At 42.1% G+C, this 576,716-nt stretch overlaps 28 protein-coding genes and 1 long non-coding RNA gene across 34 annotated transcripts; 13 read left to right on the forward strand and 16 right to left on the reverse strand.

Moving 5' to 3' along the window:
* Window positions 1-88,826: 88,826 nt before the first annotated feature.
* Window positions 88,827-106,337, reverse strand: LOC129101727 (transcriptional activator MN1-like). The gene is given in 4 exon segments (XM_054611638.1): window positions 88,827-90,184; window positions 90,187-90,354; window positions 101,668-104,647; window positions 104,649-106,337. Coding segments are annotated over 4 exon segments (3,810 nt in total). The 5' UTR covers window positions 105,231-106,337; the 3' UTR covers window positions 88,827-90,104.
* A 4,886-nt stretch (window positions 106,338-111,223) lies between these two features.
* On the reverse strand, window positions 111,224-127,248 carry LOC129100839 (phosphatidylinositol transfer protein beta isoform-like). The gene is made up of 11 exons (XM_054610356.1): window positions 127,134-127,248; window positions 124,752-124,782; window positions 123,046-123,191; window positions 122,705-122,796; window positions 122,530-122,537; window positions 122,306-122,380; window positions 122,129-122,209; window positions 118,859-118,936; window positions 116,444-116,554; window positions 116,189-116,311; window positions 111,224-113,986 (listed from the first exon to the last, which is right to left on the reverse strand). Exons 1-11 carry the CDS (start codon window positions 127,151-127,153, stop codon window positions 113,939-113,941), a joined length of 813 nt encoding a protein of 270 aa, XP_054466331.1. The 5' UTR covers window positions 127,154-127,248; the 3' UTR covers window positions 111,224-113,938.
* Window positions 127,249-128,118: 870 nt separating this feature from the next.
* On the reverse strand, window positions 128,119-285,951 carry LOC129101240 (tetratricopeptide repeat protein 28-like). Its single transcript, XM_054610964.1, is given in 26 exon segments — window positions 128,119-130,424; window positions 130,585-130,692; window positions 130,812-130,941; window positions 131,792-131,815; window positions 132,498-132,574; window positions 132,774-133,005; window positions 133,099-133,223; window positions 133,325-133,572; window positions 133,857-134,401; window positions 134,581-134,760; window positions 134,881-135,025; window positions 137,744-137,884; window positions 139,770-139,929; window positions 141,901-142,014; window positions 142,017-142,118; window positions 142,222-142,351; window positions 145,300-145,409; window positions 149,779-150,302; window positions 151,593-152,137; window positions 152,289-153,085; window positions 162,198-162,705; window positions 185,168-185,298; window positions 186,199-186,471; window positions 191,448-191,595; window positions 282,546-282,845; window positions 285,515-285,951. Coding segments are annotated over 26 exon segments (7,431 nt in total). The 5' UTR covers window positions 285,545-285,951; the 3' UTR covers window positions 128,119-128,820.
* Window positions 285,952-290,380: 4,429 nt separating this feature from the next.
* Window positions 290,381-292,913, forward strand: LOC129101703 (L-serine dehydratase/L-threonine deaminase-like). Its single transcript, XM_054611607.1, has 7 exons — window positions 290,381-290,533; window positions 290,679-290,718; window positions 290,815-290,954; window positions 291,176-291,267; window positions 292,171-292,398; window positions 292,498-292,622; window positions 292,720-292,913. The coding sequence occupies exons 1-7, from the start codon at window positions 290,381-290,383 to the stop codon at window positions 292,911-292,913; spliced, it is 972 nt and encodes a 323-aa protein (XP_054467582.1).
* A 1,950-nt stretch (window positions 292,914-294,863) lies between these two features.
* Window positions 294,864-331,422, reverse strand: LOC129100759 (probable E3 ubiquitin-protein ligase HECTD4). The gene is given in 77 exon segments (XM_054610219.1): window positions 294,864-296,961; window positions 297,489-297,711; window positions 297,906-298,101; window positions 298,245-298,266; window positions 298,269-298,410; window positions 298,503-298,724; window positions 299,068-299,171; window positions 299,269-299,424; window positions 299,521-299,640; window positions 299,737-299,883; window positions 300,103-300,293; window positions 300,685-300,808; window positions 301,135-301,238; window positions 301,346-301,491; window positions 301,703-301,926; window positions 302,023-302,230; window positions 302,318-303,714; window positions 303,968-304,147; window positions 304,258-304,463; window positions 304,573-304,703; window positions 304,808-305,013; window positions 305,105-305,286; window positions 305,378-305,538; window positions 306,468-306,604; window positions 306,727-306,864; window positions 307,541-307,667; window positions 307,772-307,908; window positions 308,087-308,324; window positions 308,477-308,640; window positions 308,911-308,990; window positions 309,129-309,277; window positions 309,393-309,554; window positions 309,985-310,088; window positions 310,202-310,317; window positions 310,587-310,756; window positions 310,847-311,011; window positions 311,143-311,325; window positions 311,514-311,649; window positions 311,828-312,030; window positions 312,170-312,251; window positions 312,350-312,536; window positions 312,661-312,941; window positions 313,069-313,222; window positions 313,397-313,581; window positions 313,679-313,825; window positions 313,995-314,161; window positions 314,279-314,423; window positions 314,507-314,642; window positions 315,045-315,217; window positions 315,304-315,392; window positions 315,521-315,625; window positions 316,075-316,267; window positions 316,708-316,953; window positions 317,209-317,372; window positions 317,499-317,603; window positions 317,696-317,815; window positions 317,937-318,135; window positions 318,330-318,433; window positions 318,540-318,693; window positions 319,145-319,269; window positions 319,679-319,807; window positions 319,909-320,029; window positions 320,188-320,293; window positions 320,393-320,463; window positions 320,612-320,754; window positions 320,851-321,086; window positions 321,177-321,317; window positions 321,431-321,544; window positions 321,713-321,874; window positions 321,984-322,176; window positions 322,275-322,445; window positions 322,716-322,854; window positions 323,533-323,641; window positions 324,327-324,454; window positions 324,890-324,979; window positions 326,487-327,040; window positions 330,751-331,422. Coding segments are annotated over 77 exon segments (13,353 nt in total). The 5' UTR covers window positions 330,898-331,422; the 3' UTR covers window positions 294,864-296,824.
* A 1,293-nt stretch (window positions 331,423-332,715) lies between these two features.
* On the reverse strand, window positions 332,716-333,640 carry LOC129101830 (uncharacterized). Its single transcript, XR_008531698.1, has 3 exons — window positions 333,500-333,640; window positions 333,067-333,186; window positions 332,716-332,920 (listed from the first exon to the last, which is right to left on the reverse strand). It is a non-coding gene; the product is annotated as an uncharacterized LOC129101830 (long non-coding RNA).
* A 1,053-nt stretch (window positions 333,641-334,693) lies between these two features.
* Window positions 334,694-338,827, reverse strand: LOC129100660 (group 3 secretory phospholipase A2-like). The gene is made up of 5 exons (XM_054610098.1): window positions 338,389-338,827; window positions 337,443-337,575; window positions 336,688-336,822; window positions 336,141-336,385; window positions 334,694-334,827 (listed from the first exon to the last, which is right to left on the reverse strand). Exons 1-5 carry the CDS (start codon window positions 338,825-338,827, stop codon window positions 334,694-334,696), a joined length of 1,086 nt encoding a protein of 361 aa, XP_054466073.1.
* Window positions 338,828-339,703: 876 nt separating this feature from the next.
* Window positions 339,704-358,353, reverse strand: LOC129101075 (rabphilin-3A-like). Of its 3 annotated transcripts, none has more exons than XM_054610696.1 (17): window positions 358,265-358,353; window positions 348,469-348,558; window positions 348,042-348,167; window positions 347,765-347,894; window positions 347,512-347,595; window positions 347,256-347,424; window positions 345,436-345,621; window positions 345,150-345,332; window positions 343,646-343,725; window positions 343,423-343,497; window positions 342,942-343,051; window positions 342,688-342,814; window positions 342,538-342,594; window positions 342,274-342,428; window positions 342,107-342,188; window positions 341,884-341,980; window positions 339,704-341,787 (listed from the first exon to the last, which is right to left on the reverse strand). In XM_054610696.1, exons 2-17 carry the CDS (start codon window positions 348,540-348,542, stop codon window positions 341,657-341,659), a joined length of 1,866 nt encoding a protein of 621 aa, XP_054466671.1. In that variant the 5' UTR covers window positions 348,543-348,558; window positions 358,265-358,353; the 3' UTR covers window positions 339,704-341,656. The 3 variants fall into 3 exon arrangements, with proteins under 3 accessions (XP_054466671.1, XP_054466670.1, XP_054466672.1); XM_054610695.1 differs by lacking the exon at window positions 358,265-358,353 and adding an exon at window positions 357,397-357,669; XM_054610697.1 differs by lacking the exons at window positions 348,469-348,558; window positions 358,265-358,353 and adding an exon at window positions 348,340-348,346.
* Window positions 358,354-358,607: 254 nt separating this feature from the next.
* vps33a (VPS33A core subunit of CORVET and HOPS complexes) lies at window positions 358,608-364,975 on the forward strand. The gene is made up of 13 exons (XM_054611013.1): window positions 358,608-358,831; window positions 359,103-359,168; window positions 359,900-360,027; window positions 360,179-360,365; window positions 360,553-360,669; window positions 360,772-360,946; window positions 361,107-361,300; window positions 361,805-361,931; window positions 362,411-362,478; window positions 362,722-362,859; window positions 363,035-363,172; window positions 363,273-363,441; window positions 364,037-364,975. The coding sequence occupies exons 1-13, from the start codon at window positions 358,730-358,732 to the stop codon at window positions 364,228-364,230; spliced, it is 1,803 nt and encodes a 600-aa protein (XP_054466988.1). The 5' UTR covers window positions 358,608-358,729; the 3' UTR covers window positions 364,231-364,975.
* A 3,659-nt stretch (window positions 364,976-368,634) lies between these two features.
* On the forward strand, window positions 368,635-379,593 carry ppp2r2aa (protein phosphatase 2, regulatory subunit B, alpha a). The gene is made up of 10 exons (XM_054610779.1): window positions 368,635-368,980; window positions 369,345-369,422; window positions 371,257-371,354; window positions 371,635-371,800; window positions 371,975-372,087; window positions 372,760-372,937; window positions 373,839-374,003; window positions 374,596-374,765; window positions 374,956-375,047; window positions 375,485-379,593. Exons 1-10 carry the CDS (start codon window positions 368,974-368,976, stop codon window positions 375,762-375,764), a joined length of 1,347 nt encoding a protein of 448 aa, XP_054466754.1. The 5' UTR covers window positions 368,635-368,973; the 3' UTR covers window positions 375,765-379,593.
* Window positions 379,594-380,397: 804 nt separating this feature from the next.
* bnip3la (BCL2 interacting protein 3 like a) lies at window positions 380,398-384,571 on the forward strand. The gene is made up of 6 exons (XM_054610223.1): window positions 380,398-380,501; window positions 381,562-381,832; window positions 381,929-382,010; window positions 382,098-382,204; window positions 382,305-382,454; window positions 382,905-384,571. The coding sequence occupies exons 1-6, from the start codon at window positions 380,450-380,452 to the stop codon at window positions 382,951-382,953; spliced, it is 711 nt and encodes a 236-aa protein (XP_054466198.1). The 5' UTR covers window positions 380,398-380,449; the 3' UTR covers window positions 382,954-384,571.
* A 591-nt stretch (window positions 384,572-385,162) lies between these two features.
* Window positions 385,163-393,705, forward strand: dpysl2a (dihydropyrimidinase like 2a). The gene is made up of 14 exons (XM_054610224.1): window positions 385,163-385,505; window positions 388,121-388,209; window positions 388,413-388,597; window positions 388,754-388,918; window positions 389,152-389,213; window positions 389,348-389,428; window positions 389,514-389,582; window positions 389,732-389,852; window positions 389,937-390,093; window positions 390,319-390,460; window positions 390,587-390,757; window positions 391,151-391,330; window positions 391,467-391,656; window positions 391,745-393,705. The coding sequence occupies exons 1-14, from the start codon at window positions 385,464-385,466 to the stop codon at window positions 391,834-391,836; spliced, it is 1,746 nt and encodes a 581-aa protein (XP_054466199.1). The 5' UTR covers window positions 385,163-385,463; the 3' UTR covers window positions 391,837-393,705.
* Window positions 393,706-397,014: 3,309 nt separating this feature from the next.
* On the reverse strand, window positions 397,015-402,130 carry adra1aa (adrenoceptor alpha 1Aa). The gene is made up of 2 exons (XM_054611535.1): window positions 401,233-402,130; window positions 397,015-397,568 (listed from the first exon to the last, which is right to left on the reverse strand). Exons 1-2 carry the CDS (start codon window positions 402,128-402,130, stop codon window positions 397,015-397,017), a joined length of 1,452 nt encoding a protein of 483 aa, XP_054467510.1.
* A 9,628-nt stretch (window positions 402,131-411,758) lies between these two features.
* Window positions 411,759-415,218, forward strand: tmem230b (transmembrane protein 230b). The gene is made up of 3 exons (XM_054611060.1): window positions 411,759-412,109; window positions 414,186-414,308; window positions 414,473-415,218. Exons 1-3 carry the CDS (start codon window positions 412,014-412,016, stop codon window positions 414,611-414,613), a joined length of 360 nt encoding a protein of 119 aa, XP_054467035.1. The 5' UTR covers window positions 411,759-412,013; the 3' UTR covers window positions 414,614-415,218.
* Window positions 415,219-423,541: 8,323 nt separating this feature from the next.
* igsf9b (immunoglobulin superfamily, member 9b) lies at window positions 423,542-444,569 on the forward strand. Its single transcript, XM_054610101.1, has 21 exons — window positions 423,542-423,602; window positions 425,392-425,598; window positions 432,402-432,548; window positions 433,933-434,084; window positions 434,270-434,387; window positions 434,787-434,928; window positions 435,366-435,511; window positions 435,641-435,783; window positions 435,879-436,019; window positions 436,121-436,237; window positions 436,332-436,482; window positions 436,600-436,711; window positions 436,801-436,988; window positions 437,065-437,303; window positions 437,510-437,594; window positions 437,698-437,868; window positions 438,031-438,067; window positions 438,633-442,013; window positions 442,171-442,340; window positions 442,534-442,745; window positions 442,962-444,569. The coding sequence occupies exons 1-20, from the start codon at window positions 423,542-423,544 to the stop codon at window positions 442,731-442,733; spliced, it is 6,108 nt and encodes a 2,035-aa protein (XP_054466076.1). The 3' UTR covers window positions 442,734-442,745; window positions 442,962-444,569.
* Window positions 444,570-446,185: 1,616 nt separating this feature from the next.
* On the reverse strand, window positions 446,186-450,282 carry gatd3l (glutamine amidotransferase class 1 domain containing 3, like). The gene is made up of 7 exons (XM_054611589.1): window positions 450,166-450,282; window positions 450,022-450,074; window positions 449,833-449,946; window positions 449,577-449,708; window positions 449,371-449,463; window positions 446,438-446,603; window positions 446,186-446,320 (listed from the first exon to the last, which is right to left on the reverse strand). Exons 1-7 carry the CDS (start codon window positions 450,280-450,282, stop codon window positions 446,186-446,188), a joined length of 810 nt encoding a protein of 269 aa, XP_054467564.1.
* Window positions 450,283-453,181: 2,899 nt separating this feature from the next.
* tmem127 (transmembrane protein 127) lies at window positions 453,182-455,700 on the reverse strand. The gene is made up of 3 exons (XM_054611242.1): window positions 454,982-455,700; window positions 454,724-454,888; window positions 453,182-454,620 (listed from the first exon to the last, which is right to left on the reverse strand). The coding sequence occupies exons 1-3, from the start codon at window positions 455,223-455,225 to the stop codon at window positions 454,310-454,312; spliced, it is 720 nt and encodes a 239-aa protein (XP_054467217.1). The 5' UTR covers window positions 455,226-455,700; the 3' UTR covers window positions 453,182-454,309.
* Window positions 455,701-456,838: 1,138 nt separating this feature from the next.
* On the forward strand, window positions 456,839-459,801 carry ciao1 (cytosolic iron-sulfur assembly component 1). Its single transcript, XM_054610288.1, has 7 exons — window positions 456,839-457,232; window positions 457,849-457,997; window positions 458,083-458,194; window positions 458,313-458,401; window positions 458,490-458,691; window positions 458,913-458,982; window positions 459,318-459,801. The coding sequence occupies exons 1-7, from the start codon at window positions 457,094-457,096 to the stop codon at window positions 459,550-459,552; spliced, it is 996 nt and encodes a 331-aa protein (XP_054466263.1). The 5' UTR covers window positions 456,839-457,093; the 3' UTR covers window positions 459,553-459,801.
* snrnp200 (small nuclear ribonucleoprotein 200 (U5)) lies at window positions 459,802-473,450 on the reverse strand. The gene is made up of 44 exons (XM_054610287.1): window positions 473,211-473,450; window positions 472,803-472,966; window positions 471,815-471,986; window positions 471,516-471,708; window positions 471,351-471,406; window positions 471,138-471,236; window positions 470,883-471,035; window positions 470,692-470,791; window positions 470,467-470,603; window positions 470,306-470,383; window positions 469,955-470,128; window positions 469,688-469,825; window positions 469,445-469,600; window positions 469,184-469,354; window positions 468,883-469,076; window positions 468,605-468,728; window positions 468,309-468,458; window positions 467,944-468,186; window positions 467,652-467,840; window positions 467,351-467,548; window positions 467,074-467,226; window positions 466,896-466,976; window positions 466,605-466,688; window positions 466,250-466,356; window positions 466,041-466,159; window positions 465,800-465,954; window positions 465,530-465,719; window positions 465,260-465,433; window positions 464,964-465,124; window positions 464,633-464,860; window positions 464,338-464,529; window positions 464,034-464,212; window positions 463,766-463,917; window positions 463,565-463,673; window positions 463,356-463,464; window positions 463,059-463,248; window positions 462,770-462,934; window positions 462,507-462,628; window positions 462,242-462,385; window positions 461,963-462,139; window positions 461,692-461,852; window positions 461,455-461,536; window positions 461,265-461,357; window positions 459,802-460,518 (listed from the first exon to the last, which is right to left on the reverse strand). Exons 1-44 carry the CDS (start codon window positions 473,253-473,255, stop codon window positions 460,369-460,371), a joined length of 6,411 nt encoding a protein of 2,136 aa, XP_054466262.1. The 5' UTR covers window positions 473,256-473,450; the 3' UTR covers window positions 459,802-460,368.
* A 3,068-nt stretch (window positions 473,451-476,518) lies between these two features.
* Window positions 476,519-483,686, reverse strand: zfand5a (zinc finger, AN1-type domain 5a). 2 transcript variants are annotated; one of them, XM_054610811.1, is made up of 6 exons: window positions 483,421-483,686; window positions 479,840-479,995; window positions 478,963-479,065; window positions 478,746-478,831; window positions 478,106-478,234; window positions 476,519-477,942 (listed from the first exon to the last, which is right to left on the reverse strand). In XM_054610811.1, exons 2-6 carry the CDS (start codon window positions 479,991-479,993, stop codon window positions 477,794-477,796), a joined length of 621 nt encoding a protein of 206 aa, XP_054466786.1. In that variant the 5' UTR covers window positions 479,994-479,995; window positions 483,421-483,686; the 3' UTR covers window positions 476,519-477,793. The 2 variants fall into 2 exon arrangements, with proteins under 2 accessions (XP_054466786.1, XP_054466784.1); XM_054610809.1 differs by having other exon boundaries at window positions 483,355-483,686.
* Window positions 483,687-491,848: 8,162 nt separating this feature from the next.
* On the forward strand, window positions 491,849-500,018 carry tmc1 (transmembrane channel-like 1). The gene is made up of 20 exons (XM_054610102.1): window positions 491,849-491,885; window positions 492,961-492,984; window positions 493,576-493,889; window positions 494,233-494,408; window positions 494,543-494,633; window positions 494,742-494,823; window positions 495,030-495,136; window positions 495,275-495,373; window positions 495,509-495,651; window positions 495,737-495,881; window positions 495,968-496,162; window positions 496,359-496,538; window positions 496,621-496,773; window positions 497,550-497,678; window positions 497,774-497,841; window positions 497,952-498,191; window positions 498,272-498,397; window positions 498,538-498,616; window positions 499,109-499,244; window positions 499,792-500,018. The coding sequence occupies exons 1-20, from the start codon at window positions 491,849-491,851 to the stop codon at window positions 500,016-500,018; spliced, it is 2,751 nt and encodes a 916-aa protein (XP_054466077.1).
* Window positions 500,019-503,292: 3,274 nt separating this feature from the next.
* tmc2b (transmembrane channel-like 2b) lies at window positions 503,293-514,347 on the forward strand. The gene is made up of 20 exons (XM_054610103.1): window positions 503,293-503,338; window positions 503,539-503,580; window positions 503,866-504,265; window positions 505,988-506,134; window positions 507,064-507,154; window positions 507,265-507,346; window positions 507,453-507,559; window positions 507,665-507,763; window positions 507,983-508,125; window positions 508,212-508,359; window positions 509,494-509,688; window positions 509,807-509,986; window positions 510,470-510,628; window positions 510,861-510,989; window positions 511,487-511,554; window positions 511,734-511,973; window positions 512,887-513,012; window positions 513,698-513,776; window positions 513,898-514,027; window positions 514,121-514,347. The coding sequence occupies exons 1-20, from the start codon at window positions 503,293-503,295 to the stop codon at window positions 514,345-514,347; spliced, it is 2,838 nt and encodes a 945-aa protein (XP_054466078.1).
* A 967-nt stretch (window positions 514,348-515,314) lies between these two features.
* On the reverse strand, window positions 515,315-519,508 carry LOC129100695 (aldehyde dehydrogenase 1A1-like). Of its 2 annotated transcripts, none has more exons than XM_054610134.1 (13): window positions 519,344-519,508; window positions 518,598-518,702; window positions 518,332-518,472; window positions 518,117-518,246; window positions 517,913-517,974; window positions 517,594-517,722; window positions 517,294-517,407; window positions 517,027-517,129; window positions 516,437-516,621; window positions 516,163-516,327; window positions 515,916-516,073; window positions 515,692-515,766; window positions 515,315-515,387 (listed from the first exon to the last, which is right to left on the reverse strand). In XM_054610134.1, exons 1-13 carry the CDS (start codon window positions 519,497-519,499, stop codon window positions 515,315-515,317), a joined length of 1,596 nt encoding a protein of 531 aa, XP_054466109.1. In that variant the 5' UTR covers window positions 519,500-519,508. The 2 variants fall into 2 exon arrangements, with proteins under 2 accessions (XP_054466109.1, XP_054466110.1); XM_054610135.1 differs by having other exon boundaries at window positions 518,332-518,468; window positions 518,594-518,702; window positions 519,344-519,382.
* A 4,070-nt stretch (window positions 519,509-523,578) lies between these two features.
* Window positions 523,579-527,475, forward strand: LOC129101050 (cytochrome P450 1A1). The gene is made up of 7 exons (XM_054610649.1): window positions 523,579-523,848; window positions 523,939-524,559; window positions 525,313-525,436; window positions 525,560-525,649; window positions 526,748-526,871; window positions 526,960-527,046; window positions 527,193-527,475. Exons 1-7 carry the CDS (start codon window positions 523,579-523,581, stop codon window positions 527,473-527,475), a joined length of 1,599 nt encoding a protein of 532 aa, XP_054466624.1.
* Window positions 527,476-531,074: 3,599 nt separating this feature from the next.
* Window positions 531,075-535,380, reverse strand: si:dkey-96l17.6 (uncharacterized). The gene is made up of 12 exons (XM_054611596.1): window positions 535,247-535,380; window positions 534,952-535,064; window positions 534,592-534,698; window positions 534,305-534,404; window positions 534,010-534,202; window positions 533,568-533,748; window positions 533,197-533,434; window positions 531,947-532,107; window positions 531,731-531,835; window positions 531,459-531,556; window positions 531,293-531,371; window positions 531,075-531,160 (listed from the first exon to the last, which is right to left on the reverse strand). The coding sequence occupies exons 1-12, from the start codon at window positions 535,351-535,353 to the stop codon at window positions 531,110-531,112; spliced, it is 1,533 nt and encodes a 510-aa protein (XP_054467571.1). The 5' UTR covers window positions 535,354-535,380; the 3' UTR covers window positions 531,075-531,109.
* Window positions 535,381-535,570: 190 nt separating this feature from the next.
* Window positions 535,571-536,513, reverse strand: LOC129101693 (uncharacterized). Its single transcript, XM_054611597.1, has 4 exons — window positions 536,449-536,513; window positions 536,232-536,292; window positions 535,995-536,137; window positions 535,571-535,740 (listed from the first exon to the last, which is right to left on the reverse strand). The coding sequence occupies exons 2-4, from the start codon at window positions 536,284-536,286 to the stop codon at window positions 535,684-535,686; spliced, it is 255 nt and encodes an 84-aa protein (XP_054467572.1). The 5' UTR covers window positions 536,287-536,292; window positions 536,449-536,513; the 3' UTR covers window positions 535,571-535,683.
* Window positions 536,514-536,877: 364 nt separating this feature from the next.
* LOC129100665 (uncharacterized) lies at window positions 536,878-540,504 on the reverse strand. The gene is made up of 5 exons (XM_054610104.1): window positions 540,402-540,504; window positions 539,485-539,673; window positions 538,402-538,503; window positions 537,448-537,566; window positions 536,878-537,126 (listed from the first exon to the last, which is right to left on the reverse strand). The coding sequence occupies exons 1-5, from the start codon at window positions 540,502-540,504 to the stop codon at window positions 536,983-536,985; spliced, it is 657 nt and encodes a 218-aa protein (XP_054466079.1). The 3' UTR covers window positions 536,878-536,982.
* Window positions 540,505-544,769: 4,265 nt separating this feature from the next.
* Window positions 544,770-549,252, forward strand: anxa1a (annexin A1a). The gene is made up of 12 exons (XM_054610632.1): window positions 544,770-544,856; window positions 545,429-545,509; window positions 546,303-546,393; window positions 546,687-546,781; window positions 546,909-547,022; window positions 547,348-547,438; window positions 547,633-547,712; window positions 547,892-548,036; window positions 548,131-548,226; window positions 548,322-548,380; window positions 548,472-548,594; window positions 548,749-549,252. The coding sequence occupies exons 2-12, from the start codon at window positions 545,450-545,452 to the stop codon at window positions 548,806-548,808; spliced, it is 1,014 nt and encodes a 337-aa protein (XP_054466607.1). The 5' UTR covers window positions 544,770-544,856; window positions 545,429-545,449; the 3' UTR covers window positions 548,809-549,252.
* A 740-nt stretch (window positions 549,253-549,992) lies between these two features.
* mfsd3 (major facilitator superfamily domain containing 3) lies at window positions 549,993-572,677 on the forward strand. 2 transcript variants are annotated; one of them, XM_054611016.1, is made up of 6 exons: window positions 549,993-550,090; window positions 550,571-551,394; window positions 561,641-561,788; window positions 566,016-566,116; window positions 568,506-568,615; window positions 571,050-572,677. In XM_054611016.1, the coding sequence occupies exons 2-6, from the start codon at window positions 550,695-550,697 to the stop codon at window positions 571,254-571,256; spliced, it is 1,266 nt and encodes a 421-aa protein (XP_054466991.1). In that variant the 5' UTR covers window positions 549,993-550,090; window positions 550,571-550,694; the 3' UTR covers window positions 571,257-572,677. The 2 variants fall into 2 exon arrangements, with proteins under 2 accessions (XP_054466991.1, XP_054466990.1); XM_054611015.1 differs by having other exon boundaries at window positions 549,993-550,086.
* Window positions 572,678-576,716: the final 4,039 nt, after the last annotated feature.

Below are 576,716 nucleotides of genomic sequence, written 5' to 3' on the forward strand. Positions count from 1 at the left end.
GCTTCAAACAATTGCACTTCTTTCATTAACAGGATATTTTTCATTGCATGTTTTCATTTTTGTCTCATTTCTTGGTCATTAGCTGCAGATCTGAGACTTTAGCAGAAATGATTGAGGTCGTACTGCGAATTCCTGAAGTGCCCGTAATATCATATTAACAACAAAAGTGTAACTTTTACAACTGTAGGTGGTAGTAAAAAGTATACTGTTTCCAAACATGGATTAATAAAATGCACAAGCCGGGCACAATGACAAAGTGTGAGGGTATTGCTGTTAGTAAACTAAAAGAAAGGAGATACATAGAAATACAATTCATAAGGGTTACGCTGTGATTTGGCTTGTAGTGGGAAAAATTGAGTAGATTACAGAATGCTTTGAGGTCTTTTCTATTGCATTTGTATATATCCCACCAGTGTGTGTTTTGTTCTTCCAGTAAATTCCCGTGATAAAAAGTGCTTAATGCTCATGCTACTGGTAATGAATGTGTCAGTTTTTGGCTCAGATAAGCACAAATTTTTGGGCTCAGGGTCCAATTACTGTTTGTTTAAAGGCCCACTGGCTGGTTCTGTGGTTTGGGTTGTTGTAAACCTAGCTTGAACCCAGAACACACTGAAGAGTAGCTCAGTAGATGAGTAGAACTTGAAGAATATGAGTAGAACTTGAAGAATAATCAATCTGTTACCAAATTGCTGTTTGAGGGGAAAATATCCTTTATACCTTCAAATCAAAAAGTGCATAACAAATTAGAAGGATATGTCTGCATAAACAGTGATTCCTTTTGCATTTTACAGATAGAACAGTCAGAGACATAAAAAATCTGAAAACACCTTCCTAACTTTTTTCTTCTTCTGCTTAGTCTTCACTGTTGTTGTTGTATTATTATTATTATTATTATTATTATTATTATGGATAGTTTCAGCTGCAAATACTAAACTTTGCTGATTAGTTTGCTGTTAGTATATTTATTTAGGAACCTGACCAGGAATTGGCACAAACAACAATACTCTTAAAGTGGTAAATTTAAAATGTGAGTCATATTTGGCCAGAATATATATCAAAATGAATATGATGTCATTTTCTGTTTAACTTATTTGTGAAATGATACAGTATATTCAAAATTCAGTTCAGTGTGCATATGTGTGTGGTTGGCCTTTTACGTGTTCAGTTATGCAAATCTGTGAGTATGTATGCATGTCTTTGCAATGTATTGTCTGTATGTGTCTGTGCCTTAGCCTCTACTATTCATATTGTACATGAATGTGTGTTCATTCACTTTCCATGTGCAAGCCTAGCTGTTTGTGTGTGTGCTTGTGGATGTCTGTGGGTCTTTCTCATCCAGAGCAAGTCGTGAAACCTAATTGCTTACACATGTGGAGGATTTTCAAGTGTTTACAATAAAGTTAGTTTCAAGAAGAAGCAAAAAAATTTAAGATCGGGGAGGGGGGGGGACTGAGCTGTCTGCAGCTCGAGACAGCCAGCCTGAACACCTCCCTCTGCTGAAACCAATTCCTTTCTCTTTGTCCATTCACAGGAGTAAAGGTCAGAGGTCAGCGGGGAAGATTTCTGTGATTGGACACAGGCCTGATGTATCAAAAGTGGAGTACACAGTAAAGCTATAGTGGGTAACGTGACACTCTCCCGCGGCTGATCAAAGTGAAATCATAAATGAAAATACCACTACATCTACCTTGTAGTCACTAAATGTAAAAGTCAATACAAAGCAAAATGAAGTAAAGAAAAGAAAAGTCTGGCATACCACCCAAACCTCGCCTTACCCCTCCTTTCGCCTCTCAGTCCTTCTTATGGGGAGATAAAGTGTTCCAGAGAAATGGAACCAAGAGCAATTTCAAAGATGTATCAAAGGGTAAAGATGGAAAAGTGTTTTTAATCTTGTGTAACCCTATAGGGCTCTAAATGTGAAGGGCTTCAGAGAACGGATCCTTTAAAGAGGACATATAATCCTAATTAAAACACTGAACAGAGCTACCACTTGATCTAAGGGGGGCTCGGCTTTAGCTAAACCATCATCTAGTTAAGAGTCTTTTATTGTTGTTGAACCAACACTAATGAATTAATGATCAGAGTCTAAAGAGGAAATTCAAGCTATCATCATTGCTATCATACACTGCTCTAATGAATACCTTCACTTTATGCAAACTCTATTTGTAGCATGTGCAAGCTTCAAAAGGATACATGAAAACAAATGCGATGGTCATTACTGTATAAATATTCTGAGGATATCTCTTACTGAATGCCTCTAACTTTGCAGAAAAAGAGTTTTAATGCAACCAATGCAAATACTATTAGCATCGCGCTCGTCTTAACCTGTATGGCTCTTTAATGAGGCAATCAAAAGTATGATTATGACACTTCACTTGATCTTTCCGAAAGTTTGTCCCAATCGTAACAATCTGTGTCCGTTATTTCTTCTTCTTTTTTTTTTTTTTTACAGTGGTGCGTGGTCCCCCTGCTCCCTCTAACTCCCCTCCCTCCCCACCCCTCCCTTCCATTGATCAGGGTAATTGAGAACAGCCATGTCCCCCCACTTCTCTGCCGTCCTCTACTGCTGCCCCTCCCCAGCCTCATGAAAGCCCAGACATCTGGTCTGCATACACCCCAAGTCTTCACCCCTCTAGTCACCTCCAAGCCCCTGTCCTTCTCAGGAATAACCAGACAGAGTCCCAAGACATTTGGGAGGTTGAAGAACAAGAAGATGGAGAGAAAACCATGAATATGAAGAGGAAGAAAAAGATGGAGAAGAAATTGAACACTCAACTCAAAAAAGCTCAACAAAGTGAAGCCACAGAAAGCTTTGTGAAACATTTGCCGTCGTATAACATGGAGTATTTTAAATAGATTACTGATTTTCAATAATTGGATATGTTTCTTTAAGTGTTTTGGTAATGGTTAACTCCTTACTTTTTCTATATAGCATTGATTGAGCAAAAACGAACGAAAGCTGGCTGAGCGGCCTTATTCTCTAAGTGTAGGATCATTGGCCTTTATGCATATAATGTGGGTGTAATAGCTATAGTAGTAGGTATTATGTTACTATAAAGAATTGCGATATCACCCATTTGAAAAAAAATATTAAGCCGCCACTCTCTATTACCTTTATGTCAGGAAATGTGTTTTCTTTTCAGTGGGTGACAGAAAGGGAATTCTGGGATTTTCAGTTTTATGTATATGTGCATGTGTTTGAGTGTGCACAAATGTGTGTGTGTGTGTGTGTGCGTGTGTTCATCCAGCAGCAACAGCAGCAGCAAAGGTGTAAGTTACGTGTTACAGATAGAGATCAGGCAGGGAAAGATTTAATTAACAGATATCTCTCCTTAATGTAGATTATTTTGGCTCCCTCAGATACATCCCCTTGTGCTTATCCAACCAGAAATAACTTATCTTGGCTCTGCACTAGTCGTAATGTGTTTCTTACAGCGTTTAAGGGAACAGGGGTTGCGGCAGAGAGACTACACCTTCATGTTTACTCACAGCAAACAGCAGTCGACGAGATTAGCGCTCAGAGAATTGTCGCAAATATCCGCAGTATGTATTACATTCACATACATCCTCTGTCCTGTGCAGCTTTCAACACACCGTCTTTAACAAGTGTGTGTGTGTGTGTGTGTGTGTGTGTGTGTGTGTGTGTGTGTGTGTGTGTGTGTGTGTGTGTGTGTGTGTGTGTGTGTGTGTGTGTGTGTGTGTGTATTAATTTGCTCGCCATAAACTAAAGCTAATAGAGATTTGCCCTTTTAACTATCTCTCAAGGTGACCAGATTACTGACATCAATTAAAGCAGGTCCCGTTGGCTGGATGCCCAAAGCACACGCTCAGCCTGAGAGGAAAAGGAGGGATCATCAGCCAATAAATCAGTCAAGTAAAGGAGAGAAGGGGAGAGAGAAAGGGAGGCGAAAAAGTGGGTGAAACTGGATATAGCAATACAGAGAAGAGGACTTACGTATCATCGATAGAAGCTATTTGCCTTCACAGAGAGGGTTTCCGTGATTCCAGTAAATTAAATAATAACATAGTTTGAATGCTTAAGGATTTTATATATGGATTCTAAGTAAGTACAGTCCTGCTAGTTGCTACAGCTCAATGATCTTGAATAGGTTAACGGGACGGAATAAAGAGAAATTATGATAAATAAATGAGAGTTTGAAAAGAAAATATCAGGGAAGTTTCCTTTTCTGTCCTGAAAATGCAATTATTAACACAAGGTTTTGTTTTAGCATAATACCATAATTTCATACACTGTACTTTTACAATGTGTGTGAGCACAGTGTGTATTTATATGGATAAAGTGTGTGTGTTTTGTGTGCGTGTTTGTGCACTTATCTGAGTGGGCATGATTGCATTAATGTATGTGTATTTGTTTGTGTGTGGCCATACATTTGGTTACAATTCACATCTGTGTTTGTATGCACATTCATAGGTTTGTGTGTTTGTAACCATTTGTATATTTTGAGTGCGCGTGTGTATATTATTTCATGCTTACATGTGCACGTGCACATTGGGTGAGTGTGCGTGCGTTTGTGTTAATGTGTGCACGAGTGTGTCATCCCAACTCATGTAATCGTTCATCCATCTCATTAACAATTTACACTGATAGTTGTAAGCTAAAGTTGCCTTAGTGTGAGTCAGACTGCGGTATCTAAGTCCGCCGGCAGGCAGCCCACTCCACTCATACTTAACCTTGTGGATTCAAAGCATTACACATCATTATAGAGGAATGTGAGGGCCTGTGGCTTGGTGGCTTGTTCGGGAGAAAGATCCACAAGTCGAGCTCCCGTATTTAACCCAAGTCCCTTCTTTTACGGTATTTCCCATTTGGCCTCTAGTGTAGGGTAACTTAAAACCGAATCAGTGGCAAGTTTCTGGTGAATTCATTACGCAGGTGATGCAACGTCAACGTCATTGTGTGGTTGGGATAACAGATAGTAATCACTCCCTAATGGCCTATGTAGAATACTACACGCAGCTACTGCAAACATGGATGCTGTAGGGAGAACACATACTTCATTTCTTAAACATATCAAGGTTAAACGTTGTTGTGAGACGCACGCCGTTTTGTGAAAGACGGCTGGATTCCAGTGGTATTTTGAGCATCAAAGTCTGCATGCTAGCCCTGCGTGTGTGCACCAATTGATGAAATGATATCTGCTCTATGTCAATTCAAAACACACCACGCGTATACACACACAGACAATGAGTCCATCATTAAAATGGCTAAAATACAATCCAATGACACATAGCACTCTCTTTAAAAGCATACTTTGAGCGGGGATGAAGAACTTTAATTAACCTGGGTTGCAGATAGGAGGGAAGGTGCAGTTATCCAGCGGCCCTTGGCATGGTGCCTGTCCAGCCCTGAGAGGTGAAATATATTCTTATGGATCTGAAGTCAGCACCATGCAATATTCTCCTCCCTTCACATACACATTAACCTTGCAGGTGTGAACACAGACAATGATTGGGACAGATGATAGAGAGGAGGGATACAAGAGATAAGGTGGCAGATGGGAGGTAGGGAGAGAGAGAGGGGAAGAGAGAGAAGTTGTCTGACCACTTCGCTGCACACAGTAAGCAATGCAATCAAGGGCCTAACAAACATTCTGTGATTTATTTAATTGAATTGGAGTTTTCAACTACACTCAATATAGTCGTCCCTAATTTAAACCCAAGACAGTTTGGTTATACTCTCTGGACAAAATAATTACTCAAAAAGTATTTTTTTTTTACACTTTAGACGTTTTCCTTGCCTCGTTGAAACTGCACCCCTAAACTTGTCAGTTCATAATGCACCACCTGCCCCTGTGGACTCTTCTGTCTCCGCACCTCCCCCTTCTAAACCCCGCCTGGGTTAGTGTAGACCTCGGGTCCAGCTTTCCCAGACGGTGATTTAAAATAACAATTGCATGCATATCAGGTTTCAGGCCTCTGAAATACATGTGAGATGAGGTAATGTGATCAGTCCAGAGCGCCAACCAAGCCGCTCTTTACTCTCGTCCTTTGTACATGTGCACGCATTTGTGCACGTGTGCCTTAAGTATTTGTCTTCATGTTTAAAGTTAAAGGTAAGCAAGAATTTTTCTATGTTATGTTTGTGAATTGACATGTGCTTTAGTTTTCTAATTATTTTACTCGTAGAATGTGATGTTGTCTGAAGAACAAATAAAACTCAGAGCTTTAGAAACAGCTACTCCCGGTCGTACTGGACACTGTGTCAAGCACGAGAGCTCCTTGCCTGTTTTCAATTAGATCCAAAGTTAAAACAGCATTAAACTCTTATATGGTTTCATTGACTCAAAATTACAACTCAATTAATACCCCATAAAATGGTCACAGAGTTAACGATTGAGCAAAGAGACAGAGCCATAACGTTACCCATAACATTAAAATCAGAAGTCAGGGTTGCAGTGCCTCGCTGCACATGGAGAGACACAGGACCCTTGTCGACCCAGTAAGTGCCAGTGAGTAAACACTAATAATAGCTTCCATAAAGCCACTCATATGGCTCTGTGGGCCAGGCCTACAGGGACCATTAAAAATGCTGCGGCTCAGGGCATCCTTCGCAAGAACCGCGCAGAAGTGATGTGGTTTGCATGACACTGCTGGATGGCAGCACGGTGAGGTGATAAGAGCGACTCATGGAAACAAAGAGCCAGAGGGACAGATACGACAAGCAATTAGAGTGGAGAATAAAAGGAGCCATTATGCTGGAAAAGAAAGTACAGGTGAATGCAATGCAGTGATGGAGCGGCGCTCTGATTAACAGTTATACCAGGAGAATTGTTTCTCTGATTAGTAGGGACCGCTGCTAAGCAAGGCGTTTCTATTATCTGGGTTGATTTGTGGACTTCTCAACCAGCTCTGCATGAAACGCTAACAAACTACCTGAATACAGTACATAAATAAATATTAGAATAGCAAGAAGAGAGCAGGGGGTTATCTATTAAAGTAAAGAAGCATGGGCAGGCTTATTTTCCCCCCTGTCTACTGTACTCAAAGCTTTAGGTTCTTCCATTGCTTACCCCCCCCAGTCCAGCTCTCTGTAATTCTCTCCCCTCATCTCTCCAATCCCCCCTCCTCCCCTCTACATGGCTTTAATAAACATGCACTCCTGGTTTAATCTCACGGCGACACGTTCGTCTCACTGCAGAGACAGGAGTGAAATTACTCACTCCCATCCTCCCCTACATATCCCTCCTATTCTCCTGGCCCCTTCCCTCCCATGATAGGTACCTTTCAATCGGGTAATCACTGGTTAAGTAGCCATTTTTACCATTTCTTCCCCTTATTCATGCTGGCCATGTAGAAAAAGGCAGGGTCTTGTAGGTATGGCTGCTAATGGGGCAACAGACAAGGCCTCCACGTTCTGTCAGGGGGAGCTGAGAAGGAGAGCCTCTTATCAGCAAGCCACAGCCGCCATTCCTCACCAAATTGGCTTCTCCTTACCATATCCCCCTTTCTCCCACTCTACCTTTCTGCTTGCTACCATTCCATCCTTCTTATCCATAACTCCTACCCGCCCTTGTAACTTTTAATATAACTGAAGATCATTGCACTGAATGAGGAATGATAACAGGTTACTTCACAGGTTGCTTAACATGAAATCTTTACTGGAGAAAAGAGTCTAACCTTCATTTTGAGAACCGTAGAAGAACCTCTGTTCTGTAATTTTCCATAGTCCTTTTTCTGTTCTCATTTTAAAATGTTCCTAATTTTTTTCTCTCTCTTTCTCTCTCCGATTCCAATTTCTAAGTGAAAACACTGAACCAGCTTGTGCCATAATATGCAATAGACCATTACACATCGCTCCCTTTTTCTCAGCATTTTTCCAAATATTCCTTCATATTCCCTTTTATCCCTGGATGTGCGTAATTAAAGTGCAATCTCCTCTCCTGCTCCCCCCCCAAAAAAAAATCCCATATGTTGTTGAGTGGTGAAGCTGTTGAGAAAGAGAAGTGCTAACCTCCTCTCCAAACCGCAGGCAGAAGGGCTGCATTCCTCCCTGAGTACTCAACGTGCTGTTTATCTGCATCCATGCACTCTGTTGCCATGGCAACCCCAACCAAATAAACTGGCTTGTTCAACTCTGTTTAATTTTTTCCTCCCTTTTTTTTTTGATTTCATCACTGGGCTCCCATGCTCACTCTCACTAAGATAAACAGAGATGGAGCCCATACTCAGCCAAACCTGCATGAGTTTATTTTGAGTCTCCGCCCGGTTCGGTCCGTGACACTGTTTCGCCATCCCTCTCACTTTTCACAGCTTGAAAACTGGAAAATGCTCAGCGCTTGTGATGCAGAGGAGACTGGAGCTGTGGTTTGACTTGGCTCGGCTCATCTAAGACATAACGCCCCAAATAGTTTGAGAGCAGCGTGTTCATTGCATGGCTTACGACATGTCAAAAACAGAGATGAGACTACTCTCAAAAAGTGTGGCCTCTGGGAGCAGTGAAGATTCATTATTTATCTGTTTACACACTGTCACCACCTCCCGGTATAAACAAATTTTATCACTCTCTTGCATACGCAGCGTACACACGCAATCACACACAACCTTGTCATATTCAGACAAATCAGGGGATGCCAGTGAGATGAGCCCTAAAACTCGCATTAATGAACTAGCCTGTAAGACGACACTTTGTTCTCTTAATTAGCACTTCCTTTCCTCCATTCAGCCGGCGTTCCAATGGTTGACTATTCCTTTATTAGGCAGGATTCCATCTCCAGCTTTCCAATAGGCACTTAACTCCTGCCTAATAGAGGATTTTCCCACACTTCCTCTGACAAGCCATTCAACTGAGAAGAGTTAATTTGTTTCTAATGCTTGGCTAATGGAGGATCCTGATGGCAGGAATTGAGTGCTGGGTTTTTGGGGATTGACTTCCTCGCCACATCCTCGCCTGAAATGAAGTCTATAAGATGAGAATTTTTTCTCCAATAAACCACAGAGTTGCAGCGAGAGTCAGTTTACCTCGAGGTCTTAAGACTGAAAAAAAATGGGGGCAGAATGGAAATGAAAACCTAAGGATATAAGTTACACTCCACCACACATGGAGTTGAATTGAGTGTTGAGCCCTTTAAGTCTAATCAGGGGACACAATTTCCCACCTAGAAAAAAACTCTCTCTTGCAGTGATGCATACATTGTTGCTTTTAATTATTCTTCTTTTGCTCACCGCGGATGTCAGAGGGGGGCTCTTTGGGGCTATCTCAGCCCTGCAGTGGCCGGTCAGTTAGTGCGTGAGTGACAGCCTGTGGCACTATCAGCTGTCCTGCTGCACAGCAGGAGTGTCAGGGAGGGAGAGCCGGGGGTGAGGGTGAGAATGAAAGCAGAGCCGTGCCAGGCGAAGGGGGATGAGGCTCACCAAAGGCTATCTGGAAATAGCACTTTGGCCCAAATATGGCTCCTCTAATCAATCTAATTCCGTCTGCAAGCTCTGGCCTTCTCTCTCAGACGTTTCACTGCGTCAAGATAACCTTATCTTAACCTGCCACATCCTTTACAATTAGCGCTCGCTCTATAGACACAGACACACACACAATAGCGCACACCAAGGCAGTCAAATGTACACACATAGAAAATACATAGTATGTTCTCATGTACGCACATGGCTACATGAAAGCAGGACTCAGTTCTGCTTTAAATTTAGCCCATCTGTATTTGAAATGTGAGATAAAAAAATAAAAAACTCTAAACATCTTTACAAAGTCTGTCCTCAACATGATCTGGGATGTGAAGTGCATTAACTGGGGCATGGCAATAGCATGAGAAGGAGCGTGTTGGATGGACTTTTTCCAGAGAAGACATTTTTACTCGTCACAGTAGGAAAGGTAAGAGTGGAATTGATAACATTAATGATGGCTCGGTGCCATAAAGTATCAAGGTAAGCAATTCCAGTGAACCAGCATGCACAATAAGGCCTCCCCTTAGTGTAATGCTGCTATCATTAATGTTATTAAATACACCTGTGCTTTTCCTAACATGACATGTCAATATGTCTGCCGAGAAAAAAGGTCTATTGTAGAAAAACGTTCAGCTCTGCTCTGCTCATTCTTCACACCTCTGCTCTGGAAGAGCGAGCAAAAAGCAGTGGAGCATCGTATGTGACAGATGATCATCGGAGCATTTTGGCTTGGCTTGTGTGGGGGAGGGAGGGGTGTCTGGGGGTGTTTTAAAGAGCCCTTGGCTCTATCACGTCATCACAGATAGGTGGGGATGGAAGGGTTTGAAGATGTGACTTTAATGAGCTAGCGCTCAACATGGCGACACTCACCACACCTGATCAGCTGCTGATTGCCATGGGAATCATCCACTCCCCAACCTGCGTAGAGGCAAAGCAAACCCTGATGGAAACATGGGAAGATCAAAGAGAATCTGCCAGAAATTAATATGTTTAGGCTTAGGTGCATTACCATAAGCGAAGGGATTTCATACGTGTAATGATCAAGTATTTGACTGGCTGCCTTTCTTTTGTTCCGTTTTAAATTTGCCCGGTGTCACCCTAGTCCAATCTGTGAAAATATCTCTGCAGACGGTAAATCTCAGCAAGGTCAAACTAACAAACTCTTCCCCTCCTCCCTGTTTCCTCTTGCCTCTGATAACTCTTTGGATTTCAAATACCTTTTCTGCTGCCTTCCATGAAGTCAGGGACACAAGCTGGCTATTGATCCGTTGCTTCACTGTTTTATGTCTGTGCATTCAGTGTATGTTTGTGTCTGTGCCAAGAATAATGGTGCGTGTGCTCCTGTGTGCAATTACAGCTTTGTTTGTGTCTGTGAATTCAAGAGGGACACACACACACTCACACGCACACGCACACACACACACACACACACACACACACACACACATACACACACATAAGCCAATGGTGACTTGTCATGATAATTAGGAATAGTAATCAGATGATGGGTGGAGTGCGTTTACCTCACCAATGCTGATGACCAATGCCCTTGAAGTACATGAGGGATTGATACAGACCTGCTCAGCACGCAACCAATCACAGAGAAAACACACCAACAAAACCACCTTACACAAGCATCTTTCTCCAGTAATATAAAAAAAGGAAATGATTCATTACAACTTATTCAGAGCCAACAATAAAATACAGTATTTGCTTAGAGGGCAGATCATTTGGAAGCTCTTTAGAGGAGTGCAGAGAGCAAGAGAAACAAACGTTTAACCCAGAGCAGTTTGTCCCTTATTTGATACCACACCAAAAAAATAAATAAATTAAAATAATTGATCAATTTACTCAGGGGCCAAACTAATCAATGAAATACATTATTAAAAGAAGGCTATCGATCAGGATAGAGGCAAGCCGAGTAAAATGTTTACCGCAGCAGAGAGGCTGGAATCAATTGTGCAGCCAATGTAGTTGAATAGGGCCCCATATGGATCAATGTGTGATGGAGCAATAGGGTTTATGGATCTGCCCACTGTCCACTGTCCCTTTGTAGCAGACAGAGAATGAAAGAGTAAAAGCCTGAGATACAGTGGGGATTAGGACTGAGGTAAAAAGGGGCTCTGCCATCTTTGTTACCATAACAGAGCGTTTCGTCAATCAGCATGGTAAACGCGGGACTCAACCGGCAGCTGGCCCGCTTGTCAATTATTTTCATTGTGTGTGTGGTGAGTATTTTAGCATTATGGACATTTACATCATTCTACATCTAAAAGTCAGTGCTTTTCAATCATGAGTTATATGATGCAGTACAACAATGACTGACTCTTGAGGAACCTTGTTAAAGCAAAAAGCTAACAAATGAAATGATTGAATTAAATGATAAAACATTTTTTTCTTATTGTTTGTTTTTGGTTTGATTCTTCCACAACATAGCTCGTTATTGTAACATTGTTCAGCAGCTAACCGTCACATTATAACTTTTTTCAAATGAGTCTGCACATTCAATTGCATTGCAACATAATGACACTGTTAGGTAACCTAGACAAGAAAAAAATGGTTCATAGTCAAGTTTCAAGTCTGCAAGTTGATCTCCATACCACACAAAGTGAACGGCCTGCCTAAAAGGTGGGAAAATCCCTCGCAAGACTCTACGGCGATTGTATGCAAATTCATGTAAAAAAATGCAGACACACCAGTTTGGTCTTTTAAGGAAAGTTATTTTCAGTAGAATACTGACTTCTTATAATCCTCTACTTAGAAAAATGAAATAATAAACATTTGTGCATTATTCGACAAATATCTGACAAAGCAAAATGTGTGTATGTGTTTCTATACCTGCAAGAAATGCGCACATGCTGTATGCATAAGCTAGTTTAAGAATGCGTGCACGTCCATACGTGGGAAAATATATGTGTGCACACAGTGGGCTGCATGTAGGCTATGTGTGCGTGTGTGAATTTAGGGGCTATTGATTGTGGACAGGAACATTTTAAAAAGTCAACACAGACCAATACTCAGCCATCAGTTCAAGGAGCTATTTTCCACACAAAAGAAAGCTTTGAGGAGAGAAAATAGAAGGGCAGAAAAAAGAAACAGATTTTAAAATGTGCTATAAAGAAAAGCAGACTCTAGGCTCCTCTCTTCCCTCCCTTCTTTTCTGGCTCCTTTCTTTGCAGCTATAGAAAGGAACAGAATGATTGTGGGGTGCAATCGGGGGGAGACGGGGGTTACTGAATAGACCTCAACGCTTTTACAGATTTCCTCTCTCCCCACCATGGAGGACATCTGACCTTTGAGGAGGGAGGATGAGGGAGAGAGGGGGAGACAGAGATAAAGAAGGAGGGGTAGTTGGGAGAGAGGGGAGGGAAATCATAATGAAAAGTGGTAATTCCTTAGAGAGGGAGTGAGAAAGAAATGTCTAAGGGCCAGTAATGAGATCGTCTGACTAGCGGGTTGCTATAGCAACCACCACAGTATTACTATACACTACACTGTATGAATGAGAGAGAGACCATCTATTGTTGCCACAAGTGGATGGGTCAGAGAGAAAAAGACAGACTATGAGTATGAGGTGAGGAGAAGCGTTAAATGGATGATACATTAAATGCTATTAAATGAATTCCATACAGTGTAAAGGGAGAACAATTATTAGAAAATGTAATGATACAATAACTTTTTAGCAAGTAGAGATCACTATAATGTACTGTAAGGTTTCTTCAAATGGTAAGTCACATTTAAGAGGGTGAATGCTGGGAGCTCCACCTCCTGGAGGGTCCAGTCCGAAGACAGTGGGTCCTGCTTCCTCGGCAATCTCTAATTAGCCAGCCAGGGATACAGGTGGGGGGAAGTTAACCCCTGCATGTGCAATTGTTTGATTGGTCTGTAGGTCAGCACCGGACTCCCCCAGCTCTGAGTTTAGCTGCAGATCTGATTACTGTGGTCTCTTTACAAAGCCTGCTTCCACCACCTGCTCCCACTCTACTCCTCCAGCCTCTGATAAACTATCATCACTGCAGATTGAGACAAATGATCTCCTTCTCCCTCATAGTCACACGGTCTAACTGTTTGTGCATGTGTGAGTGTGTATGTGTGCATTCAAGAGAAGAAGACAGAGCCATCAAGAGAGAGGGAGTTTTACTTAGCGATTACAAAATGTTGCTGAAGTGGATAACATTTCATGCCACTCTCTGAGAAACATCATAGTATAATTTGGATTATTTCGTGAGAGTGCAAAGACATCCAGGAAGGGAGCATACAAGATCTGTTTGCAGATTCATTTTTCAGTCGAATTTGGCTTTTTGGGTATTTACAGTGTAGTCGTGTGACACTGGCTTGTGGGTAACGAACGTTTCCTTCCTTGGAGGAAGTACTGGTTCATGTGAGCCCCGGAGACAGGAGGTGGTGTGGGTCAGCGATAATCATATTGAATGGACAATGCCGCAGATAGGTGTGGGCGAGCTAACACACATGCCTGGTTTGACAGGGAGGGCCTGCAGGAACTGGCCGTGAATACACACTCACGCTATGGGGTCAACAACAAAACAAAACAGCCAGATAAGAAGCACAGACATCCCACTTCCAGTTTTTTTTTTCCCATTTGGTCTGTGTGGGTATCATGGAAAAGGCACAAAGACGTGGCATTTAGAAAAAAATCATATTCCTGTGCCTCAAGTGTGTGCATGTGTGTGACTGGGATTATGTGTGTGTGTGTGTGTGTGTGTGTGTGTGCATGTCTGTGACAGAGAGAAAGAGGAGTGAGGGAAAGGGTGAAATGTTTCTCATAATGTTTTTAAGCCTTTGATCTCCTCTCTCTACACAGACAAACTATCTAAACGTGTCATGTTGGGTGGGAGGTCACATTTACCAAATATGGGCTAATATAATAAGCCATTTCCATTTACAGTATTGTGTAAAGATCTATATGCATATTTAATGTTTTTAGTTTCCACATTTTTATCTGAAAGTCAGTTATTAGATGTTTGGATAATCACTGCCAATAAGACAATATTACCACAATAATGTTTTACACTACTGCTTGGGGAAAGAGACGGAGAGAGGTCAGTGGGGAAGGACGGAGGGCAGAGGAGGAGGAAGGGAGGACCGGTCACTGACACATACTTACTTCATCATCTTCATTTTTATACTCGCAGCCAAGATACATTATACAGTGCTGTTCAATGACCCTAAAAAAGTAATTCATAGGTCTTAGGCAGTAGACGAAGAAGTACTCAGATTCTCAATTTAAGTATAAGTAGCTATACCACACCATAGAGATATTCTGTTGCAAGTAAAATTCATGAATTGAAAATTTAAACTATTACATCCAAATATACTTAAAGTACCAAAACTAAAAGTACTACATATGCAGCGCAGACCATTTCAGAATAATGTATAGTATTTTATTCTATTTACCAGCCGCAGCAGTTTGTGGCATTGTCAGGTGTTTATTTGTCTGTGGACAGATTTTGTCAACGCAGTACAGTCACAAAACTTTACAGGTGAGTAGTTGAGATTAAAATGAAGGCTGAGTTTCAAGATAAGTGTGTTCCAAGCAAAGGCGCCGGTATTATTGGAGTAGGAAGTGGGGAAGGGGCCATTGCCCCCCAACTTTAAGCCCCTGGCCCGATTTGGCATCAGGACTGATATTCGACCAGGGCAAGATGGTCTCTAATTATGAATTATTAATGCATTATTGACACTTTAATGTTGCAGCTGGTAAATGTGGCTATATTTAATTATTTGATATTGCACTGGGTAACTTTTGAATCCCCCGCCCCCAATCAATAAACTCTTATCTTATAATAAATGATAACACACAATATATCTTTTTAAATATTTCTATAATTTATGTGTAGATGATTATGTATATGATTGATCCCAATCTACAAAGTAACTTGTAACTTAAGTTATTAAATAAATGTAGTGGAGTAAAAAGTACAATTCTGAACGGTATCACAGTTTAACTATGTATAAATTAGCAGAAAACCACTGTTTTCAGGCAACATTTGAATAGCACTGCATTGTAATTATAGTCACACTATAATTTAGGTCACGTATGGACGATATATCCAATCAGACTTAATCTTTAAAAGTCTCCTTCTGGATATATGTATGGCTCCTGCAAAATTTCACCACACAGTGCTATACTTTTTTTTTTTTTTTTTTAAAGTTACCTCTAATATATTCTATTTGGTAGTTACATTTCGAATATTCTGCGGCAATGTTGAATAACAATGAACTACGTATATTGGTTGACAGCAAATTTTGTACTTGTCAAAGGGTCATGATCATCTTTGCATTTACAGATAGCAGCAGGGAGCCACCTGTACTGTTTGGTAAAAATGTATTTAAAGTACAGCACCCAATGCACAAAGGTAGTATCTGATGCCATTATGTTGGAATGTGGACCGTGCAAAAATACGTCATTAAATAATGTTGATCGGACTACCTAATGTGCTAAACACAGACAAGTGGTTGGAACAAAATGTCTCCCTGTACTTCTACTTATTCAAAGTGCAGTGCATGCAGCATCAAGTTTAAGGAAGTGAATTGTCTCACGCTACTCAAGAAGATGGGAAAACAATCAAAGAACCATCAACCAAAAAGCTGCAAACCTAAAATTAGCGAGTGAAAGGAGCGACAGAAGCAGCAGAAAAAACAGACATACGCCAAGCCAACTCTGTGAAGAAGACCCATATTGGGATGGATTTCATAACATATATCACTTTTCCCACCCAATGAAAATGTTTGTCTTCTGATGTCTCAGAAATGAAGGGGTCATTTGGTGACAAACCGTACTTGGACCCCCAGACATGTGACATAACTTTGGAATGAATGCTTCCACTTGCTATTTGCTCAATAACGTTGAATGAAATGGGTAACCACGGCAACCTCAGGATGTTTTGCTTTCCCAAAGCAGTGCGATGGACATAAATGCCATTTCTATCTATGCTCTTATCAGTTCTGGACCGGAGGACACAGGCTGCCCTTCCTTGTCCCCGACTACAGCCTCTTATAGGAATCTGGGGCCACCGCTTACCATTGTGCTGTCCTACAGGAAGTACGGTTCACTGCTCACTCCCAGCATTCACTGGGTTTCCTGTGTCAGGTTACCACGTCCTGTGTTTATTTTCTTTGCTTTTTGTCTGTATCCACCCTATAGGATATTTCTAACATCCACCAAACCATACAAAAGAGAAGATGGCACTATCTCAACTACTGGGAGGACAAACGCATCTTTATCTCTTCAGAGATAAACTTCTCCCACCATGAAGGACTCTGCCTTGTCTTAAAGTGACCCGTCTTTTGGCGTAGCATCAAATTCCCAAGTGTCTACCAGGTCTGCGGAAAAGAGTTTTTCCCCACCTAAACCAAAAGCAACCTCAATCAATTTCAAATTAAGCAGTCCATTCAATGGACATTGTCTTTGACAGATAAGCTTGTTACACCTTGAGAAAAGGCTAAAGGAAAGACTTTAAAACAATCTCTTTAAAAGTAATTATTGCTCTGCTCAGAGTTTTTTTTTCTTTCTACTCCTCTAAAACAAACAGCTCTCGAAAACTTAGCAGGGTGTGATTGATAGAGAGCATGAATGATGTATAAAGTCTATTTTGCTCGGATCAATACTGAATTTCATTAGGACACACCTCACAAGCGCGCCACACACACACACCCACACAAACACACACACTCCATCTTAACTGAGGACATTGCAGGGTTTTCACTTTTACAAGGCCTCGACTGTATTTCCATTGACGAACATAACAGGATGGCTATGTTGCTGTTATTATTCCTTATCAGTGCCTCTAAAGAAGGTGCCCTGTCTAATGCTGACTCTCAGACTTCACTCTTAGTTGCCTTGATAAGGTTAGGCTTTCCACGTGCTTTCACCTGCATGCTAAACACTGACCTCTCAACCAAAGCAACACAGCCCTTCTTCATTTACCACCAGGGAGATTCCCCCTGAGGATAGCTCACCTCTATTGTCCTTCCTCCCACTCCTCTGTATGCCCGCAGTGATGACAATGCTGCTCCTGCATTCACATCCAACATCCACCCAGGTGACTACCATCCACCTTGACAGGGGGTGTGGAACCTGTATTCATGATCGGATGGATATAAATGCCTGAATCTTCTCTGACCAGATGAGCAGAAAGTGTTAAAAGGGGGGGATAGACTAAACAAGTATGGTGGACGGAGAAAAAAGCGGGGTCTGGAAATCATTTCCTACTTGGTGTTTATATACAGAGCCGGTGCTGGACTTTAGATGGTGTTCAGACACAGACCGGTGTTATGGGACTTCATAGACCCTGGCCAGACGCACTAGGGACAGAACTGGTGACAGATGAGGACATATGAATAGACTCTTTTGACGCACTCAAATATTTTTTGCCTTTTAAAGAAACTGCCTTTCTGTGCAATGGCTCAGTTCCTCTCAGCGTATTACTGCAATATGGATAGAAGGATATTCAATGCAGATCAGTGAGCGCAGCAAGAGAGAAACCAACTCAGCTTACTCTTAAATCTGTCGACACAAAGATATCCATATAAAAAGCAAAAAAGACAAAAAAAAGGAAAAATACATGCTTCACTTTCCCTCCCAGTAATCTCCAGCAATATTTGACACAAATGTGCTGAAGAGTAAATATTGCCATTTGGATGGATTCATGTACCAAAGAATATCAAACAAATTCAGAAACAATCACAGACATGCTCTGCAAAACCCCACATGGCTACACCATACACAGCCAGCCGTGGATCCATGAACTGACAGCGTCTGAGCATGCATCACACTTGGCGTTTTACGACAGAGGTCAATCACTGCGACCTCTGTAGGCTTGTATTTCATGGCAGGACTAGCGCAGTGGACCGTGAAGTGGTGGTGGAGGGGGGTTTGGGATGTTACCGCTCAGGATCTCATCTCCACGACTCCCAGGGGATACCGAGCTCAGGCTTGTAATGAGGGGCTTTAACTTATTTTATTCTGTATGAGTCTGTGTGTATGTGTGTGTGTGTGTGTGTGTGTGTGTGTGTGTGTGTGTGTGTGTGTGTGTGTGTGTGTGTGTGTGTGTGTGTGTGTGTGTGTGTGTGTGTGTGTGTGTGTGTGTGTGTGTGTATAAGGGACTGGTGGGGGTCCTCAGGGCCGGGTGGCCAACACTGTTGATAAATAATGAACCTATGTGTGTCACTTGCCATATTGCACCATAAATCATACCTCTGACTAATAGGAACATTGAAGTCTAGGATCACTGAGAAGGATGCACTTTTACTGTTGGCAATCGGAGTTTCATGCTCCTTAATTCAGCATTCGTTTAGTAGTTCTGGCCATTGAATCATGTTCTCTGTGCAGGTAAAGCAGTGAAATTGTATCATTCACAATTGTATCACAATTGATTTGATTATGCCAAATGTATTTACCCAACATACTTTGTGTTTCCAAGGCTCAGTGTTTTTGTCAGCATAAAGGTTTTTACATATATAACTGATCATAAAAACATTGAATTCACAGGTTTCCATAAAAGCACACACACAGAGGGCAAAAATGCTGTAGGAGTCAGTAGAGAGCAGGCAAATGTATCACTGGAGGAAAGGTGCCACTGCCACAGCAGAACACTCTTCCCGTAAAGCTCATCGTTTTTTGGCCGAGAGCAAAATGTCCAAAACTTCAGTTGTTACTATATCATGTCTGTTAAGTAGATATGCATGGAGGCGTGGGTTTACACACTTATACTCTAAGATCAGCTGCTCCATTTCTGCTTTGCAAACCCACCACCACCACCACCACCACCACCCCCCACCTCCCCATTTTCTGGGAGTTACATTCCACACATAAAATATGCAACCCAAAAGCCTCTGGGCCCCCTAAGAAATAAAGAGGACAGTTACCGTGGCAACCTTGAACAACAGCAGCACACAACATCCCGCTGATGGACAGCACACTCCAGGAGGCCGCAGCACAGGTGCTATTTTCTTTCAAATTATGAAGAAAATAAAAAAAAAGATGCTAAAGTTTTAACATACAAAGAAAATGACTTTACTAAATGCTTTTTCTTTTCAGGAGCCTTTATGACTTTTACAGCTCAGATGTCTTGTGTCCAGTGAACATTTGATCTTGGTCAGAAATATACATTTTTATTTTTCCTTATCACTACATTCCGACATCCAGACAGTTTTTACTTGGCAATGCAATAGTTTTTGAGAAATTCTGAAGGTCGTACTGTAAACTCGCTGCCAACACATAAATTATTAAAAATGCTCAGAAATAAATGATAAATAATTGGTCTCATATATGGGTAGTAAAATCAGATTTCTTGGGAATGCAATACATACAGGCAATAATTCATCACTCAACGGAAACAAAAGCAGTATTAACGTGATATTTCAATTCTTTGCAGGTAAAAACCTCCGTTGGCAGACAGTGAGGGAAAATGTAGCAAGTGTCTCTAATGTGATAATAAAAGGAGATGAAAACCCCAAAGGAAACATGTGAAAGATAAAGGGATGCAGAGGGGTAGTGGGAGTTGTGTTTGAGGATGTGTTAGTGGCATGGAGCGTGGGTCCGGTTCCCACAAAACACTTGATCAGCCTAATTAAAAGAAACCTTGGCATGATACGTTCTGAACAGTGGGGACTCAGGCCCCGTGCCAAGTCTACACTCACCTCCTCTCTCCCACACACATCCAGACACTGCCATCAGCCACCACAACATTAGGATTAAAAGAGCGAAAGCAAATTCTGGGCAGATTCTCAAGACTCTCTGCTTTGTGATCCAGCAAAAACAAGGCAGGAAACGGTATTTTGAAGCACAGCAGAGGCTCACTGTCAAGATGTATCTTCCGTCACTGTACCACTGGCTTTCCTGTTTGTCCTCCTTGGTCTGAAAAGCGCATTCAGAGTCCTTTCGACAAAGTGTACTGAGTGCTAAAGTGAGTCATCTTTGGCAACTCCTGGAAAGAAAACCAGTCTTTTGGAGCACTACTGTACGTATGAATCAAACTTATGTATGTGGATGGACTGCCAGGACTTAATGGGTTGCACATTGCTGGAGCATGCAAACACATATGTACTGTATCCTAGCACGCACACACACGCACGCACACGCACACGCACACACACACACATACATAAATAGAGACACTACACACACTCATACAAACAGCTATGCATGTTTGTTTGAGCATTTGTTCTTTTTCTCCAAAATAGACTCACCAGGGTTGCTACAACAGTAGGACACCATCTACAAAACAACCGAGTTCAGCAGAAGACTATCATGTTACACAGGAAAAAAATTGTATATTTGTATTGGGTAAGAAACTGGAAAATATTAGAGAGTACTCTGAACATCAGCTTTTTTTCTAAATTCAAAGTGAGAATATTGGCTTTATTATTGTAAATAATAAAAAGCAATTATAATTGCATTCCATGAAAGATAGTGTTATATTTAACACTATGAACTTACTCTGGTAAACTCTCGCTAGTAAGTCCAACCTTTGTTCCTACTGCAGACATCATGCACAGTACATGTTGTGTGTAAATACTGAATGAATTCTCAACAAGAATTTGAATGGCCATTGCAGCACCTCTCCATCATTTTGACAAGATTTAAATGGACGTGTTCATTCAATTGTTTTTTTCTCAATCATAAATTCTTGAGCTCTGCAGAAAAGTGTGAACCTCTGATGACAAGTGCATCAATGAAGCATGCTGCGTCCAGTGTTTGACCTCCACTATCTGCACCCTCTACCTTTACTGTGAAATTGAACCACGCTGTTGTAATTTCAATGATAAGACAGCAATGTACATTGTGCCTCTGAATGTCAACTCGCCTACAGCCCCACCTGTCCACTCAAAGACCTGTTCTTCCACCGTGCTACAGTGAGCAGACAGCAGAGGACAAGCAGGTAATGGGAATGCCACACCCTGTTTGGGTTCAAAGCCACAGGAGCTCTCAGCTGTAGGACAGAATGCTGGGATGTGTCTGGGGAGCATCACTGGATGCTGGAACTGCTCAACCTGCACAAGCTCATTGTTTGGTGCTGTCTCAATATATGTAGGAAACAAAACGAGAAAGGACAATGAAAATAAATGTCAAATAATGGTGTATAGATGTATGCGGGCATGTGTTCACCAATGTGCATGCATACATATGCACAGTAGTGTCATGACATGGCTCTTTTTTTCCCTATGTCAACTCTCTGGATCTGCACCTTTGAGATAAAAGAAGCGAGAGGAAGCCTTGTTGCTTTTTCAGCCAGTACTCTAATCCTTCACATTAACTATTACTCCCCTTTCCCTCCTTAGTTTTCTCTATCTATAGAACACAGGTTGTCCACGTTCATTTTTCAGTTTCCGCACAGCGCTGAGGACCCTCAAGGATTACCTTTGCTCTCAGATTAGGAGCCTGTAACTCCTTTTATTGTTGAGGCTATAATGAATATCATAAGATGCTTATTTTGTGAGTATCAAGTCTGTATTTGAATGATGAGCATGTGCACTGGGTGGGTTTTCCTCTTTTCAACCAATGCGTCATTCTCTCCCCTGACACCCACCTTACATATGGAGATACATCCAACAGCTCCATGCTGCATCCAGCCTCGTTCTACCCTACCTCCCACCGTAACTATATAAATAAAAAACTTTTCCATCTTCCAAATCCCTTCATCCATGGCCTACAGGTTATCTCCCCCTACTCTAGACATACTCCTGGCCCCTCTGGCAGAGAAAGAGAGACAGAGAAAGACAGATAGAAAGGACCATATAGAGACAGAATCAGAGAGCCAACGACACAGAGAGACACAGGGGAGGACGCAGAGAGTCAGACAGAGAGAGGAAAAAGTAGTGCAGGTAGGAAGCACAGAAAGAGGTAATGGTACAGAGAAACAAGAAGTATGGAGAGAAACAGCAATGCTGTTCAGACAGAGAAGCAACAAGAAATTGTAAACACGTTCGCTTCCCCAACGGCCTCTACCAGAAGGGGGGGGACCTGTCAGCGATTGTTAACACATGTGTCCAGGCTTCCTCTAGGCCGTTTACTTGGAGACTGAAGGAGGCTCAGCACCAAAGATTTATGGCTCCCGGGGAAGAAAGGGAAGTGTGTTATTGATAAGTTGCAGAGAGAAGGCGAGGGCACCCACTGCAGTAATTAGAGGATGAACTTGCAGCACATTGATTGAATGGAGTCCTGGACACAGACCTGAGCCCACTCATACACTACTCAAGTCACAGTGTGACCTCAGTGCGGACAGGTGACCTCACCTCTGGGCTGTGAATATAGGCTCAAGCTGTGTATCACCATACCGAAGGACTCAGAAACAGTCAAAATATGATTCAACAAATAAGCTCTAGAGCTGGTGTTGCATCAGACCGCAGCAATATAAGCATCAATGATGAGCAGCCAGAAACATGTTGTAGTGTCGATGTGTGTGTCTGTGCATGCACAGTGTGTCACTGTGCACGTGTGGGTGGAGGGGAGGGGGCGCTGCTCCTGTTAAAGCCTAGTATTATCCCAGGATTCACCAGTATTTCCAGTGACCACAGGCTTGGAGGCCGGCCCAGTCCTTCTAGACACTGCTTAGCAATGGGACCCACCATTGTTTGGTTTGGCTGCATATTCCAGTGTTTTCAGCATTGCCTCAAAAAGGAGGGGTCAGTGGAAGCACTGAAGAAGTCTGGGCTGAAAGGAGGAGGAGACGCGAGGCTAGAGTCGGCCTTCTTCCAATTCCCCAACTTTCCTAGAACTTAGGAAAAAAACAACAGATGCAGGGGCTGAGTTCAAGTTCTGTTTCTTTCTCTTTTATTTCCTCCATTTGGTACCAACAGTAATTCTCGGCTTGTTTCAATCAGCTGTTGCAGCAGGTTTACACCATCAAGATGACAAAAGGAAAGATGGTGATAGGTATCTTTAGTCAAGGCAGATAATGTTAAATATGTTCCAGAGTGTCCTTTCTGTCACTGTGTTTGCAATGTGCGCATGAATATGTGTGCGTTGCTGAAAAAGAATATATTGCCGTTACATTTTTTACATTTACTCTGGCTCTCTTTGCTTTGCAACGTTACTACTCCACTGCTCGTTTTAGTTGTTACTGCAAAAGCTCACCTAAGTGAGTTAGCAACTTGCCATAAGTCGGTTAAGTTTATAAGAAAGTTAGCCCGCTTCAACAGACACAATAGCTACAGTACACATAAAAATTGCTGCCACTCTGACCATGCAGCTATGTTCATTTTAATGGCAATGTCTGTTCTACTCCTATTTCATTTCTATGTTTAGAACCTTTTCTTAAGGACAGTTCAGTGTAGCTACCCTCCATAGTAGGTGTTATGCATGAAAGGTAAAGTGTTGCAGTGACTGGAGAGCATTCAGTGCTAGCAGTTCATTGTACATGCTAAAGGACTTCCAAGACACAAACCCGCCGGAATCCTTTTTACCCCTACAGTCAAAATTTTAACAGTGCAGCTTCCAGGGTTCCAGGGTTGGAGATGCCTGAATAATCCTCCCCTGGGTTTTTGTCATTCAAATGTATTCCACCGAATGAGACACCTGTTCTGCAACTTGGGTCTCCATTACTTTGCCATGTGCTTTCCTCCTGTATTTGTTTTTGCTCACCGAGGGACCCATAGACTGGGCACAATGTTCTAGGGACACCTTAACATGCTTATACTGTATGTTAGCAGTACAGACTGTCTCCTCTTCAATCATGCAAGCAGCATTTGTGCAGCAGAACGCCTTCAACGGGATAAAACCCATATGAATCCACTATGACTAAAAATGTATTTCACAAAGAGCAGTAACTAGAGTGTACTCCTCTTCCTCCACACACACCTACCCCCACTCTTTGAAACTCCCTCTTGCATCCGGCCTTACCCTCCTCTTCTGCCCAGGTGAGTGTTGTTCAAGCTGCAGCAGCGGTGGAATTACACAGGCAAGACGAAGAAAGCGGACAATTATCTTCAATATCTGTCAGACACATGACAGCAACAGCCCCCCCAACTCCTTCACTTCCCACCCACCAACACACTACACACACACACACACACACACACACACACACACACACACACACACACACACACACACACACACACACACACACACACACACACACACACACACACACACACACACACACACACACACACACACACACACACACACGCCAAAGGAAAAGTACAAAGAATGGGGGTGTGCTGCTCTTTTGATTGTTCAGAGGCATAGAAATTGTCTTTCTCTGTCTCTCCCTCTGCCTCTCTCTCTCCTGCCCCCTCTTTCTCAATGCCTTTTTCTGCTCATTACCCACCACATTTGCATGCAGTCTGCCAAAGAGCAGGCAACGATGGGGAGGGAAATAAAATAAAAGGATTAGAACAATGGTAATCACTGGTGCTGCATGCTTGTGTGCGTGTGTGTGTGTGTGCGCTTTTGTTTACGTGTCTGTATTCGCACGCATGCATGCAAGAGTGGCAGAAAGTGAAGTACAGAAAAGGCGTTCAATTTAATTCATCTTTGAAAGGATCTACAGAGGATTAGCAAAAAAAGCTTTAAAAAATGCAGGTGTAATTAAAATCTGCGTTGGACCATTCTTTTGCATCAAAACAACTCGAACATGCGTTTTTTTTCTCTCATTCAAAAAAATGAGCAAATGTTCACAGATTGACAATTTCAGTCTGAAACAAAAACAAAAAAAATGGAAAGGGATTTAACACATCGACGGCAAAACAATTAACAAAATCTAACCTTTCAGTCTAAGCAGAAGTGCTAAAAAAGTTTATAGTTTGAACCAAGCATAATAAGGAAAGAACTGCTTCTGAGCTTCCCAGCACTATACTGAGAAAGTGAACCAAGTTATAATATTTTCCAACTTTTCAGTATGTCCTTGGGGTCTTTACCTTCCAGAATTGCCAGCTAATGCCCTCTGGGTAGAGAGGCTCCATAACTGACATGAGCTCAAGCATGCAGACAAGACCTAATAGAGCTGGCCCATATCAGCAGGGCTGGAGGGATGGTAAGGACCGGCCGTATCGCAGCCCTGGGTAAGACCTGCAGGAAAGACTCTTTCAGAGCAGGGAAGGTCGATGAAAGACCCCCATGTGCCACAGAATGGATTATGTCTCCTTCCCTCTCAGCGCACTGATAACCACATCAGCTTCAAGGACCCCCTCAGGGCCGGTGCAGGTGAGGCTAGCTATCTCTCTCACTTATAATCATGAATCCTTGATGCATTAACTGTGTTTCAGATGCATGCGAGTGTGGAGCGGTCCAAGCTAAAGGGAACAGATGGGGATAAAGGATAGAATGTGTTAATGTGGAGGAAGTGGGAACAGGAGACCAATCAGCAGAAGCACAACAAAGCTAGGGAATGCTAACCTTTGAAGGACTAGCAGTTTGAAAGAGGCGGGTGAGTGGGGATCTGTGATAATAGCACACACTTGATCACGCCATTACCTCGAATTAGGGATAATTAGCCTCGGTAAACTGGGCACGAAACACGCCTATGATGTTGGGCCCAGAAGGCATGCTGTGGTACCTTTTACAGCCCGGTGGCTGATTTTGGGCACACACAACTGCTGCTCACAGCATGGCGAGGAAGCGATAAAGAGAGTGGGCCCGGCTGGCTGGTAGCAAACTGGGAATAATTATCAAAGAGAGCTTATAATCAAACATCCGAATCGCAAACACGGACTATAAAACCCCTTTGGCTTACATCCAGGAGTCGTTTTATCCAATTAGGTAAATGGCTGTAATGTGGGGGATTGAGGTGGGGATGAGGGGAGGGGGCTAAGGCAATAAACGAATGGGGCTCTACAATCATACATTGCAGGGGATATCTGTCAATATTTTTGTCTTTCAGTGCTTATCCCATTGTTTACCATTGAAATAGCATCCAGAATCGGACAACTGAAAACCTGTTTGTTTGTTGGGTCCGCATTTTAGTCACATCAAATCTGGCTACTGCGCTGTTGGGAAGCAACAATAGCTTTTGGCAGTGGTTTCCCATTTCAATGAGCATTAACTGTGGCTGTATTCAATTACCAAATGTTGCAATAGGGGGGAAAAGTAAATCAAAAGGTGTAGCTTGTTCTAGAGAACATTTTTGGCTTTACACCTAACAGGATTACGCCTGGTCAAGACCCGCTAACAAGTGAGCAGATGCTGGATGATCCAAGGAGCCACATTAAGTCTCCTTAAAACTGTATGTACATACAAATCACCATCAGCCACAAAACAGCTGAGTAATGACTGAGAGATAAACCAGTGACTTCAGCTCTCATTTTAAAAGGGTCCTGGAGGTTTTGATGTACCACAACCCCTTGTCATTTCCTCTCAAGATCAGTATTTAAACACTGATTGCGACAGCGCTTACTTTAAAGAGCTCTTGCCTCACTTACCTCTGTGTGAGTTAACTGGGAGCAGGATTGTTCAGTGGTGATGAAATCCAGATACAACCCAGTGCATGTGTGTGCAACAACTCCCCACCTCCGCCACACGGTAGAGGAATGTATGAAGCAGGGTAAAGAGGGGAACAAAACTAAACTTGTGGCCTTCAGAGCTCCTAAAACCTGAAAGTTAAATTCCACATCACCTTGACACTTCATAGGCTACTGAACAACCTGAGGTTCCCTTTCTGTGAGTGACAAGCTTTGCACTGTGAGTTGTTGCCATGCACTTGTTAACCCTGCTCCTCTTCCCTTCTGCCATTCAAGGCACGGCTCACACTACCGCAATACTATGTTAAAAGCTATGCAAATAGCAATTTCAGACACCACAAGCATGAGCGGGATATTTATGGGGAAGTCTCAGAGTAGCACAGATAAACATCATGACACCAATCTAAATGGGCAGTTCAGGTGTGGGGAACTCATGTGTTACAGGCACATTTTAATAATATAAAAGAAGCATTCCAAAATTAGATATTCCTCATTAAAAGAATATTCCAAAATGTTTGCTTATTTATTTGCTTATTTATGAGAGCAGATCAATATTGATTTGTTTTCAGCTCTGTGATGTGCTTTTCCTTTATCATAAAGACTGCAAGCAGAAGAGATTATCACTTGAACATCAGCTTAAACTACACTGGAAACTAGAGAGGCACCAATACTGATACTGATATCGGATATTGGTCTGACACTGATGCAAAGAGCTGGATCGAGTATCAGTAACTAAAGGCCGATCTGGTATTGGATTCCATTTTTTCAATAAATAACAATTCAGTATATTCATGTCTGCATATTTTATTTTACTTGGAATTTAGTATTTAAAATAAAAAATAATGAGTTCTGTATTTACCGTACATAAACAGAATATACCCAAAATGCCGGTGTGTCTGTTATTGTATCTATTTTTTTCAGTGCGCAAAAAACACCTGTGCATGTGAGTGTCTATGCATGTTGGTGTGTCAGAATGCTTGTGTGTGCTCTTATCGGAGAGGGATGTACACACCGGCTACTCCAGATGCAAATACCTACGCTGCACTCAGCCTCAAACTCCTCCTCTAATAAACTCCAATATAAGTTACAGCCTCTAATGTCAGGAATGTGGCTCTTTAACTCTTTCCTGCACATACAGGCTGCACTCGACAGCCCTCCCCAGCCCAGGGCCCGCCAGCAGATTCACTCAGGCATGAGATGCTGGCTGTGCGTGCATGTACGGGGCATGTCCTACATGAGCAGACACATACAGGGCTGCTCCAGAGTGAGGTGGCCTCTATCCCCGCGGGGCCTTAACAGCAAAACACAGGAGCAACTGGGATGGTGTTTCCTGTAAACACCTTAGTGTAACAGTGCAGGTGTCATTCAGTAGGGCAGAGCAGCACAGGGTTGAGTGTGTGTGTGTGTGTGTGTGTGTGCGTGTGCGTGTGTGTGTGTGTGTGTGTGTGTGAGAGTGTGAGTGTGAGTGTGCAGGTGCTAGAAGACAATGTGTGCATTCTTGTGTGTGCGCTCCAAGAGAGAGGAGTGGCTTGCTTTCAGGAAAATAAACGTTTGTTGAACATTACAGATCTTTGAATCCGTGTCTGACAACAGACACAAACTCCAACAAAGACGTGAATTCTTTGTCAAAATAATTTTCTCCTGACTCTGCTGAACTGTAAGTCTATTAATATAGAAACACAGCAACAACCGATCGCCTCTGATCTTACATACAGTAGTTTAGTTTGTGGTCATCCAGTTACATCATTTTTCTCCACCCTATATCATTTTGTCAGTTGGTGAAGAGGAGAGACCCAAGTGGTGATTGATGTGATTTACTGTAAACCCTCAGAATATTAAATCATTAGGCTCACTACTGCTTTAAAATTATCCAAATATTGTAGACCAGATAGCAATACTGCTGTCTTAAACAATTACTGGTGGCTGCTTGGCTTTACTGTGGGTACAGATCACAGACGTGCAATCACTCAACGGTTCTTGATGGGAAGGTTTCAAGCTTTGATTTGGGTTTACTGCTGGCCACAATCATTTTGGTGGAACCACGAAGAGGAGGACACCGTGGTGGAACAGAGGTGGGAGGAACAAGTGGCACCAGAGCAGACTGAGACGGGGCATAGACAAAGCAAACACAGTCCAGAACATCATTCTCTTTGAGGCCTAAAATGTCCTTAATGGAACAATTCTAACCACTAAGGCACGTTTTTGTGTGTGTGTGTGTGTGTGTGTGTGTGTGTGTGTGTGTGTGTGTGTGTGTGTGTGTGTGTGTGTGTGTGTGTGTGTGTGTGTGTGTGTGTGTGTGTGTGTGTGTGTGGGGGGGGGGGGGGGCATAAGCATATAGGCATATCAGATGAACTGAAGCGTAATGTACTTTTCACTGCATTACCCACTCAGTCATTGTAGATTATTTTCTCTAGATAGTATACAAGTCTATGCAGTTGTGACATCTGTGACAGTGTGTTTTCCCGTGTTTATTCCCACAGCGTGAGTTTGCTTACACATGCTTATTTATTCACATATACATGTGAGCATGCATGTATATGAACACATGCAAAAAAAACTCATCAGGCCATACAGAACTTTGTGTGTGTGTGTGTGTGTGTGTGTGTGTGTGTGTGTGTGTGTGTGTGTGTGTGTGTGTGTGTGTGTGTGTGTGTGTGTGTGTGTGTGTGTGTGTGTGTGTGTGTGTGTCATGCGTGCAAAACAGCCCCTCACAGGGGCGTTAGCCTCCTTAATGAGTCATTAATCCGCAGACAAGCCACGCAGGCAACAGACGCAGCCGAGGACAACTTCTCTGGGAACTGCACAGGTGGGAGGGAGAGTCAGGGCCTGGGAGGTGGGGGGGATGTTTAGACAATTTAGGAACCAATGGGAGAAATATCATAAGGATTAGTAATTAGATACATTGTATGGTTCTCTATGCGTAAGAAACAGTTGACATTATCTCAAGATGCACAGACAACAGCTGCGCAATGTGGAATTTGATCTGCTAAAGGTCAAACAGAAATTGCATATTACTTTTTTTTTCTTCTGCTTGTATAATGCACATGTTTACATGCATGCATATGTCTCCGTCAAAAGCGTGCAAGCGTATCACTCCTGATTTATAAAAGCATGAAACAAGAGGTACGTGTGCATGTGTGACATGCAATTTCTGGTTGACATTCTCCAAATCAACTAACTCCACCCTCAGGACCAAGCAAAGGAAGGATGCTCTTGGCCCTTTTGCAGCAGAAAGAGTCACTTTATGATTCAGCTCGCACTCCATCAGAGGCGTCAGCCAATCTGTGGGTTGGTGGCAGAGTGAATCAGGACTGTTGCAAACTCCCACTCCAACACTTTGAGACTGACAATGTGTCTTTTGGATCATAAGTAAGTGTGACTAGCGAGGCTTGAGCTCTGAAGGAGAGTTTATTTCATGTGCCCTCAATGTGACAAACAGAAACACATTTTTGAAAAGACTGAATAACACCACTTGTAAATAAACAGTGAAGTGATCAGAAGATGTGATGATGTGTCTTAAGTAACACAGTACACAAAGGGACATTCTTTCAATTAAATTAAGCATTGTTTCTTTTACTTTATTAATAATTAATCTGTATTTACTGTTAAGGTCATATTGAGACTTTCTGTTCTGTAACTGAGCCCAATGCTTTAACCCAGCCAGTAAAGAACCAATGTCCCTCCAGAGATCAATAGAGTTTTGTTATTGTAATATTAAAACTGGAATTGCCGTAATTTAAGTAAACAATCAAATTCAGTTTTTCAGAGCTTGTTCATGCTCTAAGGAGCACACTGTACAATGTATGTGCTGTTAGTGGGGCTATTTAGGTGTCAGGTGGATTAAATGTGTCCCTTGGAGAAGGCTAGCGGTGTTAAACTGCAGGGCTGCAGCAGGGCAAGCTGCAAGAGCATGACTGATCTATTGAGAGGAGCATCAGTGTGAATGCAGCCGTGTCTCCAATCAATATTGCCTTATTTGTTTGTGTGCACACAAGTGTAAAATTGTGTGTTGTCTCTCTTTCAAGTTGTGTAAGTTAAGGCCTCGCATTTAGGGAGCGATGGCAAAAAGGGCTGAGAGCAACGAGGGGTGGAATGGAGAGATAGTTGGCATTTCAATCCCACAGAGAGGCGAGCGAGGAGAGTATTCATAGAATGATCTCGGCCTCATTCACAAACACAAAAGCCACTTGCTCTTTCCTCTGTGACAAAGAGGCCAGCTCATTCTTTTGCATTTACCTGCTTAGCATCAGGATCTTATTACTCTGGTTTTTATTCAGTCGCTGCTATCAAGTGGCCTCTCCTGTGCCTCTTGAAGACTGAATGAGGATGAGCAGTCAGGGTGCTGTAGCTGCTGCCAGGGGAACCTTTAGTTTTACATCTGATGAGAGAGGAACCATAACCACATGATAGGTCCCAACCCATAACAAACTGCATCAAGTAGCCCCAAAGTGACTACGGACAGGCTTAACTAAAGGTTTCTTCAGGCCGCTCTTCAATCATTAATTGGATTAACACAAACACACATTGCTTTGCAAAATGAATTTGAGCTATTACTCAATTTTTCCTCATTTACTGTAACACAAACCCAGGGCTTCAATTAAGTCTTCCTGAATATAGTGAATTTCAAGGAGTTGAATGAATTCTTTGCTTTTGCCTGAGGCCCATGTTTAACAGAGACTCATTCCTTGTGAGCAACAAGAATTCACATGTAAAGATGAGGTCATTTAAAACAATGGCCTTTTCAAGTTTGCAGTACACATTCATAAGGCACTGCGCAATCTGCAAATCAGATTGTTGATCACAGAAATCTGATTTGTTATATTTTGTTTATCAATATTTAGTTTATCAATAAGTGGCATGCAAATATAACAGTATGGGAGTGATGTATGTGTATACAAATGTATAAATGACCAACAACTTGATCCACTCCAAAAGTGTTGCATACCACCAGCTGAACTATAAAATAAATGAATGCCTCTAATACCACCTGCACATATAAGAAAACAAAATAACAAACATAATGAAGGGTTGTTTGCTCCACACACATAAACACCCACACACACATATACACACACACACACACACACACACACACACACACACACACACACACACACACACACACACACACACACACACACACACACACACACACACACACACACACACACACACACACACACACACACACACACACACACACACACACACACTCATTCCAAGCGGACCGCTATTCCAGTAAATGTGCTACCCTGATGACAGCCCCATGATGAGAAGGGCTCAGTGCTGTAGAGCACATGACAGTCAAAGGTAGCGTCCTGTCAGTCAGCCAGTGTTGCAGTTGGATGCCAGCGCTGGGAGATGGCAGTTTTTGAACTCTGGAAAATCATGCTGAAACCTGAACCAGGCCCCCAAGAGAGCAGCCCACAGAAAGAAAAGAAAAACAGGTGCCCTGCACATAACGCGACTGACGGTGGGTTGAGGGGGGGTGACAATCAACCCCGATCCTCCTCACCATGCAATGTCACTGGGCTCATGAGCCCCTCAGGAATAGCTGTGAGCTGTTAGGACACAGTGTTCTGTTCAAATAACACCATTTTTCAGTTCTATGAACTCTAGTCCCAACAGAGAGTTGCAGTGACTAGCCTTTCTAAATGTTAGCATTTGAAGGCCAAGGTTTTCGTGTATTGTCAAAAAAGCAACGAGCATGTGCCGCTACTGTAGCCTATTTTAGCACACAACCTACATTCAAGCAGAAATAACAGAAAACATCAGCCCAGGAGGCCAAGGTAGTGCAACAATGTGCTGTCAGCCCCTCTGCTCTTTTCTGGTCTCTGATGGAGAAGACAGGTCAAAGGTCAGGGCTGGGCACACACAGAGGAGATCTCCCTGACCTGTGCACACATGGCCCCTCACCTCATCCACGTCACGGTAATACAAACAGCACACAACCTTAGTGAAAACATTTAGTGGCTATGAGAGAACTATTTCTGAGAATGATGAGGAGCGTCTATTATTGGCGTAGTGGTTTGACCTTGCACCTGTTTGGTGTGGCATTAATGGAATGGGGGGTAGCTGTTCATGTGAGCGCCTGGTTATGCACCCCTGCGCTTTGCCCTTTCGTATCCCTGTGTATTTCACATCACTGCGTCTTGACATTGGATTTTTGAGTGCACTCCTGCCGGGCAGTTTGTTTTTTTTAACGTATGTGCTGGCTTTCTGTGCCTCCTTAGGTATGCGTGTGTGATCTAGTGAGAGGAATTTGTGTGTGTGTACTGTATGTGTGTGGTGCTCCCCCATCGGTGAAGCCTCACCCCCCCACAGGGACAATGCAATCAGACGTCACCACAGGAACCTGATATAATGATCGCTGTGGAGTGTGCTAATTAACACTGAATAGAGCTCATAAGCTCGGCCCTTTCGCCAACAAATCAGCAGACAGCACAGCGCACAGGCATTTGTCAATGAGCCGAGCAGAGGCAGGGTCACACACTCGGCACAAAATCCAGCTCATTGCAAGGAATGAGACACCTCCATACACATATGCAGCACATTTAGAATACATGCGCCTTTATTATGAGTATAAACAGCATGACAAGGCACAAGACTTTGAGGGAATCGTGTCCTTATTCAAGTGCCCTTAAGCTGTTTTCACTCCCTGCTGCAGTAAACAGCATCATTATTTATATCACCATTGCCTGTGAGGGTGTGTGCATACACTGAGCAAGCACAACATTAGCTGTTGGCGGCACACAAATTCGAACACACACTCGTACACAACCGCTGGTCTCCTTTGAGATGTCAGCGATCTGCTCACGGTTTGGTGGAGCCATTGTTCAGAAGGGCTCATATTCTTCTAACGGGGGGTGGGGGGGCTTTTGTTGTTGTAAACAGCATGAATTTTTAATCCGGCCCAAGATTTTGGTAATGAATGTGGCTCGGCAGCCAGCCTCTCTGGGGAGGGAGGCCCCTGGCTCCTGTTGCTAAGTTTCTGCAATGCCTGAGTTCTGGAGGAATCAGCCTGTTGCGCCCCACCAATCTAGCGCTGACACACAAACACACACACCCACATACAAATGTATATATATGCATGTGGGCACACATATTTACACACGAGTACACTCTTGTACAAACACTAACAATCACTTGGGCACACGACCAGTGACTTAAATATACATGATTAGTCTTTAACGTTATATCCACAACTTGCAAATTTTCGGCCAATACACGTTATAATGTGTATGAATTATTATTAATTATTATACTCATTATATGAAAGATACACAGGGGCACAACTGCAAAATATAGATATTCAAACACCCAGGCATTCACTGAAAGACTGCAACATTTTTCAATTAACTCACTCCCTTTCTATTGAGTCTCTTCCTCTAGCCAAGCTGATTCGAGGAGTAGTTTTACATTTCCCTTTTCCCAGCTTGCTTTTTTTCTCCTTGGAGAATCCATTTCTTCGATTCTGCAGCCCGAGGCTGTCAGTCATTTTATTAGTCTAAAGCTTGCTAGTTCAATAGTGTCAATTCCAAGCCTCGGACATTGACCTAAAGGAGTTCCTCCTCAACAGCCAGCCCCAAATCAACCACTTCCTCCACAGAACATTTTCCTCCATCTAGCACTTTCCCCATCAACACTAAAATGTCCTAACACTCCTTCCAAAGAGCTGACCCCTGACCTCACAGCACCAGCTAGAAGAAAGGATTTATCTGCATCTTTAAGTGAAGTTGCTGACTTCATCCTACCGCACATAATGACTCGAAGCTTTGACAAAAGCATGCACATAGTTAAAAGCTGAAGCTCTACAATGAAATTTCTCACATCTTCCTTACTCTGTTCCTCCTGACACATTAACTGCAACTCATCTAAGACTGTAGAGAGAAACAGCAGTTGTGTGATCGTGAGTCTGAAAATAGATCTGCTCCCATTGGAGCCTCTCCTGTCATAGAGGAAAGCTTCAATAAAACTGAGAGATGTATACTATATGTCAAAGGGTTAAATCAAAGTGTTGCTTTTTTAAGTAAAAAAGCGGTGGAATTCTCCCCTGCCCTTTTTTTTCCGTCTTCCCCTCCCAAAGCGATTAAATTGCTGATTGATTTTTGTATCTCAGCTCGATTCCTTGCCCCTCGCTCTCCGTCTCTTGCCATTGATCCTCACAAGGCTGCTGACTCCAAAGTCAGAGGACCCATCCTCTCTGGCCTCCGGAAATGAACTTGTTAGATGGGCTGTGCGATTTATTGCTCATGAGGCCGGGGTGTCTCTGTGTGAATGTGTGAGTGTCTATAGGGGCTGAGTGTGTGTGTGTGTGTGTGTGTGTGTGTGTGTGTGTGTGTGTGTGTGTGTGTGTGTGTGTGTGTGTGTGTGTGTGTGTGTGTGTGTGTGTGTGTGTGTGTGTGTGTGTGTGTGTGTGTGTGTGTGTGTGTGTGTGTGCGCGTGTGTGTGTGAGAGAGAGAGAGTGCCAACTCTGCTTTCACAGGGCTTGAAATTTATTGCATGTCTGCATTTCTCTGAACACCAGTGTATGTGCGCGTCCGTGTGAGGGAGCTAAGTGTTGAATTTATTCCAGTATGTGTTTGTGTGCATGCATGTGTGTGTGTGTGTATGGATGTTATTCATCTTTGACAATGTTACATATTATACCATACAAGTTTGAGATCTTATCTTCTATGACAAGTTCCTGACCTGCAGTCTTTAACTTTAACTATGCCTGATCTTGGGTAGTAGGTTGTGTTGCAGCTTACCATCCAAAATACAAAATTATTGATCATGTCAAGGTTTCGTTTGTCAGTTTTCTGCTGAGGTAAGATGTTGAGAGTTCACCCTGTTATTCCTAGTTGTGCTGCTCACTGATCTTCCCCCGTCCACCTGTGTGTGGCGTCAGACACGGCCCCGTCCTCTACTGCAGCTCCCTCTGACATATTGATTGGGTTCCATTTAAAAGCCCTGTTCTCCCACCGTTATTTACTCCAATAGTAAATCTTTACAATGCCGTAAAAGACTGTTTTACGCACTCGGATTATACAATCTCCCTGCTGCAGTGGCCAGACAGTCGTGTGTCAGGCAAGAAGAGAGGAGAGGAGAGGAGAGGAGACGAGATGAGAGGAGAGGACACGAGAGGAGACGAGAGGAGACGAGATGAGAGGAGAGGACACGAGAGGAGAGGAGAGGAAACAAGAGGAGAGGAGAGGACACGAGAGGAGTGGAGAGGAGAGGACACAAGAGGAGAGGTGAGGAGACGAGATGAGAGGAGAGGAGAGGAAACAAGAGGAGAGGAGAGGACACGAGAGGAGTGGACAGGAGGAGAGGTGAGAGGAGAGGAGGTGTGGGCTCTGCACCTCATCTCTCCCCAGAAGCAGATGCAGTGCAATGGCACCAGAGCGGGCCTTGGCACTACTTTAAAGCATACTCCAAGAGAATGAGCTGACTTCTCTCCCTCAACCTCACTCTCCTCTCTCCAGTGTGCTTTGGCACTTCTCCATCCTTTTGTTTTAAGCTGGTACTGTGGCATTTAATTTGATAAAAGTGCCAGCTACTGTTATCGGTTTATAGCTCTGAAGAAACTGATCTTGCATAACTGACTAAGACGTCAGATAGAAGCATTGTGTAACATGATACAACTAACTTAAGGCCTTTTGGGTGGTTTCAATCATCAGCGTGATGGGAATATTTTAGTAATGATGATTAATTTGAAGTGTGCGCCTCATCTAAGAGGTATGGAAATAATAAACTCTCGACAAACAAACACCATGGAAGGGCTGAATGATTAGTATCCATTAGGACATGCGTGCCAGGTAGTGAGAAAGACACACACAAGCTTTGACTCTGGAATTCTCAGAGGTCACTGTGCATCACCGTAAATCATTCAGTTTGGATATACCCCAGGTCTTTATTTCATTAGAGGACATATGCTCCGCTTGTTCCTACTGCCTCCCCACACCCCAGGCCTTCAGCCCTGCCCAGGAGCAGTGTAGCTAAGGTTCACATGGCCAAGTCACACGGGGTAATAAGTACTTAATTTAGGAGCGAGGAGGCGGGCCGTGGTTGGCGTTTATTGGTGTTGATGCCGAGCAGACTTCAAAAAGCCACTAGGCCCATAATTTATCCCTCTCCACGGACCCCCGAGTGTTTCAGGAACAGAGCGAGTAAGACATAGAGAGTAAATGAGTGTGAGAGAGGAAAAGAGAGCGAGAGTATCTGTCTGTGCCTGTCTTTCAGTGGGCGTTTAATACTGCCTGGCTGTTGACTTTGGTCAACTTATTCTTTGATGTCAGTAACACGATCATCAAGGATCTTTTCCCCAACCCCCTGCAGTAGTTTTGAACCGGCAGCCGCTCATCCCCCCCCCCTCACAAACTCTTCCAAGTTGAACTTGGCTGTCCAAATCATCTGCCACTGGTAGCGCTCACATGGGATACCCAGGCTGAAAGTGTACACTCGAGAAAAAAAAAAAGATCATTTGGAATAAACAATAAATTATTCATAAGAGCAGTTAAATAAGTAATAGTGTGATATCTATTTCTTTGGTGGCGCTATTGCCTTTCTTTATTTATTAATGGCCTTAATAGACACCATGTCTCGCCATGAAGAGAAGTCTCTTGAACTGTATCCTTAAGGGAAAGAGAAAGTTACGGCTTCGTTTATCTTGCCTCTCTCTCCATAGGCCTTTTTGTCCATCTCTGTGAAGTGGCGAGACGCAGCGCACAGTCTAGACTTTTTATTTTGTGGGGCATACGTGGGGGAACGGGTCAAGGAGTGACATGGGCCAGCTGTGGAATCCTGATCATAGTGGCTCCCCCAAATCTTCCCCTCCTTCCCATCACACACACACACACACACACACACACACACACACACACACACACACACACACACACACACACACACACACACACACACACACACACACACACACACACACACACACACACACACACACACACACACACACACACACACACACCATTTTCCCATTCCCAGGTCTCCTGTAATAGCCATAAGATGCTCCAAAAATACCCTCCCCCACCACATCCAGAGGATGATATCCACCCCTCTCTAGGGAGATAGAATGTCTCTCTCCATATCTGGCAACCATGACCACAAATTAAGCGAGGGCTTCTGTGAAATATTCCCTTTGTGTGGCTCGGGGTTTAAAAGCGCCCAAAAGGATACAGAAACTCCTCAGTCAAGAAACGAACATATGTGTGAACACTTGAACATCGCTTCACAATTAAGTGATACAACAGCTTTCTCAAGCCGTCTCTAACTAGACGGTTTACTGTCTCTGAGCCACCTAGCTTTGACTCACAGAGTTGGGATAAGAACACCTGGATAAATGCAGTTTTTTTTCTCTCTCAAAAGGTACTTACCCTTAAATTACAGTACAATGTGATTAATTAATTAATTAATTTTAATTTTATTATCATAAATAAACCGATTGAAACTCCTTAAAAGTTAACCACAGAAAATCAACTATCACCTAATGGTGGTAACGGTATGCTTCCTGTAATTCTTGAGGTAATAAAAATGGAGGGGTGCAAGTGCCGGTGAACTAAGGTGGGTGGGCTGATGGGCTTTTGTTCCAGTGTTGACACCTTCTAATATGTTGACAAATGTTTGCTTCAGTGGCCAGTCAACAACTTGCTAATATACGGCCACAACACTTTCTGCTGCTAAGGAGGACGGAGGCAGTAGAGGTAGTGCGGAGCAGGGCGGAGGAGCGTAAGCGTTTTAGCAGATGAGTTGAGGAGAACACGCCGTCATCCTGAAACATGGCCGGCTGCGGCCAGAGGTTGTAAATCTAGCAGCGCAAGAATTCCAGCACCGGCTACAGTGTGACCAGGCACCTGCATTTTGCAGTCTGCAATGTAGACGCTGAGGTATTCAGTAGATACACACACTAAAGACTATGACATACAATTATGCACGTTCCTACAGAATTATTATTCATTTACTCAAAGCTTTCACAGCAGTCTGTGGTCACTGTGCAAGATTCAGACATGTTGGTACAGGTACACGCACACATTCAGAGACACACAATACACACATCTGCACACAGTCACATGAGCATCCCTCAAACATCTGAGACAGCCTTGGGTAGAGGGAGGATAAGAAAACATAGCCAGGTCTGCCCCCTCTGGCCTGTGGCTGTTGGGAGGAGATGCCTCTCGCCTCCCATTTCCCCTGGTCCACAGGAGGCCCATCTCCACACAGCCACTGACCCATCTGTCCCGCATGGCTAACTGGGCTCCTGTGTATTCACCACAGCAGAGCGACGCTGAGGGGAAGGAGGGGCGAGGGGGGCCTACAACATCTGGGAACCATCAAGCCAAGAGGGCCTTAGATCCTGAGATTCCAGTCTCCGACCCCTCTCCTCACCTCCCCCCTCTTGCCTCTACTCAACCCCTCCACCGCCACTTTTCCTCTCCATCTGTCTCTCCCTCCCTCTCTCCTGTCCTCCTCCCCCTCTCCTCTTCCTCTCCTTCCCTCGTCCCGGCTGCCCATCATTTCCATGTCTCTTCGGCAGTGGGTCTAATCCAAACAGATTGTCTAACTGTTTCAAAAACATACTCCCTTTCTCAGCCCCCTCGGCTCCCCCCCTCTCTGTCCTGTGTTCATCCCGGGGAACAGACACTCTCTTTCATAGCGGAGGAGGTGCCGGTGTCAGTCTGGCTTGGGTTAGCAGGTTACTGCTGCACAGAACCATTTCAGGAGGAGTGAGCTTTGCTAGGCCCCAAAGCACTTTGGCAGATCCCCATTTAATACTCAATCCTGACACATTACACGCCATGCAACCCGCTCCTCTCCCTCTTCCCTCCACAAATCCGACTAGGTCTGTATAGGAATGGCCACAGCTGGCCACATAGGCTTAATATGTGTGTGGTTCAAAGCCCATTGTCTCAGGCATATTGTCCAGCCCTGCCACCCTATCCCGCAGGCTAGTGCAGGACTGGGATAGCCTTTTGGGGGAGGGGGGGCCCAGTAGGGGGCTCAGGAGCTGGGAGGTATCCCAGGAGACCACCAGGCCTCCCACTGGGTCGCCTGCCTACATCTGAAGCAACCCCTGCCACTGCCTGCTGAACTCCTGCATACTGTGTTTTGTTTAGAAGGAAGCTCTGTCCCTATTTACCATAATTGAATTAAAAGGATTAACATGGTTCCAGTGTTGCTCACATCTGTGTTCTCCATGATTCCACCTCTCTCCCCATGTCTTGGATTCTTGAGGGAGGGAGATTTGGAGCTCCTTAGAAAATTTTCTTTGCAAGATTTTACATAAATAAAAAGTGTCTTACAAAAAGCTAATTATCTTTCATATAAAGTCCATTACATTGTAATCCATTCCAATCTAAAGACATTAACTAAATGTTTGTTAAAGCTTTTAAAAAGTAAATTACAAATATTCCAGTAAAATTCCAGTGGAACGAGAAGGAGGATTCTCTGTGTTGATCTTAGCCCTTTTGTGAGGCTGCTGTCTCAATTGGATTGTGACTGAGGGTCAGGAAAGCTGTGGTCTGCAGATCAGAGGCTGGATTAATTGTTGACACTCTCCCAGTCCAAACAGAACCCTTACCCCCATAACACACACACACACACACACACACACACACACACACACACACACACACACACACACACACACACACACACACACACACACACACACACACACACACACACACACACACACACACACACACACACACACACACACACACACACACACAAACTACATCAAGGTCCTGACAGACAGTTTGATTTATGTCTAGCCACTAACAAAAAAAGAGAACAAAATCAATTGCCTATTACCGCACTTAGCACTGGGCTGTCACCACCTGGGAGCAGGGTGTTGAAAATAAAAGACAGAGTCCATACGACTCTTCCATACCACTACATACACTCATTCCCACTGGGGAGGCACAGATCAGTGCTCAATCTCCATATACACAGCTAGTCTCCAAACTGAGTGTCTGTAACACTCGTGCTCAGGGGGGCGGTGGTAGCCCAGAGGTCAGAGAAGCTGGCTCGTGACCGAAGTGTCGATGGTTGGAAGTTGGAATTGCCAGACTGGCTGGAAAACTGTGGGTGGAGAAAGCAAAAACCACTGCGACAACAAGCAAGGCTCTGATTTCCATCTGGCCGACAGAATAGTACTGTGGTTGTACTGGGTGGCTTACAGGTGTGACTGCATGTATATGAAGCACAGTGTTGATGAACTTATCAGACATTTAACAGTAAATATATGGCATTCCTGAAAAAACTTGGGCTGGTACTCAACTGATTATTGGCTGTGAGTTAACTTAATCAATGATGTTGTGGCAGATTGAATCTGTCTGCAAACTTTGACCCCAGCAACCTCATCTGATGGACTAAGGTGTCGTTTGTCACGCTTTCTTAACTGATTGAGATAATATATTCAATGTCAAAGGCACCAAATGTGCAACAGCTCTTTAGCACACTGTTCCTAATCCCTGATATATTGAAATACGGTTGGCTAAAATAGCGTTTCTGCACTATCATTGTACCCCTTCCCCTCCCCTAACCCCCCTGTCCTCCACTCAAAAATGTTCTGCTGTATTTAGGTCTTTATATTCCCAATGGAAGCTATTCCAGGCATGCATCATGCAAGCAACAAGGAGATATTTTTACGCTCAAGCTTCAGGGGGTGGGGTGTAAGGAGGCAGGGGGTCGCTGAACAGAAAAGGGAACCATGGACTGGGGGCAGAAAAGTTAACTCAGACGCAGTGTTGGAAACAGAGGTAGAGACAAGAAACAGAGAGTTCACATATTACTGTACAACACCTTTTCCCTTCCCCCTATAGGGGCGTGCCAAATGGAGTGCAGTTGTTAGCGATATAATGGGCCATATTGCATCACTCCCCCCCCCGCCCACTCCATGTCATCTTGTCCCTTGCCAGCCCAGGAACCATGTCTGACCCAACAACTGTGTGTCTGCCAACTGGAATGCAGGCCAGGGTCATTGGCGGGGGCCTCATGGCCTCCGAGGGACTATTCTGAGAGCAGGAGCTCATCTCTGTTCTAACCCTACACTGGCGTCTTGTGACTGTGTTAAAAATTGCCCTATGTGCTCACTAACTCTAAAACACAATCACTCGCTCCCTCTCTCTCTCTCTCTCTCTCGTTTACTCACACCCAAGGACTCACTGGGGAGTTGCAAAGTGGAAACTTGGGGATGTGCACCCACATAAGCCTCATGTGGTCCTGTGTTAAGCTTGTTTTACATTTCAGCAGTGTTAGTCACAGGCATCAATCAAAGATTCACTGGGTACTGGACATGATGATAATTTGGGAGAAAAAAGTTCATAATATGCATGCTTGTACAATCAAGTTTAGTAAGCATATGTAAAGTAGTGTTAAGAATGTAATGCATTAGATACATGTGGATTCACCCACATGTGCACATTGTCACAGTCTCAAAAAACATTATGCCCATACGTCTTGTACAGTTACAATCTGCAAATCATCTTCGTGTTCATCTGCAGTTTCATGTTCCAACCCGCTGACCATATGCTGTAATCACTGTGTATTTAGCGTTATCTTTAGAGAGCTGGCCCGCGTGAGACCTTTTTACGACACTGTAAACTTTAACTGCCTGGGTCTTACTGCTTTAACTCCAGTCCAGCAACCCGAGGGAACCAGGGAGATTACGGAGGGGGCTTATGGGATCGAATAGGAGAAAGCCACTGTTGTCCATCTCGGCAGCAGCATTACAGCCCACAGCCAGCTGTTCTGACACTGCCATGTAGCCAGTAAGATGCCGTATTTTGCAAGTTATGTTCAATAGGTATACCTGTCTACATGCAATGGGGTATACACATTTGTCTCACTCATATGTGAAGACATACAGTATGGCCATGTGCAATAGGGTCAAAGCAAGCACTTAGCTTGTACTGCTGTATCTAAACAATCCTTGTGATATCAACTCAATAGCGTTTACTGTACTTCAGACATTTGTATATTCTACTTTATCCATGGTTGGAGTATATGGATAAACCGATTTCAATTCCTTAGATAGCTTACTGCCTTCTCCAGCACGAGTTGGCTTTTATCTCATACTCGGCATGTGATGGAGAGGCTTCTTGCTGTTAAATCATCTATTTCATGAGTTGCTGGCAATCTAAGAGAAAAACCTAAAGGAGCCTACTGGAGTCCGGCTGTGTTAATGCAGCCACCCATTAAAAAATCCCCACAGAGCTAAGGAAAGTGGACTCTTACACTTTAAGTGTCTGAACACACACCAACGGGCTTGCACTAACAGATAAATATGCATTCACACACACACACAAAATGCAATCACAGACACAGACACGTGAACATATGTTATTGGCTTTATAAACACACAGCATCCCAGACATCCACTGCTTCCTAATGTACACTTAAAACAACACATTAAACAACATTGTTAAAAATAAAATACTTCATTAAACATTTTCACAGATGCTTGGGCGTAAACAAAATTCAGAACAATGATACAGTACGTATGCGCAGACGTTGGGCAACACATACCCACAGAGACACCTGTTGTGACACTCAGATTGCCAAAGCCCCAAGATAGTCGGACATCTCTGAATGCGTGTTCACGTGAGCTCCTGGGGGTTGGGACAGAGCTGCCTTCTGGTGCAATACAAACAGGACTTTTATAGGCATGTTTATGAGCGGTCGGTCGTAGTCCCCCGTTTTGGGAAAGGCTGGGCTGAGCTAGGCTGAACCGAGCTGGGCGGGAGGGGGGCCGGCAAGGATTGATGTCAGGCAGGACAGTACAACCCTGTCTAGGCGTCTGGGTCATATACCATGACCTCTGCTCTCTCTGGTTTCAGCTCAGGTTGCTGTTTCATGTGGGCTCTCCTGCAGGGGGACACTAACTGTCAACATAGCTCCTCTGTGAATGGCATAGGTCAGTGCGCACATGTGGTCGTAGGGCGTCTAGTTGGTGCTCACAATGGATCACGTAGAGAAAGCACCCCACTGCGAAAATGAACCCTTTAAATAAGAGCTAAACATGCTGCTATCCCAGTCAAACATGGTTCTATTACTTGGGGTGATGCATTGACGTTTCAACGACTTCAAAGTTTACATTTACAGACAGGATGAACTATTAGCCAAGGCATGGTAGCTTTCTAAGCTTCTATATTGTGTAGTATTACCACAGCTGTGCTAAAGGCCAGATGAGGCCCTGACTCTGTGGGCTGAGGAATCATTATGGGCTCATAAAGCGCCCTGCGCCAAGCCTCCACTCAATAAGCCTGGATCCACATGAAGCCAATGCAGCTGATTAATTAGTCAAGCAATCAATGGGCTGTGCCTTCCATCCACTGATTTCCTCTTGTATTTTACCCAGGTACTGCAGCAATTACTACACACGTCAAATGCATGTACACAAGCACCAGAACACACATTCACACCGTATGCAAGAAACCCTACATACCAACACATAAATTTACACACAAGCCATCACACACTTTTCCCTCCTTTACACTCACATACACTTGTCTACAAAATGATAATGAGATACAAAAACAAAGAAAAACACTTTGAATTGGGGATAAGAGGCGACGGAGGGAGAAAAAAAAAAAAGCTGAGGGAATAAGTAAGAAAGTTCTCACCTTCAAAGCGGTGAGAGCAGACTGGCTGTCAGTCAGGAGAGGGAGGTGCCATTTGAAGGATCAGTCATCCCTGACAGTGCTGTCATGGAGAGCCTTAATTAGCCAGGATTACTTCCTCACTTAATGAAGCATGCGCTTCTTCGTCTCGGCCCGAATACCACTCTCCCCTCTCCCTATTTTCCCTCCCTCAGGTTTTCTCCTCCATCTATCTCCCTCACTCATTCACTCTAGCTCTTTCCTATTCTGTGCGCTTCTCTCGAGGCGGGCTGCTGAAATCGCTCTTCATATTGGAGATTTCTCACATCCCCTATCACTGACGCTCTGTCACTTTCACTAACCCAGGTGGGTGTGTGTTCACTCTTCTCTCTGTTCTCTTTCTTCCCCATGCACCCTCAATTCCTCCTCAATTGCTGCTTAATCTGCAGCAGTTTTACTCTAGCAGTGCTCAAGCACCGTGCTTGGACAAGGCCGACCAAAATACAGTCTGAGTAACAAACTTTGCAAAAAAATTGATTTGATGGTCCTTCCAAAGCCGCATTGCAAGGATGCCCACCTTAAGAGTTCCGAGCAAATGAAAAATAGTTGCTTGTCTAGGATTTTGCAGCAGATGAACGCAATGTTAGCATGACTGAGACTCTCTTTTCAATGTATTTTCACTAATTAACCTAATAAATGCAAATGCATTACAACTTTTTAAAGTATTTTAAACTTGTTCAATGATTGCAGACAAAGATGGAATAGTTAAGTAAGACAGGGAGGATGGGGTGGGAAGGGAGAAGAGAGTGGTGATAGAGAGGGCTGACTAATAAAGTAGTGAAAGGATGGGCAGAGTATGAAGAGAAGAGGAGGAGGAAGAGGAGGAGGAGAGAAGTGAAGGAGAGGTATAGGGCTCGGAGGAGCAAGGAGAGCAATTTGCCGCCACAGCGCACACAATGTCCCCTCTATGCCTGTGGGCCATGTGAAGACTGCTCCTTCAATTACACTTCACACTGGTCAGGGAGAAAGAGATACAGAGAGAGAGAGAGACAGACAGACAGACAGACAGAGTAGGTAAGAGATGTAGAGAGACAGATACAGTAAGATAGAGGCACAAATATCTCAATGTAGATATAGACAGTAAAAGGGTGGAGCGTTAAGTTAATGGGTCATGTGCAATACTGTTGTATGTTAGTTGATTAGTTAGCACCAGGCGACAACCTCTGAAAAGTGAAGCTAATGCGTTAGGGCAGTGGTTCTCAACCTTTTTTCAGTGATGTACCCCCTGTGAAATACTTTTTTAGCCAAGTACCCCCTAACCAGCACAAAGCATTTTTGGTTGAAAAAAAGATGTAATACTAAGCGCTCTGCCATCAGTGTCTGATTTATTAAACTGTCAACACTGACGATTGCATTGTTGCATTAAATTCAGTTTATGAACTTACACTTATATTTTATTGAATAGTTATTAAATAACAATTTTTAAAGGATTTTTGAATGGATGCTCATTTTAAATATATATTTTTAAAATCTCACGTACCCCCTGGAGTGCCTTCACGTACCCCCAGGGGTACACGTACCCCCATTTGAGAACCACTGCGTTAGGGCCTCAAACTTGGTTTCTTTCAAAGAGCCAGCAGGGGGCTACTTCGCTGGTTGCAAAAAGAAGTTCAATTGAATAGATGTCTATGAGAATATAACCCTACTTCTCAGTTTATTTATTACCTGATTAAAATTGTAAACATGATTTTATGGGTTCAATCAATAGTTTCAAGTCTTCGTCAATACAGCATTATGTTCCTTTTGTAAATTAAAGACGATAAGGCAAAGCATGCTTTAGAGCGTGGCTACGTTATGATTTTTCAGGCTGTTACCACAGCATTGTCCTAACTGGGAATAACCCTTTAAATGTGTTTTCAGCTCATGATAGTTTATTGAAACATATTGGTCGCCTCAAAATGTCTTATTTAGCGCTAAATTGTTCCTAGTTTCAAATTGGCGGTGGCAAAAATGCCAAACTCGAGGCTTCAAAACATCAGCCGGCGATGCAATGGGTGACGTTACTATGACTAAAATCTAACAACAGCAGAAAGATCCGAAAACAGTCATATGTGCTCATTGGTTGTTTTAGGGAGTAATGAAAATACCACCCTTCAGGTTTGTTTGTCTACTTTTATTTAGTTTGGGGGATTTATTTCTTCATCAGGCTATATTCCGAGAAAAATCCACTGGCACAAAGCAGCGGCACCATCTAGAGTCATGTAATTCCTGAACTTAAAGGGAAGCTCTGGTGATTTAACATGCACTTCCATAATGTTCAGGGAATCACAACAGAATTGAAAATATGTAGTCTCAAGCTCAATCCTGATGACATCCTCGGGATACATTTTTAACAGACTTGACAAATTTCCTCCAAAGCCCAAGAAGACATTGTTCAACTGTCACGAAGTAAACTGATATCCACAGTGGAATCATTTCAGTGCCCCCTTAAAACAATATCTGTTATATCTGTTATACACATCCTATTACTGCACTGATGAAAAATGGGGCCACACATGGTCGAGTATTTTTCTACAGCAGCATCCACATGAGAGTAAAAAAGGCTGGAGGAGAGTAAGACATCCAGTCCACATTGGACAGGACATCAGGCAGAGAGGGACCTCCAGCAGGCTGCTGTCAGCCGGCCAGATGAAGTGATAGAAGGACCACAGCCTAGTAGCTAACATGGCTAACAGATATGAAGCCAACAGAGTGGCTGATTGAGGGTGACAGGAGGGCATGCTCTAATACAGGCCAGTCAAGATGGAAGCTGGCTCCTCCTTCCACCCCTCCCCCTCCTCCATAGGTCTCTCAAACATGCCCACCAGGCATGCTGCCGAGGAGGGAGGTAGAGGGCTGGAGGGATGGAGGTGGAGGTTTGGGAGTGTCGGGGGCGGAGGCGGAGGGTTGGGGGGTGTCTGTATCAATCCGTCACAAGCTGACAGCTGACTCCTGCGCCCACCGTGGCCACGGGCAACTGACCAGAACCAGGCCAGAGCTGGCCAGCTGTATGTGTATATGTGTATGTGTGTGTGTGTGTGTGTGTGTGTGTGTGTGTGTGTGTGTGTGTGTGTGTGTGTGTGTGCATTTCAGCTGCGCAACCACTCGACAGACGCATATATACGTCTCATCTTCCATCCAACGGTAGCCATATCCTCTTCGCCATCTCTCTGTCTCGCTCGCTCTCGCTGCCTCCCCAGCCTGTCCGTGACATCTTACAAGTCAATCAATCAGTTTCAGCGAGCTGGCATGAGAGCACCGCATTTATCCAGAGCACACCCTGCCTGTCATACTTGGTGAAGTATTTTTATTTAAACTGACCTTCAAACCAATCCACTTTTCTCCTTCTGTAGTGCCTCAGGTATGTGCAACAACATAAGAGAGTCTTCAGAGAGAAAGGAATGGCAGAGGGAAGGCAGAGAGCAACATCTGGTGTCTTTCAGTTCCACCCTCAGCAGCTTTTACCTGGGCTCCTGGTATTTGAAAAACCTCTGTCTCTGGTATGCCCTCAAAAATAAAGCGATTGTTTCATCTGTGTCCATTTGTATGTGTGTCAGCTTCTTGTGTGTGCACTATGGTTCACTCAAATGTTCGGTTGCTGTTTGTAATAGAATTTGTTGAATTAATGCTACTGAAGTTTTTACATGTTCCCAAAATCATGGCGTAAGACTAAAAGGATGTTTCTTTGTTGTTTTTTTGTATTGTATAACACAATATCATATTATGAATACATATTATATATTGTGCAACTACCAGCATAAACAGGGACAGTTTAAGTAATTATAACCATTTCTGCTGTCTACTGCAATTTGTTGAGAGATAACTCCCTTACTCTCACTTCCATTGAGATTATTGTGCTCCATATGTTTCAGTGTTTATTCTACACCCTTTACTCCACACACACACACACACACACACACACACGCACACGCACACGCACACACACACACACACACACACACACACACACTTGCCCCCTTCCCTGCCTCCCCTCAGCTCGACTTTGATTTCGAGAGGACCCTGTGTTCCTCATGTCTGTTTTTTCGGCCTAATTTTACCCCCTCATCTCCATTCTTCAACAAACCTCAACCCCAGCCCCCCCCCCCCCCCCGGCCCCTCCCTATCGGGCCCCCACAAGCCTCCCCTCCACCACCACCACCACCCCCCTCCGGCTTCTGACAGTACCTCAGCGGGAGAGCGCAGCCCTGATGGATGCCACAGATGGGCTTTTCCCTTGGAGCTCCCAGCCATGGCGCAGTGTGTGCTCGGCAGGGTCAGAAGCCAGGCCTTCCCATGAAATGCATGTTGTAACAGGAAACAAAAGAAGGGCCCCCATCCCCACCAGCAGCCAGAGCACCCCCTTTAGCCTCCTCTCCCAGCCTAAAAAACATTGGGGTAGGGGGGTCGTGGAGCTAGCCGGGGAGGGTGAGGGAGAGTGAGGGGTGCTGGAGGGTTAAAAGTCGGAGGGGGTGGTGAGTCACAGAGAAGGGGGAGCAGTACTTAAAGAGGAAAACAAGAAAAGATGTGAAGGGACATTTTCAGCAGGGGTGTCAGATGGACGACTGTGCTCTCTCGCACAGGGCTTTGTCTTTTCCTCTTTGTTCCACGTAACAGAGTCCCGGCCATTACTGCGTGGGTGCACGGCTTTCACGCTAATTCCCACGAGTGTGTTTGTAATTGGGCGGCTCAGAGCGTGTACATGTGCGCTTGTTGTTTGTTGCATTGTGACATACAGTTGTTGTCCTGTTAGGAGTCCACCCACATCCCACCCTGTCCTCAGCAGAACGCACTGCATGTCAGTCTGCTGAATAGATATCTTGAATGACATTGAGAGACAGGCCTTCAAAGTGCAGCTCCTTCAGTCTGAGAGAGAAAAGCCTTTGATGCCACGGGTATCGCTACCAGCATCACTTCACACTCACGGAAGGAAGCTGCTATTAACTTGGACTGTTGGACAATTATATAATAGCTCAATGGAAACTGCTACTGTAGAAACATAAAATGGAATAGATTACAGCAGATAGATAGATAGATAGATAGATAGATAGATAGATAGATAGATAGATAGATAGATAGATAGATAGATAGATAGATAGATAGATAGATAGATAGATAGATAACATTTTCTGTAGTTGCATTTTTTTACGCTGCATATGTGTTGTCAAATTGGTGAATAGGATTTTTCAATTAACTTGTTCAAGATATTTGATGCATTTTTTTCTAAATATGTTGTATGTGTTGTCAAAGTGGTGAACACATTTCCTTGTGTCTCCTGTCAATTGGCACATTTTTTTAAATGCAGTCAGTCGAGTAATCCAGCATCGGTGTCAGATAGATATGCAGACAGATACATACATAGACACAGTACATCAATGGACTTTCCTCCTTCTCTCCATCTCTCACTGGCTGGGTGCAGTGCAGTGCAGTGTGTGTGTGTGTGTGTGTGTGTGTGTGTGTGTGTGTGTGTGTGTGTGTGTGTGTGTGTGTGTGTGTGTGTGTGTGTTGTTTGTGCGTGTGTTTGTGCGTGTCTGCATTAAGTTGAGCTAAGCTGATCCTAGTTAGATTCCAGCCTGTTGGAGCTGAAGAGTCACACCAGGCAGCGTAGCCAGCCTCTGGCTATCCACTAAATTAAAGGCCTAATGCACAATCCTTCGCGCAGGCTGACAAACTAATGAAATGGAGAAGTAGGGGCCCCGGGAGGATTGGGCGGCAGATGAAGACGACTCCAATGAGGGATTCAACCCAGGAGCAACCTCCCCTCCTTGTCTTTTCCATCCACGTCTCCCTATCTCTCTCTCTGTTGCTTTCTTGCTCCTTCTCTCCATTATTCTTTTTCTATCGCTCACTTTCTCTTGCTCTGCACAAAGCCAATAGTGTCAACAGCATGTCTAAGTGCATGGGTAGATGCAATACAGTTCTGCAGTATGTAGCCGTGCGTGTGTGTGTGTGTGTGTGTGTGTGTGTGTGTGTGTGTGTGTGTGTGTGTGTGTGTGTGTGTGTGTGTGTGTGTGTGTGTGTGTGTGTGTGTGTGTGTGTGTGTGTGTGTGTGTGTGTGTGTGTGTGTGTGAGACAATGGATTTCAATGTGTGTATACGGTTGTGAGCGACGGGGAGTTTTTTTGGCAGCGGCCTGTTTGTTGCCACCAAACATGACGGTCCCCACAGAGGACTGAACAGACTTAACCCACTAACCTTGAAAGAGGTGCTTTGTCTATAAATAACTTCCACCAATTAAAGCTGTTTTTCTGAGTCCTCCCCAGTGAGCCTGGCACCTCGCAGTCCCTGACGACTCATCTCTTGAGCAGCGCAGCACAGGAGCCACAACCCTGCTAATTAGAGTTGCTATCATTCACCTGCCCCTGTCTTGCTGTCTGGCCCTACCGTTACACACACAAAAACACAGATAAACACAACTGCTGGCACATATTAATGCAAAATACCTACGTTTCACAAATCGCCAAAAAAAGATACTACTATATTACAATATGTTAAACAGAGGATTAGCCCCGAGGAGATGACCCAGTCATTTAGTAATTTGGCCACTTGTTCGACATGGGTGTTTTATCAGAACTGCCAACAACAGCGTACATGAAGAAATTTATAATAAAAAAAGAGGATGCGTCCCAACCCTCCAGTGCTTTTGGCAATTGGAGGCGAGGGAGAGTGAACGCTATAGAGGGATATGGGCTGAATTACACTTTAATTGCCATCGCTATTAATTAGAAGTCTTGGAAATCTGTTGCGGTTTGGGACTTTTCCCCCCTCCCTCCCTCCGGTTTGTTGTCCTGATGAAGCTATCTATTAACATCTTAATTGCCGCCTGGTCGTCTGTGCTGTTCTGTGGCAGCCACAGTGAGTTAAACACAGCCTCCTTTACATGCAGTTCTGGAAGCAGCCTGACTAGTTAGCTAATTGGCTGGCTGGCTGGCTGGCTGAGGGAACAATTTTGGTTGGATCATTTACACAAACAACCAAATAACCAGTCAGCAGGCAATTGCAATGGGACTTATTTTCGAGAGAGAGAAAAATAAATAATATCTAAAAAGGGGCATTGCTAAAATGCCTCTTGCCTCTTTTATCCCTCCGCTCGTGTGTTTGTCATTGTCATGGGTGTGAAATTGGTCAGTCAGATGCTGATGATGAAGAGGGTAAAATGTAATGAATTCTATCTAGCCCATAAGTGGTTGACCTAGGGTTGATCAGAGGTTAACACCACTTCACCCTGAAGACAGGTCCCATTAGCAATTATATTGTGCATTAACAATCACAATGTGTGGGTTAATGTTAGAGTTTGTGCAGTGTCTTACGTGTGTGTGTGTGTGTGTGTGTGTGTGTGTGTGTGTGTGTGTGTGTGTGTGTGTGTGTGTGTGTGTGTGTGTGTGTGTGTGTGTGTGTGTGTGTGTGTGTGTGTGTGTGTGTGTGTGTGTGTGTCCTTGTGTGCCATTTAGTGGGTTTCGCTGCATAACTATTCCACAAGTAGAAAGCTGGCTCTATGTTTGAGCCTAAGCATGAAGAATGGTTTGTGTGTCATTGACACCCACAGACAGGCCACAGCCGGAGACTGTCAGTCAAATCCTATCTGTCTATCAGCATCTGCTTACCAGCCTGCAGTCGGATGTGCTGTGCTAAATGGCATTTTTACACATTAATGCATTTGATTACACTGAGGGATGGATGGAAGGCTGTGGCAGCTACACAAGACCCCCCCTCCCCCTCCAAACACCATGAACACCCCTGAACACACACACGCTAATAACCCTAGCTTTGACATTTGAAGTAACGTTATTATAGGGCTCATTTGGAGCACAGATGCCCCAGGCAGGAGGCTCTGTTCATCAGGTAGGCCAGGGTGGCTTGAGACTGGAGGGTCAGGTAGGGTAGGGGGCTTAAAGTGGGCGGGTTGGAAGGGCAGTGGGTGTCAGAGCCTCTGGGTTTGACATTCACAGCCCAACAGACAGCAGAGATGGATGCTGGGTAGCATTCCATCTATGCACGCATGAGAGAGCCCCTCCCTGCACACAGCCACATTCAATCCTACATACGACCTTTCAAGAAAACTGGGGTTAACTTCAGTTAGTTTTTTTTCTTTTGCAGCGCTACTGACTCCAAAGGTGAAACAACAATATCAAAACACATTGTTGATTCATGCAGTCTGTTCTCCTTTCAATGGGTCTTTTCTATTTTGGCTCCACCCTTGATACACGTTGAGAGAAGTGAGCAGCAGGCGTGCTGTCTGGATTAGTGCCAAGCTGCACAGTATAACTAGCAAATCTAAAAACTGGCAACAGGTTAGATTGTGCGGATCAGGATCCCGGTAATCTTCTCGCTGTGGCTCCTTGTCTTTTCCCAATCTCTAGCATTTGGGCAGGGGTAGGGTAGCTTTGTGTATGAGAGTGTCTGTGTACACATTCAAAAGCTTGGTGCGGCTTCATACACTGTGCATGTGTTCTCCTTGTCTAAGTGTGTGTGTTCTTGTGCAGGTGCATGTAGTGTATGTGTTTGGGTGTGTGTGTGCAGGTTAGATGGGGCTCACAGGGTCAGGAGATGCTGCAGGGCTCTGCTGACGGCTGCAGGAAACCAATCAACCTTGTCTGTGTATTCCCCGACCTGTCGTTTTCTTAATGACCTGCCCTGACAGGCCTGCTGCAGCCACGGCCAAACCTCCCTGCACCGCTCAATGGATGACCGGCCCCCATCAGCAACATGCTAATGACCCAAAGAGAGGGAGAAGAAGGGAGAGGGGAGGGTTGGGTGTGGAAGAGAAATGGGTGGAGGCATTTGGATAGAGGACGGACCAGTTCCCATTTTACAAAGAATCAGGGCTATCATGGCACACCTAGCGGCCTTAAAAGCATTTTAAATAATTGCAACATATTAAAATAATGAAACAAAATTTCAGGTACAAGCAATATAATGTTGCATACTATCTACGATCTTCATTTTGCCATAAATGTTGTTATTTAACAACACAAATTTCAGGTACAAGCAATATAATGTTGCATACTATCTACGATCTTCATTTTGCCGTAAATGTTGTTATTTAACAACACGACCGCTATGCGTCGCTGCTATCAATTCATAGTGCTAAGGTACACACCTTAAAAAAACTACAACAGCCATAATTCATGTAGGCTACAGGCATAACAATGCCAGTCTTTGGGCCACACCAGAATAATGTTCAACAAAGATCAGTATTTAATGTTTTACGAGGCTATAACTAATCTAAACTCGGGTTTAGTCAAAAATTGGACTTGGCAGGTCTGGTCGCATTAGTGTTGACAGTTTGCAGGCAAATGCATCCTAGTTCAATGGTCAACTTTATGTGATGATATGCTAAACAATAAATGTTATATTTGAGTTAAATCTGGGTTTTCACTACATGTTTTCCACATACTTCCTTCCTTTCCTCCTATCCTTTAAATCTTCATATTTTAATGATCTTCCTCTCAATCAGTGCGGATTACAATCCGTCATCTCCATCACTTAAACCAGGTGTGTTCATCAGTGTCTCGTCAGTCAGAGTGCATTCAAGGGATCATCACGCATATCAAGCCAATGTTTTTAGCAGAAACTTGGTCTGTTTTTTGTTTGTTCAGAGCTTCACTCTGAGCCAAGCTTCACATCTGTACAGTGCACAAGATGGCAGACTTTAAGACATGCCTCAAATGCTTTTTCCCTCCATATCCTGGCATAGTATGTGGCAAAAAAAATGATACATTTATTGAAGTGATTCATTCCCCGTGTAATTTCAGTGAAGTCAGGACACTTCTATCAGTCGTGAAGAAAACATTAAGGCAGGTGTAGCTCTCATTACCCCTCACTGTTAAGGAACCAAGGACACTTTACCACCGATCTTTGTCATCCAGTCCATAATTACCAGAAATTTGCTTTGTTTTAATTTACAGTCATAAATATTGCCATATTGTGTTTTTTTGTTAATCTCACTGTTGCCAGGATGACAGTATTGTACATTAGCATCAACATGCAGAGAATCTTCTCTAGGTTCTTGTTTAATCATTCTGATCAGCACATCTACAAATAGCACAAAGTAGGTGAACCTTGCCACTCTCCTATTGTAGATGTAATTATAGCGGCGACCAGGATGCTTACTGTGACATTGTACGTTGACATCAGGACCTTAAGTATAAGGGTACCACAGCATATGCTTTTTGAAATGTTTAACATTTTCCTTTGTGGCACACAGTTATATGCTTTCAAAAAGTCAACGTGTGCAATAATCTAAATGTCAGGATGTGTTCACTGCAATCTCTGGACTCTGGATTCTCAGAAAGTCCTTACCTGGATGTTTTTTCTTAACCTAATCATATCACTTTCCAAAACTTTTAAATCACACATGCCATAATAGTTACTGCACACAGAAACACACCTTTGTTAAAAAACATCTATTTGGCAAAGAAGCAGTTAAATGAGTAACTAGACACAAATATGCACCCAATCTCACTCCACTCAGCAGAGCACCTTTGGAAAACTTTATTTGTCTAATAACATTATGCATCTCTTCTGACATGATTGAGTCATTTACTAATGGCACACTCATACTATACTTATCTAAAATGTTCTCTCTGATCAGCTGGAAGGTTTAAAAACCTGGGATTTGTCTCTCTCAGCCTTGCATCCTCAAAGTCCATCATGTTCTACCATTAAGTTTTTTTTTTGATTCTCAAGTCAAGTCAGAATACGAGGGAGAGCTTATTTGTGCTGAGCCAAACAGCTGAACAACATGTCAGCAAATGTGTTGCCAAGAGTTCAGGGTTTCAATCAGGGTTTTCACCATCACTGATGACTGGCATTTTAAGCATGTGGAGGTTTGAAGCAATTAGGTCTGTACAAATGCATTCACAAGTGCAATTCAGAAGAAAATTGGTATGTTGCTCTATCACAGAGTGGACACACACAAACTGTGCAACTTACCATGAACTGTCTCCACAGAAAGGATCAATGAACAAGGTAGGTATTCAGATAAATGAAGAGCTGTTGTCTATTTAAACAACGAAGACGATGAGGAAAGAGCAAGATTGGACGTACTCTTGTGTCTTGTAAAACATTCCATTAGTCATTTGGTATTTGATAGCCACAATATAATATTTTCCAACCAATGCCTTTGCAATTAGCATACTCTAAAGCGTACAAAATTCTTGTTATATTGCTCTCACTGTAAGCGTCTCTTAAAGGAAAAAATTGAAGATCTCTACCTAGCCAAGTTAGGAAATAGTGTTAAAATTGCCTCTAGTTGTTACTGATGTTCTCTGTGTCTCTGGGGAAAAGCTGCAAAAGATTTTGTTCGTTATTATATCAGTTTATCACTTAGTATATGGAAGAACTACATAGTGCTACTCCCAGCTTTGGTCGCTGTGGGGCACAATAAAACTCCAAAACTTCCTCGGTCTCGTCACTTGTGTTACATTTCCAACAACGAGGCACCACAGAGAGATACAGCGGGGGAAAAGAGTGCGAGTCAGGTTATTTTCACATCGTACTCTATGAATTAAGGATTTATGTCGACCAAAGCGGAGGTACTGATGGTTGGAACAGATGACAGACTAATAACTAAGACATGTTTGGTGTGTTTTTTATTTTTCTGTCTAGTTTGAAGGAAGTGTGTTTTATGATGTGTTAACAAGGCAATTAAGCCTTTCTTAGTTGGGTGGCAAAGAGAAACTTGAATTCAGAAGGAGTGCAGTTGTATTTTTAGATTTAGGTGTAAGAATATTTACTTCATTGACGTTGTGCAAGTTTATCTTTATTACATATCAGACGTATCGGAATCTCAATTCGCACGCAATGTATTCTGGTTCATGTAGGCACAGCCAGCATGGTTCTCAGCAGGAGAGATCAGCTTTCTTGTTCAATTTAGCAACCCACTGGGGAATTTATTTTGTCAGTGGACTACAATGACCATAAGCCCCAATTGGACATCCACATAAAAGGAGGCAAATTTACCTTTTAATGCTGTTTTTTTTTACTATTTTTCCCCTTTAATTGCCCAACTTTAAGTAGTGTTGCAGTGAAAACTGCCCATATAACCGATAAATATCCCTTCATCTGACCATCCCACATTCACGCATCCATCCAGCCAACCAACAAACACATCATGCTGGTGTTCATTTCTCCATTTTCCATCCCTGCTCTGTGCTGTTGTCTGGTCATTTAGGTCATTGACCTGTAATCTGATAGCAGTCAATAAGTTAACCAAATGAGCTACCTAATATCGGAATCCTGCTGCAAGCACAAGCACTCTCAATAATGCTGTGTACGTTAACAGCATTAACACAGAGAGGAGGAGAAAGGGTGATTGGAGGGAGGGAGGGAGTGTGTTTGGGGGGGTGGGGGGTTGGAGAGGAATGGAAACACTGAGGATGAAAGAAAATAAGAAAACCTTATCTATCATTGAACACTGAGATTTTTTTTCCTGTTGTACGAGACACGGCTGCGTGTGCAATTCATCATCTTTTATTTAGAAGATGTACGGAGACCCATAAAGCCTAGTAAGATGAAATATGTCTCCTGAATAAATTGTGAATATTCTCTGTTTTCTTTCTGTGATGGAACAGTATTTCAATCCCTGTCATTATGATGCTGCCAGAATCCCCTGGCAGGCACAAGGAGGTTTGGGACTTTTAAGCCGTTTGTTTCATCTCAGGTATTAACCCCAATTTTATACCTACGCAGTGAGATAATCATGGTTTCAAGCTGTTAGTATTTTCTTCACTTACCAAATCTGCAGACTTTTAATCCCTGGAAACTAATTAAGATTTATATAATTATAATTTTTGCCAGTTTAGTTCAGTCAGTTTGTGTGTGCCTGAAATGTGTGTGTGAAGATTGAAGTTGTGGGAAAAAGAGACAAACCATAGAAGAAAAAATTGGAGAAAAGCATGCGGAAACCCAAAGTCTCTTAGAGGAAAGTGAATGACGGTAGAGTGTTAAACAAGGCTTCCTTTATGCGTGTGAGGAGGCATCATGCTGCTGCAGTGCTTTGGGTGGGCACTGACTGACCACCCTTCTGAAGCCCCTCAAAACCACACACACACACACACACACACACACACACACACACACACACACACACACACACACACACACACACACACACACACACACACACACACACACACACACACACACACACACACACACACACACACTTGTCAGACTCTCCAAATACCTCAAATTCCTTCCACTTCACTAACTGGTTTACAGCCAAGGAGAGATAACAAAGGAATGGGCAGACATGGAATACCAGCCTGCACTGTGGATTCAGCAACCGGTTTTTTTTCTTCTGCTTATTAAAACCACTGGACACCAAGCCTTATCTCGCCCATCCCGTACATAGATGTCACAGGCTGTTTGCTAATGAGATAGAGTGTACTGGTAAGCTAAGTGAGCCACCGGCCTGGCTCATCGGTTAATCCCATTGAAGTGAAACCTCATCCTACTGTCTGATCAGCGTGTTGGCTCGACCTTGTACCTGGGCACCGACTCGTACCCTGGCCGACTCCGGCTCCATCACTCTCCCCTGGGATGAGGTTTTCTCTTTCTCCTGGGCTCCAGTTGCCGGCTCAGGTGTCCTGGATTCCCTGGGTCCCTCTCCTCCTGTTTCACCTCCTGTAACATGCCTCCTTTCCTTTCGCCATGCTCAGGTCATCTATACTATTTACCCACGTGTGTTCATCAGGATGACAAAGAGGGATGGCTAACAGATGCAGTGCTACTTATTCACTTGTATGTTTTGATCCACTGATGCACAATCAAGATCAAATAGATGATATTGCTTGAACGGGAGACAGCAGATTGATTTCCAGGGCCAGTTCATTATAGTGTAAGGGGAGAGCTTCACAGTCAGGTGATGTTCTGGCTGAAGTCTCTCAAAAACCTCTGCTGTACGTTGGCCAGAAAACAGGACTGACAGTGGAAGAGCGCTTCCCAACGAGGCTGATAGGTGGAAATATACTGTGATTCCACCATCACTACCCAGCTCAAATGTCTCCCATTCTCACTTTACGCTCTTACCTCTCCAAGACATGTGCAGCCTACCTGGTCAACAATGAAACTGAATTACTAACTAACTAATTGCTACTTTGAATCTTTGCTCGTCAGAGGGTATATAGGTATTAGTTTTCAAAATATGGTATTTCTATGGAATAAACATATCAGTAATATACCAATTTTGTGTACAAACTGTAAACTCCTGCAGGATCAGCTGCCCTATCAAGTCTGTTACTGAAAGTGTTACGTGCAACATGTAACCTTTCCCTGGGTGGGGAATCTAAGCTGTTGATCCTTTGTTTAGTATTTCAGGTACCAATATGTGGAGTTCTCTAAAATATAGACTCAATATGTTACAGCTTGATTTGGTAACATGTTGTCTTGGTTCTCTGGCCTCCACTAAATAAAAAACACAACATCTGAACTCACGAAAAGTAGTAAAAAAATATATATATAAAAGATTCTGTAACACTGTATGAAAAATGATATAGCTGGCAAGTGAAAACAGCAAGTGAGCATCATCGCTGCCAATGGTAGATACACATGTGGTTATAATGTAACTGCAACGCACAACACAATGTCAGGTATACCAGAGAGCCCATCTACATCAACCACTGCTTGCTAAGCACCACTATACAAGAACTTTGTGATGCTGGCCCAGAGGTAAGAAAAATCAACGCAGTGACGGGGGATAAATGAGAATTGTCCCTTCAATCTAAGTGTGCCCAAACTACAGCAAGAGAAGATGCTGGAGCAAAACCTTGCTTCTGGCACCATAGAATTAAAACACACCTTTCCAGTATCAAACAGCCCTATGCAGCAAAGAAGAGTGCTAACTACGTTAACAATTGCACAATTAATGGAACATACAGACAAGCATACAGACAGCATGCTTTCCATTGCGTCTGTGTTTTGCTTGGTAAACCTTCTGTTAAATTTCGCCGAAGAACTATATTGCTTGGCTGAAGAATGATTAATTGTTGTGGTTGCAGTGTATTTTTTTTATTAAACATTTCCAGTGGATGTAGTAGGCTAACCATGTTTTTAAGAGCAATAAGCCACTTAAGGCCATGGTTTACACTGATTTGACAACAGCCAAAGGGTGTTATTAGGAACGACATGGAGCATGGCTTATTGCTTAATTTTACACTCAAAGTTTAAGTATTCTTTAGAAAACCAAAATGAGTTCCACTTGACAGAAATCTACCAATTAGATTTTCAAAGATTGTATTCCTACCGCCCCACTTGGAATGGCTCAAAATCCAGATGTCAGGAAGAAGAAGGGATCCACCAGCAGCGATGATGATGATTCGGACTGCAGACTAAGAAGCTCCTTCCCTCATTTAAAAAAACAGCCTGCACAAAAAGTGTAAAACAGTTATCATATAGTCAGAATTTTCAGTTTCATTGTCATTCATATTAGAATTTACATAAACTCTTACAATAACTAGAATGAACATTTTTGTCTTTTAATTTGTCTCCTTCTCTGTTCTGTTATTTCAATTTCAAATAAAGTACATTTCTGGGCGTCTGCATTTGTTGTTCAGTGTATTCACATAAGCTTTAATCACAATTCAAATAAACATACATGTGTCGTGCTTTTCTAGAGCTACAGCTGGCGCTACAGGTACATAAGGTTACATATGTTATTCTAGTTTCTAGACCTCAATTAAGCTGACGGAGGTGGATAAATAAACAGCTCATTACAAACAACCATGTTTACTTTACGTTACACAAACACGTTATCACCTGCTGGATTAGCAACACAATATTGTAATCGTAAAATAACGCACAATTCAACTCTTTTGGAGCGAAATTTCAATGCTCACCAGCTAACTTTAGGGAGCTGACACCACTAATAAAAACTGGACAACTCGACTGCATGTGATTGTGGATAAAACGACTTGACGTGAACGCGTCATCAGCTGCGCATAGCAGGAGGCGTTGTCTGTGACGCGTTGAGTGAACATCAGTAAATTTACTTGCAGAAAATAACCTCAGTAACACCAGCATTTCGATTTTCTTTTTCTTGGTAAAATGAACACATATGTCGATTGTATTTTAAGCGATGTTTGATATTTTGAGAAATATACTTTTTTGCTTTCTGGTGGAGAATTAAATCAGGAGATGTATACCACTCTCATGTATCTACAGTAAATATGAAGTTAAACAGAAGCAAATTGTCAATTTTTGACACCTTTTTTTTTAAACGATGAAATAAACAAGATAAAACATGTTACTTCGTGATTTTTAGTGGTCAGTAGAGATAGTCATGTTGTTGATGTTGTTTCTATTATACAACAGAGATTCCCAACTTAGGGGTCAGGGCCGTTTGGAGGGTTGTGGGGTAATAGAAATGATTGATTCAGAGCATGAAAGATATCTATTCTACACAAAATATTTTTTTATAAATAACTGGATAATTTTAATCCTTCAGGTCTCTAAAATGTTTTTGCATAAAACACTGGAAAAGTCACTCTTTGGTCAACATTGTCATACCTGATAGATAGATAGATAGATAGATAGATAGATAGATAGATAGATAGATAGATAGATAGATAGATAGATAGATAGATAGATAGATAGATAGATAGATAGAACCAATGATGAGGGGTCGCAAGTATTGCTTTATTCTAAGGCTTCACATAAAAGGACAAGAGCCACTGCTCTACGACATACTGTAGCTACAATGGTATCCAATCTATAAAATGCCCAGGAAATAAAATATGAACAAATGACACACTGTACAATAACTACAATAGTATCTGGCAATAAATATCACAAACAATGTCTTTGTGTGCATGAAAATGTCAATTCTCAGGGTTATTCGTGACCTTAGAAGATTTGAGGAAACAGACACAAAGGAGTCACTTAGATTTGGGTGAATTTTGGAAGCGTATGAAGAAATTGGGAGGTGGGTTAGCGAATCGGGGCTGAGCTGTGAGCACAGCAGGAGGCCATGTCCCCTCAGGGAGGGGTGTCCGAGCATGGCACCCCCCAGGGGCGTAACAGACAGACAGAGCCACATAAGGTTAACATGATGGTAACAGCGGTGGGCATCAGCCTCGCTCCTCTGATTGCCATGCCTTGTAGAAATGCCCGGCCCTTAGGTGGGGTGGGAGGGTTTTTTTGGAAGACAGTGGGTGGGTAGTGTGGTGCTAACGGGGTCCAGTGTTAATCCCACATGGCACAGGCAAAGCCCCAGGAAGTGTTTTAGGAGAACAGTGGCAGCTCTGTGTCATAGCTAGCCGAGGCTAGTATGTCAGCTGGGTGTTTCCCCAAATCAGCCTCGTCCTATACCAGGACAGCCCTCAACCACAATGGGCTGCTGAATATGACATATGCTGAAGGCAGAGACTGACTCTGTGTGTGTGTAATGTGTAATTTGTGTCCCCTCACGCACACACACATGCACGCCTGTATGACTTTCTTTCTCATAAACATACGCATGTATTCATGGAGGTGTGTGTCTGTGTTTAAACGTCTGCCTGCCCGCCTGTCAGTACATGTTTAAGTGTATACAGTGCACATGTATGACTGAGCCTGTGTGTGTGTGTGTGTGTGTGTGTGTGTGTGTGTGTGTGTGTGTGTGTGTGTGTGTGTGTGTGTGTGTGTGTGTGTGTGTGTGTGTGCGTGCGTGCGTGCGTGCGTGCGTGGACTCAGACCGATTGTGGTGGGGGTCTTATTGATGTTGATGCAGTCCAGACATCTTTATTTAAAGCTGATGTGGTTAAAGTAGCCTCTTAAGCCGCCCTCTCCACGCCTCTGTGGTCTAAGCCAGTGTGAAGAGGTGTGCTAATCGCTCTGCCATGTCTAGGTGCAAGACGAGAGGGAAAGTTCCCCGGAGCTCCGACAATTTGATCACAGCTGATTAGAGACTCGCCCATTGCACACATGGCGAACAGGTATGAGGGCAGATTAGTGCTGAAAAGTATATGAGAATAGAGCGTAACTTGTTCGCTCAAGGGCGACAAACTATCTCAAAAGATACCACAGTGTGAAGTGGCAATCTGAGCAACCACAGAGCTGCAGTTGGATCCACGAGTACAGCGTGAAGACATCCAACGGGAAATCTGTGGAAGGTTGAGTCAGAATAGCAGCAGCAGCAGATCCTTTCCGTGCTCCTCTCCTGACAGAGCTGCTGCTGATCTCGCCGCCTCAGGCCTGTTGTGACTGGATGCTGCCGTCCAAGCCTGCATGTCAGTGTGAGACAGGCTCTCCCTGACCTCTCTAGCGCTAGGGGCCTCCCAGCCCCAAGGAGGGGCCCCCCGCTCCATCACATCCCTTCCAATTACTGACATCCTGCCGCCTTTGAACACACAGGAATCATAGTGAAGAATAGCAGAGGTCAGACTGCAGATGGAGAGGGGTGGAAACGGCAGAGTCTAAGTAAGAGGGAAAGAAAGAGAAAAGGGGGAAGAAGAGTGAAAAGCTATTTGTGTCATTGATGCCTCTGTAGCCCCTCCACCAACCCTCAATCCTTTTCAAGGCTTCTGACTGAACCCTAATCAGGAGCAACTGTTTCAACAACAAAGACTGAGGGGCAGTGAGAGTTAAAAAATGGCCTTCCAATTGTTAAACAGAGAAAAAAAGCCGAAACATTCCATTTTACTTCTGGTCAGTTTAAATCTGTTTAACATCTAAAATAAAAAGAAGGGGTGTATGTAGAGATATGTAGAGCTCCATTTTTTTTCTTTTGATACAATCCAAAACAACATTCTCTAATTCAATCACTGGGCCTCCCAAGGAGAACATCTCCCATTACTTTTAAGACTTGGTTAATATGAGATATTTTACAGAGTAGTAGTGGATCATAGAGTTTTTGAGGAGCAGACGTGTTAGCTGAATGAGCAGTTTGGTTATGGGAAAGAGACACACAAGCTGGGACTGGTTTCAAAGTACAGTGCATTTCTTCGCTGAAGTCACTGATGAATGAATGACTGGGCTCAAGGAAAGGAATTGGGGGTGGGGGGAGGGGGGCATGTTTGCGCATGTGTGCATGCAGGCTGTGGCTGTCCTACAACGAATGGCATATGAAATTGGTTGGAGCGCCTGGCAAGGGCCCAGTGCCCTTAAACCCAAATTAGCCTTTCCAAACCCATATCCCCCTGGCACAATGAAAAATACCACACGTACGTATAAGCCCACACATTCACAAATACAAACACACACATACAGACACACTCACAAAAAAAACCTAACAATGACCTCACTCTCCCAAACTGTGGTTAACTGCCAGGCCAGAAATCCCTCCAAGGCCTCCCTTTCAGACTGTAAGCACTGTACTGCTGAGTAGCCATATCAAGGGTCATTATAAGGTCAGAATGGGCTGATATTAGACTTGAGCAATCCCTGTGGTTCAAGCATATAAAATGTGCCTTACATTGGTGGTAATAGCATTACATCAAACTAGTTTTGACGTGTTTACTGTAGTTTGGAAAGCATAAAAATAGCTTCCCCTAAACTTTACCATTCATGCTTTTTTTGTTTTTTGCCGAAGCAAATGAGTTTTTGCGCTGTCTCCATTTCACTGAAATACACGATGTCTGTGTCTGTGTGTGTCTGTGTGTCTGTCTCTGTGTGTGTGTGTGTGTGTGTGTGTGTGTGTGTGTGTGTGTGTGTGTGTGTGTGTGTGTGTGTGTGTGTGTGTGTGTGTGTGTGTGTGTGTGTGTAAAGTAGAGTTTAAAGGGTGTTGAAAACTATTAGCCTGCTGCGGAGAGGCGCTGTGCAGAGAATGAGTGATGAATTATTGAAGTGGCTCTTTGGTGTGAATGAAGTGTTGAAAATGTCTATAGTCACGGAGCACTCTGACGTTCCTGCACATAGGCTTTCAGTAGCATGTGTTAAAATGCATGTGTTGGCTTAGACAACTACCGTTGCACACCTATTTCTTCGGAACCATTAATAAAATCCGGAAAAGTGGGCTCCTACAATTCTCCTCTTATTTTAATGTGCACTTCCCTCTCTTCCTTACAAAACATTTCACTTCCTTCTGTTACGGTTTCTTCTTTTTTTTTTTCTTTTCTCACTGTCTCTTTTCTACCTTTTTCTCTCTTCCCCTCTTCTCATGCAACAGGGCCCTCAGAATTTCCTCTTGTTACAGCACATCCAGTGATCAGTCACTGTGATTCCACTCTTTCAAGTCTTCCCTGTTTCAAAGAGCCATTGCCGTTGGGGGGAGAGTGAACAGGAATCTGAACCAATGCTTTTCGACAGCAGGGCCCCTCCTGCACGTTACACCTCAACAGCACGGGAGGGGGAGCGAAAGAGAAAGAGATAGAGGAGGAGGAGGGCCCTCAAATACACATCACACATGAAAGTCACCTCACTCCAACTGGGAGAAATCACGGGCCCTGACGGAAAGGTAACAGCCGGCCGCAGGCACCAGGCGAGTTGCTAGGAGACAGGGAAGCACTGTACGGTCGACGGGATGAGCGGATGGCTGGTTGTATCCGCGCAAACGGAGCTCGCTGACACGTACAGACACACTGACAACATAGAGCTAAACATAAACACACTGAGACATGAAGGGAAGAGCCATATAACAGAAATACAGAATATGACATGACTGCATGGAATAAAAAATGGAAAAGGGGCCTTTTGAAGTCAGTTGACAACTGCCTTATGTTCCCAAATTTACACAACCTACTTTTTTTTGCATGATAACATATGCCACAATACCAATCAATTTAGCCTGCTAATATGCATAAGTAATAATCACAGATATATTAAAGGTGGACACAAAGTGCCTTTCCCCGGAGCTGCAGGGATGCACAGTCAGTCCTCTTAGGTGCTTTATGGTAGTGGGTAATAAGATGGCTGCTTGCCTCTCTCCTTGACCCGCTGCTGAACCTGCCATAGTTGACACGACTACACAAGAGGGATGGGAGATGGCAAGAGCCAAGCAACTATACCTGACTGTGTTCAGTCAACAAGAGAGCTACAGCTCCTGACTCATTCAACCTCCTAATTTCAATCCCTCCTCCTGACCCAGAATTCCTTCCCCTCAATCTGACACGTTAGTTCCTGTGAGGAGAGCATCCTGGGGATTAGGCATGACGTGATGTGTTTCCAATGATTTAGCTTCCTCGCTATGTGGTGAGAGATGCCCTGTGGAATGAGCCAGCCTGCCCACAGATAGGGGTTCGGGATGAGAGCAGGGGGAGGCTAACTTGCCTTATCTTAAGTATGTGGAGGGGAGGACATGGACGCCTTCTCTTCCATTATATCATTATGTAAACACAGGGCCGTGCCACAGGTTGACAGGCTGTATTTCATAAATCGGTGGAGAACAAGCCTGTCTTGATTAAGGCGTGCTTACATCATAGTGAGAAATCAATCTGTTTAATTGGTCTGCCTTTGTCAAATATATTAGCTTAAGACCTGTATGAGACCATTATATTGAAGAGTGTAAATGAATGTGCTCTAAGCAGTAAAGATTCTTTGAGCTTGTTGTTATGATTTATTGTGCTTACTAAACATGTTTTCCCTCACTAGACCATGCTGAGGCTGACGGGGGGAGAAAATATGGGAGAAAAAAAAGGTGTAAGGGCCAGCACAACTCATCTTCAAAGTGGTTAATTTCATGATTGCAGTCATAATGATGCAATATCGACTGAGTGTGACAACATTGGATGAACTTCATATAAAGGCAAATTCAATGAGTTTATTGTATAATGCTGCAAGAGACCATCACCTGTGTTTGAAGCATATATCCACTTGACCTGTTTTGCATATGATGGGGTTTTTTTCTTCAACAAAGCATGCAGAGTTTATCTTCCCTTACACTGTTTTTAAGTCACGCCAACCATTTTAGCATTCATGGCGAGCCACAGCGAGGCACAATAACAAGTGGTCTATTCAAATTAAATCAGTAATGGCATTGTCCATATTTCAGGCAGGTCATGCGTTTTTATTTATTCAAAGAATGAAGACAGGTCGGTTCCTCTTACAATTATCTCTTTTCATTTAAAGAATGAATGTGCATGTCAGGGCTTCTTTTACTCTCTTTCTCTCTATTCTAAGTTCCCCCCATCCTTGCTGCCCCCGCCATCACTGGGCGACAGTAGAGGTCGTTAGTGGAAGAGGGATGATGCCAAACTTGACTGGAGTCGAGCCTTATCTCTATTCTTTACACTCTCGCTTTTGTTTCAAGGGCTTTGTTTACACACGCCCCATTAATCACCTTCTGCCTTCCCACAATCCCACAGCATTTAAAGTGGGTGCTCGTCCGGGGGACACTGTGCAGCACAGGTGCCAGTGTAAATCTCTATTTTTTTTTCTCCTCTTCAGAAGGAAATGAAGATTCCCAGACCTCTGGTCACCTTCTCCTCTCAGGTTCCCCTATTATCTCTTCTTTACTCTGCCCTTGGCCCCGATCACTATCTTGACTATCACTCTAACTCGGACCCCAGAGCGGTGTGCTTACCAAACACTCACACGCCGCCTCACCTGAGCACCAGTCTGCCTGGCCAACCAACACCGCACCATGCCGTTTAATCCAGACAGCTGACTGACACTGCCCTCATGTCTTGACAGCCAAGTGTGAGGGTATGCAGACAGGATGCTGTTGAGCAAACATTAATCACACCACAGGAACCCACAAGCAGAAAGGAAGATGGAGGACAAAGGAGAAACCACCCGCCAATGGCTCCAAGGACTGCTGGGTCACCTCTAGCAGGACACCTTTCCGTAAAGTGCCGTAAACCCCAAATGGTATGCAGACAGTCCTCCATCTGCCTCACTGTTGGATGGAAGTCACAACATTGTCATCCATTTTCAAATTTTTCCACACTTTTCCCTTGTTCTGTCAGGTATGGGAATAAGAGATACTCAGCCCCCTGCATTCATTCCTGCTGTGACTTTGACACTCAGCATATCAATGAATGTGTGAAAATAGGTGAAAACAGGTGAAAACAGGAGGCAATGTTATGCCATGAGGACAGAACACGTGAAAATGTGTGAATAAATTGTCTGTGCTTCTCTCGGTCTAAGGGAGAATATGTGCCGTCCATGTACGCAAGCTCACGCGCTTTAATGCATAGCCCTGTTTAATTGCATAGTCAATGCATTCATCATTCAGAATGCAGAGCCTGGCTAAAATGAATTGAATTATCTGGCGGGGAGAACAAAGAGATGTACATTGAGTTTGTGCGTAATTTATTGTTGCAGAGTGAAGCGAGCGGGGAGTGAGAGAGGCTGGGAGAATAAGAAGCAGAGAGGGAAGATAGAGAGACCTGGAGGAGGACAAGAGAGGGGGAAAAAGAGAGAGAGGGGGGATTGAGTGAGGCAGACACAAAAAAGATGAGGGAGGAGAGAGAAGATAGAGAGGTCTGGGGGAGGAGAGAAGAGAGGCAGGGAATGAGAGAGAGTGAGAGAAATGAGTAGGAGAGAGGAGATAGGGAGGCCGACAGAAGTGGAGGGGAGAGAGTGAGAGGAAGACAGGGAGGATGAGGAAGGAGAGAGATAATAGTGAAGCCTGGAGGAGGAAGAAGAGGAGAGATGGAGGGAAAGAGAGAGTCACAGAGAGGGAGGAGAGGGCAGCTTGTACGCAGAGCCAGAGATAGACCAGAGACAGACCTGACACCTTCCTCCAGATTCCTAAGGGGATAAAACACAAGCTGTGTGTGTGTGTGTGTGTGTGTGTGTGTGTGTGTGTGTGTGTGTGTGTGTGTGTGTGTGTGTGTGTGTGTGTGTGTGTGTGTGTGTGTGTGTGTGTGTGTGTGTGTGTGTGTGTCCACATGCCTGCACAAGTATGGAATTTGACAAGAGGGGACGTATACCTGGTCCTGGACGTATACACCTTCACAACCTCCTACATTAAATCACCCCTCGTCCACGGTCCCTCTCACTCAGACACACACACACGCAAAGCCACACATTTACTCTGCCAAGTCTCCATCTCTCTCCGTTGACTGTGAAGTAATTGCAGTGAGTATTGAAGAGAAAGCTTGTGGAGCCCGTGGTGGTGGAGAAAGGGGGGAGGGAGCGGACTGAGGAAAATCTATTTCCCAATACTATCTAACTGCAGCCTTCCTCCAATGGACTTGCATTCCTGGTACTGGCTGTGTCCCATTGATTCCTTCCCAACATCATCTGAAAATCTATGAGCATAAAGGGCAGCTCTGCAAAGTACAAAGCACATAAGTGCACATCATGTTCTGTACGGTCTCTGTAGGTGGAAACTCTCTATCTCACCTTCTCTCATTCTCTTGCTCTGGGTTCTTCCTGCTACTTCTTCCCATTATTCTCACCCCCATCTTCAAACAGCGGGGGGTGGGAAGGATAGATCCAGACAGAAGAGGGGAAGAGAGGTTGAGGTGAATAAGAGGGAGAGGAGCAGAGGAGAGGTGTCGGGGAAAGGCCGTATGGATTATTCTGAGCAGGTTGTGACATCTCCTGACAGTGCATTATAGAGAAGGGAGCTAAGCAATGCATGTCCACATGCTGTTTCTGTGGAATAACTCAAACCAGGAGACCTAGCACAGGCTTTCAACCAGATTTGTGGCTCCAAGACTTGCTGATTATCCTATATTTTACTTAAATAATTCTCTTGTATTTTATTGTCGTCTTTTCTGTCTACACACTTCCTATCGAATGACACCAAACACAACCGGTGTCTCTCAAAGCAGATATATGTGTGCTTCTTTTCTGTTAAGATACAATGTCTAGACCTAAGCCTTTTGAATATATTCATGGCATCGGTACAACATTCCTTGGACGGATCTATACTGTCCTACACACATTCAAGCAGATGGAGTCTGTGCCAAACAGCTCAGTGCTAAGGCTGGAAGTAGGCTTCCCAGTTCCTCCTACTCCAAGCGCTTGCCAAGGATTTAAAATTAGACTGTGAAGAGATACACATTGTACTGTATGGTTTAGAGCTACGGCTGAGCATAACACCACCTTACGATAAAACGGTCTTGAGGCAAATATTCAATATGAAGATAGGGAGAGTGGGGGCGAGAGTGAGGGGGTGCATTCAAAATTCCTGGAAAAATGTCAAAGCTGAAAAAGTGTTTTAAGGGACTTTAAAAATGTTTCAATAAGAGGCAAAGTTATTGATTGCCTATACCATGTACCACCAAATGATGATTATTTCCTGACTGCGGGCTCTCTCTAAGGCGTTATGGGTAAAATATAAGAGAAACTGAATATGTATGAGTTAGGCTGCTAGAGATGGAGTACCTTGGCTATGGTCAGCTAGTCAGCATGTGAAACAGGGGTCACGAACCTTTTTGAGACTGACAGCTACCTGAAAGGGAGTGAGTAATATAGAGGCCTGTATTTTTTACATAATCTTCGGAAAAATTGATTTGCTTGGTTTACCTTTAAATAATGAATATGATGCTTTAATACGCTAAATATATTTGGAGAGAATATATTCTGTCTATGTTGACTGATTACTGTTAACGATTCCTCACAATCATTATTAATGTTTTACAAAGTGATCAAAGGAAACCAGAGAAATTATTCAATCATTAATTTCTAAATATTTAAACATGCGAGTTTAATGATTTCTCTGTTACTCCCAAAAATGAATCCGTTTAGCAATTAAAAGTCTCTAGCATATTTTTCTCATTTTTGCACAAAGTTGTGTGTCCACTAAAGCATTTCTTTCTCAGCTGAAAATGGCCAGCTGGGAGTGCTTGAGAGGCGCAGGGTGTTTTCAGCTGAGAGAGTTGCTATGATATGGACTATCCACTGACATAAAAATGTCAAGCACAAGCACTAGGTAGAGTATACTTGCTCATGACGTGAAGCACGTATGGGAGAGAGGACGGGCTTCCAGGTCTCCGTGTGTTCATTACATTTTGAGGGCGAGGAAATATCTCAATGAGTACCATCGTTGGGTTCAAGAGCTGAAGTTGGAGGGAGCATGGTTCAAGGAGAAGGGTACTTTTGTGGTAATTGTCCCGCCCCTCCTTCACTGTGATTGGATGGCTGGGTCAAAAGTGACAGTGACAAGCACAGCGTTTTACCCAAGGCTGACATTTTTTCAGTTCTCAGCAGCCAGAAAAAAAGAAATGCGCAGTGCAATGCGAAGAATAGATGCTCGGCCCGTCAGCACATGTTTAGAACGTGCCTGCAGGCGACTCGTTGGCTCCCTACAGGTGACCAGGTGCTCATGGGCAACGTGTTGGCAACCCCTGATGTACACCATGCATTTATTTCTAAAGGAAGTGTCATCTACACATGCTCATTGTGTATAAAAAAAGGTAACCGACCTCTGGTAAATGTTCCTCTTCTCTTGGTTCATGAAGAACTAAGAGACAAAGACTGTAATACCCATAAATGAAACTACACAGACAACAAGGTAAGTTGCGAAATGTAACAATTAGTAACTTAAATTTGCAGGTAAAAACTCACAAGCATTGGAATATATGATAAACGAAAATAAGAAAGGCCCTGTAACATGAAAGAGTCTTTAGTGTTGTCAATAGATTGTAAAGTGTGTGTTTTTTGTGATTACTTTCATTATCTGTTTTGTCAATCCACTCTCTGTAGTCCGTCAATGTCTTTGACTGTTCCTGTGACAGCATCTTGTGATAACATGCACTCTTTGAGTGGATGTGTGTAGCAGTCCTGGTGATTGGCAGCACCGTAGCATCATGTGGAATATTCATTGTGTTACATCTCCGTTTCAGGTAGAATCACGCTGTGAGGCTCTCCACCAATAGGGATAGATCGAAATGGAGTGACTGAGGACACTAACATGAGAAAATGTAGGTGACTAAATTTCAAAATTTACTTTAAGGTTCTAATGGGACACATACGCCACTCTCTTGGACAAAAGTCCTGTGTTTGTCCCATTTTTCTATGTTCTGCATATGAATTCAAAAAAAGTTTATGGAGATTAGTTCAAAGGTTACATCTTCTACCAGCACTTCTGCGCCTGGCCCAGAAATAGTCCCACACATAACACCCTGTAAAACAGCTAGTATATTGTTTTACACTTCGTTTTGGGTCAACAGAGCCTTGAAGATCCCTTTTGTTTAAGTATGATCAGCTCTGCTGTATGCTTAAAAGTGTTCACTGCAGTGTTACATCTGCATTATTTAAAATAGAACAAATCATCTTTTTTTATTAAAACATTTGTTTAGGCCAAATCATCTCCATACCGCCATTTTTGTAACACTGCTGATAAGCCCATGGAGATATCATTAATGCAAACAAAGAAGTGAAATGTAAATATCATTCACTGCTTAACACTCACCAAGTTTACCTGACATTCCTGATCTTGCAGCCTATTGCTTTACAATTCTGCCTCATCACAGGAGGAAGGTAATGACTTGTGCCAAAATACCCAGAGGCCAGAGGGTATTTGATGAAGAGCGTGAGATTAACATGCATTAGTGGTGGAAGCCACAGGTCAGAGTTTGTCAGCAAAGCAGGTGTCCATGGGTCAATGAAATTAGGAGCAGCAGTACAGGTGAGATAACAATCCCTTCCAACACATGGGTGAATACATGGGTTGTATTTCAACAAAACTGTGTGTCTTTATACCATGTAGTATTTATGTTCTGCTTGTTTAAACATCAGGGCATGAAATACTTAATGGTACAACCTCAAAAGTGAGAGAGTGATCCATTTTTATAACCCTACACTCAAAAATGTGGGATTTAATGAGTTTTGACACGACCAACATGCCTACAAAATAACTATCATGCCTGATAGAATAGTTACGGCGTGCTTTGCATCACACATAGGCACAAGTAAACAACGTGTGACACAAACAAACTGCCCTGTGGTGAACAAGCAGGCACAGAGACACAGCTGTGTCCCAAACAATCATGTTGACTAGAGGCCTAAAAGACAACATGTCTATGTCAAATAAATGACAAAGCAGTGTCATATATGGCTACAAGCTGGAGTGAGGAGATAGGAGAATCATGAGCGATGTTAAAGTGACTTAAAGCTGGAAGGAAGAGAGTGGAAAAGAGAGATCAAAATGGAGACAAGAGGTCAGTGGGAGACACAACATCCACTGGCCCTGTCGTAAGAGTTTAGTCAGACGACGGAAATCACAGTATGTTCAAGTTAGCTGAATTTGGCTCTCTGCTTGTGCAAATTACAGACAACTATTCTGCAGGTTTTGCTCATGGAAAGCCAGTGTTTTTCAGAGAGGCTTAGATGAGAAGATGAATGGAGAGACAAAGGGGCCAGAGAGGATCTTGGGCCCAGAGGAGGCATACAGAGAAAGGATGAGTCCTTTCTAAGAAGATGGGGGACAGCCAGAGCCCGGCGCAAAAGAAGATCCTGTTTGCTGTCCCTTGATACAGTATACACACTAAATAGTCTTTGCAGCAGATTTCAGAGACAGACCCTTGTCTTTGTTCAGCTAATAGGCAGACCACTCTAAATGGGCTGTTTTTCAACCCTCTGACACAAAGACACTTTTTCATGACTCCTCAGTGCCATCGTTTTCCTGCTCCTCTTCTTCAGATATCTGGAACAGAGCACTCTCTGTGTCTTGATGTGTCGCTCCCACAGCACAGGAGCTCCGAGCAAACTCTCTCACACTGCTCCCCATTGCCAGGCTCAAATACCTAGTAAAAACTACACTGCACAGCAGATACAAGCCAGGAATGAGTAACTACAGGGTCCCATAGAGTGAATATGTGAGCCATTAAATGACCAAAATGGTCAGTCATAATACCCAATGGCTGAAATCAACATTTTACTGCAGCCCATTAAGTTTTTGCTCATAAAGACAGAATCAATAGCAGTGGATGATATCCATATGACAGCTTTATACAGATTTGTACCATTTACAGATCAGTTCCATGACTGACTAACTCAGTACAAACATGATATACATTTTAATGAGGTATGTTGCCCTTTTCTAAGATGGTCTGTACTTGTTGTCAACTGCACTGTATACCCAGGAGTTGTTGTTACTTGACTGCTCTGAACCCTCAGGCTGTTTGGCACCTACTGGAGGTGAACGGAGTTCATTATCTAATAGCAATTTCAACTGGTGGTTCTCAGCCTGTACTCCTGCATGCAAATAAGTAAACAGACAAGCTTCCAACGAATACAGGCCCAGAAAAAACCCCATCTACATCTATATTTTTTATCTCCACTCCAGCTAATGATAGATCACTGCTGTCATGTATAAGAATTGCCAATCCATGTATTATTTTTTTCAATTTCAACTTTGGATTTGAGTGGATTTCGTGTTCCCCAGAGTCATGAAACATGTTGCACGTATAATGAACCGTGTAAATATTCAGTATGGTTCAAATCCATGAAACTCACCAGAAGCCAAGTTTTAAGTTACTTCAGGCTCTTCCTCAAAACATGCTTGATTAACAAATCGATTCATCCATAATTAAGTCTTAATCTTTTTGCCATTAAAAGATTCTTATTTCTGATATTATGAAAACTGGGGTTATCCATTTTATTTTTTTTTAATAATCAAAGTTGGTTTGTAAAGTAAAGTTTGTATCTGACTATTGCAAAAAAAATCAATAATTGCTGTCTAAATGTCTGAATAGATTTATTTTAAGTGCTGCTTTTAACACTTTGCTTTATAAATTCTTTAACCATCAATGCACTGTTTTTCTTGAGAGTGACATCAAATGTCACAACAGCTGTCTGGAGACTTTGATGGATCAATCTCTCTCCCACCGGCCATCCCCAGGGCTTTCATCTGCTTATCTCTGACCACTGTCTGTCTGACCGCCTCACTGCTCATTCACACACACAGTCCTGCAGCTCTCAAAAAAAACCTCCACACATACCATACTCAATGACCACAGCCATTAGTTGAGGCAGGTTTGCAAGTGAAGAATGTCCCTCATTTTCACACTCTTTTTGCGTGCAACCTATGTGGTATGCTGACATATACGTAAGCATTCCCTGCTAACCGACAACAAGATGGTTGTTGGGCCTCCCTCAAGCCCATTCATGTTATGAACTAGAGTCATACATGTTTAAGCAATTTGTCATCCTCCTGCAGAAATTGGGCAGATCCCATGCTCCCGGAGGCCTTCAGGGCACATGGGCACACATCCATTATTTGTGGCATCTTTATGACTTTAATCTCTACTTATAAGTTGTAAGCATGTTTGTTTCATCTCTAATTTGTTTCTCTATGTTTGTTCATGACTTCATCTTGTTCCTGCTCCTTCCATGATCCAGTTACAGGCAACACTCTGTCTCTCTCACTGACACACACACACACACACACACACACACACACACACACACACACACACACACACACACACACACACACACACACACACACACACACACACACACACACACACACACACACACACACACACACACACACACACACACACACACACACAATCTTCCCCTCTTTTATTATAAGTATACAGGCATATTTACATATTCTACAGAGGCATATTCTCAATGTGACTGCTGCTGGAGTCCTTCCCGCCCTCTCCAAAGGGTCTTTTCAGCCCCGGGGCTGCTGTAGTGATGGGATTAGGGGAGGCCTGGAGCGTGTCCACGTCTGGAGCTGAGCAGGACCGTGCCCCGACGACCCACCAACCTCAATGCCATTGTCCTGCTTCCCAGCGACCCACTCCAGGTGCTAGGCAATAGAGAAGATGCTCCAAACTTTCCCAGGAATGAGGCAAACTGACTAAAATAGTTCATTTAGCGGCACAACCTTCGCTGCTCCCCCACCTCCTTCCCTTCCACCACCACCTCACAGAGAACATGAAAAGGAGACTATCATCAAAATAAAGGCAGAGGGGATGTCTTTCTTGTTCTTTCTCTCTCTTCTCTTGCTCTCTCACTCACTCTTTTAAACCTAAATTCCCCTTTTTTTGGTAGGGTGTGGGGGCCAGTGGGAGGACAGTTGTTTTGTCTCCCTCCATTGGCTGATTTACATCTCCACAGCTTCTTTATCAAAGTGGCCATTGTCAGTTCTGACCTATGAAAATTACAGAGGACACTGGGGGCCTTTCTCTTTTGACAGGCTTGCCAGCACACAGACAAGCGAGCACACACACACACGCACACACACACAAACACACACGTGAACACGCATTTCACATTTAACACTAAAAAACACAAACAGTATAAACACACACCCACAAGACACACCCTACACTACTTTATTTATTCAGATTTTACACAGATGCTCATAGTGTGGCCCTCCTCGCCACTGTGCCCCCTCTTTTCTAAACAGACGACAGAAAGGGTGGATGGAGGGAAGGGATGGAGGGAGGGAGGGGACGGAGGGAGGGAGGGAGGGAGGGAGAGGCGGGTCATCTAGGAATAAGGGAGAGGCATCCATTTGCACACCAATTGTTTTTCCTTCTCTCTGAGCCAGGAGAAGAGAAAGACCACCTCTCTCCCTCTGAGACCACCGTCCCTCCTCCTCCTCCTCCTCCTCCCCCCCCCCCATCCCTCCTTCCCTCCCTCCTCTGTGAAAACAGCGTGAATGGAGAGTCACATTCAGTGGGGATGAATGGGATGGGGTGGAAATGGGTAGGGGGTCATTCTGACCACCGCAGCCCTCCAATGCCAGAGCCACATGTGCAGCATATTAACATATGAAGCCCTGTCACTGCTGTGTCCACCCTCCCAACTGACCTCATTCATATTCACCCTCACACACACACAGACACACAAACACACACATACATTCAAACACATAACACCCAAGTCTTCGGGTCAGGTGTGATGCCGTTTTATCACTAGAATTCGCTGAGCAGCTTATAGCTTATAGGGAATGTGCAGTAGGGTGAACTTATGGGCAACAAGGACACAAGAGTTGCAGCGGGTGAGCGGGGCCAGTAGCAGGCAAGTGGGACTGATGCCAAAAAAGTAGATTTAAAAAAAAAAAAAAGGAGAAACAGAATGAGCCCCACAAAGGCAATAAAAGGCAAAGCTCCGACCACCGGAATTAAAAGAGGAACTGTGCAGCAATCTGCAAATCCGAAAACCATTGAACTGTAGTTTAGCAAATTGGAAAAACAAGTGAGGAGAGGGCCAAAGAAAACGTACCTTGGGCCCTAGCTGCACAGGGACCTTTTTTAGACTGCCTTTCCTGTTAGACTTTCCGTCATCGAGACAGTGCGTCACACGCAGGGAGTCTGCAAGCCCAACAGATGTTAACCCTTTGCAAGCTAAACAGCAGCTTTCCCGAGGAGTGCTCCACAGGGCCTGTTCGCACACTGTCTGCTGGGTCTGGTATGTTTGGACTGAGCCTCTTACTACTCCAGCATACTCCACTCTAATCTGTTTTGCAGCACAGAGGATTAATGATCATGTTACAGCTTCTACCTCTCTGGAGTGCTTGTCTACTGTTTAAAAAAAAAAAAAAAAAAAAAAAAGGTTTGGTTTGCGGCCAACAGGCACATGTTAAGTTGTCGCAGCCTTAAACAGTTGCATGGTAATATCATAATAGCACATCTCACCTCTTTGCTTACTGCCTGCATGTTTGTGTGAGTGTGTGTGAGTCTGTGTGTGTGTTCTGGTAGGGGCTAGTTATTAATCACTGCCTGAGAGCTGACATCAGGCAGCCAGTAAACGTTAATTAGGACCACCCAATGGCCAGGCCAGTGTCATTAGCTAATTGAGTTTGTTTATGTGTTTGTGGGGACCGAATGAAAAAAAAAAAAAAAAAGAAGATGGAGTGCGTGGAGAGAGGAAGTTGGGAGGCACGTGGGGGCGGGAGGAGGGAGGGAGAGGTGGAGGCTTGTCTTATCCAGTGCCCTTTTGTGGTGACATGTCCTTCAGCTCAATCCATAGGGAGAAAGAGAGAGGGAGAGAGGGATGAAGCAATGGAGAAGGAGAGTGGATAGGAATACAGCCCCCCCACCACCACCACCACCACCACTGTGTCTCAGGAACCTGAGGCCTCAGCCACGGCCGGAAACATTCTCCACAGGCAAGCCATGGAAAGAAAGACGAGCTTTCCCCCACGTTTCCAATTTTTTTTTTCAGATACATCGTGTTCTATCACTCCAAAAGCCTGCATCTTTTTGTAAAAACATTCACACATGCACACATTCATACAGTTAAAGCACACATTCAAACACACACACACACACACACACACACCCACACACACACACACACACACACACACACACACCCACACACACCCACACACATTAACACGCACATATGTGAGCTCATGCTCCCTCCAGTCTCTCCCCGGTGTGTGTTTCACACGCCACCTCGGCTGCCTCCCTGGGGTGTTTCAAGTGATGCTGTGTGTAGAGAGCAACCATGCCTCAGCACTCCCTGGTCTCAGATGGCCTGGTGTGGCTGGCTGTGGTTATGCCTGTTGAGTCCGCCTGACCACATGATGAATCACATCCCTGCTATGACCCACACAGGCTAAGGCTAACCCACCAGTTTTCAGCACACCCCAGAGCGGTCTAGGCAAGAGAAACAACTGTCCTCTTCCCTCGTCGTGTATAGAGATTATTTTTTTATTTTTAACAAGCCAACAGAGCTCTGAACAGCAGCACAGAGAGCAGGGAAAGCAGAAAATCCACCAAGGAGCAAAAGGGAGGAGGGCGAAAGCTGAGCCGCAGCCCTCTGCTGTCAGGGTCTCTCTTCTTCTCTCTCTGTGATTTGTGCCCTTGGCCAGGTCCGATTCATGCCCCACAGATAGCTCAGCTCATGCCCCAGTAGGCTTGTTAGAGCAGTTGAATGAACGCCTACATGTAAGGATTTTGCCTAAAAGCTAGGACAAAAACAACAACAAGAAAGCAAATCCATGCGGACAGACGACAAAGTGAGACATTGCCCAGTTTGTTTTGTAACTTTCTGCTGCTGTTTTTTATAGGAAACAGCGGTCATTGCTGTCTGCTGGTGAAACACTTCCAAATTCAATTACAGTTTGTGATACAAAAGAGGATGAACTCAATTTGAGTAAAGCATCAAATGTACTCGTCCCATTTTTCCTCTCTGCTTTAAAGGGACATAACCTTTTTGTGTTACATCCAACAGAAAACAACAAAATTGTAATAAAACTGCAAAATGCCTTTGTTTATCACTCATTTGTGCCTGAATACATTTGCTGTTGTCAAAGTGTTTTACAGCAAATATTCCTTAAGCACAAGCTGCTTTTGTTAATCAATATCTCCCAATGCAGCAATTAGATGCATTGACTCCTCTCTTGTTCAGTCTAAATTAATCAGAGATTTTATTTGGCAAATACTATTCTGTTTATTGACAACTGATTGTTCACAATCAGGCTAGAACTTTAATTTCAAAGAAACCCCAGAGCTCCTTTTTCCCAGATGATGAATTCTCCAGAAACACTGAACACAAAATACATTACGGCACAGTAAAACTCTCCCAGTTAGGACAGCTTTAATGCCAGTTCACACCAATTCATGTGTGAATTGTATTCTGAGTTTGTGCTTGTGCAGCTGTGTGTGTCCCATCTCAGTTCATCTGACAAAAAGCTGCCTCTAACTGTGTTCAGCACATTATTTGGTGTACTCTCTAACTGCTAATAGACCACCAGGGACTCTGCTTAGCCAATCACCTGCAAGCTTACACTCCGGAGTGGAGAACAGCACTCTTCCAGTGAATAGGGTGAATTGTGGTGAGGGGGGGGAAAGAACGAAAAACAATAGGAAAAGAATGAAAAAAAATCACCCATCAGAGAGGTAGATTCCTGTTACCATGGCACCTTGGTATGGTTAAAGAGCATGGAGCTCTCAGCTAACCTGCCTCCACCCCAAGCTCCCCGAATGCTCCACCTTCCCTCTCTTCCAGCACACCTTTTACATGCCCTGGAGGAGCATTTGAGCGCTTCGTGGAGCACATCCATAAGAGATGCTCCTCAGCTAAGCAGGGGTGGAGAGACACTTCCAGCTGGATGCTGGGATCCAGGGACGAAGCTCTAAAATTAGCCCCAGCATGGGGTGCAGAAACAGGGGAGCGGGGGTGGGGTTGAGGGAGGGAGGGAGCGTGGAAGACGAGTAAAGAGAATGAGGGTGAGAGACTTGTGGGGGAGAAGGAATGCAGGGAGGCAGAGGGGGGGCGGAGAGGGTGGTGACAGCACACATCTACTGAGACGCCTCTCTGCACATTCACTAGGCTGTGGCAAATTAAATGTCTGAACTAGCACTTCATAAATATACAGGCATACACACACCTCTCCACACACAATTATGCATGTTCATAACACCAGCTCTCACACATCCGCACATTCACTCCCACTCACAAGTGTAAAAACGCACACACACACACACACACACACACACACACACACACACACACACACACACACACACACACACACACACACACACACACACACACACACACACACACACACACACACACACACACACACACACACACACACACACACACGCAAAGCAATACCACATCATTAAATGATTTGTTCATTCTGAGATCACTTGGTGACTATGCTGGAGCTTAAACTCCATGAATGCAGCAGTGTCAATGGGCATCTGTGTCCCCGTGTCCCACTTAGTCCCCTGCCGAGGAGCCCAACCTGCTGCTCAGTGTGAGAGAGCAGAGGGCAGATGGGTAGAGTCCGATTATAGAGTTGTCTGACCTCTCTCACAGGCAGCTCACTGTGCTCTATGCCCAGGGCCAGCACAGAAAGAGTGTTTGTTGTTGGTATTAGGAGCTAAACGGCTTACCGGTTAGCAGACGTGCTCCAAGAGGGTCGAGCACATAGTTTTGACTTGCTGCCAGGCTCTGAGAACCAAGGCCATTCAGGGGCGCTTCACCGGGCTAAAAGGGGAAAAGGAAAAAGAAAGGTGGGTGGAAGAAGGACTTAACTATAATTAAGGGTCACAGGTTTGCACAAATTGGATGCTGTGCTTCAGCAAGGGAGGAGATATACTTTTACAATACTAATCATTCAACTTACTTACCTACACACTACAGTATCTTGCTTCCGACTTTGTTGTGTCCAAGTAAATATCCCTGCTGCGGGACTAATAAAGGATTATCTTATTTTATGTGCCCAGTAACACAACCATTTGTCACTTTTGTCTCACTCCAGCAACATGTGCAAAGTTCTATAAACATGGAGGTGAAATCGAAAACTCAGTGAAAACTTTTCTGCTGGGCCGAGGCACACGTCTAGTCCTGTGTCAATCAATTGACTGACTTCCTGTTCGGGCTCTCCACTTCCTGTCTGGGTTGATGTCTCTACAGAGACAGCACACTGCAAATTAGAACACGCCTCTGAAGTTGACAGAAAGTAGCAAATACATGTCAACATGTCCGTCAGCTGAACTACTCAATCACATGTGTGCTGCGCATGTTTATTAATGGAAAGAGTGTATATGGATAGTACATGCCCGAAGAACACGAAACTGACAGCTTTGTGGATTTTGCTACAATTAAGTCTATGTACAAACCGCGGCTAACATGAGTACACAAACTAAAAAGCAAACCGCTCTCAGATTAAGTTGAAGTACTGCTAACAGACTGTGTCAACTGTGAGCGCAGGCCGAGATGAAAAGGGCTACAGTAATCCCCTCTAGCCTGTCGATTTCCCTAATCTCCTCCTTTTGTTGTTGCTGGAGCCCAGAGGAGGGTGTGACAGGGTCAGGGGTGAAAGCTAAGAGCCTAGATGGATGGAGGAGGAGGGGACAGATGAGGTTTCATGTCCTGAGAAGACTCCGTGCCTTTGGCTGAAACAGCTACTTCCCCTGCAGCCCTCCTTCCCCCAACCATGCAAGAGATAAGAGCAAGAGAGGAGGGATCTTTTGGAAACACAAACAGGTTTCTGACTCACAGGGGTCAAGGGTCAATAATAGAATTCCAGCGGTGAACACCTATCCCTATTGTACATCTCATCACAGTTTATCTCAAACACATACAGGTCCTCTGACTGTAGTGGGCTTTTGTCATTTCTTGCCTGAAAGTGTGGGTCTGAAGAACATCTATGAATTTCTTCACAGCGGAATTCCTTGAATTAGATGTTTTACTCTTCAATTATTTTGTCAAACTAGTTTCAAACTTGTTTTGCAACTGCAAAGACAGCATAGTACCAAGGTAAAGTCCTAGAATGACTGTGACTGCTAATACCTGATAGAAATATCTGCTGAATGCAGACTGACAGGAAAAGTTCAGACAAAAGACAACACAAGGTGAAAGACAGAGAGTGTGACGTCTTAGCTTAAACACCCAAAAGAATGCCCACACTCTTCTAGGCCTCCTCCATTTTTGAGGTGTGAAGGTCCCTCCCTCCGGCCAAATACCTTTGGGATTATTACCGCGCAGTCTGAAACACGCCTGGCCAAAAGACCTACCCACAATCTGGGTAAAAACAACATCCGAGCCGGGGCGCTGGAGAAATCCCCGGCCTTTATGTGAGAGGTGACTGGAGGAGATGAGGTTGCACTAGCATGTCTTCTCCTCTGTGACCCTGGGGGTTGATGGGTTGAGAACAGTGGCTCACATTGTTTGCCTGTAATACCCCCCCACTCCTCCACCCTGCCTTCTCTTCACCCAGTACCCCACCCAGCTGAAGATCGAGTTAACTCTTGCCTGCGGTCACTCCACCTCGCAGGAACTCTATCCTGCACCGCTCTGTATTTTTTTTTTTTTCTGGGCCGACCGGCGAGAGGTTAAAACTTCAGCCCCTTTTCTCACATGATTCATTACCACTAGAGCCTGGCTGAGGATGAATAAAGGCCATAAGAGAGAGCTGCTGCTCCACTGCAGGCAGATATCAATCAGCCAGTGTGCTGATATTGTGCACTTTGAGCTTTCAGACTCCTTTGAGAATGATTGTACAAATGTATTCCTTTGCCTTTAAAATTATCAGTTTGTGTGTCAATGCTTCAGAATTTGTGATAATGTGCACGTTCTTCTACTTGTGTAATGCACAAGCGTGTGTTACAGTATACATGTACAGAAGGCAGAGGTTCCTTTGTCTTGTTCCCAATGCTAAGGGGCAGAGCAGGGGAGCAGGGCTGGGCCAGCAACTCATAAATCACAGGAGAGGATAGAGAGTAACAGCTCAAATTAAGATAAAACCTCCTTAATTATCAGCTAAACAGCCTGGTGTCCCCTCTCTCCCTGGGCTATCTGTCACCCAGCAAGCAGGCCCAGTCACCAGGGGACAGGCTTTACTACTCCTCACACACAGTGTGGAGCTCCTGACACACACACAGAGCACACATACACACACACACACACACACACACACACACACACACACACACACACACACACACACACACACACACACACACACACACACACACACACACACACACACACACACACACTATCTCTCTTCCTCTCTTTCAATTGCATGCACTCTTTCTATATTTCATATAAAACAAACAAAACTTCATTGGTGCATCTTGGTTCACACACACCACCATCCGACATGTGGCTGTCAATCAAATTAACTTGTAACGTATCACCTCTTTGCATCTGTTAACCACCCTCAACACCCACAAGCACACACACACACACACACATGGATATTCTCTCCTCCCCCTTTTCTCTCTGCTTATTCACCATGCCAATTGTCATTACCCTAATGACTTCTCAATGGCCCTCAGTCCTCTCCCTCTTCAAAGGCTATCTTTACCATGTCCTCCTCCTCTCTCTCAATTTGCGGCCCAATGAGATGTCCTGAAATTCTTGTGTGCCAGCAGTGACACACACGCACACACAGACAACCACACGCGCACACACACACACACACATGCAGCTCCTCTTGCCTTCCCTATAGGTGCATTTTGAGGCAGTAAGTGGGGAAGTTTGCAGGTCTGGGTCTACTCAGAGCTGGAGAGTGTAGTTGAAGAACAGTGATACAATGTGTGTGTGTGTGTGTGTGTGTGTGTGTGTGTGTGTGTGTGTGTGTGTGTGTGTGTGTGTGTGTGTGTGTGTGTGTGTGTGTGTGTGTGTGTGTGTGTGTGTGTGTGTGTGTGTGTGTGGCGTGAACATATTTGTGTCAGTGGAAAAAACAGAATGAGAAGGAAAGAGGAGAACTCTATTTTGGCATTCATGGTGTTTGAGTGTCCTTTTTTTTACCAACTCTTCTTTTTTCCCATCTTCAGTTCTCTTGGAGGCAGTGTATTGATTTTATATTAGGCCTGAGCTACCATCTGGCTGCTTTTCATTCCTCTGTTTTTATAAAGCACGGGGAACAGAGAGAGAGAGATCGAAAGAGACCGGACTCAAAATTCATTATGCGTTAAATAAAGACAGTGAGAGAAAGGGGAGCATACAGAGTAGTGTGTGTATGTGTGTGAGACAGAGATAATGTGTGTGTGCGTTTGAGAGAGTGTGTATGAGTGTGCGTGAGTCTGTGTGCCACTGCTTCAGCACATATGTTCATGTTTGTGAGCATTATCTGTGTGTGTTATATGTTGTATTCATGTATGTGTAGAAGGAATGGTGGGCAAACAGACTGCTGAGCTATGAAGTACAAAGAGTTCAATTTGACAGCGGTTCCCTGCATTTTCAGAGAGATCTCTTCATGAACACTCACACATCCCCACCCCCAAGTCCCCTCATCCTTTCCTTCATGGTTGTCCCCCATCTACAAATAAGAGAAAAAAAATCAGATAGTCCTCAAGAGAAAAATGTCTGCCCCTGAGAGTCACAAATCTTCATCTCCCTCCATCCTTCATTCCCCTTTCCCTCCCCGTCCCTTAGTTGCAGGGTAAGCAGGCACACTGCCCTTTGTCATTCAATCCTATCATCTATTGATTTGTTTCATCAATGTGTGATTGTCTGATGTCAAATATTTAACATCCTGGCACAGTATTGATCTGAATACTCTGAGTGAAAAGGGAATTGGGGATGTTTTCCTCAGGTCAAGCTCGTATTTGCCCTCTGTCTGGTGTACAGTCTGCAAAATGCATACATTTTTCCCATGTCTTCACTGTAAAGCATTGTCTAAATGGGATGCATCATAAGCTGTTGAAGTGGTACACTGACTTTCATATCTTTAGGTGTCAAGAAAATTGCTTTTTAATATGCAGAGTTCAATCAGTTTTCGGAAGAAATCCGAGTAAGCATAGGAAACCTTTTAGATGTTGACGGTAGAGTTAATGATTTGAGTTGGAAATTAATTAATGGGTCGTCAAATGTAAGACAATCCAAATTACAATAATACAGATGTTAGCATTAATAGTTGATTAGCGCATCTGGTGTCCCTTCTTGGTAAAATTATTTGTGATATATTTTATGGAAACTCAAAAAAACTAAACATGCTTAGATTTGTATTGCTGTGTTGAATCATATATGGCCACCAACATGCGGATCCTGAGCAAATTGTCAGTGAGTGCGACTATTGGGTACTCACAGCCTGCGCTGAGATCCAGGACTGTTCTGTGATTAATGGTAGGGGACGCGCCCAACTAATTGTGGTTCTTGACACAGGCACACGTCCCCAGACAAAGAGGGACAGGGCTGGAGCAGGGTGCCATGCTCAATCACTTTCCAGCAGAAAGCCTGAGTGCTGCTCTGGGGGTTTCAGGGTAAGAGAGGTCACAGGATATCTGGTGATGAAAGTAGAGGAGAGCTCAGAAGAGAGACACAAGTATCTAACCAACTGTGGGAAGTATAATGTTTGAGGTTTGGGCATATGGCTGTGACGGGGATTTACCAGAGACAAACAGAAAAGACAGAGTAAAAGAAACTGGAAATGTAGACTGTCCGCACATGGAAGGGAGAGATTTACTGGCTCTTACTTTATCCTCACTGGATTATCCTCATTGGTTTTGAATTTTGGCTTCTGGTCTGTGTAACTACATGCACCTGTTGCAGCAATATTGAATCATTAGAACGGCATTATTTAATTGCATACTGATGTGTTTTGAAATTATGCAAAAATATATTTAAGGAATTTATCACAACACACATGAAAAGTATGTATGTAATTCAATTTCCAGATGCAATAAACTCTCAGGAGTCAGTCTTTTTAATATACTTAAACTACAACTTTACAACATAGGTAACCATTTTACTCTACTCATCCATGGACTCTGTTAAGGCAGAATAATTGGACCCATGATGCAAATGCTTTGTGCCTCTCTTCCTCCTGGCGGCATGTTTTGAGAGGACAGATGGAAGTCATGAATTGGCTGCAGCGAGGGACCCCAGACACTCAGCTCTATCAAGAACTCCCTTTATAGGGGGGAGGGAGACAGACTGTTTTCATATTGTGTCTATCTGCAAAGAGTGATCAATGGGATAGTCCTCAGAAAGACAAGTCCACTGCTCTATTGTGGTCTGTCAACATTTACTTCACCAACCTTAGATTGACGAATAGAATCCAATACTTTTGATCACTTTCACATTCGTGCAGGCAAAGTCTGTACTTTAAATTGATATTCATGCTTGTGTTTATTTGTAATTAAGTGTTTGTGTAGATGCATGTATGAACATTTCTTAATTGTACCTTCACAGCCCGTCCTGAGTCCAAGTCATTCAGGCAGAGCCCCCTTTGGCGTCCTAGGCCCCCCAGGCCCCTGTGAGCTTCCCACAAAAAGTCCACAATGCTATTCAAACAATAGGCCAAGGGACAAAGAGCACATTTACACAAGTGGAGCCTTCTTTGAAAGCAAAAAGGCACTGTTTGGAAGATTTCCAAAGCTTTCTGCCCCCCAAAAAAACAGAATCCCTGTTGCCCCTCCACACCCCACCTCTCAATTCCCTGGCTTAAAAAAAGTTCACCATTCCAATGATGGAGACGTGGGAGCCAAATATACTACACCAAGCCCAATCCCACCCGCCGATCCACAAGCACCCCCCAATTTAGCCAAACCCCCTCTTTACAGGACAAAAGCCCTTTAGAGGCAGAGTGTATGTGAGGGCTCTGGTGGATACCATAGTGGCTTAAAGACCATGGAGGCCTTTAAGAGACACTTCTTTTACTCCCAGTCTCCCTTCATTTCTCTCTCCTGCTCTCTCTCTCTTTCTCTTTCTCTCTCACTCAGGCAGTGAAAGGTTCAGCAAGGGGTAGAAAGAGTTTGGAGAGGGGAGGGGGCAGTAAAAGAGGAGGGGGGGGGGGGGTGTAGAGGGTGCTCTTATGTCAACATTGTGGTATTTTCCCAAAGATGCATATCGCCTCTATACAAATAGTAGATGTATTTATAGGAGTACATAGAAAGCTGCATGAGAGGAGAGTGTTTGGCTGAGCTTTCTGGCCACGGCCCCCATGGCTCCATGGATGGTCTTCATGGCTAGTGAAATTGTTATTCTTTAGATGCACGTTGGCTGGGAAACACACAAGTTCTCAGGCGACCACACAGTACTCTCCCTACCAATATGGCTACCACGCAGAGGAGTCCATTGAAGGAAAAGCTCCAGCACCATACATCTTGACCGGAGCCAATATCGCACAGCCTCTTTGTCACTGTTCCTGGCCACATGGACGTGGCTACGCAGCAGGCATGTTTGGGAAAGCAGGGTAACTTTTACACTTCTAGCTCCATGTGACACACACCAGATAAGTAATCTGCTGGTGTCTGATCTAAAAAATTATTTCATTTATATCTATTACAGAAACCAATTATTACTGAGGTAGATAGTGGGACAGCATGACCAAAATTCATTCTGGCATTTCATCTCTGAGTTGGCAAAACTAGTCAAAAGAGCTTTGGGTACATAACATTTACCTGGTGTTTAACAGCTGTCTACAACTGAGTGTTCATCACAAACCTGTGAGCACAAGCCCTTTTCCTGCCATAAAAGAGGTCAGCCAAACCAGACAGGCAGGTAGTATCTCACCACAGGAGTCTCCTGGCATATACAGACCGTGGTGTCTCTTAAAGGAAATTCAAAACCTTGGCATGCGCAAAATACAAAGTACAAAGCTGTTTGACCTTTTGGATGCGTAAGCAGCCACCCGACTCGCCCCTGAAAAAGACATACCTTTTGATCTATTAATGGTATGCAAATCTGTCGTGCGGGCACTATTGCCAAACACTAGTCAAACCTGTGTCATTAATGATTGTGATCGTGTTGTCCCTTTGTACATTGTGTACTCAACTGCACAATAGAAAGGTGACTAAATGATTGGCAGCAAATGCAATACAAGTGTGCTGATATTAAGTGTTTGGAAGCATCTAGTAAAGATATTGACATGCAAACAATTGTGTAAAGAAAATAAAAGTATTCAGATGTTTTTTTAACTGATTCAGTAAATAAATCTAACAGAGAATCTCCAGCTTGAATTTCACAGTGAGCAGTGTAATCAGCGTTTATTCCCCAGCCATTTCCCACTTTCTCCCCCTTCTCCCTCCCTAAACAGGCCCTCCCAGGTGACATGACAGTCTCTAACAAAACCAGTCTCTGCTGTTTGCTAACGCTGCAGCTTTCAGAGCATCACATTCGCAACAGGCTCTGCAATCCCACACAGCAGGCGGCGGGTACAGCAGCAAGCACAAACACACCTGAATAACACCGACAGGGTCCTGCAGGGAGCTCAAGTTTGAGTGTGTACATGTGTGTGTGTGTATGCTAGACAGCAGTGATACAGGTTGATCACTAGCCCTGTTAGGTAGCATTGACGTCTCCACCTCAGAGCTGGCACACAGGGGAGTTATTGATTAGCATTAAGCATCCATGCAGATGGCCAATAAAGAGCAGGTGAGACAAAGAGGGCCTGGGGAGAGGGAAGTGGGGAAAGTGTGTGTATTGTGTGTGTGTGTGTGTGTGTGTGTGTGTGTGTGTGTGTGTGTGTGTGTGTGTGTGTGTGTGTGTGTGTGTGTGTGTGTGTGTGTGTGTGTGTGCAGCTGCAGGGGGAGGAGCGGTTGGTAGGATGGTGTAGGGTCGCCAAAAACAACACAGATGATGAGAAAAACAGGCAAATCAGAGCAGTCCTAGTATCGGTGGTTGGTTGCAATTTTACATTTTCTTTTGGTAACACGTATTGTATTTGGAGTAATATTCTAACGACTATTCTGAAAGTAAATTTGTCATTGCTGTCAGGAAAGACGGAGAAGATAAAATGTGACACAGGTTATGAGCAGGTGTGTATGGTATTAATCGTCTTGGCTTCCAAATCCACCAGGAAGCCACATTTTTAAATGCTCCTTATGTTGCTGCTTCTGGCTTAAATATGGCACAGCATCCTGCAGGCTTTCAGGGTGTTGTGCATCAGTCCATAACTTTCTTGTCACATCTATCTCTTGGGGATATACTGTAGGCAACACTGTTATTCACTCATGACTGTCAGGACACACACACACACACACACACACACACACACACACACACACACACACACACAATATTCTACAGTTTGAATATTCCCTTAACAGAATACTTACTGTGCAATGAATACCAAACTGTTTGAGGTTTGTTGCCGTGACTGATATTTTTTTGGAGACTTCTAATGAACAAAATTAAATGCCAAAGGAAATCCCACCTTTAACGTCATATTTATTGTTATTTAGTTACTCAATAAAACATATACAGATATATACAATATGCAGGAAAACAGACGACTGCACTTTACATATTAATAAAAAAAAGAAAACAAAAAACAAAAATCAGTTCGTAAATTGCTGTCACAGTCCTCCATCTATTTTTTCAGAAATTCAAATTCAACAGAAGCTTTATTTAAAGATTACAAGATTGCCTAACACACAGCAAATTTTCTCTTATTATACATGTGCAATACCAATAGTATTTTTTTCAATTCCCTTATTAAACAATCCCTTGACCTCCATTTTCAGTTCTCATTGGCTAAATTGTATGCAAGCTGAGCTTATAAGGTTGATAAGAGAGGTGAGTAGAAGAAGAGGACAGAATGAAGGAAAGTTATTCTTGCCAATAATAAAAATAGAGAACTACAACAAATCATAAATGATTAAGAGCAGCAAATGATAGAGGTTAACATTTTCTTTGACAAAGAGGGGGAAAGTTGTGTTCACAAAAAAATGGGTTGAGTTACATTCATGCAAAATCGCCTCTCTTTCAATCTTCCTCTAGTTTAACTTCTAGTGTTCAGGTAACTTCTAATTAAACAGTAGGCCTCATTTAAGTGAGTGTGTGTGTGTGTGTGTGTGTGTGTGTGTGTGTGTGTGTGTGTGTGTGTGTGTGTGTGTGTGTGTGTGTGTGTGTGTGTGTGTGTGTGTGTGTGTGTGTGTGTGTTTCGTTCGGGGTTTGTATCATAAGACTCAACTGTTATACAATCAAAGCCAATGACAACTGAATATTTCTTATTATGCTTCTTCTGGTTTTGTATTCTCCTCCTTTTGACATTTCTTTATTTTTCTTCAACAAAAAAAATAAAAAATAAAATAAAATATCGATTTGAGGTTTTCCAGATGTGGACATTTTTGAGTAGAGCCCGTGCTGTATTGTCCAGCAGTATGTGAGAGAGTGTCCTAAAAGGTGAATGCATGTATCAGAAAAAAATATGGTATTCGTGTGTGTGTGTGTGTGCGTGTGTGTGCGTGTGTGTGCGTGTGTTTTTTGTGTAACAGAGCGAGAGATTAGAGAGAGTGAGTGTCTGCGGTGTTGTTTGCATTTATGAGTGTAAATGTCTTTCTGTCCCTGAACAGGCAGGAGCTGTTCGCAGTTGCCTCATCAACACTTTATCATCATCATTATCATCGTTATCAACATTAATTGTCTCTGAAGCTTTTCTTCATCTTAATGTTCTTTCCTTCTCCCTGCTGGGCCTGCTTTTTTCTGTTCAAGTCAGTGCCGCCACAAATGTCCCAAATCGGTTGGAGATATCAGAGTGGAGAGAGCGCCAGGACGAGACAGGCCCCCTCGGCCCTTACTGTCCCCCAGCTCGTCTGTGCAGTGGACGGACAGGCACTGCAGGTGGTTACCTCCACTGCTCCCTCCTCCCCCTCCCCCTCCTCCTCCTCCTCCTCCTCCTCCTCCTCCTCCGGCTCCTGGGGCCCCGGTTCCAGCCTTACTCTGGGACAGCTCTGATTCTGCAGACAAGCACAGAGAGGAAAATGATTAATTAAGACTGTACAAAAAATGAAAAACAACTTCAAGCGAAATTGTCATTTACCGATACAGATGAACCATTTGAAATACACACTTTTAATTAAACCAGTGTCATTTTCACTACCCACTCTAAATCTGCACTGTGAAATTAATTCAACACTTTTCCACCACCCCATCAATACCAACCAAAAAAGGAGGCTGTAAGCAAAGCTTCCTCTGCTCACACTCCTCCTCCTCACGCCTGATATACACAAGTGAAAAAGCACATACACAAACACGCATTAATTTGCTCCCAGTCAGGCGTGCAAATGTGGAGCCCTCCTGCATGACCTCCGGTCAGAGGGTCAAAGGGCACTGAGAATACTAGCCTTTAACCCTGCTTGACCCAATTTAGTGGTATAATGGCCATGCCACGGTATCGACTCTGTGTCACCAAGGTGTGGAGCCTCATATTAAATGGTTGCACCAAGCCTTACGGAAAATCCATACACAGGTTGATTAAGTCATAAAAAAAGTAAATGCCGTCGTCTGAGATGCATGCTTCACATATGGAAGAAAATAATGTGGAGCTGTGTAACGAAAAAATTTGTCATGGGGAAGATTGATGAGGACAGGAAGTGCTTAGCTAAACTACACATAAAAGCGTGGCGTCACTTCAATCTGCTGAGAGACAAACTGCAGCATACTGAGGGAGTAGAGGGCAGAAATTTTAGGGGAAAGAGAAACACAGTATCCTGGAAAGAGGTTATAAGGGAACTATACTAGTGTTGCATCGTGTGCTTTGGGTTTTGCCTCCAAGGAAGCCCAAAGCAGAAAGTGTGTGTGAAGATGTTAGGGATCCTTCACTAAGAACAGTCCGCTTATTCACCCATCTTCTCACCACACAAAATATACAACTGCCTTGCTCCATGTGGAGGGTGAGCAGATCAGTGTGTTGCACAAAGACACAGAGCTTTAAGGTGCAGGGTGTCTGAATGTAGAGACAGGCAGAAAACAGCTCTGACAAGCTGAGTTACATGAGTCAGAGAAGGGAGAGGCTGTGATAGACGACACAGTCTGGGCACAGAGGCTGCAGATCACAACACTCCAGTCAGTCTGCTGCTCACCTGAGAGACAAGAGAAGCGCCGCACAGACCTCCATATCATCCAAAAACCCTGTCTCCTCTTTTTTTTTTTTAGCTCATCGTTCTCTGCTACTGTTTTTTATTTTGTTTTGCATACTGTTTTCATCTCCCTCCCTCCCTCTCTGCTTTCACAAACCCGGAGGCAGCAGTGACACAGTGTTAACAAAACACAGCCAGGGTAGAGAGGGCCAACTCAGGCCAGACAGCTAGGACAACCAAGAGAAGCAGGCAGGCAGACATGCAGGCAGTAAGGCAGGCTTGCCCCCAGCCTGTCTGGGCTGCAACCACTGGAATGGAAAAGTGTGTGTGTGTGTGTGGGGGGGGGATTTGGAAAAAGGTCAGGCAGCCAAGTCTCCTGTTGTTCCCTGTTTCGTTTTCTCTCTCTGACTGCTGGTCTCTGTGAATTTCTCTCCATCTCCATCTCCCTCCCAAGGACTAGAAACATGGTGTAAGTGGGGGCTGAGGGTGCTGGGGTAAGGGAGAAATGAGGATTTAGAGCAGCGTTGGTGGCGGCAGTGACAAGATCTAACATTTGCCAGAGGGTCCAGTCATACACCTCAGCATGGAGGATCCCCACCCCCTGCCAGTATCAACCCCTCCCCCCCATCTCCCCTCCACCTCAACCCCTCCACCCACTCACACTCCCCTCTTCCCCGCGCTGTGCCCTCCAGCACCCGCCAGCAGCTCATGCTAGCTGGGCACAGCAGGGTCCACACCGGCCTGAATAGGCAGCCAAGCGTTCCCCTGGCTCACTGCTGACACACAGCAAACTGACAACACGCTCAGCCAAAAACACACAACACGCCAACCGCTGCCATACCCACACCAGCCCTCAGCTGCTGCTCCATGTACACACATCACAGGACAAAAGTAGAAAATATACTGTAAAAAAAATAAATCCTATTGATCAAATTACAAACATGATAACTCTCTTTTTGCAAACACACACACACTAAAAAAATGGATCATTTGTATAATCCCAGGATTCATGTTCAGGTGAAAACAGGATTTTTTTCTATAAATACAATTTATAAGAAAAGAAATGTAATATATTTTTCAGTTTTTCTATCATCTCTTCAACTTGAAGACTTGCAGTCCTGCTTAATGGACTGAATGCTTTTTGTTACAATACACTTTTCATTTAACAGCATATGCAAAATCCCCCACTTCAAATCAAACACTTGACCACCACAGGATAAAAATATCACCCAGCATTAAATGGTAGCCAAAGGGGATACAAGGGATATGATTTTTATGGAAAAAAAAAATCAAGACACTACCCTTAAATTGTAAGCATTATCCATGGCGGCGCATTCCTTCACAAGTGGAAAAGGCAGTGTGAAATTCTACATCACACAAGTCTAAATACCAAATCACCATGACATTTTACAAGCAGGGAAATCAGTTTTTATATATAATAAGATCTTTCTTGTTACGGCTGTTCATTGACTAACGTAGAATTCATATCCACGGTAATATCTCAATAATAGCCTTTTCATCTTAAGGGAACAAGTGCTTAGCATCAGCAAGCGAGGGGGAAAATACCTAATAAAAAGGGAACAGTAAGAGCGCAGGCAGCTGCGCTGAGCCACAAATACACCTAAATATCCTTAACCGCATTACAGCCAGAAAAGATTACCACTGTGATGTGTTAAATAAATACTGAATTTAATGTGATGCACTTATATCACTATATCTTTCGCCCCAAGTGCAGTACTTTGTTATTTAGTGCCTTGTGATGATGCTTTCTCACACACAAACACAAACACACACACACACACACACACACACACACACACACACACACACACACACACACACACACACACACACACACAGACACACACACTAGTGGGGTTTTGGAGCAGTCTCACAGACACAGCCAGAGACGATTTACAGAGATGAGTAGAGCTTCGAGTGTCATGAAGGCTGGAAGCACAGCGCACAGCTCTGGTTGTCTGGATGACACCAATGTGTCTAGGAGTTGACGGCCTGACACGGGTTTACATGTCATATCACACACACTCAACACACTCCAAGTAACTCAGGGAGGTAAACAATGAATGCTTGGAGACAGCGTTTTAGAACAATTTAATAATAAGTGTGAGCGTGGACAATTCTTTTTTCAATTAATCCTAAAAACAACAGCACAATTTAAATAATGACACATGAAGCTGACACAGATATTCTGGCTATTTGTAAAAAAATAAATAAGTAGGGCATAAATGAAATGCTGAAAATGTAGTGCAAGACCCTCAGAACCGTCAAATTGATTTCCCAGGCCCCAGAATCCCATGCGGCAGGCCTCTGCCCTTTCTCTCCCAAGCTCTACTTCCATGACGACACTTCACCTTTAACCTCGTGCTCCAGAGGGCACGACCCCATCCTCTGTGAACACAAACCAGCCCAATCAGAGTGCTCCGCTCGCTGACAAAAACACCCAGAGGCCTCTGCTCCTATGACAGTGTGTGACATCAGGTCAGATTCCTTTAGCATAACAACTACCACTATGGCCTTGTGAGAGGATTCTGTCTTTGTCAGCACAAAACACCCATCACAATCCACAGAGAAAAAGTCAGATTGCAAAAAAAAGGGGCAGAGAAAAGGTCTGATTTTAACCAAGAGGGCCAGAGAAGCAAAGAGAACGTAGTCTTCTCTTCTGAAAATATAACAACTTATGGTTCTCCCTATAGCATCTCATCACTGTCTCAGAAGTGACAGGACATGTAGGTTGTTGCAGAATAATAAAGCCACACAGAAAATTGAAAAATATCCCTCAAGTACAGTTATGTTTAGGCAAGTCTTAATGATGTATATCGGGGCTAACAGAGATATTATCTCAGGTATCCCCTGCCCCAGGGCGGGTAGGGGGCACGTCAGGCTCCATGCGACCCCAACTCAACTGCAGACGTGTGACCGGTCCCCCAGAGCAGGGAGTTTTTCTAGAGAGATCAGCAGGGACATTTCTCACACAAGGGTTATTTTGTTCTCTGGCCTGCAACATGAAGGGTAAAAAAAAAATTGCCGAACCATTCCCATCCCCTCAAACTCATAACCCCCTCCCCCGACACCTCTGGCCACAAGAAGTGCTTAGGAAACCAGACACAAATCAGAACATGGGAAGTGATTTAGTGCCTGCTTCATAACTCACAACCATGTCCAGGACCTGTCCAGCGTGTCGTCCAAGTCTGTGACATATTGATCTACTACGCTGTCTCTATTTTGTTTCAGCAACACTTTGCTTTCTGTGTTTTCACCTTTTTGGAAAAGGTCAACCACACGTGAAAACAGTGGCGATTTTGGGGTTAGAAGCAGATGCATGATAGAAGCTTTTGTTTTGAATGAAAATAATGAAAATAATGAAAATAATGGGAATAATGAAAATAATGGGTTGCCAATTCTGTTCCAGGAACTGCAAAAGTGGAAACAGATTAGGGATGGGACCATATAAGATTTCATCGAAGATCAAGATAAACAAACTCACAATAGGTGGAGGTGGATTTGCTTTATCTGAATATTCGTGAATAAGAATTACTTGAAAAGCTGTCCTTGTGGAGAAGTAAAAAAAGGGCCTGATATAAAAAAAATACAGGAATTTTCATGTAAAAGAGGGGACAGTCTCACACAATGTTGCTATTTTTTTTATTAATTGATCTTTTACTTATTCAGAAGGGCCTTAGGATTTGTGTGTTTTTCACTAATAAGGATGTCACCTAAAGAAACATGCGTGTCCTATTTGTGATGCAATAAAAAATATTAGTTTCTTACCAAAATATAAGATAAAGAGATTCCAGTAAGTTTTGTGCCATTTTAAGAGTTTTATACATATTTTGAAGATAATTTGTAAAATATTATAAATCCCCAAAATGTTGTGACATGAAATGTTGATATTGTCCAATGCCAAAAAACTAATTATTTGAATCTGAGTAAGTGCATTTTCTTTTTTTAAATGATATTCTCTTTTTTGTTTTTTTGCTGTTGTGTGTTAACTAGCTAGTCATGGAGCATGAAACTGATGGAAAAACCTGTTTAAACTAAATTATTTTCTCTACCATAAATGCGAAGCTATTACCCAGTCACTGGCCTCATGAACGAAACTACAGATGTTCTCTGAAAAAAACCAACACTATCTCTCTTACTTTCTCTTTCACTCTGTCAGCCTCTACTTCTGTCACCCAGGAGAAACAGCACCGGTGTCATAACCCATTAGTCAACTGCTCAATACAAATTAAAGGTGCCTGACGACTACCTGTATGGCTAATAACATAAATGCTGCTGGCAGCATGACAACATTTAAACCTCTGAAAACATACACAAGCACCATTAAAAAGCTGTACTTGTATTACGGGCAACGTATGAACCCAAGCAACCCTTTCAGTAGTTTCTTTTTTTTCCTGTTCTGGCAGTCATTCAACAAGACAGTGGACATTTGGAGGCACGTCACATACATCGACAATCGAAGGTTTGAAACTCCTCGTTCTGTGCATCTCACAGATAAACTCAGCTTTCAATTCCCTGCTGCATCCAGGGAGAATATTTACCACATGCTGAGACAAGTTTTATTTTTTTCTAACACCCTTCCCTGGGGAAAACAAAACACCGGATGAGCTGCTATTTTGAAGAGTTGAAAATCCAGCAAGGCCTGACACCTTTGTTCATCTTTTTCTCTCTTCATCAGTCACAAACACGCTTCTTTAATAGGCTTCCTTTGACTGTCACTAGTGCTCAATGTCTTGCAAAAAGCCCGAGAACATAGAGCACACATGCATGCACGCACGCACAACACACACATAGCATATAAACAAACACGAATACACACACTCACAAAAGCTGTCTTAAATTCCAGATGCTTTAAATGCATGATGGGCGCTTTTCAGTCCTGCAGTATTTACAAGTCAAGTAAATACTCTTAAATATTTTCAACACATTAGTATTAAGTGAGCGTGTTCCACCGAGCGAGACACCTGAGATTGGAGGCTGAAGCCGTGAGCCTGACAAGAGTCTAAATAAATCAAACTTTATGTCTACACCTGACAAATCCACACTATCAAGTTGCAGTGTCTACAAACCTGCCCTTCGCCACACACTCCCGTGCATACCAGCACACACATGCATAAAATCACAAACATACAGCGAGAACAAAAATATAACATAACAGGAAAATAATTTCTGTGTCCACACCAGGGACGGTTTTGTTCAGGAGGACGTTTATTTATTTTGCTGAAATCAGCACTTTTAGACATAGTCTAGCTGTTCTTAGTAGCCCCCATCGACCCGTCAATAACCAAGTCAACTTAGAGGAGTTGCCTGAGGATAAATTATGACTTTTGGAAAAAAATATTACCAAAGCTAATTGCTATGATTATCATAATGATTATCATTACTGCAGTACAGGAGTGTGCGAGTGGGTGTGTGTTGTTGTAAAAAGTCAATATGAAACACCTTGTAATGACAGGTAAAGAACATAGACTGCCCCGAGCTGTTTTCCACATTCAAGCATGTGCCAATCATTTTGTCCTTTTTTTAGAAAAAGGAAATAGAAATTACTGGTGTGATTTGTGGGGTTGTTGTCGTACTGAAATGTCAAAGGCAGGTACTCTCACAGGATTGTTCTCCATGGTGGAATATCAATACGGCTTTCAGTGGATTTAAGTGCTTTCTAGTAGGTGTGATAAGATGCAAGTTCCCTCTTTTCAAACCTGTCAAAGTCACAGTAAAAGAGATTTGATCACGATTAAAGCTGTTTATGGGCTGATTATTGAGAGTGGAGTGTGAAACTATTCTACAGGGTCAACTATGAAAAGTTTTACCAGGGCTGATTAAAAAAAATAAGTAAGTGCGTGTGGCAAAAAGTAAAAAATTAAAATAACTGAATCACTTCCTACGTCTGCTGGTAGCCTGTTATCAAGACTGTACATGAGTTTCTAAATAAACGGCTGGCTTCTGGCTAAGATATACTCAAGAGAAAGGAAGAGGAAGAGCGCAAAAGACATTTAAAAAAAAAAGGGGAAATGGTATTAACTGACACCGTACAAGGAAAAGCTGCCCGAATACGCCTCTACTCCTCGCCTCCTTTGGAGAACAAGAAACGGGCTTGCACACCAGACTCTGCAGGCCATAAGCTTACAACGGCAGGTAGAACTGTGCCTTAGTGAAAATCTTGAGCTACATGCTGTCACAAAGAGAGGAGGCCAAATATGGGGTCCAAAGGGGGTCATTACTGCAGCGCGCATCACTTTAAACAAGCATACAGGGAGCAGAGAGAGGGTGAGTGGGATCCACTGGGTGAACAGACATCAGCTCTGAGAGCAAAGTTCCTCTACAAATGAGCACAGTTTTACTTATATTGTCTACTTGCGTGCACATTCAAACATTCAGAGGAAGGCTAAATGTGAAAATTCTTATTCGAATTATGGTTTGTTGCTCCTGTAGTCTCTCTTGCTTATAGCGCTGACACAAACCCACCTGGCATCAAAATGATCTGGGGTCCTCTGAAGTTTCACACAACGTCACCTTGAGCACCTTTAGTGAAAAAGGCACAGAGCGATGGAAACTTTAACCTCATACTACCAAACTGACCCTTGACCTCCCAGCTTTTTTACTTTAACTGCAATCCACTCATCTGAGGCAAATTCCTCTACATCACCAAAGTACACACAACACCATAATTCACCTGTTTAAATTCTCAAGCAGTAAAAGTTAACTTCCTATACAACAGTGATCTAAAAAAAACAACAACACTAAAACCCAACAAATACGCATCATGTATGAGCTCTCAGGTCAAAATATTAACTCTCATCAGAAACAGATAATCTCATATTTTAGTAACATTATGGGTGGAGTTGAATGAGAAAGCACTCAAAGCTCTGCTCGTAATTACAATTAATTTAATATTACATACATTGATATACATTAATTTCAATAAAATTTCAATTATATTTTCTTTTTGTAATCAGGTATTCAAAATACGTTTTTGTGAATAAATAACATGCTAATTGTTTAAGAATGAAAAAATGTCATAAATAGTTTAACAACACTCCTGAGAGAACAAAAAAAAGGCTGGTGGAAAAGGGAGTTTTTGGAAGTGGACAGCTAGAAAAGCATTTGTCCACAAAGAAAACTTCATATCATATTAACTTTAGAAAAAACTATTTTCCTATATCTCATATCTTAAGGTTATGTCATATTGTGCTGATGACAATTAAATGTTTTTTCAAGTTATTATAAGTGGGAAAAAAATATTTGCACTGTCACTTTATAACATTAATTAATTTTGTCAAAATGAAATAATAATCTTTTAAGAATTTTATTGACCAAGTTACATTTAGTTGATGCTAATGGACTTATGAATTGGCCTGATTTATTTCAAATTTGAGTCACTGACAGTATCTCCCAAAGTGTAGAATTTTGTTCACAACACTGAGGACTAGACCGACCGGTAGAGGTGGATATTCTTTGCAGTGTATAAGCCTGTGGGATGCTGGCTCTTATGGAACTACTCTGTGGGCTATGACTTATCTTAAATTATTATGTTATTTTGCTCCCTTCTGTGTAGCCTAAGCATCAGATTCAATCTCGAAATCCCCCTCCCTTCCCAAATACACCTCCACCCTTTTTTTCATCTTTGCTGTCTGAAGCACTCAAATGAGAAACTGTCAGGAGCCGTGATTTGTGCTAACTAGCTATCGATCGCTCCAGAGCTGCATGCCTCGTGTCCATGCAGGGAGGGCTGAGAGAGGAGAGAGGAGTGGAGGGAAGGAGACAGGAGATAGAAAGAGAGAGGAGGGGAGAGGAAATGAGAGCAGAAATAAGACTATTCTGCCTTTTAATACCTACTGATTTTAATGAAGTTATATTATTAAATTTGCTATCAGCCCAAGATAAATTAAAACAGTGGGAGCAACAGGGTGACTGTGGCTGACTGCTTATCGGTGTTGGGTTTCCAACTCAAAATAATACTCATTAATCAATATCCAAAGTGATTATATTAGGCTACTTATCATCTCCTTGCATCAGTGGGTTTTTGACACCATATATGCTCCGTTTTATTATTTTTGTTTGTTGTTATATATATATATATGTATATATATTTATGAATATAGATAGATAGTATCATAGGAAGAAATAATAGGAATAAAGAATCTAAATTGTTCAATAGGCATGTCATGTGTCTTTTAATTTAGCTGAGGACTGTGAGCACCATTTTTGAGTAAAGCAAATACCTGCCTGAAGTAAAATGTGCTAGTTTTGATCATTTAGGCTCAAATTAAAATATAGCCTAAACTGATTTTTCAGATTTTTCTGTTGATTTATAATTGGGGTGACCGGTGGTATTGGTCACGTCTGTGGAAATGGCCAGTTAACGGGGTCCTCCGAAGTAATGGCATGGATGGGAGTACCCGACTCCCTGTGCTCAGTCTCCTATAAACAATGCGCCTGGACGCGGTGCGCGCCCCCGCCCCTCTCTGCACCCGCAATGATCAGAACAAAGAGGCGCTCGGACGCGCTCGGCGCTATCCACATTCATATACATCTACATTATTGTATATCCATAAATCCACAGGCCTTTCGGTAGTTTAACCCTGACAATAGGCAGTTCTTCCAGATTTCCTTCTGCAGCAACATTAAGCATTTCTGTCTGCTGCTTTGGTTTGAAATGATTTGGAAATAGCCCACGTAAACCAAAAAAGGAGGAAAAATAAAGAAAATAGAAAGAAAGAAAGAAATATGCATAAATAAAAAGATAAAGCCAGCATATTTTAATTAAAACAACTTGCGTAACTTTGCAATTTTAATGCACAATAATGCATATCAATTGTTTTTTATTAAGATTAAAGCATAACAATAATATTCATAAAACACCAATATAATACTAAAGTAGTAATAATATTACTAACAATAACAATATTATTTTTTTATCATTCTTATTATTATTATTAAAAGCAAAATAATGAGAAAACGAGATTAATCCGCACCGGTAAAAACTGTAAAATGATATATCTTATTATCTTATACATTTTGATTCGAGAGCCAACATGAACACCATTAAATAAAACAACATCTAACTATGAACCTACATCTGCGGACTGTTACATCTCCGTCTTGTTAAAAAAAAAAAAAAAACTGCCTCTGTTACTTTAGGCCAGAACATTTACATTTTCCTTGAGAAGCTTTGTATTGTAAAAATGACTGCCAACATATTTGTACACTACATACATAAATGATGATGATGATAAATAATTTGCTAATGACAAAAGAGAGAACTGCTTACCAACAATCAAACTACAATTTCAAACTCGATACTAAAAAGTATTAAACAGGTTTCTAAATTAAATATTTCCCACGGAAAATAAAATGGAAATTGAATGGCTGTATTCATTTCACCATGATATCTAATCCTTGAAATCCTGTCCTGCCAATCTTAAATCAATCCACTTTCACCAGCTCTGTATTATCCCATGGTAATAACAAAAACAAACACGTAACAAGGCGAGGGGAACCCCGCTGCGCAAACGCATATCCTCAAAAAGCTATTAATCTTCTCAATGTAGTTGTTCACCCTGAAAACCGAGATAAAGAACCTCAGGAAATGTTTACTTTACTTGAGCTGTTCTTTTGAAGTGCCTATACAATGAAGACACGTATAAAAATACATTGTCGTTAGGTAAGTAGTTTACTTTGTTCAGTCAGATGGCATTTACAAATGCTCCACGCTGAAAATACATATTTTTTTTAACATTCTTCAAAAACGGACCTAATAATAAGAGAAATACCGCGTAAACCTTTTTTAATTTGCTTTGCAAAGACTTGAATTACGCTACCATTAAATAATTCATTCTATAGGCCAAACCTCTAAAATTCAAAAACCCTATATAATTAAACAGAGACGGCCTGGCGGCACAATATGGACAAAAGATAGATCCGCGATTATCAGCGTTACTAGAGCATTTTATCTATTATGTAGGTGATGTTACACTGCATTTCAGATCAAATAAGCAGCATTTTAAGGGAAGAAAAAGTCAAATGAAAACTAATTTATTAAGCAGAATTGATCAGTTAGTGAAGTATGTGTTGCGTGTGTGAGAGCGAGTCTGAGACACAGAGGGTGAGAGAAAGAAAGAAGGAAAAGTAGGTAAAATATAACAAAAGAGAAAGAGATGTTTTATTTACCTTCTTTGCTGTTGTTTTGGCCCTTATTCTTTTCCCATGGTCCCATGGCCTTGTCATCCTCTGACCCGTCCATCATGGCCTTGTCACTGGGCACGTACCAGGTGGCGTGCTGCTCTGCCATGAGGGTGTCAAGGTCAATAGTGCCCATTGAGCCCTTCCCAGCATCAGGGCTGCAGCTTGCCAGCTCATTGTCTCCGTTCTGTGAGGGACAGTCACCATTCTTTTTGCCATTTTTTATGGCCAGGGGCTGGTCCTCAGAGATACTGAATTGCTGCCGCTGTAGCTGGATCTGGGCCTGCAGGATCTCCAGAGGATGGATTTCTTCCTGGCCAGAGGTGCTGGATGGGGTGCGTACCTGCTCCACCCCAGGAGTCCCGGGGTGGCTCACCCCACCGGCCCCTGTGCCCCCACCAGCATTCAGTCCATAGCTGTCTGGCGTCGAGGTAGTATGATTGTTAATGCCCATGCCTAGTGGCTTTTGTCCATTCATCAACCCATGGTCACTCCTCTGCATTTTGGGCGAGCCGGTGATCATAGGGCTGCGGTTAGGCTTGGTGGCAGAGGCGCCTCCTGCATCTGAGCTGGAGGACACCTCATCCTCGTTGCCGTAGTGGGTGCTGACATCGTCAGGAAAGTCCACTCGTGGTGAGCTACTGTCAGACTTGGCGACACTTTGAATGCCACTGTCCAAGGAAGACATCAAATCGGCCTGGTCCCCCAACATTAGGTCGCCTCCTTTTCCCCAAGAGGGTGATTGGAGGTGTTTCTCATGGGGCGTTCCCCCACCCCTCTCCCCAACACCAGCAGAGGGGGTCTGCTGGCCTGGACTTACAACAGGGTTACCATTGTCAGGAGAAAAAAAAATTCCAGGGCTCACATGTCCACTGTCTCTTTTTCTCCTGCCTCTCCCTCTCCCACTCCCTGTTGTTGCCTTCCCCTCACTGCATGGGGTAGCGTCCATGTTGTAATTTGGGGAGAGGGCACTGGCTTCCCCCTGCACCGTCTGGCTTTGACTTGCAGGCTTAGAGTTGCTATTCCCAGTGCCAGGCATCTGGCTGTTCTGGGAAGTGCCACTCTGAAAATATTCAGGTCCAGCACTGCCAGTCCCATTAGATGTGCTGCTATTAATGTCCTGCTCTGTCTGACTCAGTTTTCGCTTGCCCTCATTTTGGTTCTTCTTGTTGAATGTCACGTTAAGATTGGGGGCCCCAAGGCTAGCGATCATGTTCTGGCAGGCCGTAGAAAGGGCCGCCAGGCAGCTCTGGCCAAAAACACTGTCTTTAGCGCTGGTTTTACTGAAGTTCCCAAGGGACAGGGCTCCAAGCTTACTAACAGACGACCGCTGGCCTGGGGGGAACTCAGACTGAGGAGGGTAGCTCCCTGGTGAGGTGTTCACCCCCTGGGGAGCACTGTGGGCAGGCCCCTGACGGTTGCCCCCCCCATAGGGAAAGGTTGGCTGTGCTCCCATTGGAGGTGCAGGGAAGTCAGCCGGCCGCCTCTCTGCTGGGGCATTCGGATGCCCTGTCCCTGCTCCTGGAGACTGCATTTGTGAGAGGTTGCCCATGTTGCCGCTGAATTGTGAGTGCATGCCCGGGGAATGGAGAGCCTGTACATGGCCATCTCCTGGTATTCTCATAGGCTCCTGCATGCCCATGCCTGGCCTAAAAATCATTCCAGCCCCGTTTTGCTGTAGCCCTATGTCATGGGGCCCCGATTCATTACCCGCTCCACCCATACGCCGTGACATCATCTCCCCTGGTGGGTGTGACCCTTGGAACCAGGAGTTCTCCTGAGTTACATGAGGATTTTGTCCATCAATGTTTGGCATCCTGCCAGCATTCTCCCTGTCAAAGTTGGGTTGGGGCATGTTCCCGACTGGGCCTCCGTGAGTCATTGGGCCAGGAGGTACATCGCCGTGATGACCCAGCTGCTGCAGACTGGGCTGCCTCATCCTCTGCTGCTGGTTGCGCGAGGCCATTTGTTTTATCATCATGGCTGCATTCTGCCGCTGCTGCAGAGACTGCTGCTCAGGCCCGGGATGCTGCAGGGGACCTGGTGGGAAACCTTCAGTCACAGGTGGGGTGAACTCGCCAGGCAGGCCGGCGTAGGCCGAGGGAGAGAGGTGGTTATCCATTCCACCACACCAGCCTTCACCGCCATGTGCATTAGGAAAGTCAAATCTAGGCCTTTTCGCCATGTTCATATAAGGAGAGTCAAAGTGTTGCAGCCTCTGATTTGGCGGCTGTTGGGAGGGAGGAGGAGCTGGCTGTTGCATATTAAACATGGGGTCCCCATAGGGGTTCAGACCCCTATTTTCCAGTCTGTGAATGGGATATTCAAACTGGTTGTGTTGGCCAGGCATCATGACCCCTCCGTCCAGAATGTTAGGGTTAGTAGAGCCGGGCTCAGCCTGAGGGGGTCGGGGGAGGCCAGGGGGGCATGAATTCTGTCTGGCTATCAAGCCAGCCTGTTGTTGCTGCTGCATGAGAGGATGTCTTGCATTGACCCCCGGCTCCATTCCAACAGGCACCTTCCGGCCATTTCCAAAACGCTCATAAAACACTCCATGCTGAGGCTGCTGGGGCTGGGGTGGCGGCTGGTGTCCCTTAGAGATGCCCGGCATACCTTGTGTCCGTGGCATGCCAGGGTTCCCTGGGAAATTACCACTGGGAACAGGCCTTCCTGGCCCAAAATGGGGTAACTGAGATTCTGATTCTGATGGGGAAAATACATGTACATCAAAATGTCCAGATGGAGGCTCACTTGGGAAGTTATACTCTAATCCCTCTACAGCTCCCTGGTTGGGCATCCGCCGAGACTCTAGGCCATGAGACTCAGAGGAGGAGGATGAGGAGGATGGGAGACCATGAAAGGATGCTGCCCTGTTAGGCGACTGGTCCAGGGGTAGACAGGGAGCAGGGACAGCATGGCTGCCACTGGGAGGACCGTGATGTTGAAAGTCAGGCATGTTACCAGGCCTGCTGCTGCTGCTGCTGCGGCGGCGGCGGCGGCTGCTGCTGCTGCTGCTGCTGGGGAAACCCATCCCCTGCCTGTCCCTCAGCGAGAGGATCAAATCCTTCTCCAAAGCCCTGCTGTGGTCCCATGCCATTGTTGTTGTAGCCCATTAGCCTGCCACCATGCAGGCATGATGACCCTGGTTCCGGGCCTCCAAAATTTCCACTGAAATGAGGGTGAGGTTGGTGGGGGTGAGGTTGATGGCCGTGAGGATGTCCTTGATGAGGTTGCTGGTTGTTAAAAAATCCATGCATGGGTCCTTGCTGCGGCTGCGGCTGCTGAAGTCCGCCGCCTGCATGCATGTCCGAGTGGCCCCGCGGGTGAAAGCCCCCGTACTGCTCTCCGTTCATGTTCATATTGAGCCCGAGCATTTGCGGCTCGCTCAGAGGCCCCATGCCGGGTTCCACGGCTCCCGGCGGGCCTCCAGCGTGAAAACCTGGGCTTTTATAATGGGAGCCCATGTTCAGTCTCGGTTGGTTTATGCTTCTCTCTGACTGGCCAGGGTTTCTGCTATTAATCTGAGAACCAAACTGCTCCAGCCCAAACATACTCCCCTGCAATCAATCCCACATGACGGCCAGTTTGCCAGACATCAGCACACTGTCTGTTTGTTTTCCGTCTGTCCCCAAAAGTAAAAAGTAAAAAAAAAAGATATACAAGAAACTGTTCAAATGTTTGTTTACTCTAATGATCAAACTGCTTAATATTCTTTAAATGTTATAACTCACCAAATAAGTTATCAACGTGATGAATCAATTGTTTTTTTTTTAACTTCTCCAGGGACGCGCAGGAGAGAGGGAATAGACTGTGTCCAAATACGCACGTAAACTGTGTCCCTGCTCCCGTATTTATGCGCGCACTTGACTGCTCTTCCTTTTGTCTTTGATTAAGCAAACGCATATAAAACACTGTTGTTTAACTTGCTGCATGAGTGACCTACCATATTCCAAAGTTTTTCTGTGCGCATTTCTTCAGTGCGAACATGACACAAAAAACAAAAATCTCCTTGACAAACTAAAAGAACTGGAGCGATCGAACAGGTAATAATGTCGAAATATGTAAATCTAATTCTTTATTCCACTCCAATGTCAAATGTCCCTGAGCGACTTTTTGTATAAGGTCCCATACTGGAAACAAGGAAAAAGTCCAATTGGAGCCAAATATTTAAAACTACCCCTGTAGCTTAAAGAAAAAGAAAAAAAAATGTATTTAAATAAATACTGCCCACTGATGTCTTTCAAAAACACGCAAACTGCCGAGCAGGCACGTAGCCAAAAGTCCAGTGTGATTGAAAGTCCACAGACACGGATCTCCAACCCAGGCACCGGAGAACCGGAGCGTCCGTAAACGCGACCTGGACCCGGAGCAGCGCGGCATGCACTACCCGCACTCCACAACTACGGAGCGGCTGGACAGCATCCTTCACCCGCTGCCGGTCATGCGCCTTGCAGAGAAGCGCCTTTGCCTTAATTCCTTTCAATGCGTTTCGCTCCTAATGTGTGCGTCCCTTCGTTTACCAAGTCAGGTCTGGTGTGGTCTGAGTGCACTTTGGGAGAGATTCACAGATACACTCTCAATCCGCTCTGCCGCTTGGCGCTGTGTGAGCCAGCAACAAGTTTTGCATTTCTGCAGCCGCTTCCATCAATGAACCCTCAGCCAATCAGAACGAGCGAAGAAAGCTTCCAGGGCGGGACAAACGCTTTTAAGGTGGTCCATGAGATTGCGTGGAAATCTGATTTTAGAAATGGCTTTTTCCACTTGATATGTAATGTTTTCACCATAACATTTTCACATAAAAAAAACAAAACCTACCATCACATTTGAACTGGTCTTGAGGATAATTATATTTTCTCCAAATGGATCTTCTTTGTTCCACAGAATTGTAGTCAACAACAATTGAGGTGAGGAAAGAATGCTGCAACTCTTATGTCCTCCACTGGAGGATGAAGTGAAATTCAGCACAGTGCTGTTAAAGTTATATTGTTGCTCTAGCCCTCCTCAACTATAAATAAACTTTTTTTTAAGCCCCTGCGCCCACTCATCCATGCAGTGACCAGCGCTTCATTGGACCTGGCTGTATCATTTCCATTGCAACAACACAGAGCCTAATGCAATAACTAACACCTATTACAACAAGCTGTTGAAGGAATAGACGGCCAAAGTTGTTTACAGGATTTATAAATTAAAAACAGTCACCCATTAATCTGTGTCAATCACCAATGCTGAGGATGTTAAATTGGTTCTCATGTGTAAACTGTAAATATGTGCCGAATGATGAAATAGTCAACATTTTCCTCAGTAGATTGACTTACAGCACGTACTGAATGAGATATGACGACCTATAAGAAATGTAGTCTAAATGTCAAAGCTCGGATTGATGCTGGGATACAGGTATAAGTATATTGTCGTGTGTGTGTGTGTGTGTGTGTGTGTGTGTGTGTGTGTGTGTGTGTGTGTGTGTGTGTGTGTGTGTGTTTGTGTGTGTGTGTCGATCACACCAGTTTCCTATAAAAGTCGCCCCAGTCAACGGGGGGAAAAATCCTCCTTAAAGACCATCTGAACTAAATCATGTGGATGTGATTGGGCTTAGGTTCCGATAATCAATAGAATTCTCTTAGTATTATAGACTGTAAAAAAAAAAAGAAAAATATCCTAAGGCCAAATTAGGATAAGTTACTTCCTAGGTTAATTAGCTGCAGGCCTACAATGGCCGAGGTTATCTGTGCAAGGTTAAGTGGTGCAATAACAGAGATAAGACATTACATTATTGCAAATAGCCTATTTTCTTATGTGCGTTAGAGGCAGACATACCAATATAAGGGAGTCAGTCATAATAAGACAAATTAATTATATTTATATATATTGTATGCCATAAGTTTGAGTTTTTCCATAGGTATGTTTCGGATGTTTTATTTATTGTTATGTAATTCAGAATGTGTGTTCATGTTGTTTGTAGCTCACACGTCTCTCTCTCTCTCTCTCTCTCTCTCTGTCTCTCTGTCTCTCTCTCTCTTTGTCTTTTAGTCTCGTTTATCTAGTCGGTTGGGAATTTTGGACATACCGTGGATCTTCTTCCTCATGAATTTTGACATGGCCGAGTTCACATTTATTCTCCCTTGTGAAAAACGTAACTGGTTAATAAAACTGTTAGTGATGATTTATTTCAAATATTTCAGATGTATCCTACAACTAAATGGATCGTGTGTATTTTGGAGACTCTTGCCTCCTAAGATTAACAACACTCTGTAAGTATTTGAAATAAAAGGGACACACGTGGGAACACTGAACACAATGGACTTCCATTCACCATCATGGATGTTTTCTTTGGCGAAATAAGAACACCGTATTTTCATTTTCCCGACATTGTGGACAGTGAGCATTTAGAGAATTTGGTGTCAGACATCTCTGTACCTTTGGGGGGGAAATCAAGAGGATTTTTACCAAACGGACACAGTGCCACCTAGCGGCCGCCAACGTTCATGCTGAGGCATTCAGATCCAACTTTTAGATATGAAGCATAGGTCTAAACTGGTGCATGCTTTAAATATATATAATTTTTTTTTGTCTAAATATGAATCTGAAGCAGACAATAGCTACGATTTGGTTCATAAATCGTATAAAATTATATAAAACACATGCAAGTGTCAAGAGGGAAATCATTTACCACTTATCACTTTGTCAAATCCGTTCCATTTGTTTTAAACTGTCATGCGTTAAAACAGTGCAATGTGTAAATATCAAAAATCAATACTGTGTTCAGTCCCACTGAATCCGATATCATACAGGAACCCTAAGAATTTGGTAACAGGGAAAATGATTACTAAGGTCAACATATTTCCTTTTCTTCTAGAACAACTGCCGTTGAGTTAAATAGAAATAAATGTAATGAATGTGTATGATATTTCACAATAAATGTCTTCAATTTGCAAATACAATCACATGTTTTATACAAAACTGCATTTTCTTATTATGTTTTTTAGTACTGTGGATGTGTCAGGTAATTTCAGCTATAATGTGTGTCGAATAATAACCAGCTCTATATGGCATAAGCTGGCTCACATAATCAGGCTATGTGTTCAGCCCTGCACCTGGAGGAGAAGGCGGTTTGTCAGGTCTGAGGCTGGAGACAGGTCAGGACAAGGCATTGTAAGGTGCTGGGAAGACGTTTGTGTGTATATTTGGAATTCTTGGGGGGGTGGGTGTGCACTCATTGCAGCTGAGAGGACAGCAGCTCAGGGCGAGGAGGCAGGAGGAGACGGTGGGTGTGTTGTGAAGGAGACATGGTGTAAAGTACCTGTCTTCTCCAGAAGGAGGGAGCAGCATGTTGAGCTGTTGAGATGTTCTGAAAGCTGCTGTGCTTGTTTCAGTGTGCTGCTCGGAGAAACCCCCCCCCCCATCTTCTCTCAGTTTCACCTTGCTAGAGGATCACTCTCATATCAGAGAACCAGCTGGATGCACCATCATTAGAGTTTTACCAAGACAAGCACAAAAATGTGGGTATATCAAACAGTTTTAGCCGAGGCAACCATCACTGCTCTGTGGAGCCCCTTAGGAATATCAGGATTCATGTTTCATTTCTCAACTGATAAAGGCTTGTTATATCACAAAACCAAATTTACACTAGAAACAAAAAAAAATTAAGATTTGGTTTCATCTGACTGTAATACCAAGACCCCTGTGATACAGTTCCTGCTAGCTCTGCCTACACTCTCCTCAGACGGAGAGACAAGTTAAGTGTGACAAACGGATGGCATGGTCTCTCTCCCCCTCTGTCCCCAGTGATGATAAATGCAGCTCAGAGCTGCTGCAGAGGCGACTTCATGACAATGGACAGTCTACAGGCTTTCAGGGACTGTCACAATACCACTCTTCTCCGTAGTGATTTAGCACTCAATTTGTCTCAATATTTCAGTCAAAAGGACAAGATAGCAGAAGTGGGTGCCCTCCTCTAGCCTTAATTCATTGCGTTTCTTAGATGGACATCTATTACCATGGGGGGTTGCCCAAAGAGACTGTTCCCTTCCCTTGTTGGGGGGGCGGATAGCGTCCTGTGCCGTTTGGCCAATGTGAACCAGAGCCTTGGTCGCCTGTATGGGCCCCGTCACTCAGCTGAGCCATCACGACTGCCTGGGTCAGGGCGGGTTAAGCAGCATCTGTCAACCAGAGAAGAGCTATTGTATTAAGTGGAGGGATGCAACGGAGACCCCACCCCCCACCCCCTCCCTCCCTAACCCTCCTCTCCTCGTCGGTTGGCTCCACACCTTTTCCACTTCTCCCAGAACAACAGGAAAACTCCGGAGAATCTCTGGAGCTAAACTTGACCCGAGCCCGGAGGATGAGGAAACACTCCTGACATCACTGCCAACTTGCCAGAAATAACTTTCCTCTCCAAGAAAAACCTGCAGCCCCTGATCAAATCTGTCTGCATGGGGAAGGTCACATACACAAACGTAGTCGGGCAGACCTGACTTGGAGCTAAATCTTCACCGCTCCCCACACTCTCACCCAGTGTGTCATTTTGGAGCAGATGCAGCCATGTGGTGCAACAAGCAGCGGTACAGCTTTAGTGTCTTGGTTTTGGACACATTTAAGAATATTTTTAATATCTGCTTATGCGTTGAAACCAATAAGCTGGTCGTTCTTGCCATCACAGAGTGTTTTTAGCACTGAACAGCAAGTCTTTCCTCGGCATCATGCCTAGATGTCCTGCTGTGTCAAGTCGTGCGCCTCCCTTTGAGATCCATTCCTTCTCTTCATCTGTTGCCTCGTCTATTTAAACGACAGGGGCTCGCTCATGACATGTCCCTTCATCTCCACTGTGAGGCAGACACATGGATGGATGGATACATGCCTACTGTAGACTACTGTGAGCTGCCACTTAACAGGAGGTGTGTGGGCGAGCCTGCCCATCTCCGTTTTTAGAAACAGCATCATTTGCTTGTTCTCGGGGCAGATATGACTGGTTTCCTTGCAGCAGGCACATGTGACCATTCCCTCCACAAACAATAAAAAGGCGGATATCTCAGGCAGCAGACTGGCAGCTCTTCCTGCTCTTTAGCACGGATTCCGCTGTTATTGTGTGACTCTTCTGACCTGCAGGTCACTGAAAGTCTAGTCCATGCTGAAGTCACCAGGAATGTTTTCTGAAGGGACGTGCATTTTACAGCGTAGAACTAATACTTTTAGTCACGCCTCATCCCTTGTCTAAGATAGGATTTTTTTTTTTACTTAAATAGATAAAGATTAAACTTTTGTTGCCTCTTCAATTTAAAAATGTATTGTGAATTATTAACAAGTGAGTAAACAGTTGTATTAAGGATTTGTATGTTGGGAAGACTTCATTCTAGGCTGATATGCACATCTATGGGTTTGCTATTGTCCATCCAATATGTTTCTGCAAGGGGAGAAACAGATCTCATTGCCCGTTGGTCTGTAGTAAACATGAATGCCAAAGGAAATGAGTCTTACCACTTTAGCCTTCAACCTCCAACAACCACCTGTATGCAATCACACAAACAAAATCTGAAATTCATTTTCCGGACAAAATTTATTTTGATATTAAGATACAATATGTTGATTTAATGGCACACAGGATCTCAGAAAGAAAAAGGCACAACATCGCATACATTCACCACCATGTCCCCTGAATTTCAAAAGCTGATCATAAACATTTAAAAGCAAGCGGTTCAGAAATTAAACAGTTGTACATTTCATAAATTAGAATGAGACTAAACAGTTGCTTTGCAACCCTATCATTATCTTGACAGATGGTAAACCTTTGATTGAGGTTGTTCTCTTTAGCTGCTGCCTTCTCTGTTGAACAGACAGCAGGAATCATTTAGACTTGGAAACATTGATTACATTGAGGATCCATTGTGTCACACTTTTCGGTCTTTGCGACATATGAATACAAACCCAGTACAGTAACAATGACCGACTGGCTGCCTCCTACTGTGGTGAAACCAAAAAGGATATATTACAACAGCTCCCGATCATGTTGACACTATTACCACATTTCCTTTAGAAAAGGATATGGGATGGTGTAAAGAAGTCAATTGTTTTGGGCAACTGATGAGGAACAATATCAAAGTCGTATTGTTCACCTGAGAAGATTTTCTTGTGAAGAAAAATGTTGCCTTCCCAATCTTCCTATATTACCAGCCTTTTTTCATTGCTGAAAGTCATGTAAACATATCAGAAATCCATTCATTCTCTTTGGACGAGCCAATAACCCATTACTGAGAAGTGATCAGACTCCCACATACGATTTACAGACAACAAAAACATTCAGATCTTTGAACCCGGATTATTTCATTATATATGTGCATTGAAAGGAAAATAGATCTCTAAAAACAAATCCCCAATCCCTGTTGCACAATTTAAGACATTGATACATCACAAAAAAAAAAAAAAAAAAAGAACAAGGTTCAATGAGGAAAACACTACTTCTATTTATGTATGTAACACTATTGGTGACCAGCACTGTAGGCCAGTGCACCATGATTGTGAAGCCTTCACTGTGGAGTTGAAGAGTCATTAATATGGCATATCAATCACATGGCTGATCTCCGGCAAAGATGTAAATCTGCAGCTTTTTGCACCAACAGCAGTGTACAAGCTGTTCAGGCTGCTACTTACATATTTTTGCTTGCTGAAGGAATTGCACTGGCTCAGTCGCTGTGACACATATCAGGAAACATAAAGGGAGTCATGCAATTCTAAAAAAACAGAGAGTCATCACAAACAACTTTGCTCAAAAAGCTATGACTGCCATGATTTACTCCTACACAAGTAGCAGGCAAATTGCTCGTTTTAAACCTTAAGGTGTCAAGAAATTTGCCAGTCAAAAAACAAGGGAGGTAGCTAGAGCAAAGGCTGACAGCAGAGGTACAATAGTTATAATAGGTCCGAAGGTCCGGAGATTAAGGCGAGCGGTGTGTGGTGCTGGTGTGGACCGGGCACTGGTAAGGCTGGTATGATTCTGTAAACACACCTAAAAAATGTGGCGGAACAGAAGAGGCCTTTTTGGAAACCGTCTACCTCTGAGAACCAGATGAGGGAGACAGGCCTCTGGGGTGGGCTGGGTGAGGTGGGCTGGGTGAGGTGGGGCGAGCAGTGCGGTGCAGTTTGGCTCGTGACAAGAGGCTCGAAGGGGTGAAGCACCATCTGTGGCTGTTTTTCAGTGTCTTTTTTTTTTTTTTTTCTCTGGGGACTTCTGTTAGGGAGGTGGATGCTGTGTTGTATGTTAAGTGTGAATGTCTTTAGAATAGGGAGTGAGTGTGTGTGTGTGTGTGTGTGTGTGTGTGTGTGTGTGTGTGTGTGTGTGTGTGTGTGTGTGTGTGTGTGTGTGGGGTGGACGGGCTAGAGGGGGGGGCTGTAAGCACTTCCAAAGTAACATCCCCTTAGCTGAACAAGCCTGTACGGATCTGCCCAGCTTGAGATCTTTCAGAGATCAGTCACTGCGAAGGCATCCACACCTGTGAGTGTATGTGTGAGAATGAATTAACATGTTTATCCTCGTGCGAGCCATGTATATGTGTCATGTGTGTGCGTGTGCATGTGCGTATGCGTGTGTGTGAGTTTCTATTAAATCTGTATGAGAGTGAGAGTGAATACCTGTACGGGCATGTGTTAATAGGATGCAGTGCTTTGGGGAAGGTGTGGGGTGATGGGGGGGCCCCCATCACCCGACAATGGGCCAAGGCGCCAAGGGTGTTAGTAATCTCTAAATGGAGGCTGTGGCAGGAAGGAACATGAGTATGACAAACAGACAGACTCATGCCAGGGAATGCAAACCACAATGTGTACAGTTAAGACCAAGGAGGAGACAAAGACAGGTCGGACAGGGCATCATCTTGAGAGGAATATTATGCAGGAAAAGGAAAATCTAAAAATGACAGAAGAAATATTTGGTCCAACACCTGCTACTGTGGAATCAAGTCAATGACTTTGCTTTTGTAAAAATGTATCTCTACTGCAAGAAGCTCCAATAACATGATGCTGATAGCTGGCCTTTCTCTGCCCAGGAGATCAAAATGAACCAGTCTTATCAGCTAGGATCGTGTTGGTTTCTAGAAATCAATTCCTCAGTGTATAGAATGTCTATGATTGGATGCAAGTCAGGGATCTGCTCTATTGATTGCAGGTAGCAGAGCTCCCAAACACCCCTCCACAGCTTAAATCAGTTCTGGTAAAATAGAGGCACCAAAGGAGGCCTCTCAGCTGTAGTCGTGGGCGTTTAAAATTCGTTGCCTTTTCATTTCTCTGCAGCACTGGTTCCTCGTACTTCTCCCCGTCTGCGAAGCTGTGGGCAAACAGAGGAGAATAGACACCACATTAGATTTATGCGAGCTTAACAGGTGAGGGGCGGGTAAAGTGGATGCTCGCATTTCAGTGGAACCCTTCATGAATGGTCGCTAGTTACTTTGCACAAGTTTGTGGACTCATTTCTATTCATGATGAATAACCAAGTTTTACTTCTTGCATCGTGAACCGTAAAAAGATACAACAAATGTTTGCAAACTGAAATCTTTAGCCTTCCTTAGAAATCTGCTCCAACAGCCCTTATCAAGCTCCTTGTTTGTCTTCGAGGTAGATAAAAGCATCACTTTCAAATAATCCCACCCTGAGGCTGATGGCTTTGGAAAGTCAATTAGTGGTAGAATCTGATAGCCGAACACCTTAATGGAACAGTTCAAACTCACAGTGGCTCTAAACAGAGGAATGGACAGATCTGATGAAATGGCACGAGGATTCACCCTCTGACTTCTTCATCCTTTTCCCTATCCTCCCCTCCTTTTTCTTCTCGATCACAGCAAAGACTCCTTCTCAACTGCAAAATTCCATTTGTATGTTAATGAGGAAAGAGGAGCCATCTTGAGCACCCCCCCCTCTTTCTTCCCCCATGCCTCTCCCTTCTATACCAACACAACTCAACCAGTATACACTAAAAAGAGCAGACATGACTGTCGGTGCATCGTCTCCATAGCGAGTTTCTCATTCACCCGGTCCAGTCTTGTGAAGAACCTAAGAGGCGGTGTCTGCATTTGGCCTCGTCGGCCTCCACATCCCTCTTTGATGGCACACGGTTGTTTACTTACTCCAAGGGAAAATGAGAAACACATGCTGAATTGGGCGAGATGGGAGTGGGGGGGGGGGGGTTTGTTGGTAGTCCAGGAATGTTTGAGCCTGGCCCACTTTGGCCAGTCCATTCTCGATTCCTCCCTTTTTCTCCTTGTACGGCCAAAAGCTCCCAGGCTGATATTTAGTTTTTTTATTTGTTTTTTTTTTTACACATAATGTGATTGACAGAAAGAGGACTACTGCTCTTCTCTGCCTTGTTTTCCTCTGTGGGGAGGCTCTAGTTTGCAGGTACTGCTCCTGAGCAGGTCTTTTGTGTATGTTTTTTTAACTGCTGGCCACCCCTTAAAAATAGCACAGCTGATTCTGAGAAAAAGTGTGCCCAGATGTCAAGACACTTGCATCCACAAGCATGTGCACATAAGCAACAAACACTGGTACAAATCATGGTAGGAGATTTTCACTGGGTCAGCAAAACGCCTAACGATGGAGCACATATGTCTTATTTATCTGCAAACTGGTGTTATTGATTAACTTATTCAGAGTGAGCTATTTGCAAGTGAAATACATACACACATGCACATATAGACATAGTGGACAGAAATCCTGATGAAAACACCAAAGACCAGAGAGTGAGAGCAGCATAGGCTGCATCCACACCGAAACCCCCGCAGTGAGCAGAGAAAGCTTCTGAGAGACTGGCCTCCTCACACAGCAACACTCAGACCTACACCCGGCCTGGAAACGCGTCTGCAGCCTTTGTACCTCGCACAAAGCCCTTCTTACGCATCTACACAAAATTGAAATGCAGTAAATTACAGAATTAGGGATTAGGGAGCAGGTGATGGCAGATAGGACTTTCTTTCAGTTGTTAATTATGCATTTCAAGATGTACTGCGGAAATGCAATGGGGGTGTCAAGGAAGTCATATTTGTACTGCAGAGAGAAAAGCATGCAACATTTTTGCCAGTGATACAGTGGTGTCAATTGTGAAATAGGGATTTCATTCTTTTTCTCTTCCAATTCAATATTCTGAGTGCTTTCATCAGGCCAGTACTTGTCAACGGGATATTACACAATAATAAGGGGTTAAGACACAAAATGTTTTAGAAGCAGGCTACCTGATATATCCTGCTCCTTGTCTATTCAACTCATCTGATGTCTACAGTAATTGGAAGACAACGGCTCCACCTGGTTCATTTCAAGCTCAGGCAAGCATCAGGAATTAAGATAAGATAAGATAAGAGAAGATAATCCTTTATTAGTCCCGCAGCGGGGAAATTTACAGGATTTACAGCAGCATAGGGTTAAAAAAAAAAAAAAAAAAAAGAGCGCGAACACTCTTGATATTGGAAACAGTGTTCACAAAACCTCATACACACAAGGTTTCCTCTTAAATGGTGAGTTGTTTTACTTATGCCCTCACCTCTTCCAGCTCCTTCTGTGTCTCCGCTTCCATTCGCCTGATATCTTCCATTGTCAGCTCCACCCACTTATCAATCCAACAAAAGAGCTGGCGGTGGAAGTTAGTGAAGATCCTCTCCTCTTGCTGAGGGAGACAGTGATAGTCTTGGTTAGGGCTGGGTATTATATTATGAATGAAGAGTAAAACAGAGTCACAATATCATCACCCAGCACTGGTCTTTGTCCAAGTTTAAAAGTGTAAACCTTTCACTCTAACCTCATGGATGAAGCTCTCCACTCTGTTCTGCAGGCCCCACCACTTGAATCTGACCGTGACCAGTTTGTAGGCACACATCCTCGGGCAGTCAGGCTTATTAACCAGCTCTTGCTGTTAGGAGAAGAAAAGCAAAAGAAAAACAAGACTTACAACAGTCACTTTTTAAAGCGCCGTATCAGAATAAATAAGTCAAAACTTGACAGAAACTTCGCAATGAGAGACTGATCCTAAAAAACGCAGAAGGCTGAGAGAACATTATTCAAGACTTATCTTGACTGCATTTAAAGCTAAAAATCATTAATATATGATGCTTTGGGTATGGAGCTTGCTGAAATAATTATCAATATGAAGATGTGCTGTGCAGAGATAAAAGTGCCCTAATCTACAACACACTTTCTAAATCCATCCGCTGCTTGCACTCTGTCTCCCTCTGAAGAAAAGAAGAAAAGGAGGATGGGGGGTGGGGGCAGAGCAAAGTGGATAAACTCCAGATGAAGGGACCATTTCTCTGCCTCCGCCCTGACAGCGACACCGTTCCCGACAGGCTTGCCTTTGTGGCCACGGAAGGCAGATAAAACGGTGCTTGCGAAGCGATAAGGGCGTCGCGGTGCAAAGCTGGTTACATTATTAACACCTAGGACCTCCTCACCCCCCAGAACACACACTCTCTGCCTCCGAGAACACCTGTTTAATTAATCACTTCATTCTGGCTCGGCATTCGGAGAGAAAATGCCACAGACCCGTCTCAATCACCATCATCCCACTGTCGTTTGATGCTCCGATCGTGGAGGGGAGCGGGAGAGGGGAAATGAGAAACATTTCTAAATTTGCAGTGGGTTTAGAAAAGTTGTCATCGCTAAAGGAGAACTTCACATGAAACGGATTCTACATCAAAACACTTACGGTGACATTTCTTCTCTCCCTCTCTGTGCCCCACTCAAAGGAGCAGAAGTTTTCAGAAATACAAAGGGTACCGATATGCAAGCATGTGTGCATGCAGAGATAGACAAGAGTTTTATTGCTCTGAGAAGCTGGCAGAAATTGTGCCTCTGTTGTCACATAACTGCTTTTTTTTTCACCTTTTCAAAAACACTCTTTTTCCATGTCCACAGTGGACGGGAAAGTGATCTAATTAAAAACACAAAATAAAAAGTTGTGCTCCTTTATTCATACTTTTTAAAGCTGTTTGGCTGCCTTTGTTCTCGAATTCTTGAAGCCGAGGAAAGTTTCCCATGGTGAACTTTGAGGACTCAACTGCAGAGTAGAAATTCTCAGTGCTTTAACAGTGAGCAGGACCCGTTTGTGAGGCTGCGGGGTATGGCAGGGCATGGAGGGGAAAGCAACAGAACTCCCGACAAAGTTTCTTGGCTCCATCAATCTGTCTACATCTGTCTTAATACAGAACCGCCTCTTGTCAAATTTACAATCAATGTCCACACACAGTACGTTTCCCCCATTTCTGTCTTCATCTTCTGTCACACTAAAAGTCTGGCAGGCAGAGCTACGAGTAAAACCTTTATCTGACTTGGTGACAAGAATGTCCATTACATTCAATTAGGGATGAGAAAGAGCTGGTTTGTCTTCATCAAATTGCAGTTCTTTAGTTCTGACGACCACCATCCAGCTCTGTGCTCTCCTTTGCACAGAGCTATTCTGATTATTACAGGCGATGAACAATGAATGCACCAAATAACTGAACGTGTAAGTATTCGCCCCCTTCATGTCAAATACAGAAGTGATGTCTACAGTAAGGAAATAGGTCTGCATTATCTTTGCACATCTGGACACTGCAATTTCTTTTCATCTCTCTCTCTCTCTCTCTCTCCACAAAGTCCAGCCACAAACTGATTGGATTGAGGTCTGGTTGCTGATTCTGTAACTCCAGGACATGAACATTGTTCTTTTTAGGCATTTTCTTAAGGCTGTATTTTTTGGGTTGTTGTTGTTTTGCTGGATAATAAATTGTCTTCTTCTCTTGCACACTGCAGCAGCTTTCTCTCGAGGGTTTCCCTGTCGTTTGCTGCATTCCTTTTACCCTCTTACCTACATAAGCCTTCCAAGACCTGCTGCAGAGGGGCATCCCAACAGCATGATGCTGCCACTACCAAACACACCACAAAAGGCTCAATCTTTGTTTGGTCTCAAACCACTGAACTCCCTTCCACTGTATTTGAGAGGCTCCCACATACCGTCTGGCAACACTAGCCAAAATGTGTTTTGGTTTCAACAGAGGGTTTTTGTTTTTTGTTTGCATAATGTCACCTATCCCAGCCATCGAAACCCTGTAGCTTCTTCAGAGTTGGCAAAGGCCTCTCTGTGGGGAGGACGGTCTGCTCTAGACTGATTTACAGACGTTCTACATTCTTTTAAATGTTCATCGACAATGTTCATTTCCACAGCTCACGAGAGCATTACCTTCCAGTTGGGCCCAAGGGGTCCTCTGCCAGTCTTAACCGACTTGAACTTGGTAGGGTCCTCCTCTGGCTTGTAGTCCTACAATGAGAGAAATGTATATAATTAATACAAAACATAGCACATTATATTTAGCTGACAAAAACTGTTCAACAAGCTGAAGTAATCTGTACGACTGATAACATTAACACTGCTACACCATGAATTGAGCAATGATTAAGTAGTTTGTTCTTATTTGGCAATAAAAGTGTTAGGAAATCTCTAAGTTGTGTCCAATTTTAAAGTATTTAAGTATGTTAATATATATCCATTATTAGTATCATAATACTCGAAAACAAAGTACCAATAAAAATAAAGTTTTATTTCATGATGGCTTTCAATAGGATACAGAATGTGTGGGGTGTTTGTCCTACACTGCTGTTCAAGCACTGTGCTCTAAACTAAGCAGCACAGCAGTCACTGCCACTGAGAGGCCAAAGAGCACCGCACTCATTCTCCAAAACCTGCAACCCCCCCGGAGATAATGTCATGCAGCAAGACCAGAACACAACTCAGCCTTAAGTGGCTCGGAGATAAAGGACTGGCGATGGGACGTTGATGCCACCAGCAACTGTTTAATTGGGGGGACACCGGTGCCGGTTCATATTCATGAATCTATATGCTTGCATTTAACCGCGTGTGTGCTGATGCGAGTTTGTGTGTGTAGTATTATTTGTGCAAAAAAAAAACAAAAAACTCACAGTTCAGATCTTATCACAGATCGGAGTCACGAATCGGATCAGATCAGCACGAAAGAAAAAAGGGGACTTTTAGAGATCCCTGATGTTTTTTTGCCACCGATACTGATTGCAGATCAATCTGATGATCCATATTAGCAGATACAGATACCTTCATTTTTTGATTATAGCAGCTGGTCTACAAGGCTGCAGACTATTTTTTATTTTCATTCAAACAACTGTATTTATCCATGGTCCTCACCAACTCTACATTTTCCGATTACATTTGAACACATCATGATAACGTTGTCATTTACCTTTCCCCAATACTCATTTTCACTGAACAGAGCCTGAACACATAATGAACTGAACCTTCGTTTGTTTGTTGGCCGTTAGCGTTGCTACCATGGTTACTAGCTCTCATCCTGTAAATTTAAATGCATTGGTAGTTTACAATGTAACATCATCAGAGATTGTCAACTAGAAAAAGCATAAATGCAGACGTCCTGTTCGCTTATTTTACTGAATATAGCCGGAAAACGAGCGCCAGTAGAACTTTATTTCACACTGTGATGATTAACTGAGTAATTACGGTAATCCTCGGTTCACACAGTACAGATGCTTTAACTGCAACAACACACTATAAATAAATATATATTTCCACACACACACACACACACTTAAGTCATGTCCTGCTAAACCCATTTTAGTACACTAACCACTTATTCCCCATATTATTTTAAGCCTATAGAAAAATACTGAGCACATATGCTAAGCACATGAGTACATGACAAAGTTGACTTCATGAAACAGGCAAAAGAAATAGTAATACCAATAAATGAAATAGCTTTCAAATGATCAACAGCTCAAGGGCCCAGCAATTTTAAATAAATCATGATGCGCCTGCAGCTAAAAGCTACTTTTCAGGGCTATCGGCCAACAGGAGGGTGCCAAACGTGTGGCAAGAGATACAAACCCATTCCTAGACACACACACACACACACACACACACACACACACACACACACACACACACACACACACACACACACACACACACACACACACACACACACACACACACACACACACACACACACACACACACACACACACAATAATTTGGCTGTTTTAATGCTTAGAGCTCCATCACTATAACAATACACTCTGCTGCACTAATGAGGTCTGTGAATCGATATGCCGTGGTAGACGAAAAGGAGCTACTCCACAAGTAAAACAGTGTGTGTTAAGAGTGCGAATGTGTTTGTGTCGCGTGTGTATTTGTCTAGTTCCGGGATACGAGGCACCGTGAGCCTTAATTACACTAACAAACTCATCTGTGCTGGCGGTACGCCCCAGGCCCTGCAGCCATGCCTGAGGCTGAGGGCTGATAGGGTCCTCAGACACAACACACTCCTCCAGCGAGGCAAACACCTCCGCTTCGTTAACTACCCACCACAAACAAACAAACATGTACACTCGCAGAAAGCAATGCTTCTCAGCCAAATAGCCTCACACAGACACGCGTACACAGAGCCACAGTGAAATGAGGCAATGTGATGTCAAATAACAGCAATAATGTGTAACATCTTCAAATAAGATTTCAGGTTATCAAAAACTCATGTTTACATTTTTTAAATATTATTGAGGCAACGTTAGGATGCTCAATTGGTGTGTACGGTTTTGAAATGCTTTAAAAAGATTTCAAGGCGATGCTTGAAAATACAATGAAATGATTAAATCAATCTACACCAACCGTCTAATGTCATTTTCTGCTGCCAGTTCAGTGACAGGTATGTGTTTCATGGTATTTCACCTTCTGGTAATACATTTTACAGAAATACATTTCTAGCCTTGGCTCCACTAGTTCCACTAAAACAGTTCCACTAGATACAACAAATATTCCTACACTTTTCAATGAGTGGGACCCAAATATTTGCATTGACATAGCAAGGTAATTTGAGTAGAAAAGTAGTAAGTAGAACAAGGACTCAGTCAAACACCACAATATAATTAAACAACAATTTAAATAAATAAATAAATGCTAACTTTGTGAATTAATCTGTCAAATAAAAATATCAAACATTTGTTGATTCCAGCTCCTCCAATGTGATGATTTAAAGGCCTTTCCATTTTAAAAGACTATAAATAGAATGAGTTTTTAAAATGTTCTCTGGCTCTGGGAATTTGCAAAGGGCTACAGATCAACTTAATATTTATCTGTAGAATGCATACAAATGTCAACGCTACTATAGTGGTGTGTATCAGCAATTCTGTTACTATTCATTTGATTCTCCAAAATTTCTGAAAATAATCAACACAGAAATTAAAAAGTTCCTGTGACACTAAAGAAAATTGCTTTTAAAAATCAAACTTAAATGAAATGACAAAGACTACTGCTCAACAAAAAGAAATCAACTACCACCATTGGAACATTGCTTATGCAAAGTGAATTGGTTTGACAAATAGCATGGTAATGATGGGGCTTGTCCACATGAAGGCACCAAACTGCTTTTTTATCTTACACTGAAAGTGTGCATGAAGAGTTTCTACTTACAGCAGCGGATACTTTACTGTTTGTGATGTCAATGGGCACAACAGTTACATTCTGCCATGTGGACCTGCCGAGCTGGTGCACCTGAAGAATGACACAATTTTTTTTGAAGAAGAGCATTAAAACTCAAATCTGATGTTCAAAATTGATACGTGCTTGATAAGATGCAGAGGCACTTACATTTTCTTGCGTTCCAAGGTCTGGTTTGTGCCACGTTTCAATCTTAATGAAGAAATTGTCTTTCATATACTCATTCTGGAGGGAAAAGTCAGGATATGATAGAATATTACAGAACTGAATGTGCAGAAGTAAATTTTATAGGTGGAAACATGCTAAACATAGTTGAAGTATTATTTTGACAATTTAAAAAAATACATCAAATCAATCCATTTAAGACTTCTTACCGTCACAACTGTATCAAGGTTAGCCGAAAGGAGGGAGAAAAAACACCATTACACATAGCAGAAAACAAACACTATAAATTCACTCCAACTAAACACAGGTAACACAAGTGTATTTAACAGTGGAGAGGGTTTCATGGTATAGCAAAGGTAAAGTGATATGGGGTGGGGGACTCACTGGTTTTGCAGTAGGGGTAGGCATTCCAGGCTTTTTCATGGAATACCAGGGAACCTTCAGGAGCTATCATTTTGACAAAGGCTGGGACTTTACTGTAGGGTAGGTAAAGAGGATGGGAATAGGTGGAGGGAAGGAGAGGGAAGACATTCCAATGAACAACTTGAAATTTTTCACAACAAAATGATACCAGAGGTTAGGCAATGCTGCCACTGCCTGGTAGCACAGTGCCACTACACTTTAAGACGGTAATTATGGAATCAAATAATCTGTTTGGAAAAGGTTTTTATAAAAAAAAAAAAAAAAAAAAAAAAAAAAAAAAAAAAAAAAAAAAAGACACATACCTCTTTATGTGGTAGATTTTGTGTGTGTACTGTCCTTTCTCGCCATCTTCTTCATAGGGCTCATTCTTGAGTACCTCGATACCCTCACCACCACCCGTCTCATTTTTACTTGCTTCGGCCACCGAGAACAGCTGCCCCACTTGATACTTAGACACAAAAATACATCAGTCACTTACAGTACATCCAGAACATAAACTAAAGCTGGCATTAACTAACTTGCTGTTGGTTAAGGTTCAATGACATAAATCTAAACAACAGAAGTGTCTTTGCATTTTAGCTTTTTCTTCAGTGTTTTAGGGCAGCGCAGCCTTTCTTTGCATGTGACCCCTTAAAATGAAGCAATGTCTACCTCGTCACTGACTGTTACTGTGGACATGACATGTGGGCAGTTAAGTCCAAAATGACCTTTCCTTTTCAGTCCGTTTCATTAGCTGATGAAGCAGCGTAGTACAATAGAAAAATTCAAAATGATAGAAAAGTCAGAAAAACATTGTTTTAATTTTGTGCAACAGAAATAGTTTCCTTTTTGTTTTCTTCAATATCTTGGACATCAACAATTTGTTGAGGCCTCTTGCAGGCTCCCCACAGCCAGATTGAGAACCACTGTTAGGTAGAAGCACTATGTAATACGTTTATGTTGTAATTATAGTTTTAAAAATAAATCTCATAAGTCAACACAAACTTAGTAAGATGTGTTACTGTCCTGCTGTCACTGAGGTAGATTGCAGATTTATATATCATGCTAAAAAACTAGCATCAACGTGTGGTATGGGAGCAACGGTCCTTTATTCAATTATACTAGATCTACATCAAATAACAATGAACAGCAGCCGTAATATGGACAGTCTTTTGGATATCAAACTTTAAATCCACTCGACATTCTGCAGGCCAAGTTAACTAGTGCTGCCTGGTATGATGTTTGAAGAACACACTGTAACAGAAGGGTGGGTGTTTGCTTATATTTCAACTACCAGAGCTCTTATTACTGTTTTTCCACTATAAAGAGAACACTTATTTAATGGACTGAGATTTAAAAGGGCATCACTAATTGCCAAGAGGTTTTAATCACCATATAAAGGCAGCAGGGTGAGTCTGGGATTCATGACATTTTAAACGTAAACATAGGGTACAAATTATGATGCGATTCTTTTTTGGATGAGACTGTGTTGTCTTAACCTGCCACCAGAAGCCAAACACCGGAAATGATAAGATTGAAGTACATTCATTATTAACTGAAGAAAAAAAATTTTTTAGGAAAGGTGCATTACTGAGCCTTGTTGTAATGCTATAAACCGCTTCAAGCCCAAATCATGGATAATCAGGTTCTGCTGCATGTGACAGTAATAGATGAATTGCTAGTGTAAAATGTCCGTGTTGTGGAACTGAAATACTGAATGTTTATTATAGATTTATTTTAATCAAAGTAAATGTTAACCAGTTTTAAAGCTTCAAGAGACATGTAGGAGAGAAATAAAGGCTAACATTTTAAATCCTGTGCACTGACTGGCAGTCTGGCATAGATGGCTCCTGTCACTGCACTTGAGCTTAGTTTGTTGTCATTTATAATGTGAAAAGACAGAAGTGAAATGTAGAAGAAATTAAGTAGAACCCACAAATTCTAACATAGAAATTGAAAAACAAAGCTATTTATAACGTTACTAATTTTGTCAATGTAATAATAAGGGAGAATAAAACAGATGACTCACCTCCTCAACACTACAGGGTAAAACCACACGGCTGCAAGAGAGGGAGAGAGAGAGAGAAATGTGGTAACAGTCACACCACACTATTAAGACAGTCCTCAATAAGCACTGTAATGTTACTTTAAAGTGAACAAGTTCAGTATTACCAAAAACAACATAAACACTTAAGGAATGTACAGAAAAACATGATTCTATTCAATGTACTTAATTTGGACTGTGGTCCAAAAAGTATAAAACACTAAATAAACCGTAGTAGAAGGAGCAGTAATGCCATAGCCATGCATATGAAATAAACTCCTCAATGCACAGAAACCTTCTCACTATTAAAGAACAATGATAAAGAGGAGCAAAGGAAAATGTACGCAGTGAGCCCTTTTGGACCAAAACATTGCTAAAAAAACAACAAAAGTGTTGCACAGACCAGTAACAATAGGAACAGCTGTTTTAAAAAGAAAGACATGTATACAAGTCTGTATTAGACACGATACCCAAACGTTAAAGACAGTATTAACTTTGTGCATAGTTGAGTTCACTGCAACTCTACTCTTCAAGTCCCAACAGACTTTTCTGCAGGGTGTAGTATGCCCAAACCAATGCATCATTTGCCCCTATGAATATGAAACTTCAGTGAATGACCACAAACAAAAATGTGGTAGTTTAGCATCAGAATCTGTCCCCATTTAAATAGAAAATAAGTTTTTGTTTCAGTGCATGATAATGCCTATAACACGCTGGAACAGGTGTGTTGCTTTAGCAAAGCTAGTCCTAAAACTTCCAAAATAGAATAAGCTACTTGAAAGAATGCTGGTCTAGGGTTAGCAATGTTGGAACTGGATCACAGAATATCAGCTGAACATACTATGGACCGACAAAACTGGCAAATCATGGTCAAAAAAATCTAACCACTGAGTGACTGGAGAGGGCCCACCACAAAACAAAGCCATACTCGTAATACTCATAACACTTTATACACCTTCTGTGTATAGCCAGAGTTTCTGTGGAACGCAGAAATTAAACTAGCCGTCATTGTCTGTCCATCCATCCATGTGTCCACTCTTAATATCCAAACGAACAACAGGGTGCTAAAACTATGGACCTAAGAAATGCCAATTAAAAAAAAAAAAAAAAGGTATAAACCACAGTGCAAATAAGTTGTTGCAATATGCATAAATCAAAGTAAATTTTTAGGTCCCATGTACAGTACCAGTCAAAAGTTTGGACACACCTTCTCATTCAATGGTTTTGCTTTATTTTTATTTATTTTTATACATTGTAGATTAATATTGAAGACATCCAAACTATGAAGGAACACATATGGAATTATGTGGTAAACAAACAAATGCTCAACAAACCAGAATATGTTTTATATTTTAGATTCTTCAAAGTAGTTGAATGAGAAGGTGTGTCCAAACTTTTGACTGGAACTGTATACAAAAAAAGAAATTATAATAGAGGTAAAAGCAAGAGCAAAAATACAGTATGGACAGGAATAAAGATCTGAATTATCTTTCCAACATTCAATCAATCAAATGGGATTACTCAGACGTGGAAGTTGTTTAGTAGTATAAAGTTTACATTAAATACATTTGTCTATTATATTCTTGTGAAGCCTGCTGTCACGTTCCTGTGCTGTAGGACTTCCTGCCTCCACCTACATACCAACTACTACCACAGATGGAGGCAAAGTTACAAACTAGCACCCCGACAGATCTACATATGTACTATCAAGCAGGCAAGCCACGTGTTGATGTATTGTTCTGTCTGATACCAGCTGTAATGTCAACACCAGCATCTTGTGATCCAACTCCTTAACTCACACGACTCAGGCTAACAGCTAGCCGAAGCCTCCCACGGCTAGCAGGCTAGCGTTAGTGGATGGAGACAGTCTGGAGAGAAACACAGCGAAAACATATCTCTCAACATCTCTAATCTTGGGGTAAGACAGGTTGGTCAATGCTGCAGGGCGACGTGATTTCCAGTCACGTTAGCACCGCACCATGAAGTGACGTTGCGGTGAGCTAGCATTAGCAACACGAGAGCTAAGTCGCAGCTAAAGTTGGTTAAAGTTGTACAGCTTGAACCCGGAAATGCCACGACTGTTCTCTTTAAACACACATGTCACAAAGGGGATTGTTTTGAAGCCGCTACTCAAAGTGAACACGTGAAGAGACCGAGATGAACAGCAGCTGTCACTCAACGCTGTCAACGCCGGTACCGTAAGGCCGGAGCAGCTCGCTAGCAATCCCACCCTTCCCCTCGTGTGTCTGACACAGACACAAGGAGGGAAAAAAATAAAAGTTTTCCATTCGTGTCAAACCACTATGAATCCACCCTGCCTACCCGATTCAGTTGTTTCAACACTTTCTAAAAGATGCTCAGACTTACTACTCCTTGATGAGAGCCATGGCTGCTCGTTCCTCCACACATACACACACACACACATACACACAAACACTGCCTCTATCGCCCAGACTCGACCGCTGATTGCTGATGACGTCACGAGGAGGAGGGGCGGACATGGGAATAGGAATGAACCAATAATATGATCTCTTTCTGGTGGCGTTTAACCCGCCTATTGCTCCTCTGGGTAATTGAAACGGCACCAGTTCCTCATTCAGTAACTCACAATACAAATAGAGAACAAAATCAAGATACTTTTGTGTTAGAAATATGGGTGTTGATTTGAATTATTGTCTTTTAAGCCCGTATGTTTCTGTCGAGCCCCTAAAATAGAACCCCTGTACTATGATATATACAGTGCATCTACATTACAGTCATTTAGCAGACGCTTTTATCCAAAGCGACTAACAATAAGTGTATTCAACATAGGTATTCAAGAGAACTACTAGTCACCAGAAGTCATAAGTGCATCTCCTTTCTTAAACAAGCATCTAAAAGCATAAACCAGAGCAAAAGTATAGTGCAGAAACAAACTAATATGAATACAATAAGTGCAACAAACTAATACGAATACAATAAGTGCTAAGAGGAAGGCTCAGGGTAGTACTATCTATGATACAGTACCAGTCAAAAGTTTGGACACACCTTCTCATTCAATGGTTTTTCTTTATTTTTATTTTTTCTACATTGTAGATTAATATTGAAGACATCCAAACTATGAAGGAACACATATGGAATTATGTGGTAAACAAACAAATGCTCAACAAACCAGAATATGTTTTATATTTTAGATTCTTCAAAGTAGTTGAATGAGAAGGTGTGTCCAAACTTTTGACTGGTACTGTATGTTATCTATCCATCTTATCCATTCATCCATAGCCTGTCAGACAATTGCCATACGACATAACAATGTAAAGTCAGAAACACAAGGAATGAAAACATGATGTGTTTTTTTTTATTGAAACGGTTTACTGATAAATGACAGATGGTTGTCATGAAACGTCATGATTACTCTCAAAAAATCATGGGCTAAAAAGTCATACATGGTACTTAACATTGAATAGCAAGAGAATCCATGCTTCAGAGCAGACACTCAATTCACAAAGAAATCAGGCAAAATGCCCTTTTGATTTCAATAAAAAATATTAAATCTTTTTTTCCCCAGTCCATCTTTACAAGGAACAGGCTTGTTCACTTTTTAATAATATAAAAACGTTTAATACTGATTGTGAAACACTGGAATTAATTTACAAAACAATAATAATTATAATAATATTAATAACAATAACAAACAATAATAACAATAACCATTATATTTAAAAACAAAAAAAAATTGAATGGAGGAAATCAGTCATAGCTGTTGCATCTTGGCCCACACAAACAGCAAAGAAAAATACCAAATGGCATTTACATCTACCTGACACACAGTTACACACAAACACAGTATCAGGTCTTTGAGTATTTCTCATTGCCATTTACAGTGTTATGGGCACAAAGACAAGACTCTGTCTAAAGCATTCATCTGCCTCTTCAGGATAGCACCCACAGACAAATCAAATCCTTCTCATTGTCAGACAAGCTTGGTTGACCAATAGCGGCCCTCAAAAAGTGCCCTACTCGCACAGAATAGTAAATAATAGATAGATAAAAGTATAGGACTGTTTTAAATGTCTCAGCATTTAGAGGAAGGGAAAAATCTTCCAGGCGACAGGAACTTGTATCCATTGCCAGCAGGTAGTCGGATAGAACGAGCACCAGGGCTACTGCTTGTGGAAATAGTAGGTGAGGGGGCTACTTTTCTAGGGTTGGAGCAGTGGTGTCCATTGTTCTTGCTGCCCCTTTCCAGTGATTGCAGCCCCAGCTCCCGCAGCTCCAGGCTGTCTTGGGTATCATTAGGAGAGCAACGGCGTGGAGAGAGGTTCAGAAGGCTCAGTACATCTCTACTGGCAGAAGCAAGGGGTCCAGGACCACCGTGGACGCCTCGGACAGGACGTAGATGTTGCTGTTGCTGGGCTGCAGCGTTAGCCCAAAAGGTCTTCAGATTGTGGATAGCTTGGACTTTTTCATCAATGACTCCTCTTCTTAGCCGGTCCAAGTCTGGGACATCCACCGATGAAGAGCAGGCAGAGCCTGTTGAGGAGTAGGACAGGGCGGGGGATGGAGCACTACCAGACGGGGACTGGTGACCAGAACTGGGAGACACATTACTCGGGGAACGAGAGATGTGGCCGCTGTATGGGGAGCTTGGGTACTTTAATCTGAATGCATGGCTGTCCAGAGTGGGCGAAGGATGGCTGCCCTCCTTTTGGGAAGACTCAGAGATTGCAGGACTATTGTAGCCAGAGCTTATTTTCTGCAGTGAAGAGGAACGGGAGGGAGGTTTGGGCCTTGGGGAAGATTGAGCTCTGCCGCTAGCACTGCTGCTAGGACGGCTGAATGCACTAGTTTCAGAAGAACGGAAGGCGCTGCTCCGTGCCGAAGTTCCTCCAGCTGCCGCACCCTCTGGCCCAGCCCGCTGAAGACTACCTACAGCCCGTAGATGGCTCTGGGTCTCCTCCAGAATCTTCTGGGCCAGCTCTTGAGGATCCAGAGGGATTTTCTCTTCTTGAGACTTGACGGTGCTGTCCGTCTCGGTGCTGGACTGGTCAGATTCACCTGTATCTGAGCTGCTCACCTTACCAACCTTCTGTAATGGTGAGTTCGGGCTGGCCGCCAGGCATGTTTTAACAGGGGATGTGGGGGTGCTGACACTGCCCCTCGACGATACTGATACAGTGTAGCCTCTCCCTGCTCCTGTGCTGGACCCACCAACCACCCCCCTGCCTCCACGGTGGTGGCGCTGGCTGTGGCCTGGTGGCAGGGGCAAAGAGTCACATTGGCTTCCCAGAGGCTCGCTGCTGATAATGGAAAAGCCCTCATATTCCTCATCCTCTCCCCGGGTTCCTGCCGCTGCAGCAGCAGCTGCCCCATGAGGAGAGGAGCGACTACGGGGAACATGAGGGTGTTTGTGGATAGAGTAGTGTGCTGTGACCCCACCGCGCTGCCGATGACCTAGAAAATCACAGTCTGTCTTGGAAACAAAGCTCATGGAGGAGGCTACAGAACTTAGGCTGTAGACAGAGATAGCATCTGATGCCTGATTGTCCAGGCAAGGAGGAGAGAAGGGAAGGCTTGAGTATCCCATTGGAAGGGGGTTGGACACAGACTGGGCTGAAGCTAGAGATTCAAGGGAAGACGAGCTATCCAGGCTCAGACGCTTGGGCAGTTCTGTGGAGTCTGAACAAAGAGAAGAGAAAGGGAGGAAATGTGACACTTGAAGAAAACAACGGGATGTTAGAACGCATGAATGCATATTTTGGATGATTATTATGTACAGTCAAGTGAGTGAAAAAAAAAGAAGAACATAAATGAAACATGAATATATGAGTATACTTACCAAAAAGTGCCAGCAGAGCCTGTAGAGCAAAGTGCAAGGTGCGGCGGTTGGCTAGCTTGCCTGTCTTCAGCGCCACTTCTTCTTGGCCAACCTCGCATAAGTCAAATCCTTCACAAACACAAAAGCACAACAGTTGTAACTTGTAAAATTTGCAATGTGCAGATCACAGGGAGACATGAATGCATGCATGGTGTGATGACAGTTTTCGTCGGTAGCAGTTGACTCACCAAGAGCAGCCAGAAATTCATGGCATCCTGGCAGTCTCCACAGCTGAACGCTGATGGACACCTGAATGGGCAGGAGGGAGAAATCCTGTTCTTTCTCTCCGGTCTGGAGTTGAACTAGCACCTGGTGGAGCTGGAGAAGAAGCAGGAGGAGACAAATAGGGAAAATAGCATTGCAGTGGTTAGGAATGAGTACAAGAATTACATAAACTGGTGAATTCTACTGGAGATGTGATTAATGGGAAAAACTATCATTTGTGTGATCAAACAATTTCTATTCTATTAAGATACAAATCAACCAAGTACTGGGTTTGATAGTTGCATGCTCTCAAAGATAACTTCCTTTTCATTTGTGTAAAATAGTGGCAGCCACATCTTATTGTGGAACTTCTGTAAACATATTTTCTGGTAGGTATGAATCTGTTTCTCCACATGTTTGAATCCTATGCACAACAACTCAGGGAAAAACAACATCTGCAGGGAAGCAGAGCTGAAAGGGTGTCAGCTTAATGAGGGTTTACAAGTGCCCCGAGTTCACACTTGCATTTTTTGTATTGGGATTACTTGGCCTGGGACAGAGCCACCTTTGTCAAAATGACGTAACTGTGAAAGTAGAAACATGCCTCGCCTGCTCACTTCACTCTTCATAATTGTGAGAGGTTTGTTTTTACATCATAGCTTTATCCCTTATACCACCCTGAAACATTCCTCTGACCTGTAATGAACTAGGGTTCTAAATCCTTTAATACCTAAAATCCCTAGGATCAGACTAATGGAACCAGCAATGAAAATGTTATGAACATTGTAAATGATTGCTCTGCTACACTTTATGCATGCATTACGGCATGAAAACAGCAAAACTGATTATTAAATTGTCATGCAGCTTCTACGCAAGAAGGTGTGTTTTAGTTTAGCAGGACAGAAAAGAGAGTTGAGCAGAAGGGAAGAATGGGATGGAGTGCAGGTAGTGAAGCCACACTTACCATTGCCACCATATTTTTAACAGCCTTCAGACAGCACATTAGGAGCAGGGGAGAGAGAATAGGCTTTTAATTGCATGCATAACGGCCATTCACAAAGGGTACAAAGGATCAGGTCAACAAGAAGAATTAGAACAACAAGTAACAGAGGTGTTTAATAGTTGTATGCAATCAGCATACGGTACATAGATTAAGTTGAACATGTCCCATGTGTTGTGCATTGAGACCAGAATTTGCAATATGAGGCAACAAAAACTAATCGCCAACTAACTGGATCTTCTTATGCTTTAGGCATGTGATAGCCACATGCTACACGATAAGAGGGATAAAGGCTTAAGGATAATTCTCTGGTCTCACAAGCTCAGGTGCAAAAGAACAGGACTCAGATTGTAGTTAAGACCTTGTACTTGCAGTACTGCTAGTTAGGCTTTCAGATTAAAGCTGCAGCTTGAGTTGCCAGTGCGTTAGCGTGTATCCAGTCTTCACGTAACTAAGTTACACAATGACGTACCCCTGATATTCTCGTCTATAAAGAACCGCATAGTTAAAAAAGCATGTAAAAGTGTCAGAGAAAGCGAGAGGGACTTATATAGCTCGTAACATTGAATAATAACAAGGGTGTTGGTCGATTGAGCCAAAGAACAAATCTCTATCTAGTGCATTAGATTTAAAAATCCAGTAGCATTTGCTCAGAGCTGCAGGAGCCTACCCGATTGATGAGCTGCTCTCCTGCCTCTGAAGCTGTGATGAGTTTGCACAAAGCCTGGAGAGCTGGCGGCGGCAGACCTGAGGGATGGGATCAAAGGAAATTCCTCATTATTTATACACAAGGCACACTCTTTATACTCCAAACTATAACTTAACAGGTGATCTGTGGGGTGATATGAAATGTTACGAACAGAGAAGCTAGAACGTTTGGGAAAACAATGTTCAAAATAATCACATAAAACACACACAATCACTGGACATATTCTCAGATTCTTACCCAGTAGTGATTGTAAAGTGGTGCTGCACTGCTGAAGTCTGTCTCCTGGATCAGCAGTGGGAAAGAAGACTGCAGAAGGCATACCGGTGCCCACAGAGTCCAGACGGAAGCCCACAGCTGTCAACAGGGCCTGCCATCCGGGGACACCCCCCACCTTGTTCTCCACACTTTGCTGGGATGTATACATGGAGTTACGCTGGCCGTTCTGTATCCTCTGAAGAGACTTCTCCACCTGCAAGTACGAGTGACGTGCAGCATAAGTATTTTATGGGTTGTGATATTTTGTTTAGTAAGTAAGTCATTGTGTGTGAGTGTCATCGCTCACCAGGTGGAGTAAAACTCTCAGGGCGTCACGCGCTCGATCAGGATATTGTAGAATCTCTGCCAAAGCTTGGCCAATGAGGGAAGATGGGCTGTTGAGCTTAACATCATTGCCAATCAGCATGTATCCTGAACAGAAAAAAATGCAATAAAAAAAGCTCCATTACAGGGCCAATCTATTTTTATTACGGGAATGTAGAATCCATACAAACGTGATTAACATCTCTAACCTGCCCAGTTGGAAGGGTGCGAGTACTGCTTGCTGCTCTGGACAGTCTTCATGGCATCTGCCAGTGCCGCACTAGCCTTGGTCCCGTTTAGCAGGGCAGTGTAGAAGGCATGGACAAAAACTTTGGAGGCTGCGACAGGGACAGGCCACAAGGACACGAGAGCACACTGAGCCCCAGCAGCCAGGAAGGCCCTGGTCAATCCCACAACGCCGTCTGCTGTCACTTTGCTGCTAGACTCCTGGTACGACCTGTAGCCAAAATAACACGCAGGCATATAATTGAATTAGAAAGCTATAAAATGTTTAATAGCACAACATTTCAAGCCTTATTTGCTTTTATTATCTATCTAGGCAGTGCTGTCCCATTCTCATCAGTAACATTACAATCTCTGTTTTAGTACTGTACTGTATATTATGCCTTTAATGTCCGTAAATCAAACCTTAATTCACATCTACAGTGTGACTCATTTGATCATAGCTTTGGACATGATTCATTTAAATGTCAGGACATGACCCTTAACCAGCCAACCTACCCTAGCACCACCAGCTTGATAGGCAATCTCAGGTCCAATATATCTGCAGCTGTGAGCAGGAACTCCTGCAGGGGCGGACTGTCACAGATGCTCTCCACGTCACTGCTGTCATCCTGCATGTGGAGAGACTCTGGGATGGTATAGCTGCTTCCAATGGAGCCCTTCCTGCCTCGACCACTACTGCCTCTCCTCCCCCCTGCGCCTCTCCCCACTGTTCCCACTCCCACACTTGCACTTGCCCCACCGGGCACGCTCTCAGGGTTTGGGGTGAGCACCAGAGCCGCCAACTTCCAGGAAATGTGGGTGGCGAAGTGGGCACACTCGGCCTGTGTGAGGGCACTCATCACCCTTTCCTTGGTGGCAGCAGGGCCGGCCAGTGGTTGACAGCCCAACAGCTCAGCCACCATTAGAGCCTCCTCCTCTGCAGAGGGCATGGGTCCCCACAGCCAGCGGTCCATCACAGGTGAGGGCAGTCTAGGGTTCCCCACCACGGCTGCCATTGAGACACCGCCACATGGAGCTGGTCCGGTGCGCCGGGAGTGAGCCTAAGAGCACATAAACAAAGGTTACATTCTAGCTTTTGCAATCTAAGGACAGTAGATCACAGTAAGATGACTTCATAAAGTAGAATTTGAAGCCAAAAAAGTCCTCATCGGTTTTTTATAGGAGTTTTAAATAAAAGTATTGTAACAATATTCATTCATCTGAGAAGAGAAGAGTGAACCTTTGCACTGGATCCAAGTCCATGGATGGAGGGAACAGCAATGAGGCTGAAACGCTCATACAGGTATTCATTAGAAGAGCTTCCTTTTAGCAGAGCGAAGGGAATGAGGTACAGTTCTCCCTCCAGCACCATCACCAGTTGTCTGTGTCTGCCAACTGGCCCACTCGAGTGCATCAAGCCCTGTCAGACAAAAGGATTAGCATGAAAATACTTATATTTCTCATTATTGCATTTTCTCTCTACCATAAAACTACATCAATAGGCAGGCAATGACCCATAGAGGCAGCATGTAGCACTCACCCCCTCCATAGGTGCAATGAGCAAATCATAAAGTGCCCGGAGTGGAGGCTTTCCGAGGTTGCTGGAGCGACGAGGCAGGGAAGAGTTACCATCTTTGGCAGGTGACATGGTGTTGCTAAACAGGCTGGTCATACTCTGGCAACTCCTGCACAAACACAACACAAAGTAATGCTGTTTTCATTTTGTATCACATACTTTCACGTTGCAGACTCAAGGCAGTTTTGGGGAGTTTGCCACGTCATGCATTTACAGTAAGCTCCAAAGCGCACATTTAGTACAGCTTCTGTAAATGTAAGGTCAACAGAAGGTTTGTAGTTGAAAATACTGTGTGATATTTAAAAAAAAACGCACCAAAAAATGTATGGTCTGTGATAAGATGATACAATTTTAAAATCTATGTAAATGCCCATCATGTAGACACGGGTTTCATGTATCAAATCCTTTAACATCAAACCATCATGCTGCAATCATTGAGCTTTGCATACGAGTTGGGAATGGAGCTGACAAGCGCCATGTCTAACTTGCTGCTTATTGTTACATCAGATAGGGCTAAAGCAAGACGCAAACTCAGCCACTGTAGTTTCTGTGAGTTTGAGTGGTAGCACTACAAAGCTGCAGAAGATCCAACACTCTCTATCACAGAGGCTCACTGTCAGATCTAAACCCCACTGAGTAAAAAAATGCAGATAAAGGCAGTCCATACTGGATCTGCATTGTGATCTGCTCCAAACCCTCTGAGAACACAAACATATATTATTTCACATGACATGAAGCAATACTGCTGAGGATGTGATGTTAATATGAAAAGATCCACTAGATGGCAGTATTGCACTGTGGTAGTCTAGAGCTTACAGCGATCAGCTTGCCAGAATCCCCGTCGGAGGAGGTGGAGAGCAGGGCTCATCCCTGCTCTACTTTACATACAATAAAAAATAAATAAGAGTCCAGTTGATATAAGATGAGATTGTGTTCAATGCACTGCCAATGATTATTTTGCCATCAAACAGAAGTAAGGTAACAGCCCTGTGTGTTTGAGGCCTGTCAGCTGTTTGAGAGGGATGGCAGCTCCCTGCTCAGGCAGAGACACACTGAGAAACATACTGAGAACTGTGCTAATGGTGGCCGTGGGGTTAAAAGCCTTTGGTGCTGTAGGCACACTGGGCCGAGCTTTATGGCCACACTTGTCACTACTCTCCATCTGTTCCACCAGCCAGAGTTTCCTCAAGGCCCCGGCCAACAGACATCTATCCTGCCCTTCTGGTAGCCCCTGGCCACTGGCTTCCCTCCAGCCTCCCAACACTCTGTCTCTCTCCCAGTTCTTGGCATGAGCATCCATGGGAAAGCAAACAATCGTTTGTTAACCTGACAGAAAGAATGAGAGAGGAGGCAAGGGATAAGCCAAGAGAAGGTGAGTGTCAAGTGTGGAGGAAAACAACGTAAAGAAAAGACTAAGAGAGGCGAGGAGCTCATTCAGTGACGGCCTATTTTCGGCTGCAGTTTAAAGACATGCCTTCAAGTGTGATCTGAGAGGTGATACAAGGGGGGACAAGTTAGCGTCTATTACACACACATTAAACTCTTTATGCTGAGCTCATTTCTGGATTATTGCAAGTGGCCACTCAGCTCTTTTGATGCAGACATCCTGTTCAATCAGTGCTTACTGCTTCTTTACTGACAACTTCATCAAGATCTTCAACTTCTTTATCCTATCATTGTGCATAAAAACATTATTCAATCACACACTGAGGGGATTAGACACAAGGAGACTTTTATTATCACCTCACATAGTAATCCTTCCCAGCTCCCTGGTGAAGATTAGATCTCCGTGTTAAAATAGGGCAATCAATGATATTACCATGATGATATCACACCGTGAAGCACTGATCTTTTAATGTGAGTATTTTGTTCTTGTATTTTTAAAATAATTGTTATTCAATTAGAGTTCATTATATTTTTCTCCTTTCTCTTAATTATGAGTAATGTGGAAATACTGAGGTATTCATACCAGTAATAGTCTAAATCTCAACATTAGGGAAAATTGTCAGAGGAAGTGAAGCCGGAGAGAGACCTTGAAAAGCACATACATGTACACTATCTGACATCAAACCCCAGGATAGATGACTTGAAATGACAATGAGGTTTTCTTCATTTTCATCTTCTTGGTTTAACATTGTGGTAGACGATAGGCTCCTAAGCATGAGGAGCTTTACAATTTTTGAGGCCCAAAAGAATGAACGGATTATTACCGGCAGCCCATTAAAGGGGCTTAATGAGCACCGAGACTCAATTAAAGCTGGAATTACCCTCTCATCAAAGAGCAAGTCAACTGTGGACGAGGACAGGGAAATATGACCCAGACACATATATGCACTCTATTGATATACATAACCAATCAGCACAAAGTAAATGAATACTTTGCCTCATATCGTTAAATAATTCTCTGGCAGACTCACCGCAATATCCACAGTCACAAATCTGCACAACAAACAAACACAGATAGGGCAAACATCTTAAAACCACATCGGTGTCTGTGTCTAGCAAACGCACACACACACACACACACACACACACAAACACACACACACAAGGTCCCATCAGAGTAGGCAGTTGATAAAGGCTTTAGCAGCTTGGCTCTACTCTGTCTATTTAATAAGGAGGATTCACATGCTGGCTCTGTGCTGGCTAAACAATGGAGAAAAGACTCCTTTCACAGATGAGCCACAATACCCATGAATCTCCTTACCCAGGCAGATATTTTTAATCATTTTTTTGTGGAAAATTGGGTCTAAGTAGCGCTTGTTGATCCAAGCTGTCTCACAGAGGAAGTGTAGGAGCGTCCAGGTGATTCTCAAAAATCTCCTACCTGTTGAACAGGTTGTTTCTGGACACCATGCGAAGGAAGCCTGTTGGATCAGTGACGGAGTTAAGCTTGTTGTTGAGCTCCTCAAATTGTTGGTCCAACAAATCTCCTGCCTCACTCTCCGTCTCGCTGCTCGAACACCCTCTGAAAGAGAGAGAGAGAGAGAGAGAGAGAGAGAGAGAGAGCGATGGATTGAGAGCTGCTGAAATGTTGGCAAGAAAAAGGCACTTCATCAAAGTAGACAATACCCCGACTTACATTGTTTCTCTGCGGATAAGTCAACTACACACACTCCTGATCTGCCAGAAACACACACTGTTCAACCCACACACACACTTGTCCTAATTTCCCAGGCTTGGTCCAACACCCCGATGGTAAGCAGAGTTTAATCCTTTCATTATAATGCTGGTGAGGCTGATCCAGTCAGTGGGGAGTCAACCACCACCACCCCCCACCCCACAATCACCACCTCGCCACCACTCTCCCCCATCTCCCCCTTCATGCCTGAACCTCTCCTCTGATGCACCCACATCATGTACCTCTTATGTCAGCTGAGTGTGAACTTAAACCATGGGACATTTCATCATCTTGTGCTCCCACTAACACCACCATTTTTTTTTTTTTTTTAAAACCTTGCAGCAAGTGTCTCATTTAAGATTCATTCACCTGGGGTGTACATATTGCTAGCCTATGTGGACTGAAGAAATGTTGGATGCAGAATACAAATGCAGTTCTGAAAGATGATAGTACAAAAACGTCCATTTGTTAAAAGAGATTTCTGCTGTCACAAAGGCTGCATCCTCCCCTCCTCTCTATATTATCCTTTCTTTCACACACATATGCTCTCCCCCATTCTTCTCCATCCCCTTCATTTTTTCTCTCCACTCATTTCAGAGTGCTGCCTCCCTTTCTCTCCACTCTGGAGAATGAATGGGCTGGTAAGTGGTGCCATATTGTGCCCATCCAGGCGCAGTGGTGTGTGTGCAGCTTCCCATTGGGGTAGTAAATGAGCTGGTAATGGGGCAGGAGGGCCAGGCTGCTGGGGTGGCGGAGGCTGGCACTGGGCGGACCAGCTGGGCTCAATGGATCAAACACCAACTAGAGAACCAAGCCAGCATCAAATGTGGTGTAGACACACTGATGTCAATGGGTGATTTTAGCTTTCAATACATCTTGCCACATTTTCCATCTTCTCTTGCAGAGTCCCTCGGGCTCGGGCTGCAGACCCTGTTGTCTGTTCTGGTCTTTAACACCAGCCTTTGCTTTTGTGCATTTTACTCAAAGTCTTCCTTTTATTCTCAGGAAACCCCATTCTCTATTGGTTTACTTGTCAGGTTCGATGTTTGTTTGGTAGGTTCAATAGTCTGGCTATAGAGCCATTATTCCGTCTCATTTATCCCCACTGAGTAGAGAGCAGAGTACTTTAGGAAGGTAGTGGAGGCCTGTCATCACAGGGTGCAATGGGGCAGAATAACACTCTTTCACACACACACACACACACACACACACACACACACACACACACACACACACACACACACACACACACACACACACACACACACACACACACACACACACACACCTTCTGAATGATAAAATAACCCTTCATCAGATACCTCTACGGATTGAAGTGTTAATCTTTGTTATTTGTTTCGGCTACACTTTTGATTAAAGCCATGTTGTTTATGCACTTGCTTTTGATGCGCTTTCCAAAGAGAACGTGATAATAAAACATTGTGATCTGTACTGCTTTTTCTTAATTTTTTTGTCACCAATTTTCTCTTGGGTATGTTTTATTCTCTGGTGCTTAGACATAATTGCCATCCCTGGGAAAAAAAACAACAAACAACAGGTTGCGTACAGACTAAAGGGCTACTGGGTTATTTAAATCAGATCAGATACCAGCAACAGTGTTGTGCAAACATTCTAGCAATTACTTCTAAATGAGTGTGTTATCAAATGGATAATGAGCTAACAAACGGACAGAAACATTTTCATTTCATTGCGACAGCTGTGAACATCTCACCTGCTGTAATAAGACTCTACTCCCAGAGCCTCACGGGCACTGGCAATGTGCTGCTCCAACGATGAGCCGCTGGCCACCCCACTGATGCTCCCCTCCTGGAAGTCTGACCCTCCTTCCGATACGCCCTCACCCAGGTACACCTCATGAAACTTCAGGATGCCTGCAGAGAGTGGAGGGAGGGCAAACATGAATGGCTGCTTTCTGGTGTTCACAAAGTTAAAAGTAAAAAAAGAAAAGAAAAGAGGAGCCCCTCTATTTTCTTTACTTATACGTGTGCATTACTCGCTCAAGACAGGAGGGAATATTGGATGGTTTCAACTGAAAGATTTGAGTGGGGCCCCATGCAGTAGTGCATCTGTTGAGCTAAATAAATAAAACAAATAATGTTCAATAAAAGATAAGAGTAGGCTGCCTGTGCCATCTGCTGTCTGCCACGAGAGCTCAGCTGAGTTTCAAGCATCGGAACAGGGCGGAGAAGAGCACACTGAGAGCTGTGTGTGTGTGTGTGTGTGTGTGTGTGTGTGTGTGTGTGTGTGTGTGTGTGTGTGTGTGTGTGTGTGTGTGTGTGTGTGTGTGTGTGTGTGCGTGTGTGTGTGAGTTGTGGGCGTGTCATGCTGTTTTGGTGGATGTGCTCGTATGTATATTTTATATTGGATTCATCAACCCATCAAAGGCATTAAAATGACAGTAAATGTGATTCAGTTCTATAAGATATGACAGAATGCACACTACTGAAGTAATTGGAACCTTAGCAGCCCTTTGAATCGACTGCAGGCTCTTTACAGAAGGCCATGTTTGTGTGCCAGCTGGATGCCAGGGAATGCCAGGAAGTGACAGACAGGCGATTAGTGAGCAATTGGTTCCCTCTTAGCCTGGGGTAATATTCAACACTTTGAAGATCTCCACTGGTCCTGTAGTGTCCCTCCCCTCCGTATGACTACGGCTGCGGGTCAAGTTCATCTGGTTGCCTGGGAGTTGGATATCATCAATTGTTCAGGCCTGGTGGCATGGGACACGGTTCACCACTCTCATTTATGCTCTTTACAGCAGAGAGCAGAAGAGAGCCAAAGAACAACCTACAGTGTGGCGGCTAGATAAGTCGTGTGACATGCACTTTAATTCACCCGCAGCTTTGGCTATTCTCTTTGTAAAACTGGAATTTCACCAGTCATAAAAACAAGCGGCATCTTAATCCCTCTGCCTATTGATACTCAGCAGCAACAAAAGAGATAGAAATTGAGAAGTACACAAAGAAGTGCAAAAGCACAGCAATACCACAAGAAAATCTGAATAAAAGCAGAGTAAGAAACCAAAACAAAGAAGACAGGATGAAAAGAGACAGAGATATTATGTTTTGTCTAGGTGCAAAAGCTGAGTGCTCCCCTGTTGGCATGTGCGAAGATGTTGCCGATGTTGTTTGGCTGTGTCGCTTTCAATAAGCATGGTTCATTGGCAGATGCCTTCTGGGGTGAGAAGCAAAGCAGGGGGCAAATCCTAACAGCAGAGTGGCAGGTGGCCCTGCCACTTGGTGTTTAAGCTGGCCTTTTTACCCCTGCAGCTGAAAACAAGCTACAGCCTTAAGGCCTTTTATCCGCTTTGATGTGAACAAGCAAGTGTGTGTGTTCATTTTTGTGAGCATGCTTTCACCATGCTTTTTTGTGTTACATTATTTTCGTAATATTTTGGTCCATCCATAAAATGACATTGCTTTAGCATCTAGCATTCATCAAAGAACTATCGTGGTAATTTTTGTTTGTTTAAATATGTTAATGCATTTATAACAAGAGTAGAGACTATGCGCAATATTTCACAGGAACAACTTTGGAGAAGAAATAGTGACAAAATGGCTTAAATGTGACTGTGAGAAAAACAAATAGATTATTTGCTAAAATGTAAAGTCGCAGTCATAGTGTCACCATATGGCTAACTTGTACAATTTATTTCACCTGAGTAGAAGGGGGGGGGCATTTTAAACCTATTCATTAAATTTGATTGTTCATATGGTGCCTAACACCATGAGAATAACAGAAAACAAAAACAAAAAGACAGACTGATATGATAGGATTTCAACACCCCAATAAAAACAATTTGTAATGAGAGCAGGAGCTCAAGCAGATAGTCATGTCCTTACCTGCTCCTGGAGCCAGCAGCCAGCTGTACAGATAGCCAGCAGCCATGGAGAAGTAAAGCACCAAGGCCCTCTGGCTGTTGACGGTGTCCAAGATGTGCTCCACCGTTACGGGGTGTAGGGGTCCGAGTCCTGTTGCCCTGTCTGCCGCTCCACCAAGAGGTCAGCAAAGGCACGTGTACGACCCCGCTCTGCCACCGCCAGAGCCTCATCATGGTGGCCTGTGTGTATTCAGAGTTCAATGGTGATTAATAAGTAAATGCTTGAACCTAAACTTCCAACAAATGGAAGTAGTGAGGCTATGAGAAGTGTGTAAGGGCATACCTAGGCTGACAAGGACCCTTTGGAGTGCCTGGTAGCAGGAGGTTTGCAGATCAAACAGGGAGAGTTTGTAGTCAGTGCTGTGCTGGGCTTCATGGCGGATGGTCTCAAACAGTGCAGAAGCCCGGTAGAGCTGAGGACAAACAACAACAAGATGTTTTCAAATATTCTTGACTGGTTCCCTTAAAAAGTATAACTATATTATCACTCTTCGACTCACGTCATTGAGGGGAACATCACTGCCTGTTTTATAGGTTGGATTCCTACTGTGTTGACGCACGCTTAAATTTAAGCAGTCATGCTACACTAAGACACTATGGATAAAAATGCCCCAAAAAAATCATCGACCATTATGCATGTTTGATTGGACTTGAGAGAGAATAATTGTAGCCTCTAGATGGCACCATCCCACCTCAACTTATCCCCACTAATGAGACGTGCTGCATTCCAATTCGGCTTCTCTTTCAACTCAAAGTACTGTAATGTAGCTTGATGAATCACCATTCAACACAAGTAAACCTCTTTTCATCTCTTATTTGTCTGGACATGGGAAAGGGCAATGAGAAGATAAACCACTACCTGGTCAAAGGAAATGAAATCTTTGTGAACTCAGTAGGCCCGTCTGTGTTATTAGACCTTTCCATCCAGTGCCAGACATTGGATTGTGAGACGGAGGAAGACAATGGAGAGGTGGGGCGGCAGCAGTGTTGCACAATGGACACGCGGAGCTAGCCAGGAGTGCTGATTCATGGGAGCCTTTATTGATTTCCTATTTCGGCGCCTATGGCAGCCCTGTAGGGTGACTTGGACTGCTATAGAGCCACTCTCCGGAGTCCTGGTCCAGCAGGGAGGGCAAAGCACTCGGCTCACACTGCTTGATCACAGTTCATACAAGACAAAGAGCTGCAGTGAAGAAAAGGTTGTTTGTGTGGATGAAATGGATTATATCGGCAGTGTGGGTTGGGTAAGATAAAGAAAGAGAGAAAGCGAGTGCGTTTCTTGTGCGTACACATATATGCATACACTGTAGCTCGTTTGGCATATCCCAAGGTCACGCAGGAAAAGTGTGTCAGAGGGAGTGAATGGGGAGAGTGGAGATCAGCATAGAATCTGTGCGCTCTGCTGCATTAGTGCTAGTAGACGGGGCTGCTAGTCTCAGGCTGATTCTGCTGATAGGACTGTGGACGGATTGCTGCAGTGCTAGTTTAATCTGTTAGGCTTGCAGACATCCCCTTAAAGAGTTAAACTCATTTCTCACAGCGCCTTTCCTCTGGCCTGACCCCTCCTGGCACAGATGAAAGGGAAACAATCCCAAATGTGCTGCGTCCGCAGTGACTTGCCTTGGCTGTGGTAGAGGTAAAATCTGCTACATTCTGCAGCTGCTATGCATTCAGAGAGCACTTGCATGTTTCACCGTCACTGACACATACATGGCTTTTATCTGACATGTTAAGTGAATGTCAATGTCACACTGCATAGGTAGCACAAACGGAGCTTGATACAGAAGTACGTCTAATGATCTTTGTTTAACAACCTCTCTGGTAAACTCTGATTCTGTGTGACAGATTATATCAGAGGTAAAAAAAAAAAAATCTATCAGTAGACCACTGATATTTAGGTAAACATGAATTCATTGATTCATTTCTCTATAGATATGAATGTGAGCGTTTCCTGGAGGGAGCACGTGCTGTTGAAATAGCCGAGTAGAATCAGGAAAAGGTCAATTTGCGTGTCAAGGTGAAGAGCACGTCACAGCTATGGTGTTAAACTACAATTGGGCTTAAATATATAGAGGATGATGAACATCAGGTCAAGTACTCGCTTTCCTCAGCTATGGACGCTGTATGAATTTCAATACAAGCCTCCACAAATGAGGTTTGAAGTGGGTCAGGGTATTTACCAAGGTCATGTGTAGCAACAGGCCAGCTCATGAATAACCATTCGATGTATACTCTGAGGACAACAGTGTCCTTTCCCACCACAAATTCACCCTGGGGGCTACAAGCTTACATGGGGGGGGGAGACGACGACGACGACATGTTAACATAGCTGTGGTGTATGTGGGCAAAGCGCTGGATCTCTGTATGTTGCAACAAAGACAACACGTGTTAATAAGCCCCATTAAGGTCTTAAGGTCAAGCATTGAACTGGAAAGCAAACATGCAGTGGAAAATATGTTTCATGGCCTTGCTAGAATAATATTTAGCTTTAATTGAACACAAATTCCTCAATATGACTCATGAGCGTCTGCTCTAGTCACCACCTTGGTCCAGTCTCTCTTTTCCAACTCATGTTGCAGATAATTGCAAACAGACAAAGTTACGTTTTGACAGAAAAAGAAAGCTATCTGGGTCACATAGATGTACGTAGTGTGCGTGTATCATAACAGAAATGTTTTGGACTAGATTTCCAAAATGAAAGCAGCTGAAAAACATCCCTACAGACACACGTGACAGCCACTGCTGTTGGCTGACTGTTCACAGACTTGAAAAAAAAAAATCAAATCTTGAGCTGTGGTGTGTGGACAGACTGCAAAGAGAGATGTTATGGGGATATTCCATGCTTGCCAGGTGGGCAGTGGGCTGAAGAGGAGTGAGTGCGTGCGTTCGTTCGTGATGCGAAGGCTTTGGACTCCTGAGACCATGCACATACATACAAAACAAATCTTCAGTCATCTGTCGCTTGTCTGCTGAGATGACAGCATTTACTAGCTGAACACACTCCCCAGCATATCGCCAACAGCGGTGTTCAAGCTCTGTAGCCACCTCTCCTCTTTCTTCTTTCTTCTGTTGTTCTCTCTCCTCTGGGCTCTTTCTTTCAACACAAGGGCATTACTGAAAACGTATATTTCACCAGGTCTTTAGACATCTACTCCCCCTCTTTCGTTTGAAATCTTTACCGACCAACAGATGTGTGCTTATTAGAGGTCGGTTTTATCTACAAGAGGTGCTGGATTTTCTGGAAGGAGTCCAGATGGAGGAGAGGAGAGGAGAGGAGAGCAGAGGAGAGCAGAGGAGAGGAGAGGATAATTGAGTCAAGGTGAGATTGGGTAAGAAGAGGAAGGGGTAGGAGATGCTTTACCTGATGTTGGGCCTCCTCCAGATTCCCACTGGCCCACAGAGAGAGCCCAAGACGATGGCGGATCTTCGCCTCGTCCTCACGCCGAGCCAGCTGCTCTGCAAGCCGCAGGCCTGTCAGAAGGGGGAGGAAACGGGAGCAGATGAGAGAGAGAGAGAGAGGAGAGTCAAAATTATTCAGAGCAGGAAGACTCTTAGGTATCTTTCAGAGTAACAGATGTAAGCATAGCGTGGTGCTGATGTTCTGACAGCGAACAGGTTTGGGTATTTGGCCTCAGTTGTAAGATACTGCTTACACCGGGACACGTAACACACACTCTGCCACAGAGGAAGGCTGTTAGAGCACTAATCGCACTGCATAGTAATCAATGCTAAGCATCGACTGGCTGAGCAAACACAAACACGCGTTTAATGCTTGCATTAAAAGAAGCCACACAAAATCTTGGGATGTCGGCAAATATTTGCAAACACATTGATGAGCTAATAATAGACTGTGTGCAAACCCACAGTGCAAAGTCTATTTAATTGTGATACTTTGTTTGAGAGACGCTCAGAGTTGTTTGGGAAGCCAGAGGAGAATGTGCATGTGTGTGTGTGTGTGTGTGTGGCTCTAGGTGTGTTTGTTCAGTGAGTGTGCCTGTGTCAGATCACCTGGCGCGCGCCGCAGTTTGTTTTTCACTTCCAATACCTCAAGCAGTGAGGCGTATGTCACATCTTTGCATGTGTCCGCAGTCTACCTGCTGAGTACTTGGTCCTGCCCAATTACTGCGATGAAAATGCCACTCCACGGAGGACAATGATGAAAAAAATGACAGCTGCTGGGCCACATATCACCCACAAGGTGCTAAATGCACAGCAAGCAGTCTGCAGTTTGCAATAGGCAATTTCTCATGCATAGTCTCGCTTAAAACCGCTCTGTATTTGCAATTTATTTATTTTTTTCCCCTCTACTCACTGTTGCGATGGAGGGGTCTAAACATGCTTTTGGTCAAAGAGAGAAGAAAATGGGCCAAGTCACCCTCTTCCGAGTCTGCTTTTCTCGGCATTCCTGGAAAACAGTCTGTGGCTGGACCAGATAAGCCAAGAACAGAGAGCGTGACCTGAAAACAGCGAGCCTATTCCGCAAGACCCAGCACACCAGGCAACCATAGACTTCATGGCTCCTCCATGGCCACGTTAGCCGGCAGTCTTTGAAGCCTGGAACAGTCTCCCCTCTCGCCTTATCTTTCCACACACCCTCGCTCTGCCTGCTCTGCCTGCCTGCCTGCCTGCCCTCATCCCCCATGCATCTACTGTGCTCCTCTCCCCCCTTCTACCTCTCCTATTCATTTTCTCATCTCCGTGCCTGTGTCTCCGGCCCCCCTCGGCTCTCTCTACCTGTTTCATCTTGACTGTGGTGGCAGTGCTTGCGGGAACTCGGCACTGCTTAGGGCTCATTAGGCGCTGGAGCAAGAGAGAGGAAACGGATCTAAATTATCCTTTTCATTCTCTGACAGCCTCACCCCTCATTCATCTCAACTCTATCTCCGATCCTTTCATCTGCACACACACACACACACACACACACACACACACACACACACACACACACACACACACACACACACACACACACACACACACACACACACACACACACACACACACACACACACACACACACACACACAACCTTCTTCCTCCGAGCTACTCTGTGATAGTTCTTTATGATCAAACTTGAATGTCAACCAACTCTATGTTTTCTTTATTCTCCAGTTGACAGTGAAATAATACATGTGAATTATGACTCATGCCGATCTCTGTCTTTCCCCTCCGCCTGCCCTCCATTCTCTCTTTTATTTCTCTGCATCCCTCCTTTCCTCCCTAACTCTCTTATTCCCTCTGTTCTCCCGCCCTGTATCATTCAGTGTCTGTCACTGTCACCGTGCGTGCCTTTGGTGCGCCCCGCAGGCACAGTCACGTAGCAGCGGCTGACACGAGGATGTGGCCGTGGCTGGCTGCACCCTGAAGAGCAACTAGAGAACACTTTAAAGGCTGCTTGACAGCTGGGTGAGAGATTCTCTGCTGCCCCGGAGGCCCACGCACCTCTGGCTTCAGACACAAGCTTTACTTTCAGACGCCACATGCACGTGCGACGGAAGAAGGGCATACAATCTAACTGTAGAACCACAAGTGCGTTGTGCCGGAAACAAGAATACCCCGGCACTTGCGTGCTCATGACACATGACTACCCAGTACTCTTTGATCATGACCACATGGGGAAAGGAACAGTATGTCATATACAGTAAGTGTACCATAAACAATGTTTGTAGAAAAAAAATCCTAGAGATAGTTTCAGGATACTACTGTGACTCCCTCTTCTCCACTCTGTGTTAAAAAAAATATCCAACAGACCTCTGACATGTAGTATAAATACTGAGCATGATAGTGCTACATAAACAAATTTCACATTTGCACTAAGACAGTATTGACATTTGCATTTAAGTTGAGAACTAAATACTAGTATTTGTGAGAGCTTACTTAATAATTTATCAGATAATGGAGAGAAAGGCCAATTCTTTTTTCCCTTTTTCAGATGTTGAAATACACGTTGAGGTGAAAGATTTTGTCCGTTCCGAGCCAAAGAAGTAGGGAAATAAACAAGAGAAATAAAATGGCCGTATAGATCTATAAAAGTTTAACCAATATTTAACACAAAAATTGACAGACGGAAAACTGATAGGGGTTCACATGAACCTACAATGTCAAATTCGTCTTACACAAGACTTGTTCAAATACACAAGATATTAAGTCTCAGTTTTAAACTGATAAGATTCAATTGGATTTTCTTCATGGGGTTATACTCTGCATATTCCATATTTGTTATTTTATTTCCAATCTGCAGTTATCAATATACCACCTAATTTTTACAGCTTCAAATATTAAGAACCAGGTACATTTGGCCTTTGAGTGTAAATTTTGTTATTTCATTAGTTGTGGTTCCATAAATGAAGCGTAGAGAAACTTAAACACCTCCATTAGTCGCTACAATGACGGCATTGATTTAATGACAACGCCACGTTAATCGTTGGAAAGTGCATCTTGGTGTGAAATGCCTCTTTTGTTAAAGATTGAGACAGCGATGTGCAATGTCCTTTAATATAAAATTACAGGAAGATCACTTGTGGAGCAGTGTGAAGAACACTTGAAGTGACAGAAATGATGTCTGCCCATCAGTGAATTAATTGGTATCTTCATGTGTCTTCCACCGTAGCCTAGTCATTCTGTATTACTGTGCAACACAGAATAACCACCAGACACGCACATGCACACACACATAAATACAAGCACTGATTTGGAGGTCACATGTTGTCAACAGTAGCTGCACTAGTTTGGAGCTGCCTCTCTATCCCTCTTTCCAATTAATCTTTTTTGATAAACAAAAACCAAGCAGTGCAGCATGAAGAACAAAACAACGAAAAAAAAAAAATCACACAATTTGCCGTAGGAGTAGAATAAAATAGAAAAACTGAGGGGGGAAAAAAACCTTGCCAACTTTTCGGTCTGGGTAGGTTGGCCAGAAATAATTGGCTGTCAAGGATAGTGAAGGCACTGTTCTTTTTCACAGGCAGACCGAGGAACAATACAAGGACAGTGCAGGGGACAGCAGGAGGACAGGGCGGAGACAGAATGGCCTGTCGCCTTTGTTTCCATTAAAGCTCAACAAGAAGACCTGCAGAGGGCGTACGGGTCACTGCAGGCCTGGCTAACTCAAATAGAGCGGACGGAGGAGCGATAGAGGAGATAGATTCCTGCTTTCTTGCATTCCCTCCCTGCAGGGTGAAATATTCAACTGTCCTCTTATATGAGCTGCAATTTTCCTGGATTCAAACAGGGTTTGGGTCGTAACACGGTGGGTGTTCCTCATAATTGAGGTCTTTCAATGGGCTACGGGTGAGGCTGGCTGTGTTGACTCTCAGCTCACATCCATGGATGCTTCCACTTAACACATCCTCGGTGACAAACCCTACCTGCACTGTCACTGACATAATTAATTTTTGAGAGGCAAAGCTGCAGGGTTTGTTTTTCACCATAATCTGTAGGGGACAATGAAGCTTGCGAAGCAGCAGTCTGTCAGCCAGTGTGTGTAAAGATCCTTTGGCACCTCACTGCAAAGAACCCTCTGAGAAAAGTAGATATAGAGGTGTGAAGAACAGCTAGCAGTAAACATGAAAAACTGGTGTGCACCGTGATAGGTTTGCACAGACATACACACACAAATGCTGGTATACCTATACAGCACGGAAGACAAAACAGATGCATAATATGCACACAAAATCCCCCGTGCACTTATAACACATAAGCACAAACACACACACAGCCTAATAAAATGTGGCAAAGGCTTAGCAACAAATAGGCTCTGAATTTCATATTCATGAATTCACAAACTCTAAGCCTATCAGCTCAGGCAACAAAGGCAACCCTCTCTCCCCGACTCACTCACCTTCCTGCAGGTACATGACAGCTTGTGAGTAGTTTTGCAGTGCGTGGTGTGTTCTCCCCAGGCTGCCATAGGCCAGTGTCTTGGCAGCCAAGTCATTAGTTTGAGCCGCAACGCTTAGGTGCTGCTCCTGGAACACGACTGCCCGCTCGTAGTTTCCAAGCGACTCGTAGGTAAGTCCCAAGTTCCCATAGGCGCGGGCCTGGCGTGTGGCGCTGCCTGCTTCCTCTGCAATCTCCAGGTCACTTTGGTGGCATCGCAGGGCTGTCTCGTACTCTCCCATAGATTGATATACGACGCCCAAACCGCAGCTGGCATCACCCTCCAGAAGTCTGTCCTGGGTGTCACGGGCGATGGCCAGCTGACGCTCCAGACAGGAGATGGCCTGCTCATAATTTCCCAGCTGGCTGTGCAGTGCGCCCAGTTCACCGTAGGCCTGAGCCTTGCCTCCACACTCCCCCAGCTCATGAGCCACTACTAGCCGCTTCTCAAAACACACCAGCGACTGCTGTAGGTTTCCCATGGCCCTGCAGGCAAAGACAGAAAACCAATGAGATTAGGAGGGAGATATGCGAGATAAGAAACCAACACGACAACCTCCAAGAAAATCTGTCATTGGCTTTTTCTTCTACATTGAACAAATACTGAGAGATCGTTAATACCCACAACCCTTAAAAAAAAGATTTATCTCTCTGCTTATTGCACATTTAGGGGAAACTTGATTCAAACAGATGCATATATTCTCCTGGAACGGAGCACCATTAGGACGCAACAGGGAGTGCACTTTGCAGATACAGTCATTTGCATAGCACCAGAAAAAGTCTGTTTTGGTTTAAATGAAATATAGATTTAGATGTCCAACAGACTGCTGATAGCGGTTGAGGTGGAAGCCTATATAAGAAATGTGTGAGCACTGATATGAAATTCAAAATTTAGGCTGTTTGAAGAGTATTATCCTTTCTAATAAGATATGGTATTAGAGATCTGCTCCATCTGGGTATCCAAGCATTCCCGTGTGTATGTGTTGACGGAATGGCATTCATCCCATCTCGGCATTTCGTTTTGCTTTCACAGCTTTTAAAAAGACTTTATTCACATGCTCAGTCACACCAACAATTGTGGGATGTCGGTTCAAATGGAGCATTAAAAAGAATAAAAGCCTTAAGCTTAATTACTGTTGTGTGATAATGTATGTGCTTGACTAAGAGCTGTTAGGAGACGAGAAGGGTTTGAGTGCGATGTCTATTATTCCCCACTGAACTCATGGGTGGCTAGTACTGCCATGTGTGATTGCTGTGGTGTCATGCTGATGCCGCACAATAATAGGAAAATCATCTGCGAAATGAGGATTTCAGCAAGTCTTTCGTGTTTTATTTTGCAGTGTTGTCTCCTAGGATGCTATCAGCTCTTTGACGCATAAGGAAAAATAGAAGGGAGAAGAGACACACGATGTAAGACGTTGCCTCGAAATAACTGCGCTTCACTCAATTTCAGACGTCTGTGTGCCAAAGCCTCTTTGCATACAGATAAGGCCGGGGCCACTAGGCTGCTGCTGAGACAGCGAGCACCAGGCTCACATCCAAGCTCCAAGGTGTCTCTAAACTACGGTGGTCCTTTATAGTGAGCGTAAGGAGAAAAATAAAATGCAAAGTAGGATTACTGTGAATAATAGTAATACCCAGTCAATACAATTATCTGCTACGACTCAGCTCGGGGATATTGATTCTGGTGTGTTATTCAAAGACTGAAAAGTTGTTTTCGAGGCATGTGAAATAGTCAATTTGAAACGTCAAACCTTTCATTTAAAGCAAACTCACCGGTGTCCATTGCCTAACCCTCTGTAGGCCTTCTCCTGGTCCTGCATGCGGTTGAGGCTCTGGGCCACTGACAGATACTGGTCGTAGTACTTGATGGCTTCCTCAAAGTCTCCCAGAGCCTCATAACAGTCTCCCAGGTTCCCGTAGGCCCTGCCCCTGTCCATCATTGCCTCGTTGCCACTCAGCTGCTGTAAAGTGGCTAGCTGCTGCTCCAGGTAGCCAATAGCCTCCTCCATCACGCCTACATTCATTTTAGTGATGCCCATATTTCCGTACACCTGAGCCTCCACGACAGGATCCTTCAGCCTCCGACCGAGCTCCAACTGCTCCTCGTAGCTCTTAAAGGCCATGGCGTACTTCCCCAGGGCCATGTAGACGGCTGCCAGGTGACCATGGGCTTTGCACTCTCCTGACACGTCGCCCAGCTCTTGATACACCTCCAGCTCCTGGGTGTGGTAGCCCAGAGCTTTGTCATATTTCTGCACAAGTCTGTAGGTGGCCCCGAGGGCAGCATAGGCACAGGCCTCCATCCTACGCTCCTTAACCTGAAACAAGATAGAATTTCATAATATCATCATGAGGGACGTGAGTGAGTGATATCAGAATACATTCCACATGACATTTCCTATTTATATGATGAATTGTTCTAGTATATGTTATATTTTATAGTACAACATTCATTGTGTGTGGGTGTACCTGGTGAGCTAAGGCCAGCTGCTGCTCGTAAAACTGAATGGCTCCAGCCACATCTTTTTTACAGACAAAAATGTCCCCGAGGTTCCCCAGTGCCCTGAAGCGAGCCTGTGCATTGTTCAGGGACTGGGCCAGTGACAGCAGGTATTTCTGACACTCCTCTGCCTTGGTGAAGTCTCCCAGGGCCTTGAATGCTAACCCCAGGTTACAGTATGCCTTGGCCTGACTCAGTTTATCATGAAGGTCCTTAGCCAGAGCTAGGTCCTGCTCATAGTATTTGACGGCATCCTGGTAGTTGCCCAGACAGTAGTGGGCATAACCCAGATTGTGACAAACTTTCCCTTCGCTCTCCATGTCTTGGAGGTCCGGGGACAAGCGGAGGTACTGCTCATAGTAGGGCACGGCCTGAGGAAACTCTCCCCGAGAGCAGTGGAAGTTGCCGAGGTTGCCCAGAGCCCGCGCCTCGCTCTGGACATCTCGGAGTTCACGAGCGATGTTGAGGTGGTTCTGGTAATGTTGCAGAGCGCGGTCGTGGGCTCCCAGGGCTTGGTACGCCACAGCCAGGTTTCCATGGGTGGAGGCCTGCGAGGCCCGGTCATTGACTTCCATGGAGATCTGCAGCTCCTGACGGTGGTAGCGAACAGCCTGATCGAAGGCCCCCAGGGCGTTGTAGGCATTACCCATGTTACCATAGGCCCGGCCCTGAGCAGCATAGTCGTTCAGCTCCTGAGCAATGGCCAGGTGTGTTTTGTGTAGTTTCAGTGCAGTCTCATAATCCCCCTTCATCTGGTGGATTATGCCTGTGGAGAAAGGTGTGAGAGACACAGGATGAAGTTAAAGACCCATTCGGGGGCAAATTGTAATTGAGTAAAATTCAAGTGCCTAGTCAGCTATTCTTGTACAAAACAGGTAATTTGGTTGTTAAAAAATGCTCTCTGAGCCATCTGTTCTATGCTTACTCAACACACTCTCCCACAGAGTTATGGTCATTAAAATGTAGTGCAATCAAACAGAGTTATTATAACACCAAAATAGAATATTTTGATTGTCTAACCTATCTTTGATGATTGTGTCTGAGAGGGATTTTTAACAGAATCAACAACACAGGGTTGGAAATGGTTATGAGAGAACAAAAAAGAAAGACAGAGGAAGTAAAAGTGGGAAAAGAGTGTGAAGTGCTGATGGAAATCTCAGCAAACAACTTAAGAAAAATGATTTAAGTGTGGAGAAACAATAAATAATGGAGAACCCGGTGCATTGAGCGTATTATCTCTAACAAAATACCATCCTCTGAAAAATAATAGCTTTACCCAACAGCCAGGCAGCCATCTGGCACACACACACACACACACACACACAACACACACACACACACACACACACACACACACACACACACACACACACACACACAAACACAACAACAAACACAAACACAAACACATAACATCCAAACAAATGTGCACCCACACCCACTCCAACATACACACTGACTAATACAATGCAGAGAGTAAAGAGACATCACAGCATATCTACCGTATCTCTCCTCCTTCCTCCTGAGACTTAATACTAATCTCTGGGTCTTGGTCTCTCTTTTTGCATTGTCACCCAGCTTTCAATGTTAATAATAATATGAGAAAGAAGACAGGATGGCTGCATGCTGGTGGATGGAGACAGAGAAACCGGGTAGCAAGGCAAATAACTTAGTCCTTCATCCACCAGCCTGGCCATCATGGCTTTGCTGCATCAGCATGGAGACTAATGGGCTAGTAGGACGGGGGTTCAGCCGCTGATGGGACACCAGGGATGGAAACGGCCTGAATGGGTGGGAACCAGAGTCGCAGAGGGGCTCTGTGGCTTGTGGTGAGAATGTGATGGTGCCGCCGGGATTAGTTACCGCCATGTGTGTTTTCCCATTTATTTCATCCGAAACGTGCCACAGTTTGGGCCTGAACACAGGCTACATAAACAGAGGGACTAAAGCTAAACAGACGACTCAAATGATTGCAGAAATTATACGATAGATGTGGCTATACATTCAGATGTTGGCTCAATCAAAAAGCAACGCATAAGGCCAATGAGAATGGAAAAAAGCTTTGGTGCCTCCACAGTTTTAGCCACTGGGATGCATATAGGATGGACAAATTACCAGGTATCTATTTACCTACCTACCCACCTACCCACATGCATACTTTTGGAGATTGGTGGTCATGGAAGAAATCCACAAGTGTGAAAGTTGCATAATCAGTATTTCCCTCTAAATGAAGTCTGAATGAGCAGATTAGTTTCAAACTAAACCTGCTTAAATTGGGTCTGAAAATAAATCTGAACGGCTTATTGTGCGGACAGATTGAATTTTGCTGGGACAACATCCTCAAAGATGCCTATTTAATTCAGACCATGATTCTGCATGCAGCACATACCTGCTGACAAATGAACAACCTGACTCGCTGTTTGTTTGCTTTCCTGTATCTTCAGGTTAAAGTGATACAACCTGAACTATGACTGAGGTATTGGTATGCTAGGCGTATCACAGAGTAGAACAAGAAGAGAAGCAGTGCTGCCAAATAATACAGAAGTATTCAGATTACAAATGATACAGTGATTAACATCCATGTGGTTCTTTGGACTATGTACAGTAGAAATACAGTGAAACAGTCTTTTGCTTCAGCCAAAATAAATTAATGAGGCATAAAACCTTTGGGATGTTTAGGTTCTACTGGCAAAGGGATAGCCTACATCTAGGACAAACAACTCAGCTCTGCCTTTCCTGGGAGTCTTTCGTTAGAGTGGAAGCATGTTAAGATTCACAGCAGGCTAGTTGGAAGACCACTGACAGCTCTCGCCACAAAGTCACTCCCAAGGTTATTCTTTCCCCAACGGAGGCTGATCTTATGAGAGTATAATGCCTACTGATGTATTACCAGCAAACATGTTCCATGCTGCAGGCTAAAAATGGATGGGGGCTCGGCGATGGACGGAGGGGTACAACAGAGAGCCGGGACAGAGGCTGGGGTGTATGGCGAGGTTTGAGGTTGGGCTTGGAAGCTGCAGCCAAAATTGCCATAAGCCTTAGGCTATTCCTAGAGCCACACTTGAAGCAAGAAAATATATCTGTCCTCTCCCAATAAGGCAATAGGATTATGAAACCCTCTGGGTATAGTATCCAGCTGGCAAAAGAAATAGCAAATAAAACCACACCAAACATGCCGGTAAATATTTCTGAAACACAAAAATTTGGAATTTGTACAGGTATTCTGGCTGAAGTGGTCACTGTGTTATGTTGTCCAAATCAAAAGCACCCCAATCAGATTCCATTTAGGTTAGTCTTAACATTACAGGTTTGTGGTGCATACTAAATGCACTTGGAAACTGGAAAATATTAAACAATATGGCTTAATTATTTCTCTTCTGTACACAGCTTGAGACGATGAATGCAAATTTCTTTTTATACAGGGCCCAATCCATCCAGAGCCCTCTCCATCCCCCCCATAACCAAAGACATTAAAAGCATGGCAGTGTGTTGTCACTTTTCATTACACAGCTGGCTGTACATAGAGGGATATGCAGCAGTGATGACTTTGAGGGATGGTGTTTGGTTCTGAGTAAATCACTGTGTCATTCTTCCAGGGAGCCATGGAGGTCCAGAGGACTGCTGCCTACAGTCAGCTAAAAGGATTTTACCAGCAATGGTGCTGCTGCCACCGGGCTGCTGTTATACGAGGAATAGAGTAAAAATGAGCAGTCTGAGCCCAAAATAATGAGCTAGGCATACTCCTCATTTGTATTTTAGGTCGACATCATAATTTACAGTCATGTATGAAAAGTAAAGACAACAACAGGATGCTGGAATTTGTGTAGTCTTTACGATGATGCCAATTCAGGTCTCGGCTCAAGGAGATTAGCATGTGTCAAATGCTCAGGCTGAAAACTCACCTCTTCAAGAAGTACTACCCTGAGCCTTCCTCGTAGCACTTATTGCATTCGTATTAGTTTGTTGCACTTATTGTTTTCGTAGTAATTTGCTTCTGCACTATACTTTTGCTCTGGTTTATGCTTTAAGATGCTTGTTTAAGAAAGGAGATGCACTTATGACTTCTGGTGACTAGTAGTTCTCTTGAATACCTATGTTGAATACACTTATTGTTAGTCGCTTTGGATAAAAGCGCCTGCTAAATGACTGTAATGTAATGTAATGTAAGATACCATAACATGGAAGTCCTCTTTGAAGGAAATTCCATTAAGACTGAGTAGTATTTACAAAACATTTCTTTTTTTTTTTTTTTTTTACCATACAGCAGCTAGCATGTTTAGTTTAGTACTTCTGAAAACCTTTTATAATTTCTAAATAATTTTGTCACTGTGACAGTATTTACAAAGCTGCTTACACAACATGTTGTTGGTGCTAATGGATGCAATGTGTAATTGTGAAGTAAGAGAAGAGAGAAAAGATAAGTTAGGTCACCTTTCATAACCTTATTTTTGAGTAGATGCACTGGTTTGGATTTTGTTTTTGCACTAATTTGCACGAGACTAGCAGAATTTTTCGTCAGCATCGAGCAAAAAGAAAGGGAATCAAGGGATATTATATCAATGACTTTATCATAATTTGGAGAATTACCTTAGAGACTTCCAGTCCAATCATGTCTAGGAAAATGAAAGGGTGAATGGAAGTTGAAAGCCTCCATTTTAATATGCTGAGTGTCTTAGTGTATGAGTTGTGAATATACAATATTGTATGATTTGATCTGTGGGGGGGAGTAGTGAGCTGAGGCAGAGCCTAGACCCTGCTGGGATTTGCAGGGAGCAGAGAAGGGGAGGAGCTTGGGGGTCTGGGCTTAAGGTAGCAAATCCTCACTCACAGACGCAGACATCTCCTATCGTCTGACTGACAGAGAGACAGGAAGGAGGAAGATAAAATAGGACAGGGTATGGATGCGTCCTGTCTGGGTGGTCTGCCAAAAGCAACACAGAGCTCTGTACGTGTCCTCCAAACACGAGCCGAGCCGATCTCCCCTCCGCTCCTCCCGACCCTCACCCCTCCTCCAAACCAACTGTCGCTGTACTGTCCACACGCACGACATCTGATTCCTCCAACCATATAATCCAACAATGTTCCTGCTCAAAGTCTCCACTTTCCTTTTTTTGCACTGCACAATCGCCTCTACATTTAGGAACGGATCACATTTCATGCTAAATCTGCAGATGTGCTTAATGCAGGGCACAGTTGCTTGATGCAAAAGAATGCTGCAACTCTTTTGTTTCACTTAATAGCTCTGCAGTGAGTAGGATAAGTCCGCATACAGCGAGCTAAACATCAGTGTAAGCACAAACACTAAGAGAGTGTGTTTCACAGGGCCTCCAGTCCAGTTTCTGGATTGGTCCTCTGTCAGGAGATTGAAGGGGGCCATGCAAGGGGAGCGTCTGCTGCTTATTCAACAAACAGAAATTCGGGGCCAGGCTGCAAAGATCAGTTAGCTAGCAAAGATTTCTCCAGGACAGTAACATAACACTGGCATCCTAAAAATCCCACCACGTCTTCTCCAACCATTGTTGACATCACCTCCTCTCTCCTTTTGAAGGCCTGCAAATATTTACTTAAATATTTACCCGGTCATTAATGGAGTGTTGAAAATGTCACAGATCTCAGATAAATGCCCTTTTTTATGTATTTGTTATTCTCTTTCGCTGTTTATCCTCACAGCGTTCTTTCAATCATCTTGTCTGGGCCATTAGGCTTGGTAAATTCCTCTGTATATTCAGCTCTCTCCTGCTCGCTTTCCTGGTTAGACTAATAATATACAATCAGTGCTGTTTCCAAAGGCTTAGGAGCAAAACTGAATAATCTCTATGCTTCAGTGCCCCAGGCAAGTCTGCTCCCTGTCTGTAGTTGTCCCCTACTGTGGGCAGTCGGAAATCTGTTTTGAAACGGACTGTAAGTACTGGATTTATGTTCATGCAACCATTGTTGTTGTTATAATGATGATGGTAATAATTATGATGATGATGCACTAGTTGTAAAAGCATCATGAGAAAGGATGTTTATCTAACCAACTAATTATTTGATGATTCTGCCTATTTAAATGCCGTTCACTTAAAAGGCCGACTTAATTACTTTCACAATTATGAAGAGCTCCCAGTCTCAGGGTCGGTGTAACTATATTTCAACAACCACAGCCACCAGTATTAGAAATACAAATCTTATTGCTGAATCTACTGGTGTGGCATTGTAACTGTCAGACATGTTGCAAAACCTGGCAATCAGATGTCTGGACAGGGCAGATTTCCACAACTGATTTTCTGGAATGTAGATTCCAGTGCTCAATTCTCACATGACCCCAAAAATAAGTGGAAAAAGCTGTAAGTGCGAAAGGGGTTTAGCATAAAAGGTCTGAAAATAATTACATACAGAAGTTACGTATTGTTGTTTTTTTTAGATACCAGTGATGCGATTTGAATACTGAGCATCGCTGTGCACATTGTCTGATTCTGTGTTGTCTTGTGAACTCTTCTTCCTGTTGTTTACCTCTTTCTGTTGTTTTGTTTTTGTGAACATCAGCAGAAAGCATTCCCTAGGGGATGCTGGATAAAAGGAAAGGAAAAAAGCTTATTAGGACTGCTACCTCTGGCCATTCTCCCAGATGGAGTCGACATTTCAAGTGACTTCTTTGAGACGTATGGTCAAATGAGGAGGTGTGAATCGAGGAAAAGTGAGCACAAGAGAGACCAGGCGAAAACACAAATGCTATCAAACAATCTTATTGAAAGTCTCTTTGAAGTGGAAGGCAAGGGAGAATAATACAATTTAGATTCTCTTTCATGAATACCAGAAAATGTGAGCTACATGGGAACCTACCACTTCAGTTCTCAGATATTAAATATTGCTGACTCGGGGGTACGTTAGCCAATTAATGAATAATAAATGGGGCTGGAATGCAACATTTTCACATCCTTTATAGGTCATAGTGTGCTGAGCCAGGGCTGCTGGTACCGCTGGGCATCATGGTTAGATATTACAGGGTGGCGATCTCTATGCTACTGTACCTCAGAGCCATGTCAGCTTCTGCTCCACCCACACTACACGCAACATTAACGACAAGCTGAGAGGGCATAATAAAAGTTTCTTCTTTCCTGTTTCTGCAACTTCTCCTTCCCATCCCTCGCACAGTGTTCGTTGCTTTTATCGCTGCTCGTTAATCTTCACTCGATCATCTCGCCCCTATTTGTGCGCGGCGTAAAGGCAGCATTTTTTGAAGTCTGAAAACAACATCCTGTTAGTTTTAGCACATATCTTATTGTGCTAAGCATGCTTGCGGGCGTCAATGACGGGGTAACAATGCACACTCCACTGCCGCAACCAAAAAACAACAACAACAACATTGCAGCAATTACCGGCTGACGCTTCACAACCTCTACTTCATTCTCTGTTATCTTCATTATTCAGCTCCTCTTGAATCAGCTATTAAAGGTAATTAAGCGATTCATCAAGTCAGTTTCAATTACTGGGAGCTTGACAGTTGCAGATTACAATCAGTAGGGGTTAGGGGAGAAAGTGAGCCTTCAAAAACTGAAAAAAAGAAGAGAGGAAATACAGAAGAAGTACCAACAGATGAGGAGGCAATGAGATGAGCAGAAAGCCTCTTCGGGTGTCAAGAGGTACTGTATCTACATGAGGTTGCAGCTTGATCAGGCCGTCTCCATGGAGCTACATGCTTCATCGCTGCCACCCTCTCTTTAAGATTCTGCTCTGTCACCAGCTGGAGGTCTTGACAGTGCATCAGCTACACTATCATTACTCTATCGTGGACTGGAAAAAACTGCAATGAACCAACTTATAATGATTAACAGCCATCTTGCCATCATAATGGCAATTACACCACAGAACACAAACCATTTGCTGCTTGACATATAGTTGCTCGTTATAAACCTCACACATACTGTACTGTAGGACCATAAAATGTTCTCAATAGAGCCTCTAATTTATGACAACCAGTTACTAGCTTACTTTTAAAGTCAGGGGCGTGTTGGTGCTAAGAGCACTCAAGTGTGTGCAACCATTAGGCTGGTCAAAGGACAAATTCAATTTATGTTTGGCTGATTAACCCCACTTTCTGCCTGCACACTTTTACACATTAGGTTAAATAATAATTCATCTGGGAAGAACTATTATGCCACTTAGTTGTCCATTACAGTCAGGTTTACTACTATATTGATGGCTATCATAAGTCACCCAGCTAAGGTTGTTACTGCTGGGCTAAATACAGGAGAATGGCCATACCATTTATCTCAAGGGGTTTTGAATATCCAAAAGGTCCATCTTTATCACTAAGGTTCCTTTCTTCATTATATTCGCAGACTCCACAAGGTTACCCAGCTAATAATGTCATTCCAGCAAGATTTGGCTGAAAGATATTGGATTGTAAAGGGTTCAATAATTACATTTTAAGTTTCAATCAAAAAACCTGATGGTATATATTTAATTTCCCCGTTTCATTTTTTATTTACCTTCATACCACTTTTCATTCAAGACATGATTAAGTCCAAGCCAGTGCGAAGGTGAGAGCAGAGCACATTAATGTGAAGAGATTTCTAGTGAAAAATTATACATTTTTTATGAGGTTTATTTATAGTCTGACTGTGTACGTTACATGTTGGCATTCTATCACCATATAACTTCCTGTGCTCACAAATTACTTTTGGCTCTAAGATGCATCATCTTCTGCTCTGGCTCCCAAGAAGGCTTGCACTCCAGCACCTTATGCTCTCATAATCTACTGGGTACCATTCACCGTGGAACATTATGCAACCATTAAAAAGTGTTTCTAAAAACAACTTTACATAAAATAGTGATGAAAATACAGTAACATACTGCCGGCCTATGCCTAAAAGTAACAAAAACACTCGGGTCTCACTCAACATAAATATCATTTAGGACAACAGTGAGCAAACAGCTCATTAAAAATAAGACAAACAAAGAACTGTATCCAGCAGTACAGTGAAAACACCATAGCAGGAAATGGAAGCTCCCATACTCTATCCTCAAAAACAACAACACAGAACCCCAAGAAATACTTTATTCTCGGTTTCTGTTTTTCTTCCCATCCCTCTTTTCGGTTGATTAAGTCAAATGAAGCTAAAATAACTCTAGCGGAACACTTACCTACTTCCATTCTGCAAGATATCTTACTATCAAACTGATTCAGATAAAGATTTATCACAAGCTGCTGGACAATACGCTTTACATTGTCCTCAAAAGGGTCTATAAAGGATCTCAAAGGACATCATACTTCCATTAGATACTGAACATGCTCTGAGTGGATTTCCATTAGAGGGGATGAATAAATACCCAGATCTGTGTAAAATGGGATTGCAATATTTTGGGGGGGGATCCCGCTAATCAATTCTAAGGAGAAATCTTATACCGATTCAGTCATGTCTACCTGGGGGATTCAATCCAGTGATCAATACCCATACATTAGAATAGACAACTGTTGTTGAGGTTGTGTCCAGAGCAACAACAGAGAGCTCCAACCACAAAAAGGCAAGATTGTCTGCAGTTGAAGCTGGCTTTACTTTTGCCACAACACAAAGTATAATCCACTTTGCAGTGTATTGGTGTCTGAAACAAATATTGATGTATTACTCCAAACTGGACTTCCTTGATTTTGTCACCTAAGTGGAAACTGTTTTCGCTCTTGATAATCAAAGTCACCTTATACCAATCCAACCATGTTACTGTTGTTTACACCATATACACATAAAAATAACTTTTTTGAATTAAGGTCTATAATTTAGCTTACTACTCTCAGATATTATTTCCCAAAATGTGAGATAATGATAGTGATTTTTTTTTAATTCTGTATACAATATGTTAGATTAACTCATAAGTCTTTTGTTATTTTGCATTCATACCCAGATTGGAGGAGGCCCTTCCCTCTGCGGCCCTGTCCTTCAAACCCTCCGCTATAGACAGCTGCTGTTCATGGTACTGCTTGGCTCTCTCCAAGTCCTGCATGCAGCGAGCAGCGTGACCCAGTCCTGCGTAGGCTCTCATCTCAATGGACTTTTCTTCCAGCTCCTGGGCGAGCTCCAAAACGTGAGTGTGGTAGGACATGGCCTTGTCAAAGTTACGGTGGTAATGGTAGGCACTGCCTAGGTTACTATAAGCCCGAGCTTCCTCTCGTTTATTTTCCAGGGCCTTGGCAATGCCCAGATGTTGCTCGTGGCACTGGACAGCATTGTCAAAGTCTCCCATGGCAATGTAGACGGCCCCCATGTTTCCCAGCTCGCGAGCCTCAGACAGCTGATCCTTGGACTGCTTGGCCAGCAGGACACACTGCTTGTGGCTGGCCAGGGCATTGGGATAGTCCCCAATGGCTGTATATACATGGCCCAAACTGCTCAGCGCCATGGAAGCAGCCTATGGATAAAGAGACAGAAAAAGAGAGACAGCAGGTAAGAAAAACAGCAAGGTAATAAGCTGTGGGCAAATGAAAAAAATCTTAAACAGACCCATTAATTAAACCCATATTGCATCAATAGTGAGTCATTTTGTTGCCTTTACATCACATATTCCCTACCCACACTTAAACTGTCCCTTCAGCCAGAAATATTGTAGATCAAGTGAAAAAAAAAGAAGGAAATAAAATCTAAATTCCCAAATCTCTTAGGGGGCTTACTGTTCAGAGACCAAACAACAAGCAAAACCTGATTTGATTTTGTATTTGCGAAGCAAGGAGGGGGGTAAAGTGTGATGCAGATCAGCGCAGCAGCAGGCTTGTTTTAAAGCCGTCAGTTTGCCCACTGCAATCACGCTTCATGTCGTGCCACCACCAATGGAACAAAGACACTGCTAATCAGGAGGGAGAGGAGAGAGGTTTTAGCTTCACAGCAGAGCTTTGGGGGGCCAACTGGCTTACTGACTGACTGCTGGCAAGACCTCTCGGGCTAAAAACAGAGAGAACAACATTCTGTTGATTCTCTTCTTCAATTTTCTCAAGTAGTGCCCACCTGTGACAACACAGCTCCACTGAACACTAGCTACAACTGCTAAAAGAGAGGTCTAGCAGTAAAATGGAGAGGTTCCACAAAATGCAGTCTTGACCCCCTATGTGACACATTCACTGCAGGCTTATTGACTGTTTATACAGAGGGTAAACAGCTGGGAATTGGGGTCAGCTGTTTTTGTGTGACCAGATGTTCAATTAATCATGCAGGGCCAGCTAATAAAGTGTCTCCTTCCTGAGGTCCCACTCTGCGTCCTCCAGCCAGGAGTGGGGTTGGATGCAGGCCAGCATAGAGGACAGACCCTGAGAGTGAAGGCCACAGTGCTGCCCATCTTGCCCAGCCTGGAGCATCAGCAACAGCGATGACCCGGGTCATCTTGGGAGCATTCAGAACCAGACAACTTGAAAGACAAAGTTGGCGACAGTAAATGCTCTACTAATTAATGTAGTTACAGCAGTAAGAGGTTTATAAAAGCAGTTTTCAAAGCCATATGTTGCAAAACTGGCCACTGAAGCTTGCAATGGGCTTCAGAGGAGGCATATGCGCCATCAACTTTAATTTGAAATTTACATATGTATTATCCCACATATACATCAGGGAGGGAATTTGAAAAAATGTGCCCACAGAGAGCAGGAGATATTTTCATTTTGCTCCAACGTCTCATAATAAAACTCTGAATAAATGAAAGGCAAAGCATTTAGTTGCTTTCTTTTCGGAAACGCACACATACGTACACACCACCTACCTATCTTTCGTTCATTTCACATAGCTGCTGATGCCTGGAACCAATTACCTGCTGACATAAGGACTTCCATCAGTTTGCTCAAGTTTAAAGACTCGACAAGGCATTATACAGGCCCAGGGAGGCAATTACCCTCCGTCACAACTGTTGCTGTTTCATGTTCCCAGATAGCCTATCTAGGGCTGCTCTATTACATGTGCCTTTTGAAGCTTCGCTCCATCTCTCGGTCTCAAACTTCCACTTTTCTGAGCTGAAAACTGAGAGGATTCTTCTTCTCCGTGTGTCTGCATCCCAGTGCAGTGGGAGACACAGGGAGAGAAAGCGAGGAGGAGGGCGAGCAATCTTTTTCCAGTTGAGATGAGTTGCTCTTGTGATCAGTGTGCCTCTAAAGTGAGACTGCAACGCTGCATTTTCTCCTCAGATGGAAGCCAAGATAATGAGGAGCCAGCCTTGCTAGTCACACGGGATGCACTGCGTTTGGCTCAGGGACAGACACCGGGACCATATCTCTCTCACTTCTGACTGCAGTCCTCTCCCACTACTGCTCATTTTGACTTCCCACCAGTATTGCAAAATAACATTCTGTCTGGGAGAGAAATAATTGCCCAAAATCCATAATTTCTGCCAAATTGACTTCATTCTAATTTGATTCCATTTATTTTCTGCACTTATCTTTCCTCCCTCCCTGTCCACACTCTCTCTCCCCCAAGTCTCTCAATCCGTCCGCAGAGTCAGATCTGATTGTGTTTACAGAGTCCAGCCCTTCTCCGGATGTGTGCTTATTTGATTAATCCTAGCACCATGCTTTATAAACTGTTGATAAACCGCTGGCTCTTATCAGCAAACACATTTTGTGCCAAGGGTCTCCTAATGAAAGGTAAACTAGTTCTGCCTGGGAGAGATGAGAAAGAGAGCAGGGAGGCAGCAGGAGAGAGGGCTGAGATGACATGTTAATCAGAAATGCTTGGCTCCAACAACATTATTCCATTTATTTCCTCTGACAAGGACAGTGGTTTAGGATTCCTTGCTGATTCTCCTCTGTCGGCCTCCTCTACTAAGTATGTTTATATTCTGCAGCACATTAGAGAAATGGCTGCTTTCATAGCACATGCTAGAGGTAATGTATTGTACTTAGCATAATTAGCCCCTTATGTCATGCAACAGAGCTGCTCTTGATGGCTGGGCTTGGTGCAATATCTATGTTACTCTGAGCCACTGGTGTGTTTAATTTTTTTATTCCTGCCCACCACTTCACTTCTATATTGAGCTTTGTGGTCATGCCTCGCCTTGCAGCTGTGTGAATATGCCTTTGAAAATCCTCCCTATTTCTTTTTGGACCTACATGAGCTCTAAATTACTCCAAACAACCAAGGCTATCATCACAGACTTGGAGAGCTAATGGGACAACCAGGGTTGTCATGGAGATGTAAATAGTTGGATTATGGCCGACCAGGCCTTGTAGGAGCACAGACACATTTGGGTTGAATCTCCTTCTGCGTGAACAGAAATGGGCAAACAAATCAAGCATCCACTGCTCTGACACCAATCCACTCTCAGAAAGAAAAGCTTTCCTGTTGCTTCTTTGACCACACTTGCTATTTATATTTTATTCGAGCTAAATTCCTCCACTGACATTGTTTTGCTTATTATCCCTGAACAGACATCACCAAGGTACTACTTTTCTAAACCCAATGTTAGTAAGTCAACCGTTTAATTATAATACTTTTACGTATAGAAAATGTATAAAAAATAATATAATTATTAAGAAATTGAAATAATTTTCGAAAACTCAATTATTTGTGTTTCTGATATCATTTTTTTTAGGGTAAGATAGAAGGAAAAGTGAGCATGAGAGAGAGACAGGGAGGTGTAAGGTGTTAAAGAGCCGACAGTTTGCCCTTTGTCCAAACGCCATGTCCTGCAGGAGGGCAGGGCAGCCACTACTTCAGCAAAGTGCTGTTAATGGGATTACATTTGAGAGGAGAACAGGTTTGATTCCATTACTGCAGAAGTGGGAACAACCCCGTCATTCACTGTATACCAGTACAGATGTTAGGCAATTAGCCTGAAAAAAAAATAAAACATTGTTTGCAAGAATGCAGACATTTGCACTAACTGCATTCACTGGAATAAACACATAAGGTTACATTTCTATATAATGTTTTAATTGCCATGGATAAAAAGACAAATAATTTGAATTAATCAATCAATTGTCAATAAAATGTAAGAAAAATGCCCATTGCAATTTCCCAGAGATGGAAAAGACAGTAGCATAACACAGAGAAATAAGCAGACCTTAATCTTAAGAAGCTGGAAACATCAAATATTTAGCAATGTTTGCTTGATAATTGACAAAAATAATTGATAGAACACGTTATCAGTTATCCAAATTGTTTTCTGTTGATTGACTAATTAAACAATCAATTGCAATCAGCGCTAACTGGCTAAATTGATCAAATATAATCCAGCTGAAATTCTCGTGTGCCCAAGAGCTACATACAGTATTTATTGACTGCAGACTGCAATTTAACAAGCAGAGAAAAAAAAGACACAGTTTTACCAATCACTTCAAAAAGATGACTTGTGACCAAAACACACACACACACACACACACACACACACACACACACACACACACACACACACACACACACACACACACACACACACACACACACACACACACACACACACACACACACACACACACACACACACACACACACACACACACACACAGCTGTCTAATTAAAAGGCAGTGCAAAGGGAAGGTGAGGAGGACCATGCACCAGTGTTTCCCTTAACGAGCTGGGCTCAGGCAGCAACAGGAGCTGGCTGGCAGGGAACAGAGTGGCACACTGGAGGGAGCGGGGCGTGGGGGAGAGCAGGGTGGAAGGAGGGGGGGGAGATAAAAGGCTACAGGAGAGATCGTGTTTGAAAGATGAGAGAAGAGAATGCTGGAAACATCCCCAGGGCGAGGATGTCTTTAGATCTGAATCACCTGCAGAGACGCATTTTGACAAAAAAGGAAACATCTCAACTGTAATAAACTCAAAGATGGTACAGACCAGTCAGAGGGGCGCTTTAAAAGATGCTTTCTAGAGAGGCATGTTCATGTCTTTGTGTGCATCTGCAAAGAAACATGTATGCATTTGTGCATACATGAGAGAGAAAGAGGGAGGGTATAGAGAAGGCATTCTGGTGATGCGGGTGTACATGCTGGAGCGGAGGTGGATATGATTAAATATTCAGCTGTATACTCCATTATTTTCCCCTGCTCAGTGTTTGCATACAGATATACAGTAGATCCTGTGGGATCCACCATTAGATCAGCCAAACGACTGCCTCTCTGCCACATCAAAACCTTCTGCTTTTTTAACCAGGCAAATGCTGTGCTCTGCCAAGGGAGGGCAGGTTCAGCTGTGCCTGAATGCTCTCTTTAATCCATACACACACATTCACGCACAGAAGGATTCAGCGGTCCACTGTGGCGAATAAGCCCGGAACAGACCTCTATGAATTTAACTTATCTTAACCAAATTATAGACCCTGTACTCTTTAGGTTTCAAAATGATATTCATGAATGCCATTACTCTGTTATTTCTAGTAACACAAATCAACGCAAAGCAGGCAGTATCAAGTATTAACTGTATTTTGGAAAGCTGTTTCAGAGAAAAAACACAGCTATCATAAGTTACCTTGCTGTTAACTGATTGCAAAATTATCAATCATCAGAGCTAATAGGATCCATTAACAGTGGAGCCACTTGTTTCGCCATGACCTGTGTGACATCCAGCTAATAGATAAATGACGCCAGAAGGCCTGTAGCTTGATAATTCCTTTAGCCTTCACAGGACATGTTCACAAAGGATTGATTGTCACTAAAGGTCAAGCTACGGGTAAGGGCACTCGTGACAGCTACTACGCTGTCTGTCAGACTGTCTGCTGCTCAAACGGTCAGACACTCACACAGGAACACGCACAGGAACACACTAACACCCATGCAGCATTTCATGAAGTGAACTTACGATACAAACAAGCTGGAGTGCAGGCAACGCTGATGCTAGTGAAAAAGCTTCTTTTTTTTGGTCTTAACTGTGGGTAGTCAGTGCAGTGGTGCCAGGCAAATTGTGGATCATTTGTGGTCACTCCAGAGACCAAGTATACATTCTGTCACACATCCTTACATAGAGACACAAAGTAATACACAAAAATACCAAATGTATCCCAGAGCTTTGTGGCTTCTGCCTGTCACAGTGTGTGTGTGTGTGTGTGTGTGTGTGTGTGTGTGTGTGTGTGTGTGTGTGTGTGTGTGTGTGTGTGTGTGTGTGTGTGTGTGTGTGTGTGTGTGTGTGTGTGTGTGTGTGTGTGTGTGTGTGTGGTCACATTTTTGCATTTGCGTGTCTTTATGCTTTTACACTAGGGCATCTATGCTTCTGCTTGTGTGTTTGTTCGAGGCCATGGTATGTGACTTGGTGGCAAACAGGCAGCCAAGAGGAGGAAACACAAGTGGCACCAAATTAAATTGGATCTGACAGTCTCCGTTGGTGTTGGTAGAAAATTCCACTGTTCCCTTCAAGTGGTGAGGGGGCTAGATATTTCAAGCTCTCTCTCTCTGACAATACGCTAGACAAAACAAGGTTTACAGAAATGGCCAAATGTTAAGTGAGGAAAAGAGAGGGAGGGAGGCACTGTAACTGAGCCTGACTCCACCTTTCCAGCCCCCCACAGCCCCAACCTCAGTCCCAGCGCCTGTCCCCTGAGACAGGATGTCAGCATTGTTCAAATGCACAAACAGCCCTCCTGCCTTCTGATACAAACACATGAATCTTAAGTCTGGTTGAGGAGGAAATTGAAGAGGTGGCACGCCGGGGAAGCGGAGCACTGTGAATGAATCTTAATGTACTCTAAATCAGAGCAAAGCCTTGAAGGGCTGCACGGGGCTGCTGTTTATTTCTGTACTGAAGTCAAATCTCCACGGGCATAACTGTGTGATGCCTGCTGGTGCAGGGAATCAATTCTTGAGAGACCTTGTGGTGGTGACAGAAGGGGAAATCACAGTGGTGTTTGAAAGTCATTCCAGGAGGGGTTTGAGGTAAACATCAAGGTTTGCCACTTTGCAAGGCCTCAAGCTAGGGACAAAGTAGAGAGCGAGAGACGCATAATGCTGTTAGGAGTGGATAACTCCTTTAACTCCTTTCTTTAATCACTAATAGGGGTTAGGGGCAGTTAAAGGGACTCTACTGAATGTGATCAGAACTGACCGTAGTGATCAAAATCACGCTACCTGTTGGCAGCAGAAATCTGCTGAGCCAGAGCAAAAAAATATAGAGATCTCAAAGTCTATCCTTTAGACGCTAATTAGCTGTTCTTATGGATTCCTGCTGGGTCGGAGAACACAGCGCCAAATATAGAATCGCTTGCAGGGCCCGCTTGCAGGGCCCACTTGCATCTGAGAGCATTCAGCAGGAATCAGGCAGTCAAACCACAGACGCAGGAGTCCAGGGTTATTCAAGGGCGTTTTGGAGGCCCGGGGATGGGTGGTGCTGTCCCTGTTAGCCCACACAACTGGACAAATCAAGCCTGACATATAGGTCTACACATAGTCCAACCCTTTTCAGTGGTACACAAAAAATTCAATTTCTTAAGTGGCAGAGGAGAGGAGAGGAGAGATAAGAGAACACAGGTTAAGGTCTGAGGACCCAGATCAATATGAGCTGGCCAGAGCTGTTGCCTGCAGCAGCCTGACACAATGAAAGAAATTAAGAGTGACAACCAAATGTCCAGACCCTCAGCACCTCTCCGTTCACTTTGAGAAAGGAGACGGAGCTTTTGTTCTGCTCTCCTCTCATCCATCTGCAACGGCAAGGAAGTCATGCTTAATGGGTTTGGACCAAATCAGATTTCTGTGAAATAGAAGGATGCAAGGCTGCTTTCAATTGTGTGTGTTTTTCTTTTGTGATATGTAAAGGCGAGCTTCATAAAATGACGTGTGCATAAAAACTAGATCAAGGATGAAAAGAGAAAGAATAAAAAATAAATTATTATACTACTGTGTGTATCATGTCCCTTTGTCAACTTCTCAGTTCTTTCTTTTAATTTGTAAGAAAAGTCGTAAATGTCGAGCAATACAGGCAGTGTGTGTGTGTGTGTGTGTGTGTGTGTGTGTGTGTGTGTGTGTGTGTGTGTGTGTGTGTGTGTGTGTGTGTGTGTGTGTGTGCGTGTTTGTGTGTGCGTGCGTTTGCGTTTGCGTGCGTGCGTTTGCGTGTGTTTTTAAAGCGGTGAAATAAAGCTTGACCTATTTGTACCTCCTGTCATGTCAGTATCAGGTCAACAGCGGTGATGTTTCATTCCTGGTTAACATAATAAAATGGTGTCTGCCACAGGCCAAACTGCTCAACTCTCTCTGTGGCTTTGCTTTAATTATGTGTTGGAAATGGTCCTGTGAGTGAACTGGATATATGAACAGTTTGACTGTTAAGAGACACCCAAGACAGCTTTCGTTCTGTACACGAGAGAAGGAAACAAAATCTACACAGCATCAATTTCCTCAATTTTCATCAAAGATTGTGTAGCTACACTATTTAATGATTGTTATATTAACATTTGATGAAATATGTGAAAGGTGTCGCTCCTGGTGACAAACTCACAGCGATTAATCATCCTACTCTGCAGCTTTGCAAAGCATTGTAGTCTCTTTTGTTGTTTGCTGACCCACGAATTCTTCTCTAATAAATCCTGTTTCCAGCAGCAGCAGGCGGCTGTTGTCACTTTATGCTACAAGGACAAATAAAGTTGGCAACTGCCGAAGAAACTGCAACATCTAGAAGCTAAAGATCCACATATTGTTCTTAGAAGTTGGTGGTGACCATGACAAAATAATGATGAATATTAGACTTAAATGTCTAAGCTAGCCAGAAACATGAGTTCAAATGAGGGCTTATGTTGCTCTGTGTTAGCTGTATGGGGGACAATTTAAGTCTAACAATATATGTTCTGCATGCTGAGTTAATTCAAAGATAGCCATGTTCATGACGGATCAAGGTATACCTAAGGTAATGTATACCCCATGTCAACATATATAAACAAGAAAATACCCCCATCAAAACAACCTTCCATCTCTCAGCTGTAAATCAAATAGCCAATCATGCCTTATACTGACTCTTGTTATCATGCTCTGAAGTGTTGGCCGAATAAATCTGCAATGACATGCAGCTGAGAGTAAAAGGGACCTCGTTCTACCTCCAGCCCAGCACACAAACCATTTAAATCCCTTCCTCCCTCTGTGCTTTTATTCCCCAAATGTAATTACAAGCCTGGTGAGGGTGGCTACTGTGGCCTGGGAAGCCTGCAGAACACAGCATCAACATCAGCCCTCGGTGGGATCAGGAGGCAGGGCTGTCCCTCCAAAGCACCTCAGCGCTCCATAGACTGTGGCTCCTCCAAGCTACACCAGACTAAACCCACGCTTTCAGCACCACTGGGTCTTTCGCTTCGGCTCCAGGTGGACAGGACTGGTCCCACTGATAAAGACTGAAAGAGGATCTCACTACTGGGCTGTATTATCACAGCCATAAACACATTATGCACATAAGCCCACATTCACACACACACACACACACACACACACACACACACACACACACACACACACACACACACACGCACACACGCACACACACACACGCACACACGCACACACACACGCACACACTACCACCCACTGTGACAGAGATTTAAGACCATGAGGATGGTAAGCTCCCTTAGTGCAGTATGATGGAAATCAAATCCCAGCAACATTCCTTTCCATGTCCCATGTAAGACAAATGTGCCTCCTTGGGGGACTGTGTGCCTATTTTGAATGTATATATGTGTGTGTGTGTGTGTGTGTGTGTGTGTGTGTGTGTGTGTGTGTGTGTGTGTGTGTGTGTGTGTGTGTGTGTGTGTGTGTGTGTGTGTGTGTGAGTGAGTGAGTGAGTGTGTGTGTGTGTAAAAAGGCAGGAGGATCTAAACCAGAATCGCCTAATTAGTTTCCTTAAGTCCATAATTTCCCAGGACGGTACAGCAGATCTCCACTGATGCCATTCATTTTCAGGTAATATGGACTATCGAGAAGCGGGCAGACAGAAAGATAAAGATGACAGAAGATGAGGGATCAAGGGCGTGCCGTGTTGTAGTGTGGGGTGTGGAATGAGACAGGGAGGGACGATCAGGAAATAATCGTTGCTTTTAAGGTATGTTTTCTGGAAGATGCCGGGCCACCTGCCAGTGATGCCGCCAGCTGCGAGCACACGCCTCAGGACCCTGATTGACAGGGAGGGTAAATAGTTGCTAGCAGGGGCCCTGATTGTATCTCTCGCCTCTGGCAGCATGGAAGCCAGAGTGGAAGGGTGATTGGCTTTTGTTACAGCCCTTCAGCCACAAATTAAGTTGGCATCTCAGCTGAGCCACCCGAGATGCATGTTGCTTAGAGCTGTTTTTTGCTCCTACAACCAAACCTGTGCCCACAAAAAAAACCCAAACTGTCTCTGCTACTTTAACAGAAGCTTTTTGAGGAACACATCCTTACGGATAAAGACACATGGAGGGAAAAGGGGTGTTCAGGAGGCAGAGCTAGAGACAGAGCAGAGAGGGGAATATGTTTACAAAATGCTCTGCAGGGACTGTATTGGAATTTGAGAACCTGATTTTTCTGGAATGCATTTTGTGTTAGGTCACACAATGTTAAAAGGGAGGTTTTCTAGTGTAGGAGGACTACTTGGCTCTGCTCAACTCTCCACATTAGCCAAAGCTAAAAGAAGGTTCTCCTGGCGGGGGTAACTTTGTATACTGAGCAAAAGCGGAAGACTGTCAGCTGACTCAAAGCAGACATATAAGTACCAATCGAACTCTACTTCCACCAGTCAAGAGCGAGAATGATGGGAAAAACACCAGTGTAGCTCTAAACAAAGTGGATTTCTGTCTGTGACAGATTGGCCTCTTCACACTGGAGTAATCACAGGCCACTTTTGAGCTGCCATTAAGCGAGAGGATGCAGGTTTCACAGCCCTAACATATTCCTATCTGCTGCTCAACAAAGGCGACGGCCTACTTTGGAGGACCTTAGCAAAACAGAGCGAAGAAAGGGGCGGAAATGAGAAAAGAAGGGTGAGAAGGAGGAGGGGGTTAGAAGTACAGCTGAGCCAACACCAACAACTATTACATGACTCATCCCACATCTGCAGCCACGAATGGCACTGGCCTAGACTAAGGTGGACTGTAACCAGAGCCTGGCTGAGCAGTACAGCCAATGGACACACTGCTAAGTACACTGGAGACGTTACAAGACTAGACTCTTTACATAACCCTCCCTGTATATTGTATAACTCTTATACCCGTCCAATATGGCTCTGACAATGTTCTCTTTGAATTTCACTTCTGTTTATATGAAGTCTTCATGTAAAGTTGGGTACTACAAAAAGGCAACCTGGTTTAATGACACTGACCCAGACATAAATCCTGTTTGTGCAGTCTCCTCTTTTTAATGTCTGCCTGCAAGTACCCGAGTGTGTATACATAGTATGCAATAAACAAGCGGAGTACACATTGGAGACCCGCCAATACAAAACTCATCATCTCTGAGAAGGTGAGATTCCAACACAGCAAGGATAACCATAAAGCGATTTGCTCTTGTGCATCTCTTCAGAACTGCAGGCGTACATGTGCAAACACACAAACTGCACACACATGAAAAGACAATACTGAAAAGGTCCCTTTTGTCTGCTCAACACTGATGAAAAGCTACCCACTGCGAACTTCAATCACATTCGAAAATGAGTTGGAGATGCGCTGTAACCCCGACAGTGTCATTAAGCCTGTCAGTCAGTCCCCTGGAGTGTAGGGAGGAGAAAACCCGCCATCGGCCTTCCTCAACGGGCTGTGTAGCCCTGAACTAGACCCGGAGGTACCAAGAGCCCCTCCTGGGCTGGATCCATGTCTCACACGAGCATAATGAAGCTATATGATTATAAATTCTGCTCTGTATGTCCATAAACCCCCAAATGTCAAACATCCAGACAAAGGCATCATGCATATTCTAATGGCGTTCACGGTAGATGATAACAAACACTTTCATGCAAGAAATGATAGCTGAAATCCCATCATATGCATGTTCCCACGCATTAAAACGCACGAGGTGCACACACAGACACAAACACACACACACATACATACAGAGACAAACAATACATAGAGCAAGATAAGCCTCCGCATGCTGTCAGAGGCTGGTGTGTGATTGGCCTCTGTGGAGCTACTGCTTCTCTCATCATTAACTCTTCAGAGGATCACACTACTCTAATCACGCTAAGCCTCTCTGAATGGCGATGAAGTCCAAAACGTGCCCATGCACATATTCACAGATGCCCAACTCATTACACACAAGCACACGACGGCTTCTTCCTCAGCACAATCAGAAAACGTAATACACACAAGCAGCTGTGAGCAGTCTGTAGGAGCAAGTCTGATACCAAACACTGTATTAACCGATTTAGGCCATTTTTCAGGAAGATTATAAAACTAATAATCACTTCTACAATCAAGGGTGTGTTTTCCACTAATTTTGGAAAGTGCATGTCCAACTCACTTTTCAACTGGGACACTTGCCACATTAAATTACTACCATGTGCTGTACACATAGCATCAACTTTTTAAGCAACAGTCAATAATGTGCACACTTTTTTAGACCTAAGTTATATACTCTAACTGGAAGTTGGTGGGGTTTCAAATGACATTTTTATTTCGAGGTAATATTCTTCTACAAAAGACACAACATGAAGCATCATTCAAAGGTAAGACAGTAAAGCACAATGCTCATTGAAGTAAAGATAAACAGACATTATTTGTTGTAGTATTTGAGGTATAAGGTCTTGATCAAGGAAAGTAAACATGATTTTAAGTTGGGTTGGTGCATTAATAATGCAATAATTTATACAGCATTTGTTTTTATTATGAAACCAAAACCTACAGTATGCCCTTGTCCATAATCACTAAAGAGCACTAATCCCACAAGTGTGTGTGTGTGCGTGGCAACAGCCTGAGATGGCCACACCTTGCCACAAGCAGAGGCCAATGGCTGCAATTAAATAAGCTGACAGCACCAACAATAGCTAGTAACTTTTTTAAATTGAGTCTGGCTATATAAAATACCAGAGCAGTCTTTACCTCTGGGCTCTCTACTGAATATTTTACAACCTTGATTCCACTCGGTTCCTTTCTCAATTTAAGACAGAACATTCAAGAGCTTTTTTCTGAGGCTGATGTGTAGCCAACTAAGGTCTGTCTGGACTGTTATTTAGAGACCGTACTGTGTGCGCTGCAAGGTCAAGTATAAGCAGAACCCTTAGGCCTCCATCCCCTCCTAAGATGGAGTACTTTCATTTCACTCACTTGGGGCCTCGTATTTTCTCTCCCATTTTATTGCTTTCTCTGAGCGCTTTTCACAAAGACACATTCCACCTCCTCATACAGACACAGGGCTCCCGTCCAAGAGAAAGTGGGGAAGGTCTGGATACTGTGCCACAGGGACAAGAATGCTGACATTGCTGTAATTCGGGACAAAAGCTGAAGATGAGAGTGGAGAGAGACAGAGTGCGAACGAGAAAGACAGTGTCTCAGTGTATAGGAGTTGTTAGGAGGCCTCAGCCGAGCCAAACTGAGGAGCTTTAATCCCCGTCTTTGGCATGATGTCAGGGAGTCTTGCAGAAGACCATTTCCTCACTCTGCAAAAATGCTGTCTCCTACAACCCAGTGTGTGCCTCAGCTATATATAATGCAAACATCAAACGCTTGTAACTGCGCTGACCTCTCTCTCCCTGGGAGACCCCTTGTTCCCTTGTGATACAGAAACCATTCCCCAAACACACACACACACACACACACACACACACACACACACACACACAACACACACACACACACACACACACACACACACACACACACACACACACACACACACACACACACACACACACACACACACACACACACACAAAGACTGGTTAAAAGCCCACCGCACCATCTGAATTTCACCTTATCTCTGAGGACAAGCTCATTTCTATTTTACAGATGGGGGAGTGGTGAGGACTAATCTGGTTCCTATCTTTGATTTCACTGATCTGAGAAAGATCTGAGAAAGAAGGAGGAGGGGCTTCCCCCCCCCACAATGCATCCTGATTCATAGACAGAAGGAAGGGGAGGAAGAACAGAATATGCTGCACCATGATCATACACATACAGTCCTTTGTCTTTGTGGTTTTAGTGTAAATAGCTCATGTATTGATAACCGGAATCAGGATACAGAGCCAATAGCACAAATATTCTAAGATCATCTCATGAATGATGCACACATTGTTGATTTGTCTACACATCACTTATTGCTACCTCAGGGCCACTGAAAGAGTCAATACATTTATTTAAGGTATAATTAAAGAAAACTAATACAAAAGTTACGATCAAACACATTCTCACTCCAATCTCGTCAAATACCAATGCTTGGTCAATGTCCCTACGCTTCAAACTATCACAATCTAGGTACCCCTCTAGCGTCCGTTATGAGACGTGTCAGGGACGGCGTGAGCAGAGCACGAATTTATAATGTCAATATCGCAGCTGATCATATCAAGATTAATATTTGATTTATTCTGCAGCCTTAGGCTTAAGCAACAAAAGTGCTTGGTTAGGCTTAGGGAAACAACATGGTTGGGTTTAAAATAAGTATGTTTGATACATTAAAAAACTGCATTTGATACCTAACAGGCATGAGTAAAGAACGGAGGTTTCACAATAAAACTACTATATAATAAATAAACGTTTTCTTGGTTTCACAAGGGTCTACAGTGGTCTCCTGGATGAAAGACCTGTGTGTATTTGACCCGTCCAGCCTCCTCTCCCAACCTCCCTTACGGGACTTTCAGTTACTCTGGCTGTCTAATAATGATGAGCAAAGGTTTACATTGGAGTTAAGTGAAAGCCTGGTGCGTCCCATACCGACACTAAAGGGGGCTCTGATGCGTCGGTATCAGATGCTGAGGGGCACTGACCAACTAAGGTAACACAGTACCACATTGGCTTACTCTTTCAAACAGACGACAGGAAGTAGTAAGAAAATGGCATTAATTGTCGCTTCTTCTACAACACTCATCTTTATCCTGTGATTTGTTTCAGGTCCCTGCACCAGTTTTGTCTTGTATCTGTTTGGATGTCATTGGTTTTATCAGGGCCCTGAGCACTTTTGACGTGTAGAGCTCTGGCTGACTAGAGTGGGGATTTGGCCAAATGCATAAATCGACAATCATTTCCACAGCCGCACCGACTAATCAGGGCCAGTAATTGCTCCAATGAGAGAAGACAGGGGTGGGCTAGGCCATTGCCCAGATGAGATTGTTGCTCTACAACACTGGCTGTTCCTAACCTCTGACCTCAGCTCCTAATCATCAATTAGCATGCAGCCCTTTTCTGCATACTGATGAGAGGTAAAGGGTATAAGCTCAGAATGCCTATTAAAAAGACTGAAAACAAACAAAACTGCAACATCAACAGAATCCCAAATTAAAAGTCTGCTCCAGAGGACATCTTCGGCCTCTAAATGCAAATGTACACAGATCTTTTGATTCGAGCCAGTGCGTCGGCTGAGGGCAGTTGTGGAGAGAGTTGCCTTTGATTTGTAGCTCTCCCTTGTCACAATATCTTTTTTACCACAGAGCTGCTGACATGATTCATGAGCCAGAGGACTTGATGTGGTGTTGCTGTGCCGGCCAGATTAAATCCCCTCAGTCCACTAATATAGGTCTCTGTGTTGGATGTGCTTTACAAGTCGCTGTGGCTAAGGAGCCATTTCACACTGCTGAGCTAGAAATAGGTCTTACTGTAGCTAAATCAACCCAGTTCACCCCTCCCCTCCCCTGGTCACTGGAGACAGTGTATTACACAGTACACATATAATACTACACACTAGTTCAATAAAGATGCATATTCCTTTTTTTTTTTCTGCCTTGCTTTTTCCTTTTCTCCTTCCCTTTTCCTTCCTTCCCTTCATAACTACCTTCAATGGCCAATGGCTCACCCTTTCTCCTTCTACCCCCCCCTTTCCCAAGTACCTCTGTTTCCCTTGCTCCTTCTCCTTCATTAAAATGGACTTCTTAAAGCCTCCATTCGTCTTGCTGACAGCTCCACTATCGATCGAGCTGGAGAAAGGGATGCAGTTCCAGAGCTTTAAATGGCTCTCTGGCCAGCCTGGATGAGGGCTAGGCTGGACCGAGGCCAGAGGAGGAGGGTGAGGGAGTGTCAGGTTTAGCCGGGAGGTCTGCTTCAAGACTAGCCTCTGATGCATTTCTAGTCACATGTGAATAACAGCTAGATTGCTGTGATGGCAGAGATCAGAATTGACATGAAAAAGACTCACCACCTCTGTAAAAGGGATTACGCTGATGAGATCAGATAATGAATTAATCACACAGGTTGAAAGCCAACACATCAGCCAGCCTCTTCAGGCTACTAGCAGGGTCTCCCTGAAAGTGAGAACTATTATGGGACAACTCAAAAGCCTGGGAAGACGAGCAGGTAGGACTGTTTCAGTTGGCTACACTGGCACGCAATTAATTTCAATTAAAGCCATTTGAACTAACGTTACGCTGGCTGGAGCCTTCAATCGGGCTCCGTCCCTTATCGTCAGCCATTATCTAGGGAAGATGAGTTTGCACATTCTGTCTTCACCCCTCTCGCCGCGTGACATCAAACCCCTCTGCCAAGATTAATGATCTGACTTTTGATTTTCATAATGATTACAATCTCTAGGGCGTTCTCCGTGTCCTGTGGTGCAGTAGAAACCCTGAGGAGCCTGTTGGACTCCCTCCTCCCATTGATGAGCACTGTGTATGTCATCTATAATCATATAGCGCACCACAGCAGCATATCAGAAAGTGAAGGAGTCTCCTGTGTCCATGTCACTGTTTATTTGTTATCTACTCTGTCCCTCTGTATTGCCCTTGATTGAAGCAGCATGGGAAAATAAGATAGACAAGGTGTAATATTCAAGACAAATTACTGGACTTCCCAACTGTGAGCAGTTCAATCTACACAAGCCACTGCAGTGTTTTGATTAAGGTCTTGTTAGAGTAGCATTAGCGGCAGGGCTTATGATGCTTGTGTATCGACTCTTTGATCAGCAAATGTAGGAGTCCATACAGCATTCAGCTTTGTGGAGCCAATTTAAAAAATCCGATGCCCCCGATGGCAAACAATCCCTTAGCGGTGGACTGGGTCTGCTCTTTGTAAAGGCCACTCTCACGCACAGTATGGTGACACGGCCTGATATTCTGCAAAATGGAGAAAGGATAAGACAAATAAAGATGGAATGGAGAGAAACTAAATGAAGAGAGGGGGAAAAGGAGTTGTGGAGAAGCAGTGAGATGGAAGAGAAGTAAAGAAAGGAAGCAGAGGTGATGTGGAAGGGCGGAGGGAAGTTGAAATGGAGCATGGGGCACTGAGGAAGGAGAGAATGAGGAGGTAAAAGAGAGGCAGGGAGCAGTAGTCGATGTTACGGCAGTCATTCATCTCTCAGACAGCCTTCCAAATGCTCCACTGGGGGAGACACAAAGCTGCGTCACCTCCAATGCAGCAAATGCACACCTCTGCATACATGTGCATACACACACACAGGAAACGCATGTTTATGAACCTCTGTTTTGGCTGTGAATGCACACACGGAGCTCCATGTTCTGGTTCAATGGTATGTTGCTGGAAATGGAAAGTCAGTACATACACCATTACGCTGCAACTCGTACAAGCACAAATCATAGCCACAGGCGTCAGTTAGACGTTCACACACATTTACACATGCTTTCTCTTACTCACATGCACACATATAAGCATATGTGTGCATGTTTTTAAACTGATGCATATGTGCTGCAAGATCAAATCTAGAGCAATAGATCTGAAGGGCAGTTCAAGTAGGGCCTCGGCGCTAATTCAATACAACAAATTATAATCTTTCAATGGACTTTTATTGTGATAAAAACACATACCGATAACTATTATGTCTCAGAAAATTTGAATTGATAAAAATGTATGAGTTAATACTTAATCTGGTTACTCCTTTGCACGCATGTAAACATGGGGAGTGTAAAGTTTTACTCTATATTTTCATTTGAAACTGTTATGTTCACTTTGCCCTAAAGTTCTTAATAAAAAGAGAAAATACTTTTAAGTATAAGTTTTATTTCACACAAGTATACAAAAATACTCTTTACCATTTTTATATGAACTATTATCTATTGAATGCTATCGTGATATGTTGCTAGCAAGATATGAAATTACCTTTATCGGGATTGAAGATTTTGGCCATATTGCCCTGCCCTAAGTTAAAGCAAACCTTTAAGGTGTTAAACCGTCTCAAATTTAACCCACATTATACCATCCTACAACTTTCAAAAAAATGTGCTTATATTTCCTTGCAAAAACAAGCACATGAACAGGACATTGGAATACGGTAACACAGATGTGTGCTCCCTTTAAAACGCGCGCGCGCACAAATCCTTGTTTCCCAGTTCTGGTCATGGCCCATTGGCTGATGCCTGCCGTCCATCTCACATGATTCATGGCTATGCAAGCTGCTGTAGAGCAGTTCTAAACCACTGGGCCGAGGAGAGCCTGTGTGTCATTAAGGCACAGCAGGCAGGACATGCCGTTAGAGCCGCTGCACAACGGCCAGTTCTGTGCTTTAGTCCAGCACACCAGGAGCTGAAGAAGCAGGTACTTCTATATATGTCTCATAGTAGTTTTATTAGAAAAGATATATCAACAGCTTAGGGCTTCTCATATACTACATTGCCCTGTGAAGTGTACTCTGTGAACAGGAGAAGTGTTGCTCTCTTCATGCCCCCACCCAGCTTTTTAGCTAAATTAGCCCCTCTACGCCTCCCTAAATTCTCCCTCTTAATCAGCAAAGCAGTGGAGGCTAAAGAAAGGAAACAGTGGTGCCAAGTTCCCCCCCCCCTCTGCCATCCTCTATTAGCATGGGCCCCTAGGAAAGGCGTTGGAGGCACACGTCCATACCCTAATGACTCCTTAATGATCCCCTCCCCTGCTAGAGTGCTGACAAACACTGACAAACCCTGACCCTGACAAGAGGAACACCCACACTTGGCCCTCTTCCTCACCCCTTATTTGGAGGCTCATCTCTCAGCCATCCGCCTCATTATACAAGCTAGTGTCCAGCGGAATCCATACAGCCCCAAACTAGCAGAGAGATAAACAACCATTATGAAATACTCTGTTTCACTTTCAGAGTGAGGGGCAAAAGTTTGAGTAAATTTATTTTCGGCATGTGAAGCCAGAGGGAGAAAGCTAGAGTTAAAAAAGAGAATGGCAGTAGGTGACATAGTAGAACTGTGGAGCCAATGGAAAAAAACCTGTTTGTATTTCTTTCCCTTTCCCTAATCGTGATTTCCATTTCAACTTGGGGTTGGGGGAGTCGGCTCTTTTTAACATCACACAAGACATAATTACAGAGCGCGCCACTGCCAGTTTCTCCTAAATACTCACACCCCAAAATTAGGGGTTACCTCCTTCTAGTTAAACCTACTATTTAAGATGAAAATGTCACAGACAAAAAGAGGGGACAGGAAAGGCAGTTTGGAGAGGAAAGACCAAGTTTAACAGCTTTGTTTCACAATGACAGAGAAGGCCTTTGTTAAAGATGGTTACTGGCAGGCCTTTGACAAAGCCAGGTGTGGAAACTGGGACGAAAACAAAAGTTGGAAAAGACGCACAAAGCTAGAAAGACTAGGCAGTGTGTTTATGTTCTAACTGCAGTATATTTAGCTGACAATGTGCTAAGGAGGTTTCCAAAAGGCAGCAAGCTAAAGAAAAACACTTCACGCTAGCCTATGACCTCACAGGTTTGGACCGCAGCTTCCAGTCCCAGTCGCCGATGACAGAGCACTCAATCTTTAAACGCCGCCCCTGCTCTTCTTTCTTTTCTGTTTCTTCTTTTTTTTTTTTTACTGCTCTCCGTCTTTACAGTTTACAGATTATTCTCGTCGGATTCCGGGGGATTTATTAGTGTCCCAGAGTCTGCCTGGTCAGCTACAGGCAAGTAGCCAACACTAAAAGTGCCTTATTTTGCTGCGTTGTGCTGTATAGAGCCACAACAGAGGTTTTCTTCCCTCGTAATTAGAAGAAGTAAAAAGATCACATGCATGGCTCCTTTACTGATATAACAGGACCAAGGTAATGTACTTGATTTATAGAGAAGACTCATCTGGAATCTGTTTCTGCTCCTTCATCACACACAGGCCACTGTTCACCCTGTAGTAGAGGCTGAAGTGTTGTAGGAAACCAGGTATTTGAGCTACACTACTAGTATTGGTGGTGGTATCAGTTTAAGTATTAGCAGACATACACATGGTAAATGTTGACTAGTGACACACAGTTTTTAGGTGATAATTCCTTAAATGATAATTCGAGTTTATAATAAATACCTGGCACCTGCAGTCTATATGTCAAAGTGTCCTTGGTCAAGAAACTGAACCACAAATTGGAAGGTGTGAAGGTGTTTCTGTGAATGCTTATAGCTCCCGCTGAGCAGGTGTCATTTTCTATGTTAGTTTTAACCACCAGTGTATGACGAATGTGTGAGAAAATGGGTGAACTCTGGCTTGTGTTTGAAAGCACTTTGAGTGGTCGCTAAGATTAGAAAAGCATTATATAAATGCAGTTCTTTTACTATTTATTACACTTTTGGACATGTTTATTTTTTTAGATTATGATCATATTGGACACGTGATTGCTGAGATCTGGAAACATAACAACGCTGCAACGCGGTCCACTGTGGCAAGAAAAAGAACAGAATGTAAACAAGCCAACAGTTTAGTCGGATGATTTAAACCATTCAATTCAGAAGTAAGACTGAAAGTGAGTTCACTAAATTGTTGGTAATGTTGGAAGTTTACAACTGACGGTTTGGGTAATTTTACCATTAACCTTTATTTCCTCTTTCAGTGATATCCAACAATATGCCCAGATGAGTACAATCTCATTCTCTATAACGGATAGGAATGATGTCAACTAAGCTTACTAGGGACACACACAAAAAAATTCTAACAAGTTCAAAGAGTTCATTTAAATGTGTCTGTCATGTTTCAAGCTTTTTACCCACACAATCAAAACCTGAAGCTCAACAGAATCAAAACCCACATCCCACATCATATCAAAGACACATGGTCCACCAGGTCCTTTTATCACATCAAACATTTCACTATGCGTATGATTTCATTAAAAGACTCCAGGAAATTCTCTGTAACTGCAATGCACTCTCATTAAACTTGTTACAATTCACATGTGGCACATATTCCTTTATCACTGAGGATTGGAATCGATGCCACTTCTTCAGTCTAAGTGTCTCTCCTCTCCACACTCCTAGACTGTAGGCCGCACACTGGAAATCCAGTCAGAATCAACATCCTGCCCCCGGCCTCTAGGAAGTGACCTCAGCTTCAGAAAGGCCAGATAAAACGTCCACATCAGAAACAAAAACATCAGGCCGGCCGTAATGAGCTATCCGCCAGGCTCCAGTGTGTTCTGAGGGAGACCAGGTGGTGTGACACACATATGACTCTGATTAGGGGGCCTTCAGACGAACAAGAAAGGAAGGGGCCTTAGGGGGGGCAATACAGGGCCAATCAGGACTTTTAAGGATTTCTACAGTATATGATGCAACTATTCAAGGTGTTCAATGACCTCCACTGGGCCCCGGGACACTCTGGAACACATGAGTGGTCCATTTGCCATTTGTGTGCAAGCATAGAGGTGCAGTTTGGGTAAGCTTTTCCACTAAGAAGCAACATCTGAGCATTATGCACCTCAGTGGGCGAAAGTGTGGTCCACTATGGATTACAGCAGCTTGATACCAATATACTGATACCGTACTGCTAAATCTTTAAAAATCATTAGGAGCAGACTCATACTAGTCTTTACATTGGATATGGTAGTTGGCATATACATGCTTGCACGCATACAATAACAAGTTAAAACATTTAATCCGACATTTTGCCGGCTAATTACTGCTACAGCCAACCGTGTGCAGATCAGTCAAATTCTCACAGCAGACACCGAGGACCTTGCATGTGTCCTCTATGTCTCTCACCCATCTCCATCTCTAAACTCATTACATGTCTGAGGTTTTTTGGCACTGGTGTCTGTAAACTCCTAATTATACGTCTGCTCTGCACATATCCTCGAACTGTGGGAGGGAGAGATGTCAAGTAGACCTCTGGCTTCATTCTTCAACTGCAGATTCCATCCTGGTGCATTGTGTTGCATTTGACTGGACTGTTTAAATGTCTCCTGATATCAGGGAACACAAACAAGCAGGCCTGTCGGCCTGGTGGGGAGGATAAGGTGTAAAGGGGAAACGGAGGCCATTCCTCTCCTTGTGTGACGGGAATTGTGTTGGAACAAGCACACCGCCCCCCCAACAATGACCACTGAGGTTGGCCAGAGAGAGAGGGAGAAGCAGGAGACAGAGTGAGGACAGAAAGAGGCCACCAAATAGGAAGAAAGTTTTTCTAATTTCCCTCCCTCTCCTTCATTTTCTTATTTCCTTCCCACTCTCCATGCCCCATATTCAGAACAACTTAATCTGTGTAAATGACATTCCAAAACAGCCGTATGTTACAAAGCCCCAGACTTACTGCTACATGGACCAGATTAACATCTGCATAATATCTGCATAAATGGTTTGCATTCATAATAAGGTGAACCAGCTGCTAAGGCTATCCTGTTGGCCTTTCCTACAACTGCCTCACTCTCTCTCCTCCCCATCACCTTCATCTGTTCTCCGCACTAACTTGACACCCATGTTTTTAAATAGACAAAGAGCAGCAGCATCTCTGTGTCCTTCAGCCTCCTCCTTGAGATACCCTCTAAAAAGCCAATACTGAGAAATGCTGGGCACAGCACAATCCCAGACCTAGAAAATGATAAGAGACTCACAGAAAATAAACACTTTTTACCCTCAATTCATTGCCCTCTGCAATGACGCCTGCTCTATCCATTTAAAGACAACTTTAACTGCTTTCAGGTGTGTGCCTCTTACCTCTCTGTCCTTTAGCTTCATGGCCAGAACCAGCTGGTTGCGATGGTTGGTCAGCGCTTCGCGGTAGTTTCCCTTGGAGAAGAATGCCGAGCCCAGATTCCCATGAGCACGGCATTCCCCTGTTTGGTCACCTGAAGAGGAAAAAAACAAAAGACATGAGGTTAGAAACTAAAGAGCCAACAAAGCATATTTACAGTACAGCCTGGGTAATTATAAAGCAACTGGTGTTTTTTTTTCTTTCCACATCATCCCTACACCGCTGTTGAACAGCGATGCGATGAACCACATCTATGCCACTGGATCCTTAAAAGGGAAAGTGGCCGTTATAAGTTCTCCACAGTAGAGCGGCTTCCCTGACAGCTGGTAGTGTTGATCTCAATGCTCCAGAGGGTGAGAGGGGAAAGCCTTATTATTTCTGCCTGACAGAAAGGCCCCACAGACAGGGCCAAAGTAAAGCACAAGTCTCTGTGCTCCACCTGAGAACCACAGCTCCTTATCTACAGCTGCTCTACCCAGTCATGTGTCAAACTGTGTGGGGGGGAGAAGAGTGGAGCCAGTCTGTGCTACTCTCTTTTTCATTTTTTTTTTCTCTAGTTTTTTTTTCTTTCCTTAACTGCCTTTCTCTCAAAACATCCCTCCTACACCTATAGTAACACCCACACAGTATATTCATACTTGTACTTAGTGACATCTATTTTTGACAAAGAAATGGATTAATTCCTGCCAATTTCTTGCATGAACGTAGGATTCATCCTCTGGGGAACAGCAATGTCTGTACAAAATCCCACAGCAATCCATCCAATTTTTGTGCATCACTGGCTAAAATGAATTCAGTTTTGATAATTTATTGGTTGTTTGAGTAATTTCTCAATCTTTTAGAACTTAAGCTCGGGGACGTCGTGTTTCAGACATTTCAAAGACTAAACGATTAACCCAAAAATCATCAACAGGCTAATAAATAAGGAAATTCATCGTTATTTATAGGTCTAATCTAGTTTATTATTCCTTCTTTCCAGGTTCAGGCCTCTTACCTAAGGTCTTGGCCACCTCCAAGTCCTGTTGCATGTAGCCAGTGCTCTTCTCGGTGTTGCCCAAGGACCAGTGTGCGCTGCTGAGGGCCGAGAAGACGGAGCCACGTAGCTTGAGGCTGCATGTGCCGATCTTCAAAGCGGCTTCCAGCACCACAACAGAGGCTGTGTGGTGGCTCGCTGTCAGCAGCTCCTGGCCAATCACAGACACCACCACAAAGGGACTTTTGTCCAGCTTCATCTTTTGCAGCTGCTGATAGGTGGGCTCGAGAGACTCTGTGCGGGAAGGACATGAGTAAAACAGAGTTTAGAAACAGGCTCCAAAATATAACAAAAAAACTAACATTGTGCTTGACTGACAACAATATTTGACAATGATTGCAGGGAATGTGTTGCACAATTACCAACTCTGACGAACGTGACTGCTGTCTGAATTCAGACTCTACTTTTCTCCAGCAGTGGTTGTGTTTTGTCTGCCTGGACAGCCTGTTGCTTGGCTGAGAGACAGCTTTCGCTGACTTCACTGACAATAAATCAACATAACAGCCATTTTTCTGTTCCCTCCACTCTGACTGGGGTAATCTCAGACAATTTCCAACAGCAGTTTAGTGCATTGTGGGCAACTGTCTTTACAAACCACAAAGAAAAAAATACATTTCTGCCTTCTCTTCGTGTCGGCTGATATGGTTGTTTAAGAAGAATACAGAGGCCTGAGTGGGTTTTGAGATAGAGTTTGGGGAGTGATGGGAAAACTAATGCAGCTAATTCACAACAGTAGCAGCAGCAGAGGAATGCAGAGCAAAGGAGACACACAAGGTGACCTTTGAAGAGGCTGAAAATGCACACAATGACATAAATCAATGGTGGGTCGCGCGGGATTCGGATCCACGGCCTCTCCAGATTACAAAGCCCTTTGGCAGACACCAACATCGAACATCGGGGGGGGGGCACGCCCAAATGTGTGTGTGTGTCTATTGATGCATTTGTGTGTGTGTTAGTGTAAATTTGCATTCATGTATAGGAGTGTATCTGGGGGATGCTTAATTCTCATGGCCCTGTATCTGCAAATATTTTTGAATAGGATTGCTACTAATTAGGTCAAAGCACTTTACAGGAGACTGCATGCACGGTGTTACTGTTCCTGTACAACCTGGCTATGTCTACAACAAGCTTTCATAAACCGTATCTTACATTTGTTTAGACGCACATTTAGGCAGTGAATAGTCACAATAGTTCTTGGAAACACACATATGCTAATTCACCTAAAAACGCACGCACACGCACACACACACACACACACACACACACATATATATATATGAGATGCTTCCCCACACAAGTACTCAAAAGCATAACTGATGTTGCTCTTTCAAGAGCATAGCTTCTGTTCCAGCAGTTGGCAGAATGTCGTGCTTACGGAGTCACCGTGTGCATATTATATCCATTCATAGCTTGTAATTGCCTTCAGAGTGACAGCGAGAGCTGAGTCATAAATCAAACACGGAGAGAATCCTTTTTAAAAAGGTGTCATGGCTACTGCATTCATAAACAGGTAGTTATGACAACGTCAGCGTGTGTTGTTTCACAGGCGCGCACACACACACACACACACACACACACACACACACACACACACACACACACACACACACACACACACACACACACACACACACACACACACACACACACACACACACACACACACACACACACAGTCAAATGCTAAAGCTAAAGTGTTTGCTGAGGCTTGTATCAAAATATGAAGCAAGAATTACAACCTCTAACTCATTGATATGCACTCAGCTAACAGAAAGTCATAACAGAGAGTAATTTCGCCCTCATCTAGCTCCCCTTTTGCCTGGGTACATTTGCAGCCAGGGTCACACCTTACTGTAATGACAGTATACTGATGGACAGAAATAAATATATGCGATGTACCAAATAGTTACTCAGCCTCATCTCATGTGAATAAAAACATATGCCATGCACTCTCCCTCTTGTACTTCAGTAATGTGTCTTTCTTTCTGAATTCCCCACTCTCTCTATGTCCATTTGTTTCTACTGAATACTTAAAAAAAAAAAAAAGTCACAATTATTGACGGTATGTATAAAAATAGGGCTTAATCTTTTTCCAAAACATTTTGGCTATGTAGTTCAAAGCAAATGTTTCTTAAAATATTCTTTCAGTGGTCGATTTGGGGATCTAGTGAGTATTTATGGAAATAAGATGGTGGTTTTATCTCAAAATAAACTACAATGCTTGATTCCACTATAATGAAGGAACAATGTGGCTCACTAATGTGTTTTTAATAGTTTTAGACTATGTGGTATTACGGCACAAACTATATCAGGCTTTGGCTACTCAGATTTCCTTCATAGTAGGATTATCTCAAGGTAGGTTTGGGATTTTTCATTTGATTTGTTGAGAACAAGAAAATAAAGAATAAAACCCTTCATCTTTAAGTTATGATGTGATAATGTATTGTTCTGCAAAAAATGATCATATTGCTTGTTGTCTCCAGGAAGGTCAGATGTCAGGACAGCCCCTCAGTGCTTGTGGTGTTTTTAAATCAAAGGTTCCTCAACATGACAGATGCAAATGAAAACAGACTCCAAATCCTCCAGTTTAAGGACAATGTTTTTAATGGCAAATGATCCAGCCTGGATCAATAACCGCCACGCTGTGAAACAATCTCTTCTATGGTTTATCTGGAGGGATTTCCAAGCGGAAAAAAACCTTTTTATTCAGCATGTGTGGAAAACAATCAGATAATTAACGGCTAATGAACCCTTTGCTCTCTGTGGCCCCAAGCAGCAGAGTGAGAGACAGAACTGGAGCAGGATGAATAGTAAAATATTACCCATGTGAGAGGCGGATTTCCCAAAGCTCAATCAATGATACAGAAGGACAATGCTGATATTGGGGGAAAGAATTGCTGCCGGGATGATCGGAAGTGGCAGACAAAGAGTACAGTATGAAGAGGGAGGTGAGATTGCACCAGTTTCCACCTGTGCGAGAGCCTTTTGTTGTGGGGAAGTACAGAATGAATCACATGAGAGCACAACAGTTGCTTGACTCTGGAAAAATGAGAGGAAACCTTGATCTTTGAAAGGAGGAGTGGGAGCGTGTGTGTCAGGGAGAGAGGCAGGAATAGTATATGACACACTAAGAATTGGGGCATTATACATGTAATATTAACTTTACTGCAGACACAGAAGAAAGCTTTGATGAATCCACTACACACTGTGTCCTTGAAGACATACGCCTTGATATCGTTCTCCGAGATTCATTATTTGTCTTCCTCTATCCTGATTTATTTATTTGCTTATTTGATATGGATGTCTTCGGATGGATCTCTTTGCTTTGTGGCAGAAAATAAACATTAAGGTGCTTCTGGGAGGACTGTAAACATCACAGTGTGCCGAAATGTCTGTGGTTAGATAAATGACTAAGATAAGGGAACACTGCAATCACAGCTAGATACAATCAGCTCTTTCTTGGCAACATGGCAGCAACATTGAGTTTATACACAGAAGGGAATAATGTGGTGTTTGCAGAAATGCTATAAGAGATTAAAGCGTAATTACAAATGGATTACAAGTGTAATTAAAACATTAACAATAAGGTGATAAACCAGCTGTAGTACAATGACTTCATGAACATGGGTGTTGTAGTTACTTGAAACATATATATTTGCAGCTCAAGTTGTTGAGGAAAACTTGTTTAAAGCTTTAGCCTTGCTCAACTGCAACTAAATAGGTGGGTGAGGTAATTAACAAGCTGAACCCTGGGATAAGTGTGCTACTTTACGTGGTTGACATAAAACGGTTGGCAGGAACGTGGCGCTCTTCCCTTCTTGAAGGAAAGAAAGCAACCCTCGCCTACCTTTCACTTATCAGGAGACTTTGGCTGAGTAACACTGATTATCCTTCCTGTTTGCCTGCGTAACATTGATTATCGTCCCCCTGTGCCAGGAGCCCCTCTGAGAGGATCATCATTGCTCTTAATCCTTTGACCTAGCTACCTCTCCTCAACACACCTTGGATTAGGTCTTCCGCTGGTTGCCCGGTACCGTGGGAAATAGGGTAAACAATTAAGAGATTAAATGGCTTGGGCTAAATGTTGTTCTTCCCCTACAGAGAGAAACCATTCTGGTCCATGATGCTTAGGTCTGGGCTAGCACCCAAAACCTTTTCTTGTTTTGTCTCCAGTGAGAGGCTTATACACTCAGTGTTGCTCAGATGGGCTCTCCAGTCTCTATTCTCTTTGCAATATTTTTTTTTTCTTCTGCATTTGCACAGAAATATTCAGACGAGCACTGTATTCAATCAAAGAAAAACTGATTCCTCACTGAGCAAAGCCCTTCAGAGCTGCTGATCTCATTGTTCAGTTCAGTAAATTTTGGATTATAAAACAAGGCCACATTTATTCACAGGCGCAGTTATCAGAACACTTTGGAAAAGAGAGGATGACAAAGCAAGACTGCAGGATGACTCAGTCTATTTTGGCAGTCGCTTCCATACAGATCTGAAGAATCTTAAATCCTCTGCAGTGGTCATCTTAGGTGAAATTGTTGCCAGGTTTGTTTTGAGGCTCATTAGGCTGACCCGCACTGATTACTCATGGACAATCAGGTCACTGCAATTAGCTGATAATAATTTATAACAGAAAGAACACATTTTAGCAACAATCTGGGCTTGAATGCGCAACTTATAAATCCACTTAGCTTTAGGAAAAAGGCTTACACAGGGGCAGACACAGACAATGGCATTAGTGTTGGATGCTCATTAAGATAGCGGGCTATCTGTGTGTGTGATCAGCCCGTCTGACAATAAGATATGCTGAAGCTGCAGGCGTCAAACCTCAGAGTCCGGAGGTAAGTACTTGACACCAGTAGTCAGTCACAAAGACAGAAAGACAGACAGACAGACAGATGGCCTGACCGCCGAATGGGTAAAAAAACTGACAGGAAAAGTCACCCCAACATGCTTATTGACTGACAGAGTGTGAGGATTATTTCAATGACAGCTGTTGGGGGACAAAACATGTGGAGGTGGTGAAGCATACAGACAGCAACACACAGACACATGAACATTATGTCCACACACACACACACACACACACACACACACACACACACACACACACACACACACACACACACACACACACACACACACACACACACACACACACACACACACACACACACACACACACACACACACGCAGCTACTAAATGTCTTACCTCGTAACGGCGACTTCATGGCGGCTTCTACCATGCCCACCAGTAGCTGTAGGCTCTTGGGGTCTTGGGCCAGCCCGGAGGCGAAGGCGGCCAGTGCGTCGGCATGGCGACCAAGGTACTGAAGGGCAACACCCTGTCGGAAGTATGCCTGGAGAAGGAAAGAGGTAAGAGTCAATAGGGATCCAGTCTATTATACAAACACACTACCAGACACACTCATTTCACAGCATTTGCAATCGTTCCACATGAGCAGTTTTCTGAACATGGCACCTCTCTCCTCTGTAGTCCCATAATAAAGTGATCACTGGGGTTTTTGTACTTGTTAATTGGATTATAAATTTTACATAAATGCACATGTTACACTGGCTGGCTGCCTACTCAGGAGCAACTATTGTTTTTCTCTTCAATATTTTGTATTCCGTTTGCTGTGGGAGTGAAGTGCACACAAGCAGAGGAGTGGGATTTCTCTTGGGCTGTGTTCAAGAGAGAGTAAAAGAAAAAGGAGAATGGGAGAAAGCTACTTATTCAAGTCGGTCCGTAGCTCAATAAAAGAACCCCCATAAATACTTCAGATTAAGCATTCCTTTTGTCAGGGCTGAGTTGTAAAATAATAACACAACTGGCCGGAGTCTGTTTTTGCCCTATTTTCACATCAGATGTGTCATGTTTGGGATACGAGAATAGCTCTTCAAGCGGACAGAAATTAACTGCATTTGTCATCCAGTCAGTTATTCACAGAGCTGAGAAAGTCACATTGTTGTGGAGTATAATATTTCAGCTCCACTGAGATATAAACTGCATGCAACTGCTGACATACTGTATCTTTCTGTGAGAGACTAAAATGTTTTGGAACATTCTTCAGATTGAAAAACTAAAACAGACGCCGTCTCTGGGATCCAAAGCTCCATCAATAAGTGTGTTTTTTTTTTTTCCTTCACGTTGTCTGTTTGGACTAACCACAGAAAAGAGATGTATTATCCAAGCAAGTTTGTGACTCAGAATGTTTGTGTTTGAGGTCTGATCAGAAAATAATCCTAGTGAGTTGTTAAACCTGAATCTGGTCCAGTCTAGCAACAGCAGCAAAGAGATATGGAACAAGATCCAACTCATTATTCACGATCCAAACCACTAAATCCCGACAAGAGAAAGCAAACTGTCTCAGAATAGACATCAGAAATGCACCATTATAGCAGCAAAGCATGGAGGGAAATGAGGGACAAGCTTTGTGTGAGGCTAAGAAACAAGAAAATGTCTGAAATTTCAATTGTCATGTTAATAGTCTAAACATTTCCTTTTCTGCTGTTTTAATGTGTTTTTGCTTGGTAGTCCAAGCCGCCGTCTGTTCACCTCCTCACTGAGCAGTCCCTCCACGCACAGCCACGTCCAAAGTGACACCGGGGCTAATTTGCCATTAGCATCTAAGAGGCCTTTTCATTAGTCTTCCCAAGCTTCTCCGTTAGCACAGCTAGGCAGCAAAAAAACGTCTGGGAGGATTACAGAAAATGAGACATGACATCGAATTTATAGAGACCAGTAATTAATTTTGCTTCCGTCTGAAGCCCCCCACTGACTACCAATCTCTCTCCAGACCTGCTGCCCCCTCAACATCTCTACCTCCCTTTGCTTGCATCACAACTCCATTGATAATGACGAGGACAGAGATTAGATTCAAAGCATTAACCTTTGTTCCAACATTGTTATTATAAGAGGGGAGTGCAGGCCAGGGTATCCGCTCAATATTAATTGCATCTTGTGGCGGTGGAGTTTGGGCGGGACACATTGGTGAGAGTGGGGAGGCCTACAAACGTTTCGCCCGGGGGGAACAAAAGACATTTAAAAGCACTTCTCCCTTTGATTAGATTTAGCCTACTATACGACTGCTCACCCAGAGATCTTTCTCTCATTCTCTTAAGCGCATACCCAGGCTGAGACGACCGGGGAAAGAGAGCGAGAAAAAAGATGAATAAAATAAGGCTTGTTTCTTACAAAAATTGCCAACTTCTATAAACCTTTTATTTTAACCCCTTTGCTGTCCTACATAAGGCTGAAAGACTGGACTGTGTAGCATGCATTCAAATAATGCAAACACAACAATAAATGCATAAAGAAAGAGCCGCGGCAAAAATGGAAGAAAATACAATTCTATAATGCCGCAAGACAAATTGATTCTGTCATCATTCTGCCTTCAATACACATCATAGCTGCACATACACATACCCACACCATATAACATCAGCCTTTGCATACACCAACTAGTCAATTCAACCAGAGATGCTCATGAAACAGATCGCTCACTTGAATTTGCATTACAGTAACTCCATACTAACGTAGAGGAGCACCAAATAGTGCATAAGAGGACAACGCTGCAGATATAACACCAAGTGGTTGGCTATGCTATTGGCATAAAAGCATTATGGGAGACAGCATTTTCTTAATTCACGCTTAACAGGATATTTTCCAAAAACACAGCAGCATCTGCTTAGAGCTGCTGCTACAGTGATTAGCACAGACAGCGAGAGATAGAGAGAGTAGAGAGGGGGGAGAGAAAGAGAGAGCATTACAGGAAAAGAGAGGGCTCCACAGATTAACTTTGCCCTGTCAACATACAGCATTACATACACAACAGAACGGTACAAGTCAGTTCTTAATCACAGCCAAAAACCACCTCCCTAAACAGAATACGTATTAGATAATGACTCCTTCGAAGGCCAAGTTCACAAAACACAGGCCCTCCTGAAATGTGTCGCATCTGTTAGACATCTTTTACAACATGACAGACACAACCCGATACTTCTAATAATAGGTTTGTGTTAAATTCAATCCCGGGTAAATTATTGACCCGTCCTGCATCTTCATCTCACCTCATCTGTTTAATGGTGCAATGTGCTGATACTACTGAAGAGAGAATCGAATGGGAAGGTGTGCCGTTTTTACCCGTGGGTAAATTCTGGGAGTGCTGATGTGCATGTGTGTTAGTACGTGTGTGTGTGTGTGTGTGTGTGTGTGTGTGTGTGTGTGTGTGTGTGTGTGTGTGTGTGTGTGTGTGTGTGTGTGTGTGTGTGTGTGTGTGTGTGAGAGAGAGGAAGAGAAAGAGAGAGGCCCGAAAACATACGAATAAGAGAGAGGATAAAAGCTTTTCTTGTTTCTCGAACATTTTAATATTTCATGAATGCTTGTTTGATGTAGTTTTAAATATTCATGTTTTAATGCTTTGGAGGAAGAGGGAAATGATGCAAAAAAAAAAAAAAAAAAAGTTATTCACTCTGGTACACTGTGCTACACACTGCCGGGATCCAACATTCTCCGCACACATATGCCCACACAGGCTCATGCACACCAGTCACATTCGCTCCCTTTCTCTCTAACAAGACACTCACAATGAAACATGGACAATTTTTCTTTCAGAGACAGCTCTGTTCACAATAGGGCTCACAGTCAGAGCAGCTGGACAGGAAGTTGACAAGATTGGGAGTTTGGCGCAAGACCAGCTGTTACAGGCTCCTTTCCTAATAGAAGATTAATACCTTGACATATGTCCTTGCCTCCTTCTTAGGCTCCTCGTCAGAACTCTCTAACACCAGGGATGTCATCTGCCCCTGGGAGCAGGTCTATGTTTGCGCTTGTCTATCTGAAAATCCGGGCCTATCAGGCTGTACAGTACAGTAGTAAGAACAGTTTGGTTAGAAATGATTTGCACACTTCTGCCTGATACAATTAATTTAAAAGTTCCTTATGTAACATCTTAAAGTAGTGTGAATGCTGAAGAAAGACACGCTGTCTCCTTCAGATGTGGAAAACTGTGTTTGGTCAATAGGTTGCTGCATATGCTTCCTACATCTAAGTTGATTTCCCCAGGTTGCACTATGAGACAGAATGCTTACTAAAGACTGCCAAATCTATTTGTTTATCCTTTCCTCAATGGCATTTTCAGCAAGAAATCAAATTGCTAAGGTAATTTGTAAGCCTCCTTTGTATGAGGGGGCACTGGAGCTAAAGAACCCGCCCATGTAGTCAGGTTAATTACAGACAGGTACAGCTGTTTGCTGCCACACTTTCAGAGTTGTAAAATCTCAACCGCAATGATGTCTCTAAACAAACTGTACAACTCCTTCCCAACAAGGCTGGCTGCCTGTCATTGAACCGACTGCTCCAGCTGAGCTCCGGTGGCCCAAGGACTTGTGCGGCCTGCTGTGCCCTGATCGGTGATCAGCAATAATAGAGATGCTCTCAAATGTGGAAATCAATAGAAGACCGTGCCACACCCTTCACTGCTGTAGCATGTTTAGGATACGCCTGCTGCAGATGGTTTCTTATCACCCACAGGGCAGTTGGTGCCGATGCGACCGCTCACAACAGAACCCCCCACTGCTGCCATAATGGAACCTAAATAAGACCATCAAATAGGGACAGCGGGCTGCAAATACACTGCACACGCACACAAATACAAACTGAAGAAAAATACATCAATAACTCCTCAAGAAAACCACCCATCTGTCTCAAACAAACATGTATTACTTGAAATCAGCTTTCCACATAGGCAAGGACACTGGGATCAGATTAACACTAATGGTGTGACAGGGACAAAGGGATTGCTGCCTTTCTTCCCTCTGTTTCCTGGCTCTTTAACTATAGGTGTCGTTGCCTGGTTTCCAATGTGACCTAGAAATGTCATGTGTCGACCAGGGTTTCAGACATGTGCCTCCGCCATCCCTCGCAAATCTCTGCCACTACACTTTCAAGGTGACACAGTCGATTGGCAGGGTACACAAAATGTCAACTGCTTAATTTAATATCCCGGGATAACTGTCGGCCATGACAAATTAGCTGTAGAACGGCTGAAAAATTGCTGCTTTGGGCCTTCTGCCCTTCAGCTCGACAAGCTGAAAGCCACAGTACAGTACAATGGAGGCTGTACTTAATTAAATATATTTCTGGAGCTGCGGTCAGTGAGTTTCTCATCCGAGTTACCCATCTTCTTGCGCCTCGCGGCAGGTACAGATCTCTTTCCCCCAGGACCTAAAGGTCTGAGGTCGGTCCTCAGGCAGTGGGGGCATTACACCCATTGCCTAGGGCCAAACATAAACCTCTGGCCTCGAGGTCACTGGAATAGAATCATGACACAGCTGCCTGTCTATTACCATCTCCCCAATCTAATAAGACCAGACCCTAAACCAGCAAACACCCCTGACCTACATCGATCATGTGTGCGTTTATCTGTGTGTATGTGTTGTGTTGTGTTAGTGTAGAAAAAAACAGTGACAGACTCATTTTTCTTCACATGGACTGAAAGATTTCTGAATTAATCCAGAAAAATCAATGAAAAATGTTGCATTTTCAGGATCTTGTTTAGTCCTATATGCTGACTGGAGGGCTTTTTGTGGAACAACCCTGTTCAAGTCCACAGTGATTTCATGTTATTATATTCCTTTATTATTATATTCCTTTATTGATCCCCATGGGGGAAATTCAAGATTCAATTCAATGTTAACAAAATAAGCCACACCAAAGGTGCATGTTATGCACTTATGCAAGTCAAATTCAAGCACCTTACAATCTGCATGTAGGTAGACGTAGTAAAATATTTATGATCCATTGATGTATACCTCCCTAATGGCAGTGTAGACTCTAGTGATTGCTGTTCCATTCAGTCCTTAATTAGCCCATTAGATTAGATGGCTTTAATGAGAGCAAATTAAAATGATCTTTCTTTGTAGAGCCGGCAATTAAAGGGTAAATGTTTCATTATATAATGAGTGGCGACATTAAGATCCAGGTAAAATCCAGAATGCCTGGTGGAGGCTTCAGCATGAGAGACATTGTAGTACTCTCTTTCACGGCTGCGAGGAATCGATTAGCAGGCTCACATCAAACTGGCAGCCAGTACCGGACTTCAGAATGGAAAAGGTCATAGTCAGGTATGTGGAATCAATGCTGAGCACTCTGTATTCACTGGGTCTTGTATTATCTGGCTGGGGGATGGTTTAACGTTTTCTAAAAACAATTACCAAAAGACAAAGAGAAGTTTCAATAAAGAAGGTCAGGGTTTGTGATCGGGGAGGGTGTCCTGTGGTGCACATCCATTGTGACAGTCAACGTGAAATAGAAGGGAAAAACTGATATTTCTCATTCATCACAAACAGATGAAACAGCACAATAGTAGCAAGCTGTGGGGTCGTGAAGGGACATGCTGTGACAATGCACTGTTTGGCAGAAGGAATTCAATTTTCTTTACGCTACGTGCATGTCCACCATAACTGAGGGTTTTCAACAAGGAAACAGCCCAATACAAAGTGATAAACCAGCAGATAAAATGGCAATATGCCTGTAGCTCATTCCAAGCATGATAGCTCCAATGTGGGACAAACCATGTCACACTCTTCCACTATGATTTATAGCCCGATTTGTCACATGGATGCAGATTGCATACTTGCATTCTTATTAGCATCTTAAAGAGTCTTGAGATGTGAGGCTGAGAGGGTCAGGGTGCTAAACACATTTCCGTGCCCCTCTCGACTAGATCTTCAGCTCTGCTCTGCCTGAGCATTGCACACGAACCCCACAGCCACAGGCGCTGACTCTCAATTAAAATAGGCATTAATTACTTAAAGGAGCTTTAATCAATCACAGCCAGATGGTGAGCCTGAAGAAGAGAGCAAACTCTAGGCTGCAGAAGTTCCTTTCACCCTGACTAGAACTGAGGTGGCCATAGGCTTTATTACAAAATACCTACAAGGCCTATATTTTATAGTTGTATAATAGTAGTAGAGTATATTGTGCTGCCAAAAAGGCTTATCAAGCATGGAGCTGCAATCTCTGTGGAAAAATGTGTTGACTGTCAGAGCGGAACTTCTTACCAATCATTATAAGAGCTCATGATAGAATTAAAACTCACTTTTTGTAATCCAAATTATAGGTCCTGATTATGCAAAGCCAATGCCAATTGAGTAAGCAGGCCTGACCATATGGGTCCCTGATGTGTTTAGCCCCACAGTACCGAGAGAAGAGGCTACTTGGCCCTGGTGCTGTACTCTCTGGCCTGAGGCACCACATCCTCCATCTTCATTTGTACTCCCTTAATTGGCTTTGACAGTGAACTCAAGCATGGCTGAAAAATAACCTCCTCTTAGTAAACACTGGCCAAGACACATGTTCTCAACATGGGATACCAGGCGTCTCCATTAGCCATTAGGATGGGTAGTCATGGCCAACTGACCCTCTCTCACTGCTCTTCAAAGCATGACACTCCAAGCTTCACCTCTCAAATGTTGCTGCCATCTTAGCTGATGTATTGAATTTCTAGTGGGAGACAAAGGCTGCTAATACCAAATGCAACATCCCAATTCACAAACCATTTAGCCTGTGCAAAATGAAAGCTGTTCAAACTGGCAGTTTCTTAGGTGTGAAAAATCAGCTGCCAAGTGGAAGAAATATTTCTGAGCATGAGGTGTTTTTTGGGGGTTGGTTATCATCACTTGCTGAGTTTGAAGATCCCAAAGAGAGACAAAGTCCATCAAGTCATTACCCCCCGTCACACTGCCACACAGTAGGTGCAGCTCCTCGTCAGTGTCAGCACTTGTGTTGGGATCATTAGGTTGCTCTGGCCTTAGTGGGAAGTTGCTTCATCAAACAAGCGTCCGCAGCACAGGCTGCTTGACAGTGTGGCTCCAGAGTTGCCGTGCAATACTTCAAAAGACCCAAAGTCAGCCTTTATGGAGAGAGCTATAATGAAAAGCATGGCATGAGACCCACTGCTTTTGATTCTGCTGCTAAGGAGTCATACATGATTGAGTAAAAGGCAAGTTGAATCACAGCTAAGGCGCTGAGAGACTGAGAGGACTGGAGAGAGAAGAGGGCTGGGTGAGGATAGACAGTGATGATGTAACCCAAAGGGTAAGACATGTACTTAAATCTAGGAGGAGGTGGAAAGACAGAGGAAGAGGGCGAGAGAGAGAGATAAAGGTTAGCACATGAAGGACACACAGATGCCTCTTGTTATTCCTTCCTAGTGTACTATACATATCTGCTGCCATCCAGGCTATCAGAGCTCTTTATTGTGCATGACCTGTTTCTCCTTCCCGTCTCCCAGTGCAGCAGCAGCATCAGTGTACTGGGCTGCTGTGGCTGCAGCGCCACTGCTTTGCACACCAAGATCTCCCTAGCGATCACCAGATAAATGCACTTTAATTCACAACACATGCGGCAGGGGTTTATATATAGACTCGCTAATTCCCCCTCCACACAGTGCAATATGAACTCCATGCTGCACCAATTTAAGTGTGTGATGAGTCCCACACGGACAGTCTCCTCTACTTATCATATATATGACATGCTCCAGCACATTGCTGAAAATATCAGAAGCTGAAGAAAGTACTATTATGTGTGGACCAGCGATGATATTTCATTATTAATGAGGAGAGTGGTTTTCTGTGCTTCTTTTCTATTGAGAATTATCAGTCGATCCCAGATTTAGTTGAGCTTATCAGTAGAACCATTTTGGGAACGTCACACCCACAGAGGGAAAAACGCATGCGCTGTACTGCACATTTTAACAAGTGCAACGCTGCTAATGCACATATTAGCAACAAGTACTATTTTAGATGCAAATTCTGGCATTCAACTCCCCCAAAATAGGGCTAATTGGCCGAGTTCTATTGAAAGGAGGTGTCTGCCTCTGATAACACTGAGTGGTTCTGTAACACATCTGCACAGTCTCTGCGTTAACTCATTAAACAGCAAGTTCCCTCAGCGTTCTTTGGCAATAACCATGCGTCATTAATTGTGTCCGCCTGCTAATCCTGTAGCTGTATTTCCTTGGCTTTGATATCTACCTCTATGCATGCTGCGTGACTCGATGGCCTGTCCAGTAATAAGATGAAGTGAACAGGTTTCCGTACCACCTGTGGACACTTTATAAGTAAAAAAAAACGTAAATATGTTAATTCAAAAAGTCCTCTGGCAACTTGTCACAACATAGAAGGAATCAACTGCCAGAAAACACAAGCGCACAAACACGCATGTACATACACACGACAAGGCAAATAAAAACACTTGCTCAGAGCTATGACTCATACTGTGGGTGCCAACAATCAATGGGGCTCACCGCACCCAGCTGGCTGTAGAAGCAGAATGTATTAATTTTCTCATTTAGAAACAAATATATACTACAAATAGATTAATGGTGTTTGATCAGCTTGGCAGAGCGATGCCAATTAGTATGCGTGGATGGCAAGAAGCATGATGCTTGATTTTTCTATGTGCTGCTCTAAAAGCATGTGGCGGCTATATTGAAAAGCACTATAATGCCCAAGGAAGGGGTTGCATTACAAGGAGAAAAAAAGGGGGATAAGAGAGGAGGAGGACAGTGGAGCCATGGGAGCCAGGGAATCAGGATCACAGGTGTAGAAAATTGAGGCTATGGTTAGCTTAGGACAGGGAGAGGTGAAAGTGGCCCTCATTTCATACTACACAGAGTTTGGCAATTACTGGTGACAGCTCCTCGCACCAAGACGGGTTAAAGATTGATCCGGACAAGCAGGACTCTGTTTGCTTTGTTGAAAGTAATTAATCACTGTGGCCACGGAGGAATTGGTGCCTTGAGAGCCACGCAGCTCTGCCGAGTGTGTCAGCACATCTGCATGTGTAGCCATATGTGAATATAAATACATACACGTGTCCCAGCCCACATTTCTGCACACATCTCCGAAAACATCTGAAATGCGAGGAAAGGATGGAGTGGAGTGGTAAAGGGAACTTTGGGGAAAAGGAGGGGAAGAACAGGCAGATGGAGGAAAAGAGGGAGGGAAGGAACATGCGCACACTGCACCCATTTATTCACATGCATGGACTCAAGAGGACCAGTAGTGCAATCCATCATAAGAGTCCTATCCACACCCGCTGAGCAGAGAACTACAGTCAAGGGGAACTGTGGATAAAGGAGGTAGAAATGGGGGAAAATAGGGAAGAATTCTCCTTCCTTCACCTTCACTTTGCTCTGAGTGAAATGAAGGAGTTACATCTCCTGCTGCAGGTAACTTACTTCTCCTTAGTATGAAATAAACAACATTCCCTCTGTTTCATCATGGCCAGTCTCCCACCCTCACAAAATCACTTATTTTCTCTCTGAAAAGAAAACTGGAGTATTTCAGCGACATCTATAAAACCAATTTCACATCCATCCCATTTTAATTGCTCATACAAACATTTTTTAATTGAAAGACAAATCTAAAAGTGGTCTTGTTTTTATCACATAAGACAACCCACTCCTACTTACAGTGATTCTAGAGAGCCTGTGTATACTCAATGTTAATGCCTCATGTATTATCCTGTTACCTTTAACCACAGTTATCAGACCAAATGGGCAATAATTATGGCCAGTTTGATTGTGTAAATTGATTGTGCTTGTTGCGAATATATGGGCTAAAAAAAGAAGAAAAAGCTCAAACTGAAAACACGCTGTGCATACTGTAAATCCCATTAGATCACGTACACACACAGACACACACACAGACACACACACAGACACACACACACAATCCTGAGGCTCTCAGTGCTGTGAACCACACTCCCTCCTCCCCACCCTCCACACTGCAGTGATAACAGAAGCAGGAGCCCAGAGCCACAGAGACAAGACCCTGATCAATAAGAGTACACACACATATACACACCGACACACACTCGCTGACACTCACAGGGGAGTCCAGTGATCCCGCGGTAGCTGGGGGTCTTATGGGAATGGGCGTCAACGGGCGATGGGAAAATTGGATGTGAAATCGTGAGGGCAGGAGAGAGGAAAAGACAGAGGGGCAGGGCATGAGAATACTACGGGTGTTCTCTAGCGTCATATTTCTATCCCTAAGCTAGAGAGTTAGAAGGGCAGCAGCTGCAGCAGAGAAATGGCCACGCGTTGAGAAAGCACTCATTGAAGTGTTGGCTATGCCGCCGCAGGCCTAGACACTAATAGAAACAGAAGCCAGGGACCCCTCTATGTCAGTGCCTCAGCTGAGGAGAATACTAAATTCATCTCTCGTGCTAATGATTACCCCGAGCAAGGTGCAGGTCCGCAACACCACTTTGCAAATGAACATCATCAAAACCTGCAAATTCAAATTAGCACACTGTCCAGACCTGCTGGTCTACACTCACAGCTCTGTGTCGCAATACCTCCAGGACACATTTTGGCTAATAAGAGGAATGATTCTCTGGCTCAAGCTGAATACTGAAGACTTCCTGAGCCGGAAACCAGTATGGTTGGTGGTTTTAGGAGTAGATGTGGTGTAATAAATTATGAAAAGGCACTGACCCCCCCCCCCCCCACACACACACACACACACCATAAAGCAAAGGTGTATGAATTACCTATCAGGCTTTCCAAGGAGTGACGACCCCAGTGATGTAGCCAACCCCACTGCAATCATTTACTGAGCCACTAGCCCCCGTTTGAGACCCCGCCATAACTCTCTCTCTCACACACACTCACACACACACTCACGCACACGCACCCCCACCCCCTTCTGGACCATTTAAAGAGGACTCACTCTCATAAGTTATCATTAGATGGCACCGTGTATGAGTGATGTTCTATTACTTCACTACAATACATATATTGAAGCATATTAAATCATGCTTACTGAGGTAATTATAAAACAAGAGCAAAGGGTCCTATGCTTTCACGTCAGTTTCATTTAATACTGTGTTTACCTGCAGTTTGTAAGCCCGTATTAGTCTTTATATGCCAGCACACGAGTAGAGCATGCAGTTGTATTTGTTGCTTATATTCTCTGACTCTCTGCTAAATATGTATCTGCTCTCTGTGCTAGCAGATATGTTACAACACGTTTACTCACTTTCTCCTAACACTATCCTCCCTGCATCATTTATCATGTTGTGGCATTAAGATAGCATCCTGCACTAAGCCATCTTCTAGTGATACTCTATGAATAAACTTCCTAATATCAGCCAGTGATAGCTCATTATGCTGGCCTATCATGCTGGGCCTCTTTTAAAGTGGTTTCTCTCTTGGGTAAAAAAAAAAAACCTCCATGGTCTACTTTGCTTTTTCAGGGATGCTGGATTAGGCATCCTGTTTTAAACATTTCTCTGCTGCTTTTTCCCCGGAGCCTGTGGAGATGAAGAGAGCTTTGGAGTGTTCAGAGAGAATTTCATTCAACCTGTAGTGCTTCATGTTCCCCCATGGGGGTTTCCTTTCCTCTGTCAGGGGTCTGAAAGCTAAACAACCCTGAGGAGAGGGCCAGGGAGCCACTCATCTACTGTACAAACATGGTAAGCACAGACATGGTGGAGCGGCAGGCTGTTTACAAGCCTAACCAAGCAGATAGATCACTCTCAGAGAGGGCCTCGGATGAGGTCATTCAGTATGAAGAAGAAATGTTCATACACAGTTATAATTACACTATAGAGCAGATACATTGAGATTGAGAGTTCTTCCAGATAAAAAATAAATGTAAGTTTAGGACCACAAGGTAACTCTGACTAATAGCTGCTTATATTAACATCACTTTGAGCTTTTATGTTGTTTTTTTACTTAGTGGAAATGAAAACCAATACTTCAAGAATTTGCAAAAGAAGACAAAAGTCATATCTCTGACCACTGTTTTCAAACACAAAGTCTAAAGCGCACCCTAAATGCTAAAAAAAACAAAACATCCTAATTAATTTGCTTAAATCCTCTACATCAAATACAAAAACACAGATTTCACACCACAAAGGCCTACGTCACCTCTTGAAATGTTTGTGTGTGCTGTGTAAAATTGTCTGTGCATGTTTTGCTCCCGTTATATCACGGAGTTGTCTTATTAAATCCATCGCCAGGAGAGACCAGAGTAATTACTCACTCCCCTCACAAAACCTTTTGGACTTTAGGCCAGAGTCGATGTGCTGCTTCAAATGTCACACACCTTAGCTGGCAATTAAACACCACTCTCCCTCAGTGCCAGTTTTAATGGGCTTCCTCTACTCTAAAAAACAAACTGCAAGCTATTCTCATATCACGTTATAATAAAGAGTATTATGCTTTTATGGAGCGTAATTCATATATAATTTGCAAAGGTTCTTAAGTTATTAGGCTCAGTTAGAGTGACATTATGTCTTTGTATTATATCAATGATTATAAAAACATTCACATGGAGATACGGGCAGCCCATTATATTTTGATTGGCATTTGTAAGTTAGAATATTTTTTCTTGCTAAAAGAATGATTAAGGCTTTGTTTTAAGTGTCCTGTGCCTTTAGCCTCATCGAACTAATGTTGCCACTAATGCCTGTAAACTGTAAATTCTGATTGAAATTTAAGCTATTTCAAACTATGAAAGGGGAATTAATAAAGCTTTCTTAGGAAAAACATTTAGTAGCTTCTACGGTTTCAACGGGTTGTTATATCAGTCATGACAGTTCGGAAAATTTGCTTCCCTACTTGAGCGCAGAAACATTGGGTGATAATTGGCTACAACAAATCAAAACAAGGTCAGAGAGCAGCCACATTTAATGCGTACACCAGCCAGGTCAAAGTTCGACACCACTTCCCTGCCAAGGCTCATTCTGTGAGACCAAGTCACATGCACTGATCTCGATCAGTTCTGTTAACCCCAGTGTCATTCTGCAATGCGTAAAGTCCAATTAATAGACTGGAATCTGTGCATGCGTGTCACAATGGCAGCTGCCTTACCCCCTCCCTCTTCCTGGGCACGGCTACAACGGGTGCTCAGTGTTTATGTCACCTCTTAATTGCGTTTTTCCCCCATGGTAGAGGTATGGCTTTGTGCAGACGCCCAAAGGAAGAAAAAGAAGGTCAGGCTGCCAATTTAGAGCTGGCAGGTCGAGAGTAGCGGCAGCACTTAGTTTCGCTTGAGAAGAGAATGGAGGGCTGCTGCTCATCTATGGAAACCAGGACAAACAAAAGAGATAAGTGAAGGGGAAAGGAAGACAAATTCCCCTCCTCTCTTTGCCGTCTTCAGACTCTGGGAGAGTGACACCAGGCTTACAGAGAAGTCCCATGTTCCACAGCTACCTCTGATTGAACAGGGACAGTACGGAACAGGAGGGTAGGATTTTGAGAAGGACATTTTAATGTCCCGTACCTCAGAGAATATGCAGAGCAAACACACAAGAACATCTCTAATATCAATCTACACAAAGTGTCTTTGTTAGGACTAACTGTGTTTCTCCAAAGAGAAGCACAATTAAGTAAATCCACAATATTACTCAATATAAAGCAGATGAGCTGTCAACGCTGTGACCTCTCTTCCCATTTAAATTGAAGAATTTAAAATGCAATGCTGATATTGACAGACAAAAGGAGTATCAAATGACAGGCTGCATTTTACATTTCCGAAGGCACTTAAAGATAAACCGTAAATCAAGACGCAACTTGTGATAAAATGTCATGTAGGCCCGAGGCATTTTGATCTGCCCCTGGTGAATAATGGATTTCAGTGATCTGGTCCCCTTCAATATGGTGATGCTCTGTCACCCTAAATAGATTGTTTGTATGGAAATATAAATATATAAATTCCCCAAAGATCACAGAGTCAGATGGAGGTTTTAAATGAACTAAATAAGGAATAAAGTATGTGAACTCAGGACACTGTCCCTCATTGTTAATGGGGAAGAAAGCAATAAAGTCCTAAAAGACTCCACTGCAAGCAAAAGAAAGGGAGTGCTTACAGTGCCCAAATAACAATTGGCCTTTCAGCAAAGTTAAGAAATGTATGCCCCAGTTGCTGCTATGCCTTCCCTGACTTGAACAGATATGGTTTGACAAAGAGCCAGTGAACCCTGGACGTTTCCTCTTTTTCCATTTCTGAATAATTTCCATTAAACCATCTCAATGTGGCAGTCAGAGAACTGAGGGAAAAGGGAGGAAAGAGAGGGAGCGAGAGGGTGAGAGAGACTGAAAGGATGAGGGGCAAAGGTAGTTAAGAGGCAGTCGGTTTAGGGCTACACACACACAAAAGAGGATTAGATTAGGGCCAACAGTATGTCTTTCACCACCGAGCCCTGCCGAAAATAGTTCTTAAAAAAAACGAGGAAAAATAAAGAAAATAATTTGCTTGTGACGACAAATAAGTTCCGGCAAAACTACATTTTGCAACATGAAAAGAAAAGGAACCTATCTCTTTGACCGGGCCTCTCCGGTGGGGGTGACTTGCACACTGAAGGACAAAGGCTTTTTTTAAAAGCAGGTAGTATAATCTCTATAGATCCCCTTATTTGCATTCCAGTGTGTCTGGGTCAAACTGTCAGACTGTCTCCAGCTCTCACCGTCTGTTGGTCACAATCTAGAGTGTCACTGCACCAAGTCAGGAGGACATGGCAGCTCTGGTCAGAGGTCCATCATGGGTCAACAACTGGGTCCCACCCAAGGGGACGCCAGCTATTGTTTATGGAAAGGGATCTTTTCTGCAGGCAGTCAGCCATGAAGGTCTTATTAATGCAAATGTATCTGCATTACACAGGGCGGAGGTGGTGGACTAATTGCCAGCTGATCAGATTAAAACATCACATTTCTTCTCTCGGGGTTTAAAGAGAGACATCATGTTCAGAAGAGAATGAGAATGAAGGATGGAAGAATGAGGAGGCAGGTGACAGGGTGAGGAAGTTAGGTCACTCATCAAAAACACACCCATCACTCCAGTGGTGACCCATCTGACCTGGATAATTCACCCCCACAACCACCAGCCCACAACCACCAACACACCCCACCCACCCACACCACCCACACACCCACCCACACACACCACACACACACACACACACACACACACACACACACACACACACACACACACAGGCATAGATACACAACAGCAGATGCTGCCACACAGTTTCTGCAGCTGTCTTTGCCGTTCAATCATAAACCAACATTCACTGCATCCAGACAAACAGTGAGTGGTTTCTGACACCCTGGTAAATTACAGAGGTATATTTATCACAGCCTCCACACAGACCTCACTGGAAAAGACTCAATCCAAGTGCTAAACAACGACTACTATCTCCTAGCAGCAGATATGAATATGGCTATTACAGTCTCGTTATCCTCAAACGACACCGTCCAAAAGCACTCGCTGGCCCATGACCCAAGCCACTCTCATGACCCAGCACAGCAAAGGACACGGCCATTACTGTGAATCGATCTAAACACTTGGCTTTTAACTGGGCAGGAAACTGGAGGAGCCTTTGAACATCATGCCGCATGCTGAAAGAGAGCCTCAGAGCTGGCCCCAGGGGACCCCGAGCCTTGGCCTCGCTCTCTCATGTTTTTCAATACACATCCATTGACACAAATGAAAAGAAAAGAAATTTGAGGAAAGAAAAAAGATTGCTAAGGAAACAGACGTGGTAGTAAAAGGGGCAAGCGATTTCAATGCCCCAAAGGACCTAAGGAAGACATCTGAGGTAATTTCTCCATGAAAGTTATTAAAACAAAAGGAATAAATGTCTTTTCCTGCCCAGTTGTCTTAAGGTCTCGCTCTTTCCATGCAGCATTTCAGGAGTGAATCCCTTTCAGAAGTGCTCGTTTTGAAGATGCTGACTCTTCTTGGTCTCTGGGGAGCAATTACAGCTGCCCTGTCAAATACCACAACGCTCCAAAGGACCAGTTCACCGCCTGAGGGGCCCTCTCATACCCCTTGAAACCCCAATTTGTGCCCCTGTGAAAGTGCACATCAACCCTGGAACTCTAATGAACACAGCCCAAGACAAGACCAGGACAATAATGAAAATACCATCCTAGTCAACAGTGGGATCCACCTCTATATCTCAACCTATCAACCCATAACACAACCCCGAAAAAACCCCTACAGGCACGACTTTCAAAGACAACCATCCATTTTTTTTTTTTAAACTCCCTGGTGAGCAAATCCCTATTAGTGGAGGGAATCCAATTCAGTTTCAAAGCCAGACCTTGAGGTCCCCAGGAGCCCACCCACATCTGAGGAGGAGGTTGCCGTCGGTGATGACTCTATTCAATCAGCTCCACGGCCAGGAGGTGAGAGCGAACAGGCCGGACGGGGGGGGCATCTAAACGCTCCTCATCATCACCTCCGCGTGTGTCTTTTGAAAGTGCGATCATCTGGCTGGCCCTCAGCCTTAATTAATCGCCTCCTGAGGTCAGAGTGGCACAACAGCACAGGGCCCACACTCAGCCCACCTAACACCACAGCTCCCTGAAGGAGGCGAGAGGTGACAAATGGAAAGCAGACCCCACCATGCTAATGACAGGTTAGCAGGTTGCAGACTCCCAGACCTGAACCCTTGGCCAATTAGATACACCCACAGAAGGGATAGCAATGTAATACTAATCGCATGAATATCACATGTGCTGTCTGCTGCATGTCGTTAGGTGTGATTGGCATGTGGGCCATCACCTGCCTAGCTTAGTTTTTGTGACAGGCTGCCCGACAACACGTCGCTGTTATAGTATTCTTCTGTTGCAGCACTGCAGTGATGGAGCTAATTATCTGGGCTGAAGAGAGGCGAGGCTGGTTAATGTACATGTCAGTAGTATGAGAAAGAGGCTCTGAGCTCTCTTCAAAATTGCTTTGAGTCTTGCCTCAGTGATCAAAGGCATGCAGAAAGAGCAGAATAGAGTGGGCCCCAGTTAAATGAAGGTTTGATTATTTCATACGTTGAGAGCGCTGAAACATTTATACCTCCGTCATCTACAATAATCTCTTTTTGTCCAGTTTCAGCAGCTTTAAAAAGGCTCCACCCCTCATTTTGGGCCCTTACGTCCATGTGTCAGGGCTCATATAGAAAAGAATAAAGCAATACAGAGATCTACGGATAAGATAAATTAGCTCATCATGTCCTATGAATACAATAGAAGAATGCGTGTGTTTTTATTCTCCCATTTTCTTTTATTATATATGATTAAACAATCCTGATCAATGTTTCATAGCAAGCCAAACCCATTCTTAATGGCGACCTAATGCTTTTTTAATTGCACGCCTTGCAATTTACTCATCGTGTCACTGTACTTTAATGTTTGTGGCCTTGGCATAGCAGCTCTCTGCAGCAACATGTAGCTAGTTGACACACACAATGCGCTAGACCCTCCTCCCACCATGATGGAGAACCCAGGTGTCATTATTCAGTTTCTGTTTTCGGGATTATCTAGGAGAATATACAGGCCAAGAGTAGATTTATAAAGTGTGCATGTGGGGGGTGAGTAAATGTAGCTCCTGTGCTGTGCGTTTCAATCAGATTGAGCGGGTGCAAGCGCAGCACATTATTCTCCCCCTGCTCTGCATAGCGCTGTGCTAGGCTATGTCCTCCTGCTGTATTAGTGTGATGTATGACCCAAACGCTGTGCTGCGCCACACCACACCGCACACACTCCTACCACGGTACTCCAAACACCCTCTGCGGCTTTTTCATTCCACCTGTCAAACTGTTATTCATCTCTCCCCCACTCCTCTCTCTCTCTCTCTCTCTCTCAGTCCCTCCCTCACACTTGCTTTATCTTTTCACCCACCCCTACGTCTCTCTACCTTATTGTATCCATCACTTTACTTTGTCTTCATGAGCCTTCCAACACATTTGTTTCCATCAAAAAGAACACAATATTGCACATAGCTTACTGCGATTTCTGTACATGTAACAATATACAATATTCCGGCTGCATCAATGCCAGCTAAGACTTTAGATGCATCGTATGAATAACTGTAAGAAGTCAAGGGAATAGCAGAGATGTGCAATTCAAAAAAAAAAGATCAAAGCACCAAAGGTGTTTGTCACGTATTTGTCCACTGCACAGGGCTGCTCTGACAGCGAGTGACGAGTCTTTCCATCAGTGGCACTGGAGAGAATGACAACCAGTCAAAGAAATAGGAGAGTTCTACAAAGTAACAGTGTATCTGAATAACACAATGTGTCAGTTCAAGTGCTGCTCTGCTTATGAGAACTGAGACTTGCTAAGAGGAGGGAATGAGGTGCAAAGGTTAGAAATGTAATCTGAGAAAGACAATTACCGTCACTTATGCCGTCTTTTGTGAAGCAGGCCTGTTTTTATCATTGACGCTAATTTATCTCAATGGTATTTACAGAGGACCAAGAGGACGGTGCTGCGGGAGGGAGAAACTGTGAAAAGGCTGTCAAACCAATTCCCAGCAACCCCCGCTTCCTTCATTATCTTTGGCTGTTGGCTACAGAAATACCTAATTAGGTGGCTGGTTGTGTGCTAGTGCCTTGTCTGCCTCCTTTGTTCCTCATATGTATTTATGCTTTATCGTTAAAACACAGAAAGATGAGGGGTGAAGGCTGCTTTTATACTAAAGATGTGTGAATGAAAGAAAGACTGATTCTGATTTCTATTTATGTCCATGTGAAAAAGACATACAACCCATGTGAAAGATCTATGTTTAACACCATTCATTCTAATGGGTTTAATTATCTAATTACTTGAGTAGTGGTATCACTGGTTCAAAATAGACTTTCCATATTAAAAATACCAAGAATATTTCCCTCCAAACTCTGCAGTCAAGTTTCCCACTGAGCAGTTTGGATCGGGTGTGTTTGAGATGAGGCAGGTGCTTCAGGCATACCAGAAAGAATGGACCAGGACCTCTCCCCTGAACTCCGCTAAACTCGGAGGCTCAGTCATAGCTAGAGCATCAGCGGAGCCTTGCGCAGGACAGCCGGGCCACCAACTCCACATTCTTAATCACACTGTGGAACTGATTCAATTCATTTGGCCTGGGAGCAGATATGGAGCCATTACGTCCTTATTAACAGAGTGCGGAGGTGGAGCCACACCTGAGTGCTCTGGAAATGGGCAAAGTACTCAGCTGGTTCCACCGGAGGAGGAACGCTGTGGAGGAGGTATGGAGGGAGGGAGGCCTGCTATTTAAAGACGTGGGGGCTAAATTTGATTAATCCATAAACTGATTTACCACATTTGATAATGTGCTGGTAACACATCCACACAGGGACTGCTATGATTATATCAGTTATGGTTCATGGCCATCTAAGATAAGGTTAAGCTTGGGGCTCAGAAGAGGGAAGGGCGTAATTGAGTTAGAATTTGTGCAATACCATGCTAGGATTTCTACCGAGGTATATAAAGTGTGACGTGTAGCTTGAGGACGCTTGGCATTTGGTCGTTAGCCCATGACCTGTTTTTTTGTGATCTAAACCCAGTTGGATGTACAGTTATCATTTAATTAGCAAAACCCTGACCCTTTCCTTAAGAATCTTTTTGGGGGCTTTACAGAGTTGAACAATAATACAACTTGATTTAGTAATGGTTAGATCCCTACATTTTTTCTGGTATAATTTTAACAATTGCATTATTTGACTTTCCAAAAAATTAAAGCCACATTTAATGTGAAAACGGCATGCCAAGCTCCTTGGTATCCTCTTTTCGGGGAAGACAAATATTAATCTTTGCTGAAATTATAATAGAAAAAAAGTTATATCAAGCTGCCAGTGTCCCATATGACAACACAAACTGTGCTGCTCCCTCCATAGGAAAGGAACACATGGGTTTTATACATTGAGTGGCAGCCATGAATAAAACAAGAGCAGAAAAAGTGTGAGCAGCAGATGGATGGAGCACAAAATGCCAGCTGATCGCTAAACAAGGGAAATGTACACACATCACTAGACCTCGAGAGGAGAAGGAGCAGGAAGCCGCTCCTTGGCTTGGTGGCCAAAGAAGGATCGCCAGGATGGTATTTCCAGAATGTTTAACCAAAGCCTTGGGAAGCTCGAGGGATGCTGAAACTATACACCCCCGCGCGCAGGCTGTGCAAGTCTGCGAACGGTTACTCACAGCTCAGAAGAATGCAATTTATGCATCTGTTTACAAACACAAGCACTTTGTTCTAAACCCCAGGAGGGTCACGTTCCTCCACCAAGTCAGATTCAATTCCCCATCAAGGTACATACTGTGTAAAGCTGCTCCCGCACTCTGGCAGGGTATGATGGAAACTGGTTTGAGATCAAAGAGAGTTGGGGAGTGGAGTGTCTTCTGTTCCTACGCTCACATGATGTGTGGGGCTTCACGGTTCACGGCGCGCCACATGCTGACGTCAGAGAAGCTCGACACATGGAGCAGGGGGGACTCGTAAAAACAACACAGGCATTACGTCAACAGCAACAGAGCAGACACAAACTCTGAGGCACATGTGTTTACCTGACTGTAGCTGTGATAAAACAGAACCACAGGGATCCTGTGTGCTCCATTGAGCGGTGAGCCTTTTAGACAAAAGTCCAAAAGTATTCCTGTTCAAAACCTTCTTTTTAACTCTTAAGGAGAGTGAACTTTTCAAGTGAAGTCTGTGCCAGCAACTAATAATCACAAGTTGCGCGGATAAGAAGAGAACAAAGCGAGAAAAAAAAAAAATACATGTTTGAGTGTACCCACCCACCATCGCCACCTACCAGCCCCTCAGGCCTCCCTCTCAGACATATATGTCATTAGCCATCCTTTCTCTCAGGCTTGATTGATGTTCCCTCTCCGAACACAGCCATGCATCACTAATCATTTCATTTGAGACTACACGCATTCTTGACTAACCATTAAGAAACCATTTATTGTCAAAGGACGGCATTAACTGGCTGACATTGACTGGTGCTTTCATTTAAAGTTCAGCCTCATCGATGGCCTGGGAGCAGTAAGCGTTAACATGTACTCTGTTTATTTAATAGAGGAATATAGAAATATCTCAATCTATTTCACTCGAGTCGGGTTGGCCGGTCCACCTGTCCTATTCACTGCTGTAAAAGCTTTTCAGATGTTTGACCCACAATAGCAATCCGCTGATGATGAATGCATTTTTCTCATTGTTCCGTTGTATTTAATGTTTGGTCGACTGGCAGGCATATTTGTGGACTCGCACTAAGACAGTGCCCTCGCTTTCCAGCGGGGTTGCTGAATGTGTGCGAGAATGATAAGCTCAGACTAGGGGAATCCTGGGAAGGCTATGAGGCATTTTGTGAGTAATCTGACCCAGAGGGCAGGCTTAGGCCGAGCCATGTAGTAAAGGACAATGAGCCAGAGCAGTGGAGAAACTCATACACAGCGGCTTCCCCCCCCAAATGACTTTAGACACGCTTCCATCCGCAGAAACAGATTATTGCTGTTTATCCTCTTTTCATTCTGAGTTTCTACATGTGTGAATTGGAGTCTTTGGCCTAATAATGGCAGTTCTCCACACCTCCCTCTCAGCTATCGGCGGTCCAGGCGCTCCAATGTGTACTTTTAAAAAAAATCAATTGCTACAGCTGTGAGATGAGAGTGTAATACTGAATACATTTTGTGTTTCCCCTTCTAATCTTCTCCCTCAACACATCAGACAAATTGTGCTGCCACTGCCACATCTAATATAACTGCCCGCCTTCTCCCCACAATGTGCACATATATACACACACACACACACACACACACACACACACACACACACACACACACACACACACACACACACACACACACACACACACACACACACACACACACACACACACACACACACCACACACACACACACATTCAAGCCTAACACACACAAATATAGGAGGACAGACTGGAAGTGGTGCGAAATGGAGAGTGGTAATCACAGCCAGGAGAGGTTCAAATATGTATGAAAACGCTGTGTTATAGAAAAAAAGCATTTGCTTCCGACCCTGGAGGATACACCGCGCATGTAATCTGTATGCTGTCTGTTCCTAGGCTCCTGTGTTCCTGCTCTTCAAACTCATTCACCTAGACCTGAATTATTTGAGTGTTCGTATTGAAAGATAACAAATGCCAACAAAGCATTCAGGATTCAACCATTCAAAGCCCTTGCTTCCCCCTGTGTCATGGAAACATCCCCTCTACCACTTCCCATCACATTTACCAGCCAGTGGCTTATCGCCTTTGCCCTAGAAGTGCCTGCACTTCCCAGCAAAACTGCAAATCCACCACTCTGGCCAAATCATGCAGCGATTTATCACGGCACATCTCGTGACTACCTGTCATGTGAAGATAGCATTCTTGGTGCTATTAATCCAATGCAATTATAAGACAGGGAGTCTCTTGGTTCAGTCAGCATTTCTAACACATAGCAGACTTCCACCTCATGACTGTGGAAGGTGCTATTATAAGCAGACCTTCTGCAGCCCAGACCACTGGTGTAACAGCTCTGCGCCTGAGATGTTCAGACTTAGACGATGTGGAGCTCAAGAGTCTCAGACAGGATCAGGGAGAAAAGGGAACAACGTTCATGAAAATGAGCCATCATCAAAGCATGTGTGAAGGCTGCTGGTGCTGCAGACTGGCCTGGAAAGGCACAGCGCTGCCATCTTTCTAATGACAGCCAATTTAATTGAAAATCCACTCCTTTGTCTGTGAGCAAACAATCGAGTGTAGAGGAGCTGGGGCACTTTTTCCGCGGCTCACTAGTTAACAGTGGATACCAGAGAGAGGGAAGGAGAGACGAAGAAAGGCTGGAAGATGGGGAGCAAAGAGAAATGGAGCAGGAGGAATAAAATGTCAGCAAAGAGAATGAAAGCAATAAAATGGGACACAGATATGGATAGAGGAAAGGGGGTGGGGGGGGGGGGGGTTACAGATTGGACTGAGATAAAGAGGCAAAAACGGTGTGAGGGTGGGAGAAAGAAGTGGGAGAGATAGAGGTAAAAAACATAAAGGGGGGAGGGGAAGAGGAGCGAGTAAAATCCAAGCTCAGCAGTCTTCCTCAGGCTCAATTTCCAGGACATGATTAGTTTGGAGTGATGACATGTAATGGGTGCAATAAAAAAAAAAGGGGCAGCTTCTCCTACTCTCTTGTTCTCTCAAAGAATCATTCGTCCTAAAATAGTAGCCTGCACTAAAGCCTAAAAACTCTGGGGACTAGCAGCCTTCATCTCCTCTTTTGTTCCACAACTGCGATGCTTGTAAACCGCCACTAAAACAACCCACTAAGTATCCATCAGTATCTCTGTGTCTCTTCCTGTAAAGCACCCTTGGGTAGTTCCAACCAAGTTGCTATCACTTGTTAATTCTTAACTCGAGAGCTGCTACTAAAAAAGGAGTTTTTGCTGTCTGCTTTTGGCAGGAAATGTTGGCCACATTTTTTTTTTCCCCCTGCACAGTCATGTGGCTGCTGGTGGCACCGGCTCGGCGGCAACCTCATGCCTCCCCATTAAGTATTTTTTTTACAAGGAAAGCTCGGTCACATAGATTTGTATGGGTCCCAATGAGCAATAATCACAACAGTCTGGCTTGTCTGACGTCTCCAAGACTCATTTGTTAGCATTTAGACAACAATAGCAGAATGTTTTTGTGAAGGGATGGTTTTAGAGGAGCTTACATATATTGCCTTCCACAGCGATGTGGATTTGAAAATAGGACAAGCATTAATAGTGGAGCTTTTTAAAGGGAAAAAAATAAAATGGAAAAATTGTGTTGTCACAACTTTTGGCTGAATTGTGCAGCCGTAATGGTTCAAAATGTTGCCCTGAAATTGTGCTGTATGTATTTTCAAAAGGAAGAATTCAAAGTGAAATAGATATCTGAGAAACACAGATTTGGCCCTTTCTGCGGGGAATGTGATGGTTGGTTGACACAAACACAATCCTCGCCTTGCAAAACAACAGCAACAGTGTTTGTGAAGAGCATGGGACTGCGATAACAGAGAGAGAACAGAGAACAAAGGGAAATGGAAAAGCATGAATATATTTGGAGGAAAGCTAATTGACTCCAAAACACTTGCAAGGGGTTGAGGGTTCACGAGCTCCCCCCCTCCTCAATGTATAACCTCCTACTCTTCCTCTCCTTTTATGTTCCTGACATATTTTCTTTCTTCACCTATGCAGAGTAGAAACACAGTTCAATGTCCATTTTTTTTTTCGTCCTACAGAGCACCTTAACATTAGCCACACATGCAGACAGACTGGTCTTTGGCCCCACCCAGACCCCCTGCTGCTGCAAAATCCCAGACAGGGTGTCCTGGCCTGGCTCTACCCCAGTGAGCAGCAACCTGGTCTCAGCCCTGCACACCAGATTGACTCCGTCTGTGTTAGCACATGGGTGGCTAATGCAAATACAGTCCATCTGCTAATTCTAATCCATCCAACTTCAATTGATGTACAGGCACAGACGTACACGCATTTGCGTATGTGTGGGATAAACACCAGTCTGAGGGATGAGATAACATCCTATCTGATGGAGTACATACTGTAAATGTGATTAATTGATACCATCATGGTATCACAGCAAAGGTAATTTATTGTTATAAAGCCTGTGCATCATATCAATTGATGATCAATGATGATAAAACAAATGGCAAGCTTCTGTTGCAGCATCTCTAAACATATTTGTGCCCCTCAGGGGAGACACGTACAGAGCGACATCCTCTGAGATAACAGCATCCACAGGAATTAAATTGCATCACAGAGCAGACCCCTGCATGCACGCGCACGCACACGCACACACACACACACACACACACACACAGGAAGACAAACGTGTGACAGACATACATGCACCCTAGCCGCCGCAGTGAGTGGTACGCTTATACGCAAACACGCATCCACGTACCCAGAGCTTGAGGAGAAACGTGAAAAGACATAGAGTTTAAGTGTAATCATGGAGAGGGAGGATCATGAGAACTCAGCAGTTTGGGGATGTTAGGATATTAGCTGTGCTTAAACAGAGCAGATACTTGTACTAATAAATATGCTGCAGATTTGTTGTTGTCTAATCGCACGCATCCTGGGGATTAGCCCATATACTTGTGTTAGGGGAACCCCAACAAGCCAACACAGTACACACATTAGTGAGGAGAAAACGGAGTCAGAGAGAGAAGATGCACCATCGCCACAAAAGAAGAAAAAAAGAAAATCATCATCTCTGCTGATAAGGATGCAGCAAAACAGGAGGGAATGAACCACAATGCAATGTGGCCTACAAATACAGGCCAATATAAATGTCTGTGAGTGCACAAGTGCATTTTAATTTGTAAGTGTGCATTGTATGTTCACATTTTTTTGTGTGTGGGAGTGTGTGTGTGTGTGTGTGTGTGTGTGTGTGTGTGTGTGTGTGTGTGTGTGTGTGTGTGTGTGTGTGTGTGTGTGTGTGTGTGTGTGTGGGTGTGTGGGTGTGTGCGTGCGTGCTTCAAAGAGAGTGAGAGTGTAGTCGGTGCCGAGCCCCTGACTTTGCACATCTCACGCATGCTGGATGAGTTCTTTCCCCATAATCTCATTTAAACCCCCTTCACACACCATAATTCAATTCTCTCTTCTAGACAATGACCATGTCATCTTAATCTGGCAGGTAGATTATACAGCATCCCACACAAGACTGCTAATGCTGAGGAAACTGCTCGGGCTATTATAAGCTCCTTCAAGGTTGGATGGGCTGCTATAGATTGCTTTAGAGGATTGCTTCTGCCACTCCTGTTTTCCACCACTGGTTTCTCTCTTTTAATCTGAAGATGTCTTTTCCTTCTTTTCACCATTTGGGAATCCTGCTCATGTTTTCTGTGGGTTTGATTGGTTAAACTTCTAAAACCCCAATGAAATGCTGCTCTGAATACTTTACATCTGTTTCTTTACATGCGATGTGGATTCTGAATATTCATTAGCTTCCTTCAACAAGAGCCACCAATGAGTGGGCCTCCCATCACAGGAAGGCATCTTGTTCTAGCCCCACAACATTACACATTCCCGGTGACCAAACGGTAGACCTGGTCGCTTGCAGGTGTTAAGGTGGGGGGAGCTGCTGGAGATAATGCCGGCAGAGCTGCGTATCTAGCTCACCACGTGATGCAAGTGTGTAATTGAGCCAAAACAAAACCAGCTAATAATCTGTATTTTTTTTTTTACAAATCCTGCTTGATAGTGAATTCAATAGAATTAGAATGTTTAATTACTGTCAGTAATCAGCTAGAACATTGAGATGAAATGGAGTGGCAGGTGTGAGCACACTGGTCGTCTGGCTGTGAGGACCTAATGCCGCCGGCATCAAGTCTCCCCAGCGTGCTCAATCGGATTATAGCTAAACCATCCAGCCATAACAGGGCCTATAAGGCCTCCCTCATACCTTAACCACTTATCCTGCCTTGATCCACCCAGCAAGGTTCCCTAAACACTGGGTACAACATCCCTATTTGTTTTTTTTTTTTGGGTGGGGGTGTGCAGTTTTAAGTGTGATCACAGAAAAATATAGCCAATTTAGTGGTGCATCAGAGATTAAATTAGAGAAATTTAAAGATGGTATATGTAAGCCAATCAGTCACATGGCTACATTAGCATACTAACAAGCAGCACTTCAGTGAATCTGTTTCTGCCATCCAGTCCTGTGTGCTGCTGACCACAGTAAGTGCTGGAGCCTGAGCCTCAGAATCACAGCAACACTAATGAGCTGTGATTCAAGCCAATGTTACGAAAGAGGTGGAAAATGATTACAATAACCAACATGCTTTAACCCCTCCCACCCCTCCTTAAATCATGGGTCCGATTCTTTTGACGCAGTCCAGCTAATGAAAAGCAGAGACCTAACAACATTCCTAAGAAGAATGTTGAAAAACAAAAAAAAAAAAAAACATACCAGCGCAAACAATAGACCACGCAATGAAAATGGCATTACGGCCCAACCACAAACCTCTGGAATATAGGAACAAATAGACAGTGGGAACAGACAGTCATGAAATTTGTTTATTTTGTGTGTGACCACAACAAGTCGCTTTAAAATCATTAGTTTAGCCCCCACACAGTTCTAAAGCCTTTTTTATTCGATCAACACATGAAAGCCACATCTGTTCTATGGTCATCAGAGACTTTGGCTGTTTGACTGTGAAAGTATTAAGAGACACTTATCGCTGGAATTGGAGTCATTTGTTGAGCTGTAATTTAAAAAGGTGTGGCCAGCAAATACGAGCAACAGCCAACCACCAGCAAGGCAGAAGCAGAGACTGCTAAAGCATATGCCAAACTGTGATCCAAGCATCTACGTACATCATGTGGCATTACTGAGCTCAGGCGGTGATCACATCAGTAGTCTGCTTTCATCCTTTGAGCGTTTGTCTCCTCAGAAGTAGATTTGACTGTGGAACAGAAGGTTCCTCCTGCCTCCAGGCTTTTCCTGTGAAGGTCTTCTCCCCCTCTGATCAATCCCCCATGTCCCTTTGTGGGTCGTCCAACAGGCCAGCCAAGCAGACAGGCTAAGTCAGACATGCTTTTCGCTTACTTTAGTCTTCCTCTGTTGACCAGAGGGAATGCTGCCCAGCTGGACTAGTTTTGACTCCCTTCTCTTTATCTTCGCAGTTGCAGACTGCTGTTGTTTTGGGTGACACACAATTGGATTGTGTTCGTTTTGTGGATGTGAATATGGATGTGTGCACTGGGGGGAAAAAAGACTGGATGTATACTACATCCTGACCTCAGAGGAATGCTCCGTGTCTCTCTGCAGAATCCGGCTCTGTGTGCATGGCTCCATTGGGAACTTCTCAGAACAATGCAGTCAGTGTGAGCCAGCTCTGTAACGTGGTCTGTGGTGCGACCAGGTGTCTGCTGAGCTGATCCCAGGGGTCCTATGACAAGAAATGCTTCTGATAGCCTCACACCTCACACACATGCTAAACACATATCTCAGTCATATCTCCAATTTTTCCAGGCACTGTGTGATCAAAATATCTCCTGAAGAAAATATATTCTGGACTGCTGTGTACATAGCACAAGTAGCATACTGATTACTTTGTCAAAAAACACACATTTGTATCAATATACTTGACATTATTTTTGATTAGAACACTGCCATTTCATATTAAAGCCAAGTAAATATATTATTGTACATTTAAGTCAGTTGCCAATGCTAGAAATAATTTAATGCTGTAATCTCCCCAGAAGAAATGAAGGCACTTGATCTACCAAGCAGCCAAAACACTAAAAATGGATCTGAATAAATTCCACATGCATTTATTTATAAACCAAACGGTGGCCGTCAGCAGCAACTATGAAGAATTATCAGCAACCCAGAATATATTGCTCCCTCGCCCCGTCTTTTCCACTTTGAGTGTGGACAACGATGTCAGGTAAATGGATCATGCCATTTGGTGCGCGAGCGGCTCTTTGATTTTAAGATATTAATCCAAGCCTGTCTTTGAACTTGTGCCGCGCTGATTTTTCCAGATGGAAACCGAAATAAACTCAATCTCTTTCCTTTGGAGGACTTTAACAGTAGTCTGAGACCCTATTTTAGTTAATGTAAACTCCATTTCACAATGCTCTGAAATTGGCAGCCTTTGCAGTCTCCATCAAGTTAAACTAAGAAATACATGGCTCACAATTGTCTGGAGATATATAAATTAGGTTTTTATGCCAACCCAAGTTTTATCCTCGTCTAGTGTCCCTTATATTAAAAAGGACAAAGCAAAGGTTCTCATACAGAGGCAGGGGTGAGCTGTACTGAGAGGAAACAGGGCTGTGTTAAGAGAGACATGGCTAAATATAACCTCCCCCTCTCACCCCCCATTCTGGGTCGGCCACCAGTTTTACTCGCCGAGGTCCCAGTTGCCCCAAAGTCTTAACCAAATAGACAGCTGGCAGTCAGTTATGTTCCCACACTTCACACAGCGGGCAGGGTCCCTCAGCACCTAGCAATGTCAAATGCACCATTCAGACACCACTAAATATTTAATCAGGACAAGTAGAAGCCAATCTTCTACATCCACTAGCATTAAACATTTAATACCCGCCTGACATGATATCTAGTCAACCGAGACTTAGTCAAGACACATGTGTGATGGAGAGATGCAGAGACTTGTTCTCTTCCTGGTTAAATCGCAAAAAGACAAATCCCAGGGTATAAAAAAACAAAAGAAAACACACAAGCGTAGGTCAAAGTCAAAGATCTGACAAACCTACACAAACCCACACACAGGCACATTCAAAACACACACAGGCAAACTGGAAAAGGTAAATAGCTATCCCACATATATCATCAGTGAGAGGTGAAGCAGGGAGGAGGCTTGTGAATCCCATCAGTCATGGCTTTAGACTAAGGTTAAAAGCGTACAGGGCAGCCACTGTGAGCGTGCACTAACCAACCAAGGACAGAGAGAAAGAGCTGAGGGCAATGTGCTGTGCAGCGTAAAAAAAATAACTTCACAAATCCACACAAGGTCAGGCTTTGTTATGACACTGTTACGTTACAGTTGTTGATACAACAGACCACAAGGTGGGAGTCCCCCCAATTAAATGGAAACTCCACCTTTTTATGAATCAAAGTCTGCTCACAGGTCTTGGGGAGTGCTATTACATGTGTGATACAAATTGAATAAAGCAATTTCTGGCACCATAAGGAGCTACGCTAAATTTAAACGATTGCCTCAAGAAAAAGGGCTCTGCAAGATAAAGATATATTGGTATCGTCTCAGATCTAGGATATCAATTTGTCTTTTCCTGGTTTAAAAGGCTGCATTCTGACCTGAATTCTCCAGCACTAAAAACAGGCAAATAAAGAACCTAAAAATATTGAACTTGCTGAATATATACAGCGCAAGTCATGGCCTCTGATTGTGCAAACGAACATGAGAGCACCGTGAGTGGAGTTGCTGCTCTTCAAATGTTGTAAGTATCTGGAAGAAGATGGTGTGTGTGGTCCAAGTCGATAGTATCAAATGGTGCAAACACACGTATACAGTATATACTGTATATACTATACATACAGACACAAACACACACACACACACACACACACACACAGATACAGATGCAGATACTGGAGGTGACCCAGCTCAGTGACAGGGTGGGACGTGACTTGATTAAGAATGGTGAGGTAAGAGTGATAAAGTACCATCTAAATCCACCCACATCCTGTGACCCTGCAATAAGTCAAACACCAACGACAGCTACACACACCATAAATAATGTTGTCTGATGTCAGGAGCAGCCTTTTTCTCAGGTTTAGATTGATTGTTTGACTAAACGTAAGACTAAAAGTGGAAAACTTTGCTTTCGGGAAAACAAACACAAAGCAGACCTACCTCACATAACAACTAGTAACATGTTAAAAGGCAGCTAAATCTAACTTTCTGCTCTCTGTTTGCACCAACACAAGTAGCACACACGCTGAATTATATCTTGTGATAATTCATGCAATCACACCCCAACACATGAACGCATCATGTGGGGTTAATAGAGCAGGTGTCCACTGCGGAGCTCTCTCTGCATCCTTGGCTTCGGAGCCAATATTCTGGGCTAATTTGAATAAAAAAATCTGCAAACATTTGCTGGACCAGTCAGGCCAATGTTCAATCTGCTGCTCTTTGACACTGTGCCACCGTGCATCTCATTTCCATTCCTGAAGCCAGCATTGCAGTGTCATGTGGTGGGACTGAGAGGGGAAGGCGTAAAATTGAGCAAAGAGGGAAAGGAAAGAGGGAATGATGTGTTTTTATGTGTGCGAGAAGAAAAAGCTTAAGTATTCAGCTTGAAAAATAATGTGTCTCACATGCACAAATGTGTCAGCGGAATATCATCAAGGTCAAGGTAGAAAATAGAATTCTGTTGCTCTTTTTAAACAAACCGGCACAGGTGCAAGAAAGGAAAAAAAACACAGATATTTGACAGGGAAATAATGGTGTTGAGAATATACGAAATTGTATGGAAAGTCTGGAAATGTTGGTAAACAGGCACCTCAGGCACTATGATTCACAAAATGATCTGCCTCTCTCTCACTCATATATACATGTATATATACACACACATACACACGCATATACACACACACACACACACACACGTATATACAAATCAACATATATACATATACAAGTATACACTCGCATACACACACACAGTACATATATAATTATATGGGGGGGAGAGAGAGAGAGAGAGAGAGACAGAATACATCTCTCAACTTCCTAGCATTTTTAAAGTGAAACAGAAACCGAAAACGGCAGGAAAAAGTATTTTGTAAAAAATAATAAATGAGGAAAGAGGATGGAGGCAGGAAAAACATGCTCCCATGATGATACACCGCTTGCTTTTATGCATAGCAAGAGTTTCCACTCAATTTGCTCCTCTTATTTCGGCACCGTCCTGAAGATAATATCTCTCTCTCCGTCTCCTTCTCTGCTCCAAAGGCATGATGAGGGTTGTATAAAATTAGCCGCTTGACAAGGGGAACGTGTCCAGAGGCAACATGGAGGACCTTGTTTCCAAAGAGACTCGACACACTCTGCTCAACCCCCCATATCCCCCAGTAACAACACACAAGATCAGATAGAGAGAGGGAGACGGGCCTGTTTAAAATAGCACCCCACAGACACTCTTCTGAAGATTTGAACTAGCAGCAAAAAAATACAGAGCGTAAAATTAGGAACTCGGCGTCGACATCTTCTACACTTTTGGCTTTTACCACCCAAAAAGTATTTGTGGTGTGAGTGGATGGTGTAGTGTTGCTTATTACAGTCAAAAGGAAAGAGAAGCTCTGGTTAAAAAAATAAATAAAAAAAACACACGGGTGAAACTGTCATCCCATACCCTTCATGCACTGCAAATAGACAGGTCGGAGCCTTAAATGCTTCATCTACTCTCTGGTATCCCAGTCCAATTACAACTCGTCCCGCCAAGCCCTTTCTCTCCCCGCTCTCACAGGCTGTCAGATTCTGATATGGAAGGGCGTTGCAATATTGAAGGTCGGTCAGTCCGCGCACTTAACCCCATTTCCCATCACCCTGCTCTGAGTTCTCCCAGAAGAGCCTTTTGATTGGTGTCCATTGGAAAAGCGGGCTTTGGGTTTGACGTGAGGGGTGCGGAGGGCAGGGCAGATCAGAGCAGCCTCAGCGTACAGCCTGAGAAAAGGAGCTTTTTGGAGAACGACTCCTGACTGCAGTCAGTTATAATGGTTTTCAATTAACCAAGGGAAAAGACTGAGAACTAATCTGTGCTAGCACAGGAGAACCAGCCATGAAATATTCATGTACACAAACTAATGAAAGCCCAGATTAGCCTACATATTTACATGGGGTCGGTGCCGTGTCGTCCACACATTAAAAGGAGTCTGTTACCAAGCGGAGAGAAAGTAAAAGCAGAAAAAGGGACGATGGTACATTAGGAAATGTAATCAGACAGAAAAGAGATAATGGAGAGAAGAAAGGGGATCAAGAGAGAACGAAATCAAGGAGAAAAAAATGAGGTCAACGGGACACTGGGAAGACCTTGAACGAAAAGGAAATGGGATCATGAGATAAAGATGTGAAGAAAAGAAAGAGGAGGTGCGACTCCTCAAAAGAGATTAAGAATCATCTGCATTTTGCTTTTTCATCTGCTTTGGCTGTAATCATCTCTCCAAAGGCAGACACCAGCCCCCACCCAAAAATGACACCAACCTGAACGAGTGATTTTGTCAAATTGGACTGCTTGAAAAAGGAGGGTGCCACTTTGACTGAGGAGAGGGGGTGCAGACAGTTGGGAGTCTACGGCAGGACAAAGATATAACTGTAATTGGCTGCTTCACTCTCCCTTCCTTCCCCTAATCTCCAACCATGGAGAGTGGCGACTAGGGGAAATGGGACAGCGAGCGGGAACAGATTGCCTCAGCAGCAAAAACGCTCTGCAACCAAGGATTTCAACAATGTCTCAAATGTTATGTACATGCATCAGAACAATATGGGAAATTCATCCCTAATCCTTAGTAGGTCACAGAAGACTTAAAAGACTTCAAAGCTGGATTAATGTGTGACTGGACATACCAATTCCACACTGGGTAACTTTTTACCAAGCATTAACATTGTATGTCAAACAAGAGGCTAATCGTGGGTTTAGTTTGAAAATATCCTTTGACCTTTTGTAGAGGTCTCAGAATTAATTTTATGCTCCACAGATATCTAATTTAATGCTTTTATGGACTTACACATTTGCAGAATAATGGAAATGTCCTGGTATTTTTCTTCACTTAGAAAAGCACTGAGCCTGGTGTGCTGTAAAATGTAAAATGTTATGTGTTAACTGTTTCTGTTTCATTTCATGAGTAAATAAGATGCTATTGTACACACGCTGATGAGCTTACGCAGCAACAGAAAGGACACAAGATCTGGCTGATTCCAGAGAAACTCTTGTTCTCATGTTTCAAGGACCCAGGGATACTAATGAATTCACAGTTTTCTACCAATGTGCTGGGCCAGCAGCTTCTCACACCCCCCACTCGTCTCTACCTGCTTCAACTTTCTGAAAAAATGAAATGTGAGAAATGGGCCAATTTACAGCTAAAGGCTGTTTCTTCCTAAGAGGCACCGACACAAAGATGGAGTACAGAGGATATGCAGAGGTAGATGGGGAGAGATGAGGGGTTTGAGTTTTGACAAAGAGAAAAAGGAAGAGAAGGATGTGAGACGGGAAAGTAAGACGTTGGCACTAATATGAGTGTCATCTGAGGGTAGACTGAAGTGCTTGAATTGCATTTTTTGGCCTTTAACTCATCTCATACAAATGAACTGGAGACGAAGAGCAGCTCTTGATCTTTCCAATCAGCAACCATGACAAGAGCTGCTCAGATATTCAACAAGCAGAAACAAAAGAGGATTTCAGCATGAAGAAGTTTGCTACACTCAGAGAAGTTTGAAAGATATCAAGAAGTTGGAAGAAGCAGGCAGAACAAAGGCGGTGGAAGTTAGGACGACAGAAACGAATGCGATAGGTCTGCCGTCATCTGTTTCTAATCATGTCTGGGGTCCTCAATGCAGCTAAAATACCCTGTAGCCCACCATTTCCTAAGGTAGTGCCATAGCGCTGTTACAATATCTCATCCTAGTGCTCTCATAGCAATTAATGTTCAAGTAGTCATGTGTGTGAATTGTTGCCAACAGACGGCAACATAACGTGTGGAGGTGAAAGCTGTCTGCGTTCTTATTCTCAATTAATTAAATGGTGAGAAACTGACAGGATCTTTCACAGACATGGTGTCAGTTTCACTCCGCTCGGTGGAATAATCTAAGCACTGACGGAGACAAAGCTTTCTGATTGCTCTGACATCACATCTGTTAACTCCTCAGCACAGCTTTGAGAGGATGAGACCAGGAGGTGAAGGAGGAGGCGGGTGGGCGGCTAGGGGGAGTATCAAGACTTGTCTCTATCCCCCCTCCCTTCCTCTTGGGACCGGTTACAGTTTTATTTGAAAGGAACTAGAAAACCACCATCTGTAATTAGATTACAAATAGATAGCTGGAATGAGAAAAAAAAAATTCTTAGGTAATTAACTCAAACCATATTCTAATCAGGTTCCATAACTCCCCTCCTCCTCTTAGCAACCTCCGATCTCAATCCTCCTCTCATAAAATCCCCCTGGGACTCTCCATTGCACAAGCCAAGAAGAGACCGGCACTCAAACGAGATCATTTGACGCTAATTTCCCCAAACAGGAAAGCACTTAAAGACGTTCTCTGATTGAGACAGCTAAGCATGCGCATCAATAGCTGATGAAAAAACGGATGTAACATAAATTGCACCGAATAAAAGGTAGAAAAGCGTCCTTCTGTCTTGTGTTGTTTTGTGTACGTCTCCCGTGATGAGCAGTTCCCGTGCGAGGGCGACAGTTTCCATCATTGCAGGAAACAAGGGCAGGGAATAAAATGAGTCTCTCTTTATGGGAATGAGGACAAGTGGCTCTGATAGCAATCAAAGAGGTGTCTCAGAAGGAGTGTCGCCTGCCAAATACACATCTACATTATCTGTCAACCTGCCAGTCCATCTGTGTGTTTGCCATACAGCGCTCAGAAGACTGACAAACTCCATTTACAAAGGAAACACGAGTCTCATGCACTGAGCAATGAGGGAATAGTGGCACACTGATCAGCAATTTCGCTATTGTTCAACATTTTTCATCAGTTTCTAATTATTACTCCTGTAGTAGAAATAAAGAGTTCCAAAGTATTTTATCAAAGCTGTCTCGCCGACAGTCATCAGACTGACAGCTCAATGACGGAGCCATTACATCCGTCTCTCACTTTGATTTCAAATCCATTTCAAATGTCAAGTCGTTTTTTGTTTTCCAGAACAAAACACTGACTTAGCTGAAACAAGAAGAGCAAGAAATAACTATTAATTCATATTAGTGTATAACTGGGCCTCTTTTTTACCTTTTTTTTTTTTTTTTTTTTATCCTTTCTTGATTAACAAAGTTATTGTGCATCTTACAAGGCTGAGTGATTAAACAACCTAAAACATTTTCACATACATGTTTCTGTGTTATTGTGGAACATTTTACGATACTCATTTTGATATTATAGATTTTGTTAGTTTTACCGATTGCCGCCTCGACATTGGCCTTACGTGGCAGGTCTCCAGCGGGCGGACCTGACGCCAAGGTGCGCTTGCGGCTTGGAGGCTCAGAAGTTCCCATCTGGTTTTTTCACCAATTTCATGCTGATAATAAATAATTGTATATTATAAACCATAATCAATCTTCTTCTTTAGGGTTCTGTCCAAAGGAGCATACTCTTAAAGCTGTACATTGAGAATGCATTACCGTTATTACCACGGCTCTCAACATGTCAACAACTGAGCTAGCGGCTCGCAGCCAACAGCACAAACAACGAAAAACGTACCGACGGAGCCAAAAGTGTTTACCTGAGGGGGGAGACTGGAAAATTCTCCCGCTTCCCTGAAGTCACCACCATGGCAACATTTCATCTTTCCTGTGAGTTACGTAAACACCGAACGCCTCATTAACAGAAGAACTACCATTTTTAGGCTGTGGTAGATTTTAAGACTGCAGCAACTAGTGGATCGCTTTTCACAATAAAGCATGTGTGCACTGGCAGGGACTTCAGGGTGCATAGCAAATAGTTGTTTGCTGCTATATAAATGCTCTGAAATCCCAAATATTGCACCTGTAAGGCCTTGAACCATGTAATTCCATCAATTGCTGAATCACAGCAACAGGCACAAACCAACTTATTAAATTAGATTTTTAACACAGTGCCAAACAGACACACTTCAAAACACCAGCTGGCACCCAGCATTGTCAACAGATTTGCAGCGAACAGGATTTTACCAGATCACAATTGTTCCTTTGGGACCAAGAGCACGCTGGCACATGGAGGACTGCTTTCATTTCTAAACACCTGCTCACTCTCTACTTAGACCACAATATACAACCAGTACAGAGCGTTTCCTAGCCTCCAACAAACAATCCTGGTCTGCCATTTCACTGAGAGTGGTACCACAGCCAACCCGCCTCCCCTTAGTGTAACCATGCATGTGTGTGTGTGCGCGCCAGAAGAGCCACCATCGCAGCAGCCTGCACCTGCTCTGCCTGAGGCCCTACTCTGTTAGCTGGAAGCAGTGGCACAATGCAGAGATGGGGGAGAGAGAGAGAGGATGGAGTGTTAGAAAGCTGGGGGAAGTAGATCTGCTGGCATAAATGTCAAAAGCCTATAGTGCATTTGAGGGCCTAAAAATGTATTCATATGAGGTTCCAGCTGATAGTTGTTGAGCTTATGTGCACAGCAATGCAATAAATAATACAAAACCCAGTTGACTGTGAAAAAAAAAAAAAAAAAAAAAAAGCCCAGTGCTTCCAAGTTAGAAGTTTGTGTGTAAATTCAGAACTGCAGCCTACAGGGGACCTGCTGAAGGCAGGCAGCTTAGCCTGTTTGAAGGCTTCTGCTGCTGGTCAGAGCCTGATGGACACATGCAGTGGTGTTCACTGACAGACTCAGGCATGGATAATTTCACATGTCCAAATGCCAGCCAGCATGGCTGTGTTACAACAATGTCCCCAGGGCACTGTTGTAAAACTCTGCACTACCCAGCAGCAACAAACGAGAAGCATTCAGTGTCTGTACAGTATAATATATCCATTCATTATACCACAAGGCTCAGCAGTTGGAGTCAGCACCTCAGCACCTGAGCTGTACCTTAGCTTTATCCAGACCTAATGGGGCAGCTGAACTATACTTTTCTGACTACTACTAAATACTACTGCAGCATCATGCCCGGAACATACTACTACATCAGTTGCAGCCTTCTCTGCAACGGAAAAACACAACATTGTTCAGGAAGACACTTAGGACTGGGCTAACACATACTCCTAAATGTAAATTTGGAGGGTAATTTCACACCTGAAGCATTACACCAACTGTCGTGTGCCAAGTTAGGGTCTTTTGTTCCAACGAGTGATTATGTATCTTTTTTTTTTTTACAGCCCTCATTCAAGCAGCTGGACCGGAGCATACACCAGTTTTTATAGCAGAAGACAGAGTCGCATTCACAGCACTAAACATGTTCTGTTCAGCTTGATTTCATCATGCAGAACAACCAGACAGGTGGCGAGGGCGGCAAACACATTTTACATGGATATAAAGGCAGGCGTTATTAAAATAATGTTCTATCACACCATAGACATGGTGCAGCGTTTGGCCGGGCCCTGAAGCAGTGTTCAGCCCTACAGTGCAGTATATTTAACCAGTTAAGAAGCCGCTGATGCTTGAGATTTCACAGTGGTAACTGAGCCCTCTCTAGACTGCTGAACAATACATGCTCTAATGTGGCCTCTGACCCCCGTCACAGGAAAATAGATCAGGGGCTAGGGCTGGAGGAGGGGAATAACAGGCTGCAAGAAAGAAGGAAAGGGAACATTATTTTAGTAGCTTATCTCTGCATTTGTCCTGTCCGACTAAAGGATATCGCTCACTTGTCAAGACCAACATTTTCCAAGAGAGTTCAAGACAAACACGAAAAGAGTGCATTTTAACATGCACATTTTAACATGCGGAAAAACACACACAGCACATGAGGGAAACCAGTTGGCACATACATTCATGGACCCACAAAGAAATCTTTCACATCTTTTTTTTTTTTTTTTTTTTTTTTTCCTCCACAACTCGTTTAAAGGAAGGTGGCAATGCAATTTGCTGGAGCCAGAAGGGCGCAGTACACATTAAGGTTCAAGTCACATCCACAAATCTAGGCTGCAGAGAGTGGCAGAAACAAACAACCCAAAGACTTTCAGGTTTCAGACGCAGACGACCGCGGGAACACGCGCAACAGGCGGTAACGTTGTCGGGGATGAACACAGAGGGGGCAGAGAGCAGCCACAGTGAGGGGGGAGGGGCCAACGACTATACCGTACGTAGCTACGGCTCTATTAGGCTGAAACAGAACCCCTAGTTAAATATATAAAATCTATGAGGCATGAGATCATTTGCAATGGAGGAGCATGGGGGGGGGTGGACCATGGAGGCTTGTTCTATAGTCCTCATTACTGAATTTATCCCAGTGTGCCTGTCAGTCACCACCTGTCTGTCTGCCTTGTTAAGGGTGCTGGAATCATGAATCTCCCTTAGGAGACAAGCCCACGGAGTATAAGGAAGAGCTCCTGGCCCACATATCTTAGTGACTATAAACATATGCCTGACAAGAGTATCCCAATATAAGCCTCGTATAAATAAATCCAAACTTACGAGAGGGAACAGCAGCTAAACCCAGCCCTGAGAGACGGAGAGGGAAAGGGCTCAGTGGGTCGTGCTCGGCACCATTTCTCCTTCCTTCCTGCAGGATTTTACAGCCGGCAGTAAAAAAACCTCTCTAAGCTACCCTCACCACATTCAGCATGGCAGGAAAAGTAAGGAGAGGCAGGGCCAGATAGACCAGAGTGACGGTGAGGGGAACTAAAACAATCTGCTTTGGGCTTGGTTGTTTCTGTGACCCCGGGAGAAACACTCTGCTGAGGCAGTTTGTGTGTGTGTGTGTGTGTGTGTGTGTGTGTGTGTGTGTGTGTGTGTGTGTGTGTGTGTGTGTGTGTGTGTGTGTGTGTGTGTGTGTGTGTGTGTGTGTGTGTGTGTGTGTGTGTGTGTGTGTCTGCTACACTGTTTGACTGCAAAAACATTGCACAGCACCTACTCCTCTTCTGAAGGGGACAGAGAGGCTCGACTAATGTTTGATTCTCTCTTGCACTGTGCCATTTATACAAGTGGGCAGTGGTCACGAAGATTCAGGGGTTAATTGACTCTGTTTTTTCATGGTCAATAATCATCAATAATCTACTCAAGAATTAGATACTGACCCCTCAGGTGCCACACCAGAGCGTCAGTCCAAGGAATGGAATGTCCAGTCCTGGCTTCACAAAGCCTACAGTAAGCCATGGACACACTCCTGGAAAATTGAGCCTTCAAAGAAGGGCTTATAAATCCCATCTCTGACAAAAGAAGAGATGGAATTAGTGGGATTTAGGGGCGTCAGTGAGAGGCAGGGTGGTATTAGTGGTGCTCTTCACACGTCTCCATCCAGGCTGGATCACAGGCCCTCTTTGGAACACGCTAGTAGCAAATGTCTGTCACAACATACAGCACTGCGTTTGTTGGAGACAGCTGCAGCGCCTGAAGACTGAGCTGATACTATGCCCGGCCCACTGGAACCAGTCCAGTGTGGAATTATAAAGGAATGTAGGAACTGCGGTTTTGGCAGCTGTACCCTGATAAATGTTGTGAAACAGGGAAAAGTAGGCATGTTTTTCAGGCCACATAGTGAAGGGATGTGCCTTGAGTGCCATTGACAGCCTTTATTCAAAACATGTTTTAGCCAGCTTATGTCTGAAACACTGGCTCTCAGTATTTGCAAGACTGAGTACATAATACAGAAGCTTAACCAATGAAAAGAATGAAATGAATAGAGCTTAAGTCCTGCAGAGGACTGTTTCACCTCATTGAACAAGGAAATGTGTTCCTTTTGATGCGGTCCATCAAGTTAGGTCCGCTTTATTCCCTGTGGAGGCACCCAGAGGCAGGCACGTCCTGAGCCCTAAAATCAGCTGACCGCACCTCTGGAACATTGACCTCAATAAACTCGAACATAGCTCCATTTGCACAAAAGCACTGGGGGGTAAAGGAAAACTACAGCAAATCAGAAATGGGTGCTCTGAGGCTTGGGAGGAAAACATTACAAATGGACCATTCTACACATAAATCAATCTTTGCATTTACCACTTGCTATCCAAAAAAATCCATCTCCACACTCAACAGTGGCATGTGCAGGTCCCAGGAATGAGGATTAATGAGAGCAGGATGGCCCAGTCACCATTGACTCCATTGTTTCTCCTGTTGTATTTTGACAGTGGACTCCCCAGAGTGCCTTATGGGGCGCATACCTGCAGCTTGGGCATACTGCAGACCACTGCGACACATTAACACTAAGAAAGGCCTTGCATTCCAGGGAGCTCTTGGTTCTGTCCTCCATCTCTGTCCAGCTCTCCCAATGGGAGGGGGTGGACTGGGATTAACAGAGCGAGTACAGCACATAAATTTCAGCTGTATTGCTGAGTCGCTGTTCCCCACGCAACTGCCTCCTTATCTGAACCAATCCCCCGCCCCCACTGCTAACGTTTCACGCCCCAGGAGGATAGGCCAGGGGGCTGGCCACACAGCCGCATCCCGTTCCACTCGGCACGCTGGGCCGTAAATACTGCGCAGCATCAGGAACAGCAGGTGCTATCACCCTCTATCATTAATTATCCCTGCTGCATCACTCTAGGGCCTCTCACTCCTTAACTCAAAATCTCCTGCACCATCTTATTCCCTAGCCTCCAACCCTTTCCCATTTTCTCTCTTTCTCAAATTCCAACCATCTCAAATTCTATCAACGTCTACAGCTCGACAGCGAATCCCCTAAATATCCATCAATGTATCTGGTTATTTCCTACAATCCCACAATCAGGTCATCATTCATTTGTTCTCTGATGTATCTCAATCTATGTCCAGCACTCAGCTTCTCCCAAATGATTCCTTCCATCCCTGACAGCCTCACCCCCGCTTTCTTCTCTACTCAGATGTGTCTTCAGGCACTTCTCTTCACATTCTGATGGGTTTTCCCCTGCTGTAAATGTATTCCAAAACTGGCGTGCTGCTGCCAGCTAGGAGACGTCACAGGGACTGATGGAGCGCTGGAGGGAGAGATAGCCCTTTCCCCCCCACCGGAGAGCTCATAAATAATACCAAATCAAAGAGGAAAAGCAGCATGAGAAACTCCCCAAAGTGAAAAGCCAATGAACATGGTCAGGGATGTAAGAGTGCGCCTGCTGATGTTAAAAGACCAAACTTCCCGTGAGCCTAGCCACAGAAACATGAGCAGGGCATCCTGTCGCTCTCAGGTGAGAAGACCTCATGTAAACTGTGTGGAGACCACAGAAACATCTGGCATAACCACAAAAACAAACAGTCTCTTCCTTATGACTTGGTCACACTGCCACAGGGCCTAATGTGTAAATGCAGAGCCTGGCTCTGTAACATGAGACCACCCAACATATTAACAGGTTGTGAGCAATTCTGCTCAAGAAAACATTGGCTGATGATGACTTAAAAACACATCTGGCAGCAAAAAAAAGAAAGGAGAATGGAATGTTTTTCATCTGTTGCAAAAGAAATTTGTGCACAACGAAAAACACAGTCAAACTCAATGTCTGATACGGACAGGTATAAGTAAAACACAAACTTGACAAGCAAATGGAGTCCGACGTTAATGTCCAAACCACTTTGGATATTCATACACAAACACGTGAAAGCACCCAGTGTCTTGAAAACCAATCCCAAAGGTTCTCTCTTCTCTGAATGCAAACTGGTGGCTTTCATTCCTTTCAGTGCACTTTAGGCACGTTGCCATCTCTTACCTGACTGAATGAGTTAGCTTTCCCTCAGGATAGGTGCTAGCCACATTACCTTCCTCTAATACAACCCGACCACAGACGACTGCAGTGACAGCTGCTGTACGCCCACCCTACCCCACTCATGCTATCAGCCATGTTAGCATTCCTGAGCCTCAAACACAAAACATCAGTGTCTCTTTACTTTAAAAGGAAAAGGGCGACATGTGCATTGTTGCACTTGGCTTTCAAAAAAGCTTACTCTTCAGAAAACATTGATTATCGCAGGCCAGACAGGCAGTCTTATCTAACCTTTATCAGAAAGCTGTGGCAGCCTTTAGTCATACGTCTCCCCCTCCACATTTAATCATTGTGTTATAGACACTCTCTGAATCGGCCCAGGTGTTCAAAGCAACTCCACCAAAATCACAGTATAAAAAAAAGTTAATCACACAAATCCCCTGATAAAAATAAGACTTTACTCTCTTTCTCTCTCCAGAACAGATAAGCTATCTACCGGCAACATTAAGGGAATAGCTGCTCTCTCTTCTCTTCAACATCCGCGTTGAAATTTTGACTCATTAGTCTAATCCATTATGACGAGGCGGACAGGACACTCAGCCTGAATCAATTTGATGCTCCTACACTTTCTATTGATTCCCATCACACAAGAGGAGTGCAGAGACGGATTGAAAAGCAGACAAACAAGAAGCCAGCACTTTTAAAAGAGAGCATTGCATTCTACAGAAATCACTTTCTTTACCATTTGGAGCACAATAGCCGTTTTTATTCCAGTGTCCTGTCTGCTGTGTTCAACCTCTGAGTCAGAGGACATCACTGGCAATAAACCACAGGAGAGGCTAAAGGGATAATGCCACACACGCACACGCACACACACAAGTAATCTAAAATATTGGGCACTGCTTTATAAGCGCTTGTGTTTATACAGAAGAAACTAGCATCGAACATGACCAACAGGTTAATTAATCAGCATCACACAAAACTGAGTTACCATTTCCCTCCTTGATGAGCATGCCCTGGTGTGCTTTAGTAAAAATATTTGATGAAAAGAGAATCTGCACATGAAGGACAGTGTCGCTTTGAGGGATTTTTAAGCTTGAGCAGATATGACTGCAGTGTGGCGAAATAAATTCCCGCAGTGAGGAGAGGCTTTTAGTCCTCACGAGGGGGTCTCCTGGATGATTCTGGCAGATACACTGCACAGCAGTAGAAATCATTATTGCAGGCTCACAGATTTTATTTTCTCTGTTGATAATTCAACATTGAGAAGCTGGGTTTTGATTATTTACCTTCATCTCGTCTTTCAGGATGAGGTCATCTGCGTTAATGACACATTAGGCAAAGAGATGGAAAGTTCCTTAGATCATACGCACATAAGTAGGTTTCAGTAACTACCAGTACCAGTAGTAGATGTTATACTACTTCTGGTACTGGTAACCCGTGAGCTGTATAATGGGAGGTTATAAAGACACAACATCACCATCATCATATCTCAGCTGAAAAGGCAGAAATATCAAGGTCGGAAGGGGAAAATCCTGCAAATGTTCATGCTGCTGTATTAAAAAAGTATATTGGGAGAAGTTTTGAATGATGTAAAACAGTTGATGGAGGAAAGATCCTTTCATTTTTCTTTCTTTCACTCTAGACCAGTGTAAAGCCCACTTCTGCAAGGGGAAGGCTGCCTCTTGTAAGACAAGTGCCCCCTGCTGGTAAAAATCCAAACCATAAGCATCTTAGTGCTACCATTTTTTTTTTTTATAGACCCCAGATGATTTTCAGATATTTTCCATGTTGTAATACTCCAAGGCTACACAAAAATGGGGCAATAAGAGAATGCAATATAAATGTGTTTAAGAAAATGTGTCTACTCGTGGAAACAAGAAATCAAGACAAACGTTTTATTCCTCTGACAGGATCATTTAAAGATGTAGCGAGGAGTCAGTTCATTCTGAAACTTTTAGGTGCAAATCTTGCTGATGAGCAATGTTCCACTGTCTATATTCAATTGTCAAAAGACTGCTTTCTATTCCGAACCACAACTCCTGATATCCACTACAGGATACATAAACCACTGATGTCTTGATTAGTCCAGGAAAAAGAGTGGGTGCCTGTCTGGTGATGTTAAGAGGTGCAGAACAAACAAAACACAGATAAGAGTATAAAATATTAACAATGCAACACATGTTATTCCCCTGGATGAGCACTATTAATATGCTAGTATAGTATAAGTCCTATAGAGTGCAGTGCACAACAGCCGATTACTGTCTCTCACTAACATTTAAACAGAGTGGGTGAGAAAATGTAAACTTGCTAGTATTCTTGGGTTACAGTTCAGCTGATATGGTCATTTCTACCTTTAGGTCCCTTCATGTATAGTAAAGGATCAGAGAGAGCAGCAGTGTGTGACCGAGCCCAATCTGTCCAACTTGTGCTCCAGAGAGACGTTATTTATCGCCATAATTGGAAGAAAAATATCAGCCGGACTCACCTTCTTCCGGGGCTGCCATTTCATCATATTTGTAAACCAAAATTGAACAGCATTAAGATATTATACGAGAATGGAATGTAGAGTCCAAGAAATCCAGAGCGTAAGTCATGCTGCTTCGCGACTTCCCTCAATTTTGCAGCAGATTTTCTCTAAGAAGCGATGCATGGTGTTGTGCGAGTCTCAGCTTTGCGGCAATTTTGAGGAGAGACAGCACAGTCAACACAAATCACACACCGGTTAAATCCACAGGCGAGATTGGAGAATAATTCAGAGACACATGGTGTCGTCTGACAATGGGGTTTTTTCTTTTTCTTTTTGGGGATAGGTTCTTGTGCGTAAATCCAAAGTACGAGTCCGTTACGAACCCACTCCCTCCCCACTCGGTACGCAGGATAGGCGCCTTTCAGGACCGATCCGGGCTGTGTGTCAGGGGGAAAAATGTATTCTTCAACTTTTTTTTTCTTTCTTTTTTTTTTCCCCCAAACGAAGTCGTCCTTGTAAGTAGGCTACAGCATTAGTCCGGTGTGCTGCGGGTAGACTGTGTCCAATCTGCTCTCCTCGATCCAGAGGAAACGACAGGAAGACGGAATGTGTGCCGAAATGCCGAAATAGAAATCACAGTGGTCGAATCCCGTTTTTCCAGCGGTCGAAAGACACTTTTTCAAGTATTTGTGGAGGAACAGTCCAACAGAGCCCGGCGGAGACAGCGCGACAAGCAGGGAGCTTACTTTCAGGGGGAGGAGGGGGGGTGTACAACCACTCCAACAAAAAAAAAAAAAAAAAAAAAAAAAAAAAAAAAAAAAAAAAAAAAAAAAAAATCCCTGGAATTTCAGCGAGGAGCTGGAAGGATATCCTGATTCCAGCAACACACTGGACTACAGCTCTCAGATGACTTCCTTCCCTGCGCTCCTCCAGCTTTGCACTTACCAGGTTCGGAGCGCTGGAGCTGAGCAGGCAGAAGGTAGCAGGGTCATAGCGCCGCCGGACACACACACACACACACACACACACACACACACACACACACACACACACACACACACACACACACACACACGCACACACACACACACACACACATTCGCCCAAAAGTGTGTTTTTACATTTACGCACTGAGCTGACGCTGCCGTCCAGACAGGAGGCAGGCAGGCAGGCTGTGGTTTTGGTGTGTTGCTCAAGGACACATTTCCAGTAACTAAACCTCTGACAGTCTCTCCAGCCACATGCAAACCTGCTGTGCCAGCCCAACATGCCGTGTATACATGACACTGACCTATGGTTTGGTGATTTGCGGCTGGATCTTGTTGGTCTAAACTAAACTTGGTTACGAAGAAAAAGTTGTCAGCATACTTTACATATGACTGTATTTTAACTGAATTTCTAGTACCACAACGCATCATGTAGCAGGACCGATAATAAACGTGCTATAGCCATCCAAAGGCCGTTGAAACAACATGAAACATGAACTTTAAGCCCATATTTTCATCTGTTACACTGCAAACTAGTCCCACAAATAACAAAAGGGGACAAGGTGCATCTGCAATGCTACAGAAGTTCATCACACTTTAAACCTAATGAGCTAATGGGATTCAAATAACATCACACTCCACTAACTCGCTGTTTTGAGAGAGGCTAGAGATCAGTAGAGGCTGCCCTGCTTGATTATTTTTTTGTGGGAATTGTAGATGGAATTCTTGAATAAAAGACCATTTTCACAAAAGGACTGAGCGCCCTGGAGGAAACTAAAGCCCTGTTTGTGTACACTTTTCCTGTTTCCTCCTTCTCAGAGCAGCTGTCACATATCGTATCCTTTGCAATCAGAGGCGTAACATTGCCAAAGATTTCTGTTTGGCATTAATTGGCCGGAGCTTTTCCAGGCTTAATAACTGACTTTTTAAATCAATAAATGTGGAAGTGGGCTAAACAAAAAATTAAAAACAGAGGACATGGTTATTCTGGTCAGAAACCTCTCACTGCAATCACTGCCACAGTCACAGAATGAAAACAGCTAGCGACAGTTACAACAGATCTAATGATGCTGAACCCAGTTGCTGCAGCACAAAACCAAAATATCCGTCACTTAATACGCGAGAGCAATAAAGCAGTAACTACATCATTGTCTATTCAAGAGGAATTATTTCAAAGTAAGAGAAAGGCGAGTCAAAGAGATGGTCGATATTGAAGCTTGGTGAAATCAGTTTTAACAACAAGCGTGTGATTTAAATTGGTTTAGGTAATGGACTCTATGGAGCCGTGAGTTGGTCAATAAGATGGTGTCTCTTCAGGGTCAGCTGGGTTGCAGTGCACCTAAGGGTCACTCAGATAACAAAAGACAAGTAGGAGGAGGGGGACAATCTGGCATATGGCCTTGTGGACAAACTCCTGCTGTGCACAGGGAGTCTATGAGACACTCTGGTGTATCCACATGGGTGAACATGAACAAAATGCTCGACACTACCTCCATAGCCACAGCTGGCACTCAAAAAGAATGTCCCTCTGGTCAAGCACTGTGATCAAAGCACACATTTTGAGTCAAAGAAGAGTTTTCTTGTGTGCTTATGTGTTACAGTATCTATATCTTTTTTTAAAATAGATTACATTGCATCATCTTTAGGCCTACAGCATGGTCAGCTAGTGATGGACTCCTGTATCATAAGATACTCTCTTTCAAACACAAGCTCACAGACATTGAAGTCCCACCATCTAAAACAGGTTTACACAAGCGATTGTTTCATAAAAGGCATGTTTGATGATCAATCAAAGGCCACTTCAGCGTGCTGTTCAGCAACAGTCTGTTCGTAGGGAAGCCTGTCATCTGGCATCTCCATACAGAAGCAGGCTCCCTGTGCGTGCCTCTGCTTTCCCAATCAGAGCCGCACAGGAAATCAGACTCCAGCCTTCAGAGGGGAAACAAAAAAAACCTCTTTCATTTTCCACCACTTGGAGCCGTTTAAATGTTTGCGCTTCCTTTTCTTGTTCTTGCCAATCACGCCCTCAAAAATGTCTCAACTGCATGTTGTGATCAGGGGCTGGTTTCATAAAGATGGGTTAGAGTGGTTTAAAGAGTTAAGTTTTGCTCTGAATCAGACAGCTCTACAAAAATAAAGACTGACTCAAGTTAAACAGCAGTAAAAAAGCTCCTCAACGAAGAGCTGTGTTTCCGATGTCATTGTATACTGTCCTGCAACTTACAAAAGGAGGAAAACACGACTTACTTTGTGGTTTGCTAACAATACTCTAGACTGAGCAATGTGAAGGGAAATAGTTTTTAGAGGTACCAGCAACCCTTTAGGAATGTTACTGCCAGGGCCGGACCTAGACTTTTGGGGGCCCTAAGCAGGGTTTGGTTTGGGTGGCCCCCTTCATAGCAAGGTGTCACACTTCGTATTGGGGATTAACCAAATTGTGTTTTGTAAAATTATTCATCAAAATAAGCATGTCGACTTAATTGGGACCTATTAGCAGCAACACTTCACATCTTTAAATAGGCTGTATTTATTTACTGTATTTTTTAACCTTTTACCCAACAAACCTATGAATGATCCTTCTCAGTGCCTTTCGTTTAAACTGGTTAAAGTTTGATGCATATTTTAGTGTTATGGTCCCAATGTAAAAAGGATATGGCACCACCAAAAATATGTGATGAACACAGCAACCATATGGTGGAGAACACCCATTTATTAAAATAACTAATAATATTGTGAAAAGTCTCGTTGCCTTCAGATGCTTCATATTAATCCATTTAAAAACATAACATATGGCTATTACATATGGCTATTGCAATATGAAAATAATTATACTAAATTCTTAAACAAAAGTCCAAATGTAAATCATTTCCCTTTAATCGTGGGTTGCAGTGCTGGAAAAGTGTTGAAGAATATCTTGTAAGGATGCGTTTCCCTTTTGTTCCTGTTCATTAACTCTGTTTAACTTGTATATAATTAAACAGTTTTGTACACCGCTTTGCTAGGATGACCCAGTCTGCTTGTCTTTTTACTAACTAGACCTCACATTGTAAAAAGAGCATCAACCAGGTTGACAGTAAGAAGCTGTTTGGAAAAAAATGTAATATACTGTCAGATATACTGTCTTTAGAGGCACAATGAGTTGGATTTTTCAGTTGCGGTTTGTGAACACAACATTCAAAGTTGTCCCTTCCTCCCCGGCTCAATGAGGGTTAAGGAGCTCACCAGTGAAAGCCAAGACCAGCTTCTCCCTCTTTTCTCTGTGGGTGCCATTTCCATAGCTTCCTCTTGGAGGCGTGCTTACTATCTAGCATCTGGGCGCTACGTTTTTATTAAAAAGGTTGATACCCAGCAATGTCCCTAACTAGAAAAATTAAAAGAGAAGAAAAATGACAGGGATAGGGCAAGGTCTCCTGGACACCACCTCACACGTCTTGTGGGTCATAAGTGATGATGGAGAGGGATAATCTTTGTTTGCATATATACATTTCTTATTAGCAAATCCTACTCATTGTGCCTTTAAAAAAAAAAAAAAAAAAAAAAAAAACACAGAGGATCAACACTCCCAAAGCTCTCCTGAATTTCTGAGGGCAATTTATTTTCACACAGACTCCCCCTCTTAAGACAAGTCACTGGAGAGTCGCTGTGCGCTATCTGCCCCCTGTTTGAATAGACAGCGGCCTTTTAATTACAAGGGCTGGAGTTTCAAGGCAATACATTCTCCATAGTAAGAGCACAGAGACATGCACCCTAATGTCACATGCAAAGTAATGCGTATATAGCGATATGCAATCACCTGTAATAACAAGCACAATACAGTCCATTATATTACAAGGTCTCACTTCTCCCTGCTTGTATTCAAGGAAGCATACGCATAAAGAATAATTAAGAATTCATTAATAAAGAAAAATATTACATAAACCATCACTGAATGGCACAATTCATATAGGCATGGGCCTTTAAAAACTAATCTATTATATTTCCAGCATGGAAATTTATAACGGGAGAATATAATTTACGGTGTTTGACAGATTGCTTCCACTGTAAGACATGGCAGACGGATGAATCTGTTTTGAAATGCTTAACAACATTATAATAATAAAAGTGTTGAACAGCAATGACACCCACCCGCTCTGTTGTGCCGTACATCACTGAAAACAAATAACCCTCATCAGCATTCATTCATTCACCTCTTTTACAGTGCTCTATTCTTGGATGATGTGTCAGAATTTAGCCTGCTGTGGATCGTTTGGAATGGGTGTGCACGAGGGTGTGTGTGTGTGTGTGTGTGTGTAGGTACATGCCTGCATGTGTCTTAGTTGGAGCTTGGTGTTGATTAAGTGTCTGGAGTCTTGGGGGGTGGGGGGGAGATAATGAGAGCCTCTAATTAATGAGCCTGTGCATATCTCAGAGTCACAGGGTCCTATCTGCAGAGAACAAATCCACACACACCCATACCCACACCCCACAAACACACGCACACACACACACACCCCAGTGCACCGTAGGGATCTTTCCCTGCACTGCACAGCATTTTCTCCAGGGAAGCCCAGCTGGGAGTGTGTCACTCCGGCTGCTGTCCCTGATAAGTGTCCTCTAATAGGGATGGATGGGGGTTAGAGAGCCCCGCTGTGAGAAGGTCACATGCACTGACCACCCAACATGCCACGAGCAAAGGCTGACGTTACCGGCCCTAAAAACCATTCCAAATCTTATTTGTTCGAGAGTAGACTCACGGCAGAGCAGAGTGAAGGAAAAAACACTCACACTAGGATGAATGAGTCAGGTCAGTGTTCAGCTGGAGACATCACTACTCACTATGCAGGTGAATAAACAGTTCAGATAGTGTGATGTTTTGGTCTTGAATGATAAACTGTGTTTTCTAGAGAGTAAAGAATACAGATTTTTTCCTATTTCTTTCCTCAATGCCCTTAATATAACAGTTGCAGGTCAGCAGGTTGCACACTCCGTGATGTGCGCTGCAGGCTGATCAAATCACACTCAACAACATTGAGAGTATCTAGAAGCACCAATTCACATGTAGTCAGGGCAAAACATTCACTCACCAACATAGAAAGCCGAATTCAATCCTGGAAGTGGTTAGCAAATAGAATTGCCATTTCCACTAGTTGGAGAAGAAGATGGCAGTAAAAAAAAGGGTCTGAATGTGAATGAAAGGAGGCGCATCACTCTCCACATCCGCCCCAATCCAAACAGATAGGTAGCAGTGACAAGGTCTGCAGTACAGGAGGGTTGACCAAATCAAATTGGCACAAAGAAAGGGGAAAGCAACCATGTTGAAAAAAAGTAATTACAAAGAAGTAAACAAAAAATTGCACCAGCATAGTTGTATAACAACAACAACAAAGCATACATCTCTAAATGTTAAAAACTGAACGTGTCACTTAAAAAAACAACACCTATTTACACTAGTTGCACTGCCTATTGTGAGTGAGCACTTTCTATTAGCCATATCATCTGAGCTCTTTTTTCTTCATTGTTTGATATTAACCTTTTAAAAACAACAACTTAACAGATGTTAGTCACATTTGGTGGAAAGTTAGACAACAAGCCAAGGAGATTTGCCCCCATTTAGCCATTTGTGTTGTGTGTGAGCTGATTCAATACACCCATTTCCACAAATACACACTCATTAGCATTTAATCTTTCTTGCAAAACAGTTTTTTCACCATGCCCCCAAATGTCATTCAGTATTTACCAGATGCTGTGACATAATTGAGTGAGCTTGGCAATTAGTACGGAGTAAAAACAAGTATCAATGGTTTACATAAAGGGATGATAGTAACCGTATTAAAAAGCAAAAAAATTAATAGATTTTGGCTCCCTGTCCGGTAATCACAACTCAAAACGGCCAGGTCTCCTGTGTGGATTTGAGTCAATTTGTGATTTGTGGGTTAAAGTATAAGCATTGCTTACATCTAAATAAAAGAACATCCATGCATGAACCCAAACGTTCACAAACATTGATACTAAGGCCCCTGGGGTGTAAATGGGTTTCATGATGCACCCAAAAGCTCATCAGAGAAAACAAACACCCTTATCTGTATTCTGTAATATGTGATAATGAACATTTCTATTGAAAGCTCTTTCTTTTGAGACATTATAGTGTTTAATCAACGATTCTTCACACAGTGTGATAGAGGCATATGATTATTATCTTGTTATTCTCTCAGCCCCTCCTTTTCTCTTCTTTCTTTATTCTACTCCCAATTACACTAATGAAGAAGGGCTTGTTTATCCCCCGGAGTTGCTCAGCAGTAGATTTGTGTGAAGACACTATGCAAAGAGAAGGACCTTTGCTTCAGAGATGTGTTTAATAATTCAGTGGACTTGGACATGGATGAAACAGGCTCCGGCATATTGTTTAAATCAGGCCGCAGTAAAATAGGCGCTGAGGTTTGACGTCTGTGGCGGGATCAATAATAACAGTGTTGCCACATACTCCGACGCATGAGACAGAGATCCTGTGTGGTCCTGCTCAGTCTATATACTAAACATAGAGACGGAGCAGGACATTGTTTTCAAATGTGTTTGTGTCTATCTGCTTCCACGAATACAAATACACGCACACACACACAAAACACACACACACACATATAAAAACACACAAAGCCATGCTGTGGTCAGACCCACCCATCTCTAGTCCCTCATTTAGAAAACCCCAAAACCAAACTCATACCTCTCTTTTTCAATTACCTTCTTCCCACCATCGTCACCACGCCAAATCTATCTAAATTCTCCCACAGTCTCTTTTTTTTCTCTTCCTTTCTCTCTCATATCAAATGTATCCATGTGTTTCCATCACAAACACACACCCACACACATGCACACACAGTCCCACAACACAATCTGGTAATCATAATAAGCACATTAAAACATTAAAGCTACAATTTATGACTGATGATCTCTTGAACAGACTACAATTAATTATGTTATATATTTTAACTACTTCTGAGATCTCCTCTGTAGCTTTTCATTTGGTAACTATGGTTGTTGAAATGCAGATTTATAAAAGCTAAGTAGGGCTGAGCCAAAGCCAGACCAGATACTGTGGCTTTTACTTCAAAAAAAAAAAAAAAAAATGATCAGGCTATAATACCTTAATACTTGAGGCTTATTATGCCAATGACAGCTCTGCCTGCCCTTACTAATCTAGCCCTGTGAGAGCGCATCAAATGTGAATTAACCCTTCCTAAATGGAGAGGGAGGATTCATTAACAACTCCATCCCTTTGCAGAGTAAGAAAAGGAAAATTATGAACACAAAGTTGTGGTACTGAGCACAGTAAATACTGTAGCATGAAGCCAGCGGGTACCTGTAGTTTCTGGTCACTGCTGTGAAGGGATTAGGCCAGTCCACTCTTTAAATCACTCTGACATCAGATCAAAGGGGTTAAAGCAGGATTAGGATTAATCTGCCTTGCTAGAACAGGTGTTAATCCTTTAAATTAGCCATGTAGCACAGGCAGGCCTCTCTTTCATCTCAACACCTGACTTATGGGTTAGAATACAGAGAGCTCAGTTACAGCAAAGTAGCCCTGTTGTTACCGAACTAGAATTCGTTGTCCTCTCTCACCCTGACCGCTCTGATAACGGGCGCCCGCTCTAATGTATCAGCAAGATGACTTCATTTGCATGCAGCCGGTGTTTTGAGAGTAGCTGAGTCAAACAGCTGTGCTCTCTGCTTCCTTTGAAACGAGGGTTACGTAAAGCATACTTTATGATTTGCGATACTAACGAGTGGCTCGAAGGACGTCCCCGGGCAAGGTGCAGCAAATACTTCACCAGAAATAAATCAAGCCTGTGTTATTGATACACATCATGTAGAGGATCAGGGGGTGATGTAGCGGGAGAGGGAAGTCGTAGGGGGTTTGACTCCACTCCAAGGACAGAAGCGCTCCAGTCCTTTCCTATCAGGCTCTTCAACACATGCTGCCTCTCAACCCCACCAGCTTCCTCCCCTGCTGTCAAACCTCCTTGTCATCGGTTTTCTACTCGAATCATCCTCACCCCACTCCAGCACAGCTTTCTGTCAGCTGAGAGTCCGCTACAAACTTTATAACAGCATGCTGGGACAAACTCTACAGCTGTGACTCCTTCAAGCTATAGCACAAACCCAGGAGTGTCGCTTCAGCTGTCTGAATGATCAGGACAGCTAATTAGCATTTTGGGCCATGGTGGAGGTAACAGTAGTGGTGAAGCCGCCTCCCACAGAGCTCCTGTCTGCTGCCACAGTCACCAGTTTGGCCAGTGGGTCTGCCCCAGTACGAGTCTCCAGTCCCGGGCTAGACCCTGCCATCTGGCTGGCCTGGTAACAGCCGGCCCCTCTCCCCTGTTAGCCTGCTGCAAACAGGAAGACAACCCAAGGAAGGTCAGGCCACACTAGGATGTCCAGGAAGAGGGGGGGTTGACGGATAAACTAATGGATGAGGAAGAAAGTAAGAGAGGGGCTTTAAGAGACAGAAAGGACACTGCTTCCTTAAAGCTGCCACCCTCAGTGGGACTCAATGACTGATGAATCTCCTGCCTTTGCCTCCACCGCGCATGTGTGTGCATGTGTGTGTGTGTGTGTGTGTGTGTGTACTGTATGTGAACATGTGTGCACGCATGAATTCAATCCCGCGTTTCTCAAACAGATCATGACAGCTCACAGCCAGAATGAAAGCTTCATTTACCCACAATTCAGCAGTAATTCGCTGATCCACAGCAGGACTTCCAGTATAGATGACCATTTGGAAGGTCATTAGAAACGGGGTTAAAAAAAAAAAGGAAAAAAAGGCATCGGGAGAGGGATTTTTCTTGCTAGAGTGTGAACATGTAATTACATTGACATTAATATGATACTGGAAGGAATATGAATGTTCTTAATCTTGAATCATCCTCGAAATAAAGCTTAGAAAAAAATGTGAATCATACCACACACTGAGTTTGTTCCGTCCCAGCATGATATCGTTCTCTTCATCTTTAATCCCAGTTCATGTTGGAGAGCACGAAGCACGCAGAAATAGCATAATTTGGTGCTAGTTGAGAATTTAAAACATGGATTCTTAATGTTCGACACATTGCACACAAAAAAGTGTTTTATGGCTTTTTAAAATGACAGTACATATTCTTAATATACTTAATTTTGTCTGGCATTTCTATAGTCTACAGATAGAATATGTCATAATAAATGATGACAATGTAAATGTAGATTTTCTGTAGCCCAGTTTGTTCATGTTAATGCAAAAACATGTTTAATTTCTTACATTTTGTTCAGGGTTTAAAGATTTAAACTCACAAATACTTAGCAGAGGTCTCTGGCAATTTAATCAAATGCAGCCCTGAACCAAGCTTAAATACTTATTTTAAATGGAATTCAATAACATTTTACTCAAATTAACTTAATCTTATAATCAGAGTCTTAATACACAAAATCTCTACATTTTATTTTCCAAAGCACCTCTTGAACAGCTCCTTTCCTATACATAGTAATCTTACAAAGGCGGTTATGTTGACAATGAACAGGAAATCTAAAAAATAACAGCGAACTTCCAAATAATCCAGATTAATGCACATTTGTTGTTGGTCTTTGTTCACTATTTTGTTTCTTTTGTAACTATGCTTAAATAAACAGAGACAGAAATTAGCTTCCATATTTTATGGGTATATGTTCAGGGTTAAAAAAAAAATCCCAAAACTGAAAAGATATTAATAGTGTAAGCAGAGGTTTCTGCCCTTCCAGTGTCTTCTTCATTGACATGTTGACCTTCACAGGTCTGACAGCTGAGGAAGAATACTTCCCTGATACAATTTGCCTGATATTGTCTGAGTAAATGCAAATTTAAGCGCAAAGCAGCTCAGAGAAGCAAACATCAGCAATTTTGAGAGTAGGTTAGTCTCTCTCTGACCCTCATTCTTTCTCCACTCTCAGTCTCTCCATCTCTGTCTCACAGTCGCCTTCCCCCTCCCCAGCGCCGGCCAGGACTTCTCTGTCCTTCATCCTCATTCTATTTCATGCCTCGTCCTTCTCTTGCTCTGTCCTCATCCATCACTGCCCGCACCCTGCGCTGAACATCCCCCCTCCTTCCAGTATCCAGCCTGACCAGATACAGATACAGCCTTCACTGGGCCTCAGCACTGACACACTCCTCTGTGACTCATCACTTCATCAGACTCAATTTGGCATTCATCACATCACAACATCTCCATCACCAGCCGACTGAAATGCATCAGAAAAACAGCGACTTCAATCAACCCTATCTTGTTTCATAACTATGGCATGCCATTTTGTCAGAGCACTCAATGAAAAATTGTGAAAAATCATAACTAAAGACTCAGCGATATTAAGATGTATGCAGTGATACTTAATGTGACAGTGGCTTATTTTCTGAATGTATTATTAGCTGAATTGAATCACTTAATATATTTGGAGTCATGACAAGGTGCTAAACACAAGTGACAGAGCTGAACAGTAACAATAAACATCTTAGCGGTGTTCAGGATGAAAACAGCACTGCTTTACAAAAACAGTATTCGGTATGCTTGCACTTCTCAGTCACTTCTCAAAAGGCATTCATGACGTTGCTCCCCAAACGAAAGACGTCAGGTGATCCAACAGGTTTTTTTTAAGCATACTAAGGCCCTTAGTGCAGGCCAGTTTCTTAAAGTTCAGATTACATATTAAAATACAATCCATGAGCTTCAGCTTCAGTAATACATCAATGAGTTTTAAGCTGGTCTACTGCCATGGCAAAACTGGCACAAATAAAAAAAAAAACATAGTAGAAAAAGAATAGTTACTTGATGAAACTTCAGTTTGAGTATGAGTGAGAGAACTGCAAGGACAGGAAGTGATATGGCGAGAGATGTGTCCCATGACCAGTGCGCAGTGAGGATTTAGAGATTTCATACCCCTGACGAATATAACGACAACCTGCTGATGAGCATTCAACACACAAGTTGGACCTGTTCAAGTTAGTCAGCCGTCAATCTGTCACTGTTAGTAGAGGATCAGGTCTCCAGTGGAGTTCTTGTAAAAATCCTGCAAACAAGTCAACAAGTGAAGCTTTTTATTTTTGCTAGAAGCCCTCTGTGTCAGGACTCGCTTTCTGCCAACTCAGTGGCATCACCGACAACGAATAAAGATGCATTGTTGTTCCACACAGCGATTGTGTAAATCTAAACATGTTCTTACTTGGCAAACAAGCTGTTCAAGCTGAAAGTCTTTTAAACTTTAATCATCACATTAAATCTGGTTCAGATTTTGAGTCCACAGGTGCCAGAAAACATGAATACAAGACGACCAGGTTTCAGAGAACCAAAAGCCCAGTGGAGCCCATCTACTGCCCTTCCCTGTCAACAAACCTCGCCTCATGACCGTTTGATGTGGTTGTAGATGATGTAATGCTGGTGAAAGCTGAGTTCGAGGGTTGCGGAGTTTCCCCGTTGTGTCCTAAATGCAGTCTCCCACACCCCAGCACCTATCAAAGGGGCTTGGCATCCCTCAAAACTCCCCCGAAGGAGCACAACAGATGTGTAGATGCTGTGTGTGCATCAATCATCCATTGTCTTTCATCACACTCACGGCAGACGGTGTGTGGTCCATGTGGAGATAAGCAAAATGGCATAATGCACAACACCAAACAACTATAATCTCATGCTTTGTTAACTACATGTATTCTATACATAGCTAGAACAAGAACGTTCTCAAAGGACAATGTTTGAACATTTCATATGTGTTTTCCTAATCCCTATAATGAAAGATCAGAAAATATCCCGTTCTGCAGCAGTCTAGATTTGATAAAGAAAGGAAAGACATCAGGAGCATCAGGATTTGAGCACCTTTGATCCATTTCCCTGCCAAGCAAAACTACCAGCTGTGTAAATCACTATCTGGGCTTCACAACCCACACTGGCAAAAAGACAAAAAAAACATGCACACACATAAGTAGACTGCATTAACAGTAGATTATGTGCTCATTAACACAAACACAAAATGTATTAACACTAAAGGCATGAAACCAAAGGTACGATAACTGGCATCAATTTAGAAGTGCAACGTTCATTTTCACCTCCCACTTAGGGAAGAGTGCTCCACAAAAGGCTGAGCAGAAGTGGTGCTCGAGCTGTGATTACTACAGTAAATGGCATCTCAACAAGAAGTGGATTTAGGGAGAAAAAGTGGATTTTCCCATCAATTGTATTCACCATTCAGGCATTTCTGTTCAGTTGGCTTTATCAGAAACCTTCTGAACCGGAAAGAAATGTGAGTAGCATAGAGGCAGAAAGTGTGTGTGTGGGGGGTTGGCTTTGACGCTTTCACACCAACGCTCAAACTGTCTGGTGCACTGTGATATCTGAGAACCCAAACTTGCGTTACACTTCTCAAATCTGACAAGTGAATCCAGGCTGTGAAAGCTTTCAGTGTTAAGTGTTCAATCTTCATAAGTCTGTTGCGATTATTACTGAAGCATAAAGGGCTGCCTCTGAGCATGAAAGTTGTAACTGCTTGGATGATTGTTTAGGAACAGTCTGGACATCCTGGGCAGGACTGTACTGATGTAGAGGGCTGAGGGTGAGGAAGAACTCTGTGAGGTTGTTTTTAGCTGTTGAAAAGAGAAAATACTGTTGAAAAGAGAAAATACTTTATGGAGCTCAGGGTTAATTGTTGATGTATTCCCAAAGTCCCGACTGTTGGGTGAACGCTCTGCCAGGTTACATTTGTGTCTGTGTGTTAGTTTGCATACAGGTGAATTGCCTTCCGCACATACTGTATGAATAGATGACAAGAAAAAATAAAAAGGCAGAGAGCAGTAATGTGATAGGCACGCCATTATCACCTGAAGTTGTGATGCACCAGAGGTGGAGTTGCATTTGAGGCTTCTTGCTATGCAGATCCACACAGTTCTCTAAAGAGGATAACTGGCTTTGCAGCACTATCAGCCCATCCAGATGGTATACAGGGCAGCTTTGACAGTCCAGAACAAGCTCCCCAGCTGCTCTGCCACCCCAAATCTCCCTGACCTAAATCTGCTCCTGCTTCTCCCAAGCAGAGAAAAGGAGCTGAGGAGTGGACACCTTCACATTTCAAATTTCCCACAGTGTAATTAACTCTCTTTCTGACAGAGCTCGAATCCAAACTCCATGAAACAATCAAAAAATGATCCTTATGCTGTCATGTCGTGTTACAAAGTTAAACATTATGAATGTATTAGATGATAAACTGACTCCTTTACAATGAATTTTATTGATAATACAAATGAAGCCTCCCCTTCCAGTAGCATGTCCCCATGCTACTTACAGAACAATTTATTTGTTGTTCTATTCTACCCAAATCAATTTAAAATCTTCCTATTTCAAATTCTCATTGCCAACTATATCAAAATCTTCCTCCTGGCAGTGTGAGAATAGCTCTGAATCTTGATAAATGTGCAGTTCAGCTGCAGCAGTTTGAGGTTAGGGGCTTTACTAAAGGGAACCCTTGTGGCATCTGTTACTGTTACTCATTCACCCCAAAAAAACCTCCTGCTTTAAAATTCTAACATGCCAAGATACTTTACCCATTCTTAATATAGGCAATTAAGCTAACATGAGGTGTCACAGAGAAAATGAAAATAAATCTGGGCGCACAATTCAATAATTTGTGCTCTTAAATAAGTCATTTCTGCGTACGATTTAATAATTTGTGTTTTATTTAATAATTTAGGCACAAGATTTAGCATATGTTGTCATCTTCATGCCATAAGTCTTTCCCATCACAGATTGCTTGGATCTTTTCATTTTCATTCTGAACGGAGATATGTGGGTATACTTCAGGTTTTGGTTGTTACGCACAACGTTGTGTTGTATTTAAGATCCCTTAAACATAGTTTACAGGTTTGTTTCACCCTAAAATCTTTCATGCTCACGTCATACATTTGTTCTTCATAGTCTCTATCCAACCTCTGGCTGTTTGCTGCCGTCTACAAGAGGGGGGTAACAAAATATTGAATTTAGTATGATTGAGCATGAGTCTAATTATCAAACATAGTTTACATTTTTTCCAAGAGGTAAACTAACTAATTTTGTTCAGAGACTAAAGATTCAAAACATGTTTTTATGAACAGCATAAGTTAAAGTTATTATGTTCAGGTCTATTATGGGTGAAATGCTAATTACATTCTTTAGACAGACCTGGCTGTGGGTGTAACACTACTAAATTTGCCCTCAGCGTGCAGCATTTTAATTTGAGTTGTTGTGATTAATGTAGGTGCAAATTATAATGTGCCGCGGTCTCAAAATGCTACAAATGACCCAGTCAAGGAGAACGCAGAGTGAATGTGTCAAGATATATTAGAAACCTCCATCTTACCAGCACTGCCATCTGACAAACACATGCCTGGCACGGAGCCCAGAGGAGAGGGAAAGACAACAGATGCCTTCCAAAGCACACCATTCCTCCTATATGAGCCTGGCAAGGATACATTAAAAAAAGTGTGCCACAAGAGGACAAACCCAAACTATGCTTCACTTAGTCAGCCATGGTTTAACCAAAGCTCTAAATACACAGCCCAAAACACCTAATGTAAACAAGGCATTTCTGTGCTCAAGTCTCATCACAAACACACACAGGAGGATGGTATTTCTGTCACCTGCCTCCTCGCCCACAGAGCCAAAAGGAGGTTTCTGAGAGCATTATTAAGAGGGACTACAAGGGGAACTTCAAAGCTATATATCAGCACAGTTTGGTGGGTGGAGATTGTGTCATTTAAGCCATATGTCGTCATTGGGCCTCTGCACAAAGTCCAAGAGCTAAAAACATACACATGCTTATGCTTTTCATAGCATTACTCACAAGTCTTACATTTTGTTAGTAAAATACAAGACTTATGCATCAAACAGAGATGCATAAGATTGGAAAAGATTCTACTAAGAGAGATAAATACACAGCCTTGATTGTTATTCTGCACACATAATGAACTGGATCTTTGGTCTAATTTTTCCAATCATAATGTTCTGGTCTTGCAACAAAAACTATATAATGGGATGCCAGCTTCAGCAGCTCCAGCAGAAAATAGGCAGTTTTCAAGTATAAAACACAAACGTCATCTTGGCTGCTGAAAATTATTTTAACACTCGACCCCCACTGAAATGTGGAGTACTTTCAAATTGGAAATAGTGAGAAACAGAACAGCTTCATTCAGCTGCCGCAATCCTGTGCAAATTAAGAGAAGCGGTGATGTGCAATTACCACCCCAATAGCCAGTTCAATAGCCACAATCGCACAGTCCTAACTGTCATTTCTCAACAGAAGCCGCCTATTGAAGTCCACATCTGCAAAGACAAGATAGATGAAGCTGATAGGGTCATTTTTAAAAGCCCTGTGGGCATACATAAGGCAGTTAATACACGGTGGGGGATAAAAACCACCGTTGGAGAAACTCTATTGATGTGTTTGACAGTGGCATCTGGGCTTATATTGATCAGCTATTGACTGCCACCCCCTTCCCCCTGTTTATGCACAGCCGTTCAAAGCACTGGTTATAATTGCAGACACACACAGAGGAGAACAATACAAGGCACACTGACAACTGAAAAGAACGTGTTCTCAACAAAACACACAGGCCTCCATTGCAGGTACCAACATTGCTTATCAGGCTATAGCACAAATACTGTTCATATCTAAAAGGGAGTAAATAAAGAGGAAAATGAAATGTGTCAACAGCAGAGTCAGCAGCAGCACCAGCAGCTCTCTTATCACTGGATCACCCCCATCAATGGTCTACATCAAGTAACAGATCTACAAAAACCCCTCAAAACAGATGGAGATACACAGGCACACTGTATTGCGAATAAAGTACTTTCTCAGTTGGATGGTTGAAACGCACACACAGTGCCTCCTGCTGGGTAGCAGCTGAAACCCCTCCCTGGTGTGCCAGCCTCAAACAACACAGAAAGACAGAGTTACCCAGGGACAAGCACGCCTTTCAAACAACGATTCATATAACTATTCTGCAAGTTAGTACTGTGAACCAAGAAGGAAATGTATTGCAGCTATAGCAGGCACTGCCCCACATATCTCTTGGTCCGTCTCACTCAATCTTGTCCCCTTCCTCTCCATCAGGACCCTCACATGCGTACACGATGTAACACTTCGCTGTCGGTGCATTCACTGCTCACCTCTCAGGCATGAGTTTTTTTCAACGGGAGACCGAAGCTCAGCAAATGGCGCGTGAAATAAAATAGTGACACACGCCCCAATGAAACCTAATAAGACATCACATTACAGAGATGAGAAACTATATCATTACCATGGCAACTGTGAGGCACACAGCCAGAGGGCTGGCTGGGTGACAAGAAAAGAAAGGGTGGAGGAGAAAAGGATGGAGAAAGGCGAACAGGAAAGAGGAGGTTTGTAAAGAAATATGCATGAATGTGGAGATGGATCGAATACGGGGGAGAGGATATTGACAGATTCTTCTCCCACCTGAGTGATAAGTGTGTTAAAGACGGTGTTAACAGCCTGTTTTTTCTGTCCATGCTGTCACATGATAACGCTCCAGTTCACTTTTTCTCCTTGACACTGTCAATGCTGACCGCTAATTAGTGCAGAGCATAATTCCACTCTAAACCACTGCCACTCTCAAGCAAGCTCCTGATGAGTGGCAGGATTAATTGCCATGCTAAGATCAGATGACCCCTTCAATGGAGCTCTCAGAGGACCAAAAGCCAAGGCTCTATGTGTGAGCAAATGTCAAAGTAAGAGAGAAAACTGACGGCTCTTTTATTGGTCATTTTATCTGTGCTTTAGAAAATGGATCTTGCTCATGAGGCACTGAAACATTAAGAGCCCCATCTGTGCTCCAACATTGGCTTCGTTCATTATCTTATTTAAATGTGTCAAGAATAGTCTTTAAAAGAGAGCGCTGAGCAAGATTCCGATGTGCTGAAACTGCAGTAATGCAGTATAATTTTGCGCCGTTGCCCGTGAAGAAACGCCGACTGAGCGTCTATGAAATCCCAGCCTTTCAGTGGCAGCTGCGAGCAGTCTGGGGGAGCGAGGGGGCTGCAGTGTGGACGCCGGGATTTTGAGCATCTGGAGCAGCAGGCAGCGCTACGCCGCCTACAAGCCGCCAGATCAGAGTGGCACTGCCAACACAGAAAACCACTATCCTATTATTTCTAAACCAACTGGTAAAGGACAGGAAGTTGGATAAGGTAGCAGAGTCATTCACTGGTAGAACAATAAGTGGAAAAGGGGAGAGGAAGACGAGAATTGGTGTGAAATGAGCAAGTGAAAGACAGTGACAAATGCTGAGTTTGGAGCTGGTAGCAAATACACTGAGGTTCTTCCATTCAGCTACAGGAAGCCAAAAACAATGGTGGTTGTAGAGAAGGAAATGAAAGAAAATCTAAAATGAGGTGGTCGGAGGTGTGTGGAGTACAGTATACTGAAACTGAGCAGACTAGAGGAGAAATAAAGGTTTGAATAATTTATCATGGTTATACAGTCTATCAGACGATTCAAAAGGCTGTAGCACTGGACAGTCTGTGGGGCAAAGAGGCCAATATATTACATTGCTAACCAATCAAAATCACAGGCTGGATAATAAAAAATCAAAAGTGCAGTTACTATCTAATTCATTGACATTTTTAATAATTAAGCAGACTTTCTGGTGCTACATCGCTTTAGGGCAGCAGCACAACGTGGCGGCAGCCCATGACACTTTAGCCTCCATGAAAGAGATGCAAATCGGCAGCATTTAAAGCCGTTAACATGACAGACGGCTGGATATGGACGGGCTGGCAGGCGTGTGAGAGTGTCTGTCTCCATGTACATTGCTTTTCCCCGCGTCAACAGTCTCTGGGGCTAAAACAAATATGAGGCACATGCAAATGAAGGAAGTCGTCAAAGGACCTGAGGTAGGAAGCACGCCGTTTGGTGCAAAAGAGTTTAATATGTATGCAAAAAAATGTTTACAGTGCAGATAATGAATTTCAGATGAGGTCACATTGCGTTACTATGAAATGCGTTATTGGCAGAGAAATGAAATTCAGTTAAGAAAATGAATGGCACCAATGTAGAGAATGAGAAAATGCTAATCAATCTTTTTTATAAGAACTGTATGACACCAGGCCGACCCCAGTGAACACAAATAATGCAGATATCAGTTAAGGCAATTCTATGGATAACGCTTCCTAAATTCAGCTCTATAACCTGGGAAGCATTATCAACAATAGCACATTTTTGAGTTTGAATTAATATCAAAATTTGTTTAAGTACAGCAAGTGTTAGAAAATGAAAATAAATTATGTTAAAATGTTAAAATGATGCATGTACACAGTGCAGGATGCTACAGTAGTGGTTGTGTTAATATTCTATGTATTCCATAATGTACCTTATTGTTTAAATACCACAGTTCATAGAATCAAGCAGGTCACAAAAACAGGTTAAGCCATATGACTCCAATGTGGTGTTCTTCACACTGAGAAAAGAAATGTCCACATGATCTTTTCTCCACAGATGGCGGTAAACGTATTGCTGAAACTATTCTTATGTTGCATCACCAAGAGAGCAAAGTTGTCCGTGGTGATATCAGTCGCAGAGAATTCCTCTCTTAATGTACAGTTCATTCAGTGACTCTTAAAATGACACTCCCTGTTTGCATCAGCTTTTTGATCATCCTTCTCAGTTGTTGAATGTTGAATGATTCTGCTTCTAGCATAAGAGGGCAGACGCTTAGGACATATAACAACTTGCCATTGTCAGTAAGAACATCCTGTCAAAATGACTTGTTGTTAAGCATCATCAAAGCGATTGTGACTGGAATCTTTGAGCGTTGAGTATTAAAGCTCAGCTCTTGCAAAAAGCAATCCTCTGCAACCATTTTGGACAGTGTGTTACATTTAGGGGGGTTATTGGCAGATATTGAATATAATCACCCAAAACTAAGAATCGTTATGTTTTCCTTAGCTTATAAAAAGCCATTTATACCTTCCTGGGGAGCAGGTCGTCTTCCACGGAGTCCGCCATCTTTCACCGGCATGTTTCAAAAGCAGCCCAGAACGGACATTGGCTCTGGACAAAGCCTTCCCCGTTTAATGTATCTGAAGGTAGGGATGCGTTCCAAAACCAGGTATTAAATGGCCACGGTGCTTAATAATTAAATATTGTAGTATTGATGAGCCTCGACGTTACTGGTACTTTTTATTAGTCATTTTTAATGTTTTGATTTAATTCATTATCAAGCTGCAGCGCCCATCTGCTTGGCTCTCTCTGTCGGGCTAAGCTTCTCCAACTGCACACACGCACACAGACACCGACGAAGCCGAGCATTGAATGAATTATTGATGTGATGAAGTGAACCAGGTGATGTGAAGGATACTCGTGTTGACGGCAACCACGCTTGTTGTAGTTGCAATAAAATATTTTTGATTTAAATAGCCAATACTTTATCAATGCATCCATGAAAATGTATGACAAAAGTGAAACTTAATTCAGTGGGCCACCGCCCCTCTGTTTAGACAAGAACAGCACGAACGATCGGCCTAACGCTTCTTTTTTTAAAAACGTTTAAAATGTCTGTGTTCTTCATTCTTTATAAACTTCCCTCCGAAAGTTAATTCATCTTATTTACATTAAACATTTGTTTCCAGTGAGATATTAATGATTTATATAGTGACTTTGTAGAAGAATTGAGTGTTAATAAGAAAAGCCCCTAGTTGTACTATAATGCTAAAGATACCTATCACTTCCTGTAGGCCACACTAGTTTCTTGAAACGTTTGGAAAGGGAGGAGCTGAGCTGAGGGGGGCTTAGTTAGTTGAAACCTGCCACAAACTACTAGATGCCACTAAAACGTACACACCGTCCCTTTAAGACGAGCTGTTTTTAACCGGCAAATTGTTTGTGTGAGGTTTGTCTAATTCACGGTATGTACATGCTCTCTAAAACTACATTCAGATTAATCTTCAACCAAATGAACGCTACTAAATCATGGCTTCAGAGATTCAACTTGGGGAACTGCAAAAGCTGTGACCGGCTTCTTTCTCCTGCGAGTGTGTGATGGTGGCAGAGCTTGTAGAAAGTGAGGGCAATGTTGTAAAAAAGTTTAAAGACAGACTTAGAAATCTTCTGCTGTTCAGTAACACACATCCAGCAAAGCTATCATCACTGCAAACCTTCTGCTCACTGCTTCCCCTTCTTTTTATGACATGAACATAAACATGCCAAACAAGCCAAATCTTTAGGGTTTCAAGTCTCATAGCAGGTTAGTATCATAGCAAGTCAAGTCTCAAATCCTCATTGTTTTGACTACTGTCTGACTTAAAGGCCAAAACAAATTTTATGTTGACATTTAGTGTGACTCACCAAAACGCATTGTGTACATGCTTGAGGTCTAAAAATTGTGTTTATTGCATTTCCTTCCTCCTACTGCAAAACATTTGCAAAGCCGATATTTAGGTAAAAAACCTCCATGTTTACTTGCAAGCAGTCTTCTTCTTCCTCGCCAGTGCAGGCACATTGCCTGTTACCGCCACCTTTAGATCAGTGGAATAATGTGAAACCATTGGCAGGCACGTGTATTCTCTCAGCTGTTTGCTTGTGTGCATGTACATGTGAGAGCAAACAAAATGTAGACCCTCACATAAAACATTGTTCCATAATGATACCCCACAGGGTACATTTGACTTGAAGTGGGCATACGAGTGTGTGTGTGTACATACTTCAGGCATCGTTCAGAAAAGCAAGAACATATACGCAGATAAGCCCTCCAAGTTCATACACATGAATAAACAAATGCACAGATAAAGGAAGCAGCCTCACAACCGAGAGCTTTAAGGAAGAGATCAAGATGGGTCTCCTGAAAAATAGGTCCTGCACTCCATCAATATTTCATAGGCTTTGTTATTTACTTGGTGGCCAACACCAGTTCATCATTCAGAAATGGCTACGGCTCTACTTAAAGGGAAAGAGAGAGGAGGAGGAAAAAGCGTGACAAAATACGAGACAAAATACTGTATTTAATCACTAGAGGATCACTGAAGCATTGATTCTTTCAAACAGAGTCAAGCTGCTCACCTGCTTTCACCCTGGGTCCAAGCCACGCTGTGTAATGGCATGCTGTATTCTGATATATGTACTATGAAATGAAATGATGAGGTCCGCATGCCATAATGCGATGCATGATGCTGCTGCTGCTCAGAAGACATATTATCAGTCTTACTCCACAGCGAAGTGTGGTGGCAGAAGAGAGATGTGACATGGACAGAAGCCATGACAGTAGATATTGAAGAGGCAGGTAGGAGAGCGAGCAGTGTAGGGGTGAGTGATTCCCCAGCAGGCTGAGATGGAGTGGAAAAAGCTTTTTTTAAACACTTGACTGGAGCCGAGTGCGGTGTGCCATGTTTAAGGGTCATCTCAACCAGACCCCCTCTTTGTACTGGTCATCACTCTCCATTTCACACTACCTGTCATTCTGGCACTGCTGTGATTCAGTGTTTGAACAACATTGAGGCTCGTGATGTGACTGGTTGAACATGATGTTCTTCTGCATGACCAGCTATACAAAAAGTCAGAGAGCTTAATGTGCGAGTCATGTGCACATGTACCTGCATTTATTTGTACTTTATATGCAGGCAAGAAAGGAACTGAGAAGAAAAAGTGAGTTTAAAGATAGGATCTTTTATTATGGAGTCAGTGGGCTTTATTTCCATGCATAAGGCAGCATGATTCCCACCAGTTGTGTTGGGAACAAGGCATGTTTTTAATGGCCTGCACCTTTGGGTGAAGCAGCACAGCTCAGGATGCATATATGCAGTGCATTTGGCAAAGCCTAATTTTGGCTCATGATTTGGCATACAATTTTACCTACACTTTAACTCACAAAGACAATCTCATCAAATCCTAGGGCACTCAGGAACATCTATTTAAAATGGGGTTGTACTGACGTAAATACAGTTTACTTGACATAAGTCCCGTCATAATGCCACAATGTAAATAACTTCATCAATTCATGCATGTTTAATGTGGCCATTTGCCTTCAATAAGGGTGTAGCTTGTTTCCTCTTCATTTCAAGGTAAGCAGTGGTGGTGCAGCTCTTACCAGTCAGTTTTTGTTCCATCCCTCATCTACGGCTACCGGTTTAGGGTAGTTACTGAAATAATTAAATGAAAGAGAAAAGCAAGACAAGATTTCTGCAGGGTGCTTCTTTAACTAAAAATAATAGGCCGCTGATTTTTTTCTGATTGAGAAAATTCAGTTGAGGTGGTGTGGGTACAAGCAAAACTAAATTGTGATTGCCTACCTTTATGTTCCCGACATGAATGACTAGGAGGAGAACCGATGGTAGATCCAGGACACACTGATTTTTGGGTGTTCCCCAAATGGAACTGTTGGCAGAATTGAAAGTCTGGGCCGCTCTGCTTCCCCTTCGCAACAAAGACCATATCGAGGACAAATGATCTGAAAATTGTTGGATTTATTGTACAGCCAGCAGCGTCAGGTGTATAGTGTTTTTGCTAGTGGGTCGGACAAGAGCTATCCAGACCAAGAAACAGACAGAATTGACGGTAATACATTAACTACATTAATCTAATCCTCGACTCCCACGGCCTGCGCAGACACGACATTCCTCACTATCGTCTGCGGACATACTTCTGTCTACCCGTCAAATAAATGCATTAGAAAAGAGAAAACTAATCAGATCTGACTTTGCTTAGAGGAGGTCTGCTAAATGATTACGCCCATTAATGGCGACCAAAATCACTTAACAACACTGAATTAATACACAATCATGGAGTGAACGACTGAAGGAACAGCAGACAGGTTGTATTCACAGTAATGCATTGTACGTGCCTATGACCTAATGTGCCTTAACTACCATTCCTCCACTGTGAGGAACTTCATTATGACTGGAAACAATTAGCGGGAGCAACATATGTAATGGGCTCTCAGCTTCCAACAGCACAGTCAATAGCCTGGAAATGGAAACTCTGCTCTAATCACTAATGAGAAAATTGTGGAGGGGCGAGAAGGAGGGAGAGAGTCACTGGGGAGAAGGGATAAGACGAAAAAGCAGCTCAACACCAGTACAGTGAGCTGTATGATAAAGGTGGGGTAATGTTAGACTATGAAATAAGAACTAAATCTGGCTTTAATCATCATAACATAGATCCAAATCATAATCAGATTCACTGCTTATCAAAAAGGTAATCATCTGACTTAGAACTCTTCGTCTGATCATGATCTGCCCATGAATAACTGATGCGTTTACTGCCGGCTTTGTAATTGACCCAAGCCTGGGGAAGGGTGTGACAGAAATCACACTGGCAATCAGCGTGGTAATGGATTAAGCCTATATCCATAACAGAGACCAGCTCCAAGCAGCGAAAATGAGCAGGCAAAAAACACGAGAGGGAGTGTTTCATAAAGCCCACTCAGCACCTGTGGTAGAGGCTACAGAAGCTACAGCTAATGTGTGCAATTCTTAGGGAATTCCTCTGTGTTTCAGTTTTAATGATAGCCTAAACTCTATTTCCCTCCCTCCCATCTGAACAAAAATCAATGCGAGGGAAACACTTAAGTTTCCACCAAGCAAAAGCAATTTTTGCCTGGACGGCTACACGGCGAAGAGGTATTTTATGGTGGTAATGCCTTTGCACCATGGGCTATGATTGGACATTTAATAAGCAGGCTCGGGAAACAGCCCCATGCTCTTTTGGGCTCCCTATACGGTACCTTTTTTTCTTCCTCCAGGGTTTATAAAATCACAGCAGTAAATTAAACTCACTGCATGTAGGAAAACAGCTTCTTTGAAATCAATGCAATCATTAAGGATTTTTATGGACTCAATACATTTATATTGCTGTGAAATGGTATGAAAATATATGTCGGTGCTCGGGTCTGGTTCATTTGCACAGTGCTTGGAGAGATGTGTTATTCGTTTTGGTATGACTCCCCTATACCTTTACATCCTGTTTCCCTAGCAATACCGTTGTGAATTATTGATGTTACCATGTCTCCCTCCCTCCCTCCCTCCCCCAGTCCCTTACACACCAGCCCCTCTGCAAGGATCTCCAAGCTTCACTGAACCGCCTAAGATCCGACTGCACACAATCCCAGTGACAATATCCAATAAGGCAGAGCAGGGGGAGGGGCGTGATGCTCCCTGACATTTAAATCAATTGCTTTCTAACAACAACTCTATGATTTTTTTATCCATCTTTATTACCAGCTTCTTTGCAATGCTTAAAGCAACACTGCTGTTTCTATCAAAGTTGAGAGGAACAGCAACAGCAAAATGAATCTCTCGATATCTGTTCTGGTATTTCAGCCCAGATGGCTAAAAATTAAGTCTTAATATTGATATAGCTTAATGTCGTTATGCTCCTTGTGTTGAAATTCAATCGGGGAGATATAGCTCTGGGTGTCGGTTGTTTGCTAATGTTTCATCCCGAGATCTCTATCTGCAAACAGTGTGTTTAACAGTGTGTGCAATAGAAAAGGCACAGATGTGTGTGAATTCCCAAGGTCTCTGAATGCATGTTTTATCACTCTGCCTCAGAGAGGTTGTGGAGGGGGGTCCTTCCACCCTGAGCAGAAAACGACAGTAGCTGCTGCTGTTGCTGCTGCTGCTTCATGTAGTGTAGAGAATATGTACAACAGAAAAATAACAACTGCATGATTTATACCATGTATTCAACTGTAATTAATGTGTTGCAGCTTAACTCACTGTAAGTGTGCAGATTTATTTTGCAAAAAATGCTTTTGCTACTCATTAGTTAATTGGCGTCATATGTGAAATGGTCACCATTTTACTTTAAATCTATCCAAATGGAATTGAATGCCTGTATTTGACTCCAGTAGTTTTACTTTGGATTACTGACACATCCACTAATCCCACCAGATCAAACATAAATATCTGATATTTCACGTTTAGAAAGATCCTCACAGAGCAGTGAGACATGACAGACCGAATAGGTCTACATGCAGAAATAATTGTGTTCATAATCAAGTCAAATAACTTACTTTTGGATTAATGGCTGTATTGTAAATGTCAATAAAGTCACAATTAGGTTTGGTAGGTCTACCATCTAGTTTACTTACAATCGCCACCATAGTACACATTATATTCCTTACTTAGAGGAATATGATATGTATTTTTTCTAAACGCACAGGCTAAGAAGAGTACAAATATGAATGTTCAGTATCAGTGCATACTCCTATTTATAAATACGACGGTGATATGCAATACAGCATGTGGTTAAGAAAGTGTAATATCCTGCTCAATGGTCTACTCAGGGAAACTAGGACGCTCAATCTGTATCCAAAGCCTGTGCAAACAGCTTAACCTGATTACCACTTATATTGAAATACGGCCAACAGTATTGTTACACCATGCGTGTAAGTGTAACCATTGAAAGATGAAGAGTCCAAACCAAACCATTGTCTATTGCCGTTATCATTCATTATTCATACTTCTCTTTTTATGATGCTGTTAGCAGAGGCAGTGAACAAAACATGGCCGGCATGTACACAGAAATAACTCATGTCTGCGCTTTAATATTTGAAGAAGCTGAGACAAACAGTTCCCTGGTGTGAAACCAATAGATGACATTAAGTAGTCTGCTTAAAACAAAAAAAAATGCATCGTTCTAATGGATGTGTTTTGTTAATTTTAAGTGGCAGCTGATTTATGCTGACAACTCTTGTCCGGGGTATATCGGCATCTATTCCCAGGTGGGCCTCAGTCTCTATAACCTCTCAAGAAGCCAGGCACTTAAACCAAATTGCTTAGGTAAATATCCAACAATATATATCGATCATGCATTGAAAATGTGGACCAAATAAGTAACAAAAGATTCCTCTAAAAGCACTATAACAATGTTGAAAGGGAAACAAAAATGCCCTAAAATCATGCGTAGCATCAAAATGTTGCTGATATCTATGGTGTTAATTTTCTCGATGATGAACCCTAATCCTGCACTTGAATCTCACCTGCATTACACACAGTTTGCTGTGTTGTCTGAGGTATCAGAAAATGCTTGGGGCGCATCACTGGTAAGACGCAGAAGCCAGTCAACATTAAAACAGTTAAGGCAGAGAAGGCTTTATGTGCTGAAGCCCCGTGGCTATGAAAGAAACAGTACCAACCTCAGCCTGAAAAGAGACAATTAATAAATGGACTTAAAGTTACAATCAGTGGGAGGGTTTGTGCTGCAGTGACAACTCCAGAAAGTGAGACAAAGAGAAGTAAGGTAAGATAGAGGAGGAGAAGATACGCACTGAGATGTCTGCAGCACATTAATTGTTCATGAGAAGGTGCATACAGGCAAACAAAGCTGTGATGAATGGTTTTATTTGTGCAATGAGTAAGGCTCCGCCCAGCTTGTCTGCTTTCCAGCGCCAGTCCCCTCTTTACTCAGGCTTATGCAAATATGGACCTCCATTAGCTGTGTTAACAGGTAACTGCTCAGAGGGACCCCCAGTGACCAGGACGCCACAGCAAGGTGATGGATTGTCCACAGATACTCTTTCAGTGTCACTCAGGGCAGAGGGAGGAGACTTTGTCCCACTGAAAAGATGATGAACAATCAAGATTTTGAATTACACTTGTATGTATCTTTTGTCCTGTACATTTTACTGGCTCACCTTCTCTGGTAAAATTACAAAAAGGTAAAAGGGAACACACACATAACCCATATACCTTATAAGCAAACTAGAGCGGTAAGCATGATTAAATCATGAAACATTAATGATTATGCCCTTGTCTCTTCCTTCATCCTCAGATAGCAGTGTCTCTGCAGGGCAAATTAGGAACTCCTAATAATCCACAGCAGTGCCAGGTGAACCCACTTTAATGAGGAAAATTAGACAAACACAGAGAGCTGTTTATTAGGCAAAAACATGCCCTGTGAGACCTCACTAGTGGAATAATGGGACCATGACAGTCCGCATAATAAGATGGAGAGACAGAGAGACAGACAGAAAGGTGAAGAGACATAACGTGGAAAAGCATAAAGACAGCCCCAAAATGATGGCACTTTTACTTGTATTCTCTGTTATTCACTCCATTAAAAAAAAGAAAAAGCAATTATAGAAAAATAAATGGGTGTGCAACTGTAGCAGTGATGACCACAGCTCTAAAGAAGGATTTTGAACAAAAAGGGAACTACAGGATTGAAACACGGCAAGGGCCCCGTCTTACTTATACCTCAAAATCTACAGTGCTTTCACATATAAATATGGTTAATGATGTACTAAATGTACTCTCATTTGAGTAAACAGCAATGAATTGATTCCAGACAGGAAAGAAATTAGGTCCAAACAGCAGCACAAAATATGAGAAAGCTCATAATCCCCAAGCATCCGTTTGTAAGACTACCATCATGTATACTACTGCATGCAATCGCACTTCAGTGAGTGGGCGCTAGTTTTGTGTTGTCTTGTGAGCTGGTAAGGCCAAAGGTCAGAGTCACACCTGTGTTGTTAACAATGCATGACCATGTAAAGAGTTTTAAAAAAAAAAATATATTTATAAAAAGGCCGCCAAGGGAACTGCCAGAATGAAAATGCCACAAGAGCTGCAGAGGTCCTAATTAGTGCAACTCCCTATATGCCTGTAGCCCCCACAATAACAACAGCATTCACACCACAGGGAACAGATATGGAACATGTCTCACCTCCTACACGAAGCACTAAGGTTTACAATCTATGGCATTCAAAATGTGCGTCACATAGCCATGAAGCTAATAAACCCTGTGTGCTCCAGCTCCAGCAAGTACAGTAAGTAAGTAAGTGCACACAAGACTACTAAAAACAAAGAAAATGAGGCTTTCTTTGCATTACTGCTACACCAAGATTCATTTACCTTTATATTACAAGGATAATTACCCCAGTGGTCAACTAAGCCTCGAGTTGTTTACCCAGAATAATATTTTCCCATTTCCAGTTGACTAAATGGATTTACGGAAAGCAATACGACAGCTTGAAATCTTATCGTAAATTAATCTGATGTGCAAATGGCATGAGCACAATTTAAACATTAACACAGAAGTCAAGCAGTAGATGGCTCTTAAACAAGTGCAATGCTACCTGGATATCATGTCATCCAGCAAATTGTCTAGTAAACATGGTCTCTTAAAATACTGAAATGTGTAGCAGGAAAAAAGCAGGAAAAGTCAGATTTTGCTCGCGTTTCATTGGTGTCATGTAAGAGTGATGTCTCAATATAAAATGTGATGTTAGTTCCATTTTCAAATAGTGCGTCATGTAAAAAGGGATATTTTTTCAGTGATAACAGTGCGGGATCTCTTTCATCATCACCCTTTGTCCTCATGTATGTCTCACATCCCTCTCAGACTCTTTCACTACAGGAAGTGTTTCTCTGTGAGTGACAGGAAGACTGCGTTGAGACGCTGTAACCCCAGTCCAGTTCTCCCCGGTGTCCCCTGAGGATTTGTGGAATATGAGCGAGGGCCTAAAAGACGCAGATCCACACACATACACACACACACACACACAAAGACGCACACAAAAATCCCATCCCTTCTCATCTATACCGTTATGACCCCTCACCTCAACTCCAAAGTGAGACTCTTTATTAGTCTGCCACATCCAATAAAACCTTCCTTATATAGGCGAATGAAACCCAGCCTCTCATCCTGCTGTTGAAGGATCAGAGCAGAGGTTGAGACAGCTGTATCAGACATTTTTCAGCCATACCATAGCCCATCAAGATGTACTGATGGTAAGGTAACCAGCCAATCAACCAACCAGTAACCACATATGCTCTTCCTACCCTGGGAATAATAAATTATAAAACACGAACAATGTTTTTATACAGTGTTAGTCTTTTTCTGCCCAACCCTTGTTACCGTACATGTAGAGAAGAAGTGGATATAAAAAGATTTAAATGCTGATGTTGGCAACCATAGGCTTCGCATTTGTGTCCATGAGAAAGACACTGAATCTCCCCCAGTATGAGTAACACTGATATCTCTGAGGTCAACATGCAAGTCTAAAAAAAAAAAAAAAAAAAAAATCACCACAAGTATATGTGATTTAGGGTTCTGATAAGGAATTTGGTTGAGAGCAGAATTAAGATGGCGCAATTGATACTAACGCTAGCAGTGAAATATGTTCACATAGGCAATGCTGATGTTTAGCAGGTACATTGTTTACCATGTTCACCATCTTTGTTCCAGGTGGTAACATTCTAACACTTGCAATTACACTTGTGTTTGTTGTATTCAACTCACTTAAAGCACAATCAGTTCTTCTTTTTCAACGTGGGTTTTGCTCAACATTCACTCACAGACAGACAGACGGACGGACAGACAGACACACACACAAACAAACACACACACTTGGCTCGTCATAATGGAACCATCTCTGTGAAATGGCACCAAACAGTCCAGGTTATTGACCATAGCAGGGATAAAGATGAGAAACTGCAGAGCAATCAAAAATTTGTTACGATTCATCAAGGGAAAAGATCAGCAACGATCACAAAGAGAGCAATCAGGCCCAAACCCTTTATCCTCGTTATTGCCAATATAAGCAGACAACTTGCAATTTTTAGCTGTAACAAAGCTGTTAGATTCAATTATATTTACAGTTATTATATTTCAGTTTTCTTTCAGGATATCACAATGACTATCAATGCTTTAGACTGACGAGCAGATCCATAAACGCTATTTAATAAAATGTGCCAAGGCAAATGTGAGTCATATGACATTGAAAATTTTAAACAATAAAAAAATGAATTCAGAACACACTTAAGACTTGTGATTAAATGTCAGGTAATGTGGGGTGACTCTGCAACAAGCGAAGGAGAAAGCTCGTTATCGAATGAAACGAATAAGTGTTATGACAAGGTTTTTGTTTTTTTTCACTAAAATGAACACATTCCAGCTTATTTATACTCTCTGAACATAACATCTAGTGAGTTATCAGTACTGCTTCGCTTCGCTTTGCTTTAAGGCTGCCTGTAGGATGTAGGCCACACGACTGAAAACCTCTGGCAATTCACCAAGGATGCTCAAATATTGCATATTGATTTAGTTTACATTATTGTAAGACATATATCAGAGCTTCTATACAAGATGATCTCAGCCACATAGGTAGTACTTAATGTGGTGAGAAAACACTTAAACAATGAAGCACAGTGTGTAAAAGCAATATTCAGATGCATATGAACTTCTGTAGACCTGTCGGACTGGCTTCCCCTCATCCTGTCCCACTTGGCCAAACATGCCGATTTATCAATCAAACGTGTCAGACAAAAGTGATTTTTAATTCCCTTGAGGGTTCTGCACAACCACATAAGCATCTTATTTAATTGTGCTTTGGTATCAACTGTGCCAACGACTAACAGCCAGACGGCTGACATCCAGGTGTGTACAAACCCACACACAAGGAAATGGAGCAAAATAAATTCACATAAAATACCCATTAGATTGTATGTACAATTTTAACCTTGGTGCTAAAATAGGGGCATGATAAATCACATTATATTAGTATATATCACATTAATTTGCTGCCCTATTTTTTCTGAAATTAAAACTGAATATTTCCACAAGCAGACCCTAATCGTGGAATAGTAACCAGCGACTTTGTGATGGTAAAATCCCATGTGGCATGAATGAATGTGTTGTGCCATAAGTGTTGCTCGGGGAAATAAGAACTGTGGTGGTACGGCGGATGCAAATATGCAATTACATGAAGTACGTAGATCGTAAGGAGACTGAATCATAAATAAACATGCCAATGCTTAGGATAAATGCGTAATTTATTCTATTTATGAATCAATGAAAACTGTGGAAGTAATTAGAACCGTTCTGATCCTCGATACATCTATATTTCACTATGATGCTCACAGCCTGTGTATCTGTAAACAAACTTTATAAAGGCTGGGATAAAAATTATGAAAATAGGAGATAAATGGTTTTACATTCCAGTGTGATCACTGAATAGCAACTTCGCAATTTAAGCACAGCCTTTGAAAAGGATTAGTGTGCAACGCTTTATAGCAAAACAAGTCTTCATAATATGTCCCATACCGAGTTATTCCACACAATAGTCTATGTTTACATCAGTCCGGGTGAGTGAAAAGTAAAAAATTTCCTCAGTGTTTTGATTTTTGCAGCTACAACTGTGACCCTGGCAAGTGAAAGAGGTCATTTCCGAGCTTTGTTGACAAACTTCCCAAACCGTTTCCTGTCCTCAGCTCATTGTTAAATATGAATTTCCCAAGGACTGCACTACGAAGGCTCTGACCTCATTTTTCTTTTGGTATAACACAGGAGAGAATTTCATGTGGCTGATTCAATGTCAAACGCTGCACCGTATGTTATCAAACCAAAAAATAAAACAGAACCAAGTTCAATGGAACAACTCGGGTGTTAATGCTGCATGCATGTCAGAAAATGCAAAAACTAACGAAAACATTGCAAGTATAAAATTCTTCCTTTTTTTCTCGTCACCTGATGTAATTGTGTCAAAAGATAAATGGAGAACAGTGTGGCAGAACAATGTTTTGTGGAAACATTTGATTGGAAGAGCAGTGAATGAAATTCATTCTGCTGCACAGTCACATTTAAAGTGATTGATTAGACTCCTTCACAACTGCTCTGAAAGTAAAAAGAACTGCATTGCACTGGTTTCATCACAATAACTGATAGGTGGGTTGTTTTGCTAGACAAGGATTTCAGTGGTTGTAAAAAATGTTTGTAAGAAGTGTTTCCTCAAGCACAACCTTATCACAATTGATTAAAGCATTTGATTGATTCCACCATTTATACAACTACAAGCACACATTGGCTACAATATTACTCCAACTGTGCAGCTACAAAGTCTTGAAAAAGCAAATCATGTTTCTTTAATAATATTCTTTTTACAGCTTTCTTGTCTTTCACAATCTTACATCATTTAACCAACATAGTTAGATGCCAAGTCCTAATTAGGTAGCATTAATCAATAATAAACAGAGACGCTGGAGCTCACCAGACCCCAATTATCGAGACAACAGTTCTCCCAGTTTAATTTGACCCAATTAGTCTTGCAGTTTTTCAAATTAAGTTGTAACTGAAATCTATATAAATCACATCAAAAATGTACATGTGCTTTAACAGAGGACTGAGTAAGAATAAAATAATTATTTGATAAACGTTTAAGAGTGTAGACGATGTAGGTGGCCTTATTGAAGCGCAAAAACCAACATATGCACCTGCTCACAAGCTAGTGGGTGAGGATTAAAATGGTATAAGTACTATAACACTGATAAATATGACTGTTTGGAACAAACCAAGCTTGCAAATGGACACAGACATTTCTATGGACGGTTTTGAGTGTTCGATACTCAAAAGACAGACTTTGCCAGATTTGACGCTCTGCTGCGCCGACAGAATGACACCTGTCTAGATGTTGGAGGACATAATAGATGTTCACATCAGCATCATTATCCCTTTTCTGGGTAATTGTTCAAATCTTCGTAGTAATGACATAACATGATTGTAAGTAAAATAGCATTCAACCTAAAAACAACATCTGTGGATTGTCAATGCAATTGTCAACTGCTGACTCGCCACCTGCTCTTGTAGTCCAATGGGGAAACATTGTTACAATGAGATGTGTGTAGACAATTCAGTGTTGATTCCCTTGGAAGTGATGCTTAACCTTGCATTTCTTTCAGCTATGAGTAACGTATGGTATCTGGTCTGGAGGTTACAGGGTCAATAACTACATAAGTAAGTCTCAGGTTCTCTGGTCTGGTTTTGTTCTCTAAAACAGGTACCAATTAAATGTATTTCTAAAATAACTGACTCGGTCAACTTATTAATAAAAAGATAGACAAACTTGTAATAACTCAATGATTCATTTGCAAGGTAATTATTATTAGGTTTATTAATAATAGCCCCCACTGAGCCATTTCTATAATCTGTATTTGTAGTAAATGAGGATAACATTTTGTACAGTGGAAACAGCTCATAGTGATCACGTCTGTCCTGGTCAAATTGATCACTATAAGCAGATGATTATTATGAACGTTTTTTATTTTTCTTTATCTCTCATGCACATTACCATCTAACTGACATTTGTATATTTATTACACAACTATTTAGTAATGAAATGGACTGTTTTGCTATTTAATACATTTTATTGATCGCTTTCAAAATACAGCAGCCTACAGTACTGTTATTCAGCAAAGGCCCGCTCAAGGGGGCATTACACAACCAGGCATTATCAATCCACCTAATGAGTGCAGCTTCAACCACAGGTGCTTTTTCTGTTCGCATTTGTTTTCTGACGCAATTACTAGCAGCCATGCCTGTTTGTTGTGTTGAGTGGACTACACCAGGTAGGCTATCAAAAAGTTGGCTTGTTTTTGGCAGTTTGTCATACGCTTCGAGGACACTATGTTTTTCATTGAGGGAAATGACACCAGTCTCAGGGAACCAGCCGGAAGGTATCATGAGAGTGAAGTAAAACCTAGAATTACTGCCTTGCCGTTGTATGCCTTAGCCAACTAGGCTGTCCATAATGTCAACACTTCATTATTTCATCCTATTAGACATTTGTGTAAAATTTTCATACAGCAATTAGAACATAGAATATTAATCTTTGGCAAAACTCGAAGAAATTCCCTCAACGGGTTCCTAAGGGACGGAGATACAGACATACAACGACCCGAAACATAATGCTCATGGCCAAATAATAAAAAAAAAAGGATTGAATAGCCGTACTTTTATCAGTCATGTATGAAAAAGAAATATTAATTAAGTGGACAACTTGATCACTATAGCAAAATATTTACACAGCATTTGTATAGAAATGATTATGTCCCAAGCTTTCTGATTTATATAAGCGGTTGATGACTGTAACATGACTACTATAATTTCCACTATATTTAGGAATGTAGTGACCATTAAAATGTTTTGCCTTCAGTTACATTTTTGATTTAAAAATCTATTTACTTCTTTTTGAGCTCATAATCTGAAAGAAAGTGTATGTGTGCCTGTTGAGGTAATGTTTCCCTCATATTCTTTAGCCGCCATCTCCTGTTTAACATCCAAAATCAATTATGTAATTATGTTTTTTTATATTTATGTTTTTTACTTTGTTTCGTTTTTTACACTTTTGCTCTTAAAAAAAAAAAATTTGGTTGCCAATAGGAGCAACTACACCAAATGCAATATGGTTAAGGAACTGCTGTGACTTAGTGGTTATACTAACAATCCATTGTATTATTGTCGATAAACAGTGATCTTATTTACATTGTTTGGGCTGCCTTGTGGATTCCTAGCATTTTGATTTGCTCTGTTAATAAGACAAACAATATATTTATTGTTATTTGGGTGACCTGACCCTAAGCAGCCTTGGGGTTATCGTCAGAGAGAGAATCGTGTGAACCAGCAAGGGTACGTAAAAACTAATGATGTGAATGACATGAGAAAAGCATCAAAATTGAGAAGATGGAACCAGACAATTGAACTGAAAAACAAAAGTAAGAATTAATCAATTATGAAAATATCTGTAGATAAAGATTGACTTGTGGATTTATCAACTAATCAACACAACATCCATGTCTTTGGACACGTGTTGTTTATTCCAATCCAGTCTTTTTTCCCTTCTGAGACAGACTTGGTCTTGTACAAATACAAAGATCTGCACTCAAATGATCAGAAAACAAAAACCCTGCCCCTGCAGTCAAAGTCATAACACTCATTTGCATATATATCGCCCCATAAACAGGTGCATACAACAGCGTCTCCAATTCCACACTTGCTCTGCATATGAATGGGTTAACAAAAGTGGCCTTAAATCATGCTCATGAACAGGTATAGAGAACGGCATAATTGTTGGTTCCAGGGAGGCGGGTTGGTTCCAAAATCCTTAACTTGCTACGCTTCTCAAAGGCAGCAATCTTAAAGACCTACAATGAAAGCAGCAGAATAAGAGACACTTGAAAACATTCTCTCTGTGGGAGGAGGCTCCTGGCAGGTGAATGTGGGGGACGTCAGGGGGTTTGGGCCACAACTACTGGAGACTCAAGATCACTGCATAAGGGTGGAGCAGAACTAACAATACCTAAGACACAATGCATATCACTCCTGTACAAGCTGGCTGCTGAAAGTGTTTACTGGGAGCTAAGAAACATCAGAAATATTACCTGGTAGACTCAGGGTGCAACCCTTTCTCCTACAAAATTACGTTCCAATATAACTTAATTGCACCTTCAATTACGTTTAAGGTGAAGAAAAATTCTTCCGTACCGAATGGTAGCAGTTTTAAACCATTTCAAACAAGTAGTTAAACAACAAAACAAAACTCTCTTCAAAGTTCTTTTCAACTTTACCTTAAGGTACTTGTTGACTATCGGGCGCTTCATTGCAGCCCACTGCTCCTCCGGGATGGGTCAAATGCAGAGAACTGAATTTCCCCATTGTGGGACTAATAAAGGCTTAATTATTATTATTATTATTATTATTATTATTATACTAAACTACTTTGTTAGGTTTAGTAAAATATATCGTGGTTTTGCCTAAAATGAATACAAAATTAAAACAAAAAACAAGGTTACGTTAAGGCAACAAAGCCCTTCGTTCACATGGGACACGAACAGCAGTATCCCGGGTGGAAGCCCTGTGTTTGAGCCATCAATCAGACATGATTCAGGATTCAGTTTGTATGGGATCGTAACTTTTAGGGGGCAGGGCTGCAGGGTGTTACCTACTTGGGTCGCTGGATTTGTTATACAGACCTGTGCAGTACGTGAGACTGATTGTTTTGAGGGCATTAAAACTGTTACACACTGCTTCATCATTAAATGTGTATCATTGTCCTGAAACAAATATATCTATGCATGACCATCATGTTCCCAAGATGTCAGGGTGCAAGAGTCACCAAGTTATGGTTTGAGGAACATTGGGGTGAAATGATGTCAATAATCCGACCACCACAATCCAACTCTTAGCAAGCCAATTGAACACTGAAATATAAATTAAAAAGGAGAGCAAAGCACCAATGTTTGCATAGTCAGATTCAACATCGACTGCCTCAACGAAGGACGCAACAGATCTTTTGCCGCCACAATGGCTGCCATCCAAAATCCAGATGAAAGATGTTTCAGTGTGCTACAGAGGAGATGTTTATGTTTTTCTGGTCACTGACGGTATATTTGATTGTTCAGCTCATTAAAACAGTAACACACTTGAGTTCTGTTTTGTGTGTGTGTGTGTATGTGTGTGTGATTTTTAATGCCTGACTGGAACAGCTCAGCCTCTGGTCAAATACTGAGATTGTATCCATAACCATCGGAGTCATTTATCAGCTTCGCACACATAAATACAACACCTGCATTCCTGTTTTTTTAGCAAATACATCTCCCCAGGCACTTCCATTTTGCTGCTGCTGTTGTTGGTGGTGGTGCATTTCCCTGTAAAACTCATTATGGAGAGACAGAATTAGAGGGAAGTATCGAGGTAAGACACAACAGTGCGGGCACTCAAACAGCTAATTGTAATAACCTGACACAAGTGAGTAATCTAGCTGCCTAAAAACGAGCCTTGAGATCTAGAAGGAGCACTTTAGAAGAATGAATTAGACTGGAATCCATTACACACCAAGACACTTAGAAAGAAAAAAATGATCCATCTTTAACTGGGCTGGATTTGAATATTAAAACGGTCCTGCTAACCATTTCAGGAGAAAATCTGAGATTATCACAGTAGCAAGTTAACATAATATTGTGCATATTGCATTATTTGTTCCTGACTGCCTTCCAAGAAATCATCTATCATTAATCATTTACGACATGCCAGTTAAGTCAGTAATTACAGAAAATTGTGACCATGCAGCACTCACTTAACAGAAAAAATTAGGTCATACTTAAACTAAAGCCTGATTACATTTCATGTTCTGGTTCCACATGAGCAATGGTGACAAATAGGACTGTTTTTTTGCTGATGCATCAATTGATTGCTTCCGAAACAAAAGAGTGATTTTAAGCGACATTATTGAACAAATGTGTTCTATTAATGTCCAATGACATTTAACACTGGTGTATACATTGATTTGCAAAGTATGTGGCCTGTTTCTATTTGTAATAATGATGAACGATATCGTTGACCATTAATGGCACTGTAGAGCTGACTGGAAGTAAAAACAATTAAATACTAAACAGAGAAGTCACTCAGAAAAGGGTTGGCCACACATTTTAGGTCTAGACCTTTTGTCCTTTTTTTCCCCAAGTAAGAACTGATTTCATGCTGATTTTCTCAAGCGACTGCTATACTTCTTTCCAAAAATGCTAGTCAGCCACCTGGAAACAGAATTAGTGGCACCTTTATCCCTAGCAATTTATTTCTCTGGGAGGAACTAGGGCATATGACTCATTCTGGGAAGGAGGTTACATCATGAATAGGTGCCGTATGAAACAGACCACAAGCTCAGAAAGGAACCCTTTCCATGAAGGCGTAGGAACAGACCAAACCTTGCACCTCCTTAAAGAGATGAAGATATACCAAAACATCTGTGACATTATGAATCAGCAGAATTACTTTTTTCTATTCTTATTCTGCGTTGTAACATTGGTAAGTATCTGACACAGCTGATGGCACTGACACAAGAGAAAAAGTGAGTGAACTAGTCACCTCAAGTCCAGAGGTGAAGAAAACCGGCTCAGGATGAAGATCTGAGCGAGGACAAACTCCCAGCTCTGCTATTCATCTTGTCTATGCAGTCTATACTAATGGGCTTCTTGCAGGTAGCTCTATGCTCTAGCCTATTTCCCCAATGGGACTGCTTCCTCCCTGCAGCAGAGCCAGGCTGTGCTAATTCTGGATACATCCAGGTCTCGGGACCTGAGCCTTGCCAAGCTCTCAGATGGGAGGGGCACAATACGGGGCTGACTGCAAAATGAACCCCTGGAAGAAAACAAAAAAAAGAGCATCAAAAAGCATTGTATCCTACGAGGTTGTGTGCTAGGAGCAGGGTGCAATTGTTTTCCTCATTTCCTCGGCCTTGTAAAGCTGATCCACTATCAGCGGCAGGCTGTTATGCCATGAGCATGGCAATGAGCTTGCTTTTCTCTGGGCCTTTTGACATTTCTTGCCTTGTAATAGCAAGCAGAAAGCTATTAAGCTGGTAATCAATTGATGTATCCGGAGGGAAAAAGCATTCTAAGTGTGCAGACGTTCTCTAACATGATTGAAAGTTTCTTGTTCGCGGTGCTTACCTAGGCTTTGACACATTTTATTTCTTTAGGGACAAAGAGGTCGCTGTATTTAATTTTCTGAATAGCTTATCTGCAAAGTGGCATAACAAAAAAGGTAAAGAAAAATGATTTATGCAACACTAACACACTAAAAAGTTCAATACTGACCAAATTAGCCAAATGAAAATACCCACATATACACACACACACAATTTGGATTGAATATTCTTTGGGGGGAAGTTGATTTAAAATCATGCATCTGTGTGAGCCGGTCAGTAGGTGTTTGATAGGGTGTTGATGGGCCCTACACATTATACTGAGGGTGACATCAGCACCCAGCTCTGACTCATCCAGGCCCCCAGGACAGTCTAGAGACAGACAGCTGTGGGGTTAGAGCGAGGTCATCACACACACACACACACACACACACACATCACACCACATTACATCATCCGACATTGAAAGCCTATTTATTGTGAACTTCGTGGGATCCAGCAAAGCAAAGAAGATATATTTTGTACGGAGCTTATGGTCAGTGTAAAAAAGAGGAGACAGGCCAATTTCCATTTTTTTTTTTACTGTATAGTATGTGTGTGTGTGTGTGCCTGGTGTTTCTTGAAAGCAGATTAAATTTTACTCAACGCTACAATTTGGTGGGGCGCCTGGGTGGCAGAGAGGAAAACCACTTGGCCACCATCACAGCGATCCGGGTAAGCAGGATTTGGAATCAGCCGTTCCAAATTGTAAGAAAAAAAAAAAAAAAAAAAAAGGAAGAAATACAGAACACATCAACAGTATATTGAGTTAGTGGACTAAAGAAAAATAGCAGCGCAAATCTGGATATAAATTCTATCAGTCATATTACCGGTGTAATTTGTGTGGTGCCTGAGCTGTATTACTCACTGGCAATTCAACAGGCACAGAAGCAAGACATTCATAAAATGGTAATGTGAGCTGATTCTGCGTTGGATGTTGATGCTTTCAATTGTGGGTCAGTTATTCGACTGAAAGAAGGGGATATGATTTGGGGTTCAAATTGCATCTATCAGGTTCACAACAACGCAGTAGCTTAGATACATTTACGTTGTTTATTACTGAATACTACCACATGGGATTCAAAACACTTGAATTGGGTTATCCAAGAAAGAAGCGTCTTTTAGCAGAATGTCATGTCCACAAAGATAGCAAGTAAGAGAGAGCAGCACTGCTGAGCAGACAACTGCAGCACAGGACTAGTTTCATCTCTTCTTCATAAAGAACAACATAGCTGCCAAATAAGTGCTGTTGAAATCAAAACAGCAGACGCGTGTGTGTGTGTGTGTGTGTGTGTGTGTGTGTGTGTGTGTGTGTGTGTGTGTGTGTGTGTGTGTGTGTTGTGTGTGGGGTCATTTGTGTGGGGTCACTTTCCCTCCGTTATGGCTGATGCATGTTTGCAGTGCTGCTTTGCAAAGGAAAAAGACAGAATTGAACTGCTCCCGCTCATTTCAGAGATTTTCCAGACAAATAATTTGGGGTTTGTGCCCGCTAGCGCCAACCCTCTGTCCATCCCGCTCTCTCCGGCCTATAATTACATGCCATTCATTTGATTTGTTCATTAGTTCAAGCCTCGCCTGGGTAGAAGTAAAACGGAACCCTCTTATTAGTGGTTCATGACTCTACTCTCTCCATAGTGAGCTCTGGTGCTACGGTGGAAAACAGCAGTGGGAGAGGGGAAACTGGCAGCAAGACCTTATTTTAACCCTCAGCAAGCTCACATCTTCACAGAGAGGCAGCAGGGAATGCACACTGTCATAATAAGAGTATATCCCTTAAAACTCTTACATAAAAACCCTGCTGTGGCATTCAAAAGGTCAACAAACCAATGATCCCCAAACATTGATATTACTGATAACAAAACCTGAAGGCATATTTGGCAAGGGAGCTCTTTTTCTGTGTAGATCATAGTAAAAGTTTTTCCATGATATGCACCATAGTACTTTTTGAGACAATTTAAATCAAATTAAAGTGGCTTTAATTCACTGAATACACAGCTCTACTGTTGTGCACAACAGCTATATTAATACTCGAATGGCGACAATCTAGAACTGGAGACTGGATACAAGATATTTTAGGATCTAGTATGCTGTCACATAATTGAGTTTACTTGGATATATTAATAAACTGTTGCAAGTCACAAATCTTCCAATCCATCTATCAAGCTAATTTTCTACATTTGCTTAAATGTAATTTGTGTTTTGCAATTTATATATTTAAAATGGGCTGCACGGTGGTGTAGTGGTTAGCACGGTCGCCTCACAGCAAGAGGGGCCCGGGTTCAATTCCCGGGCTGGACAACCTTCTGTGTGGAGTTTGCACGTTCTCTGTGTCAGCGTGGGTTCTCTCCGGGTTCTCCGGCTTCCTCCCACAGTCCAAAGACATGCAGGTTAGGTTAACTGAAGACTCTAAATTACCCGTAGGTGTGGATGTGAGTGTGAGTGGTTGTCTGTCTATATATGTCAGCTGACAGACTGGCGACCTGTCCAGGGTGAACCCTGCCTTCGCCCATTGACAGCTGAGATCGGCTCCAGCACCCCTGCGACCCTTAACTGGATAAGCAGGTTACGGAAAATGGATGGATGGATATTTAAAATATATGGAGCTCCTCTCCTAGGTCATCCTCACCACTTAATTTTAGATTGTTTGAGTTATTCTGAAAACTTGACAGAAAGTCATCAGTAATTACTTCTGATGATTCCAATCTAATAAAAAAAAAATAGGCCTCGTCTGTGTAGCAAGATCCAGAAAGATGTGCAGTTGTAGATGAGCTCCAGTGCCCCATTTTTCATTATAGCCCAATCATTTGCAAGAAGCAACTCATCTGATTGGAGAATGCTACTTGGTGAGCAACTTTCTCTGCACACTAGTCACTGCTGCCCATTAGTATTCTCATGACTAACTAGAGGCATTCATATTTTATAACTGTTTATGACTAACTACGGGCGGATATGCAGGTTGAGCTGCATTGCGTTCTTTCGTATCAAACCAAATCATACTAATCATAAATACGCATCAAGAGATTGTATAAATATTTATTGATATACAGTGGGGCAAAAAAGTATTTAGTCAGCCACCAATTGTGCAAGTTCTCCCACTTAAAAAGATGAGACGCCTGTAATTTTCATCATAGGTACACTTCAACTGTTCAACATTTTTGTAGTTTAAAAGTTTGAGTCTTATTAAAGCAAAACTTCAAAAGCTACAAAAAAAGTTTGCTGTAGCTTCACTGTAAGGTTTTCACTTCATAATTCAGTCTGTATGAAAATAATAGCACAAGTCACAGAGGTGTGATGAAATACATATTTCAGATGGTGTGAATGAAAGCAAGAAGAAAGGAACAAGAGCTATAACCACTCTCCACATGAGATCAAAAAGCCAGGTTCTTAGTTCTTCCCACACACCGAGATCAGATGAGAGCTGGTTTAATTGACTGTCATACCAACAGGGGAGCATTACACCCCAGTGGTTTTCATCCACATGAAAAGCAGAGCGCCGCTAAGAGTGGCAAAGGATTAGGTCCTCAAATCACACCATTCTTCTCCTTTCTTTTATTGTACAGTACTAGCAAAAGTCAACGTCATCACCCAGGACTGCAGGAAAAAGAAGCTGAATGCCTCATCGGGGTGTCAGCATCCACTCTTACACAATTACTGGACATTGTGCCACTGTAATTAAAGTCACCTTTCAGCGCTCCACACACACCATGACCTTTTCCAATGCAAACACTCATTGTCTCACTTTAGACACATGGTCCCTCTACTGGGATGTAAATGGACATTTTTATGTTGGTGAAAAAGAAAAATGTATTCAAGTATGCACATGCATTTTTTGAGATGAGTCTCATCAGGCAAGCAAGGCTTCATGGGTTTTAACCATCATTATGAAAGGGTGTCTCAGCAACAACACTTGAGGAGACAGAACACTCTTGATGGGCACCATCATAACCTATAATCAGAAGATATGCAAATGATAGAGCTGCTTCCCCTGACACTGCAGTGCCAGTCGTCTTTTGGTTTCCTGGGAGCTCTCCTGTCAGTGCTCACGGAGGAGACTGGGAGCGATAGCAGAAAGGGCTGTTTGTTTAACATGTCGCTGGAACAGCCGTGTTGAGAGGGAGGGACCAGATGGAGCAGCAGAATAGACAGGGGATCTATCTAGAGAGGATATTGTCCTCTCAGTCACTGGTATATGCCTTAAAACACTTGCGGTGCTACACAGAATCACAAAATACTCACTGGAAATGGAAGCCAAAATGTTTTCAATCCAACACCCATGTCTACCAAAAAGTGTTTTGCTAAAGTTTAATGCTGTACTTAAAAAACGATTCATGCACAGGAAAAGAAGCTTGATTAAACACGTACATTCTTGCAGCTTCCCTTCCAGACAGGCTCATAGAGGCTAAATGTGAACAGACACACACACACACAAACACACACAAGTGTCTATGAAATGACACCCTATTTTGTTCTCATTTAAGCTTTTTTATATTCAGTAAGAGGGTGAGGTACAAAGGGCCTAAAGCTGTCTCGGGTCATTAAACCACACATTTTCTTTCTTCTTACAGAATGTGTTTTCTGGCACTTACAGCAGGCAAAGCTGACATATTAGACGGGGGGGTTCCTTCACAGGCTGGCTGTGGGCTTCGGGAGGGTGGGCTGCTCGCTGGTGCTTGGGGCAGCAAAACCACGCCTGTCACTGTTTGACGGGCCAATCCAGAAGTGCGGTCACGGAGAGGTATGATTGATGATATTATGTACTCACACAGGATCTGAATGTCAGTACACCCTCGTGATTTAATCCCTGTTCCTTCATCAAACATCCAGTCGTAGCAGATGGACTGTACAACGCCAAACCTCTCTTGCTCCGAAGCCAACGCCTTAGTGTCACGACCACCATTACTAATCAATTCTGTGAGACAGCACTAACTTAATACAGGAGCTGTAATAAATTCATATGCGTGTATATATGTTCATTCATATCCGCTATAGCTGAACGATACACAAATATCATACTCTGATTAGAAAGATGTGATTTTAGTTTATTGATACAACACAATTTATTTTTAAATGGAAGATGGATGTGTTGTGACCTTGTCCTTTTACTACTTGATTAATGTATAGGTATACATTAATCAAGTAGTAAAATTGTCTCCACGGTGGCTGTGTTGATACAGGTTTAAGCACATTTCTAAATCTATATGACAGCCATGATGAACATTTCCTTGAACCCACAGAATTTAAAAAAAGCATCTTGAAAATTAAATTGCCTGAATGCCTTTTTGTCCTGCACGGATTACATACGTTTACCAGCCTTCCTGTTTGACAAGACTGACCCCTAGTGGTGATTTTAAAACATGAACATGCACCGCTCTGTATAATTGTCAATACCAAAGACATATAAATCCTTTTGTCTTACATCACGAAGTAAAACATAAGCATCAGGCTGTACATCGGCACCAAGTCTGCTCACAGAAACATCAGCATGAGAGTCGAGCTGTCAGGCTGTAAATCCAAGAATAAGCAGAGCTACACCGTCTAGATTAAGCCAACCATCCCCCAGTCTGACCACAAAGAGTTTCATTGTACTTGGATAGCATTTAAAGAGGAGAAAGGAGAATGATTTTGGCAGTGATTTTCAATTATATAGTTTGGCCTCACATGCCTCAGAGGGTTATGAAATCTATCCCAAATAAACGAGATGTACTCTGTTAATGCTCAGATGCTCCAAAAGGAGAAGTGACAGCATGAAGAGGAGCCTATTGTTGTAGAATTGGTCATATCAAATGACATGGAAAAAGAACTGTACTGAGAAGAATCTAAAACAACAGCTGGACAGCAACCGTATATTCATAATAACAATAATATGAAGAACTACAGTGAACAATAGGAGCTAGAAGGACGACATGTGTGACAGTCCATATGGGACACTGCAGCAAGCACACAACAATATCTATGCTGATAAAAGGCGACAGTTTCAGTTCTCACTGCAATGCCACATTTTCACAGAGGATTAAACCTACCTGAGGGTCTGAAGATGCATGACCAAAGATCAAAGAAGAAGTGGTCACTGATGCATCAATGGCAGCGACAAATTATCATCAATACCACTCTACCACATTATCATCAATCTCTCTCTGGAAAGACAAAAGTATCTCTCCATGCTAAATCATGAAATCAATGCATTTCTATCACTGAGAGGAATTGGTCTCCCAGTGATCTCTGCGGCTGAGTAATGTGAAATCTATCGCAGGTTGGTCCACATGGCCTGGACAAGATCAAAGACAAGACCCCAGAAAACTTTGTATTGATCAGCAGCCACAACAAGGCAACTGAGGAGCTAACATGTGAGTGGAATTTGAAACACTTTAAACTGAAGATGAATCATCTACTATTTGTGAGGAAAAACAGTGAGGAAAACAACATAAAATCCCATGATACGACGGTATTACGTGCTGTACTTTTATTACCCACTATTTGACAAAAAACACCTTTTTAATCAAACATACTGGAAAAGTCACACATCTTTAAAACAGCACATCCCCATTTCAATCTATGCAGCTAAGTCCTGATAATTAAAGATCAAATTGGCAATGATATGGACATCAGCGGCCCTAAATTACATTTTATGTTTGAGATTAACAATTCTTTGCTTTAATGGTGTACTTGAGAAAAGTCATTAATTTCTGTTTAACAAGATAAACTATTTTTATACGCAGGGTGAAAAACTCAGGCCTTCTTCCTTATGTTGTTCCACTGTCCTATAATTTTAGCCTATCAGTAGTTTAAGCAGCTGAGGCACACTTACCTTTGGCCACTTGGAATTGAGCTCACAAGCTCTTTCAGCATCATCCAGTGCCGCCTGGTGTTGTCCCAGTTTGAGACGCGCTGCTGAACGGTTACTATAGAGGATGCAGTTCTGTGGGTCAGCTTCCAAGGCATTAGTGTACAAATGAACGGCTGCCTGAAAGTCACCACGCTGACACGCCTCGTTGCTCTGCTGCACTTTCTCCATGAACTCTGCTTTGCTGAGACCAAACCTGGCCCCTTGGTCTCCAGAAATGCATCTCATTGGTCTGCCCGCTGTCCGAGAACCGAAGATGGAAAACTGGAGGAATGGACGAAAGGGGTGAGAAAGCTAATTGAAAAATCTCATAACTTATGGAACTCAATAACAAACTGAATATGGTGTAGTTAGAATGGGCGGCTAAAATGTGAAGGAACGTTAATGTGTGAATATGAAGCAGGATGTTTCGCCACACAGACTCTTTATCTCCCACTGAAGCAATAAAATAAAAACATACTGTAGTCCTATGTGATATTTCACATGTCATAGCAAAACATCCTTATGAAGGAACATTAATAATAGCTGGATTTGATTTAGTTCAGTCAGCTCGAGGACTCTAGTATTGTGCATGCTGACTCAGTGTTGTGGTTTTCATTGAACTAATTTAACGGAGCCATTGTTAATCTAATTTGTTCCACTGGGGCTTTTCCCGCTATGAAAAGGGAACTTCAAGGTCTGCTGTGAAAAAGATATATAAAAAAACAGTGAGGATATGATCCATATATTTGGCCTTGTATACCTGTATGAGGGTTATGTCTCTAGCTACTTCAATTTAGCTCAATCAAATGGCATTACAGATAAGCACACTGAGACTGACAGCTGACAAAGACACCTGGAAATCCCATTCTAAAAAGATAAAAAAGAAAAGGTTATTTATCTTTATATTGGGACATGAAATGACAAAATTCTCAATTATATTAAAATGTAATTTACTATAATTGCAAAGTTTTTGTCTAAATAATGATTAATTTTTTTAATACATAAGGGAGATTGCTGATTTTGCTGTGTATTTCCACCTCTGAAAGACCTGCACATCTGTACAGCACATTTAATATAACATTTTGCACTGAAGTCCAAGTTAGGTTAATTCAATACTCTTACCTGTCTATGAAGAACAGATCCACCAAGGTTTAAAACAGGTGAGGTCTTTAGCTCATGGTTTTATCTTTCCCATCCTGATCAATTAAGCCCACATCTATTCTGATGTTAACAGCTTTTTCCTTGTTATTCTTCTATACCGCAGTTTGGACACACGACAATGGTGTAAAGTTCAACATCAGCTATAAAGACCTCTTCATTGTGCTGATACATGTCCAACCACAACAAGATAATACCGGCCTTAGAGCAAGGCCATCGGCATAAATGTGGGATAGAATCTATTATTGTTCCCACTCACTCCTGATCAAACTGGCATGCACACCATTTGAATGTGTTTCCGTTTTACTGAAGCTGCTACATCCAACCAATACAGTCTGATTGATTAAGTAGACGAGCGCCGTATCCATTTAACAGGGACGGTTAGCCGCGTGTTACTCAATCATGAAATTCATGTCAGTGTTGCATGTTTTTAAGGCCAGCTTCCATTATACCTCTTTCTCACCACACCTCCTCAGACTGAATTCTGGGATAGGGCAGGCTTGGTAATTACTTCCAGAGGCCCGGGGAGTAGACGCAGCAAATATGAAGGCTTTGGGTATCAAGTAGATTCATCGTCAAGTTACAGTGCAGCACCAGAGAGTTTCTCTCTCTCACCCTTTGACCTTTGTCTTTTGCACCTTTTCTTCTTCATCTCTGCATTATAACCATCAAATAATATTTTCTATCACGTGACACATGGAAGGAAATAACTTCTTGCTTTACTTTGGCTGAACTTGAGAGCATCCAGTGTTTTCTATCGTACCTCTAAAAGCCAACTCAACACATGTGGACTGGTAAAAGATCTTTGCTGCAACAGGTAAACCAGTGGGGTGTGTGCACGGAGGTTTCAAAACAAGTGTTTACTGCACGTCACATTGACTGACAACCCAGCTCTCAGGAAAACACAACACACACTGAGGGAGCACCGTCCTCACCCACAACTGACAGCACTGTCACGCATGCTTAGATTCAAGGCTTGCTCTCAAAAGGAAGAGTTTTTTTATTTTTTATTTATTTATATCAGGCCTGTCGATTCCCCCTTCAAGCAAAAACTGCACAGGCTGATCTCATCTGATTAGCAGGAGAGTGAAGGGAACTCATCAGAGAGATTTTATAGAATGGTCCACTGAGAGTGCTGTCCCATCTGCTGCAACAAACTGGAGGGCTGTCTCCTGTGTGTGTGTATGTGGGCAGCACTGGGCAGGAAGGGTGGAGAGTGAGCGATAATGAGAACCTACACCAACACAGAGGACATCCTAGCAACCTAATCACAAGGAGACAGAGATTGAACTCACCTCCTAAAAAGGCAAATATAGCTGGAACGCACTTATTTTCAGTTTTGTTGGGGTAATTAGATTTACTCATGGCAACACACACACACACACACACACACACACACACACACACACACACACACACAGAGTTACTGCCCCCTGTGCAAGCTTCACTGTTCATGCAAAAACAAATGAAGTGTGGTTTAGTCAATTTCTGTAATCTGCATGACCTTCTGTTGACATTTAAGTCACATTTATGTTGGCTATTGCTTTCTCCAGGAGATCCCACACACCCACAGTGCAGTGCAGTGCAGTATGCATGACTGGAAAATCGATACAAGGCTTTTACGAGCTTTTCCCAGTAATGGTCATTAGGTATTTCCTGTCCAGGACGCGAGGTAAAAAAAAAAAAAACTGTTATTCGTGGACGCAAAAAAAAAAAAAAAAATGCCAACAACTACAAAAATGGCAGCTCGCATTTTGACAGTGTAGAAAGTGGTGGTTGTGAAATCTATTTACCTTTTCTTTCGGAGTCGCTTGCTTCTCCATCCTGTCTGACGGCTTTGGTTTGTGCGTCGGGTTATCGCTCTCATCCCATCACACTCCTTCTTCACTTTGTTTAATCAGCTGTTCATGTATCACGAGGTGTTCAAAAAGTAGCAATAAAAGTCCACGACGCTGCACGAGTGTCGACAAACTGCGAGGAAAAGCCGCAAAGACTGAGCTGTGTGGCGTTCAGGAGAAACTTTTTCTCAAGGAAAGTGCGCCATGTTGTCAAATCTTTTCCTTTTTTCTTTTTTTTCTCCCCTTGTCTTTTTTCCCCTCGTTGCCATAGCGGATTTGTGAGTGCTGTACAAAGGGAGGCATGAAGGTCTGTGGGGAGCATGAGTCAGGAAGAAGGAAAGAGGGATTAAAGAATGCACCACTGGGTTATGCTTTGTTTGCAAACATTTATAAAGTGAATTCAATGCAAACTTTCGCTAACTTCAGGTCTTGGGCGTTCATAGACTCTGTGAGGGCAGAGGTGAAGATGAAAAGAAGTTAATTAACCACACCTGAGTTAATTGATGCTGCATTCAAGTCATATGTTGTTCGACCGTAATTCAGACTCTCGAGTTGTATTTGCAGGCAGCGATATTAGAAGTTTCATACAGCAACTACTTTTGTTAGAAAAAAAATAATACTTAAGTGTCAACAAACTATAGAAAGGCACTGGTCGACAAGAGACACATATTTTATATTTATGAGCTCCTTTGAATTGTTTGAAGACACAAACTGTCACATTGCACATCGATTTTCCGAGTTTCCACCTTGAATATTAAAGGGGGTTTTGTAAGACTGTCAGACCATTTTTTTTCTCCTATGCTTAGAAACTTAAAGTTATAGTTAAGGTGTACAATGGTATGGTCTACACAGCCAGTGATGCCATAGATGTAACTAAAAATAATACCTTATGGATGACATCTTTTTAACACTGTGAGTCCCGCTGCATTGCAGGGCTTTTACTTTTCATTTTACAAAATCTTAAAGAGACTTGTGATTCATTCAGGCTTCATTTTTAATTCATATATCAAAATCAACTAGAAGTGCATCCAAGGCACCCTTTCAGATAAACATTATATATATGACAGTTAAAAGTCTGGCCTGAGGTTGGTGACAGGGGAAAGTCTTATCAAAGGGGTTTATTTTCTGGTGAGTAGGAAACTGTTCAAAAATGTGTATGGTGCACTTTTTGGGCTTCAGGGTGGAGCTTCAGGAAAAGGCCACTGTAGTGAGATACTCATGACATTTTTGGATATCTTGTTTTGGGAAACGCAGAGTAAGTCATGATACAATGCAATTATTATATGTTGAACATAAAAATAAAGGTATCAAGATACAGATGATTCCACAATATACTGAAAAACAATTACACGCCTCAACAAATCTGAGCAACTGTGAGAAAAACTAGCCACCTGAAATGGCAAAAAAAGAAATTGACAGCAGAAATTGTATTTATTCATAACTACGCCGACAAATTAATTGAAGCAGTTTGTGATTAAAAGTCACAGCATTCAATCCAGTGTACTGCTGGGTCACATGCAATCCAACTGTACAGTAAAGCAGCAATGAACCTGCAAAAAGCAGAATACAAAATGCACATATTATTTGTTTAGGACATGGTCACATATGACCTCTTGTATTGTCATACAGAACTCAATACTTTATTTCAAATCCAGCTCAATCTGGTGGATGAGATGGACACCAGCTTTTAGAAAGTAACTCTTTGTCCGGTATCATTATACGGTCGGATAGATGCATCAACTTTCTGCACAGGCTCAGCCATTCCTAAGCTGCTTCTGGATGACTCAGAAGAGAAACCTCCTTCTGATAAACCAGGCCTCACCCACATCTCATGACACAGCATGATGCAGCTGCTCCTTGCTTCTATGATGGCATTACAAATATGCCTCGTGCAAACGATGGAGTTATAGATGCTTCTGGATCAGCTGAAGAGGAACCAGCTGTCAGACACGGTGCAGCCAGTCCAGCTGAGGAGATGCTAGCCACTGACGGGTCACCTGATGAAGGTCCACCTGTAAAGGTCAAGAAGGGCCGGCTGTCTCAGAGAATCCAGAAGTTTTTTGACAGGTCAATAAAAACCCTGTTTAGCAAGAAATGTATGAATGTTTTTGTTTTGCAATACAACTTTTTGAACTGATGTCCATAAATGTTATTAAATCCCATCCTGTGTGTGCTTTAATTGTAAAGGAATACAGAATTTGTTTGTGTAATATTATTAATGACAACTAAGTTGAGCACAAAAAGCACATTGAACAGATTTTCAGAATCTTAAATATCATCTAACAGAATCTAATGTGTTTGTTTTTTAAATTTTAAATATATAGTGCTTGTTAAATATTTGTGTATTTCCATTTTACATGCCACATTCAAATGAAAATTGTTTCGGCACTACTGCCACAGAATAAATTCATGAATGGGGAGCCTCTTCACTGCCCAACCCTTCAGGTATTTCAGGTATTGTTTTCCGAAAATCATTTGCAATGGTAACTTCAGATATGAACTGATAATACCTATTACGAGACCTTAAGACTAAGATTGCAAAAATGATATTGCAGAAATAAGCAAGAATTATTTCTAATAAACCATATGAGTCCAACCAGTGTAACAACAGTATGACCTCTGATGAAAAATAATTACGTACAGCTCTTCACCAGCAGATGGTGTTCTATATAGTGGTCTTTGACCTTGACACCAACACGTAATTCCCTACAAACTGAGAAAAAGTAACTCAAGTCTTGAAATAAGCCTTTCCCACTGTTGACATTTTGATGTGTAGGAAAAGCACAGGTGTAATTACCAGCATTAATGATGGCTGCATTGCATTCATTTCGAGGGCTCTGATACTTTGCATGTTTGCTGTCATGGCTTGTACTGGGACATTTAAATGGTATGGGGCCATTGTTAATTCAATAAGCTCCAGCTGTGCTTTCCTGCTCTGACATGTCAAAATGTACTGTGAAAAAAGCCTATAGTGTGTATAGTTTTTTTTAAAGCATCACATATACCATAAAATACTGTAAAAACTAGCAAGGTTAGGTGAAAGTCTCCAAATTCTTGATTTTAAAAAATTGTGAAAAAGCTTAAAGCATAACTATTTAAGTACACCTTTTTGTATCTAACAATAACTCCCACCAAACAATATGATAAAATTCTGACCTGAAAGTCAGATCAAGCTCATTTTTAGCTATGAAGAAGTTTACAATGTTGACCACTGACCCACAGTGCTCCTGTCTGCTGTCATAAACTCTGCATTATCTGGCATTATTTTTACTTTCCCTACAATATAAATATAAGCACGTCTTTGCTCGCTCTCTCACACTCATATTTGCTCTGTCATATTCGAGGCCGGTATTACCAAAGAGGGTTTTACAAGGTTCAGAAAAAACAACAACTTTGAAATCAATGTGTTTGAAATCAAGGCAGCTTATTCCCTTAAATTCTGTGTTGCTTATCACCTGACATAATGAGCAACCTTGTTTGACAGTCTGACCTACATGCAGTGGTGGAAGCAGCAATCTGTTAAAAGGTAAAGATAGTCTATTAAAGGTAAAGTAAAAGGTCTTGCTTACAACCAAACAATAGCCGACATGTATTACCAACGGTATGTTTTTAAAATATCAAAAGTATTCAGCATTATGCATGTATATATTGTTGATGCATAAACATGTATGCTTTATTTTGATGTTTTAGGTCATATGGCTATTGTTTTTTTTTGTTTTTTTGTTGTTGACAATTTAATCATTGTCATTTTATAAGATAATAATATGACTTTTAATGTCAAATTCTGCAAAGTAACTTAGCTGATACCTATGAATGTAATGGAGTAAAAAAAAGTACATGATAATAAAATGCAAATACTTTAGTTAAGAAGCCTGCAAAAAGCTGAACTGTGTAACCTGAAGTTGACTTTTAGAAGGCTACTAACATCCACTAACCACTTACATTTGATTTAAAAAAAAAAAAAAAAAAAAACATTCTGAAGACATTTCCAGACCTCATATTAAAGTGTTCTATATTCCAGTCATCCTGAGGCAGCAGCTCGCAGTCACAACACCGGATCGTTCAGGTTTGAACCGTCCTCACGGCGGCTGCTCCCGCTACCCGCTTTTGGTAGTCGGGGCATCAGGGCCAAAATAGTCGCGACTCTTTAGGTAATGCCGGCGGAGCGTGCAAGTCCTTTAGAGGGAGAAGCAACGCGCAAAGGACAGCGTGTCAAAATGTCACAGGGGGTCTCAGGGGATGCGAGAACAAGGTGGAATTATGCAATGACTGTTACTTAAAACAAGTTTTTGCACTCGCTGTGTCACGTAGACGGATTAAAAATATTCCCTTTTAATGATGTCAGCACAGAGTGGATTGTTGTGCATAGTGCTTCCAGTCACACCAGTGCAGACTGCTCACGTATTCCAGTTTATACATTAAACCATGACACCTCCAAAACTGTTGTTGTCAAAGGGATGGAATTCAATGAAGAGGAATCTTCTTCATCCTCAGCGTTCACTCCTCTTCACGGTCACTGGGAGGGTCCGCCTCATGCCTCACGCTGATTGGTCTCAAAGTGGGCCTCCTTTGCCAAGCCCACAGCTCAAGTGGGTATATAGTCAGGAAAGATGACAGAGCAAAGTGAATGAGGACGTTTGGAATCAGTGAAACCCAGTACTGCTTGTCACCCTGCCATCCATCTGAGACTGGTACGTTGAATAAAACATCATCTTTGTACTTTTATATTTTTGTGAACGATCGTAGAAAACAAAATTGATGTTTTCGAATTATTTGGCCCTTGTCTCTTGAGAAACCATTTCTCTGCTGTTCTACAGTGAGATGAAGACCCAGCAGCCTCTTCATGTGGCCACTCCATTGAGGCAGAGCCTTGCCCTGACTAAAATAGCTGGGACCTCTGTTTACCTCAAGTTGGATTCATCCCAGCCTACAGGATCCTTTAAGATCAGGGGCATCGGACACCTCTGCAAAACTGTGAGTAAATCTCCTCTGCTCTGGGGTGATGCGTTTTGTCCTGTGGTGTGGTTGAGATGCTTAGCATAGATCCACATGCACCAGTATGAACACTGGGATGATGTGTTCGTACCCTTTTTGACTGTAATGTTGTTTTTTCTTGTAGTGGGCTGAGAGAGGATGTGAGCAGCTTGTCTGCTGTTCAGGTGAGAATTAAAGAAAAAAATCAATGTTTTTAGTTGTCTTTGGCTCTGTTGGTGTAGATTTTGGTGTGTCATCTTTGACATTTTTTGCACCAACAGGAGGAAATGCTGGTATGGCAGCAGCTTATTCTGCCCGTCAGCTCGGGGTACCTGCAACCATAGTAGTTCCAAGTGTTACACCAACCCAAACAGTGGAGAGGCTGAAGGACGAAGGTGCCAATGTGGTTATCCACGGCAAGGTTAGTTAATGTCATGGATTGTTTACTATAATCTTAACATCAATCGTACTCTATTTTAAGCATAACTAGCTACATGTTTTGTTGGATTCTGGTTAAATTCTGTGTGCATTTATTATAATTGTCTTATTGCTTGTCAACCAATTATCACATAACATTTAGAACAGACTGAGCATGCCAAATGATTTATCAGATGAAATGAAGTTGTATCTGGTCTCTTTCAGGCTCTAAATGAAAGCATTGAATACGGACAGCAGCTTGTTGCAAATAACCCCAGCTGGATATTCATCTCTCCCTTCGATGATCCTCTCATCTGGTGAGACGATCTCTGTGTGTCTGTCCTTCAGGGATTGTGACAGCATGTACATAACTATATGTGATGAAGAATAAACTTTTGAGCAGTACAGACTGACTAACAAAATGGCGCCTGGGTGCAACTTCCAGCCCCCTACTGTGTGATCAAATACCAAAGGTGTGTCCTTCCTGCAGGTCTAAATGCAAATGACCCTTTCCAGCCTTTTGTTACCACTTGTAATTACATTATGTCTCGTCATGGTCTTGCCTTACCTTTTGTTGTTACAATTTACATAAAAGTCGAACCACTGCTTTGGCTTTCTGTGTAAAATGCTTCCTTTCCCTTTGCTCTGGGTCAACTCACCGGCTCAGATGTGCTCTGTGTCTGTCAGTTTATCAGTGTGCCGGCACACTTCATTAAACTCACACCACCACAGCAACTTCTGAACTGGACTTTGGATTTTCCTCAACATATGCACTGTGCAGAATCTCTTGCATAGTAATCTATCTGTCATGAGGAGATAAGAGACAAAGACATGATAAGACAGATTCTTCTTTAACTCTTCTCTGTAAACAAAATTGTTTTAGGATGTGCAACTGACTGATATAACGCCGGTCTTATCATGATGGTGTCATGCATGCTGGGTTGCAGGGACTTGATGAGGTGTTATGTCAGATGCACGGTATCTTAGCACAGTGCTACCTTTTAGGGACCGTCAGATAATTAAGTTTCCCCCACGTCACAGAGTGTAAATTGCTGACAACACTAAGGGCTACAATGGATATGACCAGCATTATATAGTGCACCTGAATTCAAGAAATATTTATTAAAGAGAAACAATCAGTGTTTCCTTCCTTCCATAACACTTAAAATCAAATTGAATTTGAAGGAACTGACAGTGTAGGCTTGTGTTTGTGTTTGCAGGGAAGGCCACACGTCTCTGGTGAAGGAGCTGGAGCAAGACCTAAAGGAGAAGCCGGGAGCGATAGTGCTGTCGGTGGGAGGCGGAGGCCTGCTGAACGGAGTGGTGGAGGGACTGCGTCGTGCCGGCTGGGCTGACGTGCCCATTGTAGCCATGGAAACCATGGGAGCACATAGCCTCAATGCAGCAATGAAGGCTGGGGAGCTGGTCACTTTACCTGAAATTACCAGGTAACATCTTCTCATAGATATTGCATTCAAATAATGACATTTTTCTCACATAGTTTCTCTTTGTTCGTCAAAGATTAACCGTTCTTTTTTGCTCTCTAGCATTGCAACCACACTGGGCCTGACGAGGGTGTCTGCACAGACTTTTAAACTGGTGGAGGAGCACACAGTTTTCTCAGAAGTAGTCACAGACCAAGAGGCTGTAAAAGCTGTGGAACGCTTTGTAGGTGAGTGCAACCTGCCCCTGAACAGATGCACAACTGACATAAAATGGCAACAATCAGCTGTGAGACTGAACTCTCCTGGTATCTCCTCTTTCTGCAGATGATGAGAAGATCCTGGTGGAGCCTGCCTGTGGTGCTGCCCTGGCAGCTGTGTACAGTGACATTATCAAAAGGCTGCAGGATGAGGGCAAGCTGGTGCAGCGCCTGGGCCCGGTGGTCATTGTGGTGTGCGGCGGCAACAACATCAGCATGGAGCAGCTGTGGAGGCTGAAAAAACAGCTCGGTATTATCTAGCGCGGCCGACTACCTCGGGTCCTCCTGACCTTTCCTCCATTCCTCCATCAGCTGGTCTCAATCCATAAAGCCCAATATTCGTGTGCTCTATAGACCAAACGATTCCAGACTGTGAGATTCTGAGCACTGAGACTGACAAATGTGAGAAGGTGAGAGCTGTGATGTTGCTCTGGTCGACGTAGTTATTGACTGCAGAGATCCCTTTAAGAAAAACTAAAATGTACTGACAGTTTGAGGTTGCATTGGTATTTGTATTAAGTGTGCTCATGTGTTGTTCTGCTTTTGTACAATGAATTATATATTTAAAAAAATAATAAATTAATTTCTGAATATTATACCTAAAGAATCATTTTCCTGCCTTGACAAATGAATTATTCCTGACTGCAGATGGAATAACGCAATGATAGTTTGGCTTAGTATGTGTCACAGTTTTAAATCTAAGGTATCTAATTCAAGATATTTTGCTTACGTCATGTGTTTGTGTGAAAAAACCCCCACTGTTGGCCGATGTGTTGTTTACGGTATTCAAAAATCCAATATCAATTTATACGTTATATCTCTGAGGACTAAACATATCAAGTGTTTAATGAATCAATCATTCTCAAAAATAGATTTTGGAAATCAATCATAAATTGCCCTCTTCAAAACAGGCATCCAAAAGAAAACCAAAGTACTTCAATATATAAAATGTGTATACTGTATGTCTACATGTTGTATATGTGTTGCAGGGATGTTTAAGCAGTGCGAGCACGGTGCAGTGCATTGGGGCCACAGCTTAATTACAATCCCAGCCATACCATGAAACTATTGTATGATATATCATTAAGAGCTCTGGTCCCAGTAGCGTACTGTCAAATTAAATTCCCCTCTCCAAAGTGAGTGCTTTGGCAGGCACGATGCATACAGAATTACATCCTAAAGCAGCTTTGATCCCGAATAAATGAATGAGTCAATCATGAAGTTTTAAATTTGACCAACAACTTTCAACTTTTGGTCAACATTAACATCCTAGAATGAGGATTTCAGTACACAGCATTGTATACCAGCCAGGTCAAGTGGCCTCTCCGGCTTGAAGACAGAAACTGTCTCTGGGTCAGTCACATGTTGCATGACCACGGCAAACATCTCCACACCTTTTGACTACACTGAACTTCCCAGCGTTCAATTGGCTGGATTTTTAGGGATGTGGCCCTTTTCCTAGCTACCCATTGGTCTGACGATCATTAAAACGGGTGGTGGGCCCTTACGTCACAAAGAGGGGTGACAGCTGTGTGTGAGGGACAGTTGATTAGTTCCTTTGAAACCGAGTCAATATGCTGGAGACATTCCTAGCATTCCTACAACTAAACATCTTACGTCAAAACATTAGGGGAAACTCAACCAATAGATGTTTTTGATAAATCATTATCTACAGCGGAAATATCTGACCAATTAGTGAGGAATTTTTGCTGATGAAACATTGCGTCTATAGTGGTCAATGGTTCCCTTTTTGGAAATGGCATATAATGGAGCCTAAATACAGCGTGAGTCATTGAGGAGCATGACTGGAGATCCAGCTAGAACTGGCCTGGTCCAGCACTTGCTGCTTTGAAAAGGTGTCTGGTGACATAACCAGAGTTGGTCGCAAGGGGTCCTTACATAAAAGGCATGTCCTAAAAGGAGACAAAGTATGTTTCACAGTCATCATTCATCATGACCAACAGTCATTGTCTATGCACACATGTAACATGCATGTCCTCTACACCATGTCAACGCTGTTCAGTCATGTATGCAAATGAGCAATTTTGGGAGGAATTTGAAGTAGAAAACATCCATTCATTAAACATGTTTTCCCCAATCCCATTGGATATTTATCTGAACAATACCCTATATGAAAATGAACTAAAATACGCATTAAAATGTAGTGGGTCAATAAATAAAATACATTAAGCGAGAAAAAGTGAATTTGTACATGAAGACATTTCTTTTATTGTGACACAGAAATCTCAAATGCCATCTGATTCTTTACATCTGTATAATCCATTTTAGATATGTTAAGTTTCTGATGAGCAGAGGTAAGACAGTAAAAGTTAAGTTAATGCAACCATAAATAATTGTAATAAATATCAAGTAAATGTACAGCACACATTTTTATCGCAACACCTCTTTGTATGGATATGTCCTTTTTATAACCTTATCTACCGCCCCGGAGGAGGAGGAAGTAGAGGAGAGAGCGTCCCTGTTAGCAGCGGTATATCACCCTTCAAAAGAACTGAACCAAAACAAAAACTTGCAAGCAATTCAACAATCCAATATGCGTCAAATGTTTTTCAGTTCTATCCAAGTAAAATGGTGATTTTACTCATACAAGAAAACATCTTTCACCATGAGTAGAAGAAATTGAATCCATCTGAGTACAAGACAAAAGGTGATAAGATTACTGGTATTTCCAAAATTCATAAAAAATAACAACACAACAAACTGGATATCCAACAGACATCGTCTAGTTTGCTCATTTTAGAATATTTTCTTGGAAGAGTAGTGCAAACCAAAAACAAAAATTATAAGGTGAAGTGAATTAGAAATTAATAAAAATTCCCATCAAACATAACGTCAGTCTATTTACATTTTTTTTCTTCCCCCGATTCAATTTTTACACAGCTAAATATTTGGTTATGGGTAAAATGAACAAACAAAGAAAAAAAGCAAAACCCTGTTCTTTTTTCAATAAAGAAAATGATGAAAAGGCCGAACTCAGGATAATTCGCCGCCCCTCCCCCAGTGTATGTGTGTAGATTGTGTATTTTGGGGAGCGAGGGGGGGGGGTTGTTACACATTCAGTAGCAGTAGCACACAAACCATGTAGGAGAGCAGCTCTTGAGAATCACAAAGTGACACAGGTTTCACAAAACCTGAAACGCAAGCATAACCAAGCCAGCAGGCCTCTCCTATCGTCCAATCTACCTGACCTAACATGCCGCCAAAGCTACTCGAAAAATCAAAGAGCAATTTCATAAACTAATAGATTAATATGACTTTTTACACGACTTAAATACCCTCTCTTCAGAGACTTGGATAAAATGTATTCAGTTTATATAGGCATAAGTTTGTCCATTAGCAGTTCATATTTTTTTTTTTTAAACAGGCAGTAAACTACATAATATCCTGTACAGCACTTGTTCACATCTTGTGCGCGCTCATTGCTGACATGGTCAAAAATAGGCAGAATTTTACGTTTACTTTTTTCTGGTAGTAGTCGTACCTGCGTCTCATACGTCAGATAATTCTATGGAAATCATGGGGTTCTCTTCACACACATCCAGCCTCACCCTCTGGAGAGAGTCTCCTACAGCAAACGACCCCACTGAGGGAGGCAGCTAGGTTAAGCATTAGGAAAGATACAGTTTGTTTGTTGCCTTCACAGCAATGCAAAGTTCCGCAGCTCATAGTTTTGCTGAAACCATGCTTTCAATACTAAAATGTTACCAGAAAAGAGGATTCAGCAACTGTAAAGTGCTGATCTGAAGTCATCCTATTTAGTTGTTAAATTCACAGAACTTGACTGAAACTTGTTAAACCCTCTTTTAAAGGTAGGGGAAGGGGAAAGGAAAAGAAAAAAGCATGTCACAGTTGTCTTCAACGCCATCCTCAAACTCAGTGCAACCAGAACAGCAGTGTCAGATTATCTTTCATGTATTCTTCACAAAAAAAAGCGTCAAAACATATTGTGAAATTCAATATTTGTGTAACCTGAAAAAAAAGCAGGGATAAACATGCAAAGCATCTCAAAATAAACTACCCAAAATAAATTAAAATAAAATTGGTGATTTAGTTGGAGCAGCAAAGCATAACGAACTGTGGTCTGTCTGAGAGGAAGGTCCAGTAGTGGTGGTGGGTATATACGCTTGGGAACATCTGGGTGTCAAGTCTTCCTAACCGCTCAGGGGGTCCTCGCGGTAGTGGATGGCGTATCGCAGTTTCTCCAGCATCACATCCAAAGATGTGTACTGGGGCAGTTTCACCATAAACATACAGGTCTCCACGCGAATGTAGCGCGAGTCTGGCTGACCTGGAGAGAAGAGAGACAGGGAGGAGCATTACAACAAAATCACATACTTCTTCTATTCCACGATGAGCCTTGTTATGTATGTTGACTACTGGAGTTGTATATGAAACTGCAGGAGGCCAATGAGTTGCTGGGTAGCAAGTGTTCTCGATTAATTACTAAGCTTGTCTAGGTGATAAAGTGTTAACGTATCTTATCTGTTGTAGACCTGTTTGTTTTTTGCCTGTCTTTCTAAATAGTGACTAAGTAAACTAGGACAGATCCCACTTCTTTGAAAGATGAGAAGTTCACACATCGGAAACAGTGTGTCCGCCTACATGGAACAGCGTCACATGTCCATTCTACAAATCTATTCATTTAAAAACACAACATATGACAAACAACATGTTCAAAGTCTGTCCAAGGATTCAAGACAAGACAAGGTGTTTTGATAATCACTATCAGTAGTGTCTGAACTAAGACGAACATCACTCAGAGATAGCAGCCCTTGTGTCCAAACATGGCACTGTTGAAACCTTGTTTGCCATTACCTGCAGCTCCATCAGGAGGGGCAATCTTCATGGGGTAAGGGGGAACATGGGCGGTGTCCGGCCCCCCATCCTTGCAGGGGCAGGTGAACGGTATTCGCTCCTGGTTGCAGGCAAACTTGATAAACTTGCAGAGCTCCTCTTGAGTGAACATCTCCAAGGCGATCCAGAAGAACTCGATGTGCTGGTCAGTCTCCATCAGACCCACCTGATACATGGTGTGAGCCTACAGGGAGAGAGCGGGGCACACTTTGATTACATTTTATTAATACTAACCTGTAAGTAGGTGTTTCTCATGCAAAACCTAGTTATTACCATAGTTAGTAGTGAATGGCCCACCACAGATTTGCATTATATGTTTACACTTTCTTTGTACAGTAGTATGAACAGATTTCAACAGGCACTTTCACACAAACGTACCTTGAGGAACTCCAGGTTAATGTAAGGCAAGCCGCAGGTGCGCAGCTCCATCTCCAGGGGGCTGAGCATGGTGAGCAGCTGCAGGGGAATGATTGAACCGAGCCCTGCACGCACCGCCGTCATACACTCTATGTTCTCCAGCTCCCTCAGACGAAGACTCCGCACCGCCCGTGCGTACATATCCTTATTCTCCCAGCTTAACACACACAAACAAGCACACAATGTATAAAAGGTGAAGAAATCAGACTGCTATTAGCTAGGTCTTATTGATGAACTTATTGATGAACTGCAGCTTTGAAGGGTTGATTGAACTAAGTTTTCAGGTAAAGTTTCCTATACCTGACGATGAGGCTGCGACCCCCTGACAAAGCTCCACCTCATCACCCATCATAGTGACATAGGTGAAGGTGCAGCAGGGCCGGCTGGGGGAGTCAGGGCTTTCTCCCGAATGGTGTAGGGAGGAAATCTCAGCACACAGGGCCTCCAGCTCCGTCTCGTCACACGTCTGCAGGGTCAGAAAACAAACGTCACGTTAAGGTCACTAGAACAGTGGTATTAGCAGGAAACAACATGAGGTTTACACCACTGGTCCCTTGCATTTTCAAACTTCTTGACGTAGTTGTAGGTCAGCACGTCAGCTTCCTGCAGGTCCTGCTCTGGGTCGAGGGACTCGCCCACCAGACCCTTCCAAAAGGAGCCCAGGAGGTCCAAAGGAAGTGGCACATCAGCACGGATGGCTATGCCAAGAAGCTGACCGAAGAAGTGCAACAACTGTTCTTCTGCATAGCTGATAGGGCAGGGCGTCAGGATGTACTTCCCCTGAGAACACAAACAAACAACAAAGATTTATATTCCATCATCTTTGATTAACTTTCTTGTGCTAGATATGATTCTCTCCCCTCCCAAATACGATTCCTAGAAAAACTGCAGTCTTGAGATATTAATTAACAGAATCACTTCTTTTGTTATTACACTCCAAAATGTCGTTACAGTTCAAACTCAAAACATTTCATAGTTAGCTTTCAAAACTGGTAGGAAACATCAAGATTGTAGGCAGTGTCAGGTCAATCCAGACTAGGACATACTGTATATGTCTTGATGGAAGAACAAAAGAGTCAGAATAAGGACAAACTGAAACATGTCAGATCCTGAAAAACCTTACCTTGTTACGGTTTGCTGCAGCACTGGGGCAGGGGAGCAGCAGAGAAAGAGCAGAACTCTGTAACTCCTTACACACCTGCCACAGGAAATGTCTGAACGAGCCACCTGGAGAGACAGATTCATCAAAGCTACAGTAAGGTCTGAAAAAACAGTAAAACTGCAGGGCATTACAAAAAAAAAGATTTAAAGGAGAAATTCTAACTTGTGCCATGAACTTCCTCTCCAGTGAAGCGGATGTTGAAGGCATAAGTCGGGTCTCCTCCGCTGGCCAGTTTCACACAGAGCTGGGACGACGGCACGCAGGATAGCTGGCGTGCTGCTTGGCATAAATATGTGTTCTCTGATGATCTGATCTCACCTGTAGAACAGACGCCAGGGAAATTGAAAGAATCCAGTACAAGTGATGTGAAATGGGAAACAATAAACATGTGAACAAGTTAAAAGGAATGCATACCTCCTACAATCTCTAGAGGGTCCAGTGTAATCTCTGGGGCAGCATGGTCAGCTGTCCGCTGAACTGTAGCATTCAGTACTCTGTTCATTACAGTGACCTTACTGTCGTAGAAGACTAGACCTGTAAACAGTCGAGATACAGATTTTAACAAGGCAGGTTTCCTATTTAGGTCAAAACAGCCCATTATGACCCCTTGACCTGCTAGATCCCGCTCACCTTTGGCCTCACATAACAGCGCTGCAATGCTGTTTTGATAGGTAAGTGTCTGTCTCAGCTCCACTAGCGGCAGGAAGAAACTCTCCAGGGTGTTGTTGAGGGACTGCAGAAGAGCAAAGCGCAAGCGCAGGCTCTCCACAGGTACATCTGAAAACACAAAGTTAAATGTACCAGATGACAAAACAACAAAGCAAGTGTGACTGACAGAATGTAGCAAGTACACACGTGTAACACGATAGCATTTGATTTACCCAAAAAAATACTATTGGGAGAGAAGGAAGAGGAGAACAACAACAACAACAGGCTTTTTAGCCTTTTTTGTTCATCTTGTTGACACATACAGTAACAAACAACAGGTTCACTTACTGAGCAGGCTGGCCACACGAGGATCAGCAGTATCACCGGGGTCCAGGTAGACTTCATGGGGGTGTAGTCTGGCTGGTGTGATGGCCAGGTGACGGCAGAGCCTGTTGATGTACTGGACTAACGCCACGTCCATTTCTAAGCTCCACTTCCTGCAGGCCTTCTGTGCGTGACGAGTGTCTATACAGGTGCACCTGGTACAGAGGACAGCTGAGGTTAAATAGAGACCTCCAATAATGTTTAGTCACTTAGCGATGTATCGAAGATGATCAGGCGTTTGGATGGCGAGATATACGGAAATACTCTGTGTTCAGTGCTAGCCTTCTTTAAGGAATAGAAAATAGGCAGATGTCATGCTGCATTACACTTAGATAACAAGTGTGAAAATTAAGAAAGAAAACAATTAAAAATGTCATTATATGCTTGGAAATTTTTAAATGAATCAGAAGTGACCTGTTTCTTTGAAGGTCACTTGAGGACACGTTTTGTCACAACACAACATGTTTGGTTCCCGGACAGCTTGTTTATGTGACAGTGTGACAGTCTGAGTGCTGGTTATTGGGCTAGGACATTCCCCAGTCTCACCTTTCAAAGTGGAGGTCATAACCACAAGCCAAAATTGCCCTCCAGACGCTACGGATGTCCTGCTTGACACGATCAACAGCGAATTTATGGAAGCCTTCCAGTGTCAGGTATTTCTCCTCTGGAACTTAAGAAGACAAAGCCATATGTGAGGTAGCTAGGTTTCAAAACAGGACTAACATTAACTCTTGTAAGGTAGTAGAGCATCATAGCAGAAATACCATACACCTTAATTTCCAGTTATATAAAACAAAGACAAAAGCAGAAAAATCAAAAATTTAAGCAAAGGAAGGGGTGTAGAGCAAAAATCACTTAACGATATAATTCTTAAGAAAAAATGATTTAGTCTCCGTTAGTAACATTTTACAAACACTACTTTAACCCCACTGTCTAGAACTAAAACATGCATATTCAGTGATGTGTGTAGTCAAAGTGTGTGTCATTGCTGCCAACCTTCAGCTTTCTTAGCAGGCGATTTTTCAACTTCCTTCTCATCAGGTCTGGATTTCTCCGGAGATTTTGGCTTCAGGACGGTCTTCTTTTCACTCAGAGCAGTCCTGGCATAGTCAGGAGGCAAATTTAATCAATAATCATCATCATCATTACCTAGTCTAAGTGTAAATGGACCTAAACATGTGCTTGAACATATTAACATATTACTCACCTGACACTGTTGAGCACAGACTTTTCCTTGGTGGGAGGTTTGGTGATGGGCCTCTTGGTGCTCACTACCTTGCCTTGGTGCTGTTCTTTTCCTGCTTTGCTGTATTTGTTCTTATTGGGCTTGGTAGTGCCATACTTTCTAAGAATCTGGTAGAATCAAATCATATTGACACACATGAATGTACATACAGTAGAGATCAACAATGAACTTGTGGTGCTTGACCTCAGAGGGAGGCAGGGGAGAGTTTCAAAATGTTACACTCTATTAGAAAATAGACAGCAAAAAGTATCAATGGATGATTCAGCAGTGAATTACTTTGACTCACAGCCCTTTTGCTGCCAGTTTGTTCTATTATACCTGAGTAAGCTGGTCCTCAAGTACTTTCTTTGGAGGCCTAACGTTGGTGAAGAAAGTATGCAGTAGGTTGCCAGGGGTTTGAGCATTGATCTGCTCCTTGCTGAGGTAAATGTCAGTCACTTTCACTGGCTTGGCCGGTGTGAGGCTGAGCATCTGCTCCGAGTGCACGCAGCTCTTAAACACATCTGTGAGGACATCTCGAGCTCCGGGTACAAGCTTGTCACCTTGAAAAATGGATATTGATTATTAAATATTTAGCAGACACTGGCAGAACTAATGTCACTGTGTAAAAACAGAAAATATGGTAAACAAACACCAACCTCTGACTGACTTGTCCAGGAAGTAGTCTTCAAGGGCAGAGCTTCCCTGTGTGTCGAACAGGCTTTGGTTGACACTGGAGGCTGTGAGGATCTCCTCATTGGTCAACTCCATTAGTTCCTCTTCACCTTCAAGACTGGACAAGCCAATCAGGTCACTGCTGTTGAAAAGACTGGCACGGATTTTTTCCACTTTTGCCCGAGAACGAACCTATGATTAACGAAAGAAAGAAGAGCTTATTTCAACAACCCAAATTCAAACAGCTGAGAACTATTATGGGGCACTTAATCAACCCACCTCAATGACAGCATAACCCTTGATGGGCCTAGCCATGACCGCATTGCTCTCAAGTGAGGTGACAGTATTCATAGAGCCCCCATCTGACACAGATGGTGTTTCTGCGCTGTCGAGTGGCTCCCCCAAGCTGCCCAGACTCCCCAGGCTTCCTGTACTACACAACGAGGTATCTAGACTCTCCTGACTAGAGACAGTCTGGGGGTCTTGGGGGCCCTGCTGGGGGTATGAAACAGCCGAAGCTGCAGCAGCAGGGTTGAGAGGTGGAACAGCTAACATCTCCTGATCAACAGAAAGTTCACTGGCAGTGCGGGACACTCCCTGAGAGGAGCTGCAGATCGAAGTCTGGCTGGTAGAAGCTGAAGCACTGACGCTCATAGCTGGAGTCACACTGCTCGAGCTGTCGGGACTCTCAGGACCTCCGTGGTTGGGGAAGGGTCGCTCAGGCTCAGGGCCCGCCTTGCCATCATGAGGGCTACAAAACCCAGCTCCAGCTTTGGGCTTCTTGGGGTCCTCTTCCTGCAGAGGGATGAAGACTTCATCTTTGAAGAGCCCTCCATGTGCGTTGCAAGCCCTGCGGATAGCATTTCGAACCACGGCCTCCTCCAGGTGCGTGGGGATACCTGAGAGCACCAGCAGGCGACTGTGGGCAGTGGGGCCCACCAGGGCTTGGCAGGCATCTGTCACTGCATCACTGGTCACACTCAAGCCCTGCGGGTCTTTATTAGCGAGATGTCGAAGGATCATCAGGAGAGTGAGGCAGCGGTGGAACCACAGCATGTCCTCAGGTTTACTACCCGCCATGTTCAGCAGGGCACTGTCACTCTCTGACAACCGTGCACCTACACTTCCCCGTTTCCCAGAGACCGCTGCTGCCACTGCAGCCGCTCTCTCACGCTTCATCTTCACCTTCTTACGTTTGGATAGCAGACTGGGGCTCTGTGGCGTCTGGCCTGGGGACGATGACGAGGATGAGGAAGAGTCACTAAGGTTAGGAGCGCTGGTGGAGGACAGGGCTCCCACTGAAGATCCACCAACATTGAGGGGAAGCGTGACCTCGGCCACAGCCAGACACACCTCCATCAAAGCGTGGAAGTAGGTGGAGAACCGACTCTGCTCCGCCCCGAGAGCCAACGCGACGCCTCCAGACGAAGACCCCCCTGCTCCAGCCCCTCCAGCCGTCCATCCCTGAGTCTCCCGGTCGTAGAGCTTACGGAGTTCTGTCTGCAGGGCCATGAGCACTGCGAGGCAGGGGTTTAGCAGCAGAGCGATGGAGCTGGAGAGACCAGCAGGGCTCTTGCGCTGCTCCAAGTGGTGGATCTTCCGCAAAAGCTCAGCCAGCAAGTGAAAGGTGAGTTCTTTTATGGAGGGAGCCAGATCAGTGGTCCAAAGCAAACCCCCTAAAATAATAATAACAAAGATTGATAAAACACTGAAAGTTGTTGAAATTTGTATTTAGGTTTGGTATGATTTATCTTGCAAGCTATCAAAGTTCTTCTTTGATTTATGTAACTGTACTATGTTCGTATTTCTATGTTTTTTAAATAAGAAAATACTCAATACACAAATTAAATAATATACCAGATACAAATCATCAAATACAGTTTAAAAATGTAAGGCTCTTTAAAGTGTCATAGCTGGTGGTCAACCTACCTAGTAGTTCCACCACCTGCAGCAGCACAGACGAGGGCACAGTGTCCAGCTCGTCCTCGGATCGTTCATTGCCCTCACCCAGCTTCCACGTCAACAGCTGTTCAGCAAATGCCAGGGCCAGTGGAAACTCCAGTGGCAAGGAGTGCAGCACCAATACAGCACCCGGAGAAGGTGATACCCCTAAAATCAGGAAAATGGGATATTAAATTCCATTTAATCCTGTTAGAGATTTTGATCTTTTTAAGTTGAAGCAGCCTGTATGAATTCCCCTTTTGGTTCCAGACACTCACCAAGTTTGATGTGCACCTTATCAGTGGGTATGATAACAGAGGGGTATTGGTTGGTGGTGGGAGGGGGAGTAAGGCCTGTGTTGGTAGGTGAGGCATCCAGTGGATAGCACACCGCCTCCATCAGATTTAGCTGGCCATTTCTACGCACTTTGTGACCCAGGCCATACACCATGACTCGAGCCCATGGGGCCTTGTAAAGGCTGGAGCTAATGTAGTGGAAAAACATAGGAGGTAATTACATTTTATTTACAGGAAATGGTAAGAAATCTGAGTCCATCATGAATGGCTGAAGTTCAAAATGTATGAGGAACTCACTCTTTGCGGCAGCCCAACTGGCTCTCCTTGCACGATACAATTACAAATGCAGCGCCTGGAAAGCTGACATCCATGCTAACCTTTGACTCGGTCACAGGGAACTCCTCAGATGTGAACTGCTCTGGTGCATTCTGTCAAAATGAACAGAATTATAAGAAAAGATTAGCATCTTTACAAACTAGGTAGGTATCCAGAGGACAGTTAATTATATCAAGCATTGATTGGCGAAGCTAACCTGTAGGAAGCAGCAGATTTGCTTCGTGAGCTCCAGAAGGCTTTCCTCTCCTTGATGCAAGGCACGGGTGATGGCCACTGTCAGCCACTCCCGGATGGGCAGAGCATTGCCCTGGTAGAACAGCTCTGAGGGAGAGCAGCTCTGGCCCTGGAGGTTGTGAAGCATGGACTGGGCCAGTAGGATAGAACTAGAACTAATAGTGCCATCTGCAGGAAGAACAACATCAGAGCAAATGGCAAGGAAACATTATTATTACATTGATAGACCCAGTGATACGCAAGAAAGATTAATACTCACCAGGGAGGGGTGGGGCCAGCAGCTGATTGGACAGCAGCTGCAGGTGCTCTAAGGTGATGTCTCGTATAGCAGGTATGTGGAAGAGACGAGTGAAGGTGTGGGGATTCTTGGGGGCAAAGATGTTGAGCAAGGCCATGCGGCAGTATAACCGAGCCAGCGCACTCTCACAGCGGAGCAGTTCCCTGCAGAAAACCAGTAAAACAAGATTTTATTTTGAGCACTGGTGCAGGATGCAATTATATTATGATCCTTCCCATTAGGTTCATACATTACCTATGAATCTGAATGTTGCTACTGTCCAGTGAGACTAAGCCATTAGCCGCAGTCCGTCGGGATCCAGCAGGCGGGCGCTCCAGCATCTCAATAGGGTACCAATACCTCACTAGCACCCCCTCACTGCGCAGGTAGGTCTCCACCTGTACTAGCTCATTCACCTTGACAAGATGAAGTTAACAAAGGCATATATAGGTATTAGGGTTTTCATGTTGAGCAAATGGATTTTGTGTATGGCACATGTGCATAGATTTTCTACAATTCTAGCAGTCACAGTAGAGGATGGGAAGCCTGTGAAGTTCAATGGAAGGTTGGTATCTCCAGGCTCTTGAAAAAGTTAATTGATATTCTTGATACTAGGCAATCCAAACAAATACTTAAATGGGATGTAGAACAACGTGGGCACTGGGTAACAGATATGTATGATGCATGTTGTAAATATGGCTTTGAAGAAGATATGTTATGTTGCCAATAAGAAGGTGTTTAGTAATTACAAATATATCTGGGAAAACGAGTTTTGGAGTACACGAAAGTTGCATACAAATCAAATCTAAAATCTATTTATGCCCAAATAGGAGCTGGTAATCTACCTACATCTTAATGTTGAAACAATGCATTGAAATTCAATTATTTCAATGCAATTATTATTACTATGTTATGAGTATTATTTTTTTATGGTCGTTTGTACTGGAAACTTCATCTTTTGTTTAGTGATATAAAAGGATATGACTAAGGTGATGGTTATAAATGAGTCACAACAGCTAAGATGGTTGTATGAAAAGGAGACATCTGAATTTGCACCTTATTTAAGGAACTCATGGCAGCTTGAGAGGAGAATCTTTTCCAGATATTTTATTTTTTGGGTAGAATTATTTAAATTGAAATGTGACCAGCCTGCTAGGCCCTAGTGGTAAGGAAAACTGGTGTATAGGTTCAAGTAAAGGTCTCTTTTAATCCCGTGAGGAATGGGTCACGAAATGGCATGAAAAGTGAATCAAATTCAAATGATTCATGCATTCATTCACACACTAGTATCAATACACTTCCAATAATTTCTCAAATCACTGAAGCATCAAGTATTTGTACTTACAGAGTCCACATCAAGCACTACTCCATGCAAGCCAAAGGTCTTTAGCATGCCTCGAATGGCAAACTTGGGCAGGGCTGTCCCTCCTGTCGTGCTGTTGGTATTGTTACTGTCCGGAGAGCGGATGACCACAGTCAAGCCTGTGTTGAGTAAGCAAATTACTTCAACAAGCAGTTTTAATACGGTGCTTTCTTACATGTACCCTGAAGTTAGTGAATTTGAACTTAAAGTGTATAGGTATAGTAATGTAGTTGAATGGTACCTTTGCGAACTTTGTCAATAGTGAACTTGTTGGCCTCATCTTTGATATCCTCAATGGTCGGGAGGTAGAGGTCACGAGGAATGCCACCATTCTCTTCATACAGGAACTCCACTGTCTGTCTTGCAATGTCAACCATGCCTATTGACAATAAAATGGACCACAAAGACAAACAGTGTCAAAGTTATCCTTGTTTAACTTGTAATAGCCAAATCTGTTTCAAACGCTTACCTTAACAGAAAATATGTACTGGCCCAGAATAGGTATGTCTTAGCCAATCTTTCATATAATAAAATTTTACATCAAGCTTAAGCTTTAAACTCATTAAATAGGTTACCAATCTTTGTCATTGAATTTCATGTCAAATTTTACTGTAGCACTATGGTTACTTCACTCTGTTCTGATTAACTAAAGGACAATACATTCTGTATTATATTTACAACAGTGCCCTCCTCATATATTGCATGAGCTTACATGGATTATAAGCAATGACGAAGAAAGCATTTTAAAAGTAGAAGAGTGATTCTTAAAGTGGAGCAAACAAGCAGAGGATGTATATATATTTGTATTACATGTGCAAGTTACCAACCTTAATTATTCTGTGTTGCATTTATGATGAGATTCAAACACCAAATTGTTTTAAGGATTGTGCATGACACCTGTATTTACATTTTTTAAACTAACCTCTATTAACCAGTCAACTACTTGTTCAAAGAATGTTGCCAAAATGGGTAAAAGTGTTTTATCTTGTGGCAATTTGCTATGTCTAACATTGGACTTTTAGGTTATGATTTAAATGACTTTCTTCATTCTATACCTAGCTGTAGAGCTCCTTTGATTTGGTCCAGGCCAGATTTTCTCTCAGCCTCGTTACGAAACCGCCTACGAATTGTAGGGAACACTTTGGTCTCCCAGGCCTTTACCAGCAATGCATAGTGGTCCTCCTAGAATCCAACACAAACACACAAAAAAAACAATGAGGAGAGGAAAATAAAAAAATATTTGGAGCTTTGTCCATTAAGTGTGGATAAGAGGAGACCCCACTCACTCTTGGGACATCATCATCATCCTCGTCATCACTCTCATCATCTGCGATAGGAGGGGGATGAGGTTCAGGACCAGAGGTGACCAGGTTCTCATAGCTCAGCTCAACTTTGTAATGGCTAGACAGGTCACTGTTGTACTCTGTATCAACAGGAAAGGATAAACAGAAAATGCATGTTTAACAAATAATACAGAGACATTATATCAGTGTTGTGCACTCTCTTACTGTATCTGGGGGATATTTATGCTAAATCAAAGAGGTAAAGGACAAGCATGAACTTTAAAGAGGAGAAGGCTGAAATGAAGGTGATAAACATACGTTGCTGGGCAGCTGCCACGGCTGCAATCCGACAAGGGGGTCCATGAGAACCAGAGTCAGAGGTAACACTTGCACCTGCATCATTATCACTGTCTGAGGCCATAGCAAAGGGGAGTGCCTCAAAATTTGCACTTATTTCCTCTGCAAGGTCTACACACAAGTCAGCCGCATTTCTGTGAGCTTGGCCTTCTGCGTATGCAAACGGCCTGCTTCCAAAGTTGGCACGGATCTTTGAGTTCTACAAAACAATGGAAAGAATAAGAGAAGATTAACTGCATTGACCTTGAGGAAAAATGAAGTCACTGAAGCAGCAAAGAAAATTATATTGTATAATACATAATATATAATGGGTGGTCAAATTGTAGCTTAAAAATATCAACCGAAACCCACCTTTTTCTGAATGTGTACCAGGGGCCACATTCCACCAGCTACATCCTCAAGGATGGGGCAGAGCCGCTGGCCACAGTAGGTAAAGTAGACCCTGCCTTTAGGGGCCTGACCAGGGGGAGGAGGAGTGCCCTCAGAACGCTCCCAGCCTATTCCAGCCACATCGCCTGTGTTCATACAAAACGTAAGGTCACATTCTCAATATTAACTTAAAACATGCGATAATTAGATACAGCTTGGGTTTAGGAAGCAAGATATGCTTGCAAAATAGCTTCTTTTTTTTTTTTTAAAGGGCAGCCAGATAAGATACAATGCTTTAAGAAGTTTAGTTAAAATCCATAACATACATTGCTGTATGGATTTCTCAGTTGACTACATCAAACAAAAGAGATGGTAGTCTGTATATGAAGAAAAAGATATATTGTCTCCTGTCTCACCAGGAAGTAGAGCCACATCCAGCCTGACACTCTTCCACTGCAGCAGACTGGAACCGTTATAATGCACTGCCCTACCATTACTGACACACACATACACAGACAGACATGAGACAGACGCACAGAAAGGGAAAAACACAAAAGAGAAGAATAGCAGTCAGCACTCAAGTCAGAGACAGAGCAGTGGGAAGAGGATCAAGTTAAAATGCAGGCAAACATACTTGTGAAACAGACATGTGCCGACAGGGTTGGTCCATGCTCCGTCCCTCTTCTCTGCCTCAGTGGCAAAACCAAAGGACACAATCGGGCCACTGTCCTCCTCAGAGTCTCCATAGGAGACAATTTCTATCTCCCAGTAAAAGGACGGGGCCTGCAAGGGCAAAGAGAAAAAAATGGAAGACTTTGGACAGGCTGCAATATCAGTGCATTATTTTATCCTACTACTAAAATAAACTCAGATGGCATATATTAATGCATGTTCCCACCTGAATTGGCACAGGACAGGTGGCATAGATGAAGGTGCCTCTGGGCAGGCCTCCTCCAGCACTTGGATCAGCCAAGAAGGTGACAGAGGTCAGACGGGATGAGAACATGCAGGCACGGACTGGAGGGAACACTCTGGATGGACACCAAGTGATCTCCTTGGGCTGATGAGACAACCATATCAAAGGAATGTCAAGAGAAGTGGGGCAGACAAATCTGACTAATTCATTTAGCAAACGTCTTTGAAGGTTTAGTTGAGGCTTGCAGCAATATATTCATTTCATACTATGATAATATGGCCTTTAGCTGTCAGTCAATTTCAACAGATTTGAGTGGTTTTCCATTAAAACACTTTTTAAGACTGAAGTTTCTCTCTCTTTGATGAGGGAAAAAGCTGAGTTATCGCTTTTTCTGTCTTTGTAAACAAACAATTGTTTTTCCACCTTCTACTAGGATATGATAAGATAAGATATAGTGTATTTCCATCTGCAGCCAGTCCACGTTTGTTACACGAGAGGGATATTTCTTACTGGTGTTGTTGGTTGTAGTAATAAAAAACAAAACCTTTGCTATAAATCTGGTAAAAACCCCCACCTGGCGTCTGTCTGTCTGCAGTGGTGGAGGAGGAGGCCGAGCACAGTCCCGGTACAGCATTCTGACTCTTTCACATTGAGCCTCGACCATGCCGAGACGCTCCCCTGCACAAGATGAAAGAACTCAGTGAAGGATGTATTACAGACCAAATACAATATAATGTAAATGAAAGTTTGTGGTTGCTCAAATTATTCGTGTTGCCAGTATGCATGCTCACCGGGGCTACATTCCTGTGCAACCAGGTTGAGAACCTCAACAGCAGCAGGACACTGCTGGATGAACTCCTCACAGAAGGAGCTATCCTCCAGGAGTTGCGCCATCACCAGACATGCCCTGAAAACCATTAAGAACCTGGTGATTTTTGTCCAATCTATGGTTTTGCAGTAAAGCCACCATTAGATTATTTTAATTTAATCACATAATCAGAGTTTCAAAGGGTTTTAAATTCCCATATTTTCAATTTTTCAGCCCATTAAAACAACACTACTCAACCTTAGACAATCAATGAGAACAAGTTAAAACTGATGACAACTTCAAGAGGTCTAAAAGAAAGGCTGACTTTTTTGAAGAACAAGGGCTCATCTACATAAATGTTCACTAACCTGGTTCTGATTTCAGCCAACAAGCGTACAGCAGCCATTACCGGGCTGGAGCCATCTCCTGTAGCTGGTAGAGACGTGTGAATGGAGAGACTGCCCTCCTGTGGCAGAAGCATGGACTGCACTGCCTGTACCACCTTTTCTGTGATTGAGAGCTTGTAGAGGGGGAGAGCCTGTTGGGGAAGAGTAGAAAGAGAGACACAAGTGAGATTGAAGCAGATATTTTGTTAAAAATAAGGACTGTTTAATGCTGAAACTTATACCTCAGATCTGGGTGTGCAGAGGCGTGATATAGGTACTGTCAGGATGTCTGAGGCTTGGCAAGCTCTCCTGTACTCATATGAAGGGAACTTCACAGTAGCGATGCCCTCCTGTTCATTGATGGACATAACTATGCCCACACTCCCCATCACTCCTTTACCTACCACCTGCAGAGCATAGGAATCACAGGAAATATGTCAACATTTTAAAGCTTTGAGGGAAAAGGTTACAACATGTTAATTGCTTTTTTCTGGTGCAAAAGTACAGAATATTCACTGAATCCTCTCCTTTTACTAACCTGGACTTCAGAGCCGATCTTAATAGTTTCTTTAAAGCCACCAAGGGCACATAGTGCAGCAACAGCTTGTCTGCCAATGGCCTGCAGCTTAGCCAGTTTCCTGCCACTGCTGCTCCCATTCTCCAGAATACTCTCAGCATACTTCCCCAGCTGAGGGATAAACATCAGGGCCCTGGAGAGAACCTACCACACACCCCAACGGAGAAAGCATTAGGTCTAATACAAACAGCATCATGTAGAACCACATTGAATCAGTCTAGAAATTCAAATTATTTATACTATTTTACAACCCTATATTAATCTACAAGTTATCAATTACCATTAATAGGCAGAAACATTGCGATAAAGTCCGACACATAGTGACCCTTTACCTTTTCAGCAGTGCTTGTCCAGATCTGAGCCGTGTTGGACTCGGGGGCAGTGAGCAGGCTATGCAGCAGAGCAATAACTTCAGCAGCCATACTGTTGGCAACATGGCCACTGATGAACGGCCTGACAGGGTCCGACCTGTTCAAGATCAATTTAAAAGTCAGAAAAAGTCAGTCTCAGAAACTGTCTGTCTAGACAAACATATACAGACGCATACGTACATTTAAGTGCAGTATGAACACTACTCATTTACTGATGTCCAAAACTGAATGATAAAGAAATCATATATACAGGAAATTAATTCTTGTTTTCTTACCTGGCCAGATCAGCATTCCTGTCCCTACACACACCGGTCTGAGCAGTTTTCTTCTTGTCACCAGTGGTGACGCCTCCGGCAGTCTCCGGGGCTACGGCCTCTACAGGTGGACCAACACTCACTATCAGGCCAGACTGAGCCCACTTGTTGGCCTTCCTCAGGGCAGCAGATGCCTCTTCTGTGATCACTTCACAGTTGCCACTCTAGAGAGGGTTTTAAAAAGGACAGCAGAGGTAAGGATGACACTTGTAATAAAGCTACAGAACACACGAAAGTACTCATATTTGTAGTATATGCTTTTAAAATCTGGGTCATTTTTTTCTTCTTTTCAGTATAACTGACCTTTGTCATGTCTCTGTCCATCTTCACCACCTTTTCCATGTTTGCTCCAGTGCCAAGCCGAAAGGGACGTCCCTCTGAGCTGCTGCATTTTGGAGTGGACGGAAGAATGCTCATGTCATAGAAACCCAGACTAAAATGACTAATGTGAAATGACAAGAAAGACATTTGGGGCAACCTTACCTGAGAAGCGGTTGTAGGACTTCATGAGATGACTGGTCCTCTCTCTTGTGGATAAAGATCGATAGCTTGCCATCAACCGCTTCGCCCTCCTCCCCAACATCATCAGACTTCAGAGCTCCTTTGGAACTGGCGCGGGACAGACTAGTGTCTGGCTCAGAAGAGCTAGGGGAGAGGAGGGTCTGACAGCCTGGTAAAAAAGAGAAATCCAGCATGTTTTGGCATTCAATTTTTTGATAAAAGTGCATTTGCTTCCAAGGGCCACCCCCTACACACACACATGTATTTAGTACTCCTCAGTAAGAGAAACCAACCTGGTACGACATAGTCTGCCAGCTTGGCTAGCAGCAAGGCAGCAATACGTGAAGCAGGGTCACTCGCATCTTGTTGCTCAGCATCTAGTGTGTTAATCGAGTAGCTCCACGAGGGCAGGGCCACGTTACCACAGTCCTCCACACTCATGAGAGGCAGGGCAGCTCGGCATAGCTGCAGGATGATAAGCACCAGCTTTGGTGACGGTCTCTGATCAAGCAGCAGAGACAAGAGCTTAGAAACACAAGCTGGTTGGCTCAGGATAGCTTTCCCTATGTGGCTCCTGGAAAAGAAAACAAAGGAACATACACAAAAATTGTATTAACACACACAGATATATACAAATCAATGATTATGTTCATACATGATGCAAACAAACGCATCACCAAAAATCCATGATAAAGTTTTACCTGGAAAGGTCATTGAGCAGACTGAGCACATCCTGTAAAGCATCATTGCCAGCTGCCTGATTCCCACAGCACTCTGTGGCTCTGGCCAGGTGATTTGTTAGCAGGCTGGACACCTGCCGTGCCAGACCAGAATGCACTGCATCTGTAGACCCACCTTTAAAGAGAAAAACAAAAACAAAAACATCAACGATTATTTACCTTCCATTACAACAAACTACTAACGTTGTGGTGTGCAACTATTTCCTCTGACCATGTGGAAAAAACATTGTTAATGTGCACCTCATGACAAATTCATATCTTGAGGTATATTGATGCAAGCATAACTCACCTTCCACCTTCTCCCACTCGATGCAGCGGTTAGCCAACACCTGGAAAGCAGCCCAAGCCATTGTGGCCACCTTCTGCTTTTTGGTCTGCTTCTCATTTGAGCTGCATTCCCTCTGACCACTTAAACTACACAGGCTGTCCATGAGCTGGACCAGACCACTCCGAACCAGGCACTGCTCTTCACTCCTGTGACAACACAGATAACAAATGAGGGAAAGAATCTGAGGGTTTAGTAATACAGAGACAAATCAAAAAAAAGAGAATGCAAGATGAATTATCTTACCTGGTGTAGGGGATTGTGCAAAGCAAGCCAATACTGTTGGCACAGGCAATCGGGTAGCGAGCACATAGTGACACTACAGATGTCATGGTCTCCCCAAAGGCCTCCTGCACCTGCTCTACCATGCCACCACAGGTCAGCTCCTCAATCCTGCACAGATGACACACAAACACAGATATATATATAGGAACCAGCCACATTCTAACATTTTTATATATTAATATTACATTGCACACAATGTAAGTAAGTGTGTGTACCTAAATATGTGTGCAAAGTAGGGTGGGATTGTTACTTGTGTTTATAGCCCCCACTTTCTTACCTTGGGCCACCTTGCAGTACCATAGTGACAGGCCCCACCAGGTGGGTGACACCACCAACTCTGACAGCAGCAGTGAGCAACTCCCTCATATGAACAAGTGCCTGCTTTCGTGTGGTTCCACGTCTCCATCGCGTCTGCGCAGCAGACAGAAAACTGCTGCTCGAAACCTACAGAAATAACCATTATGAAGGATGTCAGACCAGAATTCACTTACAGATTCTCATGCAGCTATGGCAACAAACAAGTCAATAAAAAAAGAAGTGAGTGATGAGTAAGAGACTTACAGTCTGATCAGGAGTTGTTCCGATAAAGGCGAAGAGCTGCCCCAGCAGAACACTGTATGTTGGTTTGTCACGGCTGTCCTCGATGGCCAAAGACTGCAGCAGGGTAAATGAGCTGCTGCGATGACTAGTAGGGTGGTGTCGCCTCCTAAAAGTTAAAAATAAATTCACCGCCAGTTCACTTCCATGTTTTAAAAAAATGAATTAGTTCAAACAGAAATAGACAAATACCTTTGGGGTGGATGTGTAAACTCCAAATCCTGGTTAGCAATCATCTCCAAGTCGGAGGGTGCTGACATGCTGCGTAGGAAGACTGGCTGCTTCACCATGGGGTTCACTGTCTTGGCATCTGACACTGATTTAGAGGCTGGCACAAAATGATCGTGGAGAAATTAGATGAGAATCAAACTCACAGCCTTTTTGTCTGCCATGACTGATATAGTGGGGCAACTAAAGTGACAACCAATCTTGTATGAAAATTGTCAGTGACAGATGAAAATCTTGATTAATAGCAATAAGGCTGTGATACAAAATATATATATATATAGAAATTGATTAGAGTCAGACTCCTGTAAAGGTTATATAACTGTACCCATAGATACACAAGCTGATGGATATTTCAATAATGTGAGTGTTTGACAACATGCAATCTGATGATCTGAAGAAACAAATCTCTAATCCCTACCCTGCTGCCCAACAAGGTTAGTTATTAATAATTACTAATTTCTAATTAGAAGCATAAGATAATACATAAAAGGATCTCTTGTACCTGGACCTGGTGTGCCAGCAGGTGTGGTGGTGAGGCTTCTGCAATGTGGAGCGATGGTCACATGGAGCAGCAGCTCAGTGCGGTTCATCAGACTCTTCACCAGTGCCTTAGTTTTGGCCAGTGAGGTGCTACTTCTGAGATGCATGATGTTTACCTCTTGAAAGAACTTCTCCCTGTAGTTACAGACATGTAATGTTACTACACAACATGACCCAGGACATCTGTTCCAAGTGCTAGGATATGTTTTTTAATTACTTGCCTCAACCCAAGGACGACATTTTCCAGATCACTAAAATCAAGTGGGACCTCCTTCAGAGAGCAAAGTAGTTCTAGCTCCTTAATTTTATTCTGATAAAAAAAAACAAAAAAACAACAACAACAACAGCAACAACATATTATGAATATCAAAGCAAATGGTAGTGATAATGGTATAATCTCCAGAGGAAAAGTTAGTAATTGTGTGTGGAGCAGGGTACCTCAAAGAAGTGGTAGTCGTGAAAGAAAGGAGTGTTGTTCTCCAGCTTTCCCTGCTGGGCCTCCTCTACCTCATTCTGCCACTTCTGTTCCAATTCTGCAACACTCTGAAATTAACACCGGACATAATTAAACAGAGTAAGACTCCCACTTTTGTTTCTGCTCAATTTATTAGCCTGATTTACTTTTTTTAAATCTAAAATCAGTGTCTTTCGTCAGCCTCATCATTATCTTGATTCATACCTATTCTCTTTTTTTTAATATGTTACTCTCATTATTCCAGGGTGTAATTCAATATACTGTCTTTGATGCAAATATCTCTCCATTTTGTTGTAATTTCAACAGCATCCTGGTAATTAAAGATATTCTAAGGTGATGTAAATATTGCTTAGCTTCGCAACAACAGCATTCAATTCCCCGTTAATAACATTGCCTGCAGGATGTCCTTTATTAATGTACTTTAATAGCCTAACTAAAAACAGTCAAGATGACAAATAAGCATAGTGTGCAGGGTATATTATATTATAAAAGCCTTACTGTGTTAATAAAAGCTCACCTGCAGCTGACGCTCCATAGCATTGATCTTCTTGAAGGTCTCAGCCATGATCTTACAGACCAGGTCATACTCCTCTGCGTGGTCCTCACGGTACTGGTAGTTGACAAGTGACTGGAGGGCATCTACCAGGCTGAGGTGTTTTATGACACAGGATACTATAACCTCCTCCATAACATCTGGCCTGATCACCTCCCTTACAGAAAAAAATGGTTGAGTAAAAAATGTTATGATTATGACAAGAAAACAAAAACGTTTTACATCGTCACTGTAATATTAAAGCAATATCATATTTTTTATCCCATAAACAAACAAAAACTAACCAACTATGGCTGTTATGAATGGGAAAGCTGCATTACTGAGGGAAAAACGTGATGACGATTGGAAACAGCCATTGGAATTAAATCAATAATTTGCTGTATGAACAAAGCCGGAAGACATACAAAAGTGTAATATTCTATTTAAAGGTTACTTCCCCTGTCTTTAGTCTTCTGTACTTCTGTCTTGATTTATGAAAGCCTGGCTGGCAGCACTTCAGCACTTCATCATTTTAGCCATGTCTTTACATTGTGTTTTTTTCTATAACAGAGATGTTACAGGCATACCCTGTGTACCGTGACAGCATGACCCTCTTACTTGATGCTGGGACGGAATTGTGGTCGAGCCCTTCCAGACACCTCTCGTAGCCTACCCATGATGCCAGGAGGGAGGCGGATACGAGGCAAGTCAAAGTAGGTCCCTGGCATGAGGCCTGGGGGTGGGATGAGCACATCAGATGGGTACGTGAACTCCCGATCCTCCTCAATAGTGAGTGGTAGAGGGGAAGGGCTGGGCGTGAGAGCAGGAGAGATTGCACCATTTGCTTCCACCTGCCACTGACACCTAAAGAAAAAAATAAAACTTTCATCAGTCTGTCATCTTGGCTGCCAGCAGTTTTGCTGTGTTTAAGGAGGTACCACTGAAGAATGTGTACTAATTGTGTTTCTTGTTATGCACCAATCACCAAGCCAAATTCCATGTATGTGCAAACGTACTTGGCAATAAACCGTCCCTGGTTCTAGTTCTAATTCTTACATTGTACTATATTTATCACACCGGCAATCAATATCAATTGGAGATAATTTGTCTTTCTGTCACCTTTGCAGCAGCTTTGAGCAGAGCAAATCCTGGCAGGCTTCCTCCTCTCTTGTCACCTCCGGCCCGTTATAGAGAATGCGGAGCATCGAGCAAGCCAGCACTGACAGACCCAGGGCAAGGTCTGCCAGGAAGGGCAGGCCTCCAGAGACATCCTCAGAAGATTCCTGAAAACAAAAACAAATAGCATCTTCAGAATTAGCTGGTGTTCTTCATGTTCCACACTGACTGCCAGTTTGGTTTAACAACAGTATTACAGATGTGTGGGACATGCCAGTGCTCACACATTTTACCTGAGCTCTGACAGTGCAGGAGAACCCCCACATGGCTTTATCGGGGGTGTTGTGTTCACGTCCACTCCTCATCTCAAAGGAAAACGTCACTGTGTCTCCTTCAACCTAAAACGGGACACGGACCAAATGTAGCTCTTCAAGACTGTACGTGCTCTATGTGTTCACAGTGTTTGATTGTGCAAAACAGCTTCCTTTACCTTGACAAGGTCTTTCGGCCATCCTGTTCCCAAGACACTGCGACTGCCATATCCCAGAGTATTCCCTCCGTACTCTGTTACTTTACGACTGTTGGTGTTGGGACCAGCATAGATAACCAACTAAAATATCAGAGAATACATTTAGTGCAAAATATCCCCAACAGGTGCTTTGTGATGCCTAAAAAATTGCACACAATGTATGTAAGAGCTACAGGGGATGAAGGCCATTGGACCTAAGTACCTTGTCATAGTCGTACTGTGAGGAACAGCGAGAATCGAAACGAAGGTACAGACAGCGGGCGCCTGGGATGTGTACCGTCTCCTTGAACTTGTAATTATCCCTCACAGGGTGCACCGTCTCTACTGTCTTCCCAGCAGCCCATGGGGCAGGGATCTTCAGCCCAGTCAGGAAACCAGGCTCCTCCCGTTCGTCAAGAATTCTAATATCAAGGACACAAAAAATTACTGGTTTTAGAAAACTGAGTTTGTGAGAGACAAAACAGGTAGCACTAACGTTAACCTAAGCTCTTCTAGGATCATTTCTTCATTAAAAAGCTTAATTATGTATATAATTAGGTAGATTCAAAGATAATTAGTTGTGAATATTCTCATGGTGAACGTTCAGAAAACGTACTTGTCATCAGCAGAACACGCCTTCGTCCCCGGCCCAAGAGAACCACCCATAGGTGAAGGCTCTTCAGTGAAAAGTGGAGACTGAGTCTTTAGTACTAGGGCAGTCTGAAAAACAGAGATTGGAAATAAATACTTAAATGATAATTACTTTTCTACTCAAGAATCTTTTATCTAATGCAAAAATTGCCTTTTGGACTGGCAAGACTCCAACCTGGCTGGTGTAGAGGACCAGCTGCACCAACTGAGGCATAAGGGCGTCAGCTAGAGTGAGGGTCTGCAGGTTGGGGTGCATCAGTGAGGTGAGCAACACTGGCAGCAGGTGCCCAAGCATGGTGGCCTTGGTTACCTGTTCTAGGCCTTTCAACCTGAACAACAAGAAGAGAAAAGGCTCACATTTAATGTTAGGGTAATGAATCAGAAAAACAAGACAGAAAGAAATAGGGACATTTGTAGAGGTAAAACAAAGCCACAGTAATCAAAAGCTCTGCATCCCTAAATTCCATTTTGTTATTTGTAAAGAGGCTGCAGCATTACCGAATTTTGGCTAAATCTTGTTTCACAGCGAAATAGTGCATTAGAGTAAACTAAAAGAACATCATGTCTGGTTGTATTTTTTTGTCAGTGACATGGTTTTATGATAATACAGTTGACACCACGGATTAACATCAAAAGTCTGCTCATGCAATATAAAAGAATAAGAAGTAGATAGCTTGTAGATTTTAAGAACGTATCAAGCAGATACTTTGGCAGGCTGACCAAAACAGTAATTTTCCACCGTGAAAAGGTACTTTAAAAAACATGCAGTTAAAGGTTCACCTGGTTTCTCTGTCAGAGATGTCGCTGTTAATGAGAGCTGTGGTCACCTGCTGCAGGGTCTCCAGCACTTCATCACATCCTACCAAGATCTTGGTTGCAAGGGATAGTATGCTGCTCTGCAGCTCCTGGGGACCACACACACAACATGCCCAAACTTACGTAATCTTGCTTTCAAGATTTACGATGATCATCATGCAAAATGGAAGTTATACAAACTGAATGTCTTTTATGTCTGCATATTAACACAACATTTTTTTCCATTAGCTAAATCTGAGCAGTTTGATTACATGACATTACTGTTCCACTTTCATCCTTTTATCAGTAACCATGATTAGTGATAAGAAGAAGAAACAACACGTCCATAGTTAATATAGCACTGTTAACTGATATTATTATGAGTGGTATGAGCACAAATTACTATTCAGTGCAGTAAAAGCTCATTCATCTCCCGTTGCTCCGTTTGGTGGGTTGGTCTCTTATTGACAGACACACAACAGACTCCACAGAGGTAGGGGTATTAAAGGGGGTGTTTACCTGTACCTTCATTGTTTCCCCTTGTAGGGAGCTGTCACTGTCGTCACCATCATCCGGACGGATAAGAATGGTGTTACTGAGGAGGTGGTTCTGAACAGCCATGAGGTAGCGGAGACAAGGTGAGACCACCTACAGAGAGGGAAAACAATCTCTAGTTTGTACAAGTGCAATCTCACAAAACATGGGTTAATAAACACAGATGGCATTTCATTCTGCTGAACTGATCATACTGGCACAGTGGAGAGCAGCTTCTGGAAGTCGTCACGGGCGACAGTCTGACATTTGGTAATGACCAGGCAGGATTCCCGGACTACAGTCTTGAGTATACAGTGCAGCAGCTCATCACTTAATCTGTAAAAGAGAGAGATTTCTATCACTTTGTGAATCACCAGTATAGACCTACATGGAGCTAACTTGTGTTTTTAAGCTATGACATGACATTGTTCTGCACTGTTATCAAAGGCTATTGGAAATTATATTAAACTCTATAATTACAGAACAGCCTCTACCTGTAGTAGTCCTCCTCTTCACTCCCAAATCTATTCTTCTGCAGTTGGTCTGCCAAGTTGGTAAGGATGACATCACGAAGTTGAGACAGGCCACTGTTCCTTTCACCTGAGTGTCACACAAAAATACTCAGAATACAAGATAAATTCACCACAAAACAGTTTAAATGGCAGTTATATCAAAATGTGTTTTTATTGTCATAGTCACCCTCAGTTAAAACCAGTTTCAGCAGTTTGTTGAGTTCAGCCTCCCCCTGATATAAAGTATTCAGGCCTGAACTACAGAAGTAAACAAAGACGGCCTATGTTAATACCATTATGATCACTGATTAAGCAAAACGCCATTTGAACTATTCCTTCTGCTTATATCCATTACATACATAAATTCTACATAAAGTCCATATATATAGTGGAACTTCTGACTTACCTGATGGCCAGGCACACTTCTCTCTGAATCTCTGCTCCTATCTGATCCACTGGAGCCATGAGTAGCTGCCACAAGAGTAGTCCTGAACGACGCACACTCTCCCTATTCTGCTCTGACTGAGGATTGAAAAACCTAAACACCACCTGGACAAAAAAAACCAAAAAAACAACAACTCAGAAACACAGAAAATGGCTGAGTCATTTGCAGCAAAACTTTCCCCAGCTACACCTCTCACTGACCTGGAACACGACCAAGATGCAGCGGATGATGCATGTATCTCCATTGACCATGGCCTTCTCCATGATGTCACAGATGCTGCTGAAGTGACGGGCCTCGATGGGATGTTGTTTACCTAGTAGGGCCCCCAGGGGCAGGCTGTTGCTGCTAGCTGCCAGCAGGTTGAGCTGATGGATACACATAGCACCTACATGATGAAGCAGCTGGTTGATCACCTCCCCAGTGGCCACAGTTTCCTCTGTAAAAGGACAAGTTTTGCAAATGTTAAAATGTCCGACTTGAACTGATACAAAGAGCATCTGGTGGTTTCCAGGAAGTATTTATCTACCTTTGGGTTCTTTGATGACATGGCTGACACCGAGCCTATGGCACACATGATGAAAGGCTTGGTTCCCTGGATTGCACCATTGATCTATGTAATCACTGGAGCAGGTCCAGATCAAGTTGTTCAGTGCGTCATAACACGCTCCTATGAAGCCAAAAATTACAGAATTATATGTTACTTAAAATGGCAATGCATTGTGTGACTATCCTCTGTGAGTTCGAAACATAAGAGTAGAATGTTACAAAAGCTGAGCTCACCTAGCCCAGCCACCTGGGCTCCCCTGCCTAAAGAACTACCAGGCGCATCAATGAGGTCTGCACGGCTGCTGAACTGACCGTCAGCCAGGTTAAAAACCAAGCTGGAAGCCAATACTGATCAAAAATGAAAAGTTAAGTTTAGTGAATAAACTCATTAATTGTATAGTACAAATCATTGGGAGTTCTACAATATTTTTTCAACACAACTTTTCATTGATAATTCAAGTTATGACAAAAAAAACTCACACTGAGGATTTCCAAGTGTCTGTGTGGTGCTCTTACTTTTGAGAGAGGACAGGCTGCTGGTACCTCCAAATAGGGAGCGTGTAGCAGAGCTCCCAGATACACCAGGAGGGGAAACCAGCATCACTAGGTAGGTTCCACATACGTACATGGGGGTCTTTCTCAGGGTTTTGAGAGGAAGTCCACAACTAGTGTTCACAGCTATGAAAGAGTTAAACAGAAAAGTGTCATATAGTATTCTTATCCATATATATTGCAAGTTAAAGCATATTTTATTTTTGGATGACTAAAAGTTGTGCTGATGAATTACCAGACTGTTCCTCTTTGACAGTGTTGGTGATTGCAGAGCCTGTGAGAGCAGCCAATGTGGCAGAATGGGAGGCCCGGAAGCGTGACATTCGACTCAAGAGAAGCTCATTCAAGCACTTCGAAGACTCGCCTTCCTTGCGAGTTAGAATAACCCTCTCCTGCAAGATGTCTGCAACACACAACCCTGTCTGTGTCTGTACCATGGACATGGGGGAAGAGAAAACATCAAGGATGGAAAACGGACATAAAACAACTGAAACCAAAGTATATGACAGGGCAAAATACTACTCACAGAAAGGAGAAAGACATCCATGAAGACAGAGTGGCCTTTCTGTGTCTTCTCATTGAGACTGGCTGGGGACCAGACCCAGTACATGTAGGTTCCATCTGAGCAGAGGTGCAGCGTGGTCATGCTGCTGCCCACAGGGAAGTGGTGGGCTGGCATGGGCACAATCTGGCACACCTGAAAATCCCAAAGTGAAAATAAGCCTTAGCTATGGCTATGCTTGTCATTTCAACTAAGAGCTGGTTGAATTTGAAGTTCATATATGTATATCTTCATCTCTTGCATTTTCATTGTGGCTATATTGCATCCTGAGTAGAGAGATGCTGCCTCACTCGTTTGTATGAGAAAATAATTTTGCACACATGCATCAAGCCTTACGATGTCAAATTTACTGAATGATTCAACATCAAATTCAAAGTAGTCGTTAAATAAAAATGTTTACAGTACCTGGAGAGTGAATGGGTCAATGACCTGGCACAGCTGATGAGGCTTGGCATCAAAAGAGGAGGGACGGTGGAGGAGGCGCCCGCTGCAGAACACCACCCAGCCAGGCTCCAACTCTTCATTTCGACAGTACACAAAACCCCTGTACAAACACAGAGCATCTATTACGTATTCTGTACGTGTAATAATTGAAAACATGAAGGTGGACCTTGTTGTCAAAATCCCAAATCTTCCAACAGAATTAAGCCTCTTGTTTACCTTATTCAGTATGCTGACAGGAAAATAAATTAAGAGCAGGAGTACGTCCTTCAAGAAAATAATTGGGGTGCTAGTTCAAAGTTGGGGTCTACGAATCTATCCTTCTAGAAATGTGTTCACAGTTGTTGTTTCTTATGAAATCAAGAAAACAAGAGATATTTCTAGCATACAATTAACTAACTCGCGGGCATAAACCTGGCACATGTATCATTCCGGCAAGAGACAAAAAAATACTCTTTGAGCCCCTTGAACTCTAAAAACACTCTGGGGATCCTGCCACAGTGGGCCCTCTGCTTACAAACCGGCCAATTTGCTGCCACAGCATGGAATTAAGAGGCAGAGGAGCCAACAACCTTTTTTCCCTTTAAAAATCAATCAAAGACAGCTAGGGAGGATGTGACTGTACTGCAGATATTGGTTTAAAAATGTCCAGGAAATAACACAATGCAAAGGGATGCGTAAGTGATAAGGGATATTTTTAGTGCTCTTTCTATCTTTCTTTCTTGCTATTCTCTGAATGCTGCGGATAAAGAGAGGCAGACAAGAAGGAGAGTCACATTACCTCAGTGTCCCATGTAGACCAGAGCCCAGCTTGCTTAGTCCTCTCCCGGAGGAGTTAGTGGTATACAGGTAGAGCCCGTCTGTGGCTAGACAGCGCCCCAGGTCAGTGTCTGCAACACACAGGGACAAAAAGGATTCAATATAAGGGCAACGACAAACAGATGACAGATAATCTTGATGGAAAGTAGGGGGAGGTATCAACAGGGGAGTGGAAGAAGTGAAGAATGGGAGCAGAGAATTTGGGTGCTGAACAAGGTCAAGGCAACTGTTTGCTTTGCTTAGTTTTTCATTGAAGGGACTGTAATGCCTCCAGACATCCAAGACTAGTGATCTAATGTCATGTTACCTTAAAATGTAAATATGCAAACCGCTCTATGGCTATGCTATATATCTCCTGATAAGCTTCGTCACTCTACAAGGTCAGTTAATGGGTTGCTGGAGAGTGAACATCACTCACCCTTTCTCTGCTCTGCTCTACCTCCTCACAGTCACAACTCTTTAGTTTGTGTTCTCTCCTCCCTCCATTTTTCTTGTGCACACTTCATGCTTTTCAAACAAAGGAGATTATACATTTTCTGAAGGTGAATATAAAGAACAGAAAGCTGGGCAGTATTATAAGGGGCAATACGACATGCCCAATCCTCTCTATTTATAAGCTGGAAAAACAAGACGTGACCAAGACATAATTCATCACTACCACCTAAGAGAACTGCATCTGCTGGGGCCTGTTTTTCATATTTCTTAGTTTTATAAATGTAGAGGCTGATCACACAGATGTTCTATAAGGGTTTTTACCTTTATTTTCTGCTCCTCCAGCAGAATTATCAGGTGTAGGCAGCATGTCCTCAAAACCCCAGGACACACTGTGTTTGCCCCCCAGAAGGCAAGATGGAGAGCCTGGGCCTCCTTCCAGGAGCAAAAGTCTGAAGCAGGAGATATACAGGGTGGTTACATTACATTACATTACATTACATTACAGTCATTTAGCAGACGCTTTTATCCAAAGCGACTTACAGGAAGTGTATTCAACATAGGTATTCAAGAGAACTACTAGTCACCAGAAGTCATAAGTGCATCTCCTTTCTTAAACAATCATCTTAAAGCATAAACCAGAGCAAAAGTATAGTGCAGAGGCAAAATACTACGAAAACAATAATTGCAACAGACTAATACGAATACAATAAGTGCTACAAACTACTACGAATAGGATAAGTGCAGCGAACTGATACGAATACAATACGTGCAACAACTAATACGAATGCAATAAGTGCTACGAGGAAGGCTCAGGGTAGTACTTCTTGAACGTTGGGAAAGTCACTTATATTTATCTTTAAGTTAAACCAGAATACTGCCCTCACCTGTACAGGACATCTGACACGGGAAGCTGGCCCAGATCAATTTGTTTCTGCAGCAGGTGAACTGTGTGGATGAAGGTCTTCAGAGATCCCCTGGAGAATAGTTTAGCAGATTAGTCAGGAGGCCTCAGCGTGAAACACGAGTGAAAGCTCATTGTTAAGCATTTCTGGAACTGTAAGTGGAATAATACTCTTGAATTATGGAGGGGATCAGATGTAATGTGCTGGGAATTAAAATGCTATGTTTTTTTTAATCTGAACTCTTTTCTATAAGAATCCAGCAGAGAAATTATTTTGCACTGTGATTTTAAGCAGGGTGTAATGAGCAACCTACTTAAGATTGTGCAGTGTTCATTTACTGATTCGCCTCATCCAAAATTGAACTATTAACTGAACACATTCAGTAATTCTTCTTCTTCTAGATTCAAGGAGAAGATTTAAAAAAACAGCTTCAACTGGGCATAAAAAGAAAATGGAGGGATAGATAACAATTAATTCATATTGATTAATACAATGTCTATTGTGATGACATCATGTTTACACAACAACCTCACAAGCCACCAAACGTGTGTGGAAGCATGGGAGCTGAACATTTTTAGAATTTTGACTTGTGTATCACCAACATGTCACAGTGTTACTGTAAATCTGGTATAATCCAGGGAAATCCTGCCATGTGTTGTGGAAATGTAGGTTTAATTCACTGCTTATATGTTCCACAGGCGGCAGACACAGATGAGTCATGTGTCACAGTCCCCTTCTCCACCTGACTCTGTAAATATCGTATCAACAACTGATGTCAATGCACATGGCTATGCAGTCTTTCTGTGTACATCACAATGTGAACTGTATAGCCGACCCCATCAGAGGTGAGTGAAGCTGATAGCTCTTTAATTAGCACCCACTGTTGGTGAAAAGGGCTGGATGATTCCCCACAACAAAGAGCTGTCAGCCTCGACAAAGGCTGAACAAAGAGTGGAGAGTTCTGGTTTTGACATGTCAAGATCAGTTGTCACCAGCAGAAGTCAGAGTTCAGGTGAAAATGCATAAAAACAAGCACATTCTGCTCTTTTGCAGGCTAGGTGACAAACATTGCCACTGAGCTGACAGAGAGCAGGAAAGTCTGTTTATGCCCACTAATTTAAGGATGTATACAAAATTTCAGCTCCACTTTTATGTAACAGTGCAAACATCAAAGCAAGAGTGCTTCAGTGTGTGCTGGATGGTTTTTAGCACTGAAGCAGGCATGATAATGTACGTAACATGTACACTGAAGAGAGAAACTAATCAGTCGGTCAATGATGTGCTTACTCTAGCTTTGGCTGCCAGGAACAACTGACTCTCTGATTGCTTGTGGGTAGAGTTACTAATGAAGTAACTCAGGAGTGTTTTCACAAAGATACTTTCTTCCCCACTATTACTAGACTGTATTTAATTCTCAATGAGTTCTTGTTACTTGTGTATAAGTAACAATAGGCCTTCTGTGAAGTGTTTGGCTTCTCTATTAACCCTTTACCGATTATTGTTGGTTTAATACACGGTGAATAGAAGGATCCTAAGAATGAGGAAGGGGTGACGGCAAAGAATAATTGTATGGCCTCACCTGGCACAGGCAAGTGCCACAAGTGCAGCAGCAGCGTTTTCCCTCTGCCTGTGTGTGTGGAGGATCTGCATCTGAGCCTGTCCCTGTGATTGGCCTGACTCCTTTGCACCATCTTCCAGCCAAGAGCAAAGCAGCCCCTCAAGGCCATTGAGGCAGTCAGCAGGCTCTTTGCTGAGGCTGAGTGGCTGGCAATCCCTGAGGCAAGCCAGCAGTACCTCGGCTGTGACACCGCAGAGCGCCGGGTCACTGCGAGTCTGGGATTGCAGGAGGGGAAAGACCAGCAGCAGACCGACACGGGAGGTGAAGGGTGCCTGCTCAGGTTGCTGTAGCAGACCTTGCCTTTTGAGCAAGGCCAAGGTCTCCTCATCAGCCCCTCCGGTCCCCTCTCGCTCCTGTTGCTCCTCCATGGCGAGCTGCCGTTGCGCCCCCCACAGGCCACGCAGAGCATTGAGACGGTACTCCAGCAGGCGTGCATATGCATTGCTCTGATTCCCGCAGACAGCACGCAGACGCTCGGCAAGCTCTACTGGGTTCTTGGTCTCAAATGTTAGAATCTAGAGGACAGGGGAAGATAGCAAAGAGGAAAGGAAGAAGCAAAAGTTAACTTAAAATACCCGCAGCGTGTCCTCTCTCTCTTGCTCAAAGTTGTGGCTATTTGTCTGCACTTTTGAGAAAATAATAAACTTTAGATATGGCAGACATACACAACATGTGATAACTGGCCTAGTATCTCTAGTGCAAATTAAGTTTTCCATTTCAGAGGGAATAGTCACTCAGAAATATGAATTAAAATATAAAAGAAGTGGAAAATTTTAATTTAACTGACATGGATTTGAATTTGGGGTTGTGTTTTACTTCACCTGATTTACCTAACATTTGGCTTTATCCATAGACTATATGCTTACACAGCAAGATGATGATAACTATTTTAGACATCCGTCTTAAAACAAAACAAGGGGTGGGGATAGACTAAAAAAACAACCTGGTTGTAGGCTATTATGCAGGGAATTATTTTGTTAAAACTAAGTTAAATATTTCTTACATGGCTATAATTCATCGGTAGAACTTTCAGTATTCCCAAATTACAACTATAAATCACTTCCACAGAATAAACTCTTGTGTCTACAGATCCTTGTACTATGAAGTAATGGTCAGAGATAGCACGGCACATTTGGGATAGCCTATCGCAAGTGAAACAATGTGCTTTATGTGCACTTAGGCAGCATTTCAGATATTGATCACACTCTGTGGCCCAAGAATCATGGACTAGAAAAAAATCCATTATACCATTTAGCAGGCACAATTTGTATTGATTCAATTTCAGAACTGCTACTAATGTTACAGTAACACGCCTTGACTGGATGCTGGGCCTTTTCCACCTTACTCTGCAAACCACTGCTTATAGATAAAAATAGTTAGCATCACAACACCAACAAAAACATCACTGAATGTCCAGACCAGTCAGTCTTGAAAATAGACATGGAGAGAATCAGAATTGAACCTAGAATAAGAGGACAGACCTATGTTTCGGTAAAAGCTTTGATCTACCATACACAGGAAGGTTGACAGCAACAAACATGGCTACTTTATTTATATTGCAGATGTGTTATATAAATGTGAAAATGGCCAGATTTTCTATCATAATATTAGATATGATTTTGACTTTCTATATTTCTACATGCACAGTCTCATTTCCAAAAAGTTTTAATTAACATGCTAACCTAATAAGTCTAACCCAAATAGGCTACATGTTACCATTTTTGCTAAGGTTAAATTATCTGAGGGATCCTAGGGACATTATCCTGGGGATAATGTAACCATACTTTGTATTTTATACCGTAGGCACCAAATCCATGGTGTATATGGAAGTTGGAAATTTTGACTACATAAAAAGCCACATGTCCAATGTCATAACAATCCCTTGTTGTAGGTCACGATGACTGGCACTATTACAATTTACTTAAAAGAAAATACTGCCTGCAAAGATTAGACATGAAAAAGTACAAAGCAGCCCTAAATTCATGCATGCTGCTAAACCAAACAGTGGTACTCTTAGAAGCATCTTGTGCATTTTCCCAAGAAAAAAGTCCAGCTCTCGCTTATCCTGCCTTAACCAGTAAATCCACCTTGGTTCTTGTTGTTCTAGTGTAGCTTAAAAAAACAACGGGTGAGGGGTCAAACCTGCCCATTCACATTCATAATTAATCAGTAGTTTGTCATCTGTCGGAGATGCTGATTGAACATATGTACTTATACTACGACAGCATGTGGTTGATGGCTGAATAGTAAAGTAGCCATCTGCAGCTGTTATGTTTCTATCACTAGTACAACTAGTGCTTGACAAGTAATAGATTACTGTTTATGCTACTAATACTATAAATTAATATGATGTGGGATTGAATTGGAGAATAACAAGCTGGTTATAAATAGCACCAGTTTAAAACTTGTTCAATAGGTTAGGTCAAAAGAGGTTATGGTCTGGTAACACAACCAGCTGAATTTGTACAGACCAATGCACCACACTGTACATTGTAAAAAATAAATCAAGCAGGACACAAAAAAGCCTTACACCAATCTCAACTAATCCCTTTGTAAAATAAAAAACATTTCCCACTACAAAGTGTGAAACTTGCCACTTCTCCCATCACATAGCTATGAGCTCGACTATTGTTATAACATACTCTAACAAACCCATGATTTGGAATATTAGCACAATAATAATATTTATTTTTCAAGATATTAAATTTAACCTAATTTCATTTTAAGGGTTTAAGCTTGCTTTATTTAACTATTATCTTCTATAAAAAGACATTTACGCATCTAAGGCAGGAATTAGTAAATTTACCCTTGTTGTTAAAATTCTAATGATGATGATGATGCAAAACATTAGAAATGTACCAAAATATTTAGCTTTTTCTATTAAGTTCTATCAGGTGGAGAACCTGAATTGAGAATGTTTGATTGCAGTTGTGAACTCTTTATAAGAGTAATGTTCAATACATGAGAATCAAATCACAGCTCTGCTGGATGAACTATACATGTTATTTCATGTCAAATGTCAATGTTGCTCTAAATGACACATGCAGCCATGGCAACAGATAAGGGTAGTGCCCATTGTATCACTAACATAAGGTATCATTGATGTAAGTGGTTCAAGCCACTGTCCAATATTCATCATTATCTACCACCGATAAGGCATTAGACCCCAGGTCTTGAACATGTGACAGAATGTAGTCTGCAGACTGGTGGGTGCTTCTAGCTCTGGCTTTATTACATGGCAGAATACCGAAATATCGAGGATGTAACGTTGATGGCTCGAAGTTTCCATCGGCATCACTGTAAAGTTTCTACAATCTAGCCTCATATGCATGTCCGGTGTTTGAGATGTGTGCCTTCAAAATAAAAGCATAAATTCCAGATCAACATCCCCTGCACTTCAGGGCAACATTATACATTTACAATGAAAATTAAATACATTCTGGCTTGCACAAGGCACAAAAAATATATAGATTTATTTTAGGTTTAAGAAGCTCATACCAGCCATAAACAGCATGTGACATACAAATGCTTCTATGTGTTTAGGGAACAAGAGTTCAGGGCATGGGTCATGAGATAGATTATTTTTATGATCACTGTAGTGTGTTGTAGTGATCATAAAACACTTGAGATGAAAGTGTGAGGCTGCACTTCCAATATTCAAATACCAGGAGAGACATGTCAAGTTCAATTATCACACACTCTGTGGTCCATCAGCCAACATACTTAATCTTACATGTTGTGACACGAAACACATGTCTGCACACTTCCATCTGAGGATCCACAGAGATGCTCACTGTGTGGTGCAATCTGAGAAGTTGACTGCCTAAGAAAAGCTGCTGCACTGGCACTACTAATAAAGTGGAGGCTGTGCAACTTGACACCTGAGGTACTGCAATAACATGCAATTAGTGCGCAACCTTCTTTTAAAGTCATCTGAATATAATATTGCACAGCAAATCAGTCATATAAACTTATATTTTGGAGGAGATGGCAGGAAATGATTTGATAAAAGTCGTTTTTCTTGACAGCTGGCCAGTAGCACACTATCTTGCTGAGGGGAGCCCTGTCATGGTCATTCAGTAAGGGTGTGTTGCAGCCGGCTGTGAAAACACATTACACCTTCAAATAAACAAAAACACACCATTATAATAGCAAGGAGTGTGTGTGTGTTCTTCCATATACACCATATACACGTGTGTCTGTGTGCGTGCTGTTCTTCACCCACCTCCTGCTCGTTGTCCCCCTGCTCCGACGCTCCGATCTCACTGGGCAGTTCGGCCAGATCTGTGACCCGGATGAGTCCGTCGTGGAGGAAAATGGTCTCCTCCTTCACCGAAAGCCACTGGGACGAATCCACAGCCCCGGAGCCCATCGCTCTCTCCTCCGACAGTGATGCCAAAGGGGTCGAACATTAAAAATTCAGGGACAGAATGACAGAAAACGCCCTAGTTAGCCTTTGCTAGCGAGCGACAATAACACACACACACACACACCGCCGCCCTCTTATGTGACATTCGCGTGTGTTGGGCGAACTGAAGCGGCAGCGCGTAACGGTGCAAGCGAACAGCGGGCGGCCGCTCTTCGCAGAACGCTGGTGTTCGCGTCGTGCTAACGGCAGCCGCTAGCCGTCTGGCTTGGTTAGCTGGAAGCGATGCTAACTCACCGTAAGGTATCGTTATAACGTTACCGAGCAGAGTGGGCGTGACACCCGTACTAAACCCGTTATTGCGCCGCACCGGTTAAAACGAGCGTCTTTACGGGACGACGACTGCGTCCGTAGTGAGCTCCTTTCACAGTTTGAACGCGAACGCAGACCGCTTCGCTAACGGCCCGGGCGCTGTGTCAGTGGCCGGAGAAGATAATGAGAGTCTCACAGCTGTCAGTGCGACGCCATGTTTCCAAGGCCAACCTGCTGCTCCCAGCATGCACCGCGGGCCAGAATAAAAGCTGTCAAAAATTCATGAGTTGATTTTGGTGTCTGACAACACAACATATGCATGGAATAATAAAACAAGCTGCAATTATCATTTAGTTTAGATGTTATTTTATAATTCACTTTAAGGTTGGGAGTAGGAGTCATGGTGACCTGTATCTTAGCTTATCTGTACTAAACATTTGACCACATTTTAGAGATAAATTATTGCAATGTCATACTTGATATTGAGTTGTGTGACACTATAGGTTTTCTTTCTTTATTGTCAAATAATATAAACTTTTCAAGAACAGTGAGAGGTTAAAAAACTTTGAGGGGACAACTACAGCCAGTTTTTAGTGTACAATCAAGTAAAAGCAAAATAAAACAAGTAGAGAAAAAAACGTTTTTTTAGTTTTAACATCAGATTATAATATATTTATATCTATGGCAAAGAGACTTACACAAAATTGGGACCCCTAAATTCTGGCCCTTATGACATGTTTTGGGAGGTAAATATTTGGGGATTTTTTTGTTGAACAAGAATGGATTTTTCCATTTATTTCGAACAACTGATGTAGCCAATTTCCATATCATACTTTTTAAATAAGAATGCATGACTAAAACACTGATGCAACACATTGTAAGAGCTAGATTTCATGAAATGAAATGGCAGATGAGGTGCACATTGAACTGGTTGTAGGCCTCACAAAACGTTTTTGGATCAAGGATGTTTTATAAACGTAGCAAAACATATACTTCTATATCACAAAATGACAATGAGTAGGTATATTTATCAAGCAAAACTGACACTGTTCACTGTTTGTTTCCTTTGACAAATACATATTCCTAAAGTTGTTTACTAAACAAAGAATTTGGTTATATATTTTTTTCATTTAGGATTATGATTACTAGCTGGTTGTAGGTAGTTTTGAAAGCAGTGTGGATCTAGTTATTTTCCTAACTTAATTAATATGCAGTACAGGTAATAAGATGCCACTCTTTTGTGAAAATTCCCAAGAAACACAATTTTAATCACTGACTAAATTCCAACAGAAACAAAAAAAGGGTTTTATTTAATTTATAATGCATAATATGATTGTTTTATTGCAGTTCTTTATAAATATATATTCAATTTACATAGATTGCATACTTACAAATATTACATGTTCAAGAGTTTGAGAAAAACATTTTTTTCAACACACTGCCATTTAACACCATCAGAGAGAAACATAAAATGTTGATTGAAATGTAAAGCTTATCAAATTCATTGTTGCTATTAACAGAAGCTTCGTCTAAAATTGTGTGAGCTGTGCCATAACATCAGCTTCCCTTTTCCAGCCTCAGGCATCGCTTATAAAGACGAGTCGGTATCCCTCTTCTTCTGTCATTGCCTGAATTTTGCACACCAGCAGTGTCTTTTTCCTCCATCATACTAAGTGCTTGAAGTAGGTCAGAGGCTTTAGAGAAGCCTCCAGAACAGCTAGAAAAGAAACATAAAGTGTCAGAAACCAACCTGATAATCTATTATACAAGCAAACTGAGTTCACACATTAGACATGATACTGGCACTACTCTAGCCAAAAGTTGTCTAAGATTAACATGAATAGGTTTATCAGAGCTTAAAACCTTTTGCGGCGGTGGCATTTTCTCTTGTTTGGCAGTTTAAAGCAGTATTGAGAGACAAAATCCATCAGCAGCTTTGGGAGAATACTGGGTTGCTTGAAGCTTTCCATCAGAACAGCCAAGCTGTAACAGTGACAAAAAGACAATCAGAAGACATTAACAACCTCACATCCAGAAATAAAGGGAGCAACATGGCAGGAATGAGTGTGATGTATATCCAATATGTATTTGTGGTGACTCAGAGAGAGACACAAAGAAAGAAAGAGAAAGCTGCCTGTGGGGGCAGGCCTTCCTCATTCCTCATAACATCCTGTGGCTAAGAACGAGCAATAATAGTCTTACCATGAATGTGCTGCTGTAGCCTATGATTGAGTGTTCACATACAGTTGAAGGAGTCATGATACATAATCAAACATCACTAAAACAGATCTGTTACCTGCTTTCATTCCCAAAAGTAGACGCCTTTTCACAGCAGACATGTTGACTGATTATAAAAGGAAAACCACAGGTGTAATAAGACCTTTGCACAGCAGCCCTTTTGATATGTCACCCTGCAATCACATGTCAAATAGCTGCTGTGAAGAGGGCCTATGGAACTAGCATGCACAATGTAAGGGCTCTTGAACTGGCAACACTAAATGGTATGCCGCCGTCATTAATGTTATTAATATCACCTGTGCTTTTCCTGCTGTGATGGCCAAAATATATGCTGTGAAAAAGGTTTATTGTTGCTGGTTCACTGATACACTGTCGTGGCTTACTGGGACACTTAATTGAACAAAGCCATCGTTATCATTATTAGTAACACTTGTGCGTTTTGTATTATGACGAGTCACAATGTCTGCTGTGAAATAGGTTAATTGACAGGTATTTTAATGGGTGTGACTGGACAACAACAAACCCTAAATTTAAAATAAAATTCTGTCATTTCATTGCCTTGGTCTTATTGTTGTATTTGTGTTAAACATGCCTAGTTTATTATAACACTGTACTCCCCATATCAGGGTAGAGAATGTGGAAACTCTGCTGAAAACAGCTTTACTTCCAATGGCGCCACCACAATAGGTCTTTAAACAAAAACAAACAAAAAAAAAAAACTCTGGTGATTCATTTAAACCTTATGATGAAGTTACCCTGGTTACTCCATCCCACTGCAATATGCAGGTCGAAACTTAAAGTATCTCAGGAATGCAAAACAAAGTCATAATGGATTACTGGGATAACAGAGTTTAGTTTGGATTGGTTCAAAAGCTATGTAAGGCTTGTATTTCCTTGGCCTCAATAGACCACTTATGCTTACTAACGTTATGCTGAACTATTGGTATTGTGGCCAAAACGCATAAGATAAAACAAAATCAAAAATGTCTAATACAATTGTCCTGTCTAAGGAAGTAGGATTATTAGGAGAGATTGTTGTAAAACTTGGGCCCATTTAAACTTAAAACATGGACTTGAGAAGAAGATATGTTCCATGCTTTACTCAGTGTAGTTATCCAGCTCCTTTGTGAATCAGGCCCCTGGCATATATCTGAATGATTAAAAATTCAGGAAAAAAATCTATTTTTGATCTGTGAGAATTGCATACATGAAAATACAAATATGGGGAAAAGCTGGCAGGAATGCAAAAATGTTACCGGCTGGTGCAATCACAGTGGTATGCAGTCTTTGACTCCACGTTCTGCAGATCATACTTCTTCTCCAAAGGAGGGATGTGGTATTTACATTCATCCAGACGTTTGAGGCTTCCACACAGGAGTTGATTGTCTGAAGGAGTGAAAAATAAACACTGGTTATCTTGTAAATGATCAAAGTTTACCCCACATTTCTTTTGATGACTAAGTCACCTACTGAATCTACATTTTTTTAGTAATCTGTCATCTGTGGTGATATTTCTGTCCCACCTGCAGGGGGCATAACGAGACAGTGTGGCAGTTCTAGCTCCTTACAAGAATTACATTACATTACATTACAGTCATTTGGCAGACGCTTTAATCCAAAGCGACTTACAATAAGTGTATTCAACATAGGTATTCAAGAGAACTACTAGTCACCAGAAGTCATAAGTGCATCTCCTTTCTTAAATAAGCATAATGCCCTGGGCCTCCTTTTAACGATTCCCAGCTCCATAGTGGGCTCTTTCAAAATGTGAGCTCTTATCATCAGCTGTTCATAGTGGCAGCATTGCTCACCATGGTATAATAATAATAATGACTAAATACATGGTTTTAATAGTGTAATAGTGTACTGAGGAGAGGCCTATTATGCTGAAAAAGGCCCCAGCAGAAGTGATGGATTCCTTAGCTGCATGCACTCACCTGTCATATTATTTAATGCAATACTTTGCCTCAGGCCTCTTCTTGCATTTTTACTTTGGGCTATTGTACTACCCATGGGCTCCTGGCGTGTATTATTCTGCTGTAGAGGGGAATCCATCTGCTTTTGTGGCTTGCCTTCCTTATGAATGGAGGTTGCTATCTCCAGTTTTGTTATGACTGCTGTTGCAGAACTAGCTGTACTCCAGAGTCCTTTCAGAGTGTCTTGTTTGGGTGTTTCTGTGGTCTGTTTGAGCCTCAGAGTACGATCTGTTGCATCTTTGATTGTTAATCCATATGAAGTTGTTGAGGGTGTAACAGTTGTCATGCTAGATGTTGTGTTTTGGTCAAGACAACTTTTACAATGAGGCTGAAACGCGTCCCCTCTGAGAGTCCTGGATCCACAACAACCACTTTGTTTTGGAACTTTCTTGCGTCTTTTGGTCACTGCTGTGATGACTGTAGGTAAGTGTAGCTCCAACGCCGGCTTCTGTGTTAAAGATGCGGTGCTTTGCGTTGTTGATGTTATTTGTGGATAAGAGTTTGTGGTCACCTGGGGTGAAACTTGGCTTCCCTGTGTGACGTAATCCGACAGGCCCTTTCTGTTGCTCTTCTTTTTTCCACGGCTTTTTTTATTCGGCATCATTGCAGTACTTTTAGAAGCATTTAAAAGATCCATTGTTATTGAAAGACTAGTGGTGTACACCCTTGACACCGGGGGCATTGGGGATCTTGTTGTTGTAAACAGTTTCCTGTGCCTTTTACATCCTTTCCCCTTTGTCCTTCTGAGGTAGAAAGTGTCTCCTATGGGTGGGTCTCTGGAGTTACATCTACGTTCATTTCTGAGTGACTTTTTGTGTGGGTTGATCACTAAGCTTTCGGTTACATTCTTCCCCTTGCCAGTTGCTACCATGTTGCTGTCAGTGCTGTCCCCATTATTGCTTGTAACATCAGAGTAAGGGAGGGGGCCTCTGAAGACAGCATAGGGAGCCTTTTTGTTTGCTTTACACCTATGGAGAGCAACAATGCATGTTAAAACCAAGCCATTGATAAAACGTTATCTGCTGTATTTTCAACTTAGATAGACCACATTCATTGCACATTTAGGTTAGTTAGAAGAGGTACTCTTTGTATTGCTATTCATTTTGTTAGTTTGGAAGAGTCTCATGCATGTTATTACAAGCAATCTGCGCCTCTGGCTTTCCATTTAACCATTCCTGCATTTTCCACTGAACCTACGGTGTGCATTTACTGCTGCGTCTAACAAAATGAGAGTTAAAGCTTCGGGAAACCACATCAGTGTGTCTCTTACATTCCCCACCAGTTCCACACAGTGCATTGCCTCCGCTGTTTAAACTCAAAGCAGGGAACCCGCAAGATGTTGAAGAAGCTGTAGCCCACCATGCTGGAAATGGAATCATTTACACCGTGAAGGCACTGTCGAAACCTGGGTGGCAAAAAAAGAACAAGCTGAGGTCAAGTGACACTCCAGTCAAAATTAACATGCACAAGGAAGATAAATATCCTTGAATGCTGCCTTATTTTGTCGACATCTTTAGGATGCACCTGTCAGCACCAGATGTAAAGTGAAAATAAAACAGATGTCTCTGCAGTGTTAATACAGTAAACATTAGGAATGTTATGCCCAGCAAACACGAAAGAAGGGAGCAACATGTTGACTCTTGACATTGAACTATAATCCTGAGGGCTGATTGTAGTGATATATTTATTACTCCTGGATTTATAGTAATATTACATGGCCCAAGGTTCTCGGATGAGATTTATTGGCATAGTGACAAAATAATATGATACTATTATTCCAAAGAGGAGGACACTTTCATGAGTAAGAAGTGTAAGGTATCCAATGCAAATGCACACAACTTCTGTAACACTTATAAATGTAGCCTTTGAGCGGTTCTATATTGACTTGATCATGCTTGCCAGAGCATTTTGGGGACAGGTCAGGGGGAGATGGGGATTGCTGGTTGCAGCATAAATACTTGGATACTTGGAATACTTGGAAATACTCAGCATTAGATACACAGCGGTGTGCATTCTGAGGCTCACCTTTGGTCACAGTCACAGTGTGAGACGGTAAAGAAGTTAGAGTTGAAGACTCCATAATTCTTCGTGAATGACAGGATGACATGCAGGCAGTGGTCGTGCTCTCGGCAACATCTATCTGCACTCTCAAACATCCCTGTGCAAGAGAACAAGATTTTAATTAAATCATTTATCAAAGGGCACTTTGTGTGGAAGCAAGTTCAAAATAAAAAAGCTTCAAAGATACTTTTGGGATAATTGAAAATGTGCAGTTTGCAAAACGAAGATCTTTCATATAAAATACCTACTGAAGAACATCTTTATTATGTGACTGCAAAATAAATGTCAAGCACACTTTCAAATTCACTTACTCATGATGCAGGTTTAACGTCATTGTCATTTATCTAAAATGTTAAGCTACATCTGTACCCATCAGGTCCACTTAAATTAAATAATGTCCCAAAAATGTTTCTAGTTTGTCTCATGCTTTCTACATTGACATACATATCAATTAAATTCAGTTCAATGTAATTAAATTAAATGAAAAAAATAGCAATACTTTATCACTGTAAAATATATATTCAAATCACTGTTTGTTTTTTAATCAAATACCACTGATATTAGTCTAACAAGCATTTGGGGACTTCATCGTTGAAGTTCATAGTTACTGTATGATAAATGTATGATCGATATTTTATAATAATTTAATCTCCTATGGTATCAATCTACAGTATGTCAAGTAAGTGCTGATCACGACTTTAGGGGCCAAACAGATGGAGGGTGCCTCTAAAAAAAAATCCCCTTAGGTCTGTCTTTCACATTCTTCCAGAGGATCCATATACCACAGCCTATGGAAGTGAACATTCCCCCTCCTGTATTTCTTCTCTGACCACTAATGTCCTTACTCACCCGAGGCACACGATGGAGGCAAAGTACACAACATCATAAAACCAGAGTTCACCATCCTCACCTAACTGTTCGTATCCGGCCGCTCTGCTGCCAGTGCCGCACCACAGCGTCCCCGGGAAGATCCAGGCCCGCTTCCTCCGAACCTTTACTTCTGTCCCATCTCTTCTCGTGCGCTTGGTAAACTTTGGCACATTGGAGGAGACGAGCGCGCATGGAGAATCCGGAGACAGCAGCATGCTGGTATTAAACCTCTGGGTAACTTCCTTCCCCTGGGTGCCTCTCCGGTCGCAAAGACTTCTATATATGTCCGTGACGTTTGGATCGGTGTTTATCTCGCATGTTACCTGTCCCGCGTCCTCGGACCACAGGCTGACGTACAGGGAGCGCGCACCGGCCGCGTCTTCTCGCAGAAACGTGACGCGTGTCTGTCCGTGTTCTGCGGGACTCGATCTGAGACAGGAGTGACCTGAAGCGATCACATGCTGTCCTCTGGATAACATGAGCGACGATAAGGCCAAAACAACTTGTAGAATGCACCTGCTTTGCATCTCAATATACAATGGGTGTATAATTAATACAGTCAATTCAAGGGGTTTCAAATAATGTCTGAATGGCCGAATTATTCCACATACAAATGTAGCCTAAGTGTATTTTTCTGCACCAGCAGGCTTAAAAAGGCGTCTGTTTCTATATGATGAGGGCATGTTTAGTGATGAGAGGTCCTCCTATTGGTCTGCCACTATGGAGGCTCGTTAGAAATATGACACACCTCCTTATTGCGGATTTGTGCGTGAGTGTGTGGTGTGATGTGACTCAGACCTGCATTTCATAAAGGCATTTCCGATTGTTTGCAAAGTTATGAATTCCAAGTATAAACTTATCAGTGCATACAGCGTTTAGAGTGACGCATATCTGATTTTATCAACCTGTAGCTCACTGTGACTCAACCGGGAAAAATCCTGACGACAATACAAAAGTCTCCACCTAGATTTAGGACAAAAGCTGCAGAGCTGGGTTTACCTGTAGTTTGTAACTGAAAAAAAGGACCGACCGTTAGGGTGTGTCAAAATAAACAATAATTCGGACTGATGGCTTTATGTGATTTTTAATATGTTTCACACAATAGGCTGGTCACACTGACATTAAGACAAGCAAGCATTCATCAGGACATATCCTTTCTATATCCAATCTCTTTCTTCAATTGTTGCCTTCATTGATTCACAATAATCTGATTTACTAGTGGAGTTCATTATAATATGCTGTATGCAGCTCCACTTTCATCATCTCTGAAGGTCTTCACTTATTGTCACACCTTGACTCCGATAAGTCCTTGCAAAAAGGAGGCTTGTCACTTTTCATTAGATTTTATTGATCTGTGTAAACTTTCTGCAAAATCTTTACATGCAAAGTTATTTGCAAACATACATGTTTTTCCAGTGCATGCACTATCTATGTACAAATACAGAGATAAACCAAGAAACATTCCACTGAACTGGCAGAATTAAGAAGAAGACAGCTATGGGTTAGGCTCAGAGAGAAGCCTGTTGAAAAATAAAATTCTTGGTTATTTTGTATGTTGATCATCTGGTGATCACTGCAGTGGAAGTAGCACAACATAAGACGGTGTGCGATGCTACTGGTGGGTGTTTGAATCACGGCCACATGAGTGGCTGTGCAAAGAAAACAAGACACTGGAATGCGTATGTACAGAAAGTCATATTCAACAAATTTTACTTGTTTCAATATCTGCTACTGATAGAGTTGTATGAAGTCTTGTGAGGATGTGCTCAGTTGATTATCAGTCTATGCTGTGGATGCGTTCAGACCAGTTTATTCAGATTACACCATAGTTACCATAGTCATGCAGAATATGGCCTCTTGTATATAGAGTATTAACAGGAATGTTATGGGGAAGAAGTGTAAACATTGATGGAAATACAATAGCATTAATTTCTTACAAAGTATATATATCTTGAACCACAAGACCTTTCATGCATAGGTTTTTTTTGTTTTCGTCTTTATCTGTATTTTGACGTTGGAATAACTTGCAAACCGCTGTATAAATTGAGGTCATTCCACTTTGTAAGGTGTGCTTTCCTTGGTTTGCTGTGATTAGTGAACAAACACACACTAAAGCCTTGAATGATTGGGTGTGGCAGAGGGAAAAGGGCCCTGCTGTGCGCGTTGGGGTAAAAGCAGACTGCCCAGGCACGCCAGAGTCAGGAGCACAGTGCATGCAGGTAAAGCTGCACATATGACATAACCTGTTCCACCTTCTCTCCTTGTTAAGTGGAGCAGCCGAACTTACCGTGTGCATTCAGTGTAAACACTACAGTAGAAAACCTCTGAGGTGTCAGAGTGAACCACGAGCTTCCGAAAAGTTGAGGTAGCAGGAGGAAAATCCTTGTTCCTGCCAATTCTCACCATAAACAAGAAATAAACTAAAAAAAAACTTTAAAAAGATTTGTTCATTTTTCTCTAAACACACAGTTATTACTTTTCACAAATCATAATTCACAGCTTGAGTAACTATACATAATAATTTGTAATGTTTAACTAGGTGTGCTATAATTTTAAATTACAAATCAACAGCAGCTGAAAGATTAATCTAGCTCATGGTCCACTGACTTATGTATCGTCTGTATATATCAGATGTCTATCCTAACCTGAGCAATGTATCCGTGTGTAAACATTTTTTTCATGGAAATATACAATATGTTCAGGACAGTGAGCCCAGTTGAAATATATTCAATGGTGCAGCTGCGTGTTTTTCTTATGTCTGTGTCTTGGCATGCTTAAACAGTTCAAGTGTTGCACTACAGCATGACGCAATCACACAAAAAAATCTAAACAAAATAATTCCCTGACAGGCTTAAGATTAACAAGCCCTATCGAGGCTTTTATGACTTGAATGAAGATTTTTTTGACCTCAGATGCCATAACATATTGCTTCTCTAGTTCTGTGCCAGTGCAATTCCTTTTCTTTAGCAGTATGTCAAGTTCAGCACACTATATAACCTCACTGACTAGACGTGATGGCCCTTATGCAGCTGTTTGTTCACATATGTCTTAATTAAATTAGTGAAATCTCTAATTCATTTATGGCGTGATTTGTCCCAGAGGCAGATTAAGTACCAGCACAGGCAGACAAATTGTTAATAAGGGAACCGGAAAGAAGAGTGTACTACATCAGAAGAAGGGAGGTGAGTGAGCCTTTGTGATGGCCAGGTAGTGAAAGAATTAATAACACAATAAAGGTGCATTGAGAGATGAATGCAAACCAAGTAGGTAGGTTTTAGCTCATGCTGTATGTGTGTGGGAGGGAATGGTTAATCACTAGTAACTGGATTCTCGTTATACAAGGTGTGCCAGCGCTCAATCCTCTTGTCCTTGTTCTTCAGACATTCATACCAGTGCTTCAGCCTCTCTCCTTTGGCAGTGATACCCAGCTGACACCCACCTGTCAGGGAGGAAGTGAGGCGTGAAACACAGGCGTTGGTGAACAAGTGGCAATTGTACTTTTATTTCATCAAAGCAATTAAGATCAAATATTTACCAATGTAGTCGTTGGACTTCCCGATATCGTAATCCCACACAGAGATATCTAAACTCTTCTTAGCCAGTTCACTGTGTTTGATCTCATAGCCGAATTCCTGAAATTGAATAGTTTTTTGAGCCACTTACCAACCTTTTTCATACAGTAGTTGCCAAGTGATTTGATAATCATTTTGGGATATGCTTTTTATTTGCAGGCCTTCACCTTGAACTCTCTTACAAACCTCATTAAACTCTGGGTTTAAAGTCCTCTTCTTGATTTGTGTTTTGCACTTGGCCTTCTTCCCCATGTCAGGTTTTAGACATCTGAAAATGTTACATAATTCATTTATGCCATTTCTAGAGTTATACATTTACAAGCTTAATGTATGTCTCGTCTTTCTTTACATACATTTTGACATATGGGTCAGAGTAGCCATTAGCATCCATGGCAGCCAGGTGAACACAGCGTACAACACCCACGAGGAGACGATTCTGCTGGGTGCTGTACATGAGGGAGATCAGAATCCGGCCGCGCTCCTCTACCTCTCCGCCATCTTTCCCTGGCTAAGACAGAAAGAACAAAAATTGTTTAGTAGGATGCACGATAAGGCTTTGCAAACATTCTCTGGAGGAATCTGTCATGTTCAGGCATGCTTGGAAATAAAAGCATTGCCTCATCTTCGTAGAGAGCGATGCCTCTGGCTCCCCCGGCTGTTGCAGTTCTCTTTGTCTGCGTGGGGAAGGGACGCGATTACAGCAGGTCAATAAGAGATTCAGACAATAAGCGCAAGCAATTGTTTGAATGCAATTGGGCTTCACTCACAGGGATAACTCTCTCCAGACACACGTTGAAGTTTTTCTTCTGGTTTAACTTCAGTTTCTTCAGCGCCACTCGGGTTTCCCCAATAAACTCATTATGCCCAAACTTGTCTTCATCACAGACAGACAGCCTGAAATCAAAAAATGATTTAATTCATACACACCTCTCACACATTTTAAAGACTCAACTAAGGGCACATTATGTTTGAAACATAAAAACAGGATGATTGAAGGCTGTCTGAGGCGTAGTATATCCACCTGAGGGTCTTACGCTGCATGTCCTCATCTGTCAGGCCATGGTAGGTGAGTGTCTCATTCCACGCAGGGTTGCGGGTGTTTCTCAAAGTCTTGGTGCGCAGCTTGTTAGACTGTTAAATGCAGGTTAGATCAGGAAGGAACTGGAAATATCTCTAAGCATGTTAGTGCAACGCAAGATCTAAAACATCTGTGGTTTGTGCTCTTTTATCACAGGAAGAATCTAAATGGTGCGGCTTCCAATCAAAAGGTGTTTTTGCCACTCAGACTTGCCTCCCTCTCCACGACGGAGACGACGCAAGCAGATTTTATGTTGTTGTCAATTCAGACCACAAGGTGTCAGGCTTGAGCTAGCAGAAGGGGCAGTCATCAAACCACGGGTGTCTAAAATCACCACCCTTCATTTTTTTGCTTTGCAGCATTTTAAGGTTATAAATCTTTAAAAGGAAGTAAAAGCCTAATGTAGGAATGGTGCGTCTTTTACCTTACTAGCTCCAGGCAGCAGATGAAGTTTGACATAAGGATCTGCCAGTCCATTTGAGTCCATGGGCTTCAGTCCCTGACAAAAAAAATGGAGTGCCATGTCCATCACATCATTATGAACAGCAGAGAGCAATTAAGCTTAAGTGCCATTCAGGAGCCTTTTAACATAACCCACTTGATTGTAATTGTCCTTTTATGTATGAGAATGAGGAGAATAGTGGTACCTTTGCTTTGAGGATGCTACAGTGGAGGCTGTTGCTTTCCTGTTCATAGTGCAGGCTGAACTCTAGAGAGCCCAGGGTGGCTGAAAGAGAACCAGAACAGTCGTTACATTAGACTACGGAGGACAGCAAGTCTGCGCTTGAATCATTAAGAGTATAAATACAGGGAAATATTCTCTTGAAATGAAACAACACTCAAGAGAATAAAAGTGAGAACAAGTACCTGCCCAGAAAGGACAGAAAGGATGAACAATAAGTAGTGAACCTCATTCATGAAACAGTCACAGGCCACTGTTTACTTTAAGTAAACAACACAAAAAATTCATTACAAAGCAGGGGCATAGAATATAAAATAAATCAAATAAACATTCAAGTCTCAATGGAAGACATTCGAAAATAAGGGTTTGGGAAGACTGAAATGCTGCCCACACAGATTTTCTTTGGAGGAGTTTCATTGCCTAGCATAGCTGTTGGGGACGAAATGATCAAATGTCATTCGTTAATTTATCTTATACAACTTTTCTGGGCTGAGATTCATCCTCAACTTGGTGCAAGGACACAAAGATCTACTTACAAAACTAAGAGTCTACAACCATAAAAATAAGCAGAATTAGCTCATGCACCTTTTTATAGAGAACAGACACATGTATAGATTTGATTGGTTATACATCAAACACACAGTTCATCGGACCTCAAATTATAACATTCAGTTACTAATTTAACCAACAATAACTGAAGATTTGTTATACACAGCTGAGCAGAGTGACTGAAACCAGTCAGCGCCACAGGACCAAACTGTTCTCACCATCACATCTCTATAGAACAGACATGTGAAACCATTTTCACTCCCTACACAAGGGATTACATCAAACACAAGGGGAATCTATATCTTGTTAGCCCTGTTGTATCCAAAACTATTTGCACAGCTCCACATTCCCAGACCTCAATAAAACAAATTAACACCCAATCCCGCAGAGAGAGAATAAAGGCCGTCTGACGCTGCAGGCGCAGAACATGGATGGCATGGCACCATTCTTATCATTTAAATGGGATATCGAATATATGAAAAAAAACTATACAATTACATAGTTAGGTATCACTCGTGATTTAGTGGTTCACATCTTCCTCTGCTTTAGTTCCATGGATATTAATCATCATTCCTCGATAACATATGTTGTTTATCAATTGTCATTTTCTACCCAGCTCAATAGGCACTTCCAGAATTATACTTCCTGTATGCAGAGACTATTGGGCAATGTATAGATATGAACTAATACCAACAGATGTAAAGGCAGAAATCAAGAAGCGGCATGTTATCCCCCTTAAGGTGACAGAAGTGCAATATACACCATCATCAACACCCAATACTGCATGAAAGAAAACACCCCCTCTTTACCTTAAACTAATAGAAATAAATCACTCATGTCAAACTCTGCATGAGTTTAAATTAAACTACACACACCAGCTACCGTACTCTATTAGAAGATCAAGCAGGTGGTGTACTCACTGGCTTCATCCGAGTCATAATCGTTGGCCTCCTCCTCCTCCTCAGCTGGGGGAGGTTGCTGTCGGGCAGGAGGAGCGCCGTAGGCAGCGGGCTGCCTCCTGTCCTCTCTGGCTGCAGGGGGCGCTCTCTGCTCTGGAGGAACTGCACCGGAGGAGTAAGCCCCTCCATCTCCTGCCACTGGACCTACAACCACATTCAATCATCAGTGACTGCAAAAATTAACACCACTAGGGATGCAATCATTTTAAGGACATGGAGAAAGGATTATGTCCTAGCTGTCGCTCACCCTGCTGGGCCATGGTGGCTGATCCAGCGGGCTGTGGTCTGGAGCTCTGGACGGGAACCATCTTCTTCATCATCACTGGGCTGCCCTGCCCCGCCTCTTCAGGGCCTGCACCGCCCGTGGCCATGCGCCCAACTGATGGTTTAGGGGCCACAGGTGGGTAACCAGAACGGCCCTGTGGCTCCGGTGCTACAAATAAGAATGAATAGCAGAATACAGTAAACCCAAAGACACACACTATACATTGGGGAGATATGCATAATCACACCAAGTCAGGCTCCTACTGCAGTGGAATCAGTAATTCTCCCTAGTCTCTCTGGATACTTTTGATGTTGCAGCTTTTTCGTTGCCATCGCATTGACCTACATACAGTATACTACAACAAGCTGTGGCAGCCGACTACTGTACATGCAGCTGCTATGTACAATAGTCTGTTGTCTTGTCTTATGGGGGAATCACACTGCTCAGGTAATCACACTGAAAGTGTAAAATGATGTGAACCATCATGCCAGCACCCACTGGAGGCTCATCCCATGTCACAGCATGCACCTTCCGACAGCTTAATTGAGCTCTTCATCCCCCTCCTCAGCAACAGTGGGCGGTACTGCCAAATTTGGGAAGCAGATAAAAGGTTTGAAAAGAGCAATGAGAGGCGGGTTCCAAGAATATGCTGATCTAATGAGACTTAAGAGGTGGCGCTTTAAAAACAATGCTATTTGCTAGCTTTTACGAGTGGAATACAAACTTAACTGTTTTTCCTGTGCCGATGTGAGGGCTCCGGGACAGAGGATGTCGCATGTGTACAGATTGTAAAGCCCTCTGAGGCAGATTTGTAATTTGTGATTCTGGGCTATACAAAATAAACTGAATTGAATTGAAAACTGCACCATTGGTCTACCCAAATGTTAAATGTTGTAAAGACACAAATAGCTTAAATGGCTCATAGCTAATGCTAGGTAGACTTGTTGAATAAAAGGTGAAAAAAGCATAATGTTTGTCGTTTGGAGTGCTGCAGGAACGAGTTTAAAAACTTGGAAAGGAGTTAGCATTTTTGCTATTCCAACTCTCTCTTCTCAAAGTCAGTGGGTTTTTGTTAGTTGCCTAAAAAAAGGTAAAGCATTTTTTTCTATGATTTTTAGTACGTTAAATCTGAATATTTTACATTTCTTATAAAAAGGCTCAATGATACATCATCATGAAGACTGGTCCTACTTCACAGCCTTGTTGCCCTCATAAAACTGTGGTGTAGTTCGTTTATAACGTTAGCTTGTAATTGTGTTGTTCATCCATCTTGCTGGGGAAAAAAAATCATAAAAATCCCGTTTTGTTGAGTATAACAATGTGATGCTAACTTCCAGGGTTGGTCTAAAAAAATGATGTCATCCCTTCAGCACTTCATACAATATGCCATTCTACGGTCGGCGGGACACCATAGACATTGACAGCATGTCTCCTAGCAACACAGGCCACCAGATGTCAGTCTGCCATGGGAAACACCCACCCAGAGGCTTGAAGCGTTCATGTCCAAAATGTGTTTATCCCCTTTTGAAAATATTCTATTGTGTACAATAGTAAAACATATGAACAATAGCTGTAGTGTTTATGTTATTGACAAACACAAAAACGTGAAGGCATTCCAATTTCAGTTTGGCAGGAAGCACTGTTGAGGAATGGAAATCTCAAAAGCAGCTCGAATAGAGTGGCACATCCTTTTTAAAGATTCCTACATACTGAAAACCTGAAATTTGCTGCACGGAGGCAGCGAAACTGACTTTGACTGATAAGGACATGCCTGTTGCCTTAAAGCTGAAGGGCAGATCTACCTGGTGGTTGTGGTTGGGTTACTGCCTGCCTAGGCACAGAGACTTGGGGCTCCTTGTGGTCTGCAGCTTCCTGGGCTCCTGTCTCTCTTCCTTTAGATAATGGCATGGGCGATGGCAAGAAATGTTTGGGAAAACCTTTGAAGAACCAGGCACCAGACCTCTTCCACACCTGAGAAATAAATAAATATACGTGTGTTACCGACTTTCCAACAGACAGTTGAAGTATTTTATGTGTTCACTGGTGTAAAACACTCACCTCTCGCTGCTCTCTGCAGATCTTGCAAAGCCACACAGCACGTGGCCGACTGCTACACTGTGTACCACACTTGGTACACATGTTCTACACGACAGGAGAAAATAAAGATGTCCAGATGCTCGCCATTTACAATGCTTTTACAAATACACAGCTCATAGACCATGACCTATTGTGTTTCCTCAAGGTTTGTATGATATGCAGCAGGGAAGCAGGTTTTTCTTTGGTTGGAATAATTGGCTGACTTATTACCTACCTTTTTGCAGTCCTCACACACCACTGAGCTGACCCCAGGTGACCCAAACTGCTCCCCACACAGCAAACAGCGGGACTGTCCATCCCCACACACAGTCTTCTTCATGTCGTCCAGGCGATTTATCAAGCGCCTGCGACACCAAAGGGTAAAAGTACTTAAAATGTCACCATTAACTATTCCCAGGTATAAAATGTATGAATGTCCTCAATCTCAACAGGCGATTTATGTTTTTATATGCACACTTTGAAGAGCTGCTGCATGTTTTAAAATGTCTCACCCAATTCTCTCCTGCTCCATGGCCTCCATTTTCTCAGCACGGGCAATCACATTGTTTATGATCTCTTTCTCTTCATCTGTCAGGTCTGGACCAGGACCAGGGCCTGGCTGCATGGTCCAGTTCCCCCTGTCAGACAAAAATATTCTCCAGTTGAGGTAACGCTGCTAATGATGATTTTACTAAATAATAAGCAATCACACATCTGCATACAAGCAGCATCAACACATTACACTGCTTTCCAAACAGCAGATATACATGATGCAGATAAGGGAGGTGGAGTAGGAGTGTGTCTACTTACTGCTCTTTATCACTGTGTCAAAGATCACACATCAGAGGAATGCAGGTGAAAGAAAGGAGAGCATAATGTTGGTTGGTATACTCATAGGGAAGCTTAGCAATACGAAGATGTTCTGACACTCATCCTTACCTAGCGTGCATGGTCCTCTGCCTGTCGTTGGACTGCCAGCGATCCGAGCTGCTGCTCATCACTGTATCTGTCATGCTGCAATGTCACAGTCTGCAGGTGAGACAAGACAGACACGAAGACAGAGATGAATTCAGCATGAAATGTTCTTGATACAGAGTTGGCAGCTTTTCCTAGTTTAAGAGCTCTTAATTAGGGTGGGAATAAATGTTTGTTTTTTGATTTTTTTATAAAGTCTGACTTGCGTCCAAGTAATGTGAGTTGAGTCCACACTTCTTACCATCCTTCTTTCCTTATCTCATGCTTATACAGCACTGACTTAACTGCCACCATGGACTGCTCACTCATCAAAAAGGATTTCGCGTAGAAGTTTGCGTGCCACAACAGTGCTGACCAAGAGTTGGCAAGTCACCAGATACACTTCCTTTAATTACCACACAGTGATGTAGGGCTAAATAAAAGGAAGCTAATGATGACCTCACGTTAGTGGCCATCATAAGCCAAAGAATTCAATTAAAAATAAGTCTATTAAAGTTTCCAGAAAAGTAATAATATTCCCTTCATCTGCTTGCTTCCTTTGAATTTAAGCCTGAAATATCAAAAAAATATCAATGGCAATGTAAGCACATTTTCTCGTGCCAGATTTACAGCATAATCAGAACCATCTTCTCCTGCCAAGCCTGTTTTATCAAATTCTTTCCACAGACATATTTAATCAAGCAAATGGACACAGGACATCATTGCAAAGAAATAGCACAAACAAAAGAGATCTATTAAATACAAGCCTAAGCTATGCTTGGATCCAACAGGGTTAGTGCTGCCTAGTGTGAGTATTGCAAAGGCAACAAAGCAAAGCTCCTGCACATTAGTGACCAGAGTGAAATTACACTGAAGTGGGTGGTGTGATTTCTTCCAGTTTGTGACTCCACACATTCCAAAGAAACAGATGGTTCCATATAGCAGGAGTGGCTCAATTATGCCATGATACAGGAGGAGGAGGAGGAGGAGGAGGAAGAGGAGGTGAGTTTGTACTGACAAGGATGACTAAGAGTCTTTGTCTCCAGCGTTTCTGATTGTTCCTGGTTGGAGCGGAGGCTTTTATCCAAAGTGATGTCCGTGTGTTCACAGTTGTCAACCACCTCTACTCTTTCTCCGAGGGTGCTGGTAGGACCAGGTGTCTGGTCAGGTGTGATGGGAGGGCTGATGAGCCATTTATAAAGATCTACAGGGCAGTTATTGTCACCCTGTGTGGTTATAAATTGGAACTGGATTGTTTGTGGGATGGCTGTGTCATCAGAGTACGTGAAGTAAACGATGACAGGAGATAAGCTTCTGCAGTTATTTAGCGTTACATGGTGCAGGCTGAGAACTCAGACCAGTTCAAACGAGAACAGGGGGGAAACAGTGAGCTGTCAACTGTTTTCATTTCCCCAAAAGCCCTTATCCATATGATCCACCAGCAATGTAATTTAATGTAATTCAATCTCAGAGTGACATGGTAAAGATACAAAAGATGTCAACAGAAATCACTGAGGCGATTGCCCGTGGACATGTCTACTCAGTGTGTGTGTGTGTGTGTGCGTGCGTGCGTGTCTCTGTGCAATTGTCGTCAAGCCTCTGTCAGGCTGAACATGGAGTGATGCTGCAGCAGCCGTAAACAGGAGGATAGAGTAGTGTATGTCCTGAGGGAAAGTGCTGGCAGCCAGAGAAGAAAAAGGAGCGACAAGAGGATATAAAAGCCTCTCCAGAGCTTCACATGTCCAGTATTGTGATGGTGCAGGATGAGGAGAGTGCTGGTACTGTATTGGAGAGATACAGTAAGGAATATAATAATGATAAGGCTAAAAGGAAAAATCAATCAATTTCACTTGTCCTCAGCTTTTCACAGCAGTATAGAAGCTTGGAGAAAGTGAAGAGGGAGCGAAAAAGGAGGGGTGTGCCGCCGTCTCCCTCATTCAGCTGCTCGTGTTATGCTGCGTACCGTCGGGCTACATACCTTTTGAGCTCTAATCTGTTGCTGCACTGCCTGCAGGATTCACAGAAAAACAGAAAATTTGCTGTGCTATCAATAGACACTGGGTGTATTCTTTTCCCTCTGATGCTGCTGCATCCACCCAACAGTGGCAACAAAGTCTTCGGGGAGCATTTGTTGTTTTCCACTTCTCAGCAGCAGTCTGATGGTTCAGACATCACTCTGAGTGTACAGCATATACCAGATACACGGAGGTTCTCAAGCGTGGCCCTCCTTCACTTGCCAAAATGAATTATTCCACTTTTGTCTAACTTGATTGTCCTGGAGAGGTGGATGAAGAGAGACAGATGGGAGGGGGCAGTCAGGCATTGGGCTGGGTAATCACTGACTCAGACAAGTCGAAGCTCTCTGGCTCTGGGGATAGATGTTACTGCATCACAGATGTGGACTCTTCGCAGAGGTGACAGTCCAATTAGCATGCAGGAAATAGTCTGAAGGATTGTAGCCACACTTTTCTCATAAGGAGCTGTCAGTATAGGCTTTAATACATCAGACATGGAAAGTCTTGGTTTCACTTACTGTGCAGTCAGAAAGGGTGCACATCACAGACATATAAAAAAAATGTATCTGAGGTCAATTATAATGGACTGTCTCAAACGAAATGTCAGAGTGAGTCTGGCTTTTCTGCAGATCTGACATCACTGTGACCCACAGACGATCATATTTGATGCTCTTGAGGTTATAAATGCAACTAATCTGCGTCATCAGTGACTCTGTCTTGGTGCGACAGTCATCTCGTAAATGTTTTCCTCCAATATGAGTCAGTAAGGTGGTGGATTCTTCTCTGGGGAGCAGCAGATATTTTCCTGTGGGCTTTGTATTTTCCAAAATGTCGTGAAGCCTCTATGACTTGACGATGCTTTCAGACTTGGCGGCTGCAAGGTGGTGCCAATAACTTTGCGAGCGACCACACAACAGCGTCTACAAATACACCGGGCATGAATAGCATCAGATTATGTGTGAGATGACAACAGGAAAGACCGGAGGGAGAGCATCGACTCAAGTTAGTCATCTGCCCAATCATCATAAGTCATCCACCCAGCAGGATCTCTCCTGAGTAGAGTTTCTTGTGAGGGTGGAGAGGACCAATTTAGAAAGCTGCATCTCCTGCTCGGGTCCTGGGAGGATAGTCAATACAAATCTGCATCCGTACATCTTCAGGGATGTATGCATACGAAGCTCCCAGAGCACACCCTACACATTTTACATCCATTTTTAGAAACACAGCCATGCGTTCTCCTTGGATACTTGAAGTGAATGCTCAGTGTGAGTAACTAGTCTTTTGCACAGACTCACGTTGTTATGTGACTTTTGATGGCAGGTGTATGACTCATTACTGCAGAAAATATGACTAGTGAAGGAGTAGACCTGAATAAGAGCACTTTGTTATGGCTGACAGCCTGTCAACTTTTTAAAGATGAATGAATTGCTTGTTGAAACAAGAGCTGAAGAAAGCAGCGAGAGTGACAATGAGGTAGCAGGACATTGATGGATTGATCCAACATAGATTCAGAGGGGTGAAGCATCTCCTCTGTTCCGAGATCAGCAAAAACAAATGCGAAAAAAACAAGGTTTTAATAGTAAAATGCAGCCATACAAGCAATTATTACAGGACTGTGACGTTGTTGACTTCACCTAACATATCCAACATATTTTTTTATACCATCTTTGTGTCCTATTTGTCATTGTATTGAAGTTACTGACATTGGAACACAACGTGGTACTGCACTTCAATTCCAGGGCAACAATTCCCTCGCCATCCTCCAAGAAGCACATTTTTTTTAAATGGGTTAATGAGAATAAGAGATCAATGCAAAGTCCCACAATTGGTTTCACTTTGATTTATCTTTCATCAGGCCTCCATTCGTATTTCCATGCCTGGGGCTACCTCGTACTTATGGAGATCGGATGTTGCTCTAAAGCTCTGCTGTAGCCAGCACCCAATCATCCACCAACACCCTGAACCGTTGACCAGCAGCCCCTGCAAGCTTACATCAGCACTTTCCTCCAAAACATTTTGCAAGGTGCTGATTCTAAGTAGATGTCAGAGTTGATATTCATGTCAGCATGGCATATCCGTCCTAGTAATGATTTAATATTCTTGGGAAACCATGCATGCTTTTTTCAGGTTACTGTGACCATTAATGTTTAATCAGCTGTAACACGCCCTGTTTTTTCCTATTAAAGACCCAATAACCTTGCAAACCAAACGCAATTTTTCAAAGTGATGTGAAAAAGAATTTCAGCTATTACATTTTTTTAGTAATTACTTGGCTTATATTGCCCTGTGTGACTTTATACTCACAATTGATCATATTATGAAACACGGTTAAACCAAGCAACAAAAAGGGATTAATCTTTCGGAAAAAATTAAGCCTGGATGTTTGGTGTAAAATGTATGTGATACTATGTCTTCTCTCTTTTTATTATCCTGCCAACTATTCAAAAACTGTGATATACATACATTTTCATTTTAAATATTAGAACTGCAAAACAAACCTAAATAGTTAAAGAAGTTAAAGAAGAAAAGGAAAATAACATATTTAATTTCATCCTGATTTTTCTTCCTCGACCATCTGGTCTGGCCGCGACTCAGATTGTTTTATGTATTATGAAACAGAACACAGGCTGATATCCTCAGACAGGAGAATCTTGGCTGGTCTACAGTTTCAACTCAAGTCCTGTGGTGATCTGGGAAATCGTGCCTAATGAGGGAGGACTCTTTCATTAAAATCTCTTCTTCAGTCACATCTATTAATACAGACTTATATGGGAACCGATCAGAAGTCAAATTTACCAAAATCTTTGGGGACAGACAGAAGGCAATATTACATATAATTTACATAATTTGCAATCATACTATCACAACTAAGAAATCAACATCTTATTGATAATTACAAGGAGCAAGGCTTTTATGATTTAGAATTGAATGCAAAAATGAAATGCCCCAAATGTAAAAAACTCCCAACTACTCATGGAAAATGAAGACGGTAGAAATAAAGCCCATTATTGTGTACTGCTGTGCATACTGTTATGAGTCATCTGCAGACCTTCACTAAAATGTGAGCTAGTTGACAATACCTTGACTCACACGCAGGCTACATGTTGTCAAAAAAGTACAACCAGCTGCCACCTCACATTCTGTGGTGTCACATGTGGGCTGGTGGTAGGTGGCTCTAATGTCAAAAAGAAATTCAAAGTCTGTTCAGTTTTCTTAGACTAACTTATACCACCACACAGTTGACTGGGCAATAGTTTAATATGGATGACTGGAGCACACCCAACCTAAATGGTTATGAGCAGTAAATCTCTTTCTACTAAATGGAATGTCACAAACATATAACCAACTCTTCACAGTTTTCAGTTGCTGGTGTCTAATGCTCACACACCAGGCATGCAGGGTGAATGGGGAGACAAGGTAGGAAGGACCAGATAAACACGAGGTTGCCACCCACTCCCAGTTGCATGGCACAACCACACCCATCCCCCATAAGGGGACTGTGAGCGGCCAACGTAGCAACACACTGTAGCCTGGACCTGGGCAGGATTGTAAAGCACTGCACCAAGAAGCCCTCCACTGCAGGAGGAAAACATCACTCAGCAATTCTTAATTATTTAAAACTCCCACCCACCATTGCTTTTCTCTGTAAGTCCCCTCTTTCATGCATTAGTGCACACTGTCTGTACTTGGGCCTATATCAGGCATCATGTACAGAACAGTGGATTTTATTGAGAAAAAAAAAAAGAATTGCAGAGCTTCGGACAGAAATTATTCAACTCTATTTCGGGAAACAATAAGGATGTTTGTCGGTCTTTTAGTTCTGTGTCATTGACAAATCGTTCATGTTTTCACTCAGACTGCGGCGTTGACAGGGACCATCTGTGGAACCACCTGTGAGGGCTCTTCACCCCTCAAATGCGTGAGTGTTGCAACGTTTCAAAAATACACACACTCTTGGCAGGCATGTCTCCAGGTCCCGCATCGCTGTAGAACAAACAGGAAAGACCATTCAGGGACCAACGAGCTACCGCGCTGTTATCCTGCTATCGCTGTTGGCCCTGTCAGACCTCAACAGGGTGGGGGCTGCGTTTTTCATTCTTAAATCAACTCACTGTATCAGCAGTCATAAGTCTCATTACTAATCATCCTCAATTTAAGCAGAAAAAAGAAGTAAACAGCTATTGAACATGGAGCAATCCAGCAAGAGTTTGCAGTAGGAATCAAATGTGCTTGGCTGATGGGGATTCATCCCAATGGCTGCTGATGCATTGGCAAGTCATGCTTCTTCAATTTCCTCCCATCATATCTCGGGGGCAACAAGTACGACCAGACAGGCATTATAGTCACACTATGCGTCTATTTCCTACTAACCAGAAGTGACCATGCATCTGGTGGTCTGTTGAGAAATTATTTTTAACGTATCAGATCTCTTACCAATCCCTCAGTGTGACGGCCATTATTCTGCCTCTTTGTTGCTCTGCTTTGAAGATCTGGCACGGTCCAGCTGCTGGATATCTGACCCTCCCTCTTGTTCCACCAGCAAACTAGGAGGTACAATGCCCCTGGGTGCTTTCAGCAGATCTTTGTTGGCAAACGAGAGCTTGTTCTAGCCTGAAATCACTGCAACAATAACATTAAGCCTCGGCCCAACATCTGAGACAAAAAACACTGTTAGGAAGCTTGGCTATGTCACTCGAAATTAGAAGTTTGTATATTTAGATGTCACCCTGAGCCTCTGGAGCAATAGCATTATGCAGCTTTGTGAGGAGGCAATTATACTTGGTAGTGGACAGAAAGGTTGCTTATAGCTGGCTGTTTTTTATAGATTTGACCAAATCTGTTGTGGGTTTTTAACTCCTTGCTCTCTTGAGGGAGCTTTGCTTAAAGGCCACATTAATTAGAACTGTCTTTTCCAATACGCCACAGTGTTTAGGCAGATATAATCACCTGTTTCCGAGAAGATGGTGAATCAATTCTCATCCACTGCTCTGATTAGAATTTGAAGATGAAGCCACTCCCTTCTGAAGCTCGGCCACAAACGGCAGTATAATCTCTCTGATAGAAGGAATTTAAAAATAGGCTCAAAAGCAAGGCCCAGAAACCAACACATATTTCTAGTATAACATGTGATTTGGGTACTAAGTTCCAAATATGGATTGTGAAGAGCACAGAGGAACATAGAGTCATGCACCTTTACCAACTGTGGCCATGGTAACGGAAAGATCAGAAGACGAGAATCAGAATGATTAAAAGCTGTGTGCGTGCATGTGTGTGCACCAGTCTATGCGTTTGTAGTAAACGATACAGTACCTGTGCCAAATTACAAAGCCCATGCAGCGGAACGGGCCATTGTTGCAATGACAGTGTCAGTGGATCAGCTCTCGTATGGTTGCAATACGAGACATGGTAAACATGGTTGCAATTTGTCAGAAATGATGCATCTTGCTAGGATGGTTGAAAAAGACAGAATGTTTAGAGAGGAAGACAAGCTGAAGACATGGTATTATGGGTACAGCCTCCTTGTATCCTTCAGTTTTAAATTATGCAGTTAGCGTGCAGAGCACTTACTTCATTCCTCCATTTTTTTTCACCTTTTCCCTTAACACCCATGTTTCCTAGTGCTCTCCATCCCTCCTTTTCTCTTGTTTTATGTGATGTATCCCTTAGACACAATTTTCCCCTTTTCTCTCTTGACTAATTCCAGTCTTTCACTGGACAGAAAACAGTGGGCTGGCAGAGAGACTGAGAAATACACAGAGCGAGAGAGGTACCAGCAGAAGGGTGTCGTCCAATCACTACTGTGGCTGCTCATGTGAGAGGAGGCAGCTGCAGATATCTACCGTTCATTCAGTCTTTTCTCCCCTCCCCCATCTAATCCCCATGCTTCAGGTCTGTAGGAGGAGTTGGAGATGGTGGAACCAACTGAGAGGCGGATTCCCAGCTTCTTTTTCTCTGTCCTCCTTCCATATTGACACCAGCAGCAACACTCACTGCTCTGACCCACTAAGTGTAATAAGCAGGATGAGATAACATCACAGCAAGTATGTCACTGAATCACCTGTCCTGTGGAAAAGATGGAGTTGAGAGCTGCCCTGCCCACATCAGCATTTAGAGGCATCACTGATGTTTTCCTCTTAGTCTGCAGGCACATCAAGCCCCAGTGTACACTCCTAAAAAATCCTGCAGCAACGCCCAGGGACCGCAACCACACAATCTCCCACATGATTTACTAAGTCCGTTTTCTCATGTCAGATCTACAACAAGGAAGCGCCCGTGTTGCAGGAGTGCAGCCAGCCAAAAGTCTTGTTTTAATTCATCTTAAAAGGGATTTAACAAAGCCTGTCGTGCTGCACCAAGAGTTATATTCTTCGGCCATTCATGAATAAACTACTAGTACATCACAACACCAAAGCATGCTGTAGTAAATCAAATGAAATAAGGAGGCGATCAGCTCCAGCAACACGTCTGTATCAATGACAGGAGCATTCTGCTGCAGAGCAATGTTTTCAGTAAGACATATTTTCCCTGCAAACGAATGGATCAATCAAATGTTCATTTACATTTTCTACCTCACATATGTTAACTAGCAGCAGTTCAAGTTGCACTGCACGCAAATGTACCTTCTTTTTTTTCCATTCAAATGACTCAGTAAGTAACAGGTTCATAAAGACAGTCCATGAAAATTAATAAATACAGGCAATAAAATGTGTTCCCTCATATGAAATCATTCCCAGCCCCTCTCTCTCTCTCTTGTGAATGAACTGCTGCATTCATTCAACTTGTAAATGAGAATTTTCTAACGCACTGAGTCACTGACCAAACGCAATAACATCACAGGGATTTTATGTCATATGGATGCAATGTTTCAAAAACCTGCGAATGAGATCATACAGCCTACCTGAGAATCCAGCCCTGCTTTTTCTCTCTCCTCTCTCTCGGGGAGCTGTCAGGGAATGATGCGGACTAAATGTCTGTGCAGCGCCTGGATACGACCACGGAGTCAGTCATTGCGCATGGTGCCTGTCACCGAAACCCGTGTGTGTTTTCTTTTTTTTTTTTTTTTTTTTTCTGCCAGGAGGAGTAGTCTGCTGCTCGAGGCTCAGCGGATCTCCACAATACGTGGGAACCCGTATTCTATCCTGCGTGGTAGATGGAAAGCCCTTGGTACCCTGGGAAGGAAACCCCTGGATCAGAAGTGATAACACTGACGCTTAAGTGGGCAGTCATCACCTGATTCGATTGTCTCTTTATTGAGAGCATGGTGTCTAAATTTGTCCCATCATGCATGCTTGCCTTATTGAGTCATTTTCCATGGGATAATGTAGGTTTATGGGCTGTGATGATTTGTAACTGAGCTTAATTTCATCCTAACATACACAGAATAGTATGGTTGTTCAAAGTTTGTTCGGCATTTGAATGCAATGGGGTTTGATACAATTGAGCAACTTTCCTATTTTAATCTGCATTTTTATTTTTATTTTGTGTTTATTATTATTTTTTATTTTTTTTCCCCATCTATTGAAATACCGTTATGTTCCCTACACCCTGATAAAAATGTATTTCAGTAACATGAGTGGGGCTCATAAATTGTTTAGTAGCAACTATTAAATATCCAAATATAATCACTGCTATTCTAACATCATTGTCTCAATTTTAAGAGTACATCGCCACTTTGATTCTTACTGTGCAGATATTACGCCATCTATTGGATTGAGTGATTATTGCACCAAAAAAAGGCATGAAATGTGCCTCTTTTGCTTACTTACTGCATATATTCCTGTGTAAAATGGATGCAATCGGCCCACAAAGTGCCCAAACACACTCACTGTCAAATACTTTGGATCGACGTCATAATAGGCAGAGTTTTTAGCAGCTTTGGCGCATGTTTGCCACACCTACACACAGGAAAAGACTGGAGGCAAAGCAAGAGACTACTCTCCTCCTACTTCCGGGTTCGCGTCTCACTTAGAATACTCAAATTGTGAAAGTTTTAGTCTGATACATGTGATCTACGCCATAGACTGAATATAAAAAGACAGACATGTTCATTCTACCTATTGCCGGGTTCATGTCAGATGCAGATATTTCTCAAAACGGACTTTTCTCAAGTCGGTTATGAGGGGAGACCTGCATGGTGTGACCTATCTTGGTATCGTATCATCTTTGGTCACGTGTCTGAGTTGTTGCCACTGTAGTCACATGATTTGTTATGTTGACGCTGATGAAGAATCATGGCTGCCCACCTATCGTACGGCAGAGTCAATTTAAACATTTTGAGAGAAGCAGCACGGAAAGAGCTTCGAGAGTTTTTGGACAAATGTGCGGGAAGCAAGGTAATAAAAAACCACAACACCTAAAACATGGCCGAAACAGCGACGGTGATACATATCCATGCGTGTCACAGGGAAGCTAGTCCCTTGTAGCTGTCAATGGTCGACACGTCTTGCAAAATACATGCAGGTTATTTTAATTAAGTAATTATGTTATGACTGTGATGATGATTTAAACACTACATATGATAGTGTTTAGCAAACCTTTCCGCATACAGGTGATTTTCAGGTCTTTGTACTGATGCACGTGACTTTATGCTTCCTTGCTTTGTAGGCCATCGTTTGGGATGAATATCTGACGGGACCTTTTGGATTGATAGCACAGTATTCTTTACTGAAGGTAAATGCTTCCTGTGCACAGTGTTTTGTATTGTGAAAGGAACACAGATGATGTTTTAGACGTCATTGACACAGTAAAGTACCATATTTAAAATTGCTTAGTTTTTTTTTGGTAATAAGATAAGATAAAATAAGATAATCCTTTATTGGGGCGGCTGTGGCACATGAGGTAGAGCGCTTGTCCCGTAACCACAAGGTTGGTGGTTCAAACCCCTCTACCGGCAACATGCCGAGGTGTCCTTGAGCAAGACACCTAACCCCAAGTTGCTCCCCGGGCGCTTCATTGCAGCCCACTGCTCCTCCGGGATGGGTTAAATGCAGAGAAATAATTTCCCCATTGTGGGACTAATGAAGGCTTAATTAGTATTATTATTCTTATTCTTATTATTATTATTATTATTAGCTTTATTAGAAATGTACAGGATTACAGTAGCATAGGTTATAGTGCAAACAAGAGACATAGTAAAAGAAAAACAAGATAAAAAAAACAGTATTATAAATAAGCAATAAAAACAGTAAAGAATCCACAATAACTGAAATATTATATATACAGACAGAAAACTATTATAACTATAATTGCACAGTGTATTTGTATTGCACAGGTTTTTAGTGTCATGTGGTCTACTGGGAGCAGAGTTGGTTGTGCAACCTGACAGCAGCCGGAAGAAAGGACCTCGTAGTTAGAGATCAAACACATGCTGTATGATTAATACTGTTTTGGTTTTTTATCAGGAACATGAAGTGGAAAAGATGTTCACCCTCAAGAGTGGCAGGCTCCCCGCTGCTGACGTCAAAAATATCATCTTCTTTGTTCGTCCGAGACTGGAGCTCATGGACATCATTGCTGAGAATGTGTTCAGGTTTGTTTATGTGTCTCGTTTTCAAGCCCCTCGGTTTTCATCAATGCTTAATGCGTTTTCATGAAAGGCAGGGCTTTTCAAGTCCCTTCTGTCACTTTGCCAAGCTGTTCATAGTATTAAACACTTTTTTCCCTGGCTTGTGAAACTTCAGTGAGGACAAGATGCATTCGTCCAGAGACTTCCACATTTTGTTTGTGCCTCGGCGGAGCATGCTATGTGAACAGCGGCTGAAGGAGCAGGGTGTGTTGGCCTCCTTCGTCAACATTGATGAGTACATCCTGGACCTGATCCCCTATGACGGCGACCTGCTGTCTATGGAGTATGAAAGTGCTTTCAGGGTGTGTTTAACTTGTAAATCTCAGATATATATCAACCATTGTGCTGCTCTATTAATCATTTATGTGCAGCAGCAATTCAATATTATGACATAATAAGAATAATTGTTCAAATATGTAGGATCTCTTGAACTAATGTTTTTGATCCAGGACTGTTATAACGTGTTTTTTTCCCTTGTTTCTCTTACAGGAGTGCTACTTAGAAAATGACCAAACAAGCCTTTACCACACAGCCAAAGGCCTCATGACCTTACAGGCACTGTATGGCACCATTCCACAGATATATGGGAAAGGAGATTGTGCTCGGGTGAGTCTTGTGCCAAGTTGAATCATTATGTTAGACAGTTAATAGCACAGTCTCAGCAGCTGCCAGGTGAGTTTGAGAGAAACATCCTCTGCTTGTTTGCAGCATGTTGCCAACATGATGCTGAGAATGAAGAGGGAGTTTGCCGGCAGTCAAAATCAGATCCTGCCAGTGTTCGATACGCTGCTCCTCCTGGACCGTAATGTTGACCTGCTCACCCCTCTGGCCACACAGCTCACCTACGAGGGTCTCATTGACGAGATCTATGGAATAACTAACGGTCAGAATAAACCTTTGTTGTCACCTCGCTTTGTGTGAATGTCTGATATGAATGCGCTGTTATAGTTATCTGAAGTCTGCATATATTTATGCGTTTATTGAGTGTCCACTTCCTCTTTTTCTGATAGCCAGTCCTTGTTTTTACTCCCTCTGACTCAAAGGTTATGTGAAGTTGCCTCCTGAGAAGTTTGCGCAGAAGAAGCAAGGTGAAGCGAGTAAAGATTTACCCACGGAGCCCAAGAAGTTACAGCTCAACTCGGCAGAGGAACTGTATGCAGAAATACGGGACAAAAATTTCAATGCTGTCGGAGCAGCGCTCAGCAAGAAGGCCAAAATAATTTCAGCGGCTTTTGAGGTTGGTCTTGACTGATCTTTGCATATTTGCCTGTTCTAAAACGATGACGGTGTAATATTCATTACAATAATGTAATAAAAAGGCCTGCTGCTTCCAGAGAGCTACATTGGGTCACCTCCAGACATCTCAGCTGCTCTGGTTGTAATCTCTTTGGCATTTTACCACAAAAGGTCATAACAGTAATCCATGATGTTAGGGAAATGATGACAATCTCCTAGAGATAAGATAAAGTTCTAATCGATCACGCCTTAACAAGAACAAACATATTGCCATTCTTTCGTCAGCTCAGAACTCAGGTATATTGATTGTAATACAAGCTAAATTCTACAGATAAGCAAAATTAGGCAGCATCAGAGGTGTTTAACCCTGGAAAGCAATGAGTATGAGCAGGCTGCTCTTTTCTGATGGAGAATAAGCTTCTCCCCTAGAAAGAAAGTGAGAAAGCTGTGGAATCCAACTCATTATTGGCTCAGCACTTAAAGGGATATTTTCTTTGTCTTTCAGGAGCGCCACAATGCGAAAACTGTGGGAGAAATAAAGCAGTTTGTGTCTCAGTTGCCCCACATGCAGGCAGCTCGGAGCTCCTTGGCCAACCACACCTCTATAGCAGAGCTGATCAAGGATATCACCAGTATGAAACAACCCCTTTCTTTTCCCCTTAAACTGCTTTATATTTTATTTTGTTTGCATTTAAGAGATAAGATAATCCTTTAATCCTGCAAACAAGAGACATAGTAAAAAAAATATTATAAATAAGTAATTACACAGTAAAGAATATTAAATAAGTAAGTAAAAAATCCACAATAACTAAAATATTATATATATAGACAGAATAATTATTGTATTGTAATTATTGTATTTTAGACTCATTCTCACACCATATTTCATTATGACAAAATAAAGCCTAAAACCTTCACACAATCTTTATTTGAAAAAACTAAGTAACCATTATCCATCAACTTAGGGACTGTTTGGAGTAAGAATGCTAATTTTCCTGGTATTAAGTAGTTTAGGATCCCGTATTTCTTTGTTCCTACACCATTATGTGTTTAAAGTGTCATCTAGGTTAGGTATGATGTCATTAAATCTAACTAATGTCTCATGTTTTAGCATCTGAGGCCTTCTTTGATAATCTAACAGTGGAGCAGGAGTTTATGACTGGAGTCGAGACAGACAAGGTATTCTTCTTCTATTTTCATATTGTTTTTCCAAAGTGAATCTGTCACATCAGTGTGTACAGAGGCATACCATGGTTTCATTCGATTTTACTACGGTTTATTGAAATCCTCAAAATAATAGGAAATGTGTCATTGCGTCTGTTATTCAAGTTTTGTATCAGCTACTGATTTAAAAGAGAATTTATCTATATACTTTATCTATGGGTGCACAAACGTTCTGATGAATGTTTTGTTACTCTCCAGGTGAACACATATATAGAAGACTGCATTGCCCAAAAGGATCCACTGATCAAGATACTGCGTCTGGTGTGTATGCAGTCAGTCTGCAACAACGGCCTCAAGCAGAAGGTGTACGACTACTATAAGAGGGAGATTCTCCAGGTAAAGTGTTTTTGGAGGTAGAGTCTTCTTTGTGCAAATGTAAATTCCTTCTGCATCAATGAAGAAAATATCTGTGAATTGCAGTATACTGTGGCTTTTTTTTCCTCCAAAAACTTAAATGAAACTGTTAGTTAAAAAAATATTTATTAATGCCTTCATTTTATCTTTTTTTAAGACCTATGGTTATGAACACATACTAACACTGAACAACCTAGAGAAGGCTAGTCTTTTGAAGCCACAGACGAGCTCAAGGAACAACTACCCCACAATAAGAAAAACCCTCAAACTGTGGATGGAGGACGCCAATGAACAGGTACACGATTTATTAAACAAAGAAAGATCTCTGAGGATTTAAACCTATGCACTTTTGAGGAGGACCTTGACCTCTCTGCCTGTGTTTTTGTTTTCCTCAGAATCCCAACGACATCTCCTATGTGTACAGTGGCTACGCTCCACTAAGCATTCGACTGACCCAGGTCTTGGCCAGGCCCGGCTGGCGTAGCATCGAGGAGGTGCTGAAGATGCTTCCGGGCCCACACTTTGAGGAGAGACAGCAGCTGCCTGCCGGCCTTCACAAGAAACGTAAGGACTAATGCAAACTAGGCCTTCTGTTTGCTCTGCTGCTGGCTAAACAGAATAAAAGTAAACGACAACCAGCCTGCCCCGTGTAGATAAGACACAGGCTTTGTTTCTGTCCAAGTCAAATGCTGAACAGCAGCAGATTGATGGCACAAAACTGACAAAACCACAGAGCCGCGGCTAGTGTCTGTGTGGAAGAGAAGGCTAGATGGAAAGCATGCTGCGCTCTATTTGTCAGTGACCACCAGGGCTTTCCTTCAGTTTCCCCCATCTTTTCATATTGGCAGTAGTAGGTGTTACATTGATGTGAATAATGAATTTAATTATACACTCAGTTTGAAATGTGCTAATTAGAACAGTGAGTTTGGGCGTTACACAGTTGACTTGTTTCTACATGTTTGCCTCACATTGGATTTCAGAGGTGATAATAAGGGACTAAGCTAGGGGGAAGGCTAAATTAGTGTTTTCACAATTCTCAATTTGGTGCTTTCGTATTGAGTTTGATTTCTGTTAAAGTAGGACATTTGCATAAATTAATATTTATTTTAGCTTTTACCTTTTGTTTGACGGAAATGCATCTCCTTTTACTGCCGTACAGGTCAGCAGGGGGAGAATCGGACAACGCTGGTGTTCTTCCTCGGTGGAGTGTCGTATGCAGAAATAGCCGCTCTTCGATTCCTCTCTCAAATGGAAGACAGCGGGATGGAGTATATTATAGCCACCACAAAACTCCTAAATGGTACAACTTGGATCAAATCCCTAATGGACCGGCCTGAATCCCAAATCTCCTGAGTCACCTGCATGTACACCTGGCCACATCAAACAACCCATCCATCCATCAGAAAAACTCAGCTGCTGTTTTTTATGTCTATATCTGTGTACTGCAGGTGTTTCATTGATGTCTGAGCAACAACAGGCCCTGTAAAGGTGCCCCGTGGAGTTTTTCTTTATTCTGTGTTACTGACCAAAATGTGTTGTGTATCCTTGGGCCCTGACATGTTCAATGCAAATCCTTCTTTAATTTTAAATCGAGCATTGTTATATCCATGTTTTCATGCTTGTGTTTGCTTTATCCACAAACTGCGGATCAGTGGAATAGTGTGAAGCTGGCAACAGAAATGTGTTTCAAACACCTACACCCTTATGCGTGTGCATGATACAAACAAAATGTTGACCCACTTGTTAAACATTGCTCAATAGTGCTTCTACTGGTCAGAAAAACTCCACAGGGTACCAAGATTGTTTTTTCCTGTCTTTGATTTGCACCCAGACAAAATAATATCGAGCTGGTTCAATGCTACTGTTTATCATACATCCCTTTGTCTTCTGGCTATGTTTTCATGACTGAGGTCATCGCTCTACTATGGAGCTGCTGTAAATATGTATGTATGATTAAAAAGTTTTTTTGATGTTTGAGATGCTGTCACTCATAAGAGGATTAAATGTGCACATCTTCAGTTTTTGAAGGATTTTGTAGGCAGCTTTCTGTGACTTTTTCTGGGCTAATAGTACGTAAATAAAGTATTTACTAACTGAATTTTGTCTTAAATAACTTGATCACGTGGGAAAACATTTTGCCTTTTGTTAACTAGATAATTTTCATAAAGCCGACTGTGATAAGGGAGAGCAGATGAAGGGCAGGAATGGGGAGTGTATCCGTCAGCAGCGGTCCAGCTCTCTGAAGGAGCAATTAGCGCAGTAACAGGCCCCCGATCAGCCGATAATGGCCCTGCACTGTCTGGAGAGCTCAGCCCACGGCGGCCGATGATTTGACAGTGGAGGACACTGATTGAATTAGGAGGCCATTTGCTCCATGTTCCGGCAGAGGGAAACTGTGCTACAGGAGGGTGTTTGATCTCTGTTGCAGTCGATACCTTGTCCGTGCCTTACACTATGAACATAAGGAGACCTGCTGACAGCACTCAGATGTTTTGGGGAACTGATCTTGAGTAAATCTATGTTAATTTCCTCCGTGTTGATTGACTAGAGGACTTGGAAACTGCTTTGATTCAATGGATTTGAAAAATACTTAATTCTGGGATCTTTGCGTGACGGCCAAAATCTTTCACTAAAGTCCCTTTGTGTGAGGAGCAGGTGCACTGACGCTTAAACTCCCATTAGATTAATCCCAGGGGATTCAGATCTTTGATCAGTTATTGCCTTTGGCTCCTCCTCTGCCACAAGGGCTTGAAACGCTCAAGACAGAACACACCAACTTGGACTTCAGGGCTGGAAGCACAGGAGCCCACTTCATAATCAGTTCCTGCCTCAACAACACCAAGGTACGATTAGTTTAAGTTCGTATTTGACTTTATCTATTTTTTCATACAAGATAAAAATGTATAGTTTGGCTTGTTTGTTATTCATTCATGTATGTTTTAGTTTCATTTAAATCTGTTAAACCTTTACCAGGACAAGACATCTACAAACATTTTTAATAAATCCGACTATGATATATTAACTTTATTATAACATTATTGTATTGGCATGATAATTAAATATGACGTTATTTATTTTGACCTTCAACATGGTTCACATATGAGCTTGGCTGAAACTTCTGTAGTACGAGGAACATGTGATATTCAATGTTAATCAGCAAGCTGCATATCACTCCGCATGTCTACCTAAAAATATCCGAAGAGAATTTAAGATGCTGAGGTTCAATAGTCTGAAATGTTTGTGACTATACACAAACAAAGCAGATCAATACTGAACCCACTAAGTGCAATTTACAGATAAATTATTAATCGTGGTCTTGTGACAATGCTGCCTCTTCAGCTTCTACAAGCTGAAGCAAGTCAATTTGCACCTCTTATATAAATAAACTTGAACATTTAATAATACATAAAGCACAACAAATATTAACAACTTAGGTAAGTATAGGAACAAAAAATATATAGGTAATTTGTTTTTATGTTGTTTTTTATGTTTTTTTGTCCTATTTCATTGAATTACTTAGTGTATTCATACTGTTAGTGTTGTTATGTGCTGTGTACGTTTAAATTAACTTTCAAATGGGCCACACAGTTGGACAATATAGTTGTTTTTTTTTCGATTTGTATTCTATTCTGAAATTTGACAAACGAATGTGTTTACAGAATGGGTCGTGGTGAGAACATGGGACACCTGGTTCAACCTGGTCGCAGGCAGAAGACACAGCAGGAGCCTCTGGATGTGGACCCCTTAATAATCCGCTTCCTCCGGACATTCAAGGAAGTCCTCAAATTTGTTCTCTTCAGCTACACTGTGCTGTTTGGTGCTTTGCTCCTTGCCAGGTGGACCACTTACTTTATGGTGGGAAAGTAAAAAAGAAACTGACTGTTGAAGAATAATCCTGTTTTCTGACAGCTCATTAATGAAGTTGACCAGGCCGAGCCTTTTGGGATTTGTTGTCTATGCAGTTCCCATAAATGAATGTCTCCACATACAACAGCTACAGCTAGAGTGATCAGCTGGAGTAATCATGTTTGCTTCTTTGATTCACCCTCTGCAGTAGTGCTCACAGCTTTAGTGTCGTTTTTGGAACAATCTAAACAGGGTTTTGCAGGCATATCAAGCATCTGTGCAATTTAGAAACCGTGATATCTGCTGAGTTGCAAAAATGACCGTGAAGCTATATAAAACATGTTTGTATGGTTGTGTAGTATACACGAACAGTATTGTGTATTCTTGATTGTTAAAAGCTTGAAATCTTTTTTCCCTTGGGGAAGCACATATGACATTTTATGTAAATAAGGAATATAAGCAGTTGCAGTTGATGTCAGCCGTTATAGTGACTAATTTCTCCTAAATGAATTGGTGAAACTAAGCTGTCCCTTGTGATTGGATCTTGTACTGTATGTCTGTGAAAGCTGAATCACTATAGGAGCCCCAGGTTCCCAGAAGGCCTTCAGGTTTTCTGCATGTGAATTCATTCATTAATATATTGCACATTTTTTGTCCGCACCAGCACAATATAAACAGAAATTATTTGGGTCTTAAGGAAACACGTGCATTTTTACCTGATGCCGTGTCTTGAAGAGTTAAATTCTACTTTTAAGGCCTTCATTATTTCAATTCATATTGTCCACATGGTGCACATTCCTAAATACATTTGTAAATAGCCAAATTGTCCAAAACTGGGGTGCCCCTGCAGCTTAGGGGATAAAATGCAGGCCCAACAATGTACCCAGTCAGTTGCATCTATCTCTCTCCCTTGTTTCCTGTTATCTCTCTGCTGGCACAATCTTATAACAGGCATATGCCCAAAACAATTATTAAAAAAATCATTGCCATATACCTTAATAATGCACTCACAATGGACAAAGAGTGGGATTGGGAGAGGGATGTGCCAATAGACCTTCTTGGTGGACACAGAAGACATTTTGACATGTCACAGAGGGGAAAGCAAAGGTGTGAATAATAAAATGAATAATAGCTGAATTCCATTTAGCTTTTTCTCTTTAAGGGTCAAATTATGCATGCTGCCTCATGTCACACTGTCATTGAGGCTAATTGAGACATTTAAATAGAAAGAAGCACCTGAGCTCTTCTAGCTATGAAAACCGTCTTAATTGACAAAGGTCTACACTTTGTTTTTGTGTTTTTGTATATGTGCCTGAACTTTTGTCTGCATGGGGGCAGGCAGTTTGTGGCCCAGGAGGTGCAAGAAACTGTGGCAGATCCATACATCCATGTAACAGTTCCTGTAGAAGCTCAGTGGCTGTTGCAGGTATGGTTCTAGTTTTATGTGTGCAAACCAAACATGCAAACGCTCGGATGTTGTAACTTAACTAACCGGAGCAGCATCCCAAATTGCATTAAAAATGATTATTGACATAACTACAATAGGCTATAAAGTATGAATTATATTTGAATCATATTTAGTTCCCACTTGAATTTAATCTTTTAAATGTTATAATTACATCCTATTTTCCAAATTAAATCAATATAAAAACCTAGTTCCGTTTTTTTTTTGTCACTTTTGCTGTTAAACCAAAAACTAACCGGGTTTGTTCGATTTCAATTACTGAAACAATCCGCAAGGGCGGGGGTTAGGCATTACAGGGTTTAATTAAAAAAAAAAAGCCTTGATAACTTTTACCTAAACATTAAACACGCTATAAATCAACCAGCCATGTGCTATCTGGGGCCAGGAAAAAGACCCAAGTCGTTGTCGGCCCAGATTAAAATGTCCCGGTGCATCCTCTCCGCTCTCTGTTTGACGCCCGCTGAACACCGCCCGCCTAGCGCCATTTTGAAATGCGGGGAGAGGCAGAGGAGGCGAGGGAAATCTCAAAGTAGAGTGCAAAGTCTAACATGCAGCGCTGAGGATTGTAGTTTACTTTCTTTCATTTAAAACCAGTTTCTCGCCGTCTATAGCAACGGGGACGACGGATTGTGCGGTCTTCGGAGTTAACACGAGCAGCAGATCTACCGGGTTACTCCTCCGCTGCTCCTCGGTCAGAACCACCCAGCAGACCCGGGTCAGCACGGCTCCAGCCCAGGGCCCGAGCCCGATACACGGATCTCTCCCCTCCGTCTGAGTCACTCACCATGGCAGGTAACTAAGCCAGAAAGCACAGGCTGTCGGAGTGTCTTGTGTTGTATTAAATATTCATATCCAGCTCACCTGGTGTGTTCGTGGTGAACCAAAACCCACCGCAGGCTTTAGCTAGCGAGCTAGGATACCACCAAGATGCTAATGTGAGTCATTGAAAAGTGAGAGCTCTGCACATAAAAACGTGCTTAAACCTTTTGCCTTTTCCTTGGAATAAGCCAGGCAAGTTGAAATGTGTAATGCATGTGATGAAGCGTGCGACCTTGTCCTCCTAATGAATCATGGAGCTCAGCTAGCATCAGACCAGCGTGTGTGAAGTTGTCTTTTCATGGCTGTGCATTAAAACTTGTGCTCGTGTTTGGTGCAGGGGCCGGTGGTGGGAACAGTGATGTGCAGTGGTGCTTCTCCCAAGTCAAAGGAGCGATAGACGACGATGTGGCGGAAGGTGAGTCCATGTGGTGTCCACTCAACGCTAGCTGTGGCTAACCTGCATCATATGCATGCATGTTTTTGAGGTTAGCTTCAAAGCTACGGCTACACGTTTGGTTTTAGGTGTCATGCACGCTCTATGAGTGTTGTATTAACCTGTAGTTAAAGGGTTAAATCAGTGTGGCACGTACTTGATAATAGTCCAGTAGGCCTGTTATACAGCCTAGTGAACCTGCCGGATGTCTGACAACATTCATGTATGTTGAGCATAATATGCTGTAACTACTTTTACAATTTCCCAGAGTGCATTTGTTCAATGTGTGTAATGTAATATTTGCATGTTTGGGAGGAAAATGCACATCAGAATTTAATAGTGGCAGTTTTTTGTTTTTTTTAACTCTGCTGGCATTCATAAATAAGTATCAAGTTATTGAAGCAATGTGTTTTTTTTAGCAATCTGTTTGCTTGTGTGAAACTTCAAATGTGTTACATATAAAGTCAAAGTCAAAATAAAAACTTTCCCCCTTAGCTCCATCTGTATCCAGCAATGCAAATTGTGTTTATATTTTGAGACTTCTACTGCAAACCCAATACCATGGAAGTGAAGGGAAATTAATTTGCTTTAAACATCACACAATGCCATGAAATGAAAACCATAACAACAAAAGGGCCTTTCCAGAAACACTGTCTTGGTTACTTGATAATTCACATTGAACTCTTTTCTACCAAATAGTATTTCCCCACTAGAAACCACGATTGACAATAATGTCTGTGATTATCCTTATCAACCAGGACATTGTGTCTGGAATGACGTTTTGCTGCAGTTTTCAAGTGCCTGCATGTCTAGATACCACTAGAGATAAGAGAGGAGATCTTGTTTGTGATTTGGTTGAAGTGAAAGTTGCAGTGTTATGGATAATATTTACACAGTAGATAATTCAATTTAAGGATAACCAATGCACATAAAGTACAAAAAATTGAGCCCATGGAGTAGGATATATATATATATATATATATATATATATATATATATATATATATATATATATATATATATATATACTGTTGTTTATACTCCTATATGAACAGATAAACCAGCGTTGGTTTGTAACCACCCCTTATCCCATTGTCCAATGGGTTATTTCACCAGTGCCATAAACACCTATGTTTACAGTAGATGATGGACTTTGTGTGTGAAGGACTGCACAGTTATTTACAGTAAGCTTTGCCTGAGAACAATTGTACATGTGATCCTCTCCTTGTGTCAATACATAGCAGTGAACACAGGCTGAAAACACGACAATAGTGTAGTACTTCTGCATTATATGAAAGTTTGTATGGAGTTGGATTGTATCAGGCACTTTGTGTTCTGTGTTAAGAGAAGAACAACACCATAGTGTATATTGCACTAACTCAGAATAGTGTCAGCCTGTAAACACGGATTGATTGTTGTATTGCAGGATTTGATGAGAATGCTTGCCTTTGAAAAGTCTTGAATAGCTTTAAATGGCACATTTGTTACATTACATTACAGTCATTTAGCAGACGCTTTTATCCAAAGCGACTTACCTTCCAAAGAGTGTTCAGTAGACTTTTATTTCCATTTCACACATGTACGTAACTGCTGTGTGGTGTTTTTACCATGGTTGATATGCTTTGCAAGGATTAGTTGGGTATCATTGGCAGGAAATAAATTGCTAGACCAGAAAAGCCTTGCATACCGGTGCAAAATTGTTTTACATTGAACATACCTCAGATGTATGCAGCAGGCTCCCTACTACAGTAGCAACAATACTCAGTTGCCTAGCTAAAAAAATGATGCTATTCTAATTACACTACCTCATTGACAGCTGACATCATATCTACTGTTGAATTCAACCACTCTGGGGAGCTACTTGCCACTGGGGACAAGGGGGGTCGTGTTGTCATCTTTCAGCAGGAGCCAGAGGTAAGTCCTGGTGACTCATCTGACTAAACAAAATGTACAGACATTAAAATCTTTGGGGGTTTTTTCTCATTTCATAAATGCACAACATTGTCAAACTTGTAGTAAATTTTACTGAATTCACAATTCAACTTGTAATATCATTTGAAATGAAAGAAAATAAACATTGTGTGTCTTCTGATCTCACATACGCTGAAATGCTGACTCTTGCTCCTAGAATAGGTCTATTCCTGCCATGTTGATACTTGAACTTAACCCTGATCTGCGACCTGTCATTGTTTAGAGTAAGAATCAGCCACAGTGCAGAGGAGAGTACAATGTTTACAGCACCTTCCAGAGCCATGAACCTGAATTTGACTACCTAAAAAGCCTTGAGATCGAGGAGAAGATCAACAAGATTCGATGGTTGCCTCAGCAGAATGCAGCACAGTTCCTTTTGTCTACAAATGGTAAGTAAACTAGTGTATACTTATTAAATGTATTCACTGTAGTACGTATGAGTTAGTCATATTTAGCTATTTTAAACTCCATCTGTCTCCTGGAGACATCATAAGTTATCTAAATGTACACAGTTTATTTTGTTACTTAAGAGTTTTTCATGATTTCTGCTCCCTCATTGGCAGACAAAACTATAAAGCTGTGGAAAATTAGTGAGCGTGACAAGAGACCAGAGGGCTACAATCTGAAGGAAGAAGATGGGCGCTACAGAGATCTCAATACTGTCACAACACTACGGGTGTGTTTACATTGCTTTATCCCTTTCCCAATAATGTTGACCATGTATGTACTATTGATGTTATCTTTAACCATGTTTTAATATGCCAGTGTTGACTTTAGATTGTGCCTTTAGTGAAGTGTGTGTATACAACATTGAGAGTAATTGTGTTGCACTATTAAAAGCGTATTAAATTAAATGTAAATGAGTTGAAGCAAAGGTAAAGTATTCTTCCTACCTTTGTCTGCCACTTATTAAGTTACTGTCTGAGTTGTCATTTGTTTTGGATTAATGCAGACATATTGACATATCGTACCAGCAAATGCAGAGGTGTAACTGATAACACTAACAGTCCATACCTTTTTAATTACTGCAATGCAGCAAGGTATGTTATTAATTACACCTGTGTTTATTAAGTCAAAGTGTTTCATCTGAAAAAAAGGTCTATTCATCTGAAGTTTAATTCCGTATTTTTGTTCCTGGTCATGTGCATCCTCCAGTTTGGGACACACTGATCGATATATATTGAATAGTTTCTAAATATAGACTCAGTTTAACAGACTGGTCTTTTACACTGAGGCCAGACATTTTTGTCTCTGCTTAAAGTTTACTCATGACATTGAATTATAAAATAAATGCCAATATGATTACCACAAATTTTCCCTGAAATTAACGCGATACTCCTCTCCTCAGGTACCAGTATTCAGGCCCATGGACTTGATGGTGGAAGCCAGCCCAAGACGAGTGTTTTCAAATGCTCACACCTACCATATCAACTCCATCTCTGTCAACAGTGATTGTGAGACGTACTTGTCTGCAGATGACCTGCGCATCAACCTATGGAATCTGGAGATCAACGATCGCAGCTTTAGTATCCTTTGTTCTTTCATTTCATGCAGCCATCATCTTCTGATGTTCTTGACATAATTCTTCATAGTTGGTTAGACTTAGATTATCCCCCTTGGAAGAAAGGTGTGGCATCGCGAGACTACCACCTGTACTGGGAATTGCAACTTTCGGGCCTTTACTAATATCTCCCATGGGTCAAAAGAAAAAAGTGTCAACCTGTCCATTTTACCCATAAGTTTGCAGGATTTGGATACAGTCAGACTGTGCATCACTCTGTCCCTGCAACAACATGGAAACCCACTTCATATTATCTGATTTATATTAAGACAGTTAACTGATCAACCCTATTCATTATGTGGGCCATACAAAAAAACAATATTGTGTCTTTTTGCTAGTCTACATAAAAAAGTAGACACTGTTTTAAGGCAGACCAAACGAAAGTAAAAAAAATAGTAATGTAATTGGTGTCTACCACAGTGTCATGAATGATGCTACCACTAGATGTCCCCCTAAGTAAGGATTTTTGAACTTGTAGACAGGTCAGCTCTAATATACCAGAGTCTAGGTTTGACAAAGGTACATGTGTACATCTAATGCCTAACTAGTTAAAATGTGAAGACGTGTTTTAGTCCTGAATTGAGCTGACAGCATGACTTTCTGTTGGGAATGAGTGTCGTCCCTTTCTAAGAGAGGTGACGTTTAACTAGTTCAGAGCAGCACCATAGTGGATTTTTGGTAAACATATCAACCTCTTAAATGACCCATAGCCATGTAAAACCTTTTGGGCCACTGGGAAGATTGTAGGCTATGTTATACTAGTTAAGAGTTAAAAAAAATGTTTATTTCATTTTATTTCTTATGGATCTATTTAAGTTGTGGAAATGTCTGTTTGCACTTTGGACCTTAACCACACATTCTTTCAGATATTGTTGACATTAAGCCAGCCAATATGGAGGAGCTGACGGAGGTGATCACGGCAGCGGAGTTCCACCCCAACCAATGTAACACTTTTGTCTACAGCAGCAGCAAGGGCACCATCCGCTTGTGTGACATGAGGGCATCGGCACTGTGTGACAACCACGCCAAACGTAAGCCAATTTAATTTATGCTGTGTGTTAGCAGGGGAGCTGTTTGTCTCTTGGAAACTGGATGTTAGACAATGAAATAGATTATATTTTCTGAATTTTCCTACTATGACAAGTCCAAATGTCTCCCGCAAATAAGGCACATTGCCCAGAAAGTCTAAGTTGTAGCTCTTAGGAGTCTTACAATGTCGCAGTAGGAGATATGAAGAGTGCACAGAATTTAAATGAAGGGACGAACATTGAGTTTAAAAAAAGTGAAGAAAGATTTATCTCTTAATTTCTATGGCAGTGTATGGGAGTTGGCCAGTGCTTCCCTAATTATTTAAGTTCCAGAGCCCCAAAGCTGCTACTTCTCTGTTTAGAGTTTTCTAATTTTAGAGGAAGCAGGCGTGAATGCTAATATGTTTACCAAAATTGTGGGACTGAGCATTGAAAGAATGAGTGTGTCCCTATAGTTACCAGACCATTATAAGTCTTATACAGTATTATTTTTGCATTAAATTGAAATGTCAGGCTACAATGTTATATAGCTAATAACACGTAATGGCAGTCAGGCACGTTATACTAATGACATGCATCATTTTCTTTTTTTAAGAGTTTGAAGAGCCAGAGGATCCAAACAATCGTTCATTCTTTTCTGAAATCATCTCATCCATCTCTGATGTAAAGTTCAGCCACAGTGGACGCTACATGATGACCCGAGACTACCTGTCCGTCAAAATCTGGGATCTCAACATGGAGTCCCGGCCAGTAGAGACATATCAGGTCTGTGACTGTTGCAATGCTTTGTAAAAAGTAATTATTATTCCAGCAGTTTCTTTTTGGTTGATAGTAAGGCCTGTTAATTGCAAAGAAGTCATACTCAAAGTATATAAGTTCTCTTGTAGTGTTATTTTCACTCTTGCACAACTGCTGATTGTAACTACAACACCTCTTCATCACATTCTTTTACCAGGTGCATGAATATCTCAGGAGTAAACTGTGTTCCCTCTATGAGAATGACTGCATCTTCGACAAGTTTGAGTGCTGTTGGAATGGGAACGACAGGTGAGTAACTAATCTGTTATAGGTCTTTTATATCAGGGTCAACAGAAGCGTTTTGGGTAATTGTTGGTACTCTGGTAGATTTGACCATCGTGAAAGCAAAATTTGCACTTGAGAAAGTCATCTATGGTTTCTTCATCGTGCCTTTGGAGTTCCCCACACTTTAAATATGCATGTGACGTGCCAATGTTTTGGTCTGCCCCATCTTTGATGCAACTGAACTGGCCAACAACACTGGGCTTATCAATAACTGTGGTTATCAGCTCAGTGCAGAGCATAAGGCTGCACATGATTCGGTCTGGGTGGCAGAGGGGTTTTCTAAATATGCTCCTGGTATAGATGCATAACCGAGAACAACACGTTTGACTTTTATGAATCATTACCTTTTGATTGCTATAATGTGTTGTGCCATCAATCACTCATGCCTTGTCTCTCTGCAGCGTCGTGATGACCGGTTCCTACAACAACTTCTTCAGGATGTTTGATAGAGGCTATCGGCAGGACGTCACCCTGGAGGCGTCGCGGGAGAACAGCAAGCCACGATCCGTCCTGAAACCTCGCAAAGTAAGCACAGGTGGGAAGCGCAAAAAGGATGAGATCAGTGTAGACAGTCTGGACTTTAACAAGAAGATCCTCCACACTGCCTGGCATCCTCTGGACAACATCATTGCTGTGGCCACCACCAACAATCTGTACATATTCCAGGAAAAACTGAACTAGCATTTGTTGAACCGCTCCGATCTGTTTCAGCTTGAGCCCTACTACTCTGATACACGTATACAACCAATATCTGTATGTCTTTGCCTAAATCCCCAAATCTTGATATGATCTGCCCTCTGTGACTTTAGTATTGAATGTGACAAGACTTGGTCTGTGGCATAAACACAGTACACCCAAGCAGGCCATCGCAAGGACATGATCCATGTGCATTACAAATATAAACACACAGGGTTTGTTGAGTCCAGAATTTGGGATTTAGTGTCAAGGGTTTTATCCATAAGGAGCACTCAGTTCTCTAAGCTACTGTTTGCAAATCCACTACATCGCAAACCAAAGGGGAAATGTGTTTAATACACATGTTTGGCTAAACCGTTTCATTATTCTGTTGTGCCATCGTGACATGATTCATGTGTATGTCTTAGCTACCAGATATCAAGATTCTGTAGCTACCATGTTTAATTAGTTTGAATAGGAAATTATTTCTACTGTTTATACGTCTTTCTGTCGCCAAGTTCCTTTTCGTGCTGGCCTGAAACACTGCTAATACAAGCTGTCAACACTCCATATTTGCCCCAAGTATTTGTCAAGTTGCCAAGCTCACTCACCACTTCTTTCCTAATGTACAGTACGGTTATTCCGTTAAAGGACTATTCTCATGTTTTATCAGGTTTTAGCTCATTCTCTGCAAAAAGATGAACTTGCATTACTTCTAACTTTGTCCACAGCGTACCAATATTTATTAGGCAGTCTATATTCATTCTCTACAGTAAGAAAGTCAACTTACTTGAAACTGACATGTATTCCATCACAGTTAACTTTTTGTTAAAGTAATTTTTCAGTGATAACGCAGTTGCATGTGGGAAAACTCCGGCATACCGTAACATCTGATACTGAAAGTTAAGTTACCTTAAATCAGAAAGAAACAATGGTATTCCACTTTTTAAAACATTCATGTTTCTTAATGTTAGTCTCCGGATATATTTTCTGATACAATAGCTTGTAAATGTATTGGCTGTTAACAAGCTGAAGCTCTCAATTGTAATGCTGGAGTGTCCTCAACATATCAGCATCAGGTTTTCAAACCAATCCCTGGTCTCAGGTACATTACTAAAGTTCAACTGAATGTTCACTAATGGATCACTTTTCTCGAGCAAGTTTCAAGCCTGTAAGTTGACTTTCATTGTGCATTGAAATGACTACATTTAGGAAAATGGTAAGCAGTATTGTCTTTATAATTTCTAGTTATTGGCCAAAAACGTTCATTTATAAAAATCAAAACACCAATGTAGTCCTTTTAACACGGTCACAAAGGTGGCGTCAGGTATTGGGGGTTTGGGAGTTGAATGAGGGCTAATCATGCCAAAGTAACCAGTCCTATAGACTCTAGTTTTATTCATTTAAAGCCGTCTTGCAGACAAGGTGACTCTGGTCATATGTGGACTACCATTTAAAGCTCAGGACAAAAGCTTATAGTTGGGAGGGCAAAATGGCATGACGTTGCCTAATTCTCTTGTGGTCAGTGGCACCAAAATTGAGTACTGCTGCCAACTTCCCCACAAAGCCTGTCGTGTTGTTGCAGATTGATCGATCGCTTTAATCTCTGGGTCTAGTTTCTGTTGGAAGAGGGTTTTTTTTTTATGATGTTTTGTACTGTACCTGATGATAAAAGAAGAATAATCACTATAGCTGATTTATTTTTGTATAAATTAAGGCAATAGGATTACAGTCTGATCACTGTAGTTTCTTTAGCTGTCTATCTCAGACTGATTGTAGATGGAAGGTCACCTGATGCGGTAACCTTTTTTGTCGTGACTTCGGGACATTTTGTTCATTCAGGCGGGTATTTTCTTTAAAAGCTAGAGACTTTTGTGACATCAAGGGAGTGTGAGGTTTCTCTCGTGGGATGTCCAAAGACATACTTTCGGGTGTCAGTACCTCTGTAGTCATAAGCACTACAACAGTTTATTTTTTTAATTTGGCTGGCTGTAAATGATGTTTATGTAGAACTTATTTGGATGCTTCAGAGTTAGATTCTGAGTTAATTTGGATCTTAACGTTCTGTTTTTGTGCCATGGATTTTGTTCTTTAATCATCTTTTTGCTCGCTGTGAAATAATAGGCCCTCGTGGGTCTAAACAGGAAAGACATTTTAAATCGACACGTAATGTTAAAACTGTTAAAGCTAGTTTTCTGTAAAGCTAGTAAACTCAGTTGACCATGCAGAGTTACTGATTTTGAATTATTGTATGAAATGTCTTCTCTCCTGTGAGGTGGGAGGATACAGACTTGTTTATTTAAAAAGGAGACTTTGTGAAGCACTTGGTTTGCAGATGATTGTTTAATGTAAGTGGTCATAAATGACTGTATTGAACATTGGGGGAAAAAAATACTTTAAAAAATGAACTTTGCTGTTTCTCTGCTACATTCGTATTCATTCACACGCTGCAGATGTTCTCTCCAGGAGACGACAGGTTGATAATAGCACAGCTTTCCACTCTCCACCACTGTTTTGATGACAGATTAAGCCATTGAATCCGGAAACGAAGCATATTGGTCCACAGGATCATTATGTAAGGTAATATGTCACTCCACCTTTTAGAGAATTGACTTCCCATCACTGGGATGCCACCAAAATACCCACCCAACTTCATACGGTGGTGTTTCGCTCTGGTTGAGTGTCGCACTCTCAGGGCTTTGGGTAAAGTCCTGTAGTAATGAGACCTTTTGCAAATCTTTCAATTTTCCTTTTCTTTATTGTCTGATGCAAGTTTTTGTGAGGGTCATTCAAGTAGTTTTCCTCATGTCATATATGTATGAACCTGTATAATGTGGCACCTTTGTCCCATTCCACGGTCAAGGATTGTCCAATCAATTAGTCGATCAACAAGGAGAGCTCTCCATTCAAAATATGAGATCAGTGATCTCATATTGTCCTATCATTCATTAAAAGGAAGCATTTACTCACTCACTCTCTGTTAAATAACTATTGTTCTTACAACCTGTTCGAAGATTTGAGAAACGTTTTGAGAATACAAAAACACTGTATAAAAATTGAGACCAGAATTGGCACGTTTTGTTTACAACAGAAAGATATTATGAGGTAACATTAGCTTTTTAAAAATTCCCTTTTTTGCAGACCCGGCAGAAGTGGTCTGCAAAACGATCACTGGCATTCATGAGAAATACCTAACCATTAATCTCCACTTTCCCCTCATATTGTCTTCATAGCTGTTGTTCAAGGCTATGTGGTAATCCACAAAGACGTTCAGAAGAACCCTAATGCCTTTCTAGAAGATAATCAAGTATGTTTCTTGAACTTTCTGGCGTGCCAGACAGGAGACTGCTCAGGGGAATTTACCGCTGCTCTGTGATCAAAACCTTTTACCTTAACAAAAAAAAAAAGCAGCTTTTCAGGACTTTATTAAAAACAGCCTTATTTAAAAGTAGATCATACACTTTTTGAAATAATAGTTGCTATAATGTTTTTTGAACGTCAGAAAAACTTGCTCTACACACAAGGGTTGATGAAAGTGCAAAGAAACGGCCTAAATTTGAGTTATGAGGTTTTTTCCACTTGAAGCAGCATAATATACATGTCTAATGTAACACAGGAGTTAAAACAAAATGCACTTTTTATTTTTGTGAATTTCATTAATTTGTATGTTTTTGTTAGTTTCTTTCGAGGGACTCTTGAATAAAGATTATGGGAGAGTTTGGGGGGGTAAACAAACTACAAATGGTTCATTGTACAGCTATGTTTGTCTTTGTCAAATGGAATAAAGAACAATTTAGATGAAAAGTAATAAAGAATTTCCAACCTGAATTCTGAATGAACGACCAATCTTTTGTATGGTTTGTGTATGCAAGCTAATGTGTCGTAAATGTGAAATGATCACATGTAGACTTGCTCAATATGTGATTTGTTGAGGAACTTTGTTTTATTAAACTATTCCTCAAAGAAATTTCCAAAAAGCGTTTGAAATCTTACCTAGGCTTTTATTAGGCCCATTGCATCACTAAGGCAGAGTTCATGCATCGCTTTCAAATAGACACTTTCAAAATCCCTGCAGTGGTGCCAAACACTGCAGATCTTACTCAAATGATGTCTTAAGATGTATTTACCCTGATGACTATTAACCAGTTCAGGATACACCAACAAGACCCTTTTATAGAACTGGAGGAGGGGTGATGTTTACTATAGACCCATCCTCTACAAATCTACAGGAAACCCTACTAATGAAAATGCCTGCCTTCCCACATTAATAGGTAAGTCCCCCCAACACAGCACTATGATCATCTATCCTCAAACTCTGCACAGACTCAGATAGAGAGACTCCACCCGGGTCGTGTACTCCAGCCCATCAGCTAGTGAGGACATAATAATAGTTTTAATCTTCATTTTATTCATTAATTCTATCAAACTTTGGGGGGTTCTTTATCACAATTTTTATTTTGCATACATGCATAAATTATATTAAAGATTACTGTAACGCATCACCACAGTCGAGTCGTTTTCTGACCGTGTTATGAGAATCAATAAAAAAATTGTTTATTACTAATCTATATCCTGCCTTCAGTCTGTTATCTGTCTGTGTTCTGGTCTGGACTCTGGACTGATGTCGCGCATGCGCACATCGTAGTTAGTCTGCGTGTCATGTTGATGAATTCTAAAACTGGGTAGTCAACATGTCCACCACTGCTGCTCAACAAAACAATAACGAGGAGCCCGGGCTTCACGGTACGTACCGCCGCCAGTTCTTCTCCCCTCCACGTTACACAGACTATTTCAGACATTTCCAATGGGTGTGTGTGTTTTTGAAGATCTTCGCTTAATCCAGGTTTTTATTATAAAAGTTACATCGGTTACGGTATTTCCTCTTCTTCTGGGAGGAGCGGAGGGTGATGTTGGTCGACGTCATCGCAAACTAGCCAATTGCGTTGCGACAAATGTTTGACTGATGGAAGGGGCAACCAATCACGTACGCAAGTCTGCACTGGGCGGGCTCTAGCCAAATGAAAACAAGTTGGGAACAAAAGACGAATTAAATGTTGCTTTTATTTGATGCTTTTTTATTTTTATTTGACCAATAATGGGTCCTATCACTCTCACTCCTCTCGCCTTATTATTCAACAGGTCACATAGTCTAACAAAAAAATATTTATAAAGGAAGACAATGGTAGGATGTTAGCTCAAGTACCAACATAATAACAGCTCCAATAATACATGGAAAAAGGTGTGTCCAGGCTTGTAATGATGAACAATTGGACTGAAGCTGAGTGTGCGCTTTATATGTGACATCAACGCTGAACAGCGACATGCCTGGGTGAATTGTCTCACATTGCACTTCACAGTTATGCAAGACATCACATGAGAACAGCATCGATGACATATTGCTCTCTAAATGGGTAATCGGTCATGTATACGTTCGTCGTCGTTAATTATCATTTTTAACGAGGCTAAAAGGGGGGGGGGCGTCTCGTGCTATCACAAGGTTTATATTGTGTGCTAACCAAGGCCCGCTCTCCATAAGAAATTACATAACCTCTGTGTTTGGAAAAAACAAACGTGCAATCTGTTTGTGGGGCAGTGGCACAAAGAAAAGCATGCTATCATGGATGCATTGCACAGTCAGGTCATTTGAATGCACCAGTGCCAGTGGTTCAGCAAATGTAGGTCAGCTGTTTCTATTTGAAAGGAAGCAGAGGTGTGTCTCTGTGTGGTATACAATCTGCTAGGTTTTAACACAACAAGCTAAATTTCACCCCCTTTCCTCCTCTTGACCTTTTGTGTTGCCCAGGCTCTTGGGTAGAGCTGGAGCTGAATGGGAACACAGGGACCCAGGGCGTGCAGACCAATCTCCCAGAGACACCCGCTGCAGACCAAATTAACGGAAATGCTGGCCTGAGTCAAACTCTGCAGACCCTGGAGGTGGTGCCTGAGAGTGATGAAACCCTGATTGGAGGCCTAGAGCATGTGCCGTCGTCCTCCTCAATCCACAATGGAGATATGGAAAAGATTCTCCTGGATGCACAGCATGAATCCAGCCAGAGTAGCTCCTCCTGTGATAGGTAGGAATAGAGGCCATTATATGCGCTTTAAAGCTCAGACAACAGTTTGGTGTTGTCATTTTTCTTCTTTTTTTAAATCCCAATGTGTTAATTCAGTCCTCACAGGCCACCAAGTCCAGATCAGGATGAAGATCAGATAACTTTTGATGTGGAGATGCCCAGCCCAAGAGATAGTCAGGTAAAAAAAAATGTTTAAAAGTTCATTCCCTTTTCAGGTCTTTTCATTTGACACTAAAACCTAATTACTTTGCCGGTCTATTTGCAGTCAGATGACGATAGTGCAGAGAAGGACAGAGAGGAAGACATCCTGATGAACAAAGAAGTAGACTGGGTCGCTGACTGGTCCAGCAGACCAGAAAACGTTCCACCAAAGTAATCAGACTCTCACTTCCAGAATCATTCACTAATGGTGATTTAGGATATGGTTTTTTGAAGTTAATTTGCAATAACTCTGTTTGATTATTCCTTGCAGGGAGTTCCACTTTAGGCACCCCCGACGTTCAGTATCTCTCAGTATGAGAAAGAGTGGGGCCATGAAGAAAGGTGGCATCTTCTCTGCTGAATTCCTCAAAGTCTTCATCCCTTCCTTACTCATCTCACACATTCTCGCTCTTGGCATCGGGTAAGTCTAAATTCAGGCAGTTCTATCTTCATGCAGGGGCACAATGCAAGGCTAGGCATTGCACTGAAAAAAGTTGTATTTTCTCAATCTGCACTGATGTTTTGTCCTTTTACTAAACTTGAAATTTAGTGACTCACCATGTGCCATAGGAAAGGGTCGTCAGCACGTCATTGTCAATTTATCAGTACACTGCTATTTTGGTAACCAAGATGACTGAAATGTATGTATCTGGTGCCTGACTACTCAGACCTGGGCCTCATGCATTATTTATTTATAAAACAAGCTGGCCTGGATGTTTATGAAAATGTTTTTTGTTTTTGTTTTAACTGATCAACTGATATGGATTGATGGCTTTATTTTAGTGCTACATTCTATTTGTCAGCATTGTCATTTTTTGTACGCATTATCTTTTTTTTTTCATGCAATTTCTGGATTTTGTTCTTCCTCTAGGGTTTACATTGGAAAGAGAATTGCCACAGCCTCCACCAGCTCCTACTGAATAGAAGATGAAGCAGTGCCTGGATGTTCTCGTGTCTCCAAGTCTCCCAGCCACCCTCCTGTAGTCAAGCTGTTTCTCCACATCTATTGTATGCCCACATTTTACTTCCAGTCAGCGTTCAAATTATGTCACATTGTAGATGTAGTTGTAGATTTATACACATGATGTAATGTGGTTGCACTCCATCACATTTTGACACAGGGCAACATTGTACCCAGCAGCTGTCACCAGCTTCTTCCACCAGTAGATAACAGACCCTGTTAGAGCTGCAAAGTATTAGTCATCCTGTTCAACTCAAAAATATGTGGATGATGTCAGGTGGCTTCAGGGTTGAAGTTTTCTCTACTTGTTTTGATGTTTTGTCATGAAAAATCTGGACTTCTCCTACGTGGCCTCTCACCACTGTTGTCTCAGTTGGCAGAGTGTCCAAACCAAAAATATACGCCACAATACAAACAAATTAAATTGGCCCTGGGAACAGAGGGGACTTTTATCGCCTTAACTTTTTATGCTAAACATTCAAGTTGCAGTTATTTGAGGGGAAACAGATGATGCTGCACAGTGGGATTTGTTTTTAAATCCCACGCATTTTTGAGAATAGAAGTTGTATCATGTCGACTCCTGAAGGTTTCTTTTTACAGCTTTGTTTTTTTTGAAGGTTGGAAATCTTAGACATTGATCTAGTGAGTAGCTCTGGATTTTTACAGGGGGGTTGTTTGACTATATTATAATAGTGGAACCTGGGGTGGATGGCAATTTCCCAGGCCATATGCTATTTTTATTTGTTTTTGCCTACATATCTTCTAATTTAATTTAAAATAGAAGCAATGGCAAAGTGCCAAATTTGTATCTTTCACCACTGCACATTGGTGATTTATCTTAGACTGTTCTGTTTTTTGATGAAAGCTGCAGATGTGAAAAATACTTTTAGCTGTGATCTGCCCCATCTAATAGACATCTTTTGACATTGTATACTTTGTTTATACATTGATATTAATGCATATTATATCATTATTACCTAGCTTTGTCGCAGTGTATGTAATGTGTTTTTGCTGTTGTTTAATTGCTGAAGCGTCAGTGGCAGAAACCACCACAGAGGAAGGTATTTCCAGGGGGCTCAATGAAGAGCGTTATCTGGCTTTTATGTAGATTACACTGTGCAATCATTTCACATTCTATGATACAATAAAATGTGTCCAGTGTGGGTAGAACTAAGAGGAAAGCTTGAGAAGCATTTCCTGATGAAAATGCATGTGACATCTGTACATTGATGCTGATTGGATGACTGGATGTTTCTTCTGTCGTTGTTTGTAAATGGATGACATTATAGAATCGTATGAAGAAATCCTTCACCATAATGTACAATATTCAAAGTATTGGTATGAAAGCTCTCAAATTCATTTAGGCTTTAATGCATTATACAACTCATAGTAACTCCTAAACTGTACATGTCATCATAACAGGCTCATGTACTAATCAGTGTGCAATACAGAACATTTTGAATAAAGTTTGTACTATATACAGCGGCTGAGATATAAATACAAAGAGAGTGGATATAGCACAATAGACTTTAATGCATTATTTAAGGCATGAAATCTAATAAAATGGCATATCATCATTATGGGCTCCTACTGGGTAATTGGTGAGCAGCAATTAGCATTTTATGTTTTGAATGGACTTTATACTGAATACAGAGGCTGAGACATTAATACAATCACAAAGAAAAGAAAGCAAATGTGTGTAATTATGTTAGAATCCTAGATTTTTATGCAAAATCTAGGATTCTGATTATGGAAACACGACATTAAAGTTCGACATTGCTCACACTTCCAACTGTACATAGGGGAATTAAAAGTGTATCCATTTCAGAAACAACTTGGATTACTAATATAAGGTAGCCTGTAAGACAAATTGTGCCCAATGTGAAAGGTCATCTCATATTATGTGACTGCATTTGTAAAAAAAAAAGTCCCCTTGATATGAATCAGACAATAGCCATCTTCATTTACAGAAATAAGTAATTGAAAGGTTAATCTGATTATTATTTTTACGCTTAGTAATAATAATAATAATAATAAAACGTTTCCATAATTAATAATACTGCTCCTGACGCCGTCACAGTCATTTAAACAGGTGATGCTTAACCTGTTTACCCCTACACTGATAACTGAGCAGGGCGGGGCAGTGCGCATGCGCGGTACCTCTTTGTGGCCCTTCTCTTCTCTGGTGCTTGCCTGGTCTGCAGGGACCTCTTCCAGCAGTAAATCCAAGGATAGGACTGTTATGCAAAAGCTATAACCACTCATTTAAGGTTATTCGTTAGGCTGCATTGTACAAACCTTACCTGCTATTGACAGACATCGTCAGATAGGCACAGATCGCCCAGGGCGTCGACTGGCCACCAAGCAGAGCATCCATTCATCCTTTCATTGGCAGCTGAGGTGCTCCAGTCAAGCTAGCTAGCGTTAGCCGAGAGGTAGTGGACAGCTGTGTCAGAGGGGATCTTCAAAATGTCGGGTTACCAAGGAAAGAAGAACATTCCACGGATCACAGTGAGTATTGTTTCATCACATGGGGAATAATGCATTTGTCCTTCGGTTCTTGGTGTGTGTGTGTGTGTGTGTGTGTTTTAATAACGTGCAGTGAGCCTCAGGATTAGACCAAAAGCTAGCCGACGCTTAGCTGTCGCGTCCATTCATTTAACCCGACGCTGTCACCTGCAGCAGTCCTGCTCCCACACACTGAGAACCAGCCAGTGGGTTTGCTAATATATGCAAATTATGTAGTATTTTTTTTCCTATGCAATAATACTCTTTGCTCTTTTCAGTAGCTGTTAGCTCTCCTCCTCCTCCTCCTCCTCCTCCTCTTTCTTCCTGACAGCATCCTCAGCTAGCAGTGTGTAGTTGACAGCTTTGAGTGCAGGTTCCTTCACTGTCATCACCTCATCTTTCATCATGCATCCTCTGACATCTTGCTCCCTTAAGTATTTTTTTTTAATTCGAAATAACGACATTTTTTGCAAAATCTGACAGTTCTGCAGCCATGACAAGGGTGGGTTATTTAACCGTGATTCTGTGATATACTGTGGGAAATTGAGATTTAACGGTATCATTTTTATTTTTGCTTTGCAGTGGAGCTTTTTAACCAGAAAGCACAGTATTAAGGGCCTACAGTAGGGATCCCATGGTAGTTAAAAGAAGTAAAACCTCTTTAGTAAAGTAGGTCATTGGACAGCACCCATCCAAACCTTTTTTTTCCAAAGCTTTCATCATGCAGCTGTTCTAGACAGAGTGCTGAAGCATGTAACGAGCAATTTCTCAAAGTTCGATCATTTAATAGCAACAATCTGTCTTGTGAAATGTCTTAGCTCAGGGTCACGTTCGGTTTTGTACTGTTATTTACTCTCTCACAGGTCCAGGCAAGGGTTATAAACATAGAGCGGTGACATCCAAGACACAACATGCAGACATGCAGACCCCCAGCTCCCCCAGGCACCACTTATTAGTTTGGAATGAAGCAGAATCTGTAGTTCACTCTGCAGAGCTTATAACAAAACACCTAAATAAGGCTTTGTCCCTGAACAACAGTAACTGAATTCATTCAAACATACAGTCGTATCTAGTGCTACCAAAGTACCACCACACAGTCGATTTATCTGTCACCAGAATGACGGAAACGTAGGCATTATTGTAAGCATTGATTATTTTTCTTAGTCAATTAAAAAGACACTTCTCTTTGTTTCCTATCATTCGACTTAATGTGATTAATTCATTAACATTTTATGTTTTATTTTTTGTATCAGGTGAAATAACCAAAGGACATCAATACAAATATAACTGGGAAATAAGGTTTTATTCATGCAGATTATTTAAGTTTGGCCATTTCTGTTGTAGCATACAAAATAATGCAGTCTAATGGTAATAGTCCTGCAATACATTCTACCACCATGAAGGTTATAATGTTCAGTTTTTGTTGAAACTGTTTCAAAGAGGTCTTTATAACTATATTTTCATGCCGGAAGATGTAGTTTGTGGTACTACTGAATTTAATTTTATTGTGCCATACTGACTGGTGTTTCTATTATTTTGTACAGAAACACTCTATGTGTGTTACAAACATTTCCTATGTCCATTTATAGTATAGCATACACTCTTGACACTGAGCCCTTTACTAAGTACACTCAGTTCTTAATAATCAATTCAGTAGATTACATGATTAATTAGGAGGGGGCATTTTTATTGCAGAGAAGGACATCCAATTATTTATCATCTTTAACCACTTATCCCGTAAGGGTCATTGGGGGGTTGAAACGGATCCCAGCTGGCATTGGGCAAAGGCAGGAAAAGAAGTGCATATATATTTTTATTTTACATAATGATACATTCATTTATAAAGTTACGGACTACAGCAATGCTCAATGAAAGCCATTTTGAGCTAATGTATCTGTCATGACTGACCATTTGGGCACAGAGAGGACATAGGTTAAATGACCAACTAATAATATAGTACAGCAATGGCCTCATGTCAATAAGGCCATGACTTTTATATCTAATGCTTCCCTCTGTCCGAGTGTTTCCTGCTGTGGGGTTTGCAGTAAACCACTTTTGTCTTCATTAGCTCTCTTGACTGTCCTCAGAGACCGCGGGAAGCCTGGAAGAGAAGTAGGCCAGCCTCGTACGCTCTCTTTTCATCTCATACAGGTCGAGTTAATTGTGCCACTCCAGAGTTTGTGGTCTTACTTGAGTGCTTTGATCAAGACTGGCCTCAGATGTGGTGTCTATTTTGTTTGAACAAATCATGTAGGATAACCCTAGTCATAGTTTCAACAGGATGACAGTGGGGTTTGATCTATGGTTTGTATGTGAGATGTGGTGATCATCAGCTATTAGCACCTTCCGCAGCATTGTTTCTTCTTCACTCAAGATTTTTCTTGTTCTCTGAAAAAAAACAGGAAAAACACTGAGCCAAGTGAATCACTTAAGTTGTCCCAATGTTATTTTCTATTAAAAAAGTAATTGGTCTTTGAAATCGGTCAATTTTACTGTTGAATTAAGGAAAAGTCTACTCACTTCAAGTGATTAAAAAATATGATTTCTCCTTCTTTTTTTAGGAAGCTGAATTATGTTGTGGTTTATGGGTAATGTTAAATTCTGTCTCCTTCTTTCAGAGCGACCGTCTCCTCATCAAAGGAGCAAAGATAGTGAATGATGATCAGTCATTCTTGGCTGATATCTACATGGAGGATGGAGTCATCAAGTGAGTTTGATATGAAGATTGACAAATCTCCCAAAAATAGATTGGCACCTTACTCCAATTGGCAGAATGACAGGATCTATTTCATTTCATCTACAAGAGGGCTACCTATAACTTTGACTCTTGGACTCTAGATTGTCTCTCTCTTGATTTATCATGTTTCCTTTATTAACTTCTGTTACTTTCCTTTCATTTGTCTCCTTCAGGCAAATAGGCGACAACCTCATTGTTCCCGGGGGAGTTAAGATCATAGAGGCTCATGGGAGAATGGTGATGCCCGGGGGCATTGACGTGCACACCCGATTCCAGATGCCTGACCGAGGCATGGTGTCAGCAGATGACTTCTACCAGGGCACTAAGGCGGCCCTGGCTGGGGGGACCACTATGATCAGTATGTATTATATCAGTCACATTTCCAGCTTTCACAGCACACTGATACTGTTGCAGGGATTATAACATTGCAGATGTGCATGCAGTCAAGCGTATGATTTTATTATGCAGTTTGCTTGTGCACATTAAATCCAACCTGTTTGTTTGTGTTTAACAGTCGACCACGTGGTGCCGGAGCCTGGCGCCAGCCTGGTTGCAGCTTTCAAACAGTGGAGGGAGTGGGCTGATAGCAAGTCCTGCTGCGACTATTCCCTGCATGTGGACATCACCGAGTGGAACAAAGGCACCCAGGAAGAGATGGAGGCCCTGGTGAAGGATCATGGTACGCAGGCAGATTCTGTCTTCACACACATCAAGTTTAAAAATCAAGAAGATCTTCTTGCATGGGGAAATAAAGTCAAGCACTTTTCACAGACTGCAAAACAGCGACTAAATGTTTCTGCTGTAATTTTTATCCTCTTGATTTTACTCATCCCCTTTGCTTTGGGTTTCCCCCTCTCTTGCTCTCCTTATTCCGCCTTTGGCTGTTTTCTCTCATAAGTTTTCTATCTTCAGGTGTCAACTCTTTCCTGGTCTATTTGGCTTATAAGGATGTTTTCCAACTTTCTGACTCTGAGGTATGCTCTGCTTCTGGTTAATATTAGCGAGCTCTACAGCTGTCTGTCATAGCATATGTTTTTGAGGCTGTTAAAAGTCTTTCGGGTGGACGACTGCGACCACGAGCTGACCTGTTTGTATCATTTTCTTTTAGATCTATGAGGTGTTCAGTGTAATCAGGGACCTTGGAGCCATTGCACAGGTGCATGCTGAGAATGGAGACATCATTGCGGAGGTAACACAACCACCAATTGGTCAAGTCTAAGCTGTAAGCAGCTATTTCCATTTTTGATTATAATGTTCTTGTGTGGATTTTTCAGGAGCAGAGACGTATTCTAGACCTGGGGATCTCTGGCCCTGAAGGACATGTACTGAGCCGCCCTGAGGAGGTAAGATGGAGGACTGGCTTTTCAAAAGAGAAAGAGTTTTGTGATTATGTACTTAAAGATTCAGGATACAGTTTCGGCAAGAAGAGACGATGTCAGAAGGCCTGTATGGAGACCAGGCTGCTGATGAATCTGACTTTGTGTGTCTGCAGGTGGAGGCCGAGGCAGTCAATCGATCTGTCACCATAGCCAATCAGACCAACTGTCCCCTCTACATCACCAAGGTGATGAGCAAGAGTGCTGCTGATGTCATTGCCCTTGCCAGGAAAAGGGGTAAGAATAGAATCATTTTTTGATTTACTGTAGTCTGTCTTTTTGTTTTTTTGTGCTGACAGCATCATGTCTACTCCTTTTTAGGTGCTGTCGTGTACGGAGAGCCCATATCTGCCAGCCTGGGCACAGATGGAACCCATTACTGGAGCAAGAACTGGGCAAAGGCAGCAGCCTATGTCACTTCTCCACCGCTCAGTCCAGATCCCACCACCCCCGACTACCTCAACTCTCTGCTGTCCTGGTAGGTGCTCTGTGCCAGCACCTAAAGATAACATGCCAACATCTGACGTGCTGATGTGTTACTGCTGTGTGCTACATTTTATTTTTACCAAGCCATTACCTTTACATACAAATACTTAAGACAAAGATAGAATATTAAAGTAGCAGATAAATGTCATGGATTTGTCATCAGTAATTGGCGATGTAAAAACGTATCCTTACGCTTCTTGTTTTCTTTCTTTTCTAGTGGGGACTTGCAGGTATCTGGTAGTGCTCACTGCACTTTCCAGACATCTCAGCGTGCAATAGGCAAAGATAACTTCACCCTAATCCCAGAGGGCACTAACGGCACTGAGGAGAGGATGTCCCTTATCTGGGACAAATGTGTGGTGAGTTTGATGCCATCAACTTTTCATGCATTCCAAAAATTCCTTTTCTTGAAGTACTTGAGAGCAAATTACCTTGTAAGCCTTTGCTGTGTTTATATGCAAGTATGTGATGTGTTGTTCTAAAAGGTGACTGGCAAGATGGATGAGAACCAGTTTGTGGCGGTGACCAGCACGAACGCGGCCAAGATCTTTAACCTGTTCCCCCGCAAGGGCCGTATCGCTGTGGGGTCTGATGCCGACCTCGTGCTGTGGGACCCGGATATCACCAACATCATCTCAGCTAAGACCCACAACCTGGTTAGATGGTTACTTCCCCTGTTTTGACTCTTATTCACAGTGTATTTTAATCATTTATGTGGCCTAAGACTTTATTGTTAAGTGTGTATATGATGGGAAAATACAGTTCACAGTCAAACACTGTAGTTTAATCGTTAAAAAAGTGAATTTACTTTCAATAATTATTATGTAATGTAACAGAATCTTAAGGGAGCAGACGAAACCACAACTTTCAGATGTACTGCTACACAATGTCCAAGTGAAAACCAGTTTACTTCTTTATTCATCGTAGTTCTTTAGAAAAAACTGTTGGAATATGAAACCTAATTATTTATGCTAGTAACTGTAACTCTATCCATTTCATCGACTCAGTGTGTTTTTGCTGTCTCTTGATCAAACCTCTTCTTTTCCCAGGCTGTGGAGTACAACATCTTTGAAGGCACAGAACTGCGCGGTGGTCCTGTGGTGGTGATCAGCCAGGGCAAGATTGTGCTGGAGGAGGGCAGCCTTCACCCTACGGAGGGCTGCGGTCGCTACATCAGCCGTAAACCCTTCTCTGACCACGTGTACAAGAGGATAAAGGCTCGCAGCAGGGTGAGTTCTGATTGCAGGTAGACGGACCTCTGAGCAGACACACTCATCAAGTTATGAAGTAACTAAATTCTTACAATAAAGGTAGCAGGTGAAGTACACACAGCTTCCGGTCTGATATATTGGCCTTTATGTTTAGCTCACAGAGCTGCGAGGAGTCCCCAGGGGCCAGTATGACGGGCCAGTGTGTGAGGTGACTGTGACTCCCAAGGTGATGAGCACAGTCTCCTCAGTGAAGACTTCCCCTGCCAAGCAGCAGCAGCAGCAGCAGCAGCAGATTACTCAGCAGCCAGTGCGCAACCTCCACCAGTCTGGCTTCAGTCTATCTGGTGAGTGTAAGCACACATTCATAGCTGTCCTTGTTCACAACAAGGCAAATAAGCTCTAATGTGTTATCTCTTGACTTTTTTCTTTTAGGTGCCCAGGTTGATGACAACATTCCTCGTCGCAGCACTCAACGCATCGTGGCTCCACCCGGTGGAAAAGCCAACATCACCAGCCTCGGCTAGGCTCTTTCCTAAACTGAGCCGGGGATGCAGGGCAACACGGGACCAGAGGCCACTCTTACCGCTGTCACATCACATCTGGTCACCTCTGACTCCCCCTGCACCCAACCCACAAGCACTCCATCCATTCTTATTCACACAATACCATTATGTCACTTTGTGCAACAAAAAAAGAGGAAAGCACTATTCCATACTGTTTCATCTTTCCTGCCATATTCCATTGTCAAGGAAGGATCAAGTGAATTGAAGCAGCTTTTTTTGCATTTTTGTTTGATTATGGATGAAATTTATTTGTTTACATTTTTCTATAATTTTTGCTGTACATGTTTGAGATGTTAAGGTGCCCTCATAGCTTAGAAAGTTGACAGAAAAGAAGGGGTCAGTTTCATGAGCAGGCATTTTAGAAACTGCAGGTGTTTACAATTTTTCTCAATGCGCTGTTCATTTTAACAGATAGAAGTTAGAAAGCGCTGGTGTTCTTGTTACTGCACCACCATTAGGTGAAAAGTCTCCATTGTCCATTTTGTAACACTGTTACGCTGTAACGTTGCTGGTTTAGTACAAAAATGTTACATTTTTTGCCACAAAAAAATACAAATTTTTAAAGATTGACTAAAGAACATAGTATCTGCATCTCAACACCTAATTCTATCTGAAGTTTGCAGTATTTGATCTTTGTGTAGGTACTCTGTAAAACAGAACAATTCACCTTGGTCCTCCTTTTGATTTATAGTTGCACTCTCTTTGTTTAAAAAAAATAATTGATGTATCTTTTTTATCACGTTATGTCATTTTTGAAAGCGCTGACTGCACTGAAAGAAAATTAAAGGATATTTTAAGGTTGAACTACTCATTCAACTCCGCCCTGAATATTGGTGGGGGAGGAGAAATGGCTGGCACGTAACATTTTTGTCTGAGTCACATGAACATTTTACCTCATCTCATCATTTAGTTTTTCCATCATGTTTGTTAAAAGGTTGTCAGGGCAACAAGCTTCCAATAATCAGACCTTTGTATATTGTTCAGGATACAGACAGACACCACGAAGAAGCTAGATGGGAGGTTTTGCTGACAACCTTCCTGCACCTGGTGCTATATGACCATTGCTGTATATGTGCAGATGATGTCCACACCCACACAGCACTCACCATTTACCCAGTTTTGACAAAAATTTGTTTTGCACCCGTAACAATCCAAATGATAAAAATGTATGTGAGCTTGCAACTTTTTATTTGTATTGGATATGTCTGTATGTTTTAGGATATTTGTTTAATCGAAGTACTTGCCTGCCTGTTCTGTAAGATATTGATAGCACACTGTATCCATGAAGGCTCTTTAAGGAAGTGGAACCATGATCTTTGAGACCTGATGAAAAAATGCTTCGGTATGTTTATGAAATCCCCAACAGTGTGTTGATGATGTGTCCTCTGTTCTCGGTGTTAGTGTCGTGAATGAATTATCAGATATCCAGTTTCTCCTTTCTTACCCACTCTACCTGCCCAACACTGTCGACACCAGATCCACTCGAGGTTTTAACCGTATTCACTAAACCACAGCGGGTTGTCAGTTTCACGGCCCTGTGCGGCCATACTGTAAAACACTGGTTTATTTCTTCCTCATTGCCTTGTCAAGTGTAGGTTTTGTATGCAGAGCTATAATGTGAAGTGATTTACATTTGGGGAAGTGTCTTGGTGATGGTTATTGAGTTTTGATGTTGAGCACTGTTGTTGCCCCTCTCCCAGCAAGTGTGATACTCTCTCGGTCATGTATGTTTTTTAGGGTACCAGGGTTTTGGGGGGAAATCATCAGTCTTGTCGGCATTTGACCCTATCTGTGTTGACTTCAGTGGATTAAAACAATAAAAAGAAAATGTATGGTATTGACTTTTTCTATATATATATACATGAACAAGTTAACTATACAGAATTTAAATGACACATAAAATGTCCTAAAAAAACATCTGTAACAGGGAAAATGTTCATGAAAATGTAGGTTTAGAGACACCAATTTTTACATGAAAATTTACTCTTAACTAAAATGACTGGAAAACTCATTGTATTCTTCCTAATTTTGCATTTTTGCTCGTTTAGCTGAAAAACTGCACAATGATTCAAAGCGGGTGGAGAGTGGCGCAATGTAGGCTACTACTACTTAACTTACGCATTTTACATTTTTAAGTACTTCTACTCCTCTACGTTTCAAAGCGTCTGTCTGACAGCATACTGGTTTAATTGCAGATTTAGATTTTACAAACAGAAGCATTTCATTACCTTATAAAATCCAACATGTTGAGGTTTTTTTCTTCTCAATAGCTATACCTCAATGAGCTCCAAGACTAAAATGCTATTTGCACACTGTTGTATCAGTGTTAACAATCCAACATTACGATATTTAAAATTCCCCCTTCAGTCAAACATGTACGTTGCATTTTTTTGCTTTCCTTGAATGTTTGAGCTTCATTGCACAGAATGATGTATGTGTAGAGTTTAGATTAGAAGGCTGTTTTCTCATTCAAGTTTCTCTGAGCTCACATAAATCTCTATTTAAGATGTGTACATAACATCTGATTTGTGACTTCACAACAAGTTTGGAGGCCAGTCGTGGTCCAGTACCCAACTTACTCTAGCATGATATGGAAACCTTTATTAAACCTCCAGGACACATTCACTGAGAACAGACTTTTCAGTAAAGTAGGACACATCTTGTGTTTGCACATTTATAAAATTAAGATTTTTCAACTAGGGAGTAGATGTAATTTCAACTCTTTAATTGAACTTTTTAGTGCAACAAACATATCAGATGCAAATATATATATTTCTTAACATTTTTGTAGTTCTTTAATAATATGCTCCCAAGGGTAATTTTCCTGCATCGTGAATACTTGACTCTTGTTGGAGCATTTTTACACCGTGGTTTGGCTACTTGTACTTAACTAAAAGCTCTGAATCTTGTTCACGTAACCAAATAATTGTAATAAGTTAAATAGAAGTTTACCAATAGAGCACTGTCTCCAGTGAACTTAAAAATCCTAAAACGTTTTGACATATTAAATAAAGTCACCTCAAGTTAAAATTTGTAACACCACATCCCAGCTGTGGATGGAGTAACTGCAATTAGGCAGTGAGACACTAGGTGGAGGCATAGTCGTGATGCGCATTTGTTTGTGAAGACACCCGCGGGGAGCTGCCAGTAAATTGAAGTGAGCAACTTCACAGTGCATGCACTCATCAGACACAGCTCAATGACTAGTGATGCCCTCAGGCAGTTTGACAGTTGTCCAATTAGGACTTAGCATGATGAATGCACTGATTAAACCTGAGAGGGGAATCCTATAATGTCAATAAGTTCACCATCACTGATGAGAGCTTTTAAGGAAAAACGCAATGCATCAGGAAGAACCGAGTCCTCGTGGGAAAGTTACACAAGCATGAGTCACCAGCAGTGCTCGCTGTGCTTTCAATCCACTGAAACACAGACACTACTATTTTAAGTCCAGAAGTCACTACAATATTGTCACGAACATTAATATAGAACTTTAAGCATTCATGATTAATGGTATTCCCCTTTAGAGTCAATGATTGTGAATATTAAAAGAATACTGAGGAAATGTAGATTGTACACTCATTGATCATTCAAACATGTAAACACACAATTAGAGATAGTGCTGGTGAAACACATGGGGTGGGGGGTGGGAGGGGGTTTCTTGGTCTGTTCCAGTCTCATATCTGACTCCTGCAAGGCTGCAGATCTAATTATGGTATTCATTACAGCTATGGCATTTTGAAGATGATAAATCTTTATAATGCGTGGCACACAGGTATTCATTAGCAGAGGTTTCCTTCATAATGCCACCATTTTCTAAAGAGAGAGACACTAGTGGGAGTGGTGAACTCGGTCATCTGTAGTTTATTGCTTCGGCTGGTAGCTTCCTCTCCTTATGGCATCTGAGCAGAGATGGTGTGATTTACAGGTTCACAGACATGTCAGTCAATGACAACGCGGGCATTGCTGCATTGCCGTTCTCTCCCCTGTGGGCAAGCTGATGATTTCACTTCTACTGCTCTTAACACTCAACTGCATCTCTTCCTTTTCACACTTGCAAAAGGAGTACATTTTGGTACTACAGAAGGAGAAAAATAAATCAATACAGTTGGCAGAGACACTCTGCAGTCTTGAACGCACACTAAACACACACACCTTCGCACTGGTGAACAGCACCCACACAGCAGATTTTATGAAAGTCAAGGCTTTGCATGTGGATAGTTACTAAAAACAGTACTGAAACAAGGAGTACAGCATAAGAGAATAATGTCTGAGACTGTGTATGACTTAACTTAACATCTCTAAATCTGATGGATTTTTTTAAGAGGCTTGTGGGCCGGTCAGGATTGAGGTCAGCTACCACAAGGTCAGTTGAAATTCCACAGAAGTATATTAAGACATCCATCTGGCACTGCTCAGAGGTACATGAAATTGTAGGAATGTGGATAGATGAACTGGACGTATATAGGGGCTATGTATTCAGTGAATCATCCAAATGAAACCACAGGAGTCCTAAAATGTCTTTATAAATCAATTTCTTAGGAATATGACATACAAATTTATTGTAATGTGACGTGGGAGCAGCAAAGTCCCTCAGTTTTTACTGTTTACGGAGAAGTGAACAAACATTATTTTGACAACAGGAACAGCATTAGGCAAACTTTGGGGACAACAGGAGCACCACTGAGCAGCATTTTTAAAACATTTGGTAAAGTCATGCAATATATAAAATGTTCCCACTTACATTTTTATACATTTGAACTGTTCTTCGGTAATATAAAGCATGTAAACATTTTGTAATCTTTTGGTCTCCTAACTGTGAGGAATCTTTCTTTTGAGCCACTTCAGGCATTCTTTTTTTTACACTTTTACAATATTTGATACACATTTGCTTTATTTTCATCCCTGCTAAGCTGTATTCTGCTATTTGTTTCTTAAAGGGGTAAAATAAAGTATGTATGATAAATATAGATATTTCTTCTTCTTTGACATTCATACATCCAGGAAAAACTCAAAATTATATTTAAATTTTTAAAATTTCAAAGTAGCCATCATCCAACACAGCTCAACCAACCAAATATATTCTCATCCGTGTCCTTGAAAGAGGAGTCATGACTAATGGATGAAGGATTATAGTAGCTATACAGGCTCTCCTTTTTCTGACAGGGACAGTTGGTGGATTTTAATGGTGGGAAGGTTTCCAACTGGAGGCGGCTGGGCGCAGTTTGAATCCTGCGGGGGAGTCCCACCACTGAAGACACAGCAGCAGGTCCGATGGAAGTTTTTACTGCAGAATTTTGCCACTTTATCCCTGCTAGTCTCGGCCGGTCCTGATCCACCTGTGGGGCCACCAGGAAAGACTTTCCACTCCCTGCTGTCCCTGGATGAGGGGGTTCTGGACAGGGCCATGGAGGAGGAAGGGCTCAGCCGACAGGGCGCCTCCCTGCTGTCCAGTCCCAGAGTGAGGGCCTGACTGTGACCCTGAAGTTGACTCTGAACTGCACTCAGATGGTGATGGTGTGGTCTGGGGGTCTTTCTCAGACAGTGAACTCCGAGTAAACTCTGAAAAGCTTTCTTAAACTCCTGGTTGGAGCATGGGTAAATGATGGGGTTGATGCAGCTGTTGAAGTAACCGAGCCAGAACGTGATCTTGAAGACAGTTTCTGAAGGTCTGTATGCAGGAAAGATGGAGCCTGTAGGAACATTAGAATGATGAACACTGCATTAAACATGACAGCAGAAGAAACAACAATATCCCAACCAAACTCTTGTCTGAAATGTTGAGTTTGATATATTAGAAAACAAGTGACTAAAAGCCACACTGGCAGCTCTGTAATGCTGTAGGCACAACTGCAATCTGAGCTAAATGCTAACACCAGCTTTCAAACATGCACTCAGTTGCAATGGTATCATCCACATTTTAAACAGGTAATATTTCCCAAGTTCCTTAGTTAAGCCTGTTAGCAGGTGTTAGCATGCTAATTAGCTAAACACAAAGAGGAGGTGTCATCATGGGAATGCAATTAGTTATGCAGCTGTTTGGTATCCTCTGGAGACAGTGAATAGGCAATCTGTGGCTAAATGAACAAAATTAATGAACAGCAATCCATCCAATCCTTATAAATCACCCTAAACCACAAATGTCAACCTCATGGTGGCGCTTATAGAAAAATCAAGGGAAGTAACAAGGATTCAGCTTGTATTGAACATTAATGTCTCTACAGAATTTTCAAATCCATGTATGTCAATCTTTTTAGTTAAGTGAAAAGTTTGACCAGCTGGTTTTGATAAAGGATAAATCAGGGGCTCACTAAAGTCATTAGTAGTCTTCCTCTGTGCACCATAAATATTTGTACCATATTTCATGGCAATCCATCCAAATGTTGTTGAGATATTATATTAAACCTGCCAACCTGTCAGTTACGCAAGCAGAAAAAAAACTGCTTATCACCTCATCCTCTGGGGATCATGAACATCTGTATAAAACATCTGTGTTTTTATCAGATGAACAAATGATCTGCAACTACTGAGTAAAACATAAATTGCTCTGATTAATATCCACTTAATCCTTCAGCTTAATCCGGTTCTGACAAAAAAAAAGCTCCCTACTTGCCATCAAGGTGAACGATTTAATTAAATTGGTTTAATAAATTGTGCTGCTTGTGAAGTATTCACAGAAGAAAGCATGAGTTGGATCCTTAATGAAGAAGCAGATAAAATGGCTTAACAGTCACATTACATGCAGCCCTGTTAGTCATTGTAAATGTGACTCTTTAATATATCCAGTGACTGCCAGTGAAACATTAGAATAATTAAATGGCTGACTTCTTGTGTGAAAGCAATATCACACACTCTATTTGTGTATCTATCTATCTATCTATCTATCTATCTATCTATCTATCTATCTATCTATCTATCTATCTATCTATCTATCTATCTATCTATCTATCTATCTATCTATCTATCTATCTATCTATCTATCTATCTATCTATCTATCTATCTTCAGAGGAAGAAGGGGAGAAGCTGTCTTGTGAAATGCGTTATTGGACCGGCTGTTTCAGATGGTTAAACAAGGCTGTTGAAAAATGAGAATGTGATATAGAGATAGATCAAAAAAAAGAGGTGGAGAGAGTTTGAGAACAAATTATTTTCTGCGTGGCTCTACAGCTCATACATTTTATCCCCAGCTGTGCCAAAAAAACAATTCCTTTATATCCCTTAATAGAAAATGAAAAAGGATATTGCAGCATTTCAATATACAAACCGTGTACAAAAAAGAATAAAACATCACATTTGTCTCTTTTGTTAAAATAAAATGCAGCTTTAAATAGAAAGCTAACACCAACTGAAACCCATCTGTTAAGTCTACTGGAGTGTAGCTTTTCACAATTCTGCTGTGATGTAGACATGTAGTAGACTGTATCAGTACACCCTGACATCACTGTGGTTACAGGTGCAACAGAGTGCCCTTCCGACACACCGGGCACTGATTTAAAACTTGAAACCAAAGGGTGCAGAAACACTGCTTTTTCTGCCTGTTTCTGTTTTTGGATTAATAACTCAATTAAGTTATTCTTTAATTTATCTGAAATGTCAAGAAGAGAAGAGGACAATCCACAAACAAACACAGCTGAAACAACTCATTATTTAAAATATTTTGACAAGATCAAATTCCCACGATTCATTTGTCTTAAATAAGGTTGAGGCTGCCACAATAAACTAAATCAAACTATCATGACGTATCCATCTCTACACGACCAAACCAGACTATTGCTTGGTCATTGACTCATAAATCTCTCATTGTCCAGAGACTTGTGGCAGCGGTATGCAATCTGTCGCTAGCATTAGAAAGGGAGCATTTGTAGGCAGAGCCAAATTGTAGCAGCTAAATTTACAAGCATGATAGCACTGAATAAATAAAAAAGCCTGGAGGGATTTGTGAGGGTTTTGTCATATCTCATACTTACTTGGTTGGAATTTTCTGCTCACATCCACCTCATATTGACACTGGCACATATAGCTGCAAGCCGTGTGAATTCCCTTCAAGCATTCTTCAGGGACAGTAGTGATGGGAACATCAAATAAAGTCTGACACCCATGTGATGGCTTTACCTGTCAGTCCTGGACTGGCATTGTGATGAAGTGAGAGAGGAAGGAGCAGAGAAATTACTTTAAGCTCCTTTCAAAGATATCTGTTTGAAATATATGTTGGTCTGCATTGCTGTGCTTTTGTTTACAGAGAGGAGAGCACTGATGCCACTCAGACATCTAAAACTTTTATTAGGCCTATTTATAGAGTGTCTACCTGGACGAGTAAACATTTACTACGCTGCTCAAGAGGCCACAAGACTTGCATGAATGACAGTAAATTCAGAGTGTGCCCACAAAGGAGTAAATCAATTAATGTAATTAACATCTCCAGCACTTAAAAACCTGGCAGCGGCTTAAATCAATCGATAAAATGAATTCATCCAGAAGTTAAGTAGCTTTCTTGAAGTGGTCTGACTCATATGTGTGAGTGCAGATGATCAAATACATCAACCTGTTTCAATTTGAAAAAAAAAAAGATGCATAATATGAGATCTCTATTGCCTCTCAATGGCTCTGAACATAGCGACATGGCTGCCATGAGCTAAGTGGGGCACGCTTATTCACTACCATGCACTAAAAGCATGCACGGCCGGCCCAGCTATGTCAACATAGCAAAGAGAAGCTCTGACAACACACAGAGGGAGGGCAACTTCATTCTCTGCTCAGGTAGACATTACTCCACAGCATCTTTACATAGAAAATAGTTGTTTGCTGCTATATTAATGCTTTTAACGACCTATATTGCTACTTAAAATCAACTGTCCAGTTCATCTTTAAAGGAAAAGGGACATTGTGGACATACACATTTTCTTTGTTACTAAGATATCTAAGAGAATACCACTCTCATATCTGTCCGTTCAATATTAATTTAGTTAGTTTAGCATACAGGCTGGAAACGGGGAACAGTTTGACTCTGTCCAAAGGTGACAAAGTCTGCTTTTAAAGTTCACTAATGACTTTAGTCTCCTTATACCCTTTGGTTTTAGTAACATGCTATGACAAATGATATTAGTGAGCTTTAGGTGCTTGTAGGGACGAGGGAACACACAAGGGAGAGTGACTGCATTATCTGCGCAGGGAGACATCACTCCACTATATCTTTACTTAACAAATAGTTGTTTGCTGCTATATTAATGCTATGAATTTAAAGTTGAACTCGTTAAACAACTGTTGCTTTGCTCAAACAAATTATACATAAAGTACATCTTGGAATTTCCTCTTAAAGTATTGGGAATAATGTATAAGATAAACATGACAATACTCACCGATGGGTAGCACCAGGAAAAAGGGCAACCAACACAACACGAAGCAGCCAACCACAATGCCCAAGGTCTTGGCGGCCTTTTTCTCACGTGAGAACTTGAGCAGTCGCAGGGCGAAATGTGTGCGGCTGCGAAGGGACTCGTCCTCTGATACAGTTGTGTTGCCTCTGTGTATCCTGAGTATTATCCGCTCTGAATCTGACTTCTCTGTTTTGTGGCCCTCTCTCAGGCCCCGGCTCTCCCTGTGAGCTACCACATAAACCCGACAGTACATGACCAGTATGATGGCCAGAGGGACGTAGAAAGAGCCCAAAGCAGAGAAGATAGCGTAAGCTGGCTCCTCCGTGATCTTGCATATGGACTCGTCCTCAGGTGCCGGCTCTTTCCAGCCAAACAAAGGTCCAATAGATATGATGATAGACAGCACCCAGAGCAGCATCACTGCCAGCAGAGCCCTGCGTTTTGTCATTATGGATGGGTAACGCAGAGGGTAACTGACTCCAATGTAGCGGTCAACAGAGATCACACAAAGGCTCATGATGGAAGCAGTGCAGCAGAGTACATCCACAGCTGCCCAAACATTGCAAAAGACCCGTCCAAACACCCAACGATCCACAATCTCAAGAATAGCAGAAAAAGGTAGAACAGTGGAGCTTATCAGCAAATCTGCCACTGCCAAGTTCACTATAAAATAATGTGTGACTGTACGCAGGTGTCTATGGCAAACCACGGAGAGGATTACCAAGATGTTACCCACAATTCCAAACACAATCAAGACGCCAAGCACCAGGCCCAGAACCACAGCCTTGACCACGTTCAGCTCTGGGACTAAAACCTGGCTGCAGTTGGAGCCGTTCTGTGTTAGAAGAGGTGGGGTCATGTTGTCCAGCACAGGAACCATCTATTCCAATATGAAGCTGATGCTCGACCCTGTCCTGCGCTGCAAAGGTGGACTTTTACACCCACCTATTTTATTTTATTTCACAAAGGGACATCAGGGAATTCTCATAAAAGCCATTAAAGTAATGATCACATTAAGTCGGGCTTGTCACAACATCATTTGAATGATGATGCCTCTGGCAAATGAGCCATTATGCTGGCAATGCATCAAGAAAAATTAAACTACGGGATGCATACAGAAACACTGAGAGAGAAGTATAATATATGCAGACCAAAATTTACTGTGCTGAAATCAGGTAATCCATCTTGAAAATGTTAGTGATGTTAAAAAACTGTCTGTTATTATGCAGCTGGTACAAAAAACCCTGTTAGAAAAACATTATAGATGGGATACACAGATGGGTGTTCACATCGAGGAAAATCTTTGCACGTTACATGAACAAAAACTGAAGTTGGGGAACAAAACTCCTAAAGATTCCTTAAAAATTGGAGTGAGAAACCATTCTTCTGGCAAAGACAGCAGGTGAGCAGTAATCAAGATCCAGACTCTTCAGTATTGATCCCAGAGACAGATTCAGCCTCAACACAACAACAGGATACAGAAACACTTTCCAGCGCCTTTGAAAAGAAAAACAGGAGAATTTGTTTTGAGATAATTGGCACATACATCACATAAAGAAAAACTTTAAAGCTGTGACCTTGTTTTGTGCCTATTTATACACTAAATATAAAGCTACCGCCAGCAGGCAATTCACATAAAGCTAGCCTCGCACCGCCCAAATCAAATCCACCGATTAGAACCTTCAAGAAGTCCAGCACATAACTCCCCCAAAAAACATAATTTGTCATTAATAGATTTAGTTTTTTGCAATTATTAACATTATTAAAAAAACATTATTTAAGATTTTAATTAGATGTGTAAAATGTGTTGGTAGGCAGATTTGTTTTCCTTTTAGCTCTATAGTTAATGGACAGTTTTTGGTAGATAAAAAAACAACAACAACAACAGATGATATAATCATTCTAAATCAAAATAATAAATATATTTATATATATTTAGAGGTGCTGATAGGCACATTGTTGTTTCCTTTGCACAGACTCAGCTAAATGCTAAGCTAAGCTAATTGTCTGCTAGCTCTAGCTTCATAGTTACAGATGTGAGAATGCTATTGATCTTCTCATCTAAAAAATCTAAAATTCCCTATTTCCTTTACTTGTGTGAGTTTATCCACTAATTGTATATTGTTGTGTTTTTCTGCTTTGCTTTCTGTAATACCGACTGTACAATTTTATTTTAATTAAAGTAATCCTTTTTTGTCAAGTCAGAATACTATGCTATTTTCATTGTTTGTATAAGATTAAAAATACAGTTGCTCAGTTGGATTTTTTATGACAATATTGTGCACTGCTCCTAAATGTGGCCTGAATTTCTCCCTCTGACAAATTTATTTTATCTTCAATGCTCTGTGCATAGTCTTCAAAACAATGTCTTAGTTCCATGTGAAGTCCTCCACTTTGACAGATGTGAAATAAATTTGTCTGAGCCGATTACTGACATTTGTAATGTGGTTGTTCCTTACCTCAACGTAGATTAGATTGGACCAGTAAAAGTAGTGCGGCTATGTTGACGATTAGGGGATTTTGTTAAGCTGCTTTAGTTGAGACAAAATTTAGAGTTCGTCTGAGTTGCCCTCTTTTTCTACTGAGTTGGTTTCTATCTATCTATCTATCTATCTATCTATCTATCTATCTATCTATCTATCTATCTATCTATCTATCTATCTATCTATCTATCTATCTATCTATCTATCTATCTATCCATCCATCCATCCATCCATCCATCCATCCATCCATCCATCCATCCATCCATCCATCCATCCATCCATCTATATATCTAGAGTCACAATGCTGCAGGCTGTACAAGGGCAACAGTGAAGGCATAGGCATTTAACAGTCACCTCAAGTCTTCAACCCCCTCCCCTCCTCCATTGCTCCTTGCCACACTATTAACGATTGGCTGACCTTTTTCCTCTGTGCCCCACAAACCTCTGCTCCTCTCTGGATGAACACCTGTTTAACATGTTTAAAGTCTGCCTTCTCTCGAACTGTCCCTTTAATTGACGTTTATGTCTTTGGTTGGCTCCTCTGAAAGCCTGCGTTAAAGCAGCCATTTTAACAAATGTGGGTGAGAGCTTCTCCCACCCACTCAAGTAGAGGAAGGAGGTAGACTGCTGGTGCCTCTAATGTAATTATGAAAGTTAAAGTTTATCCTCAGGAGAACTGCAGGAGCTCATTACACCATCTTCATTTTGCACGTTAAGAAAAGATTAAGTTAACGTACTGTGATACAATGAACTAAAGAAAATATGCTTGATTGATTTATTGTAAATTCAGTCATATTGACTGAACCCACATGGCTCCTGGTCTCTGTTTATTCGCTCAGTGCTTAAGGCAGATGTTTATTACAGTGACAGTAATGAGATGTATATGACATCTGTGGCCGCTCAGTGATTTTATTATAAATAATAATAATAATAATTAAGCCTTTATTAGTCCCACAATGGGGAAATTATGTCTCTGCATTTAACCCATCCCAGAGGAGCAGTGGGCTGCAATGAAGCGCCCGGGGAGCAACTTGGGGTTAGGTGTCTTGCTCAGGGACACCTCGGCATGTTGCCGGTAGAGGGGTTTGAACCACCAACCTTGTGGTTACGGGACAAGCGCTCTACCTCATGTGCCACAGCCGATAACAAGGGAGTAAAGATTTAAGTGGTTACTAATTGTTTTTCTTCTTTTCCTTCTTTTTTTATCAGAGAAATTCTGTTCAAACTAGAAGAAAGATTTCTTGAGAGTCGACTATAGATTACATGTTGGGAAGATTTCCGATTTACCTATCAAACCTAATTTTACTCTTTCTTGCTGCTCATACTTTCCAATCATAAGACCTAAAGTCTTGATTAAAAATGTATATTAAAGCTTAAATCGGACCAGGCTCCGGATCCACTAAATTGCAGATTGAGTTTGAGGAGCTTGGGATTTCATTTGGGACGCATACGGATCCAGGTGCAGTAAAGTAATGCACAGTGGACAGGCTCTTTTACAACCCGGATCTGTTTAATAATCATGCAGAGTGTAAAACATATCTACAGTGGTCGTTTCCCAATGACACAACAGGTGTCGCATACTAATGGACAACTTAACCAAATGAGCAGCTCTATAATGAAATAGCTGGATGTGCTAGATGCCTTGCTTCAGGACATGTAGTAAGTCATTTGTCTTGACTTCTGACTTTGGTTAAATTTTACAAGCATGTTTCTCCACCACAGACTATTCTACATATGTGTGTTCTTGGCTGTTTCCCAGACAGACACACAACAATCTGTTGAAGTGGCTGATGAGCAGCTGCTGCTCGGAGTTGTAAATGAATCCACTATATCTGCAGCCCCTCTGCAGCTATTTTAATTGGCCAGGAGTAAATAACCACTTTGGCTCTGTTGTGTCTGCCTCTTCCCTGCCTGCTGAGTAATTCCCAGATCTTTGATATGAAGCCATTGTGCAGGACTGTAGGTGATAGCTGACAAAAAAAGTGACATCCACCTTAATACAAATGGCAGAGACAGGGACTTGTGATGGTCTGCAGTCACTGGAGACCTCATGGTGCATTTCTCTGCTTTACACTGTTAAACCTACAGTGATACGAAATTCAAAAGGATGGTAGCTCATCATCTTTAAAATGTAAGTGAAAAAGATTGATTGCGACATAGTATAAAACAACAGAAGTATCATCATATAAACCAACAAGCCTATTTATAGATCAGCGCGACCCAGCCTTTTAGACAGGCAACCCCCGAATAGAAACACATCAAATTCGAGATAAATCACTTAATTGCTTTAAAACTGATTGCCTACAATTCAATTTAAATATAAATTAAATCAACATTCTTTCTAGGTACTTTTATATTTATAAGATCAAATTCTGAGAAATGCGTCCCCCTTTTTTTTGAACAAAAGTCGGCTCGTGTGGTCAGAAACAATGACATTATACAGCATCTGCATCACCAGCACGCACAGCAGATTACAGAAACCCCACAATTAAATAAGGGAGAATTGGTATTAAAGGAGAAAAATCATCTATCCACTCAAAATTACTCTTTGAAATCCAATTTTCCGGGACTCACCTCAACTTTGAGTTGTATGCTCAGATCCCGACGGCTCGCCTGAGCCCCGTTTGCTTGACTCGCACTCGGAGATGGTGAAAGGGAAAGAGCGCTCATCGCGGAGAGAGAGCCCTTACATACGCCGGTACCAGCGCCCGACCTTCAGGTGCTCCAAGTCTCTTCAGATAATGATGAGTAGCCCAGCAAAATGAGTCACTGCTCTCTCCTCACTTTCCCCCGTGTCCCCCTCTACCACCACCCACCCACCCATCCTCATCCTCATCCTCACATCACCTCACCCCCCATCAGCATCACTCCCTGTGCGTCATCACAACCAGTGACTGTCTACCCGACATGACTTTTCATTCACAAATGTTTCGTGAACAAGCGGCACTCACGTTGCCAACTGAAGAAAAAGTTATTGTCATTTTAGTTACCATATCGGTGACGCTTTAGAACACAGCCCAAAATATTATTGTGTAAATATTTTGAACATTCGGGGCACCAGTAAAATACTATGGACAAACTACAGTATAGACTACTTAGAGTAAAAGGAATAAACAACTATTACTATATAATAAAGAAGCTTTCCCTCACATTTACCCTCATGCTAGTGCACCACCACTTAATTAATTAACTCCCGAAAATGGACCTGTCGTTTGTTGAATTGATGAAAAGCTTGCTACAACTTTGTTTATAGCTACTGTTAGTTGTCGAGTAAAGTTTGTAACAATATATGTATTTGGCTCTTTAATTCTTTGATTCTTCCCAGGCATGTTGGTTTCCAGCAGGAACAGTGAAGTATACAATGGTAATAATACAGTTTTCCAAAGAGAAACTATACTTTCTGTAAGTGTTCCCCCCCTTTCTATGTTTCTATGATAATTAAATAATAACAACATTTTGATTTAAATCCCTATGAATGACAAAATTAATATAATGTAATTATTGAATTAATACTTATTTGTCTATGTGTTACTAAATTGTATTTTATTGATAATAATTACACTTAATATTTGCTGACTGGTATCTAAAACATCACCTATTTACCTACCAGCAGAACTAAAAACCAGTGCACGTTTAAACATGGAATATATCTTAAACATAGGTGCTTTGATATGAATAATCAAAATGATCAATATTTCGGTATGGGGTATAATATGCTCATGTAATGTTTGCTAATTTAATTCGCTTTTTCGGTATTTGTCTTTTGAACAGAATTACACAGAACTAATGCTCACATAAATACACCATTTGCAGCAAGTACATAGGCAGCTATTTGTTGCACAACTTAATCAATACAGGCTTGACTAAGTTGTTAACAGGCTGTTAATTAGGCTATGATGAAGAGACAGAGCAGAAACAGACACACTTAAGAACACATGAATAAGCACAGTACATTGATTTGTTATTATTGCTTTTTTTTTAATCATTTGTTTCTTCCCACTGTGTACAAATCCTCTGTTAAGCCAGTTGGTTCATTCTTTGTTTTTCCGTTGGATCCAGATATGAAGGCATTACCTTGGGCTGCTGCTGGCTCACAGGGAGAGATGTTAAGCCTCTCTGTGAAGTAAGCATTTGAACATTTAAAGTGCAGCCTCTCTGCTCAATCAATGACGGTGCTCTCATCGTACAATGCTCTGTGTCCTTGTACCTGCTGTTATATCCAGTGGACAAATCCACTTTGGCATATCAAAAGCAAAATCACAAGCACACTGCTGAACTCTTGAAAAGTACAATCACATCAGTATTGAGTAACATAAATAGACATGTTTTGTATTCACAATAAATGGATTATTTTAAAACAGCGACTCTCACAAATGGAGTGTTATGAAAATGTGAAAAAAAACAATTTTTCAAAGCAATTTATGTTACAATTATCATAACATTTAGGGAGATCATTACTGTGCATGCATGACTGGCTTGCACTGACACAGACAGACCACTTTCTAAATAGATATGTATTCCACTGACATATCAATTATTGTGTAATTACGTTAACATTAAAAACAAGTCACTGACACAAATTAATGTTGAAAAAAGATTACAAACATAATGAAGCAGTCAAATGATGCTTTCTTATCTTTTCTGTGCTTGTTGGTTGCTGCGTATTTGCATCTTGTTAGGGTATATCGTGCTATCTAACCTGCTGGAAAAGCAATTACCTGTCCCAGCCGCCCATGCAGTGAGGCGGGCTGCTGACTTTGAAAGATACTGAAATCAATACCTCTGCAATGGAAGAACCATTTCCTGTCATGGAGGCAACAAACCAGAGCCGAGCATTTGCAACTAATGTTGGCATTTACAGTGACATTCACCTAAATTGCATATCAGGAGATTTCCTCTCCTATGGCTCTGCCTTTGACAAAATCTTCAAAGAAAAGAGGCACAGATTCCAATCATCAGAACAAGTAAATGCAAACAGCATTATGCTTCCGGGCACTGATTTGTTTGTCTAAACGTGAAATGGTATAAATCCTTACAAGTCAAATATTATATAAAAGGCTAACTCAAAATGGAAACAGCTGCTTCATGTGAAATCATATTCTCGAAGCCACTGGACTACTGCAGTTTTTTTCCCATAAACTGCAGTAAAAAAAAGTGAGATGACTGTGAAAAAAAGATGAGCGACTGATGAAGCCCCACATGTGGAGCGTCCTTCAGCAGTGAGCTGTCAACCCACACAGAAATACAGCTTACCTGAAATGCAGATAAAGAGAAAAGAACACTTGACTGATCAATTGCAAAAGACATGACAAGAGTTAAAGATACTACTGCAACTTGCTGCAGCCATCCTGTATGACAGATATAAGCACAAATACAAGCAATGTGGCTCAACGAGCCTAAAAATAAAGGAGTTATATTAGTCTCTGCAAGCATATAAAAATGTTGAAAAGCTAGTTGCGTAGCATCACCTGAGCACAACCCACATGCAACATATTTATTATTTCTGAAACCTGGGTGGTTTAAGAGTATAACAGCTGCACCATGGGGAGATTGCATGATGTTTAAGTGGTATAATGGTTCGGCCTTTTATTGGGCTTCAGTTGTGGTGCTTTCTGCAATAGCTGTAATGAAGACAGACGTAATTATCTCTGCAGAAAGAACTACTCTCTGAACAGGACTCTAATTATGGCCTAAATGCTGCACTCTTACTGTTCAGTGTCATACCCCAGGGTTATAAGGGGGCGACTGCTGCTGTCGTCTCACCACGACATACAAACACACACAGACATACACACAAATGCACACACACACACACACACACACACAAAACCCTGAGGGCTCAGTGTGCTAAACTGATGCTCTTCTGTGCAGGCTTAATGGTCTAGTGGCAGGGATTATCTGACATTGCAACATTCACTGCCCCCCTCTGACCGGTGACAGTCTTGTCTATCATCTGATTAATAAATCATAACTGCAGATGTCACTTGAGCAGCATTGACATTTGTATTATGAAGTACTTTGCACCAATACTTTGCGGGACAATCCCATTTGAATCCTAAAACCCACATATATGACAACAAAAACTATATAATACATAAAGTAATGACAAATAAATAAAAATAAAAGGGCAGCAAGTTTATTAACAGATACACTACTTGAGTCCCATTCTGAGCACATTCATTTTTAATGTAAAATAATTGCAGTTTTATCTGCTCTTGTGGATTGTTTCATGGCGAAGAAGAATAAATGAAACGCCATGTTTCCTTATTCAGACTGAGGAAGGGTAAGTGGTTTGTCCAAGTGAAAAGGTGGGACAAATAAGGGGGAAGTCGTTTGGTGATGCAGAGATGGTGTCAGCTAACGAGTGCAGCCAACAAGCGGTCACACAGCACAGTTAGATATAAGTAAGGAAACTGGCATCATTACTAAAGGAAAGGGCAAAGTTCTCCTCTGTTATTGTCAGTAACAGATACAGAGAAGATGGCAGCAGGTGCATGTCTGCACAATCAGTTATTTCAGGAGGCCTAGATGACTCCACATGTGTGCACAGTAATCTGGTGATATTGATGCGTTTTAAAAGTTGCCTCTAAAAGAAAAAAACCATTTGTTTAATCCTCCTGAAACAAAGATGAAACCCAATTGTATCCAAGGTAGATTTATAGAGATTATGTCTAGCAAAGGCTTGGATATTTTTGTAAATATATGCATCAGGAAATTAAACAAGAAGAGAACAAAGCAAAATGCGCAGTGATTCTACATGCAGTGAATAACAACAGGAATATGAAATACAGATGATTGGTTTAAGGTTTGTATCCCTCCAGAGAGCAACAGTATGGCCTTAAGATAAAACTATGCGACTTTCATCCAAGGTCATTGAGCGTACTAATGATGATAATGAGATTTTTTTCTGCCAACATACTTTAAAAGAAACATGAGCGTATTATTGATACTGCCAGCACATCTTATAAGAAAAGGTTTTATTATTACTGCTCCTCAACAGAAATGTGTATTTCTCGATTATTTACTACCTGTGGGCATTTACCCTTGACTGTACCATGCACAGCTCCGCCAGAAAGCTAGAATCACAATGATCCACTGTTCTGCATCTTCAGGGAAAGAAGCTATCTGAATTCTGCCTGCAGGAGAGAGTATATTTGTCTATGTGACAGTTTCATTTTCCACAGACCATCAGGGTAATGTGAAATATACAATTTGAAAAAAATTGGAAAAAAGACAGCTACCTGAATACCAAATCATCTTAAATTATTAATTTCAGGGGAATTGTCAGCAAATGTCATTTCTTTTTGCGTTTTGTCCATTTCAAGGTCAGTCATTCACAGGACACATCATTGCTGTGCATGAATAGAAAGACGACAACATCTGGCAGAGATTATATAATATAATATAATATACACTAACATTTAAAGGTGTTCCTCCCATAGTCAATATCTCAAGGATCAAATGTTTCTATTCAAAATAAAAAACAGCTAGATTTAGCAATTAATAGTATGGAATCGTGACTTATTTTGATAGATAATGTAAATCAAACAGACTTTTTATTTTTGTATCATTTTTGTAGAAATGTATCAGATTTAGATTTAGTTGTTTGGATAAATAATATGTGGTTTTGATCTGGTAGACTGTACCAATGCTTCTTTTTTTCATTTTTCTTTGAAAATGTCCATGCAAATAGGCTATGTGAAATAGATATAGTGAATATACAAGATTGGATCCCTGGCTTAAAACAGCCTCCAGAGGAGGACTGTTATGTGTATCAAAAATCTGCAGCCGAGACAGAAACCTTATCCTCAGGGAACACAGCGTGATTATAAAGCGGGCCTGGGAGAACATCTCAGGAAATGAACATCCTCACAAAGACATGAATCTCGACACCGGAGTGTCAGGCTGCTGCTCTCTGTGACCTGGTCGTTTGCACACGACAAGACTCGACAGTGCCCTCTTGTGGTGGAAATGGAGCGGTGCAACTCTCAGATTCATCGGTGTGCGCATGCGTATTTCAGACCTAGGCGAGAACACGGAAGACACATGATAGACGATAACAGATAACACCTCGCTGTGATCTCTTCTCAGGACTAGTTTAAGGTAACAATAACGGGCCGTACATCGGATCTGGTGTAAGATTTCACTTGTTTTGGCACCGACAGCTCGTGAGTGATGATGGTGTCGATCATGCTTCTGTAGCCGAAGCTGCTTCTTCATTATTGAAACACATAAACAAACTGTGAGCAGGCTCCGTAGTGTGTTCAGCAGATAAAGAAGATGCCCGCTCGTAACCTCGTGTCCGACGAGATCCCTAACAGCAGAGTTAGGTACTCCAGGTTGGCCGCTGATGATGAAGGCTACACTGATCTACAGGTTAGTCTACTCGTGTATACACAGCGGGTAAAATAAGTATTGAACAGGTCACCATTTGTCTCAGTAAATATATTTCTAAAAGGTGCTATTGACATGAAATTTTCACCAGATGTCGGTAACAACCCAAGTAATCCATACATACAAAGAAAACCAAACAAATAAGTTCAGAAATTAAGTTATGTGTAATAAAATGGATTGACAGGGAAAAAGTATTCATCACGCTTACTGAAATGTATTTAATACTTGGTACAAAAGCCTTTGTTGGTAATGACAGCTTCAAGACGCCTCCTGTATGGAGAAACTAGTTGCATGCATTGCTCAGGTGTGATTTTGGCCCATTCTTCCACACAAACAGTCTTCAAATCTTGAAGGTTCTGTGGGCCTCTTCTATGAACTCTGATCTTTAGTTCTTTCCATAGATTTTCTGTTGGATTCAAGTCAGGTGATTGGCTGGGCCATTCTAGCAGCTTTATTTTCTTTCTCTGAAACCAATTGAGAGTTTCCTTGGCTGTGTGTTTGGGATCATAGTCTTGCTGAAATGTCCACCCTCGTTTCATCTTCATCATCCTGGTAGATGGCAGCAGATTTTTGTTCTTCATTCAATTATATGATGTTTGCCAGTGCCGTATGCTGAAAAACAGCCCCACACCATGATGTTCCCACCTCCAAACTTCACTGTTGGTATGGTGTTTTGGGGGTGATGTGCAGTGCCATTTGACCTCCAAACATGGTGTATATTATGGCATCCAAAGAGTTAAATGTTGGTCTCATCTGACCAGACTATATTCTCCCAGTATTTCACAGGCTTGTCTAAATGTTGTGCAGTGAACTTTAAAAGAGCTTCAACATGCTTTTTCTTCAGCAATGGAGTCTTGCGTGGTGAGCGTGCATACAGGCCACGGCGGTTGAGTGCATTACTTATTGTTTTCGTTAAAACAATTGTACCTGCTAATTCCAGGTCTTTCTGAAGCTCTCCACAAGTGGTCCTTGGCTCTTGGACAACTCTTCTGATAATTCTTTTCACTCCTCTGTCAGAAATCTTGCGAGGAGCACCTGGTCGTGGCCGGTTTATGGTGAAATGATGCTCTTTCCACTTCCTGATTATTGCCCCAACAGTGCTCACTGGAACATTCAGAAGTTTAGAAATCCTTCTGTAACCAATGCCATCAGTATGTTTTGCAACAATAAGGTTGAGAAGGTCTTGAGAGAGCTCTTTGCTTTTACCCATCATGAGATGTTTCTTGTGTGACACCTTGGTAATGAGACACCTTTTTATAGGCCATCAGTTGGGACTGAACCAGCTGATATTAATTTGCACTGACAAGGGGCAGGATTGCTTTCTAATTACTGATAGATTTCAGCTGGAGTCTTGGCTTTCCATGCCTTTCTTCATGTGTTCAATACTTTTTCCCTGTGTCATTCCATTTTATTACACATAACTTAATTTCTGAACTTATTTGTTTGGTTTTCTTTGTATGTATGGATTACTTGGGTTGTTAACGACATCTGGTGAAAATTTCATGTCAATAGCACCTTTAGAAAGATATTTACTGAGACAAATGGTGATGTGTTCAATACTTATTTTACCTGCTGTATGTATTTAGTTTACTGTGTTTTGCGTAGCTCACTCACACAAGAAGAAAAGAGAAAGCTGCATTTTATAACTACATGTATTACTAGAATAATAATATAAAGTAGTAGACACAAAATTAATGTATTTTATATATTGTATTCCAACACCAGAGCAACATATGGTCATGGGTGTTTTATTTGCATGTCTAATAAATTGACCGTTGTGTGTAAAATTGTTCGGTCACCCTTTAAATACACATAAGTAGCTTTGTCACAAGGAATGCAATGCATAACCAACAACAAATCTTCAAACACATAATGTAACATGACAGTTTCATGGCTCACACAGTCAGTCAGCTACCTCTAAAATATAATATCTGTCAACCAGTTAGACTTATTTTGACTGGTCAGTTCAGTACATGAATGGGAAAACAGGCATTGCCACACAAAGCCTGCTGTGTCAGAGAAAAGTGTTTTTAATTAAATATTTTACCTCCCCTGCAGTTCAAAAGGAGCCCACCCAAAGTCCCATACAAAGCCATAGCACTAGCCACAGTCCTCTTCTTAATCGGCTCTCTGTTAATCATCATTGGCTCCCTTCTGCTGGCTGGATACTTTGGAGTCACTGTGAGTACTTGTATAATAATAAATAATAATACATTTTATTTATAGAGCGCGTTTCAAAGTTCTCAAAGACGCTTTACAGACATTTATAATCATCAAAGGCACAGTTTTTTACAATACGAACAATAATTTGACTTTATTCAAAATTCATATTTTTTCTCTTTCAGCACTCAGACCGAACTGTGCCTGTCCTTATCATTGGGATCCTGGTCTTCCTCCCTGGAATTTACCACCTACGAATAGCTTACTATGCATCGAAGGGCTACCGGGGCTACTCCTATGATGATATCCCGGACTTTGATGACTGACACCTCGGCTTCAGCTTTGTACTCGTATACACTCTTAATATTCTGCTTTTGCTAATTTAAAGGCACTGACATTTTTGAAAGAAAATGGGCTTAAATAGATTCTGTAAAACTACCTTCATATGAATCTTGATGATTTTGATGTCATAGGGTTATATGCCGAGTAGTTGGTGCCAGCCTGCTGTTATGAAGCCAAATCAGTATCGGACATTGTTTGATTTGTATATTTGTTTTGTTAGCTGAGTAAATTAATAAAACTGTAATTTTATGGGTATCTCTTATTTGTTTGTAATTTGTATCCTTGAGATCTTCTATAGCGTAAAAACAATAACTTCACACTGAGTTGGTCCAACATTTTAGCTCATAGTACAGTACTTAGAAGAATTCAACCATGTGGCTACTTTTGCACTGAAACAGGACTGATTATTCTAGACACAAGTCGAGCCAATTCTCAAAATTAATTTCTTTTTCATGCCACATAAAAAAAACTGAAATTGTATTCAGTGGGTTCCTAAATTTGAGGCGATCCACCTGCCTATTCAAGGGGTAGAGACAACTCATGGAACTGGTTTGTAGTGAATTAATTAACAGGATAATTAGGATAGAAGTGTTGAAATATTTCAGGCTATAGGCTAAGTGATTTACCTGCGTCATACATCTTTGTATATTTGTCTGGCAGATAACTGGTAATTTAATAAAAGGCAATATTGGTTTGTCCACACTGTGATCAATATGTTATCAAACAGTTTCCATTACCCGCCAGTTTATTCTTCCTTACTGCACAGAGTACTTCTTTCTTGGAGGATTTCATGTGATTAATGCCAATCCTTTGATCTCCATATGGTGCACCTTGCTAGAGAGATCAGATAGGAAGTACGCAAGCTATAAAACCTGATATATATTTTTTAACTTCGTCAAAAACATCTCCTCCTCTTATCTACTACATAAGTTTACCAATTTTGACATCATTGTGCTTGACAGGATAATGTAATGTAATGGGTGCTGTCTAAGATTTTATTTAAATTAATTATTACCATACAGGCCGACAGGTGGCAGTATAATGTCATGAAATAAGGGATAATAAGTACTGCAAGGTGTAGTACTTCATTCATGAATATTATAGTAATTTAACAGGGTCCACTTGGAGTCATGATCTTCAGCACTTGATTGGTTATTTTAAACTTTGGTGTAAACAAGGCAGAGCAAGTTGTCCTGGTGTGTCCCAATAACCCAACAGACCACATCCCATTATGCTACTACTATATGACAGTAGAGTGGCTCACCTCAGAGAAACATCCACAAAAGACGTGGTTCTGAGTCAAATGTGTACTTTAGGTGTGTGTGTTTGCCTTTTGTTGCGGTCCCCAAGTCTTTCCCACGAAAAGGCGCTTTTGTCTGAGGCGCTTAAGTACCAGTAGCATCAAGCCACACACAGGCAGGGGGCGCACTAACGGAGGTTGGTTATTCCAACTTCAAAATAAAATAGTTTGTCTCTCGATAAAAATGTGAATCTAGGTATTGGAAACATACAGCAATTTTTCATTCATTTTAGGTTAGGGCTGCAATGAAGTAAATTGTAAAAGTAGTCGTAAATTGTCATAGCAGGAAAAGCACAAGTTACTGATGATATTGACGATGGCTCCGTTCTCTTTAGCAAAAAGCAGCTAAATGGATTTCAGTCCAAATTATAAATGGATGGTAAAAGGACTATTTGTATAGTGACTTTCTAGTCTTTTGACCACTTAAAGTGCTTTTACACTACATATCATTCACACCCATTCATACACCGATGGCACCGGCATCAGGAGCAATTTTTGGTTAAGTACTCAAGGACACATTGTCATGGGCTAAAACCGCCTATCTTCTTCTGAACCCCTTAAAAACTCACACCTTGACTCCCTCTGAGCTAATACAACCTTTTATATTCATGTAGAATTTACACCTGATCTTAAATACCTCTTTTTTTAAAGGCCTTTATTGATTAATATGTTGTTCATTTTGGCAGTTATCTAAAATTCATGTAGTCTTTTAAATTATGTCAAATGTCCATCACAGTTTCCCTGAGCCCAGTGTGACTGATTTCTTTGTCACCAATTCCTTTTTTTGTCCAACCCAAATGTCAAATTGTAAATATATTGCATGTACAAGGATATAAAACTGCAAAGTAAGAGACGGTAATAGTTGATATTAATTTAAACAATTGGCTGAAACTATTGCTGGATTACTGAAACTGTAATAGTTTAAGCACTAATTTACACCTTTACCAAAAGAATGTTGTACCCACCTCGTTCGTCAGTAGGGGTTTTATTTTGAAAGCTGTAACAGGAGGTGTAGTGTTTTCTGTGTGACTTGGTGGTGCTTTAAACGCCCCCTGTAGTAGGAGGGAGAAATGATAATAATGGGAGGAGAGACAGGCGAGAGTATCAACAGCAGGGCTCCAACTAAACGTGCAGTGTGAGCTCTCTTTCTGATGAAACTTGTGCGTTTGTGGTTATAGATTTGCACTTCGTCGACCGAGGGCCATTTCTACATATTTATAAAGTTAATTATAAACTCTGATTTATAATTAAAGGTACTTCCAGCAAGTTTGGACAAAGAAGAATGCGGACATAAAAGCCAAGGCGTGGAAAGTTTAAATGGACTTTAAATGGGATGATGTTGGACTGATGAAGGTGGCCTGGGTTAATGGATTTAATTGAAAGTTTTATTTTAGGAAGTCTGATACTAATGAACAGAGAGGATTGATTTTTATTTTTATTTTTAATCCACGCACTGGTGTGGGAACAAAAATGTGACCACCTGCGTTTTATGCAACATTTTCCCTCTATTTTTTTTTTTTTAAAAGTCGTGCCTTTTTTAATCTGACTTTTCTCTGAAGAGAAAGAAATGCATGGCTGAATTTGATCTGCAACACGAGTCTAAAAGAAGAGCATCAATGGATTGAAAGATCCCACCTCCAGCTTCAAGGGAAAAAAGTGCCTCAAGCAAGGTAAGGAGCTGTGCTGGCAGAGCTAAAGCATCCTCTATAGGGCCTGTGTTTTACTATGACATTAGTTTAGATTGCCAGACAAATGCACTACCAGTACATACACTGCGATACCGAGCCTTTGTTTATGTCAGTGTATCACATGCGCCACTTGTAATCTCCGAATGAGTGTGTTTATTTTAATAATACCGTGGTGAATAGGTTTAACACGCTGTAATGACCCAAAACTGAACTCTGTTCCCACTCCTGGGATTAAAATAGTAACAATAGTCAGTCAGAATAGTGTTGTGTTTTTATTTTCTTATTCAGGGCTCCCTCCTCTCAGCTGGTATCAGACTCACCAGTCAGACAAAAGATGCACCTGTTTTGTTTTACAGGAGGTCTGTGTGGTGACATGAGGGACTGAACATCACAATACACTGTAGAGGTGCAGAAATGCATAGCTTGAGGCTTGGTGTCTGTTTTATCTGTACCAGACATATTATTATTATTATTATCCTGCTGCTCCACATGGTGCACTGTGCTGGGCAGGACCTTATTGTATCTGTCTGATACAGAGTGCAGTCGTGTTGTGATTTTTACATGATGGATCCTCCCCGTTCTAGTGTTTCCCTTCCTTTGTTTTTGTTGTGCGTGTTATTACTGGTTGGTGAGACATGAGGTGCACAGAGGCACACATCAATCTGGATGTCTGTAATCCCTTGTGCTGGGCCATAAGACTGTATACGCACATTTACTTTCATCAATATAAGCTTCCTTAATTCTTAATCAGCTTGTAGGTTGTCACCAACTATAGTTGCCTTTAACATTTAAAATATATATATTTCATCAAACAGTATACCAGAGAAAACAATGTTTTTCTAGTAGTAGTCCTCATGGCAAACTGTAAATTGCAAGTCTGTGTTTATGATTGCTTTTAAATTATTCACAGGGTGACAGCAGCTGTATGTTCAAGATGCCATTTAGCATTTTTTCCTCCCGAATCCTTGAAATGTTGAGCATATCATCCAGGCCCTCCGGCTTAACAAAGTCTTTGCTCATCAGATACCAGATCAGGTGTCATTTAACACAGTAATACCTAACATAATTCAACATTTAGCAGGTCCTGATATTTCACCAGTGCATTGCACTGTTCAAAACACTGTGTGGCAAACTGTGCCCTGTAAGCACATTGTCATGCTGGAGGAAATTGATTGTATTGAGAAACAAGTAATTCATGAGTAGAAGGTGGTTACGGCAAATTGCTGTTTTAATAATGGTTAAGATAGTGAGAGTCTGTTGCTACTATTGGAAGTGATCCACACGCCTGTTTGAGGTTGGAGAAAACTCATAAAACTGTCTTGTAATGAGTTATTTACAGGACAATTAAGATAAAAGTAATCAAAGATTCTAGACTAAAGTCTAAGTGATTTACCTGCATCATAAATCTTTGTATATCTTGTCTGGCAGATAACAGATATTTAATAACACCACACTATGATCAATATACTATTAGAAAATTGCATGTCTGTTGCTACTATTGGAGACAATGCCTTACAAAGTTAAAGGACCATTAATGGTCACCATTGTATGTTTTACACATCATTGGTGTTGACCTGTCTGAAGGAGCCTTTTACATCTGGGCAGTAACAGATGGTCCCTTACAGAAGCAATAAGAAACATATAAGTGAGAGTAGATATTAAGGGTTTGTTTCTGGATCTCACCTCTCATTGATCTTCAAGTTATAAATTAAATCCAGAGCCATGCTTCAACGGTAGACTTCAGCTCTCGAGGTTGTTACCTTTGGCTTTTGACCCTCAGTTCCCCTCACTTTCGTGCCTTGAAAGTGGTCTTATGGGACAGACCTGTTCCTGAGAGTTGGGGGCAGGGAAGGACAAAGACTCAGGACTAACAAGAAGGATATTAGCTGCTTTGCTTTCACTAGACTCATATTGTTCCCCCCTCCCCTGAGACCACTGAGCTGTACGAAATAAGTCCACTTGTGTGTGAGCTTATAGGTGATTTATTTCTGTCATTTGCAGTTTTGTACAATTACTGAAAACTGCCAATGCATATTCAAGGTAGCACTATTCAAGTTTCTCTGTGTGAGTGAAATGAAAAGCGTTCAATCAACGGTCATTAGTCAATAATATTACAGTATACTGTAATCTGTGTTAGGTCACCAGCAATCACTATGTTAATCCATATACAGTAGGCTTTCCCAATCACGAGACTAGGGCTTCTCTCACATGCCCAGAGTGTGCCCAGCTCATTTCCTTTAGTTAAAAAAAGTATGTCAATATGGATACTAAATTGGGTTGCAGTGCCAGTGACAAAATCTATGAATCCATTGCTGTGTTGTGTTGACTGGTCCAACCAGTCAAGGCTGGATTCATGGTTCACAACCCAGTCCCGTGAAAATAACTGGCACATGTATTATTTCTGCAGAACTGTTGTCTTTGCTGTGTCCGGTTGCATGACATTTCAACCTCTGTATGAGATTGTCCTGTTCACCTGTAAAAGTTCCTGCTTGAGTATCATTTTAGTTCCTGCTAAGTTGCTACAGGCTTTTTTTGCCCTGAGGCTACGGCCTCAGTCAGGATTAACAAGGATTACTAAGAGAGTAATGCTACTTCTTATCAGGCTTGTATCTGTCGCTAACATCACTGATAGTTCTGCTTAGGTACTGAGGGAAAAAAAGTAGAATTTTTGCCTTGGGTTTTCTGTAAGTGACAGAGAAGACATTAGAGAGAAAAGAGAAACCTTCAATTTATTTGTCACTTCAAGTGACAAATAAACTCCTCCGTTAACTCCTGCATAATGTAACCCATTGAAAGTAATCGGTAACTTTTGCATTATTCAGTTTATGCATCCTGATATGTTAATTATAGTGAGATTCAGAGGATATGCAAATGGAGAGATAGGGTTTACCAGCTGTTGCAGCTGACAGCTTAGAATCAGCTTCTTACTTGTATTCAACACATCCATACATCTAAATGCTCATTCTAGAAACACCTTGTTGCTAATTATTAAGTGAAATCTGAATTCTCTAGAGGGTATTACCCCATTGGGCAAATAATGGTTTGAGTCTGCATTTATTAAGTTATTGCTTGGCAGCGGAGATGGGAGAAGTAGCTTCTACACTTGAGGTGTCTAGTGATCCGTTATAGAGGATCACCGATACACTAGTTACCTTTTACTGAGTCAAGGTCCACATTGCTTCTTGTTGACTGAGGCTTCCAAAAAATGTGGACAACATAACCTGCTTGCTCTACAGCAAATAAAACAGACCGTGTTATCTACACCAATGGTTGTGGCCTCCAAGCGAGCAGAATTATCTAGACAGGATAGTGACTTGATTCACCAGTGATTGATCACTTCACAGCCAGGCGACAGGAGTGTCCTTGATTTGTCTCACCAGTTTGATCTCTAATTCAATTACACTATTAACACTCGGAGCAGCCGGGCGGGATTAGTGTGGGTGTTATAAATGTACAGTCCAGAAGGCTAAGTCATGACTAGATCTAAAGCAATTTGTGTCATTGAAATCCAGTGAAACTGCGGACCGCACGCAAGTTACAGATCTAAATTTAGTGGTGGTGAGCTTGTTTGTCTTGACACTTTTTACCTTTGTATACCAAAAATCTCATTGTCTCATTGTCAATGAGCACTCCGGTCCTATCTGTTTCGCTGCTGATGTCTGTCCCATTTGCACAATTTAATTTCAAGTAAAGAAGTTTAATGATGCATTCGGTCTTCTCTCTCTGCATGGTGTGTGAGATTTGGAAGAAGTTGTTAATCATGTCAGCTTTCCCTCAGATACCCTTGTAAGAAGTTTAGTGTGGATGACTAAACCCCTCTCACCTTGAATGGTTGAATGGGAGCTGTCCACATTACTCTATCTTTGTAAATTACTGACAGATGAAGATCACAAATGTCACAGGTCTACATATGTCTCACATTGCCGTCAGGTACAGTTAATAGACGAAGCACTGCTGCTTGACTGTTTTAGACGTGTCACAGAATCCATGTCCTGGTTTAAATACCCGGGCTCTTTTCTGAGGCCTTCTCTGTGTACATGTCAATTAAATGGTCCCTTGCTCTGCTCTGCTGCCTGAGGAAATAACCTGGTTGTCTTCTGTCTTCTCCTGCACCTGCAGACAAAGCTGCCCTCCAGGCTTCCTCTGTAATATATCGTCTCAGTGTGGGCGCAGCCCTGTCTGTCTGTTGCCACAAACAAGTCATATATTGTAGTGTGGAGGCACAGCTGAGCAGACAGGAGCAACCACAAGATTAATCATTTTTGAGGTTGTCAAAAGTTACTTGTGGTCTGGATATGAGCAAGAAGTTTAGATATACGATAGGATTTTCTCATTACTTTTGCTGTCATGTCGTTAAAATGACTATGAAGATGACAGTCAAGATGATGCATTGCTGTGCAATCATTTCAATCATTCTTTTGACTGCTTGAGGTGACATACAATTCATTACACAGGAAATAATTATTTCCTTTCCTTATTCCTTTCTTTTTTAAGCCATTATAGGAGTCCTCTTTATTCCGTCACCCCCACTGAGCGACTAAGGTTTGCACAGTAGGAGTAATCCTTTCCTCATTAACAAACATTCTGTCGTGCAAAAACTACCAACCTCAGCTTTTATTTGAGCCCCACAACCCTCCCCGCTTCAACCCTACTCTAATGTTTTTTTGTCCCACTCCTCTCCAGTGCCTTTTGTAGCACTTGTTTTGTCTTTCTGCCTGTTTTAGAAAGATGCTAAACAAAAGTTATTACAGAGCTTCACGTCCAGCTCCAGCAGCAACAGTCTCAACCCTGTGTCGGTCAAGTGCAAGGAGATAAATGCATGTTTTTGCTGCTCTATTCTGGGATGTTTGTTTACTCAAGTGCAAGCATAACTACTAAACATGTCCTTCATGGGAATCAGTGATGCTTCGTTTCTACAACACCTACTTGCTTTCTAAGAATAGCCCCCTTATTATATTACTTATATTACTTGAACACAGAGTAATAAGCTGGTATTAGGGGTACTGAGTGGAGTGAGTTAAAGGGAGGGGGCTATGTCTTCCATTATGTTTGAAGGGCAGCAACTTAAACTTCCAATCCAATTTAAGGTGGAGGGCTTCCCGAGTTGCTGCAGCTGTTCTCATCTCCAGACTATAAATTACTGTAGACCCACAATCTGTTTAAGTGGAGTCTGGTCTGTCGGGCTCAATTGGAGATATAAATCAGAGGGATTGTGCTGGGTTGTTTGCATGTGCTGCTTGTGAGTTTAATAGTCAGGTGAACAGCACTTACTGCTGTCTGCTGCTTGACACGTGCTGAACCCAATGGAGCCTTGAATTCAGTTTAATTTAGGAGTGTTGTCAAATGGCGGTCTATTTATGCCACTTAAGTCCCCTTTTCTAAGCAGTGGTATTAAGATAACATCTGGAGTTGAGGAGAGGCGCGCCTTTCAATAAGGCTCGTGTCACCTGTCAATTGCTGTTGGCCTATTTAGCTTGAGACAAGACTTGTCTGGAGGAGCTCAACCAATCACAAGCATCAGGTTAATCTGTACATACACTTACAGTATAGCCTTGCCTTCTCTGTGGACACACAGGAACACAAACACATGCACACACACACTTTGGCCTATGCAGACACTTGTTGAAATATTTTATTTGCCTTAATCCAACCACAGCTCAGACATGCAATTTTCCAGAGGATTAGGGGTTTTCAAAGAATACAGTTACTTATTAACCAAGAAGCATCTGGAATATAGTGTAGTAGTTGGATTATGAGTTGATGTTAACTGGAGGGATTACATTTGTCTGAGGGGGGATCTGAGGGATGTCCTTGTACTGCAGTGAATATGTGAATGGTACAGTTGTGTTTTGTTGAAGAGTGAACGAGATGTGTGGTCTTCTCTCTCAGGTCGGGAGATGTGTGAAGGAGTGTGACGGACGGCCATGGGACTGGAGAGACGGTGGCTTCAGGCTGTCACCACTGCTGTAGCCATCTGTCTGCTAAGTAAGTATGCTAATGCATGTAACATCATCATCATATACACTTAAAAAACATTTCCATAATACATTTAATTAATTCCTAGTTAGAAACATTTAGTCCCTACTAACTCAGTTGGCATCTCCATCAAAGCTGTTAACACTACTCTTAACGGTAAAATGCTTTTTTAAGAAACTTTCATTTTTGTAGATCATATTATGCTAACTTGTTAAAACACACCAAATAGTATTAGAACCAGACACAATTATGTAACACCGACATAGAAACAGGACTTCGACATGAACAGCACAGATGAGCTGTGATGAAAATATGCTTTGCTGGATCACATTTGGAGACGTATTTTGAAGCACATTCACCAAATTGGGGAAGCATTATTACAGAATTTATAAACGCGGTGACACTTTTAACCTTGCATGGAAAGTTTGAATAATAAATTTGTGCTGTAAACTGTTTTAGTGGTGGACGATGGCGATAAAACAAAGGATCTAGATTGAAATCAATCAAAGAATTGGTTGAATTTGTACACATTTAACTTTAACTTTTAAAGCAATTGAAGACTGTTCAATTGCTTCAATCAACGTTCACAAAAAAAGCTGTTTTACTAACTGCAAAAGTTATATTGAAAAGTGATTTAAAATGCTTTGTCCAGTAATGTTTATATTATATATTTATACACATTAGCCTTTTTGTAGGACTTTATGATGGGGCTTTCTTAGCTTGTAAGACAACCAGTTAGTTTTCCTCCATTTGTCTTTGCCATTTGTTTGCTTAGCTTCACCAAAAGTTGACCTGCAGTATGTCCCATGTTATGGCAAAGCATCGCAAAGCAATCGGCATATGTTGCTGTTTAGCTGCCTACATACAGTTTGAGTGACACCGTGATGAATCTGGCACAGCTCCCATTGCCTTAGATTGGAGAAAGTAAAGAGGAGGGGTTACAACATAGATACATGAGTGGAGGGTAGAGAATGGGGCCAAAATCCAACTTAAATAATATCTCTCTGGGTGTGGATTTAGATCAATCTGGGATTTATGAAACCCCCAACCCGAGGCACGCTTCACTGTGTGCGTGCATGTGTTTGTTAGGGGGGGTGGTGGGATTGATTGTGCTGGTCCGCAGACCATGTGTGCACCCCAGGGGGTGGTGGGAGGTCGGCTTGAGAGGACACAGAGGGTCCTGCTGCCCTGCATCAGAGTATCACAACCAACCCCCTTCTGAGATTAAAGTAATCACCGGGCCAGATGAGTAGCAGAGCAAACACTGGCACCCAGTTGCGCAGACACCCACGTGAGCACATGGCATAGAGGGAGAGGGAGGAGAGGAGAGACCGCTCCAGGTGTCACTAATGGGATTGCTGTGTGTTTGCAGGCTTTGCAGCTATGTGATCTTGTCACCAAATGGCACTCAACTGCCCTCTGATGACCCAGGTGTTATCAGGGAATACACTGGGAATGTCGTAGATTCATGTCAATCTGTTTGCCACCAACTTTTCTGTGTCCTGGCCTCTTCTTGCCGGTGTTGGTCTGCTCTCTCCACTCTGCCGAGATATTGCTGCAAATATTTTATGAGCTGTTCTCAGCATAGCAAACACTTTACACAGAAAATGAATGACCAAAAAATTCCAGAGAGGCTAATCTGGCCTCTCTTGCAGCCATAACTCTCTTTAAAAGGACCATATTTCTCAGGCCTGTGTAGAGCATGATTTATGTGTTTATTCCATTTTTTTTGGGTTATTGCCTTATGTGCTATCTGAATCTAATGCTCTATCCTGGTGATGTGCTGCTGCTTTTCCAGGTGTGTCTCAATGTGTGGCATCATTGGTTCGTGCCAGAGAGGGGGGCTCTGCAGAACTAAGCTGCAATCTCACTCCTACATCCAAAGAAGCCACCACCCCAAACCTCTTCCCTCTGCATGTAGTGGAGTGGGTGCGTCTCGGTTACAACGTTCCCATCCTCATCAAATTTGGAGTGTATGCTCCTCGAGTTCATCCAAACTACAAGGGTAAGAGATATTCAGATGTGTTCAATTACAGGCTCCTTTCAGAAAAACACATTATAAACACATGTTGTATATTTAACAGCATGTGTTACAAGCCATTCCCTTGAAGTAGACCTGAAAGATCATTCCTTGATAAATATTTTTGTTCCCAGTTCTTCAGCAATTTGACTGCACAAAGACCCTCATGTGGTGTGTTGAAAACATGTCTCTGTAGTTCGAAGAAGAGCTGACTCCTGAAAGGATTCATGGGACTGATCACCATTTACATATTTCTCTAATTATGGTTCTGTGGATTTTAGTGAGGGCAAGTGTCCATGTGACAACATTTCTCTTGTACCTCAAGTAACAATCATCCCTCCTGTTTAGGCAAAGGTAGGCGTGGGTTGCACTGGTATTTATGAGGACTTGGGGAGGGGAAGTTGGAATGAAACAAAACTCCAAATAGGTAATCCATCCAAACCACAGTCCCTGTAATTACTGCTGATGTTCAGTCTGTGTGTGTTCAGACTGCAGTTGCAGTGCAGGGAGAAGGGGAAGGGCAAGAATGGATGTGTTTTAATGGAGGCAGTTAAAGGGGGGTGGGGTAGCTGAGCAAGAAGAAGGGGGTACCAGTAACGCCGTGCATGGGGGGGATTAGGAGTGTAGGTGGGGGCTTGGTGGTCTGATGACAGTGTTTTATTAGTATGCTGAGGGGTGACCCAGTAAGGGGAGATTGTTGTGCTGGAAGGAGGATGGATGAAGCATTGGGAATAATGGGAGTTTTCTTGCTGGAGCCCTATAATCCTGTCATTGTTCTACAAAAGGACAAAAGACAAAGAGGGGTATCACAACCTCCCCTTGCTTTGCCAAAGCCAACAGGACTACTAGGACACCCCAAAATCCCATACTGTCCCAACTAGGTCACTGAAATGTACAGGAAACCTCTTCTAAAAGCACTCTGCTTTCGCTGTATTAGAACCTAATTTAACAGAGAATGAGCCTCTGCATCATGAGTGACAACTCAGTAACCAGATTTAATGTCTACAGGGTCTGAACCACAAACGGGCTACCTCTGCCAAACAATTGAGCTACATATGTTTGGCATTTTAACCCTCATGTAGGCCGTTAACCATGTCATTGTTTAGGGGCAGCCATCTGATGCACGAGCAGCCCTAATGAAGTAAACAACATTGCAGAGATGTAGCTCAGAGTAGGAGACTGTTTTGGGTGTCCTAATATTTTGCAATATCTATCCCTTGTTAGTACTTGTCTGGTGTGGGCTTTACCCTGTCTGCCTCAGATCCTCATATCTCCCCTCCCACTGGAAGCAGATGGCAGCATGTGAAGCGTGTCAGCACTGCGGGTCTAATGTATTCTACCCTCAAATTAAAATGTTGGGGGATTTCAGATTTAACCGCAAGACAGTCAAGTAGGCGACCTTTTCCTGATCTTCGTCTTGGCTTGTCTGAGATCAGGAACAAGAGAGTAGCGATGAGGCTTGTACTCTTGTTCGGAGCCGAGGATGGATTTACAACATAATGGCTGCTCAAAGCTAAGTAAGGTGTCAGACTTCAATATGCATTACTAAATCCAAGCGCCTTCCTGTCCTTCGTTTGGAGGACTCACTGCATTGCAAATGCAGCACATTAAAGTAGACTAAAATAAAACATAAAAAGCATTCCCAAAGGCTGTCTGTCCTTGGTCTGCTGCTTTATCTCAAACTCACCGATGCTATAGGCCATTTTTAGAAACTGAGAAGAAGGAATCAAAGCAAGCGATATCTTGGATGAATATTTGAATCCATTAAACCAACATTATTTGATACGATATCAGGTGTATTTGAGATTGCACTCTGTGTTTGAGTAGTGTCACGGCTACCGAGCTGTGTTCTTCCGTCATTCGTCTTAGACACCAGCGTGTCTAGGTCTCTGAGAGCTTCTCTTGTCTGTGAATCGGAAAGGTATTAGGACCCTTCATCTTGCTTCCTCTCCGTTTCACACCCAGCATGCCCTGCAGGGCTGAACATTAGTCAACTCACAACAAAGAGGAAACAGCCGGATAAACTCTGACTGACACACTATTATAGTCCGTTTGAATCGAATTTGTTGAGACAATATGTTCAAGTCTTGCAGTGTCAGGATGGTTTACTGTTGCAGGGTTAGATCAAATATCTCCTGCGTGCTGAAGTAAATCCGTAGAGACTGTGAGCAGGGAAGTCCGACCTGAGGTTAGAACGACAATGGGCAGACCCCCAGATCTCAGCAGGCCTTCATCATGCTCTCAGTGTGACCTCTGATCACTGGAGAGGTTAAGACCTGCATTTGTCACACACACATGCACAAGTCATGTACACACACACACACACACACTTTAATCTGCAGATGCACACAAACCCTAAACTCTAAAACCTTTGAACAACTAGGCTTTTGCAAACATGCAACTATTTGCACAAAATAGCCCAGCTGAAAGGTGAAACTGATCACCTTTATCCATCACCAACCAGTTTTTCCGCTATAACTAGATCAGGAAGATGTTTGGCAAACAACGACACAATGAAAGAAGAATACATGGCTTGAGCTTGGGAATTTCCCCCGGTTTAAAGCAGCAGGCCACAACAAAAGCTCTGTTACCTCATGTCTTAGGTTTATAACTGGCCAGATTGGTATGAGGAGCATGAGATCAGAGTCAATGCTGAGCTGGGCAATCAATGTTGTCCAATTGTCTCTTCTGTCAATCAATATATCTACTACTTTAAGTTTACGTAAAGAAAGTGAGCTTGAGTTGATTTTTTTTATCATATTATTGCAACAATATTTTGAACAGTATGACAAGCTTCATGTTCACTATTGATGAGGATTCTTTTCGGAGACTCTAAGCAATATTCTGAGGGTCAACTGAGTGACTAAAGCTAATTTTAAGCAACTATTAATTATTAACATCAATGTTATCTCTTACTGACCAGAAAACAAAGCTCAAGTTCTGTACCGGAAACAGTTCAATTACCTCTCGTAATCTCGGTGGACCAAATTCCATATTTTAAAATACTTTGCTCCCTGGTAATGTCCAAGGAGGGCTAATATTCGTGGCAAGTTGAGTGGCCGTTGTAACGAAATTTGACACGTGGGCTGTGTGTGCACTTGCTGGCGAAGGGGTTAACATAGCTGGACAGAGCGAGAGGAACAGAGTTAACTGTAATCTATCTCACGACAAAGAGCTATTCATAAGAGGGTTAAACTGATTAGGGAGACAGGAGGATTGAAGAGAGAAATTTGGGGGAGTGGGAGGGGTGAGCTGTCAGAGGCAGGGGGCCGGTCCCAGACTTATGATTGTATTCAAATCAAAACACATCCCACAATGCACCGCCGCTCGGCTCTGCTTATGCACATACGGATGGACAAAGAAAAGCAATGCTGATGCTTTTCCAAACAGCATAATCTGTCTTCCTCCATAGTCACCCGCACGATTGTATCGCATGTAATTCAATATACGCCATGTATTACAGTGTCAGTAAGCACCAGTGGGAACCCCCAATACAAAAATCACATGTTGATTTAATGGCTTTTGAACAATAAAACTCTTGTTCAGGTGCTTAAGATGCCACAAAACTAACACAATACTATATACAAGCAACAAAAGTGCTGTAAATCTTGAATGTAACCGAAAATGAAATACAATTATTTGGGTAAAATTCGTCGTTGCGTTGCAGTGGTTTCACTTCACCTCATCAATCTTGTTTCAAAAAAAAGAAGAAAGAATAGGAGATCAGAAACCGTGAGGCAGGTCCTGCTCCTGGACAGCGGCACGGCTCTGAAAGCTGAGTTATTCCTAACCGGCCACCCACTGGGCGTGAACCTGACTCTCACTGATATGAAGACGGTTCGTCTTAAGAGTTCACACAGCCCGGGTGGATTAGAGTTTCCGTTTTCTACCCTTAGCTTCACTGAAGCTCAACCTGTTGGAAACAAGGGCTCATTTTAAGGTAGACTGGAGCTGTCATGTGATAGCCGCTGGAGGAAAAACGGTGAGGAGGAGGAGGGGGTGGACATGAGAAAGGAGCAGCAGCTTTTGTTTCAACCATTCTCCCCGTCAACCATAGAGTTTAATGATGTTTGTCTCTTGAGGAGGACTTGTGGACATTGTGCTAATGTAGAACCAGGGGGAGTGATGAATGTGTCTGCTGGGGAGTTTCGGAGCACAAAGGTCAGAAAGATCAACCTCTCATAGGCTGTCAGTTGATTATCGATGCACACAATACGAGTAACCTCTCCGTAACCTCTCGTTCAATTCCTCTCGGACTGAAAAGCAGGTTGGGTTTTTACTGATATGACTTATCGTTTTTCATCTTGTGTTGTTTTTATTGCAGCATATTTGCATTGTATCTGTGCATCGGGCCATCAGGGAGAAAAGCAACTTTTTTTTTTGTAAGAGCCTCATGGCAGAGCACCTGCTGGGTGCCATTTGAGATTTTCAATTCAAGTCCAAAGATGCAACATTCAAATTTAAATAAAGCAACATTTGTCACACAGCGTCCGCCTTTTGTCTGTCCACAGGCTGAAAGGAAAACACTCCTTTTTTTCTGCCTCTCATTCATGTATCCCTCTCCTCCTTTTCTGCCTCTTGTGCCGCTAGATGTGACACAAGACTGTTTTTTTTCTAAATCTAAACGTGTTTTTCCCCCACTTGTAATTTTTCAAACCTCTGACAGTCCAAACCCACCCACCCTGCATGACCAACCCTCCCCTACCCATGTTTGGCACGGCTGTGTTTCTACAGCAACTGAATTCAAATCTAAACCTACAGACCGGGCTTTTTTTCTTGGTCTCATCACTATGGTAACCTGAGAGAATGAGGAATGGGGTGGGGGGCTGCCGTCTCTTTGTAGTGACGGACAAGAGGGAGGCTACGGGAAAGGGTTTAGTGTTCGATAGCGAAACCAGAATTCCCCTGTGGAAAGCCAGGGGGCAGGGCGCTCACCACATTTTGAAAATCAACATGTATACACACCCACGTGCTTCTGAGCCCACGAGGTCAGTGCAGGCAGTCAAAGGGATTTCCATAGGCTGCATTATAGTTATGTTACAAAGTATAACAAGGGGAGCGATTAGCCACAGTGATCTCTAAGTATCCCATAATATATAGCCACACAAGGATTATGTGTGTGTTAAAGAGTGCATGTGTGACTTTGCACGTGAAAGTGTTTTTCCCCTTAGTCAGCGACGTGGCAGTTAATTCTATGTCTGACTGGAAAAGGTTGTGTAGGAAATGGGCAACGCAGGGAGGATCCCTCGTAGAGAGATAAAAGGAAAATACCTAAAGCAATCCGCACACCTGTTATCATCTGCCTGCACATTTCCTCTCTCCTTGCCCTGCCCAGTTGTTTGAAAGATGCTGACTGAAATGAGAGCCATTCATTTTATGGTGCCTCTTTAAGTGAGCACCGCCCATTAAACGCTGGCCGGTCTTTTAGGAGGTCAGTCAAACATTAAACCTAACTATTAAGCACAGCAACAGCCCCAGTCAGGAATGCAGGGTTAATTGTTAGCCATTGTCTGCCTTTACTCTCAGTGTGTGTTTCACCCTGTCTTAAGGCCACGAATAGAGTTGAATGAATTTCATAGCTTTTGGGCTCTCTTCCAGACACCGCTGTCTGGAGGGAAAGTGGTGTGAATGGTGAGGATATTGTGTTTCTCGTGATATTGTTGCTTCAGGGTTGCTGGACATTCAAGAGTTATCTGCTCTTACATACAGTATGTCTACTTAGGGAGAATCTAAAGATCAAATTAAGAGAATTTTTGTTTCTATATTTTAGTTCATTACCTTGCATAGAGGATTGAACGTGTCAGACATTTCCTTAATCATCAAAGCAGCCTTTTGGCTGGAAACAAATATAAGGAGATGCAGAAAACTTCTCCACATTCCCCTGTTTACTCCTGTTTCAAATAGCTTGGGCCAGAGCCTGAAACGTGTGTTTCCCCCCCCTGCACGCATCCTCGTCGTTTAAAGCACTGAGATTGAAGGGGGAAAAAGAGTTCATTGAGAGACAGAATAAAAGGAAGGGGGTGGGTGGGGAAGGGTAACTTCAGTACCCTGAAAACCAGAGTGCAGTCACCAGGCAACCAGCAGATCAAGTTTCAAAGCATGACAAGGAGTTCAGAGAGGAGGAGAGGGATGTGTGTTTGTGTGCAAGGATCCATCTGTGTGTTTCAGGGTGTTCACACACAATTTCGGAGTGTGAATCTGTCATGATCAACATTGTTTACCGCTTCCCTATGTCCCCTATTGATAAACAAAAACAAGGAACTCGCTGAAAACTACAAAAATGAAAAGAAGAAAACAGGCTCCGTTTCTATTTTGTGATTTAATGAACCCGCCTTCCTGTATTCCTGGCATACTCTTCCTAACTCTCCACTCCACCACCATCCAAGCCCTTAATGACAGGACACCAGCTTCATCTGTAATTTTGCAGATCATCACTTGAGTGATTCATGTGTTTGCACTTTAATTTAAGGGCCACTGACTTCTCATCTCCTGAACTACATATTTTGTCAGCCACCTGCATTTTCATAAATCGTAATTATGTGGTTGCTTATTTGTGACTAACATTAGAACTACAGTTGATGTTCACACTGTGCAAGTTGTCTGCCAGCATAAAGGCCATGACTTTGACTGTGGCCTTTGTGACACTGGATGCCTGTGTCCTCTGCATGGTAAGCCCTCTTCCTGCATGTGCTGACTCTGCCTGTCTGGCTGTGTGTGTGTGTGTGCTGACCGTATCTCTCTCTCACCCCTTCCTCTTTGCCCTCCCACCCTCACCCCTCCTCCCACAGGCCGCGTGTCTCTGACCCGGGATGCTTCTCTGCTGGTGGATCGGCTGACCCTGGAGGACGAGGGCTGGTTTGAATGTCGCATTCTGCTCCTGGACAGCAAAAAAGACGACTTTAGAAACGGCACATGGACCTTCCTCTCCATCACAGGTGCAGCACTGCAGGGTTTTGGGGACTCGAGAGCAGCTTCTTTCACTGCTCATTACTGGCACTGTCCTTGTTTAGAACAGCCACAGCATGCAGCCTGGCTGAGGCTCTGAAGGCGCTGGCAAGCTGAAGTGTTATAGCAGCGTATCAGGTCGTTCTGTGTGACGCTCTGTGCACACAGTGATCACATCTTGTTTTGTCTTTGCTTAGCCTGCTCTGAGCTGATGTCAGCGTAGGAGTTGGTCTTAAGAATAACAGGAGCAGGACAGTGTATGTGTGGCTTGTGTGGGCTAAAGGTTCAGGTTAATGCTTAAATCAGAGTCATTTTATCCCACCTACTTCCTACTCTCTGTCTCTCTCATGCACACACACACACACACACACACACACACACACACACACACACACACACACACACACACACACACACACACACACACACACACACACACACACACATATATACTGGTTCTGACACAGTAGAGTTTGAAATTCCATTGAGAGTGTGAGGTAGGGATTTGATATGATTGTACTACAGCGAATGAAAGGCCTACATGTGCTGCATCAGGTTGCAGATGAACACTGGACACCTTTGTACATAATAGCATTTCATCAGTGCATGTATTGAGTATCATATGAATGCATGTTGCCTAAGAATTATCAAGCAGTCCCAAAACTAAACTTAACGCAGAGCCTTGTACATAGATCATGGCGTATTTTATCAAGATCCTTTTCCAATTAAATTAGTTCCTATAAATGAAACATGGACGGTTCCATTGAATACAAAAACATGAACATATGATTGAGGTCCATATTCTACTATCAATAACACAGGCAAAATAAATTGTACAACAAAACATACATTTCTGTCAGTCCAGATTGATTTTGTGGGAGTTGCTGAAATTTAGTGGCATCTGTGTTATTTTGCTTAATTTACTTTTGTGGTACTCAAAACAGCACATTTGGAAGCATGGACAGGGTCTCATTCTAATTTAGATATGTTCTTACAGAGAAGTCTAAAAGCCATAAATCTCGTTCATGAACAAATTAAATAACAGTGTTACATTCGAGTATACCCACCAACTACCAATCTCCACACAGGACATAAAAGTGCTCACAAGGTCTAGGGATCATCTAGATATAAACCAGATTTCCAAAGCATCTAACCAAAAACTACATGTGTTACCTCTCACAACAAATCACACCAAAACTATTCAAGTTTCCCTTTTAGACATTTACTGTGATGTTGTCCACCTTTAAAGAACATGCCATGGTTGACTGTTGTTGTCTGCATTTAGTGCTCAAAATCCAGTTTGTGCTCCGATTGTCCTTTATGTCCCAACTGAATATGTAAATAGAAATGTAATCTGTGCTGTCTTTGTTCTAGCTCCACCTGTGTTTATCAAGACACCACCGACCTTTGTGGAGGTTCTGCTCGGAGACTCATTGACTCTCAGCTGTGGAGCCCATGGCAACCCTCGACCAACTGTTGTCTGGCATAAAGATGAGAGCCAAATAGAGAAACATGAAAAAATAAAAGTAGGGTGGATTAACAGATGGCATTTGCTGTATTTTAATTAAATACTTTATAATTAGCATTTTATGTAGGAGTCGTAGCTTTGATGTTCCTTTAAAGCGGAATGCTTTGTTGTCTTCTCCATGACAGCCTCATAATCTTCCTCTGACTTTTCTCTTCTATCCCCTTACTCTATGCCCCTTTATAGGTACTCAATGGCACCTTGTCTATGGCCTCTGTCACAAGAAATATTTCAGGAGTGTACAAATGTCACGTGTCCAACACAGAGGGGAACCTCACCCACTATACGCAGCTGCAGGTCAAAGGTCAGTTTTGAACTGTCAATCATCAGGAAGACAGAATTCCTGCTTATCTCATGTTCAGCACTGTGATGTGATGTGAACCAGGTGAACCAGACATAGAAATTGTGTTTTTTTAGATAATAGCATCTATCACGTAAGTTTTTCTAAGATGAAAGTTATAGCTTCTGATCTCTTTTTCCTCAAAAGATTTATGGTTTGTCTGTGCTACTGCACAAACCCAGTGAACAGGTTGACAGTCATGGTTACAGAGTCCATACTGCCACCTACAGTCCATCCCCTGCTGTAGCATTGATTCAAGGCATTCCAACCCTCACCATTGATCTCTTGAATCTATGTCATTACTGCCTGCATCACTATATAAACACAATCTTAACATTACAGTGTTATGTTTCTTGTCAAAAGGACCTCCAATCATCATCCTCTACCCAGAGGACACCACCCTCAACATGTCCCAGGATGCAGTTCTGCAGTGTCAGGCTGATGCCTATCCTTCTAACCTCACTTACGAGTGGCTGAAACAAGGACAGAATGTTTACCATATTGAGTGAGTACATGTCTTTAAGTATAATGTATTCATGAACCCAAGATGCTTATCATACTTTTTATCTGTTGAATGTAAAATATAGTTAATATGGCATAATCAGTCACAGTATCCTAATGTACCTGGAATACTGGGTAGACTATTTAAAGGAAGCCTTTTAAATATACACACTGGATCAATAAGGCATGTTTCCAAAACGTGCTTCTAATGCAATCAGTTCTAATAAGATTATTAATCAAATTAGACCATTGTATTGTGTGGTCATGAGCACGCTATAGAATTAAAACAAAGGAGATTACGGTTCAGATCATTGTGATATATTCCAAAATTACCTTCTCAAGCATTCAATTTATTATAATTTTATTTTCATTACAGTGAAATTAGTTTTCGTGTCAATTTGATCACATCTTAAATTGCACCATTCTATCTTTTGGCTTTAGGTCGCTTAAATCCAGAGTGAAGGTTTTGGTGGATGGAACACTTCTTATCCCTAATCTCATTCCAGAGGATGCTGGCAACTATACCTGTATCCCAACTAATGGGTTACTCACCCCGCCCTCAGCCTCTGCACACCTCAAAGTGAAACGTAAGGGTTTAGTCTGCTATGAGAGTGTGTTGTTCCATACACCCATTCATCTTTTATAACCCTGCATGCCCGACAAGAACATCTTTTTCATCAACATATTTGTGATTAATTTCCCTTCTTCCACCACAGACCCTGCACGTGTGGGCCGAATGTCCCGAGAAACATACTTGCCTTCAGGCATGGAGGGGGTCATTATCTGCCCAGTCCAGGCTGATCCCCCTGTGCTTTTTGTCAACTGGACCAAAGATGGGAACAATTTGAATCTTGACAACGTAAGCTACACAGCATATAAATACAGTGTTTCACAAATTGCACACATTCCTTGTAAATCACATTGCATCATTTCTTCCTCTTTTGATCCGTCCAGTTACCAGGATGGATAGTGAACTCCGAGGGCTCTGTTTTTATAGCAACAGCCAATGACAACGCTGTAGGCATGTACACATGCACGGCCTATAACAGTTATGGCACCATGGGACAGTCTGAACCCACCAAGGTCATTCTGCAGGTGAGGCTGGTGTTCTCAACCTTGGTTAAAGTGAAAACCCTTTTTCTATTAGTGTACACAGATATACATGGGCAGCAGTAAAAAGGCTCTCTATCCTCCAGGACCCACCATCATTCAAAGCGCGTCCTCTGCCTGAGTATCTTCAGGAGGTGGGCAGAGACTTGATCATCCCCTGTGAAGCCATTGGAGACCCCACTCCCAACATAACTTGGAGCAAGGTACAGAAAATGTTCTACTATGATAGTTAGCAGGGCTGCACAAACATGTCTTATTCATACCCCTCTTTTAACCTGTTGCTGACCTTCTTCACAGATTGGCCCTACTCCTCGCTCCCTTTACGCGGTGATGGCCAACGGCTCCCTCCTGCTGCAGCCGCTCAGTAAAGATCACCAAGGGGGCTGGGAGTGCTTGGCCACAAATCGTGTAGCGACTGTCAGTGCAGGCACTGTGGTCATGGTGCTGGGTGAGTGGGCCGACCTTATTTAAGCAAACCATTGTGTTTATATGTGACACTTAACCTGATCCCATCCATGAGTGTTATCAACAGTTCAAACTCACAGTGTTTTTTTCTGTTCCTCAGGCACAAGTCCTCATGTTGTGTCCTCAGTAACTGTCATCACAGAGATGAACCAGGCCAATGTGTCCTGGGTGCCTGGCTTTGATGGTGGATACACCCAGAAGTTCACTGTGTGGTCCGTAACATACAGTACAAACTTTATCAAAAACAATCCTAACTGTTTTATGCTCTGTCTTTATATTTCCTGTTTATAATTTTTTTCAGGGTCAAGCAAGCCTCTAGAGGAAAACATGAATGGGCGTCTTTGCCTGTGCCGACTTCCAAAAACTACCTGCTGGTGACGGGGCTACTCGCTGGCACCGGCTATCAATTCAGTGTCCTACCTCAGAATAAACTCGGCTCTGGACCGTTCAGTGAAATAGTTTCTGTGCGGACTGAAGGTTTGTTAACATGTTCTGTTTCACCCTCTCTCATGCTGTTATGCTGTTATAAGTATCAGTTTGAACTTACATTGGGTCTTCTTGTCAGCTGTGCCAACAGAAGCACCGACAGCTGTCACCACTCTCCCAATCCTGAATCCTCCAATACTCCTGTCAGCCAACCAGACTGACCGAGGCGTCTTCCTCCAGTGGTCGCCTCCAGAGGCTCCATCCTCTCCACTGACAGGCTTTGTGCTGCAGGCCCGCCGGGATCAGGGCCAGTGGGTCATCCTCAGCAGCAACATCAGTGCCAATCAGAGTGAACTACTTGTACAAGGACTGTTTAGGGTACAGATCAGTTCATTTCTTACAAAGCATCTTTACTTTAAAAGAATCAATCAGTGTGGCCTCTGAGTTTCTTGCTTTCACAACCTGGTTCCTGTGTCAGAAATTGTTTTATATCAAACTTATGTTGTGATTTCCTATAAACATTCTTGAACTCTAAACATGAGCATACTATGTTTAATTAAACACCTGATTTGTCTCTCCCTCAGGACTCCAGTTATGATCTGAGGCTGATGTCTTGTAGCAACAAAGTTCTCAGTGAACCGAGTGAGTCTGTCAATGTTTCCACCAAAGGTAAGTGGCTTTGTATAGTATACCAAGATAACTATATGCATAATGAGTCAAAGTTTCAGCATCCCACTTGCAACCACGTATATTGACTCCGGCCTGATTACAGGGATGGAGATTTATCCCCTGCGCCCAAGTTTCTTGGAGTTCATCCCTGAGCCCCTGTTGGCCGGTGTGTTAGGAGGAGTGTGCTTCCTGTTCGTGGCCATCATTCTCTCGTTGGTGACAGCATGCTACATGAGTCAAAGGAGACAGCGTCGGCGCAGAAAGAGAAAACAAGGTAAAACGTCGGATTTTAAGATTTTAATTAATATTGTCAACTTCTGTTGGTGTGTGGAAAGCGCAATTGTTGACTTCCAAGTTTATGTTAAATACACTTTGTCATGATTGGACTATTTCAACTATTCTGCATTTTAATTCTTCCTTTACCTACCTTTCGTAGATCTCCCATCTGCCCTCCAGAAGAACTCATCCCCAGAGTAAGTGTCATTACCAGTACAGCTCTATACTTTTACTAAACATTTTATTTGTATTTAGATTGTAACAGTCCATTTGATGTATTTATTGCTTATTCCTGGCTCTATTTTTGGTAAAGCTTAAATGGTATTATAGCCACCCAGTAGACTGTGGTGAAACACTAAAAGCAAACCTTCTTCATAGTCTAGTCAAGTCAATTTTATATATATAGCCCCAATATCACAAACTTTGCAACCTGTACAGCATACGACATCCCATGTCCTTTTGACCATCGCTTCAGATAAGGAAAAACTCCCCAAATGTTTCAACCAACAGCACTGCTACCTGCTGTCTTACTTCATAACTTTAGTAAATTACATATATATATTTCTTGATGCAATTTGACTGAAACCAACAATGAACTAAAAGTTATTTACAAACACGCCATTGCATTATCTTCTTTAATGTAATATTGATGTATGTGCAGAAATGTACAAATTTCTCCTTTTAATCATTTTTTGTCAGAACCTGCAATACTTTAAGGTTTGTTTTAAGCAAAAAAATATTTCTTGTCCATGTCTTTCTCAGATCTCGCTCACCTCCTCGCAGCCCAGACAGTGTCCTAAAGCTGAAGCTGTGTCCGCCGCTTCCCTTCTTCCCCACCTCCTCACAGTCGGATCGGTCAACCTTTGATAAAGGTAGCCGTGGGGAATACCACGACCAGCGGAAACAGCTCCTGAACAACTCATCTCCACCACCACACTACACACTCTTTGAGAGTCACCTGGGCTCTCAGGACGCCTCACCATCTGCTCTGGAGTCCATCTCCAGAGGCCCAGATGGGCGCTTCATTGTCCAACCCCTGCCAGAAGGTTCCAGTCCCTCCAATAAGAAAAACTCCAGGATAGAGGTCCTGCAAATCAATGGTGGGGCAAGTGGCTCAGGGAGCAACAGGACGTCATTCAGGGACTCTCCTAAGTCGAGCATCTTAAGCTCAGAGAAGGACAAGAGGAGGGATTCTCCTCTCACTGTGGACGTCCCAGAGCTCAGCAGACCTCCTTCCTCGCCTGGAAGAGTACGAGCCATGGCCAGAAACTTTTCCCGTCACGGCTGCTTTTACTCTGACGACGAACAAGGCTCAGAGGCTCTATTGGAAAGAGCCAGCTTCTATTCAGACAACAGTGAGAAAAAAACCAGTGATTCTCTCCGGAGATATCGCATGCCAGGCCACACTGAAGATATGTTCCCAGGTTTCGGGAGGAGAACACTGCTGCTGGATAGAGACAGAGACAGACAACACCATTCAGATTACCAGCCTCTAGAGAGTCAGCTGACTGATAACAGCACCCTGGTCTCACAGCTTGACAGCGAGCTGGAGAGGGGAAGTATTAAGAAGTGTTTCCAACTGGCTAAAGAGAGGGAAGAAATGGAGAGGGAGCTGGAGAACTATACAGCCGATCAAAGAAGTCGAGGTCGTGGGAGAGACGAGCGACAGTCTAGTAAGACACAAAGCCCTCAAAGGGACGCACCCAATGCAGAGGAAGAGCCTATATGGAAGCAACAAGATGTTACAATAAGACAGAAACACAGGCCCTCTGGTCAGACAAGTCGGGTATCTGACTATCGGAAAGCATGCTACTTTGGGAACACCAGCAGTCCCATGGACCGCCTCCCTTCGTCTCGTATACAGTGGGACATTAGCCCTGTTACATCAGCCACCAGCCTCATACCAGTACGGAGCCCCCGGGACACCAGCTCGCCCAGATCACAATATGCTCGCACATGTAGGGAAACCACAGACGACTCTCTTGCTGTTGATTCATCACGCTCTCCAGTCACTCAGAACACCTCCCTCCTCATGCTCTCCCCTGACATAACCTCAGAAAGTCCCCCTATTCTGTGTCCAGAAACACCAGACAGAGCCAGGTCACTGAATCCTCTTAGAGAGCCAGATAGATGCAGGAAGTCCATGACTGAGCAGGGCTTAAGGGAAAAGATACAGGAGGAAGGTGTTGCTTCAAGGTCCAGACATTCATATGCTTATGCAGGCACTCGGCCCTGGGATTCAGCTGCCAGAGGTCCTTCAGCTGAGAGTGAGAGGCCTGAAAGTTCAGCCTCTGCACAATATAATCAGCCTGAGAGTACTGCAAAATACTACACAGCCACAAGGGATCCCAGTCCATCAAGTTATCCTACCTTACCCTATGAACATCATGAAGTAGGGGCAAAGGCCAAAGAAAAAGACACTCAGGCCCGGGATGACCGACGTAGTTCAGGGTTTTACTCTGAGTTAGAGAGAGAGGGTGTGCGAACACGCTCCAGGAGAAGTGACAAATGTCTCTTCTCCGATAGTCCAAGCCCTGTTTCAACATTGACACTTGTAGAAGAGGTGGAGAGTGACCAGTCCCAAGTTTCTGTCCCTGGAATGTCAGGGTCCTTCAAGGCCAAGCCTGCAGCTCCATCTCCCCAGATGTCCCCACTACAGACAAGTGCAATTCTTGAATACCTGAGCCTTCCAGGTTTCATTGAAATGAGCGTGGATGAGCCTGTGGACGACGCTGCAGTCACAGACACTGCTGGACAAAGTTCAGAACTAAAGCCAGAAAAATCCCCAGTGGCTAAGCCTGATGTAGTTCCTAAAAACTGGGAGGTTCATGTTCAGGACAACCGGGACACACAATCGTCCAACCATTCTGCAGGAGCCAGCTTTTATTCTGGTAAAAAAACAGGCCATAAACACTCCCTCCATGTGGAAGCTAGAGATACTTCACATAGAGTGAGATTTCCAGATGAGACAACACAATCGTCGCCTGGTCCAGAGAAAACTAGCAAGCAGCTCTATAATGAGAAAACACAAATTCGAGTTGTGAACAAAAGTACAGACAGACCTGAATCCAGACTTGGATCCAGGTCTGCTCAAACGTTGTTCAGTGCAGCTAGAGGAATGGCGGACATAGTGTCTAAACACTCACAGAGCTTTGTAGACAGCCATGAGTCTTTATCAGAGCAATCCCAAAGACAAGCTTCTCAGGGCAGCAGGACTAACAACATTGCATCACGAATATGTCAAGCCCCTGTGCCGTTTCTAAAGAAGTCCTTGAGCATAGGTCCTTGTAGGACACTGTCAGGTATGGGACAGCCTCGTCCTTTCCTAAAGAAATCCATCAGCTTAGGCTCCCAGAGGTGGGAGCATTTTGAGAGCCCTAGGACATATGTTTCTGAGAGATGTTACTGGGACGAGTTCCCAAACCCAGATGTCAGGGTAAAGTCCTACAGTTTGGGTCGCAGTCCGCCTTCCCTTCCCAGGCCAGGACCCTCCTGGAGGGAGTATGTCCCATTCAGACGCCCCAGCATGGGGAGCCTGGAGAGGCCTCACCACGCACAAAGATCTTTAGCAAGTCCTTCCTACCTCACTCCTTCTATGTACCCACCTAGAAGAACCTCAATGTCCCCGATGCTGGAACCCTCTGATCCACGACGGCAAGCCACTGTTTTCCCAGAGTCCTCCAGGTGGTCTCCTTCATATCAAGATATGATGAGGTCTGCCCCGCATAAATATGTCCCCATGCCCTCTTCCATCCCTGTCCCCCAGTACCAACACTGGCCAGGATCCAGAGCGGACGGCATGAGACCTATGGAGCCCATTAGGGGCCCTCCAAGGTCCTACCTGCCCAGAGGCATCAGCTGGCCCTCACCTTACTATTCCCACTTTCCGCCCAGAGAGGCAGAAAGTTACAGACAGCCAGACAGGGTGATGAGGAGGGGAGGGGAGACGGAGATCAGGGAGGTCAGAGAGACCAGGGAGGGAGGGAGGGCCAGCTATGCCAGTCAGAGCAGTGGTAGAGGCAGCGCCGGTCTCTTCCGGCAGTCCCTGTCCATCACTCCCACACTACTCAGCTCCCCCGAAACCACAGAGGAGAGCGAGCGGCACAGAGCTGAGATTGATCTGCCTGAGAGGAGAGTGAAAAGGTGAAACCACCACACCCGGAGAATAACAACAAACTCACTGGAGTGTCTTCTTGGCAGAGGGATTTATTTATGTTGCCAAAATAACGTTCATTTTGTTGCATTTGTTTCTTGTTTGTGATGACTGTTACCTGACCTCTTGTTCTGTGTATCTCAATAGAAGGAACACATCAGTAGATGAGAGTTATGAGTGGGACTCTGCTGATGCGTGTGTGGACTCGGAGGTCCTGGAGACCATGAGGTTTGATCAGTCACAAATGAGTTTTCGAAAAGGCAGGTCGGAGCTCAGATATGATCAAACTGGTGGCCTCCAGGACCAGCGACAGAAAGGTAATCACTTATTTCCCTCTTTCTCATTGTGTGTGTTTGGGATGTTCTTGATGTATCATGTGTCATTGTGAGTGCAATGCTTTATGTGATTGTGCTGCATGTGTTCACCCTGTGCCCTTTTGCTGTGATTATTGTGAGCTTGTCCCATGACATTTCCCATCCATGCATTTCCTCTCCCTGATGCCGTCCCCAGGCCCGTGTCCCTCAGTCAGCCCTCCAGTTTCCAACCCACCTCACTGCCAGTACAGCCGCTCCCTAAGTGAGGCGCGTTTCAACGCACTCCGCCAGGAGTACCAAGAGTACAGGCAGATTCAGGAATCCATCTGTTCCCGTGATCCCTGCCTCGACATTGGCCACGATTCAGACTCTGACTCCGGCTCAGCTCTGCTCTAGCAGCTCAACTCGGTCCGTTATTCTGCCTGCCCTCTCACCTCTTCCCACTTTTTTTCCAACCTCTCACCGCTCACCTGCATGCATCCTTTTCCTGCCTGCTACTATATCATCCATGTGCAGTGAATTTGTGCATGCCAAAATCTATGCTGCTTAATTTATAGCTCAAATGTTTTAAGGTTGTCATTTTAAGGACTGTTCTAATACTGTACTACTCTTTGTTTTTCACAGGTATATCTAAGACAGATACCAAAAAGCAGTTGTAATGAACAGACGACAGCACTGTGTTCCTGGACACTGTCACACATCACTGAAGCTTACTCATGTGAGAGAACTCATTGTTTAGTTTTTATCATCTGTTACAGAAGATTAAAGTAAAGCAATTTAAAGAGACAGCATCATATACTGTATGCCATCAAATGTGACAGACTGCAACCCCTCCGTTGTTATCAGCTGACATATAATTTTTTCTTGTTCTTGTTCCATTGTGCTTTGCATAATGAAGCTGAGAAGGGATATTTATTTTTCTGAGAAGCTCGTGCAACTGTATTTTGGGATTGTTTTTTAAAAACCTTGACAATCAGGCACACAGGGCCCCTTTGAGAAATGAAACGCTCACCCTTGACTAAGACGGGTGTACAGATGAAAAAACCTGTGCTTTATAAAAGCAGCAGCATGCTACATAATGAAGGTTGTATTTCAAGTTCATGTCTATTTCATTAAAGACTTCCCTTTGATTATAAAGGGATGCTACTGACAAGTATATAGGTTTGTTTCCAAGATAACATCTGCTTGTGGAAATGTCTATCTGTAATGTGTTGCCAATCAAACACTGCTTGAAGCATTTTCAACACCATCTCCCTCTGTTATAATTATATAATAATACTCAAAAATTACATCATTAGGCAACTCTGATTGTTTTGTTCTTTGGTACATCGTGGAGCAGTTCGCAATATCTAACTTACAAACAATAATTTACTGTATTTAAAAGAGGAATTTGTTTGTTATTTCCCATTGTGGTTTTCCTGTTGGTTCCCGGAACTCATTTCCTGTTTTATACATAATATATTTCACAATAACGTTCACCTGTTGAGACTTTATAAATGAAATCACTTCAAATAGCCTCCCACTATTTCTTCCAGATGTACAAATGTTTATATGTACCTTAATGTGAATGAAACCTGCTGTATTGTATATTTCACTTCATAATTTCATCAGATGAGAAAATGCTACTTTACTTCACCTGAATTTGTCAAACATTGTCTCTGTGATAGAATTACAGATACCGTAAAACTTGATAAAATCACAGGGAACATGATTTATGCCTTATTTTTGTTAATGTCACAAGCATGCACTAGTTGATTGACCATGTAAGGTTTGAGCTAAAACCTTGGCTAAAATCAAAACTGATGATCAGAGGATTACATTTTTTTGTTGTTAATTTTTTACACAAGCACATGATGACTATTTCTGTATATTTATGAAAGTGAGTTATGATATGCAACAATGTTTACAATTCACTTCATTGATGTGAAGGCAACACTGTGAATATTTCATCGACTTCTGATTCTGTATCTGAATTACTGGGAAGTCTCATGAATTCTGTGCCCTTTAGCCTACTTTTTTGTTTTGTTATTTACTGAAAAAAATGACTGAAAAATGTTTTTATTACGTCACCTGACAAACAGAGGTTTTAAAAATATCTTTGTAGCTAAGATTCAAAATTTGTACTATATTTAACCCAGATGAAAGTCCTCATATGGAGCGAGTATGCATTTCTGATGATGGTTTTGGAAGTTTTGTACAAACTGGAAATTTTTATATTCTCACCACCTGGTTGTTTTTGTCATTTTTATATGTTTGTACTGAATAAATTGTTTTATTCTGATGCACCCGATGGAAAGAATGTTTTGATTTGTTTAGGGTTTTGACGAAAAAGCATGTGACAATGAACGCCGTTTCTCGTGAACTTAATTTTTCCAGAGCAGGGCCCCACCTGTAATCATCTGTCAAGCTTTCTTAAATCTGGTTAACCCATCCTTTCCTTTGGTCTCAGTTTTCTCCACCCACCCTCACTTCCCCCTTTCCCATGCATTTACCTTCCTGCCTCATCCCTCCCTCTTTTTATCCTCTTGCTTGTTCGGACCTGTCTCTCAATTCTCTAGGTACCAACTGGGCCTTAAACAGCGCCTGAGACAGGTCCTCATAGTTTCTTCATACAGTTATACCTTTGATCACATACTGTTGTAGATTGGTCCTTCCTAATTAAACCATTTTTGTGTTAGCCAGATTACCAAGTAGGCTTCAAAGGGGTCAAAGGCTCAGACGTCAAAGGGGTCAAAGGTGCTGTTGATAACCATATTGGTTTAGCATGTTAGCACCCTAACATTTTCTAATTAGCACTAAACAAAACTGTCAATACAACTGAGTCTAATAGGAATTAATTTGGCTGATCATGAACCAAATTATTCACCTGATGGTGGTGCTAAATGTCCAACCAAATATATTACAGTTCATATTGAAGGGAGCATAAATGTCCTTACAAAATTTCCAGACAATGCGTCCATTAGTTGCCAAAACATTTCACTAAAAGCCAAAACTGTCAAGCTGCTCTGGTGCTGTAGAAAAATCTGACAATCGATAAAGTCTGTAGGATTCATTCTCTGGGGACCATGAATGTCTGTATAAAATACAATACTGTACAAAAACAATCAACCCTATAGACACGCAGGCATGGCTCTATTTCACCTCATCCTTAAATCTCCTGTATTTCAACATACTGTAAGTCTGGAGACAGCGAGTCACAGATGTATCACCTCGTCTCTCAGCAGGAGTGACACAACATTGTCCATACTATTGCTGTTTATTTCAAGGATTGGGGGAGCCATTTAACATCTTAGTAATAATGAGAGAAGAATAAAGGGGTGTCCACAGTAGTAACACGGTACATAGAAGGTGTACATCCTCATTAATTCAGCCTAAATGAGACCAAAGAAACATTTATTGTTTTGTACATCCTAGAGATTATGTGCTCTGGGGTACTGTTATGGTGTTTTTCATGATCCTAAAGCTGAAGGGCAGCTGGAAAAATGTGATTTAAGATAAGATGCATTTGTCATTTAATTGCTGACCCTATAGTTTACGAGGTCAGAGTCAGTTTTGATCAGATGCAGAGGTGAGGACAATTAATGCCCTGCCTGTTATGAAATAGGTTTCCTGTTAAAAAACCTGGGTTAAGGTAAATGGATCGTTACCCATGAGCCCCCCCAGATGTGTAGATCTGCTCTCTGTACATATACATATTAACCAACACAGTAAATTACACACAAAAAGCCATTTGATCTTTAACTAAAGCATTTATATTGATTCAGGTAAGAATTCATCACAATACACAGGTGTGCGTCGAACGTCAACACCAACTTCTTCTATTTCTTTTCGAGGCTGAAAGTGTCACATCACTTGGTTGACATGCGCATGACATGTTTGACCATATTGCCAATGCCATCAAAGATGTAGTGATAGTGATAATCAGTTTCCCACATGAAGGAAGGGGTGCTGACCACTTTGTTCTTCTCGTCCACATAGGCTTCGTAAAAGAAAGGGTTAAGGTCAAAAACAGGAGCTACTCAGATCATAAACAATGACAACATTATCAGAAATCTGTGAAGATTTAGTCATCAATTAGAAAGAGACCACTAAAAGGATATATATGGCTCACGGACGTTGTGGCGAGCGCCCATGCTCTTCACAACCTGCACCATGTTTGTGTGAGGCCAGTTCCCCCAGCGAGTGTTGTCGTCCCGCTCGTAGCCCATGGTCACCTCGATGCTGGGCAACACGCGGCAGGCCAGCACAGGAGCCATGCTGGCCAGTCTGAATCAGGAGCCGACAGTTCAGGTTTTTAGTAAGATCAAGATTAGGAGACCAGACTGGTCAGGGTGTGAGAATAATTGCCTTACCAGTATCAGACAGGAGAGATTCAAAGCCTGAAAAAGAAAGGCTGTGCCAGTATAACTCACTGGGACAGCAGTGTGATCCTCAGTGTGTACTTATACCACTACTATTACTGACCAAAAGATGAGTATGAGGCAAGATTACAGCCTGTCAGCTGTTAAACACCATGTGTCCATACATCAAAACATGTTTATGGGAAGAGAACATCCCTTTATTTCCAGAAAAACATACTCTGATACTGTGAACAGTAAGCTTGAATCACACACACACATTTTGTGAAGTTTTAGTTTTACATAAATTTCTCCTGCCACTTGACATGACTACATACTATTTCACTGAAAAAGCAGATGACATGGACCTAGAGCTGATGCTAACAGGAACTTCAGTCACATTAACCCCTTTAATATAAATATTAACCAGCAATCTTAGACTTCATTTGATGTAACACTGTTATTTAAATCCCCCACACACCTACAGTATGGTCGACCCACACAGGTGATTTCACTTACTGTAACTGACTGGAGTGGGTTAACACAGTCCACACATGACTGATATCCCTCTCATTCATCTGTTGTTTTATTTGCTAATTGACAGTAGAAACTGGGAGGAAACATGGGGAGAGACTGAGGAGAATAACATACAACAAAGGACCCTAGTGGGACAAGGGATGTTGGAGAACCTACACCTCAAACTGTCCTTATAAAACATGTAGTTTGGTGACCTCACATTATTCCTCACAACTTCAACCTGAGCAGAGGTCTAATCCACTAAAGTGAAAACACCTAAATGGGAGTGCTGTGCCTTTAAATAAATAAAGGTGCTGTTTTATGCCTATATGCTTCTTGGTATTTATTGAAGATATCACACATACAACAGTACGGTCCCAGCTCGTGGTCTCCATATGGTTTAGATTTTAGTGTGCAGCAGACATTTTGACTTCATTTTAGGAAAAGTGTATGATGGCTCTCTTCTATTCAAGCGTTACAGTGAGAGTGACAGCAAGCAAGATACAAGGACCCTGAAATCATAGCAGCTAAGTGGAATTCATGCATCAATAATTTCATTATTTACTCCTGTGTTTTTCCTACTGTGACAAGTCAAAATGTTTTCTGAGAAAAAGGCCTATAGCTTAACATTTTCTCTTGTATACTCCTAAATTAAAGAGGAATGAAACACTGATGAAATAAGAGGAAACACATGAGGTGATGAACTGCATCAGGAAGGCTTGTACTGTGCAGGAGCTGAGGAGAAGCATTAGAATTTACCACCGGGGGCTAAATTATTGCTTCGAGAGAGAAAGTCTAATTCTAAATTTATACACTCTGATTAAATAATGGAGGATGCAGGTTTCCATCCCCTGTCTGCCGCAGTGACATGTTAATAACATTCATAAATTAAACTGACTCCGAAATTACGCAATAATGTCTGCTTTACTCGTATTTATGGACTTTCTTTCACTTGAAGTGTAGGAAAGAAATTCTCATGTTGTCAATATTTCTGTCATGAGGAAGCAGTATTTCCAAATTGAATGCATCCTGTTACAGTAACAGCACATACTTTTGTAAATACAGCTGCAGTATGTACTAAAAAAAGTGAAAAGGAAAAACGATACGATTTGTCAACATTTCCTGTAATCCTGCAGCTCCTGTCATGTCAGACTTGCCACTCTGCACATTGCCACCAGGTGTCCCCTCATCTATGACCTGTCTGCCCAGCCTAATCACTCCAGGTGCACCAACATAGTAGCCAAAGGATAAGTCACGTTCTATTACATCACATAGCGCGTGTTGCATCAGTGTCATTGTGTCCTGTTCGCTTTAACCTTTGGGATTTGCCCCATTTGACTCCCTTCAATGTAAGCTTTACTCTGTTTTTACCTCACCTGCTCTTCTGTGTCTGCAGGGATCAGCGAGAGGAGAGCCAACATGGGGATTTTCAGCAGATAGCCTCTTAAGTGGTGCATCAACTTGCATATTGTCTCTCTTTCTTAGCTTTACTTCGATTATTTGATGCAATGCAGTTTTGTATTACATTATGAGATTTGCATATTTTTATCAATATTTTTGTTAATATTTTTGTAATGTTTAAACTACTGTATCTTCATACAAATGTTATGACTATTGGCAAAATGATTTTAAGAGGTAGTCTATATGCTAAGAGTAAAAATTTATTTTTCTAGGAAACACTGTACTGACTATTTAAAAGTAATACAATTTGTAGATGTTAGTAGCGGCTCTTGTAATGTTACTATTAATAATAATAATAATGATAAAATAAAAACTTCTGTCAGTAATAAGATATATTTAATCCAAACTTCATAACGAAACATTTGAAATGATTAACCTATTTATGTATTTCAATTGTTTAAGGTTAATCATTAGGTTAAAAGGTTAAATTCATTGTCTGACCTTTTTCCTTCTACAGCTTTCCCAATGTCCCAATTCCATTACAGGGATCGTTTAAATCTCGTGTCTTTATCTAGTTTAATGTAATTGGATTTAAAGTGTGGTACAAATCAGTGACGGTCTGCAATTTGGTTTTATGTTTTGATTTAAAATGTGAATTTTAAGTCTAAAAAAGTCACGTGTCGCATGCTACTGCCCTAATACTTTAACCTATTGATTATTCATAAGTAGAGTTACATATTATTGCTCTTTCAGTACAAATAGATTAAAATGATACATACCCAATAGGCTTGCGTGAGCGGTGGAAGTCTTTAAGCACCCTTTCAACTTCATTGTGCAGCTTGCAGTCTTTGCCATCCTTCACAAAAGAGGATCTAAAGAGTTGAGCATCAAATACTTATGTTGGTTCTCCATCATTGTCATGCCAGCTTGTATCATGTTTTACTCTATTTTACACTACACAGTCTCATATTTCATTATGTCTCACAGATTCTTGGTGACGCCGTGGCCTCCTGGAAAGATGACTGCATCAAAGCTGTTGACGTCCAGCTTGGACAGGTCTTGCATTTGTGTCATTCCTTGACTATGACTGAAGCGAGCTGATTCCATCATCATGTTCCTATGTGACGGCCAGAAATAATCATAAATACTACCTTATGGAATTAATCAAGTCAGATGTATAAACGTATGCTAAAGAAGCCACTGGACCTGTATGTAGAATCAGTATCTCCTAACAAGCCTACCGGTTCTCCCCAGAAGCCGGCTGCTTCTTCATGTGGTCCATCACATGCATTTGCTGTTGATTTGGAGCAAACATCGTGAAGCGAGCTCCGTTACGGCTCAGGTGGTACATGGTGCTGAGGACAGACATGTAAATTACCATCTCTGCATGCTGATATGTTCGAGCAATGTGTGAGATTTCTGATACTCACTATACTCCCTCATGGACGTCAGTGCCATCCCACCAGCCACATCCTGAGAAAACCTGGATTACATTGTGATTCACAAATCACGATAACGCCCACACTTATCATTTTACTTTTTTCACTGGCCACATATCGGTATGTTTCACTTACCACTGCAATATTGGTATTTCCCCAGTTGCCATAGTCACCCTGGTGAACAAAGCAGGCCGGCTGGCGAGAGAGAACAGCCAGCGTTTGTTTTGACAGCAGAGTCCTGGATGCATTCATGATTTAGCTTTAATCTTACTGTTTCAGGAGGAAAATGTTAAAGGTTGCCACAGAGCCAGAAGACTTTGAATGGTAATAAAATGTATCCTGCTGGGCCTGTATATATACCACCAGAGTGACGTTAGCATGTAAGCTCTATTATCTGAGAATAGCAGTCTCTTCTTTGACTTGAATGGACTATTCCTCTGCTGAACACCCTTCCCTATTAATACCTTGTTCATTCACCTGATTAACTTAAGTAATTTGGCTACCGAGTGACTCTTGAGCTCTGAGAGAATCCAAAATATATACTGCTTTAACCCGTGAAATATCTTGACCCATTTAGAAGTGAACCTTTAGCATGATATTCAGATGGCCTGGTAACTGGTCTAACTGGCCTGGTAACTTTTACACAAAACTCTGCATCCATGTGAAGTTTTTTGAAAATCCAGGATATTGTATTTTTATAAGCAGTGGATGAGATGCCTTTATACAGTACAAGGCATACTGTATGCCCTTTAAAGTCTATTAAGTTTTAAGGCTCTTACTCGCTGTAATGCCATGTTGCGTCTACAACGTCTAGACAGTAAACCCTGAAATACCCTGGTCAGACGGAAATGTCAAAGTCAATATACCGTATTTTCCGCACTATAAGGCGCACTTAAAAGCCTTTAATTTTCTCAAAAAACGACAGTGCGCCTTATAATCCGGAGCGCCTTATACAGTGGGTACGGAAAGTATTCAGACCCCTTTAAATTTTTCACTCTTTGTTTCATTGCAGCCATTTGCTAAAATCGAAAAAGTTCATTTTTTTCCGCATTAATGTACACTCAGCAACCCATCTTGACAGAAAAAAACAGAAATGTAGAAATTTTTGCAAATTTATTAAAAAAGAAAAACTGAAATATCACATGGTCATAAGTATTCAGACCCTTTGCTGTGACACTCATATTTAACTCACACGCTGTCCATTTCTTCTGATCCTCCTTGAGATGGTTCTACTCCTTCATTGGAGTCCAGCTGTGTTTAATTAAACTGATTGGACTTGATTAGGAAAGGCACACACCTGTCTATATAAGACCTTACAGCTCACAGTGCATGTCAGAACAAATGAGAATCATGAGGTCGAAGGAACTGCCCAAGGAGCTCAGAGACAGAATTGTGGCAAGGCACAGATCTGGCCAAGGTTACAAAAGAATTTCTGCAGCACTCAAGGTTCCTAAGAGCACAGTGGCCTCCATAATCCTTAAATGGAAGAAGTATGGGATGACCAGAACTCTTCCTAGACCTGGCCGTCCAGCCAAACTGAGCAATCGTGGGAGAAGAGCCTTGGTGAGAGAGGTAAAGAAGAACCCAAAGATCACTGTGGCTGAGCTCCAGAGATGCAGTAGGGAGATGGGAGAAAGTTCCACAAAGTCAACTATCACTGCAGCCCTCCACCAGTCGGGGCTTTATGGCAGAGTGGCCCGACGGAAGCCTCTCCTCAGTGCAAGACATATGAAAGCCCGCATAGAGTTTGCCAAAAAACACATGGAGGACTCCCAAACTATGAGAAATAAGATTCTCTGGTCTGATGAGACCAAGATTGAACTTTTGGGCGTTAATTCTAAGCGGTATGTGTGGAGAAAACCAGGCACTGCTCATCACCTGCCCAATACAATCCCAACAGTGAAACATGGTGGTGGCAGCATCATGCTATGGGGGTGTTTTTCAGCTGCAGGGACAGGACGACTGGTTGCAATTGAAGGAAAGATGAATGCGGCCAAGTACAGAGATATCCTGGAAGAAAACCTCTTCCAGAGTGCTCAGGACCTCAGACTGGGCCGAAGGTTCACCTTCCAACAAGACAATGACCCGAAGCACACAGCTAAAATAACAAAGGAGTGGCTTCGGAACAAGTCTGTGACCATTCTTGACTGGCCCAGCCAGAGCCCTGACCTAAACCCAATTGAGCATCTCTGGAGAGACCTGAAAATGGCTGTCCACCAACGTTCACCATCCAACCTGACAGAACTGGAGAGGATCTGCAAGGAAGAATGGCAGAGGATCCCCAAATCCAGGTGTGAGAAACTTGTTGCATCATTCCCAAGAAGACTCATGGCTGTACTAGCTCAAAAGGGTGCTTCTACTCAATACTGAGCAAAGGGTCTGAATACTTATGACCATGTGATATTTCAGTTTTTCTTTTTTAATAAATTTGCAAAAATTTCTACATTTCTGTTTTTTTCTGTCAAGATGGGTTGCTGAGTGTACATTAATGCGAAAAAAAATGAACTTTTTCGATTTTAGCAAATGGCTGCAATGAAACAAAGGGTGAAAAATTTAAAGGGGTCTGAATACTTTCCGTACCCACTGTATATGGATTAATTCTGGTTGTGCTTACTGACCTCGAAGCGATTTTGTGTGGTACACGGCGCTCTGTCAAAATGTTTTAGTACGACTTTGGTAAACTACAAAGCCGCACCGCAGCAGCATTACGGCTACCGTAGTCAGGAGCGTCGCAGAGTAATACATACTGTGCTTCACCATAATAACAGTGTGTGTGTATAAGGACCCAACATGGCACCTGTCAAGAGACACGCTTACGACGCGGACTTCAAACTCAAGGCTATCAGTCACGCAGTAGAACATGGGAATAGAGCAGCTGCGAGAGAATTCAACATTAATGAATCAATGGTACGGAAGTGGAGGAAGTTTGACTGACTGTTTTGTTTCGCTTAATGCGCCTTATAGTCCGGTGCGCCTTATATATGAAAAAAGATCGAAAATAGACCATTTATACCATATAGTGCGGAAAATACGGTACTGTTAAATATAATTAAAGCTCCCAGCTATATGCTGCATTTGGTGAAGGAGTTGTACTTAGTGAAGAACCAAAGATTCTGTGTACAAATGACACACACGAGGCAAAATATGGCATTAATCTTTATTATGACCACTTTTTTTATGTAGAAACAATCAATATTTACATACTGGTGATGAAAGTATATGATGACAATTTGAGGGAAAAAATGCAGAAATTGAGTAAACAGAACAATATACAACCAACCAGATTCACCAGATCAATCACAATTTTAAGCCTCAGCTGGCACCTTATGCGAGATGTTTTCATACGATTCTGCCCGAAGGTTTAAAATTTGCACACGAAAGAACTCATGCATAAAACAAACACATACTAAAACGGTTACGTATGGTCATCACAAAGTACAAATAAGGTTTCTTTTTAAAAATCAAATACAAGAAACATGACCAACTTATGCATTGAAGTTCCTGTTACTAAATGTCTCTTATTGTGAACCATAAGACATGTTTCTGAATTTCTCCGTGGCTGCTAGCTCTCCAACACACACAACACATGCCATGATCCTTTTTAAAACACCACAAAGACAGGTCACATTTTTACAATTTTCTTCTTATTTCAAGTAAGAATGTGATTAACTAAGACTAAACCAGTGGCAGGTGTCTGCCAAGCCAAAGAAAGAAAGTCTGCACAGACGGCTAAATAATAAATAGTTAGGTCCATTTGATAATTTATATGAAAGAAATGTCCAAAACAATCTTCTTAGTGTATGTCTGCATTTTTGATGCATCAGAAAAATAAAATCATACACACGGCAAAAAATTTAACAAAATGATGCTTCAGAAACAACGGCTGACGATCTGCTGACAGCCCAGCCTCAATACTGCAATTGGCACTGATCAGGCTGCAGCTGTTTCATCAATTACTTATGATGAGCCATGTTGAGCACTCCTCGCAGTTTCATTTGCTTTACATGTAAGAACCAATTCCTAAGAGCCATTTACAAGCAAATCACTAACAACTTCAGTGGTGAAAGTAAGAATTATCTCCTAAACGTCTTCCACCACAAAAGAAAGCCTTCATGCACCCAAGCACTGTCAGTCAAGGAGTTTGTGCACTACCTGTGCACGCTGTGTTCATAATGGAGAGTATTTGCGAAGATATCCATTCAATAGAGTGGGGTTTGCTCATCAAGCCAATAGCCGTGCTGAGAAAGAAGCGAGGGTGAACAAGGCCAGTCTGGCGGCTTTAGGGCGTGTAGGCAGGTGGTGGCTGGAACTGATTGGCAATGTCATAGTCAGCAGGAAAAGTTTCACTGCTGTCCTCCATCTCCGAGAGCAGCACTAAAGCCTGCTCCTCCTCCTCGGTGGGGTAATGGCGCAGCAGGTTCGCAGCTGTGGCGAGGATAGAGGCTCCGCCTGCCCCTGCCACCAGGTAAAAACTGATGGCAAAAGTGACGTATATGAGAGAGCCGTGGTACTTTTTGTGTTGCTGCTGAAGTGACAAGATGAGCTCCGAGGCCCAGTAGCAGAAGCCTATGACGGTGGCACACTGCAACACTGATGAGGGACAAAAAAAAACAGTTAGGTAGCCATATGACAAACTGCCTTTTATTAAAAAAAATAAAGGGATCTGAAAAGAACCCCAGAATGAAATAAATACCTGTGAGAATATGTGCAAATGCATATCTGCGTGTGATTTTTAGGGCAGGGTGTTTGGGTCCAAACACATCCAAGAGGAAAGCAATCAGACTGCACAGGATGCCCAGGAAACAGAAGGCAGCGATCACCCTCATCAGCAAGATGGTCTGTGGATTCACACAGTAATCTGGAGGACACAGCGAGACATCACAAAGCATTACAAGAGAGACACCTGACTCATATCATCCGCAGGTCTTAATGCACTAGTGCTGGTCCTCACCGTCCAGAAGCTTGGGGTCAATGTACCCCAGGACGTCTGCCACCCCCAGCTCTTGCCTCGGACAGGTGCCTCCATGGACCCGGAGCCAGGCCGGTTCTGCCAGAGCCGTGCACAGCGCCGTGATGGACAGAGCTCCGGGCAGAGCTGACACCAGGCTCCGCTCCGGCTGCTTGGGCAGGGAGGTGCCTCCTCTCCTCCTCCGACCTCCAGGGACAGCGGATCCCGGCGGGGCATACATGGTCATTCAGGCTCCCCGTCGATTGTTTGGGTGTCGGTTCCCTTAATGTTCAGTGACGTTATTGGCCGGCCCACAGAAGCTAGCCGGTACAGCTAACGTCGCCTGGCGGATTGACGGGTGACAGCGGCCCGGGCGCTTTGCTCACTGTTGTTCCTAATGTTTCCTAAACGACGGCTGACCTGTAAACCAGCTGCTCGGTACAAACAGGGTCACGTATCTGGACTCACGGCAGACAATAGACTGATGGCCTCCGGGCCTGTTAGCTCTGTTGTTAGCGCGAGAAGCTCGTTCACAGCTAACGCCAAATGTCTTTAAAGAAATAAACTCAATGGAAACAAATCAGAAGGACGACAAACTATTTACTAATCTAGCAAACTATTTAGATGAAAATGGCCACCAACTCGATACAGAAAACAAAGACAAAACAAAACAAAAGGCAGCTTACACTGGCTTCCTGTAAAATATCCACTTCCTTGTTCACACCATTCTTCTTCGTGGCTTCAAAAGGCTGCAGACTGAGAGTGGCGATCAGTGCTGCCACCTAGTGGTGATGCAGCTGAACAACAGCTGAAGAATGATAGTCTCCATGATAAACCTGGGATTTGTATTAAGATTATGTGATAGCAAACTATTTGATAAATCACAAACTGAAAGGGGGAGGGAATTAGTGCTTTTAGATGGAATAGCACCACTATATGTACATACACAGTATATGTACTCTACTTTTTTTTTTTTATTGCATAATATGTTTTATTTATTATCTGTTTCTATGTAGTTGAGCTGCTGCAACAGCCGAATTTCCCCCATGGGGATCAATAAAGGAATATAATAATAATATATGGCCAACCTCTGAACCATAAGGTCTAAAATCAACTTTGTTTTTCCTGAATTCCTTGGTTAATGATGAATCGGACACAACTGTTTACACACAGCCCTTTTGAATGGTTAATATCGTGAGGTACCTTTCAGATTACATTGATGGCTTTTTTGTCATCAATGAGTTGATGACAAGTTTTTCTCGAGTTTTCAATATCATAAAATAGTATAATAGGTCATAGAAAAATGTTATAATAATAATAATACATTTTATTTATAAAGCGCTTTTCACAGACAGGGGTCACAAAGTGCTTAACAGCAGTGGGAAGTACAATCTGCAGGAAAACAAAAACAATTCAATAAAAACAAGACGTACAACGCGTTAAAATGGTACAGCAGACAGTCAATAAATACAAAAAAAAAATTTAAAAGCAGACCTGGAGTATTATAAAAAAGACATACAAAATGTCCTAGTATAGATATGGTAAGATATCATAGTTAAATAGGTTATAAAAAGGCAATCATGATAATAAAAGATAATAAAATAATCATTAATAAAATAAAAACACCCTTTGGTGAAAGACTTTGATATTTTGTGACGACAACAATAATTGATTTTTCCATGTTTTAAGCTGAAATAAATAATTATACAAGTGATGTTTGATATCTTTAAGATATATAAACACAACATGCAAAGAACAGAGAAACAGGATTTCGATAATGAATCTCTGATTCTCCGCAGTAGGTGGCGCTAATGCGCCTGATACGCTGGTGGCCGACCGCTGTAAAAACCACAACAGAAGAAGAACAAACAAGCAAAGATGGCGGCGTTTCCGACATGGTTGTTTTTGTGAACTTTTGTACTTTGTTCTTTGGTGCGACTACATTCCTTCTCACTTCATCTTCATGTTAATATATGACAGTAGCTCTGCATTTATTTGTGCGTCGTTGTTGCAGCGCGTCGTGGTGTCTTTTCACTGATATATCTCTCGCCCGTTCACTGTCAGCGGTGACGTAAAGGAGAGAAACTGAAACAACATTATATTAGCAGCTACGACATGAAGGAGGACTTGGCCCTGGTTCAGACGCTGAACGCGCACCCGGACTCCCGGTGCTGGTTCGTCAGCTGGAGCCCGACTGGGACGCTGCTGGCCTCATGTGGGGGCGACAAGGCCATCCGGATATGGGGACTAGAGGGTGAGTTTTCAACCGAAATAACTGAATGACAGTTCATTTACATAAAGATCCCACAGTATCGCATTTTGTTGATTTAAAAATAATAATTAAATAATATTATAGTAATAAAAAGAAAAAGGAGGAAAACTGATTTGATCAGGAAGTACTGCCTCAGGATGTTTTATGTTTCTGTCATCCCCTTCACTTAATCATCTTCTTTTTCTTCTCTTCTATTATATTATGAGTAAAATAAACTTTAAATACTGCAATGTGAGTGATGTATATAGTTCTTTGGAGACATTTGTTATTTAGGGGATATTAATCAAGTGTAATAATTCTAATTACTTTTCATTGGCACAGTTTAGGTTTCTGTGATATGGACTAAATCCTCTATCATGGTATATATATAATTATGTATAGAGTTATAGTAATTATCTGGCAAAATGTAATTGAGATACCATTTGTTGGATAAAATACCCAGAGAGGAACATCTGTTTTGGGCTAATCCAGTACCAAGTACCAAGGCACTTCATTACATTGACACTAAGATCCCTCAAATCCATATTGCCAATAAAGCAGTCTTGCTCATTAATATTGAGCTGCCTCAGTGTAAACGGTACGACTTCTGTTTTTGCAGGTGACTCTTGGGTATGTAAGAGTGTGCTTCAGGATGGACACCAGCGCACTGTGAGGAGAGTGGCTTGGTCTCCGTGTGGGAATTACCTGGCCTCTGCCAGCTTCGACGCAACCACTTGCATCTGGAAAAAGAAGAACAATGAATTTGAGGTTAGATGAGGTGTTTAATCTTCATTTTAGAATATGCTGTCCCTTTTTGTAGATTTTTAACCCAGAGTTTGAACTTGTCTTCTAGAGTTTGACTGTGTTAGAAGGACATGAAAACGAGGTCAAGTCTGTGGCGTGGGCCCCGTCAGGGAATCTGCTGGCAACATGTAGCCGAGACAAGAGTGTCTGGGTCTGGGAAGGTTTGTGTTAAACTACAGTGTGTCACCACCTCAGATGCATGGCATAAAAAGCAAACATACTGATCTGTGTCTCTTCATATTTCTTTTTAAATGATGACTTTACCTTTGTGCTTCACAGTGGATGAAGAAGATGAGTATGAGTGCGTTACCGTTGTGAACTCTCACACACAAGACGTCAAGCACATTGTGTGGCACCCAACACAGGAGGTAGGTGACTCTCTGCTCTGTGCACCTGAAGGATTTCTCAATATGTTGCATCGTTATCTCACTAAGTATTTGCCCTATTTTTATACAGCTCCTCGCTTCAGCCAGCTACGACAACAACGTTTGTATTTACAAGGAAGAGGATGACGACTGGGAGTGTCGGGCCACCTTGCAAGGACACACATCCACAGTCTGGAGTTTGGATTTTGATGCCACTGGACAGCGGCTGGCCTCATGCAGTGACGACCGCACTGTGAAGATCTGGAAAGAGTCTCCTAATGAAAGTGGACAAGGTGAGCTGTTAGTGGTAGTAAGGATTATTCTCCTTTATAAATCTTATTTACAAAATGGTTTATCCAATCAACAACTAAACTAGATTTGATGTAAATTAGATATTTGACAATTTTTCAAAGCACTTCAGCAGGTGAAGATTATAGTAAGAAGAGAAGCTGCATACCATTGGAGACACTATTTATATCCGTTCTTTTTTTTTCCTGCTCTGCTTGTTTAACAGGAGACTTGTCGTGGAAGTGTGTTTGCACTCTGTCGGGGTATCATGGACGAACAGTGTATGATGTCGCCTGGTAAGAAACCTAATTTTCATAGAATGTATCGGCACAATGCACTTTGACCTCTCTTTGTACCCTTGAGTTTTTGAGATCTGTGGATCAGTCTGCTCGTCCATTAAGATTAACTCATCGCCACACTTTCTCTGCCACATTGTGGAATACTATTTAGCCAGATTTTAAGGGGCATTTGAGGGTAAACATACACAGCCTTCCATGGTGTTGGTGCAGAAGGTAAATTAACACAGAGGTAAAATCATGTCAGCTGCACTGTGTGGAAGAAAGAACTAAGTGATACCAGTTAGCTGGTTATCTTGTTAGATCAAACTGAAAACACATTTGTCCTTGTTCAGGTGTCGGCTGACTGGCGCCCTGGCAACTGCCTGTGGTGACGACGCAGTGCGAGTGTTCAAGGAGGACGAGTCCGCCGATCCGGACCAGCCGGTCTTCTCGCTGGCTGCTCAGGTGACCAAAGCTCACAGCCAGGATGTCAACTGTGTCGCCTGGAACCCAAAGGAGGCGGGACTCCTGGCCTCCTGCAGCGATGATGGAGAGATCAGTATCTGGAGGTTCAAACCGGAAGACTAAATGCTGAACAAAGCGGTCCGGAGATCACCACCCTCAATACTGTTCATTCAACTTTTAACAGCTTATCCACATAGCTCAGCAGAATTCAGCTTGATATTACAGTGAATAAACATGTCACCGGTCATGTCAGTTTTTCTAAACTGAATGCTCCCCACATTTTGTGCGTCTACATATTTCTTTATAAGAGCTTACTTAAGAATTTAACATTTCATCACATTTATATAAATAAACATAAAAAACAATATAAAACATTGTGTGCCTTCTTTTTATTGCAAAAAAATATTTCAGACATACTAAAAACATTTAGACCAGTTCAAGAATTTGTCTTAAAAAAAAGATAATGTCCAAATATATAACTGGACTGTTTTGTATTAAAATACCCAATCTGGACTCAGAGCATAGCATCACTAACTTAATAGGGCGGACCAACTTATTGTTTTTGATCAATCTAATGGCTTATCAAATATCAGTGAGACATGAAAACTGAAAGTAGATCACAGAGTATAAAGTGGTACAGACCTATACACTCAAATTGGGTCTTCAGTGATCATGTTGTGCCATGTATGATTATCTGTAAACAGACCCTGTACACTACATTTCTGGACTGGTGTACATTACTCAGGTGGTTCTAATGACAAAAGCTGCACTTAACAATAAAATTACTTATTTTCACGAGGGGAAAGATGATGACGAGCTTACAGAGAAAGTGAAGGGCCATAAACCAGGCTGAATATCTACAATGGAAAAAAACAAACACCTACTGATCCCTCTCATTATCAAACACAATAATGCATAATGCAAAAATCAAGTTATTGATTAGTCTGAGTCACTGTCTCCATCACTGTCAGCCTCCTTCACATCCGCGCTGAACTTGTACTCCTGATCACAGCCCATGTATGCGTCACTCATGAAGTACAGGGTGTAGTTGTGAACGCCCATCGCTGGTGCAACAAAGTCCAGCTTGACCTGCAGAGGGGAAAAGAAAGAGAAGCAAAATGAGGCCCCTGGTGGTTTAAAGGGCATCCTCGGTCACAGTGTACTAGTGCAGTGCCCGTTCAGAACGGACCGAATCTCTGGCTTGTGGTGTTGCTGCTGCTTTCAACTTTCTCGCAAACCGCTCATACAAACAACTTCACACACTAGGCACTGTGTTTCTTTTCAGTTCTCAGCAATACACCTGCCATGAAATGCAGAAGTTGCATCACACACCCAAGTCGTAGCTACCAACTGTCAGAAACACCAGTGAAATGGTGAAAATATTTTGGCGACTGCAGCGTTATAAATTGGTATAGCAAACACATGCACAATATGAGTTGAAATGGCAGAGTGATGCTGTTCCTGTGGGCTATCTGCTCGTGCTTGTTGTCTTCAAAGACAAGAAGAAATGTTTGGTTGTTACGTTGCCCAGCATCCAGTTTTAGCAGCCTATAAACAAAGCACCCAGCAGCCAGTGTGAACTGCAGGTAATGGGCCAGCTGCTGTATGCCCGATGCATTAATGTGCAAGGCCCCAGAGTCCTGAAGTTCCGCTGTTTGCTTGTTTATTCAAAGTTCAATACTATTGAATGTGTTGCATGTCTACATTGCATCAAATTTGGAAAAACACCCACTAAGTGTGAAGTAGAGCAGATGAGCAGTTCTCAAGATATGTGAAGAACACACAGACAGACAGTGATTCCTTGCTTGATAGTTAGATATGTGACTCTCACTGACCTTTGCTTTCTGCTGGAGGGTCAGCCTCTTGATAGAGATAAGGCTGTTAGACTTGGGGTCTCCGATCACCACCCACCAGCCCTCCTCACGTTTCTGTAACAATGACAAATATTTAGAAAAGAGTCATTACATGTCCAGTAAAAAAAATATTGAAGACATTCTTGGACATGCCAAAACATATGGCATTTACCTGTGGGAAGAGAGGTGCGATGACGGGTCCGGTCACCTCCTCCTCTCTCTCCAGCTGAACCTGAACCAGAACTGGACTGCCACTGTGAAGAAACATACATCAACATTTACCCAACAAATAACATGATGGAATGAAGCAGCTGTTACTCTACTTTAGGATTTCTTCCTTGGCAGCATGACTTTATGTATTCATTCAGTCTTTACTGCAAACAATGCTGCTGACAGAATCCATACATACCTCTTGATGTTGTCCTTTTCTGCTACTTCATACGACAGCTCGATGTTGGGGTAGCGGTTACAGAATCGAGCCACGTCGGCCATCTGGACGTCTGAGAGCTGCAGCAAAGCAGTTCTGTCTTCATCCTCCATCTCCATGATGTCAAAGATACTCTCCACACCCTGAAAAAAAGATCATGGATAAGATGGTCCGTTTCATGAATATGATACATGTACACTTGTATTGAAGCATGATGTATGATTTAGCGTAACTAGAGAACACTGATGTGTACCTTATCTGTACAGCGCTTGATGTGCTCTGAGGTGAAGAAGGGCAGCTGTTTGAGGTACGAGTCCTTGGACCACATGGCCTGGGTGACCATCTGGGCCAGCTCCATGGCGGCCAGTGCAGGACTCAGCCAGCCGTTACTGGACAGCACATCAACGCAGGCCTGGATCAGACGAACCGCCTGCAAACACAACACGCAGGTTAAATATATGCACAGAAAAAAAAAATCCCCAAATGTGTCAGTTTCTTTACACTCAGTCCCACAATCCTCGTGAACCGGTACCTTGCTCAGGATATCCTCTGTGTCTGACTGCAGCTCCGCACTCAGCTGCATCCTGGAGAGGTGGGCTTGCAGCAGCAGGTTTGTCTTCACGTGGGGGTCGTTGAACTTGGGGTTGTTCAGTTTGTGCGGCACTTTCTGTGCCAACTGAAAAACAAAAATAAAATGTTCCAACATAAATGTACCGACATGGTAGAAAAATGTTAATGTTACCGTCTTGGGCTAAAGTGTCAATTATATCTGAGATCTGTTTTTTTTTTTTTTTTACCTGTCGGAGAAGTGCATCCTCGTGATGTCTAATGGGAATGTTATTGTATTCGGCAGCATTGGAGATGATCTCAATTAATCCACGGATCTTTGTCTTGGCATTCAGGGACATGCTGAACAACTCTGTCAAACACAACCACACAAAAAGTCAGTTATTTGTTCATTTAAACATTTCAAAATACACAAAAGAATCAATGACATGATAATCAGGCTATACAAACCGATTATCAGCGAGTGTGAGAGGAACGTTTTATTGGTACAAACCGATGGTGGTGTAGTTGATGTAGTAGTAGGCAGCAATCATGCCCAAATTGAGCGGTGCTACGTCCATCTCATCCTCAATGCTGATGCACTTGGACTGCTCCAGGTCATGTAGCGTGTGTTCCACCAGCTCAGACAGGTGGTCTGACAGATGACGATGGGACATGCCTGAGAAAGTAAACACAAAACTTGATATTTGTTTGGAACACTTTATCAAGTATAAAGAAACACCATATTTATCTCCATTCCAAAACTTTTGTTTGCTTCTTAAATCCGACAGGATGAGACTGACCTTGCAAGTTGTAGTAGTTGGGGTTCTGGGTCATACGACGGTAGAGGAATGTCCAGGTCAGGTAGTCCACAGCGTCCTGCTTGTTCTCCACAGTCTTGGTGACAATCTCGGCATTGAAGTGATCATGGAGGCAGTGGTCCAAATGAGACTCCACCGGCAGCGGCTCGTACAGGAACTTCTTGAAGAAGTCCTAACAAGAAAAGGTAAAGAAACGGTTTGGTTCGCTCTTATTGTCATACAGATGAAAAACCACCGTTTTAAAAACTGAACAAGACAGAAACAACAAGATCTCTCTACCTTCTTGGAACCCTGACACATGATCACGCAGCGTCCCTCATCATCCAGCATCGGTCTGTTCGCCTTGCCCACCATCTGGAGGACGTCGTATATGGGATAGTCCACATAGCTAAGAGAAAGAGGGAAAACAAAAGCAGAATGTCAATAACACAATACATAATATGCACAGTACACACCTTTATGAGAGCATCAACTAGTGGGGGCCTTACGCATGGATTTTGCCATTGTAGTACTGTGTGTCCATGACAATGACGAGGTGTGCAGAGATGTTGATGCCCCAGCAGAGTGAACGAGAGGACACTACCACCTGAACAGCACCTGTAAAAAAGGAAAAGAACGATCGATACCAATCATAATTATTTATTCCTAAACCTATTGAGACCAAGCAGAAAGTGCAGAGTGACTCATACCTGAGTTGAAGAGCTGCTCCACTATTCTGCGTTCGGTTGCAGACAGGCCCTCGTGCAGGTAGCCCACGCCGTTGGCCAGAGTCTCTTTAAGAGTTGAGTCGTTTATTTTCTCCAGGAACGGAGCAAGGTCTTTCTCGGTGCAATGCAAGAACCTACAGAGAGACAAACATTTGTTCTTTGTCCAGTGTCAAGATGTAATGGACACATTAGCACAATCACATTGTCTACTCATCACATGTACAGCCATGATCTGATTGTAGTAACTGACCTCTGAGGAACCACGTCAGCAGCACAGAAAGTGAGGATGTCGATGGCTGTGAGACGAGTCTGTCTTCGGGATGGGACGAACACCACGGCCGGCTTGGAGGGAGAGTGCCTCATGATGGCGTGGTATACTGGCTTAGCCATGGACAGCAGGCGAGTCTGAGTGTGACTCACATTGAAGCCCTAAAACAGACCAGAAATGTTAACAGCAAATCAGAAACCTGACAGGAATTTATGTCTTCTTGGTTGGCTACACATTTTATGTAAAATATTCCTATTTTTTGTTGAATAGCACACAATTTACAGACCTGGATGTGCAGCTCCAGGGGCACCGGTCTGACGTTGGGGTGGAAGTTGAATGTGGCTGTGGTGCTGCAGCCCAGCCAGTGGGCCACATCTTTGGCGTTGGACAAAGATGAGCTGAGGGCCACGATACGGATGGGGCGCTCAATCTGAGAGGAGATGTACCTCATCCTGGAGCAGATGACCTCCAACACGGGCTGATGAAAAGAACCGAAATAAGTTAACATGGCGCACAGTCTACAAATGATTATTGCAGTGCACGCAATGTATGACATGACATGACGTGTGTTGTGTTCTTACTCCATTTTCTCCTCCGATGAGGTGTGTCTCATCCACAATGAAAAGGCTGACGTTCTGGACGTTCTTCCTCTGCTTCCAGCGGCGAGACAGGATGTCCCATTTGTCGGGGGTACTGACAATGATGTCACCTTTTCCCAAGAGCTTCAGATCTGTGCTAGTTTCTCCTGTCAGCAGCACCACCTTTTTGTTCAGGATGTCCTGGAACTTCTGGTGCCAGTCGACAAACACCTGAGTGACAGAAATTTACATAATTGTTCATTATGATGGATGGAAAAATTAAGCAATGCCAGTTTTGATGGAAAGCTCATTTAAATTCCAAGTTACTTCATACCTGTTCAGCCAATGCTTCCATTGGGGTGATGTAGACGCAGCGACCTTCTGCGTTGTGCAGCAGCATCCTCAGAATAGCAAACTCGGCACAGATGGTCTTTCCACTGCCAGTTGGAGCTCCAACAAACACATTATCATCACTGTTGTACACAGCGTTGAACACTGGAGGAACAGAAAGAATACAACTTAAGTCAAGAAAAACAATGTGATATGGACAGAGAGCCTCTTAGCCCTACTTCACCTGAAGAACCACAAATACAGAGAACAGAATGGCAGACTGTTTTTCTCGTTCTGTACCTTGTGTTTGAATGGGGTTGAAGAACGGGAATTTGTTCTGGTAGAGAGCCTCAAAGGCGGAGTTCCTGAGAGCAGTGACGGGCAGCGGCTGCAGGTCCAGCAGCTCAGTAGGTGGGGGGTACTTCTCTGGGAGGATCAGATGACGGAAGGACACTGGGAGCTGAGTCTCACAGGCTGAAATGAGACAGACAAAATGAAGCAGTTTGTTGAAATGCGAACATAAACATTGTGCGAATTCTACAACACAAAAGGTTTCAACGACAAACTTACAGAGCCATCGGTCTGAGACTACGCGGATGAAGTACTGTGGAGGCAGTGGCTCGAACACAGGGACAAAGAAAGTCACAAGGTGTTCGTCCTGGGCGTACTTGGCCTTGAGCAGGAAGTACTCGTGGTGGAGGATCACCTCACTGTCCACATCCTCAACCAGGATCCAGAAAGCCTCAGATGATGCATGAATCTAAGTGGGAAAAGTTAGGTTTGTCAGGAGGCTAAGAAACAGTTTAGTACATTCAGCACATCATGTGATTTCTGACTGACCTTGTCATCCCACTGGAAGTCAGGTGTGATGGTGAGCTCCACTTTCAGTGTAGAGCGCGTGATGGGCTGCAGATGGACAGCCAGGTCCAGTTTGGGGAACTGGTGAACATATTTGTGGATGGTCTTCCCCATTTTTGGCATTCGGATCAGCTCACCTGAAAAATGTAAGGCATGACTTCTACTGACTTTCCAGGCTGAGGAGGGAATTCAGTGAGCATGTTGTGGGGGCAAGAAAACTCACCGATCTCATTGTGGTTGAGGTCATAGAGACGCTCAAAGGGGAAGTTCTTCTTCTCAATCTTCTTGATTACCTCCTCTGGCAGCTTCTTGAACTGTCGCAGTGGAGACATCGACTGCCACCTGTGGAGAACAGGGATACAGAATATCAGCGACCTGCCTCTGCAAACAAAATACAGCATAAAGCCTATTTTGGGAGAGAAAGAAACTTACATTCTCTTGTCAATCATCTTGCAAAGATTCATGGTCTTGTCCGTCAGTTGAGCCCAGCCACGATTGAGAACAATCTCAAATATGGCTCGCATTAACCTTCCGGCACTCTGAAAGGAAATCAATAAAGAAGTAGATATTAAACTAATGGTCATTTCAAGAACGAGGACAAAAACTGACAGTTAAAAAGAAATATTGAGATAGATAAATAATAAAAAAAAAAAAATATATATATGACAAAAAGTCAAGCTCTTGTACTGAAGGGAAAATGTGAGAAAACAGCAATTTGGAGAGAATAAAAAAATAAAAATAGAAAAAAGAACAGACCAAAACAATGACAAAAGTTGTTGTTGCATACCTGTGTAACATACACCATGTCAGCCATGAGAGCAAAGCCTTCCAGTTTGAGTTGAGAGATGTACGCCTGGAGCAGCACGTTGATCTGAAAGGATTAAACGCAAAATACAAGGAAACTGCTTTATTGGGATTTAATTACTGATTCTTAGTATCTGCACACCAGGAAAACAGAAAGACAAGGCCATGAATATCATCTTGAACTAATGTTACATAATAGCTGCCTGTGGTGGCCTATCATAAATAAGTGCCTTTACGTTAATTAGACAAACTGATCACTTTTTATGAATCATACCTTAGCACTGGGCTCCTCAATGCTTTCCTTGACAGGAATGGGAACTCTTTCCAGCAGCTTCTGAAGCTCCAACTTCTCCTCCTAAAAGACACAGCAACATGTCAGCATGTAAATTGAGCATGTCAAACTAGATTTTTGTTGAGGGTTATAACTGATCAACCATGACTGACAACCATACCTCTCTCACGTTGATGTTCCTGAACTCTGAGGAAAGTGAAAAGACTCTGAAAAGTTCAATCTCACTGAGAGTGGGCTTCAGCAGCTGGTTGTAAGTTTGAATGGAGTCATGGGTGATGTAGAAGTGACTGGCAATGCGTCCAAGGTCTGTAACCTTCAGGTGAAGAGGCAAAAAAGTCAACCATTAAAACCTTGATGTCAAACTCATCCCTATCTTAGAAGCATTGGCATTAAAAACAATCAAAGTCAAAGAGTTGATAACTGATGGATGTACATACCTGGAAGCTGCCAGTCCTCTTGTCATATTTAACAAGACTGTTCTTGTCCAGGACATTGGCTGCGGTGTGCACCAGGTCCATCCTGCGTCTCTCCAGCAGAGGATCTGCACTCCGGTCATCGTGGGAGACGCCATACAGGGTGGGGTTACGCAGCATGCGCACATACAGGTAGGTGTAGCCGAGCCAGTTCACAGCGTCCTGACATAGCCAAAATATGAGAAGTTATAGATATTGTAAAAAGGAATAGAATATTTAGTCAGCTCCGTATGCATCTGATGATGCGTTTTAACAAGCCACTTACCTTAACAGTCTGCACATTTCCCAATACGATCTCAGCATTGAGCATGTCAGGCAGCTTGCACACCATCTGACTCTCTATGGGCAGCTGCTGGTTGAGCAGGGACAGATAGTACTGCAGCTCTCCATGGGACGTGATCAGGATTCCCTCTCCCTTGGTGTCGTACTGGGGACGGCCGGCTCGACCAAGCATCTGAAATAAGACAATTTATTGAGTTATAATTTCAGTTCTTATAACAAATAACAACCTTCAGTTCAGCACAACGCAGTTTGGTATCCAGCCAGCGCAGACTCACCTGCAAAATGTCCAGGGCTCCGAGCTCAGTCCATCGGCCTTTCTCTGGACTGTACACCTGAGTGCCTTTGATGATGACAGTGTGTGCCGGCAGGTTGACACCCCAAGCCAGAGTAGCTGTGGACACCAGAACCTGGATGTGTCGATCAGCAAACAGATCCTCTACCAGCGTACGGTCCACTCTGGTCATACCAGCGTGGTGGATAGCGAAGCCATAGGGCAGCAAATCCTTCAGTTCGAGGTTCTAAATAAGAAAGTTATAGTGTTAGTCAAATAGGGTTCTTAGTGAGCACTAAAAACCTTTAGAATTTGGTTATCCATCTTATTTTGATGCAGTGACATTTACAGTTAACATTGTTAGCTCACCTTGCACTGCTCAGCCTCAGTTCTCAACACTTCAGTAGATGCGGAACCTTCTCTGAGAAACAGACCGAGGGTGTCCTTCTCCAAACACATGTCTCTTATGGCCCTTGCTGTTTTTCCCGTCTCCTTCCTGGAGTGGACAAATACTAGCACCTGATGGAGACAAGTAAATGTCAGGAATCTCTTAAATCTGGTAACACATTGTTGATCAGTACAAGATCAGCATGCAGTGTTGTGCAATTTATTGTTACTGTGGATCAAAGTTTCTTCCTTGGAAATACAAATCAGAGAGGACTTACCTGGTTCTTTCCAGCATGCTCCATGATCTTTTCATAGACAATCTCATTCATGATCTGGAAACGCTTGATGGCCTTCTTCTCTGTGATGCCCACATAAGTCTGCTCAAGGGGCACAGGGCGGAAACTACAGAGAAAAATGATCAAAGTTATTGGAGATGCATATGCAAAAAGTGCAAACAAGAAAACACATGTTGCTGTTTAAAAAAGTGACCTTCTCCAAATGCATGCGAACAAAAAATGTGTGTGTTCACTTTTTTGTCATCCTCCAAACAACGTACCTGTTGTCAAAGTAGAAGAGTCCCTTGGCGGGATCTACACGCAGGCAGGTCGCCACATCCTCATAGTTGGGCAGCGTGGCACTGAGGCCCAGCAGACGCACATCCTCCTGGGTCAGCTCCACATTGCGGATGGTTCTTGCCACCAGAGATTCCAACACGGGTCCACGGTCATCGTGCAGCAGGTGGATTTCATCCTGCACATGAGTTTTATGTCAAAAACGTCCGCACATAAAAATAAACATGTACTATGATAGGTGTGTTTTATGACAGAATCTTTCATCAACATATTCAAAGCACTTACAATGATAATGAGCCGCACTAGCTGGGTGTAGGTACGCTCTCCGCCCTTACGGGTGATGATGTCCCACTTCTCAGGGGTGCAGACAATGATTTGAGTGGCGTTAATCTCCTCTTTACAGAGCTGGTGGTCTCCTGTCAGCTCAGACACTGTGATGCCGTAACTTGCCAAGCGCTGTGAAAAATTAGAATAATTAAAATCACATCCACAGAAATGTATTGATTTAATATTTACAAATCCCTGCAGGAGGGAGTTGGGACTCACCTTACTGAAACTTCCCACCATCTCCTGTACTAGTGAGCGCATGGGTGCAATGTAGATGATTTTGAAGTCGTCCACATTGATGGTTCCATCCAGGTTTATGTGCTTTCCAATTTCTCTCAGCATTGCCATCAAAGCAACATTGGTCTTACCAGCTCCCTGTGTGCACAAAGAATAAATTATAGGAGCGAACATACTTTGGGAAAATCTGTCTCAATGTCTTTGGCTTTAACAAAGTTAACTTACCGTAGGTGCACACACAAGAAGGTTCTCATCTGTCTCCAAGGCTGTCTTATACAGTTTGCTCTGGATGCGGTTCAGGGTTTTGAATCCTTCAAATCCAGCCTGTGCATACTTAGGCAACTTCTCAATGGGAACAAGCACCTGATGACAAAAATATATGCTGAATGATTGTCATGAACACATCTGTACACTACTCATCACTGAAACTTTTGCATTAGCTGCTGCATAGCTGGACAAATTGCTATGACAAGAGACATATAACCAACAAACCTCATCATCAGCAAAGGGCTTGGGTTTGAGGGCGGGCACATGGACTTCCTCATAACCTTTGCGCTGTTTACGAAAAGAGCCGTCTGGCAGCTGGCAACGCTTGTTGGCCATGAAATGGCTCCCCTGGGTAAAGGCCAGGTCATCAAGGTCTAGCAACTGTCGAGTGGCCATTGACTGTAGGATAAGAACAATAAAAAGAGCATGTCAACTTTTTTTGTAAATATACGTATGGCAGCATCCCTGATACCATTTTACTACCCCAAAGTAGTAATCTTGGGTTTGCTTATAATGAAAACACCATGGGTAACATGCATGGTTTGCAGTTGATATATATACAGAAACATTATTTACCTCTCCATGGTCAATGTCCATCGCTTCCAAGTCGTCAACACGGGACTTCCTCAACCTCTCCCTGCGAGATCGCTCCTCCTAAGAAAACAAAAGCCCATGAATAACAGATGGGACAGACTAAACAAAAAGATAATTTAATAATTAAAAGCAAGAAGTCTTACCCGAATTATATCCTCCTTCTCTGTCTCTTGCAGCTGATAAAGGATCTTCGACAGTTCCTGATCAGACTCCATCTTTCCAATGATCCGCTCCTTTTCTGCCTCACTCTGAGCACTTGCCAGCATGGTACAATACTGGACTGTATGACAGAAGAAAAAATGATTTACTTCAAAAAAGGCACAAGATCCTTTCGTTTTAAACAACATTATTCTACACCACTGACTTACTCATGCGACGATGCTGACGGAGGATTTTGATGAAATCAAAGGTGTTGAAGCCCAGCAGCAACACCAACTGGTTCTCACATTCTCTATCATCACTTGCAGTCTGTGGAATACGGACAAACAACGAATGAGCGAGTCTGAAAAATATACATGTGTGTTTGATAAACAAAAAGCTCACAACAGACATTACAAACCTTGAGGATTTCTAACACTTCATCAGCTTTCTTTTGGGAGACAATGGCATCGTCATAGAAACGGCTGAGCTGACGCTGGAGCCAGAAGGCATCGATGTCTCGAGGATGTAGATCTTTTTTCTTTGCCGTCATCACGTCACCTGTGGCACCAAGCTAGATGACAAGTAATTTATTAACTTTCAGTGCAGTGTTGTGTGCAATAATTAAAAAAGATACAACAATCATTTTAAATATTGATTCACAAGTTGCACTTACGTTGGCAGAAAGAGCGCAGCCCACACCTGCCTCCTCTCCCTCACTGTCTTCATCCGAGTGTTCGTCTCGTACCTCCCCAAACTGGTCTTCATCCCCCTCCTAAAGAATTACGTAAAAGAAAAATCCATGACATGATCTACTTACAACTCGGAGCTTGCACTTACAACTCAGGAATAACTTTTGATTCTTAAGGATTAAGCAAAAAGCCCTCACCTCCTCATCTGATTCAAACTGGACATTCACACCGTATGTTTCATCGATGTTGTCATCTGTAAAGGAATCACAAGATTATTTTCATGGAAAACTGAACATGACTTACTGACAACATCATAAATTTACTAATTATAGCTACTTAATAGTTATTTCCGGTGTAATTACCCATATTCTGTAAGTCCTTGTCCCCTCCGTAGTCGGAGATCTTCTTGCCCAAATTAACCAACACATGGTAGCGGGTGTCATCAGCAGGCCCAAGAAGCTGCTCTACTTCACGCCGCCTTTCCTTGTCCCTCATTTTATCATTCTTCAACACTGCTAATACTTCATCCGCAGCTCCACACAGAATATCACGTGGCTGCAAGAAGATACAATTTTGAGGTCAATAAAGGCTTCAAAAGCTGGTCGCTGATGAAAACACAAGCTGACATCTAAACAAAAGAGGTGTTTTAGAGTTTACTGACCTGATCTCCCAAAGCAGCATGGATGAAGCTAAGCAACACTTCATAGGTCTCTCTAGTTTCTTTGGTTTTGGGCTTATACACGATGCCCACCATTTCATCAATGCCTTCAGACAGAAGAGTAAAACCCTTCATTTTGTTGATGTCGTGTCTGTCTTCATCTCTTTTTCGCCTCCTATAATGATGGAAAAAGAAAAAAATGAAAAGGGTTAAGAGTAGTGTCATTCAGGGATGACAACATAAGTGAAGGCATAATGAAGATCATATAATTGATGCTTTAGCCATTTGAGCCAAATATATTCCAGACCATAACAGATTGATTTTCCTACCACGGCAACCATTCATCCCACTACAAAATGAAAAAACCTTGCAGAGCCTTCAAACGTTGCAAATATTTTCGTCTACTTAATTTTGGGTCGTTCAAGGTCGTGTTATCAGTGAGTTCAAATGAAACTGTTTATTTGCACTGCCAAAACAGATGTTTACACTGCACTGTTTGCACAAATTCCTTTTGTGTATTTTTATCTGTATATTGTTGTTATTGTGTTGTATATTGTTGTGATTGTGTTTGGTGTTAGCTGCTGCTGGCTGGCTGAGGGCTACCAAACGGAATTTCGTTGTATCACTACAATGACAATAAAAACCTCTTTATCTTTATTGTTTTGAAATGAGTCCTAGGTCTGATGTGAGCATGAATTGGTTATCAATATCATAACTTATCAATCATGATTAGTTTGCAATGACCTTTTGAATTATTTGAATATATATATATATATATATATATATATATATATATAATATAATATATATATTTTTATTTTTTTAAACTAAATTTTTATCTTTGTATTGGATTTGTATTTTGAACAAGCAGTAAGTTAACAGTCAATTTTTATTTTTTTTTTTTTAAACCATCTTGACTTTTAGCTCTATATGTAAGCTTTGACCACAACGCTTTGCTCAGACGATAAAACGTGTTGTTGACAGCACGTACTTGTCCCGTCTCTCCTCCAGCTTCTGGGGTTTAGTCCTCTGAGCCTTGTCGCCCATCTTGGTCCCCTCGAGCTTCCCCACCAGGGACAGCACCTCTCCGTTGGGTTCATCTCTCCGTGTGCGGTCGATCAGGGAGCGATCGGCTTGCAACACCAAGTTCGAGTTCTAGAACGTCAAGACAAACAGAAGGAACGTTCAGGTCCATCACGTACACGCCATGTCCACAGCGGCGGCTAAGCTAACTGCTAGTTAGCATAAGAGCTAGCCTAACACGTAACAGCCTGGATTCAAAACATTTAGCACTACTTTTTTAGCTTGATTGCGTAATAAACAGAAGCTCTACCAGTCATACACCACTTCCAATATGGTAGTATTATTTAGTTCCACTTCAAAAACACTAAGCACTTACCGCTTTGTACTCGTACTGCAAGCTACGGGCAGTAACATCCGCCATGGTGCGAGTTTCGTCTTCTAACTTTTACTGCACGTTCTCTTAATGTGAACCAGTCCGTTGACTCAATGCATCCAGAGTTGAATTCACTCTTTCCTTTTTAACGTAGACACTGGGATCATCGGTGCAGTATTTGGATTTGCAGCATTAGATGGGTTTTTCAAGATGTCCGAGTTGCATAAAAGTAAACGCGTCTGTCGTTCGTCACAAAAGCGGTGGCTAACACGAGCGCATAACAAGCCGCTGCTGGTTTCCGTTTCCGGTGTCAAAGGTTAAACCTGATACTCAGGAAAAACACAAGCAGCGCCCCCTGCAGGCTGTGTTTATCTGGTTATACTTTCAGATTTAAATTGCCTTTATCCATAATAGAGAATACTACATTCAACATGGCTTCTCAGAAAAAAGAAAAACTCCAAAGGCTGATTTTGATTAACCCTTTCATGCATAGAGGTCACTACAGTGGACAGCTATTCAATTGTTGTTTTCTTGTAAATGCATGGGTTTCGATGGCATAGTTGCACATCAGCCACTACAGTGAGCGCTATTGAAGTGGCTGATGTGCAACTATGCCATCAAAACTCATGCATATACAAGAAAACAACATTTGAATAGCTGTCCACTGTAGTGACCTCTATGCGTTAGTAATGAGCACCCACTCACAGCCTGTTCATTAAGGGCAACAAATGAAAAGCAGTGATTAGGTTTTATCATTCAATGTTGCTAATAGGTTGTCCTAAAATCCCTCAATCCCGGCATAATCAAGTTTTGTATTTAATTAGAAAGATACGGCTCAGTGCCCCCACAATAATTAACTCTATCAGTACAACTGCATTGTGAATGGTTGGTGGGTTGATTTAGCTGCATAATCTTTGAACCACAGTCCAAGATCAGTATTTCAGAAAATCTATCCATCTTTTTTTTTTCTTTTGTTATTTTGTAAACAGCATGCTGGCTAATATAGATGTCAACATGTCTGGTTGCTCCAAACATTCTAAAAATGATGGTAAATGGGCTGCACTCACAACATTCACACCCAGATGGCAGCACAGAGAGTGTTTTGGAGTCCAAGGATACTTTGCCTTGTGAACAGGAAGAGCCGGTGATCAAACCACCAACCCTACGATTAAGGGACGACCTATTTCAACTTCTGAGTAACAACAGCCCCCATACATGTACAAATGCTTCCTGTGTATTATGAATGTTCATTTTTTATGGATGTTGAAGGGATTTAACAAGTAAATGTGAAAGTATTTGACATGGCTGTGTGCATTCTGTGTGCATGTGACAAAAATGTTTATTTTTTGACCCAAATTACTTTTCATATTGGTGTTGTATGAAATGTAGTAAGCACTGAAGATATGATGTAGAAACCCTATTATAAAACTGAGACAGGCGCACATAAAAACCAGTAAAGGAGGAAGATGCAGTTAATGTGGGTGTAATCATTTACTTAAGAGAGAAGTGTGTGTTCATGTTTGTATTTACTGTCTGTGGCCTCATATAACTTCTAACTCCTTTTGCACATCTGCCAACACCATCTGTCGTTTTCCTCCAGTCAGAATCTCTGATGTTTAACATCTACTGAGCCAGCCTTTTAACCTCAGTCCCACCCAATGACAGAGAGAGAGGGGGTGACATAGATAAATGGGCTGCTTACATCAGTGAAACAAATTATAGGTTAGTGTGCGTGTGGGGGGTTGATGGACTACTGACAACTGAGTGTGTGTGTCCAACTTTTTTGCACACATCAACAAACACACATACACACAGTGTGTTTCAGGATGTAGTTGTTCCAGATCATATATGGAGTGTGTTGACCTTCCTCTCACCTGTCACTGCATTACTTATGAGGTAAACTCTTCTGTCCTCTCTGGTTCAAAGGACATGTAGACTTGTGATTAACAGTCAGGAGGATTGGGGCTGTCTGTGATATATTTACCTTCTAGTTCTTTGTCATTATAGCTCGATTTAGACAGCTCAATAAAAATGAGTTTCAACACAAACGTTTTCCAACCCAAAAATCCTTCATTGTACTTGAGACTTGTGTTCGCACAATGTGATCTGTGTGGCTTTTTGTCACAGGGACACCAAAATGAGCACACTTCAGCTGTCTGAGCAGCTGTTGCCGTGACGCCATCTGTGAACACACTCAGCCCCAGAGCTTCGCACAGGAGTGTGAGGAAAACACATTGTCCCTGAAACAAACACACAGTGAGTCCTACATGTACGGCCTAGATATAGCAGAAAGGGATCGCTTTCTTCCAGGAAGAGTCTCTTCAGCGAGGTTTACAGTCTGTGCTGGCAGAGCTCTGTATTAGGGCAGGGTTAGGCGAGGTAAGGTATTAGAGGCCGGAGCTGCTGACGTGTGGCTTCTACACTATTCTTGTCCCAACTGAGGTTAGTTCCACAATTTTCACTCATAATGTCTTGGGCTGATTCATCACTATCTTAATTTTCCCTAAACAGCCTTATTTTGACCCTGGTAACTCCATTTAAAGTTGCCGCTTTGACCCGACAGGTTTATATGCACAAGAAAGGCAATAAAATATGCGGTACTGTTGAAAAATACCCAAACACAGTCCAATAAAACTCCAACAATAGTGAGAAATTAGAAAATGGTAAGCTGTGAAAGTCATCACACAATGACGCTTGGTTATGTCTCTCTGTACAGTTTTATTTACATGATACTATTCTGTCGTAATGCTGTATAGCAAGATTATATGTAATACATAAATATCAACACAGTTTGTTGTTTTTTCATTTTTTGTACAAATTTGCATATAACTAAGAATCAGAAAGGAAAAACTCAAAAACGGATACATACAGTTGTCTTTTAAATGAAAAAAAAAAAAAACATCCTTACAGGGGGAGAAAAAAGGGGGATTAACACAAGTCACAAACATACGTGGGTTTCAATGTGTCAGGCAGCCATGAAAACACTTTTGCACAGGAATGTGCACATGCACGCTCACAAATACACGTACACACACACACACGCACACACACGCACACACACACGCACACACACGCTTCTCTACAGCGCTCTAAAGCAGTCACACTGACCAATAGCTGTTAGACAGATGAGAGGTTACATCTAATCTTGGTATCTATTATTTTTCATAAATCTAGCTCTGGCATGCTCCTGTAGTTCTGTAAACATGTGCTGATAAACCGGGTAGCTCCACAGACAAAAAGGTTGGGAAACAACACACACACACACACACACACACAAACTTTCTGTTAGCGTATTTATAAAAAAAAAAAAAAAAAAAAAAAAAAAAAAAAAAAAAAAAAAAATCATGGTTCACATACCCTAATTCCACAAATGAACTGAATGCATGCGCTAACATCAGTACAATATCAATGGAAGAGGAAAAAAGCTAATAAAACATAACAGATAATTGTCTCTCAGCAAATAAAATGTCTGAACCCCTAGGTTGAGTGATCCCTAATATTTCTGAAACACTAATGTAGATGAAGAGTAACTCACGCTTTTATCCCATTCATTCATGCTCCTACAATATTGTTGTTAAAACCCACTGCAAGGGAAGGGTGCCAGTCTTCCTCTCAGGCCACACATCAGTACACACAGCCCTGCACCAGGCGTCTATGATTACAATATGAGCTCAGACCAGTTGGGGAACTCCTTAACCCATCATGTCCATTGAAAAATTTTAGATTCAGTGAAACTTGGAGTAATTTGTTTGTCCCTGTCTAGCATGATACCTCTAGCCATAATGGAAACAGCCTCATCACAATCAAACCAATCAAAGTCAACACAGACATGCTGATCAGAGGGTCACTGAGGCTGACTATCAAGATGATCCATGGTTCTGCTGGGGTCAAAGCCGATGAAAACAAAGTAAAAGGGAAGACAACAAAGCTTAACACAGCAGCTGTGAGGTAGGTAAAGCTAGGAAAGACAGAGACAAAGTAACAAAGCCCCTTGTGCATGGTGGGGGACAGTTGTACGGTTCTCCAAACGTTGACTGACTCCAGTACCAACGGAGCACAGAACAAGAAGCTCAAAGGTTGAGGGACACAACTTGTGTGGACTGTTAATGTGTAGTCTGGGTGCTTTGAAAGACATGCTAGTGTCTGACACATGACAGGGTCTTAGTAAAATGGCGGTTTACGGTTTGGCACAAAATGGCGCCTGGTTTGGGTGAGAGGAGCACAGCATATCATGGACAGTTAGCATGGGCTGTTCTTAATAAGACAATACATATTCTTAAAAAAAAAAAAAAAAAAGAGAGGACTGAACAGCGGCAAATTCACACCACAGAAATTAGGTTAAAACAAACTAATGAATTAATCAAAAAAAAAAAAATAGAGGAAAGTGATCATTCATGCATCTCCCTCAGACAGGATCTTTTCATTTTTTCTTCTTTTTTTCCCAATCATTTTCTTGAGGTTGTTATTTTGTATATCAAGTCCTTTCGATCCTCACTCATGCCAGTGCTCCTTTCAAAAGGTTCACACTCATTCTCCAGTCTTTGTCAAAGGTGTTGTCATTTTTTGCTGCTGCTGTTTTGTAAAATCTATATTCTCTGGATCTTGTCGGCCACCACCACAGGGTTCTCTTTACGGATCTTTGCGGCAGCCTCGGCCTTGTAATCGTAGGGGCAGTTGTGCTTGTCCGAGTACCGGTGGATGCCACAGAACAGGTTGCCACAGCGACAGTCAAATCCTGGAAAGCAAAAATGGTCAGGGGTTAAAGCTAGAACAGGAGAGGTGAACGACTAAACTAGAATGGTGGTGAGAGAAAACAACTTGTCTTTCCATCTATGACCAGTAAAACAATTGTATGTGTGGGTTGCATTGGACGGTCCCTCATGTCCCCATCTGCTCACCTGTAAGGCCCACCCTTTTGCGGCACATGAAGCACCTATTCTTCTTGGGTTTTGGGGTGTCACCCTGGCCTTCTTCACTGCTGGAAGAAGCTACAGGCGAAGGGCTAGAAGCAGCAGGCTGGTTTACAACTACAGAAGAGAAAGACAACAGGGAATTAAAATACTTATTAGTCATGCTAAATTTGATTTGCAAGAGCAGCAGATTAATGAGTTCAGTTAATAGTCCTGTAAGACATGCAAACACACATCTGGAAACTGAAATGATCTCCTTATCTCTAAATTGCCCCCTCTTGTTCTTGGCAGAAAATAGTGCACTACACTGAGAAAGCCTCTGGCAGGCAGCATCCAATCTGAGAATGCCCTCTGGTGTAGAAGTATTTTTAGACAGGTTTATTTTTAGGCCTCTCTTTCTTGGAGGCTGTAAGTAAAACCATCAGTTGGGTTAAAGGTATGCAGCTAAGCATCAGAAATAAACTAAAGCCACAGTGGGTTCTACAAGGTGATGTTTGCCTTAAGAAGTCTGTACGTGAACATTCATCTTCATGCGTCTGTTCTCTGCCTGTGTGCCACTTGTTTATATCTGCTAGCTATCAGCATGTCTGTAACTACAGGTGTGTCTAAGTGAGTCTGTATGTTTTACCAGGCTCTAAGGGTTCTGGCTTGTCCTCTCTCGAGATGCTCATCTCCGTCATTTGTTGGGTCACAGGAAGGGATCCTTGAACATTTCTGAAGGTATAAAAAAAACAAAAAAAAAACGTGAGAAACAGGAATCAGCAAGAGAAAAGGAACGAGCAGCTCTCACATTCACCAATTGCAAAAAAATACCTTCGCAAAAAATCAAACACAGTCCTACTGACCTAGACCTGTCTGGTGAAGAGGCAGGGGAGGCATCAACCTTGGCTAGACTGGCTTCTAGTCTCTGGATGGCTGAGGCCCCTGAGGAAGGACTACCAGCTGAGCCTGGGTGAGAACAGAGTCAACTCCATTAGACAAAACCGTAAACAAAAGCATTTGAAAAGCAATACAAAAAGTACATAATATGTACAATCAAAAGTTTGAACATTTTTTGATTTGAAAAAAAAGATTTTTATCTTAAACCCCAAACTGCACTGATGTTAGATTAAAATACATTACATTACATTATGTAATGTATTAATGTAATGTAATGTAATTAAAATACAATAAACTTATCTTATCTATCCCAGATCAACAATTTGAAATATCTTAAGTTGACTTGGGCATAAAGTATTGGAAGAATTTCCTTTTACAAAAAGCTGTATTTGAGATAATATCACTGCTCTTTGTACTGTGTTTGTCTTGTTTGAAAAATAGGCCTCAACAGGTTGCCAGTGTCACATTGTGAGAGAAACTCCAACGTTTGACCTTAGAAATGTTTAAGGGAGTGAACACCCACCTAACCTTGGACACTGTAATGAAGAAAACAGCTGTCTTTCATTACAAAGAGTGGAAAAACAGAGAGGGAGGGCTGGGGGAGGAGAGCTGGGAAATACACTGACAGGTCTGGAACTGGTTGTATTTCAAATCAGTGTCTACACTTTCTTGAGTCCCTCCTTATTACAAGCTGTAAATATATAGTTTATGGTACATTTATTTGTTAACAAACAAAACTGGGCTTCAGAAATCAATTTTGGGTGCAATCTTCTTTACTTTTTCCACAGAGACACAGTTTTCCATCTCTCTTTTTATTTTGTTTTTTTTAATGATTTTACTTACCCATAGGGCTAAGGGGGCTCATGCGGTCGCTGCTCTGCTGCCGTGTCAGGTGATCCTTGTAGCATACGGAGCACATACCATTGGTTCTTGGGTTGCCATAGAAACCGCAGCCTGTGGCACAAAGCACCGGGCTCTGGTTCGTTTCTTGGGCCATTTCTAACAGAATGAGAGAAACAAAGTGAGAATTAGACAGATATAGAAAAACAGAGAGCATTTTCCTGCACCAACATATCAATGTGAAATACAACTGAAAGCTAAAATGTTTTCCATCACAGGACACATTTTCCTGTTAAGATGCTGCTGTCATGCCAATCTAGTATCCAAAGAAACTTGTTGCCAAGGCTCACAGATACCAGGCGTCACGTTATGCAAATTCAAAAACAACATGCCTGTGTCTTTTGACTTGCCCTTTAGCCTGAATACAGTAATGAACAATTCTCCACAGGAAGTCTAGAGAACAAACAAACACTCGCTCTGTTCTGCTCAGCACCTTGGCAGAAGCTGGACACTGTTCTGTCCCACAGCTTTGTTCACTGTGGTGTCCCCCTTCTCTTCCCACCATCCCCTCCCCGCAGTTCTGAGAACTTTCGGTATGGCTCGTCCAACCATTTCACCCACCATCTCTCAATTTACATCTGTTTAGTGCTTTAAAAAAAACTTCAAAACTTGACCCCTTCCAAATAGATAAACATATAGTGTTACATAGTTGGCATAACTTATTTAATTTCGTCAAAACTAATAATGACCAAATATGACTCTTCACAATTACTAACACTGCCTCATCAGTCTATTCACTTCCTCCAGATAGACACCAAATGAAGCACTGACTCATCGGCAGTATCCAGCCACCAAAAGAACAAAGCAGTCACAATAACAAGCCGTTTGTACCAAAAGACACAAGACAGGGAACGAAGAGGAACAAAGTAGGTCGACAGTTTCAGAAAGTATTCCCACCCCCACCCCCGTGATTCCTTCCCCACAAGACATTTCAAAACCTCAAGAGTCGTTTCTCCCCACACATAAGCCTGTGTGTATGTGCGTAACTTGGCAAAACCCGTAGCCCTATGACGTAGTTGTAACCCTGCTCTGCTGCAATGCCATACAACAGGAAGTTGTGTAATGGGCGGCGCTGCCTTTGAGGCAACAGATCAAAAACACCTTGATGAATGAACAACAGACAGGAAGTTCTAAATTAGCTGGGTAAGCGTCATCCTGTCTGTCTGTTTTACAAATCGTCTGTATGAGAGATACCAGACCCCCACCCAGAAAAAGTATACAACGCAGCCAGCAACTACCGGGTCACACAGCAACAGAACCATATTTTCCCTTGTAAACAACCTTTGGCCCTGTCGTGCTGTAACATGGCAGCTGCTTGCTTGCGAAGCTCGTCTGCATTCTGGTCACGGACACAAACAGGACAGACTTAATGTTCCAGGAGATGCTGACAGTTGTTTAAGAACGTCCGGTCGGTTCACTCGAGGTGCCCTGGCCTCACAGGCAGACAAACAGGTGCCATTAAATCTTGAGCTACCCCCCCCCCCCCTCCCCCTTCTTTATCTACCCCTGCATGCTATCACTGCCGTGTCAACAAAAGGTTTTCCTTGGAAAGCCCACACAGACCTTCCATCCCTTTGCGTCACGTGTTCAACTGCTGACTGCTATAAAATACCAGACAGGACTGACCTAGAGGTTAGTAACGCGTATCTCGAAAGCACTTTTTCTATTGCACGTGATTACCAGTATCATTCACTTTAAACCCAACACCAGTTCATTTTGTTCAGAGCTACTATCTCCTGTATACTTGAACAAGTCCTTTGAGTAAAAACAGCTACTCAAATAGATGATATCAATTTAAACTGAGACAGACTACATCACACTACATCTGACAAGAGAAACACCATGAAAGATAAAACAAAGAACGTGACAAGGGCCATAGCTGCCGTGACTGTTGACTTTCTGACACAAAGGAACAATGCACAGTGTGGCTCAGCTGTCACGTTTGGGCCCAGCTGTCAGACAAACAGCAGGCATGTTCACCTAACCTCTACCAAGACCTCTCAGAAAACCTGAGATAAGGTAGGAGGTAAAATCCCACATGTTCTCCAGCTTTCAACATGGTATTAATACACTGTATAAAGAATGATTGATGATTAAATTAGGTCTTTTAGAGAGAAAGGCACACATGCTGTGCCTGAAATATAACTGATTGTTGTTAATGTTAGCACATATCACCAACTAAAGCTACTCATCCAACCACCTTGATCAAATAATAGCCAAATTACTTCTCAGTGAGCTGAAATGTCCTTAATAGGACATATACAATATTGTGAAATACTGATCATCCGACAGGGCAAGTCAGGGGGTTTCCAGCACAGGGCAAATTACCAGCCACAATCATTCACCAGCAACTTCCTTTCACATAAAAACTCAACACTCACAGCAACAAAATGTGAAAACTGATCTAAATTGTTCTGTTTGGTCTCTTGTTCTGTTAGGCGATGGACTGCTCAACACAGTTTAACACAACATAGCTGTGAAAATCTCTCACAAACAAAAGGGGAATCCAGTGCTCCTGTATCAGACACAGGTTTAACGTTAGCTCATATTTCAGGCCCTGCTGAGCTGAAAACTACTGAGTCACACTGAAGGACAGAACTGAAAAAAAGCCCACTGTTTAGTCACACGCACTGAAATCATTGTGTTTAAAAAAAGGACACAGTGTTACAAATAATCATCAGAGACATTCAGGAAGGCAACAGCTCTGATGTTTTCTGAAATAACCCAAAGTCTAGACAGTGTGCTCTCTGCTCCCTTTGTTTCTTCTTTCTTCCTTTGTCTGCAATCTCTCGGCTTCCTGTTTAGACATCGTTCAGTAGCTCCCCTTTTTTCTCGCTTCATTTCTACTTATTTCTATTTCCCATGTGTTTTCAACGAAATAACGTGAGCAACCTCGACTATATAATCACTCTTTAAGCACTAAGAAAAACGACTTGGTGGTGATCCACGTAGCTCTTAACACCGAGCAAAACCTCGTTTCCTTCTAAGCTTAAAAGCTACAAACACTTGGGCACAGATGTAGCGGCAGCTCGTTACATTTTGTAACTAAATGATGTGTGGTCATTTCAGAGCAACTCTCTCTCTCTCTCTCTCTCTATTTGCACATTCGGCTTATGAATTTTCTATTTCTAGACAGGAATTAGCTGGCTTTGGTTCCCCATCCCCCAGCTCGGGGCAAATAGAAAAACAGAGACAGCAACCCTCCCTTGTTTTCTCCCTCAACCAGACGGAGTCACGTTTGAGGGCTTGTGATGTTTCCAGTCAGGAGGAGGAGGAGATGGTGGTGGTGGTGGTGGTGTGGGTGACAACTTCACCGAGCCAAAGACAAAAACAAGCTTGTTTACCACACAATACCACCACGCATACACCACCCCCCTCTTGACCTTTCAATCCCCCGGTAAAGGTCGCCGTGACCGACCACCAGCTTAGTTAAACACCCCTTATTTTTCGTTGTTTACCTCCACAAGCTGAGCTCCCATCAAAATTCATCCTTAAGAAAAAAAGCAATAATCCAAGATCATCACCTGCTAAAAAACGATGAAGTGTCTCGCGAGACGACAGGAAAAAAAAGTGGTCGTTTTGTCCCTGGCGGAAGAAAAAAATAGGTCGAGGTTGTGTTCAGGTCCCGGTGCCGTCCTTTCTCTCTCTCTATCTGTGTCTATGTGGCGTTGTCCTTCGTGTCAGACAGGTCTAGGTGGGTTTAATGCTCCCTTCCTCGCCCTCCTACCTCTCTCTCTTTCTCTCTCAGTCTCCCGTTCCTTCTGGATGGATGTTTGTTTCCTTCTTTAGTAAGAGGAGTGGCGGATGATGTCACGGGTAGAACAACGTGTCTCCATTGGCTGACCGCGGATCCCCCGAGCGCTCTATTCAGTGTAGAGGCGGTCGGGTGGTCGGTTGTGCGCATGCGCATGCGTGCAGTCAGTGTTGCGTTATTACACATCTATTCGTCATCCACCTACAAGGCCATGAATGTGTTTTGTTGAGTAATCCAACTAAATAAATGCGTAAGTAAATAATGGAGCTGACATGACAGAATTGAAAAGATAAATGTGTGATTATTAACGGGATGTTTTCCTGGGAATGCCTCTTTGTACAATATTCTATATCTGTGAGAGGGCACTATGTCTTGTTAAAACTGCCTTGCCCATCCTGCCACCTAGTATGATTGTTTCTGTTTTCGGGGAACAAAACAAGTGCAGTTTTATAACCAAGGAGATATACAAGCCTGTTTATCAAGGGAGAGGTTGACACTAGGCTTACCTTCCCCCCCCCACACACTTACTTGTTTTGTTGACATCGAGAGTGTAAACATGTTTTCTGGGAGGTTACTACAGACAAGAGCCAACCAGTAACGGTGGATGATACCTCAACATTTCAAACTGATACCAAGTCAAACCAGGGCCAGAATCACAGATATTGCCACAGATACCAATACTTTTTTTATAATTAAAATTTGGGAATGTGATAGGCCGGTTCTGAATACATTTTCATTCATACTCAGTGATTTGTCAAACTTAAAGGATTTAGGATTTATACATTTTGAATGTGAATGTGAATACAACCTATGTTTGATCAGGTCATCTCAAATATGTTTAATGTGTGAATTAATGAGTTTTCATATTCCCAGAAAGCGTTACTGGATGTTTTGGTATTGATCCTATTGATGCTAGTATCTATACAAAAAGAACAACAACCTGGAATCCGACCCCAAATTGCTCCCGAAGGCTTGCCATCGGTGTGGACTGGATGTGAATGAATGTTAGTTAGAGTCTGATGGTGGCACCTCGCATGGTAGCCCTGTCATCAGTGTGTGAATGGGTGAATGATATGTAATATACTACTGATTGTAAGTCGCTTTGGATAAAAGCGTCTGCTAAATGACTGTAATGTAATGTAATGTATTGCTTAGCACCTTGCCTCTAATCTTAATGTTTACTATTACAACAACATGCCCAACCCTAACACTGAAGTGAACTTAACAATTAGTTCTAACTTTATCAAGGCCAAGTTGTATCAGGCCACAATGTCTTCAATTTGAAAAAAAAAGTCCTCAATCCAAAAGATTATATTGGTCCTCACAAATCATTTGCATTCATAGACCCACACACACATACTTGTGTTGACGTTGAACATGTAAACATGTCTTGTGGGAGGCTACCAAAGAGAAGACAAGAACATCACGATAGTCTCAGGACGTACTGTTAGGAAATGCTTGTGAAATACATTTTGGTTGTCACTAGGGGGGTTAAGAAATCCTTTCAGGTGTTTACAGCTAGTTTTACAGTTTAACACAAATAACACATTCTTAAATTCCAAATTTGAGTCAAAATGCTTACATACTGACTTACATTCAGGCTAAAATCATGTGCTAAAGAAAAGCAGTTAAACATTTGTCCACCAGAATTATTTTCTGGCAATATGAGGAATTATATTTTAACAGTTAAATGACTGTACAAAAAGTGTGAAAAGAAATCTGTTGCTGTGTTTTTGATGTCTTGGCAAAAATTTCATGTGGAGAAAGGATTTAAATTTGGGGACTTTGGAGCCTTGTCCTCAGTATTTCTAAAACCTTGGCTACAGCACTGGTGGTAAACACATTTCTTTATTTTGTTCTATCCAGCCACCAGATCATATCATCTACTGGCTGTGTTTCTGTGATACTTAAAAACAAGTTCCTTCCACTCAAATGCAGTGTGTCATGTGTGCTGTAAAGTTTTGCCCTGCAGGTCTAACAAGTCCCAACGTATTCCCCCACCTAGTCAGTGTATCGTCACACACATTCAGGCCCTACAGGCCACGCTGAGCTGAAAACAAACACTTGGGGTAGGGCCTTGTGTAGTGTTTATGTGTGTCAGTGTTTGTGTTAGCTTGAGGGAACGTGCTGTCATCTATCAGTCAATGGATTCGTGGAAACTTAGAGGGCTAGTACAGTCTGGAAGCCATTGGCTAATACAGTCTGTTCCAGTTCAAACCGGAACTCATATGGAAACTGGAAAAAAGTGCAGACGATTGAAAGTAAAAGTAGCTGCTTCTGCTGATATTCCCCTAGCTTTTTTAAAGGGGAATACACACACACACACACACACACACACACACACACACACACACACACACACACACACACACACACACACACACACACACACACATACTTGCACACTCGATAAGTGTAGGATTGTGTCTAGTATTTATTTTTTGAGGGCACATTTTCAGGGGAAAATATGTGTAAAGTGTTAACGTGAACTGGTTCCCTCATAAATTAAAAATAAAAATTATATAATAATAATAAAAATTAAGTCTCACAAATTTGGAAACTTTTGTTCTCTTTTTTACTGTTTGTGAAACCGATCATTGATCAACAGCAATATTAAAGGATTAAACTGCTTGACAACGAGCCATGATCATCTTTAATTAGATTGTTAATCTATAGTAACTAAAACAGCTGGTGATTATCTGAGTCACTTTAACACCAGGATGGCCAGTGTTAATCTGAGTGACACATTCATACTTAGAATTTAAAGTAATTCATTAAATATCACATGACGTTGATGTTTTCAGCTTCTTTGCTTTGACAATACAGAGTTCATTTGCATACAATTTAAAACAAGGTATCAAGGGAGGGCCCTCAAGAAGCATTGTTTGCTGATTAAAGTGACAATGAAATCTAATAATGTAATCAAAAATAAATATTGACAACCACTGAAAGGCAGCTATATTTAGACAAATGTGAAGAGTGCTTGTTATGAGATCATCATGTGACATTTAAATGCAAATCATCCTCCATGTATCATACACAGAAGCAATAGAGGTACGGCTCCCTTGTTGTGCAGCTTTTCATATGTGAGGCAAGAAGGCACAGAGAGGGAGGGAGGGAGGTAGGGAGGGGTAAGTTAAGGGGAAGCAAGGTCTGTGTTTTTACACTGAGGTCTCTGTGTGAGTGTTGTGTTAACAAAGCCCTGTACAGAGAAGCAGAAAAGAAAGAACATGTGTATGTGAAGTGTATGTCTGTTTAGTATGTGAAGGTTCATTCGTTTCAGTTAAGGGAGGGGGCAGCCGAGGAGAGAGTGGGAGGTGTCGAGTGTCATTACCCATCCCCCTTGCTGTCATAGCATGGTTTCTATATATGTGTGTGTGTGTGTGTGTGTGTGTGTTTGTAGGTTTTGGTACCAGTACAGGGTGTGTAAGTGGGTGGTTAGGTGCAATGATGTTGGTGGTTAAATTAAAGGGGGAGTGGGCCAATAAATATTTTGCATGACCACGGCTGCCACATGCGATGGGCTGCAAGTGACAATGTTGCCGTGACAACGGATGCATACAATTGTCAGCTATGCTTTCTGTTATGTTTCAGTCTGTGCTTGTGTGCTTTTGTGTGTGTGTGTGTGTGTGTGTGTGTGTGTGTGGGTGTGTGTGTGGGTGTGAGGATTACTTATGAGAATCTGGAACAGCCTGTCTGTAGTTACTAGGCAGATATGGGCCCACCCGACACACACACACACACACACACACACACACACACACACACACACACACACACACACACAGATGCACAGCTTGCCTGTGTCTGGCGTCGGTGTGGTGAGACACTGTTGATAAAGGGGCTAGTGGTGGAAATGGCAGCTTACCCATTTGCATAAGCTGTGTGCGGGGCTTGATAAGCTCTGTACTGAGGCTGACTTAAACCATTGCTTCAAAACTTGATCCCCCACCCTGCTCCATCCACATTCAACTACATGTGCAGCCCCCCATTAAAGGGGCGACGATGTATGTGTTTGTTGTGTGTGTGTGTGTGTGTGTGTGTGTGTGTGTGTGTGTGTGTGTGTGTGTGTGTGTGTGTTAACGCAAGTAAAGAGAAACATTTGACGAACAGAGGGGGCCTGTCATTCTGGGGAGATCAGGCACAGCTTTGTTGTAAATCCTTGCTACTTTCAGTTCCATTTACACTGTGGTTGCTGTAATTGTTGAGGAAACACAAGGTGAACACACTGGAGGAAACGCGAGGTAAATTACACCTGGGTCACATATGTGCAAAAGTGTCTTAAAGTAAAGTGTTATGTGTTCTAAAAGAAACTAAAGAGACATAAAGCAATAGAGAGATGAATAGAGAAAGAACAATCGGATCAAATGAATGTGATCTGCTGAATCAGCACCGACTGACCATTTAGTCCCTCACTCGTGCGGCTACACGACTCCTCTACATCTCTCATGAATGTGTTTCTTGTTATTTCTGACTAGGGAGGAGTACCCCCAAACTTTCCCAGCACACACCAAACTCCCCTTCTTCCTTTCTCCCCCCTTTCTTCACTCACACAATCCTCACCGTACATGGCTATCCGGATGATTGTTGGAATAACACGGTGTGTGTATATATGTTTGTGTGTGCAAGTGTGGTTCTTGTGGAAAGTTGCAGAAAGTTGGAGCATATCTTTGTAATGAGTGTTGATGTGGCTTTGGAATAATTAGGCTAGTTGCCAGTTTTAAATATATGCTTCTGTGCCTGTGGGTTTCTCCTTTGCAGCTGATACATGAGACCCTGTAGGCCGCATGCCTGCGTGAGGTGAACAAATGTGAACCCTTGCATGTGAGTTTGTGAAAGAGAGAGAGAGTGTGTGTGCGTGTGCATGTGCATGTGTGTGCAGCAGATGTCCTGTGTTCTGTTCTGTTCCCCAGACTGGCTGGTCTTTGTTGCTGCTCCCTCGTGCAGACGGGCCTGGCCACGTGCTTCTTCGTCTGCAAGGACATGCCACGCCTCCGCCGCTGTAATCTGTCAATTGCAGCGACCAAATCCCGCCCCTAACAACACCCGTAGTCTGACAGGGTCCGCCTCCTTTCTTGATGACGCTGCTTTACTCACGCATACTTACCACGCTCTCTTTTTCTCCCTCACTCACCCCCTCACTGTCTATCTGTAGCTGTGCCATGAACAATCTGCTACAAAATTGAGCAACACACTTCCTCTCGTCCTTTCGTGTGAACCACTTCTTTCTCTCACTTCCTCTCTAATTTCTTATATGTTGAGGGCTCAACTCTTCTTTCTGAAGAGTTGTATTTCTTCTTCAATTCTCTTGTGCAGCAACACTTGGAAATGAGAGGAAATAATTTAGTAAATGGGGAAAACAGGGGAGGGAAAGCTCCAGCTTGGCAAAGGCTAAGTTTGAGGTAAAGGCGTGTGTATGATGGAATAATGTTCCAATGTGTGACTTATTTATTTTCTTATTGCCCCGCTATGGATGTTGTAATGACTATGGTGAAATCCCAACATCAATTTTTAAGTAGTAGTAGTATTGAAAGTAGTTGAGTCTTTCTATAGTCTCTTTACGAAAAACAAGTCTAACCACTGATCAAAAGCAAGCAATCATCCCTGACAGTTTGCAGGCAAATCATCTGTATCACATTGATACTACAGTTGATACCGTGTGCTGTGGATGTCTTTCATTAAAAGACTCTGTATGCAATGCTTGTCTCATTTTGAAGCCCTTTGGTAAAAATGTGTTTATAGCCTGCAGTCGCAACTGATTAACCTGCACTTCTTAGCTCCTCTCTCTCTCTGACAAAAACAGTCAAGCTTTGCCCTCTGGGCCAGAACTCCCTGCTGCTTTACATTTAGTGTCAACAGTTGTGGAGCTAAAGGGACTTAAATGCTAAACAAAGTTCACTGGTTGTTTTTGGCAGAGAAAGAGGGGCAGATTCAGTCATACAGGCCATGTTTGTGCATTTGTTTTTTTACTGAACGCTTTTAATTTGATTAAATTGAACATGTATTGATTTTCTCATGTTTTGCTTTTTGCTTTTCTTTAAAAACTCTGCTTTGTTAACCCCTCATTTTTTAAATGTACAGTTCAATGCATAAGACATCACTGGACAGGCTTCCTCTGAGTCTGAGTTGATTTTCCTGCCCCTCTGCATCAGGGGGAAGAGATCTTGGGGACATACAGATCATCTGCTACAGAGCTGCTGTTTTACTCGTACAGTAACAGGCCATTTGCAAGGCTCACAAGTCTTTTACAACGCCAACTGTGCGATGAATCACTGCCTTATGCCTACACAGTGCACACTGATAGCTGCAAGTTGTTTTAGTGTATGACCGAACAAAACAAAACAATCAGAACAAACTATGCCCTGTTCTGATCCCTGTTCTGATAATTATATAAACTCTCAGGAGACATTACTCTAAAGGAATTACACATGTAGTACAATGTATTACATTAATGCACATACTCAGCTTCATATAGTTTGACAGACAGGTATGCATACAATTATTGCATGTTAAAAGGGTCTGTTCATAGCTACATACCACAAGTGTTCCATTTACAGTCGGATGCATCTTGCAATGTGTTTTGATGACACTCACTGCTCAAGTGGCCTCGATGACCTCCCTCACCTCTCTGTTCGATGATTCCCTCACAGCAGCAGCCAAGTTTAGCAAGAGGAAGCTGATATCCCTCCCACTCTGGTTGCTCCCATATCACATGAGAGTTGATGTACACAAACATGCTTACTGTGAGGCTACGGGCTTTCTCCACTCATGCATGCACAAATACACACATGCAGTAAACAAGTCAGTTAAAGATAAAAATAAGCATAAACGAGACCGAGGTGTGTCTTCCTACTCAAAGAGCAACAGCGCCCTCCACAGGTTCATAGGCTTAATACTCATCCCTGACTCTCTTTTACGCTATATTTTTATGTTCGCTATGTTTGTCTAATTTTTAGTCATGTCAGTACGACACCATACTCGTGTGATTTTTTTCAAACTGCAGAATGTCCTTTGTGGGGACCAGCTTTTCGTCCCTAAATGGGTGGTGATCCTAATGCAATTTATTTCCCCCACAAAAATTACTTTGCAAAACACACACACATTCTAATATGTCTGATTGCCAAATTAATCCGTAAACCCATAAATCCGAGACTCATTTCATACTCTTCACCAGCCAGGACCAAAACTCAACACAATGTGAAATGTCAGCTTTGGCCTTTATTTTAGTTTCATTAGATAAAGACAGAGGGATGAATTTGTTACCAGAAAAAGCACAACAGACACATAGTCACTATTACTCTGAGAATATGAGGACAGACTGACTGGTGCTGTAGTTATTTGTACACAAACACTTGAGACACATATTCAAAGCAGATGAATAATGAAAAGTTAAATTCAAGAAATAGTTGTTCAGGAATTGGTATCAGGCATTATTTACTTATTTACTGGTGCTTCACACAGATTTATGTTGCTCTTTTTAGCCATCAAGTGTCAAAGGTCAGAATGTGAAAACAGAAAAAAATTGCAAAAAAATTGCAACAACTAACGGATGCATGTGTGAACAAACAAATCTAGGAAGCCATCTTTACACTGATAAAACACAAAGTAAAGTTATTTCCCTTATTTCATCAAGAAAAGCAAATTATAAACCAAGAGGACGTTCAGCTACATGAATATGACTTTTTAATTTCTCAGTGAACCCTAACAGCTGAGTTATGTGTTATGATACAGTGAAAACCATCTCGCATGACCCATCCTAGGCTTGCTGCTTTCATAACCCTCATATATTTGTCTTTTAATACATATACTCAGCAGTGCACACACACTCATAAACATTCACAAACACACATACAGCTGCATAAAGGCAGTCATAACTGTTTTGAATAATTAATCTCTAGTGAAATTGCGTGGCTCTAGGGTTTCCACAGTGTCATTGTCCCTGTTTCGGGTCGATGGGTGGCAAGGAAAAGTAAACTTCATGTACTTGCCCCTCAACACACACACAAACACATACGCACACAAACACCCTTCGACCCCATGGCAGAGTGTGGGCTTGGTTAAGCAGCATCCTTTCCTGTAAAATTGCAGAAGGAGTCAGACCACTGAAACCCCGCAGCGTCATTTCCACCTCACATATGCACAAAGTCGGCTGGATGCTGGAGCCACTGTTTTAGGGTTTACAGGACCATGAGAGGAAGATGCCTCGAGACAATTTGATCACCTCTGAGAATGACAGTAAGTCCATGACCATCTTTTTATTTCCACGACCAGTTTGCTATGCTGGTTTACACATATTATGAATCTGTAGATTTGTTTTTAGAAGACATTTCTTTTTTTTGCATGTGGAGACAAAAGTCTGATAAATTCACTTCACATAATCTGATATAGATTATTTTTAATTTCTAGTTTATGTCAACATATTCATTAGGATAAAGTATTACTGATTATTTAAATAAAGCAAGGACTTTTAGTTTCTGTGTTTGTAATGTGTTTATGACATAGTTGCAATAAATTATTTGAAACTTCCATTTATCATGTTAGTAGTGCCTCAAATATATTTGAGGTGATATATATTCCAGCTGCATATTTGGGAGCTGGCCTCTGGCCCTCTGCTATCTCCCCGTCCTTGGGTACTTTGCCACCCCGTCCCCCTTCATTAGGCCATTGTTTGTCTCTTTTGTTCCCCTCTACTGCACACAGCCGTAATGCCCAGATCGCTGGCCACTCCGGTTACACTAATGACACACATCAAAGGGCCTACATAAATATCAGTCCAATTTGTCAGTGGTCCTCTTTGTTTTCCTTTTCATCCCCCTTCTACAGCAGGACAATAGTGCCAGGTAGACAATAAGGTAGGCTAAGCTTGACCAGTGAAAGGGGTCAGTGTTGTAATGAAGATATTAAGAGAAGGATTGGATATATAAAGCTGAGGTCATCAGAGAAAGATGGGGTTGGTTGTAGAAATACTTTATCTGAAAAACATGAACATGAGACAACAGAAAAACATAACAATAAAATAGAAATTAATGAAAGAAAAAAAAAAAAGGTTTACTTTTTACTGTTTATTTCAAAACATTCTTCTGCTTTTATAATACCTCAGTGTATTAGACAAGTTTGTCACTGTCTTGAAACTTAGCTGACCGACTCATTGTTTATGTGACTCATCAAATTGTTGTTTAAAAAAATGGTTAACTTATTTACAATGTTCCCAGCTTGAATTGTATTTGGATGAAATTCTTCACAAGTCTTTTATTTTCTAATATGAACTTTCTCTACTTTGTCTATTTGTGACTTTGTCTGTCTCCGGCAGTTGACATTGGACTGGAATTTGAAGGTGAGTGGGTTCGTAATGTTATTACTTGAATGGCTACACATTCCTATAGTTCCGACTGTTTCTACTGGTCAGATCATGAAGAATTTTCCGAATTAAACAAAATTATTAGGGAGGCAGAGGATTCTCAACCTAATGTTCTTTAATGTATATTTACCACGTTATCCTGTTCTGGGGGGTTGGGATTATAGGAGCTATTTGTTTTTCACCAGTTGTTCCTTTACTTCTCTCAGAAGCTCTGCTGTCACCATAAACACATCTGGCCTCACTGCTCCACCAGTTCATCTTCTGCAGATTTTACATCCCATACCCAGTGCCATATAATACATACACTTCCCTTTGCCCCCTATCATGACCTGTGTCTCCGTTATCACAGGATTATACCACCAGCATTAAAATATATCAGTGAGAGAGAAGAATAGCTGGTTTAACTGAGAAGAGAACGATGACAAACTTCACAATACTGTAAGATAACTATAGCAAAGCAAAGAAAGTGACACCTTTGAAGTGTCAATGATATGAATGAGTGTAAATCATTTGTACAGCATTTAATGGTAATAGTGAATTAACAAAGAATGCACTTTTTTACTACAGGTGACAATGATGAAGTTTCTACTTTTCAAGATGAACATGAGAGGAAACGACACAGATCAAAAAGAAGCGATGGTGATCAAGAGAGAAGGAAGAGGAGAAATGGGAGGAGAAAAAGAGCATCTAGAGCAGAGGAAGAGGAGGGAGAGTCACAGGCCAGGCCTGAGAAAAGAGAAAGGGGCAGGAGAAAGAGAACAAGGAGTGATCAAGATGCAGAAGGGAAAGAGAGGGATGATGAGGTGCAGCCCAAAATAAAAAGCTGTGAGGAAGCAAAAACAAGAAAGCACAAACAAAACAAAAAAACAAGAAAAATAGAGGAGGAGGAGGTGGAGAAGGGAGAAGGTGAAGAAAAACATGCCAAAAGGAAAAAGAAACAAGGGAATGCCAAAAAAGATGCAAGAGAAGAGGATGGAAGTAAACATACAGTGAAGGAGAAAGCACAGGAAGTGAAAAGAAAAAAGCACAAGAAAGTCATTGAAACAAGGTAAAGTATTATCCAACAAATTACCCTTATCCGTAGTTTCCTGCTGAGAAAAACTACTGTAATCTTCCCATTCTGCAGGTTTATCAAAAGGACTTTTTCACACAATTATCATGTCATGCAAACAAGAAAGGTGCAAAGACCTTTAACACACTACTCTTCTATGCCATAGTTCAGAGCCAAGTGAGGAAGATGACAATGATACAGAGGACAATGAGGAGAAAGAGGTGAGGCCAGAGTCTCTGTCACCGGAGGAGCTGGAGATGCTGAAGGAGGCCGTGGACGAGAGGAAGAAACTGATCCAAAATCTGAGGGGGAAACCCTGGCCAATGAAAAAGAAACTTGTGACTTTGCGGTAACATCGCTCATGTTTTCATTGACATGCACTTGATCCTTGATCCTGAAAAAGTCAGAATCTCCTGAGGATCAGCTGAAACACTGCATGTGGCCTCAGATTCACTTTGGATCAAATCATCTTCTTCCTTGCAGGGAATCTCAGGAGTTTGTGGAGAAATACGAGGGAGCTTTAGGAAAAGGGAAAGGCAGGAAGCTCTATGCATACAAGGTCATGATGACCAAGGTGAGGATTCACAGAGTGATTTGATATCAGTATCTATTCATATAGTTATTTAACTAATTATATTGAAAATATGATGCATGTTTTTTTGTAATTATATTTATTTTGTAGAAATGGATGAAGTTTCAACGGGACTTTGAAAATTTCAAAACTGCCTGCATTCCATGGGAGATGAAAATCAAGGAGATTGAAAGTCAGTTTGATTTATTTTTCAAGTTTTTGCCTCATAATCTCAAACTACATGTCATAGTATCAAGTACTATGCAAGATGATTCATACAACTTATACTGTTGTTATATATGTTTGCAGGCTTAACATTCAGTTCTTCATCTTCCCTGCTAACAGAAAGTCATTACTGGTGTCACAATCATCCTCATATTTATCCCTTATGCCTCTCAGGTCATTTTGGCTCCTCAGTTGCCTCTTACTTTATCTTCTTGAGGTGGATGTATGGCATCAACATGATCTTGTTTTGTCTGACCTTTGGCCTGGTTATGGTGCCAGAGGTACTGTACATTTTTTAAAATCAAAAACAAGTAATATTTTCCTGGTATCGTGTTTGCTGTTTTGCTCTCATGTATTTCGCTGTTCATTCTGTCTGCTTATCTAAAAACCCTCCTTGCTCCCATGCTTATTTCCAACAGGCATTAATGGGGAGACCATATGGCACCATCCCAAGAAAGACTGTCCCCAGGCCTGAGGCAACCAGTGCCATGGACTTCGCTGTCTTATGGGACTTTGGAGTCAGTTAATTATTCATGTGCATCATCACACTCACCTCAATCTCTTGTTGCTTTGTTGCATAGGCCTGTGTGTCAGTTTACAATAATGATGTATTCTTAGTTGAACATCCCTTTAACAAAAATTTGCCTCCACAGGGTTACGCTCAGTATTCAGTCCTCTTCTACGGTTACTACAACAACCAGCGAGCCATTGGCTGGCTCAAGTTCCGTATGCCTCTGTCATACTTCCTGGTTGGTGTGGGAACAGTGGCCTATAGCTATATGGTGGTAATAAGAACGTACGTTTATTATGACTACATACAATTGATTAATCCCCTTTGGGCACAATGTGTTTATTGAATTTGTTATTATTTCTGATTAAAGGATGGCCCGTAATGCAAATGAGTCAGGGGTCGGAGATGATAACAGCTTTAATTTTAGCTGGAAAACTTTCACCAGCTGGGACTACTTGATAGGAAACCCTGAAACTGCAGACAATAAGTTTGCCTCCATCACCACCAGTTTTAAGGTCAGTGTAGCAGATAAAGTATAATGACTGATGCCATTTACATCACATTCATCTACTGTATATCCTGTATCCGTCTACCTCTACAGGAGGCAATCTTGGAGGAGCAGGAGAGCCAAAAGGATGACAACATCCATCTGACTCGTTTTCTGCGTGTGCTCGCCAACTTCCTGGTCCTGTGCTGCTTAGCAGGAAGTGGATACCTCATCTACTTTGTAGTGCGGCGCTCTCAGAAGTTTGCCCTTGATGGACTGGAGAATCACACCTGGTGGGAAAGGAATGAGGTAGCAACGAGAAATGGGAGACTCAAAAGAATCAAAAAGAGACATAAATATAGAGAAAGAAATGCATGTTGAGCAAGTTCTACATGTGACACGTGGTTTTAAAAGCCTTAGCACCCGGCCTCCAGACATTTTCAAATTTTTGACATTGTTTCCTGTAATTTACAACCTTAATTATTATAAATGTTTTGTTTCCCAGGTGAACATGGTCATGTCATTACTGGGGATGTTCTGCCCCATGCTGTTCGATGTCATCAGTGCCCTGGAGAACTATCACCCTCGTGTCGCCCTGCAGTGGCAGCTGGGTCGCATCTTTGCCCTCTTCTTGGGAAATCTCTACACCTTCATCATTGCACTCATGGATGAGATTAACCTCAAAGTGAGAACTACAGCTTGTAGACATGTAAGATACGTTATAGTTCTATTATATACTTCCCCTGTGGTGTGTATATGTGTTGCAGAGGGAAGAGGAAAAGATAATTAAGTTTAATATAACCATGTGGGAAGCCAGTCTTTACAATGGCACAGTAGCAGAAAACACCACGGCTCCACCCGTCACTATCCAGCCTGCTGATGTGCCCAGAGGGCCCTGCTGGGAGACCATGGTGGGCCAGGTCAGTGTTCATGTGTGTGTGTGTGTGTGTGTGTGAACTATTATGTAATTGTAAAATGTTTTACAGCATAAATTATGGATACCCAAAGTGACCAATATTTTAAAAAAATATAGGGCATTATGAAATAATCATATACAAACTATATATGTAATAAACCCATAGAATAGTCAACATTTTAATGGATAACTTTTTCTGAACTCATCTCAGTATTATGACCTTTTATCTTTATATTTACATTTATTCATTACATGAATTAACATGTAAGGAGCAGTTATGTGACCATCTGTTGATTTGGTATTAATGAGTGGACAGCCATGTTATAATAGAGCCAACTTTTACCGAGTTTTAAACTTTATTGAATTATGTCACAATTTATTCATTTGACACTGACAATGTTGGGTCACCATGAATTGTAATGTATTACATTTGCCTGATCAGAAAGGTTAGAGAAATGCAAAGATCATGTGATTTAAGGTTTGCATTTAACTGAAATGATAGTGTATTTTATGTTGGGTAGGAGATATAGTGTGGTTTAATTTTCTTACATAGAAAATGTTTGCACAATGGTTAACCTATTGACATGCATGTTAAATATTGAGACACATACAAAGTGATAAAGTGGTTAGTAAAACTGTATAACCTCTTTAGCTGAACACAAATATCATTAAGTCAGGAAACAACTTAGAATTCTTTCTTTGAAAATATCCATTGTGTCATAATGAATATGTATATAAATACAAGCATTGTATATTTTTGGATTTCTTGATCCTTTGCAGGAGTTTGTTCGGCTGATCATATCTGATACCATGACAACCTATATCACGCTGCTGATCGGTGACTTCCTGAGAGCTGTGCTTGTTCGTTTCCTCAACTACTGCTGGTGTTGGGACCTCGAGGCCGGATTTGTGAGTCATCTATTCTAATTGATTTCAGTGATTGTGCCCCTAAAATTGTACGTCTAGGTAAGTTATTTTGTCTTTTTTTGTGTCGTTTGTGAAAGCCGTCCTACTCTGAGTTTGATGTCAGTGGAAACGTACTTGGCCTAATCTTCAATCAAGGAATGATATGGTGAGAAAACAACATTTGTTTCATTCAAATCAGCAGACTCAAAAAAGTGATGATGAATAGCACTTTCAGTCAGCCCTCCACTCAGTGTTTTGCCTAATCTTTTCCTCCAGGATGGGTGCTTTCTATGCCCCCTGCCTGCCTGCCCTCAACGTCCTCCGGCTCCACGTGTCCATGTACCTGCAGTGCTGGGCAGTGATGTGCTGCAATGTGCCGCAGGAAAGGGTTTTCAAGGCCTCTGGCTCCAACAACTTCTACATGGCCATGTTGCTGGTCATCCTCTTCCTGTCCACTTTGCCTGCCATCTACACCATCGTCACCATCCCCCCTTCCTTTGACTGTGGACCCTTCAGGTAATGATGCTTGTTCAAGGGATCTGGCATTTTCAATTTGATTACATGACGCTCGGTCACAATCATTCTCTTCTCCTTAGTGGGAAAAAACGTATGTTTGATGTGATCCAGGAGACCCTTGAGTCCGACTTCCCTGCCTGGTTTGGTAAAGTGTTCAGCTATGCCTCTAACCCGGGACTGGTGCTGCCCTTCATACTACTTATGATGTGAGTCAACAGTCAGCAGACTGCATGAATATTCTTCAGCACAGCTTAAGATAAATGATATGACCATGTTGTCGTCACTACATTATAGTGGTAACGTTTAAGGTTCTTTGATGGTATTAATCTGTTATCTTATCTTTCAGACTGGCCATTTATTACTTGCAATCAACATCCAAAAGCTACAAAGAAGCTAATGTGGACCTGAAGAAAAAACTACAAACAGTAACACAAAATCATTTTTTTCCCCCTCTTATCCAGCACTCTAGCTTTAATGTGCTAGAGAGGTTGTTGCTTTGTTTACATACAGTATGTCACAAAGGTAACCTTTAAAATTCAAATTAAAGAGAGACAATTAAAACCTGGGGACATAAAGGTAAGAAATTAAACTTTCATGCTTGTTATTTGTTTGTCCTTCTCAGTACATTTTTTATCAGCTTTCAAACTTCCCAACAGTGTGTAGATGCACAAACAGACCGCCTGAGGCCACTGTGGTGTCTGTATGAAGCCTCAGTAGTTGTATTAGTATCATCCCTCCAACAGAGGGCAGCAGAGTAACAGCTCCCATCTGTCCAAAGAGCTTTTCAAGAGCAGCAGTTGAATACAAGCAATATAACAAATGATGATCATTTCTGTATGCCTTATTCAACATTTCTACACTTAACAGTGGTATCTTAAGTCTTGTCTTATAATAATTTATTTTATGTTCTTTCAAAGCAAAATGAGGAGAACAAGAAAAAGAACAAACTAGCAGCGCTGAAGGCACAAATGGATTTAGAAGAGGCCAGAAAATCTTCAACACAGACTGCAGAGCAGCAAAAGAACAACAATGCTTCACTACAAGACCAAGAGGGTGAGGCTTTTTTATTTTAGACAGAAACACCCAGATGATTCTGCATCTTTGGATAAAAAGAAAGCTCAAATGTGACCAAAAGCAAAAATCTGTTAAACTTGAATTACAACATATGGTTTGGGTCTTAAACTATGGAGCCCTGACACTGACTGTTGTTAAAGGTTATTAGACAAGACAAAATTATTACTGAATACATTTCTGAATAATTCAAATGGAGTGTGAAAAGAAATACAAACCTTTATACTTTCCTTTCACCTCCAATGAGTTGGCAAAGAAAAGCAAAAAGACACTCTTTACCACAAATCAGTTGATAATGATCTATTAAAAGTTATTTTATTTTTTTTCCCTACTTCATTTTCTTTTAAACTCATTCATTTACAAAAGAAATTCGTCCCATGTCTAATCATAAGCCAACTTTGTCAGCGTTAGTTTGTCCTCGACAAAGCTTTCTGCTACTGTTACAAGAGTTATACAGTGATGCTACGGCAGTATGCAGTACAGTATGCTTAATAAGTGTAACATTTATCCTGGCCTCCTTTCCAAACAGCAGATGAAGAAGAAGACCACAGTAGTGGTCAGAGGCGACATCACTGTACAAATGGACGCAACGCTCCTCCTTCATTTAGAGGACAGGAAGGCCAACTTCCAGCCACTAGAGCCCCTGTATCCAGGTCCTATCACCATGGTAACCACGGGGCTCCTGGGTACCTGCCTGGTCTCCCTCGGCAAAATGACCCCAGGATGCACAGGGTGCCGAGTCTGCAGAGACACTGAGGGAATGAGAAATCTGATTGTCAGCAGATGACACTAAAAATCAAGCACTTTATTGAAGTTCAAGTAATGGGATGTTAGTCAGGTGGTGCACATTTTCTCCTGAATAAAAGTGTTTTTTATGAACTTTGTTAATGATAGAAAAAAAAGCTGCAAACATTTCAGAAGAGTAGTTGTTGCTTTGTTTACCAAATAAACGTTAACAAGAACAGAATCTAATTTCCTTTAAATGTTGTTTTACTACTTTCTGAAATGCATCACATGTCTTTTAAAACCACGGATCATTGCATTAGTAAATAAAATCTGCAAAACAGGGAAAACTGTTAACTTGTCTTTATGCATTTTATGGTGTCCAGATTGTGGTACACAAAGGTCTCCATATTAGCTCTTTTTGGCCTAATCTTTGATATCACAGCAACTCATCGCTTCAAGGCAGTTATTTTCATGACATGGATTTAAATTAGGGCCAGACATGGAGGTGTTGTTTTTCTAAATTGTATTGATTTATTTTTTATTTATTCTACACATCTTTTTAATAGAATATAAAATCACATGCAATAACCATATTTTAACTTTAATTTAATCATATTGATATTTCAGTTTCCTAACAAATAAGTTCTATTCAAAATTCCAATCATTTAAAATTGCGCTAACATATATTTTTCTCTTCTTCCTGTCAATTTAAAACACTGAGCACAACTGTCCCTGGACCTGTGACTGGGCCAAAGCATTTAACAATTCATTAGACATGGAGGTCATTTAACCTAGCAAGGCTTAAATGGACCCCTTATTTATCTCACACATAAACAGTGTCAGATTATTTATTTTTTTTCGGACATAAATGAAAATCTGTGTCAAGCATTCAGATTTGAGCTGCCGGTGTAAATCAATAATCATTTCATCTCCTGACCTTCATCATGTATCATGAGTCGTATCATCTTATAACTGCATGGTCATATCCAGTGTCTCAATAGCTGATTCTACTCTACACTCTGTGTTGTCAATCAACCTGTCAATTAGCTGACCAGTCAAATGTAAATGTTATGGTGTGGTCTCATTAGTTAACCTTTCTTAACCTGAAATCCTATATATTGATGGTCATTCAAAGTCTTGCTCAACTGAAATTGAAGATGAGCAATGTAAGGGTGTCATTGAGGAATAAGTGTCGTGTCTAAATCATTCAAGACAACAAGTCAACAAGCTCATAGTCCCACTGACGCTGAATTACAGTGCCAATCAAATCCACTTCCATTGATGCTCATGATCAATTCATGACAAGTGCATTAAGTATTCATTTCTGCAGCTATTTGAGAACTAGGGGATGGACTAAGCCTCTATGCTTTATTCTTTCATTGTGGGCCAAGAAATGTCAATCAAATTATTTAATAAAGACTGAGGAAGACTGAGTAAATCCTCCATCTTATCTGTCTGCTGGAGTCACTCTCATAATCTGCCTCACTGTTATTGATTCAGGTAATACCAATCCCCTGATGCCCGCTGAGTCACCCTGTCAGTGGAGTTGTGTTTTGGCACCATCCCAGTCTCCTTGCATGCTGGTACAGTGTAGCAGAAAACTGAGCCATGACGGGATACACATTATCGGATATCTCAAGGCCCACTGTTCCATGATGGGCATCTCGTATTCACTAACGGTGAAGTGAGGAGCGAGACATTGCGGCGCTACAAGCACTGATTTGACTGTTGGGACAGGGTCCAGGTCTGCTTTGGAGAGCAAAGGGTTTCACATAGGGTGAACTTGTGGAAAGTTAGACACACAATTTCATGGATCTTAAGAATAAATGCATTAAAAAATTCCGTAAGCCTCAATTCTGTAAAGTGAGAAGAAAAGATGGAGAGGAATTTTGAATGGTTGCAGGAGTGGAAAGGGACAATCAAGGGGATGAGTGAGAAGAGGAGCTGGAGGAGTAGGACATGGAAAGCTGTCCTACTCTTGTCTTTCAGGTACAAGTAAGCCAGCATGCCTACAACCCCCGGAAGTGTGTTTGCTCTCTCTGTAAGCAGCATAACAGCCAGGCGTCTCCTGTTTCCTCCTGTATTATTCAAGCATTTGACCATAACAACACAGGTTAATACACATAATAGGAGCATAGGCAACATTGTTTATCTAGTTCTCCCCCCATTCAGTACTCATTTCTCGCTCTTTTTTCTTTGACCTCAGTGTCATAACAAACTCCTAATAAAAGGATGGGTCACATTTTTAAAGTTTGCCCTAAAAGGGTTAGGGTTAGGGTTAGGGTTTAATGGATTATGGTATATATAGTCAAATCAAGCACGTATTTTTCAAATTCAAATTCAGTGTTTTCGTACAAAGTGTTTCCTTGTTGAGCTACTGTGGAATACAAAGGCAGAATTTTATACTAAAAGGGATGTAACTTGTGATTGTCTTTCCTAACAATGAGGTCTATTAATGTACATATAGGCTTGTGAGTATTGTTTTTGAAGTGGACTTTAACAAATGTGAACCTATCCTTTAATAAACTGCTTGTAAGACTGACAGACTTGTCCCTCTAATAAAACACTGTTAGTGAAGTTACAGAATCACTGGAGTTACTGTGTGTTACTGTGTGTTCAGTTTGCACTGTACTCCCTCAAACTCACTCTGTACTCACTCTGTATAGTATTTAAATACAGTGACTTGTTTCACTTTTCACTCAGGTTTACTTAAGCTTTCATCTAACTTTAATGAGGCCGGACCTTTATGTCAAGAGTTGCTCTGGTGTCTCCTTTCTGGGTCACAACTGAGTGATGTCAAATGTCCAACCATCAGTTTTTGGTGCGTTGTTTACTCGTATAATCACACACATTATATGACAATGATACAAGTTATTATCCATTATCCAAATTGAATAAACATGAGGTTTAAAGCAGGTTGTCTGTATCCAAGCTCCGATTGCTCCGGTGAAATACAATTAGCATTTTGATTGACAAGTCCATTGTCTGATCCTGTTTACTCCTGGCATCCTGATTATCATCTAATGAATTGTGTTGTCTTTGACGGTCGTCAAGGAGCCCAGTCTTTGAACAGCTTAAACAGAGGAGCACCTGTTCCTGCATGTGTGTGTGTGTGTGTGTGTGTGTGTGTGTGTGTGTGTGTGTGTGTGTGTGTGTGTGTGTGTGTGTGTGTGTGTGTGTCTATGTGTGGGTGGGAGATTGTATTCTGGCTTTCTGTGTGACCGATTGACTCATGGATGGAAAGGAGTCTGAAATGAGCAGAGGAATTACTACAGGAAACAACAGCTAAAGGAGACACAGCAAAATGCCTCCAAAGAGGAAAAACGAAGCTGCAATTAAGGTTGAAGATGGTAAGAAGATAAGTTTATTATTATTATTATTATTATTTTTTGCTAGAAAATATGTCTTACGTTTTTCTAACAATTTTCAGCTTTAAATATTCACTTTTTCATTATATTGATAATGACTAAGTAAAAGTAATTTTTTAAGTAGTAAATATCTTTTTTTTTATGAATCTCCTTCATTTGAATTTTTTTCTGCATGTTCACAGTTGGGATGGAGGTTGATGTTGTATCAGACAGTGGAAGTGAAGGTGAGTTTGTTTGCTATTAATCAGAGAAGCAGTTAAATTGAACAAGGTATGACTATGTCTAAGATTTTCCATAATGTGATGTGATGGATAAACAAGTCTAAATTACTGCTCCTTTTTTTTTTTACCTCTTCTGTGTTTGTTATTTAAGATGATTTACAACTTTTGACCAAGTTCTCTCTTTAATAGAAGCTGACTTGAATCATTTCAGAGGATTCTTGTGCACTTTATTATTGAACTTTTGACGAGCTTTCAGCTACCTATCTAAAGTGTATATGTTTGTTTCAGATGAGGCAAGGCGGAGAGCTAAAAACAGAAGAGCCAAACCGCAACGTAAATCCAAACCAGTCAGTGATCATGAGGAGGACGAGGAGGATGAGGAGGATGAGGCACCGAAGAAAAGAGTACGAAAGAAGAAGGCTAAACCCCGGGACAGCGATGAAGAGGATGAGGAAGACAACCAGAGTGTGAAAAGAAAAAGTTCGAAAGCCTCCAGGAAGAAAATTAAGGAAGAGAGCGATGAGGAGAGAGAAGAAGACAGAGAGAAAAGGAAAAAGCGAGGGACAGTCGCTTCTAAAAAGGAGAAAGAGGAGCATAATAAGGAGAAGAAGGGAAATGTTAAAGGGAAACAAGGGAAGAATATGGGTGGGGAGAAGGACAAGAAAAAGAAGAATGGGAAGTTGAGCAGGTGCAGTATTCTCTGAGAGCTGACTCTCACCTACCTGCACGCTCCACACACCCGTATGGGCTTTATTCATTCAGTCTCATGCAGAACTTTGGCAGACTCTGGTGCCACGAAGCTCTGTGGCATATATTCAGGGAGATGATACATTAATAGTCTAATTACTTCAATAATATTACAACATAGAATACTCACTTGTTTCCATGAATATATGGGATTTAGAGTTTATCTGGTTGATTTTACAGGTTATAGTAGATAGTAGTATATAGTGTAGTATATCAGCTGTCAGATAATGTTCATGTATTGAGAAAACATTTATAATTGCTGGTATTTCCATCACCAACCAAATGTGCAGCATGATAAACAAGTTTATGTGATGCAGTTTTTTGGCTGCTGTGATGGATGGTGTAATCTCATTTGTTCATCCATTATTTAGACTACTGCTGCCTTAAAGTAAAGGCAACAGGACAAAACATCCTGAGAAACCAGATCTTCCTACCGTTACATTGGGAGTGTTTGGGAGTTGGCTGCATTTTAGATGTCGCTAACCATCAGCTCTGACTATCCAGTAAAAAAGTAGATGAATTGCCTCTTATACCTGCCTTTATACCTGCTCATTAAAATAATGTAGTAATATGATAACTTAATTTGTGTAGAACTTTAGAAAAAAGTAATACTATGTTACTTGCCCTGTCCTTGGCATATTTACCCGTATGCGTTTAGTTTGCAGTCTAAATTTAGTCTATATGGCGTAAAATGAAAAAGCAAGAATGGTGTTTTTATTGCACTCTTAAGGACTTACAAATTGTCATGTCATTTGGCATTGATATTGACACTGACTTTTAAAGCCACTCTATATAAAAATCACAAACAGCAAAGCGTAATGCCATAAAGAAAAATAAATTAAATGGGCAATGTCCGTCCATCTCTGTAATTTTCCAAAACTGACCATCCAACATTCACAACCACTTCATTAAGAGAAATGAAATGTCATGCAGGAGTGATTTAATCTATAGTTGCATCTCCCCTGCTCTAATGGCTGCAGGTTTTTTCGCCTCGCCTTCGAGTGAGGACAATTGGAACAACTATACACACTTTTGCCTTCAGATGTTGTTGGACAACACATACAATTACTTCTTTCTAGCAAGACCTGGCCATGCTATCTCCTCTTTGAGACTCTACTCGTTATTTGCACTGTACAGAACCTTGAGCTTAATGCTAGTGTCAATATGTCAAGACGCTGAAAGCGTAATGTATAAACTACAATGTTTGCAACAATATGGTAAAGCAATAGCATGCTAACATTTGTTAACCAGCACTGAACCCAAAGTACAGCTGAGTCTGATAGGAATGTCATTCATTTAGCAGGTGTTTGGTCATAAACACGCATTTTGAAAATTAAAAGAGGTTAACCAGAGTTTCAATTTATCAAGCTTTATGAAAAATTCTTGAATAACTAAGGCTAAGGTAGATACTTGCCTTATCTCACAGGGCTCAATATGTTCTTACAAATGTGATATTACAGATGCAAAAGTGAATAATGATGTCTAACTGTCGTGCAAAATATTGTAGTCTGAATAGTGATTTCAAAAAACAAGAAACACAGAAACAACACAGTAACACAAACTGGTTTTGAATTTTCTGATGTTGGTGTCTGAGGTTTCAGATTTGGTTTCCTGTGGTGCCTGGTCAAAGCCATGGCATGTGACAGCTCTTTCCCTTTATCAGCTCTTCTTCCTCCTCTGATTCTGGGGATGAATCGCTGTCAGAGGGAGAGATCGCTGCCCTGAAGGAACAGGTAGAGGAGAAGAAGAAACTGATCACTACATTAAGGAACAAACCATGGCGCATGAAGAGGAGACTTGTGCTACTCAAGTAAAAGCTAAAACTCCCATCCTCTGCCTGCTTATGTGTGATAACTGCAATTTTTCGTGACTGCATTTTGTTCTTCATGTTTTTTTGTTTGTAACTCATTTGTTATTTGGTCATTAACTATTTCTTAGGGCCAACTTCCTAAATGCCAACCATCACTCATGTCATGTACATGTGATGTTGATCATTTATTATTAAAACGTGTTCATCGCTAAATGTTGGTACTTCTCTTCATCAGTGCTGTTATATTGCAAATCAAAGCCATCATGCTTATGGGGAAACTGGACATTTGCAGAACTGAGCTGAGACATAATGAAACTCTCTCAGATTAATTTAATTCTGCACTGAGATAAAAGCACTCAACACGAAACACAGCCTATGGAAACTCTAAAAATGATTAGATCCAAGCCTTTGTTCATCCACATTCACAAATGTATTCAATTATGTAACTTCTCCCTCCTGTGAGATGCACAGGAGACACATGAGGTCAGTTGTAAATCTCAGATAAACTAAACATCAACAACACCCACACGGTTGGCTCTAGTTTAGCCTTTTAGACATCTTCCTCTCAGTGTGAGAAGACATTACCAGCTGCCTTGCAAGGGCCACTAGTGTGTGAGTACTCGGTGTGTATGTTTCACTATGTACAGATCAGTGTAAGCAACCCGATAGGTGAACTGCCTTAACTTTTTCATGAGCTTGACACTGTTTAATGCATGTTGTGGCCTGCTGCTTGCCAAGTCTTCCTTCCGATGCTCTGACCTTATGCAGGGCATCATCATCAATCAGTAAATCATCCCAAACCTGTCGTTTTTCCTGTTGTTCCTGTCGCCACTGATTCATTTATTAATTGGTTGGGTAGATTGTTCTTTTCATTTCCATGTTGCACACTTTATCTAATTGGTGGATGTTTTCTCTGAATGGTCAAACAGGGAGGCGCAGGACTTTGTTGAAGAATTTGAAGGAGCTCTTGGGAAAGGAAAAGGAAGGAAGCTGTATGCATTCAAAGTTATGATGGCCAAGGTAATCTGCTCATTTTGAAACACTAAGAGCTTATCTTATTTTATCACTTAATACAAACTTTAGAATGAGGATGAAATTGTGGAGATTTGAAACCTTTTCTTTTATTTCAGAAACTAATCAAGTTTAAACGTGACTTTGATAACTTCAAAACAGCCTGCATTCCCTGGGAGAGGAAGATAAAGGACGTAGAAAGTTAGTACCGCGATGACTTCGTTGGAAGCTAATTACTGAGCTATGACCTCACAGTTTCTAAGACCAACACATTTCTAAGTGAAGTTCTCTGTTTACTTAATCCTAGGTCACTTTGGATCATCTGTGGCATCCTACTTTATTTTCCTGAGGTGGATGTATGGTCTTAATCTGGTCCTGTTTGGGTTCATGTTTGGCCTGGTAGTCCTGCCTGAGGTATAGCCTTTCTCATATTATCACAGTGAGCACATTGGGTAAATTAGGACATTGAAATTGTTTTTAAGCTTTAATTTCTCACCTCGATCACTCTCCTCTGTTTAGCTTCTCATGGGTCTTCCATACGGCTCCATTCCCAGGAAAACTGTGCCTCGAGAGGAGCAGGACACAGCCATGGACTTCTCAGTGCTCAATGACTTTGAGGTAAGGATCTAAGCTTTAATCATTTATTTATTCATAGCATGGCTGAAGTCTTGTAGCTGTCTTGTTTGTGATCAAGATATCAGGATGTAATCTTTTTATTTGCCATGTTTTAACCTTTTCTTAGTCTTGTTAAAAAAGTGGGAAAGTTGCTCTGGGCACCTGTTTGTGCAGTTTTAATGCATGTCTGTACATTTGAATCTGTGAATACCTTATCAACAGGGATTCTGCAAGTACTCCTTTTTGTTCTACGGCTACTACAACAACGAGCGAACGATCGGGGTGCTGAAGTTCAGACTCCCTTTGTCATACCTGCTGGTGGGAGTTGGCATCTTTGGGTACAGCCTGATGGTTGTAATAAGAACGTAAGGCAAGACACACAAACAATGTACATGTATACATGAAGATGAAGATGTTTGTGTTTTTTTATGTGGTCTTTTTGTCTTCTCAGGATGGCTCGTAACTCAAATGAAGGCGGGGACGGGGCGGAGGAGGGAGAGTTCACCTTTAGCTGGAAGATGTTCACTAGCTGGGACTACCTGATAGGGAACCCAGAGACTGCAGACAATAAGTATGCCTCCATTACAACCAGCTTCAAGGTGAGCAGGTGTGTGTTTGTGTGTGTATTTTAACTGGAGGATAAGCTGTGTTACATAAGCAAGCATTTCCTTCAATGCACCAAAGTTAAACAAACATACATGGAAAATTGTTCATGGAAGAACCTTTAGATACCAAATTCATCACCAGCAGTAGTCTTAGGAGACCAGGATGTAAGGTAGCCCCATGATATGTTGTATTTTGTTCTGTACAGGGAATTCCGAGCATTTATATTACCTCCCAATGGCTCTCAACATGGCGATGGCTGACCTGAAGCTAACCAATGGGGCACGCTCACATGCACTAAAAGACATACTGTAAGCACAGAGTAGCTCGGATAACAACACAGAGGGAGAACAGCTCAAAGGGAGAGATAGGTCTACTTTATCTTTACTTAGCTAATAGTTTTTGTTGCTACATTAGTGCCCTGAATATCAAAATCAGGACCTTTAAAGAGTTTTCTGTGACAGAAAGGGAAAAGGGTTGACACTTTTAAATTCCTAATACCACACTCTGCAGCTTGAGGCGGACACAAGCCACTGACTTAACTAGGCCTACCAGGGGCTTTACTTTCTGCAGCAGCTATAAAGGTTTAGTGTGACTGAGGTGGCCATGCTGCACTTCTAAAGAGCTACTGTTGAGAGTGTCTTCTCAGTCACAGTGTTGTATGGCAACACAACCGCCATTGAGAAGGGAACAGTTGGAAAGACTTAGGGAACACAGAACGTGATCGCCGACCCCTCTCCTTGCTTGCTGCCTCTTCAAAACCCTCCCCCTCTGAAGGGAATTCAAGAGTTTTAGGTGTAGGACATCTTGCTTCAGGAATAGCAAATATGCAGATGCTGTTAAACCGGACGCAGAAGCATCTTTAGAAGTAGAACAAGCAGCAGCCAACAAACACTTTAAAAGTAGAAAGGTAGCATCACAAAGCAACTTGCAATTTAATATCAATGTAGCATAAAGTACTTTCGGGTTTTATCATTATTTTGTCAACTTTGTTGACATTGCAATACAATATTTAGTTTAATTTAATTTTTTTGTAAAATCTGCTACAATTTGCAAATGGAAAATAACTTTAAAATCTCATGGAATGACAACTTTGTTCCTTTATACCGACTTATTTTTCCCTGCTGTAGGAATCCATCGTGGATGAACAGGAGAACCAGAAAAATGAAAACATACATCTCCGACGCTTCCTCAGGGTTCTGGCAAACCTCCTGATCACGTGCACTCTTGGAGGCAGCGGATATCTCATCTACTTTGTAGTGAAACGTTCGCAAGACTTTGCTAAGATGGAGCAAGACAAACTCTCGTGGCTTGAAAAAAATGAGGCAGGTAGACATTAAAAGTGGTATTTTTAGATAACGTAAGGAGATTTGGGAGAGGTGCAGCTTGAAAATGAGAGTGAAAATGAGATCAGTAAACCCCCTCTCTTATCCAATATATCAGGTGGAGTTTGTGATGTCACTGCTGGGGTTGGTATGTCCACCACTGTTTGAAACCATCGCAGAATTGGAAGATTATCACCCTCGTATTGCCCTCAAGTGGCAGCTAGGACGAATCTTTGCCCTCTTCCTTGGAAACCTTTACACCTTCCTCTTTGCCCTGTTTGATGAGGTTAATGAAAAGGTACGAAAAATATGTATATATTTGTTTCTTCCTGTTGCTTTGCATGTCTGGCACAGTTGGGTTTATATAAATTTGGGCTTAATTTGGGCTGTCTGATGTATTTCCATGATTAAAAAACCTTTGCTGCATGTCCTTCAGTGTCTGATATGTCATAGAATTAATCATATTTAATACTTAACAATTTAAGATAAGAATGACTCACTTTTAAAACTATGTACTAACCGAAAGTTAGGCTACATATGTTGTGACAGCAGATACCTTTAAAACTAAAGTTTGACATAATTGGAAATTTGCTAAGAGTGGTATCGAGCTTTTCATCCAACTCTCAACCAGAAAGTGATTAGTATTTACTGATACGTGCAACTACACCTTTATATAAAAGCAGCAAACTGTGTATATTCCTGTGGGTGTGAATTGTGGTACGTATTTAAAGTTTGAGTTGCGTTGCATTGCATATGCTTTGACGCACTTTCTATTGTTTAGCTGGAGACAGAGAAGTCCATCAGGAATGCCACTGAATGGGCTCTGGATCAGTACTACGCCAACTACAGCTCACACTTCAACACGACAGATGTGCCTCCTCCAAATGTGTCCCCAGCTGACGTCATCAGAGGACCCTGCTGGGAGAATGCAGTGGGAATAGTCAGTAGTGGCATTATACTGTTTTCCAATGGTGAATGAGAAATTATGGGCGTATAAACCGTAGTAGCTGCAGTAGACACAGATTATTTTTACTCATTTTGCAGCATTATTCCTTTACTTTACCCTCCGATTAATCTAACAGAAGAGACCAATTATTTAAATTAATTGGTCGGTTTGTATTTGTTCTTATGTCTTTTGCTTCTTTTTCTCGTTGGTTTCTGATGTTGTGTAGGGTTTTGTGAAGCTGGTCGTGTCGGACATACAGGTGAGCTATTTGACCATCCTGGTGGGTGACTTTCTGCGAGCTGTCATTGTCCGCTTTCTTAACTACTGCTGGTGCTGGGACCTGGAGGCCGGATTTGTGAGTAGGCTACTCATAGTGTGTGTCAGTGGGTCATGGTGTCTCTGTGTACATTATGTGTGTTTTTTTTGTTTTTGTTTGATTAATTAAAGAATCAATAATTTTTTCCCCCCTACCCAACAAAGCATTGCACAGTTTCTATTTTCTGTGCTGTAAAGATTGAGTCACAGCATGTGTTTGCAGTCATGCGGCCAAATGTGAATTTCAAGATGGTGTAACCATTCATGTCAACATTGTATAGCTGCCATGTCATTCAGGTATTATTGAACACTGTTTGAGTAGAGCACAGTTCGTATTGGATCCAATTCAACCTGATACCATACAATGACATCTGGCAGGACAGCTGATCCCTAACATCCAGGGACACAGGACACTGCAATGAGAACTTACTTACAGAGAGAGACAGAACAAGAGAAACATAGCAAATGCAAGGGGATCAAGCTGGTTCTTATTTATTAATTTGAGCATGATAATCACATCTTTGTGTTGATTTCCAGCCTTCATATGGAGAGTTTGACATCAGTGGAAATGTGCTGGGGCTTGTCTTCAATCAAGGAATGATATGGTGAATTACTCCTTATGTTTCTGTCACTAATGTGCTTATAACAAAATGGTAACTCAATTGAATGACATTCAATCATAAATTAGAATACTCAGTGGATTTCTTTTCTTTATAAATGATTATTTAAAAGCTTGCTGATAATTCAGCATTTTTTAATATAATGTTACTTCTGTTTCCCTCAGGATGGGAGCATTTTACGCTCCAGGTCTGGTGGGTCTAAACATTTTGCGTCTCCTGTCCTCGATGTACTACCAGGCCTGGGCAGTGATGTGCTGCAATGTTCCTCATGCGCGAGTTTTTAAGGCCTCACGGTCCAACAACTTCTACATGGGCCTGTTGCTGCTTGTACTGTTCCTCAGCGTGTTGCCCGTTGTCTACACTATCATGACCTTGTCCCCGTCGTTTGACTGTGGGCCATTCAGGTCAGTAAGAGATGGAGACAGTAGGACTGATATGGTATACTACATGATAGTTTAAATTAATTTAATTTACAAAGTTAGATTGTTGTGATAGTTCATGATCAGTTTCTTCTGAAGGTTAAAAAAATGAATTGAACATTTTGTATCCATCCGAAACCTTTTAACCTATGAAGTTTATTTATCAAATTGCACTGCTTGTTTTAAGAAGCCCAGTATTTACAGTGTCAGTCTGTTATTTGCTCATTTTCACTGTTGGGCAGTATTTAACTACATGTAATGAAACTGGCAGTTTAACTACATTTTGCAGTAGCTTACTGGTTGTTCAACTGTATTCATATCTGTGTATAGTGATGCAAGTAGTAAGATTACTTTTTAGCTTTTTTGTGTGTAGTTAACTACTCAAAATACAAAAAATGTTGGGGCATAAAAAAACATCTTTTGAATTTTATTTTACCATTGCCTCTGTACTGTTATTGTACCCCCTTTGACCAGCCTTGCCCTCTTTTTCTTTCAACCTGTTCCTCAGGCAGCAACCACCACACACTCGACCTTTCACGTTTGTGTAGTGCCTGCATGGTGAAAAGGGGCAGGCGTAGCTAGGTGCTCACACACACATTTAGCTCAAAGAATGGTTGTAATCTTAGTTTTGCTAACAACACATTTGCAGATGCAGACACCTCCAGGATCCACTTTCTTCGTGACAGTAACACCCTTTTCTTTTTTCAAATGTTACCTGTTTTGGTTCCATTTATTAAATGTTCAACAGGATGATCATATCTCTGATTTGAGAGCCCCTCAAGAACATTTGTGACTAAACATGCTAAAACTAACTCACCTTTGCAATTTGGTGGACACTTTTTATTGATATACAACAAACACTGTTGGTTTTTGTGTTTGATCCATGTTGATCCCCCAGTGGTCAGGAAAAGATGTATGACGTTGTCATGGAGACTATAGAGCAAGATCTACCATCCTTCTTAGGGAACATTTTTACATATGCCACAAACCCTGGACTCATCCTGCCTGCTGTCCTCCTCATGTTGTAAGTTTCATTCATATCATATCATTCATCATAACAAATATCACCTGAAAAACACTGTGCTGTATCTGCTAAAAGGGCAAATTTAGGTGGAAAGCATTCTACATAGTATAACTAGTATCTTAACTACTCAAAATATAATGTGACTAAAAATGGCATCCATATTTTCAGTTCCTGCAATGCCTGGTTGCCAGTGAGACAACTACTACATAGCTCAGACATTATAAAGTATGTTCTGAATTTCAGCTTTCAAAATGTTGGAAAGTTGGCTACACAAATAAATCCGTACAGTTTTCTTGATATATATTCTTTAAAAATGGTAAATTGACCGAAGCCTTCTGCACACTGCCTGTATATTGGTATATAGAGACATTTTATCTATTCATAGCTATTCTGGTGGGAAAACATTTTGGCTGCTCAAAAATGCCTATCCGGGTCAACTCTGTATGCCGTCTTCGTCAGACATTTTCAAATCTTACACAGTGCTTCAACTTTACTTTTACTTTTTCGACCCAAAATAGTCAAATATGCACATTGTCCAAAAATGCAAGAATCAGTGTGTGTAATTGTAGAAAGTAGAGTCATATAACTTGGAGGGCGTGACCTCTCTATCTACTGACCTGTGTTTGAAGCCTGACTGTGGTCTCAGCTGTTGTACTGTTTAAAGACTTGTAATAATGCACAACAGGTTGGCCCTCTACTACCTGAATGCAGTATCAAAGGGCTACCAACAAGCAAACTTGGACCTTAAAAGGAAGATGAAAATGGTCAGTATGAGTGTTCTCTTGTAATGTCTATGTTCTGTTTTTCTTCCCCTTGTTTTTTTTTTCAATATTTCCTTTGTACAAGATTTAATCAAACACATGACTGTCCGGTTAAAAACTTTAGGCACGAGATGAGGAGAAGAACCGCAGGAACAACAAGGACAGCACAAATCAAGTGATGAAAGACTTGGAGGACCTGCTGCCAAACAAGTCTCTAATACCGCCTCCCATCCAGGAAGAGCCACCCCCAACTGGTACACACATATATTTGTTTATTGCACATGCTATCAGACACTTTGCACCCGACTGTCCTCACCACTCTTTTTGCTTTCCATCTGTCTTCTAAGATGTTGTAACCGGGAAGGGCAGCAAGTCACCCAAAGTGAAGCCAGGTGCAGCGGCAAAAGGGGTAAATCTGCAAAAGGATGTGTCACTGGCTGCCCAAAACCCCAGAGCTCCAGTGACTCATGCTCCGGGTCCAAGAAGAGGGCATCCTGGGAATGCCAGGGGGCCTCACCCTGGGCCTGGTAGAGGAAGAGGTCGGGGTGGGCCTCCACGGCGGCATGAGTCATGATTAATGGACTAAAACCCACAATTTACCATAGATAATAGTGTCTGTTTACACAGCAACTGCAGTCACAGTCATACTGTATGATGAGGGTGCTACTAGAATAACTTCAAGTTCTTTAGATGTAATTGATTGTCTGAGAAAAATGATAAATATACATTAATTTAATAACAGTTTTTTTCCACCTCAAATAAAAGTAGATGACTAGTATTTCAAACATGCTAAATACTTAATCGAGTATAATTAAACATTGAAAAAGTCTATAATCAATGCAATAGCACACTACAGCAACCACAGTCAAATCCCATAATGTCCTAAGTTTGGAGGTGGAGATGAGTTGGGACTGTGTGGAAAGTAAATGACACAGATAGGACTGTTTTATCTGTATTAACAGCAGTACTACAACACAATGCAACAAAAAAAAAAAACATGATTATGTTTACTGCATTGCAATCCGTGTAAAATTTACTGCTTCATGATATTGGTCAGTTTTATTGATTTCATTTGGAAATCCATGTACATAGTATGTAAAATGTCTTTCTATTTTTTGTATGACACCTATTAAAATAATTATTTTCTGGCAAAGTGCTATTGAGGAAACAGGTTTGATACACATGACAGACAACAAAAGAGAACATGCTGTTCACTAAACTGTTAAACGCATCTGAGATAGTACACTAAAGGAAAACATAGATAAATGAAAGTCAGTATTATATAACATGACTGATGCCCTGACAGAAAACATAGATAAATGAAAGTCAGATAAATGAAAGTCAGCATTTTATATACTGAAAGTCAGTATATAAAATGATATCTTAATGATAGGAGTACATTTTCATGGAGTGACACAGTATCAATGATGCCTTCAAAATATCTGGGTGCAATATGATTATTGCAGAATGTGTTTGGAGGCTCTGAAGCCGTGTGGTGGAAGAAAATTAAAGAAAGGAAAAAGTTCCGTCCCATTATGGTATTATGAGTTCTTCTGTGAGATTTTGATGGTGACTGCCTTGACCTCTGTGTACTCCTGAAGAGCATATTCCCCCCTGAAATAAAAATAAAACCCAACACTGATTATGTTAGGAACATTACCTGAGCAATATTTACCAATAAGGGTACTTAAGGGTATTTTTGATAACCAATTCAATCATAATATATTATAAACTAAATTAAATAAATTAATATATTGAAGAAAACAACATTTATGTTATTTATAGCCAGATGGTTGAATGCACTTATTGTAAGCCACTTTGGATAAAAGCATCAGCTAAGCAAATATAATTTAATGTCCAAACCTCATCGAGCACCAGTAAAGCTAAAGTTGAGATAATATACGATGGTATTACTCACAGTTCCCTGCCGTTTCCAGACATCTTGAAGCCACCAAAGGGACACTGAGCACTCATGGCATTGTAGCAGTTCACCCTAAAAAAAAGAAACAATAGTTTTCCCTCATTCCATAAAATCGCCAACCATTTAAAACAATCTATTACTATTTGTTGAAATGGAAATATGTTATTAAAGTCTAATATTTATTTTGGCTGAAGATGAATTTTAGAGCATTTGATCCCTACCAGACCATGCCAGCCTGCAGAGCAGAAGAGACTGTCAGAGCTTTGTCGATGTCGTTAGTAAACACTCCTGCTGCTAGGCCGTAGTGTGTGGCGTTGGCTCTCTGGATGACTTCATGGGTGCTGCGGAAACACATGATCTGTTGCACTGGACCAAAAATCTGAGAGGCACAGGGGGGAAAATTCAGAACACATGTTTACCATCAAGTGTGGTTGTGTCGTCGCAGGTTTGTGTTTCAGAGCACAGTACCTCTTCTTTAGCGATGCGCATGTCATCTGTGACATTTGAGAAAACGGTGGGTTGGATGAAAAGTCCCTGCTGATCCCATGCAGATCCCCCACACTCCAGGGTGGCTCCTTCCCTCTTCCCGCTCTCTATCAGCTCCATTATCTTATCAAACTGCTTCTGGTCAATCTGCAGAAAACAGCAGGTCAAATCAAATTTTGTCTTTGCACGTAAAGTTTGCAGTTAAGTGACAGTAGAGATCTTTGAGCAGATACTGTAGTCTAACTGTATGCCGTACCTGTGGCCCTTGTTCAACCCCTGGCAGCAATGGGTTTCCCAGGACTTTGGATCTGGCCTTCTCCACACTGCGGTGGACAAACTCTTCATAGATTGGTTCCTCTACAAACACCCTGGATCCAGCCAGACAGCATTGGCCCTGGTTAAAGAACAGGCCACTGTGAGCCTGCTCCACCGCGTACTCTACTGCAAGAAAAAACATATGCACATATAAAGTGCTACAGCAATATTCATGACGGGAAGTAAAAAGGGTGACACAGGGTAATCCCTGTTTGAGCTTCATTTGCCACAAGTGCCATTTGAAAATGTTGATCAGCAATAGTGCATCTGCATGGTTTTGAGTTACACCTTTCAAATGTGGTCCATTCACAGTCTGCACTGAAGGTACCGTAAAAGGTGACTGACTTTTCACTATGCTCTGGAAATACTTAACTAAATAGACAAGTCTAGCCTGCAGTCATGTTTAGTTAGTGCATAGAATAATGCCATCCCTGAGATAACATACTGTAAATGCACACACAAAATGAAGGTACAAAAATAGCATTACCTTTAAGATGTAAATAAAGTAATCCAGGTACTGTTACTACTTACAGTTACAGTCAGCAAAGACAATGTTTGGGTTTTTTCCACCGAGTTCTAGTGTAACTCTTTTCAGGTTGCTGTCACCGGCAGCCTTCTGGATGAGTTTCCCAACCTGGCAACCGATTAAGACAACGTTGGACATGCAGTTACATTATAGTGAAAGAGTTGATTCAAATATTAGCAAAGGACACTTAAACACTAAAAGAAAAAGAAGAGAAGAGAAGAGAAAAGACAAAACATCTGCTCAATTTGCAATTTATTTCAATAAACACTAACATCAGTAGATCCGGTGAAGGCTACTTTGTCGATGTCCATGTGGTGGGAAATGGCGCTGCCTGCTGTCTGACCATAACCTGGCACCACGTTCACCACTCCTGGAGGAAACCCAGCCTGAACAAAGACAGACGCAGTGAGAGGCACATGTTCATCTTTAAATGAGACATAATCTAAGAGCAGTCTTTCTACTTTTGTAGCTACGTAGGTTTCGGCAATTTTTGAATGCAACTTTATGGCTTTTGTCCACATGGTGTTTTGATCTTGTAGCATTGTTGAGGGAAACAGTGATAATTCAAGTACCTCTTTGATGAGTGCAGCCATGTGCAGGGCTGATAATGGGGTCTGTTCAGCGGGTTTGATGACTACAGTGTTGCCACAGCACAGAGCAGGAGCAATCTTCCACGCGAACATCATCACTGGGAAGTTCCACTGTGGGCCAAAATGAATTGACTTACAACAACATGAGGAACTTGTAAGAGTATGACTAATATCTAATGAGCATTAGCAGGTACATAACTATTCTGGTTACATAAACTACAACGTTTCTAATGAAAATTCAGTGGAGAAACTAATGCCTATGGTAAACATCTGTTTTTAAGTGTTGTATGTATGTACTCACAGGAATGATCTGGCCACATACCCCAATGGGTTCATGCCTTGTGTAAGTAAAATACTCTCCATCTGAAAAAAAAATGCACAGTTAATTCATGATAGCTTTGAGCCCACTGTGGTTTTTATAATAAAACATTATTGTCCAACTGGGCAATATCTATGATCATGCATCATAGATTGGTGAGCTTTATTGAAAAAATGAGCAACTCACCCACGGGGATGGTTTTGCCTTGAATCTTGTCTGCCCAACCACCATAATATCTCAAGGTTTTGATTGTGGCCATAAGATCTACAAAATATGCCATGAGAAACACTTTGCCGGAGTCCAGAGCCTCTAGTGTCTAGAAAAATAAATAAATTTATTAATATAAAGCGTCATTACTTCATAAACCAGTAAGTAAGAGTAAGTGTGTGTGCGTTTCTCACTGCCAATAGTAGACGGTCTCTCTCCACTAAGTCAGCAAGTTTGTTAAGTAGTAGACCTCGGTCTGATGCGTCCATGGATCGCCATGGAGACCCCATCTGGAAGGCAGCTCTGGCACTCCTCACTGCTTTGTCCACATCTTCCTACAAGAGGTTCAAGTTGAGAAGGTGGTCACACAAAAACTCAAATCAAATCACAAAGTTGTCTCAAGGGTCGTTACAATGTGTGCAACATACAACATCTTGGTGATGTATGATGATAAACTCACTGAGTCAGCCTCCTCCACTTCACAAAGCAGCTTCCCTGTGGCGGGATCGTACACAGGAATCTTTCTCCCGCTACAGGACTCATGCCACTCGTTATTGATGAACAGCTAAGATTCCAGAGGAAAATTTGAAAAATGAATAATACGCAAAGAAAAAGCTTCTTCAAGCAGATCAAAGACAGTCCAAATAACATGGAGCACTTCATCAGCTCATCTTTCATCTTCTGACACAAACCATAAATACAAATATGACTACTTCTCTGGTGCACACAATGCCATATTGAAGGGGAACTGAAACCATGAACAACAGGTTGATTCGCTGAAATACAAACCAGATGATTACACTCAATCTACACCCCTGGGTAAAAATTTGTATCAACATTTTAAACTTATTTTTTTCAAACTGTGACTCAATATTCAAATAAGAAGACTTGACTCCCTGATGTAAAACACCTACAAGCATCTATCTGCAGTATATTTCTGCACACATTGCCGCACTAAAAACTGAGAAAGCCAAACCCAACATATGACAACAGTGGTACATTTCCATATTTTATTAAAATCCCTAAATTCTGAGTAGGTATGGTTGATCATTTTGAATTTTGGTTACCCCATGCCTTTGAGTTCTGAGCTAATTTGTCCTCTAAGAACAAAGAAATCTGAACCAAACCAGAGCTCAGTTGTGAATCTTTCCTCACATTTGGCTCAGTCTTGATTGCTTTGGCTCTTAACTGCTGAATGCATCTTACCTGAGTGTACTGAATGTGGGGGCCTGGGATTGGCATGGGCAGATTCTGCATCTCAGGTCCGTCTACATGCTCTGGTTTGTGGTTCTGGTTTGGACCCTGTTGGTTGCACACGTTATCAGACTGCTGCTGGTGACCATTGTAGGGCTGAGAGCTCATGTTGGCATGCTTTCCCTCTGAAAAAGACACATGGAAGCCAGTCTATAGTTGAACTTGTTTGTGTGCATGTGTGTATATTTAGCCATACACTGTACTGCATATGTTTGTGGATCACTGAGTGAGAATAGTTCCTTTCGTAAGTTGCCATCCCAACCCGCTGGAGAGAAACTGGGCCAAATGAGGCCCTGGCATTGTCAGCAGGGTAACACCACGGGGTCAAGGGTTACGGCTGGCACCGTAAAGTCGGGCTGGCTCTGAGCTGTGGACTGCGCTGACCTCTTTTGGACAGAGGATCAAAGAACAGCAGGGTGCGCGTCCGGGGAAAAAGGTGTGCTTTATCATATTTACAAGAAAAGCTTTAATTCTAAATGGGCTAAACTGTGAGAAACAGTGAAGGTTTGCGAGACAATAAAGAGGTGATTAACAATATTCCACCTTGGATGTAGAAGCATGTAAGGTGGAACAAACAACTACTGTACCCTATACATTAAACATGATCACATCATAGCATGTAGCCTACGTACATATGTTTTTTTTTTCTGTAATCAGGATAAACCATAATTTAATCTTTAATCTTTTTTCACAGGTTAGGACATTTATAATGGTCCAGCTCTATTCATAATGATTTTGCTTTAAACTTTACATTAAGCTGTCATCAGTTTCTTCTTTTACAGTTTTATTAGGCTTGGTACTTTTTTTTTTTTTTTTTTTTTTTTTTTTTTTTTTACTTTATAGTACAAATATAAATACAGTATAACAATGTGCTGAATTTTGCTCTATAGCTTATTATTATTATATATATTAGCTTTTCTCCAGAACTAAACAGCATAATGCATTACAACATAAGAAAAACAGCACAAAAACATTATAATGCAATTTAAAATAGAAAGCTTATTAAAGGAAATTCAAAAGTTAAGAACGGAGCCCTAGTATGGTTCAAGTTTTAAATGATTTAAGTTTCAGTCAAAAGCACATAAAGAACATAAAGGTTTTTAAACTGGATTACAAGGTGGTAAAATAAACCCTGGATTTTCGCTCCAGCTCTGTGGTGCACACTAACTAAGTTTTCACGAATCTTTTGAGAAATAACCACTCTTTATTTATATACACTACCAAACATAATTAAAAAAAACGTTAAATTGAAAGTTGTAATAACTTCATAATTAAAAGTGTTACCTGTGGGAGATGCTGATGAGGTGTCTCCTGCTCCGATGACAGGCATGTTGCATCTGTCTGCTTCCTCCACAGTCAGTGGACCGCAGACCCGCCGAGCAGCTTTATAAACTTGCCGCACTCAGCGCTAGAATGCAGCATCACTTCTACCGACGCACCGGGTGTCCTCGGTCCTTTGCGGGTCCCCTTGCACGCGTTAATCACCGTTCAAACGGAACCAATCCAGTTGACCTCACGTAACCGCGTATGCCATTAGCTATAGGCTAGTGCATGGTGGGTCTTAATTTAATTTTAATCTAATATTGTATTGTTCATTTAATCTTTTTTATAGTTAATGTAAGCTACCATAAACAGTTAGGACATGTTATTATTTAGCTCAGTTCTAGTTTTGAGGTGGTCCAACTTTATGAAGTAGCCTATGATTCCATTACATTATGGTGAGTGTAACATTATTCAGGTTTTTGCTACTTTTCATTGGGTAATTACATCTGTCTTCTTAAAACGATTAATATTTAAACACATGTTGTCCCCATATATTTAAACGACAAAATGTCTAATCTATCTATTGACCAAGTCTGATCAAAACAAAAAGTCCAACAAACGTTAAACTGTGTAAGTTGAAGCATACAAAAAGCTGCTCTTAGTTTGATTAAACTTACACAGTTAAACGTTTGTTGCTCCATATTGCATTATTGCATCGCGTGTCAGCACGCAGCAGAGGATCGGCCCATGAGCTACAAGGCAGCAAACATAATTGGGAAGATGTTTGCTTTGATAAGGGGCCTCCTGTTGTTTCACTGTCTCCCAGGAACAATGTGGTCACATAACTTTGTCTGGTGCGCCTATTTTAATCTTGGCTGTCTGGAAATACACACATCCATTTGAGAATTAACCCTGGGGACAACACGGTCTCTGTAATTAGACCTTGTCAAACAATGAAAAGATCAGCAGAATTGTACTTGGTGTTGAAAAACAAAGTAGAAACTATCTCCCCATAATGTAGAGCTCCATTTTGTCAAACAGTTAACTATGAAGGCGATAGAGTTTGGGTTAGTTGTACAGTAAGCTGTGAAAACTGGAGCATTAAGAAATTCATTATCCACGTACTGCTTGCTTATGCATGTGAGTTGTATGCCTCAGTGAGGAACTCGTATTCATTTTTGATCAAAACGTACAGCATCATTGTCACAGAGGACATACAAGTCTTTTTAATTTAGCCACACGTTGAGCAGGTGTGAATGCTCATTTTAAGTTTTTGGCATTATGTGTGTATGGGTGTTAGAGCTATAACACTCTTGATTTCATGTTTAATATGAGCAATGCATTCTTCTTCTACACACTTCTCCATCTAGTCTGGCTCCACAGAGTCAGTGTGTGTCTCTGCTCTGTCTGCCAGGTCCAGACCGCCTCAGCCTGGAAAGGACGTAGACCACCGGGTCAAAGGAGCTGTCGCTTGGCCTGACAGCACCGGGTGTCCCACAGTTGAGCTTGAGCTAAATTGACGGTTCGATGGAGAGTGATTAAGAGAGGAGAAAAAAAGGAATGAAAAATGGAAAGTGAGAGAACTGGAGAGGAGGACGTAATACAGGCATGATTAGGGGTATGAAGGCAGTAGAGAGAAGGTGGGGGAAAGAGTGAAGAGAGAAGCACAGGAGATGTTGAGCTTGAAGAAAAGAGAGAAACTTTGATAGCTTTTATAATGAAAGTAGAGGCCACAAGTCAAATATTACTTAAGATACAATATAAAGAATGAAAGCTGCTCAAATGAAAGGGAAATAAATCTGTCAGGTATCTTTGGCTGATGTTTATATTGTAACAAAAGTCTGAACTTCATAACTATCCATTTTCATAATGGAACTATAGATTACCACCATGCACAACCAGCAGCTGCATGAACAGTGAAGCTTTGAAATGTGAAGCTTTTTTAATATTCTTGTATTGTTTTGGGGTGTCAGAGGGGTTTAGATTTTTTGTAATTCTATGTGATGTTGCATTGGACTGTAATATATTGTTAGATGTTATTGTTATTTTGACCACACTGAACTGTTGTGGTTGTGAACATGACTGATGCCCTGACGCCTTGAAGCACTGACCTCAGTCTAAACCATACGGGACATGAAGCCAATCGAAGAGGACAGAGAGCACCCCCTTGTGACACATTACAGAGATTACATTCTTTATAAAAAAGCTCTGGGGTCTCGGAAGGAAGAACTCAGGTCTTTCACTTAAGTAAAAGTACTCATACCACAAATTTATAGTCCCAAATTCCAATTGAAACTTTATTTAATTGGTGGATGTTCGTGGCACATTTTCGGGATACTTGCTTTTTTCCATCCTTATCCGTATTTCAGACTTCATAACATGACAAAATACTTAAAAAAACTGCAACAAACATAATCCCACTTTGTGATGGACATAGGGAACAGGAGAGTAGGGGCTCTTGTTGTGAATGGGTATGGTCTGTGGTCAATTGCGGTCTCTGGCTGGCCGGGACGGATTCTTCCTTCACCCCGAGCCAAGTTTCTCGCCATGTGTGCCTCTCCATTGTTAGCGGGCAGCAGCTCCCTCTGCAGGGGGTCTTTAGCTGTTGAATGGGACGTCCCGTACTGTGAGCTACTCTCACCAACAAGTTGCTGAAGATCAGACCTCAAACTTCATCCTGGCTGCGGATTTTGATCTCTACTCTGCTCTCGACTTTTTTTTCCCACCAAAGTTACAGAAGATACTGCATGGTGAGTTTTCTATCAAAACAGTTTGCCATATTTCTTGTAAATTCATATTTCTTTCTTTGTTTTATTTGGTTGTCTTCTTTCTTTAAAAGACAAGTTTTCACCCTCTAGCTGTATCTTTTAACAGTCTCCCCCCTCTCTCTCTCTCTCTTTCAGTATTTAGAGTTTACCGGCAAGATGAGACTGACGTTTGGGATGTTGCCTATCAAGGAGAACGCTTGTGCCTCTCTGTCTAGTGTCACTCTTGCTCTGTGTCTTCTCACCCTGTTTCTGGTGGCCGTTAGGGGCCGAAAGAGCCACCACAACAATTCCCAATTGGACTACACAAAATATCCCCCTCTTCCCGGGCCCACGCCGTGGCCCCTTGTTGGCAATCTGCTCCAGATGGGAGACCAGATTCATCTTTCTCTAACCAGCTTGAGGCTCCAGTACGGTGATGTTTTCCAGGTATATAGATTATAATGTGTTGAAAAGTTGTAGCCGGACAGATGATTGAGTATTAATTGCTTCTATTGTTTGTTCATTCCTTTGCTCTAGATGCGTCTGGGCTCTTTAACTGTTGTCGTCCTGAGTGGATACACTACTATCAGACAAGCACTGGTTCGGCAGGGAGAAGCTTTTGCCGGGCGACCTGATCTATTCACTTTTTCTGCCGTAGCCAATGGGACCAGTATGACCTTCAGTGAGAAGTATGGACCGGCCTGGATGCTCCATAAGAAGCTGTGTAAGAATGCCCTCAGGTCTTTCTCCCTGGCTGAGCCCAGAGGGTCCGAGGCCACCTGCCTGCTGGAGGAGCATGTCTGTGCTGAGGCAGCAGAGATGGTGGAAGTGATGCGGGAACAGGCTGCTTCTAAAGGGGAAATGGATCACAATATAACGGGTATAGATCCGGTGGTGCCCCTGGTAACCTCAGTGGCAAATGTGGTCTGTGCCCTCTGTTTTGGGAAAAGGTATGACTACAATGATAAGGAGTTCCTCACTATAGTTCACATCAACAACGAGGTCCTGAGGATCTTTGCAGCAGGGAACCTGGCTGATTTTTTCCCTGTGTTTCGCTACTTTCCGAGTCCATCTCTGAGGAAGATGGTCCAGCACATCCACAGGATGAACGGATTCATGGAGCGCAGCATCGAGGAACACATCAACACCTTTGATAAGGTAAGGAGGCTGGCTGATTCGCTTGAAGATCATAATTTAGTTTAAATGTTAATACATTGCAAAAGGAAATGTAAAATTACACACTGACACAGTACAATCAACCATTGCTATTCTGCAGGATGAGGTTCTACGCTTGCAATGTTGATTGGTTACTTGAAATAAAATAAAGAAGAAATCATAATTTAGGGGTTGTTAAGGACATGCAATGCAAAAATATAGACGTTTCAAAGAAGGGGACAAAAGTTTCACAGGTTTACCACGACCAAGCCACCACGATGATTTACTAAATATCATAACAAGGTATTAAAAATGACGAACAGATCACTGGTGTATAAAAAATCTTAACGAGTCTATTCTACATTGACCACAAAATACATACAGAATATTTTCAGTACAGCTTAATTTGGAGTCTGTAGGTGTTTTTTCTTCACATCAGTCCCACTAATTTGATGTCCACTACTTAATCTGACATCGCACCCATACAGTAGTAGCTGTGAGTGTAACTGTAGCCAAAAAACAAACAAACAAGTTCCCTGGGAGGGACCTTTGTTCTTGTGCAGAGTGGCTAAAATGTTCGCACGCACCCTAATTAGGAATTAACATCCCACTGGAAGACACGCGTCATACCATAACTGATGTCTCTTTCCTAATTATTGCTTAAAAATAACTTTCTATATCTGCATAATCATAAATCACCCTATAGTTAATGCGATGTTAAATGTCCAGTCATATCATATGTGTGTGTGATTGCAGAACTGTATCCGGGACATTACGGATGCTCTGATTGCAATTTGTGAGGACAGAGAAGAAAATAAGGATACATCTGTGCTCTCCAACTCTCAGGTTATTCACACTGTCATAGACATCTTTGGAGCAGGTAAACCACACTTATATATAAGTTTCACTTGTATTATCACCACTAATTACATTAAATTGATCATATTGATAATGATGATTACCCTCCTTTCACTGCAGTTGTGTTGTTTGTAATTTTCTAAAGGATTTGACACCATCATTGCTGGTTTACAGTGGAGCCTGTTGTACCTGATCAAGTATCCTCACATCCAGGACAGAATACACCAGGAGATAGGTACTGTCTCTACTTTTTCTTTGTATACCAAGATGAATCTTTACTAGAAAGAGAGCTAGGAAACTCTAACTAGCACATTCAGTACTGTTACTGCATGCATGTTATCTAAAGAGAAATAATTCATGCTATGCTGAATAGTGAGGGCCCGTCCAGCGTCAGGTCTCATGAATGACTCGTTCTCATTGTCCAGAAATAGAAGGATGCTCATTAATGATTAACACTAATGAGCTAAAGAATGTGGCTGGTGGATTATTATTGATAACGGGATGCACATACAGTGGCTGTTAATATTTGAGATGTGAAAGAAGCTCCTATCAGTTAAAAAAGTATTAAAATGTTTGTTTTAAGGATACAAACAGGTGGGAATGAATCTATTTGTAACACATTAATCATCACCACACGTGTAGACAAGCATATGATGCTATTTATTAGGAATTAATACAAAAAAAGAAATAAAACCCAACAATGACCAACCCCAGCGACCTTCCAACAATTCGAAAGCCACCAGAGAAACTCAAAAGATCGGTCCAATTTGCTGACGCCAGAGCGACTTTTGAAGTGGGTTGACAGAACTGGTGCCGTCTGTTCTGAGGCACGTTGCAATTTCTCAGAGAGAGAGAGACAGAGAGAGAGACAGACAGAGAGAGAGAGACAGAGAGAGGGAGGGAGAGACACTGAGGAGACAGGATGAATCAGAGAGGGAGGCACAAACAACCAGAGAAAGAAAGAAAGGTTAGAGAGTTGTTCCAGACAGATACAAAGGCGGTAGCACGCAAGGCACACTGTGAGCACACGTAGTTAGAAAATTCTTCACTTACTCATCACTTAAGACAATTAACTGTGAAGCTTTTATTCTACTGTTTACAGTAAATCTCACCACTTTAACCAGGTGCAGCCCAATTTTACAGACAGGTTGTATACCACTGCTCTTTTGTCAACCATTTAGGGCTACTTCCCTGTGAAAAACTCAGAAATGTTTGATTTTATAAATTGCATCTGATTTCGTCTTTAGTTTCGGTTTCTGTAAGGACAGACCATCAAAAAAAATAGCTCCCCAGTTTTCAGTAACGTTCTAATGTTTTTTTTTCTCTTTCGTAGACGAACACATTGGCGCAGCCAGACTGCCCATGTTTTCAGACAAGCCCAAGATGCCTTTCACGGAGGCGTTCATATATGAAGTGTTTCGCCACGCTTCATACGTCCCTTTCACCATTCCTCACTGGTAAGACAGTAGTTTTGTTTACAGTACATTCATGTTTACAGTTGTATATATTGTTGTTAAAACTTAACTCTATTTTTCTCCCCTTTAGTACCACAAGAAACATCACCCTGAATGGATACTTCATTCCCAAAGATACATGTGTCTTCATTAACCAGTATCAAGTCAATCATGATGTGTGAGTAGCTGTTACTTTGACTTCCACAAGACATATGAGTGTATCAGTAAAGAATGAAGTTATTCAACACCTCTTTTCAGTTGAGGAGAATTAGTTTTTCAGTTTTATTGCTTCATTGATCTTCATGTTTTTGTACTCTGTTCTAGCGATCTTTGGATTGACCCAGACACATTTTGTCCTGAACGCTACTTGGGTTCCTCGGGACTCCTCAACAAGGAGCTGACGGAGAAGGTTCTCATCTTCGGCATGGGGAAGAGACGCTGTCTTGGTGATGGATTTGCACGTTTGGAGATGTTTGTGTTTCTCACCACGCTGCTCCACGGGCTGCGGATTGAAAATGTTCCAGGTCAGGAGCTGGATCTCAGCACCGATTTTGGTCTGACTATGAAACCGCGTCCATACAGGATAACCATCGCATCAAGGTTTTAGACCAAAGTATGTTACATGTGGATGTTTTGGAACATCACCACACACATTCAAACTATTGTTTTTATTAGCCACCATATTTGGCTAAGCTAGTATTGCCACAGAGAAACAGTTCCTCTTATATTACTGCTCTCAGACTGGAGTTTCTTCTTGGCAAATGTGGTCAAGTCCACACATGAACAACAAAAGGGAAATATACTGTATGTAAAAATGTTTCTAATAGCTAGACACTAACTTTATGTTTGTATTGAACACCATATTTAAGACGATGAAGGGTCATTCAAAGTACTTCTATGCCTGTACTTTCTAAAGGGTAGAGCCCCTCAGCCTTCCTGTCCCACCACATTAAAAATGAGGATGAAAACAGACCCTAATTAAAAGCCTTTATCTTAAGTTATTAGTTACAGTTAAAGTCTGAGGGAGGGAGAGAGAGGGTGTAACAGATTGATGATCAGCGCTTCAGACCTCAAACTGTGTTCAGGCAGAGTTCATCCACAGTCTCTTCAGCCCTCTCCTCCTCCTCCTCCTCCTCCTCCTCCTCCTCCTCCTCCTCCTCCTCCTCCTCCTCCTCCTCCTCCTCACTTTAACTTCTCTCCTCCAACTCTCCTATCACCTCTTCATCAGTTCCTTTCTTGTCCTCATCCCCCTCATGTCCTCGTCTTCCTCCTGTCCTTATCCCTCTCCCCCCGCATCATCTCCTCTTTTATCGTAACTTCAAATTAAACACTGTTGAGCTAAGTGTTCAAATCTCCAAAGTCTCATCCATTGGCTGTCTGATGAATGAAGCATATATATATTAAGAACTACGTCCCCGTCTTTTAGAGCATCCTCCCCCTCGCCCATCACTGCTGTGACCTCCCACACACTCTGATTAGATGCAGTCATCTTTGAGGGTGGTAAAGAGGACAGCAAAGTGTGAAATCAGGCATTTTTCATTTCATGAGCTAAATGTAAAGAAGCATGGCCATATGGATGAAAGAGGACTCGGGCAGAATTAGTCATCCTTGAATGGAAAGTTTCAAAGTTGTGTTCATGACAGTGTTATCTCTTTTAAACTTTTATCTATGCAGGGAAAGTCTTCTGAGGCCTCGTAGTCTTTTCCAGTTCCACCTGTAAACTTCATTTTGCAGACACAGTAGTGTCACTTATTGAGTTGTTACACTTAGACAAAAGGATGTTAAGTCTGTCCAAGGGATTAAAACTGGCAGCCTGCTGGCCATAGCAGTTCATTAACCTCAACCACGCCCAGGAATGATATCTAAAATATCATTCAACGCACGTGTCTTTGTTATTGTTACTTTGATGTTTTAGCTTTACTGTGTGTGTGTGTGTGCAGAGTTTGACATTCGAAGGCTGTTTTCACATACAAATTTCTCTGCGCTCACCCAAAATCTCAGGTGAAAATTTGTACACACAAGCATCGTGAAATATGAAAATTACACATCTTGTGTCCAGAAGTTCAACTTTTGACACAATGTTTTTTCTTACTTATATACTGGAATAGAAACAATTTAAAAACATTTCTGACGAGGATCATCAAAATATGTTGTCAAAGTTTGACAAATCAAGTGAGGAGTAGCCGTTATTATTCTTTATGTATTTGTTTATGCCACTGCAGAGAATACTGGTTCGGTGGTTCTTACACTAGTTGGATACACACCCTGGTTTGGTCCAGACTTTGTGGGTTTGAGTGAAATGTCAACTGATAGATGTTGCTTTTTTTTCTATATATTTTTTTTAGAACTGTAAACATGATAAATAACCTCTTGAAATGTCTGTTTCGAAGTGCTCATCATTATGTTATTTTTAGGAAAATAAAAGAATAAGTGTCTCTCGTTAAGAGCAGAAGTACTAATATATACAAATATTGTCAAGTAAAACTGTGTTTTGAATGTGAATTTCTAACAATATCTTGGTGAATATCATAACATCTGAGGTATACTTATAACTTATACTTATTACTTGAAAATAAAAAGGGAAATTATTAACTTCTGTGTTGCTGTAGCAGTATTCTTTTGTATTTTGAAGCCAAATATGTAACGTTCAAGTTCTTATTGTGGAAGTACTGTGACTCTTAACCCTCAATGACTTTAAAAAAGCCGACACAGTTCATGACATCCGGCCTTCATTTTCTGTATTAAAGGCATAATTTCCAGTTTGCCTGTGTGTGGTCATGTATACAAACCATTTACAGTGACGAATTTGTTTGCGTAGATTAATTACCAAAACAAACTTAAACGATGAGACCTCGACACCCTCATCAGATCCATCGCCATCAACTCTCTGTGTCTTTGTCTCTCACTTTGTTCTGGTCCACAGAGTTCAAAGTATGATTTAAACTTTGGCCGTCATTAAAGAATAACAAATTGCATTGAACATGTGCTGACTGGCCGTTGATCTAAAGCAGCCAATAAAACACAGCACACAAAGCAAGGAATCATGGCTCTAACGTGGCGTAGCACAGAGAAGCACTTGTGTGGCCGGCGGTTTAGATTAAACAATGATGAACAATTAAGATTGGGCCCAATTGCAGACAAAAGACGGTGTTCTTATAGAAAGTGTTATTCCTCATCAGCGCTAATAGGCCACCCTGCCAAATGTTTCAGTTTGAAGCCCCGACTCTGCTTTGACTGTTTTAGTCTGAGCCGAGGCCTAGAGTTAGACAAAAACAAGCCAATGAACACTAATAAACACATTCATCTCTATATAACTCCTCAGCTAAATGATTGCTTCTCCACATAACCACCTACAGTACCAAATAAACATATAAAGGGAAAGACACCCTTGGAGGCATATAGTTCATTTAATTTATTGACACCTACAAAATTCAAAAATCTGCTATTTGCAAACCTTTGCAAACCTTTTAATACTGGTGTCTTTACCTTCTGTCTCTCTAATTTTAGGAAAGTTGCTGCCTGTCTGTAAAAAGAAAACAACCTACAGGACAGACCCTTTGCGTGACTGAGAGTGTCCATTGCCAGCCATGGGATATGATCCCATAATAGTATAGGAATAGGAGCAGGTCATGGGCCCTGTAGATGTAACCTCTCTAATGGGCTACAAACTCGTTGCCTTTTTCCACATACAATAGGAGAGCAAACTGAATGACCATCTGACTTCCTATTTCCCTCTTCAGTTACACTTTGTGCCCTGTACTGTGGGGGCCTCATTCTATAGACCCAGGCAGGCAGCACCCATTAACAAACTGCACGCAAATCCTCTGAATGCAACTGTCAACGGCCCGCCTGTTCAGAAGGTCATCTATTATTCAACAGTTTACACCACGAGCCTCCCCTTTCTAGCCCACGCACTGTTCATATGCACAACAGTCCTAAAGTCTGTGGCTCTGATGAGGATATTCTAAACTATCAATAATAAATGAGGGATATCTCATTGAATGTGTGAACTGAATTAATTGAACCATCAACATCTTTCCTATTATTATCGACATTTTATGGATTATATCCATTGAACCAGCACCTAAGGGTTCATTAAGTCATCACTGTGGTCCCAACACCTATTTTATATCACCTACCCCTTGATGTGACGACATTTAACATTTAAATGACACATAGACAAGAAATGGTCCAAACAATCCCAGTTAAACACTTTATTTCACTATTGTACAAAAGAGACTTCAAATGTCCTCTTCTTCCACTGTCTGTCCTGACCTCAGCTTCATGATCACCTGTCAGAAACACAAATGGAAAAACAAAACAGAAATATATTAAGCGTGACTGTTTCAATGTGGCCATCAGATAATTCGTTTTTTATTCTACATGTAGATTCATGTTTTGTAACTCATCACAGTGACACGCACCTCTTTCATCTGAGCAATCTCTTTGCTTTCCACATGTCTCTGAGCATTGTTGGTTATGGCCTTCACTCTTGTTGCGTAACTGGAAGGTTCAGGAAGTTCAGTGTTTATTTAGGAGTTTGTTAGCATTAAGATAACGAAAAAAGATAAATCTCCATTTGTCTCTTACATGAGGGATGTGAGCGTCTCATCAAGGTTGCATTCTGAAGGAGAGATGTTCACGATCATTAGGGTTTTGGCGTTTCCACCCAGGGAGTCCTGCATCACCTGAGAGGGATGAAAAGCACAGGTCACATTTTGCTGAGCTGCATGTCCTTATTACAGTCCATGACCACATATAAAAAGCTTTTTGTACATTAATACAGTTTTTATGATTTATGTCTGAGGTCAACTCCGTTTGATTTCACTCAAAATCCAAAGTACACTGCTTTTATTCATAACCTGTGTCAGCTTGCTATTCCTGTAAGGCACATGGGGCAGCTCAGCAGACAAGGCTGAGATCACATCACCCAGGGCGCTCAGAGACTTGTTAATGGAGTTAGCCTCCTGCAGAGGAGGGGAGAGGAGAATTTAAAGAGGCCACGAGGAACATCTGATACTATCAAACACCTTTACAATCCCTTGACAGTGCAAACAAAACATAACATATGAGCAAACCTTTAGCTGGTGGTCCTTGGCACCAGTCTTGGCTGCTCTCTCACTGCCTGCCAGGTCCACGAGGCTAAGCTTCCCAGTGCTCACACTCCCATTGGTCAGATTCCTGCTCTCCACCATGATGCAAACAATGAGATGGGAGCGGGAACTCTCCACATTCATCTCTTGGGAAAAATACACAACAAAAAAGGCTCTGAATGATTGGTTACACTGTGGCTGCAACTAGCAATCATTTTCTTAATATTGATCTGGAATCATAAAACCATTTTTTTTTTAGATATATGTATTGTTTTGTTTGTGAAATGTCAGTAAATAGTGGAAGTGCTTACATAACAAGCATATGATAACAATTTCCCAGAGCCCAAGTTGATGAGTTCAAATTGCTTGTTATGTCAGGCCAAAAGTCAGAAATACGAAATAATTCGATTTAAAAATCTTATTTAACAGAAAAAATCATCTAATTCTTCAGATCATGTCAAGTTGCTTATGGTTAAAGATGGAAGAAAATAGTATGATTACAAATAAAAAACATTAATCAAATTGAATTAAAATATTATTTTCAAAATCATTTAACACTATTTTCCATTATTTATTACCATCCTTCCCATAGTTCTTAGCGCTTGTAGGCGAACTTGGCAAGGACAACGAAATGTGGGACAACCAGCAAAATGCGCAGCAACCAGTAGCAGTAACTTCAGTTCTAGCTTTAGGTTACTGGCAGTGTAAGCACAACGATTAGCCGATGGATGTGTCAATCATGGCACACCTGCTGCTGGTACAGCTGCTGTATATGAGAAATAAGAAAGTATTTAGATTGAAGAGCTGAAATTGAATATTGGCGCTTGTGTGTTCTTGATGGTATGTTATGTACGTGGCAGATGGAGGGATGGCATAATTGTTTTTCTCCTTGAGTAGTGCATGCGCCCGCCCTCATATTGCCTGAAAGAATCTTAGTGTGCAAAGAGTGTATTTGTAATTGTTGTAAATCATTTGGTAGTTCTATCTATTACTAAAACAGTAGGAGCATCATGCAATGACTCTGATGACCTGAGTGCATCTACGAAACAAAGGGTCTCCTCTTCCAACAGGAAGCTGATTCACAGTTTGGCTGCTCGGCCACTCACCGGCCACTCCAGTAATGATGTACCTAGCTGCCGCCCCGTCACCCTGACCGTAACTAACACGATTAATCCAAACCATTTAGCAGGGCCCTGTTTGAACTTGGCAAGCATGGCATGGTATAGAGAACTCACTGGTGGCAGAGATGTGTCTGTTGGCGCAGGCCTGCTGGAACAGAGCGTAGAGCTCCTGGGCACTGGAGGCCTCTTTTGTCTCTGCTCCTTGGGCAAACACAACCCCTTTTCTGTTCCTCTTGATCTCCACCCGCCTGGCCAGGCCATGGGACTGGGGCTGTGCCTGGGCCTCCCCAGCCGGGCTCACAAAGAGGTCCTGCAGCCGGTCACTGTACAGCTCCAGCATATAGGCCGAAACCTGAGATGAAGAAGTAGAGGAAGGAGGAGTACAGGGCCAGAGAGGAGGAAAGTTGAGGGAGTCAAAGCAATTCTAGGCAATCTTAGATCTTTCCTATCTCCCAGATAAGATCTAATGCTTTGGTGACTGTTACCTTGAAGTCGAATTTGGTGCTGCTCTCTTGTATGATATCAAATATGGTATTAAAAGATCTTGGCATAATCCCAGGGTTCTTCTGTTCCTTGTCCCCCACCATGGTGAAGGTTTTCCCTGAACCCGTCTGGCCATATGCAAAGATACAGACGTTGTAACCATCGATAGCCGACTGGATCAGCCTGTTGGAGGAAACCCATCCTAAACTGCAGCAGCATTTTAACATTTAAATATCTGTACAATGATCACAGGCTTCATCTGTGTTTTATCAATGTGACTCAAATAATAGGGTGGATTTGCACAAAACTATATAGTATCAGAAACTACTTTTTAAATGTATTGTGTAGCAAGAGATGCACATTTGGGGCCCATTCTATGTGTGACATGGTATCTTTGTGGATATATTGTATTTGTCATTGATTAGGAAGCATAATCCCCCTCACCTGTTGGTGTCATGAAACAGGTCTTCCTGAGAGGCTTCAGCACCGAACACCTTGTCAAACAGAAAGTCTCTCGGCCCGCGAGTTGTTTCCACGGTGACGGAGTAATCATCTATTTTCTCAACAATGATGGTTCCACCCAGGGATACCTCTGTTCGGTTCACCGGTCGAATCCGACAAAACACTCTGATTTTACCTTTAAACAAAATAAGACATGAAGATTAAATTATATCAAAAAGTGAGAGTTAAACTACAACAAATTTCATTCATAAATATTTAATGCTGGCAAAATGTGTACCTTTCATGTCTTCCACCATGTTGTAGTACTTCTTCCTCATTGTCCTCTCTGAAGTGTAGTTCTCAATCATTTTCTTTTTCTCCTCTTTAACCTGCTTTAGCTTGAGAGAAGAGCATGACAACACACAGCTTTGATTCTGGAGAATTGATGTAAAATATGCGGTTTCAAAACCATAGAAATGCCAACCTTCTCTGTTCCTTGTCTAATATATAGAGGACAGGTGGGAGGTTACCGTCTCTGAGGCCTGAGCTGACCAGAGAATTTGACCTGTGTGATTAAAGACCAACCTGATCCTGCAGCAAGAGAAGTTGCTGACCAACACTCTTCACTCCCTCTGTGGTTCCTACGGTCCCTTGGCCCAAGATGTCCTCCAGTTCAGAGACAGCGTCGCAGTCTGAGCAAAACAGACATTAAAACCACTGATACAAGTGATGCACCTGTGAGCCAGGTTGTAGTGGAGACATCAAATCATATTGTTGTACAGCAAGACTGATGTACATGAGTGAAAAAGTGAAAAAGTGACCAGCTTTTGAAGATTCAAGTATTTCAGTTAATGATAAAAAGACTCTTGAATGCATATGATTCCAATGTATTCATTAATTTACAGTTGGCTGCAGTCAACATATTTATTTAAGGTATTCATTTACCATTTGTTACAGCACTTTCTCCGGTTTTAATGAAGTCCAAAGCCAACTGAGAGACCTCGTACCCCCTCACTGTTTCTTGTAGTAAAGACACACTTGACTCATATTCCTCTAACCTGAGAAGTGGAAGAAAAACATATAAATCATATTATATTTCAGACAATAAAAGGAAGGCAATATGAAAATTGGCTCAATTTAACCTGACATGTTTATATTGACACTAGCTGTGGCTATTCTAACCAATAAGAAGTTTTTTTTTTTTTGTTCATATCGTCAAACTGTTTTAAGGATCTCTAACCCATCTTGGTCAGTTGTCTCCATGTCATTACTGTCTTCTTTGGCCATCTGCAGACGGTCCAGTTTGTCTCTGGCTTTTACCAAAGCGACCCGATTCTCCTCAATCATCAGGTCCAAAAGAGCTCTGGTCTCATCCACTGCACTGCAGATAGCATGAGCCTAGATAAAAAAAAACAAAGGGGTCTGAATACAACAAAGTCATAAAATCAAGGATTATCTGCCACCAGTGTTACAGGGAATGCTGTGTTTCTATGTTTAAAGTAATTTGATATACAGGTAGAACAGCAGTTGGTTTATAGGCTACATAGTTCAGCAGCACCTTGTGTATAACGTTGGGAAGTAGAATGCTGCAAGGCGGCTGAGGTATGGGAGGAATGGGACTCTTTTCTGCCTCCAGCAGCTCAGTGATCTCTCTCTCCCTCTGGTACAGACTCTCTTTCAGCTCCTCCAGACGGGCTTTAGCCCCTCCAGTGGCTGATCTGACTCATTGCAGGCCTGCAGACAGAACCAACTTAAAGGGTCAGTCACCCACATTACAAAACATTATCTCATGCAAACATTAAACTTACTTAAAAATCAAAACATGTTAATGGTATTATATTATAATGTGAACATTTTCTACATATTGTTCCTCTGACGATGTGTCAGAAGTTTTTTTTTGTTGGGTGCTTTGCTGATATGTTTATAATCTTTGATCATGCACTTCAGATAGGAGCAGCAGTCTGCCAATGTAACTGATTTCAACCCACCAAAGTCTGTTGTTGATCTGGAAATCCTTTGTTCTCTGAGCTTTCACTTTCTTCAGCGACTTCCTGCTGCTCCTGCGATGATGCCGTCAACATTTCTTGGACTTTCCCTACTTCCTGTCTGGCCATTTGCAGCTCCTGCAGTGCTAAGCAGTGTCCAAAGGTGTTTGTAAAGGTGTTATATGCAAAGATCAGTGATTTTGGAGACATATATAAAATAATTAATGCATGCAGACTCACTGGAGGCCTGGTGGCTGTGCAGGACATCCAGCCTGGTGGAGAACAGTTCCAGCATTTTGCTCTAAAAGAAAGACCGTAGCATCACTGGTCCAATGTAATGTAATGAAATTACATACAAAAAAATGTTGCCTGTTATACTCAAATATGGCCACAAGGATGTGCTCCAGTTCAGAGGAACACATTAGAGTTTACGAAGCCTGCCAAATTCCTGTGCAACCTTTTCTCTTTGCCACTGCAGGGCCTCCTCTTTACTCCTCCTTCTCTCGGCTCTCTGCTCCTCCAGCAGCTGTTTGTTCTGTTCAGTCAAGGCCTGCAGAAAAAAAGGTCCAGGCAGGCAAGCAGAAGAATACATAAATAAAAAAATACACAAAGCTATTGCTACTACTATATGGCCTGTAACATGACTGATGAAGTGTGGAGAAGAGATTTTAGTTTGACTGTATTTTTAACTTTACCACTAGTGAGAACAAAGTGTGCTACATGACAGTTGCAGGAGAGTCAGCCAGATCATAAGGAAGAAAATGGGAAAGGGAGTTGGTTGTGTTTGATATAATAGAGACACTTCAGTAAGAGGTACTGAGTGAGATGGGCCGACCATCACTGACCACGACGCTCCTCTCCCAGTCAGCGTTCTTCTTCTCCACCTTCTCTTGGTAGAGGCCCAGGATTCTCTTCAGAGTGTTTATCTTGCTCTGGTGGTTTGATCTGATCCTCTGCACGGTCCACTCCTAATCACACAATAACATTTGCGTCACGGTTGCAGTGTGTTAGGGCCCTTTTTCTCACGCATACCCCACCTCACCTGGTGTTCTCGTGCTGTGGCCTGAAGGTTCTCTTCCAGCTCCTGCACCATTTCCAAGTGTCTTCTCTTCATTGCCGCCATGTCCTCGGCTATCTGTTTTGGGTATGTAGCACACACATAAACAACTTACATCCACAAAACAGCATCTGTTGCTTTGCATATAGAGATCTAATGCCTTCCAGGCCCACACCAGCAGCATCATGGTAGCCATGTGAGTGTGAGGAAGATCACAACACAGTGTCTGACAGTGACTTCATTGTGTGTCTGCATGCCCTCTCACTGAACAGCTGGACACAGCTTTATGTCACATGCCTGATTAATATCACTATTTCATAAGAGTTTGGAGTCAACTGTTTTATTTATTGGTATAAAACTGATTCTACTCTGAATAGAAATATCCTGCTGACATTTTACCTGAGTGATACAGAGCTCAGCTGACTTGTAGGGGATGTAGATCTTTACATCTTGTGACCTCTCAGCTTCTGCGGGCTGATCTGCATCACTGCTAGCTGACAGCTGAGATTCTGATGAGGCTAAAGAAATTACATGCTGTAAATAACCATTAAGATCAAAGCATACGTGCAAATTGATAGTTACCAACATCACGTTGTACCTTTTTATAATAAGGGTCCAAATCATATATATAAGAAATGCATAACTAATGCATGACTCGTGATCATTTAATGCAGGTTTTGAAAATTAGCTGGATTCCAGTCACATAAAAGTCCATTTCAGATCCATGCATTAGCACATATTCTCATAGAAACATGAAGCTTTTTTCCAGCACATTCTCCTTATACTATTAAGTTTGCACCTGCTAGATGATTTAGGTTTCAGTGCATCACTATCTACAATGCTAATTATCATAAACAATTATGATAATTACAACAGCAACAACTCCTGTTCCACCCCCTAGGTTGTAAATTTGACATAAGTATCATTGGGTTATGCAGCAACATGTCTGTTTGCATCTGACAGATGGTAGGTTCTGCTCCGCTTTCAGAAAGGATCCATGATCTGAAATTAACTATTCTGTTACTAGAATCCAGCTGATTTCCCCTCCACATACAAACACTTTGTGAGGATACTCAAATACATAAGGTATGCCCCTGACCCAAAACTTAACCATCACAACTAAATGTCTTAACCCCAACCCAACCTCATTCTAACCGGAACCCTATTAAGTCTGAACCCTCCAACAGGCCTTTGAAGAAGTGAGGATCGGCCAAAATGTCGACACTTTACAAAAATGTTCTCACTCTGAGGGTCTTAAACTTAGATTGTTCCTCCCAAAGCTATATGTACAAGTACACACACAGATGCACTCCCACTCCTCCTCCTCCACGTTTCTTCATCATTTAACAGCACCTCTGTTGAACTCTTGTCCAGGATTTTTTCTTTGGTTGCCACCGATCCAGCGTCTGAATGCGGCCCATCGCTTCATCCACAGAGTTTTGTGATGAAAGACAGCTTGAACAAGGAAGCAAATGGTGGGGGACAGTTGGAAACAGCATGGGGAGTGCAGTAATAGGCCACAATAGGAAAGAGGAGGAGAGTAACAGCAAGACCTTTAACACATTCTTCAATTGCCTAATTATGTTGCAATGTAGGAAATGTGCTGAGTGATATTACATTTTGAAATTGCACATGTCATTTAACTGAAGAAAACTTCAAATATTCAGTTACATAATCATAATGGTGTACAGATGAATGCCAAACGCTGGAGCTCATAAATCACCCCTTCAGCTCTGTATGTGTGAATCTGTGCAATTGTGTTTCCTTGCCAGTTTTTCAAATGAAAAAACGATCTGTACTGTTTATTTGTTTATAATGCATTTATCATTTATTGCACTTACATGGATTTGGGGAAAATAAAACACATAAATCTCAGTTAAACCATTTATATTTTATTTATGATATTTAAAACATGTTTTACATCTTTATGATGATAATGAGTGATTAGCATGCAGTTTATTGTCTGTTTACATTTGTCAATATTGCACTCAAAATGTAGATCATTAAAATTTTTGTTAATTTTCTAGTTAACAAAGTAGTTAGTCCCTGTTTATTTAAATGTTCATGTTAATTTATCAGTTTGACAAGCTTCATCTAAAATATTGACACATTCCATAAAATGCCTCCCCTCTGAATATTTCCACACCTTTTTCTCTTACATTCCCCTCCCACCCTCTGCCCCTCTTTGTTTCCTCATACAGGAATGTGGGCGTGCCGTCATGCTGCCACTTTCTTCCCAGAAACACCTTTTAGCAGAAAAACAGAAATTGTGTCAGCAATTACAGGGGAAGGTTGGTGGGATTAAAAAAAACACTTGGGTTATCTGTTTGGTTTGGTTAGGGGTAAAAAGTGCAAAGGTTAAAGGTTACTACACTTAACTATTGTTTACACCTCTGTGATTGTGTGTATGGGGTGAGGGTTGTCTACTGGTCTGACCTGCTGTGTTGTCTTCGTACTGGTCAAACTGTGTGTTGTGTATTATTGGACATGGCCTCTCATCCTTCAGCTCTGGTATGCTGCCCGGTAAATCCTCAAGCACCTGCGCTGTGACAGGGACCCGTCCAGACCGCGAGGACAACGCAAGGTCTTCAGGGCAGGTAGACCTGTTAGTTGTCTCCCAGGCGTCTGAGAATAAAATTAGCATGCAGATGGTGGGCGTGATGTAAAGAGGAAATGTAGATATTCAAAACCTTTAGACAGCCAGAGAAATGAGGGACTGGTATAACCTACCACACAAAAAGTATTGATGCATAGAGTACATTAAGATAAAACAGAGTATGCATGGTTGTAGATTAAGATGAATAGTTAAGAATAAATGCTAAAAGGAAGTTGCAGCAGGAGAACATTCATCTTTCAACCAACAAAAACATCTGGATAGAAGCTGGTGGAGCATACAGTGACAAAATGCGGACATAAGGACAATTTTATATATCTCATACGAAAACGTAGACATCCACACACAAAAACATTCTTCAATGCATTTCTGCAACAGCTAGAGTGACACAGCTGTTATACTGACAGTAAAGACAAGTGTGCATTCACCGATCTGTAAGTATACTGTGTCGGGTTCTATTGGACCCTGCTGACCTTCATGTCCAGATCTCAGTCAAACCCTGCCAGGAACAGTGTGTTTGTTCTGATAAACTGACTGCTCTGCCGCTTCACAACAGAGGCAGCCAAGCAGCTGAAATATTTAAACCTCGTCTAACTTCACCCGTCTGCCTGAAACACATTTATTACTCAGAACAGCTTCTTCTATAACATATAGTCTGATATATGATACAGATAATAATTTAATGTTTATGAATAAGCAAATGAAACTTGAAGCTGTTTATTAGATGTTTTACACTCACGTTGCTTGCCTGCCGGGGCCACAGAGTGATGTCTCCCTACTTTCTTTCCCAGGAAGGTCAGTGAATAAGATCCATTCTCAGTTCCAGACGAGTTCACATACATTGTGCATATATAACTGAGTTGCTTGTTCTTGTTTTTGGTCTTTGTAGTTGAGAATATGCAACTGGATCATCCAAAATCTGCAGGAAAAAAAGGGTTTAAATCATTTTAAAGTCACAAAGGGCCTTGAAAGATGAAAAAGTTTTAATTTATATGCAATTTAGGATCCCAAAATATTTAGATCTCCATCATGAACTCGTGTTCAACCCTCAAACTATTTGCAGATGTCAAAAAGCTCACACAGCAGATTCCCTCAGGAAGTATAATCCCCTTTTCAGGCTATCCAAGCGACTATAAGCTACAAATTTATTAACAGGAATAAAAAAAGAAAATCCCAGTGTTTGAGTTTGTGCCAATTTCACTGTACTATATAAGAACAAATCTCACCTTGCAGGAATTGGCACAATGACAGTTATTTCACTATATGAATTGATTTGAATTAACAGGAAAGTGAAATGTATTGATTAAAAAATGAAACTGATGTCAAAATCCAGAACATGCATATGATTTCATCAGAAAGCACATTAACATCCAAGAGTGTAGAAAACATGACAAAACTGAACAAAACGAATAAAGAAAGCTTGATGATAAAATATCTACCTGGTCTGAGAGCAGATCAGATCCCTTCAGTGTGATTCAGTGCAGTTTGAGTGCTGCGTCGATCCTGATCTCTATGGGGAACCGAACTCTCAACAGTCTTTAAATATTAAACCTGCAGAGATATAGTTTCACCAGGTACTGGCTTAAGAGCCACAGAGTGTGCTGGTAAAAGGATGCCCCAAACAGTCCTCAGGTTTCCCATGTGTAAGATACAGATTGTAACTGGATGCTGTCTGACATTCACAGACACACATATAGTTCATACACACACTCCCTTCATTTGGTCTCTCTTGTTTTTGTTTGTTTTCCTGGTGACTGCACACTTTCCTCGCTTGTTGGGGTTAAAAGAAATGGAATGGGTCACACACATCCAGGTAAAACTCAGTGAGGAGAATCAGGAAATTATCTTTTTTTGTTGTATATATTATATATATATATACTTGTATTGTGTGTATATATATATATACAGTGCTGTGAAAAAGTATTTGCCCCCTTCCTGGTTTCTTATATTTTTGCATATTTGTCAAACTTAAATGTTTCAGATCATCAAACTAATTTAAATATTAGACAAAGATAACCCGAGTAAATACAAAATGCAGTTTTTAAATGATGATTTCATTTATTAAGGGAAGAAAGCTATCCAAACCTACCTGGCCCTATGTGAAAAAGTAATTGCCCCCCTTGATAAATCATGAATGAACTGTGATTAACCACGTTTTTTGGAAAGTTCAATTTCAATAGCTACACCCAGGCCTGATTACTGCCAGACCTATTGAATCAAGAAATCACTTAAATAGAACCTGTCTGACAAAGTGAAGTAGGCTAAAAGATCTCAAAAAGCAACACATCAAGAACAGATGAGAAACAAAGTAATTGACATGTATCAGTCTGGAAAGGGTTACAAAGCCATTTCTAAGGCTTTGTGGACTCCAGCGAACCACGGTGAGAGCCATCATCCACAAATGGAGAAGACTTGGAACAGTGGTGAACCTTCCCAGGAGTGGCCGGCCTACCAAAATGACTCCAAGAGCGCATCGACGACTCATCCAGGAGGTCATAAAAGACCCCAGAACAACATCTAAAGAACTGCAGGCCTCACTTGCCTCAGTTAAGGTCAATGTTCATGTTTCAACAATAAGAAAGAGACTGGGCAAAAATGGCATCCATGGGAGAGTTCCAAGGCGAAAGCCACTGCTGACCGAAAAGAACACAAAGGCTCATCTCACATTTGCCAAAAAACATCTTGATGATCCCCAAGACTTTTGGGCAAATATTCTGTGGACTGACAAGACAAAAGTTGAACTTTTTGAAGGTGTGCGTCCCGTTACATCTGGCGTAAAACTAACACAGCATTTCATAAAACTAACATCATACCAACAGTCAAACATGGTGGTGGTAGTGTGATGGTCTGGGGCTGCTTTGCAGCTTCAGGACCTGGACGACTTGCCATAATTGATGGAACCATAAATTCTGCTCTCTACCAGAAAATCCTGAAGGAGAATGTCCAGCCATCAGTTTGTGACCTCAAGATCAAGCGCACTTGGGTTATGCAGCAGGACAATGATCCAAAACACACCAGCAAGTCCACCTCTGAATGGCTCAAAAAACCCAAAATGAAGGTTTTGGAGTGGACTAGTCAAAGTCCGGACTTAAATCTGATTTGAGATGCTGTGGCATGACCTTAAACAAGCCGTTTATGCTCAAACCATCCAATGTGGCTGAATTAAAACAATTCTGCAAAGACGAGTGGGCCAAAAGTCCTCCACAGCGATGTGAAAGACTCATTGCCAGTTATCGCAAATGCTTGATTGCAGTTGTAGCCTCCAAGGGTGGCACAACCAGTTATTAGGTTTAGGGAGCAATTACTTTTTCACATAGGGCCAGGTAGGTTTGGATAGCTTTTTTCCCTTAATAAATGAAATCATCATTTAAAAACTGCATTTTGTATTTACTCTGGTTATATTTGTCTAATATAAAAATTTGTTTGATGATCTGAAACATTTAAGTGTGACAAATATGCAAAAAAATTAAAAATCAGGAAGGGGGCAAATACTTTTTCACAGCACTGTATATATATATTTATACTCAATACAATACATTGTTATACATTTAACCAGTGCTACCCCTTACAAAGAAATAACAGAGCATTGTCTGAGTTTTTGGCTGATGGTTTCATTTGAAGAAAATGTTTAAGGCCCAAAGGGATAAAATTATCCAATGCATCCCTCAAAACTCACCAATTTGTGCATTACAACTTTTTTTTCTTCTCTCCTCTACCATTAATCATCTCATGACCCGTCAGATTTATCTGGTGATCGTTTAAAGGGGCCCAAACCTTAGTTTTGAAACCACTGGACTAAAGCTAACTTGTAAATAGTAGTTAAAAGTAACTAAACCATGAGCTTCTGTAAAAGCAAAACACTGCTTACACATTGATGCTTCAGTAATATTAGATTGAATTGTAAAGACACAAGGCATATTTTACTGAAGTAAAAATACTTTTAATTTTGATACTCACAATACATTTAGCAGATGATGTTGTTTTACTTATGTAAATCCTCCCTTGTAGTGGAGTATTTCTACACTGCCGTATTGCTTAAGTAAAGGATTCTCTACCACCATTGTTTGCTGCTGTATATTGTCGATTCAGATCCATTTAATGCTTCCTGCTGCTGAGGACATGCATTGTATCATCTCTTCCTGTTGCTCTCGGGCAAGCCATTTGGTGAGGTTTAATTTTTTTTTTGATCGAGAGACTCATGTAGAGCATTTGGACCACAGCTGGAGCATCTGTTTAACACACCTTACTTAGAGTGAAATCCACCCATGATGCCACTTTAATGAAAATACATCTTTACCTCATAACTTTTTCCCCAACAATCAAAATCCTTTTTTATTGATGTCATCAAGGGCCTGTGAAGTCTTGATTATTTAGACACACCCTTATAATGTAATGATAGAAGTATGACTGGGCTCAAGTGATGCAGTCATCGGGCAGATGTATCATTATCCTGGCTGGTAATCTCAGGAGCATGAACGCATTATCTTCTGCTGAGGCACGTAGGTAGCAGGTAGTGTCAGGCCCTGGCTGTGCTGCCATGACAACATGCCACACCTTAGTGAACCTTGAGATATATAAGGTGGTCTTTGCTCAGGCGCTCCTGCAAGAGGAGTGATAACAGCAGGAATGTCATTCTGTCTTCTGACAAATGAAACAGCAATATCATGAAACTTTTCTTTATGATAGGGACACTCCAGCAGTGAAGACATATATATATATAGAGCCAGTGCATATGAGGCCCTATAGAGCCTTAAACACCACACAAATAAAGTGTTATGCTCCCGGCCTTCCATCGTGCACATCAATGGAAGCTGATGGGCCACAACGTTACTGTGACTCAAATGTAAAAAGAATAAACAACAAAATCACAGATCATATGTCACACACGTAAAGAAACGATAATAATAATAAACATGTCAAATTATGTATATGAATATATTGCATTGAAACCCCATTACGTAGGAACAAGAAAACAGAGCGATTGTTTCACATCTGCTGGAGAAAGCGCTCTTTACGCACGGCGCTGCGCTCTGATGTGGCAGACAGCGGTTCAATCCAATGGCAGCTGTGGAGGGGAGTATGGGCTGGACCCGTTACTAGGTGGGGTTTATCATGGGTATAAATAAAGTCTCTCTGTCGCTACAACGTCCCTGGATACTCAGAGATTCAAACTTCTTCCCTCTAAAGCCACACGGTAAGACACTTTCTTTGGATTAAAAATCTGAAATCTGTTCTCCAGCTGTTAGTTTGAAAGTTTGCTGAAGTTTGGTACGAGATGTGATTCCTTTAAAATCCCCTCTCCTTCAAGATATTGATGCGAACCGTGAGGGTGTGGTTGGGAAAACGGAAGCGATAATTTTAGGATATACAAATTTGAAGCAAGAAGTGTTAATCTAATTAATAACGAAGCAGAGTTGCTACTCTATATCAATAGTAAAGCACAGTGAAGGCGACCGGATCTATCTCAATATAACGTTTAATTTAATGTATCAGAGTTTAGCGTTGGTGTGGCCAGTCACTGGCAGTCTCCACATGCTTGCCATTATGGAAAACCACATAACATAAACCTACAGTAAATATGCAGAGGCTTGTTCCTTGAGGAGTGGATGAAGGAAAAACAAACATGAGTTCTTTCTGCTACATAGTTTTATAGATAAGAACTTTACTAGTAAAACCAATAAAAGAGTGACCATTTCTTTTTTGAATACTATCTACACTACGATCAGTGAACTTTGTTTGATCACATATTCTCTTTTCTCCCTACAGACATACTCCAGAAGTCCAACCATGTCTTTCATCCAAGCCTTCATGCAGCAGACAGTCTATATGGGCATGCCTGATGACTCAGTACGTAACTCTGTGGTTCTGTTCCAGTGGCTCATGCCAACAACCCCTTTTTTTTCCTTTCTTTTTTTTTATCTTCCTGTGGTGGTGGAAAATTTTTGTCAGGCAGTTCAGAGCGAGCAAAAGAGAGATAATCGTGGAGTGTAGCGAGGGGAAAAGAAGGAATGAGTGGGAAGTTTAAAGGTGGAAGAAAGGAAGGAAAAGGGGTGGAGCAGAGCAAATATATGATGTGCACTGTTACTAAAGTGAAAGGGAGCCTGGACTGTAAAGATTATATGCAATGAGAAAGATGATCATTCTTGCTAGAGTGTGACTCATTGTACCAGGAATCTGCACCCCTCCCTTTATAAACTCTATAAACAGAACAGAATTCTTCTTCTGCTTTCCCTGGTTTCTTAAAGTGAACTGCGAGGAAGTTGCAGAAGTTCATCCTGCATGATTTTGTCTGTGCTCTCAAACTCTACTGTCATTATTCGGTTCAGTCCAGCGGCGGGGTGTACAGCCACTTTAAGGGACACCGTTGTGGTTTTGGGTGGCATGGAGATGTAGGGGCAGAGCCTAAACAGCAAGTGCTCACAGGTTTATAAAACATGTCAAAATGATCCTCATTTATATATTTTGTATGTCCTTTGTGGAGAATAGAGGCAGAAATGTGTATATGGGAGAAAGAGCTGTGATATTACATTTTTTAGAGAGCACTTTTGAAACAAAGGAATTCGAAAAATGCATCTTTGCACACCACTGGGTAGAACTCAAGTATTTACCAAACACACAATAATCTCTGTGTGTCCCTCAGGTCCTGAAGAAGGAGGGAACCGTGACTGCAGCACCCAATTTCAATGCCAGTGGAGATGCAGCAATCTTGGATAAGGCCATCAAGACAAAAGGTGAACATAATGTGAACAAAGGGGAAGCTTTTGGGCGTGTGTCAACATGTCTCGGTTTTGGAAACTGTGTCTGTGCTAGAAGTAGGACATGCTGGCCACTTCTGTAAGAACTTTAACATCCTCTGCTGGCCATCATACACCATTACTACTTACACTGTGATGTCTGTTGTAGAAGGTTTTTTTTTTCAATTCAAGCAAACTTAATTCTTCACCTACTTATTTATCTGTCTTTGTCATAGAGATACAGAATAATATAAATGGGGATTTTACTTAACAACATATTATTTGTGCAGGTGTGGATGAGAACACCATAATTGAAATCCTGGTGAAAAGAAGCAACGAGCAGAGACAGCAGATCAAAGAGGCTTACCAGCGAGCCAGCAGCAAGGTAATTAATATGAAATAAAGACGTTCACAGCAAGAAAGTAGATGTTCTTCCAAAGTTCACACACTGTTACACACACACATGATCTCATGCTCTCAAACACTGTATTTGCTGAACGGTTGTGTTATAGTCTCTGGAATCAGCACTGAAGAGTGCTCTGAAGGGAGATCTGGAGGAGGTGGTGTTGGCTCTCCTTAAAACACCGGCCCAGTACGATGCCCACCAGCTGAAAATGGCAATGAAGGTACACACACACACACACACACACACACACACACACACACACACACACACACACACACACACACACACACACACACACACACACACACACAGACGAATGTAAACATCCACTTAAAAGAAACCAAGCTCATTTGAGGTGAATGTCGTGGCCTCACCATAGGCTGTTATTTTTGGTGCATTTGATGACATACACCCACTTCCACATATTATTCATGAACTGTTTTCTTAACAAGAGGGTAAAAGGTGTGTTTTGTTTGAATGGGGCAAGTGAAGAATAAGGAGTCTTTCTCTGTATCAATCTATCTATGCATGCATACCATTCTCAGGGCCTTGGCACAGAGGAGGATGTCCTTATAGAGATTTTGGCTTCCAGAACCAACCCGGAGATCCTGGATATAAAGGAAGCCTACAAAGAAGGTGCGTGGCGGCAAGTTTAAAACAACAATCTCCACCAAGCTAGTGTTCGAAAATAAAAGTGATGGCACAAAGTGACAGTGGAAAATGACAGACTTTTTATTATGGGAGGAAGTTTAAAAGTTTAAAAAAGCACTTGATGAAACATGATATTTTTAACAAAATGTCATATCCTCTATGTTAATATTGTGATTTAGATTACAAGAAGGACCTGGAGGCTGATATCAAGGGTGACACTAGTGGAGATTTCAGGGTTGCACTTCTTGAACTCTGCAAGGTACGTGTGTGTCCACACTTGCTTTTTAATGTTATGGTGTGTGTTTAATGCTGTAAAACGTAGGCTACAGGAATCTATTAATTCGCAGCTCCAGGATGCATTAAGTTCTGAGGAAACAGAACACCCCTTACCGCAGATAAAATAATTTCCTACACTTGCTCTGCTTGTCCTTATCACAGGCCACCAGGACTGATGGAGTTTGTGATCAGATGGTTGACAGCGATGCCAGGGCTCTGTACGAGGCCGGGGAGGGGAGGAAAGGCCACAATTGCTCCGTCTTCATTGAAATCCTCGCCACCAGGAGTGCCCTTCATCTCCGTAAAGGTTAGCTGGCTATATCTCATGTTCGGTAAAATCATTTTTTTTTACGTTTGTTTCTGTCAGATCTAACACTCTTTCACTACTTCCTCTCCTTCAGTGTTCGAAAGATACTCAAAGTACAGCAAAGTGGACATGGCCAAAGCTATCGATCTGGAGATGAAAGGAGATATTGAAACTTGCCTCACAGCATTAGGTAAAAGCACAAACCTCGCCACCAAACGTTCAGTTATGCAGTGATTTATGCACAGACTTGATTTAAACTTGTCCCACTTTTTTAAATAACCACAGTGAAGTGTGCTGGTAGCCGGTCTGCGTTCTTTGCTGAGAAGCTCAACTTGGCCATGAAGGTACAGTATAAATTGGATACTACTCACAAAATATTTCGAAATAAATGCGTGCCATAAGACCTTCCCTGACTGAATCTTTTCTGCCCATCAGGGTAAAGGTACCCGCAAAAATATCCTGACACGCATCATGGTGAGCCGCTCTGAAATAGACATGAAACGGATCAAGGATGATTACAAGAAAAACTACGGCACCACACTCTACAAGGACATTCTGGTGAGCAAACTGATAATGACAATAAATCCATCCTACAGTCTAAGCCTAGATGTCAGAATTGGTCAGGTTTTTATTTATATACATATGGTTTACAAAACAACAGGCAATGGCAAACTGTGTACAGTGTGAAAAATTATATTTTTCTTTCCTTCAGGATGACACTAAAGGAGACTATGAGAAGATTCTGCTCGCTCTCTGTGGGAGTGAAAACTAATAGCCAATCGATGGGATCAAGGCTCACAACTGAAGAGCCAGCAGCCAGCACAGCTGTGGAAAATCACCTATAATCTTTTGACACATATTGTGCCCTAGAGGCTCTTGTGGAGAACGGACAAGACTGTCTTTCATTTTGACTGTCAATATATTTAGAAGATATTAACAGCAATGGGCAAAGTTTTACATGATATTGGCACTCCTTCAGCATTTTCTCTCCAAGTTATTTCTTTTCATTCCAACACATGCAGTATAGATCTGACAGCAGTATGCTGGACCTGTGCTTTGGGATAGACTTAGCTTTTCACTCATTAGATTCTTATATCCGGTGTTTGAAGAGAAGCGGAAGTCAGTGATCACAGTGCAGCTGCTAACAGATGTATACAGATCACTATGTGCCAATCATATTCAGCAGCACAAGGCCTACCCTTGAAGGAGCTTGCACTTGCAAATAAAAGCATTTGTATGAAAGCCATTTGTGTTGTTTTGATTATTTGCATATGCACATACAACACCCTACAGATATGAACCAACCAGCTATAAAATACGTTGCCAAATATTTACATACTAATGGTATAGAACTTACCATTGTGTATATACAATACCAGTCAAAAGTTTGGACACACCTTCTCACTCAACTACTTTGAAGAATCTAAAATATAAAACATATTCTGGTTTGTTGAGCATTTGTTTGTTTACAACATAATTCCATATGTGTTCCTTCATAGTTTGGATGTCTTCAATATTAATCTACAATGTAGAAAAAATAAAAACCATTGAATGAGAAGGTGTGTCCAAACTTTTGACTGGTACTGTATGTATATTTATAAAATCTTTAACACTCCTCATGATGCACAGGCAACCACATAACCAACATTACTTTAGAAGTTACAATACAATACGATTAACACAGCCGCCTCATTGTGAAAACACACAATGAATGAATGAATGAATGAATGAATGACCAATGAATCACACACAGAGTGGGTGATAGAGTACATCTATTGTGTATTTTATTGTCATTAAGGGACTAAGGGTTTGGTAATAAAACGTTTGTACTGCACTGTAATAGCTGAAAATGTATGAAGTAGTGTTAAATGGTAATGGTAATTGCGTTACAATTATAAAACAGATACGACCTCTTCTTGTTTGCCTTATGCAGAAGAGGGATTGCTGTCACAGAACCTGGCAACCTCATAGCTCATTCAGACCATAACTATAAACAAGAGGAGCAGCTTCTCCGGTTAGCAACCGCTAGGCTAACCGACTTTCTCTCTCAGTAGGTTGTTCATTTATCTCATAACATATACGGGACTAGTTTTCTGACTGCTACACAGCCCTTAATAATATTGACATGCGGTACAAGTTTGTTTCAAAGCTATTCGTGGACTAAGGTTAGCATGACAGCTAGCTAGCTAAGGGGAGCTAGTCAGCCAACAAACTCAGCTGTTGTAAGCAGTATGTCCACGACGCAAAGCCACGTGTGTGCTGTGATATAAAGGACGTGATATAAATGAAAACGCATGTGATAAGCGTTGTATTGAACATGTGTATGTCCCTAATCATTTGACTTTGAGGAGCTAAGGGGAGCCGGGTTAACGTCACTGATAACTGAGCTGGGCAGACTCAGCGTGGACACGTCCTTTTAAGGCTGCTTGTGGGAGCTGTGGCAGTCTTTCCTTACCCCCATATCTTTCCTTAACTAGTTTGTAACTTCAGCATCAAAAGCCCAAAACCTGACACTGTGTCTTTTTTCATTTCAGGTCCAACAGTTTATCTGGGTCAGCCAGTCCATTTGAGGATCTCCACCTTCCATTCAAACAATGACCTGACCAATGGACCACAGCAGTGTCTGCTCAATTAGAGGGTCTCTTGTGGGGGTAGATCATGAATGACAAACTTGTCTTCCTGGGCCTGCTGTACTTTGTCCAGGGCATCCCCTATGGTCTCCAGTCTTCCCTGCTTCCTGTCTACCTGCGTGGAGCCGGTCACTCCCTAACACGCATTGGCTTCACCAAGATCCTCTACTTCCCATGGGTCCTCAAGGTGCTCTGGGCCCCTTTTGTGGACCGGGTTGGCACGAAGCGCCGCTGGCTGGTGGGGACAGTGTCTGGGCTGGCTCTGACATGCCTCGCCAGTGCTGCCCTGGCCCCAGAAGCACATATCTGGGGAGTAGCAGGAACCCTGTTGGCCATGAACTCCTTGGCTTCTGTCCAGGATATTGCTGTAGACGGGGCCGCGGTGGGGTTGTTGAAAGGTCGTGGGGAGCTGGGCCTGGGCAACACAGCCCAAGTCGTGGGCTATAAAGCTGGATCTGTGTTTGCCGGAGGTGGGCTGCTGGCTGTGATTGACGTGGCTGGATGGAGCTGGATGTTTATGCTGCTGACGTTTGTGTACGCAGGCGTGGCACTGTTTGTGTGGGGGGCCCCTGTGCTGGACGATGATACTTTGAGGGCTCAACAGGCAGATGGCAGCAGGAGGGGAGGGCAGGGAGCAGACGCTATGAGGCCATGGAGAGTGTGGAGGAAAATGCTGGCAGTGCCGGGCACCCCTTGGACAGTCCTGTATGTGCTGACCTACAAACTAGGTGAGTCCGATTAATACACAAGCACTTGTTGAAATGACTCAGAAATGACTCAAATATTGGAGACCAAAATCGGCTGCTTCTAGAATATCATTTTCTTAATCAATTGTTTGATCTAAAAATGTCACATAAAAGTGACAAATATCCATCACATTTTTCGAGGCGATATTAAGCGTATAATGAGATAAAACAGAGAAAAGCAGCAAATCATCACAATGGAGAGGCCGGAACCAGAGAATGGTAGGATTTTGATATATGACTGAAACGATTAATCAATAAAATTGTTTCAGATCAATTTTATGTTGATCGACTAACTGATTAATTGACTAATTGTTGCAGCTCTAATTGTTGCAGCTCTAATTATTTGGCGCAGACTGCACTCATGATTGACATCACTAAAGGACGAATCAGACGCAAAAGAAAGAGCACAGAGGAGAATAAAGATAAGATAAGATAAGATAATCCTTTATTAGTCCCGCAGCGGGGAAATTTGCAGACTTACAACAGCGTAGGGTAAAGTGCACACAAGAGACATAGTAGAAGAAGACAAGCTAAGAATAAAAAATAAAGAAATAAAAAATTAAAATAAAATAAAACAAGTATTATAAATAAGCAATAAAAAACAGTAGAAAAAAACAACAATAACTGAAATATTATATTTACAGACAGAAAAAAAAAAACCAACAACTATTTTAACTATTTTAACTTTCTTAACTATTATTGCACAGTGTAGTGTATTGCACAGGTTATTATTGTCATGTGGTCATGTGGTCTGCTGGGAGCAGAGTTGGTTGTGCAGCCTGACAGCAGCAGGAAGGAAGGACCTGCGGTACCTCTCCTTCACACACCGGGGGTGAAGCAGCCGGTGGCTGAAGGAGCTGCACAGAGCTGCCAGGGTGTCCTGCATGGGGTGGGAGGTGTTGTTCATCAGGGATGACAGCTTGGCCATCACCCTCCTGTCTCCCACCACCTCCACCGTATCCAATGGACACCCCAGCACACTGCTGGCCTTCCTGACAAGCTTGTTCAGTCTCTTCTTGTCAGCTGCTGAGATGCTGCTGCTCCAGCAGACCACTGCATAAAAGATGGCTGATGCCACCACGGAGTTGAAAAAGGTCTTCAGGAGTGCTCCCTGCACTCCAAAAGACCTCAGTCTCCTCAGCAGATACAGTCTGCTCTGACCCTTTTTATACAGTGAATTTGTATGATGAGTCCAGTCCAGTTTATTGTTCAAGTGAACACCCAGGTACTTATAAGATTGCACAATCTCAATGTCCTGTCCCTGGATGTTCACTGGTTCCGGAGGACAGTGTTTTCCCCGGTGGAAGTCCACCACCAGCTCTTTGGTTTTACCAGAGTTGATCTGGAGGCGGTTCCGCCGGCACCATCCTATGAAGTCCTGGTTCAGTTCTCTGTATTCCCTCTCATCGCCTGCGGAGATGAGGCCGACGATTGCAGAGTCGTCAGAGAACTTTTGCAGGTGGCAGGTAGCAGAGTTGTATGTGAAGTCTGATGTGTATATGGAGAAGAGGAATGGAGCCAGAACGGTTCCTTGTGGGGCCCCCGTGCTGCAGGACACCCGATCTGACTCACACTCCCTTATCCTCACATACTGTGGACGGTTGGTGAGGTAGTCCAGTATCCATGCAGTGAGGTGGTGGTCCACCCCGGTCTGCTCCAGCTTGTCCCTCAGAAGCAAAGGCTGGATGGTGTTGAAGGCACTGGAGAAGTCGAAGAACATGACTCTCACAGTGCTTCCAGCCTTTTCCAGGTGAGAAAGGCATCTTTGTAGCAGGTAGATGACAGCGTCATCCACCCCGATGCCAGGTTGATAGGCGAACTGAAGAGGGTCCAAAGATGAGATCACCAGGGGGCGGAGGTGCACAAGGACCAGCCGCTCCAGGGTCTTCATCAGGTGGGATGTTAGAGCCACCGGCCTGAAGCTGCTGAAGTCCTTGGCCCCCGGGGTCTTTGGGACTGGCACCACGCAGGACGTCTTCCATAGCTGTGGTACCCTCCCCAGCTTCAAGCTCAAGTTAAAGATGTGCTCCACTATCCTGCACAGCTGGTCTGCGCAGGATCTGAGGAGCCTTGAGCTGATGCCGTCCGGACCCGTGGCTTTTCTCACCTTTATCTTCCTCAGTTCTTTTCTCACCTGATTATATATATATATATTTTATTATATATAAATAGGACCACTTCCAGCTCATCTAGCTTATATGTTTTTATTTGCTTTCTGTTTACAAAACAAAAATAAGACAAAAGGATAAAAAACTTCCTCGGAGCAATGAAAAGTAAATTTTCCTGAAATCGTCCCCTTTGTCCCACTGTGATCATTTCTTTAGTTGTGTTCCTGCCTTCATGTAGTGCTCAGAGCTCACCACTAGATGTCTCTGTTGTTGTGTCCATGAAGACCGAACTAACGAGTTAGTGTATTGGAAAAGTTTGGGAAGTTATTATTACTTGCCAATTTATTGTGTCTTAGCAGGTCCTGTATGCACATTGGAAAATACAGGCCCTAGTACGATAAAGCAGTTGTTTTTAATGTCTCAGTTATAAAAGTATAAACCTAAGGCACTTGAACAAGAACACAATGTTAGTTTGAAAACATATTGCGCTGATGCAGTAAGTAAGTTTTGTATGTGATTTGAAACAAAAAACTGAAAGTAGTTTCAGTTCAGTCAAGCTTGTGTGTGTGTGGGAGAGAGAGTTGATACGACCAGAGTTTGGTGTTTGGTAGCAGAAGGGGATTATGTAAGGATTAGAGTGTCTTTGTGTCTGTTGCGTTCAGAAACCGAAATGGAAGAAGGCACATCATGTTGATGTGTGTTTTTGTGTGTATGTGGGTGTTGGGAATATAATTGTCTCCTCACATTTGCATAGCTTTCACTTGTGTATGTGTTGAATGCATATGCTTTTGTTTTTTTAGATTGTGTGTGTGCGTGTGTGTGTGTTTTTGAGAGAGTTTTAAGGGTGGCTCAGTAATCGGATGAGTCCCAGCAGACGACACTACTAGACAAAATATGAAGGCTGGCTGGACCCCCTAATCTGTCTGGGGAGCAACCCCCCCAACACTCTCTCTGTCACACGAACACATCATCGGCTGAATCCCATGATTACAACAAGAATTACTGTAGTAGTTAGTGTTTTCTCAGTAGATTCATTAAAACCCTTGTCACTCGTTATATATTTTAGCAGTCTGAGTATTTCCCATCTTTGCGGGGTATTGTGTAATATTTTAGATTAGTCCTGGATGTGCCAGCATAATTGCCTATGTGAGACAGTATTGTTTTTGTTCAAGGGGTGTGTGGGTATGTTTGTGTGATCTGCCTGTCTGAACATCCCCCCCCTCACTAAGCACACACTGACACACACACACACACACACACACACACACACACACACACACACACACACACACACACACACACACACACACACACACACACAAGCATAGACCCCCTCTCCCTCATCTATCCCTAATGAACTCTGAGTTTGCGCTGGGTCCGACACAGTGGCCAATCATCGGAGGCCTCGTGTCTGAACCGTGACCCCTGTGCCATCTGAGGCCACAGGCGTGATGGGACAACTGTCTGGGTAGACTCGGAGGGATGGACGGAGGGCTTCGGGGGGTTGGAGAGAAAATGTAAGCGGAAAAGGTCAGGAAATAGGCAAACGAGAGGGTTTGAGTTGCAGATAAGCTCAATTGATGGTTAAAAACATTTTAATATCCTGTTGTTGTCATATTTAAAGAAACAAACTCTGCTCAGTTCTGTGCTGGCTTGTAAATCTGCCAAAACACAGTTATAGCTAAAATGGCGCTCCTCGTTATCATTTTAAGATACTGACTGAAGTGTTCATTTCTATAATTTGACAATTTGAGTAACAAAATTATTTTACCACACTTTTTTCAGCTATATCAACACCTTCAATGCTTTGAATTTAAATACTTTCCATTGCAAGTCCTCAACTATTCTAATATTGTTATTTGCAATTACCGACTCATCCCTAGTGTTAGTGATGCCACCGTGTTCGTGGTTGGGGGTCAGTAGCTCTGTATGTTTGAAAAGAGACGTGAATGATGGTGAGAAGAGGTGGCCCCTGATGGTGGCTTTCCCTGGGAACTGACCAGGTGGACGGAGGAATGGATGGATGGATGGATGGATGAACACAAAAAAGAAAAGCTTTGTCCCAATACTCCACTCTAACCTTTTCCTTCAAAAAGGCGAATACAATGTTTATTGATATAATACACGCAGTTATCAGTTTATTAGCCACATCTCATTAATATGAATGGGTTTGAAAACATATCAAAAACGACTTTCATTGTAATGAAATGCAGTTCAACAGCACCAGATATTATAGCCTTCATAATGAAATTGACTCCTCTCCAAATCAGTTTCAACAAAAACCTTCATGAAGGTATGAAGATTTATTGCTGTGCTGTTGTATTAGACTGCATTAATTTTAGCAATGAACTGGCAACTGAGTGTATATTGGATAGAGACTAGTAGGCTCATGTTCTCATGTTCATGTGAACATTGGGATGGAAACAACTTTGAAAAAAGCCATTGACAAGGGTCTTTTTTCTTCTTCTTGCACTGTTTAATGGCAAGTTGCATCAAGTTTAATGTTGTACCATTGCCCTCTACTGTGCATGTTTCTTTGTTTTTTCAGCTTTACTCAACATGCTTTATAAGTGCAAATTTGCCTCTGCCTTACAATTTCTGAAGGAAGAAGGGAAAGAAGGCTGTTTTTTTTTTATCGGGACTACATTTCACATGCATGCACAGAAATATAGTATAGTATTTTGTTTCTTTAATTAATTGAAAACAAATGCACAAAAGAAAATGTGGCCCTGCTCATCTCAAATACTCACACACTTACATATTCATACTCAAACCAAACATCCTGGTGTTGAAATGAGGCCTACAGTCCAGTGACAGAGCAGTTTCAGAGACAAGGGCGCCAGCAGAAGTGCATGCTGTTGGGTTTCGGGGAGGTCATGGAGTTCTGAGATATGAAGGGAGGTGGAATGAGGAGTGGGAATGAGAGAAGAGAGAAACCTTGGGATTGAGTGTTGGGGGGGGACTTTTCCAGAGGGAAAAAGAAGGACTGCAGGGAGGGAGGCTGAAGGAAGGGATGAATAAATGAACAACCGCCACATGGTGCCCTGAGAAAGACAGAGAGCAAAATGCCAATGTAAATAATCACACTTAGCCATGCACAAACTTATAGATCCAAGATCATTCTGGATGTTTGAGAGTCTTATCCACATTTCTGGCCACCTAAATCTCACATAATGAGCTAAATCCCCAAAACATCACATGCTTTCGTCAACAAATAATATTTTCATAATATTGGCCTGTTTTGTTGTGTGTTGGACTTGCATTACATAACTGATGTAAACAAAGTTTTGATGGAATTGGAAAACACTTGTCACCCTATTATTTTCTGTCTTAAGTTTGGTTTGTTTCAACACCATCTCTATCAATTTCAGACCTAAGGTAGACCCCAATCCATTCATTTGAGTACATTTTAGTGTGGCGATTGTTGTGTTTATTTTTGGATCACAGATACACTGAGAAATTTAATCTAAATTAGAAACTGAAATCTTGTTGGTTTTTTTTAACCAACAAATACTACTGTTGTAGGTACAATATTGTAGGACAAAAATACTGTAACTCAAATTGCCTTTTTAAAAGACATAATTGAATAGTTGCAGAGCCAATTCCTACAGCAATTCTTCTTTACATCCTTTAAATTAAGGGGCTATTTACTCCCAAAATGGATATTAATATTACATGATTTCTGAGAAAATAAACGCAAAATACAAACAAAATCAACCCAGTAACCTCGCAGGTTTGGGTGATGGTGGGTCTCTTGCTTTTGCATAGTTAAATGACCCCAGGGAGGGCCACAAAGAACTCCTTGACATTTTACATTTTACATTACAGTCATTTAGCAGACGCTTTTATCTAAAGCGACTTACAATAAGTGTATTTAACATAGGTATTCAAGAGAACTACTAGTCACCAGAAGTCATAAGTGCATCTCCTTTCTTAAACAAGCATCTAAGAGCATAAACCAGAGCAAAAGTATAATGCAGAAGCAAATTACTACGAAAACAATAAGTGCAACAAACTAATACAAATACAACAAGTGCAACGACTGATACGGATACAATAAGTGCAACAAACTAATACGAATGCAATAAGTGCTACGAGGAAGGCTCAGGAGTACTTCTTGAAGAGGTGAGTTTTCAGCCTGCGCCGAAAGATGGGCAGTGACTCTGCTGTCCTGACGTCGGTGGGGAGTTCATTCCACCACTGTGGGGCCAGGACAGAAAAAAGCTGTGACCGGGTGGATCGGCCGCAGGGACCTCTGAGCCACGGGGCAACCAATCGCCCCGAGGCAGCAGAGCGAAGTGGTCGGGCGGGGGTGTAGGGCTTGACCAAGGCCTGGAGATAGGAAGGAGCTGTTCCTTTCACTGCCCTGTAGGCTAGCACCAGAGTCTTAAACTGGATGCGAGCTCTTACAGGGAGCCAGTGTAGAGAACGGAGAAGGGAAGTTGTGTGGGAGAACTTGGGGCGATTGAACACCAGACGTGCTGCAGCTTTCTGGACAAGCTCCAGAGGTCTGATGGCCGACGCCGGGGCTCCGGCAAGTAGTGAGTTGCAGTAGTCCAGGCGGGAGATGACAAGAACCTGGATGAGCACCTGCGCCGTCTCCTCAGTGAGGAAAGGGCGAATCCTCCTGATGTTCTAGAGGAGGAATCTGCAGGAGCGTGTGACCGATGCAATGTTTGCTGAGAACGACAGTTGATCGTCCAGGGTCACACCCAGATTCCTCACAGTCCGAGTTGGGCTCACCACGGCATCATCAATGGTGATGGACAGGTCTCGGTGCGGGCAACCCTTCCCCGGGAGGAACAGTAGCTCGGTTTTGTCCAGGTTGAGCTTCAGGTGGTGTGTCGCCATCCACTTCGAGATGTCAGCTAAGCACACAGCAATGCGTGCCTCCACTTGGGTGTCACCGGGGGGAAATGACAAGACCAGCTGGGTGTCATACAGACAAAAGTGTTATGTGTAGAATATTTAAAACTAATCGGGATAACGTCAAGGTGACAGATATTATGTGTCAAACTTTCGGTGGTGTTGGTGGTAGTGTTTTATCAAATTAAGACCAGTTTTCTCATTCAGTTTTTACGTTTGCTTAAAAAATTTTTTGCCCTAAAACAGGGACTCTATTTTGTGCCATGAAACGGTTTCATTATGTGCAGTTAAGCAATCAGACGATTTCTGATTAAATCCATCTCACTAAACTTATACTAATATGTCAGTTAACAAATAATACATTTTACCCATGAAGTGCCCTTCATAACTAGGATGAAATAAACAACCCTGCCTCCCTTCTATCTCTCACTTTAACCCTTAAAGTGTTTAAAGACTTAGTTTCTAATCTTAAGCAGTTATCCATAACATTAAATGTATTGCTTATCTATGACTTAATGTATAAATAGTGTATGATTATATTATATTCTCTTATATGAGTAACACTGAAAAACACCACCAATCTCTCATCTGGAATGTGTCGACCTGATTTGATCAGATTTGATTGACAGTGTTGTGTTACATAAGGTCGTCCTATGATAACCAATTTATCTCCAAAATGTCACCTTTTTATGAGCTTTGAATTGACAGTCCTGTTTTCAGGTTTGAGACAATGTCTTTTTTAGACAGTTAAATGTTTTTTTTAAGCTTACACTTTTTTTACACAGTTTATTTGAAACACTCTAAATCACTATTTCAATGTACAGCAACAATAAGTGCAACAACCCAACAATTAATATAAGAAGAAAAAACTAGAACAAACGGAAACGTCTCACGTGAAATAATCAAAATTTCTCAAACTTAAGCATAAAATAAAATAGTTTTGTTTCTCTCCATGTGTTTATTTCATGGGGCTTGGACCGCACTATACCCGTTTGCAAGTCTAGTAAATGATTGATGTCATGAAGCAACTTGAAAAAAATAGGATAAAAAAACAGCCCTGTTACTTCTCGATGTCAAATTGTTTTGTCTTTCTGTGCTGTCTGCCTCTAATGTAAACATAAAACAGTGTTTTCTTTGAGCCTGCCATCCCTCCTCTCTTTCCTCTTCGCTAACCTCCTAACAATGTCTCTGTTCACCCCCCCCTTCTCTTCCTCTGTCTTGAGCTGTCTCCATCCCATGCTGCTCTCTTAATTCTCCAGTTGTTTAACTCACATCTTTTTTTTTTGTAGTTTTTAGATAAATGCATTATGATTGTCATATTCTACTTAACATCTAATTTCTTCTTCTCTTGCCCCTTTTACACCTACTGCCCTTCATCTCTCTGCCCTTTTCTTTATTTCCTTCGTTATATTTTTTAACACTGTCTTTTTCTTAGTCCTCCACTCCTCCCTCTTTCTCCCCACTCTGTTCCCTCTCTCTCATCGTCTCCCCCCTTCACTCTTGTTCCAGCCTTTTTTCTCCTTCCCCTTCATTCTGCTTGTTTAATCTTTGCGGATGTCTAATGAAATCCCTGCTGAAATGGACAATTGTTGCTTTGAGAATATTTATAGAAAGGAATAATCAGCCTGCTTGTGTTTGTCTGCACGCCCTCCCCCAACCCCCCTCTTTAAAGAAATAATTAGTTGAAGGCAGGACTGTGAAAGCTCTGAGCTTTGAGCTAAACAACAGGCAGACAGGAACGGGAGCACAGAACCATGGGTAAACAACCCAGGCATCATGGGTACCGCTGTTGCCAATGTTTACTTTATTAGGACTAATTTGGTTACGGCAAAGTTGATGCTGCTCATAACAGTTCAGCACAGAGGATGTCGGATATTAAGATGTTAATAATGCACAGAGAGGGTGCAAGTGTATCAGTGCAGCTCCCACTGGGTGTGAGGTAATGTAATGATAAATTGTAAATATGACCGTAAGTCTGTTATCTTGAATTTGAATACATCATGGGTTTAGGATTCAAATTTAGACAACCCCCAGAGTGCAAAGTACATACTGCTCATTACGTCATGTCTGGTTTGAATTACCTCTGGTTATCCTCATTACTTTATTTCCCTTTACTTTATCTAAAAGAAAAACACAGACAGGTAGCTCTGTTTTGGAAAAGTCACTTCCATACCTATCTTACTGGCTTTCATTTTCATGACCAACTTGAACATAGTCATCTTAACTAAATGTAAATTGCCAACATTGAAAGCTGAGTGACAGAAGAGAGAGACAAGTGTTTCCTACACAGAAAATCCACATTTCCTACGCCATGTTTCTGCTGGGTTGTCACACCAGTGGTGACACTTTTCGTTCTACTGCTGCGCTCCCTATCACTGGGAGCTTCTCGCTTTCCTCATTTTTTTTATTTCAGTCTGTTTCATCTGCCTTTTTTTTCTTCCTTCTCTATTTTTGTTTGTCTCCTGGCTGACTGAGTGAGTGAGTCGTCGCGTTGTGTTGCGTCGTCTTTGACAGCAGTCTGGGAGCCAAGCTGTCACTCACGCAGCTCCTTGGTCCCACTGTCTTTCTGAAGTCAGTCTCCATTAATATAATAATGGCGTATAGACGGCACCACTGAATATTTTACTGTAATGTTCAGCAGAACATTCACCCACACTCAACGCCACACAGAGAAAGTCTTATTGTCTGACAGAAACTTTTTATTTTGACTGAAAGGTCTTTGTGAGGTCTGTTTCATCTCTGGAAGTTTCTGTGTTTTTGTTGTGTTTTCCTTTTTGTGCTTTAGGAAAAGTGCTAGGCCCCGATTGATGAAGTGACTGAAGGTATTCTTTTTCTTGTCAGGCATCTATTATTGACACTTTCCAGGAATAGGCCTAGGTGAGCTGTGTGTCGCTGTGTGCAGTGTTTGATTCGGCAGTTGTCGTCTCAGGAAAACCATGTTGTTCAGTCTCGCAGGCTAAACAGTTTGGTACAACATCCTCATCGTATTTTGACTGTGATTGGAATAGGCGTGTGTATTCAGGAAGTGTCTCACATATTTACTGTAGGTGAAAAATAATAATGCTTCGTCAGAGACATACAGTACATAATACATGTCGTATCAATTGTATGTCCTACCATCATCATATGCAACCAAATAACTAATTTCAGTCTCACTCTTGCTCCCCTCTTCTTATTCCTCTGTCTCTCATCTTCTTTTTATCTCCTGATCTTCCCTCTCTGTCCACCTGTCTCTTCTGTCACTATGTATACAGGTGAGCAGGGTGCAGTGACCATGTTTCCTCTTTTCCTGTTGGATCATCACATGACCGCCAGGGAGCTCGGCTTCTGGAATGGCGTTATCGCCATGGGCTTCTCCATCTGTGGGTCTTCCCTGGGAGGCGTGCTGCTCGCTCAGTTCAGGTAGCTTTTGTCAACGCCATTCCTCTCACTTATAAATGTCTGTCAAAATTTCCCAGAACCCAAGGTAACATCTTCAAACATCTTGTTTTGTCCGACCAATAGTCAAAACCCTGAATACTTCTATGACAAGAGTACTTCTTCTCAAAAATGAATAAGGGGGCTCTGATACTCACACATGAATGTGAACATTGACTGGCCCCCATGATTAAAGGTGATTTGATAGATTTCTTGACATCTTCCTCCTAATCTTGCTCCTCTTCTTCTTCATCCTCCAAGCTTTCCGTGTACACTGACTCCTTCTTTCCTTCAGCTTGCTTGCTTGCTTCCTCCTCCTTTACCTCTTCCTCATCACTCTGGGCCTGTTCTCCACATTCTTTTTTTTATTACTCTTCATAGGCTCCTGTTTTTGTGTGTGTATGTTTCTGCCTGTCTGACTGAGTGTGTGCAGTAATTTAAGTAAACATAGCCTTGTTTGAGAGCTCAGGGACCCCCTGTGTCTGGTGTGTTGTGTGAAAACAGCATGAGCAGCAAATCCTTCACACACATTCATGCACGCGCACACACATACACACCCCTCAGGGTTTGATCACAGAGAGCCAACCTGCAACTGTAGTTGAATTTAATTCTCAAATTTAAAGAAAGATACTAAGATGTAGACTTCATGATTGATATATCAAATGGCAATATTGCAGTATATTAGATTTGACTTATTATGGTGACTTTAAATGTGGTATTCTAGCACAGGTATACAGAGTAAAACATCTGGTTAATGCAGAATTACAATTTTCATGTGTATACAGTAATAGATTTGTATAGCAGGTTGTTTTTAGTATCGAATTTAACCTTTACATGTTTTCCCCTTCAGCACATTGACACTGTGCCTGACCGTTGTTGCATAAGGTTTTATGTCCGCTTACACTAGGATCACATCATAGCACAGCCCTGCCTATGGCCAGTGTGATGTAATAAGAGCTATTAATAACAACAATGGCTTTATAGAGGATAGTGTGTTTGTTCCCACACCGTGCATTATTGTACTCTTAAAGGTAGAATATGTACATTTCCTGCATTACAATTTCCAGAAACCAGTAGACCCATGTTATATGTTTTGTGGTGCTGTGTGCTTATGTGATCTCAGATGTTTTCACCAATTTTCGAAACCAGAGAAATACTTAATTTGAATCAAGGTAACGGTCCGTTTCATTTGGTCTCCTGCCAATGGCGACGTATCTTCTTTGTGCGGGCTACAGTGTTGTGGTTGTCTGCCATAAGCTGTTATGAATTAACTTTTTTATCTGCTTTATTCAGTTATTTAACCGATTTGAATCGCCTTGTTTCGAAGACGAGGAAACTTCAGCGGGTAATTATGCTCCTCGAAGATTAGAATTTAAGTAGATCATGCTCAGGAGAACTGATTCCAATGACGACAATGCTGGTGAAGAAAACAATTCTACCATGATCCCACTTTACTTCACAATGTAACCAAACTCTTTCTTTTGTTATTATTTTAAATTGAGAGTCCCATAGTGCCGGAACATTACATGTTGTGTGTTAAACAAAAATCCTACATTCTTCCCTCCTCACATCCACATCTAGAAAATGTTGCGATAAAACCTGTACTACATCATGTGGTCAAGATGTTTAGAGATACTGTAGTTGAACTTGTGCCTTTTGCTGTTATATTGGTGTTTGTGTGCTTGCCTATTTGTTGACATGCGTCAGTTGCTCTGTGCTCTGTCTGATGTCAGTCTTTTTGTCCTTGTGTTGTGTTCCCAGCAGGCTCCCAGGTTTTTTCTCTTGTAACGTGTCACTAGCTAACACAGAGCAAGCCTCCAAAGGCAACATTCTTTTGAGGGGAAAGCACTTTCAAAAGATGTCATTGTTCTACTTTGGCTTTTGATCTTTCACTCTTTCTCTCTATCTCACTTGTAAAGGAATCTGTAACCTATAAAGGTAGTAAAATGTTCACACTGACAGAAAACACTCATCGGTATTACTTCTGAGGATCAGATGTACAAAAGCCATTCAGACTCATCAGTCTGTTAAGAGTCTGTCTATCAGTCTCTACTGGTTGCAGTTTTTGCCATGAGTTTCTGGTGTCTCTATTTGGAAAGAATGTGAAAGTTATACATAATCTTACTTGACCTGTAATGGAAGCACCTCTGTTAGGCCATTATATGTTAAATGACAGCTGATTAATCAGAGTTAATAATTTATAACAATAATTTCCCATTACTCGTTAAAATTCAATTTGCAATAAATGAGATTGCGATAGATGAAAAAATGTATGATTGTTCCACCCATTTTATTTACTTATCATTCCAAAAATTTGATTCTTTATAAAAAATACATGTATGTTGATATTTATATTTGATTAATCAATGAACTGTGAGCAAAAAGTTGTGCAAAGTAAAATATTTAACTTCTCACTTCTATAGATTATTTGATAAGACGGATGTATTTGGTTGTATGAACCATCCAGTGTCAGTTGAACACTTCTCCTTCCTCGCCTCTTTCTGTCACACACACACACACACACACACACACACACACACACACACACACACACACACACACACACACACACACACACACACACACACACACACACACAGAGAGAGTGCTGTCCACCAGTCTACAGTCCCACCTCTAAAAGCTCAGACGGAAGGTTTATCCTCCCCACCATCAGAAATGGCTGAGTGGTCAGTGAATGACCCCCTTTACAACTGCCACTGGCAACCCGAGAACATGGCTATTCTTATCTGGGCCCGGCCTGCGTGAGGTGGCAGCCAGGCAGGTTCTCTTTCTCACACATATATACACACACACACACACATACACACTCGTACACACACACACACACACACACCTCAGCATCTCTAGAGAGTGCGTGATATGAAAGACTGTCATTGAGAAGGGAGGTAAAGGAGCAGCAGAGAGAAGAATGTCTTTAGCATGTGAATGATGCAGGATTGGTTTTCCAGTAGAGAAGGGTGAGGGGAAAGGATGCAGAGGAGGGTGGAGGGAGAGAAAGAGAGGGGATTTTTTGCACTGAAATAAAAAAGGGAAATAAAAATATGTGCATCTTCAGAATTACTTGTGAATGAGTCAAAGAAAGTGTTCACTACAGATGGTTCTCCTGCCTTTTGAAAATATGTTTTTGTAATAATCTGTTAACTCTTAATCACACACACAAATTATTTTATTTTATCATTGTATTTGAGAGCGACTCTTTGTTTCTGTTTGAGATATTATATATTATATTATAGAAAAAGACAAAAGTTAAATGTCACATTATATATTTAATGTCATACAGTCATATGTCACCATAGGTTCTAGTTTATTGTGATGCACATTTTTCTGTTTTTGTTTATAGATTAAACAATTAATCAAGATAATAATCAATTATGAAAATAGTTGCTAGTTTAAGTGTTGTCGGGGACGTGTGGGGCATGTCAGCAGTCTCCACTCTCTCCTCATTTCCAGTGGCATTTGTCCACAATCAAAAAAAGGAAAGCATTCAGAGATCAATATTCATCAGAAGATCTGTGTTTTGTCACAATTTATACAAATACAAATCAGGGGCCTCATCTCATGAGGCAGGAAAACTGGTAAACTTTGCTGCGAAGAATATTGAACTTTAGATCTCAATCATGGACTGAAATAGTTTAACTCAGTGCTCTTAACAAACAAAATCAGATATCCTGCTTTGTGTGACAGGCTCCTTTTTCCTCAGGCTTTTTTACACATAAATAATTACATGCAAAAAGACAAACAAACAAACACACACACAGTCTTTTGAGTGGCAGGCATCCTCTGAGTGATTGGCATCGCTAATCCCTGATGTCACACAACGTTTGTATGTGTTTGTGTGTGCGTGCATGTGTTAACGGTGATTAATTATCTTCCTCATGCTGGGGATCTCCTTAGGTTATTGATTACGTCACGAACCAAACCAACAGGGGGATGATTTTCTTGCACTAACAGGGAATCAATTAGTGTCTGGGGACTTGTTTACTTAAGCACGTGCACACATGTTACTGTGTGTACGCATGTATGTGTGTGTGTGAAATTGTGTGTAACATGGAAAGAAAAAGCGCAGTGTCTCCAAATTTACTAACCGTGAGCCCCTGTCACCACATATCCCACTGCTCATCAATAACACTCGTACCTCAAAGTTGTTGAACATCTCTCTGATACTTGGATGGTTTTCTGGTCTCTCTGCAGCATCGGGGCTATGATGCGACGTGTGTTTGTACTGCGAACCATCAGCATGGTCTTCCAGAGCTCTCTACTCACTGTACTGGAACCATCACCACTCATGAAAGGTGAGAGACAGACTGAAATACAGTCACTGACACCTTTTTAACTGGAGCCTAGTTACAGCACATATTACCGTTTGCCATTTTCCTATGTGGTCCAGTTTGTCTGTTTATGTTGGTGCTCTGGTGTAATTATAATGCAAGCAGGTGATGGAAGGACAAGAAAAAAAAAAACCTCTATTCAAGTGTTTTTACACTCATAACAGAAGTAAGAGTGACCCTGTTAGTTTTTTATTCTTTCCCATGAATAGTGTATCAGCGCACAACATGTTGTTTATTGAATTCTGTAGATTTACATATTTAAACTTTCCAGATCTTGATCCCATATGAATGCTGTCCTTATTTGAACCGCCAGTCTCTTGAATAAACAAATTAACATGCAGGTACATGTAAAAACATAGCTTTAGGTCACAATTGTAGAATGTGAGGTTATGATGAACACACAAGGATAGTCACACTGACTATGCTCTTATAGTTAGATAAGGTTAAATCCTCTTTTGTTGACGATAAAAACTGTTTATTCAACACAATCAACATGTTTAAAGGCCACGGTTTGAAAATGCTCCATAATCAGTCATAACAACTACAGACTTGTGTAATGTGATGAATAACAAAAGGCAAAAAAAAATCAAATGAATCCCCAACAATGACTGAAAAACACTCAGAAAATGTAACAAACTAGGTTCTCAAAAATGAGCATTTGGTTTAGCCAACACCTCTGACAATCTCAACAAAGACTACATTATGACATTCACTACTCTGCTATTGTGTTGTGGTGTTGCCGTCAGTGTGTTCAGCCCCTGGAAATTTATGACATAAGGTGTGTGTTTTCCATTTTTTTAATGAAGGTTGTCAGCTGATTTCTGTCACCTTGGTTGGCAGGTAATCATTTGATATTAAAGTTAGGTAATGTCTGTACAGCACCGTTTTATAATAGATATTTTACCTTCACAGTGAAAGTTCAAATTCTCACAATAGTTTTACTGACTCATTTCCTTGTCTGGTCTGTGGTTGGGTGACCTGGAGCCTGTTTGGTTGTCAAACAGTGTGCCTCCAACTGTTGGGCACTTCATCAGTTTACTGCAACAAGAGGCTGCAAGATACATAAAGTGTTTCCAAGATAAGATATGGAATTTGAATGACAAAGGAAGAACATATTTCTTTCACACTTCTTTTGAAAAGTTTCATATCTTTAGTCTTTAAAAATGAATCGATAGTCATCGAGGCAGAATCACTCTTTAGTTCTACTCAGAGACATTTTGACATTTTCAAGCTGTGATGTGCGGACACAATAAGACATTGCTTCATCTTTATTTGTACAACTTGTTGGAAGGTAAGATGCACAGTAATTGTTTAAATGTGGGGATAACTGCACCCACTTTCTCTCCTTGAAGTGTTGCACTCATTTGTACACAGAAAAAGTGACAGAAATTGTTGAGTAAAGAATGAAAAAAGAGAGCGAGACGGAGAAGCTAAAACCGCTGCTTACTTTCTAACTTCTGCACACATCAATGTTGGCTTATCGTTTAGAAAATTACAGAAATTCGCAGACACAGTGACAAAAAGGTTAGGAACTATTACCTACTGATTGAACCAGATGTTCAATACTAATACAGCCCAAGAGTAGATGATGCAGAGGACATTGATAGACAGGTGCTCTTTCTCTCTCCAGAGATCCATTCCGTTATTAATGTCTGAATGACAAATCTGATTCTGTTACACAGCCAGTCGCAAAGCTTTTGGGGATTCATATCTGCGCCCTTTATCTCCGTCTGAGTTGTCTGTTCCCCTATCAAGCCTCTCAGACTGAAAGTTGAGGCCTCTCCCCCCCTTTACTTTAAACCCAGAACAAAGATTTCAGGAAAACTCAACCCAAAAAAAAACCCGGAAAAACATTCAGTTTCAGATTTTTCAATATTACATGATAACCCTCCGCTTCCCACTCTTCCAGTCTGATCAGTCGGTGTATCTGTGTGACTCCAACAGTCTTGTGTCGCTGACTGAAGAGTCTTATTCGGGAAAAACTCTGGCGGCTTGAGTGAATAATTCAGTGTTAGCTGGAGCAGAGACAGATAGGCTCTGTGGTTCCTCTGTGTTTCCCCACTAACACCGCTCTGCCACTTCCCCTCAGAGGATACGCTACATGTGTTTTGGGGACGAGGGGGGGTTGGCGGTGGGGGGAGTTGGCGGTGGAGGGAGAACGGAGAGGAGGCACTTCAGCAGCTTACCGTTTCTTGCTGCTTTGTCTCTCTACTTTGATTTCTACATAGAATGGTATAGTGAGAAGCGAGAACAGTGTAAAATTGAGTTTTCTGCCTATTTCAGAAAAACGTAATAGTTGCACTAAGACGTTCTGTGTCTGTTTTTGCTTGATTTTGTGTGTTTGCTACTTCAGGTATGGCCGTCCTGAGTATGAGTGTTCAACACTTTTTGGGCGGGCTCATCACCACCCTCACCTTCACTACCATGATGCATTGCACTCAGAGGGCCGAGGAAAGCATCCAGGTAAAGCACACTTTATTTATTCGCCAACAGCCCTATAATAGAGACCGAGACCGCTCTAATGTAATACATTTTTCTCTTTTGTCGCTACATTTTATGGTATTAATTGTTGAATTCTTTGGTGTGAGGTCATTTCCTGTGGCTTCATCAGACGACACAATTTTTCTTTTCGTTTCTTTTCTCCTTCCTTCCCTTCTTTCCTATTTCCGTCTTGGTTTAATTGTGCTATTATGTCATTTAAGGTCATTTCCTTTGATTGTCGGGGGGAGGCGTAGAGGGAACTCCTCAGCATGCAGTGACATACCAAACCTATCGTCACCTATACCTGTCAGTTCTCATCAGCTGTTTCCACCTGGAAAATCTCAGACCCAGTTTCTATTCATTGCTTCTTTCTTTTCTTTCTGCCCCTCCCTCGCTGGAATTGTCCCTCCTACCACCTCACTTTATTTCTTTGTCATTCTGGTGTCCTTTAAACACTCTACGACTTTTTCCTGTCCTCTCTCGTTTTCTCCTCTTTAACATAACTCCTTTTGTCCCCGTCGTAACTGGGCCATCGTTGCCTGGAGGTGATCGCTACTCACACAGCCACTCACTCGTCACTCAGTCAATCTCTGAAGGTGACAAATTATCATTTAAATTGCTGTCACTCTTAAAGTGGAGAAGAAAGGGGAAACAAATCAGAGGCTGTAGCACAGATATCAGGATCTGGTTTCTGATAAAATGAATGACATAGAGAACCAAATCCAACATGTGATGATGAGAACCACCGTTAATTTGAGAGGTTCTCATGGCACATGTACTGTTTGCTTGTTAGTGTGTCAGTGTGTGAATCTGTGTGTGTGTGTGTGTGTGTGTGTGTGTGTGTGTGTGTGTGTGTGTGTGTGTGTGTGTGTGTGTGTGTGTGTGTGTGCGCACACAGGAGGAGGGAGCATTAGCTCGCCTGTGTGTTATTGAAGTTAGTGCTATCCAGTGACAGAAAGCTGATAGTGTGAGTGCTTGTTAACGATCCCCAGGAGATAGAAACCAAATCTGTTACAACAAGTTGCTCAGAAAAAAGGCACTCCACTTAGCTTTGGTCACAGAGGCTCTCAGAGTTCTCTACCTCAGTGTAAAGACCACAGTGGTCTAAACTCTCACCACCAGATCCTCAACGCTCCTCGAATTCATACCATTTCATTTTCAGTTTTTCTTTTCCAGTGAGAAATGTCCAGTACAGATCGTAGTGGTTGTGGTAACTAATCTAGCTTTTTGATTAAGTGATTAATCATCTAGTCTACATCATATCTGAAAATAGTGAGAAATGTGTGAGTCCTAGCCGACCTCTTCAGATATCTTGTTTCGGCTGTACAACAGTAATAAAAGCAAAATATACTCACTTAACAAGGATATAAAAAACAGAAAATCTGCAAATCCTCACAATGTAGAAGCTGGAACTATGATTAATCAATTATCAAAATAGTTGCTGATTCTTTTTCTGTAAATCTACTAATCAATTAATCGACTAATTTATGCAGCTCTCTTTCTAAAATGACGAAGGAAATGGTGCACAGCAAAAAAAACTGTTATTCCTGTTAAAGAGGCTTATTGTATAATTTGTGGATGTACAGTAGTGAAGGATCACAACGCTCACGCTTGTTTACCAGGTGAATTTTAAACCAGCAAATTGTCCAACTGAAGGTTGACTGTTTCACTCTAAATAGTCATTTGAAGTTCTAATTTGATATATCTTTATTCTTTTTTAATGCAGAAGAGTCATTTGTGCATGAAAATGTCTCAGAATTACTTACAATTAAAAAAACGATATTTATTTGATAGAGTAAAGGCATTTGCAATAATCGAGAAAAGAGTCGTAAACCTAAAGAATTAATTAATTCAGGCAAAGTTCTTGGTGATGCCAGAGTCCTTCTGGTTTATTGGAGTTACCTGCCTCACCTGAATGTTGTGCTATCGGGCTGAAGGAGGAGGTTTAGGTAAGATTAGATAATGTCTCACTCTCTCTCGCCTTAAGGCTGGGATCAGATACTCTTCGTTTGGCCTCCATCCATCGTCTCAGGCCCTGATCTCACGCTTTCTCTTTCAGGCTTCCAGTCTTCTTCATTTTATTTTTTATTTCCCCCTTCAATCGTTTCATTTTGCTTTTTGGGACTTTTTCTTGAAAATCACACTTTTAATCTTGTCTCTGTCTTTTGTTGCTGATTATTTTGTATTACAGGTTTATAAATATCAACTGATAAGTTGATAGTATGAAGTGTCACCTCACTACTTTCCCATCTACTACTCCCTCCTTTTACTTACAATGTGCCTTTATCCTCCAAACCCTCTCCTTCCTCATTCCTCCTTCCCCTCGTCCTTTTCTCTTCTCACTTCCCGCTCCTTTACTTCCTCCTCTTACTCTTTTCCCCTCATCCTACCTCCCCACTCTCCCTCTCTCCATTAGGCGACCCACTACAGTTTCCTGGCGACTTTGGAGGTGCTGGGAAAGCTGACATTCAGCGCTCTGGCCGGAGGCGTGGTGGATTGGTTTGGTTTCCAAGTTGCCTTCCTCTTCTTCCTCACCCTCTCCGCCGGGACAGCCCTGCACGTGTGGACGGCGACCTTCACTGGTGCTCTCAGGGAGCACCAGCTCAAAGAACAGCCCAAGTGAGATCAGGATCAGGAAAGGTCCTGATACGGGGCGTCTGCAGGTGCAGAAAATGTATTAAAATAACTTGAGTTTGACTACCAGTATTCAGACACCTCTAAAGTCCTTCCGATAAATATTTAACTTATGACTTTAGCAAATCATTTCAGTAGAGAAGATATGAATAAGTTGACTTTCTTGTTCAGCCATTTTAAGGAGAAATCAGCCATGCAGTTAAATACTCTACTACAGTGTGCTTCTTTTATTTTTTTATTTTTTGCACAATTGTCATTTTACTGGCAAAACTGGCCTTAAGTTTTATTTACTTTACATTTGAAATGTCTGGAAAAGTCTTAATATTTACAGTAACGTGAGGAAACCTGCAGATACTATGTAGTTAGAGATGATCACATTGAGTAATGAGTTGTCTGGACAGTATGGGATCAGTGCATCCAATAAGTGTGATGAATTGGCAGTGACGTAAAGTCATACTGTACTGAGAGTTGAGAAATACTTAGGGAAATATAATCAAAACTGTTTTTATCATCTGAGCCATCTTACTGTTTTAATAAGCCAGCAATAAGAGCTGTAGCCAAAAGCAATTTCGCTACTTTGTGATGCTTGTTCTATCATATTGTACGGGGTATAAATATGTCAGTCAGTCTCCTGAGTTGTATGGGTTACACTTCTAAATGAATGAATCTCTACTACCTCAGCGCTGTATGGTACGATACACAGGAGGCAAATGTATACAGTAGCTGCACCAAGTAGAGCATACACTCATTCACAATGAATAGTTGCAATACATACACTATGTTACCTAAGCTACAACAGTTAGCAAAAGTATGGCTGCAGTTAGTGCAACTGTTTCATGTTCATCTATTTAAAAGTGAATCCAAATGCACACCAGCTGTTGAATCAGGAGCATTTATTCTGTTTTTCAGAGAAGAGTCCCTTTCCGCTTATTTCTTACACATTGCATGTTGCCATCTTGTCTAGGTTTTTCATCAAAGAATCTGACTTATCAAAAAAACTGATAATAACTATGTTCTTTATAAATCTTAAAAGACAAATACCACTGCCAAATTGCAGTCACTTTTGTGTTTTATGTCAATAATATGTACTGTAGAATGTACTGTAACTCTCCATGGTACTGCGCGCTATATAGAATATTTCTCCAAGCTTTAAATATGAATGAAACAGCAGCGTAGAATGATCTGTTTTCACCAGGTTCTGAAATTAAGTCTTAATGAAGTCTTAAAATTGATAATGGAGACAGGCAGATACAACAAGGATGGATATGTTTGCAATAAGGCAGTAATCCCAGCAACTTCAGCCAAAATAAACCTGCTTTCACCATCATAACATGAAGGGATGCCATATTACATCATTACTGGTTCATCCATGTAGCCAGGTTCTCTATGAGATTTGCACAAAAAATAAAGCAGCTGAGTGAATCTTGGACTCTTGTGTCTTTGTGTGTGACCTCTGGTATTTACTACCTGTCACCAGTTTTTACCACATTTTCTATCCCCACGGGAGAGGTCTTGTGTGGTCTTTGAGGACATTCCCACCTTTGTAAATCCACTGCGGCTTATAGCTGCTCCGAACACAACACTGGCTTTCTGCAGTGCACTGGCTGAGGGCTATGGGGAGTGAATAGGGCCTGTGTCACTGGATCCACAACCCATACAGCTCTAATGACACAACAAATGCTGTGAAGGAGGATTAGGCCAGCTTACACGGCCCCTCAATACACCTCCACTTTACACTTTCTCACCCGGCCTCATTATCTGGGCGTACTGTTTGTGTAGTGGGATAGGCGATGCGAGGATAGAGAGGGAGGGTTTGAGGACAGAGGCTTATGTTTTATCCTCAGAAAAGAGCGAGCGGCAAGAGGGATAGACCTGTTTGGTTTGGTGTCTTTTTAAAATGTCACATGAAACGAAAAGCACACTCCTCATTGTGTTATCCAAATTTCTTGAGGTGCGGGCCTATGCTCTCTATAAGGACGGAGGGCTTCTTCTGCTTCACAATGCAGTTTTTAGAGCAGTATGCAATTCTATTAATCATCAATAAAAGATCCCTAACTGTCTAGATTTACATTAGACTGTCCAGCTTCCTTCACTTAAGATTTGAGTTTTATTCAACCAGATGCCATCTCGGATTTGAAAACATTGCTACTAGTCATGCTTTAGTATTCTGAAGAGTAAACTTTATACTGCCACCCCAATACAATAGGGATTAATACAATTTTATTTGTACTTAAAAACACTTTACATTTACATTTGAAATTCTCAAAAACAAATATCTGGATAAACAATCTACTGATTGCACATCTTTAGCTATCTCTATATTAAAGCCTGTGTGCATACGTGATGGAAAGGAAAGGTAGACAAGTGGTCTGAATCCTACAGCGCTGATGAGTGTTAGACCTCCCACTGTGGTTGCCAGATTGGCAGAAACCCCCCGTGAAGAGAGTGCGTGTCTCTGGGCCACCCTCCCTGCCAGGGCTACCATTGTAGTGATAGATTGTTGGATTTGATCTGCGTGTTGCCTCACATGTCGGCTTTGAACTTTGTTGAATAATAACACTTATTACGGGAAATACGTAAGACTTGTTGCCAAGTGTGACAGAAGCTTGCTCGGTTTGCCAGGCATGTGCTGTAAATCCAAAGTGTAGTCTTCCTTACACCTGAAAGTGTTGTGTTATCACAGTACACCGATCAGGCAGTTATTCAGTGAATGCTTAATTATGATATAACAGCGCACACGGCACTTGTGTTTGTTCATTTGTGAATTCCTGAACTGTTATCATCAGAGTCAGATTCCCTATATGGAAAGGTAAGGCTGGGTGTTCTTTTATGAAAACAGCTATTCAGTTTCAGTTATCAACAATCAGGCCGGGGCACAAGTCTGGTCACATCCCCAACTCTACACCTGTATCACACAGCAAAAGGATAGGCCTTCTCATTCACGCTGTGCCAAGGCTGATCTGCTAAAATGACCTGCTAAAATGATGCAACACAATGTCACCTAAACAAAAGACTACACAGAAATAATAAGTCAGATTTTATACGCTACCAAGAATGGAGAGAGAGAGTGAGTTCACTGATGGTTGCATCTCTCGCTCGGTAGAGTTACCTCTGGGGAGAGACGGAGGGAGGAGAGAGGATGGGAGGGAGGCAGAGAATGCAACATGTCTTAATCTCAGCAAACAAAGGTGTTGTATCGCTTTTTTCCCTCTTTTGTCTCTAAGCGCCCAAGGAGGAAAGAGGTGTCGGCTTTTTTCGCTGCTTTTGTCCCGTGGCCGACAGAATGGCCTTCTGGGAAACTTGAGTGAGCAGGTGGAGGAGCAATCCGCAGCATCAAGTGTCACAGTGTTTCCTCTACTGGTGTTTACTTTTTGTTTATTTACAGAATGAGCGACATGTACACCTCTGTCTCCTCTCGTTCTTCCCACTGCTTTGTCCTTGTCCTCAATGTTTGCATTTTAATGGCAAACATGTTGTCAGACTTTATCATAAATATAAAGTTTTTGAAACAACACAAAATCTCTCTATGAAAAGGCTTTCAAACAGACAGCCATTAAATCTGCGATTCAATGACAGAAAAACTCTGGGATATACCTTTAAAATAGAATATCTTCAAATAAGGCATCTCTGTTTAAATAATAAAAAAATTATAAAATGCAACAAACAAACAAAGTAAAACTGCATTGCAGGTCTACAGACAGCAGCTACGACATTACTGTCCATATAAGGCCAGTACAAGGGTCTACCACAGTAATAATATTCACACTTAAACACACAGATAAAAGGTAAAAGACCAAAAATAGAAAGCAGGACAGATAGAGAGAGTAATTGAATTAGATATCCAGACAATGAGCGACAGATCATTTCTGATAACGTTGGAAAGATCTCATTATTATGTTACCTAAAAACCCACATGTACAGGCTCTTACTATTAAAGGTCAAATGATCAACAGCCATGTCCCCCTTTAATCTGTCTAATGAAAGAACCGCACATCATGTCTGTCAGTTAAGTGGTTCAGGCCGAACAGGTTAAAAACATCTACAGCATTAATTAGAGTGTGTGCTTCAAATGTGCAGCTGCTGAGTCACATCAACTGTAAATGTCATGTCTGTGTGGAAGGAACATGTGTTCATGTTCCTTCCACACGACAAAATGCAAGTGCTTACTCAAGGCTGAGTAAGCACAGGTAGCAAAGTTAAACAAATAGATTTTTTTCTTTTTAACAACTAATGGATTTTTCACATTCCCCTACAGCAGGGAAGGCTCAAAGAGGAAGAGGAAAAGAGAGGATCATTGGAGGTTGTATGGGAGAGAGGAGTCATGAAGGTTTTTTTCTTCCATGGCAGGCAGGCAGATATTTTTACCTGGTGACAACACACGCCTGTGTGTAGATCACATAACCTGATCGCCACTGTGTGAACAGGCAAATATTTGTACTTAGTCAGCCTTTGTGAAGATTTATTTAGGATCTAAAAAGATAAAGCACAGCACAGGAAGAACTCTGGGAGGAAAATTATACATTTCCTCAAATCTTCAGTCAGATGTGTTATAGTGCTCCTAAAAATATACCGTCAGATATTAATTGAAGCAGTAGTTGCCTGTTTTGTGTCTTAAATTTTAAACAATTGTGGTAAACACACACACACACACACACACACACTCTGCAAAACAGATCAAGCACATGACTATTTATCCTGCTCTGTTTCAGGTCTGATAATCGTGTCTTTGAGAAATTTCCTTTTTGGGAATTACCAGTATTTCAATACAGTTAATTTAAAAATCACGCACATAATCCCCTGCACTTAATTTAGCAACAGCCATTTTCCATTTTGATGAGAGCCTGAGTAGAATTTTCAATTAGTTTCCACTGAAATACTGTAGGTTCACCATAACAGCCTTGGAGCAATAACTACAAGCCCGACCCCACTGAATAACTTAACATAAGAATAAATTGTATGTTCTGTACTCATTTCATTAATAATACACAACTAATTTTCATACAGGATCCCTGCTCCCTGCCAACATAATCATAGCTGTCTATTTTTAGGTGCAGGCTTTTAAGTGGCATGAATATTCCAATGGGAGACAAAAAAAGTGTGTGTTGAAGATGGCAGCGTAAACAGAGAATTTCACTTATAGCACAGTTAATGTACACAAGCATCTTCATTATCACCATCGTAATTGACTCGTCTGTCATAACTGTCTTAAAGACACAGCTCTTCTTTGGAGCAGTTTGTACACTTGAAGTAAAGAGTTAAATAAAAGTGGATGGTAGATAAACTACAGCTTTCTCCATTTTGGATTCACCAGCTCCCTGTTCCCTCAAGGTCAGAACAGTCAGGATGATCAATAGGCTACATTCAAATGTTACATTTTAAATACGGGTGTTAACGGGCCTTTACGCACATTTCTATAAAAAACAATGAAATAATAGAAACCACGTGTGTG

The sequence above is a fragment of the Anoplopoma fimbria genome, chromosome 13, assembly GCF_027596085.1.
Source record: "Anoplopoma fimbria isolate UVic2021 breed Golden Eagle Sablefish chromosome 13, Afim_UVic_2022, whole genome shotgun sequence".
Lineage (NCBI taxonomy): Eukaryota > Metazoa > Chordata > Actinopteri > Perciformes > Anoplopomatidae > Anoplopoma > Anoplopoma fimbria.

What these genes read in the sequence shown, in the direction of transcription:
- LOC129100839 (XM_054610356.1), bottom strand. Translation starts at nt 127,153, where the DNA reads ATGGCTCTCATCAAGGAGTA. An exon ending in TACCCTGTAGTGTTGAGGAG is followed by an intron (nt 123,192 to 124,751) that starts GTGAGTCATCTG and finishes TTTGTGTCTAAG; the next exon opens with TATCAAGTGGGGCAGCTGTT. An exon ending in AAAATCTACCACATAAAGAG is followed by an intron (nt 122,797 to 123,045) that starts GTATGTGTCTTT and finishes CCTACCCTACAG; the next exon opens with TAAAGTCCCAGCCTTTGTCA.
- LOC129101703 (XM_054611607.1), top strand. Translation starts at nt 290,381, where the DNA reads ATGAAGACCCAGCAGCCTCTTCATGTGGCCACTCCATTGAGGCAGAGC. An exon ending in TCGGACACCTCTGCAAAACT is followed by an intron (nt 290,534 to 290,678) that starts GTGAGTAAATCT and finishes TTTTTCTTGTAG; the next exon opens with TGGGCTGAGAGAGGATGTGA. An exon ending in AGCTGTGGAACGCTTTGTAG is followed by an intron (nt 292,623 to 292,719) that starts GTGAGTGCAACC and finishes CTCTTTCTGCAG; the next exon opens with ATGATGAGAAGATCCTGGTG.
- LOC129100660 (XM_054610098.1), bottom strand. Translation starts at nt 338,827, where the DNA reads ATGTTATCCAGAGGACAGCATGTGATCGCTTCAGGTCACTCCTGTCTC. An exon ending in GGCCGGATACGAACAGTTAG is followed by an intron (nt 337,576 to 338,388) that starts GTGAGGATGGTG and finishes TCTCTTGCACAG; the next exon opens with GGATGTTTGAGAGTGCAGAT. An exon ending in CACTGTGACTGTGACCAAAG is followed by an intron (nt 336,823 to 337,442) that starts GTGAGCCTCAGA and finishes TTTGCCACCCAG; the next exon opens with GTTTCGACAGTGCCTTCACG.
- LOC129101075 (XM_054610696.1), bottom strand. Translation starts at nt 348,542, where the DNA reads ATGACAGATACAGTGATGAGCAGCAGCTCGGATCGCTGGCAGTCCAAC. An exon ending in TCGCTCTCTACGAAGATGAG is followed by an intron (nt 342,429 to 342,537) that starts GCAATGCTTTTA and finishes TTTCTGTCTTAG; the next exon opens with CCAGGGAAAGATGGCGGAGA. An exon ending in TAAACCCAGAGTTTAATGAG is followed by an intron (nt 341,981 to 342,106) that starts GTTTGTAAGAGA and finishes ATTCAATTTCAG; the next exon opens with GAATTCGGCTATGAGATCAA.
- vps33a (XM_054611013.1), top strand. Translation starts at nt 358,730, where the DNA reads ATGGCTGCCCACCTATCGTACGGCAGAGTCAATTTAAACATTTTGAGA. An exon ending in GGAAAGGAGATTGTGCTCGG is followed by an intron (nt 360,670 to 360,771) that starts GTGAGTCTTGTG and finishes GCTTGTTTGCAG; the next exon opens with CATGTTGCCAACATGATGCT. An exon ending in ATAAGAGGGAGATTCTCCAG is followed by an intron (nt 362,860 to 363,034) that starts GTAAAGTGTTTT and finishes TCTTTTTTTAAG; the next exon opens with ACCTATGGTTATGAACACAT.
- ppp2r2aa (XM_054610779.1), top strand. An exon ending in GTGTGACAACCACGCCAAAC is followed by an intron (nt 374,004 to 374,595) that starts GTAAGCCAATTT and finishes TCTTTTTTTAAG; the next exon opens with AGTTTGAAGAGCCAGAGGAT. An exon ending in GGCCAGTAGAGACATATCAG is followed by an intron (nt 374,766 to 374,955) that starts GTCTGTGACTGT and finishes TTCTTTTACCAG; the next exon opens with GTGCATGAATATCTCAGGAG.
- bnip3la (XM_054610223.1), top strand. Translation starts at nt 380,450, where the DNA reads ATGTCCACCACTGCTGCTCAACAAAACAATAACGAGGAGCCCGGGCTT. An exon ending in CGAGGAGCCCGGGCTTCACG is followed by an intron (nt 380,502 to 381,561) that starts GTACGTACCGCC and finishes TGTGTTGCCCAG; the next exon opens with GCTCTTGGGTAGAGCTGGAG. An exon ending in CCAGCCCAAGAGATAGTCAG is followed by an intron (nt 382,011 to 382,097) that starts GTAAAAAAAAAT and finishes GTCTATTTGCAG; the next exon opens with TCAGATGACGATAGTGCAGA.
- dpysl2a (XM_054610224.1), top strand. Translation starts at nt 385,464, where the DNA reads ATGTCGGGTTACCAAGGAAAGAAGAACATTCCACGGATCACA. An exon ending in GGCCCTGGTGAAGGATCATG is followed by an intron (nt 388,919 to 389,151) that starts GTACGCAGGCAG and finishes TTCTATCTTCAG; the next exon opens with GTGTCAACTCTTTCCTGGTC. An exon ending in TACTGAGCCGCCCTGAGGAG is followed by an intron (nt 389,583 to 389,731) that starts GTAAGATGGAGG and finishes GTGTGTCTGCAG; the next exon opens with GTGGAGGCCGAGGCAGTCAA.
- adra1aa (XM_054611535.1), bottom strand. Translation starts at nt 402,130, where the DNA reads ATGGTTCCTGTGCTGGACAACATGACCCCACCTCTTCTAACACAGAAC. An exon ending in TTTCCTGGTGCTACCCATCG is followed by an intron (nt 397,569 to 401,232) that starts GTGAGTATTGTC and finishes ATGTTCCTACAG; the next exon opens with GCTCCATCTTTCCTGCATAC.
- tmem230b (XM_054611060.1), top strand. Translation starts at nt 412,014, where the DNA reads ATGCCCGCTCGTAACCTCGTGTCCGACGAGATCCCTAACAGCAGAGTT. An exon ending in AAGGCTACACTGATCTACAG is followed by an intron (nt 412,110 to 414,185) that starts GTTAGTCTACTC and finishes CCTCCCCTGCAG; the next exon opens with TTCAAAAGGAGCCCACCCAA. An exon ending in CTGGATACTTTGGAGTCACT is followed by an intron (nt 414,309 to 414,472) that starts GTGAGTACTTGT and finishes TTTCTCTTTCAG; the next exon opens with CACTCAGACCGAACTGTGCC.
- igsf9b (XM_054610101.1), top strand. Translation starts at nt 423,542, where the DNA reads ATGGGACTGGAGAGACGGTGGCTTCAGGCTGTCACCACTGCTGTAGCC. An exon ending in ACCCAGAAGTTCACTGTGTG is followed by an intron (nt 436,712 to 436,800) that starts GTCCGTAACATA and finishes AATTTTTTTCAG; the next exon opens with GGTCAAGCAAGCCTCTAGAG. An exon ending in CCTGAGAGGAGAGTGAAAAG is followed by an intron (nt 442,014 to 442,170) that starts GTGAAACCACCA and finishes GTATCTCAATAG; the next exon opens with AAGGAACACATCAGTAGATG.
- gatd3l (XM_054611589.1), bottom strand. Translation starts at nt 450,282, where the DNA reads ATGAATGCATCCAGGACTCTGCTGTCAAAACAAACGCTGGCTGTTCTC. An exon ending in CACGGCGTCACCAAGAATCT is followed by an intron (nt 449,464 to 449,576) that starts GTGAGACATAAT and finishes TCAACTCTTTAG; the next exon opens with ATCCTCTTTTGTGAAGGATG. An exon ending in CGCTCACGCAAGCCTATTGG is followed by an intron (nt 446,604 to 449,370) that starts GTATGTATCATT and finishes CTCCTGATTCAG; the next exon opens with ACTGGCCAGCATGGCTCCTG.
- tmem127 (XM_054611242.1), bottom strand. Translation starts at nt 455,225, where the DNA reads ATGACCATGTATGCCCCGCCGGGATCCGCTGTCCCTGGAGGTCGGAGG. An exon ending in TGACCCCAAGCTTCTGGACG is followed by an intron (nt 454,889 to 454,981) that starts GTGAGGACCAGC and finishes TGTGTCCTCCAG; the next exon opens with ATTACTGTGTGAATCCACAG. An exon ending in ATTTGCACATATTCTCACAG is followed by an intron (nt 454,621 to 454,723) that starts GTATTTATTTCA and finishes GTCCCTCATCAG; the next exon opens with TGTTGCAGTGTGCCACCGTC.
- ciao1 (XM_054610288.1), top strand. Translation starts at nt 457,094, where the DNA reads ATGAAGGAGGACTTGGCCCTGGTTCAGACGCTGAACGCGCACCCGGAC. An exon ending in CCGGATATGGGGACTAGAGG is followed by an intron (nt 457,233 to 457,848) that starts GTGAGTTTTCAA and finishes CTGTTTTTGCAG; the next exon opens with GTGACTCTTGGGTATGTAAG. An exon ending in GAGTGTCTGGGTCTGGGAAG is followed by an intron (nt 458,195 to 458,312) that starts GTTTGTGTTAAA and finishes TGTGCTTCACAG; the next exon opens with TGGATGAAGAAGATGAGTAT.
- snrnp200 (XM_054610287.1), bottom strand. Translation starts at nt 473,255, where the DNA reads ATGGCGGATGTTACTGCCCGTAGCTTGCAGTACGAGTACAAAGCG. An exon ending in TTCTTGTGTGTGCACCTACG is followed by an intron (nt 469,601 to 469,687) that starts GTAAGTTAACTT and finishes TTGTGCACACAG; the next exon opens with GGAGCTGGTAAGACCAATGT. An exon ending in CAACTACTACAACTTGCAAG is followed by an intron (nt 462,935 to 463,058) that starts GTCAGTCTCATC and finishes TTACTTTCTCAG; the next exon opens with GCATGTCCCATCGTCATCTG.
- zfand5a (XM_054610809.1), bottom strand. Translation starts at nt 483,385, where the DNA reads ATGAATTTTGATGGGAGCTCAGCTTGTGGAG. An exon ending in GCCAGAACCCTTAGAGCCTG is followed by an intron (nt 478,235 to 478,745) that starts GTAAAACATACA and finishes TCTCTTCTGTAG; the next exon opens with TTGTAAACCAGCCTGCTGCT. An exon ending in CAAAAGGGTGGGCCTTACAG is followed by an intron (nt 477,943 to 478,105) that starts GTGAGCAGATGG and finishes TTTGCTTTCCAG; the next exon opens with GATTTGACTGTCGCTGTGGC.
- tmc1 (XM_054610102.1), top strand. Translation starts at nt 491,849, where the DNA reads ATGCCTCGAGACAATTTGATCACCTCTGAGAATGACA. An exon ending in ACAAGGTCATGATGACCAAG is followed by an intron (nt 494,634 to 494,741) that starts GTGAGGATTCAC and finishes TTTATTTTGTAG; the next exon opens with AAATGGATGAAGTTTCAACG. An exon ending in TGGATGAGATTAACCTCAAA is followed by an intron (nt 496,539 to 496,620) that starts GTGAGAACTACA and finishes TATGTGTTGCAG; the next exon opens with AGGGAAGAGGAAAAGATAAT.
- tmc2b (XM_054610103.1), top strand. Translation starts at nt 503,293, where the DNA reads ATGCCTCCAAAGAGGAAAAACGAAGCTGCAATTAAGGTTGAAGATG. An exon ending in CAGTGCTCAATGACTTTGAG is followed by an intron (nt 507,764 to 507,982) that starts GTAAGGATCTAA and finishes CCTTATCAACAG; the next exon opens with GGATTCTGCAAGTACTCCTT. An exon ending in GGAAGAGCCACCCCCAACTG is followed by an intron (nt 514,028 to 514,120) that starts GTACACACATAT and finishes CTGTCTTCTAAG; the next exon opens with ATGTTGTAACCGGGAAGGGC.
- LOC129100695 (XM_054610134.1), bottom strand. Translation starts at nt 519,499, where the DNA reads ATGAGCTCTCAGCCCTACAATGGTCACCAGCAGCAGTCTGATAACGTG. An exon ending in GAGACCGTCTACTATTGGCA is followed by an intron (nt 518,247 to 518,331) that starts GTGAGAAACGCA and finishes TTATTTTTCTAG; the next exon opens with ACACTAGAGGCTCTGGACTC. An exon ending in CTGCAGGCTGGCATGGTCTG is followed by an intron (nt 515,767 to 515,915) that starts GTAGGGATCAAA and finishes TCTTTTTTTTAG; the next exon opens with GGTGAACTGCTACAATGCCA.
- LOC129101050 (XM_054610649.1), top strand. Translation starts at nt 523,579, where the DNA reads ATGAGACTGACGTTTGGGATGTTGCCTATCAAGGAGAACGCTTGTGCC. An exon ending in ACATCAACACCTTTGATAAG is followed by an intron (nt 524,560 to 525,312) that starts GTAAGGAGGCTG and finishes GTGTGATTGCAG; the next exon opens with AACTGTATCCGGGACATTAC. An exon ending in TATCAAGTCAATCATGATGT is followed by an intron (nt 527,047 to 527,192) that starts GTGAGTAGCTGT and finishes ACTCTGTTCTAG; the next exon opens with CGATCTTTGGATTGACCCAG.
- si:dkey-96l17.6 (XM_054611596.1), bottom strand. Translation starts at nt 535,353, where the DNA reads ATGATTGAGGAGAATCGGGTCGCTTTGGTAAAAGCCAGAGACAAACTG. An exon ending in CTGTTTCATGACACCAACAG is followed by an intron (nt 533,749 to 534,009) that starts GTGAGGGGGATT and finishes TTCCTCCAACAG; the next exon opens with GCTGATCCAGTCGGCTATCG. An exon ending in AGATTGCTCAGATGAAAGAG is followed by an intron (nt 531,161 to 531,292) that starts GTGCGTGTCACT and finishes TGTTTCTGACAG; the next exon opens with GTGATCATGAAGCTGAGGTC.
- LOC129101693 (XM_054611597.1), bottom strand. Translation starts at nt 536,286, where the DNA reads ATGCTGGAACTGTTCTCCACCAGGCTGGATGTCCTGCACAGCCACCAG. An exon ending in GCACAGCCACCAGGCCTCCA is followed by an intron (nt 536,138 to 536,231) that starts GTGAGTCTGCAT and finishes GACACTGCTTAG; the next exon opens with CACTGCAGGAGCTGCAAATG. An exon ending in CAGATCAACAACAGACTTTG is followed by an intron (nt 535,741 to 535,994) that starts GTGGGTTGAAAT and finishes TTCTGTCTGCAG; the next exon opens with GCCTGCAATGAGTCAGATCA.
- LOC129100665 (XM_054610104.1), bottom strand. Translation starts at nt 540,504, where the DNA reads ATGTATGTGAACTCGTCTGGAACTGAGAATGGATCTTATTCACTGACC. An exon ending in GTACGAAGACAACACAGCAG is followed by an intron (nt 538,504 to 539,484) that starts GTCAGACCAGTA and finishes TCCTTGTTCAAG; the next exon opens with CTGTCTTTCATCACAAAACT. An exon ending in TGGACAAGAGTTCAACAGAG is followed by an intron (nt 537,567 to 538,401) that starts GTGCTGTTAAAT and finishes TAATTTCTTTAG; the next exon opens with CCTCATCAGAATCTCAGCTG.
- anxa1a (XM_054610632.1), top strand. Translation starts at nt 545,450, where the DNA reads ATGTCTTTCATCCAAGCCTTCATGCAGCAGACAGTCTATATGGGCATG. An exon ending in TAAGGCCATCAAGACAAAAG is followed by an intron (nt 546,394 to 546,686) that starts GTGAACATAATG and finishes TTATTTGTGCAG; the next exon opens with GTGTGGATGAGAACACCATA. An exon ending in AAAGGAAGCCTACAAAGAAG is followed by an intron (nt 547,439 to 547,632) that starts GTGCGTGGCGGC and finishes ATTGTGATTTAG; the next exon opens with ATTACAAGAAGGACCTGGAG.
- mfsd3 (XM_054611016.1), top strand. Translation starts at nt 550,695, where the DNA reads ATGAATGACAAACTTGTCTTCCTGGGCCTGCTGTACTTTGTCCAGGGC. An exon ending in GTGCTGCTCGCTCAGTTCAG is followed by an intron (nt 561,789 to 566,015) that starts GTAGCTTTTGTC and finishes GTCTCTCTGCAG; the next exon opens with CATCGGGGCTATGATGCGAC. An exon ending in GGGCCGAGGAAAGCATCCAG is followed by an intron (nt 568,616 to 571,049) that starts GTAAAGCACACT and finishes TCTCTCCATTAG; the next exon opens with GCGACCCACTACAGTTTCCT.